This window comes from Anser brachyrhynchus (genome assembly GCF_964034855.1).
Source record: "Anser brachyrhynchus genome assembly, chromosome: 11".
Classification (NCBI taxonomy): domain Eukaryota; kingdom Metazoa; phylum Chordata; class Aves; order Anseriformes; family Anatidae; genus Anser; species Anser brachyrhynchus.
The window spans coordinates 17,951,967-18,453,693 of NC_137706.1; the positions used below are offsets into that span (position 1 = coordinate 17,951,967).

Here is a 501,727-nt window from a genome sequence, read left to right on the forward strand (position 1 = left end):
GTGGCATGATTACGGATGTTTGTCTTTGAAATGTGACTGCAGTAGAAGGTTGAAGATGAATAGTTTCATCCAAGTACGTGCCTAGATCTAGTCTTCCAGCCAGTAGATTGGATGTTAGCCGAATTATTCCCATTAGCATCTGGTTTATGAGCATTGCTGTACTACTATGATTAGAGAATAAAGTTCCTTAAAATAATCTACACTCACTGAAATGTAAATGTACCTTTTATTACTGTCATGGTTGCTGAGCAATGTGAAGTGCACCAGGGAGGTGCTGAGTTGAGGCACCAGAAGAAGAGGCTGTGATCATGGAAAGGTTGAAACTTCTCCTCTGATCATTTCTGACAGCTCAGAGTGGTTCTTCCACAATTGGAACCACTTGTGCTGCTTATTAATATAATGAAACTTATCCTCCAGCAAAAACAGAACCAAAGGTTGACACAAGAGTGGAGGGAGAGGTTGAAACCTGATCTGGTTAGAGATCTCTTAAAGATGATGGAAGACTAATAAAATCCAGTCTGCTTCCTACCTCCATTACAACTCTCACTCCCATTCTGTCTTCACAAGCTGAAGTGGAATAATGCCTCCTTCCAGAGCAAAGCCAAACCCACTGTCGTGCTTCAGTACCAGTGTATCCTAACAGCAGCTAACGGTCTTTGGCAGCATGGCCCGTTTTGGTACCTTCCCTCATCTGTGAAATTCTTGCTTTTGATTCCAGTGGCAGCTGGATGAGGCTCCTAAAATGTCTCTTGTTTCTTAAGGAGTGGAATTTTTATTTCATTCTTGATACTTTTTTGTTGTTGTTTCCAAATTACTTCAGAAAAGCTCCGTACTTGATGTATCTTGATCATGGAGATAAAAATCAGTTAAGAACAGAAGAACATGCACTTTTCTGTTGGGAATTGATTACAGAAGAAGTCTAAATTCTGCATTTTGTTGGATTCCCCAGTGCCAGGAAGGCAATCATGAGATGTGGAGTAAAAACGTACCCTAATGATTAAAAAAAGAAAAAAGAAGCTAAGGTCTTCGAGAGGTAGCTAAACAGAACTGTAAGAGTAAGCAGGGCAAAATGTCAGAGTTGATGTAACTCATTACATTTAAGTGGAAAATAAGGGATGAAAGTTTAGTTTAAGAAAAATTAAGGAAATACCCAAGAATGAGTTTACAAAGTGCAATATTTTCTCTCAAAGCCATAGGGTTAGCAGGTTGGTATCCAACATCTGTGACTGATTAGGGGCATTTGAGATGGCAGGTGGCTTTAGGAAATGGAAACCTTACAGGGCTTTACAAATACTTTCTGTAGTTAGGCAAAGTTATTTGATTTATTCTCACTGGTTCTCATTCTATAGCCTGGTTTAATATCTATCAACTTGTCTTAATCCATGTTAATATTTTCTTACAGACACAGTGTTGTGAAAATTCTCCAATCAGATTCTTAGAAGTTGCCCTGGAGAATAATAGAGTTACTGGGTTTACACTACCAAGGGCCGTGTTAAGGTGAAGAACATAAATCATGGCATTTAAAAATGCCAGCCAAATCTTTCAGACAGTAATGAGATCAAGAACCAGATCTGATCATATTTGCTCCTGACAATTTTAAAGAGACCTATATTTCTGCGTGCTTACACTATGTGTGGTCATGTTGAAATCGCATGTCTCTATTAAGCAGCCATAGCCAAAAAAAACGAAACCTCCAAAACTCCTAGGCAGGAATAAAGCCCGCAGTCTGGTTGATACACGCCACTTGGCATAGCACTGTCACACGCTGGGAGAATGAGGCTGCACAAGATGGAGGACCACAGAAGAGCTTACGGTACTCCTCTTCTGGTTTGGATAGGAACCAAAACTTATCTTTGGGAAGAAATATTTGGAGGAGACAATCAAGACAGGAAAGTAAACCCCATGGGAAATGGACTGGAACTGCTTCACAAATCATACCAACATACAACAACTGGCTCCTTCAGAAACAATAAGTAAAACAGAATATGCAGCTGAGAGTAGTGCGGGTAATAGATGAGTCAGGGCAGGTGGAGTTTAAAATCTGTTAGCTCTCCCAAATAGCATTCCTGGGGAATAACTCAAGGAATACCACAGAAGCCTCAGCATAGGTTTGTTATTACTAGAGAAGAAAAACCAGCATTCAGCCAAACCTTTCATTATCTGATATTGTAAAACCAGTCCCACAGTGCTGTCTGAGATGTTCTAACCTCGGCACTTGTCCAGATCCATTTCCAGCTACAGGCTCTGTGTGTGTGTGTGTGTGCATGTTCTTCTGCAGATTTATTTTAAATCTCCCTTCCTGAAGCTGTTCGGCATTCTGTTTTATGGGATTTTACTAAGCTTCACATAGCCTTTTCTTTTCTTTGCTAAGTATGTTTTACTACTTTGTATTTTTTTCCCAAAGAAATAGATTTTATTGGACAGGGGTTCACACATAGCTGCATAATGTTTGTCTTATGGATTTTGTATTAAACCACTTTAACACTTTTGTAGACCCGAGGAACTCTGCAAATACTGTGAGTGAAATGCCCTGAGCTTCATCTTGCATGCTTTGAACTGAGCACGGTGAACTTTGCCTAGTTACTGAGCTGACACGTGAACAATCCATTTGCAATTCAGAGGGAGAGAGAGAGAGGAAGAGGGCCTGATCCTGCATTTACCAAAGCCAAAGGAAACCCTGCTACTGACTGCAGCAAGACCAGCAGCAAAATCATGAGTATTTAAGATGATATTTCACAAGTACAGTAATGTGACAATCATGATGAAGTGGTGTTTTTTCCAGAGGCAGTGTCTGAATTAATAGGGTCTTTCCAACTAGCTCTCGTTGAAATGGTTTGTGAGAGCTAAAATAAATAAATAAAAAGTCTCTAGGATACTTTCCCATTGTTAGGATTTTTATTCATTTCATAAATAGCTGTTATATTTTGAAGTCCTTTTTTTTTCATCATTGTCATCTTCCCTTCTTTATTGTAGCATGAGTAATCTAATTTTTCTGCATAGCATGTTGCAGTTTGATAGACAGGTCTCTGAGGGATGCCTTATGTGTCAGCATCAGTGAAAATGACTTCTGAGGTTGGCTCACACCCCCGCGCGAGCGCGGAATCCAAATCACCCCAGAGTTACGCATCCGCTTGCCCCACGCCTCACTGCTGGATAATGTATTCATTTGCCTCTGGCAAGAAAAAAAAAGTGAGATCCTCCATTGCATACTGATGTCATGTGGAAGAAGCCATAATTGGGACTGGTCACATGTTAAAGGAACTGTAAGCTGCTTTTTGCTGTCTGTGTAGCTAAAGTTCATCTCTCTTGATCTGCACCTATAGACATCACGTACTCTTAAGTACACGCAAGGTTTGGAGACCTAGCGATTCAGACACATATTTCACAAAAAAAGGGAAATGCTAATAGGCTGGAGGCTCCTGGGTCTTTCTCTTGGCCAGAATCTGATCATAGGGCAGGATATTTTTATTTGACTCCACTACTTTGGTTTATCAGTAATAATTAATGGCATGTGCAATTGCATTCTCCTCTTTAATCAAGGACAGAGATTTCAAATCCACAGTTCTAGCAAGAAAGCATTCCCAGACCAGCTGCCCTTTCTTTTTCTGTTTCTCAGGCAGATGCAGACGGGGAAAGAAGGATTTTTGATTCCTGAGTTTCATGCCTCATTCCTTCCTCGCAGCAATACACCCCAGAGAAGTTGGGCCCCGACTATTTGCAGTCATGTACAGCCTGCTGAAGGGACGGAAAGGTTTCCAGTGACTCACCTGTTTCCAATTAGGCCCCTAAGAGCACTCCTGCCCTTTCTTCCTGCTTGTAATAGCTGCAGAAGTTACTAGGTCTGCTGGGTCTAATCGGGGGCTCTGGATGGCCTGCCACTGGTTTGTGGCACTTGGATCGTCGCTCGTTGGCTCCGTTTCCCTGTCTGTAAACAGGTCTTCTGGTTAGGGCGTGGAGGAGATGTGGAGCACCTGTGGTGAATGCTGCCACCTGCTAACACTGGAACAGCTCGCAGTGACAGCAGAGCTACATCTGCAGATATGAAGACAGTAAGACTGTGATTTCTGATTTCACTGTTGTCCCACTTCCAGGTAGGGAAACTGAGCTGGTTTTGATACAAATCCACCACTTTCAGTCTTCTTAACCTTCAGCCTGGATAGCTGCAAAGATGAACAGAAGAATTTTATTCCTAACATTTTAACCTGGCTTGATGTGCGTCACAGCAGCATGTAAATGCGCTACCGTATTTGGAGCACTCTGTTCCTGACAGATAACCCGCTTCTCATTTAGCAAATTTAATTGTGGAGGTCGTGTGCGTTTTTTACATGATGATGAAGAAACGAGGAGCCGTCTTTATCAGAAAGCCACCAACAGCAGTGACTCTTAAGGGAAACCATCCTTGCTCCTCTATTAGAGTGGGAGCCCAAGACAGTTCTAGCCTGAGGTTAGTCATATATGACATTAGGCATAGCTTTACTAGCAAACTGTATAACTCTTAATCGCCAATGTATTTCCTGGCAAATCTCAAGTAATAATGTTGGTGGATATCAAATCTTAAGTACATAAGACTCAATTATGATGCTGCAGAATACAGAGGCTGCTCAAATCCAGTCCAGACTGCAAACTCACAATCTGCTGTTTACTTAAAGTATATAGAAAACACTTGACCTCTTCTCAGGGGCATCCATGTGGAAACACTTGACGATAAAGGCCTTCCTTGGTTTTTGTAGGAATCACGTTTCAACGTTTTTATCTCCTGTAATTAAGGTCAGTGATCGTATACTCCCACCTCTCTCCTCGCCCCGCTCTTCCACCAAAATTGCAGGCACTTATCCAGCTCCAGTTACGCTGCACGAAACACACAGGGCCCTAGTTGTGCATACGTAATTCCAGGGGGTGAACAAAGTCAGGGAGATTTGGGGCTTTGCTGAACCAAAAGTCCAGTCTCTTCTGGACTTTTGTCTTCACATGCTCCTATACCACGATGAGGACCAGAGTCCAACAGAGGAAAAGAGGAGGTGGGGGGTAGGACGGCTGCAAATGTAATTCCACTACTAGGATATTTCCTAACCCACAGCGCATGTTCCCACCCAGTGGGGAAGGTGTGAGAGATTTCTGAAGGAGAATGGCGGAGAGCGAATCTCATCTCCCTCTGCAACACTGTAAGTGCTAATTGCAGGCGGGAAGGAAGGGTGTAGCTGGTAGACGTCTAGGAGAGCGCCTGGGGAATACGGCAAAAGGACTCATTTTGTCGTTGTCAAAGAAACCCAGGAGCATTTCACATCCCAGCTTCCCTGGAAAGATTCACTTCGGCTTTGCTGTGCTTTGACTCAAACCCTGGCTGCATCTTCACGAAAAACCACATCGCACTCAGTGGGGCACCTCTGGGGAATGCCAATGGCCCAGCTGAGGCCGATGTGTTAGGATGGCAGAGGACACCTCTCAGCCACCACCAGGGCTGAAAGAGCACATCCTGCAGAGTAAAGGGCATGTGGGGACTACGCTTAGAAAGACCTGGTAACTTTTACAAGCAGTATACATCCTGCTCAAAAAATATCTCTTTGCTACTATAAATATATTTTTTATTATGAATAATGAATATTTTTTATTATTATTCATTATTGTTCAGTCTGTAGCAGCTGTGAATGGGTAACAGTGAAAGGGAGAGGTTTGTGAAATAAAACTGTTGGTAGAAGTCACCTTACACATATGTAAAAAGCAAAACTGGGTGAGGCATCTTCAGAGCTTGGTATTTATTTAGGCTTGTAGTGGATGCATTGCACTCTTTCCCTTCACACTGGCATGTCCTCATTTCTCATACATAGCAGAATATCATTTCAGAAAAGAGCCAATGCTGTCCTTTTTCTAATATATATATATATATATATAAAAGACAAGAACAAAACTAACAGAGTTGTGCCCTGTGTGAGATTGTCTTGACCCTTTTCAGAGGCAGGCCTGCGAGCCGGGTCCTCAGCACCCCCCTCAGCACGTTTCTAGCCTAACTCCTCTGCTTGCATTGAGCTCAGTCGCGACTGTGGGTGCAGGATCAGGCCACCTGTTTTCTTTCAAGAATTACAGCCCCAAAACATGATGTTTTACCACCGTGTGCTGGGTTTAGAAGTAGCTGGAAATGTCTGTTTGCTTCTGCAGGTGAAGTGGGGCAGCCTGTGCTTTAGTGCAGCCGGCACAAGGCTGTGGGGCCCTCACCCCAGCAGCTGGGAACGGCACCAGGAGTTTCCTGGCACTGGAGATACGTGTTGGAGCGATCCAAGAATCCAGAGAGGTGGATTTGCCATGTAAAAGTAGAAAGTTATTAGTTCTGTCAGTAGCAGAGGGGCTAATGCCTCCACAGGGAAGGCAGCTGAGCCAGAGTGGGGCCCGATTCTTGTACACTGGGACTGTCCCCCACGAGAAGCCCAGCTCTGAAGAGCCATCTTGCTTTTCTGGCTGCTGTTGGACAGACCCACCAGGATTTTCTGTGAAAATGTGTCTAGCTCTTTACTTTATCAGAGAAAGACCCTAGAGAGAGAGCTTGTGATGGACACCAAGAGAATTCTGAGGCACTATATTAATTAAACATAAATTTATTAAATATTTAATAAATTAAATAAATGGTATATGTGTTGCCTTACCGATTGCATTTAATTTTGCATCGGTTTGCACGGTGTCCTCCTGGGCTGAATGTGGCACGATTTTCCTGTGACACATTTTGCCTTCTGCTGTTCCCATGTCATATATTCCTCATGCTGTGGCAAGAGCTACTTTGTGGAGTCATCTTTCTGAAGAAAAGTGGGGCTGCTCTTCCCATGTTCAGGTGCCTCCTGTTAGGATTTTTCTGTGCCGTCACTGATTTATGTTGATGTCAGTTTAGACATGGTCTTTTTCAATAAGTTGTGAAAGTTTGTGCTTTGTGCCCTGCCACCCCGTTTGCTGCGGGTTGTTTCGTGCTTTCTTTAAGCCTGTTTCTACATTCGCAAGGCAAAATTCTAAATACCATCCAAAGACTGGTTTTCTGTTGAGAGTGCTGGGACCCCTTTTCACAGAATATCTTTGGGCAAATCCCTGATCTCTCCATGCCTCAGTTCCCCATGTATGGCTGGATAAAGTAACAGTAATGCTAGCCTGCTTTCCTCAGATATTGTGAGGATCAGTGCACGAAGAGAGGTGGTATCACAGTAATAGGGGTCACAGGAGGCAGATAGAAAAATAAAGCAGAAACTAGTTAAGACCTTCTCAGCTGCTAAGGATTACTGCTCATTTTTAAATCTCTGGCTCTTTACAAATTGGGAAAGTTACTAACAAGCAGTAGAAAAATAACAACAACAAAAAACAGCCTTCCAGCTGAAACGAGGGTGTTAGCAGGTCTAACAGCACAGCACAGTGCACCTTATCTCTATCCCGGTGAAAAATCAAAGGCACATTTCCAGCTGTGCCCGTGAGCACTATTTGGTCATTGAACAAAGCAACTGGCACCTCATATCCAACCTACCGAATGATCACAGCCTGATTCAGGTGCACAAACAAGTGCAGAAATGAGCTCCATGCACAGAACTCATTGTTATTCAATCAAGCCTTTAATTGTAAATGTTTTAAGCAAGGAATTGCCGTGTTTTATGAAAGTGTGCTCAGCATTACTCCGCCATGGACATCTGTCATTCAGCAGGCGCCACCCAATAAAAGTACTTAAAATGTTCTGTTCCTCAATTAAAATATAAAACAGAGCTGTTTAGGGGCTTTTACGAGGTGATTTCTATTTACCTGACAGATTTCCACACTGGAAGAGCACAAAGTGGGATTTCAGTTTCTGATCAGAAGCAATGGTTCCACTAAACAGTACAGCTTCGATTGTTCTGATTTATTTTTTCTTTCTTATTTTTTTTTTACCTCAGGAACACTAAAAATCCATGAAGAAGAAAGAAATCCTTACTCCGAAGAGAAGCTCAGAACTAGGTCGTGTGCACTCCCCAAAGAGCCAGATGACATCGGACTGAGTTTGCACTCTGCCGCTCCAGAACACAGAACCAGAACCAAACTGGGGAGTCTGCATCAACCCTGCTAGCCTCTTCCACGCTGAAACTGTGGCAAAAGCAAGTAAAAATGCCTGGTTTGCTCTGGTCTGAAGCCTTTTATGAAAAGGAACGAGACTACAGCTAGGCAAAGTCTCCTGTTTTCCCCTGATGAAACATTTCGTGTATGTTCTCATGGTTATTCCAGTGCTTGTGGATATTTCCTTTCTTTTTTCCTCCTGCTACTCAGACATTGGATTGAACCTTACACCAAATACAAGCATTTTCACCAAAAATAAACAAACAGACAAATTTAAAAAACCTTCTATTTCTCCCTGTTCGAGAGCCTCAGAAACTCACCTACACTGAGATGACAGATGCCACTTGTCATCGGTAGTCTGGCCACTCCAAGCAGGTCTAATCAGGGTCATAGAAACACGAGTGCCCTCATTAGAGGTGACACTTTTGCAGTACCAGCGCTGCTGCACCAGCAGTAATGATGAAAGATTCACTGTGCCGTCAGGTAGAAGAAGGACCCACGTGGAGCCTTACCAGGATTTTCCTGTTACTCACCTGCAGCTTTACTCAACTGTATCCCATCCCTCTCTGGTACCTCTCCTTGCTGAATTGCATTTGGGAAACCTCTGCCAGCTCATGCAGGAAGCTGATGAGCAGGGAAACGCTGGCCTGATCCATCTTCAGCCTGGAAAATGCAGAAAAAGCTTTGCTTTATATTATGCGTGGCACCTGGAAATGCAATGGGCTGCTTCGCTCCCTGGTCTCCTGTGCTCCATCCTCTGGAGCGCTCACCTCATCCTGTGCACTCAGCCCTGGGAGGGAGCAGGGCAGCAGTGTCAGCACGAGAGGGCTGTGCCCTTACAAAACAAAGCCTTTCAAACACCGAACCTTAAACCCAAGCCATTCAGCTCTTGGCAGGTAACAATTTCTGAACCAATTCCCCTCTTACATTAATGTTACTCGTTGCATTACTCTTCATCCCCCTGGGGTTTCAGCTGCGCTCTGGCACCACAGGCAAGCAAGGGACAGACCTCATGGGGCTGTGCTGAGGGGGCAAATGTGGGTGTATTTCCTGTCTTCTGCTCCATAACCTGATGCCACTCTGCTTCTCTGCAGGTGCTTTTGGATGCTTGTGGCTCCGTGGAGCTGCCACATCAGGTAGAGACCCTCAGGGTGAGCCGAACTGGGATCCCACATCACGCCAACCCACCTCTGGGACATGCAGCCTTTTCCCAGGAGCTTCAGGCATTCTGTGTTCATCCCGCATCACCTCACTGAAGAAATGAAACTACCTGCTCCAAGGTAAAAATAATTGCTGATACTAAGCCTCAAGTTGGTGATTCTCTGCTCAGCTGGCATTATAATCTTCCATGACAAATGTTAATTTCCTTTTAAAATTAAGGAGAGGAAAGGCAAACAGCAGCTAAACCCAAGAACAGGTAAACAACTGGCTACTGGATTTGGCACAGCAGATACTGGGAGGAGAATTTCTCCCTTGAACAACACTGCTCAGAAAATGCTAGGAAATCATATGTTAGCCCTTCACTCACTCTGTTGTGTTGTGTTGTTTTTTTTCCTCTCCAGCAGCAGCATGAGTTAAGGATGAACCATTAGCCCTCACTGCAATACCCCCACTGTCAGCTCAAGTCAGATTCTTCCTGTTATTTATATGTACCCTTTTGTAAGCGTATCGATTACACAAGTGAGTTCTCAAGTACTCAGGCACTCAATACAGCCACACAATAGAGAAAAGCATCCAGGTTAACACAGAATTACACATGTGCTAAACATACCAAGGGACAAGAATAAATACTGACATGTACAATTCCAAGCTGCATCTTAAGAACTGTTTTGTTGCAAGGCAGCACTTCATGCAATTAAAAATAAAACGTACATTTTAATTTCTGAGGTGTAACAACCAAAGTGTCTCATGGCCATTCTTAGCCATGGCAGAATTGCCATCTTTCGGCCACTTTTGACACACCAGATTATCCCACAACAATCCAAAATCCAATGCAGACCCCTCCCTCCCCTTTGTTCCTTTTACCCTTTGCATCACGAATGCTGTGGGGAAGGACTGCCTGTTTCACAGGGGGCTTGGTATCACAGAAAGCTGATTGTTGATCTCTGGATGCCTGCAGGCCAGCAATCTGTGCTACAAGTTACCCCTCTTAAAAAAAAAAAATAAGACAAGTGGATAAAACTGATACAAGCATCTGTAACAAGCTAATTGGACCCTTGTGGGCAACATAGCAGATACAAAATTAAAACAAACAAACATCTCATTGTACAACTGTACTTTCAGGACTATTATCACAAAGGGATCCTTCTGGATTTTTATTTTAGTTTTGTTTCGTTTAAAAGGACCTAATTATGGCCAGAGCTGGAGTATCACAAGTCTGTTTTCATCTATAAAGAAAGGATATTTTGCCTCTGAACCTGAGAAATTGTTAGAAGTTGGTAATTAGTATGACTTGTTAATAGAGTTTGGCTGTGATTAAGCTGTGATTGAGTGTGAGTTTGGTTCTTGTCAATGCGAATGCCTGTAAGGTTGAGAGATGTTTAATGAGACACCTGTTGTCAGCAGCACCCGGTGGGCTTTGCCGCGCCTGATTGGAATTTGTACTGCAGAGCAGGAGCGGCACAGTGCTGAAATGCGGCTGCACGTGGGCACCTGGCGGAGCACGAAGGGGCCCGAGCGTAAAGGAGGGTCAGACCCACGGGGTGCGGCCGCCCAGCTGCAAGAGGAGCCCCTCGGTGAGAGCAGGCCTGCCTGTCTCCTGTAGCACACCTTTCCAGCCTTCGGAAAGTTGTTGCTGAGCGCCCTGGGGACGGGCTGTGCCCAGCAGGTCAGGCGATGCTCTGCAAGCTGAGCAGCTGCTCTAGTCCCAGCCATAGCATTTGATATAAGAAATCCTCCTCTTCTATGCAATTACGTCTGGCCTGGGGAGTGCAACAGGCAAAAACTGTTGACATCTTAATTTAGCCCCTGTGGGGTGTTGACCTGTGCCATGGTGTGTCCTTGGGAGATGCAGCCAGGCAGATTTAAGGCCCCCCAGGTTCTACCTCCTTGGGTAGCCAGCAGCACCAGGGCTCTTCAAAATGTGACACCGATAGAGAAAGGCTCAGCATAGCTCCGCTCTGGTCCATCCCTTCGTCTGGGCATCATCCTCAAGCAAAAATGTCCCACTGAGCAACCTCCTTGGCCAGCAAGAAAGTTTCATTCAGAGACTGTGTTTTTGTCTCAGCATCCAGCACAATTTGCCACATGACTGCACGCAGCCACTCCTCACTCCAAAATCCAGGCCTGATGCTAACTGTGTATTTGGGCTGCATATATAAAACATCATTTCCCCTGAAACATCTATTAAACATTTTCAAGTGGCTGCTATTTAAAACATACCTCAGTTTTACATGCCAAAGGACAAGCTGGAAGCAATCAAGCTGGCCACTTTCACAGTCTTTTAATACCCAAGGAATACCTTAGCTAGGAACAAGAGCAGCAACATTTCAGCTCACGCAGTGTCCCTGAGGAACGAGCCGTTGGCTTTGTGATGAATCTGAGCAACCACTGGATGGCATTGCTCTACACGAATGTACCTGCGAGCACATGCGGCTGAGTGCGAGCACGCTGCTTCGCCAAGGAGATTAATTCAGACCCGAGAGGCTCAGGCCACTGTGACCTTACCAAGCTTTTAAATAACAGTCAGACTTCTCTTGGCTGTCCAGCTGGGGGCTCCGGGCACGGAGTTTGGTCAGAGCGAACAAAGCAGACTTCCCAAAGCACACTTATTACTAGGCTGGGTGTATTTTTCTTTCATTTTATGTTAGATCAAATATTCAGCCAGTTTTTGATGGGTTTCATTCTTATGAGATGGGAAAAAGAATCATTTGTAATTTGTGATCATACCAACCTAACGCAGGGCACGCACACCCGGCCAGCAAGTTAGGACTTCACGAAAGCCCTGCTCCTGCAGCCGCTCTGGCCAGCCAGCGCCACCTCCCAGGGCCCAGGACTCACCGGGGTGGGACTCAGCTAAGCCTGTTTATCCGAGCAGGTTAGTTTTGTGTAATGGGAAAAGCAGAACTGGAAAGAAAAAAAAAAAAGAAAGAAAAAAAAAACTAGGGGGTGTCAGGCATGTTCTGCTTTCACATGGCTCTAGAGTTTTATCCCAAGTGCAGTGCCTGTCCGTGTGACAGTGGCCTCTCAGCATGTGTAGGTACAGCTCTGCCTTCTGCTGCATCACTTATTGATAAGGAGTCAGCTGGTGGCCAACTAACCTGATGTTCATATTTTCCCCTGGGGGTCTGTGTTTCTTTCATTAACAACACACTGCGTTGGCCTAGTTCTTCTAATGACTACATCTGGCCAAGCCTCTCCGAAAATGTCATTGGCCCAGTTCATGCCCAGAAGAAATCCACTGATGGCTCTGGAGAAGCAGCAGGGTATTTGGAATTGCAGCCCTACAGAAGGTGTGTCGGAAGGGGGATAATGCAGTACTTGTGAGAGTCAAGTCTGAAGGCGGTTGACAGCCATACTCAGCACATCTATCTTCAACTTAGGCAGTAACATCATCAAGTGAGTACTTGGTTGGACACTGGCTGTTAGGTGAACCTTTTCTGGGCACAGATTGCCTGTTAGCATTGCCCCAGTTTTGACTGATCTAAAAATGTAATAATCATAGTCAATTAGTGAACTCCACTTAGACTGAGAGTAAAATTAGATGGTCAGTTCCAGTCCTGCAAAATCTCCTGCACTCAGTTCTCAGGTGCACTCACCTGCCTTTTTAAGTAACGGAGAAGTAGGACCAGTAGATAGCCTTATAAAATAAATGTTACATTTCTTTTATGACCCCATCTGTCCCCTTTTTCTAGACCTACCTTCCATTCCAAACAAAAAGAGAACCGTATCCATCTGGATCTGCTCGGCAGTTCACTGATAAATGCCTCTCACTGTAGAAATGCTTAGACTTGGTGGGAAATTAAGGTTGTATCAGCAGTGGGCTGCTCAGAGCCAACTTCTGATGGCCACCACTCTGCTATAGGGGCTGCAAGAGGAAGCCAGGACAACTGCTGTTGATCAGCTGCTTACTGCCTCCTATTAGGAACCCCTCATCGAAGTTTCCTGTGTCACCCATGCGGAGACCTCTACAAAGGGGCACAAGCCTTACGTGGGCTCAGCAGTTTTAGTCTCTTTCCACTGACTTCAGAGGAAAAGGCAATTTGTTCTCAACTTCAGCATTTTGGGGCTGTGTTTGAACACAGGCAGGGTAAATCTGAGTATCTTCATTTATTTAGCAGCTGAGGAGGATAAAAAATAAAAGGAAGGGTGCTTCCTATAGCTCTTCCATTGCACAACAGGTTGTGTCTGGAATATATCGCTTGGGACCCAGCATTGGTGAGGGATAATAGAAATCCTGAGCAGGGCACCGACTGCTCTGCTGGCTGTTTTAAGGCAGACTGTACAGGCAATCAGCTCAGCACACAAATTTGCCCTGGATTTTTCTAGAGTCAGAGCAACTCTCCAGGCATCCAGAAAGTCAAGGTGACCTTCAAAGCTGAAGGACAGTCCAGAATGCTTGTAGGTAATGGGAATTCAAACAAATGAAATTCTAGACTAATTCCAACCCATTACAAAACTCTCAGGAAAAATGAACTGTATCTGCTGAAGTGGCTCGTTCTGTTCAGTGGCACAATGTAATGGGGGATCTGTCACTGTCAGCGCTGCTCTTGTCTTGCTGAAAGCCACCGTGCCTTTCACAACCACTAAATAAAAATTCAAGCCAGCTGTCCCACCTGCCGGAGCAGTTTCTATTCTGGGCTCTGGTGTGCCGTAGGTATTGTGCTCATTGATTAGCTGTGGCTTATTGTCCCTTGACATTGTTAGGGAATATTCTCCTGGTTATAATCGCTAGGACTGATACAGGCAGAAACCTTGCTGCAGCAGCCCAGGCTGCTATTGTGCGCGGCGCTGTGCTGTGGCTATGTCTGCAGGTCAGACTATGGCGGGAGGCTTTTTGGTAGGAAATGAAAAGGAAGCTAAAAAAGGAATGTTTTGAGAAGTCACCCAAGTCAGAAAAGACTGGGGGCCTCCCTGACTCTGGCTGTCAATAAGGTGTTAGATAGGGGAAGATTAACACCCTTTAGCAATGACACAGCTGTTCCATTGAAGGTGATAACATGCAATCAGGGGAGGGAAGAGTCTAGCACGGAATAATGAACAGTGCAAGTGACTGTTAGTGAAAGGGAAGTTTTTAGCCCAAGAAGCTGAAAGAGCCTCTTCAAGCTGCTTATTTTAGTGGATATCAATAAGTACAAAAACAAGCAGAGCCTCACTTTAGGTCTGCAAAAGGAGCTAAAATATTTACCTCTCTTTTTAAAGTCAGACTGGCTTCTAGGTAGGAGAAAAATAGTGATAATGTAGATAATAAAGTCTCTTATCTGCCTCAGCAGTGAGCGTGCAGATAAACACAAAAATCCTTACCCGAAACAAGGCACGTAGCACTGAATCTCGTCTTCTGAAAGCACAATAAGTTGCGATAAGAGTTGGTTTTGGAAGACGATAGATTTAATAGTGGAAAGAAGCTGGGATTTTGCCCACAATTGTTTTTCGAGGAAGGGAATCAGAACAATGAATTTCTCCCTCCACTTCTAATGGGTAAAGGTAGAAATTAGTATATAAAGTCATCTTCATCTTTTCTGCTGGCCAAACTGAGCTTGGCCAATGAATCAAGATCCCTCAGGACAGTGTAAAATCAAAGCTTTCTGCTGGGAGCCACAGCACATCAGGATGCTTAAAGCAGAGTTAAACATGGGAATTAGATGGTGCCAGCCAAGGGTACAGCTTCACAGCCAGCTTAAGCGATCTGTGTTCAGGTTGCCACCAGCATTACCTCCCCATTCAGTCTACATATGAACAACGTTCATTTATTCAGCCACGTGGTCCATTCCATGATTTTTGGCTGGGCTTGAGCATGCTGGGGGTGTCTAGCTGAGAGATGGAGGAGAAGATGTGATCACCCCTTTAAACGGCAACGTAGGCTTGAGCTGATCGGGAACTGTTCTGTGAAGTAAACACAGTCGTGCAGAAAGAGAGGAGCCAAATCCTACGGTGCTCACTGGGAGAGGGAACGTTTTAGTCAATCTGTACCAAAGCCTTCGGAGCCTTGAATTCTTGCAGTAGGAGCTGAGAACTGCCCATCTGGCCCCAACAGGAGTTAGGGACCTGCTCATCCTTTGCTGCCTCACTCCTCACTCCCCACCTCATCTGTTACACACAACCCATCAGAAAAGGAGAGGACTCTCAGACGCCACAGCCCCCGAAGCATCAGCTCCTGTCCCTCCCTGCAGGACGGGGGCCAGCCACCCACCTCTGCCAGCCCTGCCCCATAGGAGCAACCCTGCCTCCTTCCCTCTGAGCCGCCCCACGGCCATCCCATAAGAGCTGTGCCTAGGGATGAAGTGGGACAGGCAGGGAGGCGACAACAGCTACATCTGTTCGCTCTTCTCCGCACTCGGGATCTGTGACATTGCTATCGGTACAGCCTGAAACAGAGCGGGCACGAGCCCCGGGGAAGAGGAGAGGGTCTGGATGGAAACAATAACAACCGCAGGGACACCACCGGCACCAGCAGGAGCAAAAATGTTGCTTTACCACTTCTGAGAGCAGCAGAGCATATGGACAGTCTGGGACTGTTGTCAGCAACCCAGAATGGGGTAGCTCTGTTCTGGCAAACTCAATTTTTTGTCTTTATGACCAAAGAATAGTTGCATGTTGGAAGCTCTGTAGTTGCTAGGGGAAGAGCCATTAATATGTTGGCGACTGAGAAGTCAGCCAAAGCAAATGCTGAGATAAAATTACTTTTTCCCACTTCTGTTTCACCCTGAGTGTGTCATCCAGTGTTCTTTCTCTGCTCAAGGTACCTCTTGCAGACTGTGCTGTGCTAACTTCTTTGTCCTTTTTGATTTTATTTTTCACCTTTCCCAACCAAGACTCCAAAGAATAATATAAATCTGACAGCCTAGAAAGACTTCTTACATGATAAATCCCTGCTTACTGGCAGAATAAGACTTCAGGCTGTTTTTCTCCTACAACAAACTTTTCTCTGGTAGCCTGAGAAGTAAGAATAGCAAATAAAATTAGTGATGGTAATGATGAGAACTGTGTTGCTAAAAGCATGGGAATAGGAATGCACCCTACAGAATAAGGAGTAATACTGTTAAAGGGCTCAGGGGTGTTACCCAGTTTCCAGCCCACAAGAAGTTCACGCACTTCTCCCTGCCGAGCTCCTGGGGTAACTCTGTGTATACCCTTACTCCAGAACAGCACTGCTTTTTTCCCCCACCGTAGTTTCAACCCACAGGTGCAGGCGGCGTTTCCCTGGCCCCTATCCCCTTGGCACAGACAAAGGCTGGGAAGAAACACTCTTCCCTTTTACGCTGGTAGCCTGTTTCTCCACACTGGTCATTGCAGTCTGCAAATCTTGCCCACACCAGTGACAAGCCCAGTTCTGGAGAGGATTAATCCAAAACAGAACAAAGTATTCTTATTCCAAAATAAATGCATCTGTAAATCTTCTGATTTTAGAACAGCGTTCACTAAGCAATGGGGAGAATACAAGGCGAGAACCTCATAAGCACCCTTTCCTCCCTCCAGCTCAGTCCCCAGTACCAGTGTAGTCATACAGAGAAGATATTTATTTTTTTCAAAAGCCCTGAGTTTTAAAGCAACTGTTCCCAGTTACTTCCAGTAATTCCCCAGACACGTCCCCTTTACCCTGCTACACAAGCGTATGGCTCCAAACCATTCTTCAGTGAAGTCAGTTCTGCTTTTCCTGTTTGCTTGCTTTAACCCACACCACTCACAGCTATTTTCAAAACGGAGAAACAATACAAACCCGCATTTCGTATGATCATGTAGTACCCTGCAAACAAAACCATTCATTAAAAAAATAGTCTAGGCACTACGACTGCCAGCTTCTGACTCCACTGTGACACAGACATATTTTTTTCATCGTGAGACACTGAACAAAAGTCATGAACAGTTGCTCTGATCAAAAGAAATCTCTGCTAGAGTCTGCAGCTTGTTCACCCCTTCCCTTCATGCCAGCCACTGTTCATTTCATTGAATGTTCGTTCTGCTGTACAGCTGGCTCTTGAGAAAGCCAGAGCAAATTCTGCACTGTACAGTAATGCATTTAGAACGAATGTGTAGTTTCTATTAGTGGAAAAGGAATTTAACTATTCCTGGGACATGGGAACCTTGTATGCAGCTGTTAGCAGTAGTAGGATCTGTTAATCCAGTGCCCTTACTGTCAGGATGGATGGACCTGATCTTGTTCTGGTGCTAATCCGTGTTGCATATGCAAACAGTAGTCATTTTAAAAGTGCATAACTTTTATTTAACAGATCAATTAGAGTCCAAAAAAATAGCCAATATGTCAAAATCACTTTGAAAGCTTTCTCAGTTCCAAGTTCATTTTCTCTACAGGTACTGTGAGTATCCATTTAAACAGAAAGGGGAGGATTTTGGTCGCAGTGTTATATCACCTGTATCTGCTCCCCAACACTCTCAGCATCTCCAAGCACATGTAGTGACTTCAGGCTGCTTCATATGCAGGTACTGCGCAATAATTCACTAGCTACTAACGAACAGATTAATAATAAACCTGTCTATTCGGAAAGTGTAGGAGGAAACAAAACTTCCAGTGAGTTTTGTGAGGACAGGAGCATTATTTTCTGAATGTACTTTGGATAACTTTAGGCAGACCATGAACTGGATGGCTTTGGGCTGAGATCTCTGCAGAAAAATACATTTCTATTTTACATGAGCCTTGGCTTCTTTTTTTTTTTCCCCCCCTTTTTTTTTTGGTCATGTGTTTATTTGTTTCCACCCTCATTTGGAAGAAAACCACAAACATTTGGATCTTTTCCATTGAAAAGACCGTTTCCGTGAAAGAGTGGGAACCATGAAATCAGGAGCTGGAATTACAATGTTATGGCTTCTTAATTGAAAACTGAATCTGAGCTGGGAACATCAAAGGTCAGAAGAGCCAGGACTCTTGGACCACCATCATTTGAGCTTGCTGAATTCCAACATAAGGCTGTATGAAGAACAAGCCCTGCTGTGGAAGCCCCAGCTGTGTGTGAAGGTTATGTGTTGTAAGCTCCCAGATGACCATCTGCAGCTCCTGGACAGAAGCTGAGGGCCTCAGAACACCAAATGTCCTCTCAAGTCTTTCCACTAGAGGGAAGAAAAAAAAAAGTCAGCCTGGGAGCTGATCATCCCAAGGCTTCCCGACTCCTGGCTTCTCCCTGGTTTGGCCGGTAAACTGCAAAGGATACAGGAGCCAGGAAGGCTGGTGGCTCCCAGTACCTCCCCAGGCAGCTGTGAGAAAGTTGGCTAACTGGTAGGAAAAAACAGATTCTCTTGAAACTTGGTCAGCATCTGACCCTTCAATTTTCTTTAATGGTAAACTGTTCCACAAGGGAGTTGCGTCACTTCCAAGGGAATTGCAATTCGTTGCAAGTCACTAGTGTTATGATAATGGCATCTACAACCACAGGAGTAACAGTGAGCTTGATTAGCGTGTTTGTGCCAAGAAACTCTACGTCCTTCCCTAACCAGTGGTGTTCAGAAATTCACTGGTCCAGCTGGGTCTGGTAGGCAGCTCTCCTGACTTCTTTTAGTGCAGGCTTGTTTCAGAGCCATCACTGCACACAGGCAGCTGTGATTGCAAAAGACCATGGACTTGTCTTTCTCACTTCTTGTCTATTCCCTATCAATGCTGAAATATAGCTTCAAGTGCTTTAAATGCTCTAACTTTTTGTTTAAATGAAAGAGTGCTCTTCAAGGTGAAGGAAGAGCAAGACCCTTACGCTCTCTTTGTCTGGAGAAAACCTGTAATTGTTTGAATAAAATAGCCCTCCTCATTGACTCAAATGGAATAATTGAAACGCCATTAATAGCCATTAGTTCAGAGATAAGAAGGCCCTATTTAGTGAGGCTAAAGGATTCGAGAGGAAACTATGTTGAATTCCTCAAGACGAGCTCCCTCTCCCGCAGCACACCCCCTCCAAAACCTCCTCGACTCGATGGCTGCCCGGCTGACTTTAAACTGCCAACACCGACAAAAAGGGGATGTTGCATCTTTTATAAACAGCCTTTTGTTTGCCGTTCTGACACCTGCGAAAAGCAAAATTGTTATTTTCTTGCTGCTTGTTGCTAGTTTGATGCCCGCTCTGGGGCCCTACATCAGAGACATTGTTCAAAACAGGTTGCAGGGGTCCGTTTCCGCGCTGTCTGCCGATGGTGCTGCCTGAAGGAAAACCATGGAAACGGAGTTTGACAGGCTCGCAGGGACCCGCGGCTGCCAGAGCCGCTGCCTTTGAGCGCCTGATGAAGACATCACAGAGCAAACACAACATTAAAACGCTGCTGGCTGCTTTGCATCACTTAGAATGCAAATCTCTTTGTTCTGCTCGGCCCTTGCGTTTTGTAGCCGAGGAATCTGTGCCGTCATCGAACATGGATTTGCCGACCTTTCTTCCTCCCTTGCCCACCTTCCCCCCAAAAAAATCGGTTTCTGCAGGAGGGAGGCTCGCGTGGGGCTGTGCATTTGAAATGGCCCCAGCTTTTTTTCAGGATTTCCGTGCACAAATTAAACGCCCATATTGCAGAGCAGACCGGGCTGGGTTGCTTTGTTGCTCCCTGTGTATTATTTGACTTGGACTTATTTACATGGCAACTCACAGGGGTAGATTTGATGTCATCTTTATGCTGCAGATTAAAAGGCAAAAATAATCCTTTATTTGAGCAGCACATCCCCTCCAACCCTTTAAACTGTGCAGATGAAGATAGAGGAGAAAAAAGCAGGCCCTCCCTCCCCCATGATTCTTGTTTTTTAACTTTTTATGCTAACATTGAGCTGTGTGGTTATCATTCCCCCCTCCATTTGTAAGTGGCCTATATTTTAATTGCAGTTTCCAATTGCTTTGGTCACTGCCAGAACTTTGAAATGCCCCACACCTTTGTGCTCAGATGTGGGATTTTGGTAGCTCCTGACAAACTGTGCTAAGTGTGGGGCAGTCGGGGGGCTTTTGTGCTGATTGGAAAAAACACAATGAACGGCTGCAGAAGAAAGGAGCTGGAGGGGGACAGCAAACAAACTGACCATCCTCTCAGAAGTGGTAATTTATCATTTCGTTCACCCTATGCTGCCTAACTTGCACATTACTCACGCTGAGAGAGGGCTAGCATCGCTAAACTGGAAACAGCACACAGCCGAGGGCTTCAGCTCGCAGTCAGGAAATTATTTAAGCACATGTTTAAATCCACCTCCACCACGATTCAGTAAGACTTAAATGGGCATTTGGGTTAAGACCATTCTCAAAGGCTTTCCTAAAAATACAGCTATAGGTCTTACCTAAGTAGCTTCTGCTCAAGGGCCATGGAAATTGTGTGTGACTGGTCCCTGCCCAGACCGGAGCACCTGGCACCAGGTGGGAAACCTTCATGGACCTATCTTGGGGTTGGACCAAAATGAAGCCACTGCCTCCTGCCCAGACTTTCTGGGGCCATCAGAAATAATCCGTAGAAAAGCCACAATTTTGCCACCTTCACTTTCAGTTATCTCAGTCGTGCGATTGGAAATAGGACAGAGCCAGGGCTAAAGAGTTTTTCAAATGGTGGCCAAATCCCACTGCGTTCTTGTCACTGCCACAGTGGATCTTGTTCTGTGCCCTGTACACGTCCATCCAAGTGAGGTGTCTTCATGCATAGCCAGAGAAGGACAGTCTGCCTCGACAAGGCTTTCTAGTGAGCAGTTGTTTTCTGCTTCCAGCACTGGGCCCAAGCTGCTTCGAGCCTCTTTCACTGCTGCAGCCTGGGAAAAGGCACACCGTACAGCATGGTTTAGCTGCGTCTGCAGAAACTGTTATTTGTGGGTGAAATCACTGTGCAGTTATTGGAAAATACAGCTATAAATCTCTGTGTAAGTGTCGAGGCCCTTTCACACCATGTTTTGGCAGTCTCCAAAAAGATCCAGGTGCTCTTGTTTCTCTCCGCTTCCTAAGTTCCTTTGGGTTGTGCAAGTCATTCTCCTTTTATGCTCTTTTCCACCCTTATTCTTTCTTTATAGGCTGACTGCAGGAAAGACCTTCCCTTTTGTGGACTCACTGACTCTGCTTTCCTGACTCAAATCCCTGTGCAAGACCTTGCAGACATGACATTAAAAAAATCACCATTTTAAGACCACATTTTTTTTCTGCCCATTGATGGTCCTCTGAGTTTGAATTGCAGTGTTTAATTTTGACTGTGAGGCAACGTTGACAGTTTCACGACTAACCCAAAGTTGGATCAGAGAAGATGAATGAAAACCAGAAAGGTGCCCCAGCATTTCTAAGCAGAAGACAATCAAATTTCTGTGTCAGAAAGAGGGCAAAACCAAGGATGTGGGACTGGCATGAAAAACCTTGCAGACAGTTATTTTTCCTCTTCCTTTCTTTCACAGTGGGACAAATTCCACTTTTATTTCAGTTCATCTGTAAAACATGAGGAGCCAGCTGAGCGTAGCGTTGGTTCAGAATGAGGGCAGCCGACAAGGGAAAGGTAAAGGGAACTTGTAACTGCTGCAGTTCTCTCCAAGAAATTATTTCAATGCGAAAAACCCTCAAGCCAACTTCTGAAGGATAGAAGAAGGCACTAGGACATCATCTAACACTCCTTGACACAACAGACTCTAAGGTATAATTACTTCATTAATTGTTCATATATAGGGCATCATCTCTTGCTGTCTCAGACTTTCTAGACATATATGATCATGTTGTCTTCTGTTATCTGAGTATGAAGGATTGCAAACAAGAAGGAAGCTGCTCTAAAGCCTGGGAGAAGAGTTAATGGTCAGGACATGGGTGCAGGTGGAAGAGGCAAACATGGAAGAGCAGCCTGACTCTACGAAGGTTGGGACCAACTGCTGTAGTTAGCACCTAACACATAGGGCAGATTTTGAGGGTGAATTCTAGTGCTCATACTTCTCTGTATATGTTAAAGACCGCTGTGTGTTACTTTGATTCAGGGACCATGATACTTGAAGAATAAAACCTGCATTCCATACACAAATGTTTAAAGACTTTGGAAATTAATCTTAAGAGAAAGCTGAAAAGGACTAGTTCATCAACAGCACGTGACGTGGAACACTCCTCTCCTGCTACTCTTCCGTACGCCTGAAATCCTAGCTCTTTTCCTCTCTCTCCTTGACACAGAGATGTACGATGGCACAAGGCATTTCCCAGGGAACTGTCCCCACTTACAGTGACATTGCTCAAGTGGAGCCCAAATCCCATCAGCAGGAAAGACCCCTCCCATCCAGACAGACAGTGGCACTGATCAGAGAGTTTGGGACTCCCAGTATGCTACAATTTGCAAGTCTACAGCTGTTAGACAGAGAGGGATATTCAGGAACACCCTAATTAGTTGTACTTTCTTTTCTAACCTCAGTCAAAAACCAGTCAGACTGTGCTTTAGATTTTGACATCCTATTAAATGCAGAACACAGGCCAATAGCTTTCATTTTCCCTTGTGATGCTACAGACTCTTGTTTTTATAGTTTGACAGAGAGACATAATTAGGCCTCAGAAAGGACAAGTCTAGACTATTAGTTCCCCACAGAGGCTCCCTGGAAATCAGAACCCACAATTGCTCTCTACTTTCTCACTGAGGCAAATTTATGGATACCTGATCTCCTGCGTCAGATGTCCCGTTCACAGCCTTTTACCTGTGACTTTACAGTCCTTTCATTTGAAGGGCACACAGAAAGAGACAGGAAAGGATGATGCCAGTGTTGGACTTTGCTAAGGGACAAGAGCAAGTTAAGGACGATATTGTACCTGAATTACCTACAGCTTCACTTCTCAGTTCTCAGTGTCCAGTAAGAAGATTCAGCCTCTGGATGCTGCAGCCTCTCTCTCACAGGCAATTCCTTGGTCTTTCTTTGCCAAGTACCGGCTTCCCCTTGCACCTCGTCTCCAAATGCTTGGACAGTTTCTGTACTTTTCCTCATGTACTGCAACCTTGGACATGCCTGATTCAAATGAGCTCTCAGCCTCAATATAAGCACAGAGCACTGGTCCTTTGTTTTTGCAATAGCATCATATTTTAGATGCATCTTCGGTTTATAATCCCCAGTAATCCTCACATCCCGCTGTGCCTAGCCAGCAGTCCTTAATTCTATGTAAACCATTCTACAGCTGTCTTTATTATATCACGTGTTGCTGTTTTCAAGTCATTACCCCAATCTATCAGCATTGCATTGAATTTTAATCCTGTCTTCCAAAGTGTTACTCAACACACTGTCTGGGAATTCGACTCAGAGGGAGCATCAGTTCCTGGTCCCTCCTGCCCCCTGCTTCCCGTCACTGACCTTGGTGCACGGCCTGGTGCCGTGCCAGGGATGTGCAGCACATATTGCACTGCTGGCACCTCTTCTTTGTTGTGGTGCTGCCCTTTTCTACATAGAGTATCCAACCTATTCAAGGCTCTTTTGCTCCATGAAAAACCATTGACACTTGATACCACAGACACGAGCAGTAATTACAGTTAGAGCTTATCTGCCCAGCTACAATTGCAAGAAAATGTTTTCCATTTCAAATAAACGAGGTTTATTCCTCACTTTAAAGCCCTGGCCATGTGTTCTCACATCACTACCAGGCTGCCACAGATCCCAAAGTCAGGGGTGACTCACCCAGGGGTGAGTGCTCACCCAGGGGTGAGCAATTAGCTAAATGCACCCACTGCTGACACTGGCCCCTTTTCCTGGCCAAAAGGGCATCGGTCGAGGAGAGCCGTGCAGATGCCGACTGCAGCGTGCCGTGCGGTAACCGCTCAATTAGTCTGTCCGCTTGCGCTCAGCCTCTCAAGCACTCGGTGAAAGTAAAATGCTTACATGATTCCTCTGCCTACAAGGCCTTGAAATCTTTAGGGGGTCTGGCTTTGCTGTCTGGTTTTCCATTGACAGGCTGATAGAGACATCACAAATCTCTCCAAAGGCCAGTCACTAGGCTTCTTTCAACATCAAAGGGTGTCAATGTTCGCTCTGCCTAGGAGCCTGGGGCAATATAAATCACACATGAATAGGTGAACTGAGTCTTTGAGGTTAAATTCTCTCTATATATACAAATATCTCTCCTTGGGTAACTGATATTACTGTGTTGTTTCCCCATCAATATCAAATATTTTCTTTCAGTTGCAGTATTCCAATGGAAAGCAAAGCTTTATAGGCAAAATAAAAAATAAAAAGGATGAGCTAGGGTGTTGTGGGAAGAAAATTAACTCATTTTAAGTATTTATTGTCAGTTCCTTGGAAGAAAAACCAGTAAACTGATGTGATTTTGTTGCTGTCAGGCTTTTTCAACATCCATAGTTACCTTTATGATCTCTTGGACTGAGCCACCTTCCCCGGAGTCGCCCAGGTGTGTTTCTTCCCTGCCGTGCTGGAGCCCCGCCAGGCTCAGGGCTTGCCCATGGAGCAGTGGCTCTCAGCTCCGCTCCCAGCCCCACACTGCCCGCACACAGCCCCACGTGCTGGCCAAAGGCGGTGAGGCACAGCTGCCATCCCCTGCAGAGGCTGCCGCCAGCCATCTTCAGCGTCAAGGAGGCAGGTTTGGAGCCTGCACTTCTTCTTGGGCTGGCACCTCGCTGGGATGCAGAAGCGTCAGCTGGGCTGTAAAAGCCTCTGGTGATGGGAAATGTCTTTTCGCTCTTCTGTATCAACCAGCTGACACCAGGCCTCTCTACCTGCTTGGTTCACTGGCTGTGTAGGCAACATGCCTTAGTGGGGGCTGTTTGGAGAGGCTGATTCACCCTGACTGGCACAGTTGTGGCACCTCTGCGTGGGGCATTTACCACCTAAAACCAGGAGACGGGGACAGCTGGGCCTGTCAGTAAATTACACTGCACAAAGACAGCTCTGATTCCTGCCCACCCGTCTGCAGGCAGGGCCCTGGCAGCCGCTCCCGTGTCAGTGCTACATCAGCACATTTGCGAGACGCCCGCACCGCTGCCAACTGGCCCTGCCTGCTCCGAGCAGCAGTTGCGAGCACCTGATGCTGCTGCAGAGAGAATTCGGGCCAGCATCTTGCAGAGTATTCAACAGATCATCACAAGGGAGAGTGTGCCAAGTCCCCGGGGGGTTGCAATTCCCTGGAGAGAAATGGCTGGTACGTTAAGACCACTGGCTACTTGAGAGACTTGCTCAGCTCCAAGCCTTGCCACATCTCCCTGCGCTCTCAGCAGCTGGTTACATCCCCCTGCTTCTGCGGGGCACTGAGAGGTGCAGGCTGCAGCTCACCAGCCTCTGCTCCCTCCCGTACAGCACACCGCTCGCCCTGCCCGCTCTCACTGCTTTCCTTCACACCAGAGAGGGATCTTCCCCATGGGCAGCTGCCCAGCCAGCCTCCATGGCTTTGCGCCAAGCAGAAACGTGAGCTGGGAAACTACCTGGTCTTAAATGCTGTGGGTTTAATGAGATACTTTTTTTTTATGACCTCTGCAGTAAATTGCCTGTGCTCAGTATTGTGTTTGAGCAAGTAACACCCAGCAGAAATTGTAGCAAGGCAGTAATTGCAGAGTATCTGTCTAAGATCTCCGTGCCATCAGGCACGGATTTTCATTTCATACATTAGTCACAATTTGCTGTCATAGCTCCATATAATCAGTACATTCCTTTTAATGTGTAGAAGGAAAAGGGGGAGGAGGAAAGGGGAACAAAAAGCTGCCCAGAGCTGGGGAAATATGTGGAGCTGCTGTTTGGAAGCCGAATTCTGCATCTTGTGTGGCGCTCTCTGTTACCTCTCCAGATGACCAGAGGCTACATTGCTACTCGAGTCACATACCTCTTAACACAAAGTCAGGGATTAAGACAGGAAAAATGTATTTGCATGCCCATTCCTGGAGGGTTTTAGTGAACACTGGGTGGATTATATACCAGATTTTACATCATTACCACTGCCCAAGCTGCAACAACAGCAGATTCCCAGCCATCCTAATGCACACGTTTTTTTCTGGAAAGCTGCTTCTTAGAAATATGGACTCCTAAATGGGATGGGGAGAATGTCTCGCTGCTTTGCTGAGTGATGCCATCTCAATCACATGCACCTACGGCATTAGGTGAATTAGGAGAACGTGGGCTTGTGCTGTGTGATCTTCCTTGGGAGAGGTCATGGGGGTCCTGGAAGGAGAGGGACCTGAAAGGGGCAATCGCTTCTGGCTTTTACTGCTAAAGCAGCCTGTGCTTTGGCTAGCAGGTGACAAGCTGCTGTCATTAGACAGAAAGCAGCTTGGAAAGTCAGAGCTGATGGTCAGAAAAAAGCCAGCATCATTCCTTCAAACCAGCATCCACAGCTAGAAAAGAACTATGCTCTGGCCCCCATAATCTGAATACTTTTTGGCACAGCAGTTTTAGAGTCAGCAGCTCAGGCTGCAACTTCAGCTGGGAGAACCTGCTTCACTAACGGCCTGTTTTTACACCCTTCTACTCTGTGCTCATTAGATATTGAGAGTGAGGCCATCGTTCCTGTACCTGCACATCTCGGTCCAGTCTCTAGCTTTTCACACAGCAGAAGAGTGTGCCTTTCGCTGAGATTGGAGAAAGCATTACGATGAATGCCGTGGGATTTTTCACTCATTTGTGTCCACTATCATGAAATCCTAATGCAAAAATCTTCACATTTCAAATAGCGTTTGACTCTTTCTGTTTCTTTTGACAGTCTGCACGGCTGCAGTCGGGAAATTACTGCCTCGCAGTAGTTGGTACCTAGTCCACCGACTCTTTGGGCCCATCTCATGTCTAGCTTGAAATCTGCATAATGAGAAGAAAGCCATTTTCCTTGCAATCCATTCTCCTGTTCAAAGCTTCTCATGTGCCAGGTTGTTGGTTTTTAATCACACAAAATGGTATATATTAATGAGCTCTGAAGTTACATAAAGATAGATCTAAAGCATAAAAACACTAATATGCCCTGTAGCATTCAGTGCTTTGAACACAGAATGGCATCTGTGTGAGAGTGTGATTGCATGCAGCTATGGAAACCAGTGCCAGAAAATGAGGAAATGCTGAACAAGTGGTGCAAGATTGGAAAAAACTGGGAACAAAGATATTCAATTTGCATAAAAAGGCCTAGTTCGCGAGCAGCCTGAATTGTGCAACTTTCTGCTTTAAAATGGTTATTTTCTAGTTCTGCTGGCAAAGTGTGGATTGTCGATTTCCTGAATGAAAACACTCCCCCACTCCAGCCCCCAGCAGAAATAAAGGGTAAGCAGGTTCCCAGGTCAGATGTGGCTGTTCCAAATGGGACAAGTTCTGCAAATGTGAATAAGTGCAAGGCCTTTCCTTGTCTTTGCGTCCATCCTGAGCCATTTCCTTCTCATTTCCAGATGGTGCCAATTAAAAGTAAGAACCCCTGCCCTAATGGTTGTTAACAAAACAAGCACAATTTCAGACTTTAATGAGTAAAACTAGAGTCACATAATATGGCCAAGAAAAGCCAAAATGAAAAGAAAGATTGCAGTTGGCAAACACTCAGGTTGCTGGGTCTTAAAATTGTAAAATGCAATGGCCGGAGATTTGGTTTTAATACTGAGGGGTGCCTTCTACAGCTGAGTTCAGTGGGATTATTTTGGGGCTTAAAGATAAGCGCTTGGATAAACCATTCCAATCAGTGACTGAGGCAGGACTTAAACAGTAAAGCTGGGCCACATGTAATTCATATTAGAAGGTATTTATATGATGTATTATTGAGTTCCTTTTATTAATCAGTAATTGGCAATTAAGATAGCATCCATGCTTTCAAAAAAATAAAAATAAATAAAAATCAGGTATTTCTGGTTAGCAGAGTTTACCATTGAGATGGAGCAAAAACCTCTGGATAGAAATGGAAGCTACAAATCAGATACAGATGTTTTAGTTCAGGAGAAGGCAATTAACTATTCTGACCAATTACCTCAGGATATAATGGATGATCTGTCACTTGAAAACCTCACCTTGAGGGTAAGCACCTATCTGGAGAGCATCCTCCTGTGCAGTTGTGTGTAACTTGTCTTAATCTGCAGATTCTTGAAAATACTCCTGTGGAGGTTCCAGCTCTTAGGTAGCAAATCTTAGGAATGCCTTGTTTGTACTCGTTACCTTTTCCTGACTCTGCACAAGTAAGTCGTGAGCCCTGAGATTTGTAGACCACAGTCTGAAAAAAGGAAATAATAATTTGTGCAACCCAAAGTTCTGAAGTTGACAGAAGGATTACTGAAAAAATTCCCTGGTTTCTGACCATACGGTCTCTAAATCCATAAAGATATGTTGGGACTGTAGTCTAGAGGAGCTAAACTGAGCATATATTGGATAACCTTTTCCTTTAATAGTTTATTTCTGTGTTGGGAAAAATACTGTGGTATTTTTATACTTGAAAATGCTCGATTTTTTTTGTCTGTGTGTGATCATATTCAAAGCCTGAGCACACACCAGCTGGTAGGATTCTACATCACAACCATGCCCATTACAGCATAAGCCTGTTAAAAAAGGAAGGAAGAAATACAAATATTTCAGGCTATTCTTCTATGCCAATTTCCAATATTTGCTTCCCTCCTTCCATGAAGCACCAGCATGGAGCAGAGCAGGTTTAACACGTTTACATCACACAAGATGCTCGTCTTCGTATGAAACCTATAGTCTGCTGGCCAAGAGGTGGCACTAACGAAACACACTGTGCTGTAACTAATTAAGAGAGGGGCGTTTTTTTTTTTCCCCCATCTTCAGAACTAATCTGCACAAATGTTGCTGCACTGAGCACATGACAATAAACAAATCCCAGTTCAAGTTTCTCGGCACGCTCTGTACTGTTTGGGCATATGCTGAATCGCACTTGGACTTTAATAAAGAACTGATGGTTCCACTTGCAAGGGGAGCTGTCACGCTGAAGTGCGAACCTCTGAGGTTGCCTCTCGATAACTCAGAAATGTTCTTTTATCTGTTTTTCTCTTGCGCTGCTAATTGAGAATTGTGTGAAAATCTGTGTTCAGATGTTTACTCAGGAATGGGATCACCAGACACTTCTGGCTTGAACAAAGAAGAAACAGTCATTTATAGCACGAGCTGATGAAGTTCCTCATTGTTCTAACTCTGCACCAGAATCTAAGGTGACCCTAATCTGCTCCAAGCAGTCTGTGACTCAGCATGTGTTATAACCATATCCTGCCCAGCTCAGTAGGAGAGGCAACGTGGATGCACACGGAGAGGGGTGCAGAGGCTCTGCAGGCAGGTATCATCAGCTTCACGCAGTGCTCTCTGCAGGTACAACTTCAGGACCTTTACGATCACAGCGGGGCAGGGTCAGAGACGTGGGCTTGTCCCCCATGGCACCATGCCCTGTCAAAGCAGTGGAAACCACACAGCAGGTCTGAAGAGGCTGTAATTACTGTAGGACGTAGGAGATAAGAGCAGTGACGCGGGGTCACACCATCCAGCCCAGTGATTTCAGAGGTCCAGTGACGAGTATGGGGACAGAGCTAGTATAGGAGAGTATTTTGTGGCACACATTCCCAGAGGCTTTCTAAACCAAAGGATGCAAGTAGATCATCAAGTGTAACACCCACCAACTTCCAGCTGGAGTCTCCTTCTTAAGCCTCTTATTCCATCCACCCTGAAACCACTGAAGGTTATCATGAGGCTTGGGAAGAAAGGAGACGTGCTCCTAGTCTGTTCCACAGAGCATAAGCCTCTACAATCACAGGAGAAGATCCAGAGTAAAACCTTAAACTCAAAACTCCCTTGAGGGACATGCAGCTCTTCACGACATCCACATCGCCACGGAGTCATCTCAGAAATTCATACAGGTCAGACAGCGAGGTGACTCCTTGCTCAGAGTCAACTCCTGCTTCCCAAGCTCCAAGAAGGTAAATCTGGGTATTTCTCCCCATGCCCTGTAGCTTGCACAACTGCCCAGGTTCTTCATTGCTGTTGTATTTGCTTTGTCATTTATTACTGAAGTGAGACAAGGAACACAAGAGTGATTCAGCAGATCACTAAGGAGCAAAAAGAAAGGAGGAACTGTTGTCGTTCTTGCAGAGACAGCTTTAAAATTGTTTGTATGTGTTTGTGTGTAACTGGACAGAGGGAGCGAGAGTCCCATAGGTGAGCAGCTGTCAAGAAAAGGCCTGCATTACTGCTGAGATGTCAGGCCAGCGGTCATGGCACAGATGTGCTGAAGCTACTCTGAGTTCCTGCACAGATGTTGCTTGCCAGCACCAGTTCAGAGCCAGCTGCTGTGCATGGCTGGCTATAGGGCTTGGTTTCCTACAGAAATTCTCGGAGGGTAAATGGCAAAGGTCCTCCGGTTTGGATGGAAACCCTAGTGCTCTGTTCAGATGCAAGGAGTCAGTTTAGAAATCAGATTAATGCTGTATGGAGGGATTTCTGAGCCAGCACATTGGGCTGTGCTTCATACTGCAATCAAAGAAATTAGAGGCAGCAAAAGGTTACATCATCCAGGTCTTAATCCAGATATACACATACTAAAAATTGTGGCACATGGTTAAATGCTTTGCTAGGTCAGAGACCTAATTTGCTCCCTGTCAGTAGGGCTGTTCTCTATCATGGACATTGTTTGGGCTAATTAGACTGTGCTCCTGGCCATTGCAAGAGCAAAACCCAAGGCATGAATCCTCTGGCACTTCTAAGTGCTGTCAGCATTTTGCAGATAACAACAAATAATAATAACAACCTTTGTGTTTGAGGTCTGCGCTCGGGGTGGTTTCAGGGGTGATCAGATCTGGCAGGAGGATTTCCAAGCCAATCAGGACAGCCCCAGCCCAGTGTGAAAGATGCCCCAGATACAATCCTGAATGCAGAGTTATTTTTGTGCCCTTTTTTACCTCCACTCTGCCTCCAATTTCTAACCGTTCTCGTGGATCATCCCTCCCCGGTTTTTAGACTTTAAATGCTAAACTGCATCTTCGCTAGGTCTGGTTTAAGGCTTATGAAGTACATTTGCTATTGCATGACTGATTTGCATACAAAATTAACTTCCATGCACCTACACACAGAGGCTGATGGTTATTAACAAGCTCTCCTGTCCCTGGATTCACCTACTCGTTGCAGCTGGTTTGTAACCTTGCAAGAAGGGGCCCTCCTTGCACCCATGTGTGCGTGCAGTGCTTAATCTTCTTCCCTCAGCAGCACACAGAGGCACCGCTGCAATGCAAACAACGTTCATAATGCCATAATGCTTGCTACACGTGAAAATTTGACACATCATTGGGCACATATTTTGTGCATGAAATTCCACAGGCGGCTTGAAGATAACGTGCTCCTGCAACATGGTCTCTGCTTTGCTTTCCGAGAGCTAGATTCATTTTTTAACCCAGCTGAAACATTTCCTATCACGTAATAAAGACGCTGAGGACAATCCTGGGTTAGAGACCAATGCTATCTGGTTTTTAAAAATTAAGGTTTGTCTGCCTCCTTTAGAGCCCTTTGTCTGCCTCCTTTGCAGGCTTTTTAAACTGTTTGCCTGACACATTTCTCGGGGACTGGAGGCCAGCAGGCCTGGCTGCGAACACTAGGTGGCACTTTGCAGCAAGGAAGGTTAACAGCTTACGCAACTAAATGAAAACCTCATTTATTGCCCTCATTCACAGGGCAAGACTTTTTGCTCACCGTGTCCTCACCGCCTCATTGGTCCTAATTCAGCGTTTAGTCCGCAGAGAAAAACCCGACCAGTTCCCAGACAAATTCTCACCTTCACCAAAGGATAAATCTCTGGTGGCATGATTAGTTCATGATGAACTCTAGCTTACATTAATATCAGTCAGACCACTTCGTGCTCTGCCTCAAGTTGCAGCATATGCACGGAGCCTCAGTACGATAATTGCTGGGCCAGATACTCCAAAAGCTGTAAAATCTTCCTCCCAGTGAAAAGACAAAGCCGGACCCAGCAATGACCTTGCTGCCACATACCAAAGTGCAGCATCAGGACACGAGGGTGCCACTTCAGGCGTATAGATTCTTCCTGCCTCTCCTATAGGGTTGTGTCTGGTGCTGCATGGATAATTTCAAAAGGCCAGATGTTGCCCTCAGTTCATGCCTGGGATTCGCCAGGCAATGGCACAAGGGAGCAGAGCATGATGGTGTTCCTCACATCCACGCCACAACAGAGGAGAGAAAAAATGGTCCAGCCCCCACAGAGCACGCTTCTCCAGGCTCAGCCCTCCCTGAGAGCAAACATACCCCGCGTGTTTGTGCACAAGTGTCCTCAGGCCTCAAGAAAATGCAGCCACTGCTTCAGACAAACTGGGAAGAGGACAAATGGCTTTTGGGAGGGGGGTGCAAGCTCTTATTTTACTTCAGCCCACTCCGAATCCCAGGGCTGAGCTCCAGGCTCTGCCATGTTCAGTCTCAGGAGGACCAGGCGGAGAGCTCAGCAGTGGGACCACTCACCTTCTAAGACACTGTGATAAAAAGGCAAGTAAAGGGGCAGGTCCAGGCAGCACAGGGGACAAGCGTTTTCCTTTTGCCATATTGAAACACTGACAGGGAGACACGCAGGTATCTCAGACGCTTCTCCCCAGGTTGGCTGAGGACAAGGAGCTGCCCTTTTCCCTGCTGACTGCTGTAGCTGGTTCGAGGGCCAGCACTCATGGGAACGTGGCCTCTTTTATTTACCCCTGAGGCTACTCTGGAATAGTAACCCACAGCCAGCCTCAGCCTGCCTTGCAGAGCCGGTACCTGAACGTGGTCCGGAGCATCCTCCTCCTCTCCAGGAAGCTGAGGTTTACCCCACCCTCTGCCCAGTCAGGCCTCCGGGCAGCACCGAGCCCAGTGAGTGCCCTGCAAGCAGGGCAAGAAAGCAGGCTGAGGCCACGGTAAACATCTTGCTGCTATCTATTTAGGTGCAAGGGTAAACTGCCACTGAATACATGGCAAACGTGACGCACAGGAGGCTTAAGATTGCCTTCAGCACTCAGGTTACCCGTGGGGAGCAGCAAGCACAGCTGGAGCCCACCCTCCCGGCATTTGGGGCCCTCTGCTGAGCTCTGCCCCACGGCACCTTCCTGGGGAGCTGTGCAGGCTGCGCTGCCACACTTGGGGCAGGGCATTGCGTTCAGGGCAGGCAGGGCAGAGCTGGTGAGCGCAGCCCTACCTCTGGGCAGGCAGAACGGCTGCGTCCTGCTGGGCTGCATGGAAACACTCACACCGTGTGCTCTCCTGAGCCCATGCCCTCCTTCACCCCTTCCTCCAGACATCTCCCAGATGAGATCCAGGGGAGATCTCCCACTGGTGCTGCTTCACCTGTTTTGGAAACCTTTTTTGTGCCTTGTATAGCCATTATTCCTTCATCCTTTTGATAGGGCTTCCACCTCGGCTGACTGTCAGCTGCTGTTACTCACACGGAGCTGCAGCGCTTGGCCCGGCTTGATCTTTCCCAAGGTCTTTCTTAGCTGCTTTCAAAACAGACATGCACCTCCCACCTTTTGTGGCTTTCTCTCTCTTTTCTTTCTTTTAAATAAAAGATATCTACATTTTTAAGACATCACCTGGATTATTTCTTTATCCTTTCCTGTCTCCTCACCAAGGTCAGTGCTTCATTGTTTGGAAGTATTTCTTAGCCTTTCCTCCATCAGATCACTGTACCTCTTTTTTCCACAGCTACCTGATGGTCTCCAGTCCCTAGCTCTCTTCCAGCGACTTGCTGCAGTCTGTGAACCAGTCAAGAGCAGACTGCACATCTGCACAGCTTCCCCTTATTCCAGGAAGAGCTGAACGATTCTCAAAAACAATTCCAGCCTCTGATGCAGGAATTGATTCCAGCAAGTACTGCCCTGCTCTAACTCAGTGGTTTGATTTTACATTACTCACCCTTGTTTTGTTCTGCCTCTGGTTAATATTGTTTCCCAGCTCCTCCAACAAACTGTGGGCAAATTCAAGCGGATGTCTGTCAAAGGACTGAATAGAGACCTGAAATTGTATCCCAGTCCCACAGCCACGGCTGAACAGCACTGGTAGCTACCACCATGCTGCTGCTGGCCTCCACTGTTGGTGGTGGCTGCAGCAGCGACAGCACAGACAATGAAACAGAGGCTGTGATACCAGAAAGGCAGTGCCTATGGCCCAGAGGGGGCCACACACCAGTGGCACCAGTCCAGCACGGGCTCAGTCTGGCTCAGGGGCAGGAAGGGTGAGGGAAAGCTCCTGCTCGCGGTCCTCCTGAGGAGCGAGCCACAGAGGGCCCAAGGTGGCTGGGCACGGGATGCCTCGCTGCTAACACTGGCACCCAGCATTCCCGGCCTCATCCAGTATTGTCTGCGCTGAAAAAGCTTCCAAACCAACCAGACAACAGATTGCAGCATATTCTTCCATTCTTCCCTCATCACAGAGTATAGCCCTATTAACCTAATAAAGAAGCTTCAATCTCTTTTCAGTTCAGGAGAATTCTCTCCATTGTTTCCAAAGAATTCTTTCTGGATGTACTGCCAAGAGCGTGCATTTTCTATCGTGTTCCAAGTTGCTTGAAACAACAAAGAATTATCCTTACAATTAAGATCAGGCTGTACAATTTAGATGTGCCTTAAAAGAGTTATTATTGTCTGCCAGAGATGTATTGTTCTTCCCCATTTAATTTTATTTACTTTTTTTTAGTGGATGCAACAGTTACGCTGTCATTTATCGGAGAAGAAGGAAGCAGCAGCTGCAGAGCTGTGTATATAAAATAAACACAATGTGGATGAAGCTATCACAAGCTCGGATTTAAAGGAGGAGAGGGGGAGGATTGCTTTTAATAAGATCTTGTGTCAGTAAAGTTGTGAGATGGAACTGCAGGGTCTTACCTATTAAAAACAGAAGTGGGAACAAATTCTTTTATTTAATGGAACAGCAGTGTTAGCTGCATGCATACAGACAGAGGGCTTAATTTAAAAAGTAAAAAGCAATTTGGTCATTCATGTTCAGACTTCGGGCACTCCACAGAGCATGCCAAACACACTCACTTCTTTTTAACCCTTTGGCTGCAAGGCCCGTACGGTACGGAAGAGGCAAAGCCACGGTGCATTTGTTGAGCTGAACAGAACTGTTTTCTCCCTCGAGGTGCTGGGGAGGCAGCCAGCTGATCCCCAGGAAAGGCAGGTGGGAGGCAGGCGGCCTGCCCCCAGCTCTGACGCGGCTTTGTTGTGTTAGCTTGCGTGAATCGTTCCGCTTGCCATCGGTACAAACACAGATGCTGATGCTATCAGTGGCTGCTGCTTGTTTGTTTATTCATCTGTACTAAAACCAGTGACTAGGAAGCCCCAGCAAGCATGAGAGCACCCAGACCAGAGCGCTGTATGAGAGCCAACTGCAATTGTACTCTGCGAGTTTGCAGCCGAGTGCCACAACATCGCATGCCGTGACATGAATCTGCCCCATCCCTCACAGGCTCACGCAGCGGCGGGTTGTGCTAGCTTGGAAGGATGCCTAAATCGCTCTGAGGCTGCACTCACACAATGAAACGTCTGTCCTGAAACCAACAGAGGCAACTGCAGACATGGGCTCGGTGGCTCAACCCACGCTGCACAGCATAAGGGGGTCGGTGGCTCTGGGGTGTCCTGTTTGGGAGGTCCGTGCACCTCGTGTGGTGCATCCAAGCAGAGGGGGACAGGAGCCGGGTCAGCCACGCATGTAATAGGTGGATGAACATCCTTATTGCAGGTGTTTTAGAATAAAGCTGAAACCATTTTGTAATACAACGAGATTCAGGTGATAAGAGTAATAACAGACACGCTCCTCCACTGCACCGCATCTGTTCAGGCAGCAACCTCACTGCAGCTGGAGCCAAACTAGCTCCGGACAACTCTGAACCAACCAACTGCGGCTGTATTTTCATAAACATGCAAACACACACACACACAGAGCTCTATTGCGGGCATTATTTCATTAACAGCATAATTGTGCAAAATAGGTAAGTATTTTCTATAATTGTATAATCAGCATATAATTATATAGAGCAGAAAATATAAACATAAATTAAATAGGTGAATGCATTTATTATTCAGATATAAATTTCAGTGGTAACTGAAATCACGCCACTGTGTACGTGTGTGTAATTAATAGAGCACTGCAATGAAAGATGTTGTATTTATGTAACTACCTGATAGAGCTACGGCCACCTTTGCTCTAAGACAGATTGCAGTGCTGCTGCTTACAGAGGCATCAGAAGACTCGAGCCATGCAGCTGCATTTGAGGCCTGCCGCCAGCATGAGGGATGTCTCCTTCTCACTCCGCTGAAAATTTAACAGCAATAATAAAAGGAAATAGGTATAGCTTCTGCTTTGCAGCTGCACGTGCACAGCGAGGCCTCATCGTGCACAGAGACCAGCGACTCCATCTGCCCACACGGAGAAATGGGATTACACAAACTCCTCTGAAACACAAAGAACTGCGCTGGGAAGTCAGAGGAGAAAGGGCTTTTCTTCCTAGTTCAGCCACAGGCCTCAGCTAGCTGCCTACCTCCTTGACTTAAAGCATGGCAATAGTGGGTAAAAGAGAGGCAGCCAGAAGTGGTGTTGTTTTTTAAGATGCTGCACTGTGAAATGACGTCTTACGCTAGAGAATATGAAATCACCATCTAGACCTCTTAGAGCCAGTAACCCAACCTGACAAAAAGTAGTATGGAAATTCTGATAGAAAAGGTGCTTAGATCATTGACCTCCTTTCACTCCTGCTTCTGCTTATGTGAGCTGTAGTTGGCCACTGGAGGCAGATTTAGGTGTCTAGGGTTTTATGTCTCATCTAGAAGAGCCATATTCCAGAAAAACAAACCCATTAGCCCAAGCATCTTCCAAGAGAAATGTTTTATCATATGGAACGGCTCAGGGATTCAGCCTTCAACGAGGACTGTGCTTCGATCACAGATGGGATCTTGGGAACTGCACTAAATCACAGATGGTATATTTTTTCCTATAATTCACAAAATGGGCTATTTCCACTGCTTGCTGTTTTTTTTCCCTTCTCTGATTTTTATATTTTGCACATGGCAATTGCAAACATAGATACAATTTTTTAAAAGGGCCCTTGAAAACATTTTCTTTTAATGATGCATGTAATCTTTTCCTGCTCAGTACATCTAACACCAACATGTCATCCTTTTCAGAAATTAAAACATAGTTAATTTTAATAGGATTGGGTTTATGGTTCATATGTTTTGCTTATTTATATTCTGTGTCATTTCTATTTTCTTGGATAAGCTCGAAATTCCCTTGTTATCTCTTGAAATATTGTGTCAGCCATGAGCTACTTTCTAGACTGAGACATGGCAGCCTCTGCTGTTGCCCACTCTTGGGCTGCAGGAAACTGGCGGATCACACATTTGTACTCCTTACAGTCTGTGTTATCTTAATTCTGAATCATCACCAGCTCAAGAAAGCAGCACAGCCCAAATTCACCCTGTCAAACCTTGGCCCTTTGCTGGGGCAATGTACTCAGGCACCCTACAAAACCCCTGAGCAGTCAGAGGGAGAGGGTGGAAGGAGGGAGGGGAGGAGAGGGAGAGAAAGAAGCACCCCAGCCATCAGCGAGTCGCTCCTTGGAGAAGCTTCTCTCTCTACTGTCTATACAAGCAGCCTAAGGCAGGCAGGTACTTCACCCAAGTTGGGGAAGGGAGAGGAATTTGGACATCCTCCAAACAACTTATCGTCTTAAAACATAAAACAACAGATGGAAACAGAGAGATATGGGGGTCCACAAACAGTCAATGAGATTGTGATAGGAGTTTGCGTAACGCACGCCGGTCTCTGCACATCAGTGCAGAGCCTCTTCCGAGCTGCTAAGTGACAGCAAAAAAAGCCAAAATTACATTTAATACTTGCCTGAAATTGCTTCATTGTTTTCCATGTAAACTGCTGCTATAGCTGGCACAAAGGTTTTATTTGTTTGCTGGTAGGAGAGGAGGACAGCCGATACAATATGAATAAGAGAAAAGGTAGCTATGAGCAAATCTCCGTTCAGCCACGATTCAAAAAGATTTAGAGCTCCACATGTTGATAGCAGTATAGAAACAACCGGGCTCCCACCAGCAGCGTGCTGCGATCCAACCTCTGGGGATCCTTTTCTATATCCATTTAACTTTTCCACCTCATTTGCTATCACAAGCTGCTCAAATGCTGTTGTCATTTTGTTTCTGTTTTGTATTTACTGATGTTATCAAATATTACACTTCACTGGAGGGTAATCTAGACAGCATTGCATGCCCTCTTCAGTACAGAGCTGCTCAAACATTCGTGTGTCAGCCCCAAAGCCAAACAGCGAATCAAACCAAAACCCTGTGCAAGTCAATGGGAATCTTTCCACCAGGCTTTGAATCAGCCTTTTTGAGAGTATTTCTAATTCACGTTAAATCAGGATTGAATAATCCTTTGGCAGTGACAGGAGCTCAGGGTTGTCGCAGCACGGAATCACATTCAGGCTGAGTTCAGGGCTGCTTGGCTCACACGGGTAGCCAGGCTTTCTGTGCTTTCTGATGATTTTTCTCACTCTCAGGAAAAGTGCTCAGCAATCTCCCCAGGTCACAGCCAAAGATCTTGACCTGCTAAAGAACAGCACCAAATCCACCATCAATGCTTCTGCCTGAAATGGGATCACACTTCGGAGCACTCTACCTGCACAAAACTCATGACCTCACGCCAAGTCCTTGCCAACGCACCTCTCTCACACCCTGCCTTTTTCTGTGAACCAGAACCATGGGACTTTGTGGGCTAGGGGTTGTTTCTGGAAAGAATCTATCACCCATGCGTTCTGCTGTTCATTTACCATATTTTTGTTGTTGGCCTCCAAGTTTTCCACAGCCTCCTGTGGCTTTCTCCACTATTTAAATATGCACTTGCATGAAATAATATTTCTTTGTGTGTGATTTTTTTTGGACTCTACTAGTATCCTGTTAATGTGCTCCCTCTCCCAAGTCTCTCTGGTGTCAAAGTGGTGCTGTACTACCACTCCAGTTGCCTTTTTGGCTGACAACATGAGAAAAGATGAGGAAAGGGTCATGCGTTCGTATTTTTCACAGACCCAGGATGCTAAGTAGCCAGAGAAAAAGGGTATGTGAGGGGCAGCGTTCTGACTGCATCTCGGAAATGTCCCCACGAGGGAGCTCCACAGCTGGAACGGATCCTGCTCCTGGGTTTTAATGCTCACGCAGCCTTTCCCATACGGCCCAACTATTCAGCCTTTATGAGACGGAAGTGGATATGAGCCTAAACGCTAGAGATGTAGTGAGTTTGTAGTCACACCACACATGATTTAGTGAATAACTGATGCAAGGCAAAAAGATGGCAGAGCTCTGTGATCTAACAGCTGTGCAAACAGGCTAGAGAATTTAAAATTCAGGAAGCTATATCTGCAGGAAAGCGTTTAAAAAAAAATCCCTAGTGCCACATCTGGTGGCATCAAATTGTCATTATGACATGGTATTTAAGATGATTTAATGGGTTTATTGCCGAGAAAGAACCTTGGAGTTTGCTTAAACTACTGTGCATTAAAAGGATGTAACTCTTTAAATGATATTCTGACAAAGTACTGCCTAAACAGTTCATTATCTTCCAGGAATACACACGTATGTATATCAGCATGTGTTATATGGCAGATCAATAGACAGGAAGACGAATACAGCTTCTATCTACATGCACATGTATTTAACAACATACTACAGCGGACTCACGTGTTGCAGAAGCTATTTTTTTGGAAAAATGCATTCACTCCCTTTTGTCCTTCGCTCTTCTACACCTCATACATCCATATAGCAGGCAAGATTTCTGTCCACCTTAATTACTTCTCACTTATGGCACTGAATCAATGGGTGGTTTTGAAACAAAGGATTGAGCTACTAAAAACAGCCCGGCAAAGTGTCTGGGAAAGGTTACTGAATATAGATGACTTCTAAGAAAAGGTGTCGAGGAAAAGAAAAGGTGTCTCTTTTCTTGCTGAATAATTTTAATGTGACTTAGTGTTTCTTTCACCTTTAGTTCCCGGAACAGTTCTCATTTCCTCTGAATGTTCTGACTTCTTATCTCAGGCCCTTTCAGCTTGTTGATTTTAAATTCAATCTGGCTAATTCAAATTCAAGGCACACTGCTCCTGAAGTCTTTCACCGTCCCTTGATTCCACAGAAGGGGGCTGTTAATAGTATGGGGTTTTGTCAGTGAGGAGCGGCGCAAACTTCCTTTTACACTTATTCCTTTCATACTAGATTGACACAACACATTGCAAGCTAGTCAGACAGTCTTGCTGTAGGTGTCTAACTTGGGCGATTCTCTCTCTGTGACTGCACACAGAACACAGTTTTCCAACCAAAGGTGCTCTGATGCACACCTCAGAGGCCTTACGTGAACAATAAAGACCATCACCTGGGAAATGACATGACAGAGCAGATTTGCCTAACTGGACATATTCCTGAATAATCCCATCGAGTCACCAGGAGCTTTTCCATCATCTATGGCAATTTTCCACCATCAATGCATTTGCCTTTTAGCATTTGAATAAACTGTCAGAGCATAGCCTGCCTCTGCTAGCCAACCCTGCATGCGTGTAAAATGAAAGCGAAAAAGGCAGCTTTTCACTGATCGAGGCATAATTAACTGTTCAGACACCTAGAGTGACCTAGCATGGAGCTCCCCATGTCCCAGGTGAGCCACCACCAACCTGTGCAGTAACACGCCTGGTTTATGAGGGGATGCCCACCACGCTACCGGGCACAGCTTCGCTGAGCTGATTCCGTGCTGCTGACCCTCCTCCGTGCAGTCCCACCACACAGGCAAAGCCAGCTCGCAGACAGCTCTTACTGACAGTCTGCCCTATAGCATTATGCTGCCTGTTTACATCTCTGACTTGAATTTTTTATGTATCCATAACAAATTACATTTATTTCTTTTCTTTTCCCCTTGTAAAATCCAGCCCTTACAAGGCAGGAAGGAAGCTGGAGTTTGTTTCCTCTGAAAGTAAGTCATCTTCATTTCAAAACTGAAAGGGGTCTTCAACAGCCAAAGGGCTGGTTTTTCTTTTCTTTTTTTTTTTTTTTTTGGTAAGAGTTTGATAGTGAATAATTGTAAGAGGGAAAAAAATCACCTGAGGTTGTATATTGCCACTTCCTCTTGCATTGCAGTTAATGCAAACCTTTGATTAGCCTGCTGAAGAGACCACACATTCAATAATTTGAAGCAAAAGGTTAATGGTGTTATTACAACTATTATCCCTTTTAAAATCATTATCCTCTTGTTTTTTATGTCTATATTACCTTCACCTTTCCATGAACCCACTTTACCAGCTGTTTCCCTCTGTCATAAAGTTTGCCGAACATCATCCTAGGAATAGGATAAATGCCATGTTTTATCAATCAAGCCTAAGGGAATTCTCAGCTTCTCATAACCCAAACTGTAAAGGGAGACTATTACAAAGTTTCTATTTTGATTTTTAAATTGGCCATGAGTGAAATATACAGTTAATGTCAAGGTGCAAAATGCTGCAATTAAGACACCATTTTTCTTGGGAAGTTTTACAGATTAGCAAAGTATGAAAACTGGAGACTTAGAAGAGACAAATCAATTGTAATTATTTTTAAATTGGTTATTTGTTAGAAGGATAAATAGTCCCAAGAAAAAAATGCCCAAAATGACCAAAATGAAGATAAAGAAAATGCACAAAGCAGAGGTGATGAGTCCGATTCTAAAGCATCGTCCCAACTTAGGCACTTAAATTGCACAGAGTGTCAGGAAGACTTGTGCTCCTGTCCCTAATATTAGAAAATGTGGGTTAATTTCCTAAAATTTCAGAGTGAGATTGACCTCTAAATGCATGGCAGTGTCCGAGACATTTGAAAATGCTCCCTTCCCTCCAGAGACACTAAGATGATTCAGATTGTCTAACTTCAGCCACCTACACTTGGTTGCTCTATCAATATTTGAGCTAAGTCTTTGCTCTTTATAAGAGAGAACTTCTTGGTGCACTTTCTTTTTTTCTTTTTCTTTTTTTTTTTTTTTTTTTTACATTTGGCATCTTCTGTAATCCATTTCCACTTTTTTTCAGATCCTGCGGACACCATTAGTCAGCATCTTTATTGGTTATATATTGAGTCCAGGGTCTAACAGTGGGCCTGGAAGAACTTGTCTACAAGGAAGCAATTTCCAGTTCGCTTAATTAAGTAAAAAAAAATAAAATAAAGCATGAAAGAAATGAAAGGCCTTAAAACAATCAAATTTTTTAAGTGCTCAGTCTTCTGAATGCCAAATAAAAATATGACACTTTTCCTAGAATTTGAAAAGAATCTGTTAATGATAATACCTCTACATGAAAATACCTTCCTTGCAGAATGGCAACAGCACAGCATTTACTGAGCTCTTGGTAAAATAAATGAAGTGCTCTGTGATTGCTTTCTTTGAACATGGAAAAATACAGGTAGCGCATACTAATGTTGTTCAACAATAGTGTCTATCTGCGAAAAGCTTTGATCTGTACAGATATTTAAGCAGAACAAAATGTAGGCTTCGCCTATGCCACTTTTATAATCATGGATGCACAGGAGAAGTTAATGCCTGTATAACTTATAGCGTTGCTGGCAGCAGAAATGAGACATTTTCTTTTTCTCATTTTTAAATTCCAAACATTTGGCTACCAACTTCTGCATGGTAATTCAAGAACAAAAAAGGGAAATTTTTGCCATGTGAAAGATGCAGTAAGTGGCAAATTCCCACTACGAAAGACCCGTGATTGACGTGGTCTTGTCATTATCATTGAAAATAATCTTCCAGTGTGTTATAATGACAAGAGGATGTGTAATGTTATTCTGATACAAGAAAAGACTGTGTACATCCATTGATCCAAAGAATTCTAATTCGCCCCACAGAGGAAGATAAGAATCACTACAGCAGGCAGTTAAAAGTCTGTCTAGACCGGTATCCTGGCTCTGACAATGCCTAATACTTCATATTTCAGAAGAAAATGTCAAAATAGGAGCCCCATTGTGAGCATTTCTAAAAATGAACAGTATTAATAGTAAGTGTGTTCTTATCTCTTATGCTTTTCACCGCTAGCAGACCATTATTGGCTTCCACAACAATAGTTACTGTAGCAAGTGAGTTTTATGTGTGCTCTTCTTTTATATTTATGCATATATGCATAGCTGCATATATATACATGTGTCTATAACACACAGATAATGCATACACATGCAATAACTGAAATGATAATAAGTCCTAACATTTAAGAATTCATGTGCTTTTTTTAAAAGAAAAGGCAAGCTTAACCAGGTATTGTCAGCCAAGCTTTTTCACTGCTGTTTTAATCACAGCTTGAACTAGTTAACAAGAAATTTCTCCAATAAATGTTTAAATATTTTTAAAATGTGGTTAGCCCACTGATGGCTTTAAAAAAGACACCTGGTAAAGTTTAAACACAGAATTCCAGGTTTAGGGAAATGGGCCTCGTGATAAGCAACATAAAAGATTCAACTTTTTCAGCTTTTCAAAGGAAAGGTTTGTGAGGGTAGCTAGAAAAAAATAGCAAGAAAAATAGGTAGAAAAATTAGATCTCTAGAAAAGTCCACATTCAGCAGTGTGAGTGATTTGATCTGATCTCATACAAAGAGGCAAAACAACGATTTGCTATTTAGAATATAGCATTAATAATTTCTAGTTTGAATTGAGACATAATTTCCTTGCAGCTAGCTGAATAAAAATCAGAGGTGACTAGAAAGAATAATGGTGTTGCCATCTCCCGGTACCTTTAAGATGAAATTCAGTGTCTTTCTAGGCTACGTGCTCTGATCCAGTGTTTGTGACAGTCTTTGCTTGCATGCACATGAAGGGGGAGCACGATGTGACTCCAATCATCCCGGTCTCCCCAGGGCCTGTGAAATGAATTGAGAGATTCAGATTCCCTTCCATAATGGGACACGCTCATAAAAGGTGCGGCTCTGCCCTAAGACAATAATTAGATTTCGTGCCCTGCAGCATCAGCTGGTTACCGGTAAATGTAAGAGGATTTTTTTCCCCCAGGTTTGTCAGTCAGCTTCCATCAGTGGGGGTGTTCTACCTGCCTTTTTGAAGGGGAGGCAGGAGCTCCATGTCCTCTCTTGTGGCACCAAGAATATGCTTACAGGTTCAAGGTTGTTTTGGTCACCAGGTTTTAGGGAAAGAAGGTGTTTCAGAGTACTCTTGGTTTTCTGCCTTCTGCCATCCAGGGCTGATTTCTTGGTAGGACCACATGGGGAAAACCCACCTCCCCAGACCTTACCAGTGACAATGCCGTGCTTACCTCCATTCCCTTCCTGTGCTAGGCACTCAAAGTACACGATGAAGGAAACACTGGCTTGGCCTTTAAGTTTGATCTCAGGTACTCAAGGAAAACTTAGTAGCTTGTGCTATGGGTAGGCTTGACTAGATGGACTGAATTCTGGGCAGTTCCTACAAAACTCCAAACCTTTCCTTGGTGTTACAAGGAAAAAGGTTCCATGTCATGGAACTCCAAGCTACTCCAGGGTTAGGAGGTAGAGTATCTGAATGTGTTTCTACAACACCCCTGACATCATCCTTTCTCTTGTAACATCCAACAGTCTGACATCAAGCATAAACACCTCGTGACACATGTATCTATTAAGGACGTGTGTGGGTCTACATGGCAAATCATGCTGAAAGAGCAGGAAAAGCCAAGTGACGCTGTTGTAAGTTAAAGCATGCGTTCCCGTTAGCAGAGCTCAACTGTGATCCCAAGCTGCTTCTTGTCCTGCCGACCACTCGTGTTATCTCAGGCTGCCGACACCACTTCCCATCCATGGTAGCTCTTACCCTACATTCCCTCTTGGCATAAAGCATTCCATTATCTCCATTTTCTGCTGAAGTCATCCCTTTCCTAAGCCTGGGCACCAACCGCAGCAATCAGAAAGGGTGTTGTGAAAAAAATCTGCTTCGCACGAACACATCCGCAGTCGTTAATGGCTGCACTGCGGGACCACACTGAGAGCCACGGATAGCCTCAAGGGAGGCTTCTTCAGCCAGCCACCGTCCAGCAAACAGCACGCTGGGAACCGTCTTCTAGGCGCTGGATATGGCTTCTGTGTTTCTGCAGCGATATGAACCCACGTCATTGCTTGGTGCAAATTGCTAGGGCTGAGGAGTCACCACAACACACACATTCCTGTTTACAAGAGTGCTCTAACAAAAGATGAGTTCAGATCCAGACTTGCATTTCCCTTCAGCGTGAGGTACTCTGGTATGAGATTTGGGTTCATCTCAAGTTCAAGTTTTTTTCAAAGTATAAAAAAAAAAATGCACTTTACAAGCCATCAAAACCCTCAAGTTACAGCCAACAGTAGGAAACAGCTAAAGCAGCACATAAATAAGAACACAAATTAGTTTGTTAATTCCCCTTTCACTTTCTGGTTATTCATTCCATCGAGCCTAAACATCAAACCGTGAACCGCACATGAATAATGCAGTTGCTGCTTCAGAGTTGGTTCAACAGGAGAAATCTGTATCCTCCCTCTTTGTCACATATTTATAGGAGTATTTCTGAACACCTTGCTTTGAAGTCAGAGTCACTGAAATGCAGAGGGGTACACTTTACAATTGTAGGAAGCTCTTCCTCCAGAGAAGCACTTCCAGAAGGCCACTCTAATCGTGCTGGCGCCAATAAGCCCTATAAATCCTTCTGTCCTCAGGGGACAGCAGGATGAAGGGATGTTCTAACCACATCCATTTTTCTCTTCTCATACTCCTTGCAGAGCCTGTAGTAGTTGTAAACATTCAAAGCCACCCTCAAGCAGCCCTATGCTGCCCCAAGAGTGCTGGGTTCAGATCCCTTTTATGTAAGGGAACCAGCCATAACAGATCCTGCAATCTGACCCATTACACAAATATCTAAGCAAACAACAGGTCACTCCAGTGTTTTCTTTACGTGTGCATGAAACAGCACGATGGTTGGTGACATGCCAGACTGCAGCCCCAGTGTGTTAGGCTAGGAACTGGGACAGAAATCCTTGTCCTGGGAGTCCCCCAAACTGTTCACCTGCCGGCGAGGGGGAACATGCTGGCGCTGTGCTGCCACTCAAGGAGGAGACAGTTCTTTGAAGTTTGCACAACTCTTCTCTAAGCCCAGCCCCTCGAACCAGGGATGAGATGCACTTCTCCCACATCCTGAAGGTAATGGCAGGAAGGGGCTACATGAGGCAAGCACCCAGTGCATGAGCCTGGACATGCTGGGTCTCAGCCACCACGAACGCAACCTACTCTGCCCCTTGGCCAGATTTCCAACCTTGGCCGTCCTCTAGTCACGTATGATTTTCCATTTCCAGACGTAATCTTGTATTAAGTAAGACCAGTCTTTTGGCCTTCAAGGGGATTCTGCTTTGCCTGAAGGACTGTATGAAGAAACACCTACCAAGATAAAATGCACGCATTTATGGAGTCCTTGGCCAGCGTAGCAGTACTGGCTTTTCTAAATGTGCCACGTCCAGCCTGACTTAAAAATACACTCACTGGTGTTAACGCTTTGGCAGTGGTGACATATCAGACTGTGCTTGCAGCAGCATTTGGAAAAGCATCTCTGGCTTCTTGCAATCTCCTATGTGTAAATGTCACTTAATTGTCTAAGAAAAATTTGGCTGACCTTTCAATTACTGGTAATAGAATAAAAGCAATAGAAGACTGTACGTGACAGTGAGTGTCACCAACACCCAGTTGTCACCTTCCTGTGCTGATTGGCAGCGCCACAGAGAATTCACACTCCATTCCAGGGCTGCATTTTTGGCACAGCACTGATAAAGGAACTCACTGGTAAAAGGCCAGGAACTAGGAAATGAAAGGAACAGTCCCTCATCCTTCCCTGTCCTGACTCTTTAAACAAACCCAGAAAGAGGATTTCTGAATATCTGCAAAAAGGCCTTATGTTCTGAGGGCTTTTGTGGAACCTGAAAGAGCCCATAATACTTGCTTTCAGGTGTAGACATTGCTCTCTTCCATAACTGCTTTCTAATGCCTGTCAGACCCACAAAGGTGGTTGACTGTTTACAGATAGATGTCCAGGTACGTGGGCAAACCCTCCTGACCATGCAGAACAAAGGTCAGTATGGGGTTTACTCACTGTTTTTGAGACCTGGGCCAGTATATATGGTTTAGACAACGGTTTACACAACCGTTGTTGAGGGCGTTTGTGAGACCCTCATTAAGGTAATGCCTTTCTCATGGCTCTCCCACTGAACTATACTGCGTGTAGTCACTAGTGGTGTCTGTCACGTTTGGTACTGGATAAGAAAGACACCTGAATGGATGTTATAGTACAGCCATCTCACATAAATCCACAGTTTGTAATCTAGCTGTTAGCAGACACTTCTCAAAGCCCTCTTCTAGGAGCAGAAATAACTGTTCGCTCTCTGAATTGCCAGGCTGTTGATTAAGATCAGAAAGGTTTAACTGGCAACCTCCTAGTGCTGGTGCATGACTCATGATTAGGAGTGTTGGCTCAGCGTAAGTAAGAAGTTGTCTTTAGTAGGAAGAGGACAGCAAATGCTGACCACGTTTTCCACTTCCTTCCCACTCACAGTTTGGATCCCTGAAAAATAAGAGATGTTCCTGGCAGAAGTCACTCTGGCTGAGACCACTTCTCCTCTTGTATCTTCCACAAAGTATGATTACTTATTAATCAGGCATCCTCCTCTGTGTGCAGACTTGGGATCCATACGATACCTTCAAAAATTCCTCTGCCAGGCTGAAGCCCTGATAGCCTATTTTCAGTGTGCGTACTGAGGTGATTTGCAACTAACGATTACATCTAGAAACTTAAGCTGCCAGATCCCTCTAAATTCAGTGATCTGACTACAAGAGTCAATTAACCATCAGAGCTAGGATATTACCAGCTGCTGCAGAAAGATGTTCTTCTAGTTCCTTCACCTTCACGATAAGAGCTGATCACAGCCTCATTGCTAGAGCTGATCACAGCTTTGAGGGCACGCTCAAGTGAGACCTTTCTTTCTGCATTCTTTACTCTTACATGAGAACTTGTGCATTAATTAGCTTGCTAAGGCAGCTAGTTCTTACGTAGTCCTGAATAAAGTGGCAAAATAAAAGAATAGAAAGGATAATCAAGCACTTGAATATCTCTTGCTCTTTCTCACATACACCCACACACATGCATCCAGTCACACACATACACCCATACTGTCTGAGTGTTCATCTGCTGTTCCTTCCTTCCTTCTGGCTTATCAGATACTAAAATAGTGATGTGGTAGTTTCCATCATTCATGCTATGACTTCACTGTGTCGGTCAGTTGAAACGTCTCATGCACAAGAAAGTATTCTCAAGAAGGGTGGATGAGAAAACAGTCAATCACTGCATGATAATTTCAACAAGGAAGTTTCGGTCTTTGAGTTGTGCTGAAAAAAGCCTATCAAAGGGGAAACAAACATCTGGAACAAGTAGCATCTGACTGTGACTGAATGTTCCTACTCTCTGAATCCTCTGTGATCTAATTGTTCAAGTCATACAAACTTCTAAACTCTCACTAATTCTGTGTTGTTGTTTTTTATACACAATTGTCCACATTCACTCCTTTCCCTATCTAGCTCGTTTGCACTTGCAAAGAAATAACAGAAGGCAAAATTTGAATGGTCATGTAATACCTGTAAGAGAATTGTTTTTATACAGGATATAACTCATATGGGAAAAAATGGAGATGTGGAATTTCGATTTTTTACCTCTTATATTCATAATACTTTCAAAATCAGTTACAAGAAATTGCATACATTGTACATAAGCAAATTTAGCAAATAAATAGTCTGCGTGCATATCTGTCCAAGCACATTCTGTTGGCTTGCTACAAAACTAACCTGACACTTGCTAATATATGGAAAAAGGTTTATATGGAACAGGACAATCAAGCAGTGTTAGTTTAATTAACTAAAAATACCAAAGATAGCAATATGTTAATATACCTCTGTTCCCAAATATGATAAAAACATTTGTTAGTTCCTGTGAAAACTAATTCAGAAAGCACAAAGGAACTTGAATATCCAAAAATTGTTTAAATACTCAATGAATCATCACAGCATTTTTTTCTTTAGTTACATAATTCTTCACCATGAGCTGGGAAACCTGTGGCCAACAGTCCAGATAAAGTCCGTGAATTCAGCCCATCTGGAATCACATTACTTTTCCCCACGTTATTACTGATTAACGCTGAGGTGTGCGTTAACACGTAGCCAATGAAAGGTGTTCCAAAGGCCTACGTGGCTCTCAGCAAGGCCAAGTTCTTCATCTCAGAAGTAATTCTGAACATCAGCGTACGTTTCAGGGGACCGGATATCACAGAGGTATGCCACGAATCCTGAGGAACCCTGAGGTTATCACGTCAGGTAGTTAAAAGCCGAGGCTCTGAGTGTGGAAGCCATTTTTTACTAATTCCGGTAATTACCTGAGTCAGCAGGGAAGCACCAGGCTGCTCCTTTCCAGTGCTCACGAGGGATAGAAAAATGCAGGAAGCAGCAGCTGCTGGAAGCGTCGGGCACGCGGGTGACTCGGGCAGGGCAATGCCTCCTGTCAGCGAGGGGAACGCAGCAGGTCGTTCCCCGCACACACCTTCAGGGAGAGGCCCTGCTGCAGACTCAGGCGATGACAAAGTGTGACACTTCCTAAACAAAATTAACTTCAGCAACCCTCTGGTGCAGGCGCACCGTTTGGTTTTGTAACGCGTATCAGGCTGGCCATGGCTCAGAGCCGCACGGCCACCAGGCTGCTGGGTCCGGACCTGTTCCCCTATGGACACAGACAGCCTTCCCGCTCTTCCTACAGGCGCCGGGGGCTTTCCTAAATTTGTACTGCTAAGAATTGGGAATAACCAACCTTGCTTTTATGCTTGTGGGCTGATTTGTCAAGTATGACCTGCAGAGTTTGTACGGAAAGGCTTCGGCCGTGCTGCTGAGGCCTAGCGGCACGCGGCCCTGCATGGCCGCTTCGCACCCCGAAGGCACGAGCTCCCCAGTGGGGCACCCGCTGGTGACGGAGCGGAGGAAATCCAGCAGGTGCGTGTACAGCGAGGGCAGGGCACAGCCTCCCTGAGGTAAACTGAGGGGGTACCACCACGTCGCCAATCTTTGCTTTATTTTGTATTCCGTGAGTCCCACCGCCTGCGGGGCGAGGCTGAGCCTGATGGCAACGCAACGCCTGCCCCGAGCTCCTGCCCCTGGCCCTGCTGACAGGAACGGAGGCCTGCTGATGGCCTTGGGCCTCCCTCAGGCCTCCAGCCCCCAGCCTCCATTCCCTAGTCCTCAACCCCAAGCCTCTGTCCCCGGCCCCCAATCTCCAGCCTCCACCCCCATTCCCCTATCCCCATTCCCCTATCCCCATTCCCCTGCCCCAGTCCCCAACCCTCACCCCTCACCCAGCCCCCCCCCCGCCCAGGAGGCCCCTCCCCGCACCCGCCCTCGCCCCTCCCCGCGCCCGCCCTCACCCCTCCCCGCGGCCTGTCCCGGCCCCTCCCCGCCTGTTTACCCACGGGCCGCGCACGTGGCGGCCTCGCCCCGCCATTGGCCTCCCCTCCGCTGCCCTGCAGCCTCCCCGCCAATCGGCGCTCTGTCCACGCGCCTCCTCCCCCCACCCCATTGGCTGGAGGGCGGCGATCACGCCGCGTGACGCGCGCCCCTCCGCCGAAACCAAGCGGGGGGCGAGCGAACGGCGAGGCGGGGAGCCGCGGGGCGACCAATCGGAGCCGGGCGGCAGGGGCGGGGCTCGGCGCTGCGGGCTCCGGCGGAGCCGGGCGGGTTTTAAAGGCACCGACGGCGGCGGCCGCGGCCTGCCCGGGGGGGAGCCGGGGCGCCAAGATGGCGGCGGCCGGCTGCGGGCCCGGCGGCGGGGCGGTGCGGGCGCTGGCCCTGGTGCTGCAGGACGAGGCGCGGCCGGGCGGCGGCGGCTACTGCAGCGGGGACACGGTGCGCGGCCGGGTGCTGCTGGAGCTGGCGGGGCCGCTGGCGCTCCGCGGGCTGCGCCTGGAGGCCGCGGGCCGGGCCCGGGTGGCGTGGGGCGAGGCGGCGGCGGGCGGCGGCGGAGGAGGAGGAGCAGCGGCCCCCGGGGGAGCCTGCGGGGCGGCGGCGGGGCCGGTGGGGCCGCGAAGGGAGGCGGAGGTGCGGTACCTGGACGTCCGGCAGAGCCTGCTGCGGGAGCCGCGCGGAGGTGAGGGGAGTGGGGGGCGGGAGAGGGGGGTGAGGGGGGAGCTCTGCCCCCTGGGGGGGCCGGGAGGCGGCTGGGGGGGGGCACAGAGGTGCGGGGAGCAGCCCCCGGGGCGGCCGCAGCCCGCAGTGTACGCGAGGAGAGGGCTCGGCCCGGTTTGGTCGAGTCCTGAGGCTCGGGCAGGGTGGTTTGGGCAGGCGGGATGGCAGGGCGAGGGAGGGGTTTTAAGGTAAAAGGGGAGAGGTTTAGGTTAGAGGTGAGGTGGAAATCCTTCGCTCTGTGGGTGGTCAGGCGCTGGGACAGGCTGCCCAGAGAAGCTGTGGGTGCCCCATCCCTGGAGGTGGTCGGCAGCAGGTTACATGAGGCCCTGAGCTAGTGGGTGGTGTCCCTGCCCATGGCGGGGGCTTGGAGGCCCCATCCAGCCCGAGCCGTTCTCTGATGACTGCTGCACCGTGAGCCACAGGTCCAGAAACACAGCCTGCAGTTTTCACTTGGTTTGTTACGTTGGTCTCCTACATAATGTGTCCCGCAGGGGTTAGCTCTTCACAAATTACCTTAGGCACCTGAGCGTGCCTCATGTGCTGTAAGCAGCACCTGAAGTCACCAGTGAAAGACTCTGCAAGCAGCCAGCTCGCTTTTGGAATGACTTAAGAGGAACACCTTTAACAATCACGCAAACGCTGCAGCATTAGGGCAGTACTGAAGAATTAAAGGAAAATGGCATTTCATCATGTAATGGTGAAATACTTCTCACGCCTATCTGTAGGAAAAGTAACTATTAGGCCTTAAATCTCCACTACAGTAGGCCCTCTAAAAATGTATTATGATTATATATATTAGTAATAAAAATAGTAATGCTGGCCTTAAATTGCAGCTTTTTAGTACTGAATTGTTAATTGAATAAGTAGATCAGCTGCTGTCATAGAATTATAGGATCATTTCAGTTGGAAAAGACCCTAAATATCATCAAGTACAGCCATCAACGTGGCAGAACCAAGTCCCCAGCTAAGCCATTTCCCTAGGTGCCAAATCCGTGCTTCTCTTAAATACCGCTAGGGATGGCGACTCTGTCGCTTCCCTGGGCAGCTGATTTCAGTGCCTGACCAACCTTTCTCTGAAGAAATTCTTTGTGATAACCAATCTAAACCTATCCTGGCACAACTTGGGGCAATTTCCTCATGTCCTATCACTCTTTCTCTGAGAAAAGAGACCAACACCCACCTTGCTGTAACCTCCCATTCAGGTGGTTACAGGTAGAGAGCGATGAAGTCTCCCCTCAGCCTCCTCTTCAGACTCAGCAGCCCCAGTTCCAGCAGCCATTCCTCGTATGTCTTGTTTTCTAGTCCCTTCTCCAGTTTCACCGCTCTTCTCAAATGCGTCCCAGCAAACCAGTATCTTCCTTGTAGTGGGGTGCCCACAACGAGCACTGAACGTAGTACTCAAAGTGCGGTCTCACCAGTGCCGAGTACAGAGGGACAATCACTTCCCTAAATCACTTCCTTTATCACAGTCCTGTTAAAAAGAAAAAGAAACATAATGCTTTCCAGAAGCCATTTTGGATTAGAAATTGGCCAGCATCCTGAACTGAAACTCAAGGTCTCAGTGCTTCCTTGATTTTTTTTCATTGAAATCACACCACAGAATAAATAAAATGTGGGCTCCCATCCAGAACCCACTGGGATCAGTAAAAAGTTTCTTCTAGTCCCTTGCATCTGGGTGCTTTCAGTCATAAATAATTTATAAAAGCCTCTGCTTTGTTCTATTTATGGAATAACTAAAATATACTATTGGTTTTTATTCTGCAGGTGAGGAAAGCTTAGTTCTTTTAGATGGAAGACATGAATTTCCCTTCAGCTTTCAACTCCCACAAGAGTAAGTTAAATAATGCAACCTGAAGGGACTGTGCTGGACACTGCTTGTTGTGGAAAACGAACTCTGTATAATTTGGCTCAAGTTTTTTAATATCAAACCGATAATTCAGCTTTATATATTTGTCTTAATCAACCACCACGTAGATTGGCCTTGTTTGTTACAGTTTCCCTAAAGCCTTAAAAGTACAAGAAGTAAATGGGTAAACACTTGTATATACAGGAACTGTTCGTCTTTGCAACTGAGTTACAAACTGATGGTAATGGTTTTATGACTGCTTGTTTCAGGCCTCTGGTGACCTCTTTCACTGGGAAGTATGGCAGTATTCAGTACTATGTGAAAGCAATTCTGGAAAGACCTGCAGCACCTGATCAAAGTGTACAGACAGAGCTTCAGGTCATTAGCCATATCGACGTCAACTCACCAGCTTTATTGGTAAGAAGGTCCTCCACTCCCCCTTCCTACCTTAAGGCCACCTGCAAAAATTAAAATTAATTTAAAAATGAACAGTTACCATCCAGCCATCTAGCCATTTTCATGTTATTCTGGAGTGTCATTTTCTGACTTCTGAAAGCATATAAGCTCCCTAAGCTTTTCTCTATAAATAGATGATCTTAGGTTGTGTGAATAGCAAACAGAGTGGCTTTTTTTTTTTAATACCATTGATTACAACCCTGATGGCTTAGGTGCTCTTGCCAAAAAGTTATGCAGGCTTCAAATGCATAAATAAGGCTTAATAATAATAATGCACGAGCATGAAGTAGTTACTCTTACCAGAGCCACTACATTCATAGGGCTGCAGTGTCCTAAACTCGTCAATAATAGTAGGTTGAGGAACAGTAATTATAGAAGAGTATTAATCATGCCCAGCCTGTCATTTATGCTCTGGCCATTATGTTACGTATCCTTCCATTTTGCATGTCGTTTTCTAACATTAAGTGTGTGCACGCAGCTGCTTCGGAGATCTTTTCAGTTATTTCCTTATGACAGATTTGGCCACATTAAACCATTGAGCTTCTAATAATCACTGGAAATACTGTAGAGTAATAAGAAAGATCGGGCATTAAGTAATGAGAAAATAGGCTAGATAGAAGCTAATGAGCTGGATTCTTTTATCTCAACCCATATTATGAAAATAATATAAAATTATACCTTGCACTTTCATGATAGCAACTGGATCTAAATGGTTATTCATTTAAATATGAATAAGTAATTTCTATTTTATTTAAAATGCTAGGATAATTTTAACATTTCATCATGATGTGAGCGTAGTTAGATGTTTTGAGCACTCTTTTTTCCTCTTTATTGGCTCACATTTTAATCTCTCTTGATCTAGAACTTACAGAAGTGTTTTGGCAGTGACATTTGTAACCAGATTGTAGTCCTTATATTCAGCAACACGTTACGAGTGTGAAGGCAGCGTATGTAGTTACTGCAAGGACAGCGTTGAGTTGACCACGGGTTATTGCATAGGAGAGGGCAATGGGTCATCTAGTAAGCAGTGTCTGTTTTCGTGGATTACCAGACTACCACCAAAAAAGTGCAAAACTACACAAATTTGAGACATCATGATTATAGCAACTGGGGGCAGTGCCCAGTAAATGATTTTAAGTATCTTGAATCCTGGCTGCCCTTTAAAAACAGTCGTGTGTTCAAATAGCTAAAATTTGTTTCCATTTTACATGGTGGCAAAATGCCAGTTCCATTGCATAGTACAAAGTTTATCAAATCCAAGTGGATTTCAGAATTAATTTCAATAATTGATGTGCATTAATATTAAACTGCAAGTGATTGATAACTTTATGCCATAAAATGAAAAAAAAACAACTCCTCTATTTTATAGACACCTGTTCTAAGAAGTCAGGAGAAGATGGTTGGTTGTTGGTTTTTCACCTCTGGGCCAGTGTCTCTGAGTGCCAAAATTGAGAGGAAGGGATACTGTAATGGTAAGAGGAGTTGTCTTCACCCTTCAAGATGTGAATATTAAACATCTAATAGGATTTTTCATCTCTGTAAAGCCAACACTTTATAGTTGAAAGAATAGCTGTGCTAAGGAGGTAATAAAGATCTATATGAATTCGTCTAAGAAAAATTGTCTAACCCCACCCCTCGCTCCCCCCTCATGAATATAAAGAGAAAGGAAGTCCTGTTAGACAGTAATCTCGTGGAAAAGCCATGTACATCTGAATGTGAAGAACAAGATGCTTTTAGTGGGGATAAAATCGTAATTGGGGATATAGTTTATTTTTAATGTCCCATTTGTGTAGGTTTACACTTCTGTAAGAATGAGCTTTAGCAGCTTCTTTGGCATCTTGATAACATCAGATAGATTGAGGAAATGAAATATTCTGGAATTGAGTTAGCACTACATAAAAGGAAGACTGGTGCGTAATTTGCAAATAAAGCTTTTATAGCTTGTTCATGTTATGCTTAATGTTTCAAAATGAATGAATCATTGTTTATACATAAAATGTAGTAGGTGGCTATAATTCTGCCTGAATACCACTCTGCAAAGAAACTAGCTTGAGGAAACTAACAAGTATTGTTCTCATAACATTGCGGATGATGTACGTGCTGCATAACATGCTTTGATATTCCCAAAGAAAAGCTGGTAAATACCAATTATTTATTGATTTTTTTCTGTTTTTAAGGGGAAGCCATACCAATCTATGCAGAAATTGAGAATTGCTCTTCCCGCTTGATTGTTCCTAAAGCTGCCATTTTCCAAACACAAACTTACCTGGCCAGCGGGAAGACAAAAAGTTTCCGTCAGATGGTTGCCAATGTGCGAGGAAACCATATTGCCTCGGGGAGTACAGATACCTGGAATGGGAAAACTCTGAAAATCCCACCTGTGTCCCCCTCTATCCTTGACTGCTGTATTATTCGAGTAGAATATTCATTAGCTGTAAGTATGCATTTTCATTACAAATATGTAACTCCTGTGTAACTCTTGAATACTAAATTAATTTGGGAGTAGAAGAACTTTCTTACTGAGCAGCTTTTACATTTTGAATTTGGGAATGACAATAAATACCAATAAATATCATATACGGGAGAGAGACTGAAGATACTGAGGAGACTCTGAAATTGAAGGATAGGAATGATGGGGAAAATAAGCTGCTGCTTCCTCAAACATTTTCTAGTTCTGTGCCTGCAGAGGGTATTACGGGGAAAGTATTTCAAACTGAGTGGGATCTTCTGGTCATTCTCATCAGAAGTGGGAAGGTAGGACTGAAAGTCAAATGCAAAATTACTTTTGTGAACATGTTTAGTACTTTTCCTAATGTCACCTAGACAAGGTGTAGAAAGAAGGAAATGGCCAAAAAAATAACTAAAGCTGTCAGAGTATTCGCTAAACATACCTGTGATGAGGAAACTCCTAATTTTTAAACAACCTGATGCATTGGCAGAATTGTAGCTTCCAGGAGCATCAATGTGGTCTAATGCTGTCTCTTTCTCTTCTGTTTTCTGTTGTCACACAGGTGTACATTCATATTCCTGGTGCTAAGAAATTGATGATTGAAATGCCTCTAGTGATTGGCACTATTCCATGTATTAGCTTTTCAAGCAGAAACTCCAGCATTACCAGCCAGTTTAGCGTGGATATGAGTTGGCTGGCGTTAACCCTACCAGAACACCCTGAAGGTAACATGTATTGAACTTTACATAAGACAACATAGTACTGTTTACAACAGAAAGATAGCAGTGGCAGTTCAAGGACTAGATCAATAAAGGATGTAGACAGTTAAAGTATGACTCAGGAGAAGTGAGGCACACAAATCTAACTCAAAATCCACAAGTATTGGTAAGGATACCCTGCTCCAGCTTTCCCTAAGCCTCCACCTCTATCTGACTTGCAACTGAATCTTGAAATAACTAACCTCTGATTGTGAGAATTCTACGTTGGCAGTAGGCACCTTAAAGTTACTTAATGAGTGTATCTTGATACAATATAGGTTTGTTGCTGGAGTAGCCCTAAACGCATCTGTAGTATGTCTGCAGAATCACTTATGCTTACTAAAAAGAAAGTTCTAGATAGAATATTTATGAATATAGTGCACTTCATACAATTTGACGCTGTACAGTGTTTAATAAACAGGACCTTGTGCTCTTGGAAACTGTAATGCATATACTGTCTGGCTGTGAGTGAATACTTCCAAATTTGACAGTAGTATCTCTTGTGTTTCAGCACCACCAAATTATGCTGATGTAGTGTCTGAGGAAGAGTTTTCCAGACATGTTCCTGCTTATCCACCACCAATCGACTGTGAGGAACAATTGTGTTGTCCTGTGTTTGCTTACATACAAGAGTTCCGGTTTCAGCCTCCACCTCTTTATTCAGAGGTAAAAAAATAAACAACAAAAAGGTTTCAAAAAAAAAGCTTTTTGAAAAGCCCCTGCCGAATCTTAAGTGTGTTTACTGTCAGATGGCCAAAAAAAGATGTTCCAAAGTGCAAGAATTATAGGCAGTAATTGTTGACATTCTCTCTGTAGGTTGATCCACATCCAACTGATGTAGAAGAAGTTCAGCCTGTTTCATTCATGCTTTGAAGAGGATTTGTGATGAATGTCTTACCTTTCTGCTGCTTCAGCTGACAGTGCAACTAAAAAGGAGACAGTTTTCTTCCTCAAGACTGAAGTTTGTGTACAAAAAAGGCAAAAGAAAATGGAGACGGAGGTATGAGCACGTTTGGTGATGGAGGAGAATCTTCTGGATTAGTCTGCACAAAGGATGTTGTAGGAGCAATTATGATTGGGGTACATGAGAAGTACTGGAAAATACTGAATGTGTTCTAAAAAGTGAATGTACTGCGTAAAGTGCACAGTGGAAATGTAAGGATCTTCTGAAGAGAAAGAGAATTAATACTTTGTCACTCTGGAAGAATTCAAGTAATGATGTTCAGAACTTTGTAGTAGAACAGAACGTAGGGTAAGAAAATATTTCCAAAAGATTGCCCAGGATTGCCCAGAGCTCAAGGGGCTTCAGCTTCACACTATCTGCATCCAAGAACGGAACGCTACTAAAATGTGGAGCAAAATCTTCACTTTAGCTTAACTTTGTTTCATGAGAGCCTGCCCTTTTAACTGTCAAGTGTTAATTTTTTCATCATTTATACTGATTCTAAAGATGTCATGGATGACAGAATAACTGTTACGCAATATTAAGAAGGCAACCATTTACTGAATGAAAGATACAAATCTGTAAAAAGAAAACTGAACTTTGATACAAGCTTATGCACTATGCTCTCTTTCAAGGGGTTTCTTAAGGGAATTATTCTGGCCTCTTCTACTGTGTAGTTCTTTTTCTGCATCTTGCATCTATGGATGGCATGATAAGGGGAAGCATGGCAAGGGAAGATCCTTCTGCCAACAGGTGTACTAAGCAAAATGGACAACACTTAATTTATTCAGAAGCCTTTATAAACCTACCTCTGTTTTGGAAATTCACTTATTTTCAGAGCTGAGACTCAAGAAAAAAAAAGTCTTGTTAAAGCTTCAACATACTTCAAGATTCTAAAAGGGACCCTAAATGGTTTCTGTGGTTAGTGAATGAGATTGGAGGCATAGGGAGAAGCATAAATATACCCAGAATAGATACAGCTTATAACTGAAGTGGAAGCAGATATCAGGGGAACAAAATCCTCTGATAATGGCACAACGCTTCTCATTACTCCTGCATTTTTGTCTATGGATCTATTGTCAGGGGCTGCACTGGTCATTTGCTATCCATATTGTTTTTTGTGTTTCCTTGTTTGTTTATGCTGTTTAATTTTGTTTTGGTGCAATATTCTAATGTTTTCTTCCTCAGGTCACTTAGAACAGTGAGTTTGTTGCTGCTAAGAACGAAGGCACATGATTTTACTTGGCCCTTTGCTGCCTTCATTTAAAGTAGAATGTTTGCTTCCTGCCAAGCATCAGTTGGAATAAGTAACCCACCATGAACAGATCACTTAAAGGAGCAGAAACACAGCATTCTTAATATGCATGTTTACAGTCAAGTCTTTATACAACAGGGGGTCTTGAACTGTTAGAATTACTCCATGTGTCTTACAGAAAGGTTTGGGGTTAAAACCCAGTGCTTCACGTGGTTAAAACATTATACTTTCAGATAACTACGAGAACAGTAATAGTTTCCTTCATTTCATCCATAACTGCAGTTTTTAAAAGTTTGAATGCTTTTTTTTATGAAATCTGTCTTCATTCAAGAAGCAGGGATTTTTTCTACAGGCATATATGGATATATATTTTTAGTCTTCTTTTGGTATGACTTCCTTACATTGTTTAATTTCTAGCACTTCACCTCAAGTCACTTTTACATCAGTGTAAAAGACATGCTGATGGAGATTCACATTTCTAAACTGCAGTTACTTTTTTTCATTTGCAAATTTAAGTATTGTCATCTATAGCAAATGCAGCTTTAACCAAAAGTTGAGTGCATGTTTTATAAAGGACATTATAAAAATGAGTATTTCTCCACTTAAGTCTCAAGATGTAGCTCCTTAGGCCTTTTTATTTAAGTGATGGCAAGTCCATATAATCAATGCAGGATTTACATCACCTGGGAAAGGGAACAAGCATAATGTCCTTAAACAGATACCATTATGGCTACTTGAAAAACACTATGGCTGTGTATTAATTTGCATGTTAACAATTCAAAATACTAGCTTAAGGAAAATTAGGTGCTTTTTTTTGACTTTAATACCTGATAGGTGATGTGTGCTACCTGGCTAGTTGTTTGGTATAAACATGGTCAAGCAAACAAAAGCATGAAGGGTAAAGATGTGCTTTTTTTTTCTTTGAATTGTTTTTCATTATTTGCAGATAAACTGTGGCCTTAGATTGTTTGCTGCAAAAAAATAAAAAAACTGTGTTTCTGAGGAAGCACACACAGTCCTTCAAAGGGGGGTTGAAAACAAGATCAAATTCTGCTCTCTGACACTTGGCTTAGTGCAGAAACTGGTCCTTTAAATACTGTTTGCACAACAATAAGTTCAATATGCAGGGGGGTTGTTTTGATAACTTAACTGTGAAACAGTTGAAAAGAGACAAAAGAAAAAAAATGCTGTTAAACTTTAACATATGGGAACATGATTGTATTTTGTACTAATGTATGAGCCCTGTGGGCTCTTTTTTGTTAATAAAAGTGTAAAACCTGCATAGTGCTGTTTGGTGTGGTTTCAGTGTCTGTAAGACAAATAGCTGTGCTGTCTGGAACTACCTCTATTCTGCTAACTTTGAACACATGTAGGTCTCCTACTTCTCTGAGCCAGAAACTTTGCCTTCATCTGTCACTGCTTTACCAAACAGCAACTGGAACAAACTTTTCAAACATGGCCTGCTCTCATAGCTATTATGCAATAATACAAGACTAATAGTGTATATCTTACCCTTAATTATGCAGGATGCATGATGTAAGTGTTTGGGGTGTTTTTGAAAGGAAAAACTCATATTATTACTACATAGTTTGTGTTTCCTTTTGGAGAAAATTGTTTACTCAGTGAGTTTGGGGATCTTCAAAACAAAAAACTTGAGTGTGGTAGTGCATAACCAGAGTACTGACTAAACGAGTAGCTCCTATCATGGGGAAACAAGATGACAAATTGCGTTGAATGATACTGATCTGATGTATAGTACACCTAAGCCATAAATGAGATGATGAAATCACTGACGGGTTCCTGCTTCCCAAGGGTTTGAACAACAAAACAATTCTCGTCCTATTTCTACTTCTGAGGGAAGACAATGAACCACTCCTTCAAACCTTCAAAAATTCTAGGGGAAGATGATATTCAGGGTCACCAGACCAAACATAACATAGCACTAAGTTCACAGTAGCAATTCTACTTCATCCACTGCTAAGTTTTATAGGGGACTATTTCTCTTGACACGCTGTAATTGTCTATTAAAAGGGTTAGCGCTTAAACAGGTAGTTAATGATGTGCTCTTCCATACAAGGGTAGAGGAGATGCTGCAGGCTTGTGCTTGCAGCTCAGGCACTTCTGATATTTGAATGGAAACACATACTTCACATACAGAGTAAGAGAGCTCACTTAACTCCCGAACTGGGGCATATTCCAAACTCTTAAAATAGCATGTTCCATTACTTCACCGTCCAATTTGAACATCCGAAGAGAACATCTAGCTCCTCCTGTTAAGTCTGTATTACAGATCTCAATTAAGAAGTCTGGGGAGAGCACAGCTGCCAGCCAAAGTTGATTTGAAGATAATCAATTGCCCTACGACTTTCCCACCCAAATAAGCAGAAAATGCCTACTTTCCAGTAAAATTCGGCTGCTTTTCAGTGCCCTCTTTGGAGGCAGTGAATGAGCACAGGGACATAAAAAGAGCCTTTCAGACTGCTGCATTTTCCTAAAGCTGATTATATAATATCTTAACATCAATAGGGACAGTACAGGCTACTGTGTAAAGTAGATTCTCTAAAGAACTAATTAGGTCTGCGATGAGCCTGGTCATTTGCTTCTAATACTCAAATTTTACACATATGTAGCATAGATGGGATGACAGTCTTGCTCTAAATTATGTAGTGTTCGTCATTTTTACTCATGATTAATACAAAATGATATTACACAAAAGTTGTACTGTAGCATCATTTCATTACTGGCATTTTAAGACAACTGACCAAAAGTAAGTCAAAAAATGGAAAGCAGTTTGACATGGAATGCAAAATGGTAATTCAAGTGGGACTTCACTAGAGTAGCTGCTTATGCCAGCAATGTGCTGTGGGTTGTCTTAGTTACACAGGACAGACTCTATCTGATTAAGTACAACTGTATTACTGATAAATCTCTGAGCACCCATCCCTTCAAAAGAAAAGAGGAAATCCCTCTTAGTTTTGGCTTACAACCAACCATCTGGCTGCCTGTAGGGTGAGGAGAACATGAAATGCAAGGTGAAAGTAGGAGCAAGTGCTGGTGCTTGACAGACACCTACAACTAGATTTCCTCAAATCATCTGATGCACGCAGACAAGCCCCAAATGATTTCATACAAATGCACGTGATATTTGCTCTGTCAATTAATGACAGTTGTTTTTTTTGTTATTTGTGGTTTCAAGTAACAACTGTGGTCAGATTAAGGGTTGGATGCCTAAGTAAGCGTCATGTAAGGCAGATTTTTAGGTATTTACCACTCAGCAAATGTTACAGCCTAATACAAAGCATCACCCAAGCACTGAACCAGCCTTTCTGCTTTGCTTTTAGCTGTATTCAGCACCCCAGCCTTCTAATGGACACCTTTCCCCTACTCCCATCTCCAGCAAAACTGCTCACTGGCACTTTGCTTGTAATGCAAGTTTCAGCTGCAAGCCTCTGTACGCTCACAGAGATGGGGAGAGCAGCATAAGGGCATTTCTAGTCGTATAAATAGAAGGGGGACAGAGTTTAAACTGGTAAGCAGCTGTCCGTTGTGAGGCTGTGGGATGGAAACTGGGTGAGTGGGGAGGAATGGGAAGGAGAAGCTGTCAGTGTCAGGCAGAGGACACTGGTGAAGCAGTGAGCAGTCCTCTGGGAGGGGATTTCACCTGAACACCAAAAACAGCCAATCTCCCCTGGGGCCTGGAGTTTTACTGGCAAGACTTGGTATCAGACGTGGTGACACACAATGTGCTCAGACAGGATGCAGACACGTAGGCTAAACCCAGCCAAATAGTTTTGGCTATAAAAAGCTCTCTGTTGTTTTACAGTGCCTTGGAACAGCATCAGTTTCCCGATAAACCAGATATTGGGCACACAGAGAGATGCTTGACACTGACTTCCAGAGAGAACAGAAGGTGGGTGTACCTGCATTTCGGTACCCTGATGTGCGATACTTAACTACACACACAAAGGCCTTTTGAAAAAATGAGGAGCACATCTTGCATAAACAGAGACTTCTCACAAACCAACTTATCAGATATAACACTATTCACAACCTGACCTTCTGTCGTAGGCATCTTCCAGTCGGAACTTGCGGTGCCTGTACATCGTGAACAGCGGGACCTCAGCTTCGGGGAAACATGAACACACACCTCTTCAGCCCTGGTTCAGGGAAAATGAAAGAACAGATATAAGAGCTGTCGGTGGGAATTGAAGAATAGTCAAGCCAATAATAATAATAATAATTTTGACTGCAAGGTCTTAAACAGGATTGTTGCACACCCAGAAAGAGCCCAGGGCTATGTATAGGCCGGTCCTATTTGATGTCACGTCTCGAATCAGGTTGTGTCAGTCACAACGGGTCAGACCACAACATGAGAAGAAAGTGATTCTTACTGCTGAACTAATTAAATTAATCAATGCACAAAAGAGATCACAACTGACAAAAAGTTAAATTTTCATTTAAATAATTTAAACCCTGAAGTGCTTTTATCATATATTTTAATATGATATGACCAATGCATTAGCCTAAACAGATAAGAAAGATACTAAAACAGAAAATAGTCTGTGGTCTTGAGTGGTAAACGAGAGCAGAAAGGGAAAAGCATCTGCTGATCTGACAGTCTCACACTACAGCATCCTGGGGGAGGAAACAAGTGTCGGAGAGGCTTTAGTATCCACACAGACATACGAAGTCTTGCACGCTGTGTCCAAGGGGTACCACTTGCCCCAGCAGTGGCATTTGGTATCATGATATCTGCCCCTCACTCTGAGATCCTAGAGCAGGTTGGCCTGATCCATTACCTGCAATTCAGCGATCAGACCTGCTCAGCACACAGGAGCAAGGTCAGGATGAGAAGCCATACCTCAAAAGGGCCCTGCCAAGGTGCAGCCAGCCCTGTGGTCCCTCTCCCATCGCTGTGCTGTTGGCTGCAAGGAGGCGAGCACAGCAGGGGCGAAGATTCGGGACGTCTGTTGGCACAAGGTGGTAAACAGAGAGGCCCCCAGGAAGGGCAACTTTGCAGGCTTTTTCTCAAGCGATCCCACCTGCCATCGCTGGGACAGGACTTTACGCTCCTCTAAACAAATTAACAATTCATTTCCAGCCCTGACATGAAGATTAACCCTGCCAATTAATTCCTTAATCTCTTGCTGCTGACAAGACTCACAGTTGCCATGCGGATGCTTGTCCACCGGGGCCTGAAGCAGGGATGCTCTGTTAGTTACCGCTGCGTCCAGGGTACGGCGTAGCCGATATTCAAACACACTCCGACTACACGAAGCAGGGCCGTATCTCACACCTCACCAATGTGCCCGCCAACACCTGATGGATTCCCTGAAAACAGCACGGATCTGAGTGACTGGGGCAGCTCTCGCGTATAGGAAACACGTTGACCCGTACGGGTCACTGAGCCATGACGTAGCTGTGCGGCTACGGAAAATGCTTCTTGGTCATTTCTAACACAACAGCGTTACAAGTTGAACAGGACAGAAAGTTTTTGTTTCAGATGACTTGAAGAAATAGTCAAACTTTCTCCTTCTGTCTACAATAAGCAAAATCTTGCTTTTTGGCTCGCTGCTGGAGGGAGAAGGAGCAGCCTCCTGCAAGCAGTTAGGAACTGGAGGTGTGATCTGCACCCACAGGAGCTGGGACATGCGTGAAACACAACAGAGAGGGAAAGTGATACTCAGCCACCTTGAGGGCTTTCTGGAAACCAGCTAGGACAAATTGGGTCAATTTTCCTTTGTTTCTCTAGGTTTTGCCATATATAATTAAGACAACACTGTCTATTAAGGTGTTTTGTGAAGTTAACTAATACTCAATAAAATCTATGAATAGTATTGAATTAAAGGCTACAAAACATCTCTGGACATACAAAGCAGGAAATTGCAGGTGTATAAAGTAAGCAAGCAACACAAAAAAAACAATTTAGTGCCTGTTCCAACTAGTCGGGCGGGTGGAACAAGGGAAGGTATTGCAAGGAGCAGTATGGGTTGTATAAACATGCAGCGTAAGTGGTGTTTACAGAGCTGTGCGGGGAGGCAGGCAGTACGGTGCACTGGACGGGACTCTGCTCCGTGCAGAACTTACGTAACATCTGGTTTGGGGTTGGGGTTTTGTTGTTGTTGTTGTTTCACACATTTGGGTTTAATGCTCAATTACGTACTGACCTCCCTTAGCCCAGGAGAGGCCGAGGTCACCCTGGTGCAATAGCAGGCCGGGCAGAGTGCAAAATAAAGTTTGAGTTTCCCTGCAGATCTCTGTCCACCTGCTCCTGGCAAACCTGGAGAAACATCTGCTGTCTGATTTGTGAAAGGGGAAACCATATTTGATGCAAAAATTGCATCCACCTGATTGGGGCAGCCAGTCTAACAGCTCCACTGGTGACTATTTCAGGTGTCATTCGAGAGGGGTATTGATTCTTCAGCAGAGCCTTTATTTAAGGCATGTGGCAAAACCAAGCAAGATCTGAGGACTGAAAAAGTCAGAAGGACAGATCGCTACTCACTTAGTGGAGTCATCTTCAATGACACTGCCAGCGTCAATGCCGATGTCACAGGAGAACGTAGTCTTTGTTTCCTCAGGCTTTATTTCTAGAGGATTTGTCAGAAGAACAAAAAGCTTGCATCACCTTCTGCAAGGCTGCTGCCTGTAACGTGGCGGTTTCGTGCAGGACTCCTAAGCCGTCCTCGTTGATTCTTGGCGGTGTTTCCTTCACGAAGCCACGTGGTACCGATTCTCACTAGGATGTGGAGCTGGTGGTGTTGGAGGGGTTAATTTGCTGCTCTCTACAGGATCATTTGGCAGTTCCTCCTTTTCTGAAGTCTTCACGCTTTCTTCTAGGAACTCATACTATAAATAGCTCTTGGATGGGTGCCAGGTATGTATTTTTTTTCCCGACACTGCACTATCAAACGTGTCATACAACAGAGAGTACTGGCATGAGGGAAAAGGATGTAATCCTTCGGCTACGCACTGCAGGAGCTGGTAGGGAAGCCCCAGCAGTGGCAAGAGCACCATCCTTCACTCCTGCACACAATTTACGCTTCCAATTATTTACCAAATGCAACTTTTCCAAAGCCACACCAGATACTGCCAGAGCTCAGAGTTCTGCTGAAGCCATGCAGGCACATTTTGTGCCCCGGGCTCAGAAGAGCCGATACATCACCCCCAAAAGCCTTGGTGCGCATCGCAGCTGGATCCCCCTGCCCCACTCCAACCCTTGCCTCTAGCACAGAGCAGCTCCACGTGAATCCACCTCCCACTGCTGTGCTGATCCTCCTTGACCAGCAACCACGGCAGTCATTTACATCTCCCATCATTAAGCCTCCTGTTTGATCACAGCCAGGCAGCCCTTCTGTGGAGCTGGCAAACATTTACAATCCAGGCATGCTGGGAGAACAACTTGAAGGCTATTTAGGGAGGATTCCTGTGCCTGTAAGAGTTAACAGTTCAAGGGGATCCCCGCCTCTGCCTGCAACCCACACTGCTGGATACACAAGAAAACCTTGCTTTGGGAGGGGAGGAGAAAGGCAGGAGAGAGAACAGCCTGGCCAGAAGGTCAGCGACATCAGCCTTGGCCTGGGATGTTTTCATTTAACGCAGGATGGCATTTGGGGATGGGCCAGGCTTGGTTCTCTACCATCCCCTGCCCCTCTCTCCATTCATTTACGGTGGTGCCACTTCGCCTGAGCGCAAACCACGGCCCATGGCCCCAGCAGCAGCCAGTCCTCCCTCCCACGCCTTCAATCCCATTTCACAGCTCCCTTCTCCCCAAACAGCTGCACGCCAGCCACTGCTCTTGCCTACGTCACAGCTACAAACCCCGAGTGAAAGAGCAGCTATTCTCTTGCCAGCCCTCAGCTGTTCAGTCCTTCCCTTCCTCCCTGCACCGAAATGTATTGCTCTTAAATCCCTGCACAGAGCAGGGGGCGGCAAACGAGCAGGATGCAGGCAGGGAACAAGGCTTCCTGTGCTCGCAGCACAAGCACTCGCTGTCACAGCTCTCCGTGCCAGCTCTACGCGTTTGAGCCAACGGCTGAATGAAATTAATAAGGCTGGGTCCCAGCCCCTGCTACGCTAAGTGAGAAGCAATCTTGCCATGGCTGGCATGCGTTCCTGGCTCGACGGCAGCCAGGGCTGGCAGGAGGCATTGCGGGATGCCAGGAGATGCCCCTGCTCGGGTGAGCCCCGGCAGCAGCCGGGCAGCCCTTCTGCCTGGGCTCTGGCACCGGGACACGCGGCTCGCACGCCGCGGTGACTGCTGCTGTGCCAACACTTGTTTGAGTAATGATATCCAAGCTGACGCCCGCAGAGATGTTTGCATTTTGCTCCCATGCACCTCAGGAGTGTTGTAATTGATCTCACAGCCTGGGATTTTCCCCAAGTCCTTAATGGTTTCGCAGCCTCACTTCCAGTAGGAGTTTTGCTCCCTTTTAACAGACTTCAGAGCAGCAACGCATCACTTCTGTTCTCCAGAAGATCTTGGGAGTTCTGGGCTTTACAAATCCAGATGCCCGTTTTCTTCCTCTCATCCAGTCTCTTGGCAACGTAACGCAACTAATTCACAAGAAAACCTGCTGCAGACATTGTTGGCTTTCTGCGTGGAAACTCCCAGTTCCTTTTGCTGTTCCTGGCTTAGGAACGCTTGTGGTTTCTGGCACGGCCCTCCCAGGTACAAAACCCGTACGACTGCTGAATCACGAGCCGTGCGGGGACTGACGCAAGGCGCCGCGCGGCCAGCTTTCCGAGGTGGCCTTTGGCTGGAAAATTCACACGGAGGCGGGAGGGGGGAGCACCAAAACCCTCTGCGGGGCTGCGGGGGCGGAGGGGTGGGCTGCGGGCCAGCGGCAGCCGGGAAGAGGTGGCCCCAGAGGGAGGGAGAAGGCTGCGTGGTTCGTGCGGCTCGGCCCGTCGGGGCTGGGCAGGGCTCATCTGTAAGGCTGCTCTTGCTCCGTGTGGTGGCTTTGGCCGGGGGAAGCAGCAAGAGGAATCAGCTGGGGGAAACAGCAGAGAAGATGCCACTACGACTGCCCCACCTACACACACGTGGCGTCCCATTTTGTCACCCCACTCTCCCACCAGGGCACTCCTAGCGAATTATCAAGCAATATAAATAGAAACGTTGTCTGAGAACGAAACAGTGAGCAATGGTTGGTCTTAGAGCAAGGACACGCTGGAAGAAATTTGTTTTTTCTGCGCTGGCTCTCTAACAACCCAAAGGACCCACGCTGCGGCAAACATCTGAAATCAACAGCTGGAAGTCGGAGCCGCTTCCCCCTTTATGTCTTTTAAAGCAGAAAGGAAAAGAAAATGCTGCAGACAACCTCTGCCATCGCCAGGCAGTAGGAAAACACGCTGAGCGGCTCCGGTTCCGAGATGCTCTCCAGCACGAGCAGGGCTGCTGCCTTTTGAGAGGACAGAGGTGTGACACAAACCGAGCAGCACCAGAAGAACTTCCTGGCTGCAGAGCTGGAAAAGGACCGCAGCTAGGTGGTGGGGCTGGCATCGGTGTAAACAGGCAGCCCAGCCACCTCACGCAGCCTTAGTCACAACAATAAGCAGTCACGGCCTATTGTACCAAACCCAGTGTTCATCAGGTGCTGCCCTGTCATCCGTGTGAGTAATAATAACAACAACAATTAATGCTTCAAACGTGAACAAGTCTGTCCTGCTCTTATAAAAGGAAAAATATTGCTGCCCTTATTGTAAGGATGGGAACCCGAGATAAGCAAAGACGATGACCTAATCGTTGTTATTCTCTGGAGGAGACGATCACTTAGGGTGTTTTGGTGCTTGGTTAATTTAGGTAATTATTTTTGTGATCCGCCCATAAGTAGAGCAACAGAGACAAAGATTTGGAAATGGAGAACAGGCGTAAGACTGTGCTGCTGTGTAGGCTACAGAATAGTCTTCTCCTCACCTGTGACATGAGGGAACAGATAAAGGAGCTTTGGGGAAGAAAAGTGGAATATGATGGGTGAACACCCCCCAGCTCAGATCTTGGCTCCAGACCTTGCAAGCACCACAACATTCATGCACCCTGCCCTAAAGCTTTTGGTGTCAGGGACAGACACAAAAAGGGGGCAGCGATTTTAACAGCTCTCTGTCCTTCTCATAAGCCTGTCCTGGAAAACTCTCCAAATACAGCTTACTGATCGATCCTCGTTACATTGTCCTGCTCTGTACCAAATTCACTGCGCACAGTCTGCTACCACTTTTACCCATCTCGTAGTTCTTTCTATCAGGTACTAAATTCTTCTGCTCTTAGCTTCAGACACCCAGGTTCAAACCCTTTATAAAAGCCAAGGTTTAAGCCTTTATACCCAAATCTCCAAACACTTGAACAGCACTACAGTAATCCTCCTAACACGTATCCACCAATCCTAGAGTCAGCCCACAATCCCAATACAGCAGTTGTTACTTCTCGCGGCCCACGAGGAAGTCAGGGAATTCCCACATCCCTGTCCTGCTCGCTGGCTGCTGAGAGGGACAGGGACGGGCCACGAGCAGCACTAGCTTCTGAGCAGTGAAGGAACCATTTCACCCCGTGTCCACCTCCGTCACGTTTCTGTGACTGATGCCAAGCTAGAGAAAAGTGCAGTTAACAAGGTATTCATAAAGCTTCTGACTCACACCAACTTATTGGTGACTTTGCCGGAAAGGAACCTAGCCACCTTCCCAGATCCTAAGTCCGGTCAGAGTGACAAGGCGCAGCTCGTAAGAATTTGTCACACAGGCAGTTTCATCCCCGTGCTAAGCACAGCTGTCCTCAGAGGTCACGGCGGAGACCTTTGATGCTGGCGTATGACAGAGGGAGACAGGCAGTTTGTGGGACAATCCACCCTTCCCCAGCCTGCAACTTTTCCCATGCGCACCTCCGCCCTCACTTCAGACCTGGGTTGTGCAGGCAGGCTGAGAGCTGCTGGAGCATCGAAACGGGTGACACAAGCAGCAGGATGACTTTGGCACATGCTGCTCCAAGCTCTGTGCAATCCTACCCAGGAGCTGTCAAAGCTCTTGAATTTTGCAAAAGAGGTTGCAAAGCTGCGAGAGGCCTTTGAAATCACAGCCCTTGAAAAATCACTCCAAAACGTGTCTGGTTTTTGTTTGCTGACAAAAAAAGACGAGTAGAATATCACCACTGTCAGCCACACACGTCGAACGTGGAAGAAACAGGCTGTTTTCTCCATCCTCCTGCCCTGCTAGGCAAATTCACTGAAGTTCAGGAGATCATGTGCTCTCGTGCAGGTTGGGGCTGGTGGACAGAGCGAGGGAGGATGGAGGAATTTCAGGTCTCGGTTTGGACATGCAGTCCAGCAATGCCAAGTAAAGAAATCTCAGTGGGTTTGAGCAACGAGCAGATCTGACAGGGAGCCATGAGAAAAGGGAAGCTCAAAGGGAATCGGGAACGCATCCAAACTCCATCAGACTCAAGCAGGTCTTTTCCAGCATCCAGCAAGTCAAATCACTGGTCCCGAAGCTATTCTTACCCCGACCCTTGTCTCATTATATTGTCAGCGCTGTGATTTGCTCCATTGTGCCTTTCCTGAGCCAGCTGCTCTGAAGGAAAGGTAGGTGGTAATGACTGTGTCTGTCTGCAACATCCTTCCAGGCTCAGAAGCCCACGAGTCTGGCACATGCCCAGACTAACCCAATTCCCAGGAATTACCAACCTCACCTCATTCCCAGGAAGGAGCTTCTGATGGAATGGCAGCATCCTTCCACCAAACTCAGTTCCTTTAATTCGGGACAGACTATTGTGCCTTCCTTCTGTCAGTTTTCTCTCTTTCCAGACTACAATCCACCAGCAAGGACTAGGACAGTAGGGAGAAGAATATCTCTTTGTAAAGGAGAGAGCAATGATCTTCCATCCCCAAAACCATACCAATCCCCACCTTGGCACTCTGTTGTCAGCTGCAACCTAATAACTGACTTAACTAGCTTCCATCACACACATTAGAAGCAGCACATTTCTTTAGATTTCTATTTCAAAGTGCATTCAGAAATTAGCCATTAATTGCAGAACTGGTGATAAAGGGATCAAGAGAATCCTGCCAGCAGCCAGACAACAAAGTATTAATTCAGCGCATCAGCAGTTCCCACCACATTGCATCACACGCTCTGCTCGCAGCCTGCAGAGGCCCCTTTTCTCCCCAGCAGCTCCTGGCCTACAGCAGACCTCTTTGCTCAGCTCCTGCACTCGGTTTGGCACAGCGGGAAGCTGTTAATCATCTCTGCTCTGCACACACACGACCTGGTTGGCCTCGCTTTGCAGACCAACCGAATCAAGCTGGTTTTATTTCACCACGTAAGTGATATAAAAGAGCGGCCCTGTGCAGCAAAGGGCTGATGGATCAGATTGAAATAGCAAACTAATGCTGGTCTATCCAGGCCACTAAGAATCAGAAATCAGATTAGGGAGAAGTTACTTACTGCACTGTCCTCCACGCAGGCATTACTCAGGGGATGTAATGGAAGTGGAAGGCCTATTAGAAGTGAAATGACCAAACGACGCTAAAACGCAGGGCGAAGTCTCCGGTAAGGCACATCGTGTACAGGGTACACTGTTGGGCAAGGGCTGAGAGCAGCAACATTTAATTACCTCCAAACACGACGCCTTCATTACTCACTTCAACTACTGGATCAGGCCAGGGTGCAATACTGTGCTGCACACAGATGGATCTGAAAGACCCAGTACAGGTGGACAGGAAGGAATGGGCTTTCTTGAAAATGAAATACCTCTTGAAAACAAAAAGGATTTTTCTTCTGGATTAAAAAAAAAAAATACATTTTCCTCCTCTTCTGCAGAATATGGATCATTTCACTCCTCACTTGAAGATCATCTTGATCTTGTCAATGAAGAGGAGCAAGGACATACACTAAAAATGTGCTGTTAAATTTATATCACACTGTCCATGAAACAGGAGCTACCTGTATGTCTTATTTTGGTACAGCACCTTGCACATGGGGTCCTGATCCCTAACGTGGAATAATTCTGAGGTCTCAGACATAGTGGCAGAATCTGGCCCTACATGGAAACAGTGTTCTTAAGCTGAAACTGTTCTTGGATGTGACCATCCAGATGGAAACAACCCTGTTTTCAGGCAGATTAAGAGCTAAAGTTTGCACTGATGGAAACTGGGCTGGACAGCGTGAGAAGTGTCTGAGGCAGCTATTTGGGTGTTAAAAGCCGTGACCAGAGCCATAAATTGAATGGGAACCTACAAGAGCAGGAGCTAATCTGTGAAGCAGCCTGTGAACAAGAAAAGAAGGGAGCACCAACACGCCCCAGCTCAGCCTCCTGCAGCAGGGCAGGTGCCTCTCTGGGGGTACAGACTCCAGGTCATTCAAACGGTCCCTTAGGAAATAACCTGAAACTGAGTCAAAAAGGTTCGGAAGACTTCTGCAGCTCCAGCCCACAGCTAACACGACTCTGCTCCCGTCCTGCCAGCCAGGAGACTCCTCTGCATGGCTCAGAGGTGCGAGCACCGTCCACAGCTCCCTGCTCTGAAACTGGCTTGCTGGGCTCACTGTGGAAGGACCTTTGCAGTGCCCTTGTTTGAAAAGAAAACCAAAATCCCCATGTTCACTGATGGTGTGTTGATCTGCCCCAGCTGACGGTATCAGCAGCATACAGGGAGCTGGGATATTAGAGGGTCTGGAGCAATCTCAGCTTTCAGGCTTTGGTAAGCATCGGGAGAAACACACTGACTCCCAGCCAAAACCAACAGTGCTCGCTGTATATAAATAGTTGATTTAAAAAAAAAAAAAAAAAAGAACTGTCGAAAATCTTCCTTTACTATCAACCATACATCTTAGAGTACCACAAAGCTAATGTCTGGAGGGAATAAAACAGAGTTCTTGATCAAAATCCAATCCTATTATTTTCCAGCTTGTGGAACAGAGACAAAGCAGCGTTTAAGTGTCTATCATTTACCACTGACCTTTGAACAGAAATTTTCTGACAGCCCTTGTTTGTGTTTCCATCGGCGATGGGCTGTTTCACAGATTGCAGGCTGTGTGCTGCAAACGCAGCGAAGCATATGTGAGCCCACAGAGGTTTCGGGTTTTGCAGTCATCCGAATCCTAAGGTAGTTTAAATATCGTTTAACTGTCTACCACGTTAATGCTTTGAGAATCACACAATCCAGCAGAGAAGACAAATACTGCACAGGCTGAAGTGGTCATTGCTGGGTGCAAGCAAAGCAAAGCAGTCCAGTCCTCTCTGGTCCCACAGAGCTTAAAATATGAACCCGGCAGGATTAATCCCCCCAGGGGAAAATTAAAGAGTCAACGGTGCTTTCTGCAAGTGACAAACACACTTCTGAAAAAAACAAGAAATGTACCTCGAGTAATTAAAATCAAATATTATTAATCACAGTCAGCTGAAATCACAAGGACCTGACAGCAGTGTAATGAACAGCGAGTCTTGCAGGAAATCTGACGGGGTTAAAGTGTTAAGCATTTTCTAACTGGCTGATGCAACTGAGAAAAAAATTTTGAAAAGATGTGAAATCTAGAAATAATACTGCTGAGAACAAGTTGTTTGGAATTTAAATACAATTTTGCCAAGGATTTGCTCAAATATAATTATAGAGAAGTCCTTAATTATGTGATAAACTCCATTAAATAGTTTTAATCATTATTAAAATACCCTCCTTTTATGTTAAATAATGCCTTAAAATAAAAATAAGCCTCCAATTTTGTGCAATTTTACAAAATTCTGCTGGAAGCCAACAGCAATATTTCAACCTCCTGCCCAGTGCCACTTGATCACAGTTTCACACGGCTGCTCCTAACGATCTGCCTTGTGAGGCTGCAGCAACTCGAGGCTGTGAAACAAAAGAACTTGTAAAAACAGGGGAAAAAATTAGATTTACAGGAAAAAAAAAATCTGAGAGTGTTCACGGGTCGAGGATGCCCCACTCATTCAGCCAGCCCGTGCGGGGCTGCATCCCAGCCGGGCTCTCAGCCGCTCCCCGCGGCATGGCCAGGCTCACTGCTGCCTGGCCCCAGAGCTCAGGGGGTTTGGTCCAGCCCTGGCTGTGCCCCCCCAGTGCTTGGTGCTGCAGGCACTGAGAGTGAAAGAGGAACCAGAGATGGTTTTCGGAGAAAAATATTTCCTTTTTGCAAGTCACATCTGTGAGGGTTAGGTCAGCCCACAGAAAGTTTCTCTGACAGATATCTCGGCAGCCCCACGAGGCAGCCATCTCCGTGCTGCGTGAACACAAGCCTCGCTTCTGGGAAATGCAACGTTTTCGTTCCTGGAGACAGCCAGGGCACCAAGAGACAACTCCCAGCAGCGTGGCGTGAACCCCACCTTTCCAAGCCTGCTGACCACACTGAGATACAGCCCTCCCAGCTTGGGTGGCATCCCAGAAATACGAACGTGAGTAAGCACTGCCTGTTTCTTTCCTCAGATAAAGCCTCAGATAACAGGCTCAGATGCGTGCCCAGGTCATTGCAACTTCAAGGTCACAACACTGCAGCTGCAAAAAACTGTCCAGGACTCCTTTTTTCAACCTGGAAGCCCATCACAAGCTCTGCAGCTGCTACGCTGGCTATTTTCTAGATTTAATTTCCTTCCCTCTCCCCCAACTCTGAGATGTTTCCTTCAGCATCCCAAGGCATTACCCCAGTGTGTTAAAGGCTGAGTTGTGTTTCTGATGAACTGTGGGGTCATTTTTCATCACATTCGTGTGGCAACGCAGGGCAGTTGCTCTGTGATTCGAGCCCCATTTCAGCCACACTAATCGGTCTGAGCTGTGAAGAAACCCCCGGTCTTTCAAAACATCCACGTGGTTTCCACCAGCAGATTATATTGCAACAGGAGGACATGAGTTTGTATTTCTTCATACTACAGCACTGCCTGAAAACAAACAAACAAACAAAAAAAAATTTTACGACTTCAGGGTAAGGAGGAGGGAAATGTGAAAAAATAAATTGCAGCCTGAATATTAACAGAGCTCCCAGCAGATGTGAAGACCACTGCCCAGGATGGCCACTGACCCTGGGGATGGGCAGCTTCACAGATGCTAAAGAAAGAAGAGACCAGCAAGGTATCTACAAAGCCAGAAGCAGTTTTCCTTTTCCTACGTGCTGGCACCAAACGAGAGAGGTGCACATAGAAATGTGGCTGTGTTTGCAGGGAGGAGATGCTGCCCAGCTGAAGCAGCAGCTTCCCAGCAGCGCAGCTCTCCAGGGCTCTCCTCAAGGCTGCGCTGCTTTGACCTCATTTTACCTACGCTGCTGCAAAGCCCTGAGCCAGCACTGAAGGGTTGCAGCCCACTTTATGGCTCGTGCCGGGTGTGAACAGCGGTGCACAAGTGCAGATCACTCTGGTTTTCATTCAAGAGAGCTGACTCACCAGCCACGGTCCCAGAGAGCCCGCTGGGTTCTGGACATCAGCTCCTGTTCCCGGGAGTCCCACAGCTATGGGGTTATCAGACAGACACACGATGCTCTTCTGTTTTCTTTATGGCTTCGTAGGCAGACTGGTGCCGCAGGAGCAGACAGATGTGAGCGGTAAGAACGGAGGGAAGATCCTGAAATAAGTACGAGCATTTGATTTTCATCCATCCTAGAGCACAGCACGCTGGCAAGGCAGAGTGTCACTTGGCAATTTTTAGATGACATTTGAGACAATCTCCCCCTGCAGAAGAGAGGGGATTTTATGTTCCAAAAATGTCACTGAAATGTTCCTGCCAGTTCATCTCCTGTTCATGATGTAGGAAGATGTCAGAGGCTAATTTCCTGACAATGCACACTAAAACGGACCAGAAAACCAGTAGATTTCTTCTTTTCAATTATAGCCCTAGGAAAGGATTTTTTTTTAATTTATTCTTTTGGTCATCATCCCTGTATTTCCCAATGCAAGTGTTTCAGAAACTCACATTGAAAAGCCAGATCCTCAGAGAGGTTTGGGCACCTAACTCGTGCAGACATCCTTGCAGCTGAGCACCAGAAGACCACTGCAGTGCTCCTGGTTTCTGACTCTGACAAGTCAGGAAAGAGCAAAGAGAGATGAGGGAGAAAACCCAGCCTTGCACACATTTAATCACAAATATAATCCTTACTTGCCTGAGAAAAGTATTTAATCTTGCAAACCACGTGAGATTAGAAGTAGGCTTCCAAGGCTTTCCTTTACAGAAAGTTGTTAACGTCTAGCGCTGTTTTCCACCGCCTACCGGGGCAGCTAACATTTTCCCAAAGCTTTCAGGACTATCAAGAAAACTTTGGATTCCAAAGAATGAAAACAATCCACTTTAGTTTTCCTTTCTGCAGATGCCCGGTTCTCCAGTCCTAGTGAACAACCAAATTCCTTGCAGAAGAAATTTAATCACTCACAGGGAGCCCATACTGAACAGATCACAATATTTGTTCTCTGATCCCGTCTCGAAGACGTCATCGAGCTTAGAGCACACCGACTTCTCATGACTAATCTGCACAGAAATACCATCCAGGAAGCTCTTTCCAGAGAACAGGAAAGTGCAAATACTCTGCTCCGATTTCCAGCTAAACGGGCGTGTGACGTTGTGTTTTAATTTTATGTTAAATGTCCTAGCCAGAAATCTCATGTGGCAGCTGGGCCTGAGAATTCTGTAATATGATAATTAAATGTCTGCCTATAAACAAAAATGTTTGTATTACAAGTGCTTTCCCATGGCATTTAACTATGCAGCATGAATCAGATGCAGGCACAGAAGCAGTTTTTCTTGGGTGTAAGCAAGTCTCCTACTCTATATCCCAGGAGGAATAGAAAGGCAACGTGGGATCTTTTCCCAGCAGTGTTGCTCAGCACAGACATAGCAATAATAATAATGACATCTATTGCATTTATACAGTACATATATCTTTTATTCCAAAGAATTCTCAAATTACAAATCTATCTCAGGATTTGAGAGTGCTACTGTATCATGGGTCGATTGCAACAGCAAAGTCTCCTGCGGACTTTGCAGAGTCTTTGGCTCCTCTTTTTGAAAGGAATGCAAAGGCTGGTACCAAAACCTCTGCCATGGGGAAAAAATCCCACGCCACTAAATCCAAAAGAGTGCCACAGCCAGCTGGAAGCACCTGCTGATGGCTGGGATATCACCTCCAGGGAGGCATCCACACTGGAGACTTGATCCAGGCTGTGCTCCCTCTTCTCCTAATACAGACCAGGCAAGGCCTGCACAGGAATCTGCCAGCAATTTTTCATTATCTAGGTGTTGAAAGGTTGGGATAAACCTGACAGCAAAGAGCAATAATGCAGGGACCCCGGCTGCTGGCTCTGCCAGTGGCTTTGCTCTTTTACATCCACGGGCTCTCCCCTTTGGGTGCAGCACACAGCCGCCATGGGTTGGACCCTACTACGAAACCCTCCCCAAAATCGAGGGGCAGTGCAGGGGATCCCAAGGGCTCCGAGGTGACCCAGACGAGCGATGTGCTGGTGCTCACGTAACCTCGCACGCAAGCTAACCAACTCTGACAGACAGCAGAGCACGTAACTCGAATAACCAGAGGCCTGACTCGGATCTATCGACCAGCTTACCCCAGCGTAGAGCCACTGCCTTCTGCTGAAATACCGCCAAGGTTGCACAGCTTCGGGAGAGTCCGGCTGTAATTTTGCCTACCGAAGGCATGGCCACATTTTAAGTGAGAACAGATTTAATTAGCGCTATTTGAACATGATGAGTTGAAGAATTAGGAAAGGGGAAAAATAGAGAAAGACAGAGCTGCAACAACTATAAATTCTAATCTCCCCACTGTGAGCTTAAAAAATGCGGGAGATTTGAGGAAGGGAAGAGAAATTACCAAAGGGAAATAATGTCTCTCCTAACAAGATAATGCAGGGTTTGGGAAATAAAACCAAATAGAAAAAGCCTGGAGTTAAGAACCCCGCTGCTTAAAAGCAGCGCTGAATTCCCATCACTGCAGGTTATAATGGAGTGGTTCTGCTTTGCTTTGTATTTAACATTCTGCATTTCGCTCCCGTTCACAGACCTCTGCGGAAAGCCAAGTTTGGCTGTGGGATTACGGTGCGGTGGCTGATGACCACATTAGCCATCTGGTCTCTTGCAGGTCCGAGCACAAGTCCAGGTCTTTCTCAGCCAAGAGTCGTTGGCTAAACGAAGTGACATTTCTGATTTGCGTGTCAAACTGTTTCCGCTGCTGCACGCACGTGAGCGTAGCCGCAGTTTGCTGCTTGGCACGGCTGAATTGCGTTCGAGACCTGCAGGAAGAAGACTTCCAGCCGAGACCAGCCGCTAACGGCTCACCTGGCAGGGCTGCTGCCCGTGGCCTAGGCGGCGCTTGCCAAGTCCAGACAGGGCCTGTGATGGATGAAGAACACACGCAACAAGTCCAGCCACGGCTAAACGGACTCCAATGCCTGGCCTCGAGCCAGCAGAGGCAGTGCCACACGTTTCACAGCACATGGGAGAGGGAAGGTGATCGTGTACCTCCAGCAACGGACCCGGCTCAGCGCCTGAGCTCCCTTTATTTATGGGAAGCGTGGTCTGCCCATGGCTCATGCTCCAGAGAACTAAATAGTCAGTGACGTAAACTCCAAATGATGCCTGAAATTAGACCAAAATAGAAAAAACTCATTCTAATAATTGGCAACAGGCAAGAACTGTTATCTGCTTTAAATCAGAGCAGAAAGGAATGAACCAGCTCCCAGCTGACCAGCTGTGTCACGGAAATGCCTTCAGTGCCCAAGGGAGCACAGCACAAAAAGGGAAACAGCCCGGCAGAGAGCTGCCCATGTCAGAGGGACTCCTTCCTCCAGCCTCAGCCAGCTGGAAGAAACATCCACAGAGAAACTCCAGAAGCAGCATTTCCTTTGGAGTCTAAAAGATTTCTTCGGTGTCCGCTAGAAAAACAGTTTTGAGAACCTATTTACTGGGGCCGGCGGTAGCCCTAGCACACTGCCCAGTGCCTCAGGCTGCTGCAGACAGACGGATGGATGGACAGACGGCCGCTGGATCACTGCCCGGCCAGCAGCCAGCCCACAGCTCTGCGCCTGCTCTGCCGTTCCATCTCACAGCTCTTCCTAACTTTGAGCCACAATCCTGGATACTTTCCTCATCTTTACATCCCCAGTCCTGCACCGAAAGACTCAGCTTGCTTACACCGCGGTGGGTCTGAGGGAAGGACACCCAGGGGATACTGATGAGCTATGTAATGGCTCATCAGTAAAAAAATAAATAAATAAAACCATTCTGCACAAAGGAAGCACCCGTGGTTTCTCCACCATCACTTCAGAAAAGCAGACTGACTGATGGCATACCCTGGACCAAGCGAGGAGTTCCTGCAAAGCATACGTGTACACGCACCGTGCCCACAGTCCTGAGCAAGAAACCAGGCCAGCTTCCAGACTATTTATAGGTCTTGAAAAAGAGCCAGGACTCCCAGATAATGCACAATTTAACATTGTGCAAAGTCATTAAGCCTCACAATACTGACTGCACAGCCCTGACCTGGTACCAGCACACGAGCAGTCCACCAGACCTCGGTAGATCAGTTCACGGACTCGCAGACACACTCAAATACCCCTGCAAGCCGACTGCAACCTGGAATACAAAACACGAGTTGTTGAAAGTGGTACAGACAAAAACGTACTTTGGAAAATACAATCATAAAATTTAACACAGGCCTTTGCAAAGAAGCCTGAAGGTAGAGGCATGAGTCTGCATTTTGCCTTGCACAAGGGCTCTCCTCTGTCCCCCCACCCCCTTTATTTATCATAAGGAAATATTCTACATTTTCCCATTTTATTTTATATTATTTTTGACTCTGTTTTGAAGGAAGCTCAGTTCTTAGCCCTCCAACAGCACCACAGTGCATCACACAAGCTGAAGGCCTTCACAAACAGCCCCGGCTGTTAATGTGGATGAGGTTGGTGGTATAAATGAAAATAGTTCCTTGTACCCTTGGACTTTCTTTAGCCCGTCTGATGGAGGAGATTAAGGCAATGCAAGAGGAAGTAAAAGTTCACAAACGGATGATTTGTGAAGGGATTTCCACAGGTTAGCTTTTATTTAAAGCTTTCTCAATCATCTTATCTTGCTGGGCTTTAAAATTGGAACAGTCACCTTGGCACCTACATCCATTCCCTGAAGTGTAGTTATAAAAATGGCTGGGGAGGCCACTCGAGTCACCAGGGCACCGCCAGCCATCTGCTGTGCTAATGAAGGCAGATAATCGGCGGGCAGTTGAGGCAGGCATCACAACCTGGCTGAAACAAGGTCTGTGCACTACAGCCCTTCTTCTAAGAGTCACAGGCACCACAATCCAGCAGATCCCCAATTTTCAGCTTCTCAGAAGGGCTTTTATAGACCTCTAGATTGTAAGATGACCTTGAAACATGACTGAAGCACAACAGAGACAGCAATATCTACTTGGTTCTGCCAAGAGCCTCAGTTACGAGTTCCGAAACCTAAATTCCCTTGCGCCCTTCCCAGCAGAGGGGCACTCCATCACACAGGACCCCACATGCAGCAAGTCAGGAGTGGCTTCTAATACCTGGCCAGGGATGTCAGTGCCTGGAGTTATCTGCACTCCATTTCCCCACCCCATTCCCACGCAGGTATTTCTACAAGGTCTGAGATTTCTGGATGAAAAGTATCAGCTCCGTTCCAAGGGGTGTTACTGCTCGGGAGCTTAGTTAGCCCAACGCTCTGGGAGTTTCGCTGAGCTCATTGGAGCTCTACCAAAGAACAATCTGACCTGAAACCCCCTACCTTGGCTGGTGAGTAAAGCCGCTAATACAGCTTCATTCAGCCAGACCCAGGATATCTGACTTCAGGCCCCCTGTTGCACCCTAAAGCCTACAAGGATCTCTGTGAACAGCCAGTAAAGAGCACCACCCAACCCTGCGTGCCAACACAAGAAGGCTCACAGGGAGCAACTTCTGTGTGGCCATGTTAGCACTTTAAGAAGTGCTATTTGTCCTTTTTTTCCCTTAAAATCTTTACTACACACTGAGCAAATTGCATTTCATCACTGTCCACTACCGCTTTAACAAAAACAAGTTATTTTAATTAAAAAGTGGATACAAAGCCTGAAACCCCAAGCGATGGATAGACAGGTAGACATATTGACTGAAGGCGCCTCGGCTGTTTCGGTGCTGTGCCATTTTCTGACTGCAGCAAAAAGCTGTCCCCTGAGTGGCAAACAGAGAAATACGTTTGATGTCTGTAGTTATCTGCGGCTCCGATTCAAGTCATTCCAAATCATTTCCAGTCCCACACCACAGAGACCTTCCTCTGCCACAAGGGGCTACGCGCATCCAATCTCTATGCGTTTACAGTTTGTAACTGTAGCTGTCTAGTAATGCTCTACATATGGGCTTGAAAGAACATTATTGACAGCATATTGCTTAAGCTGGGTAAGAAACCACTTCTCAACCTGTTTTCAACCTCATAATTCAGCAGTGTCCAAATTAATTTTATGATAATCTCATGCATCAATAAATTCAACTCACAGGTGGCTGACAGAACCCAAGATTTTGAAAATTACGTGCATTCCCCTTCAGGGAACAGACACGGGCAGAAGCAAAGGCTTGATTGCAGCCTGTGTATTTTTAGACACGTTAATTAAATCTGCCACATCATTTTAGATAGATGGCTCTGCAACTTTAATCCCAAGGTGCTGCCTTTCAGAGGGATTCCTGCGGGAGTCAATTATATTTTGTTTGCATAGTGTTAACAGGTGGTACCTGCAACTCTAAACTCCGGGCATAGAAATGAAAATCCAAAGAGCAAATTCTGTTCACTTCGCTAAAACAAACGTAATTGCAAGCAAATATCCAAAAGCCCCACTGGGATAAATTACCTTTCTTGAACTCCTGAGAAAGACAGCGTGCCAGTCCATCCAAGCCACTACTGCTGAAGTCTGGCTCCTTGCTCAAAGAAAACTACGGATCGGTTCTCCTTTTTCTCCCCAAATCTCTCCGCCTCTAGTTTCTTCCTCAGCATTGCTCTGCTGATACCCGAGCTTTCCCTCACAGGCATGGGAGGCTGATGAATTACCTCTTCCAGCAAAATTTAGTGAGGTTAAGGAAAAATTAAAATAGAGGGGGGACAGCCCAGGCAAGGCATTTTACACACACGATTGAAGCTCAGAATGCCTTAAGCTAGGATATAGGCATTGCAACAAAGACAGCAATTAAAACAAGTATCTGTGCGTTGGCTGGGATTTTTGGAGCACCCAGCTGAGTTAGAAGATCATACTCATTAATCAATCTGGTAAAAATCCCTTAATTTCAAAGGCCCTGTGACAGTGATGAAGTTATACTGCTACCAAGTACAACAGATGATCACTAGAAGCCACGTAGGCGATAACCACAATAAAGGTCTGTAGGCTCGATTAGGATTGTCAGGATAATTTGGGGTTGGGTTCAGGCACTTTCAAAACAACTTGACGTGATTCATCCTGACGGCTGGGCAGATTTTAGACAGACTTGAACTGAAAATGAATATCCCGTAGTCCTCTCCTTTGTTTTTGAGGGGGGGGTTCCTTTCTCACTCAACTTTTCACAGATTTCTAATGCTAAACCTGGTGAAGCCAACAGCCCAGCTAACTGAGGGAGGTCTTCACGTGGCAGCAGTTACCTCGTACAAGGATGGACCTGTGTTTTGGTGGTTACTAACCCTGATGGGGAAACATTCCTCCCTTGTTTTCCCAGTGTGCAGCTTCTCTGCTCTATGAACACGTTGTTTACTACTGACATTCGGCTTTTTTGGTTACTGCACACTACACTTGTGGTTTGTTCTCTGATCAGCCGGTGAGTGATCAGTCCAAGCTTTTAAACATTACTATTAGTCTATATTTATGAGGTACGTATCTTCCACAACCACAGAGCTTCTTCACTATTGTTAATCTCTGCCAAAAGCAATCGGTTTTCATCCTAAATTCACTGTCAAACAAGTTTGCTTGGCTGTAGAAGTCTGACTTCAAGCAGATTTCAGGGAGATTTTTTTTCACGTAGATGGTAGAAAGGTTTGATCTAAAACCTGGCAAGAGCTAATAGTACAAGCATACCCTCCTTGTCCTACTGAGTTAGAAGACCTGAGAGGCAGGACAAGGCCGTTCTGTGATAAGGCAGTTGGCAAAACAGGCCAGGCATTCTCAGAAACGAGCAGAAAAGACCACGAGGATACAGAATCTGTCCCTTGGAGGAAGAGCAATGTTGCTCTTTGCCACTGCATATTTTTTTAGCGCACAAAAGTTCAGCCTAGCACTATTAAAAGTGACTCAGACAGTGAGGCATCCACCACATCGCTTGGGAATGAATCTGGTGAAGAGTTCAGCCTAAGTTCAACCTTCTCTTAATTATACCCTTTTATCTTTGTTGTATCCTCTTTAGGTGACCATAAGAAAATTTAGTCTCCTCTTGCTGAGACAGAATATACAATAAACCCCTTGTATTTATTCTAAATCCTAAAATAAATCCCCCAAAGCATTATTTAATTTCAATTTTGTTGCTTACACACAAGTACTCATTTTTGCTCACATGACCAAAGTCAAGAGACAACGAGTATAACATACTTCACAAAATGTCGTCTTTGTGATATTTTCAGGACAGCTAAATGTGGGACGGACCACTGCCTTTGTAGAGCCTGAACTTTCAGTCCACAAATCAAGGAGACTCAACCACACTGTCCGGTGACTTGAAACAAAACTTAGCCTACAAGAAATCAATGGGAGTTTTGTTACTGATTGCAACAGAAGCAGGATTTTTCAAATGGGCATTTCATTAAATGGACTTTCTGAGATACTCCGACATCCAGAGGTGAGTTAATACTCATCAGAAACACAAGCACGGACACAATCTGCAATTTAAGGAGAAAAAAATAGCTCCCTGAAAACTGTGGTAGGACAGGGGTTAGCGTGTGCTCGCAGGGAACATCCTGTTCTGCCTTCAGACAAGATGTGCCTCCCTCTCACCTCGTACATAAGCACGACATCTGCTCACCATTCCTCACGTGGAAGTCAGATGCCTTCTAGTTCGTCAGGCTTCTTCCTGGACCACACAGGTCCACCAAAGGCCACAGAGCCTCACTTGACCATGGACCACCCAGGTACCACGCAGTGCTTTTATGGATATTGCATTGCCATCCCCAGCCAGGCATCAAGCAGTTTCTATGTTGCTTGCCCACTGAGACAAGAGCAAGGTGACAGAAGTATATGTGATAGTATTACTAACCCAGAGGTGCTGCCTCCTCTCCCGAGCTCTCTTTTATCCATCCAAGGGTTATGCAGCATTACAGGTCCATCAGAAAGTTTCCTAGCCGTCGTTCATATCAGCAAGGCATCTGGGCTGATTTGTAAATGGTGTCAAGCAAACCTTTCAGACCCAGACCCCAAATACTCCAAGAGGCTGCTTCAGGAAGGGGAGGGAGATTTGGAGCACAGGCATCATTATCTCATCAGCTCTTTGGTAATTCTGCCAGCCTCCCTTCTTAAGGGTTTCTTTTACCAACGGTTCCTCGGAGGTGGAGCACCTCAAACTCTCAGGTGGTTTCTGAGATGACTTAATAGGGGTACCTAGGCTTGCAAAGCAACCATCCTAAATCACACTGGCAGCTATCACCCTGGCACTCACTCTTCTCTGCTTTAAATAACATTCCTTCTGAATAATTCTTCCATTACACTTGACGACAAACTTAAGAAAGAAAAAAAAACACACACACAACAATATTCAAAGCTACCAATATTCAATACCAAGGCTGGATGGGGCCCTGGGCAACCTGATCTAGGGGGTGGCATCCCTGACTGTGGCAGGGGTTGGAACCAGATGGGCTTCAAGGTCCCTTCTGCCCCGAGCCGTTCTATGATATGATAACAAGGTGGCTTTTGAAATAAATGGGAGAAATTACTGTGCCGATGAGAATATGAATAAACAAAACAGCGAGAACTGTAAATACTATAGGTTTGCTCCCCCCTTTTCCCACTACATTAATAATGTTGGGATTAACGTCCACAGATCTGTGTATTTCAAATGCCTGAGAACGAGGGGAATTGTAAAGCTGACCCGTTCTTCTGCCGAGTCTTTGAATCCTTCATTATGCTTCCAACAGCTTATGAGAAATGTAAAATAAAGCTCTAGATGGTAAACTCAATTCTATTTTTTTCCAGCATTCAACACAATTCAAAGCATAAAAACAAAGCGCAAGGTGGCATTTTCCCCTTTTGTTAAGGTACACATCTTTTCCTCTAAAACAACAGCAAAAGAAAGCCTTTTATTTCTGCTGCCTTGCTCTCTGCCTGGGAAGTAAAGGCGAGGTGCCATTGTCCCATTAAGCAGCGTGTCCACCTGCTCAGATAAGGCAGGCTTGCCTCTTGAATTTGCATGTGAAAATTACCCTGCTTCAGCTCTGGAAATTATGCTTGTAGGTGTAAAGAGAGTAGCTTTTCTTCTTTGAAGTTCACAAGGCGGCCACAATGAAGGCAGGAATTAACTCAGTACTGATTACCAGCTCTTGGTCTCCTCCGCATCAGACTTTTGAACACAGAACAGAAACACGCCGACCAGCCAGGTTACATTTCTTTTTGTGATCCAAAGCCCTCAAAGAGAGGAGACGAAAGCTGTATTTGTTCCTGGAGCCCACCCTTTCCTCTGAGCTGTCTGTTACTGACTCAGGCTCGTGTTGGAAAAACACATCTTCAGAAAAGTGCCAACATCAATCACGAGAGATTTTACAGGTACACATATCGAGGCCGCTCTGCGAAGTGCTGTTTCCCAATGAAAGCACAACCAGGGGAATGCACTGGAATATTTTAATAGTAAGAGGGGCACTCACATTGTTCTGTGGGCTATCAAATACGGGCTTTCTTTTTTTATTATTATTTTTTCTAACGGCTCCCTACTTAGCATCACAAAGTTCTGACTTGGATCCTCTATCAGGAAATCCCTTCAGCGTGCACTTAACTCCATCTTCATTCAAACAAGCACATAAACAAACAAACAAGCTCACGCTTCAGACGCAGCGTAAGCCATACCAGAAAGGGGATGCGGTGCCAAAACCAATCCTAAATCCACCATCTCTGGAGCAAAAGGCATCAGCCAACATATGCAGAGCAGCTCAGGCCAGCAGTGGGGAGAGGGAAACATCCCAAGGCTGCTGTTCAGATGCCCTTTCACGGGGCAGAGCCATAAGGTGGAGCTGCAGAGGTTTATGCAGACCCTGCCATCCTCCCCAGCCTAACACAAGCTGTTCTGTAACAGACTTAATATAAAGAGCCCTGGCCAGCCTGCTCCTTGCTCTCTGCAGTTGCTGTCCTAATTTCTTGAGGGTTTCCGCGTGGTGCTATCATGGATATCAGTCTTCCTGGTCCTCTCTGTAGTTGAGAAATGCCACTCAAACAAACACCACCTGGGAAAGGCTTGGGTCCACTTCAACTGTTTTCTCCCCCAGTCTCCGAACACTCAGTGCACCCTTCACTTCAGCTGCTACGCACATACACACAGTCAGGTCGCACAGGCAGAAGGAAAAATAAAACCATGCAGAGGGAAAATTAAATTATTCCTTGATATTTTAAGATTGTTCATGAAAGACAGCTTATTGGATCAGTATTTCTGTATCCATCCAGTTTATGAAATTAAAACCTTTGCAAGATTTAATAACTAGCAAAAAAAAAAAAAAAAGACTTGGGGGGAAGATATCCCTCCAGCCTATAATTTTGCTTTTTTCCTTTTTATAATTTCCTTAAGCTACAGAGGAAGAATATAATAAAGTAGATAATTCTGTAGCTTGAAGCGTATGCTCAGGAGTCCAGCCCCATCAATAAACCACGTACTCCCTAACCGTATGTAGCACATAAGTTTTGGAAATGTAGTAATTGGAGCCAGATAAGCCAAACAAATGAGAAATGTGCTGAAATGTTGCCCAAAATCTGGAAACAAGTAGCAATCACACTTAGTTTTGCTGAGAGTTTCAAAGAAGTCGCAATCACTTCCCTACTCTGCTTCAAACTCCCACCCCCATTTCCCTGCATAGGACCAGCTGAGGAACTCACAGCACCTTCTAGGTCACTACGTCTCGTCCCCTGGCGTCACCACCAACTGTGCCCTATCTCTCCTGCCATAAACAGACCCCTCGCTGCCTTCTCCCTTGCTCAGCATTTGCTCTCATCTGTCAAAACACTCCCTGTGAAGGCTGGTCCTGGATATCATTCCCTGAAGATCAGCCGGCCACCCACTGGCAGCCCACCTTTCTTCTCGGTCGTTATTTGCCTATTTGTTCTCGTGTTTACCTTTGACATGCTCTCAACGGCAATCAAAGCCAGCCCAAGTGCTGATGGGCTGGATGAGAGGAGCTCTTTTGATCTCCCCAAGCCGGCCTGCCCTTTCCTGCCAGATAAGGACACCGAGGGTTACACCGGGATGGGCATGCAGTATCTCCCCGTGTGCCTCGGCCAGATGTTTGACGCTGTTACAGCCCCCAGCTACACAGGCAGGATATTTGGGTCATGGATTTGTAGAGGCTTAAGACCCCTTTTTTGTCCTGGGTCTGTTCTCTAAGTTAGTGACCACCTATCACCAGCAATCTCCTGGCAGAGTACAGAAGGAGGAGGTCAAATTGAACCACGGGCTGATAATTGAGCACAGGACTGTGATAAGTCACGGAGAAAAGAACCTTAATACACAGGCTGAGCATCCAGCTTAAAATCCACACTGACACCTACTGAAATCCTGACAGCAGGCAGCCTTTTCCCTTTGCTTGCAGAATGGCATGTGTTCAGATAGCTCTCAAGGCCAAAATTCACTTCTTCAGATTGGCTAATTTGAGTTGGCCCATTAAGTATTCCTGAAACAGTCTTAGATAGTCAATTGTAATCTAGAAATGTTCTGTAGATAGGGCTCCAGCAGGAATCCTTGAAATAAACCACAGTAAAAAGAGAAAATGATAGTCTGTAATAGAATCACTCCATTCAACATAATAGAAAATAAAGCATAATCAGGGATTTGAAGAGCGACACACTGTAACTAGGCACTACGCATTACTCATTCTCTTCAAATGATCAAAATTGCCAGGATTTTCTCATGTCTAGAGACCAAACAACCCCATAAAGAAACTGCTGAATATCAAGAGGAAGATTTTTCTCTACCAAGAAAAACCCTTTGGTGGCATTAAAGTCTCACAGTCTGCATCTTAAAGGCTGCAGACAATATTCAAAGGAACAATTTTAGATCCAACGATAGCCACGAGTGAGTCCCATTACACCTCTAAGCCAGCTTCCCAGCCTCCGGACCTCGCCGAACGATCATTTCCAGAACATAAGAGAATGAGGAACATTAAGCGCAAAGTGAGAGTAAATCTACCTGATGCATTGTTAAACTTGTCGAGCCTTTGTGATAAATTACCAGTACCTAACCTAAAGCACGAGTCGCCATTGTCGGAGACGAGCAGTTGTTGCTCAGTACGGCCTCCCTGCCTCTAGCACAGCACACACATAAATCTTGTTAGCGAACTAAGCATAACTAATGCTTTGTGTAAGCAGTTGTGTGTATGATTTGAGCACCCAGGAATTCACCCTTCCGAAACAAACTGCCTTTCTCGGGTACTGCTGGTAGCTACTTAGTCAAGCCAGTAGTTGCTGCGCAGCCTTGGGATGCCAGTTCTGAAGCCGAATTCCCCTGATGTCACGATGTGACCCCGTGTAAGGAAATACAGGAAGAGGTCTCATTATTCCTAAATGCTTCATGCTCCAAGCTCTGGAGGTTTACGGTTATTGTGCAGAACAGTCAGACCTTCATGTGTTCACCTGGGAGAAAGCTTACAAAGGTCTGGTGTTCCCAAGAACGTATTTAAAGCTGGGTGTGAAAGCAGCAGCAACGTCATCTTCCCTCCTGACGAATCCCCCCTCCTTCTGAGAGCAAATCAAACACACATCTAGTGAGAGGGCATCCCGGAGCAATTGGCTCCCTTCAGGGCTGAGCAAGAGCCTCTCCCAGCATCAGTCACCATGTACAAGCCAGCCATCGGGGTTCCTGTAACGTATGGAACTGTAAGCAGTCAGCAGCAGAGGATAGAAGAAGGCCTGTGGGAGCTCTGATATTAGCCACGAGAACCTGTAGGATTTGCTGTCAGAGCTAACTTAGTGCCTGATCTTCCTGCTGCACCGATGCTTCAGGAGATTAAGCCATCAGCACAACTCCATGGTTCCTTCCTAGTGCAATAAATATTACTGCAGCACACGTGAAAACTGGCACAGTAGACACTTTACCATATTATTAGAGAAACGCTTGAGGGGTTTCTGGTTCCTACGGGTCCTGCCAAAACTGAGAACACACAGACATGCAAGCCAAACACGTACTTCTACCTGAGCTTTGACATTTACAGTACCAGCCACTGAACGTCCATCTAACCGTCTTTTAATCAAGCCTGCCTGGCTCACCTTGTCTAACCCCCATTGCAAAGCAGTCTGGCTTTTCTTTACCCACAGGTCTGGGCATCCCACAATCTTTAACACACGAATTCTCACCACACTTCTGTAAGGCAGGGAAATGCTGCTTTGCAAGCAAGAAAAAGAGGCCCAGAGATCTTCAGTTCCCAACTCCCATCAAAATCTAAGTTTACCCATGCAGATCTGCCAAGGGGCAAGGAGAAAATTTGGAAAGCGAATTTCTTTTAATTCCCTCAGCTAGTCCCCAAGCAAGGGACTATTCTTGCTCCCATCTGGAAAACAGAATGGATTATTTGAATCCATGTATGCAAAGTTGCGTTAATTTTCTGTAAGGTCAGAAGCTGACAAGAAAACGAAGCTGAAAAACCCTAAAGCTGGTCCTCTACTGGCCCTCTGTCCCCCTTGGTGTTGTAGAGTCCCCCCTGCTCTGCCTGCTCTGTGATACCTGACATGCCCAGAACCCCCCTTTGCAATTTCGCTCGAGAAGGGGATGTTCGTGTTTTACATCAGGCTGTCGAAATTAATCCACGCTTCCTCATCCTTCTAATGCATTACACAGCTCTTCGATTGATACGCTCCTCCCTGGGAGGGAGCAGGTACATGTTCAGAGTTCCGCTTCGCTGTGTGCCATTGTGCAGGGAAACCGGAGTCTGTCACCCTCTTGTCATGTTAAGAGAATAATATAATTTAATCTTTACAGGCAGTTTCAATGAAGCTGCTCTACCCTGAAATAGATACATGGGTGTACAACACGCGAAAGCCAGATCCTTTGACAAACACGTTACCTCTGCCTCTGTTGCAGCCGGGGACGTTAAAGGTGGCCAGGGTCATGTGCCCCCCAGCTCAGAAAGCTGTCACCGCATGGAGAGGAACAAACCACGGTGTCTTTGTGCCACTTCTGGAGGTCAAACAGACCTCCAGGTTCCCCTTCCTAATGCCTTTCCTTCAGTAGAGCAGGTGCAAGCTTTGCTGCTCAAGACCTCCTTCAGGCCAGCCCCACGCAGAGGAGTGCCCACAGCACGGCTCCCATCCTGCTGCATCACACACGAGGGATCATTCCCTCCCCTCCACGATCTCACAAAACATTTTCCACCCTCACAATTCTTCCTACACATGATACCAGCCGTCCCAAACTCTTCCCATTAGAGTCCTACCACTCATTTAACCACAGGAGAGACGTTGGGCTCTGCTCTCGTCACACAGGGACTCCCCTCCTCATCCCAGTCCCGTAGGATCGTGTGCTCCCTGCTTTGCTGTGCCGGGAACAGGGAGCGTGGCTTCACTGCGGGGGCAAGAACGCTCTCAGCACCCACTGATTTGTATTACAGAAATAAAAGGCAGAAAATACTAGTTAATGGGAATTTGGACCACCAACAAACAGAAAGATTAGGTTCATATTCAAGCTATGGCCTTTCACATGCAGAAAATGAGCTGAGCAATCCACCTTTTGCAGCCTCATGCCTATTACACAGACACAATTCTTATTGGTATATTGGCACCTACTCCTCCCGCAGAAGCCAGGGATGACATCCCAGGGCAAGCACAGGCACCAGCAAAAGAGCACTGCTCATTTTCACCCACAGCAGCCGTGCAGCCGTGCGCCTCAGAGATGCTCCGAAAGGTCCCTGGGGCAGCACGTTCCCCATGCTGGGCAGTTTTGGGTTCCCAGCAGGGACGTGGGATGTTGCAGAACTGGGGAGCCCTGACCAACCCTTGCAGTGACCTACCTGCTATCTATCGGTGGGTTTTCTAAAAACATTGTTCAAATATCGTCAAACAACCCGTACTCCAATTTCCTACCACTCCAGCTTACAGCCACACAACACTTGTCCTCTCCAGAGAAAGAGAGTTGCAATCAGTTTGAAAAATCTTACACGTTTCTGAGTTGGAAAGTGTAATCCCTCTTTAAGCAAATACTTATTTTCTATTGCTCTAACACACTCTTGGCGACAGCACTTAGATTTGGAAACAAACTCCCCCTGCCACCTGAGAGACATAGTTTGTGTATTTGGTTACAGAAGGCCAACAAATGGAGGGCTTTCAATGCCAGAGGGACCCTCAGAGCAATCAGTGGCTTGTAAAAGAGTGTTTCTGTCTGGTGCTCAGTGGTTTGGGGGCTTTTACACGTTTGTAAGTGATTTTTGCATTTGTGGTCTTGTGGGACAAATAACATCGGCTGGAACCAAGCAGCATGACTAAGTATAACACAAACTTCCTTGCAAGCCTCTTCTGGCAGAGCTGAAAATTCACCTCCACCAAGGCAGCTGTTACAGCAAGCACTCGGGCAGCTCCGAAACGGAGGCCAGGCACAGTCTCAGCTGCAAGAGCTCTGCTATGAGGATAAATAATCTCCTGGGGGATTAAAGCAGATTGCTAACTGCAGAAAGGCTCCGGAGGCAGTTTTGGGGACAAGCAGCCAGGGCAGCTGCCCAGAGCTGTGGTCTATGGGACAATGCTGCGAAGCCACGCTAAGAGCCAGGCACTGGGGAGGGAGGGGTAGCTGCACGAACTGCAGCTCGGCAGCATTCCAGCCCACAGGAAATTCCCCCTAATAAGCCCCATTCCCATTCCTCTCCTAATGGAGATTTCCTGATCATGGGCAGGACAAATCCCCCACCCTTGCTAAACTGTGGCCACCATTTAGTTGGAAGGCTGATGCTTGCACTTCCTTACTTCCCTCCTTCGTGCAGCTTACACAGCTCAGCCCTAGAGCAGCCCGTTAGAACATTTACTCTGACATCCAGTATATCACCACCTGCTAAAGATCACCTATAGGCTTCTGTGGAAGCCAAACCTTCTGTGTGGGAAAGCTTCTCAGCAAGAGCAGCCCCGAGCCTTACAGCTCCCATTCACATTACTGACATTTGGCAGGCTGGAAAGCGATTCACGAAGTTAGGTGTACAGAGGGAAGTTTGCTGAAGTGCTTTCTGATCTCGCTCCTTCGAAGAAATGTGACAACAACACTGAGCAAACAGCTGAACAAGTGTCTCAAGTACTGCCCCACAAGGCCCTGGAGCTGCAGATGCAGCACACGGTGAGCCCTGGGACCCATCCCTGCCCCATGCAGTGCACGACAAGCAGGAGAAGAAAGAAGAGCAAAGAATGAAAGAGTAAGTGCTGCTCTGCAGCTGCCAGTCCTTTGGGGGTTGCAAGAGACCAGAGCAAGCGTTTCAAGTGCAAACAGCGCAAGGAGATACACACCCTGAGCAGCTGGAGTGTGGCCCTGTGGGGCAGTGTGTTCCCTCTTACACGTCTGTGTAGTACTCGTGGCCATGTTCAGGCATGTTTCTGTGCTCAGCCATCACAGCCTTTACAAGCCAGAGAGCAGGTACAGAGCAGGAACACAGCTTACCGCACAGCAGAAGGGCACGGTAAGCCAGCCTAGCGCTCAAGTTACGGTCATGCAGGCAGGGGGCAAATGAATTGCAGCAGCTCTGTGCTTCCCCATCCCTCAGCAGAGCTGCCTCAACTTCACCGCCGCAGGCTCTCAGCCTGCCCCAGCTGCACGGTGGTTTCTGTTAGCTAAATCTCAACATAAGAGATTCTCATGAACTACGGCAAAGGCTGTTTCACCTCCTGAGCAGTGCAAGGACGCTCAGCTCCCACCACAGAAGACACTCCATGACTTTCTGGTAGTCAGTGAAGCATTCCCCACATCCCATAGCAGTCACTGCAGAACTGGTCAGAAATTGTAAGGCAATGCACCAGTGCAAGATGACGTTGTGCTGAATCCAAAATTTTGTCAGAAATATCTTGTAAGCTTCCACCGCGGTGGGTCTGTAGGCATGGGTTCCAAGAGGAACAGGAATCCTGTTTTCTTCAGGCTCTGCTAGCTAAGCTGGGATTCCAGTCTCCATGGCGGGCAGCTGAACATCTGGAAAAGCAGCACGCAGACTGCCATGGCAGGGGCATCCCCGCGCTCCCAGCTGCAGAGCATCCTTGCTACCTTCTCTCAGAAACACCACGTGTCAGGAGGTCTGGGTTAGCTTTTGTTTTTTTGACTCAATACCAGGATTTATGGTTTTGAGGCATTTGTAAGATTTTGGCTTCGTTCTGTGACAAAATCACCTGTTTTAGAAAAAGGGGGTGAAGATATCACAAAAACGTTTCAAACGTTTTGACATCTTCCACAAACAGCAGCTCCAAGATTTGCTTTGGGCTTGGAGCACACACTGGTGCTGAACTTCTCGAAGCGGTGGGAACTCTGTAGTTCAGTCAGTCCTAGCCAGAGGACCTGACCCCAAAAGGCTCTATAGGTACTAAAGAAGTGAGCAAAGTTCATGATGGAAAGAGGCACCGAGGTATTGATTTTCAGAGGGAAAAGTATTTCCAATTCTCTAGCCTCATCCTGCTGACATACAAGAATCTGTATTAATTTGCAATAAAATTAAGAAAAGAATGAGGTGCCTTTTGTGTGGAAAAGCCTGTAACTACAATAGATACTGACCATGAATATAAATGGGAACTTATAGAAAAAAAAAAAATAATCAGGCCAGGCAAATTAGCCAGTGCTAAAAGCCTAGATATAGCCTACACATGCCAAATGTTACTCTGGAGAAATCTTGTAATTGCTTTAAGGATAGGCTTAAGATACTGTAAGTAAAAGCCATTCAATAAGGAAGCAGAGAGCATAGCAGGCAGCTACCACGAATGTCATCATGCAGAAAATGCTTCTTTCCATCTCCATCTAGTGGGTCAAACGAGCTATTGCTTTCTCCTGAGATGCTTTTATGGCATCACATGCAGAGAATTACCCTTGTTACATAACAAGCCTTTCAGTCCCTTAATTCTTTCCCCATGGCTTTCCTCTGCTCCTCTAGCTGCATCTCTCTCTGTGTCTCTCTCCTCATCACAAAAGAGTGATTCCTTAAGTTTCTCCACTTTACTTAACGGTATTCATTGCACATTAGGGCCATTTTACAGTGAGATTTACAGCAATGTCACGAATAGAGAAAATTGTTGTAAAATAACCATGGACAACATTATAAAATAGCAATAAAATCAGCAATAATGCACAGCTGTGTATTTATGTCTGCCACCTGTTCCTTTTTTTTTTTTTTTTAAGCCACCTCTAATCAGATCAACCAGTTCAGCAAAAGAATGATCTGATAATGCTTCACATGAAAGCAAAGGTCCAAATTTCAGCCGGCTATCCCATTATACACAGACACAAAGACAGAGCATCCTCCGTGCACACATGTACGCATCAGGCACAGGAACAGAGGAGACATCGTTCAGAGTGGTCAACAGCAGGACAGTCATTAAATAACCATCTCTACATGCAACACATGCACAAAAACATGCATCCACCCAGAGACACGTACTATAAATACTCATCTGACCATGTGTTCAAGGCAGCTATATCCATCTGCTTAGGCGTTCACAGGGTCCTAATCCCCTGTTCCCAGACTGATCTGGAGGTCCCATGTTGAGCAAGAAGTCCTTGGCCATGGCCTGCAGAAAGCTGGCTCGCCACTGGGTTGATTCCTCTGTGTAAGAAGAAAAGAGGAAGGTGTCAGCAAGAGAGCAAAGCCATGAATCATAGATCGGGTGACAGGGGAATCTTAGGAAAAATGAAAAATAAAAGAGACACGGGGCCAGAGAGGTGCAGGAAAGGCAAAATATAGCAAAATCAGAAACGCATTTCAGAAGTACTCAGTGAATTAAACAGGGGGTTGAAATATAAGAAATACAGCCTTTTCATAGTATTTCTTCATGAACGATGCCCTTGCTCTCCCCCAAAAGCCACCTCTCGCTTTCCTTCTGCTGCACCCAGGGTGTCCAGGGCTCCGAGCGTTGCTTGTGAGGTACCTGGGGCACAAATGCTGTGGCCGTGCAGCCCACCCCAACTGAACCAACAACCTTCCCTACAACACAGTCCCTGAGCGCCTCTGGTCATCCTCCTGGTTCAGAAGTGATATAATAAATTGGCAGGTGCTACTTTTCTAAGGCAAAAATCAGCAGATTTGGAAGTGCAGTTTATGTATATGAACATTTACCTGTAAGTGCAATGTTAATTAGCAAAGGTCAGAACCACTTCAAGTATTTCATAGAATACAATTGACTTCGGAAGCACAGGTATAGATACTCATCTGTACACCCACACATGATCTATATATATATTAAATATATATACACTCTCATACATATGTGTACAACTGCCTCAGGTCACCAATAAAACAACGGATTTATACCTTCCAGATCTGGTCTCTAATAAATTCTATTGTTATTTTTAGTGGCAAGGACAGACGTTTTTGGTCAGAAACAGAGGTTTCCACGTGCCCAGCTCTGTCAGTGCACAGCACTGGCTGTCCAGCTCACCGTGTGCTGCTCCTCTGGTTTAGCCCTGTACAAACTGGGCACTTACTGATACATGCAGGCACTTTCCTGTGGCTCTTTCTACGTCTTTTTATCAGGCAAAATTCCCCCTAACACATCAGTACATTACCATTGCTCCAGCCTGGGGAACCCATGACTTGCATGTGAGCCAGAGCTTCCTCCTCTTCCTAAACTCCTTGCTGAATTCAGCTTGAGGGCCAGGAGAGAAAGATCGTGGGAAAATAAATTAATGCTAGCGAAGAAGAAGGAGGAGGTAAGTCTGCCTTCACATCGATGAGGGCTGCAGCACGTCCCCACCACTGCGTGATGACAAGTGGCCATAGGAGGCTCAGCGCAGCAGCCCTAATGTCAGATGTCAAAGGCTGAAGAATAAGTAGACGGTGAGGATGAAAGAGAACAGTTTTGTCCTTTAGTCTAACTTCCAACACAGACCATCCATGGTGGGCTGCACTTAATATTTCAGCTCTAAATATGCCGTCTGGTTAGTGCTGGGGTGGTTTGCCAAGACCGTCCTTCCCCCTAGGCAAGGGAGAGTGGACTGAGACCAGCCACTGCTCGCAGGGAGCGAATTTCATATGGTTCGCAACTTGCTTTCCACCTCTGGCAAGCATTTCTACATCCAACATTCCGAAATAATTGCTGTGGGATCTGTGAACAGCCTGGTGCATTTAGATATCCCAATTTGCTTTATGGATCGTTTTGTGATGAACAAGGGCAGAACGGCTGCCTTGGGTAACATCCAACCAACAGTGATAAAAAGCAGCCCTGTGCGCCGTACCACCTAGGAGGAACGTGTGAAAGGGGCTGTCAAAAAACATTTGGGTAAACTATCAATAACCACTCTTGTGCAAACCACAAAACTCTCTGGAACGGAAAGCGCATGGGCTGAATTTTAAATGTCCTACCCTGCTGCAGTCAGAGCCACCGCAGACGGTTATTGGTCGCACTCGAGGCACTTTTGTTCAGATGCTGCAGCTCTGCCTACAACCAGCGCTGCTTGGTTAACACACGTTGTTAACAGCCACCTCTGAATTAGGAGGGAGCTTTCGTCTGCGCAACGGGTAAGACGTTAGAAGAAACTGCAAATGAGAGCAAGTGTAGAGCTGGTGAAAAGTTTCCGCTGAAAAGCAGCTTTAAGTGAGCAATGTTTTGCACAATAAGGGCCTGCCGTCAGTGCAAGGATCCTCAGCAGGGATCCAGCGAGCAGGTCTCGTGCTCGCTCCCTTTTCCACCTGCCCAGATTTCCAACCCCAGCCCCAACCTCCAGGATCCAGCAGAGCTGGGTGACCGAAGCGTGACAGCAGTGCCACGGGAAAGCAGGGCCCAGCAGGGGAGGGCACGGGAGTGTGTGGTGCCTGAAGCTCTTCTGAAGTTCAGTCTGAATCATTTAAGTACCCCAATGTTCATTCCTCTTGAATATTACATGTATTTTCATTGTTGTTAGAAAATTCCAAATTGTTGGAGTTGTTTTCAACTCCGAGTTGAAAAAACCCCAACCTCTTCTAGCCAAGAGGCACAGAACAACTCCGCCTTAGTTGAACGAATGGTAATGATATTATAACGCAGCAAAACACCATACAAAAGATCTGCTTGGAGCCATATTAGCCCTGATTTTACTCATCACTGAGTCACACAGGGAGCAAGTGAGGTGTGAGTGAGGCTCCAGGACCATTAGCAAACCCTTTCCTTTCTCTGCTCCTCAATTCACCCACCCCTGCCCTGGGCATAATGAAGTTTTCTCTAACTCCCAAGCTTCAAGGCTAAATGCATTAATAACTGTAAAACACTCTTTCCTCAGTAGCTAGATGAAAAGAATATAGAAATTAAAACAATGTATACAAGATTATTATAATGGGGATGATATGAAAGCCCTTGTGGAAGTGCTTGAAGGCCATTGGATAAAGTCATTCAGTGATGACCCTAAAGCTATAATGAGCTTCTCATCTTGTACAGCTTCTCCAACTAATATAATATGGTGGTGAAAAAAAAGGAATATCAGCCTTTTGTGAAATGAAGCCTGAAGGCAAATCTTTCCTTAACACAAGTTCTGCAGGTCAAAATAGGATCAAGAATCTTCATCACTAGCAAGCAAATAATTACCCCAAAGGTGAAAGACAAGTAACTGAGGACCCATCCAAATTACACGCAGCTAGCCCAGCACAAAGCAGAAAGATTTCTAATGTGGTGATCTTTCTCATGGTTATTTGTCACAAGTATTCCTTTATCTGACGGTTTCTGAGGAAAAGAGAAGGATCAATTCTGGCAAAGAAATCTCTACCCTGCAGTTGAATTTTCAAAGCTGTGACAGATCATATGGCCACTGTATAGAAATGAAAAGAAGGTCAAGCAACACAGGCAGCCTAGCAGTTAGTGTTGCATTTGAGATGCATGAAGGATCAAGCAATGATAAGCTTGATACCATGCCGAAGCTAACAGGATAGTACACAAAGCAGTAACGAAGCATGTACTTCAAAAGCGCGACCCCACTCCTGTCCACAAAGGTACAAAAATTAAAACCGAAGCTTGCAGGAAAGCCTGTGAGAAGGGTGGGTGTGCAAGAAGAGAGGGATGCAGAAATTCAAAACCTTCATTTTCAAATATTAAAACATCACCATTCAAAAACTGGTGGGAGAAATGAATCAACACGCTTCACTGCTTCTAACAAGTGCTTTCTCAGTGCAAAAACCCTTGAATTTTGGTGTTTTTTTTTTTTTGAATTTAAAATTCTTACAGACATCTTAAAACTTGCAGCCAGCTCTATTCTGCACAAAATCAGACCACCAGGGTGTTGGGGCAGTTCAAGGCACCCTACAAAACCAGTGAAATTCATTGCACATAGCCCTTAGTGTTTAAATGCCATTCCTTAGGCAGATGGCAAGTGACCTGACCAATTTCAACCACCCAAACTACATGACTCCTGCACTTAGGAGCTACCTCTCGTGCACATTAAATCGCAGGTGCCTCGCACTGGGATGGGATGAACGGGGCATCTGAAGATGGCTTAACTGCCCGCAAAGTGTATGGTAATAAGGAAACTTCCAGCTGAGTTATGTAGCCTGCTAGCACCAGTGATAAAGTACAGCTTGTGACAACATGCTGCTCTGAGTTAGCAAATCACAGCATTATTGTTATTTTATTTGGCTGCTGCGGAGGGAGGCATTTAAAAGCTTAGGTCAATACCAACCGTTTTTAGAAACGCCAGACATCCGCAGTTAAGAGGAGCCTCAGCTGCAGACTCAGCTCTTCGGAGACAGGCCATGAACGCACTTCTCCAGACGGGCACCCAAAAGCGGAGGCACTCAAACCCAACAGCTGCAGCTGGAGTAGTTGGCCCCGGTCTTTATTTCTCCCCAGCCCTCCCAGTTTTGTTTACCGAGACCAGAAGATGGACTGGCCAAGAATGGGTTAGGAGGCATAAATTTAGCACTCTGGGAGTTTTGTCATTCCGATCATGTTTGCAATGAGCATGACATCATTCCTTATCATGGCAGGCGAGACCCCGAGGGAAGGAAAGAAGTAACAGCTCTGACACACGCCAAGGACCTGATTCACCCTTACTTTACACCAGCTTTCTGTGCCACTGCAATTCAATCGGAAACAGTGTGAATCAGCCCCTTGATTTTTATCAGGGATCTAGCTGGCTGGTTAATTCTAAAATAAAATAAAACATGGAGTTCATAGTCGTCATCCTGGCACCGTGGAAGAAAACACAAAGCTGCCTTCAGACCGGGTCTGGAAGGGACAGACCTGTCCCTGTTGCGAAGTCAGCACGCCACTGAGCTGCTGGATCTGCCCTAAGGACTGCGGAGGTGACTTAGCTCACTCCACCTTCCTCCCACTGCTTAGTTCCTTCTCCACTTGATTTTTTCCTACCTTGTCCAAAGCTACAGATTTTGTCCACCAAGCACAAGCCGACTGTAGGAGGGTCACAGCTCACCTTATAGGAGTGGTTCTGCTACTGCAAAATGAAAAATAAAATAAATTTCCACTCTGGTAACTTCTTATCACATGTTAGGCTGTCTCCAACGTCCACCCCTATCCTGAAGGGCTGACTATCGCTTCCGTCCATATCAGAAGCACAAGAAGTGCCTGCAACCTTCCCGAGGCAGCAAGGGGTGAACCTGACAGATTTCAATGATGCTGCCACGTCCTTGTCACCAAGGTTGTGATTGGGACACAGAATCCCAATGCCAGTAAAACCCAAACTCATCAAAGTAACTCAATGTAATAATCAGGAAGGAAGGAGGAAAACAAGAGGAAAAAAGGGAAGAGGTAGGGTGATGAGCACCCAGCAAAGAGGGGAAAACATATTTATCTGAGAACTGCTACCAAGAGCTGCTTGGTGCAAGCTGCCACATGCACCAAGGTGCCACCAGTAGCATGGGCTGCTGTTGCTTTTCTCCTAGGTGGAAGTGCAGCTCTGACTCTCAGAAGTCCCTCTCCTCCTTTCCCCTTAATCAGGAACCTTAACCACATGGAGCAAACAATGATCTTGGCCTAATTTGCAATGCTTAGCTAAGATCTGTCTGCATTTAAGTGCTATGTCAGTGTATTTGCTGTAGGTATTAAGACAGTTAGTCATCTCTGCTGCTGAGCCTACAGCAATATTGCTACAACTTCAAAGGCCCTTACTGAGAATAATATCTTTTGGCTAATTAAATCAGGATATAATGTAACAAAGTTTTTTTTTTCTCTTCCTTGAGTTTCTGCTTTCATAACCTAATCAGGCATTTTACTGGGTGAAACATCTCTATTAAGTCTCTCATTTCTCAGCCACATGATACAAAAACAGGATGATAATTGAGGCTGCATAATTGATGTGTGCAATGACAGAATATAGAAAAGGGCTCCATTAGCCAGGTCACATCATTAGCATACATTACGTTCAACAAGATTGCTCTCTTCACCTCCTATTTATTAATGGGTTAATCCAGTCCCATCAGCCTGAATACATCATTGTTTAGGTCCCTTCCTGTAAGATACAGTAGCTCGGTGTTACCTTAAGAAAGAACTGCTGCCAAGGGTAATAAACTCCCCTACGTGTCAGCGTTGCAGCGGTGCTGTTTGCAGGAGCGCTCGGCTCCTCTAAAAGCCAGGGCTGCAGTAACATCTGCAGCACCGACACAGCGTTGGCAGCACAGGTCCGAGCGGAGAGGGGACTCTGCAAGGACACGTGTGAGATGCTGCCAGATCAGACCACACATGGGCTCCTCCAACGATCCCAGCGTCTAATCCGCCTTTGATTTCCTGTCTTGGTGACCATGTTTCTCAGCGAGAAGAGAGTTCATTTCCTTCCCCGCTGCCACTGACATAGACACCAGCTCCCGTGCCAAAAGAAATTCAGAGCTAAAATGTTCTGGCCTCCTCCAGAGGTGCAGATACCTGGTTATTGCATTGGCTGCACTGAATTTGCATTAAGAAATTTCCGTGGGGCCGAAGGCAGCTGCCCGTCATTGGACAAACTCTGGAAGAGTTCACATCTGCTAACGGTGGGGTGAAGTTAAAAGCCTGGTGTCCCGGTGATCTGGTAGATGCTGGAGGGAAAAGCCGCCCCTGAAGACAAGCCAGGAGAACTTCTAGGTGCTGCGAGGGAGCTCTCTGGTTGTATCGTGACCCTACAGAAACTGGCCTTGTAAATTTGGTATATAACTAGATGCCCTAAGTCAACCTGTGTCTTTCACATTACTCCTTGTACAAAGCCCAGCGCTGGGTTACAAAATCCCTTGGAACTTCAAACCTCACAACTCAGAGGCAAGTTTTGTCCAACTGAAAAGTTCATTCCAGGATTATCCTCTAACAATAACCTGTGCGTGATCTCCCAAACTGCTCTTATGACTGTACCTTTTCAGTTTATTGTTTTAGCACGTGGAGAGATCAACTGAGCTCAGAGCTCCATTGTGCTAGACGGAACACGGGTAGCCAGATAAATGACAGAAGGAGGAAGAGCTATTATTCCCATTTCACATCTAGGTTCAAAAAACCTACATGACTTGTCTAGTCACATAGAAAAATCTATAACAGAAGGAAGTGAAGACATATTTCTGACTGTAGCCATGCTCCTTACCTGTGCTAATTAACCTGCCCCAAGGCAATAATTATCCACTTCCTTTCCTGGCCTATCTTGCTCCCCTCCACCAGAAAGGGAACAGAAGCAGCGAGGCCAATCTCGGGTGATGAGAACTTGAAATGGTGAATGGCTTGCGCACGATTCGCTTATTGCTCCTTGAGGAAGAAACCAGTCTTTGTAAATCGACTTCTTATTCTGGGAATCTGCACATCAAGCTATTGCACTGCTTGTGTGAGTGACGTCCCTACAATGCAGAGAGTACCGAGCCCCCGCAGTTAATCAGCGCTGCCAGGTGCACTTCTGCCTAGCAGTGCAGCCTGCTTGACTCCGCTACTTGAGCAGAGTAGATGCACAAACCATTCTCATTTTCATATCTCATTCAGAAAGTGACACAGAAAGACTTCTGCGCTCGAAGCCGGTGATGCATTGATACATTTACCAGCATATCATCATCAGTACTGTGGCTGAGACATGAACATAATCTGCTGTGCCGGATCTCTCAGACATGTTAGAGTTATATTAATAAGACAGCAGGTTGTCAGCTCTCCTAGTGAAGTACCAGAGGTGTGGTTTTTTTTTAAGCACTTAATAGTAGCAACTCACAGTTTAGAAGCTCTGAAGTAAAATATAGGCTCCTACCTCTTAACTGGCCTTTCATTCATACTCCTTTCTTCAAGATTGGTATGGGATACAGCACCAAATAATTACTCTGAAGACCTCCACTAGAGCAAAGCTCTCAAACAGCAAGCAAAGGTACCTTTCCACCTACCCAGGATGCTGAATTAAACCGTATACAGATCGCAAAAATCTTCAAGTCCCATAGTAAAGTAAAAGGAATTGATAACAGTCATTTTAAATGAAGTGGGCACTGCCATTTCAGTTCATATGAATAGGGAAAGGAAGGTCAAACATCCCCTTTGCAGCTGGACCCTCTGCCCCAGCCCTCCACCAGAAAACCGAGATGGCTATTTTGCTACAAAAATATTCTCCCATATTCAGCTAGCATAAGCTATTGCGTATTTGTCTATTTTATATTTCTTTTTAATGTGCATCATTTAAATCATTTTCATTCTGGGTCTGATCAAAAATAGTTCACATCCAAAGCCAAATAAATCCTCACTGAAAGTGCATTTTCCCTGTGAAAACTCACTGATTATGAGACCTGAAACCGCAATCAGCATGAAATAGCACGGCTTGATTTCACTCTTCAATCTGTGCGCCTCGATTCCGATCCCTGCCCAAGCCAGCTGATGACAAGGGAATCGTCCCAGGGCTACCCAGCACCGTCCATGTAGGAATCTCTCCAGCACCACATTGACTGAGCACCCCACTGACACCCAAACTAAGGGCCCTACTCTGGTTTTAGTCAGGATTTACCCAGCAAATTTTGGCTGATTTGTACGGCAGGTGGCCCAGGGACTGGCTGCGAAAAAAATCAGAATCTAGGGATTTGACCTGTCCTGGAAGGGGCAGGTTGGGATGCCAACCACTAAACGGGACTAAAGTTTAAGAGCAAAATAATCAATAGAGCTGTATGTGGCAGGAAACAAGGGAGGCTGGATCCGTGGCTCCATCTGCCTTCTCCCCTCTTCTGAAGGGAGGAAGCAACCAAGCCTATTTATTTTCCCGTGTGCACAAGACCCCACGTACACACGCCCTGAAGGGGGCTATAAGGGGCTGGGGTTTCTTACTCTCACACCGAGTCAGATTTTAGTGCTGAGGAGAGTGGTTTTACTCTCTGATAAGGTCAGCATAGCGTACCCAGAGAGACAGAAAGAAAAGGGCTCTTTTAATTGCATTAATTATGATACATTCTCTTTTGTTTCTGATGACTGCTGCATTTTAGGATCCAGGAATGGTATCACTGAATTTTAATCAGAGATCTGAACAAGCTACTGAAATATGATTAGTTTTTCTATCTGACACTGTGATTACTGCTTAGGAGACATCTGCTGTTGCATAAAATCAAATCTTCCTTTTCTGCCTGCCATTGTGTCAACGCGGGAGCTTTTCTCTTTTTTTGAAGTAGGTGGAGACATTCTCAAGAAGCGCCCCGGCCTGGGAGGTTGCTCAGTCTTTGGCACCACGTGCCCTCCGAGAACACTCTGGCACACCTCTCAGACGGATTTTGCCCTTTGCAAGACCTCTAGGCTGACAGATTGCCCACTTCGAGAGTACAGGGGGGAACAAGGCTTGATTGCTGTGCACGCATTTGCATGCGCAGGATGTGGCCCTTCTCTGTATTGCAGTTGGGGCTGCCAACTCTTCCCGTTCTCATGGCTCGACGTTTCCCGTTGTCCTTGTGACACCTGGTCACGGGAATCGCTTGAACAGCCTGCAGCTGGGTCTCCGCTCCTGCTAGCATGTGCTGCTGAAACGCTCCTTCAAAACAAAATATGTCGCTCTCATCCAGGCGGGTGAAAAGGCCTTTTGCAAGATGACTTCATCAGAGCGCAGACGGTGGCTTTAGGCTACGCATTTAAAGCCTGATATTGGGAGGTGCTGATCTCAACGGGGACTGAGGGCAGCACTCAGCACCTCGCAAAGACAGCATCCGGAAAATAAAGGTAGCAGCAGAGAGGGAAGAGAGGGAGAGAGAGGAAGAAAAGAAAGAAGAAAGAAAAAAAAAAGAAGAAAGAAAAGGTAATATTTTTCACATCTGACCTCAAAGCTGCTGGGACTGCTGTGAGGCATTTTTCCCACCCAGGTTGGTCTGTTCTAAAAGGCTGTGGGCATCAAAGAGAAAACATTATAAAATATCCATCTTCCACTCGCCTGCATTTTGCCTGTAATAGGTCTCCCACTTACACTGTTATTTTTTCCCCCCCTCATCTCACCATAGAACAGAGGACGGCTGCTCACAAGGCTCATTAATATGCATAAAGTGCAGTATAATTAGTTGCCACAGGTAACCCTTCTATAACTGTGTGAATTGAGCTAATGTGCAAATATATGAAGCACTGCAAGCAGGACGGTGTAAGTAAAAGTCCCCCATTTCATAAAAGGAAATATTTGAATAATATGCAAATGCACTGGATGTTATTAACAGGATGTCAAGGTTTGACAGTCCATGTTATTGTGGAAATAAATGAGTTTTGACACAAATAACTTAGATATGCATTGATTTTTTGAGCAAACGTTGTAATGAGATGTTATGTATTGTAGTGCAGGTTTATACAGATTTTGATGACTATTAGGGGGAAACATAACAGTGGATCAATTATTAATGTATTCATTAATATGCTCCAATGTGTAACAATAATTATTTTCTTTCCTTTCTCCCACCCCCCTTCAAAATGCAGTTCCTCTTGCATATTTAATATACCTGCTTGAAAGTATACTGAGCAGAGTCAATATAGGATTCAAATCAAAGATGTCGGGAAAGATGAAATTGTTCCAAAAATAAAAAGGACTGCACCTAATAACCACTGACAAATACTACGCGAATGCTCCTTATACTCTGAATTTCTTCACTATAACTCCCTGGAGGAGGCATTAGCTTCTGTTCTTTCAAGGAACCCAGTTCCCAAGCTGGAGCCCATAGCCAGGTCAACACTTCCCAGTGTTGGTCAGTGAGCTTATGTGAATTTCCATTGTGCTGGCACTTGCTCCTGAGAAGCAGAGGAAAGATGCATCCGGAAAGCATTCAATGCCTAAGGACAAACATCTGCTGAAATAGCTTGCTGGCCAAGTTCACCAACAGGGGAATCTGCAGTTGATCCATTCTGCTGAACCTGCCAGATGTCCTTGTTTTGTGCCATCCCGTCCTGATTTCTAAAAGGACTGTCAGGGAGTCCCAGTAGGTGTTTTGGAGTCCTGCATGGGAGGACTATCAGAGCCCTCCTCGCTGTGCTCACTGTCACATTTCAGTGCTCCAAAGGCCATTAGTGTGTGGAAGGGGACGTGCAAGCAGTCAGCAGGGGCAGAACAGCAGCAAGAAAACCTGAGCTGATAGCAAGCGCTAGACCCTTTTTAACATTCCTCCAACACTATTTTCCATCACCCTCGACTTGCACAATCATTTCCACTGGTGCAAAGATGCTGCAGGACCTTGAAGGACCGCAAGAAGGTGCCCCAAAAAGCCAGTAACATTTTAAGGATGAAGATAAACAATTGAGCCTTCATTTCATCAAGATATTAATTTTGCTGTCACAAACTTCTCCATGCAGTAAATCTTACTGTTTTGTAGGACCTTCTGTAATATTCTCAGGTCAGGACGTTCTGGCCCTAAAAGCTTACACCATAACAGAATCAGTCACAGAAGCCAAAGATATTTCAGGACAAACTCTTTCCCAGTCGTTTTACAAAGAGTAACAGAGCAGCAATTATTCTGGAAGGTGGCCAACTGAAGAGGAGTAGTCCAATTTGTGAGTATGGTCCTCGGCATCTCTGTCAAGAGAAGGGTATTTGGAGGGGTAGATGAGAGGTTCCTCTCAGCTTAGGCTGGCAAGTACTGTCAAAGGTTTTTTGACTTCTTAGAAAAATCGGCACAATCCACTTCTTGAATCACCTGAAGATGTACTTTGTGAAATTCCCCAACTTCTCAAGAATATCAGACACACAAAGCTCAGTCCTTCCAGCGATCTTCCTGCCGCATAGGATAGAAACTCCTGGCTGCTAGGTATAGTTTGTTAATAGGTACTGGGAAGTATGTTCTGGCCTGTAGAGCATGGAGGCAAATTGAAGATGATCTGTTGACCTTTCTCCTTGATAGGTGGGATTCATCTTACTTAACTTTAGCTAAATTTAATAGCCTCAGCCATGGCGATTCATCCTAAATAACTAAATACACCTCCAGATTGTGCTCGCTCTCTCTCTCAGCAATAGATAAAGCCTGGATGATTAGTTCAAACTTGATGTCAACTTTCAGACAAGTTTTGTATGGCTGCTGAACCCAGTGACCCAGCAACTTCCAAGTACCGTGGGACCTGGGAACTGTGGCAAGTAAATATCTATTTCCATCAACACCACGGTTCTTTTTAAACTCATGAATTATGATTATTAGTTGATGCCCTAGGACCACAAGTTACAAAAACTTATTACTTCATCAGGAGTTTTATAGCTGTTACACTTTTTCAGACTGTAGTCTGAGACAGAATTTAACTTTAATACCCAAAGTTTTGCCATGATGCTACATGAGCAGCCACACCACCTATTTAAATGAGACACTCCTGCAATAGGGATCACCATGACTAGGTTTAATTGCCTTTTGGCTATGATGTGAACAAGAACATGCTGAAGGCAAGGTGGCAAACGAGCCACATAGAATTAACCTAAGCCTGGACACCCTAAGCCCTGGAAGTGGGGGAAAAAAAAGAATGAAAGAAAGAAAGAAAGAAATCCAATACCAGATTTTAAATTGTGGCTAGAATCATAGGTCTAGAAGAACTAAGGAGCACATCTGCTAATTGTATGCATGTCATAAACAATGGGCTAGCTAGAGATTCACTGCCTAAACCACTCATTTCACACAGCCAATTAGCATGCTACCTAACCCATTATCTGGCATTACTGTGGGTATCACAGTGCACAAAGAAGAGGGTCATGTAATTATAACATGATCCAGGTGACCTTTTGTACCACAGGTAATACATCGTGCCTCTCACGCTGTCTACCACTGGCCAGTAGGCTTCAGACAACTCTGAATTGTTCAGCTACAGACAAGATTTCAGAAGTGTTTCCAGCCTTGAAGCACCCAAAATAATAAGCCATTTGAGGTCTCGTGTTTTCAAGAACAGGTACTGATTTTCAGGGGCAGATTAGATGCCTTGAACATTTGCTTCGGAGATAATAACTCTCTGATGGATTTTGCTCACAGACAGTCATCATCGCTGGGTAAGTGAATCTGAAAGCAGCACGAGTGTATAATTGACCGCACACTGGGGTCTGGAGCTGAGCACGGAGATGTAACCAAAGAACAGTGAAAAGCTTCAACTGCCAAGAGGAGGAAATATTTTCTTTAGCCCATAAAAAACAGTCCCCTAAAACTGCAGGCTTTAAAACTCAAAGCCAAGTTTTCACACATGACTTCTAAAGCTAACCAACTCCATACAAACCATTCCCGTTCTCTTCGATATTTCACAAATTCCAATCACTCTCAGACACAGATGAAAATAAAGCTGCCCGTTCCTACGAATACTAATATTTTCACAGGCGTGCCTTTTAGTGCTACAGAACATGTCCTGTGTTTATCATTTGCATTTATTTATTAAAGTGCTGTCTCTCATCACTGGCTAACATCACATGTTGCATATTTGTGCAATGCAGCAGAAGAGAATAACTGGGATTCCTGCTAGAAAGCCTAAAGAAATCACTTTGTGTTGGTTATTTCCAAGCCAATAACAATACTGTACAAAAATACAGCATTTTTCCTGCAGCAATATCATGATGTCTGCAAAAGCTCACCTCCCAAGCAAAAGGACTGACAGCTCAGATTTAACCCAGGCAATGCCAATCAGAAGCAGAAAATCCTTTAGAGTGATAGCTCCTACTTCTTGCTTTGCACTTCAAAAAATAAATAAAAAATCGAAAATCTCCCAAAAGAAGAAAGAAGATCTTGTCTGCTCTTTACGGGTGTAGAAAGCAGAGCAAGGAGAGATGAAGTGAATTGCCAATGATCATCCACCTGCAACACAGGGACAGATCAAATTCTTCTGGTCATCTCTACACCAAGCAGTGAATGCAGTGCAGCACGCTGTAGGGCTCTGGTCCCCACTCATCCAAACAGGGCACCCAACTAGGATACTTTATAGCTTCCAATTCATGCACCCACATTTCTTTTGCTCAGTAAAAAGCAAAGTACAGGTAGGGAAAGAAGACCTGAGGAGTGATGCACAGCCTGATTTTGCCCCCAGATGCAGCCTGGAAGCACACCTCAGTCTGGCAGCCCAGCTTCGCTCCCAGTTCCCCCAGTCTGGCTGATGCCCCTCAGCTATTTTCCGTGTAGCTCACCAGCCAACACAACAGCCCTCAAGCTGCCTTGGCTGATTTGAAGAGGCATCTGACTCACTGTGTGCTTTACCTGAGGCATCTCTCCTCCTACTTGTCATAGTGAAATGAAAATTTAGGCTGTTTCCAGCCAGTGATATCAGTATCAGCATTACAGCTCTTATCATGTAAAGAAATATTGTTCTTTCATCCCAGCAAGAACTGGTCCATAGCGAGCTACACTTTCTTTTTTTTTTTTCCAGCCGCATCATTCTAATTTGCTGTGTCTGCAGATGAATGAAGAGGAATATGATCACTGTATTTCCAATGCAATGAACATCATCACACTCCATCCAGTGGCTCCTAGGTTGCTTCAGATTTCACGTAAAATGGCTAGATTTCCATGAACTGATCCTCAGCTGGGCTATCAAGAGGCACCAAGGCAATTGTAAGCAGTCCAAGAAGAGTGAAAAAGCTCACAACGGGATTCCTCTGAGGAGTTTCCAGAAAAGAACAGATTAACTCAGAGCATCAACAAACACTACAGGACCCTCCACACTATCGTTTTTTTTCACTGAAGCTGCAGCATGCATTTACAAAAGGTACAGACCTGTTCTACAGAAATCAGCATACGACTATGGACTCACCAGGGTCGATCCCCTGCCTGGGTAGGTTCCCGCAGAAGGGTCGTGGATAGAAGGGCAGACAGCTGAGCACAAACCTTTAAACCATAACCAGATTTTTTTAGATCATTTATAATTATGCAGTGTAATGGAACACAAGAAAGATCTATTTTAACACAGAAACAAAGTCTGCAAGAAGACATCTGATTTCATTCAATTTGAGCTGGATTTTTTCACTCTTACTCTCTCCATCCTTAGTTCAGGATCAAAATAAAAGAAATGAAAGGGGGGAAACAGGAAGTGAAGAACAGTCCAAAAAGTTGTATCTTTTATATTCAAAATTACTTTTTTTTTTTTTAAATAAGCAATCTGTATGTTTTGAACACTTTTTACTTTTTGTTTGTTTGTTTGTTTTCCACAAACCAGGTTTACCTTCTATACCAGCTCCAACAAACAAGGAGGCAAGCAGACAGCTGCAATCCTCTATCTGGAAAGCTTTGCTCAAGTTCTTGCCCTCCCTAATGCGATTGCCAACAAGGAGTGACAGCTGGTACCATCTGCAGTGCTGTTTTTTCTGATTTGAATAACTTCTCAGACTTTCAGTGCGACAAACAGGTCTTTTCTGATAGACATCAAACTCGACCAGCTTTTGGTCACTTCTGCCCCAGGTCAGATTTGACTACAACCTGTCACTTGCAAATCATCTATCAGGAGGTTGCTCCTCCCAGCAAAAACACCAAGGTAAAAAATACAAGTAGAAAACCACAGACTAACCCCTTTATATTTTAAAATATTTAGTTAGATGAAGGAGGATATTTAAGGAAACTTTTTAGGCCCTCCCCCTTTTATTAGTCTACTGCTTCACAAACTTCACAAGAAATCAGTTTATTTTATTTGCCCTGGAGAGATTTAAAAGTTAACTAATATAACCAAAAGGAAACTATATGTCAAAAAGGATGCTAAAATTCCGTGTCAGACCTAACAATACCTGGTAACATAATTCTGAAGTGCAATTCAGGCAACTGTTTTCCCTTGCTTATCAGATGGATGATATATATGGCCCTTCATTAGAAGGGCTTGCACAGACAGGCTTCCAAGGTCTTGCCTTCAGCTCCTTCAGTAAGTGCAAAATACATGAATCAAGAGCAGCAGGGCACAGAAGGTGAATATTTGCAAAGATGTAACGACTGCCCACGTAGTGACTGTGCCTTGTGCACAATAAACAGTCATGAACGTGAGATGAAAGCAGAAATGGCGTTATCCAGTTACATAATTTGAGAAATATTATTCCTGTTTGGAACTGATAAACTCAGGGGAAAAACACTGAAAATACAGAAAAAGCAGGATGCTTTTCAGACTATATCCGTTTTATTTCTATAACAAAAGCCAACTCAGTTGTCTGAAAGCACTTCATATGACACATTGCTTAATGATATAAAAACAGTTTAATTGCTTGGGCCAAACTCTTCAAATATGTTTCAAACATCACGTTCCACATTCCTCCGTGGATTCAGGTCTAACTCACTCAAAAGCCTGGACTGTGAAAGAACAGGGAGGAGAAGGACTACTCAGGCCTGTAGAGTGCACAGGACCCCTCTCTGCCATACCCAAGAAGCAAACACCAAGGAATAAGTATAATCTTCAGAAAAGCATCTAGTCCTTATAAGGAGACAAGAAAAAAAAAATCCACCATTACCCTTAATTTGCCAGTACTTACTTACTCTTGTTGAGATAAGCAGATATCTAAGTCATTGCACTTCAACATCCAAACACTTGATTCTAGTTATATATTCACTAAGAGATTAAAGAATCTCTTACAAACTAGTGTTTTCTTGCTGTGGAGGCACTGAACACAAGTCATCCTTTGGTCTTTGTGATAAGCCAAAATGATCAAGAGTGTCTCTTGTATTACTCCAGGTGATTAATTTCTGTATTCTCTCTGAATTACCAGTATTTTTTTCAGAATGTGAGCACTGGAAGAATCAGACAAAATGCAGTACTACCGGCTTCCTAAAGACACAGGTAAGTTGCCTTCCCACTCCTCTTCACTGCTGCCCTGATTAAATATCCATGAAACACGAAGCCCTTCTAGAATTAGCACAGAAACTGCAGATTCTGTAGACACATACACAGGGAAGCACAAGCTAAAAAAAGCTAGATGGTACCATATATTCTGCTGGCTCCATGTGAAGTTACCAAAAAGTATATAACCTTGTGGATGGGATCTACTTTGCTCCAAGACCCAAACTGCAACACCAAGAAGGAATTTGCTTCACAACTCCCTTTACTGCTCTCAACAGCCTTTTTGGAACTTGAAGCTGACTTTTTGTACTGACCTTGCTACATTCCCTCTTTTAGCAGTAGACTGACAAACATGTATCTTAATCATGTTTTCATGGCTGCTTTTACGGTTTAATGGCGTGTTATAGTTTAAATGGTCACCAATTGAATGGGCCTTGTTGGTTTATGAAATAGCTGTTAATATTAGATTGCACAGTTGGGAATATTACAGCGTTCACTTGTGCATTAAATATTAATTTGTCTGGTGAGAGCTGAGACTATTTGAAGTGTAAGAATTGAAATTTGGGCAGGGCTTCAGTGTGTTGTTGCCAGTGGCTTAATGATGTATGCAATGTACGCGCTAGGCTGAGCCTTTGGAGTGCTACAGCCTCCAGTTAGGGCCCTTGGCCTGTATTTTCCATTTTGTCCTTGTTCCTGCTGAATACTGAAATAAAGACATACAGATTGCTATTGTACATTCTTTCTTTTAGCCAGTCCAGGGCTCTTTCCATATGATCAAAAGCATTGCTTTCTATCCCTGCTCAAAGTGGGTCATGCAACACAGTGGCAAACATAAATTTTGCTACCACAAGCCTCTTCACAGTAAACTATAGGTCCCTTAGGATAGTCTATTGCCAGTGTGTACTTCTCTTTGGTGTAACTCTTATTAGAACAGTCCACATTAAGTTTGTACTAGTCTCTCAAGTATCATCAAACAGCATACAAGAAAAAAAAAAATCAGCCAGAGGAAATACTCTCACCGAAAGGGTTTGCTGTGTATGTCAGTGAATTGAATGAATCCCTGTGAATAACTCATGTACCAGCGATTTTTAACTTTGGTGATTCCAGGTATTGCACTTAGCACAAGTGAGTTTCTAATATGTAACACTCGTGCAACAGCACAGATACTGAAAGTCTTTTTAGGTGTCCAGATACCAGATGGGCACACTGCAGACTCAATACAGAGGAAAATTCATGTCACAGATAAAAAATAAGACATTGCATTTCATAAACCCAGAACCTTGGTTTTATTCAAATACAAACAGAGGGGTTGGGTGAGACTATTCAGAGTTCACCCAACTTAGCTAACAAGATGGTGCCTTGGCTAACCCATCAGTTATCTGCATTCCTTCTCCTTGCTTTTGCCTACGCATGCATTCATCCATCCAGTACTAAATGATCTGAATGCTGCTCGTCTAAAATCCATAACCTACTGAGGTGTCTGATAGACTGTGGCACCTGAGACATCTTCCTTTTCCATGTCATAGTTCTGCCTGACAGGGAAAGCTGTAACAATTTCTTATTTACTTTCTTTCTTTGGTAAGCAGCTGCAACAACACAGTCAATGTTGGGGACACCAATTCTTTCAGAAGAAGTTAGAGAGACCTCAACTAGCAAATAAGTACCTTAATAACTTTACACACAGTCCTACTGCCTTCCTACAGACTATTTGCATGGTTTACAACAATACTCACCAGGAGAGTCAGACTATATTATCCTGGAGTTTTCAGAGGAGTGTGGTACTCCTCTGACCCAAATTACTATATATTTTAAAACATCATAATATTTTAGCCCAAGGACATTCAATGCGGCCTGTCGAGGTGTGGCTAGTAAGCTTTACAATGCACATTAGGTTGCTTTGCTGAAAAGCAGTTTGCAACACTGCGTGATGCAATGCCATTAGAGAACTTCTGGAATCTGCTGCCACAGGCAGCTGTGGAGGCAGATAGTATGAGCAGGTTTTAAAGGGATTAGAGAAATTCATGGTCAACAGGTCTATCAGAAGGGTAGGCAGGAATGTGCCCTCTAACATCTTTAATCCAATGATTACGGAGGCTGAAGGAGTATGAAGGGAAAGGGCCACAGAAGGTGGCTAAAGTCACACGCTCCTCCTAGACAACATCTTTTGGGGGCAGTCTGAGACATCCAACCTAGATGAATGATTGGTCTGACCCAAACTGTACTTCTTCCATCAGTTATTTATCTCTTAGTCTTTTTTTTTTCCCCACCTTGCAGCTGAAGTCACTTTCAAGTACGGCATTCAGATCTGACTACAGTTAATAGGAGCAGCGTGCTCCTGCCAGTATTACAGGAGCCTTGTGGTGAATGATCCAAGCACGGCTGCTGGTGGCTTAAAATCAAAAATGCAATAGCATTAGCAGCACTGCCCACTTCATCCGGTTTCACGTCACTTCTGGGGTTTCTGATAGAGTTCAGGACACATACAGAATACGCAGAGACCTCATACAGCTGCTCTGATTTCTCTTTCTGTCTGGTGAGTCAAAGTCCCTCTCAGAGGAGATCTCTCAAGGACTGTTATTTCTCTGATATTTCCTGATTAGCATTTCCAGGAGCAATTTTGCTTCCTAAGGAAATCCAATGAATAGAGTTACTGATAAGCCTGAAACTTGCCTCCCGTGTTTTCAACAGTGACTGATGATTTTGAGTACCTCTGTTTGCAGCTGGCCAGTTTGGGATGCTTTAAAAGGCCCCCAGTTTTAGAGGTCAGAAGTCCGACAGAGGGACAAACTTTTGTCCTCTTGCAGGCACTTTAAACTGCACTCCTCTCTGCAAGGAAAGGAAACTAAAACCAATAGCCTCTGAGAAAAATCTAAAACTCAGATTTTGAGATGTAGCACGAGAAGAATTAAAATGGTAATTATAGTTGCCAAGAGGGGAAAGACTTCAGCACACGCCTCCAGGTGAACAGATATTTCAGTCCTGATGAAACACATGGCTTTATCTCAAACACACCTTTGACATTTCTAGTGTATGTGTTTGGGTGGAGATGGGTGTAAAACAGAGCACAGTTCCTGTAAAAAATGGAGGCAGACTTCAGAGCTCGATGGGAAACACATGGTGACACCAGATAAAAGAGACAGGCAGAAAATAAAAAGAGCAAAATTTCTGCCAAAGGGGAAAATCACAACTCACATCCTCTGCTTTGGAGATGGCTCTGTTTGATTACAAGCGAGCTGTGAATATGGCTGTTCTGATAAAAAAAAAAAAAAAAAGTCTTCACCATTCATATAGGAAAGTTTTTCTGTTGGAGGGAAAAACGCTCTTAGCTTTTTTTTCCCTCTCAGCTAAGCAGCTTTTGGGTACAACCAGCCTTACAATACACAAAGCCCTGCCTACAAGCTAATACCCAAATGCACACCCTGATTCCTAAGCGCATATTCATTTGAACCACAGTGACAGCCTCATTTAGAAACAAATTAGGGGTTAACTAAGAAGTCCAAGACGGAGGCAGAATCGAGTTTCCCTTTTCCCCTCACTGTCTGTTAGAATTAGAAAGTGTCTATGAGCAGTGTGTGTCAAGAATATGAACATGAGATGTCATTTCTCCTGCCTCTAATTGAAGCCAAGATAAATGAAGTGGAAAGGCGGCGTCCAATCCAATCAAAACATGAAAAAGGTATTTTGACATGTAAATTACAAACTTCCTGTGTATTTTGTCTCCCCAATTACACCCTCCCCTGTCATGTTTTTTTAAATTATATCTTAATCTCCCAGTCTCCTAATAATTATGTCATCATTCTTGGGCCTTGAACACTGTGTAATGGTATTTTATAGGATGTGCCATTCATTATTAACTAAACTCACTCTCTGTCCCCGGTGATGCTATTTCTCATGGTGTTCAAATATGCATTGTGTCAGTTCTCCCTTTGTAAATGTTAGGCCAGTTCCACTCACTGCTTCTTGATTAAATGGTATGGAGTAGGCGAGATACTTTCAGACAGTTTATTCTGCCCATCATTATTTTACAGGGATGCACGCTCCCTAGTATTTTTTTAATGGAATGGGTGAATGGTTTCAAATGTAACTTCTCAGTCAGTTTGGATCACTGAAAGAGCTTCGTGGCTTTCATGGTGTAATTGACTGTGTTTTCTCTCCACCTCTTGAAAGAGGAAACAGTATTGGCTCAAATTAAAATGCACAGTAAGGGATCACGAGAGTAAGATCAATGCAGTATATAACTACACCTACATGAGAGTACTTCCATCGACTGTAACAGTTTTTACATCAGATCTAACAGAATGACACCAAGGATCAAATTCATCACATCTATATTTAGGCATTGTGAATGTTACATCTAAGGTAGTCATCAAGACCAAAATAAGCACTCCTGGAATGCTATTCATCTCATTCCTTTAAACCTCTATTTTTGGATGAGATTAATCACACCTTAGAAGTGCCTTTTTCTCTCAGAAGACCAGAACAGGAGTCCTCGTGGCTTGTTCAAGCTGTAGAAGACACCAGAAGAGGAATTCCACCCCAAAAGAAAGGAGACTGTTTCTGGTATTACAGATCAGACTCAGTTGCCATGTTAAGGGTGAAAAGATGACTACAGGGAGGAGAATTTAGGTAAGTCTTCTGATACTTGATCTTGTTATTAATGGAGTCAGCCACAGATTACTGATAAACAGAACTCAAATAATAGTTGTTTAAGTTTCTGAGCAGAGTCTGTCTAGAATACCACCCAAACCATCAACGATTCAATAATGGTAGATAATTCTCCCAATACGAGACTGCATAACGATGTCATATTTTTCTGTTCTAGCAATTATTAGACAAAAACCAGGTGCCCTTTATGATGCAAAAGCAAATATTTAGTTAGATTTCACTGGTTCAGCAATATAACTTAACTCCTGATTTTAAGAGCACAGCAAGTGCTCTCCAGAGGTGACTTGCACATAAACAGCTGGAAAAATTACAAAGAAAATGGCTCACTTGACTGTATCTAAAAGTGATGTTAAATAACTTCTGTCTACACATAGAGTTTTATGTTCTCAATCAAGCCTTCAGTGAGGCAGGGAAGTGTGTGAAATGCTTTCATCCCAGCCTTTCTGTTATTGAACACAGCATACACACAAGTCAGTCCTGTTTTTCAGCATCCACCTGCATGACAGGAATTTTGCCCTGGATTTGAACTGCTCCTCATTTTTGTCTAAGCTCTATATAAGTGAATAATGATCCTAGTATCAAAGATACAAAAGTTTGGCTTTGGATACACCTGGGTGATCTCTATTTATTACTGCAGTCAGTGAGTAAAACAGAAGAGCTGTGCAAAACCCTCAGTGGCCCTAGCTCAGAAATGAAGGAAATGGAAACTCCTATTGAGTTTCAGTGTTCTCCCTCTTTGCAGGAAGAGCTGTATCACTGGAAGAGCTCTGGTCCACAGCTGGGAAAAAAAAATAAAATAAAATCAGGAGCCCTCCTTTCCTCCCTCAGCAAACGAGCTGTCAGAGCCAGGCCCCACCTCATTAGGCCTGGGAATGGCCTCTTCCCTAGGCCTCTCAGCACAGACATCTCTTTACGCTAGCAAGGACAAAAAGTATCCAGCTCTACAAAGACTATCAGTCACCCCGGACTTATTTCTTCCTAGGATGTATTCTTTTGTCATTTCCCTCAGGCCTGTTGAGTAATATTTGACCTGAGGTGAGACTGCTGTTAACAGGGCAATCTCCTCTTCTTTCACACATGCTATGGAGAGTCTGTATCTCTCTCCTCTCCCCCCTCTACAGTATCCTTTTTATTGGTTTTCTTCCTCCTTACCCTCTCTGATGTAAAAGCCTGCACTTCTGATCACCTGTCTCCAAAGCACTCATACAGTAACTTCTGATAAATTAAGGAGCAAGATCAATTTAAGAGTTAAATATAAAAGCCCGGAGTCCACCTGCTGAGGAGATCCCACTGTTCTCAGTCCGCTCCGTGCGGACAAGCCCACAGATGCATTAAGCCTCAGAAGGCCCCTCCTGGCCATCCATCCCCTGCTGGCGACTGGCTTTTTATATATTCACAGCAATGTTACCGTCCTGCTCATGCTCTCGTTCCTCATGCACAAAGCCCAGCTTCCCTGGAGGTCTGCAAGCTCTCCTGCACCATTGTAAGCACCTTCTCCAGCCTAGGCCACAAAGCCAGGGCTCTCTCCTGTCTGGCACATCCATAGGCACACCTTTCATGCAGTTCCTCAGGGAACCGCTCATCAGTGACAGGATTGGACACTCATCTCGATCCCTTCCCATAGAAACAAGAGAATCAAATTATTTTAGGCATACCATCATCTGAAGGTTCCCCTGCCTGAACAGGAAGCAAGATTTATTGCCTTTCCTTGAGTTCCTGCAAGTAGGCCATCATGCCTTCTACCACACTGCGGTTTCATAGCCTCAGCTGCAGACAGGTTCACCAAGCTGTGCCAGTCTCACATACATGCACAAACGTGTATTTCTGTTTGGAAATGAATGGTAAAGTTCCTGCCACACTGGATTTAATCCATTAGCAGATGATGTTATGTTTTCCTGTAGCTGGGCCCTTCTAGCACTAGATATAAACAACAGGTACTCAGGAACGGTAGCGCCAGTCTCACCTTAACTAAAGGCACCTGAAATTACAGAGAGGCTTTTTCTTCAATTGCAGTTTTTCTTTCTGCACAGGATTCATCTCTACCCATCCAGTAAGGCTCCCACACAGACAGAGACCTCATCCATCTCTTGGGGTTCTCCTTTAAGTACAACGTACATCTCTACCCAGATGAGGCTGGGGAAATAGCTCTTCTCCAAGCACACACAGTGCTACCAGTTTACTACCACCCAGAATAAGCTGGGCCAGCTTGTTATGCTTTTGTTTTTCATCAGGATATCTTTTAACATATTTTTTTTAATATAAAATATAAAGACAATTCATTCAGAAAATGTTTAACCTGACTGTTACCAGAGTGCTCGTTCAGATATGGCAGTCAAACCCCTCACCTCTGTGCTTTGCCTTTAGATGGAAACGCATAAAGAGAAAGTTTCCTATAACAGCTTTTCCTGTGGCACAGCCAGAATGCATTTGCAGCGTGAGTTGCCCTGTTACTATGTGAGTTATGCAGCCTGAATATCCCCATAAAAGTAGTGCATGTACCAGGCAATGACTTTCTTATGCACTCTGGTATTCTGAAATGTCTTCATGTGTCCTTCTCCCTTTCCACATGCTCTGAATATATCTGCACTTTAATAGATTTTGTCCTCTGCAGCCTAAAGTTCACTCAGTCACAGAGTTTACCAGGCCCCTTCCTGAGTGACGCTCCTGTATTGATAACAGGTACGCAGGCAGGCCCGCTGGCACTGAGCAGGTGAACGGGTGAGCAGGATTTGCACCCATGGCCAGCAGTCCTGTGCAGAACACAAAACGGGTTCTCTTAGATACGGAGAAAGATGCTGCCGGTGAAGGGCCTCCCCTGCCTCCCCCCCCGGCTCTCCACAGCTCCTGCAATCACATCACGTGTCCGGTAGCAAACCCTCAGCACGGCCCCCGAAAGGCAGAACAAGCAAGACGAGAATACAAGGGACGATATAGCAAAATAAATGCAGTGAGAGCTTGTACAAAGATTTCCTCAAAGAGCTTCTTTCAGGGACTTGTATATATATGCATATATACACACATTAACCTCAACCCCTATCTAACTGAGGATGAAGAGCCATTTCTCGTCACATCCCTTCTTATCACAGCCTCCAGCAGCGGAACTAGCTGTGTGCAAGGATATGTTCACCAGGTCAAGACAAAGAAACATCCCACTGTAAAGCAGCCTGTGCTAGCAGCTGTGACTCTGAAGGGACACAGCCGCAGCTGGAAGCCTGGGTGCCCCCTAAAGAGCCAAACCATTACCGGAGATTCACCAAATCTCCCTTTGGTCACAGCATCCCCAACCCCAGACATTACAGGAAGGGGCTCTGCCTACTCTGAAATCACAGGCCCCACCACATACACTTCAAAAATTGCAGTTTTAATTCAACAACAAACTCTGAACCCCCTACAGAAGTTGTGTTCCTGCGAACAGGTCACGGCCCCCTTGGGAGCACCCAAGGGCACCCAGCACGGATCCCAGGCCCGAGGTGGATGCACAAACCCATGATGTGCTGAGGAAATGGCATTTTCTGGCTCTTCTTTTCTGCGACCTCTGAACCCAGATAACACCTCACCACAAACATCCTAACCTCACTTTAAGTTGCAAAAGCACTTAAGCATTACATAAGCACGTAAAACAACATGGGAAATCACACTTCTGATGAAGTCAGGACCCTTCCTGCTTGCGGGTGCACCCTCAGCATTTCTCTTCTATTGCTCATTCATACATTCCCATTCTAGCATTGATTTTAATTCATGGGTACATTTATTAGAGTAAACTTAAAAATAGATATAATTTCTAATATATTTTTAGCAGTGAAGAATTAAGAGAGAGAGAGACAAAAAAAAAAATATGCTGGCAAATAAAAATGGCATGGCTCCTCAGTGAGCTACAGACCTGGTCAGAAAATGCTTGAAATCTGAGTTTTTCCATGAGTTCCTCCCCCTCCCAGTCCCCTCACTTGTCAACCTTTACCAAATACATAAAGTAGGGTTTGGACTAGAATTCATTTGTAACCAAGAAGCCCTTTATCTTCATCAACATCGCTCCTATGACACTGCTTTCACTAGTAAGTACTCGGATACTGAAAACACTGGATGCCAGTATCCCTGCAAATGCTTTCCCCACACCCCCCCACACCCCCTTTTTTTTCTTTTGGCTATCAAATCCTAGATTTTAATTCCAAAGCACAGAATTCAACACATACAAATTCAATACTACATTGAAAAGTGGCATTTGTTCCTGCTGGGCCAGATCCTCTCCTGATATAAATCAATACAGATCTCTTTAGCCTGAGTGCATTTGCGTTGTGAATCCGGCCCCTGGGATCCTTGAGCTCACATACAGGAAAAGTCTGCTTTTAATTAAAAATAAAATAAAAGGCTTTGCAAATGTGGGCTTACTAGACTGCATTAGGCCTCTCTGCAGCTTTGCTCTGCTTTACGTGCATTTTCATAGCTGGAAATTCATGTGTTGCCCACAGAACAGACCCGTGCCACCAGGAACACGCAGCGTGGCCAAACCAAGGGCTGGGATGGCCACTGCCTCGGCCCGAACGTTATCACAAAGATGTTAGTTTTGGCAGCACCCATCTCTTGGGAAGCTTGTCCCAGTTTCACCAAACTCCTTGTCTTTGATACAGGAAAAGAAAAAGTGTTTAAAACCCGTTATTTTGATATGTACAAGCCAGAACTGAACTACAACTGTTTTGTTTGGCAATTTCTTTTAATTTTATGTTAAATGATTCAAACCATCCTTAAAAGCAAAGCATTTATGGAACAAAGCAGTTGTTTTGGGGAGAAATAAAACATTTATTTTGACACAAAAGAGTCTGCTCCTTCCCTTTTACAGTTAGATTTTTTTTATTTTGCTTCAAAAAAACATATTTATTTTAATTTTTTTGCACTGCCAGAGAACAAAAATAATCAATTATTCACGCTGCTGTAGATAAACCATGCATAAATCATGAATAAAAGCATGCATTAATTCCCTCCGCCATAAACTACCACTGTGAAAAGTACAATAAAACAGGAGTCTAAACTTATTCTTTGCCTCTCTTTGTCTTGTTTTTCACTTTGGATTCACGTATAACAGCTTGGATCTCGGGACAACCTTAGAGCAGCTACACTCCTTCCATGTTGTTATACTACCATCTACTGATAAAAGGATGCTACTTCGCTGGAATCTTATCTCCTGTCTTAGTCACCTTGGTGCAACAAGCAATATTTCAACTCAATCAGAGCTCAAAAATGAGCATTAACTGCTACATCGAGCGTTATCACCTGAATGCTCTTTTCTGCAATATAAACATATTCACAGAGTAATCAGCTGCACTCCGGAACCCTCGTAGAAAATAAGTTATTGGGGAATTTCTATTTGGTACTTCCTTTGTTTCTTTCAAGGGAAAAAAAAAAAAGGCCAAGGGATGGAAAATGATCATTAAAAGCCGTTTGTCAACCTGGAGGAAGGAGGCTGGGAAGGTCTTCTACTAAAGTGAGGGAACATTTAATTGCTAGTTTAAGCTTAAAGATGCATTAGATTTCAAAACAAAATGATAATAAATTTCGTCCTACAAAATGTTAATTATTCCCCCATTATTAGCAGCAGGAAAGGCAGTTGCACAGCTTTTTGCAGTGTTCCCACACCCCTCTAGGGGGTTCTCTGTGTTTCCAGTGAGATGTCCCTGGTCAGCATCCAAGAAAAAAAAAAAAAAACTCATCTGGGATTACTATTCCGTTTAAATGAGCAGCAGAGAATAGAGAGAAAAGCTGAGGACTCTTCGCAAGGTCTGTGGATGAAACAATTGTAAGTGCCAGTCAATTTCATATCCTCTGCCCTTCCCAGATATACCCAAAATAGAAAGAGTGGCATGCACTTTTTATTTTAATCAGCGTGCTACAGTGATTTGGGGCTAATTAGATGTTAGTAATTAAGAAAAGACTGCTCTGATGGATGCTTTTACAGGTTGCATTGTTGAATCAAGAAATAAGACTGTTCACCTTTAAGTATTGTCAGTCGCACTACTTTAGCTGGAAAGAATTAAATGTCAATTTTATCTTGCTTCATCACTGCTCTTTAATCAATGTCGATGCATCACTTCCCCCTATCATTCCTTCATCAAACACTGACCTGGAAATCTGACACTGAGCTTTCCAACACCAGCTCAGCTAATTAAGAACTTTGTTATTCCACCTTCCATCTTTTAAAGAAAAGTAAGAAAAGTGCCAGAGAGACTCTTGCTTTCATGTGGAAAAGCATCAGCAGGGGGTTAATAATAATTACTAAGATGACTGACAGCTCAGGCTAGGCTGTGATTTGGCCCAGCCCTGTAGTCACAGAAAGGTAAAAGCTAAGGAAAGTCAGGCCCTGAGTTTCTACAGTGAATAAAGGGGATTTTAGGAAAGGAAACAGCTTCCTACCCTCCGATTACAGGAACAAGCCAAGATTGCCTTGTAACCCACAAAGGTGGTATTTATCTTTGCATCCAACCCTTCCAGCATGGCCACCACATCCTCATTAAATCACTGCTAATGATCAGCAGAAGGCATGCTCAGAGCCTTTCCAAAGAAGCCAGTGACAGGCAGCACAGGCCACCACGAAGGAACTAAAAGCAGGGCTGAGCCACATCCTGATGTGTTCACTGGATTTTCCTGCACCCAAACACAAGCAGAGGAGACCACTTAATGCTTGTACCACCACAGGTTCTGGGTGTCCTACGGCCAGATTAAGATCCCAGTACTCTGGAAACTGCACGAAATGACAGCCCCAATCCTGACGATTGCTCAGCGTGAGCCCAATAACTAGCACATGGCAGCACAGGAAACAACGGGAAAAAAAGTAAAAGCAACGAAGAGCGCTTGATCAGGACCGCGTCACTGCTCCTGTCTTTGGGAGGCTTTTAGTGGGAAAGCAGGAGAAGAAGCACGGTTTAAGCATTACAAAAATAGGTGCTCGTGGAGATATTCACTACCTTTCCCCCAGTCCACAGGGAGCTCATACGGCCAGATACTGCAGGAGCGTTTGCTGGAAAACTTCGCTGGTAGCAAATCAATTAGTTGTGGCCTGTCAGAAGTGGGCATAGATTTGTCAATACCGAGTAAGAGTGATAAGCAGGATGGATATGGGCTGTGAAGGCTCTTCAATAAAGAGACAGCCAGGACTAGCAGCGAGGGCTCAAGAGGTAGGAGCAGGTCAGAGCTTCCTGGATGCGGAATCCAGCAGAACAGCAAATCCAGGCAAGAAATGGCTTTGTTTCTGCCGTGCGTCTGGAAGGGAAATACTAGGGGTGTTTTTTGAACATAATCAGGAGGCAAAACCAAGGCATATATTCAGCTGATATCAGTGGTTCCTTATTCAATCGCAAATAGTATCGGGAGGCTCAGATTTGGTTGGTTTAACTGCTTGGAGGTGGCAGCACAAAAGTCCAAGCACTTGGCACGAACATTGCCTATATGATCTCACCCGGAAGACCTGTACACCTAACAATTCAAGCAGACTCTGAGGGCTTTCACAGGATTATTTATGTGAAAAAGCAATATTATTTTTTTTTTGTTCCAGAGAATGAGGAATCTGATCTCCATATAAATTTCAAGGGCCAGATTTCTAGTGAAAGGAGAAAACATTCGAGTTGCACTCAATGTCCGTTTTCAAGGCCAGCATTTTCTTTGACAACATTTTTTTAAAGGGGAAAAAAAATCGCTATTGAGGAAACCGTGCTACGTGGAGTTTTCATCACCATCTCAAAGCCCTCTCTCTGAACTCCAAAGCAGGCTTGTGCAGCAGCTCCATCCTGACCCAGCCCTACATCTCTGCTTCCAGCACGACTCCAGGAAATCCTAGCTCTGGAGGCCCTCCGTTCCCCAAACCAATTGCCAACCCACAGCAGGGCACAGCGGGCCCCTCTCAGCTCCATTTAAAACCCATCAAATTACAATATACCTGCAGGGCAGCTTGGATTCCCCAAGTTTTGAACCTTTTAATTTTTTTTTCCAAGTCCATTAAGGGGACATCTCACGGATAAAATGCTAAATGGAGGCACCGCGACTAAGTTCAAGTCTTTGCGCTGCCCCAAGCATCTTCAGAGACTGCTGGTAAACTGCTTCATCTCTCAATACTTCAGTCCCTCATCTGGAAACTGAAGGTTCCTTAACTTAAAGATTTTGTGAAGATCAATTCTTTAGTATCTGTGAAAGGCAGCATTAGAGCATCTACGAAGGGACCTTAGTAATGCTGCTTGTGTCCTTAGTACCACCTTATGGATTGCATTTTTCCGGGAGCACACTGACCTCGATCCTGCAAACTCTGTAAGCATAGACTTAAAGTTTAGCTGATTTTTAACTGGCTTACAGAATTGGGGCCAATACATCCATCATGGATATATCCAAACACACAGCTGATGAAATAAATATCTTCTTAGCGTTCATATTATCATCCAGTGTTTTGGGGCCATCTCATAAAGGCGCTTATGTGCAACAATGCCTAAGCAAAATGGGTTGATTTAAGAGGGCTGAGGGAACACTTAGCTGAGAATTTCCTGGCTTCAGTTAGTTGTAGTCGGAGCGTTAAGATTATATTTCAGTGTCAGTATATTGCTTTTATTTGCTTTATTAAATTTGCTTTAACTTGCATTGACATTTTCTTTCCCTGGTTACTCAATCTCTCAGCTGTAAAGATTCCATTTGCTGAATTGTTTTGCCATTCTGATCAGAAAGAAATGTTAATGCAATAGGAATTCCTGTAGTCTTTTTCACCAAGAAGTAAACTCAAACCCCAGATTCTGACACTGCTGTTCACCTTCCAGTCCCAGCCTGGACAGACCCGCCGGGAGCTTTTGCTTAAAGATGGCTACACCACCAATACCCACAGTTTGTCCTTTCTGGAGACCATGCAGTTACTGGAGTGGGACACCACTGGCTGCCACTGAAGTTGTTTTTTATTTAGCCACCTCCCTCTTGCAGATGGAGAAGTATTAGTGTTAGCAACAACACTGCTGTTCCTGATTACAGCTACAGACAAGATCACGTAGTACTAAATTTCCTAAAGATAACTACATTTTCAGCACATAAGCATAGTATCTGTAATTATTTTTTGTTGGCTAAGTGGTAGCGTGATAGGATTTCCTTACTGGAAACTGACATGGAAAAATGAACGCATATTTAGTCATGTCCTGGTGTACCGTGGTACCTCTCTGTATTATACAGCAGTCAGAGATTCTGGTTCTGCAAAAATTATTTTCAGTTTTCCAAAGACAAAAGCAGTTAAAGTTTCAGATTTGATTGTAAATAAATGTCCAAAGAAGAGAGAGAAAACGTCCATATCAAGCAGAGCTCTATATCAAGCATACGATCATTCTAAAGTACCTAGATCTTGTGTAAATAAGTTAGACTGGCACACGGACTTTAAACATGCTTATGAGACATCGCGTGAGGCTCTGCAGAGCCCCAAGAATTGATGCCGTAACAAAGGAGGACGCCTAACACAGCTACAGGAAGGACTACTGTACTTTCTATCAGGGCTCTTCTGTGTGCAGGACATCTCTGGGGGCCCCAGCTCCAGGACTTTGCACGGATGGGATCTGGCACAGGGCATGAAATGCTGCCCTGCCCCAGCAGCAAAGGAAAGGCACCAAGCAAGACGTGGCGTAACCTGGAAAGCAGAGCACAGCGGGGCTAAGCCAGTCTGGGTGGAAATCAGATCTTTGCCTGATAGGGGGACAAGATTTAGGCTTTGGTGCCTCTCTCCAATATTCAGGGAAGGGCATGACTACCTGGCATGGGAGGTGAGTGCAGTAGCTTATGCTGAACAGCTGGAATCATCTTGCCTGTGCAAGAGCAGAGGAGGAATGGTTCTCATGCCCCTTCAAGTTTTTGAAGGCAAAGACCAACAAAAGTCAATTTTTCTATGGATATTTGTGTATGTGTGTGTGTGCGCGGATAGGGAGTGGAAAGGGATAAAGAGAATTAAAATATGGACAAGATTAATAATGACTGCTACAGAACCAACCCCGTGAGCAGGCACAAGTGCTGTAGTGCACCAACTCCATGAGTATGAAGTGCTCCATCGGCCTTGTGCCTTTAACCCACAGTGCAATTCTTGATATGCTTCAGGCACAGCTTTTCACTGTCACATTTGCCCGGGATCATGCCCAGATGAGCACAACGCTGCGCCAGCCTCTGTGCTTTGCCGTGTGAATGCTTGTGCCTGTCCCAGGGATGCAAAAGTCCTGACACCAACGTCAGGAAGCCACGTGAATAGGTCAAACATCGAGAGATTCTTCTAAAAGAAATCACCACAGGTCGCTTTCATGCACCTTCTGCTTCCTGAACCTTTAGGGCACATGCGCTTTGTGTTTCTCAGCTTTCTTTTTCAGCTCTAGAAACCAGTGCATTTAAGACGAAAACTGCAATTCTTCTCTTCTCTTCCAGCAGCTACTGCTTTAAGGGAAAGCACAAACATTGCAGGGAAATTTCCCCGCTTGGCAGGGGTTTTTCCCTGGCCCGAGGCTGTCCAGGCAAGCACCAATGTGCAGGCCACAGCCTCCAGTTGGCTGAGCACCACTGCCCATGCAGGGCTCTGCAGGACCCGCACGTGCAGGATCAACAACTCCTTTTGGCCTGCAGTGGAAGGCGTTTGGGTTTGCACCGTCTTAAGGACAGTTTTCTTTGCAACCCCTATAAGAGCACGGTTTATTTATAAAATGCTTTTTGCCAGTAAGGCCTGCCAGGAGGAGTTGCTGGTCTTTTCAATGTCATGGTCTAAAGCGCTGATCAGATTGGCACGGACCAAAGGCACCAGGCCCCTTTGGAAAAGGATTCATGCCATGATGTATGGCAAAAAATAGCCACAAATGCTGCAGGAGAATTTATTAGGAGGGGAAAACTGTCAAAATGCCTGCTAGGCTACTCCAGCACGTCCCCTGCACTGAGGCTCGTTTCCAACCCATAAAGGCTTTTCAAGACCCTGATCCAGACCCAGCAAAACCCTGTGTAATGACTTGTAGGTCATTCCCAACACCCTTTAACTTTGCCCCAGGCAGCACATGGAGGACAGCAGCCAAAGAATGGGGTAACTTAAATGCTTAAACGCTGAGCCTGGTAACTTCTGCACAGGGCTCTTCAGACCCACACAGCCAGGTGCAACCCAGCCCATGTTAGAGTGCAGTTTTTTATTTTTATTTTTGCCTTTTCCTCCTTTGAAAAAGCAGCAATGGGAAGAAAAAAATGCCAGTTCTCAAGGAGCTTGAGCAAAGAAGTCCACCTCCTCTCCCCACGCTTGGTAGAGCACCTCGAAAGGGACAACCTGGCTCAAGTCCTGTTTGCAGCTTGTCCTGCAGGGCTGTGAGTAAATTAGGAAATTTGGGCACGGGGATAGCTTCTAGCTACCAAATAAGATGCATGTGGACCTACCCAGAGCACCCCAGCACTGTATAACTGACATTCGGTTCAGACCAAGCCTACAGCCTGCCATTTGGTCTCCCACAAAGTACAACGTGCCACTTTTTCTACACTAATAAACCCATAAGGGCAGGAAAGGCTGCAGGAAAAATGAGAACTACCAGAGCAGAACAGCCCCTGAGTTTTTGTTTATCGCAGACTAATTAAAACAAAAAGTATACCATAACTCAACCTGTAATAATAGGTAACCAGATGTGTCATTACTTGACCATACTCTATAGCAGCATGTATATAAAGGCAATAATATTATTTTTCAAAGCAGTGTGCCACAACTAAGGGTTTCCCTGCACTTTTATAACAAACTTAGCACCTGAAGGGATTTTAGCTACCAAAGCTAAATCAAGAGATTGCTAAACTTATTGCACATACACAGTTCCTCAACCCAGGAATGAAAATTTCAGCACAGGGCAACATTGCAGGGTAGACTCCAAGACACCATTACTATTAATAAGACGTACTTCCTCTAAAAGACCATTTTTCTTCTTGAATTACACAAAACGTCCTGAATAAGGAAAAAGGTGCGAAAACACCAGTGGGCTGTTCTTACTTTGTGTGCCCAGCTCACTCAGCCCCACCCAGCACAAGCAAAACCTCAGTGTTTACAGCAGTGATAAATTATTGCGGTGTGAGCAATTTACCTGGCTGCTGGAAGGACCAGAAGCAAAAGGACAGCACTAAAAAGACTCCTAGGCCTAAATCCAATAAAGCCTGTAGGCTCCTAAAACCCCACGGAAATCACTGTTCATTACACACTTCTAGATGACGGAGCACTGGTTATGTCTGAAACAACCCAAGATCCACACTTATTAATTTCATCCCACTGTCAATCACTTTCCAATCCACCCAACTGATATTTTCCACCCTGATCTTCAATATCTCTTCTGGGGATTGAATTTTTGAGATGCCCAGCGCTGATTGAACTCTTTCCTCACTGAAGCCAGCCCGGGCACCAGCGCGAGTGGCACTGAATGCTCTCGGGACCGACAGGCTGGACTTGGCACAGGCTGCAGCGGGGCGATGTGGGGACACCGCTGCAAGGAGCCGCTCTCCGTAGTGGCCTCGCCTCTGGCCTCCTGGGCTGCTTCTGGCTCCAGGAAGCAACACGGCTGCCTGAGCACATGTAAGGACAAACCTGTGGGCATCCGAACGACTCCAGTGTTTGAAACGTGAGGCTTTGTGGGTCTGTCCCATGCAGCGTAGACACATGCTATGAGATCCCTGTGGATAACCCAGTTTTGGCTTAGTGGTTTATTTTAGCAAAGTAAATAAACTAAACATATACATAGGCTTGGCTAGAAACATTAAAAAAAAAAGAACACAATGGTGCCTTGCACACAGAAACTGTTCCGACTGTTGTGTCCTGGCCAGAATCTCCCGTAGGTTGAAATACAGGCTTTTCTTTCTGAACCATAATTAACGTTTTTGCAATATTGCCTCAGAGTTCGCCCAGGCCATCTGATGAATCTGACTAATAGGAGAAGATGCTTTTAACCTGTGGGCTGCCAGACAGCTGGGTACCTCCGTGGCCACATATATTTGGCTGTCAGGTTGAAAGAAAGGCAGCAGATTCAGGGTTAAGCACTATTCCTGTCATGATTGCCCTGAACTTGCCCAGTTAAATTGCAACAGCATGGGTCTCCATAATTATCTAATTGTTAGTGTTGTGCCTTTACGTAATTTATGATGTAGCATTAAAGCCTGACCTCTGGTTTGAGATGAAGTGCAGTACTGCTGACATCCAAGCTCAAATTAGTAGGTAAGTAAGCACCCAATTAACGATTATGCCACTGAGCTTTCATTTCAATCTGACCACACTGCTACACTAATCAGTTTTCTAAGCCTTTCACCTTCCCCATAACTAATAAGCATTTCTCCTGCTTTTTATGTCTGCAAAAGCCTTGTTATCCTCATAAAAAGCACTCCAAGATTGCTGCTTCCAGTAATTCCTGCATTAAGCCCCTGGCCCAGCGGCACATTACCAGCTCTCCAGCCACCCGGTCAGTAAAACCCAAGGCACACAGCGCGGGCAAGCCGCCACTCTGCAGCAGGGACAAAACCCGCAGTGTGGTGGAGTTGTTTCAGGCTCTAACCGGGGCAGTTTAGATGAGAGTTTGGTCCTGCCAGGGATCACACAGTTTCATGGGAGTTTATGGACACAGGGATTGAACGTCAAACCACATTTTGCAGCTGACTAAGTTCTGTCATATTAACAAAACAGTGACAAGAGTGGAACATCAAGGATCTGCAGTTTTAACCTGAGACTCGTGAATTGCCTTTTATTTGTCGTGAGCTGGGAGCATGCATGGAGGGGGCTTTGCCTCCACAGGCAGCTCGGGCTGCGCACAGACACCGTATCACAGCTTGCATCGCTGATGAGAATGTCATGCTCCTTGAAAATCTGTGGTTTAGATCCGAAGACCTGTTCCTCTTGGAATGAGATTCCTGCCGCTGCATAGGCACGATGGTACAAGGCCATGTGGGAACACAAACCTATGTGGGGAAAAGAAAACCCCACTTCGCTGCAATCCCACGTGCAACATCCTCTCAACTTGCAGCTTTCCAGAGCTCCTCTAAACTCTATACCTTCTCCTGTCTTCCCAGGACTTGCACCTTTCCTTAGTAACCAGCTATTTAAATCTGATCTCAACAATACAAGGGACGGCTCTGAGAAATAGGAGGTTTTCCAAAGGAAGAAAGCTTCACAGTCGAGCACCGCCACCGGGCCAGACAAGCACTGCAAAGCTGTGATTAAGATGTAGAAGTGTGCAGCAAAACACAATTCCACCCCAAGTGGAAGGAACCAGCATGTTTTGGAAGGAATCACGTGCAGTTAAAAGTACAAAGGCATAAACAGGTGCAGTAAGGAGTGTCAGGAGAAAGTAAAAAAAATAATAATACATAATTAGTGTCAGGCTTAAGATCTGAATACCACATCGGGGAACGCGATATAAAAATAATCTTACCCAAAAAAAAAAAAAATGGTAGAAAAAGCTTCACATCGTAAGAAATCAGTTGTGCGAACCGTGTAGAGAAGCTGACAGAGTCATAGAGCTGGAGAGGCTAATTTCCTGTTCCGTTGGGGAGACAGCCCTGATCAGCTGGACTTAATACAGCCTTCCCCATGGCAGCTGGGTCAAATAGTGGCCTACGCACTAGAAAATTGCCTGCCATGTGGATGAGTTTAGCACACAAGAAGCTGTGCAGTAAATAAACAGGGTTAGCACACTCAGAAATGGATAGCGCGCTCAAGAGTTCAGCGACACATCCGGACAGAGGCGGCCGCAGAGCTGCTGTGCATCAGCTGACTTAGGGTAACGCCGTCATGGGACCGGTCCTTGGGGCCCACGAGCTGTTTCCTACATGACAACAAAACATTTTAATAAGAGCCACACGTGCGAGGATCAAAACAGCGTCGCTTCCTCGTAACTCCGCATACGTACGGCAATCCTACTGGCAACGCTTTCAAAAAAAGCGGCCCCAATTTAGAAGGCATCGCTGCAAGCTCTCCCGGCTGTAACACGCCGAAGCCCTGCCACGGCTTGCAGTAGCTTTTAAAAGCTGCTGCCTCTTGCCGGGTCTCGCTCACATGTGATATGCTCCCGACTCTCCAACCCTGTTTTCTGTTAGCAACCGTATCCACCAACTTACGCTATCGCCCACGTGTTTTTTCAATGCCACTAATGAGTACCCCGGTGGATTAGGTTCTGGACTGCCCACTCATCTCTTACAAATTACCACAGATTTAAAAAAAAAGAAAAACTATTAAGGAGTCTATAAGGACATAAGCCTGGGTTTTACAGCCACCCTTGCCCTGGCTGAGTCAACAAGAAAGCACTCTACCTGACTAATTGGGAGTCACTCTGCCTTCTGACATTCGTGCCTTCAGCTCTTATGCCGAGCTACTCAGAAGAGACTTGGGAATGTTTTAAATTATTGATGAAGATAGGAAACCTATCTCTGAAACGCCTTTGGCAAACTCTTAATATTCTGGGATTTGGCATCACAAAATACAATGCTTCTCTCTCGCTCACTCCTGCTCTTGATGCCTCTCACCCATTTACTCACACTATAAAATTACAGTTTCTGATTAAGTCCATGCACTATGAAGAGGCAAATGGAAAGTGCATTGTTTATAGCTCTGAAAGCTTCTAGGTAATCCATCTTTGGCACCGGAGTCTGCAAAGCCCTCCATTTGCAGAATTTTCATTGATGACAGGAGTCCTCAGAGAAGCTGACCCAAAGCAGTCAGTTGTCATAAACATATTGGATAATTATCTTAATTATTTATAATAGCACCAGTAAGCAAGCCAGCACTGAATGCACTGGTCCTGCCCTGGACAGCTCACATTTTAATCAGATGTGAACACAGTGTGCAAGACGGAGAGTGGGGATGACATACAGGCTGCCAGGTGAGTTTATTAATATTTTAGAAAAGGGTTCTTCAGTGAAGGAGTATTAGTGTTTTCAGACTCTGAGACATGAGAACGTTAAGCCTGACCAAGCATTCTGTAACATACAAGATTTTTTCCCCCATATATTTAAAGGGAACATATTCAAACATGACAAAGCCCTACAGAAATCTTCTAATTATTTTCTCTCAACTCACGTGGCTTCAGATTAGCTGCTTTGACTCAAGCTGCGTTGACTGTACCTTCAAAGTTAGCAAAGCTGAGTGAAATCTCCTTTGGTGCCTTCAGAGAGTTTAGGACAAAGTTCCCAAATCCAGAAGGGTTAAGAGACTTGGCTCATTTTCATTTTACTTTGGCGGCTCAGGAGGAGCATTGCTCACAAATGACACTGAGGGTGATATATAGGCATTAATTACACCATCGTTTCTGAAAAAGCGCCAGCTACACTTGTCATTATCAATAACGTAAGAAAGCACCTTGTCCAACTAATGGGCAATGTTTCACCACCACCTTTGAGGAAAGGAAAAGAAAAAGCTCTAGGGGAGAGCAAGAACCTGCCTGCAGTCAGATGGCAGCTTGGGGGCATGCCAGGAATGGGACCGACCTCTCTCGACTCCCACACCTGCACTCTTGTTGCCAGACGTTGTTCTGCCATTCAATCAACTTTCCTCAGGTTTTACCTGTAAACACAGTCTCCCCAAGTCTGTCTAAAGATGTCACGAGCAATACGCGTATATATATCCACATCCATATATATTACACACATACACACGCGGAGTCTGCCTTTCTTCATAAAAAGGCTTCTACCTGGATAAGGGCACTTGACCATACTGAGAGCAGTGAAAGAGGCTGAATTTGTCTTTAACCTATGGATTTTGCAAGTGCTGACTGCCAAAACATGTTTTTTCAGCTGGTTGGTATACCGGTCTTTCGTTAATAACCATTTTTTATTATCCATTAGTGTACATTAAGCTAAAAAAAATGGATTTGGAGCAGGGATCCCATTCTTCTTGTTTTATCTAATTTTCTTTTCCCAGAGGAAGTTTATATTTTTTCATTCGAAAGGGATAGAATTACTGCAAAAGGGTCTGTCTGCACAAACAGATCTAGCTTTCTTTCCCTCCTCAACAGCTGGGTTATTATTAGAACTGGCAGAATAATTCATAATGAATAATTTGACACCTCTTTTTCCACACATATATCACAAGTTGCCCACATTTATTTGTTACTCCAAATTATTAACCGCAGACTTTCTGCCAATAATTCCCAAAGGGATATTAGTGATACAGTATCTTCCTTGTCCCCCCCATCAGGAAATCCCTTCATTAAAATCAGAGTGGGAAGCATTAATTACCCCTTATTTAAGGGTAATAACTCATCATCTGTAATCACTCCTCAGATAGATGCTAGTGTGATGACCCAAACTACTACAGAGTTTGAATTTAGCTTTGGATGCAGATGAAAATTCACTGCGAATATGAGGAAGAGCAGTTCCAGATTCTGGGTCATGTCCTTGTAAAAAGAAACTTCTGTTGGATTATGGTCTTTTCAAGACTGCCTGCATCCGTGAGAGATCACTTCTGCCTTGTCCAAAAGACTCAGACAGGAGCCATCGAAGTCTTTAAGCCACTGAGCGTGATCATTGCACTGTGTAAGCTCTATTTTGAAAGGTTAAGTGGGACTTAAGCACTGAATAGACCTCGTTTTGGTGCCCAGAACAAAGGTGAATATAGACCTTTGTGCATTTGGTGGCACGTTGCATACATTTCCTTTTCTGGCCTCTTAGTTTTCATCTGTAGCGACGTGGGTCAAACATAGCTCTGGGGACACATTCCTGCTAAGCCCCTAGGTAAATCAGCACGCCATTAGAAAAGACAGCCCACAAACACATCCATCACACCTCCAACGTTGTATCTCCTCAGCAGAAAGACAAACACACGTTTCTCTTTTGTCTGAACAGTAGAGCTCACTCCAGCACCGTGTCAGTGGTGCGTATGAAAAAGAACCAACCGAGACAACTTCTACCTAGAGCAAGTACGTTGCAATGGAAAGCTTAGGACAGCCTCAGGTACCTAGTGGCATTAATATATGTTGAAACCACTCACAGAACACCCCAGCAGGCTTGTAAGCCGAAGACAAACACCAGCAAATGTAAAAAAACTTCTGGGTGCAATACCAAGCCTATGGCATACGGGTACAAGTGCAATAACCAAATGCCCAGCCTAGAAACCACAAGAGCTCACAATCCACTGAGAGTTGCCTGTCACCAACCGTACAAAAGCTTTTAGTTATTTTAAGTTCAACAGGTGAGTTTAAACAACCTGTTTAACATAAAACAGAAGGCTAAAAACCACAAGTAAGCTAAACATATTGGCATTCTGGCACCTTATGCTGAATAATTCATACATAAGGTACTGCAGAAAAGAAACATATGGTTTTGGTCCACAATGACTTTTTAAGCAGAACATTTAAGAACCAACCTCATAGTATGTGTCCAGCATTAAACGTCTTGTGCAGAGTCAAAAGAGATTAGCACAACTGCAGTCCACCTCCATCTTCACCATTTCCCATGGTGATTTGTATTTCCTTATTTGTTTTATCCATGAAACAAATGGGGAACGCTTACAAAATCACATCTAAGAGAAGATTTAGGTTGCTACCCCTACTCCAGCACAACTGTGCCCACATGGGCTTAGCTCATTTTGACACACTAATGGCAGATGCAAATTTGATGTATTAGGAGACCAAAACTCTCAGAACTAAAGCCTCTCTTCCCAAGGTGGGCAGCAATTGCAGTCCAACCCGTCTGCAGAGGACTTGTCATGCTACAGTCATCAGTGCATCAATTCTCTCCTTGGTTGTTCGGAATAGTGTCCCTTACTGAGCACCATATGCATGTCTGATAGCTGCCATTAAAAATCATCATTGCTCACACCAGAACTTCAAATACAGTCAGTGGAAAATAAACTCAGAATCCCAGCATGGTAACTGCTGGCAAATGAAGAGTTTTAGCGCTATACTCAGCCAAAGTACACAGCTACTTTACTCTTGGCTAATGCTGCATCCTTTCTGAGACACCTAAACCTATGTGCAAAGTGACAGCATTGCTGCAGTTACATCTTTAATCACAGCAGTGGTTAAAAGCCAAAAGTAAGCTAAACATATTGGCATTCTGGCACCTTATGCTGAATAATTCGTACGTAAAGTGCTGTAGAAAAGAAACATATGTTCTTGGTCCAGAGTGACTTTACCATAAAATATTTAAGAATTATCCTTGGATGTATACATTCTATAGTAACCCATTGGTGTGGTCAAAGTCTATCTGCACCTACATGTACTCATTCAGTGTGCTGACAGAGCACGTGTATAGCAAAGATACAAATCCATATAGCAAATAATTTTTTTCCATGTTATTTGAACATTTTGAGCACTTCTTTCCAGTGGATCTGAATGGTAGCCCACAACGTTTCTCACGTGCACTATACGAAGCAACGTACAAAGCTGTTCTTCCTCTACAAAAACAGCAATAAGGATGTCAGAATTTACCAGTCCTTTACAGCATCCAGCCTGACTTGTATGGTTTTACATTTCCATTCAAGTTCTTGAATCCAGAGTCATCACACAACAGAGCTCAGAATCAGGCCCGGTAAATCTGGAAACACACCCAGACACATGCACACACAGAAGAAACCTTTTGGCATATCCATGAAGAATAGGCCTTCCAAAAAAACATCCAGTATACAGATGAGCCCTCAAATTAGTAGAGAAAGCATGACGACTTCAGCAGAGGTGGCTGATGAAGAGACACACACATATACACCTCTGCCACCAATCGTGCTGCTAGGGCATTCATCAAATTAAGTACCACGAGGAACAACACCTCTGATATCTCTTCATTTGGGGCTCCAGTAAATGAGGCACTAGATTAGGCCTGACAGAGGCCTAATGCAGCTTGAGCTTTTCCTGGTGTAATTAATTGGAACCTCGCCAGCTTGACAAATTGGAATGATGAATCTATCTTGTATGAATGGGAAAAAAAAATGCATAATCAGTCAAAGATTTAGTTAAGACAGCTTCTCTCTGACTCCCTGCCATAGCTAAATCCATTAAGGCGAGGAAACATCACTTTAGGAAAAGGCACTGCTCTCCGTATGTTCAATTTATAACTTTTTGTTCTTGAATTTAATGGAGCAGTCAACCTGGACAGATTTGACTTTGGAGGGGTGAGGAAGGGGGAGGTGGGAAAGGTGGTTTTATTTTTAGCATTCTAATCTTCCGTGCGCCTGGATCGTCGGGGAAGGAAAATCGTCGCTTCAGTCTGAACGTGTATTCATGGTTTTGTAATTTAAATCGCGGGGTTGCATGAGGGAATCTAATAAGAGCGCCCCACGTACTTTGCCACCAAGCTGATTTTGTGATAAAACTTGCTTGTCAAGTTTGTCCCCTACTCACTTGTTTAATTGCTGGTAACATTTAGGCTCCGCATGATGTGATAGATTGACTGCTCTGCCAGCACTGCTTTTTCCTCCCTAATTACCACCTAGTTGTGAAGGCCCTTTCCTGACACACGTAATGGGGAGGCAGAGGGAAAACAGGTTTGCTTACTTTTAAAGTCTATTTGTATCATTCAGCAATTATTTCCCATATATTTAATTTAAACCATGTGCCTCCCCCCCCCCCCCAATCTCACTTGTTCAGCCATAAGGCTTGAATGTTGAAAAGTCGCTTCAGCAGCTAATATCCCTATTTGCACTGAATGTTTAGAGAAACTTTACATTTCCTCTTCAAGGCCACGGGTTGCAAAATAAGTTATTTACACGCTGCAGAAGAAATGCTCCTCGGGTAAGTGCGAGCTGACAATGATGGTTTAGGTTTCAAACAATCCCGAATCCCTCGTTGGCTCACACATGCTAAAGTGCTAGGCAAATGTTTAGCTGACATAATGCAAACGATCGGCCGCAGATTTATTTGACAAACAGTTGAGCAGACAGCCCTATGCCGCACTCACTCGTACCCCACACAACCCCGCCGGAGCCAGGAGGATTTTGCTGGTGTGGATGAGAGCAGAATTAGACCCAAAGAGCGCGGTTCGCACACTGAGCCCCTCGCTTCTGGCCACTAGCCAGCCTGCCAGCCACATTTAAATAAGCCACCTGCTGAGTGGGGAGTTTAAAGACCTAAGTGCTCGGGAGAGCTTTAGCTTGAAAAGTATATTGAACTTCTGCAAGAAGGCGTGAAGTGACAGGATTTCAGCGACAAGGAGTACGAGAGGCCATATCACGGTCCTGACCTCAGGTTCTAGGGCACACACAGAGAATAGCGCTCGGGCTGCTCCCGTACCTTGCCAACGCTATCAAAAATACATAGGGGAGAAGCTCTGCCCAGAGACCACTATTAAACACGTTCCAAGAAGTGAGCTAAACACAGCAGACGCTCAAATTTATTTTCTTTGATATACCTAATAGTGTTATAGAATGGGAATGCTTATGCAGAACACATCATTTCCTGCTGTTTAAAGATTGTTGTGATTTTATTGCTCAGAAGAACTGGGTTAGCAGCACAACTGGCAGAAGTCCTTTCCCACTGCGATCACCTTGCCACTAAGCCTTGTCTAAGGCACCTTGTGATCCCTCTCCACTCGCTTCCCAGCTCCTTGCTGACATTAACCAAGTTGTCTTTAAGCATCTAGATGTTGAAACGAGACTTCGCTCTTTCCACTGCTGATTATGTGTGAAAAAAATAACAACTTTCTGTTATTACCAATCTGGTGACAAAAATTTCCCCAAAGAGAGAGACTGAAGAAAGTGACAGAAAGGCAAGCAATTCTGCTGCGCCAGTCTGTAACAACAGCAGATTGCAGGAGTGTTATTTGGCTCTTTCTTAGCCCCAAATTGTTCAAATCAAATCTACCCAAGTTATAGCTGCACAGACCACTGGGAGAGAGGCTCGCTCAGCAGCAGCCCCTCCAGCAGTCCGGCTCTCCAACCAGATTGCTTTTCCTTTGAACTTCAGACAAGCACACCTGATGCATCGCATCCACCTCGCTAATCCAGGGACACAGCCACACTCTTTCCTCATTTACACTATTACTTCTTAACTTTTCTCCTTCTCTTTGCTCAGAAAGCCCCGATACCAGTGGAAACCAGCAGTTTATTTTTTATTTCTTTACCCTCAAACTGTCACATGAATGCCTTCTGACTTTGGTGGTGATCCAGAGGTTGTGATGTCACGTTCAGCAGCTGATTCACAGGCCATTACTCACATGACTGCCATTCCCCTTTTAACCTCCCCAGCCCGGGTTTAAAAACCAAATATCCCCTTTGCTATCTTGCTAAGGACCACTTTGAAAACTTAATTCAAAAAAAAAAGATGTTATTTTTGGCATGGAAGAGGTCTTATCTAGATATAGGAGAACACGACAAGTAAATTTAATGGCAAATGCCTTTAACCCTCACTCATTACAGTACAACATGGCAGTTCTGTGCCATTTAGGGGTTAACGATTAGCCAACAAAAGAGATGCAGCCAAGCAATCTATGCAATATTACAGCAACGTATTTGCCACAGGAGGTCCTCCTGTTCCAAGGGGCTCTGCAGGCATGGTCCCCGAGTGATTTGCATACTAGGTCACCTTATTTCTGATCACATCTCAGCCCCTGCCCCGACGGTGGGAAGAACGTGCCCATCGCTCGCTGCATCCTGCAGTTTGCCAGCTGGGATTTGTCCCATGCTTAACAGACAGAACAACCAAGGTCAGCAGTGGGCTGCTTTACCATAACGCTTGGAACCTCAGGAGGTTCCAGAGACTATGAAAGCAACCTGTGAGGCTGTGCTGTTTGTGCATGCACACACCCCCTGTGCAGCACCGCCCTGCAAATCCACATGCACACCCAGCACCTGCCTTGCTCTTAGCTCGCTCTTGATGCAATCACAGAAATATTCTAAAACACACAACCTGCAAAACAGAGGTCTGATTTTGAAACATCCCTGTGTCTGGGAGTTTGGCTCCAAAGGGTATTTCAGCCTGTTAGAACTGTAAGAATTTCAATTCAGGCTTTGAGTTCATTTTTTCTCTAACACCACATTCCCAAACCCTCATGCACATACACACACCAGCCCCTTGTCCAGGTTTCTTTTTCATACATAAATATATATATATATATATATATATATATTTAAGCTATCCTTTCTACGCAAGGAAAATCTGTCTCTGTCTCTTCCTAGTCATGTCCCTATTACAGAAGATCCTGTTCCAATAAATGATTGGTACACGCAGAATACATTAAAATGAATTATAATAGCAGTCCGATCCCCAGTGCTTTGGCAGAACCTTTCTGTCACAGGTGACAGCTGGTTCCCTTGGGTTTCGCTGTGGAGAGAGAGCACCAGACCTCAAAACTTAATCCAGTAACTTTGTACAAACCTGACCAACTACAAGGAGCATTCAGCTTTCCCGCTGTCCCTGCACTAGTGAAGGCATACCTCAAAGGCTGTTCAACAAGCCGGCATATGCAACTTCATCTCAAATAAATGTAAATGCATTTTTCCATATATTATGTGATTACAGCCTCTATCTGCCTATGGTGCTATGTTTTATTACAGGCCACCAGAAATAATTAGCTGGTGACCCAGAAAACTGATATATAAAATCCTTTTAATCACCAATATGGCTTTCAATTATATAGTGTAAACTTATTAACCTTTTTACTGCTGAGATTTGATTTATGGAATTCCAGCTGCATTAACATTACAGGAGGAGATAGAAAGTGTCTTGTACGACACGTTGGGATTAACAACTGATAGCTGGCTTTGCCATCAGAGTCTCACAGAGCAAAGGCAGCATCCTGCAAGTCCCCAGGGGCTCATTTCCATCAGAGCTACGTTAAAAGTTTGGTCTGTGGAGTGAGAGTGTGTAATTTCTGTCACTTCATATACAAACCTGAACACACAGGCCAGTTACGGCTTTCAGAAAGAGCAGGGGCTGTGTGAGCACTGGCTGCATTCATAAACAGGAAGAGCAAAGATACGGCTGCTTTTGTACCTCTCCTTACTCGCATCATCAGAAATGCTTTTATATTGAATTTGGTGAATTCTGCTGCACGGGAATGCTAAACAGCCACTTTATTCAAACAAAGGTTGCATACAGAGGGAAGAGCTACTTGTTTGTAGAAGACAATTTTCAGATGTGTTCTCCTTTCATTTTAACTAGTCAGGTACTTCCCCTTTTTAGTTGTAGTGGATTTTTATTTTTTTTTTTCTGGAAACCAGAGAGTTCCCAGAAATTCATGGATTGGTCTCAGAGGAATTGTTCACTTCCTCCTGATACCGAAACAGCAGTTAGTGCTTTGTTCAGTCTTAGGCATTCCTCGTTATCTTCCTATGGGGCTGTGTTCCTAGAGATAACGCAGAGATCAACAGGAGAGACAAAGAGGTCTCAGTAAAGTCCTGCTAATTAAAAAACCAAATTGCTAATCTGAGCTAGATGATGCACCAAGATCCAATAAAAGATACAGGCACCCAAAAGCTAAATACTATAAGTACTATGTCATACCAGACCTGATTGATTCAGCCAAGGATGGGAAGCCAGGTATTTTTAGCCCACACACTTGATTTCATACAAGCTTCAAGAACATACAGAGAAATAACGGATCTTGCCATAACTTCTGTTAGCTGCTCCCCTCCTATTTCTCAATGGCTCGTTACTCGTTGTTTAATGACAATAAAATAGAATAGCAATGTTCTGTAAGATTATTTCTGCTGTGAACATCTAATTACCTTTTTTAGTCCCAGTAGGAGTAAAAATTAATAGATTTGGGTAAAATTTTGCAAATAAATATCAGTTTTCAATTTTCAAATCTTACCCTTTTTCAATCTTAAGAAGTGTTTTACAGTTAATGTACCTTTCAGGAATTTTTAATGCACAAACATCCCCAAATGGCACAAAACAGCAAGGTGAAATAACCAACATTCCACACAAACTGGGGGGAAGTCATCATTCACGTGGGTTTTTGTTCTTCAAATCTGAAAAGCTCTGAAAGCCCCAGCAAAGAGAGGCTCTGTGGGTAGGTGCTTTGACAGCCTGCGTAACAGCCATCATCTTTATAGAAGGGAAATGCCAACATTTGCCATCATCTTTCTGAGAATTAAACGTTAATGAACGAGACACAATTTTCCCCATCTGCAAAACAGGCAACCCAGTCCCCTTTGAGCAGTCCTCGGGTCACTGTTTCAGTAGATTTTCACCTTTGCAGAAGCGTTTCACTCCAACCCACACACTGGGCAAAGACCCCCAGCCAGATTCAGACTGCCTGGCTCGTACCTGGACATCCAGCAGCTGTATGCCAAGGTCAGCTCTGACGTCTCCTCCACCAGGCACAATTCTGTGTGCAGCAGAACAGCACATGTTACCGCCATCCAACCCACGCCGCCTCCTCTGAGTGCTAATAAGGCCCGTCACAGGGACAGCGAGATTTTAAGCGTATTCTGTGAAACAAGGAGAATAAAAATCAATGACACTACATAATCCAGTCAGTGCCTTCCTTTGCTCACAAATCTTCATTTGTTCAGCTGAGAAAATTATGAACTGTCTCGCTCTAATACAGTAAAGGCGGTCAATGACAATTACAGCACAAGGAGTGATAGAGATGGTACTACGATTCTGGGATATTCTCTTCTCCTGAAGACCATTTATAATTTTTAATAAAAATGGTAACGCTTTATGATAAGTGGACATCATTTAATGCTCAATTACTATGAAATTCCTTGGGAAATATATATTAAATGCAGCAGCTCTGTATTCATACCAGGAAGGTTCCTTGAGATTGATGTTATCACAGCGAATACTAGGGGAATGTCAAGTCCGACATTCAATATTCTCACCCTCTAGGTCAGGTATCCTTTCTTCCCCTACCCTGACATTTGAGATGAGTCCTTATCTACTCAGAGAAGAGCCCCATGAATTACATACGTGCTGCATTTAAAATAATAATATTTTTGCAACAGAGACCAGCAAGGTCTTCAGCAGCGATTAACTGAGACACATCTGAATAACACGGAAAGGTACAGCTCCTAAACGAACAATTTTCTCTTGAAGGCCAACAGGTTTCTAAACCCCTACATTTATAAAGGAAACATTACTACAGAGAAAACATAAAACCTTTACAGCAGAACTAACTTCTCTTTAACTTACCAAAGGCTTCTCTTAGCAAGAAAAATATCCTACGCTTTATCCTCCATGTGAAGAGAGAATTACACCATTGCTTCCTTTGTTCTACCTTACCATCAGAGTTCACTACAAACACCTGAGTCCTCGGCCTTGCTGAGCCCAGGTGGGACTCCTCAGCATGGCAGAACCTCCCCGATCCCCCACAGCTGCCCGCAGTTACGCTTTCGGCCACAGATGTTAGTGCTGTGAATCACCACGGCTCTCTCCTGGCAGGTTGAGGGAAACCTTGTTTGTCCCCGAGGTATTTGGGAGGGAATGCAAAGGGGATGTGATCAGTGAAGCAGCAAATTGAACCCTAGCAATGGATGGCCAGACCTTGCTGAAGAAGCCTTAACCCAGCGACTCCCACGCTTTGTTCAGCCCCAATCTCTGTAGCAGCAGAAACAACAAAAATGGCTGGGCTTGGTTTGGGAGATGCTTTAAGGAAGCTGAATCTGAGGTTATCCTTTCTTCCTAGACATATCCGCAGCCGGGGTTGTTATCTGAATGCAGTCCTTAACTCTGGAAGTCAAATCTGTCGCCCGAGGGTGGTAGGTAGCTACCTGGCCTCTGTGGGGACAGGGTGCCGCCACTCGGGTGCTGCCCTGCTCGCCCGGCAGTGCAGCCTGACAAGATTAGATGAGACGTGAAAGATGCAGGTGTCAGGCACAGGTCGCGGGAGCCTTCGGTTTGCAACACTGCTAGGATCCAAAGACAAATGTAAAGCAGCACGTCTCTTCCCAGGTAATAAATACCATCAGCGGCTACTTAGCAACTTAGGAAAAAGCAACAGCATTTGGAGAAGGGGGGCATCCTGAGTGCTCTGCTAGAACATCCTTCCATTTCACCTTAAATCATATTTTGCATCTTCTGCTGTAATGCTATTTATCCCAGACCTCCGGGCAGCTTAGACACCTGGCATAAGAGCCCATTAATTACTTCAGCATGGGAAATAAATTTTAATATCTTTCTCTTTGATGCTAATTACTAACCACTTCGCACATCCATACACTGATTCTCCAACTGCCTCTTCAGTACCTCAAGCAAATACCCACATCAGTGGTTCATCCTTCTTCTTTTTAGATACAACAGGCTTTATTTTACAGTCTGACTTTAATTGACACTTCCCTCAGTTCTGGGTGGCACACGATCATGTTTGCACCCTCATCCAGGGTCAGCGGTTCGTTTAGGAACTCGGGATAAGGTGTTTATATTTTGCTGCACTCACGTTCTCATCCTGTTAAAGGTGATTACAACATCAAGTTTTGTCCAGTGCTTCAGTCTCTGCAGATGAAAGATGTTATAAGGTATAATGGTGGTAGGTCAGCACTTTCAATAAGCATCCATCTGTAAACAAGTCCCTTAAAATACTGCAGCAGTGTGAAAGGAAGCTGCGTCCTAATTGGGTATCGTGAAAAGCCATAGGGCTTATAAATATAATGTGTAGGTTATCTGTCTTGCCAAAAAAGAGGAGGTTCGTTATATGAAGGACACATACTTTTCCTATGATTCAGCATGGTAAGTAGTCATTCCTAATTGGCTTACAGCTTAGTATGAAATATTAGGATGCCACACAACGTGATGACACAGCTGGATTCCTAAGGGAAGCCAAAGGGTGATCTGAGAACGGAAGAGGGACAGGAGCAGATGCAGATCTGGAAAAAAAAATAGTTGTAGCTTACAGAGTAGCATGTCATTCTTTATCCTCCTCCACCCGCGTACAGCATGCTGCGTACAGCACGCTGCTCTCCCAGTAGAAAAGCAGGAGACTTGTCATTTCAGAGTTCTTAAATAAAACGTGGGGGAAAAATGTGATTGCTGGGCGTATTGGAACAGGAAGAGGCAGGCAGGCTGAATAAATCCGGCCAATAGCTGCCTCATCATGAAAAAATATACTGCACAAATTTCATCTCTTTGTGCACTGAATGATGATTTCCTCGAATTTATTCTTGACTGAAAAGTACTTGCCAAATTACCTATTCAAACAGTCCGTGGGTCACTCGCAGAAGTTTGGCATTCAGGAGACAAGCAGTTTGACTAGGCACCCAGGTCGGCTGCCGGGGGCTTGATTCCTGGTCCTGGCCTCGATTCAGGAAGGTAATTAAACAGCTGCCCACCTGAAGTCAATAGGGCTATTCACATGAACTTAAGTGCTGCAGACACCAGGCTGAGGGGAATAGGCTTCTCAGGGGGAGATTTTTGCTGCAAATACTAGTGCTAATTCGAAATTCACTTTCTACAAAGTCCTCCTGCAGTCAGCTGAAATTAGCTATATCCACTGTTGTGCCTGCCAGGAAACTTGATAGAATATTGCCCAAAGTGAACATAAAGGAGAAATAAACACAGCAGAAATTAATAACAGGAGTTCAGACCAGTAGGTTGCAGAAGATGTGTTATAAATTTCATCCAGCTGTAATGCAAATTCTGCCAAATGAGTGGGAACATCTCCCTTTTTATATCACTGTCTCACTACATATTAATAGCAACCAGTTACTGATGCGGTACTAAAATATTAATGATATGGTCATAAACCTGAATCAGTGCCTAACTTGGCAGAACAACATAGGGCGACTTTTCAATCACGTGCAAACAAAACCAGTTTTCAGAAACCATTTTGTTACTGCAAGACCATGTGAGCAGAAGTAATTGCATGGCTATTTTAGGCACAGAAATTGTTAGTCTTCCTTGGAAAATCAACAGCCCCATTGAGGTGTACAGTATGGATGCCCAGATATTCATGCAGGGCTGAGAGAATGGCAAACCAGGCAGAAACAAAGTTCATGCAATTAATTAGTAAGATTTCATCTGTGATTTCATCTGCAGCTGGTATTAGTGACTTTTATATGTACATTAGAGAGAATAGCCTCAAGCCCCCAGGGACCGATTGTTTCAGCAGGATTTAGCTCTTTGTTCTGGACTGAGCTGGAATATGCTTCCCAAGTAATGCAAGACATCGAAAGCAAAACCCAGAGCGTTTGCACTTGCCTGATATTAGAGCAGGTGAATGTGTCAGCTCTGCACTGGGTCATCTTTGAACACAACAGAAATTTGGGGATGCTAAGCGGATTTAAAAAGGCTTCTCTTGCTATGGCTCCTTTTATATTTTCCAGCCCACTACCCAAGCCACCCTACTCAGGATGGGGTAACACCAGCTAAACAAGGCAGTCTTTGTGATGCTTGATTACATCTGTAAAAAAGAAACGTCTTGACATCCCCTTGCTTTTCACTTTATCTATGTTCCAGCAGAACTCAGCTGGTCCTTTTTATTATTCACATTTGTCCCTTTCTATGAACATGGGGCCATATATCTATACCTTTCAAACACCTTTAATTGCAGACACAAATTAAGGCAAGGAAGGACAAGCAGAGAAGGACTCGGTGTACAATTCCCAATAGCCGCTAGCACCCTGGGAACAGCCTGTCCTGATCAAAGGTGCTAGAATACTGACAAAATATTTTATTTATACATTTCCACAGGGCACAGCTAATGGCTTACTTCCCCTGCCCCATCACAAGAGGCACTGGAGGATACTCATATAGCCAACATTTTATGGAGGTGTATCACACTAAGCCAAGGTCTTTGCTTAAAAGAAAGGTCTTTCACTGCTTCTTCTCAGAGTCATCAGTGCATAAGTAAGCTGATTTTGGTCATGACTAACAGAATTTGCAGAGAATGGCATGAAATTCATTGTGTCACAAAAAAGAAAGGCCTTTTCCTTCTAGATTTCTATTGCCATCACATAAATGAGGGCCCAAAATACCACCAAGACATCACTTAACATGTTGTTGGTCTCTGGGAGGCAGGTCTGACCAGTGAGACAACGTCGTCATTATTTGCTGACCAGAGCTGCTGCAGCCACATAGAGCAATGATAATCTTTCTTCATTATATCTGCAAGTAGATGTCATCAAGGTGTGACTGACAGAGTGAGTGATCATAGGTTTTCCAGTGCTCTCAAATCCATTGGCTCCTTGTTTATTAATGACACAGCTGAAATTGTAGCATTGCTTCTGCTCAGGTGGGAGATGGCAGACATTTACCTGATTGACACCTGTCATTAGCAAGTTTTCTCAAACAACTGAGGTGGTAAATAATGCAGTCTTACTGCAAACCAAAATGGCTGTGGTTTACAAGTTACCAAAGCAGGAGAAAAAATCCACATTCTGAAACTTCTAGTGAAACACTGGAACTGCAGAGAGCAGTAGGAGAACCTCTAGGCAGTCATTCATTGCTGATCTCAAATAACCAGCTTCCAGCTCCTAACAGAATGAGTGGCAATTGTAGTATTTCACAGCTCCTTCCCACAACAAAACAATCAGCATTAGCGGAGCACCAAGAAGACAATTATACCTCCAAACACAGCTACTCCTTGGACAAAGTCCATGGCCTGCATTGGCACCATGATAAATCTGCATCTTACAACTGTAAAGAGCAGCTCCCACAACATCTCCCACATCTAAAGCCTACTCCAGAAAATAAAATCCTCTCTTGGATGAAGACAAGCCAAACATAACTCATTCCTTTATTCTTTTTCTCTCTTACCATGCTTTACAGATGATTGTTTCATCTCATTCTTCTGTTTCCAAGAAAGACCTTTCTAAATCCTCAGGCAATATTCAGAGCAGGCAGATTTTTCTTTGAGTGTTCAAGGCTGATCTGATCAATTAAAAAAAAAGAAGGTTACAGTACATTTTAAACCAAATACCCCATAGTATACGATCTCTGAGGTCATTTTATAAGAAAAAATATTTTCTGTCAGCAAGTAAATGCAAAAAAAATGGTAATGGGGATTCGGCACAAACCCCTTTCTCATGTGTCCTGTGGGATTTCCGGCATTGTTCTCTCTGTTAAAATGGTTTAAAATGCAAGGGTAACGCTGCTGAAGTCCTGAACGTGCGAGTTTTGTTCTCTGGATGGAAACTAAGTGTTACAAATCACACAAAATTCTTCCAAGCTGTTTTGCCTCCCCACATTTGTCTCCATTTTCCCTCGTGAAAGCTACGAATCCTCTCCAGCCCCAGACTTCCTCCCAGCATGTGACGCACAACAGGGCCCCACAATCTTATCTGAAGCTTTTTGTGCCCAGGTGCAAAGTAAACTTTCTGCACTACTGCGACTCCCTTACAGGGTTTAGAGTCTCTCTTTGCAATAGAAAATTTCCAGTGCAGTACAGCTGCTTCCACGAGGTGAGTGTTCCCTAAGGCCTCGGGAATCAGCACTGACATAATGTGAAATTTGCTTCCCCCTTTACCAACTCTGGCTAAATAAACTCATCTTCTGTACAGTAGGACACACTTCATTTTCCTGTCCTTCATTTTCTTCTCCCTCTTGTTGATTCCAAAAGGAGACCACATAGACCAACCATCACAGCCAATTTGATTTCCAATTTTCTGGGCAGCTTTGCAATCACACTCCATTTGTCACCTGAATGCAGTATCGAATTTGCAGCCTGGGTGTGAATGACTTCTGGAATTATCTCCCCTGGACAAGACACCAAAGCAATTCAAAAGCAAGTAAACAGAATGCAGAAATACCCCTGAATAGGATTACTCAGGTTTCTAAATCCTAATCCTGTTACTTCAGCAGCTATCCATTTCTCTTTTCCTTCTTCCCTTCTGGCTAATATTTTCCTACCCAGAACTCAGCTCAGTATTGCCACAACAATGTGATATATTCTGTAAAGTTTCTAGGGCTGCAGGAACATTTAAAGCTCGGCAAGCTCTATCGTAACACCAAAATACGTTCTTGACAGCCACTGACCCCAAAAGCTGATGTGATCAAATGCATCCCTCCATGAAAGAAAGAGTAAGACCGTTATCAGTTTTACCATTTTAAGGAAAATAAATCCTAATCCTTTGCCTTTCTGTGGTATTCCTCTAATTGCTGTTTCCTTACACATTCAAACATCCACAATTCGGTCCCGTTGTCTGAATGTCACTTGGAATCAAATCAGTGTTGCGGATACAACGTCTTTGAACCTTTTAGTCCAGCTGTGAACTTTGGGCTTAATCCTTTAGGGCGTCCTTGTCTAGCAAGCTTTAATGTATATTAAATTTTCTAAAAGGAGAGCGAAAGTGGTCAAAGCAAGCTAGTGCAAGATTCTGTGTTTCATAAATTAATAAGCATCACCAACTGCATTGCTTGACCCTTTCAACTCTGTGAAATTAATATAAGTAGACAACCAAAGTGCACTTGGCCCCTGAAGAGCCTTGGAAGTTCACTTAAGCAATCCAAGTTTCCTTAAAGTTTTATAAGCCAGCTTTTAAAGCGAGTCCTTTGTACTTATTACTGGTGACAGTGAGCATTACAACAGCCAATGAACCTTTGCTGACTTCCGACCCCAATATGGTAGAGCACAGTTATCAAGGGAAATATCAGAATCAGAGCTTGTATATTACATTGAGGTCCTGACTCTTGAAAGAGCCCCCTGTAGACTCTTCAGAGTATGTCAGTGAAATAAACAGCTAATATTCTCAGACATCTACTTATGATGTACTGATATTATTGTTTACTTAAGCGCTTTTGGCATAGTAAGCCCCCACCCCCAACAAAAGGGGAAGCCTCTTAAGAGGAAAGCTGTGGCACTGCCCGTTCCCTTGCAGCAAGACGATATTTTAAGATCTTTTATTTAGCCCGGAAAAACACCCTGCTTGGTGGTGGTGAGTCAAGCAACACTAAGTCTTCATCTTAAGCGATTAATGGATTTAAATTATTAACTGGCATTAGGTAGGCATGGTGAGGAATACACGGTCTTCTCTTAGCCCGCTGAGCGGGGTGAGGCTGCCTTGAACAATGAGGGAAGTGTGTATCCACACCTACTGCGCCTTGGCATTAATTTTGCAGTCACTTGTAAGACTCCAGTTAGCATCCTGTAGAAATAAGATATCTCACCCTTGCCAGCTGATTATATTTTTCATAATGTAAAAGGTTCTTGCTGAATTATTCAGGTGTTTTTCCCACTGCTTCAAAAAAAAAAAAAAAGGGAAAGAAAAAAAAAGGAGAGAGACAGACAGAAAAGCTAAGGCAGGCTCTTCATAGGTACCTAGGAATAAACAGGCTGTCATGCAGTTGTGCCCAGTATTAATAATTATTATTGGGCTGTAAAGCCCAATTAATGATGATGCTTAAGGTATTTTTTTTTTTCCTGAATGGCAAGTTGAATTTCTAAAACCAGGTGGGTGATGAGAAATCACAGAGATTGTCTGCTGAAGGACATCAAACTCTTATTGCAGGTATTCCCCTCCCTCAGCAGTGAAGTCAGGGAGGGCAGGTGTTGTCTGTTCTCTCTAGCTATTTAGAAATTTGGGTGAAGCTTTTGGGGATGTTTTGTGACTCTGGTTTCCATTTGTTCAACTCATTTGTCTGCCTAGATCTAGACACCGACAGAGACAACAATATCATTGCATGGAGAAAATAAATACTTAAACAGAACATATGCACTTTATACGTATGCCATAACCAATCATACATGAGAAATTAAACCCACATAGGAAGCAGAATTCAACTCTCAGGAAATAACTGCTGAAATTTCTTACCAGAAACAAAGAGAGCAAAAAGAGGCTGGAAAAATGAGGTACTTTCGATGAATATGGCTCACAGATTCTATGTAAAATGAACGTTAACAGGGACAGGCTGGTGGCAGGGTTGCAGTCCCTGCCAGGCAAACGCTTCCTTAAGAACAGTGAAGTTCATTTAGCAACTTCCTGATTATTAGATAGAAATTGGACCATAACTGAACCTTGAAATATTTTGAGTCTATTCTGAAGCATGTTGTTCCCATTCAGGTTTTTGTGAGTGTAACCAGGCAATGATTTTTGAAAATGGAATCACACGGCTTGGTCATTATTGATAATGCAGCTAATCCGAATTGGTTTCTTTATGTCCATTGCCACCCACAGTTATATTAGTTGTTTAACTGAATGGCCTAATACTGAAGGAAAATGGGCTATATTCAAATGAATCCCATGCACTGGCTGGCCAAATAGTTTAAGGGGCCACTCCAGAGCAGCATAAGAAGGCAACTTACAAAACTTTTTGCATAAGAGAAAATGATTTCTTCATTTAGGACTGCTTCATTTGAAAACCAGTCACTGACAGGCCTGCTGGTTGCTGCCTTTTCTCAGAGCTAATACTCTTGCTGCTTGCAAGCAGACCACCAGCAGGTGCCAGGAGGCAATATCCATTAAGGCACAGAACGGGGCATTTTTTAAAGGAGGTGACAAAGGAGGTCTGTGTTCCCTTCCAAGGAGTGAAAGCCAACTTTGTAAATCCTGGTTTCTGGTTTTCTGCCTGAACTTCTGAAGAAGGCTCTGGTAAATGCTCAGTTAGAACTGGTAAAATACACTCTGCATAAGCAACAAAGTGTTTAGCTCCTCGCTAGCTCTCTTCTCCAGAGAACCATCTGGGTAACTCTACCTGCAGTGGAAGCCAGACACATCTCTCCCAGCTAGGAAGCTGCTTCCCTTGGAACAGTTCAGCTTTGGAGAACTTACAGGAGTTTGGAGATGGGACATTAATTTGTTTTCCACCTTTCCTCAGAAGATTTCCAGGCTTACAGAGCTGATGAATGAGCACTGTCTGTGCAGATCCCGTATTCATCCAGGCCTGGGACCCATCTTTGTCTTTTGGCTCCCTGGATCAGAAAAGCTCGCTGGGTCTGGGGAATTCCAGAGCTGCCATCCCACCCACTCAGGTCTTCTGCAGAGCACGTCTCGTTAGCTAGCTGGAAAGGAAAAGCCCCTTTTATCAAACCCCTGGGGCTAACTCATATCGAAAATAATCTGTTCTTAGCACTATTTGAGGCAGCTTTCAAACGATGAATGAAGAAAAACATTCTCTGTTGCAGAGTTTTCTTTGTTTTTCAAGTCCTTAGAGTGAGTTTGTGATCTCCGAAATCCCAGTACTAGGAGCACTGTCACTTTCCACTGAACTTGCCACTGTTTTCTTATGCAGAAGGCTGAATGTCTTGAAAAAGAAAAGTACACATTCATTTGTTATCCTGGAAATATATGTTGAGAGTATTTCCCTATCTACAGTAATTAACTTGGGGTCCACAGCTACATTTTATTTCTTCGGATAGCATCTAGTACCAAATGCAGCAACCCTGACTGTCCATGAACACTTCAGCCACACAAACAACTTTATAATAATGTGAAGTAGCCAAGGTATGCCTGCCTGCCTTCATGCACTGGTTTTCAGTACGTGCTCGTACATGTTCTCTTTGAAATGTCTTTTTTTTTTTTTTCTTTTTTTATTTTTAACTTTTCTAAAGTTTTGGGGTGCTTCTTCTCTTTCAGTTTTAGTAAATTTTCAGCTGGGTTTCATTATCTCTTGGGAAGAACAGAGATGAAATGTAATTAAAATGTTTATAGTTTCCAGTTTCAAGGCAACTTTTCCTAAATACAAACAAATAAATAAAACAAAATGGAAACATGAAAATAAGGTTTGATCAAGTGCTCAAAAATTTCAGTGGCTAAAGAATGCTAGTGTGTTATTAACAATTTCAAACATGTTTAACCAGAAGCTGGTACAATATTTTTTGAAACAGCAAACCCTTTTCTGACTGTTTTATCAGTGAAGCTTATTTAAAGAAAAATCTAATAAATGAATAGGAAAAATACTCTAGTGAGACTAACAATTAAAACTACAAATACTGCACTTGGATCAGGCCATTTCCATGGTAAGCAAATATTAATTTCAAGGATATAACTTAGTTGCTGCAGCGTTACATACATCATATGTTGTACATTACATTGTACAAACTACTTCTAATGAGAACAAATACCGCCGGTCCAGTCCCTCAAAGACTTCCAGACACATAACCCCTACTGATTTCCCCTGAACCATTTCACTCGAGGGTGCAAGCACAATTTGCTTGCTCAGAGCTAGATGAGGAACCTCTGCACAGCGCTGCCTTCTGATACAGAGATATGCTTTGGTCCTTCCAGCTATTGGGGTCGTCACCATTTTAGGGTTATATATACCGTGCCTGCCACAGCTCTGGGGTCCCACCTTCCAGCCTTGCACCTAGAGGACACCATGTCCCATCTGCACCACCGATGGTCTTCACTTCCAGCCTCCTGCCTCCAAGAGGGGCCAAAAGGGGCGATCCTGCCTAATCAGCTGTGGCCACAACGGAAAGCAATTGCCATTTCCCACTTGTAGAAGTGTGTTCCTCTTCAGGTGTCTGCCTGCTTTGATCTGGGTGTACATCTGCCCGAGGGAATGGAGTCCGACATCAGCTTCCCTGGGGGTGAGATGGAAATGGCTTCAGGGTAGCCCTTGTGATTCTTTTCTGCCAGCTAAGGGAAGGTTTGAAATGGGAAAAGTTGGACCTCAGCATGTCCCTAACTATTGAAATTAAAGCATAAGAGAGGGGCTAAACCTTCAACCACTAGAAAAAAGGTCTGGTATTAGCTTTCAGCTATGCCAAATAAAGTCTAATTAATCCATTCCTGCCCAGGTAAGCCTTCAGCCCAGCTCTCCCTTTGGGCTATTTGTCTCCATTAGACACTGCAGCAAATTCAAATATTGCATTAGCCCCCAAAAGAAACCCGTCCTACACAGCCCAAACACACTGCATCCCCCACAAAGGAAGGAGACTTTTCCACAGCTCCAGAAATATTCATTTGACAGTTTCTCCTTCCTAGGCTACAGCTCTAGTAATTGATCTGCTCTATTATTTTTCCCCATTCTTTCTCTCTTACATTTAAATATGTCCTTCATATTTCTGGAGCTTTTTTTTTTCCCAGCCTGTATCTCCACTGTTACATTATTTTTCATCTCTGTCCTCTATTTTTCAAGTGTGAAAAGGGTGCTCTGTTCTCTAATATTCACTTCTTTTTTTTTTATTCTGCAAGTACTTTCTTTCCCATCTGTAACAGCCCCTAATATGCACCTCCATTCGATTTTACTTACCCAGCTTGAAACCCTCTCATTCTAATTACCTTTTCAGTTTTCTTCTATTTCTCCCTTGAGATGTCTCAATTAGTGTACTTTTTCTTACTGGCTGTCACCTCTGAGCTACAAGGTGGGTCTAACTCCAACTTAAACCATGCAGAAAATAAATGAGGAGCCGTTCTTGGCGGCCCCGCTGAAGGTGGTGTTACTTTACAAACTAGTGCACCTTTAATAGATGATAAATGGGCAGAAAAGTGGCCTTGTTAATGCAGCAACCCTTGATTTGGTTGCCATGCCGTGTCCTTTCATTACTCAAAGATACAGGAAAGGCAACCTATGCTAAGTCCTGGGTGATGTACTTCCATACAAAGAGAGTGAGTAGAGGCTAATTAACATAGTTCTGGTCAAAGCCTGAAATTAACTCTTGTCTTTAAAGACCAAAGCTAAAAATGTCATTTGTCTTGCCCGTAATTGTGTTTAGCGGTAATTATGGTAGTAGAATAACAGCAAGCAAAATGAATCTCGGAGTGAGTTTTTCTGCCCTTTCTATCTCTAGCAGAACACTAAATTCTATTTCTGTCAAAGAGGACCGGATAAAAATGCAGGTGACATCCGCAGTACATTTCTTTGATTAAAATTGGCACCGTCATATTGAAGTTCACACAGAGCTTTCAGAACCTGAGGAGTAAATTCTCTCTCTGCATGCTCCCATATAATAGGAAAGAGAGCCCCCTCCCCACCAGAGCCCGTACCGTGCAGCCAGGGGGAGATGTGGGCACGGCTGATTAAAGTGCCAGGCTGGGACCCGAGGACAGTATCCACAGGACATGACCTGACGTGTACACACGTCCCAGGTCACTTCAAATGATCCAGGATATCTACATCTCATAGGGCACCGTGCAGCACTCACAGGGAAGCAGCCCTGTCCCGTATTAGCACAGTATTACCTTCAAATTAAAGCCCTTGCTTTCTCGGGTAATTAAATTGTTGGGCAGATCTGACCATACTGCATCCAGCTTTCAACCTCCTTTGTCCAGAGCTGGGGTAGCTATCTCTGTATTCTGAAGTGCACATACACCCCACATGTCTGAACCCACGTATTTAAATTTAAAAACCTGAGACTGTTGTTGTTATTATTGCTGTTATTGTTAAAATCCCTATGGCATATGCTGCTGTCACCCTTCAGTTGTCCAGAGATCCATCTACCTGCAGTGCCTCTTTCACCACCACCACTGAAACTTACCAGCACATCAGCCCTTAGTGGGCTGGAGGATTTCTCTGTCAGGTATTTTAAAGATTTCTAACTAAACTTTTTGGAAGTTCTTATATATTTGGATCAAAGCTTGATGCTGAAGCTAAACTTTTCCCGAGAGTTTATTACTGAAAAAAGCTTCAAATGCCCAATACACCTGGATCTATCTATACACACATTCTTTCTTCCAGTTATTGCATTTATCTAAGGTGGCAAAGGCATTTAGATTTCTACTGCACTGGGCCTGAGGGTCTTCATGTGATACTAAATGCATATCTACCGGGCACACCGAAATTCCTAGGGCATGCATTAGTGGATCAGCTGCTGGCAAGCACCAAGGCCTGTAACACAAATGGACACAGAGCATATTCACTTGGGCCAGATTTGTCCTTTTCTGAAATTATTACACTTTACAGTGTAAACCCAATGAATTCACCCTAGGGCCCACAATATCATTTTTGGCACAAGCACAACTAAGACATAGTAATGATATTCATTGAGATAACAATACGGCACAAAACATGCCATAGCAACTTTTTTGAAGCGCTGGAGGAGTAAAGATCACCCATGCAGACTTCTCCAATTCTTCCAACGGAATCACCTCTGCCAGTTTGACTAGTATCCCTCGTAGTGAGCAGGGAGTCAAGGCAAAAGTTCCCCTGAAGGGATCGGCCCTAGGGGTCCTGAAGGTGCTCTCTCTCTGGGCCCCAGACAGGTCTCAGTCCTCAGAGCTCAGCTCAGCCGAAGTCCCGATGTGAGCACTGCAGGGTACAGGAGTTCAGTTCTGCTTCACACCATGCACGCAGACTTGGCATCCTTTTGAAAGTCTCAGTGCCCTATCAAAGGTGAATTCTGGAGGGCCTGTATATCCCTTGGGTTGTGACTTTCAAGAACTCCAGAAATTTTCCAGAAAGTAGGGCTCACGAGCCCAAAAGCTTATGTTTTCTTCCCAACATATCAGTTATCTAATAAAAGTTATTCCCTCTCCCTATAGATGTCTCCTCACATACCTCTTCAGACCCTCACAGCTATTGTATTACCACACCAGCCTTTACAAGCAGCACAAGTACCTTTACGATGACATCTGCCAGCATCACCTGACAGATAAAACCACCAAAGTCCATCTGGAAATGTTGCCTCTTCCCATAATATCTTTGCATCTTTTGTGAGATTTTATAGCAAAACTTTGTAATAATTTATTTACACACAAAAAACTCAAGAGTTATGTGTTACTCTGACATCTACTGCAGCCAAACTCTCTTCTGGGTCCTGTTAGTCGAGTTTCATCAGTAACTAGATGGAACTCCAGGCCTCCAGACCTTGCAGCTTTGTCATTTATAGGACCTTTGCTGAGGTTACAGGCCACGTCTCTCCATTCCTAGCAGCAAAGACACCTTTCTGCAGCACACACAGCTTAGCTTATACTCCCAGGGGAAGTGCAAATTATGGCGAGTACAAAACAGAAAACCATACGGTGACTTAAGTAATCTATAGACAGCAAACAATAATCCTGAAAATAACCCATATTCTGCCTTTCCCTGGCACAGCATAGAACTGACTGAACAAATTTGGGATCTGAAAATAAAGTGTCTGAATTCATAGCTAGCACACAGTCACCAAGGGCACGTGTGTCCCTCTTCTGGCCTGCAGGTGCCCAGCAGCACACCACGAGCTGAGTGCTGGGGGACGATGCTAGGAAATGGTTACATCAGGAAGCTCACGGGGCTCAAAACACCACCACGAGACTAGTGAAACACCACAATGTTTAGCCATGTTAGCCCAGGAGTTACTGCAGAATTTCTTAGCATGGCAAATATTGCATTGGGCTCTGCAATGGCTTGCGTCTTGTTCCGGAGATATTTCTGCCCGTCTTTGCTGCGCTGAGCTTTGGTGTGCCTGCACCCAGTGGGCAGCAGAGACATACCCATAGAGAAACTCTGTCCCCACCACACTTGGGAGGTGGCACTGGAAAAGATTTTAGAGACCCTGATGTATTTAGCAATGGAACAGCACTGTTTCACTGCAAATTGTTGCACGGGAGTGACTTATCTTTTGGGTTTGCTATGGGAAGTTCATCAGACACTGCAATGTCTGAACCAGGCCCACCTGTGGAGTTACTAGCAGAGCACTTTGTCCTTTGAGATCTGCCTAACTAAAGCCACTCCACCAGTACTGGCACCCAGATCCCAAGTTGTGCTAGTCATACCACTGCATAAAGCCATCTCAAGGTGACTTGCTGCCACAAAAGGGCTCACTGTCTTTTCATCCATACGTTTGGGCATGATCAATACCAACTCCTGACCTTGAGCTCACAGGATCATGGTATTGCTCTCCTTAACATCAATGAGACACCTAAAACAAAATACTTCTACTGAAGCCCTCAGCTCCTATCGGAGACAAAGATGCATATTGGAGGGTGAAGGTGAGGGCAGAAACAGAGCTCCCAGTTTATGCTCAGCATCTGGCAGGATGAAACCCATCAATGCTGCTTGGCTTTCAGTGGTTAATTTAAGTGAAGAAACCCCTTTTCTTTACAGAAATCTTCATAAATCTGCAGGAATTCATGTCACAACTGCTTCCCCATTTCTACTGCTTTTTGAGAGCACCTTGGTCTTTGCAGAGTAGTGCAAACCAACACAGACAACTCTAAAATGTCTTATATGGCAGCTCCAAATGCTTACAGTTTATGTAAAGCCATGGAGCCAGCATGATAAGATCTAATTACCAAGCGAATTAGTAAAAAAACAGCTGCAAGGTTTGCAGAAATGTCTGGAAGTGCAGAGTAAATGGCCACAATTGATAGAGTTATTGCACAGGCATCCTGAGGGCACAGTCTGCAGCACTCAAGTCCTAACCAAAATCACTGTCAACAGTTGTTGTTTTCTCCATTCTGTTAAATGAAAAGAGCATGAAAATGATCCTGCAAACAGCCATTTAATATTCTCATGCACATGAACTGCAATTATCAGCAGCAGCAACAACAAACCCTGCTGTAATGTGTTCATGGTTAATCAATTCAATTGATCACTGTTTATTAAATAAAAACCTGCTCTCTAAACAGTTCTTCTTTAAGTGGCATGTTTGGGGGCTCTTTTTTTCCCCTAGATTTTCTTTTTCTTTTTAATAAAAACTGCTAGGAAAATCAGGAGATCAATTAAAGCTTTTAATTTAAATCCAGGCTAAGAGAGATGCTAGCAGTGCATATCGCCCTTACAAAAGCATTAGCTTAAAGGAGGTTTGAGTCAGCCTAGCCACTCCCTGGGAGAGCTAGGCGGAAGCTGATTCGTTCCTATTTTAAAGGCTTTCAAGCCACGTTAGCAACAGCCAGCGTATTTATCTGTGTAAGAGACAGTCATGACCAGGTCAGCTCAGGATATCAGGAAGTGGGCCGTTGATAATGCAGATTAGGGGGCATGCTTTATTCACATCAGCACTGTAGCATTGATCACCCCTATTCTGCACCTTTAGACGGTAGATCGGAAATCAATGAATTCCAGGCTGGAGAGATGCTGTAGATAACAGAAATCCTCTATAGTCGGTTATCTCCCTACAAGGAATAACGATCTAGCACAGAATTGAATGCTTTAAATGTACGAAGAATATACACTACATTACAAGTTCAATGGCAGATTGATACCAGGACAGCCAGAGCCTGGCTGTAACCCAGCCCCGAGCTGATTCCCGCAGCTCAGTGCTACGCTGAGAACTTGGACCTACCTGGAGTCCTCCCTGCCCTTCGGCTGCTCCGAGTGGTGCAGAAGGGAGGAGAAGGGGAGTGTTGACACACAAAAATAACCTCATGGGATTTAATTAAGACTACTGAACCTGTGTCACTTGTAATTTATGGCAGATTTGAACCTATGCCTCCAGAGGGAGAAAATGAAGGCATTTCCAGTACATTAGCTGACTTCAATAACAAAGTCAAATCTGACGTCCTGTGACCCTCGAGTGAACGAAGACTAAGGAGTCCCTGTTATCCCAATTATTTCTGGCTAGATTTGTGAGATGTTTGCACTGCCATGGAATCCAGCCACAACCAGGTACCTGCCCTAATGGGGGAAGTGCAAAGCCTCCTCATGCCACAAAACCCTTGTGAGAGCATTAGAAATCTCCAGCAAAATTGGGTCATTAATGGTATGTTCCACGGAGAAAAAGGGACGCCGGGCATATTCCCTCCCCTGCCAGCAGGCACCTGGCCTCCACAGGAGCTAAGAAAAGGCTTACAAATAAAGCTGTGCAAATAGCTGGCTTTGCCTTTTATGGCCAAAGTGAAAAAATAAACTTAGCAAAAATGCTTTAGGTCAACTAAAATATTTTGTTCAGCCTCATATCAGGCACGTCACCTTTCATCCTTTGGGAGACTGGGGGAAGGGTGAGAACATGCTTTATTATTGGGCACATTTTGCAATGAAAAAAAAAAAAGGAAATGTTAAAATGATTTTTTTAACTATTTTTCTTATTCTTTGTTTTTCATCCAGAATTAATTGCTAACCAACTTCCAAATAGATTCAGCTGACCCAAAACTATCAGTCTGTCTCTTCAGGGGTAGGGGGAGAAATCACTGAAATCTTTTACTCAGATTAACTTCTACAAAGGTACTTCAGGGAACCGAAAAGCAGACATACCTTCTTTTTTTTGAGCAGCCAGAGTAAATGAGTTCAAAAAATAATATTAAAAGGAAAACTTTTCACCGGGATGAAGCAGATGTCATGCATGACTGACCAGCCCTGGAACCCATAACAGCAGCGCCAACGAGGCTGAAAGCAGCAGCAGTAGCAGCAGCCTCTCTAGTCTGACCTGTTTGAGAGAAAAGGGATTATTAGGGAATAAAATTAAATCCTTTCGATATAGGTTCCGCAGCCAGTGAGTTTAGCACACAGATGTCTCGTGGCTGCGTTAAATCCATCTTTCCCCCTAGGCTTGCTAGGCAGCACCACGTAAATGAATCCCTGCCCATGCCGATAAGGAGCTGAGAGTTGTGCCGAGGGGAGGCAGGAGGCAGGTAGAACCAAGTCAGCCGCCCTGGGGAACGCTGCCCAGAGCCCTGCGTGCAGAGATGTCCTGAGCTTGTGCCGAAAACACCGGCCTTGCTCTGGGAACACTTAGGGACACGCCACTTAAGGCCGCGGGTTGTGGTTTTTTTTTTTTTTTCCCTTTAGGAAATTGCCACTCAAGTTAGGATAGGAGCAATGCCGCATCAAAGCGGTTCATAATTAGGTACAAATTTCGCTTGTAGTTCAGCAATTTCTACGGATTAGCAGCCGCTGACCTTCGCCAGGCCCCAATGGCAGCCAGCCTCCATCCTTGGTCCCAGAGTGACCTCTAGTGTCGCCACAAGTGGCGTGCTCCCGGCGCTCCCCTTCAGTCACTTGGCAAGAGGTTAGCCCAGAGAGCATCACCCACACGGTGATCCTGCTTCGCTCCTGCTTTCTCCTCATTTCTGTCCGTGCACACAGCTTGAAAGGGGCAGCGAGGCTCAGGTCGTGCCCAGAGGCCAGGTGAGGCCTGTTCCCAGCCGGGGTTATGCTGGTACCTTCTCCTGGCTGTTCTGGGCGCTGCTGGTTGCAGGCCGGTGGTGGCATCCCTCCTCCGGGCCTTCCCAGCCCTGCTGCCCTTCGCGGAAAAGAAGCACCCACAAGCCCGAAGGCCTCGGTCCTTCCCGTGTCTTCCCACTCGTGAGAGCAGGCTGCTGCTCTTGCTAACCGGCACACGAAGCTTTAAATGAATATTTTGAAACCCTGACAAATGTTTGTGTGGAAAGGCAAAAGAAGGAGAGCTGAGTGAAGAGAGGTTCGAATCCATTTGCTACAGAGCTCAGGTGGCTGGGAGCAGCTAACCAGGCCTGCTGTGTGACAGGATGCTGAACCAGCACCAGCCTCTGACGGCTACTTACTCCTGTACCTTTCCAGCTCCTGTCTGGAAAGCAGGAGCTCTAGCACCCCGCCAGGAGGGGACAGGCTCCTGACACCTCTTAAACTGGTTTCCATTCAGGTCTGGAGGAGCACCTGGCACATTCAAATCAAAGCAACCAAGGCGTGAAGGCAAACGCATCACCGCGCTGCGAAAAACGCTGAGACGTGATCATTTGTACACTTCAACTTCTGACAGTCATCCGCGCAGTGAGGTATTTTCTTTTCCCCACAGATTCCTTTGGGCTGGGGCTCTACTTCAGATTAGAAAACAAAAAAATTGTTTTGAATGTTTCTGCTTATCCACCACTGCCCACAGTAACCATGCATAGTGGACATCTATAGCGAAGGGTCAAAACTGCTCTGGAGACAAACCCTCCAGATCTTTTCAGTAGGGTCATAATCATAACGTAGAACTACATAGCATAAGCAAAGTTCAATCAGGTCTTACTGAATGACCAGAAAATCATTTTTATAGACCACCTCAGTTCACTGTCAGTAGAGGCACCTGAAGAACCCCCACATATTCCAGGGGTGTAAGTCTAGCACAAGACCTTCAGTTGTTTTAAGAAGAGTTCATCTCTCCCCTGTGGCTTCAATCTGATGATATTCACATCTTCCATAGAAGCACCAGCCTGGATGAGCTGTTACTGTGATCAGGTAATCTCCCAACTTCAGTCTTCCCTGTATTTAAACTTAACGCGAGTATTTTGACATGGATCCAGGACTGAGATAAGCAGATTTTCACCACTGGATTGAAGTCAGTGTTTTACAGATGCTTCACTGGTATTTCTGATTCCTCTGTACTTTTACTTATTTCCTTTTCTCTCTTTTTTACCCTCATCTATAAGCACAACTCAGAGCACTCTACATTCTGACATGCTCCTGTATTTCATGGGCAGGATTTCACCATTCACAGACCAAAACCAGCCTTTGAGAAAGCCTTTCCCTTCCCCCCATGGAACTAAGAGAACATTGCCTAAGATTTAATAAATAAAATAAAATACTCAATTTAAAAGCATCAGAAGATGTCATTCACCTACACAAAAGAGTTGAAAAGACAAGTGCCTATTTTCGGCAGGGGAGGCTAGAAAGTCCACTAGTGCAGGCACAGTGGCTTTTCCAGACGAAATGAAGACATGAACCGGAACAGTGTGAACAACAGGGCTGGCATTCCTTGCAGGCCATGATTATCACTTATTAAATTACCCATGAGCAGAGCAAGCCAAGTGGAGCAGCACATCACACTGACATACACCAAACCAAGGCTTGCAGGAAGCCTCAGAAATCCCTGTCCTCAGCTGGGGGAAAGAAAGAAATATTGTAGGTTAGGCATGAGAGAGTGACTCTGTGTTCAAAATTACCTGTTCTCATTTCAGAATCATAAAAGCCAGAAAAAGAACTCACTATTCAGAAAAGAAAAAAAAAAAAAAAAGAAAAAAAAAGATATTCTGGTAACATACAGGAATGGAAGAATGCGATAAAAGGGTTAAGGAAGTGGCAGCCTGGAATATATCTGGATTTTGTTCGGTTCAGTGTTCTCAGGGACTGGCCCAATAGTCCTTGGAGTCACTGAAGTGGTTTCCATCAATTTCAGTGAGCATTTAACTCACCCCCCATCTGACAGACCTATCTCCAGAACACCTTGAGTACCACTGCACCAAGAAGAAATCTCATCTGAAAGAAAGTAGGTTCGATGACAGCTGAAATTAAGGCTTGTTATACTCAAGACACAGAGTTCACATAGGAGGGAGAAAAATTAAAGGATGCCTGAAGACTCCCTGACAAGACACAGATTCTGGAATAACAGTAAAATAATCTGCATCCATTTTCAAAGGGCAATGGACCCCAAATGTGAGCTTCCACAGAGTGATAATCCAGAGTTATTCCTGACTGATATCTCCTCCTGTAGACAAACACTCACTTGTTAAAAGTGAAGCACAGTGTATTGACAGGAATAAACTGTCAAATTCAGATATGTTTGTTAAGGCCAAGAGAAGTGTAAGCCTCAAAGATAAAATTAGGGAAAGTTTCTAGGTGTAACTTGTTGAGGAGTCCGGGGAGAAAGCTAAAATCAAACACCACCAGACAGACAACTATCAGTAACCCAAACAACAAAGAGAGGTACAAAAGGCCAGAGGAATAGCAGCCCAGATGGTGGTCATGCGAAAAAACACATTCCACAGATTGCAAAACACTCAACTTATTTTTGATTATAGAAGACAGAAGGATGGAAAAGTTAAAAAAGAAATATGCTTGGGCCATAGTCATCACAGACATACGCCAGTTGTGGACCTCTCTATTTTTGACCCGTTGGTTCTTGCCTTATTTTTCCAGTGAAATACCTTAGATGCTTTAGATACAGTTAGAAGTAAAAAATAAACAATAAATCATGTGAGACTTATGAGTGAGTTGTCCATACCAAAGACCTGCAGAAAGGGGTGGTGTTTTTTTTTTGAAACAGAAATTCTAGAAAATTTTAAAGTGGTCAACAGCTACTTGCTACATGTCTCCCCAAGGAAAAGATTAACGTTATTGTGATGAGTGAAGTGATAGTATTGCAGCTTCTCCCAGCATTGCCTGAGCATCAATGCCCCAACAAGAGAGAAAAATAGCCATATCAGGAACATCTCTCCTCTTTGTCTTCATTAACTTACATTTTGGCTGCACACTCCAGAGGTGTGCAGCAGAGAAGAATATGCAGGCTCAAAAGGGCTCAGCTGGAATTGCAGCCCAGTTCTGCCATAAAATGACTCAAACTTCATTAAATAAAATAAAGCTGCTGTAGCCCAAGGATTGAGTGACTTGTAGTTTCCCTTGCTCCTGGGTTAATACAGCAAAGCTGGCACATTGATAGAACACTTAGCAGGACAGTGGGATGTGCTGAATTCAAATGAGAATCATAGCTGGTAGGACTGTACTAGGTGCTTCATACATAATCTGCTGCTCGGAGGAAGAGAAGAAAATACAGCTAAAGAAGGGAACAAAAGTGTAAAAATCTACAATTGCACACTGACATAGATTAGTCGCAGAAAATAGAGGACCCTTCAGGCCTAGAAGTGACTATAAATTAGAGAAAACCATATTAGAGTCAAGATTAAGAGGATCTTCTGACTTAGATATGTCTGACTGCAGATCAGCTCATTATAGAAACCAACAGTCCTGACATCCCAATAGGATATCATCAGAAATCCCAAAACAGAGCCCACGTGCAGTGTCCAGCCCGCAGCACACGCGCTGGACAACTGAATCACACAGCAAACCAATGACTACCAGAATGCGCGAGCTGTCTTGGACATGTTCACGATTCCCAAAAATCTAAGAAAGAAGAGAACTGGAATGCCTCCATTCCAGTTCTTGCTCCGTTCACAGCTCAGTCATGCTGCACACGAGGTGTCAGGCATCAGCCGCGCAGAGCTGATGATGTAAAGCCATGATACCTCCCAAGAGCACGTGAGGTGGAGTCTGTCCATGAGATCCTACTGCTCATTTGCTGGAGGTTTCTACTCGTAGAGCGATCTTGCAAGAGCTACTGTTCCAGGAGTGCTGTCAGACACCTAGGAGACAGAGCATACAGTGGATGGCTGTTAAATCCAAAGCCTTCTGCCAAAAGAAATAAGGAAGCACTACAACAAACCTTAGTTCTGGTTCCAAACAAGTCAGGCCAGCACTCAAGAAAGGGCCTTGGCCTCTGGGATATCCACCCTTGGACTAGAAAGAACAATACTGAGCGAGGGCCTGTGCTGTCTGTGCTCTGCTGGCGAGGACTTGATGGAGAAGCACACGAGCCTGTACAATAGGGGACACCAAGAAAAAGCACACATCCGAAACCTGGCCTCTTCACACACTCAGACAGGGTCTGCTGCCAACAATTAGGCACCTCTGCAAAACTGAAATTCAGGCCTGAAGCTGATTCCTACCAGCAGGCAGGTGGGGCTGTGACCCCCGAGAGGATTACACGGCAACGTGACTGCCAAGCCTAAGGTGGCAGACCTCACAGGACTCTGAACTGGCTTTTAGGAGGTACTGGGGAAAAATCTAGTCCATTTTGGCACAATTTACATATGTAAGGGAAGGAAAGACATTCTGGAAGCAAAATTTAGGCTCTTGGGAAGGAAACTGCAAACAAGAAATATTCTCTGAAACATTCCCAGTAACCCTACACAGGACTGAAAAGAGAGGCAAAAACACCAAGGTTTAATACCTGGCTGAGAAGACGGTTAAAGAGCAGACTCACCGGGAACTGGGGACGCTTCTGGAGGCAAGGGGACCCACGGCAGAGGGGCAGACATCTCTGACTCACCGCAGAACAGCCTTACGGCACTTAAAACCAAGCAGGTTGTGAGCAGGCTTTTAAACCCAGGCACAGCAGAAGGCAATTAGGTGCAGAGGCACAAACAGCTTTGGCTGACACTTCTTTAAGAACAAAGCCATGGAAACCATGTATCCTTATGCAGGGAACACAGCAGGGGATGGAACAAGTCAGACAGAAAAAAGCAAACAGACTAAGTGCCACTTGAGTAAAGTGCCAGGAGAACCAAACCAATGACACAAAATCCCAAAAATCTAAGCAAGAAGAGAACTGGAATGCCTCCATCAGGTGAGAACATCAACTAAATACATAGCTCAGACACTTGGTGGCAACTTGTGAGCTCCCCCACACCACCCCTTTTGTGCTGAGACAACCACCAAAAGGAAACAGACAAACACGGGGTGGTTTCCACTACCTGCAAGAGGAGACGTTCAGGGAGGAATGCCCAACGGCTGGTGTTTATTCTATGCTAGATGCATCAGCAGTGTTCCGGCACCAGTGTTAAGGCACAAAAGCAGGGTTTGTGCCTGGGTGCACTCAGCACCTCCCTTGGGTGATACTGCCACCTTTTTTTGGGCCCCGTTTGAGTCGTGTTCTGCATGCACAGTTAAAAGCTGTTCTCTTTTGTGGAGTTCCTCCACTTTGTTTCCTTGATTTCTGCGTTCTTTTCTGTCCAGGGGCTCCCCCATTTGGAGCCGTGCTGCCCCTGTTTGGTTCCTCTGGGATGAAACGTGGCAACCTCTGTGTTAACCTCTCTGATAGCACCTGTGCCACAAGCTGAGGCTGACCTGTGTCTCAGAGGCACGGAACTGGGAAGTGATAACCTGGCCTCTGTCTGCACACCTCGGATTTTTCCTTAAAATTGTCATCTAGTTCTTCCTCCTGGCCCAAGGCACAACCTACATCACTCCCGAGAAATGAATTATCAGGAGAAAATATTCTGAGAGCAGAAAAGCAGTTACTTAAACACCACTTCATTTTAATGCCTATCTGCTTTCAATCTGTATCCGTATCAGTGTGGGTGTGTTTAACGCGACATTGTACAATTCCTAGAGTAATTTCAAGAACAAATTGTACCAGATCCACGGAAAGAGAGAGAGAGATCCCTAGGAGGTATTTGGGTAACATAATCAATTCATACGGAGTGAGCGGGTGTCTGAGTATGCATGCGAGTACAAAAAAAGCACATGTACACATACACCCACACAGCACGCCAGGATGCTGCAGAATCCCGTAGACATCACGAGTATAAAAGCCAGACTTTTGCATGCATTATTTCTGAAATTTCTCAAGCCCTCCGGTTTCACAAAGCTGAATTATTTAAAACCAACATGGAGAAGCAGGACTGCGCTTTAAAAAGGAGGATTAAAAAAAAAAAAAACATTACCTGTATCTGAGCAAATCAGATTTTGTTTCATACTCAATTGCTCACAAAGAAAGTTTATAACCCTGGTTTGACCCTACCCAGAGCTGCAATTTTCCAACTCACAGGGTGACAAAACTAAGTTGAAACCTGTATCTGAATACAGTGACAGCAGTTTGACCCTGGCTAGAGTTAAACTGATTTTTATATCTAAAGACAACAATCATTTTTTGTGTCGTCAGAAGTAATGCCGGGGGACAACAATACGAGAAATGTCACAACATGGGGTGCTACGGACTGGAAAAAGCAGCTCCTTGATGGGGTCCCCTGGTCTCTGATGTGCCCCTGGTAAAATGATCTAAGTGATTCTGGCCCATTGCCACAAGCCCTCTTCTCTGCTGTATGTGCAGAGCAACGTGTTACAGCATTATGAACATGTCACTGGCACTGTTAGCAGTACAGAGATAAAACCCCACTCATCTTTAGCGCAGCAAGTAGGAACGTGTATCACTCCTTTAATTATTAAGCCTAAGTGGGATATCCTCAGTTTCCCAACGCCAGTTTAAACTGGATTGTGCCCTGCAGATTCATCACTTGTGGGCTGACGTTGATGAGCTTTAAAAATATTTTGCTGTTCCTCTAGCTCTTTCCCAGTCCTTTGTTCATTTATTTCTCTTCCTTGGACTCCCAAGCCTTCTGAATCGGAGGCGAGGAAGCACCAGGCGTGAACTCGTTGCAAAGCTGGCAGCTATCCTGCCTCACCCTTACCCTCCTGCCAGCAGGGAGCCCTGGCTCCACCTGCCCAGTCCTCCCAGCAGAGCTCGGGCACTCACCTGGGGACAGGTCACTAAGCCTCCTCCCATCCAAGTTCAGCGCTGACACGGCTCAGAGGAAGGGATGGCGCTGCCGCAGCGAGTTGGGGCCCTTCACCCTCCGGGAGCTGGAATGTATCAGGCTGCTCAGGACACTGCTGCTCACTAACTGCTACTCCAGCAAACGCACAAAACCAGCTTCTGCAGCACAGGCTGCAGGCCCCAAAAGAGCCAGGGGAGGACCTGTGAAATGAAAAGGACAAGACGTGAGATTTGGCTGAAAGATCCTTTAAAGTTTTCAGTTCAGCATAATGCCCCAAGTCCAATGCCCAGGGCTGGCACCTGCAAGGGTCTGTCCTCTCCTCCTCCACCCAGCTCCTCGGGGCTGCTTGTCCACCATGAACAGACCTGCCCACACACTTGGAGGCCAGAAGGAATAGCACTTTATTGAAGAAATCCAGATTCAAAAGAAAGAGGAAATCAAAATAAATCCTTGGAATACAGGCCAGCCTAAATCCTGGTATTTGGATAATGGGTTAGATATCAACTACACCAAAAGAATCATGAGCATTCAGGGCTCTGATTTTGCATCTCTGACTGGGTGTAAAACCTTGTGTTCCTTCCAGACCACATGGTGCCATCTGTCTCTGCTTCTCACCAGCTCCATTTGGCCACGTGCTGCTCTTTAGGACATATGGATGAATCAGCCAGTAAACAGGAACATCACCTGAGGATTCCTCTCCTTTGATCTTTTCCTCCACCACCACCCCTACCCCACCAATGAACCAGACCCTGAGCTTGACTCCAAGACCAGGGTAGTTCAGTATGTAGGTCTGATTCGATTTTACTGATGTCTCGTGGGCGCCATGAAAACCGGGTGTGAGAAAGAAAGAGAACAGAAAGAGGAGAAAAAAACTACAGTGCAAATAGTGTTAGACAAGAGAACCTTTGCTTTAGGAGAGATAACAATGAGAAAAAAATGAAAGACAAATTCATCAACAATGTCTACAGTTTAGGATATATACAGCAGGTGAAGTGGATATTTCTTCAAGAGTGGTACAACTAGGCTGTTAAGGACAATCACGATTAGAAGGCAGAGAAATACCCAGGACTTAGGTAGACATGAATGTCCAGACTCCAAATTTAACTCAAGGTCATCTAAGTACAGAGTACAAACACAGTAACAGCTATGCTGGTTTGTGCAGCTTTGAATGACAGCTGAATCCCTGAAATTTCAGGAGCTCAGACCAGACCCAAAGTTCCCTACATACTCCACAACTTCCCCATGGTGGGGCTTTCCTCTTACTCCTGCTGGCCTTTCTAGCCCATCAATCATCACGCAAGGGTAAGGCTGAGCTGAAGACACAGAGAGAAGTCCCTACCGATGCCACCCTCCCCACGCAGCCCTCCAACACCTCACACCTCCTTCAGTTCCTTCTTGGCTTATTTGCTCCCTGGTTTTGCACTGGCTGTGCCCACCCTACGCCAGCAGGACATCACCCAGGTGGTCCATACTGCCCAAGGCAGCACGGGAGCACTGGGGGCACAAAAAAAGCCGTGGTGTGGCTTTGGAGCCGCTGACTGCCAACTTGCATTGCTTTGGCCACTGAGTGAGTCAGCTGCTGCTGCACGCAGCGCTCAGAGAGCCCCGCTCCAGCCGCCAGACGTGGCACCGTTTCTGTGTACTACTGCACCGTGCAGGCAGGTCTGGAACCCAGCTTGTTAAATCACAGCGTTGGTCCAAGCTGTTCCATGGCGCGGAGTAAACCATGCAAATCCTTCTTGTTATCCTTTCTAAGCTCAGTCCTGTGCTTCTCTGCATACATTAAACTGGGTTGGGGGAAGAGAAAGATTAATGCAGTGTCTGCACTGGGTTTTTCTCATCTGTCTGTTTTTGCTGAGAGAAGGGGGAAGGCAGATGCTTAACCCCCAGCAGGAGCGCACCACTGATGTTAGCTCTGCAGCCTCCTCTTCCTTGCCAATGTTCCTGTGATGATCCTCCAGGCAATCTGCACAGAGCAGACTCTGGCTCACCTGCAGTCCCTTGCATCTGTGAGATCAGCTGCTTGGTGGCACCTCATCGCTGTGAAGGGCTGGAGCTGCTTCATCTCGGCTCCTGCTGAGTTCTGAGGTCAGCAGAAGTTGTGAGCGTCTGCTACATGGGGAAGCAAAACGCTGCTCTGCAAGTAGCAAGGTTTCACAGCCTCTGCTCAGATGAGAATGCAGCTGGAGATGTAAGCCTGGAGCCCCTGCCTATTACCAGAGGCAGGATTTTGCTTGCATGAAAGGCATGTGCTCCGCCTTCCCACCTCCTGCTTAGCTCGGAACCACATTTCCCTCTATAAGTAGTGTTGATACCTGCAGCCTTTCACTACCGCTAATTATGCTTGTAGCTGTATCTGCACCGCTCAGATTTCTGCTCCGTACTGCGCTGCCTCTACTGAGCCCTACTGAACATTAGCCTTGTTGTACAGGGTTGAGGAAAGAGCGTGGAAAGGCACTTAGACATCATGGATACAACTTGCAAGGGGAGAAACAAAGTGAGGGCCAACATCAGCCTGCTGAATTTCAATCAGTGCACAGGCAAAAAAGAATCGGAATAAACTTGTGGACTCTAGAAAGATTTTCTTGGCTGCCAGAAAACTCCTTAGAGCCTTTTACGGAGAGTTATTTCAGAAACAAGAGGCACATGATTTTTTTTCAAGAGGAGAGCTGTGCTTGAAGATATTTCTTTATATTTCTGAGGCACAGCATACCTGTCTTTTATCGATCTGTTGTACAACTGGAAGAGCCAACAGAGCCCCACAGAGTAAGCCCCCACCAGGACAGCACGATGCTCCATCAAACACTGGCCACCTATCCATTGTCATGCCCCCTGTATTTGTCACTACCCAGATCAATCCCACGCTGTTCAGCACATTTTAGGAACCCAGGCTAATAAATCATTTAAGTGCCTCTCACTTCACAGATGGTAAGTGCAGTTCAATGAAGGTAATTATAAAAAAAAATTACTTCTGGAGCAAAAAAATCAAAACATGGGAATATCTGTCTAATAGAAAAGGCTTGCAAAGAGATTTGGGAGTTCTAATAATTCTGAGGAGCAGGTTAAAGGTCTGCGAGTCTGACAGTAGGTTTTCCGTCTGATTGACTGAATCGATCCTGTCCTCGTGTAACAGCTCTGGGCCCCTGTATCCAGGATATTTCAGGTCCTGAAAACACTGCTGAAGAAAAAACTGTAACAAGCCTTGTTCTCTCACTACAATGTTGTGTGTTTTTTCTTTTTGCAAACACAATATCCATCACTAAGAAGATGAGGTGATGGAAAGGTGAGTATCCTGTAGGGAGCAGCGAAAATACTAAAGCAGGACCAAACTCTGGTAACAGCGACACAAAGTGGTAACAAAACAGACTCCCAAATTTCCATTTGATTTTTGTTCTTGGATTTCAACATGACATGCTGCCACTGTGTCATTTCAAGCTATCACTTACATTGCTCTTTCCAGCATGCCAGAAGAAAACTCCTCAGTCTCTAGCTGATGCACACAAAGGGGAGAGACCCTTCTCAGCCAGCACCCTGCAAGGCACAGTTCCACCTGGTAGAGCCACTTTCTCCAGCTTGGCCACACCAAGTGAAGTCTCCTTTGTCCGGGCATTAAGGGCACAGCTAAAACCATCTCAGCCATGCACAGCCAAGCATAGACAGGAGCAAGTCCAGTGAAGGGCCCCAAAGATGATTAATGAACTGGAGCATCTGTCGTACAAGGAGGCTGGGAGAGCTGTGTTTGTTCAGCCTGGAGGAGGGAAATCTCAGGGGGAATCTTACCCATGAGTAGAAATATCTGACAGGGGGAGTAGAGAAGATAAAGCCAAACTCTTCTCAGGACAAGAGGCAACAGGCACAAATAGAAATACAAAAAATTTCATTTTATGATAAACATTTAAATGCCTTTCTGCATAGATTTTTTTCTGGATAGCAGTTTCAAAAAATTGTTTCTGACTACATCATTGCTTTGAAAACCTTTGATTACACCCTTCTTTTTCAGAGTCACTGCTCTTGGAGCTGAAGACCTCAGGTGCAGCTTGTTAGCAATAGCTGAACGAGCCCTTTTATTTGCATACAGCTACCACAGATAGCTGGCTGCTGGAGTAGGCAGCCTTAACCAAAGCAGCACCTCCCTTCAGATGGCAATCTCCCTTCAAATCTGGGGTTGTTACAGAATCAGTGCACCCAGTACTACTGAGATATAGAACTAAATATTAACCTGTTGGATTTATTTATATGTAGCATGGCAAAAACTGACTCAGAAATGGACAAAATCTCTCTAGTGTTCAAAGCAAAGCCAACAAAAGATCCAAAGTCATCTGATTACCATTTTCTTTCTCTCTTTTCACCTCAGTGATAAATTCATGTCCTTCAAGCAATTTGCAAAGCTAGCCTTCTTACTCCACCTATATTTGTATTGTTGTATAACTCAACTTTAACAAAGACATTAATTAAAAAAAAATTAACATAAGGCTGTCACATAAAGCCTTCAGAGTCTCTGGTGTTTACCTCATCCTCTTCCTACCTAGTGAGTTCTGATATTTGTATTGACCCAAAGACACTATGTCCCAAGGGTAAAGTATTGTTTATAAAGCTCTAGGTAAATAACAGTGGCTCCTCCTTATGGTTTTCAGGACAAAGAACACTTTTTTGATTGCAATTACAGTTTGAGGAGCATGATATTTAGTGATACATTCTACATAACTTTAAATTGTTATGCAAAGGACAAGTATAAAATATGATTCCAAGAACTCTTAGGAAATTAGAGATATGAACAGAACTATTTGTTGAATGAACGCCTTTCTTGGACCTCAGAATTTCAGCTGGATCTCAATAACAGCCAATCACAAAATCCTTTTTATTATGAAGAGTCCTAATAGCTGTATAAAATATGCAATGCTACAAAACAAGTGAGTTAAGATGAGGATAGTTTGGGTGAAATTTGTCACTGTGCTGAAGGCAGGAAAACCTAGCTATATCCCTAAGACCTTGGAAGTGCTATTTTTGACACCCTCTTATAGACTGAAGAGATTTTACCTAAGATTCATCCCAGGCATTTGTGTATATGCATACAGACTGAATCAATAAAGTTTTGAGAGCTATCTGAGTTAGCATACGTTTTGTCATTTCCTAAGTGCCTGAAGCCTTCCTGTTTAGTTTCACTAAAGTCATCACCTAAACTAGTGTATAAACTAGGTAGCCCTGAACTCTTACTCCCTCTCCCAGTTTGACAACAGCTTCAATTTAATTAGCACCTTATCATGCTGAGACATCTCAAGGCACTTTATGAAAGATGTACAGTCATATTGTCTGCTGTGCCAAGGTAACAAATGAAATCAAGAAAGAAAAAAAAAAAGAAAAGCCTCAATTTAGATTTATAGAACAAAAGAGTGGCAAAGGACAAATGGGCTGGATTCTCAGCAGGCAGACACCAGTGACTGGCTTCTCTTCTCCATCTGCTGACGCTCTAGTCCACTAACTTCAACAGAAGTATCTCCTCTTACCTAAGTAATGTTTCATATTCATATTTCCACACATTAGAAATTCAAACGAATAACTAAGGAAGATAATCTGGAAACAAAGTTTTGATATTGCTGACTGGTAACCCTTTACCCCCTTTAAAATCAGCTCCAGAACACTGTATCTATAGAACTAAAAAAAAAAAAATCATAAAAATAATTTACTGCTCTCATTGTTTCTATTTAATATCTTGCCTGTGGGTCAAGAAGCAATGTATCCCACATCTCACGGTTAGAAGTACACAGATGCCCAGCATTATGTGGCGCAGCATTATGATGTGTGAGGCTGATACTGGAAATGACACCCTTCAAATGAGAAATTAACACTCATCCAATCTGCGTTTCTCCTAATCATCCAGATGGATACTTAAGATAGCACGACACCCTTCACAAAGCATGGGGGCCAACTCCAGTGTCTTGACCAGTATTTCCTACTCAAAACAGCAGGGCTTTATGTCCTAGACAGTGAATAGTTATAAAATAGACTCTGATTTCCTCTAAAGCATTATTAACGTTATTAATCTGGATCATGGGACACATCCAGATGTTCCTACTCAGATTCTGCTCAAGTGAAACTCCCAGTAAAAGCCGAGGATTTCCTTTCGCCTTTATCTGATTCATTATCTTACTAAAAGCCCCATTTCTGGAGGCTGTCACAGCCAGAACATGTCCAAGTACTACCTTCAACAGGAAAGCAGCTGAATCAGAAAGAAGACCACAAGATATTACGACAAAGATTTAAGTTCAGGAGTCTACTCAAGCTTGTCAGCTGGGCCAAAGATTTATTAGAAACCCTGGTAAGGAAATAAATAGATACTTTTTAAAATCACTTTGTAAATTCCTTCTCTCATAAAACTCTTCATTAGGCATTGACCTCACTGCATTATGTTATACACTGCATCCAGCTGCATTAATAAAGTGATGTCTAATGTATTAAATTTATGTCAAAAGTAAGTAGTAACTGAAAAAAAATCTTTTTCTAAGGGGTAAATGCAGTTTTGATGACATCAAGCACAGATGTGTAAGAAGATCATGTGTGCTCTCGCTTGATTAAAAAAAAAGAAAATCAAGAGCTCAGGCATCTTCCTGATGTGCAACAATGAACCAACCAAATTAGACGTGAAAAAAACAACAACACACACAAACACTACAACAACAACAACATAAACCGCCACAACGACCAAAAGGAGGAAAGATTGGAAAATGAAAACCAAAGTCCAATCTGACCCTCTTTGAGACTGTGCACGCTCTACAGCCAAAGACTGAAAGGCAACCGGGAAGTAACAGTTAAAAGGCAATGAATGAGAATCGCTCTGCTTTTAATAAACTAAATATGAATAAAATGAAACAATGCCATAGAACAAGAATGTGTAGTAAGGACAGAACAAGTTATATTTTCACCAGATCTTCACTGATAGGATTGGAAGAAGTGTGTTTTTAAACCCAGACTTCCCCACTCTTCAAAGCTTTTGATAATATGTAAAAGCTCACAGTTTGTTGCTGTAGAAAAAAATATCTTTTAATATAATTTCATGTTATTCCTTTTTCTTCCTTTTAGTTTCTGTGATGCCCCTAAACAGAAAGAGTATTTTAGTTCAGAAAGATCTACTGGCCTGTCAACTTTCAAAATATCCATCAAGCCATTTTTGTAACACATTGGGGCAAGGAAAGGGGAAAACAAATTTGAAGGACTTGTCAAAGCTTATAGTAATTTATGAAGTGAATGGAAAGTGCCTTTGACAGTAAGAAACTACTTGCCGTGAAACTATTTTGCAGTGAAATAAATACTATAAACTGAACTGCGATGCCAAACTTCTTCCCACTCTCCTAGCAGGGGGCTGTGCGATGCATTGCCATCTCTTGCACCTAATTTATGCCACTTGTGAGAGAAGATTGCTAGAATCCCAACTGCAGAAAGCTTGTCAGCATTAATCAGGGGGACGGTCTCAAGGAAAGGTAAGAGCTGTCTTCACTTTCATCCTCTACTGAAGACACACCATGTCCTACCTTATCTAAGCATCATTCGGGTTCCAATAGCACCCAGAGGTACCAACAGAGCCCCTATTATGTTTGGCACCATGCTGACATGTAATGAAAGATACGGGAGTTATAAAACCTTGTGAAATTATGCTCCAGCCACACAAGATGACAAAGGAAGTGTTTCTGTCACCCGTTTTGAAGGACAAAAGCTGAAAGTACTCAAAATTTCTGGCAAAACTTGGAGTTGAGGCCGAGTCACTCAAGTGCCTTCATTACAATTTGACGTAAATAGGACTAAAACATCACACATGGCAACAAATATGAGCAGGGTTAATAAGGATTACAGAAATAGATAAAGCAAAAGTAGGACTGGCTACATGATTCCATGTTGTCTGGAAGAGGAAGAGCTCCTTGTGGAGATTTGGGTTTTAATAAAAGAAATTGCCTTATTGCTATTACTATTTCTACAGAAATAGGGTGCACCAATATTGTCACGGAGTGGCCTAATCCTCCCCAGCCATTTTGGATCTGAAATGAATATACGGTAGAGACGTTCCAGTGAGGATTGCTGGGCAAGTCAGTGAAATGATGCAATGGAAACACAAAGCTGTGATACAAGGTGAAGATACTTCGGAAGACATACACATATCCAAGCCAACACGCAGGGAACAACTGAGGAACTTAGAGCTAGGCTGGTGAGATAATTGAGAGGGGCAAGCTCCGAAGAAGAAGGCACTCCTGTGAGTAGGTACAACTCCTGTAACTCAGTACAAGCATTATCTAGCTAGCACTGAAAAGAATTGAGAAGAATCAAGATCAGGTGGCTCACAGAGCAGCCTACATCACCAGTCAGTGGATTGTCTCCCAACTGAGACAGGAAAAATAAGCCAGATTTGAGGAAAAAGTCGGATTCCTTTTGTAAGCCCAGTGGCACATGGCTGATTAGAATTGCAGGAAGCATTCTCAGTCATCGTTTGTTGATGTTTTGTCTGTAAATCTGAAAACTGTAGTAACATTTCATACACCCAAGGAAAATTCAGTAGAGAAAAGTAGAGAAAAAGTAGTCTGAGTAGCCCATTTACAGTGACCTCCATTCCTGAATCCCTTTATTCCTTATTGCTCTCATTTAATCAGTGAAGGTTATTAATGGAAACAACCCTATGTTTTACTGGCCCTTAATGCCAGAGTTGATTCTTAAAATTATTGAAGAGATGCTACTATGCAAGTCATCTTATTCAGCTCAGTAACAGTGAGACTAATTTCCAGGGCTAGTTGTAGAACTAAAGAATTGTCTTTGCCATGAAAACTTTGTTTTCAAATCAGTTTTAAATAGTGAACATTACCTTAGGCGATGTCTTTATTTTCAAGCTTCAGCTCTTTCTTTATTTTTTTAATTGTTCCAAAATTCAATGTTTAAAATTAGTTTGATTGGGTTTGGATGGCTTTTTGTATTTATCAGCCCAAGGTCAGAATTTGGATGAGTGCCTTATTAGCTTCAGGGTTTTAACAAGTAGTATAGGGGCTGGGGGGTTCCATTAGTACCAGACAAGCCAGAGTCATTTAATATTTAGGATGTTCTTTGGGACCCAGTTGTGTTTTGGTTGCTATGGAATGAAGTCTCCCATAGGAGGGAAAAACAAAAACAAACAAACAAACCCACCAGGGCATTGAGTCCACATTCTGGGGATGTACTGGCAGCAGACCTACATTGTGCCAGTTGTAGGCTTCTGCATTTTTATATTTTTTTGTATGCAAAGTGATGGAACCAAGACAAATGGTTGCAGATGGTTGAAGCTACACTTCAGAAAACAAATCAAGTTTACCTAGTGCTTTGCATATCTACGCCACAGATGTTTGCTTGGTTAGCAGGTCCTGCTGAAACAATTCAGAAAGGATTGCCTGTAAAAGCTGGCTTGGAGATGCAACCTGCTAAGATCATTAGTATATTCCCTTTTAAAAACATCATCAGTCCCTGCTCATTTTCAAGGACTTGTGATCTTGATGTAATTAGAGCTTTTGCCTTCATCTTCCTTCCAGTTGCTTCTGTTTTTTAAAATACAGATGAAGAGTAACCTAGCAAGAGAGGGGGCAGCTCACTCTCACAACATATTACGCTCCTGAGAATACAAATGCTGAAATGCAGATATTAGAGAGGACTATCATATGTCCTTAGAATTATAAGGCACAAGCAGAAGATCCAGATTCTAATCCCACTTTTCCCCAGTGAGGACCGTTCATGTCAAAAAGGATATATTAGATTTGGAAAAGATTCAGGGAGACATTATGGAAAACTTCCGTGTAAGGGAGGCTCAGACGGACTCCTTAGGGCTCCAGCTTGGAAAAGAAATTACTTAGAACTTATTTTAGGGGTACATCAAATCACGAGTGAGAGGTTGGACAGAAATGGACAGTTCACCACCCCTTCCAAAATAAGAATTAGAAGCCATTAAAGACTGTGAGAGCTATTTTCAAATAAGCAAAAGGAGGTTGTTCTTCACATAAGAGAAAACAGACGTGGAACTCTGCCAAAGGTATTGTGAATGCAAAGAATTTACGTGACTTCAAAGGGAGGCTGGGCCAGGATTGGGAAGAAAGATCCAAGTTCAGACATTCTCATTTCATCCACCTCTTTCCGTGACTCTTCAGATCTACAGCCTGCCACTTCATTCTTCCCAGTAAGAAGCATATCATCTGAATCCAAGTAGCTTTCCTCGTTCTCACTTTTAAGTGGTACCTCTGTCTCCTGACTACCCAAAATCCCAGAGCCTGTGGTTATCAAGGAGAGGGATCAGATGAAGTTTCTTTTTTTCAACTTTGACCTATATAGCAACCTCCATAAGTATAACATAGGAAGAAGTCACATGCTGATATAATAATTAAGGATTCCAAACTGGATTTCAGCAACTATCAGTAGATTACCAGTATTCAAGCACAAGAAGGAGGCTTCAGCAAAAAAAAAAAAAAAAAAAAAATTTACCTGAGAGAAGAGCTAATTGTTCTCTGAAACCATAAACTCATTGAAAGGAAATTAGAAACAAGTCCTACAGAAATGTCACTTGACAGAAATGCATTGGGGTAGCATGTTTATGTAGCAACACACAGATATTAGAGAGAAGGAATTCTAAAGTCTAATAATTGTCTCTTCCTAATGAAAGACTTTTTCTTTTTTTTTTTTTTTTAACTAGCTAGAAGGTAATTCAGTTAACAAAGCAAATAGGTAGAATTCTCTGATAAACTTAAGTATTCTCCCCACAGGTCCAGAAGGCAGAAACTATCCGTCTTGTAGGTCTGTACATATGCATACTCAAAGAAGACCCAGGGTATTTTCATGTACAAGAGTTCATGACCAAAATGGTTCACAGTACTGTTCATCACTGGGAGACTCAAGGCAGGTTATTCAAGACTTTCTATGATATGCTTAATAACAAGGAGCATACTGAGCCTGGGCAAAACAGTGTCTAGGTTGTGGCAGGATAACTTCCAGTCTACCACAACAGTTTCATGAACTTTGGAAAAGTGGAACTAGATGCAGAGAGGTACTGATTAACTCAAAATTGTCAACCGTTTCCAGCACAGTATAGATTTTCAAGAGAAAAGTAAGGGGAATATTTAGTATAGATCATGGAGGGGGAAAAAGAAAAATTCTATCACTAAAAAAAAACAGTAAGTTTTGGGCAAGTATACCACATTTCCCCCACTTCATGCTCTGGGGGCCATGAAGCTTGTTAACCTGGTTCATACAGCAATCTACGCCTCGAGTTTCAGAACAATGTTAATTACTCCTACAATATGTTGTGCTACACAATAGAGAAAATGTATTAAGAAAAGAGACATGACCAAGAAGCAAAGGCAGAACATGAGCAAGAGAGAGATTCCTGTATGTTTCTCCAAAGATCAGCAATCTCATTAAATGGTTCAGGCCTTGATATTCACCCACAACATTTGCTTCTGTAACCTCCTATGACAGCAAGTTCCTGTGCTGAGTGAGAAAGCATTTCTTTTTTCTACCCCATATTCATTGCCATTGATTTCATTGATTGACCCCCTCTAAATCAGTCACTGTAAAAATATAAAGGGCATCTGATAGGGTTCCGGAGTGACATAACTTGACATAATATAGCCTAATGTGACAAGCTGCTGAAGTCTGAAGGAGAAGATATTCCAATTCCAGCCGGATATCAAGGGTGAACTGAGACAATCTGAGGTCCTCCGCTCACACCTCTGTGATGGAGCACCATCCTGTCAACCCATCTCCCTCCTTTGTCCTTCAGTACCAGTGGCTTTCAGGTGTGAGATGAATGAAGCTATTTACCACTTCAATATTCACCTTGAATGAGAAGGTCTTTGAGGGCGCACACTCCTGCTGAAAACCTGTGGTGGGGAAGTTACAACAGTCCAAAGTTTACACCCAACTTTGCACCTGTGGCATTCATGGTGCCCACACAAAGGTGCTGGAGTAAACATTTACATTGCTGTCAGAGTGGAGGTACAAGGACAGCTGGTTTTTGAGCACAAGCACACGATGCTCAATGAATTTTCACAACTCCTCCAGCAAATGGAGCACATGACTCTCCCTCTGAGTTACAGCTGCTGACAGAAGCTGATGTTTTCACAGGTTGCTTGACCTGGAACGAGGTCAAGATTTGAAAGCCTTCCAGGAAATAAGATCCCATCTTGCACTCATAACGCTTAATGCTTTTCTTAAGTATCATCATCCAGCAGCATGTCATACACACAGCTCAAGAGAGCTTGTGATTGCATGTGCAAAGGTGACTTCATTATTTGACACAAAGTACTCAGCAATGCAGATGCTGAGAAGCACACTGCTGTGCTAGGCCACTGGGAGAACTTCCCACAAAGCCTGATGCCCTTTCTTCACTGAAACGCCTAATTCTTTTCACAGAATCCTCTTCATAATTAGATGAATGTTTCAGTTGCTTCAGACAGATGTGGAGGGGATAGTTAAAATCAAAAACAACGTGGACATGAACTCCATTTCAATTTAGCATGAATGTAGGTTTCTTACTTGGGAGAGCATATTCATGACATAGCCAGTGGAAGGAGAGGAGCTTCTCCAAGGAAGGACTCAGAGACCTACGTTGTGGAGGAGTTCAGCTTTCTCCACTGATGATATAGGGAGGAGTGAGGAACTGTTTATAGTAACAATCAGTCTTTGTTTACAAAGGTTATATTCTGTAGAGAAAAGAAACAAGCAGTGTGCATAACATAGGTTTACAGATTGCAAGGGATTAGCATTGGCTGCATGCACTCCCACATCACAGCATTACAATGTATGACAGGTTTTTCACCTTGACACAAGTTTACAAGAAAATTTGCAAGTTCTCTGGCTGTCAGACAAAAGTTTACACCTTCCACACAACTTACAACTTATGTTTAAGCCTGGAGTCATGAAAGAAATAAATAGAAAGTTCAAGAACATACTAAGTTAGTTTCTTTTGTGTCATATGTATAGATTTGCCAAGAAACTATGTTGACAACATTCCTAGAAGATCCTCATATGAAAACTTTGAAAGAAGAAAAAGACACAGCTAGACAATGTGTCAAACATTCCTACTAATGCAGAAGATAAACTAGATACTTCAATACTTCTGAAAGCAAAGGCTCCATATAGCAGGATGAAACCCATTATGTTAAATCCCTTTCAATCTCCAGGTAACCAGGAGAGTAAAGGGACCATTTCATTTCACATGTCTTACCCTTCCTTCCTTACCACATGCAAAGCAAATGCTGGTAGTCTGCCCTCCTTATGGTTTCTGGTCCCAGAATTAAACCAGACATAACTCCACAATTTTAGCACTCTAACAACAAAAGAGAACCTGAATCTCTTGCCTACTCATTTGTAACACACAAGAATGAAACCAGGTACTCAAATCCCAACTTGTCCCTCATCTTCATTCTTTTACATCCATATAAAAAACTTCTCCATCACCCAAGCATTCGTACTGCTACTTCCCGAAGTGTGTGAAGAGGAAATGAACACAAGGTGTTACATTTGCCCTGCAGGTGCCCAGCTGAGCTGGAATCTGTTACTGTACATCTGCCCATTTTTTTGCTGTACGTGACACATAAGGCATAAGGTTACAAGATTAAAGACCATGTAATCTTTTTCTATGGCAGAAGATGTTGGTTGGGAACACAGGGAGCAAAAGGTATCAGGCCGTTAGGAACCTCTGCAGGCAAGCACAGACAACTCTGTCAGAACTAGGAAGCAAAACAACTTTGTATTTGGAAATTCAAAGTGGGATTCATTATGTCCCAACAGCATTTCTCTTTTCTTTTCCTGTAGCTCACTAAAGGTTCTCTGTTTTTCTCTTGCTTTTAAGGTTCTGGTGCTGGTAGGTTCCTCAAAAAAAAAACATGCAATTTTTTTCTCCATTAAGAAAAATGTTTAGATGACGGCTGTTCTTTGCATATAGTGAAAAACCCTGCTTTGGAATAAGTCAGCCTCACTGTTTTTCATGAAGGCACACAGATGAATGCAGCTGGGCCTTTTAGGGGCATCCTTGAGCCTTGTTTCTATGACTCTCTTTGAACCTCGGACTTCTCTTCCAGCTGCATCACTGGAGCTCCACATGCCAACAAAGGTGATTCAGAAGTCAGATGAGCCTCTCTCAGATCTAGAAATCTTTGCAGTGCAAGATCAGCCTCCTAAACAAACCATAACCAGAATGTATTCCTAAAATCTGATTGGTAATACCGACTTCCCTTCCATAATGAACTGAATAAAAAGTTTATATTATTTTAATCCTTCCCATGCCTCTGGATCCATACACCGAATGTGAGAGGTGCAAGTATCTAATTGGTTCCAAAGTCTCATATGTGCACACTTGAATCATTGAAAAATGTATCTTAAACTACAGCAAAGGCTCAGGTAAAGAAAATGCAACAAAACTACTTGTGATGATTAGCCATACTTCCCTACAGCAGCTCGCTCTCCGTTCTGCACAGTTTATGATCAAACAGACGATGGCACGCTCATTATCACACCCACTACAGAGTCACAACACCAGGTTTGCATTTCCTTAAACACCTCGGTACCCCAGGTGCTGTTTTCATTGTTTAAAAACGCTTTTGAAGACTAAGGATTTTTCTTGGCTGGCCAAAGTATGTTTTATTTACATTTGAACAGTAAAATTATGATTCTGTCCCCATGTGCTTTGCATGACTGTAACTTGTGGGTTTTTTACTTGCAACTTGAAGAGATAGCACATTCTGAGTTTATTTTAAATGGTTTCCTCTTCAACCACCCCAACCCACAGTATCCAGGACTGAGGCTAAATTCTCCCCTTCAGAATAAACAAACCTTGAAGCTTTCATTTCTCTCTGACTTATCTCTGATCTGTTTTAAAAACCTGACCAGATCCTTCTTTTCGTCTCACAAAAATTCATGCCAAGAGAAGTAACATCATCACAACCTGTCAACACTTAGAGGCTAAACAAAGAAAGAAATAGATCAAGAAAACAGAGATAAAAAGCTTTTGTGCCCCTCTTCCCAAACTAATACTCCCAAAATGTGTTTAGAGAGAGGGGGAAGGAGCCATTGTTTGAGCTAACACATCAGTGATGTGCTTATTTAACTAACTATCTCCATCCCCAGACATATCAAATGGAATGCAATGCCAGCTGAAAGTATTATGTAGCCTTCAGTGATGTGAAACATATAAGCTCTAAGGCATACAGTTTGGCTGAAGACTCCAGCTGGCACTGGTAGTTTTATTGTACTGTGAAAAACATTAAAGTCCTCAGATGCCCTGCTGATCATGGGATCTCAGAAACTTTCCTCTATCTGCCTGACATGGACTCACACTGCAATTAACACACTCCTCCCTCTCTTTCATTTTCCCTCGCTGCAGATGTACACATGCACGTGTGCACCACCAGTATTATTTTGTGTGCAACACCAACGTTATTTAGCCCAAGAACACTTGTGTTGGAGTCGGTGTGCTGCTGCATTTGGGAGGGGGAGGCGTTCTTTGTCCGAGTGCTAAAAAATCTGGTACCTCAACTTTCACTCGAAGGTGGCAGCAGCACATGTAGAGACCATTAAGGGCTGTGTTTTGCTTCCTAACTTTTCACATTTTTTCCTCCCTTTGTGACACGTTTATTGGCCTTGAAGGGCGAGGAGGGATAACATAGGAAACCAGAGTCCTCCGTTCAGCTCTGACTCACCTATTGTGCACCCCTGCCTCATTTAAGGGCAGGTTGCACTCGGCATGGTGGCTAGATAGTGTGAGCAACTGGAACCATTAATCCCTGTTCACATCTGATTTTCGGCAAAATCTAAACCAGTGTTAGTTAAATGTGTAGCTTGGGCAATTAAAAAAAAAAAAAAAGGTTACAGATGAATATTATTTGGTCTGAAAACAAATCTGCAAGGGGTTTTGGAGACTAGTGCCTTGAGGATTACAGCTTATTTGTGGAGCTTTAACAGGAAACTGCTAATTATGACACCTGCACAAGTTTCCTTGAATTAGACCCTGGGGATTCACTGCCTTGACTATAGATGTTAGCCAAAGCCTCGGGCTCCTAATCCATAGCCATCATCTTAAGTGAGAACAGAACAGCCAGCCATAGGGCATTTGCAATCTCTGTTAAGAAAGGGTATCATACAGTTTAAACTGGATGCTGCCTTGCAAGACAAACTACCCGAATTTTGAACATTCTTCCAAAGAATTTTACCCTTCAGGGTTATGAACTTGTGAAATCAGCAGTCTAATTCACTAAAATGGCTTCCAGACAAAGTGAGTATCTATGCGGCACTACAAAAATGTTAGGAAAAATGTTCAAACTGTATGAATCAATACAAATTGTCTAATCAATATGATTGTAAAATGAGGGAATTTCACACAAAGCCATAGTATCACTCACTCCCTATTTCAGGTTGAAGTGGACACGCGTCTCTCAAGCCTTGCCTTGATCCCCTACGTAAGATGACTATCAATTTCCATACTCCTCTGACCCTACTGAAAGAGCAATATTCAAACAACGACAAAGCAATGCAACATTTCTTTTCTTATTGGGGCAGCAAGGGTCGACAAACAGGTGGCAAGACAACGTTAAGCAATGCATTCGTAGAAGAAAGCACTCCTAGGTTTGTTTCCTTGTCTCTGTCAATGACTTTTGGCAAATGTCTTAGCTCCTTTTTGGCTCAAACTGCTTAAAACATGGGAGCGTTCCAAGTAATAATAAACTCCTCGTCTTTAATTTATAACTCCTAAAATTGACAGAAGCCCAAAACACTTTTTTAAGCCTGAAAAGGTGGCAGAGACGCATATTGTGTTCTCAGCACAAGAACTTCTGTGGCTGCAAGGAGAGCTGCCAATGCGCTTGCAGAAATAGCAGCAGTATTTTATTTATCCCGGCAAAGCTTGGCCAGTATATTTTGCACCGAAGGAGCAGATTTACTACGAGGAACTGCTGCCTCCATCCCTTTTAACACTGCTCAGTGCAGAGCACGTCCCAGCCCCAGGCTGCGAGCCCTGCCCTCTCAGCAGCTCCCCACCTCGTGGCCACATCTACCGCAGGAGCACGGAGAAAAGCCATTTCACCGGGTGCTATAAACCCTCCTGCTCGAGTTTACAATCCGGAGCCTGTGTGTCCTCTCCTCCCCATCTCACAGCCCTTCCTATCTCCCACACAAGACCATCAGGCGGTCCCACTGCACCCTCAGTGGGAAGCGTGCAGTAGGTGGGCTTCTGCCCAGCCACATTGTGCAAAGGGCCTGGAAAGCAGGGGCTCGGAGCAGGGGCAATGCATACGCTAAATCCTCCATCTGCAGCCCAAAGTAACAACGGGGAGCAGGAGAGGGAGTGTGGTACACGCAGCAATACAAAAAGTAGTTTTTGTGCCAGGCTCATCAGTGTGGCAGGGTAATAAGGTCAATGTGAAAACAACTGGAAGGCACATTCCCCAGTAAACATGTGCTGAGTGAAAACGGCCCGACCTTATGTTGTAGAATCCAAACCCATTGAGTCAATTGCCAGAAAACATGACATGACCTTTCAGATTCAGTGAGCATCAGTTCCAAGAGCAGGCTGCCGTGCTCTTTTCCATTTCACTGCTGCCCCCGGAGGGCCTCAAGTCACCGGAAATAATAGCTCGGGCTCAAAATCTGCACTCCTTTAATGAAAAAAAAAATACACATGGCATCCAGTTTGACCCTGGTGGCAGATTTTTTATATGCTTAGCTCAATTTCTTTAAACTTAACAACTGTGCTTTTTTTTATTATTATTTTATTATTTTTTTTTAAATCTTCCCAGAGCTCAGATTTTCCTGCAGACAACCCTTTTTTGGCAACAAAGGAACTATTTTGGTTTTGTGAATGAGGAAAATAATTAATAGCTAATGAGGTGCTCATTCCAGCCCACAACCTTCCCTCCCCAAACAAGCAAAGAAAAAGCTATTCCAGTTGGAACATATTCTCCTCGCTTTCTGGACTGAGAAATGCATAAAGATGCATTTTCGCCCACAAACCTCCAAAATCTTATTTTAATCCACAGAACTCGAGCAGCCCATGACAGAAGCAAAGCTGTGTAACATTCCGAGCACTCGCAAGATGAGAGCTTGTGATATTAAGTGTAATTCAAAATGTACTTTCCCTCCCACCAAATTACTTTCCCTGCTAAATCCTGATTAAAAATTTTCTCCCCCTTTTTTGTCTCTCTGACAGACTGATGGGGCTGAGATCTGAAATCAACTCCAGCTTTTAGGCGAAATATTTATTTTGGGGGCCAAAGAAGTAGCTTTCTTGGATACTGTTCAGATTTTCCCCTCCTCTGTCAAAAAGCAAAAAGGAGAGGCAAGGATTGCCGTCTGGAAATTGTATTTATTTTGACTTGAGCTGTGCCAACCTGCAGTATACAAATACTCAGTCAAAACTGCCTACCATCTGTGTTTATTGTAGAGGAATAGCAACATCCAATGGCCAGTTAAATGCAGGTTAATTGCAGGCGTGTATTGAATTCCCCGGAGAGCCAAGTACACAGTTAGCTCCCCTAGTGTAATCTCTTTCTGCTACATGAAGGAAATCAAAAAGAGAAGGAACAACAATGCCAACTCACAGAAGAGCTGGATGCCTCTCCGCACAGAGGGGGGGTATCTGCAGGGAACAATAGGGGTCTATTAAATTCTTTCATTGGCACCGGAGAAGTAAAATGAACATAAATTAATCAGCTACAAAAGACGGGACAAGTGTTGGTGCAACTCTATTGAAGTCCATGGAGTTGTGGAAGGGATAAATTTAACCCAGGATCTTTCAATGTCTGCATATTTGAAAGTGGCTCCTTGAAAAAAAATTGGGCATTCTCAGAAAAGAAAAAAGGAGTGAGGGAGAAATGCCATCCTTTTAATATCCCTGAGCAGCCACATTTCTGCCATATTGACATTTATCATTTTATTTCCTTGCATTTATAAAGCCATCTGGCTAAGATTTTCAAAAGCACTGACAAATTGTGGGCATGCCACTTCAGAGTTTTAAAGACCCCGGACTGACAATGCTGCAAGATCCTCATGAAAATTAGAGCCCGGCAGAGGTGTGTCAGGTTGGGCAGGACAAGACGCAGGTGCTCAGTGCGTTTTGGAAATAGTCGAGGAGCAGCCTCTGGCCAGTGCGAACCACAACAACATGCTGGATCTGGGGAAGAAGCAGGGAAGAGGAGCCCATGGCTTCTTCACAATCCCAGCCTGGGAATCCATACCAAAAAGCACAGCACGCGAAGTTTCAGTTCACATCAGGTCAACCTCACAGCTGCCATCCTAAACTATGCATTGCATGTGGCCTAAAAAGAGCCGCAAAACCCTTAAAAAAATAGAAAAAACACCCCACAAAGAGAAGCATGGGGGTTGCGGTGTACCCAGAAGACAGAAATTCTGGGTGGTGCCAGAAGGGGGGCAGAGAGCTCCCAGGCCTCTCTGGAGAACATCCTTCCTGCGTGCACGCCGATGGGGCCGCGCAGCACAATGCGCTGCAGCACGGCCATGAGGATATGAGGATTGCTCTCAGCGAAGCGAATCCCAGAGATTTAGGGCTTGAAAACGAGGACCAGATTTAATGGGGAGGGGTGAAGAGAAAGGGAAGGAGGGACTCGAGGGACCGCAGCCTTCATGAGCATTATCACACAATAGAGGAAAGGCCATGGCTTGGCACAGCTTCCCCGGGAGCGCCGCAGCCGCCTCCAGCCCCAAAAGCAAGCAGCCTGCCCCTACAGGGAGCAGGCGTTGCCCAGGCTAGCAAGAGCTCCAGGGCAGAGCCGTGCACGAGATAAGGGCAACGGATGAGCTACAACACTTCAGGACTACTGCCCAGTAAGTCGGTATCACAGAGAGCCACGTTATTTCCCTGACATCCCCTTTGGCTCTGGGAGCAGTAATTCACCTCAGCCTTAAAATACCCACTTCCCACCTCTCCAGCAAGCTCCACGGCTGGCACGCCGAATTGACAGAGCTGTGACCCCTTCCTCGCGCTGAAGGAAGGGCTCTGTGCCTCCCACACGCTGCACCACATCCCAAGGGACGTCACGGGGCAGTCGGTGCTCGCTCCCCCCATCCACTTGTGTGCACTCACAGTTTCAGCCTCTGAACTGCTCGCCTCCGGGAGGGGTTAATGCATTTTCTGCTTCCTTTCTACATTGCCCGTGGCGATATCCTTCTCGCAGGCTTGCGTTCTTAGGGGCATTTTTAGCTCTTCCTCCCTCTTCTCCCCAACGTCCAAGCTGCCATTAAAACTGCCTGCCCACTGTATACTGCTGAAGCCTTTCAGCCACGTCTGAGTCATCTCACGCCTCATCTCACTGCAGCTTTCTCCCCTCCAGGCTTCTGCCCTCATCCCCTCCAGTCCATTTACCCAGCCAGCTACCTTCTCTGCCATCCTCAGATGCTTCTGCTTCCCAGCCACTGCTCATCGCAGCAAAGCTTACTGTTTTCACATTCAGCACCTTGCACAACTGTGTTTTTTTCTCTCTCTCCACTTCCCTCTCTCTTCATTTTCATCCTGGCCCTCCTTGGCTCTCCCAGGAGGCAATTTATTCATCGTTTTCTTCCAATTTCATACCAGAGTTTCTTGTATATGCCACAAACGTCTTTTCCCTGATCAGTCCTCTACCAGGTCAGATCCATATAGCACAAGTCTTTGAGTAAGTTCAGTCCTTCCTCACTTTGAAACATTGCAATAACCATTTCCACTTTGAAAAACAAAACTAATGCTACACTTTTCTGCTTCCTTCAGTTACGTCCCATTCCCATGCGCTCACACTGGCTTCAGATGACAAGCTGTCCACCAGCCTTACATCTTTAGGGCAAAACATTAGGGCTGTACGTGGTACCACGTGGTAATGCACAATCTTCCTGAAAACTCCTTCCTCTCTTATTTAACTCGAAAGCATCCTATTTCAAAATCATATCTTAAAATATCTTTCTGTATCACAACACTTATTATGAAATGTTTTATGGGGTGTGGGGTTGGATTCTTAAAAAGCATAAACCACTATGGTGTTACTGATATCCATGAAATATAAATGGCTCTATTAAAGTGTGTCGAGTAGCATCAGCTGGAAAGTAGGCTCCACAACCTAAAATCCAAACACTATCAAGTCAGTGATTCTGAGTTTAATTCAAATATCACCATCGAACTCTTGGGATTTCACGCTGACAAATCTCTCTTAGAGTCTAAAGAGGAAAAACCACGTTTTCTCTACATTCCAATGTTTCCGTTCAGAGCAAGCAGTAGGCAGACGCTCTGCACAATGCTGTCGTTTACACGGCTGAGCCAATGCGCTGAGCATTTCAGCCTGAAGCTGACACCTATCGCCATGACCCATGGTGCCCTCATTTACCTCTTGAATTAAAATGGAGCATATCAACACATTTCCTGTCTTACTCCTTGGATAGTCTCTCACAGAAGGCTTCAGAATGCAAAGTTCATCATTAAACGCAGATTATCACCCTCAGGAAGTTCCAGAAGCCCAGAGAAAGATGCTACAAGCTTCAGTTCCTGCAGTGGATTCAATTACAGTATGCAAGGGACATTTAAAACAAGCTTCCCCAGGATAAATGAGAGAAAAGAGCCAGCACACTCAGCATGAGTAAAATAAAAAGCAATCTTCAGCTGGTGCCGGCCAAGCATATTTTGAAAACCATCCCCTCCAGCCATTAACAGCAAAAAGTCAGCAAAAACTTATTTTAGAATCTGAAGAGAGAAAAAGTTAAAGCATTTGGCGGCACAATCTGTTACTTAGGGACAAGCTCATTAAAAATGCAGCACTATTTACTGAAGGCGAAACGCAGACATGCACTTTTGCATGCAAAGCAAGCACTTATTGAACGAGAGGAACACCTTTCCTCCTGCCTGGAATGGGACGGGGGGGTTGGTTTAATTGTGCTGGTGGATGGATGACTCTCAGAAAAAAGGGAATAATTGGAGAAGCCAATCCAAAACCTCGTTTGAACCCATAAGGCCAATGACTGAGATTGAAAGAAGAGAAGAGCTATACAGGGAGTTAAAAGGAGCATATGAAGAACCATGTAATGGACCGTAGGCTGCGTGCACACTGGGGAAGAGCACAAGGTTTAGGTGGTAGTCCAAGCAACATGACCGTCTTGGACAAAGATAAGTTTGTGAAGGGACAAGAGAAACCAGGCAAACTGAGCTGCAAAGGTAGATGTCAAGAAATGCTCAAATAGCAGAAGAGGTGATCACAAAGCAAGGGAAGTGCCACGGTGGGAAGATGAGACTAAGGAAGAACACTGTGACTGTCAACCCAAATTAGGGGGAAAGGGCAGACAAAACGAGAGGGAAGGACCCAGAGAAGAGGAGGTTCATTATTCTCCTTTTTTCTACTGAAATTATTTTGTCTGCCTGACTGCAGACTGCAGCTAAAGTTTGTTGGGGAAACTCAGCTATTTGAGCCAGCTACTGATCTCACCATGGATTTACACTGCCATAAATCTCTGACCTAAATCAACTAGTTACTCCTCATCTTGATAGATCAGGAGCAAGCCCTTGGAAGTGAAAGGTGCTACAGGAGCATGAAACATTTTCTTAAAACAAAGAAAAGACCCTGAACGCAATCAAACACTTGACACTCATGGCTATGAATTCCCTTGCTATATAAAGCCATTTATCAGCCATTCCTAGGGTTGATGGGAGCAAGTCACTTGTTTGTTTCAAAAAATATAAATTATACACATTGCATGCACTCTGTAAAACACATTCAATTAAATGTATTAAGCTTTTTTGGTGGTTTTAATCTCTTGCCTTCAGAGCCCTGGGTGCCCGTGACTCCCTTGAAAACATGTCTAGGAAATTTAACAGAAAAGAAAAAAGAAAAAAAAGAAAAAAGGAAAAAAGAAAGAGAAAAATGCAGGAGAGCAGTCAAGAGGCTTAAATTCAGGAGCTCCTGTCCAAGACAAAAAAGTGGGAGGGGAGGCTCTGCAAACTGAAAAGAGCTGAAAGTTTGAGATACTTGCAAAAGTGAGTAGACCAGTCCACTACAACTCCATGACAACACGTGTGGTGTATGACTGCAGCACACATGGAAAAGAAGGAATGGTGGAAGACATCTTAGTCAAATAGTATCTTTTTTTCTGGTCAAAGAATGCTTTGTGGTTTATCTCCAACATCTCACATGACTCAGAAAACAGAACATAAATCCAAACTGCACTAGCTTCACCAAAAACATCTCCAGAAAAATGAGATTTGCAACCACAAGACCCAGCCCGCTTGGCTACTTAACACTGCTTCCTATCTGGAAGGTAGAGAAGTATTCTCTCTGATGGATAACTGGAGACCCATACTAGGGTTAATTCATTCAAAATGAGCCTAATAACAAAGCAGAGGTTTATTTCCTAAAGAGGTCTCTGCCACATTGTTTTGCTCCTTTAAATTTTCCCAATCTGGCAATATAAGGCAACACTAGTGGAAAACTGTATACAAGAAAATCCTTATTTTCTTTTAATGCAAGAAATAATTGGAATATTTAAAATAATAATAATAATAATAATAATAATAATAATCCAAGGGGCTGTTATTGCTATTTCTTTGTGTCTTTACTTCCACTCCCTGTTCTGCTGCCTGTATACAAAAAAATAGAAAATAAAATGCAAGTGTTTAATACAGGATGTGTGGAGAGAGAATGGAAAGGAAATAAAAGAATCAGTATTCCTGGTGAATAATTTGGCTAGAGGAAAAAGACAGATAAAGATCAGATTCTTTTGATATGTTAAAAGCATCCCAAAATGCCTACGCTCTGGATGCTTTTACACAAATTATCTTTCATCATAAAAGTACAAAATACATATAATGGACAGCTCATCTCTCTCCATTGAATATGTAGCCACTAGCTGATAAGATAATAGACTAAACACTGACCTGTCACAGACTTGATGTTCATAAAAGTAGAGTTTAAAAAGTTGGTTCTCACATCTCAGGCATTTAATGGGCCGGCACTAAGATATGCTTCTCATCTTCAAACTCTTTTCCTGCCATTCTGCCTTAATAAGCCCAGGCATAACCCTCAAACTGGTAACGTTTGGAGAAAGATGCTGTTTGTATATATGTTACTCCTACAACCTCAGTTCCCAGGAACTCCCTCCCACCTAACCTTTGAATGACTTTGGTGTCAGGTAGTTGCTCTGAAAGAAACAGATTAAAAATATTCCGTACTGTGTGCAGCAACCCATTCTGTTTTATATTCTAATCACAAGAGGCACCTGAGGCATCAGTTGATGGATAGGCTCCTAATAAATAGTAACTATTATTGCAGTGTGCTGACGTGATGATCTACTGAGAACAGAGCCTCACAACTGGTAACTCTCCTGGAGGTAGCCTTCTCTGAAACGCCCCTGTCCTCACTACACGACCCGTGCCTCCTCTCTTCCCTGTCCCTCTATGCCCACAAGAACCAAGCTTTTTTCCTACGTCACCTTCCCCAGGCACTTCCTTTCAGGACAGGGAAGACAATGTCATTTTGGCCTTAATAATTAATTTAACAAGCACTTTCACTCCTGCACATGCACTGCACATATCTGCTACTTCCCTCTCCTACACTGCAAAAGAGCCTGTAGCTGATAGCTCGATCCTCCCTCCTTCTCAGGATGCCCCTTTGGAACCTGACAGGGTTCATGTAAGGACAGAAAATACGCACTTCTGCAAACAACACAGCAGGTGAATCCATTTGAACTGGGCAGAATGCATTACAGATTGCTTTTATGTCGCTCAGTGTCCTGTAAGATGCCACATGAAGATGGCCTGGTTATTGCTAAATATTATACCTCAAATCAACAACCAGCCTGAAAGGAAACAGTCTGCTCAGACCTCAGAGCTGCTGGGCCTGGGTTCTTCCTACAGTTCTGCCGCTAACCCGCTGTGTGGTTCTTGGAAAGCCACTGACTCACAATCACCATTTTATGACCTGAAAAAATGGAAGATCAGCTCAAAAATGGTAAATCATTAATGAGGTTGTAGCAGCAGCCTCATACGGGCCCTAACATCTCCTTCTATTAAATGAACAGAAGCTCAGCTCTTCAAAGGAACACAGGTGTTTATTTCCACCATAGAAGCTAAAAGTAGGGGAAAAAAGCATACTGGGCCACCTCCTGGGGGAACAGACCTGCATCTCCCAAGGTTTCTGGTTTTCTGCCCAGTTCACATCACAACCACTTGTGTAGCACCTAACATTTATTTAAACCAATATTTATTGATTGAGTTAGGCACTTACATAGTTACAGCTTTTCATTCTTCCTTAGTGCTAGGCAGACATCGCCACGTTGCTCAGAGGAAAGAGCAACTGCTTTTAGACGACGAGAATGCAAATGCAGACAGCATTCAGGGGTAAAGGCAGGGAAGAACATACAGGCACAGATGCAGTGGGGTGGCTACTGCCTCCCTGAGGAACAGACTCGTGTATATATCATGTCTCTCACCTTTATTTATCCTGGATATAGTTCTTCTATTTTGTCACACTTAGAACAAGCTCTGGGCATCACCTGTTTTTATTTTGCAGAGTTTACTGAGCACCTGTAGTTTCTCCTTTCAGGAGGCTATGATGAGAAAAGGGCTTACCTCAGGAAGGGCAGCTTCACCCTCACTCTGCTGCTTTAGTTCTGCAATGTTTAAGGCATTTCCTTTTTTTATCCAAACTAGTTTTGCTGACTGTCTTGTGAGGGGAAAAAACACACTTTGCCCATTTTGCAGACCTAGCTTTTGACCCATTAATATGCAGAAACTCAAAAAAGACAGGCTGAAGTGCAGCACAGTGCTGCCCAGCAGAATATTCCAAGGTGTGGTAGCCCCTCCGTTGGGCACAGTACCATCCGAGTCCTTGGGAAAATTACTTGCATATAAACAGCACTAGACCACCATGATGAGCAACACATATGCTGCCTTGAACAGAAAGAGGGTCCCTTTGGGCAGGAAGCCAGGCGAGCCTGAGGATGAGGCAACAGCAGCACAAGCAGGCTGGCTCACAAGTTTGAGTGGCACTGGGATTGGTGAGACTGGAAGTATTTGTTGCGGTCTTCTGCATACCCTGCGGTCTGTTTCCCTACAGCCTCTCAGTTATGAAGTACTTAATACAACAAAGACACATCTCTATAAATTAATTCTATATATTGTACTCTGGGATTATCACAGCTTGACTCCAAATCTATCCCATTTGGGTTAAGAAAAGAACAGTGTGTGATTCATTTAGGCAGTGTTAGGGACAAACACTCTGGAAATGCAAAAACAATGTTTAATTATTTTGTGGCAAATAAACAGAAAGCACAATATGCCTGAAATCACCTTTTAGTGGTCTTCTGGAATACATAAGAGCCTGAACCAAGCTTGCACTGACTGGGAGCAAGATGAGAGTTTACACAACCACGACACTGTCTTGTTAAGACACTTTCACAAAGGCGTTTTGATTTCACTTGCACCAGCAGCCTCACAATGAAAGGTTAGACTTAAAATCAAAGAGAATCTAGGAGCTAAATATAACATGAGCTGTTTCTTTGTCACAGAAGGAAAAAGACAAAAGCTCTCCCCCAGAACCAGTAGGGTATCATTCAATGTAGAACCAGAACCTGAACAGCATTAACAGTCTATTTGGTACCTTGGTTCATAGCTGGTGGGTTTGTGGACCCCTGTGAAGCCCTAATCCAAAAGAAAGAAAGTTGCAGAGAAAAGGATGAAGCTGTGGCCATACTGCAGCTCCCTGCAGACCCACTCTCGGAAAACAGTTTGTTGGAGGGGCAAGGATTTGCCCAACATTGCACAAGTTAGTGTTGAGGCAGTGGGCTCCTGGTGTTCTATGCTGCGCAGGGACATTATTGCAGCAAACCAATCTCTCTGGCTGAATTCAGCCTGTACAAATGAATTAATGTACTCCATGGGTTTCTACATCTGGAGATTATGAGGGTCAAAGTCCAGCCTAGAAATACAGCATTTTTGTTTATAAAAATGCTAATAAACCATGCTAAGCAGGTTGGACACAGTCTCACCAGTGACTGTTAATCTAAAAGCGGTTTGAAAGGATGAAGGTCTACTGGTAGGTACTTTGGAATTCATTCCCTCCCTTTTTCTGCCAAACCCTTGATTGTGTAACTTTCTAGAAGTGCTGAAATGCTAATCTTTCCCATTCAGCCATTAGGAAGGGATGGGATCGGGAGCCTGTGTGGTCTGCCACAGGGTTAATTATGGTGCTTATGCATTTCTGTACTGTCATGAGAGCAGGCTGATACTTTATTCTTTGTACTGTGTAATTCAACTATTGTCAAACATCAAATCCACACAATATAATACAGCTCTGTAAAAAGAGGGAATTCAATGAAATAATACAAGGAATATGAGCAATGCCAAAGGATAAACAGAAGCCTAAGAGACACCATCTTCCATCTAGGCCTCAAACCCACACTATGTAGCAAACCTGGAGTGGTCACTCAGAGAAAGAACAGAAAGGCATGTCAGGCCTAGAGTGATGCTTCTTCCAGCTTCTGGCAGCCTGCCATTTAGGGATTTCCTGAGCCAGAGGTTGCATCTGCACCAGTGTGTTTAATAGCCCCTGCTGGACCTATTTTCCATGAATTTGTCTAATTGCTTCTTGAATCTATATCTGTCAGCATTAAGTTCCACAACTGAATTATGCACTGTGTGAAAAAGCACTTCTATTTGTTGTGTTCTAACATAGCTGCCTGAAAATTCCTTTCGTTAACCCTTTAATCTTGTGTTACGAGGGGATAGTCATTTCCAATTCACTTTTCCCATGCCATTTCTGAATTTACACACACCTGTATTACTTGTCTCTCTTCCAAGCTGAACCGCCCTATTTTATTTAATTTCTCCAATGAAAGTCATTAAATGACTCTACTCATCCCTGCTGCCCTCCTCTGTACCTTCTTCTCGTTTTCTATCGTATCCTTTTTACGAGGACAGGACTGTACTCTTGTTCTGGACACGGGTGGATCATAAGTCTGCAAGCTGCATAAGCTCCTGTTCTGTTTTCTTGTCTACTCTTTACCTAATCATCCTAACACTGTATTGTGCCCTTTGTACTCTGGCTGCAGGCAGGTTGTTTCTCTTTTGACAGTTTATGCTGTAAGCTCTTCGGAGTAAAGCTGTTTTCTGATCCTGAGTTTGTACAGGGCCTACTGCACGATAGGGGGCTACAAAACAGAGACTTTCTGAAGCTAAGCATTGGTAACCAATTTATATGCAGGTTGCAAGACAAACACGTTAGCTAACGCCACTGCTTGCTGCTGGTAACAGTGCAAGTTGAGAACACAATCCAGACACAGGATATGGTCGCGTGGGCCACGCACCTGTGGGGTTAAGCATTCCGCTGCATTCCATATACAAACGGTAGAGAGGTAGTAGATAATGATATAGATTAGAGAGACAATAGTAAACACTTCAGTTTTAGTAAAGTGCTCAACAATGAATGGAAAAAAATCCATTATGAGAAATTAATAATCACTCAAAACCTCTATTTCTGTCTCATGAAATCCTAAGCCTTTGCTAATTTATGCCAGTGAATGCCTGAGAAAATTAGTGCCCTAAGTTCTATCCTCAGAAGCTCTGCTGTTGGTCACTCTTCATAACAATGGAATACATACATTCTTTGTTTCATTCAGCATGTCTCTCTTCACATGTATATTTGCAACCATTTAATTGCAGTTGCAGCTCATAGAGCCGACTGCTTTGCAAACCCACATAAGGCAGTTCCTATCTGAAAAGATTTCATTCAAAGGAGGCACAAAAAGATCCAGATTTTTGTGCACTGGGGCCAAATACATTTCTTGTTTGCTATGGAATTGCACTCCTCAGGGCAATAATTCTCTTCCACTTCCTGATCAGCACACTCTGGCCAAGCACTGTGTCTCAAGTTCAGATCAAGCATCTTAGTGGGCCAAGATTAAATCCTTTACACCCAATAGTTCTCAGCTACTACTTTCATACCCGGCATTGTCTATTCCCCCCTATTCCTCATCTCCAGCATCCACAGACTCTACATCTGTACTTCAGAGAGCAGTTGCAAAGAGAATCTGAATTAATTTTTAGAAGAAATTAGCTAAAATGCATTGAATATCTGTGTGGACTTCTGTATTCAGAATTAAAGTAGCCCTAATTCAATTTAACTTACTTCACTTCCAAAGTGAATTAAGGTGAATGTAATTGAGGCTACTTAAATTCTGATTAAGAGTCTTGACATCTGCCTCAAGTGAAGCTACATTATCCACAGGGAGTTAATTCACCAGCGTAAGTGTGGAAACACAGCCGACTGCATAACAGGAAAGCCAGAGAAAAAGGAAATCATTAGTCCCTGAATTGCAATAATCACCACAGTGTATTTTATGCTAAATGTTTATTTAATTTGGGAGGGAATATTCTTGTGTACCAAAAAGGGAAATAGTCTTACCTTGCTTAGAAGAAAAATCCTATAAATTTTTCCCTTTTTTTTTTTCTAACAGAATTATAACTGTGTCAGAACTCCAGAGAAGTTGATAAAAAAAATTTAAAGTTTCATCACAGTAAGTGCAACAGCGATCAAGTTTTCCTTGCTAACACATAGCTCGTGAGCAACCATCTTTATGTGGGCATCACAGAAAATGTCTTAGAAAATTACTCCAGTTTACACAATACATTAAAGAAAAAAACACGTGTGCCATGGCATGCTTTTCTTCCTCTTACCAATCTGATGGTTAACGCACTGTTTTCTACCTAACTGTAGAATAAGAAAGCAGAATAACAGGTTGTTGGAGGCTGCATGAACAGCTATGAACAGCTCTATACTTATTGGTAGTAAGAGGCCCATGGATGTCCTTGAAAAAAATCATCGTTTCAACTCAGTTCAAGGGTGCTGTCCCTTGAATTTCTACATGCTAGAAATTCTTCCTATACCATTGGTGAAGACACATGTTATATGTATCTGAAAAAGCTGTTTCTTCATGATCTGCTTTTACTCAAGCAGAATAAAAAGAGTTATCAGGAGTGCCTGAATAAAGGGTACAGAAATAGGTTGCCTAAGAGCAAAACAAGATTGTAGCGGCCAAGGGAAGAGGTACCTTCTTTAGGCTACCTGTTACACAGCCTAATAATCCTCCTCCGCTCTCTTCACATTTCTCCAGGTATGCAAGTCCTTGTGATCTTTGGCCAAGGCTTTCATTGTCCAAGTCCTAAATGATGCTGTTAGGTATTCAGACCAGAGGGGCATACATTTTTCTAGAAAGAAGTAAGCAGGAAAGCCCTGACCTTTCCCCTGAAAATATCTCTCAAATAATAGTATCAAAAAGTTGACTAAAACGGTGGGAAAAAAATTTAATGTCTGAAACCAAAACATGGTGTTCTGAAAATCCCCTCAACAATCAAAGTCACCACTTACGCAAAGTGAAAAGACATTAAAAGATGCTACACGATATTTCCAAGAGATTTATTCTTCTGAAAAAAAAAAAACATTTGTTGATAAAAAGGAGAAAAAAAGCAGAAAAACACCAAAAAAAAAAAAAAACAGAAAAGCGGGGGACAATACTTACGGGACATAACTATGTAAAGGATGTTAGATCTTCCTACCTCATCCCCAGAACTTTTCAGAGCAAGACTAATAATAGGATTTTAACGATAACCATGTAGGAATCAGTTTTCCTACCTGGAATTTCTTGCCTGACAAAGTGATCAAGGCCTCAGACTCAGGGAACTCATAGAGAAATAATATGTGAGGAAAATACAATTTTAATGTCTTCTACCAAAAATGATGCCCAGCTGTGCCCTCTATACTGGCATTATTAGTTCATTACTTCCAGATAATGGGGAAGTAGCTTTGCTGTGTGGTCGTAAGTGAAGTAGACTGGAGTACTGAGTTCAAAAGTGACAGAAAAAAAGAATTCCAAGAACTCAACTGAGAAGCTTACTGGAAAAGTGGGACTGAAGATCTAAATGCAGGAGGTGGATGATTCAGTAATGAATGGAAGGCTCATTTTGACAGCTTGGGCTGCCATCCAAGCTAATTTGTTTCCAAGCCTTCAGTTTGCCAACTGAAGTGGCTGAGAAATAATAGGCCCCCAAAAATATTTCTAAGGAAACACAATGCCCATTATCACTGAAGGAGAAAGAATCTGCACATTTCAAAGAGGAAAAAGAAATTTGAGATCTGCCAACTTTGGCCAGTTCCAAATGACACAGGAAGGAGCAGTTACAATGTAGTGAAAGGAAAGAAGTAGAGTATTGTTAAATAAATTCAAAGTAAAAGTCATCATAAAAAATAGACACAATAAATAGAAAGATGTTTCTTTCACAGAGAGATGATTTTATGGCTAAGCCCATGCAAGCAGCCTATGATAAAGAAAAGAGAGGCATAGGAAAAAAATAAAAAGAAATTGGTAAAGAGAAGTAGATAATAATAAAATGAAAAATAATGAGACAACCTCTTTATGTCTGACTTGGTCATCATAGAAACCTTTTTATATAAAACGGATTGGATATTTCATAAACATTAGGGACTTAATTATCCCCCCACACAAACACTTTGTAGCTCTCACTAAAGTCAACAACAGCAAGGAATGTTTTGTGGTTATCACCAAAGGTTAAGCCTGTGTTTAATTTTCCTTCCAATCACACACTACCCATATAATCTTAGCCGAGACACTTAGGACATGTCTACAGAGGGCACAGTGCAGAATCCCCAACTTACCAGTAAGACCACATGCCATAGCACCGAGCTGCGCTGGTTTAACACCTCGGGTCGGGAAATGCAAGAGACACATTGTGTCCATAGGTCAGCCAGACACAAAGACCATCCTGCTGAATGGGAGCTGCTTGTCTCCATAGTCGTCTTGAAAATACATCCACGGCCACTCTCTGCCTTCACGCCCTTCTCCTTCCAATTTAATAAGATGACAGCTCATCTAGAAAAGGGAAGCACATGATTTGACGACCATTTTCCAAAAAGTGAAAGGTCTTTTTTTTTTTAAAAAAGACTAGAGCAATTAGATGTACCCCTCTGTAACTCCTAGATGGAGTTAACTTTATGTGCAGTAAAGCAGAGTATGAAATTTGGAAGCGCTAAGAAACCATTTCCAGCCAATAAGAGACACCTATGGAGGTTACATACTCTTTTTCACCGTTGACTTTTCTTAAAAGGCAGCATATACATTAAAAGCCCTTAATTTATGAAACACATTAAAAATTGTCAATATTTGTAAACATATTTCCTTATGTCGTTTTTTCTACCTAACGTCAAAAAAAATCCAGATTTTTGGAATACTGTTATCACATCTGCTTTGAGACCTGCTCAGGAAAATACTGAAGTTTTCTGTTAGCCTTCCCCTTAGGTCTGCCTGACATTCAGCAACTGGAAAACGCCTTTCTCATGTGATGCACACTTGCTGCTACACACACCCTCTCTTTTTGCCAGCATTGTGCACAAAAACAAACTACATTTTGATGAAAGACTTGTCAATCTTTTGGATGATGCCATCTCTGTGATGCCCCAACAACACATGTCTATAGGAGCCAATTTCTCAGCTTCCTAACCATCTTCCCGATCTGAAAAACCCATTTTCTCTAAGGTATGTCCAGCCTGCATTTTCAAATGAATTAAGCAAGAATGAAATTACTGTAATTCTTGGACCACGTATCTCTAAATCTCGAAGTGTTTTAGATGCAAGTTTCATGGTAGGAGGTATTGAGGACCACTCTGAATAGATTTATACAAGGTGCTCACTAACTCCATTTCCACTGAGAATGGAACCCATCACTGACGGTTATTTTTTCTACTTCTACTACAATCGTACTACCAGGCTACTTAATTAAATGGGCACTCAAAGCTAACACGTTCCCTTAGGGTATAGCTAAATTGCAATGGGAAGGTATGACTGCAACTTACATAGACATACCCAGCTGAGTTTCCATCTCATGAGAATCAGTAGCAACAAAGCATCAACTGAGCAGGCTTCATTGCAGGCTGTACCAAAGCACACATTCACACAACTGTTTCACCTCTGTAATTACTAAAACAGCTAGATTAAAACTTGCTACAGTAGAACCAGAGCCAGCATTGGACTCATTAAATGTTTAAGATAAAACATGGATTCTCTTCCCCTTCCAATCACCCAGTGAACTTCTACCAAACTTAATTTCAGACACTTTATAATCGCCCCCGTTGCTTGCCCCGAAAGCCAACAGTGTTTCCATGTGCTCATTTGCAGCAAAGGTACGCTTTTAATAAGTATTCACTATCATACCTTGCAGTCTTTTCATGTCAGTTGTTTTCATGGGTGGTCACCTCTCCAAGGCAGAGCCCCAGGGTTTACTCAATACCTTGCAAATTGATTCTTCCTCATGAGAGGGTACTGGCTGGATGCCACCGAAACAGAAATAACCATGTTTCCGGAGGTGAGGTTGTTTTTCTTTATTTGATAAGCTGCATCTTCACAATATTCTGTTATTGAAAATCCAAGTATTTTAAGAAATTAACCTTTCAACAGAATTCTGACAAGGCAGGATGTTTTGGTGATAGATGAACAGCATCCTGACACACTTAAAAAGATTAATATTTGTGAATTTTGACATAATTACTGATTTCCTCAACAGATTTAAAGTCTAAGTTTATCTTCATGTTAATCCAATTTCATGCCTAGAACAGAGCAAGCACAACAGAATGTCTTTCGTAACCTTCTGATATCATTAATTATTGCTACATTGGGAGTTACAGCATGGAACAAACAGGTTTTTAAATGGAAATCATTTGTCTCTCAGCAGGGAGACTCAACAGTTTTATTTCCTTCAACACCAAGCTGCATTCAAGTAATCTTGTTTCATGGTGATCCTCCCTCGACAACCTGTAAGTCAATGGTGAAATCACATCTATTTTGTCCCTGGATTGGTCAAATGTGCTGCCCATAAGGGGAGGTGTCTATTTCCTCTCCTAATTGTGGAGGAAGGGTTTTCTATATGTTAAGGCCACGCTTTCCCCAAGCTGTGGGCATTTGGTCAGGTTTCCTGGTGATTTTCCACAAAAGGAAATCCCCTAACTCATTAAAAAAAAAATAGATTAATTGACCGGTTCAGTAACAAGCTGCCCCAGGACCCAATAAACTTTACAAAGGGTACATTCCAATTACGACTGGGCTCAGCATGAACCTGATAAGTAAGCCAGCATAATCTTTCTTCAGCATTAAGGATTTTTTTCTTTTTTTTTTTTTCTTTTCCCCCACTAATTTAACTCTTTCTCTGCACTTGTGGATTGACTAACTTCATATTTCTCCTTTTCCTGTAAATGTGAACCCTACTAAATAATTCCTGGCAACCTGTTCTAATGGGTTCAATAAAACCAACCAGTGCTCTAGTCCCTTTCTTTGCACTGCTGCAGCCTTGAAAGAAGGGTTAGTACAGTGCTGCCTTCTTCCACACTTTGCCTGGTGTCATAAAATGAATCCAGATCTCAGACCAGGAGTGGGAAGTGGGAAAGCGATCTCCTCGAAGAAGAAACATCTGGTGGAGCAATTGGAGCTGCTTGCTAGCAAAGTGCAGCTGCAAGCCTGCTTTCACTGTGTGAGAGAGTTGGGAGGGATACGGGGTCTTCTGGTAACAAACAACTGCAACAGCAGGAGAAGGAAATAGTAGGCAGTCATCAAGTTAGAGAGATAAAAACAAAAGGTAGTGGCTACAAAACACTTGTTTTATATTCTCATATGCTAGACTTCCATAGCATTAGACAACAACAGACACCTAAGAGCATCAGAGCCTGAAGTACTCCTGGCCCTTTTGCACCTATCCCTATACAGTCTAGAATAGTCTAATGTTCAGAAACACGCACATGTCAGATGTTGGCAGGCCCAGGTAGCCACAAAGAAGAGCTCCTAGCTCTAGGTCGCTGCAGCACTTCCCCGCCTGAGGCCACAGGCTGCATGCAGATACAGAAGACAGCGCTCTTCAGCTCTCTCCCCTCTTTGCCTAGGACAAAGCTCAAGCTCCAAGCACTGCGTTATCCTCAGGTATAAAAGAAATCATTTGACCACTCTGGAAGTGCCTGTATGAGGCTCAAACAATCATTAGGTGTCTCTTCCAGAGACAGGACGCAGAAGGAAGGCAGAAGCCCATGAACTGCATCCGCCCTGCCAAGCCCCCAGCCTGACCTTGCTGCTACACAGCGTGGCTTGGGTGACAAACCCAAAATCTTTCACTGGACTGAACACCACCAAGGCAAGACAGCCTGAATTCACAGAGGCTTGTTTAGAAAACATTCAGTAATTAGCTGGCTAGTCATGCAAAGCACATTTACACACCTGCCTGGTAGCTCCTGCTACTTTTAACACATAAAAATGCACAGACATTTGTACAGAAGACACAAACAGTTTGGACCTATATCTTCTTCTGCTCAGATTTAGAATATCATTTTCATACATTTATTACGCCTAGCCTGTGCTGCATTTCTTACAGGAACAAGAATAGCTGTAATTATTGTTGTCAATCAAAGTTTCTCTGAAGTCCTCAGCTTTACTGTTTCAATAACTCATTTTTACCAGTGGCAAATGTCTTCAACAAACACTAGAGCCTAATTTGCAGCTTGGTTCCCTTGTCATTTTCTGAGTCATCTTGGTGGAATGCTGTGAGGCAAGAGATTAGTTTTAGGACTTTTTTTCATCTTCCCTTTCTTTACATCTGAGGGCTGTTAAGAAGTTTGTTTTCAATAGCTCAGACATATCCAAGGCATACTACAGGTACCGAAGGTGCAATGAAATACAAAGTTTATTCTACTTCGGTACAAAGAGAATACCTGATGTACTGTTCCAAAGTCAGCCTTAGCACATGCAGGTGCAGCTGTTATTGGTTTCACTGGAATTATAGTTGCTTACTACTAGTGCTGGATTTAGCTGCTTAAAAGCAAACTCCTCAGCATCACATAGGGCTCAACTGTGCACACCCGTTGGTGTAAACCAAAAGGAATTCTACCAATGATGTGCAAACCTCCAGGTAAACATCAGCCTTCCAAAATAGCTAAAATGCCAAAAATAAACATGATACAATGCTGATGGATTTATAGGCAACTGACAGTTTCCTCCTCAGATTCTTAATCAGGTGTCACTGAGAGGCGCTAATATAATTAGGGATGAGATATGGATTAATAGGAAGAAAATATCATAACCTCACTCTTATAATAAAACAGTCCGTACACTATACTTACCTGCAAACTGCACCATTCTTCTGGTAGCATGACATTTGCTAAAGCAAAAGCCTGTTGATAATTCTCCATAGTCCTATATAGCACTCTGCCATGGCTGCTCTTCAAAAGGCCATATTTATCCCCTGGGAAATATAGCTGTATTAATATGACATTTTGTCACAAATTAATCTTAAACAGGGGTAATATTTTTGACACTGAGTTGAAACTGGAACTAAAAGGCAGTTCAGGTGGTTAAAGTGGCAATATCCTGTAGCAGACCTATATTCCCTGAGATAATACCGTTATGGTCTAAGTACCAACGCACTGGGATGTACCAATGGGGAGAACTGTGCAAGTCTTTCTTCGTTTTAACAATAGACATACAGGATCATTGGCCCTCTACTCTTTATTACAGCTGGTAGTACAGTAATGCCCACTGATCCCAAACATCAGAGCCTATGGTGACAGGTGCAGTATGGAATAACAAACCTTGCGCTCAGAAAAGCAGCCAAGACAGATAATTAGCACCTCATCTACCATCATGATGAAGTGCACTGTAGAAAAGTAGACAGACAGTTTAACAAAGATTTTTTTTTTCAAAACTAATTTCTCATTAAAGCGATTAAAAGTGGCCTGGTCTGGTTTTTAATTGAAGTCCCATGGCACAAGTCAGTTGTGACGAAAGGGATTCTCTGTGATGTGCTCTCTTTCCTGCTGTGGAAGTTCCCAGGCTTTGTACAGTTCGTCAATGCCAGGCTAATTAACACAATGTAATATTGCCACTTACACCCATTTCCCAACTCATTTGCACATAGCTTCCACTATTACAGAAATCAGGGTAAATTCATAAAACAGATTTCCACAGGAGTTGACCTTATTGTACAAAGGATGCTGTTAACCTTTTCCATCCCATCTTCAGAACTATATGATACTGACGGTCAGCGAAGATGGCTGGTGATTTGGTGTACCAAAATATTACCTTATGGGTACTTCAGTGTATGTCTCAGCTGTTCTTCACCCACTGCATGTCAATTGATTTAAATGGGACCATTTTCATTAAGACTAATGTCTCCTCCCTGGCTGTTTAATTCCCTCCTGAACCTGAAGGCTGCAGCCAGTGGCCATACAAATATATTTGTGTTATATCTGAACTGAAATACCTCCACTTCTGATTAATATCCATCTTTGAGATGTGATGTGAAGCCCACTGACCACTAGTGATCATTAAAGATCCTATGGCGTTTTTTGCAAGAGCAGAGGGTATTATAAACTCCAAGATCCTGGCCATATTCCAGTTGGGATAATTAAATTCTACCGCACTAAAATTCCCCCTGCAGTTTCAATTGAAGAACTCCTGTTCTTCACTTCCTGTTTTAACAACCGGAGTGAAGTGTTGCTCGTGCTGAATTGCCAACACGTTCCATCCCTGAGCTGGGGAAGGGGACTCAGCCCATGGGTACACATTCTGCCAAATGCTCTGGGACTCATTAGGAAGGAGGTGTAGAACGTGTGACCTAGAAAACCATAAAAACATAGCTCCAACCTCAGCGTTACTGCAGGTTGATCGCTACGCTCATGTGGTGCTGGATTTTATTTCTGGCAGATGCAATCAACATGAAATGTCTGGGTATCTGTCAATGCTACCCTGAAACCCCCCAGCCTGGACAAAGAGGTTTTGCTGGTGAGCGAACTGCTCAAGCAAGTGTAAGAATGAATCCAGTTGAGATTCAAACTTCAGGCCTTTCTGTGCCTGAGTAACCACTTGGTTGCACTGAGTGTCCGCAAGTTTTAGGTAAGAAACTGATCTGCTAGAAACAGGCAGTAACTATAAGCACCCCTAACTTCTGTATTGGGGAACATTAGAAAATATTGATCTGATGGCAGGGTTTTTTTACTTGACCAGGGACTCACCTTTGTTTAGCTGACTTGTTTCCTCCTTTTGTTAGCCAAGAATATTATGCATCTGTAGTGAGGCAACGAGGAGTCACAGGGGTACCATTTTAATATCCTAGGAAGAGAGTAAAGAAAGAGACAAGGTAAGAGTGGGAAGCACCTATGTAACTTTGTCAAGAGGGGCACATCCACCACGTATTTAGTTTTAAACTTTGGTCTGATTGATTTTCATTTGAAAAACATTCCCAAGAACTGTAGGTCTGGGACTCAGAAATTATGATGGCTAAACAGACCAATCCACTGAACTATTAAAGAAGCCTTGAAAATACTATTTCTGTGTTCATTTGAGAGCAAAGAGACAAATTTATTTCCTCTGAATTCCTCCAGCTTAGCATAAAAAAGATGATACACTGTAGATTCTGTTGCTCCAGGCAACCGATGAGGAACCTCTTTGATGTGCTTTGATTAATGCAGGCTTCTTTGATTCAATGATATTTGGTTCCAGTTCTACTTAAAAAATATAGATATATCCTTACCACCACAGGGGAAAATATTAAGGACACTTGCTTGGAAAACACTTGGGCTTACGTTAAGAGTTCTTATTCAAGATTGGAAAGTTTTGCTGCCTCTACTGCTCTCTCTTTTGAGCTGTCTCCTTGACTGCAAAGGTGGGCACCAGGTGTACTATCCTAGGGTAGCACTTTACATCATTTAGAATGGTAGAAACACAGCAGTGAAAGGGACTTCCAGAGATCATGTAGCTTCCCTTTCCTCCCAAACCACCTGCATTGTTTCTAGCAGACATCTATCTGCCTCTGTGATGGAAGTTTCACTCTGCCCCGGAGTGAGCTATTTTAGGATTTAACTATCCCACCCATGCGTACCTTCAGACAAAGAGATGCCTTCGGGAAACGTAAGGCCTCTGGAGAAATACAGCTGCTTCTGCAGTAAACTGTGGAAGTTGTATAAAAATACAGAGAGCAAAGCACTTCAGTAATGTTTGCTTAAAAATGAAAATGGATGTTTGATCCAGCTAAGGTGGAAGGGATTGAGTGAGAGTCGGAAGAGTCAGAATTTACCAGGATTCCCTGGCTACTCCAAAACTTAGGGAATTTATTTTTGTTAATTTCCAGTCCAGTAGCTTTGGACTAACCAGGCTAGGTTACGATACGAAGCTAGCTTAGTCTGAAGTCCAGATAACAGAAGAAGAAAAAGAGCCAGGAACCAGAAGGCGCAAAAGAAGACCATCTATCATATTTCATTCACAGGGCAGACATCCTCAAACTCTCAGTCCAAGAGAACTCCCACTTGTTTCTGAACGAGCTGTTCAAAAAGAAGCATTTTTCCTGAATGGATCAGTACAGCTCACAGACTAAAGGCTATTCTAGAATGAGCCAATGGCATTTTTTATCACTCTGAGTTAATATCAGTCTACACTGCAACATGTATATTGATAGTGTTATAAGTTAAGATTTTATTTTTTTTTAAGAAATGTGAATTCCCGTACGCCCTACTTTGGTAGCTTAAAGATTGTAGGAGGTCAAAAAAAATAGGTCAGTGAAAATAACATTGCAACAAGAAATTAATTGCAAAGAACGTTTAATATGACAGGGGACTACATAAAATCCTATTATATTTCTCCACTATCCTACTCAGTAGTCTGTACTATTGCTATACTCAAAGGCCAGGGCAGTCTCCCAGGGTAAATTGCTACATTAGTTTGACATTTCTGGCTCCAATTAACCTTATATTTGAGCTATTTTCCAAGGGTTTTTTAAAAAAAATCTGTGATAAGGTTATGTTTTTCTATTAGAGTTTCAATTGCTTAATGGCCTGTTCCTGATGCCAATCCCTCTTTATACACACCCTAGGTAAGGAAACGAGGCTGTAGTTTGACAACGCATCACCTCTGGCAGCAGGACCAGCCTAAGGTGCAAGCCTAAGAGTTTGCTTTGGCACCCAAGCCTGTCCTCCCAGCACAACGCACTGTCCTCTCCTTTACACCCACCTGACTAAGGATTGCACTGCAGTCCAGGAACTGATCGGCTTCCACAGCTTGCCTGAAGCCTCTTCTTATCAAGTCTGCATTGTGAGGGAATCAGAAGAACGGCGAGGATCTCTAATTTGCAAGGTAAACAGAACAACATCGCGTTATTGCCATGAAGGGCAGTGCATCAAATCACACTCCATGTTCCACAGGTAGCCTGGCTGTAAATGCTACGTAAGGAGATCGTGAGGGCAGGTCACTGAGCAGGACCCCACAGCACTGTCCACTGAACATGACAAGGCCACCAAATTACAGCTGCTGTTGTTCTGGCACTATTACCTTGTGTGTATTAGCAGTACAGAGATTTAGGAATAAAACAAAGCAGCTTCCACCATGGGGTGGTGCCAGATCCTGCTCTCTTGCCTCAAGCTTTAAGGTGCAATTGCACCTTAACTGAAGACCCAGCCAGTTCAGTGTGTTCTGGGGACAAATCAAAGAGAGAAAGAAGAAATTCACGAAAGTTTTTGCTGTGGCTACTTGCCCAAATAATGTGCTGCGAACAACACTACCAGTGAAATTAACTTCCTCCCTCTCTCCAGACACAAACATATATTCATTATTTGAACTTCACCAGAAAGTAATTTCTGGGAATAAGTCTTGGTCTATAATTTGCTGGCAAGCAGTCTGCTCTAAGTATGAAATATTCAAAACACAAAATTCATGCTATATGACCTACAGTTTGGCAGAAGAGTCAAATCTAATGCTTTAATCACAATTCAGATATAAATGCTTACATTTATGAATGCAAATTTATTAGCTACATGCATTTGCCAAAAAAAAAATAAATGAGTTTTTGAAACATTCCCAATGTCAAGTCTGTTCAGTAGAATGTTTCTGGAAGAGAATTATTTGGGAAGTGAACCATCTTAAATTTTATTTTTGTTTTTATATTAAAATACTTCAAACAGAAAGAAAAACAGCTAGATTTTGCAGATCCCCCCAGCTCCAGTATTAGGTGAGTGGTATGCACAAAGCATCATAGAGACAACTACAGAAGTGTGAGAGCTGAGATATGGTTGGCAAGGAAACCACAATTTACAATAGCCTGGATTTTCATATGCAGAACCGACCGCACTGTAATGTTAATTACGTACAGCAAGGCAACGCTCTGCTTCTGAAGTCGAGTCACTCCATTGACTACCACATGAGCCAAACTAAGCAAATACTGTGTACTTTCATCACCATGCAGAATTGCTCTGATAGAGTTGATGGATGTAAATGACAAAATTTGCTTTTCCTTTCAGTGGACAAAGGTCAGGACCTTGGGCCTAATTTTATTTATTTTAATCTATTCTTAACAGCATTTACACTCCAAAACTAAATGGTATGGTGTAATCTCTATGATGTAATCTAGTCCTCTATTAAAAAAATAAACTGAATTTTGGTAACATACAATGAGAAAATAATCATGGCTAAGATTTTCAAAGGACTGACATCTAAGCTAGGTAACTTAAAAGGTAGTGGTACGGTCTTTGAGAGCACAGAAGCTCTTGAAATCACATAACAAAAATAAGAACATTTATTTAGGTGCCTAAAGAAAATTCCAGTTAAAAGTGAAGTTTTAGTAGCTATCAAAAAACCTCAGCATGAAAGTGATACTTCTGAACTACAAAAATCATTCACCTCGAACCTGAAATCCTGGCCAGAATCTTATTAAAATAAGGCACACAGGGGGATTATTACCAGGATACAGCTGCCCCTGAAACCTGAAGCACAAGTGTGACTCGGAGCCTAGCAGAGCTGCCCAGACTTAGAGCAGACATCGGGCAAACCTCAGCTCCCGCTGGTGACAGCAACTGCCTGTTGCTCTCTCCCTTCTCCTCAACACCTCAATATCAAAGAGCTCGACCCCAAAACGTGAAAGATCCAACGTGGAGAAACCTTCCCAGAAGTCACCTCTACACCATGTGGTGATAGCACACTCTGAACCTAGAGGCTCGAGGGACAGATGCTCCTAGGGAACCCGGACTCACGACGGATCCTGCCTGCCGTGTGAATAGGATCAGCAGTGCCCCCAGCCAAACTCCTGCCAAGAGAAGGGTTCCTGCCGAGGGACAGACAGAGCCTGCGGGACGTGAAGCAGAGCGTTAGACCCCGAGCACAGCGTGGCCCTCCCTGCCCACCCTGCCCAGGACCCGCCGAGCCAATTTGCATTGTAAATGCTGCACGAGCACCACTTTATCCATCTGGAGGTTACCGGCATATCATTTATTTATTGTGTTGTCTAAAAATTACCTTTAGAAATATAAATGCTAATTTGACCGTAAAAAGATTGCATCAATGCAGAGATTCAGGCTGGGGGATGTTTTCTACATTCATTAATGCAAAATCAACTGTTCTGTTTTTCAGGAGCTAAGGATCAAGGACTGTCTTTTACATAATTAAAACTCTGAAATTTTAATATTATCTTCCCTGCACAAGACTCAGAATTCAGGAAACACCTCTCTGGGTATTAATTGTGCAGAATAATATGGCTGTCCATCTGTATGATCTTTCCATCCTTTGATGTTTAAATTGATCCTAGTATTCTGGAGACAGCTTCTGCAGAACTGATTTCCTTGTCTTTATTTTAGCTAGGTTCATTCAAAGGGCAAAATATCTAAGCATTCAGCTTTTGACCCTACTAGCAAATATTTAATGTATGAATTAAACTGGACAGGGCTTTGCCAGAAGCTCTCTTCATGTTTTATTTCTGAAGCTATTTTTACCAACATTTAATCGCTTAAATGTAAGGAGATAAAGACATCTCTGACAAACTGTGTTTATTGAGCTAAATGCCATCAAGGAAAGCCCTTTTATTTTTTCATAATGGGTTCAGCGCACTTTGCATCTCTGGCTTTATTCTGAAACACAATGTCACAATCCAAGAGGATGATACAGTAGCTAATATTACCACTAAATAAATGCACAAGTGCACGGACACAGGAGGCAAATTGACAAAGAGACAGATAGATAAACTGGAAACTGCCTTTAATAGGCTCCCAGGAAACAAAACAGTGGTGTAGCATCCCCAGTTACTCTCCCACCCTTTCTGTATAGATTTACAAGGGACCACTCTGTAAAACCCATCAGCGAGCAAACAACAGCCAGGCACCTGACTAAAGGTCATGCCAGCAGCAACAAAGAACAAATTAAAAGGGAAACCCCTGATTTCACTCCCTCTCCCCCACCCCACCAACAAGGAGGCATTAGAGACTAGCTGCCTTAAATATTTTGGATATTATCGGTGGTTCTTACGATGGGCAGCAGGAGGAAGAAGGCAGCAAGGAGAGGGTTTTAAGCCAGAAGGTGGGGCGGGCAGCCACGGGATGGGCGAGTGACAAAAGGAGGCCAGCATCAGGTGGAAGGGCATTAGAAGAGAACATGATCAAGTAATTAGCAGGTGAAAGGGGAAATAAAGGGTCAAAATCAATCTGTGAGAGGGCAGCGAGGAGGTATTACCATCGCCACTGGCTCCTGACTTCCCATCGCAGGAGGCCCGCATGCAGCTGGGAAGAAATCGCTGCCAAACGTTTGTCCCAACTCTGCTGGCTGCAGGGCGCTTTAGAACAGCCCAAACTTTTACTGCACGTTCATCACTGCTGGTTCTGCTATGCTCACTCCTTTCTGAGGGGAAGAGAGGACTTCCCAGGACTTTACTTTGTCCCCAGAAAGCAGACGATGAACTGATAGACTTTCTGTCTATCTAAACAGAGGGACAGACATTGCCCAAACTTGTTCTAGTACAGGAACTATTTTAATGCAAGTAGTTAAACGTAATGGTCCCTTCATTTCATTAACATCTCAGACCCCAACTTGTTTCTTTAAACTATTTTTTATGAGGACTTGTCATGGCAAATGGAGCAACATAATACAAACAGCAAGCATAGGCCAGACTCACTGGGGAGTTTTTTCCCCCCAAAGAGAAGAGGGGAATTTGTACACTCTTCTGATTTCAAGAACACAACTGAGGCTCTGTCTTTCTGAGCTACCCCTCCTTTGATGTTCAGATCCATCCTCAAGTACTGGAGAGAGCACTGCAGAACACATTTCTTGTCTTTATTTTAGCGAGGTTCATTCAAAGGTTAAATATCCATGTAGTCAGCTTTTGACCCTAACTAATCTGCCTGGCAGTGCCACAGACAGGAAAACTCTGTCTACAGCGAAGGGACAGAACGGCACGTGGTGAGCCAAACTTCCCCGCCACACGTCCTGCAGGACGGATCGCTGTCAGATTTCCATTTACCAGCAGGGAAAGCGCAGCGTTGCAGCAAGTGAAGCCCTCCACCATGGTCCAGTCACCCCCTGCTGCCCCTGAGGAGGCCAACAATAGTGGTGATTTTTGTCATGGGATAGCGATCTGTAATTTGAGTGGGGGCATTCATCATTCACAAGTCACAGTTGAACGAGCTGCTCAGCGATGACCCTAGGGCACTCCCAGCCACAAAACCAGACTCAAACAGTGAGCTGGAGATACAGGGCTCATGTTTGGGGAGGAGTGGTTACATCCTGTCTCTCTCACTACTTCTATTGTTTAACAGATGGGTTGAGACCTCATGTGATGTCCTCTATAAAGAGGACTATAAAAGTCTATAAAGACCTACATGAGTTCCAGCAAACAAAGGAAAAAGAAGACTCTGTTAATAGTCAACACTGATGATCCATTCACATTCATCGTTGATAGACAAAATATAGTCTCCAAAATCTGAAGACTCAAATACACTGCTCTATTGCACATAGGTACATTAATCAACCATTCTCCCGCTTACTTTAAGAGTCAGCTCCCAAATACAGTTATTTCAACGGTGATAGCAGAGCTATGTGCTGTCTCCAGGAAAAGAAAAAAAAAAAAAAAAAAAAAGGAAAAAAGAAAAAAAAAGGGGCAGGGCAGGGGGTTGAAAATTTTTTTTTCCTCAAGGAGCCTCGAAACCCACTCTCAGGCAGGACTCATCAAGAAAAGTAGGATTCGTAATGGAGAAGGGCTGGAAGTCAGCAAGATGCTGAGAACATTTCATGGCCAGCACAGCATACATGGGACATCTGAGAATAGATGATCAGGCATCTTTATGACTGTCTAGTTACCATGCCCATCTAATCACCTACTGGGAAAATTCTATCCATCATCTACTGCCTACCTCCAGTGAGAACAATGCTACTGTCCGCTCCAGTTTCCCAGTCAGAGCAGATTGCCAGGAACAGTAGCAATAATGACATCCCCTTCTGTCCTCACAGGAACTGAACGCAGAAACAGAGCTGCTGGGATTCTTCTGCACGCTTTTGCCAGCTCTGTTGCCAGGATCTAGCTGTATGACAGACTGGAACCAGAGATGGCTTCATAAAGGAGGGGAAAAAAGAAAACACCCCAGAACAACCAGAGGTGCCCAATAATTGAGAAAGGAGACCTTTTCTTTGATACAGCTATAAGAAACTGGGAGCATTATGCAAGAAACAGCCCTAGCTAAAACATATAATGGGACAGAAGTTTTAGGATTTTGTTCCTGCTACTGATCCTTGTGCGATTCACTTCACTCATCTATCATCTATGCTTTGGCTTCCCGTGTCTAAAGGGGGATGACAGTACTTTCCCCTGCCTTGGTGGTTTTGTGACGTTTAACCCTTATTAACATTTGCAAAGCAGATCGGGACCACTGAATGGAAGGCTGAAAAGAATTTTCAAAGCTTTATTACCGGAGAGAAAAATATGGGGAAAAATATCCCAGCTAGGAGCAGAAGACTCCATTCCCCTTCTTGCTATGGTAGCGTTCAGCTCTTTGGGACCAGTTTAACCCTGCTCTGTAAGGCTGATCTCTGGTTCAGCCGACTCTGAACAATCATGCTCTGCAACCACCTCTCTTCATAGCCATTACAAAAGGTGAGCAATATTTATTGGTTCGAGCAGGGCCAAGGGCTGACATTAAGCAAATTTCAAGGGTTATTTGAAGTTAATTGAGTTTAATCATGTAATGATTTTATAATTAGTCATAGTTCCCAGTCTTGCACTGAAAAAGTCACACTTAAGAATTATTTAAAAGAATATTAAAGCCAATTCAAAATAAGCAGCAAAAAACTCCACCGGTGATTGGTGGGACCGGGTGAGGGGATCACAAGGTGTGCTGGCTACATGCACCAGCTGCTTCAGTGCACCGAACCTCAGTGAGCTCAAGTCCCAGCTGGGGACTTGCACTAAGGGTAAGGACAGCAGTAAGTTTCCGAATATTAGTTATGCTGACTTGGTGGTATTTCTCACTGGCGAAGAGTTGGATGGATCCTGCCCCAGGGGAAAAGAAACTTCTGAGGTTTTCCACCTCGCTGGAGCCAGGTTCACTTAGCTGATTCAAAAGCAGGCAAAGGCCAGGAAATCGTATTTATACATCCTCGAGACATTGGACTTACCAGTGGAAAACTGCAATCCTTGGTTATATAGGGGAAGGGAAGTCCTGCAAAAGTAGTTATTCTAGAACTTCAAGCCAGTGCTTGGAAGTTGAATTTGAAATGCAATTTAAAAAAAAAAAAAAAAATCCTGTGAAAATGGCATGCACAGCAATAAATGAGGCGTAAACAAGATCAACATCAGTGAATTCAGGGAAGTGGTGACAATAAAAAAACAACTATTGTATCCTCTGCAAGACAGGACAAGTGGAACACAGCACCTCAGAAAGTAAACACAGATCTGTGCTTAGGGCTAGAGAACTCACGGGTCATACAGCCAGCTACCTGCTTCATAACAAGCACCACTGCTCCTCACTTCCTGCTCATCCAGGACACCCCTTACAGCAACATTACATGGCCTCAAGGAGCTGGGTTTCAGCAGGTGGTATGTGGTATTAAAATACAGCATGGAATGGTGGGAGAGTGCTGTGGATTAAGCGCTTGCATGTTCATCGTGAGAGCAGAAGCAACGGGCTCATCAGCCTCACGTATTTTCACTGTCTGTGTATCTGAGTCCTGTACACCCTGAAAATCCAGTCACTGAAACAACGTCAGTATCCCCCAGGAAGAGAAAACCCAGTGCTTCCAGAGAATAAATCGGTGGGTATGGCTCCCACCAAAGCTGTCCCAAGGTGCAGTAAGAGGAGGCAGCAGCATGAGACCTACCTGCAGCTGTGACTTTTGGGGTTGAGAAGAAGGTCAAAATACAAGGCTAATCCGTCTCAGAGAAACAGCAGAATTTCTCCCAGCAACACAAACTGTGCTCAGTCCCATTCCACTCAACAGAAGCAAAAGCCTCCTTCTGCTTTCCATGCTGGTCCACTTCTCTCCCCTCTCAAACCCTCCAGAGCAACCAGTGCCTGCCTGGCCCCTTCCCCTAGTCTCGTCCCCAACACCCTAAAAGGCACCCAAGTTCAATTTTACCTATGCAACTGGGAAGCCTTGTGGGGATGCTGTCTGGCTCTGTGTCTGGGAGGCATCGTAAGGTTTCAGCAGAGGCTCACGCTCTTTGACGCAGCGTGGATGGCACTAATGTCATGCACCGGTCTTCCTGTGCACAGCAGCACAACCAGCAGCACACGGCAGGCCCCAAGGAGTTACTTATCTGGATTTAGGAAGTCCTTCTGAAAAACAGTTAAGCATTTATAGATAACAGTTCAGTAAACACACTTATCACCCTGCACAGAGACATAATTATTGATAAAATTGTACTTCTTCTCATCACCCACTGATAATTCTTTTATAATTGTCTTGCTTATTTTCACCAAATTACAGAACTGACGTGTCCCCAGCCACTTGGCAATGATGAGCCACATCCAGGAAGCAGGACTAGCTGGGGCAATTTTTTCCTTTTGAATACTTAAATTGTGTGGAAAATTCAGCCAAGGAAAAATAATCAGACAAACAAAAATTCAGAGCAACAGTAAGAGTGGAGTGCAACACTCTAACTAAAATATTTTCATAATTATTTTTCTTCTTTCAAAAATAAGATTTTAAAGTAATACCATCCTATCTTTAAATCACAAATATGTATAATAAGAATATGTATTCTGACTTGAAATGACTGGTTCTGCTTTTACTGAGGAAGAAAAGACTTCAGTGATGAGGCTGTGAGAAAAGACTTTGAGAGCAGCCCACTAAATATTACGCCTTCATCCGTTTACACAAAGGAATGCCTCGGAGGCAACGCTCTACGTGTGCTGCCACCGGACCTGAGCAGTCATAAAGCCTGCCCAAAACAAAACACCGCACCACTGAGCGCTGCCTGACGCAAAACCTCAAGTCCTTTTTGAGAGAAAAGCAACAAGGAGAGCGACAAGAGGTCTGAGGACAGTTGCCCTCAGCAGAAACCATGCCATGGGACACACGGTGTGCCCAGCGACAGCAGTGTCAGAGGCAGTGTCAGGGGCAGGCAGCTGGTGGGTAATTCTCTCCGAGGATGCCCACCTCCCAGGACAGCTTCCAAAAGCGAACGCCTCAACCCCAAAAAAGGCAGGGTTTCATATGAGGAGCCTAACAAAGGCTTCTTTCCATTTTAAACACAATCTTCTCCACATCCTACCCTCTCCCTACAGCCATAAATAATACCAGTGTATTACTTAATGATATGACTTATTTATTATTTATTTAAATGATTTATGCAGAGCCTATAGCCTTAACAACTATAACGATAACGATTCAAAAACCAGAAGCAACATGAAAAGGAGATGCTTAAATAATTAAAAGCCTCCCTCCTTTCCCGAAAGAGAGCTGAGGAGCAGTGTGTTTTTCTTTCTTTAGGTTTTTAGTTCTCCTACAAGTGAAAGGGCAGAGTGCCATTGGCTAAATGCTGGCTTAGCAAAGGAAAAACAATAAATCAGAATAACCAGTGTTAGAGAAGCTCTCGTCTAGCCTTTCCCATCCGTGCATCTCAGAGGAGGGCAAGTACCACAGGACCTATTTCACAGAAGGTGAAACTGAGGCCATGGAGGTGATGTAAATGGTCCATGGTCACCCAAAAGTTCACTTGCAAAGCTGTACATAAATCTTCTTCTCTTCCATCTGTTAGACCTCCTCCACCAAGCCACAGTGCTTTCATATTTTCTTGTCTTGATTTTTTTTCTTTCAGGTTCTCTGACTTCTCTGCATTTTCCATGTCTCTTCTTTACATCCTTCTCTCTTCCAGCCCCCAACTCCAAGCATTCCTCCTTCCCTGGCAGTCTTTCCCTCCAACCTTATCCCTCCTGGCAGTCACTTTTTACCCAATTTTTCCAAAGAGGTTTTATCCTCTGCAATTAGGCAAATACTTGGCAACTCACAGTGCAAGTGGGTAATTGAGCACAGTTGTAAGTGGATTATCATTGAAATGACTGATTTTTCACAATGCAGAAAGCTCAAGGCAGCAACAGGGTGCTTTGCAATTTAAACATTGTAAAGAGAGTGAAAATATTTTCAGGTTTCATTTTAAAACTTTCTAAATACAAAATGGAAGCCTATTCCCCAATGGCAAGGCATAAATACACACTGTAAACTCAAATCACCGAATGTTTGCCTAGTTCTATTAAGGGGAACAGATGAATTATCAGAATCAGACTTTACAGCACAGCTGGAGCAGTAAAAAATAATATGAAATTCTTAAAGATCTTCTGGACTACTCTTCAAAACAACTAAAAAGACAGAAGTGCCTTGACGTAAGTCTTGAGGTGCAATGAAAAAATTACCCTAGTAGATTGACAAGTATCTCCAAGTGAAAACCCTAAATAATTAACCTCAGAGATCTCAAAGTTTACACCTATGTTGTGGAGCATTAATAGAAACGGCCTTGAGAATTCGTTCATGGTCTTGATTGGAAATTTCTAAATCCAAACCCAACAGTTCTCTAATCTAGGGATCCTCTCTGTCAGTTTAACACAGAACTAACTCTTTAGATAAAGGAGTTTTTGAGTTTTTCATTAATTTAATTAAGAGTACAGAAAGAGAAATGCCCATGGATGTCTGAATGGTTTTGTTTGTTTTAACGTATTCAGGACACTGGACTGGTATTTGCTGAACCAGTTCAATATCCAGCCCCGCCACAAACTTTTTGTGTGACCTTGGTAAAGTCATTTAGGTCTACTCATCTACATTAGGAAGCTAATCCACCTAGATAATGCAGAGAGAGAGACAGGCACCAAAAGAGTGGGGAGGCAGACCACCTAAATTATACATAAAGATATTACTTTCTCCTACTCTTCATCTCCTCTATTGAGTATTGCTCGTTCGATGCTACATTATCTTTATGGCATAGACTTTTCTCCCACCCCCAATAGGATCCCAATTTCATACACAGTCTTGAAGTATTGCATTAATTCAAATAAAAATACAAATTCCAAATTGTTATATTTATCTCATCAGAGCTGCTTACATTTAAAAGACTTAACTGTCACAGTGAACAGCTCACAAACAACCTGCAAACTAAAAAGGAAAAATAAATACAATGTTTTGTTAAAAGTTGTTTGAGGAATGATTCGAAAAACCACAATCAACACAAGAAAACCACAGTCTGCCCAGTGACCCACTGCGAACATAAAGAGATATGAAGTTTGAATGAAAAAATTCATAACTTAATCTGCCAAACTACCTTCCTTATTCTCCGAAATAGCAAATAAAGGAAAGCATTTGTGAATAAGAACTATTTGAGACTGGAAGCAGGTACATTAGATATGGTGGACTGCAAAAGTAGACTCAGGCTGCTGGAGACAGGCAGTCGCAACAATTTCCAGTGTCAAAGAAAAATCTGGCACCTTGTTAAATATTAATAAGCTGTCAAGGTCAAAATGTTTAGGTCCTCCCAACTCAATCACTTTCATTTCTACTTCTCAGAAGCCATTCAATTGGAAATACCCTTTCCTGTCTTGCCCCTCCTCATCCTGCCATCTCGCCCAGAGCCATGTAAAATCACAGGAATATGGACAGTAAATGAGTTGGTAGCCAAATGATGGTTTTGTCTCCCCTGCCTTTGCTGGTATGTATTCTGTTATTGTTAGTGAGGCACAGAAAATGTAAATACAAGAATAAGAACAATGCAAAGAGTTGGTTTAGCAAATCTCTGCTGCATTTTCTGCAGGTTAGTGTTATTGATTACTGACACCTAAGGGTCTGACACATAATCGATAGACCTCATGACCCACATATGTGACATGGCCTGTGGGGGCTTTAGAAACAAGAATGAACATGGCAGCTCCATCCGAAGCTTTTCATATAATATTTATTTATTTATTTGCAGGCAAAGCTGTTTCTACTCAAATTACTGTCATGGTGAAAACTGGTGTCAGAGGAGTTTGCTCATTTCTTCTCCTGGTACCTGAAGACAAGAGCAACAATAATAACTGTCAGTGAAACAAAAATCAAACTCTACATCAGCAACCTAGGAGCTGACGCTCCCTTCCCTCACTAAATTAGTTACTCACAATGAGAACTAGTCATCTGAAGGAGAAAGAACTGCTTGAATAGGAGAACTTACCTTCATCTTTATGCAGGGTGCCAGAGCAGCGCAAATTAGCGTGGAAAACACAAGTTCGACATCAGATCAGAGGGGCTCTTTTCTGGTGCCCGGTCCTCAAAGCCAGATGGGGAGACGAGCTTTCTCTCTCACCAGTTTGCAGAACACCACAGCCTCCTCCAGACATAATTATTTGTCTCATCATTGTCTTCACCGAATCCAAACAGGTCACTCAGGATTACTCCTGGGTCTCAGGAGCTACTTCAGATGTGCTCATTTCCTTGCCTGTAACACTGTTTTTGGCTGGGATTTTACACTCCCAGAGCTTGCTTTCTTCTCTCAGGTGACTATCTTTACTGTTTCTGAATAGTTATTATCTTCTCTCAATACTGTTCCCTTTTGGTTTGAGCAGTCTCAGTGCTGAATTCCCATTTATGAAGACTTCAAATGAAGGCAAAGATCTGAACTTCTCCATCTGGATTTTCAGACATTACTGTTCTTCCTCCCTTTTCTCCAGCTTATTCTATCAGTTGCCCACCACCCCCACAATTTGCTTCCAGTTTGTTTGTGGTTTTGTTTCCTTTTACTGTCTGAGGGGCAAATACTATACATTAATCATCACATTGTTGTTGCGATACATTGGACATAAGCAGGCTGCTTCTGTTGGCACCTAAGATAAATGCAGGCATTTAACTTCATGAGCACAACAAACGACTGAAAGCACTCATTAGAGTTAGGGAATCCTGGCTGGAGAAAGCCGGGAGACCACGGAAAGCACCACGTCATCAGGTGGTCTGCATACGGCTCTGGGTATTCATCTTCACCCACAGAAACTGACATACAGCAGGGATGGCACAGGCTGAAGATCAGCAGGTGGGAGTCTCAGGCTAGCCTCCTGCTACTGGAGTGCTGTGCGTCTAAGGGACAGGTATTTCATTGCTTTGGATAACTCACTATATTAAGCAGATAAAGTCCAACTACTGCTAGGCACCTTCCCAATCATGGCAAGTTAATTCTCTCCTGGAGGAGCAAATCCATGCCAGAAAAAAACAGACTTTTTTCATAAGCAAGCAATGGCTTTCATACAGTACCTGCCTTTTCACAGCACTACAGCTTGCTGCCAAACCCGGCCCTGGGAAGCACTTGGTGGGGCTGTGTGAGGCCACGGAAGGCACACTGCTGTTCTTTTCCATGGGGACTTTTCAGGCCACTTCTGTCCCATTGACACTTCCCTGGCATGTTTTGAAGGAGAATATATTTCTGACCCAAAGCTACATGGGCTTCCAGTGTTCCTTCCAAAATGCACAGAAACACACTGCTAGAACCAGACAGTTCCCACCGAGAGCAAATATCCAGGACAGAAACCCAGATCTGATTGCAATCCTTTCTTATATTAACTGTCCTCCAAAGCACCTAATCTTGAGATATCAGTCAGCAAAAGTCAATTGAGAGCCTGTTGACAAGTCCCTCCACAGTCCTGTTCCCTGTGCCAGCTGCTTTGTCATGCTGGAAAGATTTCAGTTCTAATAAATTCTTTGTCAACACGAGCAAAGTTTTTATTAGGCCAGTGAAACACGCATTCCCTAATGCATGCACCATGCCACACTGCGTTGTAGAGGGGCGAATGCTGCTTCAGACGGAGGTAGAAATTAAGGACAGGAGGATGACCCGCACCCACCTGGTGGCCTTAAAGCCACTACAGTTCTTTAGTGGTTCACTACAGCTCTCACTTCTCAGAACGGTAAGGATTTCAGATGCTCACCTCCAAGCAAAGCTTGGCAATTCAACCCTTTCCACTCAGATCCCCTCCTGAGCATCTAACTGCAGTGCTGTTCTGCCCTTCCTCAATAGACGTGTTGATTCCTGATGCTGGGCAGCTTCCCCTTGGTGCTGTGCTCCATTTAAGGGTGGGCAGCGTGTAGCTTTGAGCACTCTTGGTCTGTGAATTGTTCTGAATCCTTCGGGATGGAGCATACCATATATTTTAGCCACACACATCTCACAAAAGCCAACTACCTACTTCTTTTTCTCTAGTTTTCAATTTCTTGCAAGACACTGTTATTTTATGGAGAGCTGAAAAATATCCGTAAGTAAGTCAGAGGCAAATAATACCCATTCAGTGCATCACTAGAAACCCTATGAAGATTTTCTCTTTCCACAAGACCAGCAATATCCTGCATGAGAGATGGCCTGCTGCTATCATTTCAGAGGTGCAATCTCTTTTTTTTTTTTTCCATCCTTCCTGCTGCAGAAAATTCTTCTCCATCTCCTTGTAAACACTATTTCTGCTTTACCCTGTTGTGTCACATGGGGAAACATTGCTGGGTGCAGGATCTTCATGGTATCTATTCTATGCCTCCGGGAGTTTTCCAGCAGCCAGCAATAATAAAAAAGATCACCATGGACTGTGACGTGACCAATTACAGCAGACAGCAGTTATTTATAGAAAAGTCAGCAGCACTGAAGCTTTAACACCAGCCAGTGCACCCCTCTGCTTCCCATCACCTAGTGCGTACACTAGCATCCTGCAACATCCTGTGTAGCAAGGCGTTTTAAGGCAATTACCTTGGTACCTCACAAAGCTGTGGAGACACATGGCATATGCCCACAGGACAATGAAGGGGTAGTACTGTACATGCATGGTATCTTGGAGCTGCCACAGTTTATTTCATTTTCATAAATTGCTGACCTCAGATGTCACTTTCATTCCAAAATCCTTGTCCGCCTACTCAGCAGCATAGCACGTCAGGGCACAGCACAGCCGATGTGTGTAAGACCCTGTACCACACCCCATCCTCATCCCTACCTCTTCGTAAAGTCTTTCTCATACGACCTGCTCTAAGGTCTGTCCAAATACCGCAGTACAAAGGAGGACACGCTAGCTGGGTTCCTCTCTGAACTTCCCTAATCCTTAAATTAATTAAACTAGTTGATAGAGCTTTCACTCTGCTGATGCAATCACGGGTGGGAAATCCACCAAAATGCTACAAAAATCTCAGCAACCAAGTGGGTGATGTTACTCGCACGGGTCGTATCCTGCCTCCAGGAATCCCTGCTACAAGACGGACAATGCTGATGGTCCCTAACATGTCAATGCCCGTTCTCAGAGCTGATGCACAGGATCAGGGCAGTTTGGGTCCTGCAGCTCAGGCACCTGACAGCAGTAACTGAAGAAATTCGGCTTCACAATTTAATTTTGAATTATTTTCCTTCTGGAATTTTTAATACACTGCGAGTGTAAAGCTGCTCTTGGAAACTGAGGGAAAAAGTTCATGGCCCATTTCTGAGGTGAGCATTTACAGCTGAGCACGCTGCAGAAAGAAATGCAATATTGCCATCTACTGTCCAGACCCAGTAGCATCCCCTCTCCATCTGACATACTAGCTGAAGATGAGATCAATGTTTCAGGACAAGGAATCTTTTAATCATAATGAAAATGTGTTCTTGACTGATCCGAGGTCACATTACATTAATACAGTCTTCAAAGCTTTTTTAATAATACAATTAACGATTTTTGCTATACCATTAAGACAATTAAAGACCAAAAAGCTTAAGGGGTATTGACCTATTCAGTTTCAGTTTTTAAAATAACCTCAAAGCAACACGGACTTTTTTTTTTTTTTTTTAAACACCACCACCCCCTTTAAACTCCCAGATACATAATTCTTAGATGTGTTGTTCTATTTGTGTTCATGGATATTATACTTTTAGTAAAGATTTGGATAAGCCTGTAGAGGGGATCTCCATTCTGATTAGCTAACCCCTTTTATCTCATGAACCAATAGGTCAGGCTAGGACAGCTTACACTACAGTAAGAAGAAAAACAACAACATTAATTAGTAAAGTTGAAACCACTGTTTGGTACAGAAAGAGACGTACTTCCACAAAGGAGCTCTAATTCATCGCCCTCCATTCTCCAAGCCAACATACTCATTCTCTTCCCAAACCTATCATCTCACTGAGGCACATCTGTGCCTCTGCAAATGACTTGGAAAGCTTTAAGGGAATTTAATAAAGCCTATCATACATCCTCGCTAATTTTTGCTCACAGTGAGTTCACTCCTCAGCACCGGAAGCCACAGATTCACATAGCATTTCTCAACAAGTGGTACTATGGGTCGGTTACTAAGTTTAGTGTGAGCATCCTTGGGTTCAAACTGCACCCTTAGCAGCAGTGCAGGGTGGGATGCTGGCTCTCACAAATAATCCACCAACAGGACTCAGTGGGGTCGATCTACCCAGAGGCTGTGGCTGGACAGCCAGGTCTGATGCACACTGATACGGTTGTTGTACAAATAAGGTCAGCATCAGAAAGCAGCAACACAGTGAGTCTCACCCTGGTTGAGTTCCAGGAGAGATTTTAGCCAAAATGGCATTATATCATGTGCCTGTATATCAGCTGAGTCCTATTTTCAGTTGTTTTCTTACTTTTCTTTTCTAAGGCATTATATATAAAAACTGGCAGTCCATGTTTATTTTTAAATAAGGGAAGTGAATCTGGGGTAAGTCATTTTGAATCAATTGCAGTTATTGGCAGGGTTTTGTGAAGGTAAACACACTCGTCTGAGGCTCCACGCTACTCCTGGGCAGGATACAAAAGTAGAGAAGCAGAACTGCGTCTGCGCATGAAAAATTGCAGATGAAATCAAGGGACCGTGTATAATCTATAACAACAATGAAGAACACAACTCAGCTCATGTCATCACTGTATGAGCTTATTGTCCTGGGCAGGGGTTCAACCATGAGATTTGGCAAAGATGATTCTTTCTGATCTGTGTTAAACCAATCCACTGCTACAAATACACAGAATAACCCAGCATCTAAGCTGCCAGGGTTGTGTCACCCCGCACTTCTGGTCTCTGAACAGCAGAATACTGCCTGCCTCCTGGATTTCTAATACCAGTGGGTTTTCCCCTTGGCATGGTTGTTTGTCCTGACCCTGCTAAGTTGAGAGGTGAATTAACAGAATGTCTTACCTCCCCTTCAGACACCATCGCTGGAATGGCAGGGGACAGGGAATCACCTCTGTCATTGTAATTACGTTGCATCAAAGAGACTGGCTGATCTGAGAGTGTGCCACTGCAAGGCTGTGACCAGGCAAAAGTACAGAGGAAAAATCAAGCACTTCTATTGCTTGCAACTGATGTCAGCTCTGTCTTTGGTAGAAACCTGCCTTCCCATCCCTCTGCAGGACTGCAACATCACTCTGCATGCTTAGGCCTGTAAGTCAGAAGCCAGGCAAGGCCAGAGCACAGCATGGTACATCCATCTGTTGGAAGCCAAAGGCCCTCTGAAGCTCTCAGTCTCACTCACCTCAATGAGTAGAAAGGCATAAGGTCCCTCCCTCCCACCCCCAGCATGGCAGAGCAATGTGCTTTGCGATCTATCCCAAGGATATTACCTATCGAAGTGCCGGTGTCTTTGATGCCTTAACCGTTCAGGCAGGACATGCTAAGTATCATCTTGCAGAAACTTCTGATGTCTACAGGGAGCAAGACACCTTCGTGACCTCTTCTCTTGCTATTTTGCTGGTTTTGTTCTGTGCTTCTCAGAGGTGCTCCTCCATTCCAGATGCACAAAAGGGGTCAAACTAGCAGAGGTGGCTTGTGCCAAAGGCTTTGGCTTCTACCAAGAGACACTTTAAAAGGAAGATATTTGTGCCTGTGACATGGAGCAAAGAGGGACAATATATCTTTCACTCCAATTGATTTACCCACCAACCTTCTACGCAAACAAGGATAAAAGCAGCATTTCAGTCTGCATTACAGCAGATGGGCTCTGCATGCAGCACAAGAGAAACAGCTTTAAAAAAAGACTGAGCCAGCCCCAGGATCTAGAGAGGATGGGGAAATCAGAAGGCTCCTTTGTATTGTGCAGCTTGAAGATGTCATTTACCTAAAATGCATCTTAGTTAAGATAGCTATCAAAGGCTCGGAAGAGAAGGGACATGCCAAGGAGGAAGAAACTTCGAAAGTGAGTCAGTTGAACTAATCCTTTTAGGAACAGGTTTCTTCTTCTCCCTCCCTGCAGAAAGCTGGGAGGGGATTACTGGTTCTAGGTAGGGGGATTGAAGGTATGCTGCACATCTTTATCTTCTAAAAGCAGCATGGAACTAATGCCATTAAGCCAGGGCCGCTCTGTTTACCAGAGGGCACAAATAGCTCCAAAGTGTTTCTCCGCTCATGGTCACTGACCTTTAACATACCACAGTCCAGAGAGGCTGAGCTATTAATTTACAAATCAGATGTTGTTGAATGAATACTGACATCCCCAAATGTATGGTGAATGCAACCTCTGATCTCCTCCCTGAGAATTAAAAAAGAAGTTCAACTTCATCTACATGTCAAGTGGCTGCAAGAAAAGATGGAGGTTACTGATCTTCCAAAAAAATGAACCCTCCATTTTCAATTAAAACCAAAAAGACTGCTTCAAAAACACACCACCACCAAAAAAAAAAAAAAGACAAAACACCTTCAAGGCACAAAAATTCAATAAGGCAAGGATAAAGTCTAAGGCGAATAGGGAAGATTAAGCAGGGACTTTACCATCAAGTTGGATTGCAAGAGGAAAAATTGAAAAGCAGGCTAATTACAAACTCCTAATTTTGTCTCCTGTGTACTTAAAATTTTATTGCATGCTCATCTGTAGCAAGAAATACATGAAGGAAAGCCTAAGTTAATACCAAGCAACTATCTATATATGGATACACTCTTTGTTTATGCAGTTGAGTGACAGGTTTGCAAAACAGAAATTCTATTTGTACATATTAATTTTGTCTCTCTCTTTTCTGCAACATCTGTGATATGCCAATGTTAAGAAGGTCATAATTAGGTAATGAAGGATGCTAAAATGTGATTTGAACACCCCTAAATGATTCCAATGCAACTGACCAGACTTTCTTTAGGAACATGGGTCATTTAGACAGAATCAATCCCAATTACATCAGCCAGGCACTCAGCTCTAAGGATGTCACTGAACCTTTATTTGGACACATCCAATGCAACGGTGCCAGGTTAGTCTATCTTTCAGACAAGCTAGCCCTTTTTTCCCCTAATTTTGCCTCCTACTTATAAGACAGTCTTGGATGGGTCACTTCTAATGCTCAAGTAATACTGCTGAAAAGTGGTTCTTTAGAAGCGTTTAATTTGTATTTCTAAAACTCTAAAAGTTTTCCAAAAACAAAAAAAAAACACAGCAGAAAGGTTCCAGAATTTTTAAGACGATCTCAAGCACATCCTTCAAGAACAGTTTATGAACGGTCAAACAGACCCCATAATACATTAATGTCATCATGGAGATGGGAGGGAAGGACTTTAGCCCAACTTACTGATGTGATAAACTCTAAGACTTGGAGAGAGCTCCTATCTTTTAGCAGACAGATGCATCATGCCACACTGATCATGGAGTGGGATAGTACAGGCCTGTGGAACTGGGAAATCACTCCAAAGACAGAGTTAGCTTTGGGCTTACACAGAGCAAGTGAAAGAACAGAGAGTGACTTACTTTGAAATGTCTGCATTAGCCTTTGATTAAGACGGTGAACTGCCTTTAATGGACAACTTTGTCTTTGCACCTAAGTTTTACTATATCAATTCAACTAAACTTTAAAAATTTCAAAAATTAAAATAAATAAATGAATAAATAATCTTCTGCTTTCTTCATCTGCTCTTCTCTCCTTTGGAATGGTCACATAGAAAATAGTAGCAAAGGAAGAAACTTAGCCTTTATGGCAAGTAGAACGTCTTTGCTTTTCTAATGCTGAAACGTTCACAGCCTATTACATGGCAGCTGTTATTACATGAAAAGAAAGGCACAGAAAGCACTCAGTAGTACTCTGAAGCAAAGTATGTGATAGAGGAGGGTCAGAAACAGAAAAATAAATTCTTAAATTATTTGTCAAACAATGGAGACAGAATTATCTAGTGCTGGGAATCCATGAAATGAAAAAGTCCTACCCAGGCTTCTGATGAGACAAGAGTATGAAGGGACACCATCTGGGTGCAGTTTCAATTTGTGCTACTCTGTGATTTCATCTTGGCTTCACAACTATTTGAAAACCTTTAACACCGTCCCAACTCAGGACAATCTCCACAGATACAATGAGACTGAATGGCAAACACACGACAAGCTTTACTGCACCCTAATCCTCCTCTCTCTGAACAAGTAACCTTCCTCTGAAGAAGTCAAGCCAACCCACAATGTATTTAAATCCTGGGCACTGTCTCAAGCATCTAAGACATGGTGACACTGTTAAGCTATGTAATGGTGCCATCTCGTGGTAACATTAAAATGATGCTAGATCGACTCCACATTTCAGTAATAAAGTGTGTCTATTAAAGACAACACATTAAAATAAATACATCTTAATACCTGTGTCGTATAATTTTTACAGTGCATGTTCACCACTAAGACACCCACCAGCATGAAAGAATCCTGTGATGATTTACAACCAGAGGAGTCAGCAGCTGGGAAATGCTCGCCTATAACTGTCAGGGTGATCTTAACTGGAAATGGGTCTCTTACGATGTTCAGGCTTCTAAAAGGAATTTCAAAAATTAGAAAACCTACCTGAAAAGACAAAAAGAATGAATCAAGGACTGGAAAATGTGCCTCAGAGACAGATCCAAAAATCTCAGTGCTGTTCACTGATGTCATGACTAAATCACAATCTATCCCCTCACAGAAAGAATCCTCGTGGATTAAAAAAAAAAAAAGTTGCATTTCAACCAAAACCAATGATTTCTGATACAGCAACAATGCATGAAATTGTCTGGCTTACATTACATAAAGCACCGTGATGGATGAACATAATGAAATTTCTAGCATTAAAGTTCATGTTTACTTTTTTGGAGAGTGACTCAAGTACTTTGTTTAGTTGGCACCCACCCACCCAGATCACTGCTAACACTAACACTGATGTTTAACTTCTTACTCGTAGGCCAGACTTAAGCATCTATGCCCATAAGATAAGTACTGCCATCCCTCTCTCACACACACACTTACCTTGCCTCATAAGGAGAAATGCCACCACATCAACTCACAACCACCAGATTCAAAAATAATTTAAATACAAGGTTTTGAAAATGTAAGTCCAAAAATCTGAATGCTCATTCAAACCTTTGCCAACTCTATCAGCACTCTGAAGTCATACCCATGAAAAAACACAGGTTTCTTTTAGACACAAGAATTTTCACTGTGAGAAATTTGTACTGCTTTTTCTATTACATTCTCTTATGACAGTGAAGGTATTAGATCTATTTCTGCTCCAGGCCCTCTTAGGGTTCTTGTGATCTCACTAAGAAGCGCTTCAGACTGCCAAGACCAAGCTGCAGATCCAAGCTTCTAAATGAATCAGATACCTTAAAGCACTAATATAACAACGACAAAGAAAAACAAAAAAGAAACAAAATCAATATTCAGGCTGTAAATTCTGCAAGTCAGCATTTCTGAAAGAATACAGGGCAAGAATCATACAATCATAGAATTTTTTTGCTCTCCTGCAGCCTGTAGCCCAGGAGTTTAGTACTGTTAAGGAGGACCTTAGAAGTTGTAGCTTTGAAGTCTCTCTGTATAAGATGCGAACTTATGAGCAACGAGCATTACAATTCTTGATTAATATTGTATTAAAAAAATCTGTATGTATTAAACCACACATTGAGTAAGAAAGTAGGCTGCTATGCAGGAGGACATTTGGTTTCTAGCAGTCTTTATAACATTCCCTTTGTGATGTGATGAATCAACAACCAGAAGATGAACTGTGAAGTCAGTCCTAACTGATTCTCTTTGAGACAAAAGAACCATAGCAACATGATTAAGGCTATATGTTATCAGTTTATGTTATCAGTTATATGTTTTCTTGACAGAAACTTGTAGTTTCTAAGCATAGGTTTTTGTTTTGGTTTGTTGTTTGTTGTTTTTGTTTTCTTTTTGAAGGGATATCTAGAAAGATCTGATTTCATTGCATTTCAGGTATATGGTTTACAGAGCAGCTGAACATGGGAGGAGTTACTTGGATATAGGATTAACTGATATATTGAATCACAACCTATGGTTCTTAAATAAAATCAGGGTGACAGGGATACATGTGAGGAATTATGCAATAGATGGAGGAAAAAATATACATCCCTACAATATACCTACAATGTCTGCCTAGAGAACTGCCTTCCTCAAAATGTTGAATTAGTTCCTTCTTCCAATGTAAGAATTCAGGCTGCTGAATCCATTCAGGTTCACAAAGATTCTACTGTTCATCACTGGGCCCACGTCTTTGCAAAGACTTCTCCTCCAATGGACTAAAGATCTGATCCTTAGGAGCGTCATCCTTAACCATAAATACAATAATCAAGCATTAGAAATTCCTCACTAAAAAAAAAAAAATCTAATACAGAATCAGTTTGTGGTGAATAAAATTTCTTTATCAAGCCATAACCGGAGTAATCTGGAAAAATATGTCATACTTCCACATTAATTAAATCTAAAAAATTAGGAAAGATCCTACAAGAAATACAACACACAATATGTAATCTACACAAACTGCTAAGCCCTAAAATTACTTGTAGTATGATCACAGTGCCTGAATTTAAAGGCCATTTAAGGCCTATATCTTACTCACTCTTCTGTGTACCAAACTTTTTCTGCATTAACAGAGTTTGCATAACCTCCTGTCCACCGCAGAGTTTTAGGCAGATTTTTCTGCTAGAAAAGCTCACATGAAATCAAATGAAACACCTATTGTTCTCTTTGAAAGGAAGGTTACAGTTTTCATTCTGATACCAACGAGTGTTACAGTATCTCTCTTCCATAATGCAAGATGTGGTTTCCATAGAAATATCTTCTTACATCAGTATCTACAAGCCCTCCAATTATTCCCTTTTGGACATCTCATGCAATCCATTAAAATCTTTTCAGAGCGGGGAAATAAATAGGCTCAACTGCTACTTAATTTCTTGGTAAGAAGAAAAAGAAAAGACAACTAGTAAACAAAAGCTTTATTAAGACAAAACACAAGATGGAGAATGTCTTGCAAAAAAAAATTGTATCTTACCTGAAGAAATCTCTCTGGCGTTACAAATTATGAATAGTCAATTACAACTTTTGAAGACCATACTGAGATTTTGCTGATTTTTGAGAGTGCAATTATGGCATAATTCTGAATTGTTTGGTGGCCTTGTCTCCAACTAAGTCCCCAGGACCTGAATCCTTTCTGAATCCTTTGCATTGCTGACTATTGCTTCCACCTTGTTCTATGTCCTGTCATTCAGGTCCCTGAGAGTTCAGAGTCCTTGCTATTGCTGTGTCATCTTTTTTTTCCTGTGGCATCTCCTGCCACTTTCCCAAGATCAAGAATCCATTCGACGCCCTGAAATTAGAACAAAAACACAGGGAAAACCAAATAATACACAAGCAACATAAGCAGCAACTTGATATCAGTATGAAATGCCTTTGTCAACCAAAGCCACCACAAGCAAGCAAGGCAAAAAACTTAGATGCACTGTTTGTATAGAACAGTTTCACTCCTGCTGCTCTGCCTGTGTTTCCAAAAGTGTCAGTGTAAAGAAAACTGGAAGTGCACAGAGCCTTGATCTGACTGGGTGGGCTCTGAAGCCATGACCACAAAACATAACACAAGAACGTGCACCACAGGGGCAAGCACTGCCATAGCTCCCCCAGGAGACACATATCTCGAGAAAACAAACTGATTTAATTGTTGTGCGGCAGCCAGAATGTGCTGGGGAAACAACTCCTACAGCACTTTGTTTTGCTTCCATTTCCTCTCTCCTTTTTCTTTATTATGTGAAAAAGCTTCACTACTGTGATTTCTTGTACGTTCCCCTATCTAGGCTGAGGCTCCATTCAGACCTTTTGGCCTGTCTTAGTCCTCTATCCTGCAAAAAGCTAAGAACAGTCAGTTGTGCAGCTCAGTAGTGGCATAAAGCAATTAGGACTGTAAGGAACTTGTCTTCCTCATTCTAAAGGCTCGAGCCACTACAAGCCACTGTAGAGGCAAAGGGAAAAAAAAAAAACAGTTCAATTCAGAAAGCCATCATATATGCAAACCTTGCAATCTGCTGTATGCCAGCTTGGTTACAGTTCATCACACTAAAACATTTAGTGAGAACTGGACTTCACTATTTATACTATCTCAAACCACTACTGATTAGCTATATAAATCAATGGGCCAGCAGTAAAAAAACATCTATAGTTATTTGTGATGTTTTCTCGTATTAAAACTCACTACTTCAGTAAAAAGGGAAAAGGCCACCAATGAAAAAGCAAGTCATAAAATGGCAAATTAATCACTGTACCTTATTCATCTGGTTTGCATCTGATTGTCTTTGTTTACTAGGTTGAATATTCTCCATAAGAGACTTCTTCATCCTCTGGAGAAATGAGATGAATAGTTTTGCCCCACAAAGAGATAAAAGTGAAAAAAAATGTTAGCAGACTTCCATGTAAATTTTCATGTAAAAAACAACAGAAAAATAGTTGTTGCTGTGAATGTGAATGCTACCTTCATGTGAATGCTACCTTCAACCCTCCTTGCTTTTGCTAATTAAGCAAACAAGGGTGCATGACGACACTACCACGAAAGACAACTTAAATCTGTTTGATCAAGAAACAAATTTAACAGCTTCTTGACTGGCACTTAAATATTTAAAGCTCCATTTTTGAAAGTATTCCTAAACCAACCAACTAATCTTATCACACAGAGGTGTGTTTTGTAGATGCAACCTGAACACTTCTTCAGTTACTGTATAAGAATTTCCTATCTATAAATTGTTCAAAATACGTTTTTGACTGTATTTGTCTTTTCCTAGCTTTCATCAGCCTCACAGATTAAAGTATCACATTAACAAATCAAAGAGAGCCTGTAGGCCATTTTTCCACTGTTTCAGAATAATCTTAATGATTAATAATGAGGTATATTGTCCACAATTAGCAAAGAACAGCCAAGTAGCACTAAGTAGATCTGATTTTGATTATTTGAAGAGAAAGGGAGAAAGACCAGACAATACTAAACTGCACAGACTTTACATGCACGGCCAAACCAGTGCTATTGCTCTGTTCCAAGTGAGTATTTAAACATCGTAATCTTATTTTTTACTTCTTAAGGTGAACATCTATACTAGAAACAAAATGACCCTGGGTCTTAACTTCAAAGTTCTGCTAAATTGATAATCCATTCATTGCCAGAATAGTCCTATCCTTCTTCCCTTCCAGAAAATGCAGATAGTCTGACCAACTGAGATAAAGGATTATAAGCAATCATCTGAAATCGATTAAATTCTTGCTCAGTCTGCTTATTTTTTTTGCATTAGTTTCACATTTACATGCTTTATATGTACTCCTAAACTATTTTAAAACAGCTCAACTCACTTCCTTATAGATTCTGCAGCTAGAAATCAAACAGATAATCATGGTAAATGATTCCTGTTCCTCCAATCAGCCCCAGGAGAAAAAAGTCACTATGTTCCTATTACTGGGGCTATTTGCTGTAAATAAATCTCTCCATTTTTCAAACAGTAAGAATTAACTCAGTATGAATGATTGCAGCTATGGGTGATAAAACACTAAGGAACTCTATAGATATGTGTATACAAGCAGGCAGAGATATCTGTATAAATATCACTATGTATCTGCACACATCCAAATTGAAGTACCAAGAGCGCTGCAGTTTACCTGTACAGCCACTAGATGCAGCCACATAACCTTGCAAAATTAAAAATTATGACCTCAAGGTTGCAGAAACCTTTCTGGAATACCTTTGATTGTAAAATTCTTACAACAGCATTAACTGTATTCATTCCTCTCGAAAGACACAATATAATATAAAGAGATTTTTTTTTTCTTTTTTTTCCCCAATAATTTTGTTCCAAAAGATAGCATTGCAAATGTTGACAGGGATCTAAGAAATCACAGCAGAATAAGGCCCATCTATTTTTGGGGTTGTTGCCATAGATTCGGATTGGAGCTGACGATGTTGAATTACATTGCGTTTTTCTTTCTACATAAAGAGCACATTGGAATGAAACACTATGTTCCCAAGTGACCCCATATTCAAATGAGTGTGCCCATATGAAACAACAGGTAAGGGTACAACTCAGTTTCCATTCTACGCCACATCACTTTCCTCTCTGTGACTCTACACCGCATCTCTAGAAACACAAATTTCTCTTCGGGTATACAGTAAGCAGCATGACAGGTCCTCCTGCATAGCACATGATTCCTGCAATCAGGAAATATTTCTGCTTTATCTACTATCTGCTATCAGACAGCAGGAAGCCCTGGAAAATTCTCATTATTTCCTCACCAGCTATCAGACAAAGCTATGCAGGCTTTACATTTCTTTTAAGACAAAGCAAAACCAAGGAAACCCTCCCCTAGTCTTAGCAGGTGTTACCTGTCCTGTGCTCTCCCTTGGTAATTTCCTGGGTACATAATATTCACGGTACAAACACGCAAGTAAATTCCATAGGTAAAATATATGTGATACCTATATTACAGTTTTAAATACTATTTGTGTAGAGGGTTGATTTTCCACTGAGGACAGTGGAAATAAAGCCTGTTCAGCACATTCTGTGCAAAGGGAAGTGCTGCCCAGTGAGCTGTGCACCAGAGTGCAGAGTAACATTTAAAAAGCAGATTTTTATTATATATTTTAGTGCCAAGTTCACTTGGCTTCTCCTCTCTTCCACTATCAAGATCACGCTGCAGTTCACAATCTATATATCAGACAGCCCCCTGCCATCCCCCACCCCTTACTCTCCCATTCTAACATTTCTAGTTTAGACTTCTCCTCCTTCCTCTTTTTGTAGATAAAAATACCTAACTTCTATCCCCTCAAGGCAGTTCCCAGGCCTCACGTGCATTTTTTACTGACAGCCACCCTGATGGAATTACATTTACCTATGTTTTGGGTTGTTTCTCTTTGTTTGTTTGTTTTTGTAGAAGATGGCAAAATGAAAAATGAAATTATGCTCTCCTCCAGGATCTGCTTTCTTTTTGATGATCTGATCACAGTTCTCTTCAATTGCCATTAATAAACTGAACTGAGCAAGATGGATTAAAGGAAAAAGCAACACCAGATTTTGTTGGTTTAAAGCATGAGGAACATAAATTTAACGGCTTCAGAGAAAATCCAGCCTAAGGCAAAATTCTGGCTTAACTCTCCTGTGGGGTTCTGCAGACAAGATGAAATGCAATGTCTCAGCTGAAGGTCCCCAAGCCAGCACAAAGTAGGATAGATGTGGGAAGGGATGGGAGCAATTTGCTCTGCAGCACTCCTTGCTGCACTTCCAGAAAGAGACAATGTGTGCCCTTCTTTTGGAATCTACCGCTGATCACAGCTTGTGTGCAGGCAGCAGAGGGGGCCTGGCTGGATCCCCAGGCCAGCTGAACAGACTACATCAACAAGATCCCCATATGAACTGTCAAAAGGGTTTCCTACTCTGTCACTATCTTTTATGAAGCAGGCAAGAAACGCTCCCAGCAAGAAGGATTTACCCTGTAGGAGAGTATTTGAATCTTCCAAAAGCCGTAATGAAAATGTTTGTGTTTCCATCCAAGAATGGTACTGGCAGCAAATTGAAGGTAATTAAACACATTGCCCACTGACAATATAAATTTATCCTTTGTAATAATTGCAGAGGAACAACCCCCTCTCCATAACCCAGACATTGTGTTGTGCAACAGGAATTTTTTGGGCTAACTTCTACCCTGCTGTAAATGCACTGTAATGGGAGTTACAGACACTCTATGCCAAGACTGTGCTTTGTTCAGTATCTCTCAGATGCTCTGTAGTTCAATTTCATTACCTCATAATTTCTAAGAATTGTCCTGTTTATTGGGAAAACACCAGTGAACTCGACTACACACTCGGTAGTTTCTCCAAGTGCAAACAACAGAAAAACCATCTTTATATTATCACTGCCTAATCCTTGATTTTAATTCATATCTTTATATAACTAAAGTGGCCAAGTTCACACTATTTAACTCACTTCCTGAAGGGGATGACTCCATCTGAATTTTTAACCAGATATTCACTCGCTGGCTCCAATCTCCTGGTGCTTCCACCTCCCACAGTCGCTTCTGCTCCTCAGGATAAGTCTGCAAGAATTTCTGGCAAACTGAACAGGAGAAACCAAAGGGTAAAAGCATGAATGGATGAAAAGTACAGCGGAAGAGGGAGTCTATTCTATCCTGGAAATTCTCTGAGACCTACTTGGATTAGTTCCTTTGGAAATCTTTTCTTCCCTCTTCGCATCTTCCTTTCTTTCCTTTTAGGTGGAGCTTTTAGGAAAAATGTATGTGGAATGGCCCAGACATGAATGACTGAATTCTGTCCATCAGCTTCAGTCTAGATTACTTCCTTGTGAGCACAGAAATACAATGCTTCTGGAGGCCTTGCATCGCAGAACTACCTCCAGACACTTAGCAGGTTTGAGATTAGCAGCAGTGTGGGGTTTTTTGCCCTCACTACTCTGAAATGAATAGTGCTTCAGTATCTTCCAGCTTTAATGGTTATGAATGCTACTTTATTTTCTATTTATATATAAAAAAAATCATATCAGATTGTTCTTGCATCAATACCACCCTCCATTTTATTACTGCTACTTATGCTTCATTGCTAGGGTTCATTTACTTCTTTGGATTGCGAAAACAGGAAATAGGAAGAACTAATACAGAAATAACAAGGCTACCTGTGTCAGATGCATGGTCACCTTTAGAAACCATATTCCCACAGATTCCCACCACTGCTTGTACACTGAATATTAACATTTGAGTATACAATCAACTTTCGGTTTGGTTATCTTATCAAATTGAAATCTGTCCCATTTAGCAGTTTCCCTAGGAAGTCTGCAGAACCAAGAGGAGGAATATTTTGCAAGATAAATAGTTCGAAAAATTTAATGCAGATTTTAAAACTTCCCTTAACCAGGACTCTATCAGTTCTATCATTTGTAAAACAGGAAGATGATTTCTGCGCTCTCCTCAGTCCGCTGCAGTCCATCACACTGCAGTATGAATTTAAATGGGTCATTTACCTTCAACGTTCAGTTGAGTTTAACAGTGGGATGTTGAAACCAAAACCCAATCTCTGTTAACATAACATCTGTTTTACAGTAATGAACAGATCACTGTCATTAATTTTATCCAAAGATATCCATGCTAAATTACTCATTTCAATAAAAGCTACTGAAAGTAACATATATATAAAGATATAGATGTTTGCTAAATGTCTCTTTGCCTCATTTCAGGCATCTATAGAATATTTTTATTATACATTTACTATACAATATATTATTATACAATTATACATAGCATACTAGTGAAAAGTGTGCACATTTTATACACAGTTTTAGAGCAAAGGTTGCGATCTTTTGTCCAAGTATGAGATCGCAGTGCCAGTGAAAGGAAAAATAGGCAACAACTTCAATGTACTCAATACGTAGACTCTGTACCACAAAGAGAGAAACTAACTTTTTTAGAAAAGCGTTCCTCCAAAGAACAAAGTTTTACAAATAATGTTATCAGTGATATTTTCTGTAAATTTTACTAGCAAAAACTCCAACCTGAACACAGAGAAGATATATAACTACTTAGCAATCTTTTGAAAGGGGCAAATGTTCAAAGACGGACAATAATGAAAAAAGTACTGATGAGACTGGATGAATGAGCAGAACCCAGGTATGCAGTTTGTTAAATATAATTTCTTACAAATGCAGTATCTACAAGAGCATTACGTGCATAGTGTAGGCTTGACAACATCTTATGACTCTTCTCTCTGGTGTTAAACAATGTGTAAGTCACTGTTGAGGGCAATGACATAGTTCTATTTCTAAGACACGGTGAGATAAGAAGGCAAACTTTCATATAACTGGTATGGGTTTTACTCTTCTAATTGACTTAAATAAATACTGGCCTACCTTTCTACACGAAATTCCAGATGTCTCAAGAAAAGTAATCAGTTGCATACTAAAAACAGTTAAGTTCAGACAAGTGCACTGAACACTCTCATACAGTTAAGAAAATCCTACCATGACCATATTGAAATTTATACATTATGCATGACCCTTACCTAACGTTTCCACATCAAACAATTTACCTTGATACATGGCAGCAGAAATAGGGCAACTGATCCCCAAGGCATCCTCAGCCTTGAAAGACTGACAGAAATCGTGCAGCATTTTCATCCCCAGGCCACCTCTTCTGTATTTTCTCTGGACAAATATAGTATCCAAAACGGGCAGCAAGTAACATTGACTGGTAGTACCATCACATAGGCTCCCTGTAAAATAGACATGGAAAAAAAATACATTAATTTGAAAACAAAACTAGTATTGCTGCAGTAACTAACTGCTGTGTGATTCTAACCACAAACATTGCTTTGATACCTCACCACAGGCTATAAGGCTGCCACCTACTAAAGTGCATTTGCGTAGACAGTAGTGATTCCAAAGAGAAGTAAAACACTTTCCAAGAGGAAGATTTGTGCCATTAAACTGAGAGCACATGCTTAACATGTGGTTGATAGGTGTCACCACAGCATTTACCAGAATTGGACTCTTCATAATCAGACCACCTAGATACGATACACCAGCTATGTATGAAAATAAGTTAACTGAAAATATATAACTGGGCTTAAAGGCGTAAATATTTCCAAAATCTCAATATGTTCCTTTAGCTTTTGGCTATCCTACTAAATCACCCCACAAACTCTTTTCATGAAATACATTAAGCCACACAGCACAGCATGATCTAAATGCTCAGAAGGCCCATATTGCCTGATGTAGCTCAACAGCGTAGAAGGCTTCCAGAGAAATTTCCCTAATACTGCTTAAGCAAACAATTTAATGATTGCAGGAAGAGAACAGAGACTCTCTTGGCCTCAAACTATTTGACAACACAAGCATTCAACCCTGAAATGAATGAGCCTCAAACTATTTGACAACACAAGCATTCAACCCTGAAATGAATGACCAGCATCAATTCACCATCTACCTACGTACTGGATAAGGTCACCACAGAAACGTTACACTGATTTATCTTCATTGTTAGAAAATATTTATAAAGATTTTATGCTTCTTCTATCTGGCTATGTGACAGCTTAAATAGAAATGGATACCCATGCCTTTATACCAAAAAAATATGACATTCTATTTTCTTGGTTAAATCTCATCAAGACCTCTTTGCTTTTCTTTATAACCACTTATTAGTGTACCATCCAGTCTAGTTTTCAGTGTCTCAAGTCGTGAAACTTTCATTAATTCACTGAGACCTATTTCACAGTTTCAGAGAACGAAATGCTGGAATGGCTGTTCCTAAATTCCAGTATAAGGCTTTTACTACAATACACTTTTTCTTTATCACAACCACATAGCTAACTTACACTGAGGTCTATTTCAGTTCCTTGAGATCGCGTGTAGTACCTTTTGCTGCTACACGCAAGGCCTGCCTTTGATTACTCTGTTTTCCAGGATACCAATTCAGCAAAGCACACATAAATATATTTAATTCTAGACTCTGATTTGTCAAGACTGTAGCCCTTCATTTAGCAGGAATCCGTGTCGCACACCCTCAGCCATACGACAAGAGTATGTAGCTACATAACCAACCCATTCACATCCAGGCTCGGTCCACCCCTGCTTAATCAAAGTGCATGCTTAACTTCAAACACATGTTCAAAAGCATTGTTGGAAAGGGATGGTTTGTGGTGGTGTTTATAACCTTTCAATATTTGTAACACATGACGGGTAGTTATTCTTTTTTCAGAAGCCAAGAAATTGAGTATATCCCCAGTCCCATTGTTAGCTGCAAGCCCAGCAGAGATGATGTATTCCAGCAGTATTGCACCATACATTCTAAGAAAGGGACAAACTTTTCCTCAGGAAGTCAATAGCTTTAAGAATTCCTGCATGTTGCAAGTGACCTTATAAGTTTATTATTAACTCATATAGTCTGTCTCTATAAATCCTTATGAGACTGCTGTGGTAGCAATCCCAGGAGCTGAGTGATTTATGTCTGTGCAACTAATTCTGTGTTGAGAAGATGACAAAAACTTGTAATGTCTAAAGGCATTGTAAATAAAGAAACCATGAAGCCATTTTTCACCTTGTCCCTGGGAAGCATATTAGGAGAGTCATAGCCTACAGCCATTTGAAATAAAATAAAATAAAACAAACAAACAAAAACCTCTGGAATTAAGGCCATTTTACCTCTAGTTCTGGTCCATCAGCAAGGAGGATCTCATAAGCTAACGGTGGCCCAGAGGTGACCACTAGGCTCTCATGCATTTTATTTAGAGGTTTGTTTCATTGTTGAAACACAAAGAATGAGTTTTGAGGTGAGGGAGGAGACAGGAAAAATATGAACACTGGCGATGGGGTGGAAGTAGTCATACAGTCTACCCTTTGGGAGCCTTTGATCTGTTTGGTTAGATCACAAAATGCCAAACGACCAACTTATGAGCCAGCAAAAAACAGATATTATAAGGGCAGGAAAGCAGACAGCCATTAGCATTCCCAAAGAGCCACAAACCAGAAAAAAACCAAGCCAGTCCCCACATCCAACAGACCCAAACAAAACAGGGTTGTGCATACTGACTGTTTCCCTGCTGAACAAGTTGGCTTGGCACACACATGTTTGGACAGGCCTTCTGCAGCCTGAGTGCTTGTGTGAAGGGTGGGGAATATTTCTGCTGAATAGAACCCAAGGTCAATCCATTGTGTGAATTTGTATGTGAGAAGGGGAACAAAGGTTCTGGCTTCAATAAAATTAAATTAATTCATGTCTTGACTGGTATGTAGTCATTTAATTTTTATTACAGCCAGAACCTTCAGTCTGCCTCAGAAATGCACATTAAAAATATTATTGCTAGAAAACAGAGGGAGAGAAAAGCAATCATCCAACAAGATTTCAGCTAATTGTCTGTCAGGTTAGCTTCAATTCTGTGTTGTTGGTTTTGTGTTTTTTGTTGTTGTTGTTTTGGTTTTTGTTTGTGGGTTTTTTTTCCCCTATAAGAAATGTATGTAACCAGTGAAAAATGAAATCATATTTTTTTTCGGGATTTATTTCTACAGAATGCCATCTAGGCCGCCGAAGTATTAAAAAAAAAAATCTGCAAACGCTTGTATAAAGAAAGGTGTGAAACAGATTTTAGCTCACGTAAACACTTCCAAGAACAGTCTGAAAGAAAAGTTACCATCATTTTTGAAGTATTCTGATGTTATCTGTTTAAAGGTCAGATATTCCTTTTCAATAAACAGCCTACAAGGTTGCATTACACTGTGTTAACTGAAAAACCAGTCAAGAAAAAGCATCTGCCTCTTCCTTCCCAAAATAAGACCTGGCTCAAGGCTTCTCACAGGGCACAGGGCCGTGCTTGTGCTGTTCTTGCCCACAGAAAATAGCAAAACTGAGAGCAAACTGAAGATGTTGCAAAGTTAGGTTTGTAGGCTCTCATGCTACTGAGATGGAGGTGTAGAAAATGGGAATGGCCAGTGAATGACCCCACACCAAACAGCACTTACACACACCTCCATTTTCCACCGCAAAAGCAGTTACCTCAACCCTCTACACTCTCTGAGGCTCTGGGGAACGCAAAAAGCAGAGACTGGGTCAGGGATGTTTTGTTGTCTGCTTTCTATCAGCTCGGAGTTTTTGTGGTCAGGTGTTCCCAAACAGTGATCTGTGGAGCATCTCTAAAGAATGAATGAGAAGCCACCAATACATTTAGTCCTGGTTCAATTGTATGTTTTACAGCCTTCTCAGAGGGCCCAATTTTGTTGAGGCTGGTTTGACTCACGTCAGAGAGAATACAATCTTTCTCTACGCTTTTAGCACAAAGGTTTGACAAAAGGCACATAGTGAGCTTGGGAAGGGCAAGCAACCTAACTCCTTTGCTTTTTGTACAGCAAAAAAGCTGTGCGAAACAGCTTGGTGCATGACTGGGCAACCCCTATGTGTTATAGAAACAGTAATATGTAAGAATATAAGAAAAGATGAAGTCTTTTACGTGTGTACCACAAAGGGTTTTTGTTATTTTTTATTCTTAAATCAACTAAGACACTCCTGGCTCACAGCATCCTCCAACTTCCTCACTGATTTATTTGCATGATCAATCTTCTACATTCTCCTGACTGTTGGATAATGATGTGAAGGTTGTAAAAATCCATTTTCAGTAATTACTAACCTTCAATAAACAAAAATAAAAAGCAACCAACTTTCAGAGAATTACCTGGTCTCATTGTACAAAAAACACTGTCAATAACCATGGTCATTAACCCTAACCACTACACAAAACACATTCTTTTTCAGGTTTTCACACAAATGTAGAGGATGCCAAGAAAAAAATCTGAAAGGAATACTTAAAAAAAAAAATATAAAACAGATCTCAAAACTGAAGTATCTATATGAAGGCTCTCTGCAAATTATCTCAGGTGTTGCAGGTTGTCCTCTGCAAAGTAAGGGACAGGAAACTAATTTCCTGTTGTACCTTTAAGTAGCTACGTTCAGTAAGGTCTAACTCTTCAGCTGTCTAATATGGAAGCCGCTGACATAGATAAAATTGGAGACATTTATCTTGGCACGTGACAAAGTGTCTTATCAGCCTCATTAGTGGCTTAGTACGTCTCATCAATCTTTAGTTTACCCAGTGGTAAATGCTGCATGCCTGTCATTGGACAGGAATAGGCACATACCAGAGAGGTTAGGGTGATGATCTGTGTAGTCATGAATAAATTTTGTTTTAATAAAGGTGTCTAATGCTCGTGAAAAGTGATAGCCTTGAAGAATGAGTCTTCTGTTTATCTACACAACAGGTGCAGGATGACCAGCGTCAACAGTTGCCAAATTGTCTCAGGACACTGACTTAAAGTTACTGCGCCTCTGAGCAAGGCGAGTGCTCGAAACCATCTGCCCCTCTTTAGCTAGACTACAAAAAGAGATCCAGTTAAGAATGTTCATAAAATGGATGGATGTGTGGAACTGGACCAAAATTACCAAGTTCCCTTTGTACAGGCCACCTAGGAACTGGCAAATGAAAGTGACTGCACAATATTGCCAACCTGGTTAATTGGAATCACTGATGTCCATTGAAAAATTTAGTTTGCATAAAGGCATGCTAAATTCATAGCAAAGATAGAACAGACTCTCTCCTCCTTAGTCACCATTTCTATGATTCACACAGATTATTCATGTTTCAAATAGCTATGCTGCACAGATCTGTTCTGGCTTATTTGGCTCCACTGAAGAATGCTTTTTTGAAGAATAATGTAGATATTGGAAAATCCACAAATGAGAAATGCAGTTGAATATAACATCAGCATGAGAGTCTCAATTACCTGCTGAAGAAAATAAAATTATACCAAATATCCAGGTAGCTACACAGCATGAAAAGAATGTGAATCAGAACCACATGGTGGGCACAGAGGAAGATCATTTCTTTCTAGGACCAGAAACTGTAACAGGGGTCCAGCAAAATGTAATGTCTAGTACTGAAAGCTGCCCCTACTAAATGTTCTGATCAGGACATTAAGAGGATAAAGAACTTAAATTATGATTAAAAACAAAGTTTTTTAAAAAAAATCTAAAACAACTTTGTGAAGTATGACTTCTGAGAGCAGATATTAAGCTTAGCCTGTTTGGGGCCTAATAAATCCCTGGCTCTTCTATAAAACACAGGGAACAGAATCAGCCAGAGCATGGATGATGTGAAACTGAAATCACAGAACTTCAGAAAGCAGAATTATTTTTATACACACAGCAAATAGCAAAAAGGGGCAAATACAATCAGTTTCAAGCTTCCCGAAAATGCTTTGGCAAAAGACTGCAGTATTTTGTGACACAGGCCAAAAGCTTACAAATATAGCAGCCCAGAGGAAAAAAGCACTGGCAACAAAAGACAGATGCTGACAAAGCTGGACTCAAAAAACTTGTATATTATGTGGACCTGGTTTAAAACCAAACTGTGACTCTCAATTTACTCAGAAACAGTTTCAACTTGACTAATACTCCACCCATAACAGACTACTGTGTAAATTTATTTTACTGAAGCATCAATCATTACAGACCATACAAATGTTTCTTTCCAAAACCTTTGCTCAGAAATATTTAGGGACTTAAAGGAAAATGCACAATGGCAGTTGAAGTGTTTGCAAATTATGAAGCAGCTTAACAACATATTCACAAATATATACCAGATTCCCTTATCATAGGCTGAGACACGATTCATCATTGATAGTGCAGTAGCACCGTACCAGAACAGTTGGTGTACAAGCTACACCTCAGCGTGAAGAAGCAATTTGCACATCTTGAGGCAGCAGAAGAACAGAACATCTCTTATTGCTGCTGCCCTTTGAGGCACTGTCAGGGAAGGTACCTTCAGACTGTCCTCTGGAATCTCAAGCAGTCAACACTTGCACAGCTCTCAACTTGTTTCTTACTCTCCTCCTTTTGACAGATGACTGCTGACCTGAACAACACATTCACATCCAAAGATACCAACTACTCTACATTTAAGCTGATAGTGTCAAGATGACAAGATGAATCCTAAACACAGACAGGCAAACAACTCTTGGATGAAGGTACATACTCAACTGCACACCTGGAACTATTTTAATGAAGCCTTTTCCACACTAGTTAGCAATACGCTTAATTACATTACCAATAAATCATCCTTTAAACTGGAAGTACCACAACTGGATAAAGCATTCCAGGACCAATCTAATGTATACATGTTCTTCTCTACACTACCCAACCACTGCTCCATACACATCCAAGGATATCCTTGCCACTAGCCACTTCTGATACACTGTTTTTCCACGATGAACTGTACTCGTTTTTTCAGATTTCGTTCTTTCCAAAATGCAGTTCTCCTTTCTGTGAGTAGGCCTTGCATTCTTTGTTCTTAGATGTACGACCTTCTACTTGGCTGCATTAAAGCATATTTTATTTGAATACGACAGTACCTCAGATCACTCACTGTAACTGAGAATAGAGTTTGGAGCCATCATGTTTAAATGAAAGTAATATGGATGGCTTCCAAATTCTGGGAAGGCTTGTTCCCCAGATTCATTCTGAGAGAGATTTGATATAAAAATGTAAATGAGAGCCAGGATTATTTATACTAAAAGATAAACAGAAGTATTACATTTCTAGCTTTCAGAAGCCAATGGGAATGTGTCTTTAAATTGACCTTACCTTTCATCTTGACCGAGTAAAAGGCAACGGCCTCGCCATTTCTCCAGAGTATCTTGGCACACTCAGTGGCAGAGTGAGGTAGAAAGAATGCATCATTAGCTGAACTCCCTTCCAGCATTCCAAAAATAATATAGTTCAGAACAAAGAGGACAATCCTTTCTCCAAACGTCTGGACCTTAGAGAACAAACAAAAACAGACCAAAGAAAAATGAAGAAGAGAGTAGTATTTTGCCTTTCATGAAGATCTTCAAAATTAAAGACTCTGGGAAGAAAGGTGAGGAAAACGGTACACTTAATTTGGGGAAAATACCTCATAAATTGGTTCAGATAGAATACTAAATATAATTTTCCCAGCATTCCACCCTCCATCCAGAAGGCATAGAGTAATTTACAAACAATTTATAAAGTTTGACATATCTCCTCTGTTGTCACACATAGGGATTATAAAGCACTAGGAAAAGAAGTCTCTTGCTTGTAGTCACAATGAACTAGTCCCGGATTTGGACACAAGATGAAGGAAATCTAATCCTACCCAAAGGAGAAATACAGACAGGATTCACTGTGCTATCCTGATCACCTCTTCACCATTTTATGTCTTGCCACAGCATCAAAGAACTTCAGTGGGCCATGACCTTACTGAGCTAGACACTATACAAAACAGCATAAATGCAGAGCCTGTTCCTTATAATCTAGGCATAATAACAGAAACAATTAGCTTTTATGACATGCTTCTTATTAGACGACCAACAAGACAGGCAGATGGAGGAATACAAAGGACAGCATATTGGTCATCAAGGCAAAAAGTGGTGCCAACAACATTTACAGGAACGTTTAAAAAGAAAATGAGAGCTTCCACAAACAAGGACAATTTAACAATGAGCATAAAGGGGCAAGTTTTCTATTTTCAGATTTTTTTTTTCCGTTTTCAGATATTTTTTCACTCTCTTGATACAGCAGATGCTCAAAAAACTGAATGGTTGTGGTTTTGACCCAAGTTCTATCTTACAAGGATTTGTATCACAAAATCCATCCACTTCAGTTACCCACAAAAAAAGCTATTTGATTCACTGAATAATTAAACTCTACGTATGGCAGATTATTAGGGGAAGGAGACAAAGGAACAGAATCATTAAGGACCAAAACTGGACATAGAGAGTTGTGTACGAAATAGAACTGACTTAACAGACTTATGGCAACACAAGGCTCACATACAGCAGGCAATGACTTCTTAGTTGAAAACAGAATACGGGATATTCAAATCTCTCAAATTATGAAAAGAATAGTTGTATCATACAAAGATCATTTGTTTGGAAGAAATATATGCATAAAAAACTATTAAATAACTTGCTTTATAAAACGAATTCATTATAAGCATTATCCAAGGCAAAACAGTTTCACAAATAGTTTTATAAGACTGTTCCAAAGGGTACTAATACCTCCCATCAGACAGTCAGTCGACCAACTCTAATGTGAAGAGTTATTACTAATGCAATAATCCAGTTTATTTCATTATTCCTTTAATTGGCAGTGAGGGTAAACTAAAACCAAACATGAATAATACCGCAGATGAATCATAAAACTGCATGCAGAAAATTGTTTAGAGAGGGTTAATGTGTATGTCACTCTGTACTGGGAGACATTTGAAGTACTTGGTGAGCCACATAGCCCGGATCCCACAGGTTATACAGCATGAGCTACAGGAGACCAGAGACAATTACTGACGATTATTCTAACTGGGAAGTTCCAGGGCAAAGTCAAATGTTTAAAGTAGCATCCTTACCGAAATTAACCCATCTCTAGAAGGATCAGCCGTCTTTACAACATCTTCAAGAGGCCACCAACACTGGTTCAAATAAAGTGCCAAAACTACAAAAAGAAAGACAGGAACACGTTAACTGCAAACAAATACAAATCTGGTTCTGAACCTCTCTACAAGCAGCCCCAGATCTACTTCTCCCGCCAGCTGACTCCAGTCCGATCTTCTGTGAGACAACAGAACAATGACAATATTTCAATTTCATCCCCATGTCCCTTGATATCCGGTTTTCAGTACTGCACGAGGCATCAAGTAAAGGTATTTCTTAGGAATTAATGTGACTTTGGGAATAACAACCTCTATGCCATACAAATAAAGTACTTTCTATAGTATATGTTCTGTAGCATATGGAGTGGTATTTGGGCCAAAGAAAGCTACCCGGCTAAAGGTTACATGCTTTAAGTTTTTTTCAGATTTTTTCTCCAGCCCACACACATTCATGGCCATATTGGCAGCCATGCAAGTAAAGCCCAAAAGTTTTCATATCCACTGTATCAAACACCTTTTCAGCTACACATGTGGCTGAATTTCCACGTATCCATATCTTTAGAGTACAGACTCCTAAATCTCTGGATGGACAGGTAATCACAAAAGTTCAAACGCACACTTGGAGCAAACATGTATGGCCAACCTCTACATAACTCAGGTCCATGTGTAAGTTCTATGTAGAATTTGCGGTCTACTTCATTCTGCTCTTCCTGATTTTTCACATATGCAGAATCAAGTATTTAAACCCTATCCTTCGTGTTTGTCTATAGAATTCATTATCTACAATTAGGTTTACAAGAGAAAGCCTGAAACAGCAAGAGTGACATAGAAATTGTTCCCAAGCCCTGTTCAGAAAGAAAAAAAAAAATACAACAGGGTCATTTCAAAGCATATAGGGTTTAGATTAGTTTTTAGAATAAAGACAGAAATTTAATCATTTCTGACCACCAACACATCAAGCAACAGGTATTTCAGCAGAAAGCAATACTATCTGTACATCAGTGACATCCACCTACAGAAACTACACAGTCACATTTCCAGGGGGGTTCAAGAACACCAGTGTCTTTATTGTCTTCAAATAGGACAGCTCACATCCCAGTTTTTAGCCAAAAAAAATACAACATAGGAATTATGCTGCACAGAACCATGTGGAGTTCACACCTTGCAAGTCCTAAGAGAGAGCAGTCTCCGCTGGCTCTCAAAGCTATCCAAATAAGGACAAACGAGAAAGTTAAAAACCATGTGCCAGCCAGAGACAAATTTACACATAATGAAGTGAAATGGCTTTAATAGGATTCATCAATTACCTGTTCTAGCCTCAGGTTATACAAATGTCTCTGATGTGCACAGGTTAGTTTCCCTTTTTGCTTCAGCCTTTACCAGCTCCCACTGGCTTTCAGGCTGGAGATTCTGCTTAGCTAGCTTGTATTTTAAATAAATTATTAAAGCATGTGCCAAAAAGCATTACACTTTGTATCCTGGGTTAACAATGAAGAAAGTATTGCACGCAAGGGCAGATGCCTGTTTACAGCACCAGATCCAATTCATTAAATATTATGTGCTTACTTGCATGGCAGTTTCATATTCCTTCTGTGATGGATTCAATCTGTTCCCTCAGTCCCTTCACTCTGCTTTCAAACGCAGACAGCCACTGCTCCATTACACATCCCTGCTACATGGAGCTACAAAGGCAGCTGAGTCGGACAAAGGAGACAGAATGGACCAAACGCTGACTTTAATGGGAGCTGCACAGAGGTTTGGCACACGGTCCAGACACATACAACACATGGTAAAGGTCAGAAAAGTTTGAAAAGGCTTTGATGAAAATAGGGAGATGCATTACCATGTTCTATAGAGCTACTTTTATAGAGCATTTACTGTGCTATTCAATAATTTAAATGTGTGGAGGGGGAACACTAGTTGACATAGCAACTGTCACACCGCATTACTTGAACAACCTTATCTATATGGATGCCTTTCTTAAAGGAAAAACATTTCTCCAGATTTCTCACAAACATATGTACTTTGCTTTTTGTTATCATTTCTCAAGTCAACATCTGGTCCTCAGTTAAATCCATCTATGCTTCCTCATATTCTCATTTTCATTTTATAGGCAACTTAGAGGAGCACTACTTCAAATGCAAGTTCTGCAGCAAGCACACGTTCCTTCGCTTCCCTTTCCCAGCCTTAGCGTCCTTTCCAAGGCATTGGGTTACATTCACCTGATCATGAGATCAAGTCATTGCCAATCAGCGAGCTACACACATCACCTGCACACTGTGAATCATGACATATGTGATTAAAATCATCTTGCAGTTGCAAGATGAGGTAAAATGGCTAAGTCCAATACATTTCAGTTCACAATTAATGGAGTATAGACATGCTCAGTTGCATGGCTTGCCCTGTAAGCACCAGCTTGCTAAAACCTCAGGGCTTTGATGACTTGCAATCAAACAGATTCAGGGTGTTGCAAGAAGCTGAGAGCCTGTGAAGTGTACGGTTCCTTACCACTGTGGGTATTTGGAAAGGATAACTGAACAACACTGAACTGAGCTAGGCACTAAGTACAATGCCGTTGGGGTTATGAAATGTCTCCTTTTGCTAGGCAAACATGGACTCTTTCTCAATCCAGGTCTGGATTATATTTTTACTTTCTAGGCTCTGCTGGCCAAATATTCCCATACTAGTGGGCAATTATTTGAATGAAATGTGCAGGTCAAAACTCTACAAAGTAAAGCAGAAAAAAATAAAGCATCATCCAGTTTGATATATTTTTCCCTCAGCCTTCATCCAAGTCACTGAAACCCATCCCCCAGTCACAATCCAAATTAAAGGCAAGGGTCTACGTAAGAGATGGAATTTGAGTTTATTTAATAAATATTGAATCTAAAAGTTCTGCTGAAGACATCTTTCCCTTAATTTTGAAAGTAATTCAGACTGATGGCACACTTCAGATTACTGAGGTTGCTGGTGCCAGACTTCCACCTTGGAAGGAGATCGGTGAATTATCCCAACAAGGATTCCCGTGCACTCAAGCCCAGGTCAGCTCCAATAACACAGCATGCTCAGAGATACTACATTAAACTGCATTCTGCAATGCGGACATACCATGAAAGCTGTCTAAATATCTTTAAAATGGAATAAGAGCATTTTTCTCTGAGTATTATCGAAATAAATACATGAAAGCTTGGGAGGCATGCAGATGCTGCAGTAATGGCAGCTATTCAAGTATCTAAGATAAATATCTTTCCTGCAACCAATTACATTTTCTTCTACAATTCAAGTTTTACTCAATGATTTGTTGCAAATGTCTTGTGATAAATGTTCCGTGGCATCTAGCAGTTATTGTAAGTTATTATATACAGCATACAGGAAGTGCCACAATAGGATATGTTTATTTAGTGTTATAAAGATGTTAATCACCCATACTATGCTCTGTAAGCCCTTACAACACAATTTACATTCTCATAAAAATATCTGCGCAGATATACTAACAGAACAGAACACTCAACCCATCACAAATAAATTAAAAATGCTCCCAACCAAGACCAAGTCCTGTAGAAAGGCTGCCACACTCATTTTCTCTTTGAAATATGCAGGTCATTCCAGATATGTTACGCATCACTTCTGGATAACCTATCTGATCCAGATGATCAGATATAAATCTCAGTGTTCAAATCAACCCCTCTTTAACCTGTGTCCAGAAATTAAATGTCATCAAACTGTGCAGCCCTCCACTGGCAAACTTAGAGCTAGGCTGTTATATTCTGTGTTTTCCAGTCTAAATTATTAGAATTTCAAACAAATTATTAGATTGAAAATAATCTAATTTTTGGGACTCACTGGAATAACTGTGGGAGGTACGTATATTATAGAGGATATTATTTCATAATCATATACATCATTTTTATCTATGCAGTACTAATCCATTATAGATTTAAACACAAAGGAATCTGAAAGAGGAAATCCCATCTCATATGAGCATAAGACACATAAGATACACAGCTCTCTCATTAAGGTACTGTCCAGGCATGTGATTAACCCCAACAATTGTGAAGGCTCGGTGAAGAATTCATCACAGGGGGTGAGGGAAGTCAGGGAGCTGCCAAGAGCAAAGCTGGGGATGTTGGAGTAAAGCTGAAAGAATTTCTCTCCCCCACCTGGATGAAAGCACAGTTCACAAGAAAACTGTGAAGTTCAAGGGAGGAAAAAGAACCTTGCAACCTGCTTAGCATTTTAACTCACTGCCCATGTCCTTAACTAGTGGTGACTGAATTCATAAATAGTGCTTTTTTTCTGAAGAAATTGGATTTGAAACAATTTGACCTGTTCACTGGACAGCACAAAAGGTTCTAGAGGTAAGCAAATCCAGATGGACTTGTCATGTTAACAGAATCTGCTGCTTTAGGTCAATACTTAATCTGCTGAACAGTGGGGAAAATATTTGGACAAAATACCTTAAAATGGATATACCCATATGTGTAGGTATGCACACCCACACCCCCCAACAAACTTTAGAGAACTAATGAAACTGTATTAACATTCACCTAAAGAAAAAAGTCAAGTCAATCCAATTTGATATGCGTAGGAAGGTTGGCCACATGTTTATGGCATATAAAATCCAGAAACAAAGAACTTCCAGTAATATCCTTTAAATCATACTTTTAAAAGGAAATAGTTGAAGCCAGATGGTATAGGCCTTAAATATCTAGACTTACCATTCTCTGGGACTGTTTCTGGGACTGTGGGTGACACAAGCTTAAGTTTTGCAAGGTGGACACACTCATCAGTCAGCCCGTTGTTTATAACACAATAAAGTGTTTATTCTGCTAGGTTTAAGCTTTTAATGTAGATAACTGTCATATAATTTAGTCTCCAGCGCGGACTTGTTTGACTTGTTCCTTGTGGGAAATCTTTACTTCTCTGTGGACAAGTATCTCATTAATACATGTTGTTCCCATTACTATTATTCAACTGAAAATTTGTGCTCAGTGAATCGCTTTCACTTGCATTTATTTAATAATTCTTTATTTTCATGTTGTAGTTGTTATATGAACCCACTCCTCTTGGGCAGCCTAAACTGTCTTAATGCTGTTTTCAACTTTATTCCTTTGAACACGAATCAGTAAGTATGCACAACTGCACTCAGTGTAAGTTTGGCCTCTGGTGTAGCCGCTTCTCTCCTTTACCACACCAGTGCCTATCTCTCCTCAGAAAAATGTTAATGGAATAGATAAATTCATGTCAGGAAAGTACTTCGATCTCAGCAGTCTTAGAGGAACCATAAAGTCTTTTGACTACACTTTCATCTTTGAGAAGTCTCCCACCTTCAACTATGTGAATCACAGACCATCAGTGAAGCTCCAATTGAAAGCATATGTAAAAGGAGCTGGAAAGCTTTGCAGAGTTCACCTCTAACCACAGATGATTTTAATCTGATTTTTGTTCTTATGAAGAAGTGCCCTGATTACTTTGTTTGGACTGAGCAATGAATACTTAAGTTACACCAATAGCGCCTGCTCTAGGACTGATCATTACCTGACACTCTTTAAAACTGAACACAGAATGCTGAACTTGTTTGCCTTGCCTTTGTAGTATTATTAAAAATACTGGCTGACAAAGCCTTTCAGGCATAAGTTATAGGCTACCCTTCCAGAAATACGTATGTGTGTTTTTAGTGAAAGATGTCATTAGTTTGCTGCCACATTTGGGAGCTGAAAGGGCTTCGTGTGGATTCCCTTATCTAAGTGACACAAAGAGTCAACACACAGGTTCATGACTTCGTTGTAGTTGTTCCAAAAATTGCGTAGCCTGTCACTTCACAACAGCTCCAAAACTCTTTAAGCTGGGTGGGTCACAACCTGTGCTTTTGGTACAACGCAACTTGGAGTCAAGTTTTCAGTTAATGACGAGTTATCAAGGGCTGGTAATTTTTCTGCATTTGCAGTTTTTCAAATCCTATAGTCAAAGATGCTTGCCTAAGAGAGTAAGTAGGAAGAAAGCAGCCTGTGTCTGAAGACACTGAAACCCTGACAGTGGTAAGAGAGAGCTTAGATACAATGATTGTTCAGTTCTTAAGAACCTGTTGATACTCTAAGCAGTGATTCATGAAACAGAAGCACCAGGAAGCACATGTTGACTTCTACCACCTGTAACTTGGTTGTAGTGTATCCCTATCACATGGCTGCAACAGGAAAACACCAGCACTACTAGTAGTAAGTAACACAAAGCTGGTAGAGTTTAAAGGAAATATTGGGAAAACTGCCAAATAAAACGGATTTAACTCAATTGCTCAGCATGGTTTTACTCCAATTTACTCCTCGCACATCAGTACCAAAAATAGAAGGTAATTAAACCTAGAAATGAAGAAGATATTACAAAAGAAAAACAATATGAATAAGGGTCAGTAAGACCTGATACAATTTCAGCCTTATACCTCTTAAAGGGGGCCTACAAGAAAGATGGGGAAGAGACTCTTTATCCAGGATCATAGTGATAGGACAAGGGGTAATGGTTTTAAACTAAAAGAGGGCAGATTTAGATTAGACATTAGAAAGAAATTCTTCACAATTAGAGTGGTGAGGCACCGGAACAGGTTGCCCAGGGAAGCTGTGGACGCCCCATCCCTGGAAGTGCTCAAGGCCAGGCTGGATGGGGCCTGGGCAACCTGATCCAGTGGGAGGTGTCCCTGCCATGGCAGGGGGGTTGGAACCAAATGATCTTTAAGGTCCCTTCCAACTCAAACCATTCTAAGATTCTGTGATATATATTTGTTCATTTAAACATTTCAGAATTCTATGCAAACTATAACACATTACATTTCACATCATCCTGAATTAGAAAAAAACAAATTCAGAAAGAATAACAGATTTACCCGGGGTCATTTTTCAGCTACTAGCAGAGCTTTGCATAGAATCCAAAAGCTCTGACTGTCAATCCTTTTAATTATTAGCCCACCGAAACAAACCCCTGACAGGTAAACTGAATCTGCTTCATATTCAAAACAAAATCCAAAATATTTAAGTATAGACCATTTTAAAAGTAAAAGAAAGTACAACTACTCGAATTTCAAAATATTTTGACCAATTCTAACCTGTCTCTTTATCCTGTGGATCAGTTAACAGCAACATTTTGCAAGTAGGATTATTTCGGTAGAGAGGGACAAAACACACACAGGAATCTTCAAGTTTAACCTAAAAAATAAACAAGCCCTGTAGCTGTTTGTACTGCAAAGCTGGCAAGTACTTCAAGTATTAGATGCATTTATGGTATGTTTTACTAACATGCATGGTATATGCTTAGCATAACATCCTCTCAGTCGTGAACTAAGCCACTAAGTGATACACACGTAATATTATCAGTACGCAATTTACAAGAAATCAGCTAAAGTTAGTGAAGACCTTCATACTGACTCACTACAATTAGTACCTAACATGGCTTTGAACCCTGTTACATGCGGACAAATGGTGTTATGAAAGACCAGACACATTTGTATCAAATGAAAACAAATATAACTTGCACTTCTCACAGCATTGTCCAGCTGAGCACTTGTGGTGTTTTGCAAACAATGAATTAAGCCTCAGGGTATAGGGAGTATCAAAGCACTAGGGCAGTGCCTGGGCAGTTTATCTGTGAGGCACAGGGAGGGCAGATAATTGGCACAAGGTGGTTTTGTTGCAGGGAAAGCTCAGATCAAAATGCAGCTCTCAACCTTTCATTCTTAGACTAAACTTCTAAATGATGTGACACATAAACACCAAATTACTATGCTCAAACAGCTCTATATGCATAGAGATGACGATTTCCATATGAATATTGCAAATGCTCCCATGGAAGTTTAGGTACAGGCAAAGAGCGTGCATAATTTAGCACAGTATGTACTGTACTTTCAAAAATCTGGTCCATTGTGTATGTGTGGGTGTGCCTCTCTCTCTAATTGCACCCATTTGTCAGTTTGCTATGAAACTCAAATCAGTCATGTGATACGTTTAATATTTCTTGGTGCATGGAAGAAGTAGTATGAATATGATTACTCGAGATAACAGCGTTCAGCTGAAACCAATGTTCACTCGTTTGTCAGTGGCAGAATCCCGGGATCATCTGTGCAAACACTGGACTCCTGGAAGTAACTGAGAACTGCCTGAAATCTGTATTCATGAGCTCTCTGAAATCTCAGCATGTTCAGGGGATTCAGCCTTTCTTTGCATACTACAAATATAACAACAGTACGGGTATCATTATGGCAACCGGGAGCATTACTATAATGAAAAGGCCAGTACTATTTCCAATACTGCTATGATTGTTATTTTGTTTTGCAAGGTAATGTGCACTTTCACGGGTGCTAATAACACCAGGATGAGCCAAGCATAGCTTTCTCTTTTTGAACTCTGCCAATGTGCTTCCTTCCTGACTTGCAATAATCCTTGTTATTTTTGCACTGAATGCTTGACCAAAGACCATGACATACCAAAAAGAAGTTCTGTGACCTGAGCAAGTGGGCTGACAGACACTAATTATGCACGGTTGCCTGTCCTGCCATTTGAAACCTGCTTTAATTCAGATGCACACAGAGAGGGGAAAGAAAAAAAAAAAAAAAAAAAAAAAAAAAAAAGCTGGTAACTACAGCCAATTATTCAACCACTGAAATCCTCATCCTTCAGGCTGTAGGTACATAGCAGAGATTGTTAGCTCTGATGTTCTCTGGGAACGGGGGCTTAACTGTATTACATTTAATTCATTTTTAATTACAAAATATCAACATTCATTGAAATATTTATTATAGAGTATAAGGGAAAAACAATACAGCATGAACATTACCATTATTTATGCCCTTGACTAGCTGTCTGACTGCAGATTAGATTAGACCTGAATTAAATGAATGCAAAGAGAAATGTGTTGCTATGAGACTCAAATCAGTCATGTGACAAATTTAAGGTCTGATGACAAGCCACAGAATCCAGACAGTTCTGAATCAAAAGCCAGAAGTCCTCCTTTAACTGATCTCACTGTGTCTAATTAGTGCAGGAATATATACAGCACTGCTTGGGATTTTATCTTACCCTCCTTTCTAATGGAAGAGCAAATAAGCTTCTACAAGTAAAACCAGGCATGAAAGGCTGAGCTAAGGACAGAGAAGCCCTCAACTGTGTTCTCTTTGCATTTGGGGGTTTGTTTCTATTTAACCCTACATGGTCCACTAGAGGGCATTAAAAGAATATTTAAAGCTAGTTACATTCCCTGCTCAAAGATGAAGCTGCCCACCTGAAATAGCATTTTTCTGGAATCTACTACATATTATTTTCCTAGACTGTGGAAAAGCCACCATATCCCAACCATTTATTTCAACTAACACACTTATTGTTTTGATAGTACAAAATCAGGTAGTCCAGTACACCTTTTATCATCTAGAAAACGCCCAGAGTGGAAGGTTTCACATGTGGACTGAAGTCAGAATTTTTAACATGCCAATTCTCTCATCTCCAGTCCATTCTTCAGGTGCCTCAGGAATGGAATCTAAAGCACTGGCACCTACAGCATTTATACCATTTGTCAGTTACAGCTGGACTGAACTGGGAAAACCCACATTCAACCTTATCAATACAATTATTAGAAAGGATGGAAACAGAAAATAGACTATACGACAATACCTGTGTAAACTGCATAGTAGAGGCAGAATACAGAGCAGAGACATGATGTAAACCTTTACCAAATTCACTTTTGATTCAGCCCTGTAAGGAGGCAGGTCGAAGTGTAAAGTTCCGCTAAGTACTTCAAAGCCTCACCCACACTTGGAGGGTGTTAGGGCTTGTAGTTTAAGCTTATCTCTAATTTGCAGCACACAAACTGTTTGAAATAACGCAGAATTTGCTGATTTTAAGTGATTTGTAATCTGGCCATACCAGTTTACCTCTATTCACAGACACATTATGAACACAACCAACAAACTAGTTTGCAAGTACCCTACTTGTCAAATAAAAAACATCAGGCTATTACCTTCTCTCTTCCAGGGACAGAGAAAACATCACGAGTGGATGATGACTGCTTCAAGAGTTTTTCATAATATGTCTCAGCATCTGCTTGCAGAGCCTCTGGATCTCCCACTACTGTATCTACCAAGTAAAGGCAACCTGCAGTTAAAATAAAACACATGATATTTTTTACTTTTAAAGTGAGCTAATAAATATGAATTTTAAAACCACAGTTTTCCCAGCAGTTGATTTTTGTAAACGGGCCCTCATCATTCCCATTGGAGCCTTTTGTAATCGTAATCTGAAACAAGAAGTCTGGTAAAATCCTATCTATTTGCTATCTACCTCTTGACATGCAATTTTACAAAGTACAACCATGACAGCATCAAATCACATTTGCCTCCTCTGAATTCAACAAGCACAGTCTTAAATTTCTCTAGGTGTAAGTAAATAGCTTTAAAGCTATAAGAAGAAAATTCTTCAAAACACAGCCTGAATTTTAGTACTGTCCACAAATACAACAGGAACAGAATTCCAAAGCTTCCACAGTTTCTTGGAAGGCTGCCCCTTTATGTGCCAGTCCATGGTCTGTAGTATATTGTTAGTTATCTCCTCCTCTTTTTTTTTTTTTTTAGTCATTTCAATTGGGCACTTTTACAACAATTAAGTAATAGGAAAAAATACCAAAATATTTATCCACAGAAGGGCTCCCAAAATAACAACCACAATCTTTTATGCAACATAACTTTCAATCCACGTGACTCAACGCTGTAGGATATTCATGCAAGGTATTTGTTAATTGCATGCAAACAAAAATTACATACATCTGATGCCTGCTACGTAAATGCAAATTCCAAAGCAGTGCTTCTGAGAAGCCAAGCACCCTCTTTCTGATACAACAAATCATACTGATTGGTGGTTCCTCACCAGCTGAAGAACATTAGAGGCAATGGGTTAGCAGTCAAAATAGTATTCTGCCAGCCTTCTGCCACAGGAAGGAAATATTTTCAATTGAAGATCCTTTCAGTCAAAAACCCATGCCTGCAACTCTTGTAAGGCCCAAACTGAGGACAAAATCTTCTACCACACAACTATAGTTTGAGTCTTAGCTCTAAATCCTCCATTTTTAATCAAGGTTTGCTTTCATATGGCAGTTCCTGTGACCCAAGTTTAATGTGAAATAACTAATCTGATAGTGCAAAGTAAATGGCTGAGACAACGAACAGTCTTCTGAGGGCCACTGTAGGAGCTGCTTATATCAAGATTCAGAAACTACGGATCATGAAAGTACAATATTGAAAACTACACCTTTCCGTGTAAAAACGGGAGCATGGGATGTGCAGTACCAGGTCAGACTTCATCCACTGCCCCACCATTCTCCCCCTGGCACCGCTCAGTAACTGATTCCTTACCAAAAGGTAAGAAACTACAACCGATAATTCACCACGACCCAGCACAGCTAAAAATACTTTAAACACCATTTCCCTGCCCTTTGCAGGCACTCAGCTTACATCCTGATAAGGCTTGATAGCAAAGCTCTGTAGTCAGACTGCTGAACAGAAGCTACTCCGCTGTCACAAGATGGGAGAAAGAAGCATTGCAACACCGGCAAGTTGAGTCACTTTATAAAATCCCAGCCAGTATTTAGCACTAGCGGCTGTTTTTTTCTGCAGCGACCTTCTCTACCGTACTGTGTAACACCACCAAGCAAAGAAGCCATATAAGGGAAGGAAGAAATAAGGCAGAAATTAAAGATTATTATTTAAAACGTCAGTAATTTACTGAAGTAAACTTCCTGGGAATTTTTTTAACAAAAGAGCAACATGTAAGACTTAAGTTTAGCACAAAGAAAAATATTGATCATGCAGATAAATACCGTTCATGAGAAGCTGTTTACGAGGCTATATCCTGCCACTGCTAGGCCAAAGCAACTTAATAAGCACTTCAAAGCTGTCTCCTCACTGAACAAAACAACCAGCACCTTCAAATTTACACTAACTTTCTGGTACCTAATATATCTATATTCTAAGGTAATGGAGATCCATTTGAAGAATGAATTATTATCACAAATTAAATAATGAGGAATTAGAGAAAGCTTCCAATCAACACTGCCTTAATACAGCTTTCCACAGAATTATTTTTTCTCTGAAAATTGCTTTTAGACTTTCCTTTAACTTGTCTTTCCTGTGTAATATTCTGAAAATGCCTAAGTATGTTAGGAGTATGTGTTCCCATAAAGGGAAGATCAAAAAAACTGTCATGAATTAAACAAATCTGTCCCAACTTCTGTATACAAGGGGGGGGATCCTTCAGGGCAATATGGAGCAGGTGTCTAAATTTGGTGCCCTGGAGTGCCCTCAAGAAGTCAGTTGTGCTAAGGCTGGGTTTTGTGAACATCCCCCAAAACCTGCACACACGAGCACAACCACTAGGACTGTTCAGCTGCCAGAGGAAGGAGAAAGATCACTGAGGTAGCTTCAATCTGTTTATGTTAACTAAAGTTTTCCCCAGTACAAAGTGAAGAAGTATTTCCTCTTCCATGTATGCCCCTTTCATATGCATTTTGTCTATTAAAAAAAAAAAAAGACAAAGTCTAACCGTAACTATAATTATTAGGCATTTGACTACAGCAGTAATTATTGCTGGCTAGCAAGACATTATAAAGGTTCCAAAATCAATTGCAAAATAATTTAACTTTGCTTTAAAAGGAAAGCAGCTATTCTCCTGTGAGTGCTTCGGTCTGAGGCCCCTACCAGCATCTAGGGATCCCAAACTCGCAATTTTCCGAGGACAGCCCTTTACCCCAATTTGAATTAAAGGATTTCATATGAATTTGATCTTAGGTAACGACAACAAAAGAGCCCATTGTAGCAGCCTGACAGCCAGCGAGAAACAGCCCCGAGCACAAAGGGTTACGTCTGGGCGGGGAAGGAGCAGGGGAGCGGAGGGGGGCAGAGGGGGTGAGTCATAAAAAAGGGGCCTCCTGCTGCAGCCACAGGGGAAGGGCCGTGAACCAGAAGCAGAGTAAATGTAGAATGGGAGGCCTACTGCGTTAGAGGGCTTCCAGGCGTTCATACTGTGGTGGCTGCCATCTTACGTAGCCACGTAAACCTGGTCAGCACATCATAAGGACTGATGCAACAGCGGTGTGAGGAAGGGTTTCCAACAGACAGGTCCGAGTCCGGGATTTTAGGGAGCTCCAGCATTCAGGGAAAGAGGGGAGGAAGTGTACGCAGCTCCACTGGAAAAAAAAAGACTCATCCAGAGATAAACGAATGAATTGACATAGAAATCTGATGGCCATGTTTCCATCTCAAGCATACAAAATGGATTTTAAAGCCCAAACTAACGTGGTAATTCTGCTTCTGCTCTCGTTTGTTTCCATGGAGCAGGCTGGGCCACGTACTCAAGCTACTACGTGTAAGTGCATCTGCTCACTCTGGTGATGTGCCATCAATTTGCGCTAAGAATCTGGTACCCGAAGGGAAAAGCTGCAGCTATACAGGCAGTCAGGCACTGCCCGTGCTCCGTCCTCCTTAGGGGACGCTCACCTCCAGCACTGAGAGGTACCTCAGCCTACACCACCATGCTCCTCTGCTGATCGACATAAACCAAGGCCCCCGTTCCAGTCCTGATCCTTAAACTCAGTTTTTGTCTAACCCCTCTTGTAATCCACCTCTGATTTTCTCCAGAACAGAGAGCTGGATTTTACGGGTGCTTCATGAAGTGCGCAAATACTGTTCTTGTAGAGGTAAAAGTCAGACAAAGAGCAGTTCGCTTAGGATCCAAGAAGATCAATACGCGTGAATCCAGACAGATCTGCCTGGCATTCTGACGTCCTGCATCAGGCAGATATATAAGGACTGGAATCACAAAATAGAAGGCAATACTCTATCTTGAGCTAGAAATTGATTTTTCTGGACTATAGACAGACCCCATCGTTACAGACCCAGCAAGAATGTCATTTGATCAGTTGAAGTAAGCAGGAAATATTTTTCCATGGGTAAAAGAATGTATTCTCGATACAACAGAAAACACATGGTGCACACACTTGGATGTGAAATTCCACAAGTGAGACTGCAGAGTGCAGGAATGCCCGAAGGTAAATGAAATGCCTCGACTGATTCTTTTTGACAATTCTTCTACATCCTCTGCAGCTAAACCCTACATCATAATAGAAATAATTTAGCTAGAATATAGATAACTGTAGGCTAACATGAATGGGATGCTAGAGCAGTTTAAATCACTATCACGTTCCTCGAGCTCTTTTTGACTAGTCACTTCAGTACCTATGGATTAGTTTTACTGTTTTGTGACTATTTAACAAATCAGTTACAACTTGGCACAATCAACTCCATCTCTTCATAAAACTGCTTAAAATATTCATTTATATTTCAAATTAGTATGCACTGCTAATATACTTAGTCCCATTGATCATGAACCCAATACACGATTTATTAAACGAGAGATACTCGCTTTAGTAGTTAAGAATTTTCTATTCCTGCGTTCATACGTAGCTTATCAGGACTGGGTCCCTAAGCCAACACGTTGGTGACGTAGATATTTGGGACCTGACACACCACCGAGTTGGCAAAGATCCGTTAAGGTGTGCTGACACTTCCAAGAAAGTGTTAGTTGTTGAAAAGAGTATTTCAGAAATTTGTAAGAGCATTTAGGATGCTGCTGGATTTGTAAAGCAAAATACATCAACCTCACTGTAGGTGAAGCGTTAAAAAAGTGTTATGTCTGAAGTGAATTAATCATTTATCCTACAACTACTTTTTCATGTTCTACAAACACAAGGAACGATAGTACATGCATCCATTAAGAAGTGTGTGTTTACAGAAGAGCTATCAGTCACCGCATGATTAGTATCTGGACCGTGCATCTTAGTGTATGTGGTTGTGTAAATGTGCATTGCATTTATACGTAAAAGCATGAAAAATACTCGAATGGGATTATTAATGGTAAAGGATAGACAAAAATAATCTAGCAGTTCTAACTTCTAAGTCTCATTAGTTTTTATTCAGTTTTGCCATTTGTAATGCTTGGAATAGCAACACTGGTTTCATTTATTTATTGGCTTTATTTGCATACCAATATATTTCACAACTAAAAAAAAAAAAAACAACTTCAGCAGATTTTAAGCGTTTCTGACGGTATCATGGGCTGTCCAAGAACTATTTTCCACTTTTTTTGTAATCAAAAAACATTTTGCAATACGTAACAAACATACGTACACCAACGCAAAAAGTCTGTGTATCAAATCAATATTTAGGAGGGAATGTTCTTGTAATTAAACGAGGCAAGTAGGATTTATTCTTACCACAGGTGTGTTTTTGTGGCCCCCAACAAACCACTTTATCTTCTGTCTCGGCTGTGGTTGTTATCACGTAAGTGTATGCCTTATCTACCACTTCAAAAGGGCGTGACGTTTTTCATATCAGTCCCTCTGAAGTCACAACATGAAAAGACAAAGAAATCATGTAGCATAAATTGTTCTCTGTTCTCCCGTGGCCTGTCGCTGCCACGCTACGGCAGCAAACCCACGACATCGTCTAGGATCTGAAGATAACATTTTTTGCTCCCGTAAATTGAGTACACGTAACAGAAGTACTTTCCATTACCCTCGCACAGGAGCGGGAGCTCTGCGCTAAACGGCAGCGCTTAACACCAACTTCTCCCTTCCTTCCAAGGGGCTTGAACAGCTCCGTGCATGTGGTTATCATTAGACAACCATATTTGTTTAACCTTTCAAAGGAAGGAAGAGGTCTTTGGCATGTTCCCGGGAGTACACGCGGAACCTAACTCTCATATCCTGAATTTAATTGAGCAACTTCACGTCAAAAGCCTGAGCTGGAGTGTAAGTGAAACTTCGGCACCGTAACAATGTGTGGTGGCAATGGAGCTATGGGCAAAGGCTGCGGTGTGATATCTGTCCAACCTGGCAAGGCAGCCTTTAACCACACGCTGTACATCATTAATGAAAACAATGTTCTGCCCCACTGCATTACTTTTCACCATTACTAACAGAGCAATCACTCTTGGAAGGTAAAGGATGAAAAAAATGCGTTGGCATCAGCATCGCGCTATGCCTTGAGCCAAAAATGCCATTTATGTTTTAAATGTAATTCTATCATAATTCAAATGGTGAAAAGGGTCTCAAGAGACTAACTAACTATAAGTTTCTGACTGTAGATAATTTTCTGCTGCGGAATCAATAAATTAAGGCAGAAGTGAAGGGAAATAATCCTAATCCCATCCCCAATTAAGAAACCAAACAGTTTAGATATGAGTTCAGCTGTAGCTCTACATGTCATTATTACAAATTCTGCAACTTAAGAAATGGAAAAAAATAGACAATGGAATTAAATAACTGATTTAATTATTTAGCTCATTTTGGAAAACTGCCCAGATGAAACCATGTTATTTAAAATGTTTTCAAATCTAGGAAAGCAAGAGTACATTGAAGGGGTCACATAATGGCATTAATCGACCCAAACCTGCAGTAGTCCTGTGCTACAAACAGCTTTCAACTGCATGTATTTTCCTTCACATGGATATTCAGCAGTGTTACACTTAAAAAAAATAAATAAAGCCGCGCCCAGCTCATAGTACAGATAAATTGAAATACATCTGTGTAAACAGGCTCCCCCTGCCACATTATACACAAACTGCACATCTGGGCTGGCATGCTTTGCACAAAGCTCTAACCTAATGTAATTGAAAAAAGCTGAGATATTACGGCCCAGAAACAGACTTTATAAATAAATACTGTAGCGTACTGTGCAAACATGGAAATGCTACCAGCTGTAACTATGACATATCAGGAATTCGTCCTCCTACACATGTAACTCCCTTCTTCACATCGCATAGATGCTAGAAAGAGGTAGGGAGAACAACTCAGGGAAGGTAGTCCTGAAGAGAAGTGACCTTCAGGGCCATAATCCATACAGGCTTGAAGGTTCCAGTTTACATCAGGCTTTCATCAATGAAATTTCATTGACTCCATGCGATTGCTGCTAATAGGTCTGAATCTGTGAACATCACAACTAGGTTCTTAATATAACTCTAGTTGCAGCTACTGAAGACAGGGGAGGTAACAGTAGTAAGGATTCTTTTGGCTATGTAAGAAAAATCTTTAAATTTGCTAACTCGATTATTTGTCTACACCTAAACAAAATAGAATATGCAAGCGAAAATGAACTTTTCCAAAACAACTGCATCCACATCAGGGGCTTCTTCCAGCACAACTCTGTCAGTGCTACATCTCACTTCATCATACCCATAGCCAAAACAGCTATGCCAGCAGAAATTCCTATTTCCAGGCCTGACCTCAAAGTAGAGTCTGACTCTCAAAAATCTACGCAAAGAAGGAATGGGAGGCCCCAAATGACAAGGAGATGTATCACTGAAGTATTTTCATCATTCAAAGAGCCTGACTAGAAAGAAAAACGACAGAAAAGGTTCAGTAAACAGCAGCAGAGCTTTTAGGAATCACAAGTTCAAATGTGATGTAATTAATTCAAGCCTTTACAAAGATGAACGGTAGAAAGAAGGACACAAATTGGCTAAAAGTCATCCCGTAACATAAGGGAAAAGAAGAAGACAATGTCTCCCATAATGGTAAACAAGGAGCAGTGAAATGGTAGGAAATGACAACTGAGTCGGAAAATGGACTGACATGAAGACGATTTCATCCCATGGGGACAAGCCAGACAGACTGCCAGTTAGGCCGGTTTCAGAAAATATTTGTATTTTAACACGAAGGAGCATTTAAAGTGATTACTAAAACACCCAACCTCAAAAACTGGCACCAGGACTAACATTTAAGCACCACATTAAATACATTTCCTTGTTACTACCATCATTCAAAGCATGTGCGGGGAACCGAAGGCCACAGGGGCTACGCACAACCCTTATCTTCGTCTCATGCAAACTACACAAATATGTGCGGCATACCGAAGGCACCTGAAAGCCACACTTTGCTGTCAGAAAGGACATTCTCCAAACAAATGATGCAGCAATGAAAATATGAGACAACTAGCTTGATTTCCAGTGTTACCAACCTCAGATCCCCAATAATTTAAGTTGTAAATGTTTTGCATCTGAAAAATCTACTGCTCCCACCAGTAGAGTGCATAAGTCTACCTAAGATAGCTCAGCAGCCTCCCCAAATTGCTTACAAAACCCATTTGTACAGCCAGACTAATCTCAAAATAAAGCAATTAATTTGAGCAAAAAAAGGAAACAAAACAAAACAAAAAAGTCCCTCTTTTCCATAACAATTTACACATTGCTAAATTTATTATGCAGCTGCAAATTAATACATCACCTTCACTAGCTATCACAAGCCTGTCTTGGAACTTCTTGCTAAGGCAAGAAATAAACAGCTGTACGTAGTGGAGAAAACATGTAAACATCTCTCTTGTTTCTCTGTGCCATTGTGTCAGCTATTCTACATGTCTTTGAAGGTGCTCCAAAATCAGCAAGGCTCTGCTTTTCCCTTTTTTCTTTTTCTTTTTTTTTCCTTTTTTGTTCTTTTTTCTTTTTCATTTTGGGAGGAGGAAGAAGCAGAGACAGAAGGACAGACTGGCAATTAAGGGCTACCTCTGTGCTCTTCACAGTAAAGCTGAGATTGTTTAAATTCAGTTTACACAAACTCTTCTGTAAGGACAAAAGAAACCACTGCTGGTGGTTAAAAATGCAAAAGGTTTTGATTGTAAGGGCTTGACAATCAGCCAAAGATATGACTAGGGGGAAAAACACAGCAAGACAGCTATGACCAGAATGGAGGAAACAAGGAAAAACACATGGCCTGACTTCAGAGCAGAAAATTGACTTAGGCTTTGCATAAACGACAGCATACCTCAAAGCTTGCCTGATCCACAGCCTGCCTGGAATGAGAACATGTAGTCTAAAAGCAGAGCCTATTAAAAGGCATAATGTTTCTAAACAGCATCTGTTGCGTACTAATAAGCATTACTTAAAGGACACAGGCCTTAAATTGCTACCAAACGTGCACTTATCTGAAACTGCTGCAAGGCAATCATTACAAAAATGTCACATGACACCATGGGAATTTGAATAATATAAGATGTTTTTATTTAGTTTGGCTTGAAATCATTACACAGAAAAAATATGGAGGCACTTTCTGAGATTTTGAGACTGTGGAACTTCACAGGAATGAAACACTAGCAAGAATTACATCAGCGGAGCCATTTGCCATCTGTTGTTGGTAATACTATAAAGACCAGCCACCAGACAGCAGTTTCGAAGGTTACAAACACAACATTTTTAAGCATCCGCAGTCCGCTCCATAACAGAGCAGGACCCAGTTTACTTTCGATATGTGTGACCTGAGGGTTTGCCAATCATTTTGCAAAGACAGCAAAACCGTGAATTGCCACCACAAAAGTTTGGGAGTCTCTTGGTGTGCAACCCTTATACAATGCAGAAAATACACCAGCCTGTTCTACATCAGTTCTTATAACATACTCATAAGCATAATGGCTGCACACCTCCCACTCGGAATTTAAACAGGCTAGACTTTCCCTCGTGTTGTTTGTTCTCTCACACTCTCCTCCCAAGGGAAGGAGAAAGTTCACTGCAATGCTATTATGGGTAGGGACTCAGGTTTGTTTGCTGGGTTTTGGACTGTATTTTTTCTTTGAGAGAAGTATTTTGAAGGAGGTAGGATTTTGTTTCCTGCTTCCTTTCCTTCTAGGACATAACTATGTATTTATGTTAAAGCAAGGTTACAGTAATCTGCTTTGCCTGTGGCAGGGAAAGCGAGGAGGTTATGAAAATCCTTACCTCTTAGAGATACACACGCCTCACTCTGAGGAAAAGTCTGCTTGTTTCATAGATGAGAATTTAGTTATACTGAAGAAATATGGTTGTGGATCAGACTCATCTTTGAGCTTCAAGTAGCTTTCTCTAGATGTAGGGACCGCATTCGTGATACATAGCGCATCTACACTACCAGAATTTTGAGTTTCCACCTTTCAGGGTGCTGACTTCCTGCCTGTAAACTTTAACTGATTGACATGGATTTCATTGAGGGCAGGGAATTTTCCATCTACCTAGAGAAGCAGATGGAAATTTAAAGCTTCATTAGTGCAACTGTTAAACTAGATGTACAGGTTTGTCATGTGGCAACTATTTCCCAGGCGCCAGCATCATATGTATTTTGTTACTCACTGAATGTCTTTTGCAGCCTTGTTGTTAGATGGTTAGCACATACAAGTCCGACTCTCAAAACGCTCTGAAATCAAAAATGTCTTGTGGCAAGGCTGAATTTAAAACAAGAACCTCAACTTCTATGTCAACATCTGGCCTGCTTTTCAATGGCAAGGCTTGTGAAAAACAGTTACAGGAACAGACCTCAGGAACAAGTAGAGTTGCGGCACCTCAATTACAGCAGGGCATGAACTGAAAAGTACCACTTGCACAAGAAGAGCTAATGGCTGACTCCAGTATTTTCTTAACATGTTATATACTCAACCTGTTACCAATGGTTACATAATTACTTTAAACAATATTCAATTATTTAACTGTCAAAATTCAGACAACACCTAGAAACAATGACATCCATTCCAAAAGAGGAAGGGAATGGAAGAAGAACTATTTTAAACATTCGAGAATAATGAAAAAAATTGGGGAAAAAAGTGTTGACAGAACCTGAAGTGCCCAACAGCACATTTGCCTGAACATGAAAAACCAAGGCTCATTCATCTAGAGACATTTTATTTAAAAACATCAGCAGAATTAAGAGTATCAAAAAAAAAAAAAAAAAAAGGATTATTACCAATGTTTGACTTTCAGAAGTGGCTGATAAGAGGGAAAAAATAGAGCCATCTGACTACAGTGCATTTAGCCATCAGCAGTTAGAGGAACTAATGAACAACATCATTATTTTACTGAAGGGGATGAAGTAGGTGCTTTAGATAAATGGCAGCAACTTAAAATGCGTTTCAGAAGATAAATTCACTTTCTCTCCATTTACCTGCTAGCGTGACAAATTAAGAAAGGAGAGCATAAAAACAGAGCAGGAGGGAAAGCAGTGCAAAAGCTAACTGAGGTGATGCAACGGGCCCTTATCCAAACAAGTGCATGAACAGAGATTCTTGGAAGTGCTCCTAGTCAAATATAAACCAGGAACACTACACATGCCAGACTGCCTTGGAAATCCATGATAGAGCATGTGCAGAAGACTCACCTGTCCTAAAATAAGATCCCATACCAAGCACCAGGAGTGTTATCATTTGGGATCTCAGTGTCTATTCATTTCAAAGCGGTGTTCCACCTCATAACAAATTGTGAGTTCTCTCTGTTGGCCCACACTAGGCAGAGAAGCTCTTTAGCTATGGCCAAAAACACCAGTAGATTAACTTGGGCTGAAAGCAGATGGTTTTTCTCTCCCCCAAAAAATTAATCATTACAAACCATGTATTTCTTGTTCTACAATCATCTCACGATCAACAAAGAAAGTACTTACTGAATACCCTTTCTTAAGTAACCAAGGGCAACGTAGAAAGCCTTTTATACCTATTCTCTACACCAAAATAATGCGGCAAGTTATTTCTTGCTGGTCAAGACACAATGTGTTTACTGCTCCTTCCGTCCCCGACACCGTGTTCTACCTCAGTCTGAGTAAACACTTTAACATGTCCTCTGCAATTGGGCCTTACAGATGTAAAAGTATGTTTACAAAGTATTGCCTCTGCTCTTTATTAGTTCTCAAGTACTTCACCGTTAAAGTCACAGCCCGATGCACCTGTGCCTCTACACGTACACAAGATGCGCCATTTTACCAGCGCCACCCGCTGAACCAAAGCTGACAGAAATTCTGGGGCCAGCTCCTCTCTGCTTCAGGGCGGGTTTGGGCTACCCTAAAAAACCTGGAGAAGCTACTTGTGTGCTCGGGAAAGGGAGAAAAGAAAAACTTCAGCGACTTGCTCTGGTAGGCCCGCTTTGAGGAGGGCGTCAGACGGGACCACCCCAGGGGCACCTCCTCACCTCAGCCACCCCGTGGAAAACTGCGGGTTGGGAACACGGCCACGAAGAGCCTGGGCTCGCCCTGCCGTGAGCGCAGGCGAGAGCACAGAAGTGTTCGCGACGAGGGCAGGGCGGCACGTTGGGCGCTTCGGCAGCGCCCCGAGGCGGGCGCTGAGGAGACGCCGCCATTTCGCGGCGGCGGGGGGCGCCCGGCGGCCCCTCACAGGAGGAGGCGCCCGGCGGGGCTGCGAGGCACCGCGTCCTGCCTCCCGCGGGTGAGCAGCCGGCCCGGGGGGACATCGAGGGCGGCAGGAGGGAGGCGAAGCCGCCGCCCTGAGGAGGAGCAGGAGGAGAGGGCGGCGTGAGGGGAGAGACGGGACGAGGGGCCGGCGGGGGAAGGAGGCGAAGCCGCGGGGGAGTGCGGGCCCGGGCGGCGAGCGCTCTCCCTCCCCTCTTACCAGCGGCGGCTCTTCCTCCTCCCTCGGCCTCCATCACTGCCTCGGAGGCGGGCTCCGGCCGCCTGGCCCGCCCCCGGCCCGCGGGGGGATGGCGGCGAGGCCCCGGCCCTGCCCGGCAGCCGCTGAGGGCGGGACGCGAGGGGCAGCGGCCGGGCTGAGGGGAGAGGTGGCTGGAGGGGAACAAAAGAGCGGAGGAGGTTGTGATAAACCGGCCTGGCGCCGCTTCTCTAGGAGGGAAGGCTAAAAAGGGTGAGGAGAAGGTGGCTGCAAACGCAGGGCAAGGTGGCAGGGGGGCTAAGGAGCAGCTCCTGTCCTCCCCCTGGCAAGCACCAGCCAAGCATCGCACTTCACCGTAAAAAATGCTGAATAGAAGTTCTGAATTCTTCACTTAAAAGGTCCAGGATGACAAACGATAGGGCTAATGCCAGTTTCGTTAAGCCCTGGGAATAGTGAAGTGCAAAAATGGTATTTTTATGACTGTTCAGACGTGTACTGCGGTGATCTTTAGCAATGTGAAAGAGGCTTTTGAAAAATCTAGCCTGCTGTTCGTTATTAACAACTAAAGTAGAGGTAGGAATATGAAAAAGAATACACAGTTGTCGAAATTAGAAAACAGAATGCAGGTGTTGACTCCTGGGAGCCTTCCTACCGAGATTGTCTGATTGCTTAATTATTTCTAAAATAGCTAGCACAGGTATCAAAGTAAAAAATAGGGGGGGGGAAGTACATGGAAATAATAGTACGTTTGCATAGAAACAAGCAAGCTTTCCTTTGGGCTCGCTGTCAGGGAACACCACTGGTTTCAGTCTATCGGACACAACATTTCAGGAAAGTGCTTTAAGTGCCTCGTGTTGCTGTTACACGCTCTGTTCCCTGTCAGCATTTAAAAGAAAACTCCACAGGGTTGATCTTCCCTTCAAATATTTTTGAAAACGTGGTAACGTAGATTTGCATTTTCTTTCCTCAACAAGGCAAAGCAGTTTTTCTCTCCACAACAGGGCAACGCAATGTCCGCACATACACCATGACTTTCAAAAAAGCCGATGTCACACAACCACTTCACAGCACATCAGTGAGTTTCTTCACATTCTTGTCATCACTTGAAGTTTTGCACCTTCCAGCATTCCCTGAGTATCATGCACGTTGTTCTCAGCTCAGGGGTTTCATCATCATGTAGGTCAATGGTCTATAGGGAATAGCAAACTTTACACCAAAATGTTTGTCTCTTCTCTTTTTGTGACATTACATTCCGCCTACCTGTATGCCATCTTTGGTCTTCCCTGAGGATCATTTATTTTTATTGAACGGAAAAGAAATGTAAAGTGTTAGATGCTGAAATTTCTATTTAAAGTCCCATTATAGTTTAGTGTTAAATAGCATAACAGCTCGATTTCTCCCTCCTCTCATTAAACGTTGGACAGCTGAGATAAATTTGGAATATATTAAACATTTCCACTTAACAGTTTAACATGTTGGTTGGTTCTTGCCAATAGCAAGAAATAAAAAATCTATATGTAAGTAATAATAAAAGGGATAAAATTTGAAGAGCTGTTTCTAAATGAAGGGCCATATTCAGTTCTTGTTACCTTCACCACTAAAGAGCTATTAGAGCAGTGTTCTGGTACTTCTGCAATGTGGTGAGAGTGCATTTACAGAAAATACCTTTTCCTCTTAGGAGTTCAAAACATTTTAAACGTATCAAACAACTGTACGGTAAAGTGTTCAAAGAGATAACTTGGGCTTTCATAGTTGAGTTGCATCCAATTCTTTTTTACCCCAAGATGAGTACTATGCCAATCATACTTGTATATAGCAGGAAGAAAAACAACCAGTGTTAGTTATGGCTGAGTTGATTTGCCTTCGAATAGCCAGGGCTCGGTTTCTGAATTGTAAATGGGGAGAAAAATTTGCACAAACCTCAAGTATCCATATGTTATGAATACATATACGTGTGTGAGTGCTAATAACAAAGCTACACTCATAGGTTCTCAAAAATTTCAAGAGTAGCTTTGATTTCAGTTGTTTCAGAGTATATGGATCTAACAGATATCTATACTATGCAAGAACATCTAATAAAATGTTTAGTGTTTCCCAGCATTCAACTAATACCCTCAATATAAGTCTATGAAGCTGCTATAATGTCACAAACAAAACACATTCATAATTTCATATGCAGGAAATTAATTAAGTAACTGTAGGTCTTAAATCTGTTGTATTCCTTGCATATGCTTTGTTCATTAGACCTCTCCATAGAAGGTAGACAGATATTTTTTTTTTTTAATTTACCGATATATATTTAAAAAAAAAGTATGTCTGAAATAACTGTGAGAGGACTGGTATGTCATTGTACTGTTCGGTATCACAGGAGAAGTTTTAGTAACCAGCAACACTGAAAATACTTGGTAAAAATCTTAAATGACCTAGGGGAATGAAAGACTGTGGCATTGTAGGTGCAGTTCACTGAAGGCTGCGTCAAATTTGGCATTATTTAAAGCTGTAGAGTTCTTCGCATTTACTGTGTGAGCCGCTCCTTCAGCCTCAGTGGCTAGCAAAAGTGAGTTTTGCAAGTTGTATTAGTCGGGAAGAGACATGGGCAGTGTAATCAGAGTCATTTTATTTAAAAGAATCCACAAATTTCTCTCAGCGCAGGAGGATTCAGATGACAGAAACAGCTCATAGCTCCAAACTTTGCTCAGCCACCACCCAATCCAAGAGATTTCTTCAGGCATTTTTTTCTTAAGGTCTCATAATTACCATCTCTCTTGAGACTATATAGTGGCTTTCTATTCTTAGTTTATTTCTCCTCTCTCTCTCACACACACGCATACACTTCCTACTCAAAACAAGACCCAGCAAAACCCTCTGCCCACATAGTTACAATTCCCGAGAGGACTTTCATATGCTTTTGTTTTGGGCAGTGACAATGTGCATATGTTTTGATTTCAGGCCCCCTATTGGTTCTTGCACTTCAGTTTAATGAAGACAGACAATTAAGCTCCCCAGTTTCAACAAGTTATAACCCAGCTTCTAGGGTTCCTTTGACCTTTTAAGTTGGAGAGAAATTTTGTAATATGTTGTCCATTCAATGTTATTACCAAGTAAATATTTTGCTTTAGCAAATGCATATTTTCCTGTTTATTTTTGAAAGTGTAAGGTGCTTGAAGTATTTAATAGAAGGCTTAAGATAAAGCTCAAGATTAGTAAATTAGGTAAGTGCTATGAGGAAGAACAGAAGAGTTGCCTCTGTATTTATAGGTGGTAAGAAAGAGGCATAAAGACGGTGGAAATGGACTGACACATTTTTGTAGTTAATGAATTGTTCACGATTGAAGTGAATTACAGCTGTGCTGAAAACACAATATTCACAGACATACAATAAAATTGATCCAATTACTTTTGCTTACTTGTATATAAACAGGTTTCTGATATTGCAGTATATTTTTCAAAAAGTTTCTTTAAGTCTTTTCTGTTCTTCCCCAAATACTGTTGTTGCTTGCCTGGTAACAGAAAAAGACATTTGGTGCAGTCCCCATCAGCCGGCCTTCTATCTCAAATAATGAAACGTAACAATTTGTTTTGAAAGTTACATAGATCACAAACTATCCATGTAAGGTGAATCACAACATGTCTCAGCTTTATGAAACCTTTTCCTTCATCCAATAGAAACGTGCATGCTGCTGAACAGCTTGAATCAAAAAATAGATGCCCCAAATGAGGAAGTCTGCCACAGATGCATGAATTGTGATACTGTTGTTTGGAAGTGAAAGACAACAAGATTTCACCTTTGGGAGCATGGATTCGAAATCCACTGTGGTTGTAACTGGTAAGATTTTTTATTTTCTTCTTCTTTTAGCTAAAGATAGTATGCACACATACTTGATCTCTGTCATAAACAGTTCCCCGGAGGGAAAAACAGTAGCAAATGGTCATACTAACAATTCCAAATGGAAAATAACTTACTACTGTGCCTTCTTAAGAAAATCAGATATATGTCAGAGGAAACAGACTGCAGTATGCCCTCTTCACTGCCATCCAGTTTGGTTTGTTGTTCATTCTCTCCATGTTTTAATCTTTGTTGACATTCTCTCTGATCCAAACCACGTAGCTCAAGGCAGTACAGGCTAGCATTAGATAAAGCTTACCCAAAAGGAGCTCTAAAGCAACAAAACCAGGTTGCATCACAATGTCACATAGTCAGTGTCCAGAATTAGAGCAACACATGGCAAGTTTCAGGGTCTCAGATTCATGGCAAGGTAAGGGAAATTTAAACAGGAGATGCTACCTCATCGCCGCTAAACTAGACCATTAAATTAAATATATGAAAAGAGCATGCCTGCACATGCAGCACAAGGGACAGAATTTGTCTTTCTCTTGCTGGCTATAACTGCTGCTGAATTACAGTGACAGAAACACCAGCTAGAGACTTCTGAGTTTTTTAAAAGGTTAAAGCTCTTAAGGAATGCTGGTGCTCGCTATTCCTCTCATTGCCACTGGCTCATTTAAAGGCAATCATTACACATATCTTGACATGTGAGTTGCTGGATAATTTTCCAGTGTGGGTCATCTGAGGACAAAGGAATGAGGTTGAAGCTACATCAAAGAGATCTGCATCTTGCTGTTTTCAATTAAACACTTCTTTTTTTTTAATGGCTCCAAGATGAGCAGAACTAGTTTGTCTTGCTCCAAACAACTGCAGTTGAAATGAATGAGAGTACAGGAGAGAGCAAGAGGTATTTGCTAACCTCTTAAAAGGCTGGCAACCTGGCTCTCTCCTATGATATTTATAGCATATAACCTTGATGGGCACACTTCTTTAGCACCTTATTTTTTCTTCCTCTCCTTACATAGCCATTTACATGCAGAAATATACTCGTTCAAATGGTTTCAGACTAGTGTGTCCCATTAGAGACACAGGTGCATCTTTAAGCTATTACAGAGATTATCACAGCATGCCTCTGTCACATTTTCACCTGCTCATAATATAAACCTGCTGGCACCGAGCCCAGTTTGTTATATAGTGCCTAATAATATTGAGCCAGTTAGCTCTTCAAGTTGTTTCAGGTATGTCAGTACTGTACAGCTCTCCTACATTTACTCATTTCTTTTTGTAGAACAATTTTATCCCAAATGGTGGTTTCTTAAGGCCAAGACTGAGATGCATGTGTTTGTGACCTACTTAATAACTGTATTATAATTCTACTGTTCCACACGCACACAGGTACATAAACATGCACAACAGCTTCAGAATGAAGTGAGTGTCTCCCTAATTTCCCTCTGAAAGTGGAGTGGGACTAGTCAGATATTTTTTGTTCCCTGTGAATGTGAAATGCATGCTATTTCCCCTATTCCCTCTCCTCCCCCTAGTACAACCTTAAGCCTGAGGAAATCATTGTCAAAAGTACTAGCACCATCAGGCTTTTCATAATATTAAAGAGAAAATAGTGAGCAGTTATGAGGCAAGTATCAACAAATTAAGAAATGCTTAAAATCTTCCATTAATTATTAAAGCTGTCATAAACCTACATTTAGGCTTAATTGTTCCCACGTACAAGTAACTTTCAACGTGCAAAACAGCAATCATATGCTGTAAGTATTTATTTGTCCATTTGTAGATTTTTAAATATTTAAAAAGTGAAGCATTAAAACCATTTCACAAACTAGTTTTCCTGCCACCCAGTATCAAAGACTTGCCAACACAATGGACTGAGAACAGTAATTGAGATTAATAAAGATAGTGGGAGTATTCCATCAAACTCTTTCATGATAAAATGCCCATCTAGGTCAAAATGATTTTTTTCTTTTTATTAAAGAATATTTTTTTTTTTAATTGTAAAATTAAATATAGTACTTTGGATTCAAAAGAGTCCTTTTCCCTTTCCCCCTCTCTTTTCCTGTGGGGAACAAGTGATGAAAGATTTTGCCCAGTACCACAAAAAGCACGTTTTCCCTGATGGAAAACTTAATTTTCTGTTACCTGGGATTCAAAAAAAAAATCCAAATAAAATCCAGTTTTACTCTTTCAAACACACATGCCTTCATCTTCATGAGCCTTAACAATAAGAACAGTACATTGACAGTGACCTGGGAGTATTTGACACCAGTTCATTTACTAGTGGTATTTCTGCAGTGGATGATATCATCATCACCCAAATCATCGCTTACATGACCCGTCCCACTGGCTCCAGTACATTTACCAACTTCAGTTAAGGACATTGCATAAGGAAGCCTTGACATGAATGAAGATCGTGGGATTAGTTCTTATGGCAGCACGTGCAAAAATTAAAATGCTATTCCCCTAAATGTTATAAAGGGAAAAAGTACTATCTAAGAAAATGTCAGCCTCCATAAACAAAAATATTATAACAAAGAACAAAATGAGGGTGCATACATGTCACCTAATCTAAACTTGCAGTGCAAACATATGTTAAAAGCACCTTTTTTTCCTTTCCAGGTTTTGGTCCCTTTAGGCAACACCTGGTTAATTCTAGCTGGGAAGCAGTGAAGGTAAGCATAACAAAAAAGGGAGGGAGGTGTTTTATATTTTGTGGAGATCCAACCATAAACTGTTTCAAGGCTTTCTATTCCCTTCTAGAAACTTACTTCTCATGTCTTATTAAATAGAATTGTGCCTCTTAGAAAAGACCCCCCAACATGGAGGGAAGAGAATAATTAAGTGAACATCATTTGCAAGATTTTTTTTTTCAAACTATTATTTAAAAAATTGAGGACTTGTTTTTTCCCCATGGGAATGGTGCCTTATCTGCAACTAATGCATACACCACAGTTTATCTCTGTCTTCTGTAAACAGGCCATTCCATACCACAATGCATTTTATCATGTCTAAGGTGAATTCCTTCTCATACAAGTGTAGCCTGAGGGGAGTATGGTCTATTAGAGGAACTGAAATAAGTCTGTAAATATTTAAATTCATCTGGACACTGGAATGAAAAAGGCAGCTATAAGAAAGTACTAGTGGTGACAGAAAGATGATGGCCCTACAGGACTATGACTGTATTACAATTTTTGGTGACAGCTACTGAGGATCTGTCTTCAAAGTGAAGTGCAGTCGAGGCAAGATGATGGAAAAACAAGGAACTAGTAACTTTTTCCAAAGAGCAAAGCTATAGCAACTCCACCAACCCATACAGATTTTCTATTCTAGCTTTGCTGGGATAGGAACACCGAGTGCAAGTTGATGTTTGGAAGAATAGATCTATTATCCACTCCAAGTCATGAGGGATGTTATCCCTGTAGGCTAACAAGAAACAAAAATACTTCTGTTATACCTTTCCACACCCCAGCCATCACAGGAGACCCATAAATTATCTCAACTCCAACTTGACATGTGCCCTAAACCACAAATATTTGTCAGTTGACAATGTTTGTACTCATTATCTCCCGATTCCTATTGGTTCTAATTTTGGACGCAATATCATCCGCTTCTCATTGAAAATAAAACATGTTCTTTATCTGCAAGCAAAACAGCCTAAAGCCAGAACGCACTGATGAGATGAGTTTTCTGTAACAATGCCATGCACTTGCTATGCCAGGAAGTTACATAACATGGACTACAGCATTCCATAATGAAACAGATGTCAGTCCTTGTGTATGGAGGATAACGAATCCATTTCCCTCTGGTGTGACACCCTCTGTGTGGAATTAATTTTTATTCATGCTGGTCATGCTGCTTTGGTTTCCTATTCCCTGGCAAAGGTAGTTAATCCAGACAATTCAGGGAAATTTGCTGCAAATCTGGAAGTACTTTGAATTTTGATAGGCTTTTCCATACTAAATAGCAATCTCATGGTATTGTTCATTGGGCTTGTTCACATGAGTAGTCCAGTGGTCTTCAGGAAGCTCATGCACAGATATTAAAGATAGCAAAATGTAGACTTGGCTTGTGGTTCCTGCATGGATCACTAACGTCACATAAAGCCCTCCTGCTGACTCTCTTTTCTGAGAATTAAGCAAGAGTACACTCAAACTCATCATCAAGAAAGAACTGAGCAGTCAGACCAGAGCTACTGAACAGGATTATGCAGGCTTAATGGTTGTGTAGCATTATCCAGAGCTATCCTAATTAGTACCTCAAAATGAATTGACGCTTATCGAAAGCCAGGATACCATTGCAGTCTCGGTGATGTTGCAACACTGCTATCTGTTGTCTTAAGACTTCATATCCCAGGCAGGTCCTCACACCAAAAGCACCTCAAATCCTGTAGAAGTACGTGTATTGGGAGTCCTAGAATCCTAATTCTCAAAATACAGCCTTACCCTCCATGCCTTTAGGAATGGAGCCTTTGCCAAAGAGCAATGGCTTCACTTTTGTGAGAAACACTCACTCTTACACACATATGCTTCCTTAAAATCACCATTGCTAGCTTCACTGCAAGATGCTTTTTCACTCTCCACCTTGCTGATGGGATCAGCAATTTTCCTGAATCTCTTTTCTTGCTGTAGGATGGATCAGAGATTTATCCAGTGAGCACACAGCCATTCCAATAGTTGCATCCCTTCCATGCCCCTTCACTGGGCACTCCAAAAAATGGTTGTGCCATGTTGTTTCTCTTACAAATTAACCATTTACTACCTCAGATTTGGTGGAAAAGCTAATTTCCGTTTTCTGACATCTCCAAGAAACAGATGATAAGTGTTAATAAGACTTTACCAATCTCTCTTTCTGCTGGTTTAGAAAGAGCATTTGTTCTGAGTTCTTGGAGTTCTTATTGATACTATGTACCAGTGCATTGTCCCGCCTTGCCTCTTTCATAACATAGAAATAAAATATTCAAAGCATGCAAGGCGTACCCTGCTATGTTTGCATTAACCCAAGTTCTCTTCGCAGCACAGGAAGCCTCGCACACAAGGCATCCATCAGCATCACATCTATAGAGCTCTCTCATTCCTTAGCAAGTGCCCCTCTTGAGTGTTTAGGGAAAAGGAGAATCAAAAGGATCTGAAAGTACAGGTGAACCCGTCAATTCAGGGTCATTGAGAAAAGCTTCATAGCTTTTATAGACGCTGTCACATGGCCCAGCATGGTTGTCTAGCACTAGAAGGACAGCTTCTCTGCTAGAAACCTGTCTCACTAAGTTTTTCATGGTTCTCATAAGTCCATTCACCTGAAATACCCTTCTAAAATATGCATGAAATCTCAACCAGCAGCACTTTTAACTCTTGAAGCACAGAACAGCCTCCCTAGACAAAAACTCCACCAAGCATTTACTCCACAGTTGCAGGCAGGCCGCACTGAGATATTATGATATGCTCTTCAGTACCACATGGGACCCTCAGAATCTCAGATGCCCTGAATTGTTTATTCTGTGTTACAGACTGGTGGTCCCACCAATACCCCTTGATCTGACCCTGTTTCTGTGTCTCCTCCAGAAACTCCCCTCTGTTACTTGGCAGCTAAAAAAGCCTAGCAGGACAATCTACCATCAAGGTCGAAGTCCCCAGTTAATAGGGCACAAATGCAAGTTGAGTGACAACATTCACAGCAATTAAACTGTTAGTGCAAAGAACAGGTCACATTTCCAACTGCTTCTGGGAACTATGTTTGCTATCAGGAGATGAGGATCAGATCTCTGAGCGCAGTTTTTCATCCTGCCACTGGCCATGTGGTCTTTGGAAATTTGTCATTTAATCTCTCGCGCTCCCTCTCTGCTTTAGTTTCATCATCTGTGAAACTAAGACATTGCTATTCAGCTCCTCCATTGCTGTTCTGGAACTTTCTTACATCCCTGAAGCTTTAAAGAGGTATCTACAGAAGTAAAAGAAAACAAAACAAAACCTGCAACCAAAAAAACCTTTGCAACGTGATTGCAGACTGACTGGGTCAACGGATATTTGTGCTTTTCTTTCTGCACCAACACATGCCTTTTTGAATGAGGTTCACAAAATTAACAGACACAACATAACTCCCCACCCCCCGACTTCCAGGCAACCCAAATCAGTGGAAACTCAAGCAAACTCTGTGAAATTTCCTGGAGTTTTCTGAATGTTTAGGTTGCTTGTAACACCCAGTGCGACACACAACCGCTGCTTCTGAGCTCAACTGTTCTGTGCAAATCACCTCTGTTTGGAGAGGGCTACGCAGGGACGTGGGCCAGAGCTCCACTGACTTGGGACTATGATCACAACTCGCCATCGCTCCAGGTTGTCAGCTGATAATGCTGGATTCCATTTCCCTTTTAGAAAAACATTCCAACAACAAACCTTTATGCTTTCTTTTGAACCACTTTTCCCACAAAAATGTCCTCCAAAACTTCTGTCATCCCTCAACATTTCATTGCTGTTTCAGTTACAACAGACACACTCGTTTACTGAATTAATTCACCAATGTGAGCTCTTTAGTTTCCAGATCCAGTCTTCCTCTCTAACCATCTTCTGTCTCTTACCTTAAATGCAAAAAATATTTAGGTTGTTTCTTGTCTCAGCCTTAACCATTTTTGTTGTTCCGTTCGCACAACATCTGGTCTAATGGTGTGCAAGTCCGTGGTTAGGATTCCTAGACAACAGAGTAATATACGTTATTGACAACATGCTGGAATTTCGTGGGACGAAGCAAACTATCTGTCTTTGACACAAATTCCCAGCTCTGGGCTACCGGCCAGCTTCTGATTTTGTTCTGCACAAAAAGTATTCCTGCATTTTTCCTGTGACAAATGGTGACAACAGAATGTCAGTCCAGACAGCGCAAGAGGAGAATAGCCTAACAACTCTTCTCTTGTCTCCAAATTCTGTACCAAAGTTATGGATAGTCAAGTACTTTAAGCCTTACGGTTAAAAAGGAAGAATCTCATTAAATGTTAAAATTAAAGATGTTTGAGAAAATAAAATGCTAATTGTGAACCAGCTGGGGTTTTCTTTTTTGGAAGCTAAGACACAGTGCAGCATTCTTAAGCAAGATGATGCAATGGCCTCTCAAAGACTGTCAGCGCCCAGAGGAAAAAAGGCTGGCAGTGTTCTCTAGATGTGTTTACTTCCCTGCAGGCATTGTTTCCTTGCTTGTGTCAAATAGTTTATTGAGCACAGCTAATCAATGTTTCCGCTGACAAGAAAATTGGAACAGTTTATATAGGAAGTCAGCGTTGAAGGGCAAATTTCCCAGTTAACACAGCTTAGAACTGTGGGTCCCATCCACACAAGTATCCTTAGTAAGAAAGGAAAGCTTGAGGAAACAATGACATTGACAAAAAAGTTACAAATTTCTTGGTATAATCAGATACTGCTGCTACTGCCTTCTTGCCTAGGTCCTCCTTAGAAGCTCAGAAAATCTGTACCCTCCTTTGGAAGCGGTCTACTAAGATGCAACAGGAATTTTCAACCGCCATTTTACTTCTCTGGGACAGCTTTCTGCCTCAGACGCATTCTTTCTGCATCCTGCCATTGCAAGTATTCTACCTTCTACTTAGAAACCTATGCCTTGTTCCACTGACAAAAGAATTTCAAGTCTTTTCCACATGACATTCATCCTTGACTATTCTCCAGGACATCTTCCAACCATCTGGCCAACCTGCTGTTTTCAAGAACGGCCTTGTTTCTTTCACCTCAAACCTGAGCACAATTTTTGTTTCCTTTGGGAAAGAACCCTATGCAGAACTCCAACTAAGTGACAGAGAGATAACATTCCAATAAATAACATTTCCTTCTTTTACCGGGGAAACATATTCTAGACCAAAACGCAATTAAACCCTTTCTAAATGTGACCTCGTACTGACAATACAGCAGAGGTTACCAGAAGCAGTTCAAGCCAACAGATGGCACATCACCTGAGTGACAGCTCACGTGAATTCTCCCTCATTTGTCTCCAGAAGCACAGGTTTATCTACTAGGTCTTCATGAGGAACAGCTCTTAACTGTATCAAAGCATAATAGACACTTTCAGCATGGATCTTTCCTGAGAATTCCTGCATTTCATGGTTCCCCATTGAGCAGTCCCTGAGCAGTAAGAATTACACAAACCACCCACTGGACACGGAGCATCCCTTTGGAAAATACAACAGTGGCTCAACACACATGTGACGCTAGGGAACAGTGGGGCTAGGAAACAATGCATTACAATGTTCTTCCATATGTTTTCTCAGTTGGATCAGCCCGATTTCTTTCATCACAGTGAGAAATCCAATGTTCTTACATCCTCAACATCCATCATGTTTTTTTGTTTGATTTGATATATTTTATTTTTCATATTTATAGGAGCTGTCCAAGAGAGGCCCTAGTAAAACCATAGATCTCCATATCATGCAACTGCCAGTGGTTTACCAAAAAGCAAAGGAGCAAGTCTTCAAGATATGGACAACTCTTCAGCCACTAGTGAGTAGTTAGTTACAAGGTTGGGCAATCTTCCTCTTCATTTCTGAATAATACTATTTTCAGTGGATCTTTAAAAAGATTTCTAAAAGATTATTGCACAACATGCATCAGACAACTCTGGATAGTGACTATTAAAACAGTGATAAAGGTTTCAAACTGAACTTTGGAGCACACAATAATTAGCATGCTGCTTTAACTCTGTGCCATTTAAACAGCAGAATTGCATGCAGAACAAAGTAAAAAATATCCACCATAAATTGCATGGTGCAAAAAAAAAATGTACTGAAGCATTGAAGTCCCGAGTTGACTAGACACAACAAAAAAACAAACTTAAGCACAATTTTGTTCTCATTTATAATCTCTTATCAAAGTTTTTTTTAGGCATGAGCTACAGCAAGACTCCCTACCTCGAAGCTAGTATTTCACATAATGCTTGGCACTATTATATTACATGTTTTTAAAAAACAGGTCTCATTTTTAATTTCCTGTTATTCACTCCGGTGGGAAAAAACAGCTTACTGTTCATGTTGGGCTGGCTTCATCCGCCAAAGCAATCATCATCCTTGAGCAGTGTGGGAAGAACAAAGGCTACAAAGAGATGGATGCTTGTGGTTTTCACCCAGAAGGTGGCTGTTGCATGCTAGATGGTCCGGAAAAGATTGAATCTACAATTAATATGAAGACTCTCTGGAAAAACATTTCAGTGGAAGGGATTGATATAATCTTTTCCAGAGATGCGGGAAGGTAAACATTGCATATCGGGGTCTCAGAGTAAAAGCAGAAGTAATTCAGCCAGCTCAGTTAACCTTGAAGAATCTTTGCGATGACTTTTCCTCCAACCAAAATCACTTTGAAACAAGGTCTTCAAGTGGCACAAGTATGAAACTAGGATAAATTTAAATTCTGTGTAGAGAAGCCTTAGTGAAAAACTACAGTCAGTAGATTTTTTTTTTCCATGGATTTATGAATTCCAAAGGAAACAAGTTTCAACATAGCACACCCTGTGATTAGCAACCCCAGTAAACCTGTGCTATTAGAGAGTCTGAAAGCAATACTGACTAGTAGCAGATTTTAATCTATCTTTCCCAGCTGGGAGGGATACAAAATGTAAATACATACACCGAAGAACAAAACAATTACAAGTAGCTTTAGAACACTGTCTGTGATCTCATCATGTGTAGCAGTAGTACTGAAGCAATTTTCTATTAAAATTTCTTCATTTAAAAGAAAAACAAAAACAAACAAAAAATTATTTTTATTTTTAGTAGCTTATCTTGGCCTGTGCTTTCAGGATTTGGGTCTCCAAGCTAAAAAGTAGGGTGATAAGGAAAAAAAAAAAAAAAAAAGAAACAATCTCACCATTACTGTGTGGTTTTATGATCCACACCAAAAAAAAATAAATTATTAGTGTACTGTAATGGCATGGTTGTAGTTCCAGTGGGGCTGTGTTACCTTTCTCATCTGACTTGTCTTACAGAAACCTAGAAAAGAATGCATGTCTTGTGATTTTATTTTTATTTTTGAAGTTCCTTCTGGGTGAGTGTCTGAGAAACTAAATCATCAGATAAGGAATATTTGTTTCTCAAGCTTGTTTTATTTCAGCATTTCCTTTACTCACTAAACAAATATGTTAAATAATTTTATAAACCAGGTATGGTTTGGCTACTTAAAGAATATTTAAATTTAATCAAAGTTTATCCTTCCTTAATCCAGGTTTCTGTTTCTGTTTTGTTCTTAATATTTCAGGTATATCTGCGATTACACCTATTACGCTTCTCTGTATTATGGTAATGGAAGAGCAGCTTTCATCCATGTGCCTCCATTATCCAAATCTGTAACAGCAGACTCTCTAGGAAAAGCATTACAGACAATTATCTTAGAAATGTTAAAACAGTGTGGGGAAGAAAGAGAGTAAGATGGATCATGAAAGAGGAAAAAAAAGAGGATTTCTTAGAATGCAATTCCTTACTTCTTAAAAGTAGCAAATGTTATTTAAAACCCTTACATAAAAGATTTTTATATTCCAAGTTATTTTTAGCAAAATCTCCTTACAGAAAACAAATTACTCTGGTGTAAAAAGCTTAAGAGAAAAAAAAAATCATAGTTTGTATTGCTAACAATGATAAGGTTGCTTCAAATTTAAGAAAGTGTGTGAACGTGGACTTAAAAGTTGTTACACATTTTCTAAAATCTTTCAAGTTTTTTTTTTTTTTGAAAATTTTGGAGAAAACAAGAAACATTTTGGATGCTCAATCCTAGTTCCAAAGGGTAGAAAAACATTACTACAGATTTACTGAATCAAGATCCATGCTTGCAGCTCTAAGGACATTCAGCACTGGATCTCAGAGGTCCTTCTCAGTCCCTGTTCAAGTCCAATGAGATAGCTCATCTAATAGAAGGTGCCCATATAACAACTGTAAATATGGGGGAAAACCAAAACACACAGGGATGCTGTTATCTGAAGGTTTCTTCAGATATCTGTATCTCTTGGAGACCTGCTGTAAACGCTGGTTTTCACATCAAAAACAGACTATGGAGCTGGGGTGACTTAAAAAGAAAGCAAATAAAAAGCTAGAATCTGGCAGACACTGAAATGCTGTTAGTGATTTGGGTTTAAATTGCCCCAAAACACCATTTACCCCAAATTCTCAGTATCTGTCCCAAAGGAAAACACTGTAGTCCTTCCACAAAGCACAGAACAAAGACAACAGTCTCTCAGTACAATGGGTCACGGCTATTCAGGGATTTATACATCAAAATCAAAAAGCTAACTTGTCCCAAGAAAGGCAATCACTGAAGCACTGTGATGTGGAATGCGTTATGGCACATCATCTTTCTTACAAAACAGGAACCAAATGAGATCCCAAGTTGTAAAACTTGGGATCAGACAGTGACAGATCACTTCTGCGCTTCTCCCCTGCCAAGCCAGGCTCCTCGATGTCTCAAACGCAGCTATATACAGAAGTACTGCACTATTAATGCTGGAGAAGACAGAGGTTTACAGAGTGTCCTCTATAGCACACATGGAATGGCAACGCGTGCTCTCCTTAGTAATTTTGCTAGTACCAAACCAGACAATTATGACATAAAACTAGCAATTATTTTTCAAAAACAGTCAGCAGAATGGAACAGGAGCGCCTTAATATGGGCATCTGGGATTTTTCTAAGGAAAACAAAAGCTCATTTCCTCAAGTGTCATGTCAGTAAAAAAGGTCAACAGCCAAGGACAACCTAAGGGCTAAGACACCTGAACAAGCTCTGGGCCACCACTGTGCCCTAGTCAAGATTTTGACAACAAGAGTCAGAGGAATTGGAAATGTCAGAATAATGCTAGTTTTCTTGCCACTATCTTTGCCAGCAATCTTTGCAGAAAACTGATAACCCCGTGCTGGATGGGTGAATGCCTCATCTATGGATAGCTGTAGAGGTAAATAAAAGGGTTTCCTTCAAATAAATAAATAAAAATGCTTCCCTTATTAAAAGAAACCACCTACTGCAAAGCAGGACCCAAAAGTCCCATTGAAAAAGGGCCCACAAACTCAGTGTCATTGGATTAAAATAGTTTAGATTTCAACACAACATAATGGCAGTACTGACCTCCACAAAGATATTTTTTTTTTCAGAGTTGCTCAATCAAGTGCAGCCAAAAGGGCAGAAGAAAAACAGATTTACTTTTTTTTTAAAGCTGTACTTGCTCTGCAATAAGGAACAATAAATTCAGAAAGAGACAAATGCATACAGAATTCTTTTATTTAACTTAAATCATGTAGTACTGAAACTACTAGAAAAAAGCAGAGTAAGAGAAACTAAAGGAGCCTTAGCTTCAGCCATTCAAAATAGACAAAGTTTCTTCTTTTCATAATGTAAAGAATCCCGAGTATATCGCAATAACAGGAATAAATTCTTACAACAGAATATACAAAAACATTTTGAATTTTTTTTTATCTACTGATTCATTTTAATATAAACACAGGAATTTCTTTAGGAATAATTTATACACAGCAAGTCTTTTTTATGTAATAAATTGGCCATGTTATTGTTTAATTTTCTCTTAAAAAAATTTAAACAAGAAAACTTGGAAAATGTTGTATTTGCAACTGCATCCATTCCTTAGCACTTTCTAGTTTTGTTTTTGTCCCAGAGGTAGACAAACTCTGGCCAATCCTTTCATCTCAAACCTCACTGGTTTAGAAAACAGAAGAGCTGATTTTAAACAATATCTAAATCATCGTAACACTTCAGAAATGCAGTTAGTCTAATTTCAGGGGGGGGAAAGGGATCTTCAGTATTCTTAAATAAAAATAAATAGGGACCCTGCTTTGCCTCTTTCAACAAAGCTTCAAATGGTACTCAGGATCTTTAGAGGCTGCATACAAACTTTTAGAATGATAAGACCTCTGCAAATAGTTCTTCAACAGTAATTACAAAACCGTCTTCCCTCTTTCTCTTATGCAGTCGTATCCTTCAAACCACCTGGCAACCATAAAGCAGGTACTGAACAGCACAAGTGAGACTGCGTAGCAGCAAAACCCGTTCTGTTTCCCCAACCAGTGAGGTTCGTGTAGTCCATTAAGTTAACTGCACTAGACAGTAAAGTGAAATGACCAGTTAAGATGATCCCACCCCAACCAGAGGGCTCTGGAAGACCAGGATACTGAAGATACAGAACATTTCCCCAACTTCTTTATTCATTCGCTATATACTGGGACACAAAGCTTGGGTGGGTAAGGGGAGGGGGATGAGCCATGAATTGGACAAGTTAGCAATCCTTTTTGGCATATTGTAAAGCTAGCTAGTAAACTGGTACCATCAAAAAAAAAACTGATCACATACAGACACACCCACACAGACACAGAAAAGTGCCCTTAAATTATATTTTAGGCATTAATAAACTACAAACATTTTATAAAATTATTCTATGTACTTACAAAACGCAATGAAACATTTAATTAGTTCTTGTAAACCAGATCTTCGTCAACTGACTACCCGTAATCTACTGGACTTAAAGCCCTATTGAAAATGCTAATGGATTACTAATCAACGTAACGCATACAAAAAAAGATGGACGCACACACGCACGCTCGCATACAACCTAGTGATAGTCTTAAGGTACTTGCAAAACAGACCAAGTGTAGGTTGAGACTGATTCATACAGATCGATAATAAAAACCGTCGAACTCCCGTTAATGAGTTTACTACTTCAGCTGGAAAGTCAAAAAGTTTATTTACAAGTACCAATGATCAGAATCTGAGCTCTGCTGCTGTCCCACACACCAAGCTCAGGAAACAACTTCAAACTTCTGCCAAGCCCTGTGTCTTTGTAAATATCCATTTCCATATCCTTTGTTTTCATACGTCTCCATACAAATACTTCTCAATTCTGATTTACCTGGCTGCACTCAGTATCGGAGGCTGCTTTTCGCCTCTGAGCAACCAGTTCTCTGAACTGAGGCATCCTTTGAAGCCCTCCTGCCTATTTGCAGTTCTGTATCTTCAGCACCCCTGGCCGCTGTGGTTTTTCTACACATCATTCTTAAAGTCTTGTCTGCACAACTACTCATGGGTTAAGTTGCAATATCTGGCTTTTATCACTGGTTAGTAAGGAGTGGATCCCTTGCACCTTCCTCCACTGTTGTTTAGCCCAGTGATTAAACACGCTGTTGACAAACAAAATAAGAACAGGAAACAAGTGTTACTTGTACTAATGGAATGAACAGGGTTTAAATATATATATCTATATTATAGATATACATATGCAGATATCTATATGCATATATAGATATATATGTATGGAGTTATACCAACAACAGGAGTGTCGTTCACTTAGACTCAGATTGTACTGAACACCCCTCGGCAGTTCCCAGAGGACCTGAGAGCAGTTCCATCTGGTGACCAGTCGTCCTGGGCAAACCGGGCTTCACTTGTTTCTAAAGACCAACAGGAGCATCAGTGCGAGCATCCCTGGAATCATACATCACTTAGAACCAGCTTTACAGAGCAGAGGCATTGTGCTGAGAAAGACTTGGCGAACACAGGCTGGCCTCAAACTTCCCATCACACTTGGCTTCTGCGTCTACTTTATCGCTCCCCTGAAAGCGCATCTCAGTACCGAGCAGCTGACACTTCTGTGTTTACATAGGAGCCACCTTCCTTCGCAACCAAACCACCTTCTGTGCCACTGCGAAGCTTTGCAATGCCGGTCAGGCGAGAACAACGGCCCGAGTGCTAAATCAAAGCCTTCCCCATAGCAATGACGATTTGTTAGCCTACTGCAATTAGAACATCTTGGTACCATTTGTCAAAATGCTGGTTTTCAGGGCTGGGTGGGCTTTTGCTTTTAATTTATAAACAAATTGGATTACTTTAACTTTATTCAAATATAGCTCAAGTTCTAAATAAATTTTCCATACCAGACAAGCCAGTGGTCTCAGGGAAGAACAACATTACAAACCATATTATGACTCTATCAAGCGAACATTAATTCTCAGTTGTTCACATGCATAAACAACTTGATTTACTGTCCAAGGGAAGTCTGCATGAAAAACCCATGTGAATAAAGCTATTCAAAATGCACAAAACACAACAAAAAAAGCTATGGAAACAAACAGAACAAAAAAGTAATTAAGCTTGAATTGCAAACACAGAACACAATGGTATCATGAAGGTGGTTTGGTCCAGGAGAGCTGACTGTCATCACACATGCGTACTTTTAGTCCCATGACTGTCTTCTATTGAAGTGCTTTTTGAAATGTTTATCATGATGGGTGCTACGTCATTAGTGTTTCTTCCTAATGCATTTTTAAACCACCTACATAAAATTATAAAAACCAGTAACTTGGACAGTTTTAACAAAACCCTCCTAGCCAGCTGAAAGATCTGAGGATCTCCAGTTGTGGTAATCAATATGTGCAAGAGAGGGGAATAGTCACTACACCAAAAGGTCACAAGAAGCTCAGAAAAAGGGGGAAAACAAAAACAGCATAGTAAAAACTTATTTTTTTTTCCGGGTTTGGGAAATGCTCCCTCCAAAGACAAACCCTGTAGTATTTAACCACAGGGCTGTATACTCAAGAGGCCATGTACAACTCCAAGTAGCCAAGCACCACATTATTCAGATACCACAACCAACACCTGCAGGAACAGCTGCCAGAGCTGGAAAAAGAGAAACATTATACATCATGTTGATGGCAAGCTCGTGTTAGTCCTGTGTGCCTGTAAACCAGTTACACGCTGTCAGAGGGCAGTTAAAATTTGATGGCTGGTCCATCAGAATCCACAGTTATGAAGCATATAAATGGGGGATGAAAAGGGAACTGAAGTTTTACTGGCACATTAAAAAAAAAAAAAAAATCAATTCAATGTTAGTTTTGAAGAAAAAAGAAAAAAAAATCAGTGCTTTCATTAAACAGAAGCAGCAAAGATCCAAAGCTGTAAACTTGATGTAGTAATATCAGGCAGCCCAGGGCAGGTTTTTTCACTGTTTTGGTCAAAAATAAAAGAAAAAAAAAAAGCAATGCTTGCTGTATGAGCCAAATGAATGCAGATTCAACCAAGTATCTTCTTGGTGCTTGTGGTATCTGAGGAAAAATTGGCAGGAATGACTTAGGACAAATAGAAAGTCCATTCCTTTATTCTAGAAACTCTTCTGGACCTGCAAACATTGTAAACAAATCATTTCTATAACAAATTTGATCAAATATTCATAATTTAAGGTTTTTATATCAGGTCACCTATTTGTCCACTCATCCAAACATGCCGTGACAACACATTAAAAAGCCTTTGTGTTTCCTTAGAATAACCTTAAGTCAGCCACCTCTTGGTTTTCTCCTCACAGGAACAAATTGGGACCAAAAAGGCAAAGCTCCTTGGAATCGAGGCAAATATTCTGAAGTGACCCTTTGTGATGAGCAGTGACTGTTCCCCTCCAGAACCTAGAGCATGTGGTTTATGGAGTGAGAGGTTACCAGTATCAACGGCATTTATTGGCTGCTGAGAAATGTGAGATGTATTTTTTTTATATACACACATATAAAAAAATAAGAGTGAGGTAGATAAATGTTTGAAAAAAATCAAAAACTGTCCCCCTGTCATACTCAAAAACCCTTATCTCAGTATTTAAATTTATTATGGGGCATCTCTACAGTGATTTAAACTGATATCACAAAAATAAATAAAAAATCCTACATAGAATACCTTCTTAATTAACTTTTTTGTCTTTTTCATTTTTAAAAGGGAAAAATAACTATGGGACAGAGGCAAGAGAAGATAATGGGACCTAAACTACACAAGCAAAAAGCACTACAAACTTTTTAAAATCTCCAGTCAAAACTAGCAATCAGTATATTTTAATTCTTTGTTCTTACTCAAAAGATTTAAACATTTCCATCCCAGAACCACCTCTTCACTGCCATCATTTGGTTGGATCAGTGCTAAACAAAGGCTTAGATGCTGTAACTAAGATGAGCAACTGGTACGACTCCTTGGTTAAAGACTTGATGATTGCCCCCTCCTTCCCTTTTCACCAAGGCTTCTGCAACTGAACAAACAAGCTTACTCATTTTCTTTTGTTCTGAGGTTTGGTCTATGATTTAAGCAACAGGCTTGGACTTGTACAGGTTTCCATAGCTGCCAACACGTAGCTGTTTGCTAGCCGAGCCACTGGCCTCAGCTATGTGCTTCCACCCTGCCCCATGGAAATGGCATGCTGTTTTGTTTCGTTATTTTGTTTTGACCAGGGGTGCAAAGTGCAGCCCAAGGCATCCTCCACGAGGGCTTCCTCAGCAGGAAGGCGAAGAGCTGGGCCAGGTCTTTAGCGGCCACCCTAAGAACGCCTGGCACCGCCAGCTGCAATTGGTACAGCTCTCGCTCGTGGGGTGGAAGAGTTAAAAGAGTCATTTTAAAAATCAGTGACCCAAAAGCCTGGTGTCTGCTGTTGTACCCAACAAATAAAAAAGGTGTGTGTCTGTCTGTCTGTGTGGGGAGTGTGTGTGGGGATGGGTGGGTGGATGTGTGCCACGACCAAAACAAGCAGGGAGGGAAGGAGGGGGAGGACCCTTGTACAACAATGAATAGAAACACTGAACAAGAATGTACTAAATATTTAACCTTTTTTCTGACCTGAGTTTGTATCATGCCTTGCACTGTAACAGACTCGCATGCTGTCTGGGCAGAGGTTAGTGGGAAGGAAGGAAAACCGGGTTTTAAAAACACCACACCGCTGCCAGAGTGTTTCCACGCAGGGTGTCCCTTCTTTCTCCATGTCCTCCTCAAAAGCCCTGTAACCCACACAGCCAAGATGTTGTAAAACAACTAATGGGAAAAAAAAAAAAAAAAGGAGGAAATGTATTTATAAAAAGGCATTAAACAGTTCATGGCAAATCATATGAAAGGTATCAGTTACTGGGAAGGAAGAAGTAAAAGTTACACACTATAGTACAAAGCATAAGAAAATCTGTTGAAGTGGGAAGGAAGGGAAGGGAAGGAGGGCAGACCTGAAGGTTTTCATAGATTAAATCCACAAAGATAAAGAACAAAAAAAATAGCAGCTTTTTTCTGTACAGACATATAGATGAGTATCTGAACCGTAAAAAAGTTATAAAAGTGACACAAAAGACAATGTGTATGCAAATGATCCATGGTCTAACATAGAACTGCAAGACCCTTCGAGAAGTCTTAATAATAAAGAGAAAAGGTCAACAAAGCATTATATACTTGAATCCGGTTACTGCTTTTTTTTGTCTTCTCCAATTTTTGTTTTATAGGTGTTTTTTCCTTGCAAGCCTGTGAAGGAAGGCAGGCTGCAACGATGGAGATCTCTGCCGGTTTTTTCATGTTTTTCATGTTTCATTTTTGGCGTGCGGTTGAATTTTTTTGTACAAAATGCACACGTTTGTTTAGCTCACCACTGCCAGTTTTGTCCAGAATTCATAGGGATGGGGACAGGAGTGGAGAGAGGGCTGTTTCTTTACCCCATCCCTTTTATCTTCTCCATCGCAAGAAAAAAATCACATTTTGTCCAGTTTTGAAAAAAGGTCTAGACAATTTGATTTTTGTTTTTATTTTAAATACCAGTGTATGATTGAATAGAATTTATTGGTCAGGATCTCCTTTAAACAGAGCAGTTGATTACTGTGCTCCTTCCATGCCTACAAAAAAAAACAAAAACAAAAAACAGAGTTCAGTTTTTTGGCAAAATTTGGCAGCGTTGAAAATGGTAACAACCTTGGACGAATGATGGCCCTTTTTTATTCTTTTACGTGTTCCTAAAAAGATTAAAGAGCAACATTAAAAATCCAGTCTTTTTAAATTTTTTTTTGTATTTTTTTGTGTGTGTTTTTGTTATTTTTTTGTTTCTTTTTTTTTTGTATGTGTTTTTTTGTTTTGTTTTTTTGTTTTTTAATAAAGACCTACAGTGTTAGGCAGGTGCTTGCAAAGGTACTGGGGAGCCACCTGGCCTGCGATATCTTTGATCTGATAAAAGTGCTGTACGGTTGAACTTGCACGCAGATATGTTTCCCATTATGAAGCAAAGACAGAGACAGAAAGAAAGAGAGAGAAGAAAGAGAGAGAGAGACATCAGATCTCAAGTTTTCTGTTGCTATTAAGTGTTAACATTAGAGTTTTAAAAGGCCAACTGTGTGCCCCATGAATGGAGTCCTTTACTGAAACAAACATCTGCTTGCATATTGAAAAAAGAAAAAACGATAACTTGTTTACTGAAAAAAGGGTTCTCCCAAGTGCAGCTATGGCAGTTCTGAAGATCCACTGAGGTACAGTAGGCTTTGAATATATTGTAATTTTCTTTCTTTCTTCCCCCAATATGTGTGTTTTTTTTCTGTGTTTTGTTTCTGTGAGATTCTGGTTCTAAGGATCAGCAGGCCGAAGACTGGGGCAACGGTAAGGCCCTCTCATTCTTGCGTCCCCCGTTCATGTGTGCGTACGGCTGTCTCTCCTCGAAGCTGGCCCGAAGGACCACCACGCCTGGGCCGTTCTCGGCTTTGTGTCCTGAGTGCTTGTCAGTGGGTTGGAGGGTGGAGGAGGGATCTAAAGGAATGCTCTCCATGTTTTCAGTCTCCAGGTCAAGCTCCTCTGTATCCGGAGGCTTGTTCTCTTCACTGTAGAAGAAGGAGACCTCTTTGAATGCTGGATCCAGCTCGTCTTTAATGCTCCCGATTATTTCCAGGAAGGAGGGCCTCATTTTCGGATTGTACTGCCAGCACATGCGCATCAGTTCAAACCTGGACAGGAAACACAAGAGCAAAACCATTTACTGAGGTGTTTTACGAGCCCTGACTGGAGAGCAACCAGCCGTGACTGAACGAGACCACGCGTTCAGGAAATCAGTCGGTTCTGATGGAAGATGAAGCGACAGAAGTTTTACAGGCCGAGATCCCTGTGACACGTGTTGACCTTTCTGAGCACTGATTTACTTCTCCAGCTCCTATCTAAACCATCTCAACTCCCTTCCACACACACTTGCCTATAAAGCCATCCTGTGGATAGCTGGTATCCAGAAGCATTGCAGATGTTCATCCCAATTTGGTATTTCCCCGGTTTTCCTCTAAAATATCCTGTACTTACCCAATCGTACAGCAAATTGATAGCGCCTCTCAGAGCATCTTTTTCAAAGAACCAGTCCCTACTCTATCAACACTGTCTTGAAAAGAAATTAAAATAGAAAATACACTATGTAAAAAAGTCCCTTTTTCCTGAAAGAAGAAAATGACATTAAAATTAATTGTAATACCCAAAAGGCATTTACAAATCTCAACAACGTTCTCTAATCTTTTATTTTAAAATTATGTTGTTTTCATTTATGGCCAGGGATGCATAATATTTTATGGAGTGTGAGATCATCTGTTTAAGCACATCCACGATTAGATCTGTACAATGTCCCATGCTGGTAAAAACCAAACCACAAAACGAAATAGTAATACGTTCATAATGAAAACAGCATTTTCATGACACAGCAGAATTGGATATTCCTGAGATCGCCCTGAGCTTTAAACGCAACACCAAGAAAGGATTTCGCAGTGTGAAGGTGGAATAGGGATGCCTTCTGTTAACACAGCACAAGAAATACGGCAAATTTCAATATGAAAAGGAAGATTAATTCTTTGAGTCCTCCCTCTGTGTGCACAGCACTCAGAGAAGCTCACTGTGTGTAGGATGTCACCGCTGGCCCCAGCTACTGCTTTCAGTGGTGGAATAAGAATGAATCTGGAGGGAATGAGAAAAATCTTTCATTTCAAGTAACACGCTAGAGAATACTTCATGCTTCTGCCTTACCTCCCAGCCATGCGATCTGCAGTCCCAGTAAGACCCCATCTCTAGCCAGCAGCCAAGCCGGGGCACCTGGTGCCCACCTCTGCCAGCCCTCCTGTGCAAGGTGAGCCAAGTCACCTGAACTTCTCGATTTTACAAAACACCACCATTTTCCTAACTTCCACAGATGTTCAGAAAGTAAGCAAGGCATTCCATTTTTTCACTTTAATCAGCTCACACTGCCTTATGCCCTGGCAGCAGTTTACTAGATCTCCGCACTAGTGTGTGCAATTTTTATTTTTTTCATTAAAAAAACAACACTTTTTTTTTTTTTTGATAGCACCTAAGCCCTTCATAGGCTAAGGTCCTAATTTCTCCAGGGTCCCTGCACTAGAACAAACCTTGCAACACGACTGTCACCGTGCTGGAAAGCCCTGGGCTCTGACGCCTGTTGCTGTGCACCGATGCACACAGCAGGGCTTGGAGAGCCTGGGAACCCTGGCCTGAAACAAACCAAAACAAGGAAATCCCCTCCTCCAGAAACTTGCTCCTGGGGAAATTCTGTTCCACTTCCTCATCGGGTGCACTGTGTTCTCAGCTGACACGGACCAGCACAGAGGTGGAAAGCTGCTGTGACCGGGATGCAAGCACTGCTGAGAGTGCTTCACCAAAATAAAAGCAATCTTAACTCAAGCATTTGAAGTCACAAATATTCCTTTTAGTGCTTGGCTGGCACAGCTTTGCGTGAACAGAAGCCAGCCACCTGAGCACGGCCTTGTGACACCCAGAAAGAAGCTGGCAGAACCCGTCTGTGCTGTGAGAAGTGCCCCGGTCCTCAAAGCTGCATTGTAGCAGGCACGTAGACACACCATCAGCGCTCAGCTCGTTGGTTTGGAGCCTTCAGGAGTCTTTCATAGCGAAAGTGAAGCCAAACTATAAAACTGTATTATACCCTCACCCACAAACGAGAAGGAAAGCTTGAGACATAAATATATAAAATCCATTTCTGTTACTTCACTGCTGTTTCCTTTCCAGCTGACTGCTGCGTCCATGAATAGAAGCCTCGGCTGGAGCCAAGAACACTGGATATTCGCTGGCACCGCGCCCTGAGGCCTAAGGGCAATGCTAAGGAGATACCACAAGCAGTGGAGTAATGCATGTGACATCAGCACAAACAACGACATGTGATGTTTCTTTTAAGCCATTCCAGATTTAAAAACCCTACAGAGTTCCCATAAAAGGATTTTTTTTTTCCCCTTACTAACTCTGTGGGCTTGAAGACCTTGTTTACATTATCTTAAACAACAAAAACAAAACTAAACTAAACAAAAACACCAACCAAAAAAACAACACGTTCCAGCAGACAATGGAAGAATTTACAGGCTGCTAATACAATCTGAGTTCCATAAAGTGTGTTTCTGGCTGGTGGCAAGTGAGCCCAAGGAAGTTGCAGGCTTTACCACGAGCAGGGAGATAACCAGTGCTGCTCTAATGCACTCAAGGAATGCTGCAGAAACTGAGCTCCTTTTTGCACTGAGACATTACAAAACGAAAATGGAAGATTACTGTATCAGTTGCATTCCATTTGAGCATGCGCTTGTGGCTTGATTTGATGGAGAACAGAGAAAGGGCTCCTATTCTGCTGTTGCTGCATGCCAGGATTACCTCTGGATAGCAGACCCTGGTTTCAAACCAAGCGAGCGCCAGGAACAAAGGAAAAATCGGCAATACGTAAATAGTCTAGTCAGCTACATGTGGGGGAAGCAATTTTTACTTCAAAACCAGAGTGGAATTCCAGCCTCCACAACTTTTAAAAGCCCCATGGGAGCACACTGTCTGTGAGCTTCAGCTGGAACCTCCTCGCCACGCAGCCATCACCTGATGTAACAATGGCAGTACACAAAAACAACCTCATACAGGGGAAGAGGAGAAAAACAGCAAAGCTTCTCCTGGCACCGTCGTATTGAACCATCTGTCTTATTGCATGGTTCTGTCTGTAAAATCATGCAAGCTATGCCAAGAGGGTGTAGCATAAACAGAACTGAGTCTTGTTTCACCCTGTGCAAGAGTAAAAAGCCTCTCGAAATACCGTCCTCTTTGTGCTTGGCCCCTGCACAGTGATTTACCACTTCTGTGAACCACAAGACAGCCGTGCCGTACAATCCACCTTTGCACAAGCAGCCGGGACAGCCAAGCTGTAGAACAGAACCTCTCCAGTTCTTCAAGTGTCCTTGGTCTCTGATCCACCTACCGACTCTGCTACCAGGGGTTAGCAAAGCACAGCCACTAACAAGCATTATTAGCATTGCAGTCTTAGCAGAGACGGAACGGCCAAGACCGCTTGCACCACGTAGCAGTCACGCAGGGGGGGCAACGAGAGGCCCTTACAAGAACTACTGTACAGTGGCTGGAGTGTGCACGGCTGTGTCAACACTCTCATAATCTGCACGGTTAAAAATAGTCGATTTGGTGTCAGTTGCAAAAAGATTCTTCTCTCTATTCTCATCTCTGCTTCCCCACAGCAGTCTACCTACTCCACCTGTTCTGGAGATTTTGGTATGTCAGTGTATTCCCTCTCTCTTCAGAAAGGTAAGTTTGTCTTTGCGTTAGATACCATCTGCCCATGATTACAATTCAGTTGTTTGCATGTCAAGCTAATTTAAATAAAAGTACCTCTGCATTTGTATCCTACCACATGAGATTTATGAGTGCAGTTCCTGGCTCCACTTCTTGCTTGCCACTTATGCTATACTGAGCACAATGAACACACAGACTTTCCTGCAGCAGGCAGACTCGGCTTTCTGGGCATCTCGAGTTAATATTGTGAGTTAATATCAAAGTATCACAGACCAGTCAGTCTCCAGCACTGAGAACACACACTACCTGAAAAAAAAAGACCTTTCACTGGCACAGACACGCCAAGAAACTTGTCTTTAAACAGAATCTTTTTAGCAACCTCCAGAAAAATGGACCCCTTCGTTTACAAAAGGCTTTGTAAAGCACTAGTAAAAAGTAGTTGCCTGAAACAAGCTGTGAACGTACTGTAAAATCCGAATGCAATTTCAGGGCTCTTTGCAACTGTGTTACGAGCACCTTTCAGTAGATTCAGTAATATTCTTGTTATGTCCTACGGTGAGGAGCAGGTTACCAGACAGCTGGAGAGGGGAGAAGGAACTCTGCCTACGGAGCAGGTCTCTGCCTGCCAGCAGCAACACGTGTGAGGTTCAAGACTGGCACCAGCTCTCAGGTTGCTGAGCACTGCACGGCATCTTTACAGCATCTTGGGCCAACAGGACGGACCATGGGAAAAGAAAGCACTACGATCATGTAAAGTATGTTCCTTGAATGCCAAACGCATGTGCGTGGAGCAAAGGTAAAGATCATCCCTGGAGCTCCCTAATGCTATTCCTACAGCAGCCTATTTGAATTTCAGCAGACTTGGGTGTCTCTCCTAATATGAAGGCAAAACAAGCTGAAAGGGAGCTAAAGCAAGTCACGGTAGGCTGCTAGGTCAATTCTTTTTTTTTTTTTTTTCCTGCATTTGGACAAAGTCAGAATATTTTTTTTTTTTTTTTTTTTTTTTTACAATTGTATTAACAAAAGAGAGACATCACTAAACTGGATAGTTGAACCCTACTTCTTGTTCTGATGGAGAGAAGCAGCTAAAATCCAAGGCAGATATTTTCATTCTGCCCCTCTGCAATGTTAGACTGAAGTTTTGGTGGCCATTAAATAATATGTGAACAGCTTCTTTATTTAAAATGAAGGCTTTTGCTGTTCTACAGTAGTGCAAAGGTTCGTTCTGTCACACATTCACCAAATTCTCCCCGTTTTCAAGCCAGTTACCCCCAAAGTGGACTCATCCTGTAGTAACACCCAGCGAGCACAGGATTATCTTGGAGGAGGAGGAAGGAGAACGGGCCGAGCAGGCTGCAGCAGGAGCTCCTTGCTGAGAGCTAACTGTGACTCCCCTCCCTTCCCCCTGTTCATACCACACATGCCCCAGGTTAATGGGGAATTTCTAATGCTGAATCTCTTGCCAAGTTTGTTCTCACTGTAGAGCTAGTTTTTCCCTACTGGCTCGGGGAGCAGACCAGCTTTACCTAGCCCCCTTCCCGCACCCTGTTCTTTCCCCCTCCTCCATTACACAGCTCTGACCATGTTAAACAATCTCCAGTCAATCCGACTGCCAGAAATTCTCCACAGCATCGTGGAAGGGAAAGAATGTGAAATTGAGGAATCACATGGCACTACACCTCCCCCTGCATATACCACCCACCCACCTCAAACAACAAAACAACACTGCCTGTCATCTGAAACCAAAGCCAGCGGTCCAGCCAAAAAAGCTCTTTTCCTAAGAATCCCAAGCAGCTGAGGCCCTTAAGTGATTGTATCCCTTCTGTGGGCCTCCAACAAATTTCAATAACTGCAAGACACAGTATTTCCTTCCCAAAAGCCAGTTTGGGAAGTATATCAAAGTAATAAAGTCTGAACAACTGAAACTGCTGTACACAAAAGCCAGCAGAAGTATTTCAACAATGTAAAGCTAAAAACCAAAGCCTGCTGCACTGCAGACTCCTCTGCTGTAAGGCTTTGTACTGGTTCTAGGGGTAGACAAAGGTTTTTCTGCGTGCCTCTTTCTCTGCTTACAGGGAAGGAAACTGTTAGCAGGGGAGATTTGTTTATCTACACGCAATGAACACTATGACTGAAATAGCAGATCCAAAGCTGCTTCAAACAAAGGAACGACAGATTCGTTTATCTGTATACTGAACTGAAAAGTTGAATTCCACAGAGTTGATGCACGGTATACTTCAGCTTATCCTAATTTTTTTTTTCTCTTAATACTCAACAACCTTACTTGAAGCAGAAGAGACAAGAAGAGACACATCCTAATAGTCCCTCTCGTAGGTGGGGCAGAAGCAGACACTGAAGGGATCACGAAGAATAATCTGTGGACTGAGAACAGAGATAACTGCCGACACTTACAGCATATCGGGACAATTGTCCGGTTTTTCCAGCAGACCTCCTTCCATCACAAAGCGGAGCACTTGTTCATTGGTCATGCCTTGGTACGGCTGCTCCGCTAACGTTGCGATCTCCCAAAGTACAACACCAAAAGACCTGGAAAACAAATGAGAACTTCAGAAAGCCAAGCAATCATTACGAAGATGTTTCTGTTAAATGATACTGAACAGAGGGGTGTCCACGGGTTTTCTTTTACAAAAAAAAATCCAGTTGCTAAAGAGTATGCAGCTACGGTGATATCCATATGACCTAACATCAGAGACTGTTCACATTAAACACCTCTCATCGATGGAGAGAAACAGGGTCCCAATTCTGAATGCTCTTCAGAACGGCCTCTCTCTACTGACTCTGGAAGTAAAGACCAGGAATGCTACATCTCTGTTTCTCACAACATAATCTACAAGTCAGAGCTGGTCGTGATCATGATCATTCAGTGGTCCAACAGTGACCTATACTGAACAAGCATAGGCAAGCAATCAGTTAAAAAAAGCCACCACAGCCTTGCATTGACCAGAAGCTTCCTAATTCAGAGGAGATTTAAGCTTGGAGCTTGCCTGGAGAAATCTGCTTAAACCTCATTTCCCTTTCCCACAGCCTTGTTCAGACTTAAGGTACCTCGGGAGGTGGGAAGAACACTGGAGAGGGGAAAAGGAAGGATGCAGGGATGGGAAGAAGGGGAGGGAGGGAGACTGTTCTACCAACCTTCTAAGCAGATTGAGAAGTAGCAGAGGCTGGTTGTTTAAAGAGAGCTCAACAAGCCCCCCATGGCGATAGCAAGAAAAAAAAAAGCCACCATACATTTAAAAAACTAAACCCCAAATCTTCATGTAACGTCTTTCTCAGGTACTCCTGACAGCAGCTGAGAAGGCAATAACGCAGAGCTCTAAGCTTTCATTCCAGTGCAAGCTGCTTTTCATCAGAAATACTTGAGTCACACAAATCTGATTTAAAAGCTGCATTCTTCCCTACCACTCCAGCCAGCTGAGAGCTAGACAGCAAATGCACACCACCACACCTGTGTATCTCATCTGCCTCACCACTAAAAGCAAACAAACCAAACAACCTCCATCCCCCAGGCACAAAAACACTCTGAGTAATACTTTCCATCTATCACACTGCTCTGGTTTCTTCCACATTCTGAGTCAAAGGTGCAAAGTAAGGATCAAGGCATTTAACATACAGGAGCAAGCAATGAAAGCAATTTGTGAAAAAGACGTAGAAGTGGTGCAAATGTTCTCCAGCTTCTTGCACCAAGACCCTACTTTGCTGCTTCAGCAATAAAACATTGAAGCCCCAACGAGAAACCCAGTTACTCCTTTTGCAACATGTATGCAACCATCATCTTGAAACAGAGCTCCTCGCTCTTTCCAAATAAATACAAAGGACAGCAGGATTGAAAGAAGAAGCTGGTCTAATAATAGGAATTGATTACTCATGAATAAAAATAAGCATAGTTATATAATTGGATAGTTTGGATGCAAGTATTGACACTTTCTAAAAATATTTCAATTTAAAATTAGTTTATTGAGCAGACAGCTCCAATTGTCTGCCCTCATTGACCAGTCATCTACTCTTAGAGCTGGTGTGAACGAAAACCTAGATGCTATCTTGCCTTCTGTGGCTGAAGTGCTGAGTCAAGTTCAGAAACAGAAATGTAGTTTCAATACGGTACTGTTGTGAAACCAGGAGCCAGGTATTATTAGCTGGTTATGGCAGAGTGGTTTTTATCCTTCAGTTCTCCACTGTATCTGAAAAGGCTCGCAGCTGAAGCCAGAAGCCACGAACAGACTTGCGATTGTTTGCCTTTCAGGGGAGGGAGGGACGGAGGGTCAACTCAACGTTTTGGTGCCTCTGAAGCTACTTTAATCACTGCAGGAATAAGGAGAACAAGTTCTGTGCACCTCCTAGTCCTATCATAATACATGCACTTCTGTTGCTTCTTCAAGGCAAATACTATCTCTGAAAGAATGCAACATGCTGAAGACTTATTAATAGAAATACACCCTCATCCTGAACAGTATTACTTTCATTTTGAAACGTTCTCCTTCCCTAACTACAACAACAACAGTCTTATCTAATTACCTCATTCTTCAGCCTGAAGAGCAATAGAAGAATGAATTGCTAAAATAAAGCTCCACCCTTATAAACCTCCAGACACTCTTTTGCAGTTTGCCATTTCACCTTACAGCTTATAAATCTTGCACTCTGATCACTTGCACAGTTTTGTCTTTTTGACGTTTTGGCTTCTAAAGCAGATCTCTAAGAACATAGAACCAGATGTCACAATATCCTAGCAAAAAGGACAGAAAAGCATTCTCTCTTTTTTTTTTTTTTTTTTAAATTCATGAAAATAAATGGCCCCCAGAACTGCCAGACAACGGTTTTCACGAAGTAACTTCAAAACCTGAACTAACACAAGGACTCAGGTGATTCTTCCTAGCATGAAGAAACCTTCAGTGTACAGAGACTGGTTTCAGAAGTTATTGAGAAGTAAACCAGAATGATCCTCTTAGCCATAAGCTGATCAAGTAACTAGACACAATTTCATGACAGCGATAAACTGAGCTCAGATACATTTCAAATTCAGATCCAGATTTCTGCATCTCGAGCTGTGGATACACGGCACATGGTGTCTGTTTAGAACACCTATACATTTGCATGTTCCTCAAGTTGAACCTGTTGTTTTGTACCTCGAGGTAGCATACCTATGTGAACCAAAATTCAGAAAAAAATCACTTCTAACAACAAGACCACAAACCATCCCAAGGAGAAACTGAAATACTGATAAATACTGACGAGATCTGCAGACCTGTGGTCCAAAAGGCATTTTTTTTTGTCTCTATGCTTTCAAGTAAAAAATTGTCAAATTCAACTCTTCCTTTTGTAAGTTTTCCAACCTCGTCATTAGTAAGCTACTTCCCTTTATGTGACTTCTGCAGCCTGGCTAAGATATTTTGCTCAGAGAGTCTTGGACTGTCCCACTAATAAACTGCAACATTGTTTTTATCAGTCTTGCTTTGGACTAAATGACCGATGAGTGCCACATCTTGTTGATTTTGAAGGGAGAACATGCGCATTTCCTGCAGCAATTAAAGTATAAATTTGGTACTGATGCTTGATTTAGCACCTCTTTTTGTGTGTGTGTGTGTGTGTGTGTGTGCGTGCATTTACCATCTGAGTTAGGTTAAAACAATAATGTCACTTAAGAGATACAGGTTAAAAGATAAGCTTGCATGCACAACAGCCGTACGTCAATGAAGGTGAAGACGAGATCTATTACAGTCCTGAAACAAATACTGGAAGAGATGGCTAGACTTAACAGTTACTGTTTGGTGGTAATGGGTAGGCTTGCTGGCTCCTCTCTCTAGTTCAGGTTTAAATCTGGGGATTTTTCTAGTGATATATTTCATATTTGTCTGCTTTGTGAAGCCATTACTAGTTCCAGAATTCTTTTACTACAGAGGGAAGGCTGAAAGCATGCCTGCATGGCTCTGTTAGATGAATGGCTGATACAAGGCTTCCCCTTCAACTCAAAGTGGCTATTTTCATTGCCTTCCAAGTTTGAAGATTATGGGGTACATAAATAAGTTATTAGCCACATGCAAAAGATGTAAGTAACATTCTGATGCTTTGCTTTTTCACTTGTTACTTAATTTCTCTTAGGAACCTTTCACTCAAAGCCAATACTGTGGACTGCAGTCCACTGACTTCTCCAAAATCTTCAAGCTGTTTAAAGAAAATGCAGTTTACTACTAAAATACCATTCCTACTGACTTTTAGGCATTTGGAGGCAATCAGCTGCCAATTCTGTAACAGATCAGCAGTAAAAACATCTTGTTAGGAAGGCAGAGAAACCATAAAAGACGGAGTAGAGCTTTTGCCAGTACATATTCATCTTTTGCCAAGTCCTCCCTATCTTTCTGCAGAAGTTTGGGGGAGGGAGGGAGAGGGGAATGTTCCAGAGTATTATTTCTACTAAGAAGTTTATTTTGAAATTTCCTGAATGCCTCTATTAATAACTTCACAGATACAACCACTAAGCAACGTGCTTTTAAAGAAAAAACTATTTCTGCATCTTGTGGTATATAAAGCAAGCAAACAAAGCCCCAAATGGAGAAGGATATACACAAGGGAGAACTCCGAAGGAAAAAAATAAAACTGCTAGTGTACACAAACTGTCTGCAGCAAAGTACAGTTATTTACACAGAAGATTTTGATAGAAAAGCAGGTCAACACTATGAACCTTTCCATATTCCTGGCAACTTCTAATGCTTTTCTTGAAGAAGGGCAATTTGAAAAATGACAACTTGCTCTTCCAGGTGAAGATAATGTTTTTCACTGCACAAGTGATTTTACAACCCACAGCAGGAAACACGCCACCACTTCCAGCTTTGGAAAGCCATTTAAGACTCTGAGAGCAGAATTTAAACTCACGAGCCCTTGATTTTTGCAATGGAAACAATATAAAGCAGAAGGATTCACAGTGGATAATGAGAGCTACCTGCGAAGGGATGGGAGAAGCTGTATACTTAGTTAAGTCTATAAAACAAAAGAAGAGGCTAGAAACAAGAGGGGAAAAACAGTTTTTCAAAGCCCCTTTTTTGTTACCAGACATCGGAGTGCGTTGTGAAGACTCCATCTTTCAGTGATTCTGGGGACATCCAGCGGACAGGCAGCAAACCTTTCCCTCCTTTACGGTAATAATCTGTCTCGTAGATATCTCTTGTCATGCCAAAATCTAGAAGGTACAAGTTTTGTGAGCTCATAAAATGAAATACTGAACATTTCCCCTTACTACAAGCCACTGTAGCCAGCAGACAATCAGAGTTTGGTGCAAAGAGTCTTCAATCTGTTACCACAGCATTTTGCTTTGCAGAGCCTTTTCTTGCCTTCCTAGGGCTGGTTAGCTTCTCTCCCAGCGAAACTAATAGATATTTTTACCACTGACTTCAGTGGGTCAGAACTGGATCCAGATCAAGTCTCAATGATTTAAATATATTAGTAAGAAAAGTTCCAGGATTTACGTTCAATCCTTGCAGTAAACTAAGTCTTCTGAAGCTGACATCATTCACTAATCTGTTCTCTAAATTCCATGATCATCTTTTCTTATAGAGTAAGGAGTGCAAAGATGTCCATTAGTACTTATATTGTCTTTAATTAAAGAACCTTACCTTTTGAGGGAAATGATTCTTTTACCCTTTTCCTCTCTCGAAAGTTAATTTTCTTTTCCAATGTAATTTTCTATCTCATATGCTATAGAGGATGAGGCTATTCATTTATGACTAATACAGATCAATATTAAAGCCATACTTCTGGCTATACACGTGTTCTTAGCTGTAAATATGTAAGCATTTTCAAGACCTGTGCCTAACAAGGCCCATCTCCTGTTATTCAGACTCATTCCAGATTTTTTTCCTGTGCTATCAGCTTGACAGAAGCAAAAATGCTGGGCCTTGGACTAGCCAATTTAAATCAGGAACTATATTTTTAGACACTAACAAAAAGTTAACAAATCACGTGGAATCAAATCTCTTACTAAGATTCAATGCAATCTGCTGACACAGAAGGGCTAGGGTAATATCCGTTTTATCATTTTTTTTTCTTGCAAAAATGGAGTGAAAAGTTAACAATTCCTCTAGCCTAAGGGGTTCTCACAGTCATTATAACTCGTCTATGGCTTGAGAGACTGACCACGGCTTCTTCTCATTCTAGTGTCTGCTAGGGACACCGCTACCCTCAGTGAATATGACTAAAAGCCCCATTTGTACAACGATCCCACCACTCCCACACACCAGGGTAATTTTACCCCAACAGAATGGAAAACTCTTTTAAAACATACTGCAAATAAGAAACAGATACGCAATGAGCACAGGACAGTGTAACGTAAAGCTCTTCCTTTGAGATCAAAACAGTCTGAGTTGGCATGCTTCAGTCAAAATGTTCCTAAACTGTTTCTACGTGAAGGGATTTTCAGTACGGGCACATGAACGAGAGCAGTGCAGCACATTTCATGAAATGCTTTTGGGATAACCATGTACCACGTTAAAGGGAAGAAATGCACCATCTCCAGTTCAAAGAATTAAAAAACATGCTGGATTAGGAAAAGTGGAATGGAAGGGATTCAGGCTGACTTCCCCAAACCTGCAGAAAATGTACAAAATCCCCCAAAGATCTTATTTCCTAATTAACTGACTCAAAATGAAATCATATTTTCTTTCTCCCAAATGACAGGATTACTTACACGAATTATCAAAATAGCTGAGTTAAGCTCAGAGAAAAAGAATTAGTTTCCTAGAGCAGAAGGCTGTTACCATACATACTATTTTAATATGCACAACTCAAAAACAGCCAAAAGCTTAAAATCACTCTCTGGAGAGAAGTATGAAAAAGCTCATCTGACACTATTTTGGAGGGATGGTGAAGGGGGAAAAGAAGTGGTGTTCTAACAGCAGAGCAGAGGAAAAACCATTCTGTTTTCTGGAAAGCAGAACTCCAGTTCAGGCTGGTAAGCATCCAGCTGAAATCAAGCCTTACATTCCACTTTCAAAACAGATATGCTTTGAAATAATCCTACAATTCTTATTCTTGAATCGAAAAACAGGAGGTACAATTATTTTTGCGCATTAACAGCAAAGCAAATGACACACCAGTGTTAACCACGCCATCCACCCAGATGTCTGCAGCATCTGCATCTCAAATCACTGCTCCACCAGCTCCTTCTAAGCCCACATGCTACTCTATTTCCTCACTGGAACGACAGCAAGTAGAGGTATTCCAAGAGTTTCAATTCAATGTTGACTGGTCACAGGTCTTAAATCACAGCTAGCCTTCATAAGGCACATATTTCATTCTGCAGAAATTTAAACTACAGCTAAGTTTTAGAAGATCTTAAAAACAGCTTTTAAAAAACTGAAATGCTTTTTAAGACACTGATTTTTCAGGGTGATGTTTTTCATTTCTATAAAAGTCAAAAAGCATACCTCCAATTTTCACCGTGAAATCTTCTGCCACCATGCAGTTTCTCGCAGCAAGATCTCTGTGAACAAACTTGTTGGCGTTGAGGTATGCCATCCCGTCAGCAATCTCTCCTGCCATTTGAATCATCTTCTTCAGAGTTGGAGGTGTCTGGCCAGGATTATTCTGAGGAAGATTAAGAAGATCAAACAAGTAAGGGGAAATGAATAAATTGTTTCTATACCAAACTGCAATCTACTTGTTCTTTGTTGTTGTTTTTTGTTTTGTTTCAAATCACACCATCACAATCCACCCTGACTTGAAACAGGCTAAACAAACTCATGATTATGTAAAATGCAGCACCTGCTTGGTGGGAAAAACTGGCCATATCAAGCTGGTTTACGAACAACTCCTGAATAGCTCTTTTCTAACAGGCCATTCTATTTTAGGGAATACACGCAAGAAAGACTTTCGTGTAACAATGTTGTACTTTATACCTCAGGAGTTTAAATAGTTTACTCAGCATGGATATGTTCCACAGCCAGTCATGCACTCTGCTGCTTTCAAGTTCTCCGTTTATATGGCATACATTCTCTGTTGCACATACCAAATCAGAAATTCTGGATCATGAAACTAATGGCAAAAGAAAACCATGGGCTCTTTTTCTACATAGTCTACTATAATTTCAGTGGCAAGTGTCATCTTCCATATGGAGCAATTTTAGCTGTTAGACTGATGGCCTACATATTAAAGAATGCATATTAGCAAAGATACTAGACTTTTATCATAAAGGCCTCATTTGTATTTATTTTCCAACAGAGGAAATAGGCAGGATGTACAACATGAAATCATTATCCTAACATGCATGCTTCAACCAGCCAATTTTTCTTCAACATCTTGACAAGAATTAGGTTAGGCAAGAGATTTAATTCAAAACTGGAAAACAGGACTCTGTAACACAAGATGGGGTACAGCACACTGGGCTATCTGCAGTAACTACCTCGTAAAAAAAAAAAGTGTTGCAGATCACAGAGCAGCATGTTTTGTTCTTGGATCTTAAGGAGAGGGCAAGAAAGGCTAATTGCCTGCTGCTTCCAACACGATGCCTATTTGCTCAGGATGATTCTAACAGAAGGAAAAAAACATCCAACAGCTCATGACTCACCTCTGTGTCTGGCCTCAATGATCTCAGATAACTTTTGAGGTCCCCACGTGTCATCAGCTCCATGATAACTAGGGTAGGCTGGCCCTGAGAAACAACACCAAGCAACCGAACCTGCAAGGGGAAAAACAAATGCTCAGCTACAAATACTGCTAACTGAACTGCAGTAATTGTTTATTCATGTTGATATGGAGCCCCCAGCACCCACGACCCTGTGGGAGAGGTCTGGAAGTAGACTTGTTTTCACTCTGACTCCTGTTTAACAACATCCTAATGCTGCAGAACTGAAGCTAGAATCCCGAGTCCCCACTTCAGTCAGCGAAGATGTGCCCCAAGCACTCTCCTGCCAGTAAGCCATCACAGCCATGTAAATCACAGCCTTATTACATTTTCATGACTTACCACATGGTGACAATTGAACTCCTTCATTACTGAGGCCTCATTTAAGAACTCTATCCTCTCACGCATGCTTGCGGACTCATTGACAGTTTTGATGGCCACCCTGGTCTCTGGCTCATCCTTCACAACTCCCTTGGCTATCCCCTCATACACCATCCCAAAGGAGCCTTGCCCAAGCTCCCGACACATGGTGATCTTCTCGCGAGGCACCTCCCACTCGTCTGGAACGTACACTGTGGGGAGAAAGAGAAGAGGCCATCACGTTCCATTTCTGAAAGTGGTGGGATCACTCGTGGCTTTACGATACCAACTGCCCAGAGAAGTTTTACTCTAAGCAGCAACAGACGTAATGCTGAGAACTTGCAGGATGCGTGCAAATATTCCGATCTTTCTCATACAGAAATAGGCAGGTATTTGGCATAGAAATAAATCTTAAAGAATTGAGTAGATGGACTTGAAGGGGCCTCACTATGGTACTAGCATAAAAGAACAGAAATAAGGAACTTCAGTGCACAACACCCAGGTGGCAAGAACCTTCATTCAGTACTTGAGGCTTGAGCTTTTCTCGGGACCCTCGGTTTTCTAGTTCTTCCAAGGCAGCATCAAACATACTCGATCATCTGTACCAGTTTAGCGTCCGCTGTGTTCTCTATTAACCGATTGATTTTATGACTAAAGGGAAAGAGATTTTCTGATCTAATAGGTTCTTTGCATGAAGCTATTCTGCTTACTTGCACACCCACTGCTGCACCAGTAAAGGCAGAACTTGCTGCTGCTGCTGCAAGTCTTTGATCTGAGGCAGAAGAGAGACCTCAGAAGGTGACTGCTAGGAGGGATGACTGCCTCAGGCAAGAAGACATCTGAGCTCTCAGTAGTCACTGATGCTGCTGCCCATCAGTCACCAAAGGAGGGTACAGTTGTGTCACATGCTTGGGATGGGTGAAATGACAGGATGCAAAAATAGAGGATTATAGCATGAACATCAACAGACAACATTTAACTCTAATGGTGCTGCTCCAAGAAACAATAGTAAAACAAAGTCAGCTCCCACTCTAGCTAAACCCATTAGCCTCTAGGGGGCTTTTGGAAACATCATTTTGGCAAAACGTCTAAAGCAGCAGCACCAACTAACCCATAAACTACAGCACTGATGCCTCAAGCAAATTCTTCTCATGTTCTGATTTCCTCCTGTGCTTGAAGAGCTCCGCAAATAAATAATCTGCACAGTATGGGCACATGCTTGTTAAATACGCCCATACCTCTATGTTGGAAAAAAAAATTATTTAGCAAATTGGTTTCCAGTGGGATCCTAACTGCCTTTATTTATTTTTTTTTCCAAGCAACTCATTTAGCCAGAAAGCTGGGATTCCAGGGCTCTGCTTTCCACAGCCACAAGCTTTCTGGAGACGCTGAGCCAAGGATACCGGGATTCTGGGGCCATTCAGCTCCTGCTACTGCCCAGGGTCAGCCAGCATGGGAACTGACAAGGAGATTATCTACAGTAGGGTATGTCTGCTAATGCCCTCCTGCAATAGTGAAGTGCAGGAAAATAATACAGATATACAGAAAGCAAAACACACACACACACAAACACATAGTTCTAGGAACAGTGTGGTGGTTTGTTTGTTTGTTTTGTTTTTTGGAGTGGTGGTGATGGTGGTGTTTTCTGTTTTGTTTTTTCTTCCTTCCCCGATGGTTTTAAGGAATTTAATCTTGTTCCAGATCAGGTAAAATAAATTTCATTTTTCCAAGGTCCAGAATCCTGGCAGACTTACTGAGACTTGCATACAAACAAGAAATTAAAACTAAACAATCCTAATGAACTGTAAAACTTAATCATCCTGAAATCAACTTTAATTCTTGGTTTTTATTTGGCGCTGGACACTTTCTCCATTGTCTCGCTGAAAATTATCTGCACCATCTTCCAAATCACTAAGCACTGCTGGATTTTCTCAGTCTTGTTGCCGGTCATACAAACCTGTCATCTAATCTACCGGGTAATAAAGTACCGAGCTAGCTCCCAGCCAGCACCCCCACACTCTCAAAAGATGGTTCAGACTATGCAAGAATCTCTTCTTATACTATTTCCCTCAAGCTTTCAATGGACGCATTAGATGCTTTTGTTTCTTTGCTCGAAGTGGAATAAGGGATGAAGGAGGAATCATTTTTTGCTACAAGTGGCAAACAATCTAATTTTGAGGCAACAAGAACTTCTATTTTAAGCAAAACTTTCCAATTTACTAGCTAAGCAATGAAAGGACCCATTAGCTGCCACTTCCGGCAAATGCTTCTTTTTATCTTATCAAAGAACATTATTCACATTGCATCTCCATAGAAAATAGTAAGAAATTAAAGAATTAAAATCTGAAACTAGCTTTAAAAAGCTTTTTTGTCAGTCCAAGAACAACTGGCTTACCCATACTCTAGATATTAAGAGAAAAAGTATAGCTTACATTAAACGTCCCTGCTCATTTTAACAGAGATATGGCTGGAAGCTCACAGCCTTTTCTCTTTCCAACAACTTTTCACATTTGGAGAATTGGGGTGGGAAGTGAGGAGACTTTTTTTTTTTGGTAAACGTTACTATTTGCCACATGAGAAATACACAGAAACAAGAAACAAGCAGTGAGTTTATTCCAGTAGGTCAGAAAAGGCCTTAAAAGGGCAAACGTAAAAGATGATGAATTCATGAATTTTTTCATTCTAGTAACAAAATCACCAGATAAGTAGACAATACTCTGAAAAGAAAACTAACCTATCCAAATTCATTTCAGCTGAATAAACTACAGGAGTAATTTCAAAAACACCTCTGTTTCAATAGACAGGTAACATTTACATATGATTGATGATGGATTAACTATGGATGTGCTAATTAAATAAAAAGAGAAAGAGGTTTTACTACATCCCTTTACAAGAATTTCACACTTTCCAAAGTCTGACATGAACAGAGTATATAAAAGTAAATGCATCAAAAGCACATGGCCACACTTACCATCTGAAGCACTGAAGTACTCGGGGTTCACAGAAGCATAAAGTACCCCATTGCCCAGTCTGTCACTGTTCCTGTTGAAATATTTTTTTCCTTATTAATCTTTAAACTTAAGTAAATTTCAGACTGCTTCTTCTACAGCTTTTCCACTGTTTGCTCAACCACAAAATATTGTTTACTGTATGTGGAGAGCTTTTCAGAGAAAGGGGACAAATCAAGTTCTTATTCTACCACACAATCAATGAGAAGAAGAGCCCAGAAGAGTTTTCCCAGGAAACCAGCAGTCTTCTCTATACCAAATCAGCACTAGAGAAGTGTAAACACAAAGTACTTTTAGCTGCTAGGCAAACTTCCTTTAAGAAAGGCAGCTGCATGTTGATACATCCAGGAGACTTGTGGCTGAGAGCATTAATCACCTGCTCTACTGAGAGAGAGAAGTGACCTGGCAAAGAACAAGATTGTTTTTATTTGGAATTCCATTCAACGACTTTATAAATTGCTTCTGTTATTTTATTTTACCCTCATCCTTCTCCCTCAATTTTACTGGGGTGATTTTCAGACTAAGACTTTTATTCAGCATTGAGAGAGCTCTTGCAGAAGACAGGCTGTACAAATCAAGTTATTAATCAGACCTCAGAAAACCAAAGAGAAAACAGTTTTGTGTGCTAGAACAACAGTTTAAAGAAGGATGAGTTATCAGGCATTCAAGCCCAGAAAGCTCATGGGAAGGTCAGGCAGGTACTTTACTTCACTAGATGCAAAGCCCTTTCTGGAGTGCTTGAGGAGAATTGGTGCTATAGTCTGTACACAAATGAATTAGAGCTGGAAATAATGGGATATTCAACGAGCATAATTTATATGAGAGTAATAAAAAAGCTCAATACCTAAAAAGTGGCAAGTCTGAACATTTGCACCGACTTCTATTAAGTTCTCATTATGTATTTCAATTAAATAAAAAGAGCACTAGTTATAAAGAGATAAAACTAAGGGAAACAAATCAATCGAACAGTCCCCCAAGACTGCTCTGTCCAGCACATAATTTTTTAAGCCTTCAGAATTTGCAAGGAATCAAATTAACCTGACTTGAACTAAGTTTTCATGATTTATAGAGCAACCCGTATTTCAAAGCTTCTGATTATAAAGGCTCAGTGTCTGTCATCATTGTCCCAGTGGATATGTTCCTGACAACCCTTCCTCTTCCCTTTCAAATGTGATACTGTAATAAAAAGCCTCTTCATATCTCAAGCAGCAGGCAGATTCTCGCTGGTAACTCTAGACCCCCTCCTTCTACACACCAATACGGCAGAATCTTCTTTAGCTTCTCAAGTGCTCGGAATGCCATTTCACTTCTTAATTTCTAACTTGCTCCACAGATACAGACCTGAAACTAAACAGGCCCCTTTTGCAGTTCAGCATTAACCACAGGCATAAACAACTCACCTCTTTTTGTTAAAGACGTACAGCATTATTAGTAAACCCCCAATGATGAGCAGGAAAGCAATGGGAAGCACAATTATCAAATGCAGGAAGTTTCCATAGTTTGCTGCTGCAACCAACAAGAAAACAACTGTATCAGGGTTTCTATAAAATCTCCATTAACAAAGAAACATTCAAAACCCACTCAGTGTATTTCCATACAGGAGAGAAATCAAAGTACTCATTTTCTTGTCTGATGTGGAAAAATGTACTCAGAAACACTCCCTGACTGCAGATGAGTGGAACAAGAAAACAGACACTGAAAAGCATTAATTTTGTACAGAACAGTGTCTGTCTGGAGTTTGGTTTCACATGTTATGCTTAAGGACTTACATTCCTCAGGGAACAATACGCAATTGTTCGCTTGCATATTAACCTTTCTTTTCCTCCACCTTTTGTTCACCTTGCAATTTCTTGTACTTCAGAATATATTCACGCTGATCTTTACCTCAAGTTCATCAAATGCCAGGAATTAGAAAAACAAGAATGAATAAAAAGACAAAGTTCCAGTTTTCTGTGGATACAAGTGCTCTTCAACTAAACACGGAAGTTCTTGAGAGGGTCTCTGTATACCCTGCACAGTGCTATTCTTCCAAAATCTAAATCACTCCCATAGTCAGGACCCTTTCATCAGTGTTATCTTCATTAAAATGTCACTCTGAACAAGTCACATGAAAAAGCATTTGATATTTAAAAAAAACCTGCCAGCCAAAATCTTAACAGATGATCTGTTTCTTACAGCACTTTGCAATTGGAAGTAGGTTTGCTTAATTGCCACAGGTTTTGTACAATTCTACTCCACATTTGATGCTTCTAACATTGCATTCCCGACTGTGAGTTGAGCATCCCAGGGAGCCACAGTAGTGTGTTCTATGCACCCGTCACCTGATTGCACCTCCTATATGCATAAAATCTATGAAAAAAAGGACCATGTCTCCGATACACCTTGTCAACACTTATCAAAAAATGGAACAGATGAATTCCCCAAAAAAATCAGCAAGTAAGAGTATTCAGAGCACAGGCAAGAGGTTCATACACCCGAATACAAACGTAAACATTAAGAATTATTAAACAGGCAAGTCCCCCAGTTTGACGCAGGCTACGAACATTTGTCTTACATTTGGGTTGTACATAGAAAGAGACTGGCTCGGTCCATGACCCATTTCCAGCTAACGAAGTGGCCTGAACTCTAGCAGAATAGTTTCCAGGGTTCAGATGAGTTAGTTTAGCTCCTCCAAGCTTCTTGTATTCCTGTCTGGAAACACATTCCCGCTTCTCCTGAAAGACAAAAGCAATTTGCAGTTCATGTTAGTATCTTCACATTCTTCCTTCTTGAGAAGATGATGTAGCTGCAAGATAAGCTCATCTTTATAATTAAAAGCCCCATCTGATATTTTTTTTTTCTTCCAACAGCTTAGGGAGATACATGGAATCCAAAAACTGACAAAAAGAAAACAAAGGAATGAGATGTTGGTTGGAGCTTGGTGTTTGAAAAAACCATTGCTATCACTGGTCTGTAGCAGCCCACAGAAGCACGTTAAGAAAGATCCCATTTTGTGTCTCAGTTGGCCCACATGTAAAAGCAGATTCAGTCAAACACTATTCAATGATTTAAGTCTTAGTTATTTACAAATGTCTGAACGAAGGCTGCTACCATAAACACCATACAAAAAGTTACCAAAAAGTTACTTTTCTTAAGAATACAGAAGCAGGTACATTTTAAAGATGACATCGCAGCTGAAAGTCACGAAGGTAACTTTCTCAGTAGTAGCTGACCTCCAAGCTTTTTGTTACACCTTGCACTGTACTGCAACTTAAAAAACAATAAAATTAAAAAAAAAAAGCTCAAGCTATTGATTTTAAAGACTGAATATACCTCAACATTAGATTCCCCTTCCTCAATTTTGAGTTACATTTTGTAGTTTTTTGAAACATAATGAAGGTCTCAAATTTGAACCCATTTCAGATTCTTGTTTACATACTGCAGGTAACCCCTGTTAGCAAAAAGTCTGAAATCTAACAGGGTACCAGAAAGAACAATTTGGACAGTAGACTAGCTGCTAAGTCACCCTCTGTGGCATGAAGTGCTACATGAGTCTCAGCAAGCTCAAACATGATGATTTTAATTTTAGCTTTAAGTCACCAAAGCTCTTCATCTTTTGTAAGCACTACATCTTTTGTAACATACAAAGTCAAAGCAATGAAAACATACTACAGTTGTACTCAAACCTGGATTCTTCAAGACTGAAAATACACTTAGCCCAACCTTGCTTAGCTAGTCAGATGTGACAAGATCGAGGTATGAAATATAAATTAGAGTTACAAACAATTAACTCTGAACAGAGAAATATCAGATCCTCACCTCTCCATGCTGCCCATATTTGATTTCATACATTAGGATCAGCCCATTTGGATTGGTAGGCTCTAACCACCTCAGGTAGACGGTGTTTTCTTCTTTTGCTTCCCATGCTACTGTTCCTGGAATGTTATCTGCTCCCTCTGTAAAATATTTACAAGTGATGTGAGAAGAACACCTACTGCTTAAACAAGAACTTAGAGAACAATGGATGGGAATAAAAAAAACAAAACAAAAGGTTCATGCTGTTCTTTAGGTATCAAAGCATTCTGTTAAGTGCTATTTGAAGATCCAGAGAAGAAAATACAGTTGCCAGGGGCTTGTTGGAGAGATGAATGTTGCCTGAACTGCTGATTGCCAGAAACTGCAGCATATTACAGCTTCACAAAGTATATTGGTGCTGTTTTAGTAACTGTGCTCTACACGTGTGACAAAGAACACTTTATCAGCACCTGGTTGTTCCTTCCAAACTTTCCGCTACACCAAAACCATGCACAGACAGACATGCCCACCAAATGGCTGTAAACGATAGCCTGTTTGCAAATGGCTGCAAACACAGTAAAATCTGCCCCACTGACATCCCTTAGCTGTAGGCAATCCCATGAAACTTGACACAGTTTAAAACAGAGTCCTGTCAGTAATTCAGCAACTGCTTTATCCCTGGTCATTTTCACTCCTGATGATTTCATGATTTTTACTCAAATCCTAACAGGAGTATGAAGACAGTTTCAAAGGAAAAAAAAAAAAAAAGAAGGCTACTTTTCCAAAGATACAGTGGCTGAGTTTACAAGAAAATTATTTAGTTTTTAATTTTCAGAGCCATACACTAAAAACTAGGGATGCTTTTTTCCTTTTCCCCCAACTCACAGATTTTCTTATTTCCTTGAAATAGGCAACACTTTTTGCTTTTTACTGACACAGCTGAATCTGCAGCATTATGACAGAAACAAAGCAAAATTGCTACCACTCTGCATCAAATATTCCCAGACATCTGCTGGAGTCAGAAGCTCTTCGCTGGATGCATATGAGCTTACACTAAAATCATCTCTATTCTTCTCAGAAGAAGTACAATCTGTATAAGTCCCAAACATGAGTAGAACACTCAATGTCTCTTATTTGAAGTATTCTAGATGCCCGTGATTGGGCACAATGCAATACAGTACTCTTCCTGTTTCCAGGCTGGACAAATGCTGGGTCATTCTGTGACAGAAGAAACATTTGGCAAATATTCCCACCAGCAAAACTCTTAACATCTGTAAACAGTTCAGCATGAGCACAGCAAAACTAAACATGAGCAGGGATATGTTTCCCTGTCTCCATTCAGCACACAGGGAACTGAAGAATAAAACCTTTAAACCCATCGTATCTGTGGCTCTCATCTACGCAGCCGGGAAACTGACTCTCTCATAACCATGTAGGTACTGAAGGCACATCTGCACTTCTCCAGATCACAGGAAAAACTCAGTACAGATCAATCGGTACACAGGAGAGACCAGAGAAGGCCATTACACTGCTGTAACAAAGTTTTATATAGTTCCAATTTATCTTCTTGCATTCAATGTTTACATTAAACCCCAATGCTTTCCTAACTGCTTTTGGAAGATTTGTCTTCTCTGAGATTGATCTGTTCCTGGAAAATAAAATAAAGCTTTATACTTGTGAGAGCGTACCTGAAGGCATGGTTCTTGCAAAGACAAAGTTGGAAGCGCTGCAGCCAAGTGTGTCAGCTTCATGGTTGCAGCTGTGAATATCAATGCGGTAAAGAGTAAAAGGCTGGAGATGGGAGATGACAGTTCTCTCCTTGCCATCCACTTTGGTCTCGAAGAACGGGTATTCCACCTCACTCTCCTCTGCATCAGAAACATTGGTGAAGTGATCTGTCCCAGTCGTGTTCCTGTTTCGAGTGGCCAAAGTGGCATTTGCAATTCGGAACACATCCCTCCGCTTCCGATCAGGTCTGTGGAGCAAACAGACACGTATAGAAAAAACATCTCTTAAGAGAAAATTCATTTTTCCTCTAGCTCCAGAATAAGTGTGGAAAAAAACAACAGTAGAATAGGTAACTACGCTATTAAGAAAATAGCTAAACAAAGGAAACTGCAAAACAAGAAAGCTTCCTCTTAAGCTGAACCTGCAGCATGTCAGCACATCCTACTGCACTCTCTTGGTTGGAAACCGATCTAAATTCTGAGGCTCACATCAAGCCTCAAGATAAATGTGTAAACTTCTGACCACCCTGGTGCTGGCACAATAATCTGAATAGCAAGAAGAGCTTCACTGTTATTTAATAAGCAAACTGGATCTGTATTTAATGACAATAATGTTGAGGCTTAAAATAAAAATCAGATGTTAAAGGTTTAAAAGGTTAGGGAAAAAACTTCTCTGAAGTTTGCTTGATTAGCAAAGCTAACTCTCCATAGGTCTAACTTATTTCTCTGCAGTTGCAATTGAATTGTAGAATACTGGATGCATTGCACTGAGAAAAGAAACCTTGGACGGCAGCTGAAAACCATGAAAGTTAGCAACCACTAATATACAGCAATTTGTATCTCTAATTCTCACACCTTAACAAAATCTCTGCAAAGGAACAATCTCCCTGCATGAGAAAACACAGCACTAATATTGTGTATAGCAAAGATTTCACCAAGCAACTTTGCTTTACCTTACAGGCAGCTATATGACGTGTAAGAACTGATTTAAACCTGAGGATTTACAGTAAGACTGCTACTTTCCCAAGTCTAAGGAACTGTTATAATGGACAGGCCTGAGCGTCAGTACAAACATCAATATAAAAATACTCTATAAACATTTGGCTGGTATGAGCTAACCAACACATGATTGCTACATAACAGACATGTCACTTGGTCTTGTGTCAGATCCACATCTGTTTTGCACCAAAGCACTGACTGCTAGGCAATCTGGCTTTTCTACCTCCTGCTCTCCTTGTCACTAAGGTCAGCTGGACTGCTCACACCTGGAAAGTAACACAACAGGGGAATTAAAGTAAAAAATAAAGACGAGTGACACTGGTCACAAAAACATTTTTGGCTTGAATCCTATCCCAGCTGCAATCACTTAGCCAGTGCCCATTTAGCACCTGATCAACACAGTGGTTATCAACAACAAGGGTGAAATCTAATACATATGTACTAGAGTGAGTTGCAGATCAGGTGAGTAAGGCCTGCCCAAAACACACAACAGCAAAAAGCTGATGCAACAGGAGAAGTTAATTCACCATCAAGTATACTGTCTTACCACAGTCAGCCACAAAGCAGCTTGTTGCAGAGCAAGCCAGAAAAGGCTGACTTGGTTTTGAAATCTTCTGGCAGAAACTGGATGATTTTTTTTTTTTATTATTTAGGATTTCACTACAATTTTTTCCAAATTCTTTTGCTGTTTCAAGTAGTCATTTTCACATTCTCAGTTGCCATATAAACCACAGCACAAAAATAAATGAAGACAAGAATAGGCCACATGGCAAACACGATTAAAACGTCAAGACATTTGACACCATTGCTTGTGTGTCAAGCAGTTTCCTGCTTTAGTGGAAAGGCACAGATAAAAACAAAAAAGCAAGCATCTAAGAAAATAAGGAAAGGTCTACAGATAAACATACGAAAACTCATCTATTCTATTGAAAGAGAGGAAGGAAGAAAAATGCAAGAGATAGTGAAGGAAAATGTAAAAATAAAATCAAATTGACATTAGAAAGAAAAAAGTATAAGCCATTTAATACAAAAACTAACTGTTCTTAAATTCAATGTCAATTTTGACATTAATTCTCATATACTTTCAATTATAAACAGCATCCATCTTATCCTGCTCGTTAGAGAACCAAACTTGAAGAATGACTTGTCCTCCTGTGGTCAGGAGTGTCTGCCGAAGACTAACCATAGTCGTAATGTTCGAAATCTACCTCATGACTACAGTAATAGATATGGGGTCATCCAGAAACTGCACACAAGATTAGATCAACGGTCATTTTAAACAACCTTAAAACCACACAGCTGAATATTTTCATGCTGTATTACATGCTGCATTTTGTTCATAATATCCTAAAGACAGGTACAACACTGGAAACAAATACTACTATTGAGGCTTGCATTAACACATTAACTAACTGCTCCCTTGGGAAAGAAAAAAAAATTGACATCAGCAAGTAACAAGCTGCTTAGATTTGTCCCATAGAGACATTTCACTAGCTCATAATCACTAATTTCCCTGACATACAGTCTCTTTAAAGTTGCTTAGCTATGCAGCTATTTCTGAGCATTACACCTTATATGCCCTTGTTGTTACAAAACACACCCTTATGACAGTAAGTTAAGCAAAAGGGGAAACTGTCAAGCTTTCAGGAAATCCTTTGTGAACTGATCAGTTTATTTGTTACTGAGTTCAAGGTTCTGTTATTTTCCTTGTGTTTTGGGGAATGCAAGAAAATTTGGGAGAAAATAACAAGATTATTTAAATGGCCAAACTGTGCTGAAATAAAATATATATATATATATATTTTGTAAAAGCTGATCTGACAGAATTTCAGGTAGTTTACACCTTAAATTTGCCTTTCAAAACTCCTTGCTCTGCAATTTCAAGAAGTCCAAAATGAGATCACATTTATAAAATCTCACAATGCTCTGGAATTATGTCCTGGCTAGTCACGGTGGCTGCTACTTCTCTGTACCTCACCTTTGCTGCTGGTTCTTACCATCTACAGGGAAATACTGCACAAGTTCAACCATCAACACTAAACATGAATCAAACACAGCTCAGATACATTTAGCACTTCTAAAGCGAGACAATTAGTTCCTGATTTTTTGGACAAAGCTAAGAAGCACTACATATATACACCAAACCCAAACAGGTCAATTCAAAAGAGCCTTAAATAAAGGTCCAGAAAATCACGATTGAGAGTGACATAACCTAGTTCTAATGAGCAACAGAGGCACGCTTTAGAGCTCTCAAACACAGGACTTCACCATAAACTTTACCTGCCAACAGAGACGATGAGGTAGCATGCATGATTGAAATGCGATTGCTTACAGACTGTAACCTAACAGCTACACGCTGTGTGCTAGGTTCCAGGATCCAATTATCTAAAGTAAGACCACCTTACATAAAGGATAAATTAGAAACTCAAGGATCAAAATCATCAAGTAATTCAGTAGTATCCACTCTATGATGCATTACTACTCCACTTAACGTGTATGCAGCAGTATTTATCATGGAAGAGTGAGTATATTTACTATTTCTCTGCAGGATAGGCCCAGAAAACCAATATGCCCTCTGCAATTAGTGCTGTGAGAAAGGCACACCAGTTTCAATTCTGCAAGGTGAACGCACCTTCAAAGGCAAATAAATCTTCTGATTAGGAACATAAGCACTTAAATGGCTATTTAGAGAAAGATCTCATTTGAAATCCTTTGTCTGATACATGTTGCTCATCTCTGAGACCCTTATAGACAAAGAGCTGCTTAAGTGACTCTTGACTCTGAAAAGAAACCATCACTAAAGCCCTTGAACAATATAGGTAAGAACCCTTATTATTAGCTAAAATGGAGAGAGTAGGGTGAAAATTAGTGAATAAGAGAAACTGAAGTAAGAAGACCGCTGACTGTCTCACACAAATGGAAAGGCAATGTGTGTATGTTCCAGGTGTTATCTACATATGCTCTCTCATTCAGGAAGCCTTAGCTCCAGGAAATGTTATTTAAAAAAAAAAAGGCAATTATTATCCAAAGCTCATTACCTGGGGACAAAGATGGAGTTGTGAAGGAAGTTCTCAAAGACCTTCCGGTACTCTGCTTCCTCCTTCTCAGCTTGCTTTTCTGCCTCTGTCTTGGGACAAGCACAACAAGGTCCTTTTTCTCCCCCACAGCCCTCTGGCTTGGTGGGTTCAGTAGCTTCTTCTGTATCAATGGTCCCATCAGCATATCTTCGAATTGGGACTTTATCTTAAGAGAACAGAGGCAGTTTATTTCTTTTCCCTCTCCCTGTTATGAACATGGCAACAATACACCCATCCCTTTGTACTTGCTGCTATTCACAAAAGCGTTGTGAAGCAGGACACAGGCTTTAGCGCTTGTCAATAATGTGCCCTGGCAGGTAAGAGTCCCAGACATTTCAACACAACTGCGTTTAGTTTTCCTACCTTTGGAGCAGTAATTGTGTCTGTAAAGATAACTGTCCTGAGGTTGCTGCTGCCATCGTACAATATAGTACGAGAGATTGCCATTGGGAAGAGAGGGAGGATTCCATTTCACAATCAGTTGGGAAGAGGAGTTGGATGCTGAAATAACATCCAAGGGAATGGATGGCACTGGGGAAAAAAAAGAAAAAAAATGAAGGCATTTTAAACCCAGCACGTTCTACAGTACATTTGCATGCAAGCATTCACAGTGAATCCTAATAAACTGCAACAAAAACCACCATCCTGTCTTAAAGAAAAGATTTCCTATATTTATGCCCCACTAACAATGGTTAGGAAGGGTACAACTGTAACCATCATGTACAGTCCAAACCAAAACTGCATTAAAATTTACCTTCACCAGTGGAACAAAGCCTGATACCCTAAGGTATGAGAAAACCTTCATACAAATTTTAATGCTGCTTTTAAAATTATCGACTTTTTCTAGCATTGCATACATCTGCCCAAAAATTCTGTTTCTGTATTAACAAAAGAACTTGCACAGTAATGTAACGAGCATACCTGCAGTGTTATCAACCTCTTAGCCAAGAGGCCAGGAACTCACCTGCAGCATTGGTTCGTATATAAACAATTTCACTTTTTGCTCCATGAATATGATGGTTTTCCATCATTGTGAGGGTAACAGCCTTGACATAAATGGCGTACTGAGTCCAAGGTTTCAATCCCTGCAGTAAAATTCCAGGGTTGTTCTCTTTGTTTGGTGGCAGGTCAACATCAACCATGTTCCAGCTATTGGAGCCACATGCATCTTGACCATCGTACTCAGTCACATTTTTAAATGGCCTGAAATATTCAAAGAAAAAAAAGTCCAAAATATTTAAATTGCCCTAAAATTGTCACGCATTTATGAGAACACCTCGTTTCAACACTTCTCAATGAAACAAATAAAGCTTACTTGTTTTCAACAGCAGAATACAACAGAATAAAATCTGCTTTTATTTCCAAGCACTATAAAACTCAAAGTTCGGGTTTAGCTACAGGTCTTATCTTTAGTCACTAGCAATAAGGCAAGGTCCTGCACAGAAATACTAATACAGGATTTGTCTTTTGTTATCAGAAACAGACAGTGAAAAACTTCAGACATATTTAGACTTCACCCAAGCATATATGAAACAGAAGCAACTTAAAATACTTATTGATAGTGGCCAAATTTTTACTATAAAGATCTCTGACCTTCACGACTGGCCTTGGCCAGTCCAACAGGCTTTTTTTCCTTTTGTTTCCACACAAGAGCAACATGCTTACATAGGCATGTAATTCTGCTTTTTATGAATTACAACACTCATGCAGGTACTATTCTTGTTCATTATTTACTATAAACTCATCAACACTAAGTTTACTGCATCATAGTACACCATCACGATGATACTCTTTTTCAAGCAATACTGGACTTCAACAAGTTCTTCTTCTGTCTCTCACAGCCTTGCTCAGTAAGTCATTACTGCTGTTCTGAACCTACCTTTCACCCCTCCAAATTACTTGTACAATTACCGTACTCATTTGTATTTTGTCTCTACTTTAAATCTGAAATCATACAAGGATATGCAGAGGCAGATAAACCTCCCAAGAAATTATGCTTTCTCCAGCAACTGTGCCACTTCACTATCAAGAGATACTAATGCAGAAAACTACTGAGGTTGGATAACGTAAATAACCCTAAACCCCAAGTAAGACAAGTCATCAAAGTAATACTGCTGATTTGTGACACCCTCTTATTACTATGACTCGAGAAGTAAAAGATCTCATTAGGTATAACAACATGACTTACAGAGAGCTCTGAAGTAGTGCCCTGAGAATAGCCAAGCCATCGATCTCATTTTTTCAAATTTGAAACTACCCAATGGATTTGGAACCCATTTGTAGTCTTCAGTCAAAACAATCCTTGTTTTAAATGGGGCTTTTGCTCCATCAAGAAAAGCATTTGAATGAAAGCAGGACTTGAAGATGAAATTTGTAAATAGGATGGAATACGTAAACTGCATGAAATAGGAACTACCTGAACAACTTAACTGACAAACTGTTCTTAGCAAAACAGCAGTCAGAACAAAATTGTCTACCATCCTTTTACTGTCTCCATTAGTCTCTGAAGACATCTACTCACGCTTCTTTGTAGTAAACAGTGAAGCTAATGAGATCTCTGTAATCCGGAGGGCGATACCGTTCCCACGTTAGTTTAATCCGATTCTTCAGTGTAGTGTTGGAAACAAAACGCAGGATGTGGCTTTCACCTGCAAGACAGAAGGACATCACAGGGCAGAGTTAGCACTGCATTGCCTAATAGTTTTTGTTCTTTCTTACATGTCAGTTTTAGCTAATTAGCCTTTCCAGTAGTGCCTGTGATACCACAATATGCCAACGCCTTATTCCTGAGCTTTTCATCCTCATTTCATATTCATTCAATATATATTTGAGTGCTTACGGGTAAGTACCGTCCTTGGCAATCATTATAGTGTATGTTAGAGCTACCTGTTTGTTGCTTTTTTTCTGAAAAACATTTTCTTTTAATGCATCACCAAAAAACTCCGGAAAACTACTTCAGATTCTCCCTGAGTGAGAAATGGAAGTCCTGTTTATTCACAGGACTGGTTTAGTAGCACTAAATTGATCAGCCAACTCCAATGTACAAGCAGTAACTGGCCACTCTGTTCTCACTTTCCAAGACAATTTTTGATGATTACAGTCTGTTTTTCTGGAGAATGGACAAGATGGAAAGGATAAAGGAGTTGATGTTCCTATTCATTGCAGGCTGGACCAAGAACTCCAAAACTCAGTTCATATACTGCACAGCCATTTGATGGCAGCAGCTTCCAGCTACTCCACTGAACAGAGCTGAATGAAAGCTGCCAGCTTGGAAATGAACAGCTTCCTACTACCAACTCACTGAGTTTTCCAATCCAAAACAAAATAGCATTTTAAAAACTTAATTCTTGGATGAAGAAATAGCGTTCTAAGTGTCAACTGTGAGTTTCGAATGTTCCATAGACATCTCTGAAAAAATAAAGGACGTTTCACCCTCATGTACACTGGCACTATTGGTGCTATCTTTTCAAAGGCAATTTAGCTTTTGTTGATTCTTTTCCCCTTCTCGGAGTCAGAAAGCTTTCTGTAATGTTTTTTTTTTTTAAAACAGGCAGCGGCTGGCACTAGCCTCAGTAGTAGTAAGGACTGGCTGTGTGTCTGTAACTCCTCCAGGACTGCAAGCCTTTACTCTATTGAATGTGCAAAGAATGGAGTGTGCTTACAACAAGGATCTATGCCATCTGCATTTATGCATCACGCCTAAAGAGACATTCAGCAGAGTATGTGTCCTACTTTTGTAAACACCATCCTGAACAAGGGGACTTGACTTATACACAAGATACATTTTAATTTACTCAGCTCCAAGAACACCACAAATAGACCAAAGAAAAATGCACTGTCAGTTCTAAGAGTCTGAAGTCCAATTTGTAAGTGTTCCGTCTTCTTAATTCCTACGTGAGAGTCTGCTTTTAAATGTGTTGGTTACACCTGGAGACCTGATGTGAAGACCACCAAAGTCTACAGAGGACTTTCAAATAATTTTGGCCACTGCAGAATCCAAAATTAAATGGAAAGACACTGAAGTTTAGCCATACTGTAGAACACTAAAAACAATTCTCAAATCAAAAGCAAATAATTTGAAAACAAAGCAAAGAAAACTGGGTTTACAACAAGCATTTCTAACAACAAGATGCAATATTTGACCGGAGCTGAAAAGAAGCTTTAATGTAATATAAACGGTTCATTTTCGAGTCTATGGAGTTGTTATTTCAGCAGCCTCCTTAATATCAAGAAAGAGTAGGTATCTGAGCAAGGAAAATACCAATAATGATGTACATCTGCAAAGGAAACAGGAAAAAAAACTGTTTTTCATTGGCTATACCAAAACCAAGATTTTATTTCTCATATCCCAAGTATGTTCCTATTGTTATCGGATGCTGCTGTCATCAAAAAAAAAAAAAGGTGATTCTGAAAGTAGTTTTCTTCAAACATTTGTTACAGAAATCCCACTGTAGTGTCTAACCTCTACATGTTGTAACAGTCAGCAACATGGCCATGTGGTGTGGGTGGCTGTTTGAACTTACAAGAGGCTCTCTCCCCATTGTTCCTTGGATTTATATCTCCTTTGCTCTGTCGCCCTTTGGTTCCTGAAACTTCCTCCATACGGTAGATCTCAGAAACACACAGTTTAGGATTAAACGCAAAGTACATTTTCCCCTCCTTGATCGTCAAGTTATGATGGTTCCAGTCCCACAGCTGCTGAAGATTGTGGTTATCAAGCACATAAAAAGAATAATTCCTAGAAGGAAGTTTTTGAAGGAAAAATATTAGTTTTAATACATAGCCAATTCCCACCAAGAATACCTTAATAAAAGCAAACTTTAAAAGACTTCATTTCCTCTCATTACTTTAAATTGGTATTCAGTAGAGTAAACGATTTTCTTATCTCCCATGCAGCAAGTTTTCCCTGAATGTTCGCTTTGGTCAGAGGGCAGGGAAATGACTTACACAGGACTCCAAAGCTGACACCACACTGTGTAAATCCCATTCCAACATGTGTTTTAATAATGAATAAATATGGAAGCTACTACAAAGAATATAAATTCACGTCCTCTGGACAGCAGATCTCTACAATAGATTTTCCATTTTGTCGCAAATGGGAAGCAGTAACCGCATATACCTTACGGGAGGAAAAGCATGCTGCAGTCCTGATGACAAAATAGTGAGCACAGCTGTCTTGCTTATGTTTACAAAAGCAACTGTAAGAGTTTGCATAGCAAGGCTTCCTTGCCTCTGTGTCTTAGTTTACCTTTTGGCCCAATAAAGATTTCCTACGTTGTGCCAAGTACAGTTGCGCCTATACATCAAAACCTGACAGTGAACAGTTGCATGGACTGCACAGCGCAGGATCCACACTTCAAAGTACAGAACTAATAACACAGGCAGCAGCAGCATGTGCTAAGCCCACTCCCTAGGCACAGCAGTAGAATAATATGAACATGCTTTATTTCCACAGACATTAAATGCAAAGTTGTGCGTGTAAATCCTATCATAGAGGAATTCCTGGTGCCACTTGGCTGTGCTGAATGCAAAAAAAAAAAAAAAAAAAAAAAAAAACAGGTGCAGCAAAAACAAGAGAAGAGGCTCTACATCAGCATTAAGACAACACCTGCGAAAACACATTTTCAGATAGCAGGACCAGGAATGCACAATCAGGAAATGAGTTAAAGGTTTGCGTAGCTGATGAACCTATATCAAAACAACCTATCACAGCAGCATTTGTTATTCTGTTGCAAGTCCTACCAACGGAACTGTATCAACACAAAATCCATTACTAGCACAATAAACACTTGCAATCTGTGTAAGCCATTTTGCACTGGTAAGCCTCTATCAACACACTTGTAGTTTGTAGTTAAAATTACACTTCCTGTGCATCATTTTAACTAGAGAGTTACAGTCAGGGTAATGTGGCAGACAAACCACAGGGCTCATAAGAAGCTGACCACTCGTTTATTGTTTTCCTTCCACTGTTTCAAATAAAATCCAGCATTAATTCCTTCCTCACACAACCTGATATAAAAACTGCATGCTGGTTACAATCTGCACAGAACGCAGTTTCTGCACAGTTGCGGTTTCTTGTAACATACCAAAATGCTCACTGTGTTTTCAGAACAACATGAAAGAGAAGCGGTTTATCCTATTTCCAAGTGTCCCCTAAATATCCATGACTTGCTTACTAACAAAGTTGATACACCTGGTACCACTGCAGTCAGAAGCTGAGAAGAATGTGCTCTGGTGACTAACACAGTTGAAAAGGGAGTACGTAGATATAGGTGTTAAACGCATCTTGCCAGGAGAGAACGATGATGCTACACCGCATGTGGGATTCAACAGATAGCACCAAAAAGCGTGTTTATTTCAGACACCTATTACTTTGTTACAGATGACTAAAATCCCTGCAGCTCTTTGTGTGCTGCTGAAAAGATGACACTTCACTATAATTAGCGTGTGTGATTAAGCGATGGCAACTAAGCTTTTCAGCAAAGACCCAAAAAGCTGGACTTGGATTTAATGCAATAAACAGAGGTGTGGCTCCACGACTACAGAAACCATCTTAAATATTTAATAACAGCCTAGCTCGTCTCCTGCTCACAACTGTGGCAATTATGCTTTAGACACTAGAGATAATTCTTGTATTAAAGCAATGTGGCTAAGCTTTCAAGAGAGTCGAATAAACAGGGCAAATCAAGCACACACCGGTGCTTCACACAACTGCACACTGAGTGGGCCACGGCCTGGAATTTCTGTGGATCATACTTTTAAAGCTTTAAAGCTTTTAAAGCACAAGTTTGAGCAGCAGTCAGGGAAGGCAAACAAGTCCTAAGAGTTCCTATATACACTGAAAGTATAAATTAGGGGAAGTTATTCTGGCACCAATCAAAGCACCAGGGAAACCACACTTGGAATGCTATATCCAGTGCCAGTCACAGGAGATGTGCAATGCTGCGTGGCTCGAAAGGTGGAACAGAGGGCAACAGGAGTGCACTTAGGGCTTAGGTTATAAATAAAGTTATAAATAAAGATTATATCAGACTTTGGCTCCAGCAGCTGTGGAAAAAAATAGGGATGCCAAGGAAGATAGGATGGAAAGAATAGAAGATTCAGTGTAGGAAAACAAAGCACTGCCAGTCAAACCCTAGAGACTGTATCTACGTGAATGACTGGAGAGCATGGCCTGAAGGACAGGCTAAACCTCTGAACAGGAGTAGGAAGCACAGCTGTTAGCAGGCTGTGCCATAAAAAAGCCTCAAGGCAACCTGCATAACCCATGCACACCCACAGGAGAGCATTCCCACAACAGGATGTGTATTCCCAACTGCAGAGCACCCATAGCTACTTAATTATTGACTGCATACATTAAAAACCTGCTCCACACTCCGTATCTGCACGCAATGCTCCATCTGTCCACACGCACGCATCGTAAAGCAACGATGTGGAACACTACATCCACCCCAAAAGGAGATGTGTTAAAACAAGCTTTCAGTCACCCTTTATCCCCTTCCACAATTTGCATTAATGACACAAAGTTCCTAAAAGGGGTAATGAACAAGTAAGTTTGCTGCAAAAAAAAAAAGCGGCAGTGTATGATCTCTGAAGGCAAGTGACTTGCACCAAAGAGGGAACAAGAACCGGCAGAGGACTCGTAATTGCAGTGGATGAGCTGGCTACAGGTCCAGGTTTACAGCAGAGCCTGACAAGCCTGGAACAAGACAAGCAACCAGTGGGACATACAGAAGAGAAGCTGTCCATCTCAGTGCTACAATGAAGAGAGAGAAGCAAATCCCACTGGAGAGCTGGAACACCAACCAGTATGAGATGAGCAAAAAGGAAAACCCTTATCACTTTACACATACAAAACACTGGCTAAGCAGCTGCCTGTGAACTTGGTACATGTTCCACACCTATGGCACAGCGCGACCCATGAAGGTCTGATGAGAACAGAGCCAACGTGTATACAACAGCATGGCAGAGAACAGTCATGCCTTGGCAATCATCTCCTTACTTGCTCCTGATGCCCAACAATTGCTCGTTTTCCAGGTACCCAGCCTGGAGACACTGGGAGACGTGCTGCCCACGTGCCATCCACTCGCAGGGTGGCTGACATCAGAGATGGCAACGAGCATGCAGCGCCTTGGCAGAGCACAGAATTGCCAGGCAGAGCGAGCACCAGACCAGGAATCCAAATCCTAGAGTGGACACCGAGACCCTTCCAGCACATCTCCGTCTCAGCTTCCCAATTTGTAAAGGGGAATTCTTTCCTTGCAGTGGGAGCACATTCACTACTGATGCGTTGTTCAAAAGAGGTAACGAATACCCTGGAAACACCTGAAGAAATTAAATTCCCTCTAAGCTTCTCATGTTCTGTGACAAACGAGGCAGGCACCAGTAACTGAGTAAGGAAGAAATATTAAAGCACTGTTTTTTCAGTCCCGTTCAATAAAAAAGTGATGGTGCAGTGGGGGACAGTCATATAATGAACAACTATAGTAATGGTTCTTAATTTAACATCTTTCTCACCCCCCAAGGCAACACTGGCATAAACAACTATTATTCAAGCAGACCAGTATTTCCCAGGTTAAGATCCATTCCCTGTTGTTCACAGCTATGCCAAAGTACTTGTTCAAGCTCACTTCCTTCTTGCCAGGTATCTACTTTCATCTAAATATTTTTGGAAATGTTATTTAGGTTGTGGTAATGCCTAGATTATGCTAGGCATCTTCTACAGAAAGTGAAAGAGGCATGTAACTGCAGTCATTTCCTAGCACGGGCAAAATTTAGCTCAGGTAATCCCACTCAGCCCCGTTTTCCTCTTCAAAGCTGCACCACTTCCTTTTCTGTTTGGGAATCAGATTTAAAAACCTGCCACTTCCCTTCCTATCTGCTCTGCTTGCCAACATACAAGGTACCAGAAACATAATTACTACTTAAAACCCAAAGCTGAACTCAAATTTAAGGAGCGCAAGAGAGAGGGGGAGCGAGAGGTACAGAAGAAAAGACAAACGTATAATTGGAGTATCTCTTAGAGCACACCACATCGTAAGTGGGCTGAATGAGCCTTGTGCTCAGCAAAGTGACAAGCCTCTAGGATTTGCAATTAGAAACAAGCTTTTCCATAGAGCCAATGTTCTTACTGAAAAAGACAGTGTGCTTTTCAAGTGCAGGATGAAGAGCTGCCCTTTAACTTGCTCTGTCAGATGGTGGAATTTGAAGAATTTAAGGCTGACCAAAGACTAGCCTGAGAGAAAGAGGGAGGTTGCGATGAATCCCTCATGCTGTAACTTTATCCTGTCGGGGCAGATAAATCAGACACAAGCAACCTTTCCCATGACCTTCCCACCACCTTTTCCTATACGGTTTCCCAAAATTCTTCATTTAATAGCACTCTCATTACTGACGGAGACTTACTTCTCCCACAGAATACCATTTTAAACTTGGACTGCTACTTGATTTGGGAAGAGAATGAGCAAGGCAGTTTGCTAAAGGAACATCAGCACACCTCAGTGCTGCAAGTTCTGAGGAGATAAAAACTGTTGCCTCTTCTACCAACTACCATCATGGGAAAACAGGAGTTATATAGAGTGTGAAGTACCAGAAGTATCACACATTATATATACATTACAGCAGCAGAATAACCCACAGCGACCCTTTCAGGGGATCAACTTTACTCTTTCTGACCAAGCTATTTTCTGCTTGATAGACAATTAATTTCATGTTAGTATTTTAAGGAATTGCAAACTACTCCAACTTGCAAACTATTTCATACTAGTCTGGTCACTTCCAATTGCACGCCCTGGTTAGTGAAGTTCAGATTTCCTTTTGGCTGACATTCTCCATAAAACTCTGCTAAAAGCCAACAGTAACAAATCGTGAAGAAATTCAATTGTTTCTGAAGCTGCTCCTTTCTCAATGAAATAGAGCAAAAAAAAAAAAAAGGAAACTCTTGATCAATGTGAAGAATCTCCCTAGGAAAGGTGCTCGCTAAAGTGAAAAGCAACAGCAAAGTTATCACGAAAGTACTCCTAATATGCTCATTTTAATATGCTGGTTTGGATAGTAATCCAAACAAGCAAAGGCTGTGCAATGGTGTTCACTGGGAGAAAAACACTGCTTATTAGTGGAAGAGAAGAGTCTATAAATGGTACATGAATGTTCATTAGGAGACTTAGTCTGTGGCTTTCTGCTGAAATAAAATTGCATCTACAAATATCTGAACACTTACCCGTCCACTTGTTCCTCTCCCAGAATATACCGCAGGTTCTTCAAGAAAGACAGGGAGACTAATGCATGGGAATGGCGAATCTTCACGTACCCCGTTACTGTCTCAATCAGACCCATAAAATTCTCCAGTTCTGAAGCGATGTTATCTATATTAAGAAAAATGTAGCTTTATTATTCCAGAATTCATAGCTCTAAACAGTATTCTACTTAACTATCAGTTCAGTAAAAGAAAATATTTTCAAAAGCAACAAACGCAAACAAGAGTAGTAGTATTCCTCCTACAGTACCAGTTACCTGTGCAGACAGACTGTTGAAAGGACAAAAGAAAGACAAAGCAACACTGGAAAACCACTCTGACCTTTTCGTATCAGTATACCTCTTTTTTCCCATGGATATTGTGCTCTGAAGCCAGCACCAAGTACTGAGCCAGCATTCTGGCAGGGCAGAAAAGACCCTGGTGTAAATGTACACATCCATACGACTGGAATTGCTCTTCAGCTCCAGAGCAAGGCTCAGACAGAATGCTCCAATGGAAAACGGAAACTAAGACTGAAGATAAAGACCGAGAGGTAAGCTACTGGTCTCCAGGGTGTCATAAAGCACTTATTTCAGTGACCTCGAAAGCTTTGGCTACAAAACTGGGAACTCTATGAAACAAACACAAAATCATGAGGATGTCCTCATGCCATGGAACATGTTCCATGCAGCATGCTGAAGGTGATTTTCTCTAATAAGTTGTTAAAACCTCTTCAGAGCAAGCTCCACTCTGCAGTACTGCCCTCTCCCTAGGACCTGTACTGTCCTTTCCTAGGTCTGCAACACCGTGTCCTTCACCAGGCTCAAGGTCTGCAGTCCTTGCCTGCTGTCATCATGCTGCTGAGTTACGCTGCAGTTGTAAGGGGATGTTTTTAAGAAGCATTCGGGATGGGAGATGCTGCTGCGGGGTGTGTCTGCTACCATAAATTGAAATCTTACCACTTCGCTGGGAAGTTCAAATACCAATGACTGGTTCCTACACCAAATGGGCTGGGACAAAGTAGATGCTCTTCAGCACTCTTAGATAATACTTAAATAACTCTCCTCTCCCACCTTGCTCCAGCTAACTTGAAAATCTCTCATAGTGAAGAATTCACTAGCAGCAGCGGGACCACGAGTGAAATAATCCACACACTGCTGTTTCTAAACCACGGTTTTTATTCAGCAAGAGGAAGGGAATCATGTATACCTGAGTCTTTCAACCATATTCATGAAACCAAAAAGCACTTTCCACAGGGAGATACGTTTCCAACAAAAACTAACAATGTTTTTCACATTTTGTGTTGGTTTGGTTTTTCTTCTGATTTGTTTTTAAAACTCATCAGCTGTCAACACTTCCCTGGCTGATGAATCACCTGAAAAATTGAATCTGAGCTTGTTCAGGACACGCAGCCCAGATGGCCAGCTCACCAACAACAACCATCCAGAGGCGCCGTGCTAGGCTCCATACGAGTTTTCAAAGCTGTTGATTACATGTTTTAGCAAGACACCACACCTTGCTTTACAAACTGAGGCTATTCCCCGTCTCACAGGGCCATGCCCTACTTGCAGAGAACTCGTTTACTTACCCAGATGCAAGGCTTTTCCACTTTTCCACCTTCTCAGGCCTTTATTATTCCTTGGGGACTATTGCTCATCCTCCTGCCTAATCCTAGCTCTCTGCCTTTCCAAAAATAATAATAATAATAATAAAAAAAAATACCAGCTTTCCCTACTTCATAGTTGGTAGTTGACTACCTATTCCATTAGCACGTTGGAGAATGGTGCTACAATAGGCCAAACCAAACAGGAGCACTGCTATGGGATGGAAAGCAAAGAGTTCAGAGTTTTTAATGTTCCTGTCGTTATGCTGACAAAAGGAAAATATTAAAAGCCATCTTATCAGAGGTTCATAAAGACAGGGCAGTCACTTACTTCCACGACGGATGTTAATCAGCAAATTCCCCTTGAGAATTGTGCATCCCTGCAACATTTGTGCTGATGTGACAGAGTCAATGGTCTTCGTTTTCCCATCCTCACAAATTTTGGGGCATGGCCCTTCACAAGGACTGCAGAACATACTGTTCGGAAAGAAAATGAGACTGAAAATAAGTATATGCATCTCTGACTCCTCAGACTGCTCTGAATTCAGTTTTGAAAAACAGTTCCATCTAAAGTTTAAGGAAATACTTCAAGCTAGAACGGAAGTCACTGTACTTCTGCAGAGGCCTGCAGATAAGTGTAACACACTTATGGGACTCCAGAGAGGCTGGAACATTTACACCTCCTGTTTACAGCAAAGTGGACCCGTACCTGCTGTCTGCCAGTTTCTAAAAGGCTTTGTTATCCTTCTGAGCACAAGGTATTTCAGGATATTAAAACAAAACAAAACAAAAAACAACAACAAACAGTGCCACTGCATTTACTCCAATTACAATGAGAAAGGCCACCCTTCTAATTCACACAGACAGCGCTGAGTGCTGGTGAAGTCTGGTGCTAATTCTGGATCTACGTCCAAAACCAGGCCAGCTAGGAACCAGAGATATGCAAGCACTGTTACAGATTTTAAGAAATTTTCTGGCTCTGTGCCCTTAAATCAACATTTCAAGATCAGAGCTAGCAAATTCCATGCTCCTGGCTGTTGTAACTTGGAAAAGACAACTGCAGGAGCATACAGTCCTGAGTGATGTGGAGAAAGTGAGCAGCCAATTAGTCACTATTTCTCATAACATAAGAGGTATTAAAGCAGCAAGTTTAAACAAACAAAGGGATGCATCTTCATGCGAGGCAAAACTAATTTGTGTAACTCACTGCAACAAGAATTGGGAGAGGCAGACAAGAAGCCTAAACAGATCCAAAATGGATTACACAGATTAAGAAAGAATAGGTCCACCAATGACTAGAAAACATGAAGACAGGTACAGCCCCTAACTCAAAGAAATCCAATTGCCAGGCTTACTTATGCTACTTCTTTTACTTACAGACATTCATAAGCACTTCTTAAAGACCAAACTCAAGGAGCAAGAACTCGGGCTAGCCTAGCCTTTGGCTAGAACAGCTTTTTAAAGACTGTTACGCTGGTGACATACTCTTCTCAAAGTTAAACACTTCATGTGTGGAAAAAATGTGCCCTCTGATCACTCCTTCCGCTAAATGTCTTTCCTGATTGAAGCTTGTTTTTATCTTACAAATGAAAGTCCTAGAATAAATATTTCATTATCACTTACTCTATATTATTGCTTTAGACAGGAAAAATGAAAGAAAAATCAAACCCAGCTCCAAAGACAAAAGTTTCTGACGCCAACACTGATGAACGTGGACTCACTATTTATTATATTTAAAAGAATTTGAAACCCCTCTCTTCTAAGGCTTAAAGAAACATGTAAATTGATAACAACAGTTTTTCATGCACAAACAATAAAAGAAAGAAGCTTCCTTGTCTTAGTAGTAAGATCCTGTTTCAAAATCCTGCACTGTAACATGCCACAAACCACTAAAAGCTGCAGACACAAGCAAGAGGCATTCAGCTACATGTACAAAGAATGCTGGAAATGCTTTCCATTTGCAACTATTTGTTAACACCACCTCTGGGGAACAAAACACTCGCTGGCCTTGGGTTACAGCTCCTTTCAATCTCTGCAGCTGAGCACAACACTGAGATAAGATAGGATGGCCGTGCACTTCAGTGTAAGCAATTCAAACAGCTGGTTTTGCAACCTCAGGTAGATAACAAGTGAAAGATTTCTCAGGCGAATATTGGGATTTGAGCAAACACGGTGTTAAGTTGCTTACATCCAAATGTAAACCAGAGACTGCCTTGGTACTTGAATGAGTGGATGAATGGCGTATACAAAGAGCTAGTGCAGGAATTATCACAACCACTCTCCAAAAAGCCCAACATCTCAGATCTTGAAGATATCTTTTTAGCATAGTACTGAAGCACTAAGAATTTTAGCACCCTGACTTTCCCTTACTCATTGAGGTCTATAGCTTCCAAGGGTCAGCAGGCAGCTGGGGCTGTTTGCTTAACCACAGGTGTTAGAACACCATTGTTATCTTCTGGAAACAGTGAAAAAAAGAGAAATAGAAATAAATATACTAAGGAACACGTGTGCCTAAAGTGCAAGTACAGATAAAGCAAATAATATGTGAAGCAAGGTGACTCCCACGGTTTGCTCTGTATGTGATAATGATCATCGGCTGGTCACCACTCCTGTCTTCCTTGGCTTGCCTTTTTTTTTTTTTTTTAAACTGTCTGCTTAAAGACCTGCATTGTATTGATCTGATCTCCTCAAGTCCTTCAGAAGAATTAGTAGGAACTGACAATACACAGGACCACACACAATCAGACCTTTAAATGGTGTCTAAGCAAGCCTTTACCGGGAAGCCATGCAATTCCCAATCGTATCTTCTGCTGAATACAATTTGCATCACAAGGCTACTGCAGAATAGAAGGGAAAAAAAACCAAACAAGCATGCTAACTGACGGATTTCCAGAAGCTGCATTACCTTTGGCTCCCGTTGCGTATGAATCCAGAGGGGCACTCTGCCATGCACTCATCATTGTGAATCACAAACCTCTCATATTCACTTGTCTCGGTGGCAGGGACTTTGGAGCAAAACTCCTTAGTCACACAGCGCCAGCCCTCGAATTTGTAGGTGTTGGGAGGGCAGGTGGGCATGCAGACTCCTTCATAGTAGTAATTGCGGCAGGCCACGCAAGCGGTGTTGTTGTCAGGCGCTGTGCAGCTCCCCAAGCACTCGGGATGGCAACACTCATTTTGGTCTGTACAGGCTCGCTTGCCACATGAGCTGGGGCACACTGCAAGACAGAAGGCAAGGTAGCGTGAGTAAGAGCTGTTAAACACAGGGAGTGGTATTAAAGAAAAGCCCTGATCTGTATAAATCTGCGCTATCATTCCCTGGGCTCTAGAGCAGCTCTGCAAAAGAACCAATTCCTGTAAAATTGACAAACTTTTTTTTTTTTTCCCAGTTTCAACTGCCTGAACATATCTTTTTCTCAGATCAAATTTATAACACGAGCCAATGCAAAAAAATATTTTTTCTGAAAGCAAGGTAATAAGGATAATGGAAACAACCAAGTACTGTAACCCATTCCACAGGCCCAACATTATGTTGTGTTTTTTTTTTTTTTTTGAAGTGCTTACTTATTGTCTTTCTAAGCATTTCTCGTCTTTCCCATTTGTACTTCAAATTGGTCTTTTACTGGCAAGAAAACAAGCTTCCTTTAAACAACTTAATTACACTTGTACAATAAAGCATTGCTATACTGCAGCACACATGGTTAGCTTGACCCCAGTGTAGCATCCCAATGTTGCTTATGTATGCAAAATGAGGTTTAATAAAGTACAGATGGTACACATCAAATACTGTGCAATCAGGGAGCTGCTATTTTCCCCTGAAGAGCGTAACAGAACTCTGCCTTACCCCCAAATTCCAGGTTCAGAGAACAAAATATGTAAGGGAGGAAAAAAATGGGGTGCAAATTTATTGAGACATTCATTTTACATGAAAGCCTTCTGGCTTGGAAGAAACGAACAAAGAGCAGAGTCGCCACCAGACAATCTCACTATTGTTGCATCAAACGAAGTGGCAGCATTATATTTATGTAACAACAACATTTTGATTACAGCGTTGTATGGCCTTTTAGCCATCCGAGTGGTGTGCCAGAGGCTCTGTAAACAAACACAGATAGGAAATCTGGTTTGCATTAAGTGACTGTTTTCCACTTTCTAACTTTGCTAAAAAACAGGACCAATAATAACAACGTAAAACAAAATTTCAGTAGTACAACTCCAAAGCGATCCAAGCAAAGCACCACAAGACATTGAAACTGAACTATCTGAGCAAAAAGCACACAACCAGCAAGGAAGTCCCTGTCCCAAAACGAACACGGAAGCAATAGAGCCCAGCCTGCAGGGAAAGACAAGGTTTTAAGGATCTGTAATAATCCCACAGATGTCCTGCACTGCATTTCTCTTTTCTGACCCTCACAAACCTGAGAAGCAGCAAAGCAGTAGCATTTGGGAGGAAGTTCCATTAAATTCATGCAAGACACTGCTTCACCCCACAGCTTTCTTGTACTGCCACTGCAACCCAGCTGCATGTCTGCTGCCCCCGCTGCTCTGCAGCTGCCTGTTTGCTTTTTGGGGCAGAAAAGGAGAAGGGAGATGTGAGAGCAAGGGAACAGAGCAAGGAGGTGGCTGCTGTGCATCCTACTAACGATGCTCTGGCAGACACCAACGCAGGCAGCACAAACACTGCATGCACTGAAAGAGGCCAAACTGAGATGATTTCTGCAGAGCCGGTTACTTGTAAAACCCAGAGTAGCAATGAGGAGGAAATTACTGCTAAATAATGCACAGCATTAAGTATGCTGGATTTTTTTTTTCTTCTTTAAGAAGAAAAAATCATACCTACCACATCCCAACCAAAAATAAATAAGGCTACAGGTGTAAAGTCTTTTACTGATGGTCACTTGCACCAGTGTAGAAGCAGGAAAGCATGCCCAGCTGCCACCTCAGTCAGGCCCATTAAGGTACACAGTACTACTCCCATTGCCAACTACTAAGGGATTTAAGAGAAAAAAAAGCAGCGTGTCTTGCTAGCAGATGGACTGCTGTTCTGAGTGGGTGCCAGAACTCAGATTTAGTGTGGTATCTACATTTCCAGTTCAAAGCCCTACTAAGAAAAAACACACACCCCCATGCCTCCACAAAGTTCATTACCAGATTTATTGAGAAGCTCTACATGATTTTTGTTTTCATCTGGACGGACGTTCGCTAAAAACAAAGGCTGCTGCATTAAGTGTTCAGATGAATGTAGTAGGAAAAGAGCGAGTTTATTTCATTCTTGGGAAACACTTTCATATTGCTTTAATGCCTCTGCAACTCATGAATAGTCTGGTATATAAATAGGATTCCCTGCATCTCTTCATAAATCTGCTGACTGTCGTCTGCAGAAATGTAAATTGAAGCAAAGAAGGATATACAAGTTCATATGAAAAAGGTAATCAGTGAACTAGATTTTCCAAACTACAGTAATATTTTAATCACAGCCATTTTAACAAGAACTCTTGAAAACATTTTAAAGATAATTTTTTAAAAGCTCAGCAACCTCATTTTTCTCTCAGTCCCGTTCTTGCTAACGTTGGCAAAGCATTCAGCCTGGAGACAATACGGGTATCCTGTTTCTTTGAAGAGCCATAACAAGAACTTGTGTGTGTAAGATATGTTACGAACAACAAAAACTCTTATCTGCCTTAAGTGCCAGCTCCCCAAGTTACCCCTGTTAAAAAGCCTTACTAAATATCAGCGGCGGGTCTTACAACCCAGCCCCATCCATCCTTCTCCCCCACCCACGCAAATCGTGTTCCTTGGGCTGCTACATCTGTACCCAAACATTTCAAATGCAGGTTCCAAAACACTTCTGCAAAAAAAAAAAGAAAACAACTGAATTACGCTTGAATACTTGTTGACTTTAGTCTGCAAGAACATTACAGACAAACATACGCAAAGGGTGGGCTGACATTTTGGAATGGAATTCACAAGCTAGGTACAATAGTGCCTTGAATCATGAAGGCTGATGACTGTATACGAGGCGGGGGGGGAAAAAGACGAAAAATCCTTGCTGACAACCACAAGGGCAAGAAATACTTAATTGTCATCACGTGGAGCTACCGAGATAATGGAAAATTTCAGAGACCTTGGAGTGCAGCCATGGAAGAAGGAAGTCAAAGCAAGACCTAGAGGAGAGCAGACCCTTACGCAGCTTCATGATCTTACTAAAGAGATGAAGGAGGCTTGACCAGACCAGAGAGTCTAATTATTTACGTTTGGGGAGTGAAAGTACTGAACAATCGTCAGCTGTTCAAAGAATGACATGACAAGAATACCATTAGCCACAAATCAAATTTACTGGATTAAAAGTAACAGCAGTAGTGTCTTTGACCTTCTGTGCTTCACCTTCCCTCTGATTTCTTCACATAAAAAGTTCTCCTTGTCAACAAAATTCAGGAGATTTTCCAAATACTATTAAGATACTATAATCGCTCATAAAAAATGCAAAATATTTCAAGATACCTGCTTACTGAGCAGCTCAGACGCAGACCTGCCACACAGAAGAGAGATTTAAAACTAAATGCAACGATCTTACAAACGAGCAAGAAGACTTCCAAGAGAAGCTGACTCAGAGACTCATCATTCTCAATTAAAATCCCCAAGATGCTAAACCAAAATTGCAAACACAAAGCAAGCTTGAGAAACCCTCAAACACAATTCTCCAAAAGCAAGGAACAAATCATCTCTTTGTATTTACGGCAGTTCCTTTTGGAACACTCTAACACTAAGGAGGTGGTAGTAAGTTTTTCTGACATTTAATATCTCAGCGCCGTTTGAAGTGTGCACAGAGCTCGAGCTCTCTGAAAGCACTCCGCGTTGACATCACGGCTATTGTACAGTTTGGACAGACAAAGTGTTCTTATCTCCAAGACGCCATGACTTCAGCAACGCTGAAACAGAAAAATCAGGTGAACAAACAATCAGTCACAGGGAGGGAGAGTGCAGCCAGAAGAGGAAGACTTCTGGCAAGCCGAGGCATCCGCCTCTGCCAAGGATGGCACCGGGCCAGTCACATGCGGGCAAGCAGAAGGTTGCCAAGTGTGGGATAAATATATTTTTTTAAAAAAGATTCTTTCTGTCCTTGTAAAACGATATTCAATCCTTCCTTTTTAATATATTTTTTTCTTCTTTTTTAGAGCATCTATCGCATAAAATGCCGTTTCTGAAAGACAAGGAGAAAAGCCTAGCTTTGAGCAGAAACCAGAGGAGGAAGGGAGCGTTTTCTCCAAGCCAACTACTGAAAAAATTAGCTGTCTAAATTTATCCACAAAGACAGAAAAAACGGTCATTTTTAGAATGTTAATCCCTCTACATGACAGATTTTTTAAAATATTGCGTTTTAATGGTCTAAACTTTGGTACGGACTTTCAAACAGCTGACTTCTAATGCTCAAGCAGCCTATACAAGACCTGACTTCTTTAGCCCAGTATACCGTAAGAATGGAGAGACCGGAGAGACATTACTCAGAAAATCCAGTTCCAGTGATTCATGGCCAGGCCTGGAATTAAATAACTACAGAATAAAGGTTGCAATAAGGAAAAACACGTATTAAATACATGCAGTAACGTGTTCCGATCACAGAAATATGGGTACAAGTCATCTCCAAAGAACTGAAGAAGCCGCTTATTTTGATCACTTGTGTGAAATCTTCATACTGCTATAGAAACAGGAATTAGTGACACATTAACAATGGTGTATTTTTTTCCCCGGTTTTCTCCTTCAGTCTTAAAACTGGTATCTCATCTTTGGCAAAAATCCTGGAGGGGAAACAAAAAACAAAAACCCACACTACCATATCAAAGAGCTTCCTTACTTTCCTGCAGTTAAGACAGAAGATGTGGCATATTTTGAAATTACCTAGCAGATCTCATTTGAAGGTTCGCTTTAACACAGCACTGATACTATGAATTGAAACTGATCGGTTTCTTTCCCTGTAATCTTCCAGTAGGCATACAATCATGCCCATCAGTAAAATGTATGGCTCACTCTACACAAACTTATACCAAGAGGCAAGACAATGGCATTAAGCCTACAGCCTGCATGCTGTCGGACTTGAGATCATTTCACTAGAGCCATGTTTCCCTGTCTACACCCTTCTTGTTACCAGCCCGTTTCTATGTGGATCTTGAAATCAGTCTGAAGTTGTTCTGTGAATTATTTTCTTCCCCCTGTACATATCCAGCTGAAGTTCAACTACATCTGGTTGGCTTCCACACAAAGTTTTTTGGCCTCCTGCTCCTCAGTATTTCAGTTTGTCACAGATGCCACACACCGCATCCCCAAAGCGGAAGGCTTGGTGCAATGAAGCATCCAGAACCTCAACGCAGCCACGGCTCAAAGGATTTGCCCAACCTGAAATCAGCCCTCCAACAGCTCGGCCTTTGAGCATACAAAACACTGGAGACGAATCTACTCTTAAATCCCCTTCCTTGGGATTTTGTGGCCAAAAACCAATAGCACACTAAAAGCCTGCATAGTACCCGGTTGGACATTAGCTGGATACAACTGCTGCTGGATCTGCTGGAAGCAACTGTGAAGGAGGAGGAAGAAGCAGTGGGGACAGGCGAAAAGAAGGCAGCCCAGCACCACCCAGCACCTGGAAACTCTCGGAGGGCACCAGATGAGGCGAGGCATGAAGAAAAGAGGACATTGATTATTCACTGTAATGAACGCTTTGCTAGAACGCATTGTTGTGGTGAAGCATTCAATGCCTGACAGTTTTGTCATTTTTTTTTCCATCAACTTTACAGTTCTCCCTCCCTTGGAATAGTTTTAGTAAACGGAACAGTTTAGGCTAGCACAGGGATCAGGAAAGCACACCCTCGAGGAACCAGAGGCCCATGGCATGGTTTGTAACCCTCTCCCAGCACAACATATCTGCTGCTCTCCTTCCCAGCTGAAAAGAACACAACAGCCCATTAAAAACAACGGAGCAAATAATGCAAAGCACATTTCAGTTGGATACGCCGGAGTTTGAGGGGCCCCTCCCTACCTTTCTGCTATCTATCATGCATTCTTCGCCCTAGAAGTTGCCTCAAAACAGCTTCCAGGCTTCCCAGTTGTGATAAATAACGATGTGTGCTAAGTATTTTCTACTTAGAGCGACTAGAGGACTCAGGGACACTGCTTGGCACCGCAAAACCTACCATCCCTTCAGGTTTTCTGCAAGCGAAGCAGTCAGCCCTGTTAAAAGCTCCCGCGGCGTTACAGCTACTCACACCTCACAGAAATTAGAGCAAAGGGAAACGCCGAGTGAAAACAACCACCTTAGACCACAGTAAACAGGAACCAATATATAGTACAGTTACTCCATTTGCTCCGAAGTGCGTAATACTAGTGACCAGGAAGGTGCAAATAAACACGGCTTATTGACAAAAACAGGCAGCACGAATTGCATTCTCTTTCAAAACAGTTTATGTTGCCCAGCGCTACTCAGACTGGCATCATTGCAGCTGGCACTTGAGCGAAAGAGGAAAAAAAACAAGTCCATTTTGTCCTTTCCACGCCAGTATGAATTCAGTACATAAACACAACCGAGGCGTATACACAAGCAGCTATTAGGCGTCTGGGCCAGTTTTACTCTATCTTTGACACAACTTAAGTAAATTGGTTGGGGAAAATTTTATTATCAGTGCTGCGCTGTTCTAGAAACAGAAATTTCTTCTACAGAGAGCAAAATTTCCCACTGAGCAAATGCAGATCAGAGCAATAACTCAAACGCCACCGGGGATGGAAGCACGGCCTGCAGGAAAGCGGGGCTCACCCCACCGCAGCGCAAGCTGCTCCCAGTCCGCTGCCATCACGCAGCACTCGCCGCACAAACTCGCTAATGCTTCTGGAGGGACAACCGAAATCCCTGAACTCTTCCTTAGCACAAGCGTAAAGAAAAGGGCTGCCACGGTACAGCTCTGAATCAAGTTATTTTTCTTTCCAATCAAGATTAAATGTAATATATTGGCAGTGATGCCTACCCCCCTACGCCCCCCGCTGTTGCTTAAAGTAAGATTTAATCTGCCTGCCTTCCAAATTCTGCAAGTGTAAGGCAATAAGTTTTGCATGATTTAATTAATATACTCCAAGCAAGGAGTGTTGGTCAGTCATCTCCTGGCAAAATCCCAGCTGGAGAAGAATACTATTCACATTCCAGATTTATTCTAAAGGAAGAAGACAGTTTGATAACATTATCACACTGGCCTAAATTATATAGTTCTCTTAATGCTGATGGATAATGGCAGTTTATTCTTGGACAGAAAAAGTCACATGTTCCAAAAGATTCAACTCCTGCTACGTTTCAGGAATGCCCTCCGCATTTATGCATTAAGCCCATCATCAGGCTTAACCATTCTGGCATAAACAATGACACATAATGTTCGTTTTAAGGGCACACATCAACACTGCTCCAGTTGAAGGCTAGTTATCCTGTAATTGTTAAAAAAAAAAAAAAGGCTTCAGTATAAGCTGATGTTCATAATACACAGTAGGGTAGAATATTTAGGAAGTTTTTGCTCATCTACAACTAGGATACCTGTGTTAACAATAAATAATGAAACCCATTTCACTGGGAATGATTAGAACTCAAAGGAAAAAAAAGAGTCCAAAAAGAACGCTTGAATCGCTTAGGGCCTGCTGGAAAGCCTGTCTGCCAGTATGAACAGGATTAAGATCTGACAGAATTTGAGGAATCTGAGGAAAGAGAACTGCTACAATCGAAGTGCAAAACAAGACGCAAGAATACCAATGATTCGGAAGGTTGCCCAAGACACCTGAGTACAGTTGTATTAAATTACAGACTTTAAGTCTGTGAGTGCATCATCACTTAAGGTATCTGCACACTGGAAGAGAAGTCATTCTACCAAGATCACATCATTTCAAACAATATTAAAACCGATTATGTTTAAAATGATAAACAAAACATTGCCTTTGCAATTTTGTGAAATACAAGAGTGTGTAGGCAAATCTGTCAGGAAATTAAGGTTGTGTTCTTGAGTTCCACAGCAAAAAAAGGGTGAGCACTTCTCTTGGTGTTAATAATCATGAAATAATTTTCATTCTAAATCTCTCCTCTGTTATCAACACAGACAGAATACACAATGTGCCAGACTTCGCAGGACCCACAGGCAGACTGGAAGATCCTGCATCAATCAGTCTCGTAATTTACCCTTAAAAGGGTAAACGTTGAGTGTCTTTTCAGACTTGATGCAAACCGCTTTCATAGTTTGTAAGTCATCCTGAATTGTCCGAATGTGAACTTTTAACTCTGTCCTACATAGTTCTATCTCCAAAGAAAACTGCTGCAACTGTTGCCTCTCAGGTTATTAATGTTGTCATCCCTGACACTAAATGGCCAGAGGACCCGCTCTGAAGAGAAGTGCAAGACACGTGAACCACAGCTTTCACAGCAGCACTGCTGGGGCCCACTGAATACAGTCCCTGTGTTTGTATTTCACTCAAAGCTCAGTTCCTCGTCTGAAGTGATAAAAACCCCACAAAACTGACATGTGAACATCTTCTGAAGAGGGGAAAAAAAACAAAAAAACACAAAAAAACTGTCATTCTCGAGTCCACCTCTTTAAGCATGACATCTACAGATCGGGATGGATGTGTCAGAACACAATCCCAACACTTTGTTGTTGCCCTTCCGTAGTCGCTGTGAAGGCTTTTGCAAAGGTTACTAGCCTGTTGCTACAAAAGGGTTGAGCCTGGCAGCAGTGCTTGCTTTGAGAAGTGTGGGGATGTTCCAGATCCAAGGAGGTGCTGGACGCTGCTGTGACGTGCCCCAAGTGAACTGCTGCAGTTCTAAAACACTAGAAATTAGAAAACACCCAAAAAAACAACTACCACCCCTCCCTTTGGGTCACTGATGGGAACAGTATACAGGCTTCCTCAGTGTTTTCTTCCAACCTAAGAGGATGACAACACCTCATCCAGGCTGCACTTAGCTCACTATCTTTAAAAACATCCTCTGTTATCGGTTCTTCCAACACACCTATAAAATAAACTGAACAAGGAAACTGTGCTCTACTCTGCTATCTCCCAGAAACTGCAAACACACGTAAAACACTCACAACAAAGGGTACACAAGCCACTGCTGTCCACGTAGGCGAGTACAGTTAATACTTGGATGCACGAGCTGTCCGTGCATACTTACAAGCACATGCTTTTGAGGAATTCCTGCTCGTATGACTGGAAAAAAAATGACATTGCCTCTGACTTTCTAAATCCTTTCCTGCAGTACAGATTTGTGATCAGATTAGGGACTACCAGACAGTTTTGTTTATTTATTTATACAAAGGACAGTCAAGGTGAGCGGTATCGCAGTATGTGACAGGGAGTCTGGGCTGCAGCAAAGCCAGCTCAGCGATGCTGCCCTGGCTGCAATGAAGCCAGAGAAGGCATAGATATATAAATACATACATATATTAAAAAAAAAAAAAAAAAAAGCACAATTCATGTTTTTGATACTGGCAAAAAGTGGGAAGCACGTTGCTTCCCACTATGTTTCAGCTAGAGTTTGGCACATCTGAGCTACACTTTTCCACTCTTGTACCTTTTTTTGTAGTCTCAAGTCACATTCACATGAACATATAAATACACAGATCCTTACACACTGCGTATAGCAGATACTTACATGGATGGGCTCAAAAAAGAATATTCTTTTCACACACTAAAAAAATTATACAGAGTTATTTTAAATTCAGAACTGTTTGTATATTCCTTATAAGTTTATAAAACTCTCACTGTCCTCCCATGACTAACGAAACTGGAATTGAGAGAGTAGTCTATATTTATAACTCGTCTGGTTGCTCATGCCTATGGCCCTATTTCCACTCTCCGTTACTGTACACAGAGCTATGTGAGGTATTGTGGGTTCCCAAACTTCACCGATTTCCTAACAAGGCAGGCCTGTGTCCCGGAGGAACAAACTGGGGGCTGTTTCGTTCCAGTATTGGCCGAACTCAGAGGGAGAGGCCTTGAGCTCTGTGGTTTTGGCAGCTCTTCTTGAAACTGGTATTAGAGGCCATTTCTGTGCAATTACATGCCTAACTGGCACCGGATTGTGTATCAATGCTACTGATACATCATCTGCAGCACAAACCCAGTCACAGCCCGCCCTTGCAGCTGCACACTTACCTTGTTGCCTTGGTTTGACTGCGAGCAGAAACACTTCGGCGCTCAGCTGAGTGGCTCCCTCAACATTACAGACACACCTCAAGTACCCAGCAAATCCACGCCACTGACATGAAGTCCAACAGACTGTTCACTGCCCTCTCAAAAGTGGGAGGAAACAAAAGCTAGAACTTGATCCAAAATCCTCCAGAGACTACCCTAGGCGCAGTAACACTGGCACACTCCAAAACCCAGAGGGGCGGAGGAGAAGAGACTGAACCAGGTACCGAAATGCAGTACAGTAAGAAAAAAAGATTTCATAGAAATGAGGGCTGGGTGGCACTCGCAATCCATAGGAATATAATCCATACGGATGTTTCAAGATCTGTCCAAGAATCATGCAACCATGTATCATCATCATCATCTTTTAACCAAAACCAACTCACCGGTTCAGAAATCCTAGAGAGGAGTGTCAGCCTTTACCATGCTAAAAGTACCTCAGAATCCACAGATTTTTAACACGTGCCATGCACCTGTGGGGCATTGAAATTATTTCTGATTTGCAGATCTGTGTCGTGTACTATACACATTTATATTGCATATCTGATATAAATAAATGTTCCTACAAATCACAGAATCATAGAGTACCTCGAGTTGGAAGTGACCCCCAAGGATCACCAAGTCCAACTCCTGGCTCCACAGAGGACCACCCAAAAATCAAACCCTGTCTGAGAACGCTGGCCAAACACCTCTTGAACTCAAGCAGGCTTGGGGCCATGACCACTTCCCTGGGCGCCTATTCCAGGGCCTGCTGGGTGCAGAACCTTTTCCTGACCTTCCCCTGTCCCAGCTCCATGCTGTTCCCTCAGGTCCTGTCGCTGTCCCCAGAGAGCAGAGCTCAGCGCCTGCCCTTCCGCTCCCCTCGTGAGGGAGCTGCAGGCCGCCATGAGGCCTCCCCTCGGCCTGCTCTGCTCTGGGCTGAACAAACCAAGGGACTTGAACTACTCCTCATACGTCTTGCCCTCTAGGCCCTTCACCATCTTTGCAGTCCTCCTTTGGACACTCCCTAATAGTTTTATGCCTTTCTTACATTGTGGTGCCCCAAACTGCACGTGGCACTCATGGTGAGGCCGCACCAGGGCAAAGTAGAGCAATCGCTTCCCTGAACCGGCTAGCCATGCCATACCTCATGCACCCCATGACACAACTGGCCCTTTCGGCTGCCAGGGCACGCTGCTGACTCATTTTCAACTTGCTGTTGACCAAAACCCCCAGATTCCTTTCCACAGGACTGTTCCCCACCCTCTCTCGCCCCCCCCAGGGTAGCCCCAGCACTTACTCTTGTTAAACTTCATGCAGTTGGTGATTGCCCAACCCTCTAATTCGTCAAGATCTCTCTGCAAGGCCTCTCTACCCTCAAGGGAGTCAATGGCTCCTCCCGATTTATTAACATTGGCAAACTTACTCATTATGCCTTCAAGTTGTGCATACAAGTCATTTATGAAAACACTGAAGAGAACTGGTCCTAAAACGGAGCTGTGAGGAACCCCCACTAGTGACAGACAAAAGACGGAAGATTTTTCAAATTCAAAATAGGTTCTGGTGGCTGAGTTTGGGTCCAACTCTCAAGGAGTTAGATTCATTATGGTTATTTGAGCTATAATAAATCACAAAAATTGACAAACCCACAGCTCTTTCTATTCGGTTTTGCAGTCAGAAGAGAGCTCCCAACAGTAGTCACCACACCAAGCACTAAGAGAAGGCAGACAGACTACCTGCCCAGCACCAAAGGGGAAAGGAAGCAAAGAAATATTTCTCTTTCTGTGCAATTGTTTCGTGTTCTAGCCTCCACGTGGAGACTGAGGTGATTTCCACAAAAACCCCAAAGTGTTGAGCAGTCAGACCATATTCAAGTTCAGGATAATTTATCTGGGAATCTACATTTTCCACACACCAAAATGTGGTAAGATCTGGACTGTGCTTAAAAAGATTAAGCCTCCATTCCTACTAACCAAAAGTATCACCAGGAAAGCAGTGGCCAGTGTGGTCAAATACGTCTAACTGAACTGTTAAAGTTTTCCTCCAGCAAAATACATTTGTCCTTTGTATTTGTCCTAGCTGAGAGAGAGAGAAATCACAAAAATCATCGTATAAAGCAGAACTAGATTTCAAAAACAAAAGACGGCCTAAGTCAACAAAAATGTATTTTGGTTAAGTGCAAACAAATGCTGTTTTAATAGCTGAGCAGAGCAGCCTAACACATCACACTTCCAGACACAGGAACTCGTAAAGAAACATCACCATAAACCCACACAGAGCCCAGTGTCTGGTTTGTTTGCATTTTCTATGTGCTCAGAACAAGTACCAGCATGGGGAGAACCCCCAAACGTGTTTTGCAAACAATTAAGCCAACCTGAAACCAAGCGCTGGGGCTGAAGTCATCAGCCTAAGGAGGGCCCAGGCTCGCTGAGCCGCCCGAGCCGGAGCTCAGCACAGGCACCCAGGGGCAGCACCCCTCTTCCCTCCTGCCCTTTCATCCCAGCATCTCTGTCGCTGCTGTAGGTAGGCTGCAAAGCTGCTCTGCGCACCCGCAATCAGCATTACTTTAGTAATTATTTCCAGTTTATTCAACTTCTTTTTTTCCCCCCTTACAATAAAGCAGTCAAGATTGACAGACAACTCTGGTGAGTCAGACATTCAAAAGGTAAAGGCAATCTGTGCTTCTCACCATCTACACAGTAATGCTGCTGGTTTCTTTTCCATGACTGTGCGTATCTGTAACATGAGACAAACCCCCAAAAAGCTATTAAGAATTCTTCTTACATTTCAAGAAGAAAAGCGATCTAAATTCATTCCAAGAAGCTGAAATTCACCTCACTTAGAGAGAGTGATTTAAATATGGATTTTTTTAAAAATCAGAATTATGGAGAAACTTCTTTTTTAAGGAAAGAGGTCTGAAAAACTAAATACAGCAAAGCTTATCTTTTGATTTTTTTTTTTAAAACCACAGGTTCCACACAGTACACACTCCATTAAATAGGGCTACGTTGCAGCAACTAAAACACAAATCCTTCTACAATTTAACTGACACCTTACTAGAGTTTTTAAAACTCTTTTAAAGTTAAAATTCCACTGTGCATTTCATTTATTTTGAAGAGGATTAGTATGAGGTATAGAAGCAGAAACATCTTACCTTTCCCAAAACAAACTATGCAATTCAGCAACAAAATCATTTATAATTTCATGCAGATACTTCAGACAGGCTGTAAAGATTTCACACAACTCCATTTGCCCTAGAAAGTATTAGGTTTATAGGACACCTACAAACACCTATAGAGAAAAGGCTAATTTATTGAATTCTAAGTTTAATTTCTCAGGGATGCTGCAGTAAACAAGATTACAATTACATTTTCTTCCAGCTATGGGTCATCGTGAGCCAGTAACTGCAGATACATTTGGCTGTAGAGGTTAAATGGGTGAAAGCACTGCTGTTCTCATTTTCAGGAGTCCACATGGTGTGCTGCCTTTTTACTATTCAAAAGTGCATCGTTTTCCTTCTACTTACTGATGTTTTGAACCTGTCAGCCATGCAGGTCACCAAGTTCTCCAGGTCTACGCTTACACTATACAAAGTGGACTGAGAACAAAGTATTTCTGGCTATTCCAGAGTTATCAATATCGTGTCATCCCCAGCAGCATCTAGTGTTGACGCTGAGAAATGCTGTGACAAAGAGTTATCTGTCACCTCGGTTCCAGATACTTGTGACTATAAAAGGAGCTCGGGGACTGGTTTTGGCCAGCCATACTGGGACCATGTAACGCTGCCATCAGAGCACACTCAATTTGAGAAATGCTTTCCAATTCCATCATTAGAAATGACATTGCTCTCCCAATGTGTATGACTGCAAAATGAAGCAACAAATGGATCTGTCTCTATTCCAGCCATTGAAGGCCTTGCCTCCTCTGCAGTTATGTGAACATAAACTTCCATACACATTTATAAAAAAGTTTTCTATAATTACACAAACATTAGCCTCCAAATATTATTTGAAAAACACACTGATTATAAAACATGTAAATCCAAATTAGCAGGTCTGAGCCTTCAATGAAAAACAACAAAAGGGAACTACCAAATTATGGCAGATCCTGCTTGTTGATGGCTAAGAAACAAGAAACAGAGAAGACGAAAAATAATCATTATTCTAGGATTTGTCCCCCCTTCAAAACTAAAAGCATTAAACTGGATGGGAACAGAAGAGCTCATTTTGTCTGCAGTCAAGTATGGAGAAGTATCATTTAAATTGCAAATTACAGAGCACCAGATTTTTGCACAAAGTTCAAGGGTTTTTTATGGTTTGTTTTTAAGAATTAGAAATGACATGGGGAAAAAGTAAAAGGGTTGGCTTAGCTACTACCCTTAATATGTACTTCAGCTTAAATATGTCTCAGATTCGTTTGATGCACTGTATTTACTCACCATGGCTTGTTAAAGTGATGACAGAAAGTAAAGCAGCTCCTCAGAGATCATCCCAAAGGATGCAGTATCTGCCGGTGGCCACACTGGCGCTGGAGGATTAGCTGCTATAAGAGGATCTCCAAAATGACTAGTTCCTCCCTCCTCCCCACATCATGTCCCTCTCCACAAAGAAAACTTTTAATCCATTCAGACCGTTCCTGGGAAGTTCTTTTCAACCAACAGTTCATTTGACAAACCTTCTGCCTCCCTTTTCCAGGTTTTAAAGAGCTTGCTCCTCCTACTCCCATCAGCTTCTTGGCCTTGGTTCCTACAAATTAAACTTCATGAAGGCTTAATAACAGAAAAATATATACTTCACGTTCATACAGTGCTTTTTAACCAGCAGTTCTCAGAACGCTTTACAAAGCATGAAATCTAATCAAGTGGTCGTTTTTATGTCCGTTTTAAGTGGGAGAAAATAGATGTAGTACAAGATGGCGAGTTACTCAAGGTTACAGCAAAAGATTTAGAAATAGAAGAAACTGATTGTCTTGATATACAAAAGCGCCTGACCCTACATGACCACAGTGACTTCCTTTAAAAACGTAACAAGCCCTGAAACACAGACTTCAGTACAGGATTACACAAGGCTATTCAGATGACCTGGCGTTCAAACATTTACTTGCCTGGCTGTTAGCACATAACAGAGAAAAGACAAGGCAGAAGCCAGATACCTTTTTAAAAAGTGAATGTATAGAAATCAGCCTTTTTGGGGATATTTGCAAAAGGAAAAAAAAAAAAGAAAAAAAATCAGTGGATACATCAGTAACCACAAAGAAATAAATATTTCCACTCTAACAACGGACCTAGTCTGAAATTTAAAATATCTCTGTAATATCAGACTTCACATGGAAATAAGCGAGGCTTCTCAGACCAAACAGTACTGACCCAGCGACCTAACCAAGGTACATGATAGATGCATACCTGTCAGCACAGGGTCACTTAACTGCAAGATTTAGCTTGGAAGGAGTATTATAAACCGCATTAGTGCAAAGGATGTCAAACAGTTTGAAGATTCCTTTAGGAAAACATAGACAAGGAAGCTTTTCCAAAAGTTTCTATCTTTGGTATTTTGACTCAAGGGCTCCTTGTTTTAAAACAAACAAACAACCCTCAAAAAAGTTGTAAGCCAAATGGCCTTACAAATTTTTAGTTAGTTTGTTTTTTAAATAAAAACAGCTACTGTTTCCTTTGCTGTGTCCTCTTTTTATTCTTATTTTTCAATCACAGATGCAGATGATGCCACTTGGGCGATCCTAAATGCTTACACAGCTGAGTATCCTTCCATCATGCCTAGAACTGATTTTAAGAAAAGATATCGCTGCCAAATCTAGCACCTGAGAGAAGCAAGGTTAATCGAATTGTGTTTTTCATGCTCGCTGAAGAGAGGTGGTGTGCGGTGGGTCTAGCCCAGCCACTTTGAGGCACACATCTCCTACACTCTCAGTCTCAGCTTTTTACCTCTGACTGTCACCTAACTCCGCTGATCAACATACAGTATCTGCTATGCAGCCAGCATCAATCGCTGCCGGATTTCCGTGGCCGCCGACAGCCACGCGGTTAGGCGGTGGAGCTGTGTGCCTCCTGCCTCAACACCGTGCTGGGGCAGCGACAGGACCTCACCCACGGCACGACCAGGGAACCTGAACACGACGTGACCTGCCATGGCTGCACAGCCCGGATCACAATCCATAGTGTCTGAATCCCAACTGGGGAGATTTTTCCAAACTGTCTTTTTTAAGATTAAGAAATGTATCTGGCTTAAAAAATTATCATTCAGAGAATGACATTACCAGGTCAATGTGTTCCTGTGCGTTAAGTACCTCTGAGGAAAGATGATTTAGAGCATTTTGTGGTTCTCAGTATAATAGCTAACAGAAAAAAAAAAAAAAAAAAGGCTCAGCACAAAGAACTTAATAGCAATGTCTCTGGAAACCAAAATCTGTTTAAACGTAGTTTGAAATCTGCCAAACTAAACTTAAAAGAAACTCTACAAGTCCACAAGCCCCTTGGCCAGTTTCTCATTCCCTCAGACTTCCTCTCTCTTGCAGCACGGCAGCGTATAGCTTTGCTCGCATCTCTCTTCACCAGACAGATGCGGACAGCACCCTCTTCGCCGTACCATCAGTTTTTTTCCTGCCCCCCTTTGGTCAAATTATCCTCTGCAGCCTCTGCCTGTAGCACTTAACTTCTCAAGCCTCCTCCCTCAGACTCCAAAAATATTATCTCATCAGTCATTCCTGCAAACCACTAAGAAAGTATTACCACGAACTTGGTACCTCCCAAATGTCGATGCAGCCCTACTGGCAACCCTACCAATAACCAGAAGCTACAAAGTTCATGCCGCTCATCAAGCTTCTGCTGGTTTAGATCACAGCTAGCGCGATAAATTAGCAGTGTTGACACACATCCAGCAAACTAAAGGATTGCTGAGCTCTAATATCTGAAGATGAAGAGTACAACTAAGAAGTATTCAGCTGGATGCCTGATCTCACAGTCTAAGTTATGTCCTTAGTGAAGTACTGCAGCATATATTGTTTTACGGGCAGTACCCTACTCATTTATAATGTGCGCACCGTAAATCAAAAGACTCAACACAAGAGAAATTGAGCTATAATTACATTTAGAGCTAAATGCTTTTGAAGTCTAATCATTCACAATAAAGGGCTGGCAGGCTCTTCCAAACAATCTCCCATCCAGAGTGCTGCGGCTTCCATGGGATACACCATGGGGGTAAGGAACAATGCACCAGCCAGCCCCAAAACGCATTTTTAATAAAAACCTCCACTGGTTATATTAAAAAAAAAAATACTGAACTAGGTTTTATAAAATCTCATGTACTTCCATCGTTCTATCTGTACCTATATATTCTCTTCCATGGCAGTAAGTGTGCAGTGCTTGCTCCTGCTAACATATTTTTGCCAAGGAAGAAAAGCAGACTGCAACGCAGGCAGATGCGTTTAAAGAACTTTCTGTATAGGTTCAGTGACCCTTTGTGCATCCTAAATCCAGCAGCTGAAAAAAGAAAAAAAAAAAGGAAAAAGAAAAAAAAAGAAAAAAGAAAAAAGAAGAGAAGAAAAAAAAGAGCCGCCTTCTATCGTTTCGTTCACCACTCGTTCCCAAACATTCAAATCAGCACCAGCACGGCAGGGAAATCCAATCAGGGTAATGCTCCCGCTGTCTATCCCTGCCCGCCGCCGCTCTGCAGGGCCGCGCAGCCGCGTGACGTGTGTTTATGAGCCTGGAGCAGCATCACGAGGCACGAGGCATGGCCCCGCTGCGCCCCTGGTCCCGCTGCACCCACGGCCCCCGGGACCCGCTCCATCGCGGGCAGGGCCCTGGCCACCGCCCCCCACCACACAAAAGCCAGGCAGCACGGCACATCCTCGTAGCAATCATCTTTCCAGAACTGCGCGCACGTACCCAAGTATATTAACAGTATGTTTTTATGCTGCTAACATTTCAGCTTGCATTTCTCAACTGCAGACTTGGGTAAAATTAAAGGGAAGCAGAGGCAGCCATTCAAGGCACGGAAAAAATGCGCTTTTAGAAGCATGCATGAACAAAACAAAGCAAAATTGAACGGCAGCTCTTACCATAGCCTCAGTTTGATTCTGCAGGTATAGATTTCTCTCCATAAAAATCAATAAAAGATTATTTTAAGCTATTTGATTTCATTACCCTGTATCAAATCTCTGTTCTGAATGGAACATCTGAATCAATTTGTAAAGCTCCTACAGGCTACGCTGCCGTAGGCTTTCAAGTGTCTTTTCTCTGCCTCTCTTACCACAAAGAGATAAAAATCCCACACTGGAGGTTATTTGATATTTCTAAACAAGTACCAGCAGATTTTTTTTTTCCTTTACCCCTCTGATCCTTTACACTGATGTTTCAGGAGGAAGGAAAAAATAACCGCGAATCACACACAACAGAGGGCCAGTTCGACACTGCAGAAACTCGCTTCCTTGGGTATCATTTCCTCAAGACGCACCAGGCTGCGAGAGGTGCTGGTAAAAAGCCAACAGGCTTCGTGTGCCTGGAAGATGCTCAATGCGTACCTGCGAGGTGCTCGGCGTGCCTCGTCTGCAGCTTCTGACACCCTGCGAGCTCGCCGAAAGGCACCGCCTTGCTGCAGTGGTAACCGAAGCACTAAGCTGTCCTATTTCTAGTACTGAAAGAGGAAAACATGCTGAATTAAACAAAGACACATGCACACTGCGCACTCCTCATACCGAGGCAATGGGGTTTCACCACAAAAGACACACATTTCTGATCGTTTAATATATTAAAAAAAGATGGCAGAGTGGGTTTCTGTGTAGTGCTCTGAATCATAATGAGAGGCTTATTAAAAACCGAGCAGACAAAAAGAAATGTCACGGCATCAAGATTATTTCTGATATCTGCTTTAAACAACATATTGCAATATAAATAAGGAATGACGTTTCAAAGACATTTCAAAGCCTGGGTTTCTCAGATTCCCCCAAATAGATAACGTCCCTTTAGTTAAACTGCTGCCTTTATAACCCAGCCAGGGCATCCCATGCCCCCACGTTCAGCAAGGTCACGATCCTGTTTCTTTCCCCGTGGTACAATTCCCTGTGCCAGGGCCGGAGCCGCGCAGCTCCACTCCCCGAGCACACCCTCGGCTCCCCACAGCAGCGCGGGGTCACAGCACCACACAGCTCCGCACCTCGAGGGCCGCAGTCGCAGCAACCTCCCGCAATCCTCTAATTCGTCTGACTTGCCTGCATCCTCAAAATGAGTTAAAGTGCGAAAAATCCTCATAAAGATCGTATCAGCATGAACAAACTTGGCAACAAATAAAAACATTGAGAAAAGAAAACACGAAGCATCCGATTTATAATCAGTTAAATAACCGCTATTCAACCTAATGCCTGTATTTTGGTTTTAATTATTAATTTTCACATGGCTACTGTGAATTACTGTAAGACTGCTTTGTCCTCCAGAACACAGACACTCCTATCTGCCAGGTAAGCTGGTGTATGTAACACCCCACCAGCAAGAACTCCTATCAGCACATGCATTTACATTTCAGGGGAGGGAGGACTCAGTGGGACCACAGGGGGGTTATTTGTTTTTTTTATTCAGAATAAGAAAGTGAAAATGAATTCAAATACCTCCTTTTCTTGGCAGCAGGCGCTGCATTGTTAGCATCTCAGCCCACTAGTCTGAGCACTGCAGCTGCCGAGAGGAAGAAATAAATAAATATGAGCCCAACCCTAACAGTAAGGCATTTCAAAGGACAAAAGGATATAAAAAGAAGAGCTGCAATACATTTCGGTATAGCCACAAGTGAGATATCCTGAATTCCTGCAATTTACAGCCACTCTAAGATTATTCCTTTTTTTTTTTTTTTAAGCTCCTTACAGTAAGTGCTGCAGATCAGCCCGACCCTACCCAGCCCTTGCCTCCCCACCCTGTTTGCGTTTGCTGCAAAGGCCGTCCAGCACGCACCGCGTCGCAGCTGCCGCTTCTCTTCCACCGGGGGGGAGATACCCAGCGCCTCTGGAAACTCAGGTAGCAAATCCAGGGGGCTTTAGATGCAATCTTGTTTTAAACACACTGAATAATAATTCATGCCAGTGATTTCACAGCTGATGTTGCAACTGAGGGACTTTATGGCTTCTGTTCTGCTCTTTCAAACACCCGAGCAGAGCCCATCAGCCAGCCCAGGTCGGTGCGAGCCACGCAGGTGATGCCAGAGCACCAGGCACGCGGCCTCCTGCTCTGGGCTAGCAGACCAAAGGAGACGGGATGGAAGATGTTCCAGAACTTCCACAGCCTGTGTTTGTTGTACTTGGGTTGTCTCATCAACGAGAAATGCAAACACGAACTGCAGGAGGGACGTGACCTTACCCTGACTGACGCAGTGAGGAAGTGACAGCCTTGAAGACAGAGGTGACAGCCCGGATCCTTCGCAGACAGGACTCATTTCTAAAGGGATGCCTAACTCCTGCTCACAAAACCCAAGCCTGCTGAATTTAACCTGGAAGGCCAGAAGCCACTGCCGCCGAGAGCCCAAAACACCAGCGCCAGCGGGGCGGCCGCCGGGAACCAGACGCAGGGCAGGGAGCACACACAGCAAGGAGATTTTCATACCGGTGTTGTGCTCTATTTTACACCGTGTAACCTTGAGTTGTACGGTTTGAGGATAAAATTTTTATAGAAAGGAGAGCAGACAATAGCATACACTTGCATTTAAAGGCTTTTCAGCAACTCACCTTCATCCATGTTTGGAGTGCTGTGAAAACTGTGCTGGCACACACGGTAGAAGATAGATTTACTATAACAAAAAGGATGCCACTAGGTGTTTCATTTATCTAAATACCATATATTCTGGACAAGTCCAAAGGAAATCTTATTAAACTGGTATAAACTCACCAACAGGCCAAAACCTTTTTTCGAAGCAGTACTTAATTCATGACACCTCAAAAGTAAAATATATATATATATATATATATTGTTTTTGAACACATGATGATTAGGATGATCGCTCGGAGTAGAAATGCTTTGTCTACCTTTACAAAGCGTGGGGGGATGAGAATGGAGAAATGAGTTTCTGAAGAACAGTTACTGATGATTTGGGAAGCCAGAGCTAGGATCCAAGACAAACATTGCTGGTCTCTCTCCACAATCAATGCAAAGACCTGGTACTTTAGGTACGGGCACCACACAGTACATGAAAGCCTTTTTTTACTTCCTTTTAAAAGAAAATGACACACCTGTAATTTTCACTCAAAACAGAGTTGTGAGAAACAAACAAAATCACTAGATTAACCTCAAAGATTTAATACTAAGTTTCTAAATACGAAGATTTAATACTAAGAATTCACCAAGCAGAGATGCTAATTGCTACCCTAGCCGTACAGACCCTAACTTTCTACAAGTTTACCCTAACTCCTTACATTGCTTTTATCAGATCCACAACACTCCGAACATTTGAAGAGGACTGCAACAAAACATATTAGAGCACAAGTCAAAGGGATGAGCACTAATGTTGTTCGTCAGCTTCCATTTAAGACCTGTCAGTTTTGCTCGTTGATAAACACACCAAGTAACTGCATGTTCTGACTGCCGCTGAAAGCAGCACATGTCATTTTTCACAGAAAAACACAAAAGCCGCTAGTAAGCTGCCACCCTGCACTATCCATGAGTACTAATTTGCATTGAATTCAGGAAAATTAGTCGAGTACATCTGTCCTAGAGATGCGTGCTATCACAACAAAGCAAGGTTCCTCCACGCACACATCGCCTCCAGAATATTCTGCTTCCCCGGAGCACGTGCATCATTTACACAGCACCATGAAATTTATATAGAACAAATAATTCCTGCAGAAATTGCCAAGAAGTTTCACAAAACACTTTTTTGACAGGCAAAAGCTGGTTATGAAGTTCTTCTTCAAAACAGAAGACTACTAGAAGTGTAAAATGGAAAAAAGGGAAATATTTAAACCATCTTGTTTCAGCACAGGTAGGCAGAAAGGTAGCTAGCTGTAGGCTTTTGTAACTTGAATGCTCTAAGGATGCAAAGCAAGGGCTTTACAAGAGAAACAAGTAAAACGTGGCCAACAGATGCTGTTTGAGAAGGGAAAAGTAGATTTGGGGGCATACAAGCCTTTTTTTTTTTTCAGGTCAGATGCATCCATTCTGCTAAGGGACTGAACTAGTACTTGTTTTTACCATTGCTTTTCTTTAGCCAGGAGATAACGTGTATCCCATCTGACCCTGGAACGGAGCAGACAGGAGAATATTCAGAAAGATTTGACAAAGCTCGTAATAGGAAGAATGTGCTCAAAATGAGAGTAGAATTTAAACACTGGTAAACTAGGTCAAATTACTGGAGGGGAGAGTATCCTGAAATACCCCAAAAAGTAACTATTATAATTTCCACCTCAAATAATTTAAATGATTAATAGCAGGAGTTAGTAAAAATGAATTAACTCCTGCAACTAATTCAATTCCGTTGTATTTCCTTAGGGTGTCTGGATTTTTAAGCTTAGTACCCAAAGACCATTACGCTTTTACTGCAATACCCCGATGGACTTGTAGTTTTACGTTTTTTTTTTTTTTTCTGGCCTAAATCTTTCCTAGTTGTTCCTATTTATCAGCAACTTCTCTGAAGCTCTCTCTCCACCAGGACCCGCATGGAGGCAAGCAGAGGATCTGACTGAGCTCCGCATGCTGCCGCGACTGGAAGCAATAGTGGGAACCATCAGCCCCACGGGGCTCTGCCACCCGTACATCACTCGAGCAACACCAGAAACCCCACAGCCTCCCTGATGGGCACAGCGACGCTCAAATCCGACCCGCTGTCGGCCCTATCACGGCTGTAAACCTCGTCACAAAGGCTGGTTTATAAGCAGCTCTGGCACTCAGGGAAATAAACGTGAGCACGCAACGAGCACGTAATGAGCTAGGGCCCTGCCGAGCCAGCACGGCCATGGAGCGGGGCGGCTGCCGGGCAAGGGGTCCCTGTTCCCATGCACAGCTCCACTCCCCAAGAGGCAGAAAACCACTTCTTTGAACCCAACGCCTCCCCGCGTCCTGCACCGTGCTCCCCAGGTGTTGGGACAGCCACCCCTAGGTGGAAAACCCCAAGGGCAGCTTCGTGCGGGGACAAGGAGCAAGAAGCTCTAAGCTGCTCGCCTCCTACCACTGCACCACGTGTGTCTCATGGCCACGGCAACCCCGTCCCCTTCACGAGCGGGGAAAAGAGCTGCAGGGACTTGGCTTCCCAAGGGCTTGCAGCCGCACAAAGGAGCTCAGAAGGGCAGACCCTGCCCTGCTGCCCTCCACCCTTTCCTCCGCCTTCCCTGTCCTCCAAAACAGACCTTGGCCTCTTCTAAAAGGTGGAAAAAAAACCACCAAAATAACCCACCCTCCAGCAACCCCAGGTTTTTCCCTAGAGAACGATTAAAACAGCTCCCGCATTAACGAGGAGAAACCCAAATTTAGAAGAGGTGCAGCGTCCAAACGTAGGCTTAAACACACCTCGCTCCTGAAAAGGGTCTCACTGTTTTATTCCCTCCAGGAGGAGATGCGGGCTGACCTCGTGCTGCCGGGGGCTCTGCCTGCCCTGCAGCATCCCGTGCCCACCGGCAGCATCCTGCCACCGGCAGCAGCCAGCCCTGCTCCGCAGGGAGGATCCTCGGGACCAGCCTGTTATTCCAGGCAGAAAGCAGTAAACAACCTCCCGGGGCTGGAGACAGAGGTAAACCCCAAAGATGTGCCGTGTCCTTGCTCAGGCGAGCGTATGCAGGAAGTAAACACAACATGGAGCTTTTGAGGCTGTGCTACAAAAACCTAAGAAAGCAGAAGTGAAGAACGCTGCTCCTATAGGAAAGGGGAAAAAAAATAAAGGCATATGTTTCTCCTGAAGGACGTCACAAATTTGTTTAAAACAAACTATTTTCATGGATTACAGAAAATAACTCCACTCATTTTCTATACAGATCAATTTTAATACAGATTCTTCCCCTCCTTGCTTTTATGGGGTTTGCTTGTTTCCCCAAGAAAAAAAACAAGGGGGGTGAGGATTATCGGTGCACTGAAATTAGCAGTGTTTTCTACACATACAGAAACATCGGAGCAAAACCGAGGCTTGGTATTTACCCTGATAACATACAGATGAAGGACGAACATTCCCAACGCAGCTGCCCCACGGGGGAGGATTTTTCAATTTGTTTAAAATGGTATTTGACCACATTATGTTGCTATTCATGTGATGTCACGCCTGTTGCAAGACACAAAATGTGGTGCTCAGGCTCGCATCGAAGGCAGCTCTAACCGGGATGGGAGGATTAAGTTTGGCCTCTTGCGAGAGAATAAATTATTGCTGAAGATGTTTACACAATGCAGCTTCATGAGCCTGAAAGGTTGCTTTCAAAAGAGGCCCGGGCCCCCGGCCGGAGGAATGCAAGCGCAGCCCGTGTGGGGAGACAGCCCGGCAGGGCAGCCCCAAACCCGGCGGCTCAATTTCGTCCTCTGTGCTGCACTTCAGGTGCCTATTTTTGGGAGGCACAGAGTTGTGTGTGTTTGTGCTGTAACTAGCTAGCTTTGAAAACATTTGGAGCATTCTAGCCACGACGGGCTCCGTATCAGGTTTTAAAAGCAATCCGCGTTATAGGAAACGTTAAAAAAAGGTCGCCCACCAGCAGCAGCCCGGAGCACGAGGAAAATTCTAAAAATCGGATCACCGGGAAAAACATTGTCCTTTATTATCACGGCACAACTACACAAAGAAAACAGCCCGGCTCTTCCCAAGTCACTGACAACACACACAGTATTACAAGGGAGCCAAAATTTGGCCTGGAGTTTTTCCTCAAGTGCTTCAGAGGAGCACAGCCTTTCTTAATTTTGACACAGCTGCATATAGACATCACTACCACCACTGCGTACATATCACACACATCAAGAAACACCAAATTAAAGCAAGAAAACATATTTAAGTGAATCATCCTCAACATTTTGTTCCCATCTTCTCAGAACTAAGAATAAGCAGACTGAAATGTTTCATAAAACTTAGAATCTACTACTTAAGAAAAAGGGGGGGTAGAAGAGAGAGCAATAGGATAAGGTGAGCTCCGAGTTGTGCCCAGCTCCTCGCTCCTCACTCCCGATGGTTTCGCTGAAACATGCAGTAGAAGATAGCGATACAGGGATTGTCACGGAGCTGAGAATCAAACAGCAAGGCTTACAAAAGGGAAAAAAAAATCCTGCAGTACAGCAACCTCAAAGTTGCTTTAATAAGAACTGAAATCAACCGAATACTTACTTTAGAGCATTGCCATTAAACTCCTGATGGAGTGAAGACATGAAAACACCTGACTTTAAGGCTGTGCAGTCTACAAGAACCTCACGGCCCTCTTTGTGCTTGAAACTTGGGAGTAGCATCAGGATCTGGCTGAGCAGGAGCCCAAGCACCAGATGCACTCACCCCGACTGCTTCCCCGAGCCCCCCAGAAAAGGGGCATCAACCCTGCACAGGCCCTGGGGAAAAACAAAGGGCTAAGAACCTAACAGTTAACGGCAGCAAGCTTACTGTCCGTAGGCTGGAATTCTGCAGGAGTCTGCACCTTCGCTGCTCTGGGGGCGGTTTGTTTTGCTTTGTTTTGGGGAGGACCACGCCACAGAGCTGGCCGGAGCTATTCCACACGCAGCGCGCAGCAACAACTGCTTTGGGCGAGAAAAACAGATGTCAGCGTATCTTGTTTCTATACCTAGTTAAAAAAATCAAAGTATTTATATACACACACAAATCCTTCTCCTCTCCTCCCTCTCCCAATGTCCTTTGTTCTCCCAGGAAGATGTAGTCTGAAACCCGGCTCTTTCGGGCACTTCAGCCTGGCTCGAGGTGCCACCCACTTGCTACAGACACCCTCCGGAGGCACCAGCAGCGGCGGCCGCGAGCCGGACCTCCGTCCAGACACAACCACACAGCCACTGCAGCCACCCTCCAAACAGGTTCCTCCACGGGGAAGCTTGGGAAAGCAGAGGATGATTTCTGGGGATCAGGCAGGGTTAGACATGCCGAGTCACTCAGGAGGAACGACACCGGATCAAGTAACAAAACACCTGCAAAGCAGTATTTCACACATCCACCTCGTTTCAAGAAGCAGCAGACAGCACCTGGCTCGGTGTGACCTGCTGTTCCCTGCCTCACCCCAACACCGCGGTCCCCTCCCTCATCCCCCCGCTTCCTTCTCTTTTTTAAAAAAATAAAAAATGGGAGTGGGGAGAAACAAAGGAAGATGAGTCTGCTTTTGCAGGGGAAAAAAAAAAAAAGAAAACATTTTTGAAATTAGAAGTATAAAACCTTCACGTAGGCAAGAGAATATACCGAATTTACATGAAAAAGGCTTCCATTTGGAAGCCTGCAGGCAAATCAGCAGCAAGACATCTCTGATCAGCCATGCAATTCTTCTCTCAAACAAAAACACCTCCATCAGGCATATGGATCATCAACGTGCCTCTTGGAAGGGACGAGAGCGATTAGGTATCACCAGTTACACAAGCTGCACTTTACAAATCCAGTGTCAATTAAAAGATGCTGTGTATTCTGAAACTCCCACACTCCTCATGCCTACACATCATCTGTGGGCTTTGCTGGCAGTAGAAGTAGCGGCATTTGGCCCAATAACAGAGGATGCTGAAGCTTAATTCAATCCTCTTCCCTGCACTCTGGGAGCAAACAAAAGTAACAAACAGAACGAGTCAAAACTGGCCAAGAAGTTTCTCCCAGTGATACTCCATCTTTCTTGCACAACAAATGGCCCAGCATTTTTTTTTTTATCACACAAAAGCACGCCGTAACGCCCCAGCCCACCAGCACACCGCTCCGTACTCTTGTCACACAGCTGCACCCTTCTCCCGTGCAGACCCTCGCCAAAACCCATGCCGGTGAGGACTTGGCACCTTCACCCCTAGAAAGAAGGAAACTCGACTGGAAAAGGTACAGGGAGGGCTGATAAGGACCTAGAGCTTGTCACATGCACATGAAGACAATCGCTTCTCTTCAGTGCTTCAGCCAGAAAAAAAAAAGGGAACTAAAAGTCACAATTGCTGTCAAACTAATGGCACGTACAACGCTAACACCTACAGTTCTTACAAAGTGACCGGCCTTCAGCTGCACTTTAGCTCCTTCTACCACAAGGAGATACTATTCATTTACAGAAATTTATTTTGCTTTTTAGAAAGCTTTCCCAAACTTACTACTTTCTAGACCAAGAAAAAAGCATGCCAGTCTCCAGTCCAGTTTTTTTCTATGCCAGCTCCGAGTAGGAATGAGTCTGAGAAGACAAGAGCTCTCCTGGCCGTAAGCCGTATCTTCAAGCGATGTAACTTCACGTCGCTCCACCAGAGCCAGCTACAGCTCCCAGGAGACCACAAGGGAGCTGGAGGGCAGCATTTACAGCAAAGAAGTGCTTCAAGCTGTTGCATGGCTCATTTCAAATCGAATATATTTGTATTGATCAATATTCTTATAAACCAGCCCTCTTTATTCCTATTTAAACGTGAACAGCGTTTGACTAATTTAGGGGACGCCAATCACTTTCAGCATTATCACACAACCAGCAGGTACGCCTAGACTGGGACAGCAGACACGCTGCCTTCCACAACAGCTAGCTACGGATAGAGTTAAAAAAAACAAAACAAAACAAAAACACATCAGCTTTCCCACTGCAAAATTACAATGGACACATGTTATTCCTAAGTAAGAAAGCTAGGTGGATTCCAGTCTCATCTAACTACCCTGTGGTAAGAATTACACCAGGTCCCCCTTACCTGCAGCGGAACAAACAGCATATTACTGATTTTCACAAAAGAAAGTTTCCTTTTTTGGCATCGGGGCAAAAAAAAAGTATGAACTCTGAAAACAAGAAACACCAGCTGCTCTCCTAGTGAAATCCTCCTGGCATAGTTAATGCCCCGAACGTACGCTTTCAGAAAGCTTCAAGCCACCTCTCTGCCCAGATTTCATTCACCCGTACAGCAAACTTCATCTCAACACTTCTGAAATCCTGGAGCCACGAATTCATCAGTGTCATCCTTCGAGTCTAATGGACCTCACAATCCAAATAATTATAAAAATGCTCCCTTCTCATTATATGTAGTATAAATAGCTAAACAGTGATCTATAAGAGCGGGCATTTTGGGGCTGATTGGCTTTACAAAAGCAAGGGATGAAGACATTTATATTCAAGAGCACGTTTGTCTCCTCTCGTGCATTTAGGAAAAGGCTCTGAAACATGAAAAAACAGGACAAAATTATTCCCCCAAATTAACTTATTTAATAAAAACTTTTTTGTCTTGTTGGACTAGAGCAGACTCAGTAATATCTGAAATCCTAAAGAGTAAAGTTTTCCAGACAATGCGACCATTTATAATGACTATAAGCTGTCAAAATGCCAAAGTATAAAAAGCAACTAAAATGGCAACTTGGATATCTCAATCCCTTTCATCTTACAGAAGCAGACTAACATCTGAAGAAGGAATCCAAGTGGGAAGCACCTGCCAACTGGTACGTCCTTACTGCCCCGCTTTTAATCCCCCATACAACCCCCAGCAGTGCAGTATTGCCCCACAGATCCTGGGATCACCCAGAGGTGGGCTCGAAATAAGAGGAGGGAGAAGGGTGGAGAAGGCATTACGCTGACCGGCATACCGCAACGCTCCGGGTTCTACTGAAGTTTGGTAACACTCGTGTTATTGTACCAACAGCAGTACAGAAGTCATTTATACAAAATCAGGTATTCTCGTTCTTTTCAAGTTACTTTTTGCCGGGGCCACAATCCATGCTGAAGTCCTTGAGGTGCTGTTTCACTTTTAGAAATAAGAAGCTACATCCATCCACCTGCAACAACCTAGATTCAACTCTTTTTTCCAAACATCAAAACGGATAAATAGCGATGTAACTCTGGCCTCAGGGACCAAGGAAATTCAGGTACCAGCTGTGCAAGGCACAAACACATTGCAAAATGCAGACCCCCTTGCTGACACTGCCCCGTGTGCCCTAGTGAATAGCCGCTGGTGCCTTACACCAACCGCCCCCCCGGGTGCCTCTCCCGGGCGCTCAGCGCAGTGCACCGGCTGTGTCACGCAGCGAGGGACTGCCTTGGGTGGTGCAGCGGTCCCAGGCTCAGTGCTTCCACAGCAAGCACCCGTTGGCTGAGCTGGTTTGGTAATTCGCTCCAAAAGAGCGGCATGTCACCACGAACGATGGTATGACAACATCTCCTCAGCTACCTCCAAGCCAGCCTCTGTATTTGAAGTGAATTTGTTTGTTTGTTGGACGCGCAGGGTGGATGTTCGGTTCACCCTTGAAGTGAATCGGAGCACTCAGACCCCAAAATCCTGCAGGCTGTCCAAACTTTCCATCATCTTCAAGGCTGCACTTTAACTCCTCGGGAATCCCCTCCCTGCTCATGAAAGAAAATCATTTATTCTACTGAAAGATCTCTGTTAGTCTTACTCTGTTGCTCTTCTGCAAAACATTTAATGTTTAGTTCCATTTATTTTGTTACCCTGCTACAGTTAAACTAACTATTCTTGTGAAATAAGAACACATTCAATTATGTAATCTGCAATTCTAATTACGATCTCCTCTCCCAATATACTTTTAAACTTGAACCAGGCTAAGACTGCTGTTTGTTCGTGTTTGAACAACGTTTTTATTTACCATGGATAAAAGGAGAATTATCTAATACCACTTACACAGAGTCATAAATTGATTTTTGATTAATATTTAATCAAAAACAAACAGACCCATCTGTGAGAAAGACAAAAACAGGGAGCAGAAAGCCCTGTTCATGGGAATTTCTTGAGCACTGTCTCTGCCCAGCTCTGGGCAGTGACAAAGGATCCGTCCCCTTCTGCTGGTACAAGAGCACAGCACTGTTGACAAAGCCATTCGCTACAGCTAGAGAGTTTCCTCTGGGAAACACTAATTTACAACAAGATTATTTACACTAAATACAGAAACTCTACAGCACAAAATAAGATCTAAACACTTGACAGGAATTTAAAGCACTGGGACAAGGCTCCCTCTCCGTGGCAGGCAGGCAGCCAGAGGTGGACGTCTCGCCTCCAGCCCTCTTCCTCCCCGGTGCCACCACCTGCCAGGGCCGTGTCCGAAACCAGCGCTGCAATCCAACGGCTCGCTGGGGATGAAGTCACAGTTTAAAAGAAAACTGAATAATCCAAGGCTTCATTGCAGCATGACTTCTCTGTCAAAAGACTCAAAGGATCAGGGGAGCATCAGCATTTAGAAGTACTCAGCATTCAGGATCAGTACTGTGTCATAAAAAAACCCCAACAACAAATACACATGAAAAATGAACATTTCTAATTTTAATCGGAAGAATGAAAGAGGCTATTCAACCTCAGAAGAGGCTCTCTTTCAAAGCAGAAGCGTATATACCAGTCTGGCGTAAACAGCTTGCCAGCGTGCTCTCGGGAGGGGTGTGAGATCCCAAAGCGACCCGGGGATATTTTGAGCGGCGCGGGCACACCAGGAAGGCAGGAAGTTTTTCAGCAGCATGTAGTGAAGCGGTTCTTTCCTCTTCTGGACACAGCTTCAGCAACACCTGAGCTAATGTGCAGGATCTTGCCATTCCTTTCTCACTTTTTCTTTCTCATTTTTGCATAAGAGACCGGACAGGCAAACCACGCTTCTTTGAAACTTTCCACAGTCCCCAAGCCTCTTTGCACCAAATGTAAATAAAAAGTAAATTTTTCAACAATTAAGGTCTCCCAAAGAACGGTGGTATATAAAAAAAGGGATAAGAACAATCTTAATTAGAGCTCTCTTGACACACTATGATAATGAGCACTTAATCTTTATCAGACATTAAAAAGTTACTCTTGTTCTGAATTATCCAAAGGTTGGTCTAAAGAACGGGGATCTCGTCTCTTGCAGCGAGGAACAGCATTTCCTGAGGCCTGTTTCTGCCTTCCACTGACAGTTCTGATTTTGGCTTTAGAAAAATAACTAACGGCATGTCCTCAGCTGGAGGAAAAATGTTCCCTTCTTCCCCCTGGCCGAGATGCTCATAAAAGAGCAGCATCACCGCTCGTAGTAACGCTGCATTTCATTAGCCTTCGGGAAAACAGAAAGACCGAACCTCTGGCTATCCTTGTTTAGGTAAACAAAGGGAGCTGATTACACAGTTAATACTCGGTTTTGTTCATATTCCCCCTTCCTCCTTCCCACCTCCCGCTCGAGCCCCGGCCTAGAATTACAGCCCAACAATAGCCCGATTGTAGCCCCCGGCAGCGACTTCCATCCGAACAATAGATCTTCCCCTTTTCTCTCCACCCAAAGTCAAATTAATAAGGAAAAAATTCTCTGATTACAGGGCAAAGAAAAACATTTTTAAGGGGGAAGACAGAGAGACCTATGTCCATACCACGGGGCTCTGAGCTTCCTTTGTGCAGAAGAATTCGCATTCCCCTTCCCAGGCTCCTTTGTATCCCCCAGCCCCTCCTATGCCGGGGACGGGATCGGGAGGAAGGTTATGTGCTCTGGCACGACCGGCATTTCCTAAGAAGGTCACCGCGACGGCTGCGCTGGGGTACGCCATTTAACAGGGCTCACCTACTCCTACAAGGACGGGGGGAGAGCTGCAAACCCCCTTTGTTAGGCCCTGAGATAACCTGGAAGGGCGCATGCCTTCCCCCAAAGCAGGGTTCACAGAAATTCACGCTGCGAGGAGGAGCAAAGCAGACTGGATTTACAAAAACAACTTCTTTGTGAGCTTTTTTCGTAAAGACTATTTACATACAGGAACAAATACGTTTTATTTCCCACTTTCCAGATGAAAGAATACATCTTACAGCACTGCAAATATTTTGGTAACGTGTGCCAAAACCCCAAAACAGAGGGAGAAGCCCCTCCTTCCTTTGGAGAGACAAAACCATCCCAACTCACCATAACGTGACTGCAAGTCCAGCACTCGGCTCGTCATTTGCTTCTGGACGCTAAGGAGCCCAACATCTACTTCCAAAACAAAGTGATAACAAACAGACAAAGCTGCTTTCCAAAGAAGTTGTCAAATATTTCAAAAAATTTTCTTGTGCTCCGCCAAGGATCAGTCCATCCCTTGCAGGGGTTCAACCACTGCAACATCTTTTGGAGGGGAACACATGATGGTTTGTCATTGGGCCGTAACTGCCAAAGCAGCCCAACATGAAATTCATATTGATATTAGTATTTGCTCCTACGACAGCTGGTTAAAAGCTCCTTTGAAGTGCCTCTGAATATGTGAAATTCATCTGCATTAATCGAGGTTTATTCTCCTCCAGGTTTAAGCACTTGCTCAGTCACTGCTCTCACCGATACTGCCATGTGATTTCTCCCCGCTGAAACTATTAAAAACGGTTCTGTCACTTGGCTGTTGCAACTGGGAACACGAACAACACCAGGTCCTGTTTCACTAAGGAAAAGCCAGCCTACATACACACACTGAACAGAAAACCCAACGCTGCAAACGCCTTCGCCACGTACGTATGGAGCCTGCCTTGTCAGCAGGGCTCCCCCGCCAGCTGAGGGCACAGCGAGGGGCAACCTTCTTTTTAATGAACACGCTCAAACTGCAGTTTTAACAGAAACCTGCAGCTGAAAAGGGACACGCCCAGGTCCCCACATGGGAACCTCCAGGAGCCGCAGGGGGATCAGGCCAGACCTTTTGGCTTTTGCTCGGCAGAGAGGCGCAGCTGGGACGCAGCTCTCGAGCATCCACCCCGCCTACCACCCTGCCGGGCTCCGGGCAAACGCAGCTTCTCGCTGTAACGGGCAACGTGTCTGTAAGATGTAAAAGGGAGACGTGGGTGCAGCTGCCGTCCAGCAAGCTTCACGAACCCACCCGAGCCCCCCGGAGGAAGGCAGCTCTCCGCGTTACCGCTGCCCTGCGAGCCTCACCCGCCCTCTTCAGCCAGGCTTCTCCAGCCACACGCAGATCCTGAAGCTATGATTTAGGTCCTACATTTTGAGGAAAAGGCTCATTTTTAAGATGCCAAAGCAGTGCTGTATCAACAAGCAGCAGGTATACTCACTGTATAGGAATTCTGTGGTGTGGGTGAAAGCGCTGCATCTGCTAGAAAAACAATATACTGGTATTTTAACAGGCAGCAACGATGTGTTGTGGTTTTTTTTTTTTTTTTGAAAAAAACAACACTGACATTGTTCCTTACAGTCCTTAAGGAGGATTACTAACATTTCCTTGCTTCATTTCCTTTTTGGTTAATGTTTAAAGGCAAATATTTTGCTTATAAGTTAACCGAGCACGCATCCAGCTGATTTGTCTCAGCGTACTTCCTGCAAATTCACTCTGCAAAGATCGCCAGGCTGCCAACGGCTGCCACCCAGTGCAGTCAGATAACCAGGGTACGGCTGTGGGAGTCGCAGGACTGGAAAAGAAAAAAGCACCAGCTATTCCTCTTTCTGCAGCGAGGCATTTATGAGGTGAAGATATCATGCAGAAGTCCAATATCTGCAACAGCTCGTAAATAACGTAGCTTGACACTTCCCTCACAGACAGTAGAGGAAAAACACAAAACAGCCACCACCACTGCTTTGTTTATATAGGTTAATTTAGAGTTAGCTTCAAACTCCATTTCACTTTATGGGTGTGAGTAAGCCCCACCTGTCTGTCCTTTCTATACTTGGGACTAAAGAACAGATGAGAAAACAATACTCGTTCAACTTTCTGGCGTGTAGCCTTCACGTCCAGCATCTCTAACCTGCCAAGGAAGGAGCACATGGATGACTGAAACACTACAAGGACGCAGCGTCCCTCAGAAATCCAAAATATTTTTCCACAAGGGAGGGATTTTGCTTGTAACTGAAAGCCCTCTGCTTTCCAGAATGGATCGAAGCATCAAAGCAGAACGACTCGCCCAAGATGCCCACAGACCCGAGTCTTCCTGCTCCCCCAAATCCATTCCACAAACCTGGCTGCCCTCCACAACACCTCTACAAACCCGAGGTGGGCCACGTGTGATGCAGAAAGGGGAGGCAGTGATTCAAGACATCCACACGGTAATGCCTTCGGCTCACGTGCAGTACTGTTGCTAATGGCTTTCCTTCCACTTCTGTCAAGTTAGAGCCGCCTCAGTTTCCAGGTTTGAGCACGGATCACCCCAAAGCCTCGCTGCTAAAGCACCTCTGCTACGTACCTCCAAGGAAAGCAAGACGGAGGGAGGCGTGAGCAGGAAGCCTTGCACGCCCCCCCGTCCCACCACTGAACTTCCTCCTTTCAGCAGCACGCTCGGCCACACTCACAATTTTTAGCATTCGGCGAGGGGAGCTATAATTCCTCACTTAGGTTCATTTAAGGACCTTAATTGTTTGTTTTGGCTCCAACCAGTAACCATGTTTATGAAAAACAGGTTAAGCTTTTGGCACCAAATTGTTTTCAAAAAAAACCTCAGCCTTTGAAAAAGTGCTTGCTTAAAAAATTGTTTTTCTACCTCTAGACCCTGTATTTTCTCTTCAGAGACATTTCATCTCTGCTCCTCACTGCACCGGTGTTAGCATTTCGTGTTTCCATTAATAACCCATTTCCCTCAACAGCTTAAACGCTATCTAAAAGATTCTGAGCTAAAATTTAGCATGTGAAATTTCTGGGAACTCTAAAAGCTATTAATTCTAGATCAAAACCCAAGACTCCCCCTCACTTGACCATTCACAGATTTCAAGTTTCAAGATACATTTGCACAAGTAAGGTGGCTGTGTACAGCGTGAGTACCGCCAGCTTGCTGGAGGCTAACCTTTACTATTTGTCATTTTAACTCAAAGAAACTCTTGACTCCTCATGGTACCTCTCGTGCTTCTTCCAAATACTCACAGAATTGTCTTGTAGTAGTGAGACATCACTAGTCCAAACCTGGCCACAACAGTTTACACTCGTGCTCTGAGTATATACGAGGGGATTTCACTCCACACTCAGCCTCCGGTGCCAAAAAACCACCAGCAGGAGTCACAGCCCAGAGCCCAGCACGCAGCCGGTGCCACTCCTGATGAAGGTGCATCTATAAAGGCGGTAGGAAACCCTGGGCTCACATCAGTCCCTTTCTTCATTAAACAGCTGTTTCCATTATGGCTGGATTCCAGTTTAATAGTTTTGTAAAATATTTTATTAGTTTCAAGACTTGAAAAATTATTCTGGATGCTGAGGAAGAAATTCTGGTGAGACTTTTTCTCTCGAAGGTAGAATCAGAAATGACAGGGCTAAAGTCTCAGGACTGTAAAATTATCAGAAGCCTACCTTGAAAAATAAGCACTACATTTTTCACTGTCTGTTTGTCATCTACATCGAAGCATACACTTCAGTTAGCCACTTGCAAAGCATGTGAAGAACTAGAAAGGCGGAAAAAAAGATTAAGGTGGGGTGCTAAAAAAGATTGGGGTGGGGTGAGGGAACCAACTATCAGCATCTCACAGAAAGCCAAAATATATATTTGAAAAATAAAGACAAAACAAGACCCCAGTGCAACACCAGGCTGCTCCGACACCGCGAGACATGCTCAGGGACTTGCAGACTGGCATCACCTTCAGATCCCAGCCCCGGACCATGTCACCAACACATCCTGCCCTGCTTTCAGTGGACCTGAAGCAATCAGGGCCCACCCTACGAGCGTCAGAGCCCAGGGTAAAGGCAAAGCAGAGCTGGGAGAGCATCCGAGCCGCCCTGGAGCCCGTGGCCAGCACACCAAGAGCTTGGGATCAGCCGTGCCGCTTGTGGAAGTGCCTGCCCAGCTGTCCCGTCAGCTGCCAGCGGCAGAGAAGCGGGACAGAGGAAGCAGAGAGCACAAAGCACAACCATCCAAGCCGTTTTGGTAACGCTGCCTATCAATTTTAACTTAATATCAGCTTACCCAAAAGCGAAGTCCAACCTCAGAATACAGCTTTGGTCACATTACCGGCATGTAAAATTAAAGCTCGTGCAATATGCTAGAACTGATGAGAGGAGAGGCTGTGTGATTTGACCTCCTGCACCAGCCAGGGGTTTCTAACCGTCCGCCTGCAGCTGGATCCCCAGTCCGATATCTGGCCACCTCAACTACAGCAGCTCCTGTTTTACAAGGAGACAAATCTCACCACCACCCCGCTCCTCTACCAAAGCAAGGAGGGGAACGCTCACTATAGAGCGCACGAGTCCAAGGGGCAAGGATGTCCCAGCCACCAGCAAAAGCCCCCATCAGCGGCACAGGAAAACAGCAAAGAGACACACGCTTCAACCCGCTGCACTGGGGCCACGCTGGCTGGTGAATTTAATATCGCACTTTTTGAAATAGCTCGGTACACAGTCTGTGTTGGAAAACTGAGCCCCACAGAGATCTCCAACTTGTGCTTCAACGTAGAATTTGCCAGTTTAACTCATCAGAAATAACTTGGAGTAGCAATTGCGGGTAGAAAAAAGATCTTTATGTCTAGTCGTCAGTTTTCAACTCAGCTATATAAGACTTTCCCAGAATTAGATAAGCTAAAAATGGAAGCACTTCAGCTGTACTGTTTTTGCTTTCAACTAACAAGTGTTCCTCTAGGAAACCACATACGAGAGATGCCCTATAAATTAGGATTTTAAAAAAATTAGTTGCTATTTTTCAACGACACCCTATAAAGAGTAGCTGTCCAGTGTAGAGAGCTGCAGGTTCGCCCTCCAAGTGGGGCTGGAATCTGTTTTGGCTTCAGCTTCATTACAGAAGCCCTAAAGCAGCCACCAGAGCTTGCCAAGAGCAGAGGGAACACAGCAGTGCCACGGTTATTGCTGCCCCCAGAGCATCTTCCCTGACTCAGCTTGCGTGCAACACCTCAGGTGCCTGTGGCTCACCTCGCTTGGGCAGGGATGGGAAATGCAGGCTCTGCGCTGTGTGCGTGCACACGCAGTCGGGTACAAGTGTACACACTTAAGAGTCGTCTGTCAGCTGCAGCCTGGAATGTCTCCTGGTCTCGTTAGGTGCCCCAAGCTCTTCTGAAACGTTGTCAGTTGTGAACACAGCACGCTTCTTTCTACCCTCAGCATCAATGCTGCTAAGCCACCAGGAGGAATTTAAGCGGGTACCATTGTTTTAGTTACCTTCCCAATGTCCTGTATTCTGATGTAAGTACTTGTGAATACAGCGGGATTCTTTACAAGAAAAGAAGGATATTGCAAACAGGACTGAAAACCTACATCTCCTCTCCTTGGCCTAATGATGCAGGGGTTCTCCATACACCTGGTGATGAAGAAAAAAAATCCAAGATGCCATTTGATTTACAGCTCCAGTGAGGTATCTTAATAATATAGCTACCTTAAACTGTTGCATACGTTTAAAAAAAACATTGACTCCCTCCGAGATGAATTACAGTAGCTGTATCTCTCGCTGACGCTCACATCTATTTTTTTGTTCCTCCAAGAAAACAATTACAAAACATTAAATCACTTTTATATTGCGCTATGAAAACAGAAACCTTTAATTTGGGCCATGATATGAATGGCTTCCACAACCACCAGAGAATATGCAGGCTGCTTTGCTGCTCGGCTTCCTGTTTGCAGCAAATCTAATTTATGGGGCAGTTGCCAGAGGTCAGGAGGAATCAACTGCTCGCAGCCTTGAGTTTCGCGATGTCTCTGCCTGTGAGGGCAGCACGCCTCTTCCTACCTTTTCACCCTGCACGGAAGCGATCCAACACACAACCCTAAGGAAACCTTTGCACTAACTGCTTCCCGAGCCTTGCGCTTAACTCTCGTCCTAATGATCGTTTCAGGAATCCCAACCTGGAACAAGGGGCTATCTTTAAAGCTGCTCAACATCTCTGGTATGTGCCACGTGAAATCCAACGTAGACCCAAGTCAGTAAGAAATTCCAGTTGCTGGACTGGAGCAAATTACCTACTGCTGAAAACCTAAAACTATCACTGTCATGACATTACGCCTTGTCCCAAACACAGACAAAACCTTCCTGCATCCCTCCCTCCTCGTTTCTGTTCTCACAGAACGTTTTTAATCCAAAAGCATGAAACTAGACTACAGCCCAGAGGAGGCACTGGTTCTAGATGACTGCTTTTCCTGAACATCGCCACAAACTTGCCAGGGAAAGAGTGAGGAAATATCTTCTTCGGGGATAGGAAAAAAAATTTAAAAAAAAAAAGTAGTACTAGAAATAATAGGGTCCTGCTGTTGCAACCTTTTAGTATCTATCCTCAAAGACTAAGTTTTTGTTCTAGATCTGTTCGCTCACATCCTTCTTCTCTGACCGGTGCCAACGATGTCCTCACTCAATATAATATTTCATACTTTTCTTTTTAATCTACCTCCAACTGTACACACAGTCATTGTTTGGAGTGTCAGACGGGGTGCCTCAGCTCGCTGGTTTGAAAAGGTACTAAATTTCACTCAGAAATAATAAACAGCTCCTCCAGCCTCCAACAGCTCGAGCCACCAAGATGTTGGGCTCAGCCTCTGCTAACTGGCTAACAGGAAACAGAAGCAGTGTGAGAACGCTGAGCTTATCTGTGGGGTTTGCTAAGCACGGAAATAGTGGAAAATAAGACTCGAAAAGTGTATAGCACAAAACTAAGAAAATCAGAAAGGTCTGTAACACGTGTCAAAAGCAAAAATCGCACACCAACACCGATCCTGCTCAGCACGCAGGATAGAAGGGCAAGTGCTGTAAAAACAGTAAGCAAAGCAGTTTGCCTGCTCTTCATGCGTTTCATTACAGAGCCGTAAAAGCTCCCACGCAGTTCCACAGCCCTGGGAAACTTGGGAATCCCACGAGCTGCAGGAGCGATGAATCGCGTCTCGTGTGCATTTAACTCGCAGATAACAAACTTCAAAGGGCTCGGTGCCCAGCAGTTCGCGGCGGTGAAGGGGCGAGCAGGGGCTGCTCCTCTTGTTTGGCGGGCACGGGGCTGCCAGGCGCGTGACACCACCCTGCTGATTGGCCCGCAGTGACATCATTTTAGTTTTCGGCTCTGGGTCTGCCTTCAGCTCCCCCCTTTCGGGGACCTCCGGACCTCACACAGACCCGCCAAGAGGGCTGAGCACAGCACGCCCCGCGCAGGCAGCGCCTTCCCACCTCGGGGCTCTCCGGACGTGAGGGGACGCGGGGAATGGAGAGGCCTCTTGTCTCTGCGCCGTGGGGCGGTGAGAGCGTCCGGAGGCTATGTAGGAGGCAGCCTGACAGCAACGCGGCCGGAGTTAAAGCCCAGCTCCAAAAGGTTTGCTGCAGGAAGACCTGAAGACTGGAAAATGGAAACCATATGCAACGCACCAACAGACTCAACGCCACCCATTCGCGCACACATCACGATACACGGACACACAACAAAGAGCGCACCAGCGGGGCAAAACCCCTTCAATAACTGCTCAAAAGCATCCAAGCTTTTGTCCACGTCCGCAGCAGAGCTCACAAAGCAGCATCTCGGCGGACCCCTGAGCGCCGGCGAGGCTGCCTTTGTTGGAGCTCGACATCCTGCCGCCCCAGCGCGCTCGCCCCTTCCCGGCTCGGCCGGCTGAAACCTGAGCCGAAGGAATGTTAATTTCTCCAGCGATTTTTTAAAAGCACCGAATGAAAGTAACTTGATATTTTCCCCTTCTTGAAAAATATTATCTTAGAGCGCATACAAGTGTAGGAAAACATATCTGGTCTACAAGGCTTTGGAGGGACAAACAGAAAGGGGTGCTCTGCCTCCGTGTGCCGACCGAGCCTCACGCTTTCGGTTTAGCACGCCAGGAGGTGTGTGCATGCACCTACACACACAGGCATATGAATTATTTGTGTGCACAGAAACACAGACCCGCCAGGCAGAGGATCAGTTTCGAGTAAGTACAAAAACATGAACTCAAGCTCAGCGTGAGCTAACATCACAAACACGGCACGGCGAGTAACTCCTCCAGCAGAGGACTTCACCTAGTCATGGATCAAAACGTACCCACGGTGTCTGCGATTTAAAAATCTTTTTCGGAACGATTTACACACAAAATCAATTAAGCAAATACAATGCTGCTCGGGAAACCAGTTCCCGTATTTACATAATGGATTTTCTGCACACTTCCAGCACCAGGCACCCTAAGGGCATCTCCCCTGTACCATGTCCCATGGAAGGAGCAGGAGGCAGAAGGGTGGTCATCCCACAGACCCCAAATCTCTCAATCACTGCCACGTACGAACACCAGCCGGCATCACGTTATGCGACTGTGCAACTTTCAGACAGGCTGCACTGCTGTCTGAACACGATGGGAAGAAAAGCTTTCAAAGAGAAGCTTTTTCTGCATAAAAAGGCAGTACCTTTAGCCACTGTAAATCCAAGCCAACGTAGCTTTAGCTCCACCTAAGTTCACACCCAGCACCACCAATCTAATCATCTCTTACACGTTACGATACCACTGCTACTTCTGGATTTTAAAAAGGCGTATTTCAAGTCACTGAATCAATGTTGAGTTTTATGTTTAAAAGTATCCTCAAAACCACTACATTTAAAACTGTGCCTTAATACTTTCGGTTTTAATATATATTGCTTCCTACTTCAGCGCATTTTACCAAAACAGCAATTCAGGCCATGCTCTCCTTAGACACAAGGAAACTGAAAGCTTTTATGTGCAAATGAAATAGAAATGCTGTAGAACTGCTCTCACTTCAACTTCTAGACAATAACAAGGAAGGGAAAAAACCCCGGTGAAATTAAGCAAATACAGAAGTGAGATTTTGTTTTGTTTACCTCGTGTGGTTTGGAATCTGGTATTTCACAGCGGTTATTTTCCACCAACCATCATCTCAGCAATCAAAGCTGCCTTGCTGCCACATGAGAAATGACTCGAAAAAGCAGAATCTGTTCTCATCAACACACGTCGATTGGGGTTAACAGGGTAAACCCCAAATGCATCAAGGCGACACAGGTACAGTTTAGTCTGTCTGATCTTCTGCAGCAGACACGAGACAGCTGCTGGAAGACAGATAGGCTCTCTGCCATTATCACAAGGGAATAGGTCATGCTTAGAGCACCATAGTGAGCCTTCTGGCTCGGCAAGCTTTTCCTGACTTCAGCAAAACAGGCTGCAGTCGTTAAGCAGGACCTGAAACGTAACTAACTCTTCATTTATCATTTACTTCCCAGAATGCTCTAAGCAGCCTTTTGTGCAAAACAATGTGTTTTCATCAGCCGTGAGAGCACACATTCTTCTCCCGTAACGTCTCACCAAGAACAACCCCAGCAACATCCAACAGGGCAGCTGAGCGTACCTTGCTGCAGGAACCGTCTTGGGGAATCATCGCTCTGATTCCAGCAAGATAGCACTTCTCCGAGCTCCTTGGGCAGAGGGAAAAGATTTACCCCCGGTCTGATACAAATTAACAAAGAATTAGAGTTGGGTGCCCTGATAACGTTTGCCTTCCATTTTCATTTCACAAGACTGAGAAGGTTTCCAAACTGCTCCTATTAACCACCACACTTCACAATATGCCTTCAGAACACTCCCCCACCCAACCACCCTGAAGTAGCAACCTAAAAATGATTCAGAGAGGAGGAGCAGAGGAGCGACTGCTGCAGGAGAACACCACCACCACATGCTAGAAGGCAAGGACATGCCAGACAAGGAATCGCTGGACAAACATAACCGTATGGAAGCTCCCAAATCGACCAGCTGAAATGAGTTATCTGAACTATCTCCCCAAAGTACACACGAAACAATCCCACGCTTCAGGTAATGAGATAATACTGATGAGCATCAGACAATCTCGGGCAGATTTGTTTTGGAAACCACGTCCTAGCAGCCCTTCTGTCACCCGAAGCGGCGTTTCTCAAGTTCAACACAAACAAGCCTAGAAGGACCACTTGGCCTTTGCAGAAAGGGTTCTGAGATTTCTTTTACACAGTACTGCCACAAAATGAAAGCTATTAAAGTTTCAGTATTTATTCACTAAATTTAGTATCTTTCATTTTAGTTATCTTTTTCAAGGGCTTAGCGATTTCTCATTTTTAGTATTACTTTTAATCTGCACTCCTGATGCCTTCTAGGTCACCTGCAGAGCCTGGGCCTCGAGCTGAGGAAAACTGGTTCAAGTCACAGCATTTATTTCGGGCCTCTCCATCAGGATCGTCTCCTCCTGGGTCCTCCCTAGCTCCTTCCTTCTCTCGCTACGCCTACACAGGGAAAATTGAGTAAGATCTAACATTTCCAAATGCTACCGCTGCAAAACACACTAGACAAAAGCACAAAGGACCTGAAACAAATCCCTAGAAGCAGCTCATGGGTGTCTTTATTTACAGCACCAAATGGAGTTCTGCGGAATTGGTGTGCGTGTTTGTTTTAATAGCAGGACTTTCACTGCAGCACAGATTGAAGGCATGTGCACTCTCTGCCGCTTAGAAAAACTGTGCAACTACCGGACAGGAAGAACAAAAGGAAGAAATACAACTTCCAAAACAAGAAGAGAGGTAAATTCAGCTTCCCCACCCACTTTCCACAAAAACACCAAATATTTTCTTTCATAAATAATTGCAATAGGATGCCGTAGCCTTTTCCAAGCAAACAATAGCGAGATTGTGTAATGCTTCGCCCGAGGCAGGCCCGGGAGGGGGGGACGGGGGACACAAAGGCCGGCTTTCAGGGCCCGGGGCCTCTCGCTGGGCTCGGCGGGCATCGCTCCCTGCCCGCCGCCTCGGCCTCCCTCGCCGCCTCGACTTTGAAGCGTTGGCCATCCATCGGAGAGGCTCCTGCTACACAACAACAAAACAAACAAACAAAAGCTTGTTATGAAGCCCCTCCGGCTCCGCCGCAGACCTCACACGGAGCAACGCCTCACGGTGCCCCGGGACAGGCCTGGCCGGAGGCCGTGTGTGACGGGGCCTGAAGGGCCCGCTGCAGCCCCTTGCTCGGCCCTGCGATGAAAGTTGTCGAAGGGCAGCCACCGTGGGCTGGGAAGGGTTGTGCTGCTGCAGATATGAAGGGAAAACAATGAGAAGATCTCCTCTGCCTATGAGGTGTTTTGAAACAATCGCCCGTTTGAGTTGAGAAACCCGAGAGCTGTAATTCACTTACTGATTCACCTTCCTCCTTCATGTCAGGAATTAGAAAACAACCCGCCCCACCAACATCAAAGGAATAATCGTGTTCCCCAGTAACCAAACAGCCATGAAAGGCATTCCTGCCTGCCTTTCATGTTGCAGACAGCTCCGCCGGTGTACATCGAGTGACTAACTCCAAGCCCAGCTCCACATCTAGCCATCTTGGGGCTCTGGGCAAAACATGTCTTCCAGACAGATTACCCAGCTGGTTACCCCACTCGGAGAGCAGTAGACACAAGTTATATATATATATATATATATATATATAAATATAAAATGTCAGATCCATCAGGAAGTATTCACACTGGGAAAAGAGTGAGCTGGAGTAACATGAGCACCCAACTCTGCCCACAACCACAGCTTGGTACCAGCAGCCTATGCTGGCACCATCTCCCTTGAGCCAGAAGTTTAGCACAGAATACTATTTAATAAAGCACAGTCTATTTTTCTGCTTAAAATGAATATAGTATCACAAATCAGCTAGAGACCTACTGGTTAGAATGCTCTTTACAATAGAAACTTTAAGAAGCAACAGGTAAGCATGGCCACTTGTAAGGGCACAGATAGTTACGCAGTAGATTGTGATCAGACGGGTTATTTTGTTTGTTTTCTGAACTGCATCAAAAACACGGCAAGAAATGCATCAGTGCGGGTAAATTGATCTGAACTACACTTCAAAACACCCACCATGCTAGGCACAAAGAAAACAACAGACAGGTGCTAGCCACAGCAATTAACCCCAAGTTTATGACAAATTTATGCAAAACGCTTGCTTTAAAACTCAGGGGGAAAACAGTAAAATAAAATGCAGAACAGAAACACAAGGTCAAAGAACTTCAAGACACATTACAGATGGTGACACTGCCTGTTTTTTTTTTTTTTTGGTGGTGGTGGTGTTTTGTTTTGTTTTTCCTTTAAATAGGCTAAAGTATAAAGAAAGAGGCATCCAGAAAATGGGGAAAAGCTAATGGAGCAAAACCACTTACCACCGACCTTACCCGGTCATCCTTGTAAAAACATGCTTTGAGACATTATAGTGTATTTCAAAAAACACTCTGCTTTGCCACAAAAGGAAAACTTCCTTAAGAACTCGACGCCACAGAGCAGCACCCCGTGGCACCCTCCCCATGCCAGGGCAGCTCGGGCACCGCGGATCCCCCAGCTGCGCTGTCTCCCTGCTCCCCATGGCTGAACGCTGGGTGCCCCTACTAAGGGATCAAACAGAGATCCAACCCAACCTTGTCATACCATTAAAAAAATAATAATTAATGAAGTTCTCCACAATAGCAGGTTTGTGTTTTTTTTTGGTCAGAAATATTTCCCCCTTGGCTCTCTACACATAAACGTCTATTTTTAACTTCAGGCTCATTACTGATAATTTGCAAAGAGATTTAAAACACCGCCCATCAGCTGAGTACGAACATGTTTCCACAATACATATATGTAAGAGCTTAGTTTGGGGTTACAACGATTCCATGCTTTTTCCTTGTTTCAGGTGATAAAAGGTTCTGGCTGAACTTGGTGCATATGTAGACAGATATTCGGTACGTACATTTGACAGATACTAAAACATCATGTATACATTAATCAGTGTGAAAAACTTAGATAAAAACAGGGTTTCTCAATGGACTCTGCAGATAATCAATTTCATCAAACTGCTTTAGAAGTTCATTCCACGAACTACTTCAAACAGCTTCTGCCGTAACAAGTTCCAGCCTGGGCTCTGTAAATCACTCAGCCCCTGAGGAGCACGCGGCGTTTGGGAGATCACCGACACAGCCTCTGCCTGCTTTGCTGAGGGCTCAGGAGATCAGGGTCTTGTGTGGATCAGTGGAGCCAAGCTGCAGAAAAGCAACCTGGAAATGCCAAGAAAGCTTTCCCTGCCCACATCTCCAGGCTCAGTAAAAAGTCAATTGTTAAGATGTAAAGAAAAAAAAACGTATATTTAGCAACGTTGCCTTCCCTTTAAATATCATAACTAAAAGTAACTTGACAGTATGTAATGGCCTGGATTACAACGCATTAACTCGTCAAAAAATACATAACAGTGCTGTAACACAGAAGGTCGAGAACAAAGAGCACCTTCAAAAGGTACTTTCCACACTTGCACTGTCTAAGCTGTATGCATTGCCCAAGATCTGGAGGCTATTTGGACATCTCAGATAAAAGCAAGGAGCGCAGCGAAAAGAGTCACAACAGCCCATCTTCCTTGCAACCCATGGAGGCCTCTTGGGAGGGTCCACGGCGGGCAGCGTGGACACCGCTCGTAGAGTCACATCTCCCAAAGGCGCACGGGCAGAAGCGCTCTGCACCACCGCCTCCTGGACTTGGATCCGGGTTCCTATGAGTTCAGATGTAAAGCTCCTAGAGAGCTGGGGAGAAGCGTTTGCTTTTCCAATTAACGTCACGTTTAGCAGGAAGAATGATCTTCAGAGACTTTTCATTATAGTGAAAAAATGACATGGCATGCAAGAAGCCAAGAAATGTATGGCAAAATTCTCGCTTCTGATGTGAAACTGGACAACAAAAACACTCACGTTCATAGGAACGCGAGTTACCAGTAGAGTAAAAGACAAACACTATGAGTTAGAATTATCCTCTGCCAATGGTTGCTCGTTATTCAGAAAACCTATACACTACCACTTCCATATAGTATCAGTGTAAGAGATGACTTTAAGGAAAAAAAAAAATGAAAACCAAGCCCGAACTCAACATATGTTTTCAGCATCTATCAGGGTCTTTCTTTTTTCTTTTATTTTTTTTTTTACATGAACGACCACAAATTAAAACAAGGTTATTTTACAAGTGACGTCACATCTTCACGTACCAACCACCCCATCTCAAAACGTCATTAAAAGCTGAAGGTTTCAGTGCCAGCATTACGTTAACACTCAGGGAAAAATGCGCAGAGTATAAATGCTTTATACCTTAGGGGCTCCAACTATGAATTGAATAAAGAAGATATAGGTGTGCATGTAGAAAAATATTTTGATATATTCCTGATATATTTTATGAAAGTGCTTTGAAATAAGACTGACTGCACTTTAAATAGTTGACATAGAAAACCTCCAAAAATTAACTCTAATAACTAAGCAGATCTCTGCATTCATAACTAAACCTACAGCTTTTTTGCAGGTCTTAAACTTTAAATTACATTTATGAAAATCACAAGCACAGTAAGAAGTTTTAACAAAACATTTCGTTTCAAATACCAAATTTCATAATACCTAAAAACTGCTGGTCAAAGATCCTAACTAATTTTTAGATGCAAGGCACGTCTTGCACCACCTCTTTTCAGGTCAGGGCTTCAGTCCTTCAAACAAATGGCTAAACGCATGCTATTCTTGACTAGTGGGAGCCTGGGCTTTACCAGGCATCTTATCATGAGAACAGGCTCTCATGAGATTCCCAAACCCAATTTCTCAACCAAAAAGACTCAGATAACTATCTGAACATTTGCAATGCTTATCTGCTAGCTGCTTTTCTATTCATTTCTGCCTTGATGTTTTGTAGCCTCCACAACAAATGTTTGCCTAAAGAGAATTTCATGGCTATGCAAGTTAAAATTCCTCTGCACATAGTTAATTTAGAGGGAAGTCTCTACTGTTTTTTTCTGGAGAACATGGAACTACATTTTCGTGCTGTACATGTGGTGCATCCCTTTGACAACAACAACCAGCACCTCCTACACAGCTGCATGACCAGCAGTACAGTCACCATGAGGTTTGCCCATAGCTCGCATGCACAAATTGATTGCCTGAAAAAAGAGATCATTTTCCTTTGTAACTTCGTGTTTTAGTTCAAACACTTCAGAGTTGATTTGTGAACACTCTTTGTCATGATCTTGTAGATGAGCAACTTATTGCCGTGTCACAGCTTCCCACCTTTCTCAGTCAGGCAGAGCCCCTTACACAGCGTTGTTTTATTTAGTAACTTCATCTTTCCTGACACTCTCCTAACTCACTACGTTTTGCTTTACTAACTAGTCCAGCTGTCAGAGATTTCCAATAGACAGATAAAATATTTAGCCTAAAAAAGTTGAGTATCATGTGTTTTGGCTCATCTCAATGAGGAAACAGTGTTTTGCAATGCAAGGCAGCATTTCATAATTAGAAAATGAGGTGCTCTTCTTCAGAGGCAGGTATCTTGCTAATAAAAATACTTGGGGTACAAAACCAGAAAGACAGCGCAGCAGCTCCTAACCAACCCGCAACGCAAGCTACGTGCTGAGCCAGCCTGGCAACTCAGGGTTTTTTAAACCATTTCAGACCCACAAATACAGCGCCAGCTGGGAGAGGGCAGATCGCATGTTTAAGCTTTATAACGAAGTGAGAAGGTAAGATACAGCAACTTCTGCAAAACACCTCCTAATGACAGCCCACACAACCGTTACAGAGGCCAAACATATCAACTTCCCACTCAGCAAAGCTGCCAGAACTCAGCTCAAAGCAAAATTTATATAAACCGAACAAACAGTATCATGTTCAGCTATCATTTGACTGCCTTCATTTTGAGAGCTGCAAGTGCAGAGGATTCTGAATTACCAAAAGAAGGAGGAAATGCCCCTTCACACCCTCACAAACATGACCATCCTTCTGGTATCCCCTTTTGAAACTTCTCAGTACTCGAGAACAGCTCTGCAGCCATAAGAACTTGCAGCATTTCAAGATGATCTTGGAGGCCTTTTCCAACCTTAATGACTCTATGATTCTATGACAGCTTCTTATCCTAAAGAGAAATCAAAGCACATAACTGAATGCTCTTAACATGAACTCTGCTTGCTCTCATCCCAACTGCCGTGAACTTTGTTAGCATCTTCCTGTATTCCTCTTATTCCTCCCTGTTCACTAGATCATAAGACTTCACTGCAAAAACATTACATGAATTGAGCATTAGTATGGACATGCTCATGGAGACACCTGCAAACAAAAAACGCCCTTCCAAGTTCAAATTAAATCCCGACATAACAATAAGCACATGGTATTATCTCAACTACAGGCACACTAAACAGAATCATGTGGTGACCACTACGTGCGTGTTCGCAGCTATCATGAGCAGCAGTGCTTCACTCTCCATGTTTCTAAAATTTAAGATTGGGAAGGAAGAGTTTCTGTGAGCATGCAAACAGTCTGCATATATATTAGACGTCAATCAGATGGAAAAGGCTGACACATCCATTACCATCTATTTTTTATTTTGAGGAAGAGACAAGCTTACGGAACGTACAATTTCCAGTATTTTGTTCTGAAGTGTGCAACGTTAAGGGAGCCAGCAAATTAGATCACACTGCTCTTGCACCCAAAATACACAGAAAGATACTATGATAAAATACAGAGGGTGGTGCAAACACAAGTGCTACATGAATAAAAGCATTACCTAAGAGCCAGCTTCTCCCCTTCGGTATTTTCAAGAAAATTCTAAGAGGATTTGCAGAGTTAAAGATAAGGACCAGAAGAGAGATAACAGATGGCAATGGAAGGAAAACAGCATATAATAACTTGATACAGTACATTCAGTACTCTGGTACATTAGGAGAAAGCCAGAGACAACTTCCACAGGCGCGTTGCTTGGTTCCCAAATTATGAACAGTAGCATCATCAAGGGCTCATCACATAATATTTAGTTTTGTATCTACCGGCCTCTATTTTAGCACCAAGAAGCGAGTTATTCAGATCCTGTCATCCAAACCTTGAGTATTTATTATAGAGACAACATCCCGAGCTCTCCTGGAAGCAGTACTACCGTAAGCGACAGAGATGGAGATAAATAACCAGTGTAAAGGAAATGTTGTGCACTGGGTTGTCTTAAGATCTCGCATGCTGGGCGTCCTGATTCTGAGCTTCATTCCCATCTCCCCCTCTCCACTGCTGGATGATGCACACCAGGCCAAAGCCTGTTAAACTTTTTCCATTCAATTCAGTCAAAGGTGCCAGAATCTATCAGCGCCCTTGATTTCTTTGCCCAAAAAGCCCAGCCACTTGCGGGTAGGGCGAGGAACAGCTCAGCAGCCCTGGCTGACCACCTCTGAAGGAGGCTTCCCCGGCAGACCGGGTGCTGCAGGGACAAAGGGAGCAGCTCAGCCTCCCCATCACCTTGCCTCCGTCCCAGTTCCTCATCCCCCAGAGAACCCAGGCAAGCGAAAGCCATGCCTTCAGTGCTAGATACCTGAGATAGCAACCCAGTGCTTGCAAACCTTGAATATCTAACCATTTGTGTGTTTGTTTTTTTAATAAAAAACTCTCTAAGCAAAAATAGTAAAAAGCCACAGGGAAGGCTTTCCCAGGCAATGCACGGCTGTTAAGGTACCAGCCTCGGTGCCCTGGCAGAAGCACTGCTGCCCAACACAGGTATTTCTGACCAAGCCACGTGTCTTGGCCTACTCCAAGCACGAGGTCTGACAGTCACAGCAGGCACCCATGATCCCGTATTTCTGTGCTCCCACAGTTGTTTGTTCCAGAGCTGGAGGAAAATTAATAATTACCCTGGAAAATGACAGCAGGCAAAGGCAAAACCCAAGAGTACGTCTTGATCCAGGGTTACAGGGCTGCAGGAGAACAAGGGAACAGCTCAGCCTGCATCTGGAGAGCTGAAAGGCGAAGACACTTTGCATCCAAATGACAAGGCTACCAACAAACATGCACGTAGGCAAAGCTGCTAGTCGTTAGCTCTGTTTGGATTGTGCAGGAAGGAGACGTACAAGGGAGACAGAACGGTCATAAACTTCTGATGGAAACAAAACTCATTTATTTCTAAACAGGACTCCTTCAAGACCACGTTACAGGGGCAAATACCTAAACAGTACTGAACAAGTATGTAAACAGTGCAACCCGAGGTCGCCAAAGCATTGCGCGCTGCCTTTCCCGTGAGGCTACTTCACAGAGTTTAGTCTTTCAGTGAAGTCAAGGCCCTCAGATTATGATAAACGACTCATCCCTGGCCATGAGATGTCAAGTCCCCGGTACACAGTTCCAAAGATTTGAGAAGGACAAACTGCAAGGTTATCACGCACGGGGCCGCTTTTACCCAACCCGGGTTACTCCCGATGGTGAGCAATTACAACCCCGACCCATGTCGAAGCTCATCTGTTCTTCCGTGGAAGAACGTGGGGGCACAGAGGCAAGGTAGGGTAGTCTAAAACGCAAAAACAACAACAACAAAAGGACAAACAGACCACACCAGCAACTGCAACATGGTCTACGCTGTTCTTACGACCAGTCATGAAAATTTGGGAGCACTTCCATGACAAGCCATGCCAGCCCCTCCATAATTGCACTTCTCCTTCCCAAGGTCATCTCCAAAAGCCCTCTAGGCTAGCTGGTGTAATTCAAGCTGCTGTAAATGATCTGCTCTTCAAAATCTATAGACAGATAGACTATGTATCTACATAGATAGATGTGTATCTATGAACCCCTGAGTACAATACTAGCTAGTTCTCATGTTTATTACGTTTCTGTTTGACCAGCTGCACCCAGACATGCCGTGCTGGGTGGAAAAAAAAATACAGCTGTGTATAAAGCCCATTAAGGAGAACAGACACATTTGTAATTACCTCCAAGGCAAAGATTCCAGCATACAAAAACATAGAAGGGCCATGTTTTGCTTTGGTGATTTTGTTTTGTTTTGTTTTTAATTTGTTTTAAAAAAAAAAAAGTGCTCAAGTCAGTCGCAATTAAAAAAATTCCTGCAGTAGCTTAGAAACAACAAAAATCCAGAACAATCAATAATATCATACAGGATTGTGGTTTTTTTTCTGTTGTTGTTTTTAAATCAGCTCACTGCTGCTGAACCACACATACAGAATTTCTGCCCCAGACATAAATGAGGGCAAATGTATGTCATGCAAAAAAAATGTGCAAGACAAGGAATTGGTCAGACAGTAGAGATGCAGATAAAATGTTCTTTATGGTCAAAACACCGATCTCGTCTGGAAGCATTGAGGTAAATGTGTACATTACGGGGGGAAAAAGTTTCACGTGGAGATATTTCAGAAGCAGATGCAGTCAAGATGCACTAGGACATCTTTTTCCTAAATAGGTGAACTGAAAACTGCGTGCAGGCCAGTAGCTTATGTACAATTTCCACGTGCAACCAGGTCACAATTCCACGTATCTACACTGAACTCGGCAAGCCACCAGCCTTGGCCCTCTCGGTGTCTTCTCACTCTGAAGGAGAATAGTCCATGAGCTTCCCCTACGGGCTTGTTGCTCAAATGGAAATCACCTAGCAAGCACAGAACAGAGGCTTAGCTCATACTAGATATAAAGAGAGATTAGAAAATCCGGGATTTCCCCCATATCCTTTCAGTACTCATTTAGACTACCATGGGCAGCAAATGAATTTAATTTCAAGAAAAGATAACCACAAAATAAAATAATGTATTTTCCACATAACAAAAATAACTAACAACTGTTATGGGTTTGTTTAATAATATATTAATGTGAGGAAACTAAGAGGTATTTTCCTTCTTTGTTTCAGCTCAGTTTCACTGAATAGCTTACAAAACCCCCAAAGAACATGCCTGAAACTGCAAAGCCACAAACACATCCCTCCCCACTTCCCTTCCCAAATCCTAGTCCCTAATGTGCAACTAGGTAAATCTCAGAGAAGGAGAAAGGAGTTTTATTAGTAGAGGGCTCAGAATTGGAGGGCAACCGCTGAACACTGCCTGGAGCTAAACCTCTAAAGTTACGCGTTGGCTAAGTGTGCCTGCCTTTGATCGGTACGGTTCAGAGTCCGCTTATTTAACCTCGACAGGAAGAGCTCACTTATGTGGTGCAAGATGAGCTCTTTCCTACACTTTCTTCAACAGTTTTATGAAACTGGCATACTGACAGGCTTTGCACATTTCCAAACATTAAAAATAGCTAGGCAAGAATTTACAAGTAGTGATATCGCTGCCGAAAACTCACAGAACATCTACCTCCCAAATTGCTTTTCTTTTTCCAAGCCAGGTCCACAACAGATCACAAGTTCCAGTATCAAGGATATCTCCTCAACTAAGCCAGATAAGCCAGCAATCTCATAAAATACTCAAGCAGCAAATGCTTGGTTGAGCATCCTACCAACATAAGCGATATAGAAGCACAGAGAGAATGAGACTGAGGAGGCCCTTCCAGAAGAGAAGCCTATACACTCCCATTTCTTCAATGCTTTTGGAAACCTTAAATGAAAACTGGACGCCCAAAATTCCCGAGACATCTACAGCAGGCTTTTGGGGATGCCTGGGAGCCACTTCGGGGTCATACTAAACACGTCTGCAGCCTACACTTATGCAACACTTCTGGAAGTGAAGTGTTGATCTGGCTGACTCTCAGAAAAAGAAGATGTAAATACGACTATACACAGGCTGGGGTGGAGGAACAGCCAAGTCTTTGTCTGGTTCTACCGCTCGAAAGCTTTCTGTCTGTTGGGTCTTGAAGGTGCAAGCTTATCAACTCTGTGCCTACACTATGCCCTAAGTACTTAATTCCTCACATGAAAACTGATTTCTGCTCTATATTCCATTACTTGCACATTGCTCATCATCAAAAAACTAACATAATCTGCAGAAATCTTTTGTAGCAACTTGACGTCTCATTCCAGTCGCTATTAGCCAGCCTTTCATAGCCCACAAGCCTCTCAAGTCATCTCAGCTTACTCATCCCTTAAGGCTTTTCTTCAGAGACATGTGTCTACATTAGTGGATATGAGTCACAAAGAGGCCCTTCACTGCAACACCAAAAAGGATTTGGATCTTAGGGAACCAGATTACTTTGTTCTGTATCTTTAGAAGTATATCACTGCTTACTTCTGTAAGAAATCAGAAGTGGTCTGGCCAGATTTTGCTCTGAGGAGGGCAGCTCTGCTCAATCCCTACCTGCCCAAACAAACGTGCGTGTTGCCTCCTTCGCCTAGCTCCAGGACAACAGCCGTCAGCATTTGGAGCTACTCAGCACATTCAACCAGCAGTTCAGCATCTACCTCCCCGCTGTAAAATGCCTACCAAATCTAATATGACAATTCCAAAATATTTTTTTAGCAGGAAAAAAGCGAGATGAACCAGCTCCCCCTGCCTTGCCCCAGACAATTCATTCCTGTTAAGATACAATTCTCAAAGGATCACATAAAAAACAGGAAATTAGTTTTCCTCACCATACTTCCCAACCTTTTCATCAGTTTCCCATATCCGGCCAAATAAGCCTTTCAGAGTTTTTCTGAAGTCACAAGCCAGCTTTGAGATCCCTACTGTTACTGAGATTTTCTCTACTGGAAAATCTGGCCACCCGACATGTATTAGGCACACCAGAATATGCACAGTTTTTGATAGCTCCTAGGAAATTACCATTTACTCAGCATAAGGTTAGGAGGATGAAATCCTAGCATTTGCTCAGATAATTGAAATATCAACTTGTTTGGAAATAAATTTTTTTTTTTTTTTTTTTTTAAATTTAAAGCAGTGTGCACAACCCTTTACCTTGAAGATGACCAGAAAAAAGTCGGGGCTGTTCGGAGCATGCTAATCAGTGTCATCGACTTGCCGCTATCTGGCACAAACATTTTCACTCTCCTACAGCCAACAAATGAGCACCACAGAGGATGTGACTTCCAGAGATTGCCATCTAGGCTAGGCTAGGCAAATAAACTTACATGTGGGCTTTTTTGGTCTGTTTCCACATTATGGCAGTTTTTATGAGACTGCTTACAAAAAAAAAAAAACACCAAACAATTGTGCTTTATGTAGTAAAAGGGGAAAAATAACCAATTATGTTTTGAGACAAAGACAGGAAGAACAGTAACTTACACTGCAGCTTTACTGGGAAAGGGAAGACTGCAGCACCGTGACAAGGCAATATATACTTGACCAGGTAACACGCTGCTGGGGAATTTTGTGAGATTGTTGGCTTAGCTGGCTTGAGGAGATATCCTTGATGCTAGAACTTGTGATCTCTTGTGGACATAAACTGCAGTTGAAGTTTACTTTTTTTTTCCCCTTTTAAATCAAAATTGGGAGGTAGGTGGTTTGTGAGTTGCCATCAGCAATATCACTACTTGCAAATAACATCCAGGATCTCCAAACAAAAACATTTAACTTACATGTCGAATTAAAAGGGGATGTGGCACCAGCTTTAAAAAGCTTACTGTTGGTAATTAGGTTTCTAGTCCTAAACAGCCTCCACTGTTACAGCTCAAACAAGCGGCTTTAACTGAGTTGCTCATCTCTTTGTGTTCTTGTTTTGATAGAGGCTCAATTATGCTGGCGACAATGGCCTGTCTCTTCATTTTGCTGTGAATAGGAAGCAAGGGTGCCATTGTCACCCGGCTTCAATTCAGTTACAACAAAGGGGTTTGAAGTGTCGAAAATAATAGGCTACCTAAAGTAGCTGGAAGGAGGAAGCAGGGGGAGCCGGGCAGTGGCCTCAGGCCCCCTCCATCCGGCCTTCCCCTCATCTCAGACCTGTCGGGTGCTGGCTGCGACCAGCACCATGCTGGGGCTGGGGAGGCAGGATCCGGCCCACACTGCCAGTGGCGAGGGCCGCAGACAGGGATTTGGGCGACACGGTGCACAGCTCTGCCCATGCTTCACGGCTGTGGCACAAGAAACACGGGGCAGCTGTGTGGTTTGCTGCCGTTTTATATGAACAAAACCAGAAGCCTGGCCCTTCACCGTGTGCGAGGCGGGTGTCAGGGAAGCCAGGCGAAGAGATGCGGGGAGGCAAAAGGGCGGCAGTAAATCACACAGCGGGTTCAAGAAGAAAAGTTATTTTGTTTACAAAAAAACAGGACGCTGCATTACTGAAACACAGCATCAGTTACCCCGAGATCGCAAGGAGTGACAGAAGCCTCGCAGCAGAGGGTTTCTGCAGCAGCCATCCCCTCCTCCCCCTTCTGGGGCCTCACTCATAAATGGCTGCTGGGGAGCTCCAGCCGCGGCAGCGCCCGCGCCTCGCTCGCGCAGCCAGAGGGACGAAACTTGCCTTAATGGGGACTGCCGACTTCTTGCAGCCACCCATTCCCTCTCTTCTCCCTCAAACCTATTGCTCGAGCAGAAATTCGGGGCGGTGGGACGACTTCTGGGGGCTTGTTTACCAGCAGCGCCTTGAGGGCGGCGGCCATCCCGAGGCTTCGGCAGGCCGCGGTTCGCCCCGCCGCGCTGCCAGGCCGCCCCTCAACGGGCACCTTCGTCCTCCCTCCGTGCAGGGGTGCTGAGGGAACGATCCAGGGGAGTAGGTGTGTAGAGAAACAATCCAACAGCACAAGATTTCAGGGAGAAATTATCAGCTCAAATTTTGCTAGCTTAAAAGCAATGAAGTTTTCCTACGCCTCCCCAGCTTACGCGCACGCATAGGTAAATCGATCAGTCCTCGCATTAGTTTTCACGTTATTTGCAGCTCAGATTTCCTTCAGAACATTTTAATTAGGCAGAACGAGACTCAAACATGCCATAACAATATCGGTACTAATAAATCCCAGGCAATACAGTATACTGCTTGTACTTACAAAGGGAATTTCCAAAATGTTAGGGGGAAAAAAAAAGGAAGAAATTAAAAAATGTGCTTAGTAGCAAGAAAGACAGGAGGGAAAAGAACCCACCTGTTATGCTCCGTACTTGCACAGATGTAGCAATGCAAGAATGAGCCATGCTAACTCCCCCCAAAACATTTATATTGTTTCAATAAACTTTGTCCGAAATTTGAGTATTTGTCCAAAAATGGAGTAATGAATCATAGCTGGTAAAGGGGCGAAGGCCTAACCAAGGACTTGTTTCATTATCAGACAATAAATTAACTTATTGAAACTGTCACCATCAGTGTGAGTTACTCATTTCGGACCCTCCTGTTAAACAAACCTGAATTCCTACTAAACAACCAAAAAATCTCCTGCTAAACAATAATTCAGGAAATTTAAACCCACTCCTTACAAAGCGATTTAATAAAGGACTTACTTTACAGCCAACTTTCCAAGGTAAGTAACACCCTTAAGAACGCAGTTCCTTATTCCAAAATTGTTAAATTATTCTAATGTAAAAATGACAAAAAAGTCTATTTTCCATTTTCCTAAACAGCCAAAGGGGCCCACAGCCCAAACAGCATGCAAGTGAGAGCAGTCATTTGACCAGATCACAAAGCCTGCCCTGCTCTAGTTTATTCGGATTACTCTGTGTATGAAAAAAGGAAGGATCACATTTACACTAGAGGAAAAATAACCCATGCGTATTGCAGATCTAACCCAAAATCCCAGAAATGTTTTTTATCACCGAAACAATTTTCTCTCTAGACCAGAAAAAAAGGCCTTGAGTAAACACAAGTTTGAACTTGAACCAAACGGATTAAAGGTGCAGATATTTCAGTGACGTCTCATACAACCCTGCTTGTCCATCAAATGTCCGCAGAATGCTGTGAGATGGTGCAAGATCCTTAGCAGTGATCATCATCGCACAGGCATTTCAAAAGACAATGCGGTTTCCAAACTCCCAACCCATCACCGCCACATTTGACCCACCTAGCTGTATTCACTTACCAAACGAAGGAGTAAAAGTCCTAAGAGATTACTGTTTAATCCAAGCATGCACCTTAATCAGCACAGCTTCACAAAAAGGGAACTCAGAGGCAGGAGGTGTGCGCCCACTCCCACCCCAAATCACTTCTCAGGTTCCGTTCCCCCTCATCACACATCCGTGAAACCCTGAAGACAATTCTTTCCCCCTGCAGTCATGCCCTCTGAAAAGCAGGCATAATGCTATCAGACCCAAAAACACGAACCACAGCTGGCATCTCTCCCCAGAATAACAACTTGTAAAATATTTCAAGAGTTGCCTACGGAAGTCTGAAGAGCATTTGGTGGGAGCAAGTCCCACTGGCATTTGACAAAAGCCATTTGCAACTGCTGCTCCCCGCAGGTGTGATCACAAGGGTAAGATTTGGCACCCCAGGAGAGACGGTGGGACCCGTAAGCTTTGCAGGAGAACGCCTCCTGATGAACACTCCAGCACCAGTTTTCTGTGGGCACGGTTTCCATTCACATTTTTGGAACAGTTTTAATTAAATCAGCGCTAGCAAGGACAGAAAATTCTTGGACCAGAACCATCATACTGAACTCTTGTGTACATCATCTGTGCCTCGTGCAGTATGGAGCATTTCAGCAACGAGAGAGAAAACATGCACAATCTGCTAGGCAGAACACATTTCTTCGATACTGTATCTTAATTATATCATTACTTTAAAGAGAGTAAGAGAAAATTGGGGGCAGTGCCTGTTCAGCTGCTCGTTTGGCCTGATTCATCTCAACTGACTTTGTGTTTGGCCAAGACACCAAACAGTTGCATGCCCTGAGCCAAGCAATTGGGCGCTGACCACATGTTGAAGTATAAACTGACGCCAGTACCAGGGGGGTGTTTTTACACCGATATATACGTGTATATATGCACGTTATATGGGCGTGAATATGTAAGCATCATGGCACAGCTTCAATGACCAAAGCAAGGTCACAACTTACAAACAAAGAGCTGCTTTTATGAGAAAAAAACACAACCAAGAGGACCGACCTCCCTCACTGCACTGGCTTGAAGCTTCTTTGTAGGGCATGTAAGCCTCCGATCATTGCTGCACAGTATGTCCTTTTAGGAAACAACCTCGTATGAAGGAAGTTGCTTGATTTTCCTTAAACTCTGTGTGCCTGCCCCAAAATTAGCATTCTGCCAGAGGTATTAGATGCTGAAAGTCTGGACAACCTTAGAGATAAATGAAATAGCCCACTCAGGTTACGAAAAACTTGGGAACACGGTACCTCTTTAAAGCTCCGCAATACCCTGCTTTTTAGTGAAAAAAGCAGATCAAGCTTTTTAGATAAGCTCTAAAAACAACCAAATGTGTTGCTTGTACATACAGCTCTTGCTCTAGTTCATGAATCAGGTATTTTGAATATGGGAAATACAACAATCTAAAATGCTCCTTTTCTGTCATAATCTCAATTCTCCAGTGTCTAGCAGCACAGAGATCCACTTTTCGTCCTGAAGGCTACAAACAATTTCCACACGTATGTGCCCCAACATCACAAGCCACAAGCCACTCCCCAGCAGCGTGTAGCTAACTTCAGGCTTCCAGTACAAAAACCAGAAGCCACAAACGGCAAGTACCAGTGATCGTATCTGGCAAGAGGAAACTCGGTCTCAAATCTCAACAATTCACCAAGACCAAAGACAACATTTAATAACTTGTTCAGCTGGAACCAGAAACTCTAGAGGAGACAGCTTCCATTTAGTATTCATTAAAAACATGAATTTTGCACCCAGACAGAAAGCTTTTTTTTTTTCCCTGTGGGTGTTATCTCAAAGTCTACTGTACAGGCAGAGCACCGGCTTATGACAAGTGAAACAGCTTTTATACATTCCTCTTCCACTTAAACATCATTATGTTACTTTCCTGCAACACCACGATGATCAGAGCCCTCACAAAATGGCACAACAAAGTGACAGGCAGGAACTTCAAACTCCAGTTGCCCTGGCGAAACGCAGTCATTTAGGTTTGTTTCACTGCAAATGAGTTTGTCCAAAAAGTAACCACTACAAATCATATCATGTTCATTTTGGCAGGAAGAAAGAAAGATACAAAAATAAAAGCAAAGTAAGGCAGTTTCCATCTCCCTCAAAAATAAGAGCAGACTATTTCCACTAACAAAGATAAAGCAAGCAAAGACAGTTGGAAAGAATTAACTTTTCCTGTCAGACTGATAACAAACAGTAGCACCAAAGGGGTGTATGGTTAGGAGCCGGGCTTCTCTGCAAAATACCAGACACAGTATAGGCAAACACCAAGCCTGAGTCTGGTGTTTGCTATGCCCTAACGCGCCGAACCCCTGAGCAGAGCTCTTGAGTCACAGCTGGAACTTGAGTTACTCCATTTCGTCTCGGGAGCAGGGCACCCAGCTGACGGCTGTGTGGACACCGCTGTTCCCATCTCTTCGCTCACTTGTCGGTCCACTCATCACCTCTAGGAAATACGTCAACCTTGTACTGATCGGTGAGACTGCAGGCATCACCACTCGATCTGGAAACACCTGTGTGTGGCTCAGTTTAAAATTCAGCGGTATTTTCCACAGCTGAAACTGGAAAGGAGAAGCAGGCCACCTTGCAGACAGAGCACACGCTTGTTTCATATGGAAAGAACCGGTGCCAACCGAAGCCAGTTCCCCCTCTCCTGGAGCACCCAGCTGCTATCAACGGGCCTATTCACAACCGCGAAGTGTCGTACGTTCTTACAGCATTTGCTCAAGACAAACACTGACGTATGGGGTTCTTTGTCTGTGTTTGTTTTTTGACTCAAGTTCTCAGCTAAATGATTTTCCTGTGTATGACAATGACAGGCCAAACAACAGCAGCGGAATTAGTTCCCTCTCCGCATGTCATTCTCTAATGCAGTTAGAGAGCTACTTCGTAACGTCATTACATTCACCTGTCAACCCTGATGAATTTTCCATGCTTTTAGATTCCTCCAGGAACTCCTTGCCATCCCCTTTATTTTTCTCTTCTATCCCATCACAGGGGAGATGCTCACTTCTGCCTCCTCAGTTAACTCCTACTAGGACAAAGCTCTCTTCCAGACCCTTGTGACACGGTGACCACGAGATGCTCACCCTAACACACACAGTGTGCGTGGAGGTAGCTCACACCCGATGCACGACAAGACCTGGGGGTGCCTGCAGCAAGGAGGTTGCCCTACTGGGGTAATTAATACCCGGTCCCTCTTTCCCAGTGCAGCCCAGTACCTCGGCATGCTGTGGCAACAACAGCAGGCAGCACACAAAAAAACTCACCACCTGTTTTCCTATTTGGCTTGAGAACCGCCCGATACGTACAATAGTTTTTGCGATTATCACAAACCAGTTTTACCCCAAACTGTCAGCTCTAACGAGAGTAGGTGTGGGGGAGGGAGGGGAAACTTCCCCAAACTCATTTGGGCACAGTATTTAGCTGACTTAATTTGAAGCTGCTTTTCCCTTCAAAACACTCACGCCTACTCAGCAAACCGTAACCACAGTTGACTCAGAGGAGGAGGACAGGCTCCTCAGCTTTTTTCTTCCTGTACAAGAGAAAAACAAGAGGGCACAACACTCGCTACCTCCCTCCTTCCTCCCAATCACAGCCAGCTCAAACAGCGCTCGCTCGCTAGTCGGAGCCAGGAGAAACCTCTTTCGGGGATACAAGCAGCAACAAAACCTCGGCTCTAATGGTAAACAAGCATCCTCAGTTCGAGTACGGGGAGGCTACGGGTTGAAAAAGCTGTACGGAAAGCCAAACTGCATGTCATTCCTCTTCCCACACACATACAAAGGGCAGAAGCAGGCCACCCTCTCCTTCCCCCCTTTCGAGGTGCCTCACGCTGACACGCTCGCTGAGGCTAGGTTGCAGTGCCTGGAGCAGCTTAAAACGGACACGGGGCCTCGCGAAGGCGGGGAGCGAGGCACCCAGCTCCCCTCCCTAATCGCTGCTTTTAAAAGCTCGCACTCCCCGGCTCCTCAGCGCCCGGTCGGCTTCGCCCCTTTTGTTGTTGCTGTTTGTTTTCGTGACTTTGAGTACAGAAGGAGCCAGTCTGCTATAACCACACCCTGGATTTAAAAAAAAAAAAAAAACAGAAAAAAATGCATAAACACAGACTGATCTACATACATGCGTTTCTTTGAAAAACACATCCTTGGCACAGGAGCGGTCTCCACCTCTGGGGAAGGAAAAAAACACCTCCACTCCGAGAGCTGCAGCGCGAGGCCGCGGCCACAGCCGGTCACCTGGAGCAGGCCTTGCGCGGCCAGCCCGTCAGGAGCACCAAGCAGGAATCCCACCCCAGCGTTTGGGAGGCATCACAAGCCTTCTGGTGCAAGAAAGCTAAAAACCACACAATAATTACATCACAGAAACCTCCCCTCCTATGCAGTAGGCTTTCAGTTAGCAGCGTGTTACTTACTAGGAATTAGTACCGCAAAAAAGAGTATATCAACATAGCTTTTTCTGAGGATATGAAAGTGTTTTCCTCGTGCTAGATTTCAAAATACTCCTGAGATAACCACTTTTAAGGCAGGGGAAAGGGGAAATGCAGCTATGCCGTGGTACTGCGTGATCTCAAGCTGTTAAAACAAGCAGCAAGAGCGGCGAAGAACAGTTCCTGCAGACTTCATCTTGTCCCTCCCTCACTCTAACCCCCTGCATGAAACCAGACCAAAGTACAAGAAAACATCTCCAGGTGTCTCAGATTATCGATTGGACTCAGGAAAAATAGTTTACGAAGCTTTGATGCCCCGTCACACCGGACTTGCTCCTTGGTGCAGCTGATCATTTATTTGCTTCAACACTGTGTACTGCGCACAGAAGCTTTTCAATTGAAAACTCACCTTCTGACACAGCTTCTCCCATAGTCAGTACTTTTATACCTCTGCAAAGTCACTAGAATCCCCTTTTTCTAGCACTTCTGACTTTGCAGTGCTTTAAAATCCACACGACAAATCCAGCAGAAGCATACTGCTTACATATGGGGTGCAAATCCTGCCCGACCCCACTTGACTGCTCTTTTTGGATTTTAATAACCGCTGAAAAATGTACTGCAACTACTCACATCTACACTCAGATCCCCGTACAGAGAAGGGCAGGCAGCACAGCCCTCTTCTCGGGGGTTACACAAGGAGGGCTTGCATAGCCAGGAACTTGTCATCGTGCCCTTGCAAGACAATGCGACCCTGCGTGAGGTCGCAGGGAGATGTCCATTTGGGCAGATACTTAGCTCCCAAGCCACCATAAATCACTTACTTCGGCAGCACAAGGTTGCATGATATCACCAACGCAGCATCTTAAGGATTTCCATCCTGATTCTTACATGTGGTTAAGTTCTTTCAGCCAAAGCACAGTAACAGGGAGAGCAGCTGATTCCTAAAAAAAGTCCATTTGCCTATTACCAACAAAGATGTCTTCCAACACTGTATTTCAGCTTAACAACCACCACTAGGCACAGCTATGGTTTGAATTTGCGTTATGAACCCTGCTTTAAGAAGTTTATTATTTAGTTTCATGGGACTTCTTTGGGCTGTATGTTGCTCCATAAAGTCCTAGCCCAGAAGTATTTTCAACCCAAAATCTTTGGTTTAAAGATCTGTCATACAAGTTCAGCCATGTAAAAGAGAAGCTTTTGGAACAGCTTAAAACTATTCTGACCTTGTGATTTTATTTATTTATGATTATAAAGTCAAACTCAATGCAAAAAAGTAACCATACCTGACATTTGGAGAAGTAGATTAAAAGAAAACAGCTCTTCAAAAGGTGTTGCACCGCCTAGAACAAGTCTTTTGAATTAAAAATGAGCGAGTAGGCATCCGTATAATATGCCCATTAGCCGTGTGTAGTTCAAGTACTTACTTCTGCCTTCCTCGAACATCTCCCTGACTTTGAATGCAGCATCACTTCCCTTTGAAGGACACGGTCAATGCTGTGTGCATTTACTTGCATTGTTTTTCCCCCCAACATGTTTCCTAAATCACACCCCAGAAACTCAGAAAAACACACCAAGGCTGGAGGGAATCTCCTGGATCTCTAAGTCTCACAGTCCCCACCATGGCTTGGAGTAGGTTACAGCTTGTACACCACCTTGCTCCACTTTCAGAAGCAACAAAACCTTTCAAGTTACTCTTGGGAAACCTCTGCTACAGCCCAGAGTTGTCAGCTGTGAAAGCGTTTCTGAAGAATCGTCCCCAGTAACGGGATGTGCAAGGTGTTCTGAAACTTCAGGATATTTATCATCAAACATCCTTTCACGAACAAAAGGATTCAGAAGTCTCTACCTAACAGGAGACAGCCCTGGAACTGCTTTCACACACGATGGTTTTCCTGGATTTGTGTGTTTAAGGTAGGAGGAGCTGTTGGAGTTAATACGCCCTTAATTACACTGCTGAGCTGCTCATCATTACCAGCTCCAGTTCTGGCAGCAGCAGGTCTCCACCGAGCAGATGCTTGCTGCTACTCGGCGATGCTGAGATGATGAAGCGCACTTTCAGTTCCCCCCTGAATGAAGACAACACTACCACAAAAAAAAACAAACTCAGTTAACTGACGAGCTCCCGTCTACTGCCCTCCTCTTCCCTCCCCTCCCTTGCCCCAGGTTCTTCCCGGATGGGGTACTGGAATCTAGAGAGAACGGGGGCATCACCAGGTGATGTAAAAGAGCAGGCGACATACTAATTTCAGCTACAGAAAGAAACTGTTCATAGAAAAGGGAACCAATACAGAGCCTTACAAGTTTTGAGCAGCTGGTGGCTGCGAGATGCAGAGCCACGTGTTCAAGCTCAGGCTTTTCAAAAGCCACTGAAGATTTACAGAGCTCGTGTCTCAGGCTCCCAAAGGTGCCTCTGTGCACTGCAAGGGACAAGCAGCAGGGACTTGTGCAACAGGTAGGAAAAGCACATCGATCCCTTACCCAAAACACGAGGGCTGCTATCTCATCATGCACACATCGCCCGTGTGTGGTTTTAGTTCTGTACCAACAATGATCCCTAAATAACACACAAGAACAAATGAGACCACTGGCGGCTCTGGAAGGATGACATTCCTAACACTGGCTCATGTGAGGGCGTGCAACACGAAGTGAAACTCTACTCAGCAACTGAAACCAAAGAAACTTCGCAATCAAGGGCTTCCAGTCCTGCAAATCACAACTTGGCACATCAGGTCCCCCAGTTTCCCCAAATCACTTGCCCAAATTAAAATGCTCAGACGAGGCCAAACCGAAGCCAGTAGTTCTCCACAAACACATAAAAATGCAGCACTTAATTCTGCACTTCCTTTACAGCAGGGAAAAACAAGACAGAACCAAAACCCACAAGTGCCCATTGCATCAGTTTTCCAACCCCAGCCTCTCACTTGCACACAGCTGGACACAGTTACGCAGCAGACACCTAAAGCATATTACCCGGCTCTTCTCTAGGAAGGGCCCCGTGCAACACGCTGCCCCCTTACCTGTCCCTACCAAAACCAAGCCCAGAGAGTTTAGATCAGGAAGTTCAGGTGCTCAAACTAGTTTTAAAAACTAGTTTAAAAACTTCAGTTTTAAAAATGGAAGCACTAACAATTCAATTTGTTACTTCTAATTGCATACTGAAAACAAAACCCTCCATAAAATCATTACTTTGGACACAGGAACAGTCGAGGCTTTTCCATAAAATGTGACTGCTAACACGGAAAGGCTTCCTTGGGGACTTAACTCTTATGCAAGGGGAAAAGACAGAGTTTTTACATTATTTCCTGCAGCCAGTTGTGCTAAGTCAGTTGTGTTAAACGTCTGCATTTCCTAACGCACACAGTGAAGGAGGAAAAGATTTACCTAAATCCTATCTCCAACAGAGCAGGGGAGTCAGGTAATGCTTCAACTACCACCTAGACTGCTGTCAGCTACGGCAATGGTTTTTTTTATAGCCTCGCCCAACAGAGGACTGCCAGCCCGGCTTGGCAGCCAGAGAAGGGACTTACCGCGAATGTGCTCGGCCCCAGAGCGCAGCACATGCGGGCAGTCCCACGGCCATCAGAGCTTCAGGCAGGCTGAAACTGCGTGGATGAGGAAAAGGCACTAACACCAACAAAAAGGTAAAAGAGCGACAGCAAAAGGATGGACCAGCACGCACCCCGCAGCGGCGACTGGGCGGCCAAGTGGCGGCCAAGACAAACCCCTGCACGGCCCCGTTGGAACAGGAAAGGTTTGGCTGCGGAGCGGTCATCAGGAAACGGTCGAGGAAACGAGCGGGTTTCTCTCTTGAGCCCCAACAGACTCGTCAGGAAGCACTCCAGGAAGCAATGCAGAGCTGCCGAGGCAGGCGGCATCCCCTGGCCAGTGGCGGGGAGCTGGTGCCTCCGGGGAGCAGCGCGGGGGCCCTGGCACACGGGGTGCCCTGAGCCCCCCAGTGCGGGCACGTGCTAAAAGCCTCCACTGATGAGGGACACATATCTCAGCCAACACACAACGGAATTAAATTTGAGGGGAAGGGAAAAAAAAAAAGAAAACCAACAGAAACAACATTTACAGTCTATTTCCATCTCTCTTAGTAACACAGGACACCGGTTATTCCAACAGCAAGCAAGAGAGTGCACTTCAGCATCAGTATTTTCCATTGTATGTGTTTCAGAAGTCTGCTATTGCCTTAAGGGAAATGCAAAAGCATTGTTCGGGTATTGCACAGCTGGTGAGCCATCCAGCACCCCTGCTCGCCTCCAGCAGCGGCGACAGAAAGGCAACACTGGGATAACTGAAGCCACCAGGTATGCTTCCAAGTGTTACCAACCGTTGCTCCAGCTGCTTGCTCTGGCAAAGTGCTGAAACGGCGCCTGAGACATTCAGGGACATTTATCAGGGTCAGCCTTCGAGGGGAACGGGGCCACCACAGCGAGGTGCAACAGGCGAGCGGAGCACCTCGGCAGCTTTCGGTCAGCACGGACGCAGAGCCGGCAGCACAACTTTTTAAACCTGAGAACTGCTTTAAGAAAAGCAATCACACCACGGTCTGCAATTTCAAAACACTCGAGCCCATTTTCCAAGTGATTTGTTATTGATATGTGCATATGCATCACTGACTCATTAATAAATTTAGGAAGACCAGAACGGGCAGGTACATAGCAAAAGCCAGCCATCCTCACGGACTTGTACAAAGCCAAAATCCTAGACACGAGCACCGCAGCCCTTCACTAACAGATTTGTTATGGCCAAAAAGATGCCGTGCCCTCTCTCCAAGGCTGCCTCGTGCGCACACACAGCAAGCAAGATTCTTGCAACAGCTTCTTAAATAAATCGATAATAAAAAGACTCACTCTCTTTTTTATAAACCACCCACTTTTGGCCTACCTTGGCAATAAAGGAATATCATAAAATACAACACTACAGTTTGTTGTGTCAGGATTTGAAAAGCTTGATATTTAAAGGACAGCGTACCAAAATTAGAACGAGTGGTGTACAAACCCAGAAGACAAGCACTGAGGTTATCAGACAGCTGAATAAATGTGGCACCGCTTCTAATACAACCATAAGGGAAACTACAATTTGGGGGGAAAAAGGCTAAGCAAAGCTGCCTACAGCTCTGGTGTAAAGCCATCATCAACAAAAGGCTAAGCTTACCAAAAAAATAAGAGAATCTGCAGTATGCATCAGAAAACGAGAAATGATGAAGTATGACACGTGCAGTGGTCACCTTGCAGCTGGAACAAGGTGAAGCAAAACTGCCAGAAAGGAGTTTCTGTGGTCAGAGTTAGAACTTGGCTGGGTTTATCTCAACAAGCAAAATATTTTCAATATCATCCGATGATGATTTGCTTTACAGTATAATTTTTGGGGTATCCCATCTCAATTAATTATATGGCCTCCTAATTGAGGAACACACCAAGTCCGGCTACATGAGACACAGCACGTGCTTCTCTAATCCATCCTCGTGTTGCAGGTTGACTTGAAGATAAGGCTACACACAAAAAATATTCAACATTAAAGTTTGGCCTTAAATGCTTTGTGTGAACGCAGCAATATCGACTCTCATTAATATGCCTGGCTGTTGATAATACCGAGTAACTGGCTGATACTGACTTAAACTAGCAGCCTTGCTGCTGTCCTTTGGGTTTAACTACAAGCATTTAGGCAGCTCATCTTCCAGAAATGAGAAATAAAGTGATTTTTTTTTTTCAAAAGGCAAAGCACCAGAATCAATCCAACACCTGTAGCACTGAACTGCTACTGACATTAAAACTAATAACACCACAAAAATTGAACACAAACACAAAGATCCATTGCTATCGAGTTAAACAAGCTACTGGGCTCACTACAGACTAAAGGGAAGAACATTTAATGGCATTTGGTATTTAGAAGGCCAGAGAGTTCAGGGTTTCTCATCCCCTTAAAAAAAAATAATCAAGGAATAACCTTCATAAAACCAGGACAATTCAGGACAATTTTACAAAATCTCTCTATACCGCAGCAAAATAGTTAAGATGGCATTTTTTTTTTTTTTCTTTTTTTTTTTTAAATAATTAGGAGCAGTCAACAGGTTGGAAAAGAGGGACTAGGTCATCTGAAGATTGACACTGGCATTAAGCTACGCCCCCACGGAAGATGGGTGTGAGCTAGGTGTTTCCACCTGTAAGACAAACCTTTCCACACCCTGGTGCTGTGCTGCTAACCCCAGACGCAGAGGCACGCAGAAGCGGTGCTGTGCCCCGAACCCAGCCCCTCCATGCAGGGCATTTCACATCCCTGTGTTCTGTTACCGAACTGCCCCAAATCACAAGCATTTCTAGGGACCTCTACGATTATGGCTAAATCTCTCCGATCCTCACTGCAACCTTTTCCCAGAAAAAGGAGCAAACCTTCTGCGCATCCACGGAGAAAAAAATACAAGGACAAGAAAATAAACACGGAAGGCTTATATTCATCTCCTGCATTAGCTTTTCACAAGCCCTGTAACAGGCTGTTCATATAGCAACTAAAACATACCCTTTAACCTTAACTCCTAGCAACATAGTCACGTTCTGAGAGCAGCATCTCTGATGCTTTAAGGACTACGCGGACTTGAGAAGCCAGTGGAAAACATATCTATGCACTGCAAGGAGTCAGTACTTCTTCGTTTCTTCTGTCCAAACTCTGCGAACGATTGCTGTAGTTGAGGATTTCAGTTTTGGCCAAGCAAAGAGGAAAAAAGATTTGCAACACCTCAGTGTGAAAAAACAGCAGGCAGGGTGCAGCCAGCCAGCCACCAAAATAAACCCTCGATAAAGTCTGTGATTGTTCCAAGTAATCCATCAAGAGCAGAAAGCATTTGAGGAACACCCGCTCGATAGCTCGAGATTCAAAGAACTGAAAATATTAACTGTTTACATTACATTCACTTGGTTTTCAGCTTTTTTTTTTTTTAACTGCTGTACTACAATAAGCAACCTGATCGACTCTGTTAAAACTGCACTTCTTCCCCCCCACCCCTTTAACGCCGACCGTGCTCTGTGCAGCCATCCTGTACTCCCGCTGCCTTCGCCTCGCTGCACGTTACCTCTCACAGGTTTAGCCCGCAGGGAAGACATGTGAGGCCTCAGGGCTGATATTCTCCTTCCAAAAGCAGGGGGGCATTCTGAAGAGCACTGGAATGATCATACTGCAGATTTCTTTGGTTTTGTTCTTAACTCAAATTCACACATTACCCTCAGAGAAGGAAGATATGCAAAGCTCCTTACCATAAAACATTAAATTCTTGCATGCTGGTGTTGCAGTAAGAACTGTTGTTTGTAATTATTACCTATTTTTAATCAATTACCACAACCGAACTGAATGCATTGAAATGCATTTCATGCGTGGCATTTCGGTTCTGTTCCTGGTTTCCAATCGCTCGCCCCCAGCTCTGCTTTTCAGGGAAGTTAGAGGGTTCCCCGTCCCCACCACGGAGCCACACGTCGCTTTCACTTCTTGCAATCACTCCAGATGAGTGCTGCTGGGCTGGGGCTGGCCCCTCCAGGGATGAGGAAGTAAACCAAGCAGTTTTGATTAAACTAGAAAACATTCTTGTGCAGATGAGGGTGTGCAATCCCACTGCCTTGTTTCTTTTCTTACTTTTTAAGTCAACAGGACTTAAATTCAGGGCTCAACCCAAATTGACAGTGACCCTGTTATAACAACAGTACTTCACGAGCTTTGCGGTCCGGTGCCAGTTCAAAGTTTAGATTCTGGCCAACAGACCATTGGAGAGCTAAATTAATATTTCATTTTAAAAATAAACTTATATAAAACGTTCTGGTTTGAGCTCACATCTTTATCAAAAACACAAGGAAAAGCAATCGGCACTTTTCCAGGAAAAAAAAAATATCTCTAAGTTCAAAAGCAAATGCTTGGTTTCAATAAAGGAAAAACGTCATTCAGCACCCCAGTTAAACACAGAGCATCACTTCTGATCTCTCAACACACTGACAGAGAGGCAATGAGGCAATGTTTGGGGTGTTTTCTTTTTGACACTACTCTCCCCCAGCCTATCCACAATTTTTGTTTTTAACCACAAAAGGGTGGAAGCCCTTGGAAGTCTGAAGCACAGGGCCGTGAGTACAACAAGCCTCTGATGACACATGGCAAGAAAACTTGCTTGGATTCATCCATCTTTACAGACGAGGTTCCTTTATTTACAGAATTCGCACGGCAGGACACGGCTTCGCTCCAGGATTATTTTCTATTTCCAGGTAGCAAAGCTGTCCCCGAACAAACTGCGCTATTTCACAGCTATCTATAGCACATACCAGGCAGCAAGTAATTTTAATCCCAAATCCTCTTCCCCCTTAGTTATCCCCAAACTGACACCAACAGCTTTCAGAAAAAACATCTCTGACTGAGAAACCTGATGAAACAGAGCCCTTGGATCCAACCCCACCAAGTTGTTCCTCGCAGCAGGACGTGACCCCCCCCCAGGCCTTCCCGTGGTCCCCGTGGTCAGAAAGGACTCACCTTGGGAAGCGATGCCTTTTCTCTGCACCTCGAGAGCTGGAATCGCACCCAAAAACTCTAACAGGTTCGCAGATCTCAGCCAGTGACGTAAGTTTTGAAATCTACTCTTCGTAATGCATAAAACCAACTCCGTTCACCTGAAAGCAACAGAACACCCTGCCCACCTCATCGGTCTGTTCATACCCTTCGGGTTTGATCACGTCTGTACCATATGCTATTGAAACTGATATCAAGTCAATAGCTGTCAACAGCAGCTCAGCCACAAGAAGCTGTTCTGGTAGCATCATCTTACGCCGTCTGTGACTTCCCCACAGAGCTGTACGTCTTCCCCTCCTGCCCTCATAGCACCTCACTCCCTGCAAGACATTCTTTTCATATTAAAATGTTTGAGCCTATTAACCTACAGAAATGATTGCAGCCTTTTCAGTTCAAAATGTTTTTTACAGTAAGCCCTGGTTACGTTTTAAGTTTTCCCCTACTTCAATAAAGCTGTTGTGATTTTTTTGTGTCGTGTTTCTGTTGTGTTGATTTTTATTATTTTACTCATTAAGAGTACCTATACAGTTGAGGGGTGCCCCAAGAACACGGCTGCCAGAAGACTGATGTCATTTACGGATTTTCCCTCTTCTTGCAGGATGCTCTGCAACCACGTCTCATCGACTAGCCAGCGAGTGCCATTCCGGTGCAGTTCAGTCTATTTCCCTGTATCAATTACTAAGAGTTATGAAAGTGAGAATTGAGCTTTACATCACAAGTTCTCACACTCCCACTGAGCAGCTACTACAGCTGAAACGCCGCACAACCCAGCGCTGCGGCGCACGCAGGGGGAGAGAGGGGGAAAGGAGGGGAGAGCAGGGAGCCGAGGCAGACCACACACAGCAAGCTCCTCTGTCCACAGAGTGGCAGAAGCTACGCTGAAATCAATGCCTCCGGCCCCAGCCTGCATTAATAGATTGATAGCTGATAAGGGGGACAGGACAGGAGTTTCCCTAGGAGAAAGAAAGGTTAATAAGTTTCAGCTCTTCTCTAGTGTTCCTCCAAGACTCAACCCCAAAAAAACAGTATTTTGAGAGAATTGTGACTAAGATGAATGCTTCTACCTTTGTGACTATTCTCTTCCCAGCAGAACCTAGAGCAGTTCATGACTAATGCAGACAGGCAGATAGAGAGCTGCTGTGTCAGAAGATGGATGCGTTAGATAACAAGAGCACAACGCTGCATCACTTTTTTCCATTTAAAACCATTTCCAGGCTCCTGGGCCTCAACCAGAAGTCCAAAACAAGAGTTTTAAGAGTTTTGTCTTGCTAAACTAAAAAAAAAAAAAAAGCATACTGCCAGTCACTTTCTGTATGTGTTGATATTTAAGCTGAAGTATCTAGTGCATGGGTACTCATTAAAGTTTGAGAAATTAATTTACCGAAAGTTTACCTCTCTTTATAAATCCAGTAGAGGAATGCATTTCTTACCTGTGTTTCTAAGGAAGTTACCACAGGGCGATTACAACAACAGAAAGCTTTTCCTTCTTTCTAGTTCACCTTTTTGCCGTACGGCTAGGTCAGGAATGCCAGCTCCCATCACGCAGCCAGCGCTAACTGAGCGCAGATTTAGGGCTCCCTCCACTCCAGGCAAAAAGGGTGCATACACACAGCTTAAGGCCTGCAGGCATTCAAGAGCTACAGGTTTAACTTCAGCCCTGCCTCTCAATTCACTGTATTTTGAGGAGAATCCTAACGTAATCCTCTAAGTATTTTGAGTTTGCCGTGATATATTTGTTTTATTAAAAACCACCCTCAGACAACAGAGCACTAAGTCCCTCTGCTTTGACTACCTTCAAATTACTGAAAGCATTTCATCTTCAAAAAGAACCCAACAGAAGACTTATACCGAGTCAGGTATTTTGAGGGAGAAAATAACTGAAAAAAAAGATGAAAAACTGGCTTTTCACTCCATTGCAAATAATTTGGAGGAAATGCAGATCATCCTTTTTCCTTGTTCTTTGAAAAAGAAGTTTGACTATGTCCCCTAGTCTATCCTCTAAGTACAGACTTAAAAACACAAGTCACCACTGAGCTTACAGACTGATCTCTACAAATCCTTCTCTTCTTTGGATACGGCACTGGTAGGGGCAGGGAACCTTAAGCTTGGCCTGCCAAGCCCTTATACTGCAAAGAAAAGGAACTTTAGCTAATCGTTTCAGTTCTCTGGGAATTGACACCCTCTGGGATAACCAGCTGTTCAACCTCCTGCTCTTCTACTGGGGCCAGTGCTCCTCGGACTGCACGCAGCAGCCCTACCGCACGCAGGTTTAAGCATCACCGTGATGTTCTGTCCCTTACTGCCTCCAGGCAGTCCCAGCACCTTGCAGACGCATTCCTCCTGGTTCCCTCCTCCACTACAAGTTGCGACAGCACCAGAATTGCTGCGTTTAGGCACGTACAAGATGACCAAGGCTCCCAAGGACATCAAAATCACTTCTCCTAACGCAGATAACGGCACTGGCAGAAGCCACCGCCACCATCGTCCTGCTGAAGGTCACCACCCCAGGTGCAAAGGTGGGAAAGAACCACAGGAGCTCTGCAAACCCACTGCAAAAGCAGGGCCAGCCCCGCTCTCCCCACCACTTCACGGCACAGCTGGGGCAGACCTGGCTGCCCTGGCCTGGAGGGAGCTGGCGCTGAGGCTTTTCCACCAGCTCGGGAGGAGGTGGAGCAACTGCTGGCACAGGAGCAATAGAAAACAGCTGGGAATCAGCGACGTCTCAACAAGCACAGGATGTGGATGGACAACAGCTAAATTCATTTACTGAAATGACTTAAGCTCTTTTGTAAGCTTAGTGCTGGCCTCGGATACGCCAGATGAGCGCCTGGTTACTCAACCCCAGGCGTTGCAGGCAAAGGAGGAGCAACACCCCGAGCAGCCTCCCCCTCTGCGCCTCCTCCCACCCACCCCAAAAATCCCCCGACAGCATCAAGGCAAGTTCAGGGTTACTCCGACAAAAAGAAGAGGAAGGAGGGGAAAAAAAAAAAAAAAAAAGAATTGGCATTTCCTAACAAGGACTTATTTAAAAGCCCTTAAAAACATGAAAACCCACAAGCTATTGCATCAAGAAGCCCGTCCTTATCTTGCTCAGCAGTGTCAGAAACAGCCAATTTAGACAGCTGAAGTTGCCGCCGATGGTAAGCCCTCACTGCCACAGAGTTTGGAGAAAAACAATGCTGGTGGCAGTCAGCACAGGCTGCGAAGGGGTAACTCAAGCCAGGCACAACCTCCCCAGGAACTTGTTGGGGAACCTGAGCCACCCCAACATGCCCCAGCCCAGCTGCGAGCTGGCATCCTCTCACCCACCCACCTGTTTGACCCCCCCAGTGCCATCACTGGTTTCAGGTGCTGCAGGAAGCTTTCAAGTGACTGCTTCACTTGATAAGTGACTGATCAGCTTGCTAACGAGCTGTCTGATTATGGGACAAGGTGGCAGTAATCATCCTACTTGAGCACCCTTTAGAAACCTGCCATGTTAGAGTACCTGGGGCTCAAACTTTGAAATTCCCTCCCTACAGCAGGCTTGTGCCTGGCCAGTGTTATCAAGCAGATTACTCCTCAATGGCATTTGGGTAACAGCTGCATTTTTATTACGCTTATCTCCTACTTGTGCCTGACATGTCTTAACTAAATTTAACCCACTAATCCTAACACACCTGAGAGGGACAGCAGCAGCTAACACTGGCACTCCTGCCTTAAACAGGAAAGCAAACCACAAAGTAAGATTACTCAGATTAAGCGATTGACTTGAGGTCACAGGAAGTGTGTTGTCTATCCCGAATTTGAGCTTGGGATGCGCTCGACACCACCGGCCCTGAGCCTGAACCGAGCAGTGGCTTTAGGGGAGCTGCGGTAGCACCTGGTCATGTCCTCACCTCTTCCCCTTTCCAGTGCTCATCCCAGCATTTCAGCACAGGGCATCCTGGGGCTGCATTTATTTCTAGGATACTGAATTGTAGTCTCTGCCTGCAGACTTGCAAAATAATGCAGGGAGGAAGAAAGAGCTCACAGCACACAGCAATACTCAGCATGATGTGACTGCATCTGTAACCAGCATTTCCAGTCACCTTGGAAGAGACGAGCCATCTCCCCATGCACCGCAGCACCTCAACGTACTGCCCCATTGCAAGTAAACGGCATCTGGGCACGGTGGACTCGCTGACAAATCCCTGGTTAAGGCTGGAAATGAGCAACAGCTGAGCAGGGTAACGACATCAGGCCTGATCCCTGACTCCCAGCCTGGAGTTACTCAGCCCTGTAAGCTGGCGGTCTTTGGGGCAACACAGAATAATTAAAATAGAAGAGATTTGCTAGATTAATCACCTCTGCATGCAACTTACAAAATTACTTCAATGTGTGCACAATGTGAGTGTATTTCTGCTCAAACACACAAAATGAAGGTACCAGCAAGCACCAGAGCAGCCTCCCCCACGCAGAGCATGGGACATCCAAGACACATACAGCAAAGCCTGTGCCCGGCGTCACCAGGCATGTCAAAATACTTCATGCTTAAGTTGCCTTGCGCCTAACCCTACAACAACACTGTGCGTTAAAGCAGCCACCAACACTTAACAACGTGGCTGACGCCTTTTTTCTGCCCTGCAGGGCTGCAGGGAAGCCATCGCTCCGGTGGTTGGGGGAAGCGTCCCGATGAGCTGGGGAGGTTCTGCTGGACAAAATTCAGAATGAAAACAGATTTTTAAAGACTTTCCTTATTTCTGCTTGAACTTACAGAAATGAAAACTTAAAAAACTTAGGAGGGACAGACCACGTACTCAAGATTCCCAAAGAAAAAGGCTATGCTTTGTGCACTAGGTACCTTTTCTCTCATCGTTTCATTCCCTCCCCTGCCAACACAACAAAAGCACAGGAAGAGTAGGTCCCTAACTCTGAGTTTCATCAGTCATGGGCACAACAACATTCCAGGTGCTTTTGGGATGTTGTGCTATTAGCAAGCAAAAAAAATCCAAATTACTGAGATTGGTCAAAGTAATGAAGAAATAATGGCTCTGGAAGTCACCTAAGGTTTACGCACTTGCTCATCTTATTATGTATTGTTCCTCTTTTACTTTACACAGAACTCTACAAATGTGGCTTAAAGGGTGTTTAAAAAAAATCACTGAATTTAGTATTGTCTCATTTGTAGTTACTATGGATGCAGTACTCTATTCTGGTCAGAGGCTAATAGTTTAACTGTTAACTCTTACTTGACCCACGCATCGTGAAATGAGGAGCTGTTGGAAATCTGCATCTTTAAGCGTAAGGGACCGCGCAGGATTCAGTACTAATTCTGAAAAAATCAGGCTTCATCTCCAATAGATTATTCTGGTGCAGATACTCCTGGCACAGAATTTAAAATATGTGGAAGAAAGGAGTAAATTTTGATATTAAAAATTCAAGAGCATAATACTTTTCCATGTATTTTAAATTCAAATCTGCCGGAACAAGCAAAAAGGGGAAGAAAAAAAACACACAGCTTTTCTCTTGGCCTGATATATCGTGGCCCAAGAGCTTCCTGCTGATTTCTGTAGTTAAATGTTTGACCCTTGCCAGGAATAGGACCCAAAGTGAAAAGAGTCATAGTTTGCCAAGTGAACAGAATCCACAAACAAGCATCTCACACTGGCTACAGTTTGTTTCCTTTGAGAGACTGAAGAGGGAGAAGGGAAGGAAGCCATACCGTGCCGAGTCTGTGTGTATTCTTGTGAAATGTATTATTTACCAAACAGAAAATAATGCACAGAAATCTATTAATGAAGAGAGAAAGCCGCTCAACTTACTCTCCAAGACCTAGCATGTGTTTTTCATCTCCTCTTCCCTTTCCACAAACACAACTTCTCTCTCCAGCAAGCCTGGTGTAATCAAAGCTTGCTTAACTTATCTCGCAGGGCATTTCCACCGCTGAACACTGCCTAACCAGAGAAAGCTGTCACTAAATAAATAAATAAATAGCTTCTCTAGGCATGAAAGGAAGTTTTTTCTGTGCGTACACGCTGTTGAGTTGTACGAGTCCACTGGAGAATAATGTGCATTATTTATTATACATAACACTAGGAAATCTGTAATACTTACAAAAGACCATTACGATGCCATTAAAAAGATTTCATGTTCAGCTTTCTAGGCATCTTGGGCACACAGCCATAGCTACAATAATTATTATATTTATCACTATGTAAACTAACTTTAATGCTTCATTAAGATAGAGAAAAATGATATCACTGAGGTCCCTGCGAGAGCCGGCAATGTTTTCCTCGGTTATGTGTAGGTTTCCTACTCAGGGCAGCTCCTGGACGGCTCGAGCAGGTTTTATTCTGCTCAGACAACCCCGACACGTGCTAATGACGGTCCTGAGCTGCAGCCCATGGCCTGCAAAGGCATTTATGAGGCAACTGTGCATACCAGCTTCTGCTAAACACCACGGTTTAGTTTTAAGCTTGGGCGGTGTGCTGCTCGGATAAAAGGCTCCAACCTCCAACCGGAGGGATTTTGATACCAAAAATCCCCGGCAGATATCTTGTCAGGCCATCCGAGAAGCGAGGGACGTCTCCGTGCTCAAGACACGCGCATCCGAGCTGCAGAAGGAACACGAGGCAGCCATCCTGGCTTAAACGGGTTAAAAACAAGGCTGCTGGAGGTGGAAAGGCACAGCTCCCTCCCTGCTACCTGGCTGGCCCAGCGGGCTGGCGGCCCCAGGCGCCTATTGTAAAGCGAACCGTCCCAACGCAGGCATCGAGTTTGAATCAGAAGGCTCCCTTCTAACATGGAAAACTACTGAAGAAGTGGGCTCCTACGTAAGCCACGAGCCTTGGAGAGGTTTCAAACACGCTCGGCTGTGACGCGGCACTAATTGTTCACAACTCTTCAGACTCGCAGGGAACAACAGTTGCAGGCAAAGCTCCCTTCTCCCTTACGGCTTTGCGTAATCGGAGCCCTCAAACAGTGGCGTTTCTGACAAAAACAACACTGGTGTGTTCTCTCCTTTCCTTCTCCCTCCCCAAAAGCCTCCAGTGTGTGTCGGAGAGCAAACTTAACTCTTTGCTGCTGGATTTTCAAACCACTGAAGCCGGGCGCTTCTCGCTGCTGGCCACGGGACAGGGACCGACACCGAACCCCGCTGCCGGAGGCTGGGACCCACAGGCAGGGATCGACATCCCACACGCCCTCTGCTTTCTCCTATCACATTGATCAAGAAATGAGAAAAAGACAGAAGAACAGAAGTATAGCTTCCACAACAAAAGTAATAAATGTGCCTTTGGGATTTTATATGATTATAGAGAAGGCGATGACCAAAGGCATCAGAGGCACTGCCCGAACCACGCCAGCACCAGCTCCCCGCGCCCTCTGCGCTGACTGATGCCATTTATGTCAGCGCCACAGCCACAGGATGCTGAATCTGCTCGGATTTACGTTAATGGTTACGGCAGAGATGGTTACTGCTCCCATGCTCAACCACCAGAAAAGCATACGGCATGAAACGTCCAGCTCGTTTTTTTTTCCCCCCTCCCCAAAAGGGTTCTCACCCAAAAGCAGTTACCCGGCTTATAAAGCAGGATTCCAACAGCCAGAGAGTGAGCACGAATTGCTGTAATTTCCATTTATAACCAGCAGACTTCGCTCCCAAATAAAGCCAGGGTGGCAAGACCGAGAGTGGCCACCCAGATCCCCATCCCCTAGTCACACAAGTGGTGTCACTGCGGGTACGGGTCGCTTGGGACACGCGAGCACCCAAGAGAAATGAGTGGATGATCGGAGAAGGATGGGAAGATGGGAAGATGCTTCCAGCCCCCTCATCTCCATCAGAGGAGAAAGGATCAGCTCTAGCGTGCTTTGCTACAGAGTGTGTTACGCTGTGGAACTCCAAGCATCCCCCCAGCTGATAAAAACCCCAGATTTATTAGGAATGAAGGAGGGTGTTTCTCTTGCAGAAGGAGAGGAGGGGAGAGGGCGACGCGAGGTGCAGCAAGGCACACGCGAGATGCCCACAGCCACACAGCCCCAGCCGGCCACAGCCTCTCCTCCCCGCACAGTCCCTGAAATGCAGCACCACGGGGGCACGCCACGTGCTCTGCAGCAGGAGCAGGGTTTTGTGCAAAAAACACAACCATAAAAGAACCGCTGAGTTGTCAGCTGCAGGCCTGGGAGCTGTGCAAGAAAGCCAAGCGTTCGCTTCCCATAAACAACAAAAAAAGTCCCCACACACTCAGGTCAGAGATAAAATGGTTGCGTTCCAGGCTGAGGACAGCACCAGAACGAGCTCAGCATCTACCCAAGGACAGAGAATTCCACGTCTCTGCCCAACTCCTGCTGTCTAGGCAAACTGCAACATTTCTAAGAAAAGTGCACAATGCCTATGCCGTATCATTTTTTAATCCTATCCCTTCATTATCAGGGAGAGTACATGAGAAACACTAGAGGTTTAAGGAAACTTCCCCCGCTGTAATCGACGTATCTTCAAGCCTGACGCCGCAGGGATGGGGACACGAGACTACACACGCTGCACAGCTCTCCAGCTGCACTGCTTTCTTCAAGGTAAAGATGTCACGGTGACCTGGAGTTGCTGCTTATCTGCTGCAAACCACACAAGCATTTACAAAACACGGTGATTATCAGTGCTCAGCTATCATCGCGTCCTGCAGGGCTCCCGCTAGCTACGCTGCGGGCTCACCGTAACGCCGAACCCAACGGGGTCTCCCCCTCGCCGCCCTTGGCGATGCCGCACAGCAGGGACGTCTCTAACTCGGTGTTTGACGAAAGCAGCGGGGTCTGAGATGGAAAAGAAGCCCCCGGAAATCAATAACTCAAGGAGATGCGTGAAAAAACGGCTCCTGTATCTGTAGACGTACAAGCGGACGTACAAGTTTGGCATACCGACCAAACCTCCAGGCCTGGGCTGGGGAGGCGAAGCAGCAGCTGAGGGGCAGAAGGGGCCACGGGTGAAAAAGTCTATGCCTAACAGCATTCCACGGCCAGGGCAAGTTGGTGCTGACCCGAGAGAGACAGAACAAAGCTGAAGAGACAACTCAGAACCGTAGTTTGTATCTGTTGCTGTTCTCTTTTTAACACTAATAAAAATAGTAAGCTGAAAATGCGGTGTCTTTATGCCAATCAAGTCAAACGCAGTCCTATAACGGTAGCACGTTACCCTAAATCCAGCCCACAGCCCTAAACACTGCGCCTGGGCAGGAGCCATTTCACTGCCCCAGCATCCCTGCAATTACACGCCAACATGGGATTTATTTCTAGGACAAACTGAGACCGCATACCCCAGACAAATGGGGCACAACAGCCTCCAGAATTTCTATTCTTCTAGTTGCTATAATAATTTCTCAGAATTGATAATTAGCATGAGAGAAGCTCATACAAGCTGAAGTCCACAAACTCGCTCCAGCAGTGGAATTACTCCGTATTTGCCTTATGGAAGTCAAGACGGCCCCATTACAGACCAGTCACTGCTTCAAACCCTGCAGCAAACGGGCAGGGCCAGCGCAGGAGCAATTCCTAGAGGGGCAGCAACAGCCGAGCTGGAGCCAGAGACCAGTCCGTGCCAGGGCAGCTGCAGGCAAGAGCTTGGACAGAACACGGTGGCCACGGCCACCAACCTGCTCCTGCAGCCTTCACTCGCGAGGAGCTGCACAGAGTCGTGGTGTCATCTGAACAGCCTCCCTCCACAGCCTCCACTCCAGCCCACTGCTGCTTGCCGCTACGGCCCCCCCGTTTCACACCCAAACCGAGCCCTCACCTTATTTCGTTTTTTGAATTGTTCAGGGAAAGACCCTCTTGAACTTGGCAAAGCAGTCTAATATGTGTATTTAAAAAAATAAAAAATTTGGAAATCAGCATTTTGAAATGCCCTCGATTGCCCTGGTACTGCAGCTTACAGCTCCCCCATTACAACACCAGACCCAAGTTTTGGGACAGGTTTGCCAGCCCAGCCACAAAACCGAAGAGCACAACGCAGAAAGCAGCTTCCAACGCTGGCACGCAGAGGCCACTCCAGCTAAACGAAAACACGGGCAAGCGTTACAGCAGAGGTACTCAAAACAAATCTGAGACAGAACAGAATTGAACAGTTTGCAAATGCAACACTAAATCCAGGACAACTCCCCCACACTAGGATCAGGATGATTAAGGAGGAATTCTCTTTTGTTATTGGTAACCAAATGGATCAACCGTAAAAAAAACTGCACAGAGGAAAAATAAATTATTGTGCACCCTTTGTTATAAATCCATATGGGTCAAACTGGAGCAGAAACCAGCCACCCAAGGAAAATACGGATTAAAGACAAACAACACTACATTAAAGAAGGACATTATTTATCCTGATACTAACATAACAAATTTATTCTCCAGGGTGCACTGATCTTCAAACAAACATCATTCTCGCCCTCCCCTTCCCTGTTGCCACTCCGAGGTTGCTGTCAAACATTTTCATGTGACTAATGTTCAACACACATTCTTCCAGTAGCAGACATGCACAAACAAATGTTTTGTATTTTTATACACAGGAACTCCAAGGACCTGGAATTTCTTTCTGCTTACCTAAGAAACAAAAGGGAGTGTGAAAACAGGACACTTCTGAAAATCACAGACATCAAGCTAGAAGATAATCAGCACTTCTTACAAGTGATTACTTAAATATACACTCGTAACACCATGCTGCAGCCAAGACTTCTTGACTGTTACAAAAGAGAATAGAGGCATTTCTTAATAAGATGAACAAATTAGACACAGAAAAACAAGGTAATTATGTAAAAAAAAGCACTAAAGACATGAAGAATCAGATAATAGCCTGGTATTGGCACAAAGAGCCTGCCTTTTGAAAGACCCTTCACGTGGAGCACTCTGTTCTGGATAGCACTACAGATAAACCTTCTGTAACACCAAACTTTCCCATGTTTCACCCTAAAAGCAGCAAAATCCAGGCTCGGGCTAGTATCATGCAGAACAGCGTCGCAGGCTAAGTGCTGCCAACAAAGTTCCTCACCCTCCCCAGATAATTTTGCTTTAACCCCGGCCACTCGGAGCCCCTACCTACTGTGTTACTGCAGAGCTTAGATCTGAACAGCCTCCGAAATAACCAGGGCCGGTTCCACAAGAGGTTTGCAGATTACAGCCCAGACTTAAAAACGTGCCCGATAACGTACAGGAAGCAGACACAGCATCTGCCGTACTAGGAACCAAGGGGTGCCATCTCTAGGCCCTAAATTAAACTGAGAGTAGACTTACCACACTAAACCTATTTGGTGAAGTGCAGATATAAAAAAAATAATATATCAGGTTTCATTCCACTTTCTAATTCTAGGACTTCTAAATCACATTTTAAAAAAAGACAAAAAACACAACCTCCCTTCAACACCCCAAACAAACCAATCCTACGTCATAAACATCTCTGTTGTCTCCAAAGTGCTGGGGGCTAGGTTGTGAGAGCATCCTCATTTCCCACCTGCAGGCAGCAGAGAGGTCTGAAGAAGGCAGAAGATGGGCCCCAGGCAGCCCCAACTGCCTCAGGTAAACGTGTTTGTAAGAGCATGAGAGCCAAGTCCTACAGGCCCGTGGCACAGACTCCCACCCTCTCCCCACACCCTAAAACCGATTGCTGCTGTGCCCCGGAGAAGCCCAGACTGAAGATCCAAATTCTTCAGAGGACACCTCCAGGAGGCACGGGGCTCTGTCCCCACTCTCCTGGCCTCGCGACCCGCGCTTTTTTTCCCAGACCCACCACGTACCAGAGGAGAATGCAACGAGTAGAGCTACGCTGCACGAGCTTTGGGGTTTTACCATCTCTCTCTCATTACACGCTGAATGTTACCACCCGAGTCATCCCAATAAATTACTTCGGTATTAAAAGGGATGGCTGTTTTTCAAACTGTTATTACCAAAAAATCTGCCTTATTGGTTGCATGATCACGTAGAACATGCTACTTGGTTAACACAATGGGTAGCACTCAAAAGGGCCCCAAACACCCATGAAGCATGTCCCCCTATGGCAAGCTTAGGAAGCAGCCGAAATGGGGTGCCAGGTCTGCTTGCCAAGCCCGCTGCACTTGGTGGAGAGCTAAAACCCAGCCTGAACAGCCTCAGCAGCACCAAGGACCCCTGCAGCACCTCCGCACTTGTGTCACTACACGCGCTCGCAGGGCTGCACCGTGTTCTGGATCGGGAAACTTGATCCGGGTTAAAAATACAGTTTACTTTTTGGGACCAAGTTATTTTTAAACCTGATGGAGTTCTCTGCTCCCACTTACTGCCCGAGACCATAAACAATTGGCCCAGCACAGAGGCTGATACAGGGCAAGGAAGCGCTGAAAGCAGCCCTGCCATCGGGAGGGGGGGACGTAAAAAAAGCACAGCCATTTCCTGGACAGCTCTGCTCCAGATTGGTAGCTGGCAACTTTGGGGCATCTTCTTTTAATGCCTATGAAATACCAATTTAATTCAACATTTGGTTCTTCACACCACTTCCAAACTCTCAGTAGCTCTGCTTCTAAAAGTAGAGACCATCGCCACCGCCGTAACGCCCACGTAAGTCTTACGCCAATACAAACTACCCCAAACGTGGTCATTTAAGGTCATACATTGTAAGAAATGAAAATATAAAATGCTAGACCTATTATTACTATAAAATGTGAGAGAACAAGCGTACTCACCAGAAACCAGGTGTGCCCTTCAGAGCTCTCCCAGCTCATCCAGTAAGTTGGAAGTTGCACGTATCAAGCAATTACAAAAAGCACTTTTTCATACCATTCAGTACAGGGCAAATATATTTTCGGTCCTGTTTCCAGCGTACAGCAGCAGAGAAGTGTGCCACTTTGACCTCACATCACCACTGCCTGCCACCAACTAGCCCTTTCAGTAGATTTGGTAGGATTTGTTTTGTAATAATGGAAATAAATGTCATCTTTTTGCAGTTGCTGACAAAGTACACACAACGAAAGCTTACTTTCCTACTTCATTTGATACTTATTCATAAGATTAGGCTCTTATTCTTCAAACACATGCCATTCTACACATCTTTACGTCTACAATCTCAAGGTGCTTGGCCTTACCTTTTACTATTCCTAGTCTGGTATCTCCTTCAGTGGTGCTTAAGAAGCAGATTTACATGCAATAGAAGGGATTTCCAGCTTTCACTATTTCAACGTTTGTTATAAATAAAGGTACGTACGAACGAGGTCTTGTTACTCTCAACGCAGTCCCCAAAATCCCCGTTCAGCACTGACGTACACAGGTGTGGCCACCAACAGCCACCGAAGGCACGCAGCTGCCGGAGCACGCGTCCCCGCGACCGCGCGGCAGCCCAGAACCGAATGAAGGCATTTGTCTTGGGGTGGGTGTGGCCATGGACAAAATGCTTTTGTCCTAAATTGTTCCTAACAGTAAGAATTCAATTTATTTGTGCGTTTGAAAAATCAGCAAGTTTTAAAAGCAATGACAGGTAGATGAGTTAGAAAAACCAATGTGGATTACAGAGGAAGCAAGGCAAGACATTTTTAGCTCAATGCGTGCTTTTATGGTTACTCCCCAAAATTACCAGGTTAAATAAGAATAATTTGCAAAATATATAATTGCTTAAAAGAATGTAATTGTTGTCTCGCAAATCTGAAATCCAAGTACTTTACACATTTTCTATTTAAATGCACATAAGCATAGCTATTTTTTGCTTAATTTCTTCGACTTACAATGCCTGTTTGTTTTTGAAAAACATAAATACAACTTAAAGCGTTTCACATTAGCCAATAGGCAAAGGGGTTTTTTTTGCAGAATTTTAACATGATCTTCAGGTAAAAGCCCTCTCCATCATAAAATTGTGATTTTTTGGTGATGTGGGGAACACTTACTTTTGCAAAACTATCCTCCTAATCTTAAGGTCTTGTCTCAGAGCAACAACCTGAAGTACAGGGCTCAAACACGTAAGAAATGATCATCTGACCTCAATTTTTGTGCTTTGCCTTTCAAAACACCCCAATAGCTTTGCTATCGATAGCACTGCTGTCACTCACTTTGTGGAGGCAACACAGGAGCTGTTCTGAAAACAATTAATAGTACATCATTGATAAGTCTATGAAGCCATGACAGTATTAAACTGAAAAAGCAAGGAAATGATCAAACAGTTGCATATTCGGAACTACTGACACTTGGCTCCTACGATTCTAGAGAAGCACCACCCTTGGTAAGCACTGACTGAAGCAGGGAAGGTCTCCACTGAGCACTCGGTCAAAGAGATACCATATAGAACAGAACAACGCCTCAGGAATTAAAACTACAATACCAATTTCAATCAGTCGAGACCTTCCAACACATAAGCTGTCTTTGAAGCTCCTCCATCCCGTACTGAGCAGCCCTGGCCCTCCTTTGCTCACAGCACCCAACGAGGCAGCAGCTCGAGGTACACGCCTGCAGCACCCCAACACGAACACGCCCGCAGCACAGCTAAACCGTTTGTCTTCCATGGCAAAACCTCGTAGCTCAACACGCCGGTGCTCACAGGCTCCGGAATGCTTTGCGTATTTTTAAAGGTTTCTATTTTTGGCAGGAAGATGTGGGGAATTTGGTAGCCTCGCACACAGCTCCGCGAGCGTAGCCTGAAGAAGCCTGGAGCTTCGTGTTGCTCCCGCCACGCTACCCGACCTGGAGGAGGAGCGACGGAAATAGTAAAATCATTCCTTCACCAGTATCCAGCAGGGTTTCCCGTTCATACAAATCACATGGAAAAAAGAGAATAAGCCAAATGAAATGAATAAAATCACAAGGCTGTGCCAGTAATTCCTCAACTGGCCCGGTTTCACTAAAACCTAACTCCTTTCAACAACCAGCTGCCCCCCTCCCCTTTTTCCCCCTAGGCAGTTCCAGCAGATTCTTCCATGTACAACAGGGACAAGAAAGATTACTCAGTAAACCTCTGCAGGTCACAATTCCCTACGCGAAGCCCCAGCGGAGCACCCATGCAAGACCCCACGCGCTTGGTCCGTGCGTGCCACATGAGGAAAAAAACCCAGCTGCACCACACAACAGCGATCCTACTGCCTTATTTGCAAGCCACAGCAAACCAGAGAACTGTTTGCCACCTGTGAGCTGCAACAAGAGAAAAAAAAAGAATAAAACCATTGTTTTTCTACTTGTTTGGACTCATTTCCGTTGCATTAACACAAATGCTGCCGGCTGACGTAGGCTTTCTCTGCGAGGGAACTAGCAGGCGATGCTCGGTGGATTGCCATCCCCCCAACAGCAACGGGCCTTCCAGCCGCACAAAGCTGGCTACGGGAAGCCCAGACGGGGCAAACAGACCATTTCCAGCACTCCATCCAGCTCAGGCAGAGAAGAGCCGTTGTAAATAAGGCATTATTCATTACAACTACAGTCTTGGAAAACATTTCTGTTTCTGTATATGTGACCTGAGCGAGTCGACCGTTCTCCATCAATGCAGTAAGTAGATGACTCTCCCCAGAATGTATTTGAAATATTGGGTATTTTAAACATTTACTGCTTCTTTCTTTTCCAGTTTCAAGAAATGAAATGCTTAATATCCACTCACATCTTGGTGTATCACCAATCCTAAATTGGTGCGATAAACGAACAAGAAAAAGGAGCACGAAAAACAAACCCTCGCTTTCTTCTCCTGTTAGTCTCTGCAGTTACACAAACAGAAAAGCTTTTTTCAGCTTAAAAATCCACGGGTATAGCAAATTCGTGGTGGGGAATCTGAGAGAAGGCCATGTCCTTGTCACCACTACTAAGCTGGCGAAGCATGACCTTCCAGCTGGATTACCAGGACAAGCAGCATGTGATTCCTCTTCCGCAGTTCCTGTCTTAGGCGTGTGAAGCTGATCACGTCACGTAAGTATCCTGTATCTCATTTTCCCTATACATGAGCACAAAAGTCCTCCTATCCCTCCAATGGCATTATCCCACCAGCAAAGGCTCCTCGGAACCAGGACGCTCTCCCTGATGTGCAGATCTCGCTCCTTCTAGTCGATTTGACCTTCACCTCCCAAGCCGTACCGTATGTTTTTTAAGAAAGGACCCCAGATCAGCAACCCATATGGTTCTGGGAGTGCAGGTTACCAATGAACCTCTCTTTCCAACCCTCTCCCACTACAATGTTAACATTTCTTTATTTGCCCACAAGCAAGTTATTCCCATGGGCAATACGAAATAAAAAACAAAACCCGCCTGCCTCCCTACAGGAAAACCCACTCGTGACCACGTAAGAAATGCTTTCCTAGAACCGACCTGGCTTCCTAGGCCACGGGTACGGAAATACACACTGCTCCTTTGGAACTGAGTTGGGCTGGATAAAGACACTAAAGGGAAACAAACAGCTTTTACAACAGTGTTAACGTAACTTAAACACAGAGATCTTTCAACTACAAATGCAAGAAAAGAGACGTGGTTTTTGTTTTTTTTTTTGTTGCTGTTGTTGAACTGGTGGCTGCTATTTCTAAATGTCTATTCTACCTGAAAGGAGGACGAAGCAGTGTCAGGATTCATTCACATTCCAGGCTCCTTGGCAGGGAGCAGAACTTGTGGTCCCAAAGACATACCTGCACTAACGTTTAGCAGATAATTGACTTCACCTTTCTATTCACCTTGACCACTCAGTTCTACATTCACATTGCTTGCATGCTTTTATGCCTAACTGGGATGGGGACCACAAAAGGGTCTACAGTTTGTCTCTTTTTTTTAATGCAGACAGCATTAAGTAAAACAAATCATTTCCTAACACAACTAGATCTTGAATTCCAACTTTTTTAGGAGAGCTAGAGCTAAATTTGCAGAGTGTTTCATTCAAGCTTCTAAACTACAGCATCAACCTCTTGCTGAGATGCATTTGAAAAAAAAATCCTGCTCAGGCTTCCCAGAGCACATCCTGAGCTCACTTCAGTTCCTTCTGCACAAAGTAACTAAGCAAAAAGAATTAATACGATATGGATTAAGGTAATCAGAATAGTATCTAAGAGTACTTTCCTGCTTTTTGCTCCCAGCTCCGTGTGCTCTGTTGTTGCCTAGCGTATCTGAGCAGACATGCAAAAGAAACCAGAGTTAAAACAACAAAAACATGAACACGAAGGAGAGAAGCAGGTATTCGTCTTGTGTGTGCTTCCTTCTTCCCCCACAACAGCCCAAAGTCTTTAAAAAGCACACTGGAAGAAAAGTATTTAAGCTATCTTTTGATCTTTGTACTCAAGCGATGAATTCAGGTCTCTTTCACTTAATTCAAGTCTCTTTCTCTCAATGGGCTTCACATGTGCCTCCAAAAAACTCGAGCACACCCAAACAGATTTGTTTTCCAGAAGCAGGAAGCTACACGACTTAATACGGCCCTGCACATCGCTGCTCCCCTTCCCATGCAGGGAGAGGCAACAGGGAGCAAACAGAAATGCAGGGCATCCACCCAAAGGCAGGTGAAAGGCTTGCAACATGCAGATATGCGAATCAAGTTGTGATTAGACTAATCTAAAAGCTGTGATAAAATTAAAATACTGAAAAGCGAACAAAAGAAATCAGTTTGGGGATTATTTGAAGTATCTGAGCTAGGGAACAATTGCCTTACTTCTCTTACCAGGGACACTCGCTACAAATTTAAAGCCAAAGCTATGTCAATTTCTGTAAACAGAAAACATGAAATATCAAACAAACTGACATGTTTCAAATCACCATCACCAGTGTTTAACATAGAAATGAACACAAAGTGTCTACAAACATTTATTTTTAAGCTGCTGGGAACAGGGTAAATTATTAAATGTTTTTGCGCTTTACCCACAGGACAGATGCAAGAATATATTGCATAAGAAACGCCGCTTAGCATCGCCCTGAAACATTTCATACGCATCCAATGTGCGGGGAGAAAGGGCTTTGTCTTGCAGGGAAATATCTTTCAAAAAAAAAGCAACAAAAAATATGGCATGGCAAGGCAAGGCATCCATCATTTACATCTGTTGATATTTTTATGATACCAACAATCTAAAAATTGAGCTTTTCAAAGATGCGACAAGATAAAACCCAGCTATTCTTTGAACAAAGATATAAACGGCTGCTTTCAGAAGCCTCAAAACGAGCCACTCCAGCCTTTTGAGATGCTCGAGCAGGCGGCGGCAGCTTCCCCCTTCCCAAATCAAAACATTCCCCACGAGGGATGACAAAACGAGCCCCGGGTTCGCTTCAGTGGCAAACTGCCCAGCGCCACCAACGTGTGCTCAGCCCCGCGGTCCGGTTCCCAGCCCAGCCGAAATCCTTCGCTCTCGCTCCTACCTCCCAGCACGGACCGGTCCCCGCTTTAACAAGACATGTTAGAGAGTAATTACGTTTATTTATTGGTTGATTTTTGGAGTCAAGTAAAACGTGTCCCTAGGCTATAACCAGCAAGAGATTTTTTCACTTGGAATTAAATTGCTGGTTACTTTTCTGCACTCCTTGTTGGGGTTAAATAAGTGCCTGGGGTTCTCCGTGGCCTTTCTCCTGCCATAAAACAATCGCAACTCCATGGCCATTTTCCCACTCAAACAATAAAAGCAATAAACACTATTCAGACATTCCCCAAACCCGTGGACTAACAAAAGAGGATGATGGGTGTGGGGGGTAAAACGAGGTCTGACAACAACAAACCCAAGGGAACGCGCTGGAGCGGGGAGATCCCACAAATCCACGACTTCCCCGTGCCCCACGCGGGGTGAAGTCGATCCCAAAACCCGCAGAGCCAGAGGGGCGCTGATACCCTGCAAACATGACCCCAGCATCTTCCTTGAGGGTTGTCTTAAGATCCCAATGCCAGTTCTTGGGTTTCCATCCCGGAACGTGGGGAAATGGCAGCAGGCACCCACCAGTTGGCTCCAGTCCCACCTTGAAGCTTTCTCCCGGTTGAAATAGCCGCAATAATTAAAGGCTCCGTGCCTTCGGGACTTTAAAAAGGCAACGGGAAGGCCCGATGAAACTCCAGTCGAGGCAAATGGAAGACAGATTAGCTTTAAGGTGCCTGCTTTTACTCGGGATGACACCAATAAATCCAGCGTAATTGGACAAGCCAGGAATTACTATTATAGATTAAATAGGTCCCTCTTGGTTGGCCTGCTCTAAACCAACCAATTTAAAACCCATCAGATGTATGAATTGCATAAAAGCCTGGGCATAAACAGCCATGTCAAGTGCATTGTCTGCCTTCAAGTAAATTGTATTAATCAACCAAAAATATTTGGTTGTTTTTCACGCCAGGAGTCAATGTTTACAGCTGGAAAAATCCTCTGGCCTAGATTCTCAAACATAACTACTGGGTTCAGACACCTTGCACGTGAGCTGTCAGCTCCGAGAGCTGTGGATCAGAGCACGTCTTAAAATTAAAACCATAATAAAAACAAATAAATCCAGATGTCACACTGAAAAAAAAAAATGTTTCACCACTATTTTGTTCTTAATTTCCATATCCAGAAAGAGCTAAGCCTCGCTCCCAGGGAATGTCTGTAACACATAAACCTTGACTTGGGAATCAGCCCGCAGGTGACCCAAGCTACCCAACTCTTAGTCACCCAAGGCACAGCCCGAAGTACAGCAGTGCAGGCTGCCAGAAGAGCCTCGTGCCTACAAAAGCTGACGCCTTGGTCACATCCACAAGGCAGCAGTCTGCAGAGGCGACCCTTCTGCAGACGGCCGGCACTCTTCATGGCTGAGCCGTACCTGCGAAGGGCTTCCACGTCAGCTAACGAGGGAGCAGGATTTCTTTTGTGTTGACACGAAGCCCCAAGTTCCCGGTGACGTACCATTCAGAAGTTACCTGACACTACAGTTCCAAGGCTTTGACCCCTTACTTGACTCCGCAGGATTTGTACAGCTCCGATTCACAAAACCCGGTGCTGAAGAAGAATCAAACAGCCTTCTGTAACGCATGTTATAAAACAGACCATCTGGCCCAGTGACTCATGAATATTTTTCTATATGATTACCATTTTCTTTCCTGTTTCTACACAATAGGTAGTGAGAAACAGACTACGACATGTCAGAGGTCTTGCAAAGGGAATGCATATAGACCAAGCCCTCGGGAAGACACAGCTCACCTGGAGACAGGAATGCTGCAGATAAAAGATTCGAGTCCAGATAATGATTTATCTGAAAGTCATTCTGGGAAGCAATGCCCTCACGTAGTTAGGGCAGCTTGGCCCACAAATCCCAGAGAGGGTTGGCCGAACCAGCCTGCAGTCGCTCGCCAACTCGCAGCCCTCGCTTGCCTTCGAACAGCTCGCTAAACCAGCACCCTGCTCCCTGCCCAGCTGGTTCGTCACCTCTGGGCGTCCCCTCAGCTCTCACACTGCAGCAGCATAAACCAAACCCCACACTTTTCTTACTTCTAACTCATTGTCCACATGTGACAAAGCAGTTGAAGCACTCGTTACTGCACCACGTAAGAAGGGAAACCCACACCTGCTTCACAAGGATGGGAAAAAAGAACAGGTACAACAAAGTGCTCAGGACAACACGACCATTAAAAACACATTCAGTCCCCGCAGTGAATTTTGCTGAAGAATACGTTACTACAACTGCATCTCGGGCTCTTCCTCTCCTGGTTGCTGCGGGCAGCACACTTAACCGTGCTGCCCCGGAAAGCTGTGGCTCGCAGGCTGCTTTTCGGGCAGCAGGACAGCCAGACCCCCTGCCATACCCGCTCCTCGGGGCAGCGCTGTGCCCGCTCTCCCTCCGGTGCTTCAGGTGCTCCCCGGCCGTGGCCCAAGCTCCCGGGGAGATGGGCTCTCCCTGCTGCGACCGCAGCCTCCCGCAGCAGCTGCATGGCACCAGTCACCGGGAACCACTCAGATATCACGCAATTCAATGAAATCTTACAAATGTGGGCAGCAGAGCCTTGCAGAAAAATGTCCCAGAAAGTAACGTGACCGAAGACTTCATGGCTTCTAATGTATGAACGTACCCTTTGACTCTAGCTTTCCTGCAAGTACTTTCTTCATACCCAAGACACACCCATTCACCCACACAAACCCTATAAATTTAATCAAGGAAGGAAGAAAGACCATGAGATGTTTATTTCTATTTTTAAATACCTGGGAGGTGCCCCACGCTCCCTCCCTGGCCAGCTCACCAAGTAGGTGCTGCGGAGCCGCGAGATCTGGCGCACGATCTGGCACCGGCAGGCACATCCCAGCAGCCGCACATCAGAGCGGCTCAGAAGGGTGCAGCTACCCAGAGAGGCTCTTGAAAAATTGCTTCCTCTAAGCCAGGACAGACATCAACAGGGAGTGTTGATCCCTTAAAAAAAGGTATACAATATAGAGATACATACTCAAGCACACCGACGCGCTCACATCTAAGCGGCCCTACAGCTTATTGGGAACGAGGCAGCCTCCTGCTTGTTCCCACAGTTCCCTCATGCCTCAAGCGACGTTGGTTGCCACTCTGGTTGCTCTCTCCCTCATCCAAATGGTTTGCATAGCAGATCTGCTGAAACATCAAGTTTTAACCAGGCCCTAATCCTGCTGACTTTTCTCGCAGAACTGCTGGAAAGGAATTCCTCCTGGCAGCTGCAGTGCCTCTGCTCATTAGTTTACCAAGCAGCAGCAGCATGAACTAGACAGGCAGATCGTCTCCGTGCTGCTCCAGGGGACGGCGATGCGGCCCCAGCAGGCACGGGGAAGGCTCCTGGATTCTCCTGGGCGTAGAGGAAAGGCAGAGGCCTCCAAGAAAACAGAGGTGCACCACTCACAAGAGCCCAGGCAGGTTTCTGCCACGCTTGCCGCGATGCCTGGAACACAAGCAAGCAGGAAAGTACTTTCTTTCAACCTCTACTACTAAGATTTGGGGGTGGGGATGTTGTTTTTGTTTTTTTTTTAAAATAAATCTCCCGCTTTAAGACGTCGTGTTTAACCAGGCAAGACACAGAGTTATTCACAGCAATGCCAATCTCTCCTGGATACTAGAATAATGAGCAGGATAACAGGGCAAAATAGCAGCCCGCTGGCTGCTGACATTGTTTGTCCAGACAGCAGCCTTGTGTACAGGTCAGGCCATGCGGGCCGCTCAGCAGACCCAGAAAAACAAACATTTTCACTTCTTGCTACATGGCCTCAGTGAAACCACCATATAACGGATTTTGTTTATTAAACATGCTTAAAGCAAACAAAGTGCTTCTCCTGGAAGATGTGCATAGAGCTTTGCACCATTTATGGTGACTGGTGAGCCCAGTGCTCCGCATTTCCTCCTCCTCCCTCGTCCCAGGCCGGCTACCATTTTAATACTTACCAAGTAGAGAAGCACTAAAGCTTCACAGCTTGAAGCTTTCAGGTACCACAGGCACCTTGCTGAATTTCTCCAGCCAAGAAGCACGTGGATGCTGCACGCAGAGCCCAGCACGGCACAGGGACAAGGCAGTGACCCGTATGAGTAAAACTGTGCCAGGCCCCAGCCACATCAGTTCATGGGGAACATTCAAGATGCTCCCGCTCGAGCAAGCAGCCCAGCTCTGAAACCACAAGAAACTCTGCGGATCTCAGCAGCTGGCTGCTTTCAGCAGGCACTGCCATGCTGAAACACTGCCACTGTGTCCCCCACACCAGAACTGCCCCCTCCTAACTCTACCGCATCCATCTCCTACAAAGACCGTCTGCAGGGGCTGACAAGGCCATCAGCCCCAAGAAGCTTCCTAAGGGTAGAAGAATAAAAGCTTGGCCTAGGAAGAATATGGATTTTGCCATCTCTAAGACATACCCCAATTACTTGTATTCTCCTGAAACCAACTTTACTCTAAGCCAGTCTTTGAATTTAAAAAAAAAAAGTCTACGTTTGGTTTCCTGGCAGAGGTATCGGTTTCCCCTGCCACCACTCTTTTCGTTTTCTAGAGCACGGCAATACTGATTGCTTTAATTTCTCTTCTAAAGAAGAGAAATGAACACACACAAACAACTGCAGAGGGAAGAGGAAGAAGGCTCCAGCTCTGAAGCGAGGATTTCCATCCTGGGTTTTATCTCCACCACCCACTGCAGCGTTTAATCGCAGACTCTCAGATCACAGAAGACGGAGCAGACGGTGAGTCACCGCAATCTCGGTTCTGCAAGCAGCGTTTCACGTGGACCAGTCAATTCTGATTCTGCCAAGCAGCCTTAAAGCAAAGCATCTTCCCTGGGAGACAGCTCCTATTCACGCGCTGCCTTCAGGAGGAAAGCTCCGGAGATCGAAGGGAATTTAGTCAATGTTTGCCCTTGACGTCGTAATGATTTCAGATTCAATTAATGCTACGTGGGGAGGCAGTCATTCTGAAACACGTGCCTTGCTGATAGCTGGCTTGAGAGCCACAAACGTGCCCTGCTCCAGGCACCCACAGCCTGCCCCCGGAGAGCAGCTGCCTGCACCGAGCGGTGGCTCAGGCTTCTGTCACGTGCTGGGCTGCTCTTTAAAGGGGAGTCCCCACAAAACAGAAAGATATATCCATATATCCATCATTTTTCAGCTCTGGACTTGCTCAGCCAGCAGTCACTGCTCCTCCTCTCCATGCTCTAAAGGCCGGAGGCAGGCAACACTCCGATTAGATTATTTCAAATCCCCCAAAGGAAAAGATAAAACCCACTGAAGGGTAACACCAGCACTGGAGACAGAGCTTTATCTCTCCCTGATCAATTATCGTGAGCACCAGAGAAGAGAAGGGCAAAGAGACAGACATTGGGCTGGATGGCCGGGCAGGGTCCGGCAGGAGGCGCAGAGCAGCCGGGGTTACCGTGATCAGAGGCAGTAGGTTTGGGTTCTGGCTTGGCGGTGGCTTTTATGTAGTTCTGGTTTGTTGTTTGGTTGGATGTGTGAGGGTTTTTTTTCCGCCTCCCCTCTCCTACAGAACAGCAGTTGCTTGGATCCGTTTGTGCAGCGCGAAGCTTCCTGGGTGTCGCACGTCTGAGCGGCACGGAGCGCCTGGGAATTAGCACCATGCTTGTCCGATACCTAGGGAGAAACCTTGAGAACAGCGCGCCAGCCCCGCAATTAATTCAGAAGATCTCCCTGCCTTTTTAATGCCACGGAAACTACTTTAACCAAAGAACAAGGAGATTTTTTTTCCTTTTTTTTTCTCCTCTTTTACCTTTACACCCCTTCGCCACACCCGTAGGGTGACCTATTTGAACCAGGCTGAAAAGCTCCATCCCAGCGCTCCGTGATACATAACTTCCATTTTAGTGAAACAATCCATCTGCTCCATGTGACTCAGAGCCTGCTTTAAGAATGCAATACTGTTTAGGCCAACGGTTGCACCGCACAAAGTGTTTTGTTCACATGCATTCCTTTGGGATGACAGAGCCTATCCACGGCTGTAACGGTTGGGGCCTGTGGTTTTTTTCCCTCATCCGCTGAATGCTGCAGTGACTAAGCTGACAAAAATTCCTAGCCAATTATAAACCCACTTAAAGAGACAGGCAACCCCCCTGCAACCTTCCCTTGCCATCCTATACGGGAAGTTTCTATACATAGAAAAACATCTCCTCCTCCCGAGGCCTGCGCTGATAGAAAAGACTTTCGCTGCACGCTCGACACTTCAAACATGCTTCCTAAATGGCATCATTTCACAAAACTACAAGCTATACCCCATCCACAAGCCTACATCTCCCTCATGCCACCAAAGCAGCCCCAAAGGAGAAGCAGACCCTCCAAATGGGTTTCGCTAGCACGAAGCCAGAGGGACGGCTAACGGGGACAAGGAGCCCCCAGAGCCAGAGAGCACGGTTTGTTAGGAGGGGACAGCCAAGCGCCTATAAACCAAATGTGTTGCAACAAGGAAAAAACCCATCACGAAGGTCACACTGATGTACAGGCTACAAGTCGGCGGCACCTAAGAGCATAAGCTAACTTGAACTAGCAACAAAGAGAGCTTGGAGTTGCCTCGAAATCCCTCTGAACGTGGAAATTAGCAATCAAATTCCCCCAAATATTCTACGAGGGATCCTCAAGTCATGTGCTGAATTCACACTCGCCCGCATCATCAAGGGCCATACAAATGCATTTAGTAATTAGTCGGGGCATACAGAACTATGCTGTGGGCAGGTAACTACAAGTTCATTTTGCCCCACAAGATACAGTACACAAGAAAAAAAGAGAGAACAGCGTGGGGTTTGTTAACCTACAGGCCCTTAGCTTTAAAAAGTCAGATTATGGGCACCTCAGCCCCGAGATGTTATGGTGGGCAAACTCCTTGCTAAATCATTTTTAGCGCTGAGCTGATAGCACATGCACATTCCATTCCCAACACTGGAAACGTCGCCGGGGAGGGGGAAGGAGAGAGCGCCGAGAGCTGAACCAGGCTCAGTTCACCTCAAAGGGGGGAGAAAAAAAAGAAGGTAATTGTACAATCTGTATTAACATACTATTATCCGAGCATCTTTTATTACGAGTTAATTCTCAGAGCCGTAAACAGACTTGAGAAGGAAATCACGCTATTAGCGGGAAGGAAGGCTAAACAACAACTGTTTCATCACTGTTGAAGACTGAAAACTTGGTTGCCACATGAAAACAGCTTATGAAAATGCTTAAGGACAATTAATTCCCATGTTCATGTGTGTTTGGGGAAGGAAAAAAGAAAAATGGCACGCAATATTCAAAACTTATGGGGCACGACTCCTATCCAGGATTGACCTTAGGTGAGTTTTACCTTTATTTCTTATTAAAAGTTGGCTGGCGAGTTCAGTGAACATGCTCATGTGCCCTCCTCCAGCCCATTGCAGTCAAATTCAACTCCACATCAGTCACCACCAAAGATACGGCTCTACACATTCCACGCACACGGACAGCTGGGCGGCGCACAGATCTTTTTAGGGCCCCCACCAAGATCAGAAGACTGCAGCTCAAGCTCACGCTTCGTTAAGACGTCCGCACCAGCGATCCCTGTCGGCACAGAGATCCCAGGACAGGCAGCCCCTGCTCGGTCACTGCTAACTGGACTCCTTGCGTGGTAAGAGCCACAGACGTCGAGAACTGCAGCAAACGCTAAGCCTGCTTCAGTTTGCCTTGTCCCTGCGACATTTGCAAAAAACCCTGCTTTCCTCTGGTTTTACGACTGACATTTCCCTGACATTTTGCTAGCTATTCCCAGTTCCCAGTTGTTTTGCTAATTTATCATAAAATTTAAGGCTTACACTGCATGTAATTAACAATACAACTGTCTGCTCTGTTACCAAACGTTTGCCTACTAAGCATCAATGGTGCCAGGAAGTCCCCTCTAAGCAGGTTAACCAAAGATAAGGTTCAAGTTTAGTTCCACGACAATACAGGGATGCTTTTATACCTTCTCATAAGAACTGGCATTGTTTCATCTCCCCACCCATTACCACAGAGTATCAGGAGAAACTCAACTGAGGAGTTAACGTATATGCAACCCATAAAACCAGGGGATGACTGTTTGCCACAAGTCATCTCAAATTATACTTAAATAGTTGCTTTTCTGACAATGGAGCAGTTGTTTGGCATCTGATACTTCAAGTAAACCCATACCTTAATAGCAATGAAATACACATGCAGGATTTCAAAATTTCGTGAGTCAGATCTGAAGCCATAAAAGCCAGGCATGGGATGGATCTCAAAGGGTCTTCCACCCAGCCAGCGTTCAGTCCCAGCACATGTTACAGGCTTTGACAGAATGCACAGAAAACTGGCCGCACTTCCTACCTTGAGCAAGGTTTTTGTGGGGTGCATCAACTTTAAAACTGCTATCCCCCATCTCTCTGCAACTAGAATGGTTGTTCCAAGGACTGTGCCAAACAGAGTCTGTGCTACTGGGGAACAGGCAGATACGTTTAAGCATCCTACTGTTATTTGTAAGGTACTGTACCTCCACTGAAGTCATGGGAACATTTACCGTCTCATGCTGCTACATATGAATTTCCCTTCCCTATTCCTTTCGGAAGAACAGCACCAGAAGAAATGGATTTGTAGAGGATGCTCACTGGAAAACGACTGCACATCACCTGGTGAGCGGACCCCTTTGGACTGAAAGATGAAGCAAGTCAAAGCAAATGTAAAATAGCATGTTCTGTCAGCAGAAAAAAAACTGTGTGTACACGAGTAAAAAACACAAGGATCAAAACCCCTGACAAAATACCAAACTTTTTCCCCTACAATTTCAAGATTTTATTCTTCACTCCAAAAAGTGTGCAAAAGTTCTAAATTTCTGGAACTATTAAAAATAAAAACTGTGGCAAAGAGTCGTTGATGCACACAATTAATTGCATCAAGCCTTTAATACTGGAAAACAGAACCCCAAAATGTGAAGCCCTCCCAAAAACACTACACATTTACACCAGAAAGCAGATAGGGAGCCAAGACAAATATTAAACACTCCCACTTAGTTCTTGGTGACTGGTGCAGAGGCTGCAAGACTTGAGATGTTCCTCCCAGGTTATGGCATCTTGCAACAGAACTTTGCTACGGAACAAAGAGAAATGGCAAGCATACGTTTGTTTAATTTTAGCCCTTTTCTCAGAATATAAACCACTGCTACAGTAATTAACTGCAGATTGGCCTCAACTGCTCTGCGGCCATTCCAGCTTACTAATTAAATATGCTCTCACAGCCATAATAAAAATTCTGGGAAACCTTTGGCTGAGGAGCAAGCTTCTCAGGAGGGGAGCGAAAGTCAGGAAAAAACTTCATTCAGAACGAAAACACTAAAAAAAAAATTTTAACGTGCTCCAGATTTTTCTAACTCAGTGACACCAACTGTGCCTTTTACAATTTTTTTTTTGTCTACCCTTCTATTTAGTCTTTTCAGAAGATGTTTACTTGCTGGAGAGTTTGCATGCCAACCAACCAGACAAACAACCTGTCCGTTTCAAGCTCTGTTCAGGTTTGTATGTTGTTGTATTTTAAACCCAACGAGAATATGATCAGCATTATATACGCTAGCTTCACTTACCATCATAGCACATCAAAACTACTTGCTACAAAAACTTGAAAAGTGTATTTGTTGTCTCCTGCTGGTACAGGCAATTTCTATTACATCTCAGGGTTAAAGAAACAAACAAACAAAGCAAAACCACACACCCTTAAATGAAGCAGCAAACAAAAAAAATGCATGCAGATGTAATTTAAAACAAAATAAGGGCAATCTGATGGAGCACCGCTGGCTCCCTACTCGTCTCTCCTCTCTGCCCCCTCCCTTCATATCTGCATCATTCCTGTACGATCCGTATTTCTCAAGGACGGAGGAGTACTGAGGGCAGACTCCCTGAGAAGGAAGAGCACGGAGGAGAGAAGGGAAAAAAATCCCAGCACATGGTTTCGCCACTACTCTGCTGAATCACCAGGGAGCAGATTCCCAGATGGCGTACACTGGTAAGTACCGCACAAGTCAATGAAGCTATGTCAAACGATACCACTCGACTGCATTATCTGGTGAGCTCCGTGTAAACAAACAGGAGCAGATTCCGAATATTTGTGAGAATACATCATGTTAGTGTCTCCATATGTTTAAACATTTTAGTAGAAGGTACATATGGACCACTCTTCCCACTCACTGTCATTCTCTCCCTCCTGTTCCCGGTTCCCCACATACACTGCAGCTTTTCAGGCCACCGTCAAACCAATTCAGAAAGGAATAAGGATACATTTTCATTGAAAACATTTTGTGCTCAGTTGCCATCTGCTTCTTTATCAGCCTCCAAATCCTCACATGCCTTTTCTGTGGTCTTTGGTTTCACACATTTGGAAGCCTCGCGTTTTTCGCCATTGTGTTTTGAAGCACAGCCTACGTGAGCTATTGTTTTCCATGTCAAATTCACCTCTTAAAACATGCGCTTATGCTTATGGCCCTAATTCTCTTGACAATGTCGATTTAAACGTGTTTTTTTTTCTTTATGCCAGTGCCAAATTAATTCTAAAGATCCCTCATGTGCTTCAGATACTCACTTTCATTGTTTTTATGGAAAACGTGCTTATTCTGTCCCCAGAAGCTTCAGCCGAAGCCGTTACGCCTTCGCGGCGGGGGGTAGCAGTCCGTCCTCCCCTGCCTCACCAGAGCCCCCGTCCTTCTTTTAGCAGGGTAGCAAAGGATGATTTTCAGTTAATACTTGATGGAGAGTTTCTCCAAGTTAATTGGGGGGTGGATGTAAAGTGGATGAATAATTAAGATGCAGTGCAAAACGAAAAAAAAAAACACACACATACTCCATAGATCATATGTATGGATCTCTGCTAGCTTTGCGATTACTCTCCCACAGACAGTTTGCCAACTTGATTTCTCGTCGCCTCTGCAAGTGCAAAAAGCTCCTTAGGAGGTGTTAGCTGGACTCATTGAGAAAACGGAACACAAAGATTACGGTAGACAAGGGATCCTAAACTTCCAGGCAAGCTTTCACGACTGTGATTTACATTTGGTTTACGCAAAGACCTAGCGACCAAAAGCAGCAAACCTCCAAATTTAGTCATCAACGAAAGAATATGGAAAACAATGGAAGTCTGCTTTACAGTAGGTCAATGGACAGGCAAAGCAAGCGTGTCACCAGTGACTGCTCTTTCAAGGGGCACAGCGGGAACAGTTTTTCTGGTTCTCACATCAATCGCTGAGTAAGATGCAGGCAGCTTCCATAAGTGGTTCCAGCAGTCACAACTGCCAGAAGGAGGGGGGGAGAAAAAAAGAGAGGCTATCATCTTATTTGTGTGTCTGAACACTAGGTTTTTACCTTTTCCATCTCTACCTGTGCCCCAAAGCCCAACCGTTCATGGAAACAACTTCAGTAATCTCCTTTTATCTTGAAAGAGGTTTTTATGTGGACCTGCAACCAAACTGAATGAAGCACAGCTGACATTTGATATGCCAGAAGAGAAGTAGGTGCAAGTCAGAGAGATGATAGCATGCCAAACCCAACAGAGCATGCCGCGGCTCCAAAGCGAGCGAACTAGTAAGGCTGCTGCCTTGGGGCACTCAAAGGTAAAGGAATGTATACTATACAGAAACCAGGGCAACAAAACTGGCAGAGACACTGCCGACACTTTATGCTGAACCTTTACAAAAAATTCTTAAAGTTACAGATTCTTTGTTGCTTGTTCAACTATAGAAACGTCAATGGATTATTCTAAGTCAAACACAGCATATCCTTCCCTCTCTCCTCCCCTCCACCCTCAACATTGTTCCTGCACGAGTTATATTGAAGGAAGCACAGGGTTTTTCCTTTGTTTGTGAGCACGAAAGAGAAGGAAAAAAACAACTTCCATTCAACGGCAAAACTAAACAGAAGCCAGGCTACTTGAAAGTACTAAGTGTTCCCACACAACGTTTTACCCACCAACTTGAGATCTTTCAGCGTAAAACCTACACAAGGACAAAAGAGATTTAATATACACTCCTCCACAGATCCAGAACAAAGAAAAATAAAAAGGCATAAATGAACCCTGAGTGACAGACAGCATTTTCAGTTCAGCATTGCTGTGACGCACAAGGAGAATGTCAGGGTTAAATTAGATACTACACTAGAAAAATATTCCCTGGAAAATAACATAGGTCTCATGCCTTTACTGGTAGGAAAACGCAGACTAAAAACACCCAGTCACTTAAAGTCCTTGTTTCTATTCTTTTTCATGTCCTTGTGTAGTTTTGTACAGTGTATCCTCTCCAGGCCAGGAGTTCATTGCCAATGCGTTCAAGCAATCTAGCACAACAGACAAAAAGCTTCCTTTTCAACCACTGGACATTTACACCTCCCTTGTTTTTCTTCATAAAGGGAACACTTTGGCGTTGTGTCTTTTTTTTTGTTGTTTGTTTTTCTTCAAGACAAATGGCTGGCAAATTTAAAGCCTTCCTCCTAAAGTCAGTGGCTTATCAGGACTAGCAGATTAAATAGGCCCAACCTTGTTGCTCTTTATTTAATAGAACTTGGCAATTCTTGTTATGCTATGCAACCTAAGATACTCTAAACCCACATTGTTTTCCACAGTGTAATACTCTTAACAAGCCTTTTAAGGCTCTTTTTCAATACTTGCTTTCTTCTTCATGATCTCCCACAAAAGGAAGATGAAAGCATATAGGAAAAGAAAAACATTACTTACATCTCTGCTTTAAAAGCGCTGCCATCACAGTATAACTATGACCTCATCTTATCTAAACACATCTCTTCTCATGTGCATTTGGGATCCAAATTATGTTAACATTCCCCTAGAAGTCAACAGGCTTTTCTTGCACATTACTTTTGTCTACTCCAAACAGCCAGAGCACACAGCAGAAAGCGAGTTGTTGTATCCCATTAAAAACACTAGTTATACCCATTCAAATCACTAAAGGCAACGAGGTTGGCACAGGAATCACCTCGGTCACCCTCTGCAGACAACCGAGCTGCACTCTTAATGAGGACATAAATTCGGCTTGCTGAAGCCTAATGACTCGCGGCAACACAAAGTAAGAAAGCAGAGCAGCTCACTTCCCTCACCTCCGACAAGTCACGCAGTCTTCCAGTAAGAGGCTGAGGGGCTTTCTTCTCTTTGTTTAAACGCTAACTTTATTTCCTGGAAGAATTATTGATAAAATCACAGCCCCACAAATGCCTTTTCACAGAGATGTTTTTGGCATGCGTTCACTGAAACTGCCCTACAAGGTGCTTTAATTTCACTTCTAATTGAACGTGAGGGCTTCACAAGCACCTGATGACCTACTTAAGACATAAACACACAATCGGCTCTCCCAGCTGACAGTAACCTGAACAGCCCTGTTTCTGTTTTCTCTCACACAGGGGTGTTTCCTACCATCTAGTCAAGACTGCCCATGGAATTTAGGAACTGTTCCTCCCAGTGACGACTGCTTGTAATTAAGCCCCACTGATACTGCAGGGCTCAGCTTTCATAAAGTTACAGGATGAACTCAAAAAGCCTGCCATGTAATCATGTTATCTGAGTAAACTATGTATTTGTTTACTCTATTTTTAAAAAGTGAGAAGAGATCAGGTTTTGCTTTTGCTAATGATTGCTATCAGAAAAACACAAACTCTGTCATACCAGATAAGAACAAAACAGGCAAGGATAACTTCACCGGGAGTCAAGATACCCACTGACTCTAACACTACGCACTGTTACTGGAACAAAAATGCTTTCAGTAAAAAAAGATTCTTAGGTACAGAATTTGTCGTCACAGAAGCTTCTGAAGGTGCATGCCAAGGGAGGCAAAGAACAAAGTCAAAGTGAGTTCAGTAAACACCTTCAGCGCAGCAGTGACCGGGGCACACGTAACATCACTTCCTAAGGGAGGAGGACATGGAGCTCGAAAGCCACCTCTTGCCGAAGTCCTCAACAGAGCTGTGTTATAATGGCATTAATTCTATACTTAAACACCTGGAAACTTTTTCATGGGGAAGTAATCCAGAAAGTTTGGGGGCTTTACTTTCTTTTGGGTTGTTGTTTTTTCAATCAAGTGAGATGATCCTCTTCTAGCTGGGGAGGAATTTATCTGTCTAGTTACTGGATAACTCGTCATGTGGACTACATACCAGAAGAAAAGTTTAAGTTACTAATGAGCTTAAAATAAAACCACAAAATTAAACCTCTGCTCCACAACGAGGTAACAGAAACACAAGCTATTCAATTCTTACTTTTCTGGCAGTGGTTGGTGGTCCAGCAGCGGTAGTTGTACTCGTTGTTAATAGAGGTCTTCTCGCACAATGGCTTCTCTTCCATTGTTCCTGGACACAAGTCCCCACACTCCTTTGGAGGTTTATTCCCAACAATGTAGTTATTGGACACCGCATCTAGGATGAGAGACCAGTCCACCGTGGAGAGGTAACACAGGTCAGAGTTCTTCTCAATCCGTATGGCCCCGCGGGTTATGTTCCTCAAATTGTGAAGCCCAATCTCTTTAAGATTTGTCATTTCAAAGATAACCAAGGCATAGTTGTAGAAAAGGTTCCTCCCACGAATAACTGTGAGGTTGGGGAAGAGATCGCTGAGGCTTTCCAAGCCTGCCACACGGAACAGCAGCAAATAGTCAGTTATGACAGTGAGCTTTGGGAAGCGGAAGTTGCGGTAATCCTCTGCTTTAGAGATGAGCAGAATTTGAAGGAAACCCTCAATTACCGTACAGTTCTCCAGACGTTTCAGCTCATGGATATCATTGCGAATGTCAACATTTGGCCCACAAACTGAAAGTGTACAAGAAAACAGGAAAGTCAGTAAACAAAACATTTTTAAGCTTTTCAGAACTGTAACGCACGCTCACCCTTCTGACAGCCATAATTTTATTTTTTTTTTCCAACTTTATTCGGCTACCCTGTTAAAATAGGAAACAAGTAACTGGTTTACAAACACACTGAATACCTAATTCATTTAACCCATCACTATTAATGCTACCAGCAGCAGCAGCACAGGGCCGCAAGCCACGTCCTTCAGCAGACAGAGGAACGTTGTGTGATTACTGCTGTTGAAAAGAGAGCTGCATTCGCTTGAGGGACATAAACTCTGTTCATCTGCACACCCCGCTTCAAATTACATCATGACACACGTGCGAGCAAGCATGGGGTTCAGCCACACGATTCCCAAGAAGTTAATCAGCATAGACAATAATCCACTGGTCGTTACATTACTAATTTACATCCCCTCTACACCACCTTGGTACGTGGACATAAAGGTGAATGCTATCCAGAAGATTACAACTTATGATTTTTCGAATCACTCTTTCTTCCCGGGCCCACAAGGCGAGCCAGCCCTACTTCTCGAGGGCTTGCCTTGCGATGGATCGATCGGCAATCCCACAAAGCCCACAGAAAGCTCCTCGGCACCTCCTGCACCGCAACTGGGAGGAAAAGAAAGTGCTCGGACCTGTAACTAATGCATGGAATTCCGCTTTGCGTGTTCCAGCGAACCAAGCTGCACTGATTTTGGCACCAAGGCACAGAAAAAGTTTCTCAAGTTCTAAGAAACACGGGATAAATTTATTTACAAGAACACACAGCATCACAGTGAGGAATTTCCCTTGGAAACAACAGGCTGAACTCAATGCACTCGAGAAAACAATGGCCCAAAAGGACTGGTCCCTAATAAATCTGTTTATTAGGTCTTTCCATATTAGACAAGTACCACAATAATAATTTTAAAGGGGCTGGAAGAGAAGTACTAATAATACAATAATTAGACACAAAACACACTTTGATGTAAAACAAAGAACTATGGTGTGGAGAGAGCTGTTGTTCTTGGACTCCCTCAGACTTGGTCTTCCGTGGAAAACAAGGAATAAAGACTCCCCAGAGTAGATAATAAAGTTGCTTGTAAGCAAACAAAGTAAAATACCAATTTATTTGAGAAACCCAAAACTTAAATAAACTCCAAGCAATTAAATTTTGTGGAAAGGTTCTCTTCTTACGCATGCTAGGCTTAATTATTTTAACAACATTTTTTTCCTCAGACAAGAAATAGGTCCAAACATAAACTCTGGAGCCAAAAATATTAATTCTAATCCTGACAAATTCTCTAGAGATTCAGAAACCACTCTGACAATCAAAAGCAGTCCTTCTGTCCCACAATTCTTATCTAAAGCTAATAACTTAAGCTAACAGAGGATCCAGGATGTGAACATGCTAAAACCATAGCAACTCTAACATCCAACAAGGACTTAATAATATCCGACAAGGACTTAAAAGACAGGTAGGACACCAAATGATTACCAGCAGATAATACACATTATGGACAAAATAAGAACCATGCTTCCGTGCTAGCAGGACAATGAAAAAAAAAAAACAAAACAAGACTAACCACAATAGGACAGGATCTTTGCTGAGAAACAGATGTTTTCTAGGCAACTATTACCTAGTCTTCCTTCTATTATATATTTTAATGGGAACTGCTGCACTAGAAGTAGCTATAACCAAGAACATTCATTACCTAAACCTTAAAAACAAACAAGAAAATCCTAATGTACCAAGCAAAACACTTGGCCTTCAGGAGCAGCGAGATAAGAAGTTCCCATTTTAGCATATAGTGACTACAGAATTGCATACTACTGCCTGGAGTAGATGTGTCAAAGCTTTAACTTCAAGAAAATGATACCAAAACAAAAAAAGGTGAATGGGTTGGCCCTACCCAGCTTTAAAAGCCAGAGGGGAATGTGAAAGATACCCAAGATAGTAGATCTGATAACAGATGCACTGGTCACGTGAGGCAACAACATGGGCTTCCCATCTCCCAGATCTGTAGTGAAGACAACCGTGACCTGGATGAAATTGCTTTTGCAAGCTGGGATCCAAGCCTTGATTTCAACTTCTGAAACTTTCTTCAGGAAGAACCATCCTCCCACCCGTCCTCAAAAGACCGTGCCCTCTGCCCGAAGCACAGCTCAACAATAATATCAGCAAGTTTACGTTTGGACATCAGACTTCTCCTTCCTTTGGGGAAAAAAAAAAAGTTACAATACAGTGTTTCTCCAATTAAACTGTTTTGGTTTCTGACTCTACCTGTTGGCAGGACAAGGTGAAGAGAATGGTTCCTGTTACGGCAAAGCAGAAGTAGCAAAATTTATTTTACTGCCATAAAATTTTAGAAAGCTTAGCTGTTCCAAGCCCTTTATTTTGTTAAAGAAATAAAATTTGCACTTGCGCTGACATTTTGCAGGCAAGGTTCCAGAGTGATGGGTTTAAAAACAGCTGAGTTACAATACCCTAAAGAACAATTTGTAAGAGAAATGGCAGCAACCGTTAACTAAAGCATTATATATCTGTCCATGCATCTATTCCGAGGCTGGGCTTTCTAAGTCATATTGGTTTTAGCTTTATGTTTGTTTCAGCTTGAAAGTTACTTAATTTTAGATATTTAATGCTTTTATAAATCAATGAGATTCCTAGAACTTTATGGAAAAAGTATGCACTCACTTGCCTCAATTATGAAACATCATCCCCTTAATACAGAAAGTATGAAGTCCAGTGGGCTCGAATGTTAGCAATGGCTTACAGATGAGCATGCTGCTGACATTTGTGATTTAAGAACTTATTAGTATATCTAGCAAATTGTGTTTTGCAGAACTTGATGCATATAATGAGAACTGCAGAGACCTAAACGTGAAGTAGGACAAGCACCTTGGCCCATACTGACATTTGGAAAAAACAGTTCCAACTAAAGCAGTGTTGTGTTTTTTTTGTTTGCTTTTTAATTCTTTCAAAGTTTACGCTGTTCACAAAAGTTAATTATACCACAATGCATCATCTTTTTCTCACGTTTTTCTCCCTGCCCTGAAAGGGATTATATGAAAAACAAATTAATCAGAGCTCAAAGTCTACTACAATTTCCATTTGGCAGTGCTGTGTTTTCTTTGGATCCCGTTTTAGAGAAAGAGTATGCAGACTTAAAATATAAACTGACCTGTCAGACTGAAAAGCACCTAAAATGCTCTTTAGAGTATTTATTTTCCATCTAAGAGTTTTCAATATTCCTGCCTATATTGTTTTTTTAAATATGACCAGTGTAACTCATCTTTGCTTTGTGTTCTGTTCCAAACTGGAAATTCACTATTATGTATTCATTTTGCTCACTAACAGAAAAATAAAAATGCAGTATCTGTTTTTACCCTGCCATGAGTCTCGGGTAGGTTATCAGCACCAGGATAATGACCACATCAGATTTATGCTGTTTTCATTCAGCTGTTTGCAGACTTCCCAGCCTTTCCTTGAACTACCTACCTTGTCTCAGATTTATTTTAAACCAAACCTAATTGTAAGTGGGAGATTACTTCTTTAAATAAATACTTATGTATTTGTTTAAAAGATAACCTCCAAAATACAATAGAACAATGAAGAGGAGCAATACATCCTTTACCAGACAAACACAAACACCTCTCTGGTAGTAAGGCTTTAGCCCACAAGTACCCACCTTCACCCACCACCCAACTTGGGTTCCTTTTTTCTGAGAGCATCCCAGCAACATACTGCATGGAAACTTCCAAAGGTAGCACAAAAACCTGCTTCAAGCCACAGTCCTTCTGAGGACCTACAGCCCGTTCCTAGTCACAGGACAAATCTACACCTGATCAAAGGGGGCCAATAAACTACAAAGAGCTCGACCTAGCAGTTTCTTTTCAACCTCTGCTATGACTTGCAAACATTCATTTCTATCAAACATACATTTTGACCTGGACATCAACCTCGTCACCTTGAGGAACACGTGCTATTTAATCCTCACCCACCACCAAAGAACCATGTGCTCCATGGCTTTGCTCTTCTTACATCTCCGCTCGTTATTTCACATCGACCACTCCGGGAAGCGCTCGCCTGCTGCCCCGCAGCGGTTTGGAGGAACCACTTTTTTTTTTGCAAAACAGCACGTTGCAAAAGACAAATCAACACAAAGCCTGCTGCAACTCCCACTTGCTACATCTTCTGTCACAGCCCTATGTATATTCACAACAACTAATTTGTTACTGACAAGGAGGTGTCAGAGGCAGGATCCCCAGCTCACACGCATTCACTCTAAGGGTTCGTTTCCCACAAGAAACCTGCAAACATTTCATCACGGTGTAGTTCTTTGAATCAAAGACAAGCGCTCTTGCTTCCAGATTTGATACTGCTCCAAGTTAATCCATTTAAGAGTTCTAAATAAGCAAAAATTTAAAGTTTTTTCTTCTTGAAAAAGAAATAAAACAAAACCCACTTTTCTTCACATTTTAGGCCTTGCCTGGTGCCTTCTGTTTTTTTGGGCATTGCTGGTAGCCTGTACTACACCGAATGGCCTCAGCAGCCTCCAAACCAGGCAAAAGCCCAACAACCAACCATCCCCACACAGCTCACCACCAGAGCAGGGCCGGCCGAGGCAGCACAACCCCACGGCGAGCCGATGGGCCCTGCAGCCTGGGCCTGCTCCAGCTGGGTCAGGCCCTCGCAGCGCTCACCTGCAAGGCCACACTCGCTTCTGACAGGAGAACCAGGACAGAGGGCCTGCCCTTAACACCTGCCTTCTGACCCTGAGACGAGCTCCTGCTCACCTTTCTCCTGTTGTGTGTGCCCGTGGTGTGCCACCAAAGCAAGCTGTGAACTCCTGTTGTTTCGCCTCTTTGTGAAAACGGCCTCCTTTGTTTCGGGGTGGGGGTGCAAAGCTTTAAGTAAGGAGCCTGGATACCTTCAGCTTTTCCATTAAATATGAAAACAAGAAAAACAACGACATATCCTATTATGCTGATCGCTGAAAGAAAGCACTGGAGACATGGAAGTTGTTCCAATTTCCTATTTTCTTCCTGCCCGAGGGGTGTTAACACCCATCCTGAGGGTATCCGTGATCCACAAGGTTCAAAAGCGGTTTTTGTTTATTTGGTTTTTTTTTTGTTCATCTGTTTACTTTGTTATTTATTTATTTTAAATGGAGGGCACTTAGTTGCTCAACTCCTCGCTGCCCTGAAGTCCTGCACAGCGCTAACAGGTACGGTACATGACCATCAGAGCCGGACGATTTCTTACACAAAGAGAGACCTACAGGGCCTAACAGAAAAAACAACCCCAGCTCGGTGATGTTTGGCAGGACAGCTCGCTCCCACCACAGCTACCAAAGGAAAGCCTCCCTCTGCCAGTAGCGGCTCCCCCGGCGCGCTGCAGCGAGGCCGGCTCTCCCGGCCAGCTCCTGCTCCTCCTCGGCCTGCTCCTGCTCGAGCTGTGGTGGCTGAAGGCAGCGACGCCACTCTCCCCAACTCTCCTCAGAGGCTCGACCACGTCATCCTTCAGTAATGTCAGCGTGGAGCCGCGGGCCTCGCGGGGAGATCGGCACCTCTTCCGAACAGTGGTGTTGTTTACTCCCTACGGAGCCACTTCCTCTTCATCCTGTTTTTTAAATCTGTGGCAGGTCTTTATAAAAAAAATATATAAAAAAAAGTGTCCAAAGCAGCTACTGAATGTGGCTGCGGTCCAGCAGTGCTCATCCCAGATCCACAGCATACAGTGTCCTTTTCAAGGCACGCATCTCCCCCGTTACAGTCTCTTTCATAACAACAAAGAAGGCGCTTATTGTACCGGATGGATTCAGATCTGCATAATGCATAATGGTCTGCATATTGACATGTTTACTATATATTGGATTAACTCAATAGAGGGGCTGTCTGGCACACTGGAAAAAAAAAACAGTGACAAAAAAGATCTTGCAGGCACTTGAGGGTTAAAGAACAACTTCAGCTGGTGGCAGCATCCCGGCCTCCAGGTTACTTGAAAAACTGACTCGAATCAGGTTACAAAAAAGGTACTAAACATACAATAAAGCCCTTCAGCAGATTTAAAAGGAGCCTCTTTCCTAAAGAACTGTAATTGTTCAGAAGGGAAGCAAAAGGACACGTCACTGGAAATGGAGAGTAAAGAGTCTGAAAACATTACGCCCATACAGATTACAAACAGGGAGAAGTAAAACTTGATCTTAACCCCTCTCTTTGTTCTTACTGCTCTCTATTATGCTTGCTTTAAGAAATCCATCAGAACTGTCATACAGCCCTAAAGAACAAAAACAAATGAACTGATTTGGCCATCTCTGAGCAGGCTAACACTGCAGCCCACGGTCTGGTCCTAAACGGAGTTCAGCCCTGTAGTTTCACTCCAGGATTTGTAAGGCCAGGTAAGGCTGAGGAGGAGCTCGTTGGCGACCACAACTTGCCTTCAAGCCTCTGAAAGGCTTCAGCACAGCTGTACTATATACAGACGCAGGAAAAAAAATTACTCCAGAAATGTACGGACTCTTTAATTGCATACTACGCAAAGAAGAAATTAAACGTGGAGCTCACAGAAATCAGTGGTTGGAGCGATTTCTTATGACACTTTATATTAACACAGGCTTCCACCACCCACTACGCTCTTGGTTTTTGCCTTCGTAGTGACACTATGAATGAAATATATATTTTAGTGTCTTTAATGTACTTACACAACCTCCCACAAAATTTCTGTACTCTCTAAGCTCACCTATCCTGTACGTGTCACATCAATCACTTGCTCTCTTCCCAGGAAAGCCAGCTGCTGTGTTACCTCTTGGGATGTCAGAACCGGTAACAAGGAAGGAACTAAACCTGTACCCCGTGATTTGAGCCATCTCCCAAGCCACTGAACTTCTGCACCTCTTCACTGAATTCGCTACATCAACCACTCAAGGTTTACCAACCTTTTCTGATTTCCTCTCTGCATTGTGGAAAAAAAAAAGATAAAAGGCACTCCACGTGCCATAAAACATCCACCAGTTTAGCTTTTGCTAAGCAAGTCCACAGCTGAAATTAAAATTCTGTGTTTCTAGCACTCGTGCAGCGCTGCCATCTTTGGCTTGCAAAACATGAAAGGGAATGCTCAAACCCAAACAAAAAACAACTGTTTCCATTTGAATGCAAGTCTTGAGAGTGTTCTTGTTTACACATCTAAGGCCCGGCTTTTTGTTCATTTAATTAAAAGTCAAGCTTTGGAGGACAAAGCTAGACCACAACAATCTTCTCAACTCTCAAGGGACTGGCGATTATACTGCAATGTAACCTGTCATTTCTGGGAAATATGGTCTGTGATCATTAGTTTACCCTGTGTCCCTTGTCACTCCCAATGCTATTTTACAGGAGTCCTCTCTCCTAGGTTTGGAAGGAAAAAGTGATCTCGCAAGGGGCAAATCAAATTTAGTCCACGTACCCCAAGACAGACTGGATTCCCCTTCTCCACACATGTTCTGGTCATCTCCCATAGCCTCTAGAAGAACACACATTCTATTTTAATTTTCTCTTTTACCACTCTACTAACTATATATTCCCAACCCAAGGGCCATTGTGTTACCGAGCTGACCAGAACAAAACATTGACAAAAACAACACACAGAAGGACTACAACCCACATCACAAACTCAGACTGGCTCTGCCTTTTTGCTCTTGCAATTTCAGCTGTCATTGGCTAAAGATATCTCTGGCATTGTTGCTTTCCATGAACTTCCTCCAACTTCCCCATAAGTGTATACAAAAAAAAAATCAGAATAATTCTGTCCCTCATCTCACTGACTTTCTCCCTGCCAACATTTTACTTTGAATGTCAACAGGAACAGCAGCTCCACAAAACCAGAGCCAACAGAATGAACTGAATCCCTATAATAATATTGATTGATGTCTTCTCTACACGGCTCACCAGAGCAAGTAGCTCTAGATTTAGCCTAGCTCACATGAAAGCATCTTCATGACAAAGTCATCCTCAAATTAATCCTCTCTCACCAAGATTGCACTGACCCAGCACATCCCTCAGGGGTTCCTCTGAAGCCACATCTGTTAGCTCCTGCGACTGCAATAGCAGACCATGAGTGGCTCACTTGGCATGGATTTTTGTTTGTCCTCGTGGGTTCACAGGGCAAAAAGGGAAGAAGGTATTGCAGGGCTAAAAACAATTAAGTGGCTAAGCTTGCACGGTAACACTTGAATCCCCGACGATCAAACCAAGTCCAAGATGCACCACATTTTTAACTCGGTCATCTGTAGCTCCCAGGTTACAAAATGCCTGCAAGATTCTGCCTCTCAATAAAAGAGAAAAAAAAAAAAAAAGAAAAGCTAACAAAGATCAAATCTACAAGTCCCTCACCCATTAGCACCCAGTATGCGTCAGACACCAAGAGCCACTGCTGGAGTGTTATGGACAGAGCTAACACCCCAATCCTTAGTGAGGCATTTCTGTGTATTACAGGTGAGCGAACAATGTTAGAAGCACCAGCTGAATGCAATCACAGAGTAATTCCAAAAACTACACTGCAGCACTTCAGGCTCACAATATGGCCACGCTGGCCAGCTTAAAAGAAAATTGTCCAAGTCAAACAAAGAAAAACTCTACAAAAGAAAGCAGGTAAAGCCTAAATTACAAAAGACGAGCTTCATCCTCATGAGAAAGACTGGCATCAAACCTCTGCACTCCTCTTGCCCTGCAGAATCACTTTTCTGACAGCACCACGAAATAAAGGCATGCCATTCTACAGAAGAAATGTAACACAGAAGTGAGTAGGTGGCACGTTATGATCAATAACTATGAGCATAAAACTTCTTTTTTTTTTTTTTTTACTGGGGTAATAATGTTTAAACTCTATGCCAGTAGCTTCAGCCTAATGCCTGCTAAAGCAGAAATGGAAGACTAGAATTACAAGCTGTTTATAACACTGAATTTATGTTTCACAATCTGTGATGACAATAGAGCTTAACAAAAATTGTCTCTCCTGGGGACTGTTCTTCTCCACCTTTAAAAAATAACTGTGTGCATGAATTTATTTATTTATTTTTGGAACAGTTGTCTACGCATCCAAGTGACTCAGCAACTGGCTGACAGAAACCTATGGGATGTACACTTAGGATGCAGGGATAAGCAGCCAATTCTCCCAGAATGAAAAATCATCATGTGGCTGGGCTCAGTAACTCACATTTAGGGACTCCACTCCGCTGTTCGCTGCCTGCCGAGCTGCCATCCCGCACCAATCTAGGAGACTGGCTTCTCCGTCAAGTTCACTGCGACTTATTTTTTTTCTTTTCTGAAAACTGAGTGGCCAGCAAGGCCAGACTGTTTAGACTTCATTAGAAGCAAATCGCCAAAACACTACTACACCATAGTAGATAAATGCATTCATCTTCTAACGATCAGCAAAAGGACTTAATAAAGAAACATCAGCAAGTTTTACTTAGGAATCCACAGAAAAAACAGAAAGCTGATGTAATTACTCTTAACAATATGTAAGCTGTGACTATTATCCTATGCTAACAATCTCTCCTACTTTCTCAGATGAAGCAAAGAAATCCTACATTCTCTGACCTTCCACAGTAGTTGTTTCTGTTTTAACAAACTGAACCGAAACTTCCACTAATCCCGAATTTCCACTTGAACAGATTTAAGATAGTTTAAAGAAGCACTTCGTTGCACAGAAAAAGACAGCGCTACCAAACATCCCCTAACGAACAGGGAGCCCTCCCATCCCTCCCTTCACATGGCAGCCCCACAGCTGAAGATCACATTGGTCGTGCTGCAACCTGTTTTCTCCAGGCAGTTAAAATATGACCAACTCACACCCCCCAAAAAAAGGGCTTTAAAAGTATTAAATTACATATATGCAAGTGCTGTGGGGCTTTCCAGCCATGAGCTAACCAGGTTGGAAAAAGAACCTTCCTCTCCAAACACAAGGTGAAACACGCGAACTGGCATCAGAGGCGAGGTGACGAGTTCAGGGCTTATCAGCTGAGAAGTGCTGCACCAGAACAAAATTTAAGACAAATACAAACCAAGGGAGCTGTAACAGTAGGAGTCCCCACGTGAACTCACTTCTCTGGACAGTTGGGTGCTTTTGACTCGCTTTCAGTATCACAAACAGCCTGTCCAGGAAGTGCTCTGGGCACTGAACAGCAGCATTCACACAGGGTATTTATTGTCCCAGAGGCATCCCAAGAGCAGGAACACTGTGATACCAGTCAAAGCGCCTCTGGCCACAAACAAAGATCCCTCAATGCACACAGGTGAGAAGTAACCCAGTAAACACGGTTTAGTACAGAAAAGCAGTGCCCTCTGAGACAGTCAGCTACCAGAAGCTCAGAGTTTTCATTCCTCTGAAGATAAAGAACCGTTTCCCACCTTAGATCCAGAATTGTCACAGTATCTATACAGATCTTGGCTCAACAATGAGCCGATCTTCCCTGTAAAACACTGAGGGGATTGTTAAACAAGTGCCAATTCAGGTGTACTCCGTCACTTGTTCACACACACATTTAAGTTCCTGGTGACATTTCAGTTTTGCATTTTTTACTGCCCAAGACAGTGGATTTCCAGCCCTACACACAGCTTTAGACACTGCCCATAGGCACAGCAGATAATGCACGATGTTACAATTCTGGCTAACAGAATGATTTAGGCATGTAATCGGTCTAATTGTACAGTTCTTTTGCTTGGCAACCGCACTTACTGTCACAAAGATGCTAAAATACTGTTAGAAGAGGATAGGAATGGCAGAGGAAGTAGAAGAATTATTATTCATCCTCCGGCAGGAGGAGCCTGGGATTTCCCAGCTACAGAAGCCAGGACGCAAAAGCTTGCCCTAATGCCTTTCTGACCAACCCACCCATGAGAAAAGACAGAGTCAAAGTGGGTTAGAGAAATACAGCCGTGGCACGCTTCACTCAGCAAACCATCACCAGTGATCATCTGTTCTGCTCCCTTTCCGAGCCAAAACTTGGTGAGAGGAGAAAAGCGTTGGAAGGAAGGGCTGCAGGAGGTCACTGGAGACAGGACTTAAAGCTGAACCAAACAGCATCAGCAAGCCTGCCGGAGGCTTGAGCACGCCAACTTCAGGCGCCTCCCTCCACCGGGATCTGCAGCTGCACACGCTCGTTCCAGAAGGCAAATCAAGGCCAAACTTGCTTGAGATGGAGATCTGGAGGCTCAAAGATTGCCTTCGTGGTTATTTTTTTCACCCTGTACCTTGCATACACAACACGCTCATAGCCAAAGATACAGCTGGAGAACGTATCCTTACACCGAGTTGTGCTAGCTCCCTGCTATTGTTCCTCTATTCGTTCTGGTCATGAAGAAGGTGACGTAAGAAAGCAGAAAAAACGTGAGCCAGAAGGAAGAGATGCATAAAGTCAAGGAGACAAAAAAAAACTGAAAGAACAGAACAGAGGACTAGCTCTTACCTACATGATTCCACCACTGAGTCCATTCATAAACACGATACTCTGACACGAAATAAAAGTTAGCTATTTCATTTTACACTTACACTTCAGTGAGGGTTTCTTGCTTTTAAGTTTACTGGGATTGGCTAACTACTAAATGCTGATTTGTCACTACATTTTTAAATTCACTTTGTACTTTTGCTAAACCAAAAGATGAGTAATATATTTACTTAGAACTAAACATCTTTAACCAATTCTACAGAGGAACGCCACAGCAAAACCAGCCGCCGGTCCTACAAGGTAAAGGAACAATCTCATCCCCACTGCAAAGGATGTGTCACTGCAGCAATCCCCAAAAGTTTTCTGCCTATCGTTACCAAAAAAAACACGGTCTAGGTAAAAAGGATCTGCACCGGAAGAAAAGAGAACAACTCTTTTCCAACTGCCCGTGACGGCTCGCTTGAAGGCAAAATCACTTGGAGAGCACAGCTGACGGACGGTCCTTGGCCTCGCCTCACTTGTCTGACGGCTCTACTGGCCCCTCGTGTTGTGAAAGAAAACCACTCTATTTGTGCAAGGCTAGTTGGTTCCATGTTAAGAAAACATATCTGAGCGGACTGTGCTTTGCTTTACCATGTGCCAGCTTCATTCAGCTTCAGAAACCAGGAATTAGTCCCCTTCTTTCCTCCACAGTTAACCAGCAATTTAGGGAACACACAGGCGTGAATTTACACACCACCCCCAGATCTGTGAAAGGTCACACGCAGGCACTAATGCCAAATTTTCTAGACCGCTCTGGAAAAGGCAACCACCCAAAAAACGGGAGTCCTGCAGTGATAGATGTGCTGGGCAGCACCACAGCAAGAATCGCATCTGGTGTCTGTGTGGGTACCAAGAGCAGGCTCGTCCCCATCCTCAACCCTCTCCTCCTTCCCTTTCCTCCTCCCTCTCTTCTCCCCCGAAACAGGGACTCACCTCCGAACAGCCACAGCACTCTTGTGCGCCCTTGCCTGAGGGCTGATGGCACTAAAGCCAGGCACGTTTTGTCCCAGCTGCTCCAGTCCCGCCCAGCATCTTTGCAAAAGCCCACAGCTATCCGGCACCTCGGCCGAGGCACAGCTGCGAACAGACTTTTCATTTGGTACAGACAGCACAAGAGGATAATATTGGGTAAACACCACTGAAGAGTCCTGCTTTAACCTCAGTTCGGATACCTAAAGTTAAGTCAAACCAAAGAGGAAAATGAAAAGCAGCAGAGATGAATCAGAACGGAACTTCCACGCGCTGGAGGGGAGCTGCTGCAGTTACGCTGCCAAAGCCTGAACCATCTCCTTTCCAACCCAAGTCATGTTTAGACATTCCTAGCCAAATTAATCCAAAAATCCCAACTGAAACAACTTGTGCAGGAAAAGGAGAAAAGAAAAAAGAGGCAATCTAAAGTAAATGTGAAGTATTGCGTATCTTCAGGATCGCAGCAAGAGGTTTTGTTCATGCAATGGGCCAAGTCCTGTCTGTGCTATCAGTTCTTTCAAGTCGCTGCCCTTCCTTCACTGCATTAAAAGCAAAGCATCTTTCATAATTCCTCTGAAAGGCCTGAACAAGTGCCCAAACTTCCACGATCTGCTCTCTGTAGCCTTGAGCAAGTGTGACAGGAAATGGACACTGTTCTCCTCAATGGCTGCTTTCAAGCTTTAAAAATAATAATAATCATAACGTCAATCAGCATTAGGCCTATTACTAGGTTGGAAGATGCAGACCAGGAAATGGGGAAGAAGAGAAAGGCAATGGGAAAAGGAAGAGGTTTGATTTTCATACAATCCACTTGAAAAATCCTTACTTCAGTGAACTGGTAAATAAGCAATTTCAGATGTTTTAAACACGCTGCGCTACCTTCTGAAACTTAACCAAGCTAAAGAGAAACGGGTTAATTACATCCCTTATTCTCTGGAGTTATTTCAGCAGGCTATGCGTTACCTTCTCCCGAAGGGACAAGACGTTCTTTTAGTTATTTAGTTTGTCTAAACCAAACAAACACAGCGAGGCCAGTGCTAAGGTGGCCCTTACCAGCACTTCCACGAAAGCAGGGGAGGACAGGGCTGCAGGTTTTCTGCTACTACAAAGCATTTAAAACTATCTGCTCCTCTGACATCCTCTCCCTTGCTCTTCTTGGGTGCAGATCACAAAAACAACTAAGGCATCTGACTTACAGGGGAACATCCTGCTGATTAAAAAAAAAAAAAGCACATTACTTGAGAGGCTACAAAGCACCACCCCCTAAAGTGCTCTGCTGTCTCAGCACAACGGCCTTCTTGCCGTTTCAAAGGAAAAATGGCCATACTGACTTCCCAAAATACAGTATTATGAAAATATCATGCATTTAATTGGTTTAACAACGTGCTTTTATTACAGCACATTGCAACACAGCTGGTACGTGACAAGGCATAAGGTGACGCGGTATAGCTGGAAGTATTCGCAGATTCTCCGCAAGCAACGGTTTGGGGAACTGCAGTGCTCACTGCTATTAAAGCCCCCTCGCAGCTCCACAACTCTCATTAAAACCACCTCTCATTAAGACTGGGACGTGCCCTTTAAGTGTGCCTGTTACTTGTGAACTCACTACACCCTGAAGAAACAGTCAGACTGCTCTGAAAAGTAGCGCCCTTTCCGTGCTTCACCGCATTTCAACCACCCAACTCGGCGTTTCAACTTTTTCTAGAGGGAAGCTCTCGACACCCTCTCAGAGTAGTTTGGTTCTCCAGCTGTTCCCCGGCAGGAGCCAGACCACCTGAACCAGCTGCTCCGAACGCGGAAAGCACACACCTAGCAGGTCCGAAATCTGGGAGATTTTTTTTTTCCTGCTTTGTTTATGCATTTGAAAAGTAAGCTGCTCTCAGGCAGCAAGAAGAGCCACCACTCTTCCCCCCCCTTCTCAGCTTTCTGCAACCCTAGATATGACAACATAGGAAAAAGCTTGTACAGGCTTTCCAAGAAAAAGTATGTTTTTCCTCCTGTTTTAAGGCAGCGTATCAACGTGCACGTCAATGGCAAGCTTCAGTGGCTCAGAAGTCATCTGAATAGCCACAAAACAGAACGCAGGCTGCTCTTTTGCCTTCCAAATTACCACTTTGTAAAAAGTCTGCAAAACTGCAATTTTGTGAGGGAAGCAATAAACAGAAAAGAAGGGACAGCCCTACCTCACGTCTCCTCTTATTCCTCCAGGTAACTAACCTGCTTCCTCCTCGTGAATCACTTCAAGGCTGCCTTACAGGTTGTTTCCAAACCGAACTCAGAACTGTATAAATCCTCCCTTTAACTTCTTCCCCCTTCAGCAGAATTTACTTTCACATTTGCAATGCAGGCAGAGTCCAGGAACTATTAAGTTATGTTAATAACAAACAAATGTTTTGCTAACACGAAGTTTGAGAATAAAACAAATAAAAATCCGTACCTACACGTGCTACAGCAACGTTTCTAATTAGTATCTCCCAAAATAGCATTAATCCCATGTCACCGCAAGGGAAGAACAACGCTGCGTAACGACAAGGTCAAGGATTCATCAAGAGATAATCACAAAAAATAACGGGGATACGTAACATTTTCTCCATCCCAAAATTGCCATCCGTAGAGCCTGTTGGCTGAGGCTGTGCGGTCTCACGGGCATTTTGCAGTCACGCTGCAAAGGAGCAAGAGAATTACACAGCCCTGGTACCAGGCAGCAAAGGAATTTCAAGGCTCCTGAGCTCAGGGACAGAAACATGGGGCTATGAGAAGCACCTCCAGGATGGAGAAGGCTAACGACAAGGTTCACCTGTAAGCTTCTTCCAGCACTCACTTCCAAAACCTCTCCCCGTCGCACCACGCACGTCGCTGACCCGCTCCTAGGTAAGGGGGCTGGCCGCAGCACCCCGCTTCATTCAAAGCCTCCCATCTCACGCACACCTGCTCTCACTATCGACATTTTTGTACCAACACCCAGGGCAGCATTGAATTACTTTGCAGAGAGTCACTTCCACATTCCACCCTCAAACTCCCCTCCAAGAAGTCACCAGTCACTCTCAGCTTTCACACTTCAGTAATTTTGGAATCAACAGGAAATGGAGATCAATTGGGATTTTGCTAACTCAATCGTGACTCATCATCCAGCTCCCCTCAGCCTCCAGATTCATCTGTGCGGAGATGTGATAGCGAGGCCAAATTTAAAATAGCGGAGCTGGCTTGCACACGATTAACACTCCCTGGTCCACCAGACTCGTCCCAGCTACATCTCCAGGCTTCCCGAGAAACCGCCCCGCTACGACCGTGTCTCTTATCCCCCAGCCAGTTCCCAAATGCAGTGACAATTTGGTTTGCTTAGCCTAACCACAAAAAAAAAATAATAATCACGAAGATTTACTGCACAAACCCACTGTACTGCGCCCTCGAGTTAAACACGCCTAAACAGGAGTTAACTCTGCCTACCAGTGCCCTAGCTGCGACAGACCGTCTTCTATTCTTCCCGTTACGAGAATACTCTCAAATCATTAGATTTCTTTCTGCTTACATAACCGCCAAGCCAAAAAAGCCATTTGCATGAAATTAAAAGTCAATAAAACCCAATTATTTCATTTACAAAAATAGAAAATCATTTCATATAAACCACTTAAATGCATTCTTCTAAAAATAAACTTAATTACAAATCTAACATGAAATTATAACAGCATATATTAGGGCAAATGCCTACTGTAATTTAAATAAAACAAAAATAGTAAGCATGTAATTTACACAAAAACGTTTGGACTGGTGAATTCACTGCTCAGTGCTCTCTTGGAGCCACCCCTCGTTGAACGGTACTAGAGCTTTCAAGTTCAACAACTATTTGTGCAAGTGCCTCATTTCAATTCACTCAAACGGTTCCGTTCAATAAGGAAGGAAGGAATTCATTCCAAATTTTAAAAATAGCTGACCCCTGTGCAGAAACCTGTCAAACAGTCAGTGGGCAAAATCTATTAGCTCTTAACTTTCAAAGGACAGCGAGAAACTATTCCATTGATTTTATTTTTAAATCATGCCTGTCCACCACACTGAGTTTTAATTAAGTCTCAAAACTCTTCCCCATTTTAATTACAATTCCATTTTCCATCCAAACAGGGAAGTAACACAAATGAGAAGTAATCTACCAGAAAACGCACCATCTACCATTCTGTCATTTAAAGGTGTGAAAATTAAGGATCTGAGGAAAGGTATCAAAATTACTTGTTTACATGAACACACAGAAACAACAAATGTTATTTACTGGCAAAAAATACCTATTTTTTCTCCACAAAGGTCATATTTGCAAATTGAGGTGTTTTAACGGCTGTCAATCAAGAAAACTAGAAAATACGCAAAATGAGATTAAAACAGTGTATTTAAAGCAAGCTCTTCCAGCCTGCTGTTTCAAGTCACTAGGAAAATCACCCACACCGCCTCAACAAAGAAAACACGGTAACGCACTAGTAGTGCTCTGAGGCCTTCGCACTAAGGAAGTAATAAACTTTGAATGACAAACTGGACCGAAATTGCCAACGTTCCCACCAGGTTCAGAAGTTACGGAGCTGCTGTGCCCGGTGGAAGCGTTAAGAGTTGCTTTCGGGTCCGTAAAACTGAAGTAACCCCGCTATGTTGAGCGCGGCTGGACGGCACCACTGCCGTCCCTGCATTTGGACACGCTCCCACCTTGGTATGAAGCCCCTGCCTTTGCCCGCAACCATGTCTGTTCCTGCGAGAGGGTGGGCTGTGATGCCAGACCCCCAACCCAAGGCAGAGACTTCCACCCACGTACCAACGGCCCCCTCGGAAGGCACGCAGCCCCTCCGGTCCCGCACGGTGCCCGGCTATGTGATGGACACGCGCCTCGCACCCTTGATACAACTTGGCTTGACTCAAGGTCATCTTCACAGCCTCCTGTGAAGACCTGGGGCTTACTGAGGTGCACCGAGCACCCCACAGCACAGCAGGGCTCTTAAACACGGCCCTATGGCCGCCCTCTGGGCCGGCATTGATCCGCATTTTACGAACGAGGAGGGAAGCACAAGCACCTAGAGGAGGAGGCGTGAGACGTGGTCGCTCCCTATTTTAGCATGCATGAATGACTACCAATGTTGTTGCTCACAAACCCGTCCAATCCCTTCTTAAAAGCCGGTTACGGTATTTAATTTAAGGCTTTTCCACCCAACTAGTGGATGGACAGAGGCGACTGCACCAGTAACAACAACATCTTGTTATGTTATTTGCTGCTCACAAAGGACAAGAAGCCAACACCCTCGCTCCCGATTTATACTTGTCAAATCAGTATTTAAACAAAACCAAATCCAGAAAGAAAAACAAATGCAAACACAACTGTGCAGCATTACGATACAACATTTGATGCCCACATTCCAGCCCTCTCGCCCTCCGACAGCGCGAAGTATTGTGGACAAATTTAAAAATAAAGTCACTGATATCGACTGCGCAAATACCGCAAAAATCCTCAGACGCTCTTGGCTTAGCCAACGGAATATGTGATTGCTGTCTTCATACCATCACTTTCTTTGAGGAAAAATATCGGAAATACGTTTTCGCCAGGTCAACCCACTCCGACTTCAATCTTGCTGACGTTTTCTTAAGCACTGCTGAGGAATTCCAACCACACGAAGCCTACACGAGCCCTCAGCAGCAGCACTTGCAGGACTCCCTCGCAGAGGTGACCAGTTCCTCTGCCCGAGCCTAATTTGCAATGACCCATCCGAAACGAAGCAAGGCCCAAAAGGCCCAGCCCCAACAATTTCACACAAAGTGTATTTTCAGCCTTGATGTTTTTCACTTTGTGGGGTATTTTTAAATATTAAGGAGATGAAAGAATTGAGAACAGAGATTGCATCTGTTGCCATCACAATTTAACCACAGTCCATGTATTTATACAGTGGAATCTCCAAAATAACACTGCATCTGTTAAGATGACAGCGTTTTTCCATGGGCGCTGTGCAGTGTTAAAGGGGAGTTACTCCAAAGCAATTGCTTTTGAAGTGCTGATTGCAATCCACCCCAAATTCTTTTTGTAATCTTCTTCAAATGTGTTGAATTGTAAAGCTGTTGTTTCTCAGTATGGCCTGGGAACAACAAAACCCTAATACATCTCATCAGTGGGCATTTGGCACCGAAGCCTTATGGCTAATGCAACATGTTTATTTAAACAATGAACTACCAAAAGAGATGCACAAAACACAAACCACGTAAAAACAGATGTCTGTTTCACATGTGTTTCTGCTGAAGGCCAGAATCGCTGCCTGAGCGCACACACGCACTCAAGCGCATTTCTCTCTGTGCCTTATTTCTGTAGGATAACAACTGAACCAACTTGAAAGGACTTTTGTTCGTTCACTGGTAATGCCGGCCACATTTCGGAACCACAACCCATCCGGGCATGTAGAAGCTCGAGTTTGGAAAGGGACTCCCACGGCCCACTGCAAGAATTAAATACACAGAACATGCCATTTGCTAAGGCACAATTTCAATGGAAGTACTCGTCTGCATAGGCAGCCTACTCTAGCCTGACAAAAATTCATACATTTTATTAGCACACACACCGAAACAAAACAAAAAGCAAATCCCTCAGTCACTCCCAGACTTCAGATCCACGTAGGCTCAAGCCGAACCTCAAAAAAGTGCTCTCCTTAAAACCCATTTTTGCTGCTTCGTACAGTGACAACTGCATGGCTGACCTCCATCATGGGTGTAGCCACTGACAGCACGAAGCGAATACCGACAAAACCTCCTGAAACAATCTCGGGGTCCAAGGCACGTGAACAGGACTGACAGACCCTTTGGCATCTTCCCCCACACGAGCAGTCCGACGTTCTCCAGGTTTGCGAGCCGACTTCCCCCAGTCGCAGTACCTCTCGGGTGCAAGAAAAGGGAGCACAAGCACATTTACAGCACCTCACACCCATCTCCTAGCACAGCCGGGCGTTCAATCCCTCTTTGCTTCCCAGGAGACGTGGCATTTGCAGGGGACCAATAAAACGTACGTCCATCCCCAAAACACACGCACGAAGCCACCACGGCTGCAGCCACAACAAACCGAACGATGCCGGTAACGACAGCCAACGCAGCCACAAGCTGCTTCCACCTGCTGGGGACACAGAACAACTGGAGAGAAGCAGCTAAAAATCCCCCGTCGTGGCAGCCAGGCACCGTCGCGATTCCAGCGGGCTCCCCCTCCATCCCAGCAGCTCTGCAGACCCTCCGCACACACAGCTCATTCCATCGTCACCTGCAGCACGTCTCTTACCGCTGGTCTTCAGCTAAAGGACGGCGAGCAAGGTGTTTGCAGCACGACGCCAGCCCCGACGCCACAGCCCACACCACGTTACGCCACCAAGAGCAGAGCAGCTCCGTCAGCGCCGTGCCTGCTCCTGTTACGCCTCTCCCCGCACAGCCTCTTGTGAGAAGGACCCACGGGGAGGTGACAAGGGCTGCAGGGAAGCAACACATACTATTTGTACAAGGACCGACTGTGAAAATGTGGAGAAAACGCTAAGCTGGAGCCCGTGTAAATAACGAGGAAAGCACGCCGGTAAGATCCAGGAATAAAGCCCTATCCAAGTCCAAGCTACTTCTCTTAGAAGTTTGTTTCCAGGAGGAGCTGTCACCGGGCTTCGCTCCCAAATGCTGTACCTGTTCAAGACTGAAGACGTGAACTATCAGTCCCCATTAAGACCCTCCACGTCCAGGAAAACCTCCGATGACTTTCTGAAGGTTGTTCTATCACGCATCACTTTACTGCCATAAACAACGTCAGGAGCTCGCGTCTCAAAAATAATGAGCTGCCTGTCCACTAACTCAGAGAACCAGCGTTATTTCAAGGTACATTTGGAGAAGCCGTTTTCACATCCAAAGAGATCAAGGATCCTCTTCGCCCACCAATAACCTTCTCTAAATTCTCTAAACAGTCTTGCAAAGTTCTCCTGTGCTTACGTGTTAGGGAGACCCGAAGCCACGTGCCACGACCCAAAGCAAACCAGAAGCAGCATCCCACCAGGCATCAGGGAAAGCCTCCTAGCGCCCTGCCAGAGCACCTCGCACCAACCAGAGCAGCTCTACCAAGAAGGAGCAGCTAAAATAACGCAACGTGACCCTACCCTACCTTACCCTCACACGGCCACCGGCGGACCCTTTGAGGAGCTGTGCTTACCGAAGCTTCCTCCCGTAAACACTCTCCACGTCTCAGGAGAAAAGCGTACACAACTAAACACACCCTGAGCGCCTGGGCACTCTCTGCCACTTCATGTCATCTGTCTTTAAGAACCGCCACTGCAACGCCAGCTGAGGATGATGATGTACTTTACTTGAGACTCACGCTCAGCTGCAGTTACCTGCTCTGTTCCAGCAGGAGCAAATGGAGGAGATGCTTCAAAAAGCGTATTATCCCAGCTCTAATTTATGCATGCTCCCTCTTACCACCACGTCGTTTATTTTAAACCTGTCAGATATACTTGTAATGTAGCATCATGAATAATTTAAAAAGTAATCTGTATAAACCGAGTTTATAAACTTAGCAGTAGGTGCAGTGCCTTTCATTCAGACAGGCTGCACTCTGAGAGAGTACAAGGCATCTCCGACTGCTTCGGCGTGCATTCATTTCACGAACGTCACAAAATCCATCCTTACTTCCTCCAATCAAACCCTCTGCTATTTGAAAACTGTTGTGCAAGCCGCCAGCTTAAGTGAGCAGAGCACTAATTCGAGAATCGTTCATATCGAAGGTAAAAACTACAAAGCGCCCGGAAACAATCAGCGAAAGCGATCCGCCACCCGATCTGCAGCAGCAGCAAAGAAAAAAAAAAAACCACACACCACACAGCACGTAGAGTTTGCCTCTATCATTAGGGGCTCCGACATTTTCTGCATTTCCCTGCCCCATTTTGACACCGCTCCCCTCCGCGGTGCGGACGGATGCGCAGCCAAGAGCTCCCCAAAAAGCCCACCTGCTAGGAGAAAGTGTTTTGACCAGAGCTGATGCTCACACTTCCAAGCAAACAGCGCTATCTTTACAGCGCGTAATGGCACCAATAACAGGTCTGCAGATAACGCTCTCCCTGACTGGTCACGGAGCTATTTCAATAACTCGCGCTTTGCTGGCAGCGCGTAGGAAATGAACTCCTTGCATCACTGGACTTGCCCAAAAACCACCTTCACCGACTAACTACTTATCAACAAGATCTCCCACAAAAGCACGACGCATACCCAGTTTGTATACCATTGCAGCAAAGCACACACAAGTACAGAGCACCAATTTCCTGCTTAAGAGTTCTTTTATTTGTATGCTGTACACTTCTTTTTTTCCCCCCGAAGTCCACAGCACAGATTAAGTTCTTAAAGCTCTACCTGGTTACTGCTTCTCTTCAGTGACAATTTTAATGTGAACCTTTTTTTTTTTCCTCCAAATTGTTATTAAAATAACTTGGTGTTGCTACGAAAGCACACGCTTGCTGTTCTACCAAAATATTTTTAAGTGGATTTAGAGGAACAATCTTCCTCCTCCACTGGGGGGGAGATTTCGTCTAGCTGGGTAGGTCAAGGAACACGGTCACCTTGAAAAACCATCTGTGGAGTCACCGAAACAGAGAAGCCTACTTCTGCTCACACCACCAAGTTCACAAAGAAAGGAAAAAAAGTTGTAGATAACGTGCAAGTCTGGATACTTCAACACAAATAAAATGATACTATACGAAAATTCACGAGTCAGATGCAAATTAAACTGTTAAATACAGTAATAATATTCCATGTCAGTTTTGCTTTTCAGCAAATTTTAAATCATCTCATCTTAAAAAACACGACAGCCACTACCCCCATTTAATAAGTTAATCAGTGCCTTGAAAGAAATCCTAAAGGAGCTGTGCATACTTGGCATTTGCAAAGGTTAAAACGAAAAACTTTTAATGATAAACGCAAGTTAAACCTTTACAATCCACCACCACGCTAACAGCCGTTTTGCAGGAATGCATCTCCGTAATTAATGGATAAGCCGAACTGCCACCAAACTCCGTTAGCAAAAGCTACAAGCCCTGCACGAAGGCAGCAGAGCCCATTTTTTACTTTGAGGGATCGGTACGGCTCTGTTTGCAGAGCGCAGAAATATGTGAATGAACATTGTATGTTGCTAATCACTTGCCTGTCCTCAGACAGTTCTGGACACAAAAAAGACAAATATAGTACTACAGAAATCAGTCCAGATTGTACCTGTCATGACTTGGCTAAGAGGGAAAAAAAAAAAAAAAAAAAGACAGGCTGGCTAACAACCACAAATGTGTCTTCATCAACTACTGCTTGTTGAGTTCTGGTTTTGTACAATACAACAATTTTCAAACTCTTATTTTTAAAGTGGTTTTCATAAATCATAAACACTAATCCAACTAACCTACACAAAGGAGCTGTCTATACAATTTACAGTGATAGAAAAATTGTACGTCAAATATATCAAAATACCAGAACAGTAGTTCTACCTTTCAAACACATCACTGCGTTCCCAAAGCCTTTCTGAAAGCAGAGCTCTGAAGAGCTCCATCACCTCCTAAGCCCATAAACCTTCAAAGCTCAGCTTTGCCAGAAAAACCTGAAATGAAGTGAAGCTACCTATCTGCAACAACTCTAATTACGAGAACCTCAAGATAATTAAAAAAAAAAAAAAACAACAAAAAACTGCAGTTTGAGTAAACTTAAGCAACATGCATGATACCTGAGAACTGCAAGTGACCCACTCCTATGCACAGGCACACATACATACATGAAAACAGCTGCTGCTTCAGAACATCACACATTTCCAAACGTCAAAGCTGTAAATAAATCCTTTTTTTGAATTTTAGAGATTTCTTTTTTTCTTTTTCATAAACCAAAGTTCAAAGAACACTTTTCAGAGCTACCATTGCTTTTCAGCTACCACCTTTTCAAAAAAAAAATAAAAGGAAAATAATGCTGATAAAATTCATTAATTTCACTATAACCATTCCAGGGAAACCGTCTTTTTTTTTTTTTTTTAAAGTAATTTAATCCAGTACATTTTGTAAGTTATGAACTTTACGACCACCACAGATGATGGTGAGGTAGGCAAGTTGTTTTCTATGCAGGATCACAAAGCCAACACCAGGTTTGCTGTGCACATTATTCCTCTCTGGAGGTTCAGGACCATCACCAAACTTCTCCACGACACAGTCAGTGGCAGCTCACAACTCACACCCATGTGAAAATCTCCTCCGAGATTTCCTTAGCAAGTGCCAGATTAGCAGAAAACTCAACATGATTTGAAACAACTTTTCCCAAGGTAAGGTATACCGGCACGGATTAATTATTTACCAATTAAGACAGGTTCAGAAATCGTTACACGGAAATTCCTCACCACTAGATTCGCGCATGCATTTCCAGATGAAGACAACAGTGTCACTGGAGTTGGGTTTTACATACACACCAGACTCAGTTTGAAGGAAAAACTGACCAGGGAAAACCTACCCGAAATTAACGCAGCGATTTATCAAATACGGGCGATTTCCTTAGGAAAGCCAACAGATCACGCCTGCTGTTGTGCTGAAGTAAAACTAACGGAGCCACCCTGCTCTCCACGTGCCCCTTCCTTGCCTCACTTCTAACACGCGAGGAGCATCGCTCTCCTGGGGTGGGCTCGGCGATGCAACGTGTGATGGGTTCCCTCCTTCCACACCCAGCCCTCCGCTTCCTCACGTTCTCAAGGCCTTTTGCCCGACACGGGCTAAGTCACTGCCGTTTCCTAACCCGCTGGTTTGTGAGTCACACGAGCCTTTGCTCCAGTTCTGGTACCGAAACGCCTGCAAAGCAGCGCCTCGAGCAGCGCAAGCCAAGCGCCGCCGTCCCGTCCGCGGCCTCGGATCGTCGGAGACACCGACGGCTCTCCTCCCGCCGGTGGCACCGGTCCCTTCGGCGCTCTGGCGTTCCTATTTGCAACCTCAATTGCAGAAGGGATTAACCAACTCCCATTTGCCAGCATTCGCTAACCACTAGGTGTCTGTGAAAACGCTGATGTGAAAGCGAGGTGTGTGCAATGCTGGCACTCGGGAGGTCAGGAGGGCTTTTGCTAAGCAACCTGGGAGAGGGATTGAACAGACAACACGAGCTACTGCTTGTTAACATCGGGAACGCGAAATACAGCCTGGATACGCAAGCAAACGCCCGTGGCTAAGACGAGCAGATCCATCGGGGTACCTATCGGTCTGAAGCACGGTACTACCCAAAACAGCTCACTCTACACGCTTAACCCACTCCCTTCCAGGCACTCCCTTTACACACGTACGCTACGTGGGACAGAAAACCCAAACCCCATCGTGCTTAAGGTACAAAAGGCAGCAAACTCCGAGGTTCAGCTGCTTCATCCCAGGGGTGGGCTGAAGAGGCGGTCTCCAGCAGCACACCAAATGCCCTGTTACACCGGCACACACTTCAACGCGCTGAAGGGCCTTTTTGTTTTTATTTTTGTGCTGTTCTAACAAAAACCTCAGCAAATTCTTAGCGCTTTTTAACAACCGGTTTTGAACCAGAAGCTTACCACTGAGGCTACCTGCATTTTCAAGAGTTTTCTGCCATTTAACCATGAGCAGATTTTATATAATTTAGCATTAAAGAGATGGGCTTCCCCCCTCCTGTTGTAACTCCTTTGTATTCCTATTTAGGAATGCCTTGCTTGTTTGACCGAAAATGGAAGTGCCTTTTAGCTATGACACAGTATATATGAAAAACAAATAAAAATTAAGATTAATCTTCCTTCCACTATTGTGGGGAGAGAGAAGAATATGAAGAGATGCAAAACATCTGCTCTGGAGATCATTTTTCCCCCTAACAGCAAAATTCTTTCAGCAATAACTCGTGAAAACAAAGGCTATTAAACTGTAAACTACAAAGACGATCGATTAGAGGCAGTATTCAGCTAAGACAAGTTTTTCAGCATATCTCCCCGTATTTAAATGCCTAGATCAGAAGAAGGAGATATTTCATTTGGGAGGTTCTTAATTGGGTCATTTTAGCTAAACGGTAACTGCAAACACTTGAGAGGACTGGAAGCTGATATCCCAACCTACCATTTCTGCCTCACTTTATTGCAAGAGTTGGGCAAACGTGTTTATTTGAAGGTGTTCTGGGCCAGGTAAGAAAAGCCCCGTAAGCACACATCCGAGCAGTTTACGGGCACACCAGACCTCCTCCTCCTCTCCTGCTTTCTCCGTGCTACCCGATCCTTTTCAAGCCCTTCCCTGAAGAAGGGCACTAGGGTTTTGTTTTCAAACCCAAACATTAATCTTCCCTCTTGAAAACAGCCCTGGCCAACAAGTTCAACGCGTGGAAGTAGGACTGCAGCTCTCCAGCCCGAGCTGGCCCTGCCACCACAACTCAAAAGCCTAAGCCGGGCCTTAATTTGCAAGGAGTTAATTGGCATTCGCTGCCTAATGAAACACAATATTACTCAACACGCGTTACAGGCTCCATCTATGCGCTTCTTGCTCAAACGCTGGGGTTTTTTTAGCCTCCTTGTCAGTGCATCCAAAGAACTTGCTTCTCTTTTCATCCTGAAACTACTACTTTTAGCAAAGCCTCTGCAGCTCCCACATTCTTTACCCTTACGCTTAAAATGGAGAAAATTGATCTCTCCCTTCCATCAACGCCTATCTTTTGTGCGAGCGAGGCACACGAGAACAGCTCGAAGAACACGCCGAAAAACACACAGCGGAAGAAATTAAAGCATCCAGACGCAGGAGAAGCACCAACCCTGCCTCTGCAGACGGAGAGAGGCGCTGAAGGAGATGGAGCAGCTCTTAAAATGGTTGGGCTCCAGGGCGCGCTTCCCATCTCCCTGCCTGCAGAGAGATGGTCCAGAAAACCTTGGGGAGGCCCACTCCGTGCGTGGGGAGCCCCAAACCCACCGTGAGCCCTGCACGGCGATGGGCAGAGCCCCAGGGCCCACAGCACCCCTTCTCCCTTCGCACCCCACGGGCACGCCACGACCTCGGCGGCTCTGGAGAGCGGGGAAACGAAGCGAGGGGCTCTGGAGCCGCGACGCATCGAGCTGCAAACGCGCTGTAAAAGCGAGAAGCCGAAGCCAGCCGGGCTGCGACTTCCAGACCGCCGTAACCCCGCGCTAAGGGGCGAGAGCCCTCCTCAGCAAGCGGCGAGGAGAGGCACGGCCAGGAATTCTTCCAGGAATTCCTCACCCGCCGCGGCAGGTTACTCTCGCTCTTGACAAAGCTCAAGCTCCTTCCATGTGGGGAAGGCAGGCGCAGCCCTTCCCCGCCCGCCTGTGTTTACTACGCAGCTCGCAGCCCCGCCGGGCCCAGCACCGCGCTGCCGGGGCCGGGCTGGGGGGCACCGGGGCTCCCCCGGGCCGGGGGCTGCGGCAGGGACGGGAGGGAGAAGCCAAGCCCCCGGTCGTTGGCCGTGCCCGAGGAGCCGGGGCGAAACGGCTGAGGGAAGGGAGCGGGAGCCCCCCGCGGCCGAGCCCCCCCAGCCGGAGCCCCTCACACAACGGCGCGGCCCCTCGCGCGCAGCCCCCGGCCCCTCACCGCCGCCTTCACCCACCCCAGCCCCTCACACGCCCCCCGTAGCCCCTCACGCGGCCCCCCCAGCCCCTCACACACACACCCCGCTCCCCCCACGTCCCCCCCCCAGCCCCTCGCACACCGCCGCCCCCCCGGCCCCCCCCCCCCCAGCCCCATACTCACTTTCCCCATTTGTCGGCCCCAGACCAAGCGCGGCGAGGACGAGCAGAAACCCCCAGAAGACGGCGAGGGACCCTCCTCCAGCGCCAGACTTCATTCCTCTTTTTTTAATTGGACAAAATCCCCCCTTTCCGAAAATTCTTTAAAAAAAAAATAAAGTCCCAAATCGTTCGCTCCCCCACCCCCCCCCCCCCACCCCGCCACCCTCACCCCCCCCTCTCCTCGTTCTCTAAAAATAACGAAGGAGCCAAAAGGGGGGCGAGCAGCGGGGCAGGATAAATAAATCCACGTTGCCTCAAGAAATGGAAAACAAACGAGGCAAAAAAATAAAAAAAAAAAAAAACGAGAAGCGAGGAGCCCCTCTCGGAGCGGAGGGCGGCGAGGTCCCGGGGTGGTGTTGATCTTCCGGAGGCTCCGCGGGGCGCTGAGGGCGACGAGGAGGGGGCACGGGGGGAGCCCCGGGGCGCCGCTGTCCGGGCTGGGGGCTCCGGGGCCGGGGGGCTCCGGGGGGCTCCGAGGCTGAAGGCTCCGGGGCCGGGGGGCTCCGGGGCCGGTTCCCCTCAGCGCTGGCCGCGGCCGCTCGTCGTGCAGGGGAGCGGCGGGCGGGAGGCGCGGCGGGGCCGGCGCTCTGCATCTTCAACCTCCATTTTCCGACACCGCACACGGAGGCAGCAGCAGCAGCAGCAGCAGCAGCCACACACACACACACACACCGAAAACAGACGGGGGGGGGGGGGGGTGCCCCAGACAAGCCGGTTACAAAACAACAGCGGCGGCCCCGGGGGCTCCGCGACGAAAGGGGGGGGGGGGGGGGGGGGGGTGCCCTGGTGGGATCCCCGCGGCCCGGCGAAAGGGTGGAAAAAAATTAAAATTTAAAAAAAAAAAAGAAAAAAAAGCAACACGCAGCCACCCCCCACCCACCCCCCCCCGCACACGCACACACACGCACACACAACAGCACCGCCACACAAGTCCGGCTGGCTGCAGAAATGCGGAATCGGGGAGGAAAATGAATTAAAAAGGCTTCCCCCTACTCCTCCTCTTCCTCTCCTCGGCGCCGCTGCCGCAGGGCTCCTTCGCTCTCCCCCCAGAAATAAAAAATTTAAAAAAAAAAAAAACACAAGGGAAAAAAAAATATATATATATATATAATAATAATTAAGGCAAGGCAGCCCCCGGCCGCCCTCGCACACAAAGCGGCGGCGAGCGGAGCGGAGCGGCTCAGCACCCCGCCTCCTGCCCCCGCCGCTCTCCGGCTCGCCGCCCCGCGGGCCGCCCTGCCATCGCGCCGGGGGCGGGCGGGGGGCGGGCGGGCGGGGGGGGGCCGGGCGGCGACGGCGACGACGACAACAACAACAACAACAGAGAGCACCCGGCCCGGGCGTACTCCCTGCGCTTTTCTTCCCCCCTTTTTCCTTTTTTTTTTCCCCTTATTTTCCTTTTTTTTCCCCCTTTCCTTTTTTCCCTTTATTTTCCTTTTTTTCCTTTCCTTTTTCCTTTTTCCTTTTTTTCCTTTTTTTCCTTTTTTTTCCCTTTTTTCCCTTTTTTCCTTTTTATTTTTTTTCCTTTTTTTTCCTCCTTTTTCCCTCCCCCCCCCCTCCCTTTTTCCCTCCTCCTCTGGGTGTGCGCACGCCGCAAACCTTCCCCCCCCCCCCCAACGCTGCCCCAGCCGCGGGCAGGGGGCCGGGGGAAGGCGCGGGGGCGCGCACGGGGGCGCGCCGCGGGGCGAGGCGGCGCGGTTCGCTGAAGGTCAGAGCGCAGGAGCTGGGTGCGGAGGGGCTGCGATGCCCTGGGGGGGGAGAACGGGATGCCGGGGGGAGGCTCCGCTGCTCCTCCCAATTAATGCGCTCGCAGCGCTGTGCCGCCGCGTCTGGCTGTCTGGCTGTCTGGCTGCACCCCCCCCCCCCCCTCCTCCTCCTCCTCCTCCTCCTCCTCCTCCTCGCTGGCCGCCTCCGCCCGCCGCAGTCAGCGCTGGTAAACAACAGCCCCGGCGCCGCTCCGCCGCCGCTTCTCCCCTCTGCGGCCGCGCGGGGACGGGGAGCGCGCTCCCGCCCCTCCCCGGGCGCGCGCCCGCGCCCCTCGCCCAGGCGGCGCGCGGGGCGGGGCGGGTGCGCCCCGAGGCTGGCGCTCGGCGCGGTTCGGGTGCGTTCGGCTCCGGTCGGGTCCGCTCGGGTGGGTTCGGATCCGTTCGGCTCCGCTCGGCAGCGGCCACGTGCCATCGCCTGCGTGAGGCGCGCCCGGGTGCTTCAAGGCCTGGGTGGAAGGCGGGCGGAAAGGCCTCGGTGCCCGGCGGCCTCACCGTTACTGAGGCGTTTTCTCCGTCCCTGGGGGGCATTTTTGCCTTTGCCATCACTGGGGTATCTTTACCATCCCTGGGGGGGCATTTTTGCCGTCACTGGGGTATTTGCACCATCTTCACCAGCACTGTGGGGCCGGACACTGAGCACCCTTTCTGAGTCTGTTAGGACATTGGCGTGGCGTAAATTGTGTCATTTGTAAGGAAATGTGTTGTTAGGGCAGAGCTGAAGTGGGAATCGGGTGTCCATCGTTCATCATCCTGCTGTCATAAAGAACGTTTATGGCTGTGAAATAGCCGTTTTTCCATTATTTTGGTGAATAAGGCAAGCAGTGGACAAGCAGCTTGTACTAGGTGCTGTACAAGCAGAGGACAAAAGACGCGCTGTGCCCCCAAAGAGCTTACGGTCTCACAAACACAGCCCTACAGGTGTTGTAACACAATTTGGTTCTGGAATCTGGAATCTGTCTATTAAAAAATAAATAAAAAGCAACAACAACAGTCCAGCATTGGATGGGAAGCCCCGCAGTGCCCTCCAGCCTCCCAAGCTGCCAATCTGAAATTCATAATTGGGAATTATTTGGTCAGAGCCTGCCGGGACACCTGTGCCCGATGTGCTTTGGGGTGCACAGGAGGAAACCCTTTTTCTGCGATGACTGCGACGCCCGCAGCGCCACACTTGTGTGAGGCTGGGCAGAAATCCAGTCAGCTTTGCTCACCTGGTCACACGTTGGGCAGCTTGTGGTGCCAGCCGTGCACGCACACACGCTCCGCTTCGGCACACGCTTTAAATCAGGTTCTCCCCTATGCCATCCTCCTCCTCCAAAAGTGGTCCTGCTGTTTTCAATAGAAATAAAATCGTGATTTTTCAGCACATACAGCTGCAGCATGGGCGCATCTTTGAGATGAAAACCTCCAGCAAACTGCGCTACGCGTGCAATGCGCAAAATTAAAGAGCTATAACTTGGGCAAAATAAAGATAATTTCTATGGTAATGTGCAAAGGTACTTCATGATGAAATCAATTTCCTTGTAAACGCTGTGTGCCCCTGCTTTTATCTATAGACCTGCTCAAAGGAGGTTGATAGGAATGGTGCGAAGTTTTTATTTACTGGGAATCCAGAGCTGAACAACATACAGGTCATAAATGCCAGTTGAACAGCTTGAGTGTGTCTTTGGACCAAGAAGCAATTAAAAATGTTTTGTTGGAACTTCATCACGAGAAAGTAAATCTGCCTGGGTATAAACATACCTGGCTCAAAAAGGAGATGTTTTGGCAATTCACTGGGGTCCTGATCCTTGGCAGTGTCTCCTCCGTGAGGCCACTAATAATAAAAAAATAAATAAATGCAATGCGTGCTGTCCAACATATATTTTGTGTCTACATTCATGTAAAGACTTTTCTTCCTTTTGTTTCACACGTGAAGTCTAAACTGTAATTTTCAACAGCAGAAGAAATGATTTTCTCCTGACGTGTCCTTCCCTGATGGTAGGAAACGACTTTCCCCTGCGTCCCATCGCTTCCGCGCTCGTTCCTCCTCTCCGTTTGCGCTGGGCTTCGTGCCTCCCCTTCTTCCACTGCTAGTTTATGGTGCTTGAGACAGACAGATGGACAGAGCGGAGCACACGACCGCACGCACACACACGCGTTTTTCCCTCTGGAGAGCGATGCAGAATGCCACCAGCATACCTGCGTGCTGTTTAAAACGCCGCTTAAGTGGAAACTTCAGGAAGTGTGGCAGTGGGGATGAAACAGCGCGGTTAAAACAGCCGCTGACCCTGGTCTCTCAAAACATATATCTGCCCAAGGCAAATATCCTAATACTCAGCCATATTTTAATTTTAACAGCAGCCTCACCGCTGCTTTCTGGGGCCACCACTGGGGAGAAAGAGGCCTCACTATTTTCCCTGCCTCAGTGCTCGTACTCCTCATAGGCCCGGCTAGACTTTATTTTGGCTTCTGCACCACTTTCGGGGCAGGCTGACCTCTTTACCAGACGCTAGCTTGTCATAACCTGTAAGCATCCAACGTCCTGTTTTACGGGCGCAAGGGAGTCGTCGATGTTTCTCCTCCCGCCCTCTCTGTCGGCATTGTCTCTGCAGGACAAATTTCAGCAGCCACCGAGCACTGCCCCTGCGCCTGTGTCTGCATGTACACCACCTCCTTTTTTCCAGGGGCTCACCATTTTGCTGACTGACCATCTTCAGGCTCTGTTTTGGGCTGAACGGCGCTGTTGTGGGCAGGTGCGTTGCATGCAGCCCCCATTTTTTCCTTATTTTCCACTTTGAAGTTGCATCAAGTACCAACGACCTCCACGGGCTCCTGTCTGTAGGAAAATGCCCAGCTTCTGAGCACAAGGATGACGTACAGAGCACACAGGGACAGATGCTGTGGTCCCCGGGGGCGAGTCTGTAGAGCCTCTCCATCCACTGGTCACCTTTTTTTTTCCTGATCTGCAGCAGGGGGCAGGATTTGGGAAGATGCCACCATCCCATGGCAGCAGCAAGAGGGCTGTGCGGTCCCTGCAGCTGCAGGAAGCAACGTCTTCAACGCATGGGGGAAAAACCTGGGTATCTGTGAAGTGTGCAAGACTTAAATACCAGGGCACTGATCTGAGAGACCCACACGAAGCACACTTCTCTGGCTCTGGGTGATTTCTAATTCTCCTGGCCCTGATACGGCTGTAAACAGCGGCTCAAAATTGGTCCCTCCCGGAGCAAATGAAAAGCAGAAGGGAAGGAAGGGCACTGCTATCACTTCTTTCCCATACACCTCCCTCCTTCAGACAAAGAAGTATGCAGTTACATGGACGATTTAGGGGCAGCAGCCGAGCAGGAATAACTCTAAAATTCATGTTTTAATAACAACAACAGCAATAAGCACACAACAGCATTTATAACCCTAGTTACAGGCCTGGGATATCATATCCATAGCAACTGCAGCAAGTGCTGGATGCCGTATATTTAGAGTTCCCGTGCACCTGCCTAAAATAGCCGCCGATAAATTATGCTGATGTTTGTGCCTTTCTGACAGCGTTCAAAAGGCAAAACCATGCCGAGCCTTCACGATGGGAATCTCGCTGTCGTACCAAACGTCCACAGGCTCATGCTCGCCTCCCCTTTTGCATCTCCGAACGTGACGAACGAGACCAAGGAGCCACCTCGGCGGCGAGCGCGGCAGCAAGCGGTAGGTGCAGGGCAGCGGCTGCCGCCTGCTCCAAGCGTTAATGCATTGACTTCATAAACATTACATGTACATTATGCATATAACAATATTTTTTTTTATTCAGGTTTCAAGTAATTTAATGACATGCTAGCATCAAAACTCCTTCAGGCGTAATGATATCCAAACTATCTTGCACTTCCAAGAAGAAAGAAAAATATTTTTGTTCTGTTGCATCTTTTATTCAAGAAGATTAGGGAAAAACACAGCCTTAAAAGTAATAAATCGGATCTCCGGCATAAAGAGCAAAAAATGTCTCCAGAAGTTGCCGAAGAAAAACCTGATGCCCTTTTGGCTGGAATAGAAATTCTGCCCTTCTGTAAAAGACAGGATGGGCATGCTTTATTTCTTTTTGTTTATTTGTTTGTTTCTAAAGAGATTATCATTAACTTTTGGGGTAAAATAAAGCATAACTGTGAAAGGCTGCATATACATTTAATAATATTAATGCTTTAAAGCCATCGGAACATATTTCCAGGTGGGTTGGGAATGTGTCAATATTAGCACATTCTGAAGGCTGGTTTTAAAAGGCCCTTTAAACTCAGTAGGTCTTGACATCAGTTTTCCCCTAATTCACCCTGCGTTAGTTACCGTGCAACCACTACGTATTTTAAAATGGGTGCCTCATACAGGTTCAATGGCAGCAGCAGGAATATTGGTCTGAAGGCGGAGGACAAGGAAAGAAGGTTGTTAATCACAAGTAGCTTGGGAAAGCAATTTCTAACCAGTCTTTTCCAGGCCATGCCAAACACAAGAAACTCCACTATTCCTTTAGGAGCCGGCTTTCCACCGGCGCCTGGCTGCTCTCCTCCTTTGTCCCGTTCCTCTGTCCTTATTCTTTGCACCACATATCAGCAGTCAGAGTGGGCGCGATGCCCACGTTGCGAAGTGAGGACGTCCTACTTAATACTGTGTTTAGAAAACTACTGTACTTCAACAAGTCAATGGTACAGAAGGCCTTGGCTTGTGTTTCGACAAAATGGACTTGAACCAGAAATACCGACTTCAAATATTTTCAGACCTTAGGTCAAATCAGAATACCGGATACAAATCTAATGCTGTTTTTTTTTGTTTAGAATTTAGAAAGAATTAAGACTTTTTTTTTTTAATGTGAGAGCTCCAAGATTATTTCTTTTATTGCAGTCTTAGTTTTCTTTTTGTAGTTCTACTACCTACAAACAACTCGCTAATAATACATGTGTTATGTGACCAGAATGGCTCCGTAACAGAGAAATTACTCAAAGAAAGGACTTTGAATCTCAGTTGTTTAAATCCCGGTTGCCAGCAGATTATAACCCCAACAGAGACAAACTGTCTCCTTCACATAATGCTTTTGTTAACTCCTCTGTATTCAACGCCACGTGGATACATTCAAGCTACTGCTTTTTTCTGGATGGACTCCTCCAGCCCTGTCTGTGCTCCCATTCCGCCCCTGGAGACTGCCACCGCCAAAATTCAGTCCAAACAGGGAAAATGTAGCATAGCAGCTGTTGGGACCAGCCATCAAATAGCAGGTATGCAAACAGTATACCTTCCCTAGTGACTACAGAGCATTTGTTGCTACCAGTTAACAAGTATCCTGAGCAATTAAAATATTCACTCAAACATTTTGGACAAACCAAACAAAGCATTTCCCCTAATATCTCCCCTCATTTTCTTCTCTTGGAGCGTTTCTAACCCAAAACCAGTATTCGTGCCAATGAACTGGGGGAACACTGAGAATTTGTCCTTCAGCATCGTGTGAGCTTCTGGATTTGTTCTGTGAGAGAGAGTTGTCATTTGCCTGGAAGTTCCCATAGTGAATTTATTGGTCTTCTGACGTTCCTGGCGCCAGGTCTGCATTCCCATAAAACAAGCCAGAAGAAACTTTGGAAACAGAACCTTTATAGTATCCACATATTGGGCCATATTCAACTCCAAAGTCAGCAGGTGCAACTCCCATTGATTTCAGTGGGAATTCTGTCTGCTTACGCTGGAGCTGAACTTGGTCCACAGTATCTGGGCATCTTTCCCAAAAACTCTCTTCACTGAATGCGGGGAATGAACCAAAGCTTAATACACTTCTCCGCAGTCCCTCGGAAAGGAATCCGTCTGTCTTTTCAAGAGATTGCAGGGAAAAAAAAATACCTGCTGGTCTTGCACAGCTGCCTTTGCAGTTGAGCCCCAGTGTGAGCATCCGAAATGTTCTCATGGACTTGCGCTTGCCCTTGTTTCAAGATTGTCTGTCTGAGATCACCTTTTTTTTTTTTTTTTGAGGTTTTAAACGAGGTTCTAAATTAATTTGGTCTCTTTTTTTTCTTTTTTTTATGGCAGGGTTATTTGTTATGCAATGATTTTTAAACATCACTGAAAAAAACTTCTAATGCAAATAATGTGAGAAAGAATCTTCCTGAAAAGGAAACTGATTTTGTCTGAAGAAATGCTCTTTCTGCTAAGTCATCTTGCACAGGAAAACACACAGTTGCATTAGATAATATTCTACTGAAATCCCTCAGGGGGAAGGGAAAACTCTTAGGTACATTTTTACGACCCTCACTCTTTAGGGTGTGTCGCTGAAGCTGAGCGTATGTTAAGTGCGTTCTTAAATCAGACACTTTTGAACAAGATCTTACATAACTGTATCTTCGTACCAGAGGATTTGCATTTTGTAGTATTTGCTACAGAAAGTGCAGCTGAATTTAAATAGTATTATAATCTCCAGGCAAAGTCGTGTGTGCGTTAAGGCATGGGATCCCAATTTGTCACCGAAATCTGGTGAGACCAGATTGTTGAGAGGAATGTCCGTCATCGTAGGCCAGGATCTTATCGGGGAAGGCTGCTCTCACAGGACTTTGGCATAGATTAGTTCACGTAAATTTGAGAAAACTGCTGGGTGAGACATGAGGATGCCTGGCGACTTTCCCCATGTTCTAGGCCCAAACAGAAAATAACCGAGATGGGGCCACGCTGTCACCTGCTCAAGTCGAGCTGTCAAAATGCCACGCTGACCATTCAGTCACACCATACTCACCGTCAAACCTGCCTTTGCAAATCCTCTTCTAGGCTTTTGGTTGGTGTAAGCCCACCCGTGTGTGGTTTTGGAGTGCTGTTTTCACTTTCCAACACTCAAACTTGCAGGCCTTTCCCTGAGGAGGCAGCACAGGCCGTGCTGGTGGGAAGGACAGAGGCCTGGCCGGGGCACAGGGACGTTCAAGCCATCTCCTTCCTCCCTTCCCTTCCTCCTAGGTGGTGGCCTTCCCTTTGCTCCACTCCCAGCAGCAGCTATTACTCACAAATCAAACATCGTCATGCCATAATTGTGCGATCTCTCAAACAGCTCTCAATCTTTTGTAGGTGGACTCCTCAGAGCAGGTTTCTGGTGTAATAGTGGCTTTGCAGCGTCAAGGATCGAGAAGCGCGCAGAAGTGCCTTGGTGCTGCATCCCTGCCCGGTGTGCTGAGAGGAACCACTGCACGGGATGGATTGGTTTGAGCAGGCGTGAAGGTTTCTGCAACGTGCCCTCCTACGAGGAGCCAGCCAGCAGGGCTGCGTCATTCAGCAGTGCCACTCTCCGCATCGTGCACCTTCCAAATACCACCTGACTGATAAAAAAAACACCAAACTCACAACTTCTCACACAAAGACAAGAAGAACCATGAACGCAATGCCCAGAAAAAAAGTGTTATGTTTTCTGAGTCAAAAGATGAAGCAGTCGCTGCTAGGAGTGTGGTCCACAAAGGAGCCTTTTTTTTTTTTTCCAGCCATTTTACACTGTTTGTCCACTACACCATTCTGCATCAGTTCAAGCCAAAGATTTTCCTTGCTGGAAATACCTGTGCAGAGCCTGGCATGAGGAGAGAAGCATCTTATAAATCCCTGTGAGAGCCATCTTCTGATCTGACCAGGTCTGAAGTACCTCAAGAAGAGGCTTAGGAAAACATCAGCTGTCAGGAGAGCATCTTTGCTCTCGAAGAACCTGCACAGTCACCTTTTTTTCCTGGATCCCACGCATTAATCCCAGCATCAAAACACCAAAGCCCCTGGCCCCACTGCCTGCCGCATCCCCGTGGAGCACAGCACGAGCCTCTGTGGCTGCAGCCACCATACAGTCATTTTATCACATGTACTGTAATATTGTCCCTTGTAAAACCTAACGCTCTCGAGTAGGCATAGTAAACTGAAGACAATCAAGATCTTAAAGGGTAATATGCTTTTATGTGTTTAGCAGCTTATGGCACTATATAACTTCAGAGCCCAAATGCAGCAGTGGCCTCTCCAAATCACGCTATTAATATCATATAATGAGCAGTGCTGCTACTCTTGGATTCTGGCACACCAGAGGATAATTTCTAGTACTTCTAGTCCCCAGTAAAAATGTTATCCTCTCCACAGTGCGTGTGCTTGGCTTATGCTGGGCAGCACAGCTCAGGACTGCAGTGGTGTCTCTGTGATTGAGGGGGAGTTTTCAACACTGCTGCTGGTGTAACCAGAGATGGGAACTTGGCTTTTTGCTGCCCAGGAATTAGCTCAATTGCAGTAGAAGAGAAAATTTCAACTGCAGAATAAAGGTTCTTTGTACTCGGAACCTCCCTAGGATTTTTCTTCTGAGAACCAGACCTCCTCCCCTCTTTCGCCCCAAGTCAGGCCACGAAGCCTCTCCAGCATTAGTGTGACCTGGCACATCTCCACATATCAAGCGAGGCTTAGGGCTTTGTACCTGACCCTCTCGAAATAATCAGTGGTTCTGACAACTTATTTTCCGTCTGCCCCAAGGAGAGAGCTCCTGGAAGTCAGCTTGTGCAGGCTCACACAGGGGATAACGCAGAAATGATGGGAGCTACCTTGCAGTGCAGCCAACAGCCCTTTCCCCACTGAACAGAGACGTGGGGGATGCTCCCCTCTGCTCGGTCATTCAGCACTTCTACAGCCTCTGGAGTTTTGGAAGCGAGGGTCCAGAGAGCAGAACAAGTCTCCATCTTCCCATCTGCTCCCTAAGAATAGCTTGAAATGAAGATTAAAAGCTGCCTCGCCTTTGGGCTTTGCTTTCCTCCGCCTCTCTGCAGGAGTCGCAGGAGCATCGCACCAAGTGCAGCCTGCTGCTCTACACAAGCCTTCACAGCTGACCACTGCTTTGTGCATCCTGAAATCTCCTCTGAGACATCACATGCAGGTGCCTGTAAAAGGACTCACTGAAATCAACACCCAACCCCCCCCCAAAAAAAAAAACTCACTAATTGAGGGCAGGACCAAATTCAGCTTGAATTACTTAAACACTTTTAAAGGGCACACTTGTATATATGAAAATTGGGTCTTATATGACTTTTTTCTTTTTTTTTTTTTTTTTTTGGAAGGATGACTGAGCAAGAAGCAGCCTTGTGACTGCAATTCGTTCCTTATTTGCCGTCAGCAAGAGGTGTGTGAATGGCAGAGGAAAACAACAGTAGCAGTGTTTGTACAATGCATTGCCACTTCAGAAAATTTGGTTTCCTGGTAATAAACTGTCACATATGCAAGGCTAACACGAATTAAGCTTGTGATACACCAAATGTCATCACATTTTAAAATTGAGAACATCTTGCTCAAAAAAAATCTCTTTCGTTTTGGATTTCCAATGCCCTAAAACAAGTCTCCTGCAGCAAACATGTTCCAGCACCTGGGCGACAGGCACAGGACGAAACGGAATAGAAAAGAACAGCTTTTTTCCTCAACAGTGGTATTTTGCTCTTTCCCACAGTAATTAGAATTCAGATAATGTTAATGTTCCCATTCTTATGTAAAAATTAATAGTAGACTGCTGGTATTTCAGCTAGACATTAATTGTATAATATTCATACGACAAATGCTATTAGTTTTAGAAATCTTCCAGATAAACTTATATAAATTTGTCACCACAAACCCATGAAAAAACTTTCATGCATATTGATTAGGGCTTTTCTATAGTAGTGCCAGAATCCTGAACAGTCCAATGATAGTTTGCCTGCTTTTGAATAAAAAGGAGAATATTCAGCTGTATCACTCCATTCTTTCACTGTTTTTTTCTCCTTTTAATGTAAAGCCTGGTGTTTCTCACGAGTATGTAACATTGAAGAAATTACCTTCATAGCAGGACTCACTTTTATAGACATGTTGTACAACAGGTTAATGTTTTACAGCTATTATCTGAATATTATTTGGATTTCAGTGATTAGAAAAAGAGAAGAAAACACAAACAGGTCTTCTGTTAAGATATGGCAAGGGGCTGGTACGTGTTTCCCAATGACAGGGATCTGTAATGGGATTTCTGAGAACTTCACAGGCACAGGGAACTCAGAGAGCCCAGTTCAGCCCTGGTGGAAGCTCCTTGGCAGCAGCCGAAGCGTAGCAGCAGATTCCCAAGGGCCAGGCCCTGAACTGGGTGTCGGGGCCCCACGGAGGAAGTATAAGCCAATAGCAGGCACAAGGTGTAGGACATTGCCACTCTGCACCTTGTACCACCTGTCCCAACTCCTCCATGTCAGCCAGCATCTCCTCCGGGCCCCTGCAGCCCCTCACCTTCACCGTGAGCCAAGAATTTTTCACCCTGAAGCTCACCTGTGGATCCCTTGGCATCCACACCCCCACCTTATCTCTATAAACACCCCATGTGGTGCAAAGAAGAGGAGATGGCCAGCTGGCATAAATATCACCGTCCACCAAAGCTACCTGTCGGATGATCTCACTGGGTGTCCCACTGTACAAACATAACCCCACCTTTCATCGTTATGCTATTTGCTTTAGTGTTACGGGCCCGATATTGGGATTATGATTCTGTTGTTCCTTGAGGACTGCACCAAATATTTTTTGTTTGCAGTTCTCTACGATCTCCTCAGCTCTTCCTTGACTTACCCAAATAATTGTTTGAAGGCTTAACTTACTTTTGGGGCAGGAATGTGGTTTTGGCCAGCCCTCTTCTGTTTTAAAAGGAAGAAACAACACGACTACGAAGCACAAACTGGTTCAGTAGAAAGCATAATTAACAAAGCTTTTCCTCAAAAAGATAAAAAGGTGGAGGTACTTGTTTCAGTAACTGAAATGTTGGATATTAGGGCAAATAAGCACTTAGCAGGGTACAAAATCCCAGAAGCACACAGACCTGGATCCTGTACTCACCACTGTTAGAAAATTACTTTCACAAATGCTCTGCAGTGCTTTCTGTAACCTGAGTTTTCCCATTTCCCTTCATTGTATTCCTTTGTGTAATCCAGATTTGTAAATCATTCCAGGAAACTTTTTATTAACTTTCAAGAGCACTCCAAGACAATATCCTGTAGTTTCCCCTGGCCTGACTCAGACCCAGCCGTATCAGCTGAGAAATACCAATAACCTTTTTCATGTCATTTGTTTTCTGGTAACGACGGAAAACCAAAGAAACTTCTGGTCAAAGTTCTGCTCCCTGCTTTGATGGGGAAGATTTTTTCCATGCTTGTAACTCAGCTGAACTCAAACTGAATAATTTCACTACACCTGTGAAAGCTCGCCTTCCAGCTTGAGAAGCACCGAACATTTTCCTTTCATTGATTACAGCTGAGCAGTCTCACGCAGCTGCATTTCAGTGGACGTGGGGCGAGGCCTTTATATGAATGCTGTTTTGCCAAGAGCAGGTGGTGTGAGGCAGATAAAAAAAAAAAAAAAAAAGGGGGCACAATTACAGCCAGCCCCAGCAGGACCTCATCCATCGTGCTCCAAGCATCCCATAGCAGGATCCTTGTGGCCCTGTCACCACGTTCAAGGGCACGGGGAGCCCTGTGTCCCACCAGCTTCAGGAGCAGTTGTGGCTGTGCTGGTGGCCTGGGCACCCAACCCCAGGCTACAGGGCAGCCCCCGTGCAGGGGGCTCGCGTTCTCTTTCTGCCAGCCCCTACCGGAGAAAACTCATTAATGCGTCCAAAACTTTCTCCCAACAAAAGTACTGCTTCCCAAGAAAACACAGAAACTCCTTCTCTTTTGTTTTCATCGCTTTTCACAGTGTACTTCTGTTGAGCTGACTGACATTTAAATAAGCCACAGGAGAATTATACCTAAGACACTTCTACTAAATATTGCCGCTGTAGTAGGAGGGTGCAAACGCAAGGGAGGCATTTGGAAGAGACTTGTAAACAGTTGCCTTGGTACTACCTAATTAGAGTGTTACATTGTCTGGTGGGATCCACTCCCAGGAATGTGCACAGCCTGGATTAACTTCTCCAGAGCCAGTGTGGCAGACTGTGCAGTCGGGATCAGGAAATCAGTTGGGAAAGGAGCCGGGCTGCTGCTGAGTCTCTTCCCGGAGGTTTCTTCCTGGTGAGCAGAAAAGTTGCTCAGCCCGATGCTACGGCAGTTGCGCCTGTGTGAGTGAGGGGTCAGGTTCTTCAATTAAAATTTTTTAAAAAGCCATTTATCCTCTCTCTGTGGAGTTGCTCATGTGGAAAACAGCGTGGTCAAAAGAAGCATCTCCGGAGGAGAAGTTGCAAGACCTGGGTTGAAGCTTGCTCGTGACTGCAGCCTTGGCCAAGACACTTCTTCTGTCCTCATTCACACTCCTCACACTTTATTTTCCTGGTCCTGGGGCTCTAGAGGTGTATCTGCCTGTCTGGGAGCCAGCGCATGCAGAGAGGAAAGGAAGCTTTCTCATTCCTCAGCAGAGAAGAGCGCTAGATGATTTTTCCTGTGCAGTCAGTGGTAAAGGATCAGACCCTACTTAGGATATATGAGAGATCTCATTAACACAGTCTAGCCATTTATTGCACATACTAATTACTTACTTAATGGTATTTCTATTTGATTATTTAATGGCTGTAGCATTCCTTTTGATAATTCTGCTGTGCATGCTTAAGTGTTACAATTTCTAATTAATTAAATGGCTTTGAATTTCATATTACTTTTTAAATAAAAAGAACAGGGGTTAAAGAGAGCTATTTGAATATATTCTGACGTTCCTGAGATTTCTTATTTTTTTGAGTCTGTTTGCTCAGTTACGGAGGAGAAGCATTTCCAGGCTTTGAATTCTGAATGTACAGGAAGAAAAGTGCTGGGAATCCAACTCAGCCAACAAAACTGAGAGTGGTGTTTCTATGGGGTTGCTGATAACCATCTTTGTGAAAAATTCTAGATGATGCAATTAGGGCAATGTGGAGGCTTTCCCTACCATGAGTTGTGTTTTTTTTTTCTCTACAAGGAGAGCTGAATTTTTGCTGCATGCAGTTTAAGCAATTTCATAATTTAAAAATTGCAAAAATCAAAATACAAACTAAATGTCATGTAAACTTGACACCACAGACCTGACAGAGCTCATCTAACATAATGTCCATTGACAATTTAATCGATTCCAAAAGAAATTCTCCTTTCGTTATTGCGTAGCTGGCTAAATTTGGTTTCTATGACTTGACATGGATGAGTCCACCTGCCAATTCTTGTGGCTTCAACCATCATATTTTAAAAGTTTTTTTTTCTTGCTGTCTTTGCATCATTATGAAAAAAACACCACATGAAGAACAAAAGGAAACTACTGAAGTGACCGCAGAGTGGAAACAGTGAAACTGAACACCGCGTCCGCAAAGTGATATTGAATGAACCCAGTGAACAGCCTGGGAAGAGAGAAAGGTGTTCTCCTTATCTCTTTCAGTTTTAATAATCTCAGACATTATTTTTGTAACTGCAGCAAAAAACAGCCCAAAAGGCGATTTTAAGGCACTTTCCAGAAGCGTTACGAGGACTCGAGTGGTATCGCTGTGGATCCACCCTGTGGGCGCAGGTCAGGCTGACGCACGTCTCCCTCGTCCCCGGGAGCTGGCGACGGCAAAATTCACGGTGTTTGCTTGCTGGGGCTGAAGCGCTTCCTTTCGCTGGGTGCTGAGTGAGTCAGTAGGCAGGAGCTGCAGAGCGTGCGGGCCATATGCAGGGAGCTGCAGAGATCTGACTCAGAGATGTGGATCTGCGTCTGTGCGCGCAGCCGGGTGCTCGGCGACACCTCGCTCGTTCCACCGGGTTTGCGGTTGTGGGGGCGGCGAAATGAAAAAGCCTTTTGTCATTTCAGGGATGTTTCCTTCGGAAGAAATCAATTTCTTCCTCCGGGTCGAGAGCGGCGAGCGCAGGTGGGCTGGGAAGTGCTGCTCCCTTGCATGCAGCGGAGCCCCACGCGTCCTGGGCACCCCCGGCTGCAGCTGCTGGGGACGGAGGGAGGAGGAACTGGAGGGTGGGCACCAGTACTGAGTCCATAATCACGGGGATCGCTCGGGTAGGGCGGCTTCTCCATGGCCTTTTATGCTGGCAATACCAGGGTAAGAGTGCAGGTGAACATCCCCTTGGCAAGTTGTTCTTGGCGTGAGCAACGTTTTGCTCCATGCCTTCCACGTACAGAATTGCCCTTGCAATCAGGTGGAGGACCTGCCATGGGCATCAGCTGGACACGATGACTAGTGGGCCTTTTACATTTAAGCAATTAAAATTGGACCTATGGACCTAAGAAATTCTAGAAGAAGACGGCGTTTCTAGCACATTTTGTCTTGTTTCTGGGAGCTGGCAGGGCTGCTTGAGGCCCCCTTGCTCTGCCTGAGGTCGGGTCCTCGCAGTTGCAGCCGCTCCAGCAGCCTGTGCAAGAGCTGCTCCAGGCTGGAGCATTGCATCACGCCCGTAAACTGCAGATGGCTTTTGCATAACTCTCCAGCTTTAATTCTGCTGTTACGGCATGCTCTGGGTGTCTGCAACGGCTCCTGCGAGGAGTGTGTGCTCAGAAGCTTTCCAGAGCCTGGAGCAGACCGAAGATCTTAATCTCGGCGGTGCTGTTCCCGTCAGACCAGAAGGGGTTGTGCTCTGGGGCCGTGCAGAAACCCGCCCAGGGCCCGCTGTCGGTGGCTTTTTTGCTTCTCCCTGACCCTCACAATCTGGGCAGACCCTAAAACAGCGAACAGAGGGAAATCTGGATTTCATTTTGCTGCTCTGGTGAAAAGTGACCAGAGGCCGGGGTGCTCCCTGGCAGCCAGGGCGCAGCACGGCTCTGGGAGAGGGAGGGATTCTGTGCAATGGCACAAAGAAAGAGGATCGGGGGGAAGAACAGGAGCTGCAGGTCTGGGCACAGTCGTGCCTTTGCTAGGAATTTTGCAAGTCCCTGTCTGCGTGGTGTTGTTGTTGATTTTGCCATCTTTGATCAGGGTAAACAGGACTCATGTTCACAATGAAAACAAACAAGCCGGGCTGGAAAATATCATGAGTCAAGAAGGCTCCCTCAGCGCCTCCACCTTCCTTAACCCCGAGTCAGCAAACGCTTCAGTGCTTTGTAAATCAGGGGGTGAGCCTGAGACTTGGAGCCTGGGCAGCCTCCTCGCGGGCTCCAGCCTCCTCATGGGCTCCAGCCTCCTCGCACTGGTTGCTCAGAAGAGCATCAACGAAGTGTTTAAACACATCCATCGAAGTGGACGACCAGCGAGGTGATATGAACCGTTGTACAGCCACGACTCTCAGGCACTTCCCTTTGCCTCTGAGACCAACGCCGAGCCTGCAAAGGAGCCTCCCAAATTCATTTTTCTGGATCAGCAGCGAACCATTTTCCGCCTGCTGCAGAGCAGCAGCTGCCTCCCTTCGCTCCTTCTCACCTCTTCCATGCGGACATCATCAGCTGGAGGCTGCGCGCTGCTACGGCGCAGATTTTTCTTTCATCTGGAGCCACTTCTCAGGATGATGCAAAGTTTGGTCATTTCTCGCCGTTCTCTGCGCTAGGCTGATGGAAAAAGAGCAGAAATTTCAGAATCATTCTCTCTTTTTGTATTTCGCTTCAGCTGAATCACTTCCCACGTTATTTTTATGACGAAGCACTCACACTTTTTGACATCAAGACAAATGCTGGCAACTTCCCAGGAGGCTGGGAAGCGCAGCGCATGCTGAGAGCGGCTCTGTCTATCTTTCGGTGTGAACGGAATTTATTTGGGGTGGAAAGAGGTTTTCCTGAGCACCGACGCCGCACCCTCTGCTCTAACTCTACCTCGCAATCCTTCACTCACTGCCGCAGCTCGGGATGCTCAGAAATGTAAAGGGATGAGATGAACGTGTCCTGGGGGCTTCTGCTCCAGCTCCTGAAGCTGCGATGATGCTGCAAGATGGGGACCGTGCAATGAAGCCTCCAGGTGCCCGGAGGAAAATCATGCTGGTCCTGGGCTCTTCACAGAGCTGAGAGCATCGTTGGAGGAGAGAGGGGGCTGAAGCTGTGTCATTGGCAGCAGAACCGCTTCAGAGGGGGAGCCATTGTACATTTTTATGGAACTTTATCAAATCTCCACACACAAATGTGCCCCTTTAGTTGCAGATTTAGGAGAACGACAGGGAGCCTGTCCCAGGAACCCAGGGTGCCCCCATCCCACAGGCATCTGCGGTCGCTCCTCTCACAGGGAGATGCTGGCATCAAAGGGGCCTGATTGCCAACTTTTTATTATTATTATTTTCAAGTAATCGCGAGCACTGGATATTTGGGAGCCCACAAAGAGAAAGCGGCCCGTGCATATCTTTTAAATTACATGCTTTGGTAAATAAATGAGTGCAAGGCACCGAACCATTTCTCATTTCTGGGTGTTTTTGAATCGACAATAAAAAACCCCAAGATATTAGATAACATTTTTATTGCAGAATATAAATTTACCTCTGTCTAGCTAAGCAGAGACTATACCACTCAAAAATTAAATGCGGGAGTCCTAAAAGGTAATAAAATTATTAAATAACATAACTAATAATAAGGATGTCTCGTAGACAATTATCTCTGTTTTCATCATGTGTGGCTCTTGGATGCACTTCTGATTATCCATGTATTTTATTTTATTGTTTGAAAAAAAATGCAGAATTTAGTTATTTCCATATTTAAAAACCTTGCCCACATATTAAATTAAACTTTTTTATTGCATTGCTGAAATTAAGCAAGGCTTATTTTTGCCCCACAAGTATCTCATGTGAAAGTATGAAAACTCTAACGCAGAGAGCCCAGTACAACTGTTCCTCTATTTGCAGTGTTTGATTTATTCTTTGGAACAGTTCTACCACTTTCAATAGAAATATTTGTCTGTCCGTTTCATGAAGAGCCATTCCAGAGTTTGTAACCAGTTCCTTAGCAACTATTTCTTCTTTTTAAGCTCAAATTGTTTTTAAGCACAGATGTAATGTAAAAATTATCTAGACCACACATCAATTGTTATAGTTACACCAGTTTACAAATGATATACCAGTCAATTGTCCAGACAGCTGTGCAGATAATTCTTTTTTTCAGACGAAAAGAACATTTTGGTGTTTTCTTTGTTTCCGCTAGAAAAAGAACGTGGTTTTCCAATTTAGGATTTTTAAGGGAATAGCCAGCAAGTAGAATTAAACATATTACATTTTCCAATGGACTTCTGCAGAGTCTTCATAACAAACAGTTCTGCACCTGGACTTCTCACAAAGTGCATTTTCCATTGAGCGTAAGAGGAGTTTATCTGAGAGTGGGCACCGTTAAGCTTAGCCTTGTGATGGCTTTGGTTCCACCTCAGTGCTACAAGAATAAACCAGGAGCAACTCTGTTGGGCACCGTGGGGTTAGGTCTGTGTGCAAACACTGGGGGGAACGGTAAACGATGGGTGTTTGGGAACGGCACCTATTTCCTTAACAGAAATCCAACTTGTACAACTGACTTCCTTTGATAATCTTTAATTGCCTTGAACTTGTACTTTTTAATTATTTTTTTTTTCAAAAGCCCATAACTTCCCACTATGTACAACCTCCAAATTTCCAGCCATCAGCCCCCCCGATGCACCATTTGCCTCCACACCGGTGTTTGGGATGCTGCTGGTGCTTCTCCTGGTATTCTGCTGCCTGCTGGAGGTGGGTGGCTGGTGGCTGAGGGCTAAACACAGCCTAAACCTCATTTTGGGGAACTTGTTCACGTTTCAGTATGTGTAAAATACTCTCCGGGTGTTGGACTTCTAATTCATATTCTGCACCCTACTTTTAATTTGCAAGAAAAAATGTACAGGTTACTTGCTTTTTAAGCTGCCAGCCCACTCGGTGACAGCGAACGGGTTTTAAAAGACACAAATTCTGGCCCTCACTGTCCATCACATGGATAACTGGTAGCCAGGGTTATGAAAAAAAACCTGACTGATTATGAAGATGTGCTACAAGGACTAACGAAGATGCCAGTTGTTAAAGTCCAGTGGCTCTCATGGCATCAGGGGTCTGCTGCTGCCCCCGAGGAGCTGATCCTACGGAATTCCCCCACGTAAATAACTCACACACTCACTTTCAGGAGCTGTTTGCAGGATTGGTAAGATTCACCTAAACTATTATTTTGATTTCCAATTTGTGATAGCAAAACTACTAGCTCAAAGGAAATGAAAAAGAAATTGTACCTTTCTTTAGAATCAGGCAAAAATTCCCCATCACAGTTTCATGTAGATAATCACATATATTATTTAGATTTGCATCAAAATGGGAAATATGAATACTAACATTAGGTGTTACAGACCTTTTTAAGAATATGACAAAATAAAAATAAAAGTGTGAAACTGATGTTTCTTTAGCTCACTTTTTTTTTTTTCAAGAAAATTAGTAACATTTCAGCCTCCTACACATTTTTGCCATTGGCTCTCCTGTTTGCTGGTTGCAGCCGTGACCGGGGCAGACCCAGTCCAACCCAAGGAGCTGGGATGATCCCCGAGCTTTCTGAGCCAACACTGCCTGCCCCGGGGGTTAGGACCGTGCCAGTGGAGATCAGCACAACGTCAGAAGTTTTGGTTCGTTATCCAAACAGCCGAATCTTTTCCAGCTGGCCCATCGCAGCTCAATAATCATATAGAGTTATATCAGTGGCACTCATTCATACTTCGCAGGCTATAATAAACACAGCAAAAATTAGATGAGGTTCCATTTGAGGTTAAATGTTTCCATGAGATAATAACTTCTGTTTATAACAAGAAAAAAAAAAGAAAAAAAAAAAAAAAGGACCAGTGGTCTATTTTTAAAACCTAATTTAGTCACTGTATCCAAAGTCCGCAACAGACCATGAGCGATACAGGATCCTGCTCCCTCCTTCAGAGTTTTAATGTGAATGAGGGCACCAGGAATCCCGCTGGGCAGAGGCTGGAGGAGCGAAACGCTGGGCTTTGCATTGCCCAACGACTCCCGGGGTAACAAATTTCCCTTCTTTCCTTCCCTGCCCCGTGTCCCTGCTTCCTAAAACTGGAAATCGCCCCATGCAGAGGGCTGCGCTGCCCCCTGCTCCCTGCAGCCCCCTTGGGGCAAACTCCTGGGGGTGCCATGGGGCTGGCAGCGGGCTGGGATGGCAGCGTCACATTGGCACAGCCGAGGAGCGATAGCAGAGAGCCGCAGGCTGGGAGGGATGCAGCCGAGGATGTGGCTGAGGATGCAGTGCCCGCAGCCAGGGAGCGCACCCGGACACAGGCGGCATCTGCTGCGGAGAGAGCGCTCAGCACCCAGCGCTGCCAGTGCCAAATTTCTCAGAAAGGATCAGAGAGGTATCGTTAACGGCGCCTTGTCAGGGTGTTTGTGTCTCAAATGAGGGCTGCACTGCGGCGAGCCAGGTTCTGCTCCAATGCAGCGGCCAAACACCACGCTGTGCTGATCAGGACTACCTGGCCGGATCAGAGGGTGAGAGCCGGATCGCTCCCCTTGCCTGGCAGTCTGGAAGCTGCAGCAGGAGAACATCTGCAGAAGGCTTTCTTCAGGGCCCTGCTAAAAAACCCAGGCGGGGGCTGAGCAGACTTCGGGGCTATGCTCGGTGCTGTAACCACACGGCCGCCCTTCCTACCTGGAGCTCGCGGCTGCGTTTCCTGGCCTCTCAGTGACTTTAGTAGATATTTAGGGTGCACAAAGAGTAAAATGTCTGTCATTACAGGCACCAATGTGTTACAGAGCACTCAAAACGCTTTGCTCTGGTTTTGCATCGGCACAAGGAGGTGATTTCCCTAGATCATGCAGCTATTTGCCGACAGAGCCGTGCGTTCTGGTTCCGTCCCATGCTGTGTGTGAGCTGCAGGCTGCAGCCTCTTTTCAATGAGAAAACAAGAAAGCGACTTGCTTTTGTTTCTTGAGAGATGCAGAATGTTACACGAGCCGAGAAGAGCCTTCTGGAAACACGGCTTGGCTTGGGGACGAGGGCTGTTGCCGCGCCACCCCGTCCTCCAGCAGCTGCAATTCATTGAGCCCCTAGCACCATGTCACCGGCTGATAGCAGAGTAACTAGATATGAGAAAACGTTCAGGAAACTATGTGGCAACTTATTAAAAGTGCATCCTTCAGCCTGCCAAACACAGCCAAGACAATGGGAGCCGACTCCTCTGTCCCTGGGATGGCTGGGGGGACGCCCTGGTCCCACTGTGGTAAGGGAGGTCGGCTGCTGCCACCCCACGTGTGGGACAAAGCCAAGCCATGGCAGCTTCGCTTCTGGTTCTTGCTGTTGTAGCATGAGGTAAGCTCAGAAATCTGAAGAAGAGGCAGGCGGTCAGAGGTTTTCCAGTTCGCGGTGCGGAGCCTTGGCTCCACAGGCTCCAACCAGGCTCCTGACGCTGGGGTCAGTCAGAAGTGCACGCAGGACACAGGCTGGGGAGGGGAAATTTGGGATTTCCAGCCCCTAGGCAGCACTGCCAGGAGAACAAGCAGACGAATACACCCTCTCCTCCAACAAACCTGAGTGGGAGGCCATTCCCACAGCCAGTTCCCCTGCTTATTTATCCGTACCATGTGGAAAACCCCGAGCCCCTGTATGGTGTCGGGGGCAGGTTCCTGCTGCAGCCAGCGCGATGGCAGCATCACATCGGCGGATCCCAGGTGGGAAACGGGGAACTCCTCGGCAGCTTCCCCGGCAGAACGGCTTCTCAACCGCGTGGCACCGACGGCTGTCGTGAGGAGGCATGTTTGGAACAGGGAGACCACACAAAAGCATGAATGAAGATTAGACTTCAGATCGTTTTTTCCAACCCTAGAAAAATTTTAAAAGAGTTACCAGAGCGCTTGAAAATATTTTTAATAGTTTGGAACAACTAAATTTAGCTGAGCGTCAGATAGGCCTCTCTTTATTACAGCTAGAGTTACTATGGCAACATGCTACAATTATTTATCGCCATGACGATCCGCTGTAGATTTTTTAAATGCATTATCTATTTTTGTTTGCATTGTCATTCCTGCCAGGGGAGGGAAGACACCAATTTGGTGCGCAGCGAAATGGCCAGCATTGCATCCAGGCGGCCGCGGGGAGGAGGCCCGGGGAGAGCTGGAAACGAGCGGCAGCGAAAGCCAAGGAACAACCACTCGTGGGGTTTTTTTTCATATGCCATCTAAAACAGGTTGCTGTTTCTAGCTGACAAGTGAATAGGAACTTGTTCTTTGAGGGTCTTCTTTCCGAAGGCTGTTTGAGAACCTGCGATTAGTTGTGCCGTGGGGATGTGCCAGCGAGCGCGCCAGCAGGAGTGTGGCTGAGGTCGCACCGCCAGCTGCAACAGGGGTGGCGTTACTTCAGGTGCTGCCACCACAAGTTCTCAGTGTTTGCACTATACGCAACAGGTCGGGGGGAGCGGAGAAGCCTGGGCACCCCTGGTGTGCAGGATGGAGAGAAGGAGTGCTGCTGTGTGCTGCAGCTGTTCCGCCGTGCGCACTGCAGGCTCTCCACCAGCTCACTAGCGCTTGTGGGTCATTATATTTTTTATTCCTGGAGCAGGCACTCTCTGGCCCAGCGGTTTCTGGCCCCAGCAGAGCAGGACGGACTTGTCCCATCCCAGGTTTTCGTGCTGGGGCCCCGGCTCATGCAGGAGCTGCAGCCTCCTTCTCCTCGCACGGAGGCTGGGGTGAGCGGACGTGCTCAAGGAAGGGACGGTGGATATTGTTCTGACCCATCCGAGTGATGCTCTGCTGGTCTTGTCCGGAGCGATGGTTAAGTAATCCCAAGGAGGACTTAGAAAGAGCTCCCTGTGTGGCTCGCTGACTAATGAACAGCCCTTTGTATAATCCTGCAATCAACTGCATGGGGTTGCTGGGATGGGTAATTGGGCTACGAACGGGCTCCATTTACAGGAGATTATGTAATTTACCACTCTGTCATCATCCGCTCCCAAAACTGTGATTATTTCTCCAAGGCTCACGCTCCCGGAGATACAAATAATGATCAAGGCCTGGCTCTTCATGGCTTGGGTCATGAGCAGGATCTTTACAGACGTGGCTAGAAGGGGCTAAACCCACGTCCCCGGTGCAGTGAGGCAGCTCCTGATGGGAGATGCCAGATTTTTGCTCTCATACAGATGTGGAAGTGATGGGCACCCAAGAAGCAGACAGACAAAACCACCCGTGTTCACTGTGGATAAGGGAGCCAGAGGCAGGCCTTTACTCACTTTACAGAAACCAGGGCACTTTGCTTCCCCTTCCTCCGTTGCCAAACGTGCACACAGCAGCTTCCAGGCAGAGCCGAGCTTTGCGGCAGCCCGTGGGCTTCCTGGTCCTTGTGGGACGAGGTCTGCTTTGCAACCCAGGCACGGCGCTGCCCTGCGTCCCGGGGCCAGGCAGCTCCATCCTGAGGATTGTGCCCACCTCTGGGTCCCAACCCGCAGCCACGGGTGGGTCATGGCTCCCCTGAGCCATCCGTCCTATTTGAAACCCTGAGGGTAAGGAAGGTGGCTTGGAGGGAGTGGGATTTCCCCGATCTCGCAGGCTTGGCGCCAGGATGGGGACACGTGAAGGTGCCCAGGGTGTCAATGCATGCGGGGACACACGGCCACTTGTGCGACGCATGCCATGAGCCAGCGGCTGCAGCACGAGCCAGTGCAGCAGGGAGCTCCGTAGGTCACCTTGTGCCCCGGGTCACCCTGCGCCTCTGCAGGGAACTGAGATGTGGACTGTGCTTTATGGGTTTTGCAGGACACACACCAAAAAGCTACGAGGAATTAGGCCCTCGTACCAAGTACTGCAAATACAGTAAAGGACAATGTCTGTCTCCAGCTGCTTAGGAGCTAAGCAAAGGGTGGGATTTCGACAGGGACTGGAAACACGGGGATGTTCGGTGATTTTTCACAGGTGATGCACACAGCATAATGTTTTCTTTGGCCAGACTATTTACTGATGCAAAAACCAAAATCCTGCCTGTGAAATCAGACACGCTCTGTTTGGGAAGGTGCTTTCTGGGAATTAAATCTAGTTAAAGTCCTGAACCGGGCTTTGCAGAGCCTGATGCATCAGCTGCAGGAGGACGGAGCTAGTTTTAGGACAAATTTGGGGGATTACAGGGAGCCCTCTGATGTTTCTCAAGTGATAAATTATTTCAAGACATAGCCTGGGCTGTAGCAGCCCCTGCATCACGGTGGCAGGGTGAGAGAGGAACACTTTGAGATGTTAATTAGCAGGGAAGAGCTGCCTTGCACACCAACCACAAAGATCTCCGGTGATCACAGGAGGCAAAGGAGAGCAACAGAGTATTTCATTTGTAATGCATGTTTTTATTTCACCTTGGAGATCAGCTCATTGATGGATTTGGCATGCAGACAATGAAACTGCATTGCTGCAGGGTTCCTGCCTGCAAGGTGCTTAAGCACAAAGGGAAGCCCCCCAGGAAAGCTCCTGGCGGGGGGCAGGAGGCATGGCTTGGCAGGAAGCTTGTGGGAAGGGGTGGCAGGGAAGAGCTGCACCTGCGGCAGGCTGCAGGCGGCAGAGCCTGGGCGGGAGGAGGCCGGAATGGCAGCGGGAGGATGAGGATGTTCTGTGTAGGACCGAGCATGTGAGCTGGGAAGTGGGGAGTGTTTGAGGTTGCGTGCTCCTTTCCTTTTTTTTCTTGTCCGAGTTGACATCTCCTAAGCAAGTCCCACTCGTCCAGCACCACCACCCAGCCGGGAGCAGTTTCCAGCCCTTCTCCTTTGCTTCCCATCCGTGTCCTCCAGCTGGCAGCGGTGCCATGGCCCTGCCCCAGCTCCAGGCCTCGCACTGGGGAGCACTGGGCGGGGGACACTGCCTGACTGGTGTGGCCACGGCTCTCGGGCTACGTGTGCATATATCGGCACAGTGACGGGGTGTGCCAAACACCACACCAATGGCTCGGAGCAGACCTCCGTCCTACTGCTCTGCTCTGCTTTTCTGCATGGGGTCAGGCCTCTGCTGCCCCAGGGGTCAGCTCTGCCAGGGCTGTCCCCTGTCCCCCCCCCCAGAACAGCTGGGGGCGTGCTGGGGCGATGCCATCTCCCTGCCATGTCCCACCTCGGTCATCCTTGGAGTGCAACAGAGAGCACCCAGAGGTGTAAATCATGGGTGTAAATCAGGGGTAACCTCACTGCTGGCAGCTGAGGGGCCTAAGGCAGCACCAAGGGTAAAGCCAACCCTTCCCCCAAGTTCCACTTAAACACAAAAACATAAAAATGGGCCAAAAGTGGTTGGCAACCACGCAGGTTTAGGTCTTAGGCAGGGACAGCTTCACCTCGTTTACGTAGATCTGAAGGCTGGTCCTGTCTACTCCATACAGATACGGCAACGGGGAAAGCAGGGGGAGAAAGGAGGGATAAGAGTGCAATCGCCACCAAATGTAAGGGCGTAATTAATCAGGTAATTGCAGTATTTGCATGGAGTGTCTGTAAATATTACCCCTATTTCTAAGTATAGTACTTTGGACCACATATCTTATCATGGAACCAACTGTCAAACAGAAAACACACGCACTTGACTGGAATATAATGAATATTAGGTCAGCCGAAATGCAAACTGACTGAATTAATTTGTAGTTGTGTACCAAGTGATGCTGGTGCGATAAGTTAATGAAACCCTTCAAATAAATAATCGCTGGGGGAACAATGCAGGGGAGCAATGGAGTGCGTGCCGCAGGATCACGAGGGCTGTGTGATTGCAGAAGGAGGAACCCAAGAGCAAGCAGGAGCGGGGGGATCTTGCAGGGGTACAGGGGCTGAGCAGGGACCCTGCGGTGCTTTAGGGCCAGTGATGCTCCGGGGACCTGCAGCTGCCTGGTGGGGACCCTGAAACTCAGTTTCAATTTGGGGACCATAAAGAAAGAGAGTTAAAGCAAGAGAGAGAGCACGAGAGGTGAGTAAGGAACAGTCTGAGCTCTTCAGGCAGCAGTGAGCAGAGAGCTCCCCGTACAAGCTGCACACACGTCTCATCTCCTGGAGCCATGGCTGGACAGGAGCTGGATTTATTGGGGGTTTATTAATTTGCCCACAGGATGCGTCATAGGGCCGTCTGCTAAGCCTACACTGGCTGTTCACAGCAACGTCAGGTGCTCTTTATCGGATCCAGCGTTAGTCACCTCGCAGCGTAACACCAGAGGACCAACTGTTGAGGGCTAATAAAGTGACAGCTACGACGATAACGAGTAGCAGCAGCCGAGAGTCGTGTCTGGGCTGCTTGACGTCAGCCCGAGCCCAGGCAGAGCACAGCACGACAAACATGGGCTGGAAAGCTCAGGTCACAGGGGACAGACGGAGTGGGGCTGCCATCGGGAACCAGCGCGTGTCCCACCGGGAGAGCTCGGGGCAGAGGATGCCGAGAAGGCTCCAGGTTACCTCTGCTCCTCCAGCGTCTGGAGGATGCTTGCATTGATCCTGGGGGATAAAAAAGATGGAGCACACATGGATAAGGATGTAAGGAACTGAGGGGCTTCCTCAGCATGACTGCATGCACCTGAGGTGTTATTGCCTGTGCATCCTAAGGCACCGCCACCTCCCGGTGCTGCTGCACTGGGGCTGGTGGCTGCGGACATCCCTGACAGCCGCAGCCTCTACGTTTGCCCCACTTGGCACACAGCTTCTGTTGGGTAAGCGCTGGAGCCGCGTTCCCAAGGTGGCCCTGGGTGTGGGCCGTGGGCTCTCCCTTCCCTGCGGCGAGCCGGGTGCTGCCCAGCAAGGTGCCGGGGAGGCTCCGTGCCGCCAGCCGGCTCTTCAGGCTTCGGCGTTAGCATTGCCGTGACTTGAAGAGCACGAGGAGGAAGGAAGCGCCCCGGCTGTGGGGGCAGGGAGGGGAGGATGCTGTGGAAGGGCTCTCCTGAAGTGCCTGGGAGGCAGAGAACCACCTCCGTGGAGAAACCTGCCCGCGCCAGCCCGGGCAGAGCCTCCCATGACATCAGCCTGCAACCGGCTTCACAGCAAGGCGCTGGCAGGGAGACCGGCAAAACCCCCAAAACTCCCATGCCCAGAGCCCCTGGGACTCGCGTCCAAGCCAGTCACCACGTCAAATGGCATCGAATTTACCCGGCTGCAAGCACCTGTTTGTAAACGTGACCGCTCTGACCCTGCTTTGGCTTCGTTTCCTAAGTGCACCCGAGTGACCGCGGGCTGTGAGGACTTGGTCTCCCACACCGAAATCCCCGTCCTGCCACCTCCCATGGCCCCACCACGCAGCAGGGCTGCAGGATCAGGCCCGGCTGCCTGCCAGGGAGGCGCTGAGCCCGGCGCGGGCAGGGACCTGCAAGCCCACGGGAGCCCAGGACAGGTGTTTTGCTGCTCTCGCCTGTGGAGGCATTGCGCAGTGTGGGAGGGTGCCGGAGACTCTGTAATTATAGCCTGCGAATGTAAATCCCACAGTTTGCAGGAGTTCTGGGATATTTCGTGCAGCGTAAGCTCAGCAACACCTTTGTGACAACATGAAGACTCACAGGTTGCTGCCTCGCTGCGAGCTTTCACTCATTAACCCTCACCCCACCGATGACTCCGTCTGTCGCCGTCTGTAATTGATGGGGAAAACGACGGAAAGGAAAGTGGTAAAGGTGAAGGGAAACCCCCAGAGCTGCCTCCAGTAACTGCAGGGCTCAGGGGAGAGCTCGCCTGTCCCTGGGTCCCTGCTTGGGTTTGTTTCTGCCTCTGAGCAGGAGGCAGCAAGGTGAGAGCTTCAGGTCTCACTCTGAATTTTCTTCACGAGTTCCTCCTGCTGTGTACGCAGAGACAGAGTTTGTATCACTTGCCATTTAAAAAAAACTCATTTTCAACTCCTTTTCCCAAAGTATTCCCTTTAGCTTGGAAGTGCTCAGTCTGGGCTCCCAAATTGAGGGACATCTGCTGGAAAAGGGAGCTTCTGCTCCCTCTGGTCTCAGTTTGCCTCCTGCAGGGGAGGCCAGCGGGGCTCCCGGTTTGCTTGCTGGTGTTTTAAAGCGCTCAGCGGGGTTAACAATTTTCAAGCAACAAGTATTAGTTATGCACATTGGCTCAGCATCGCCTATTATCTTAGCTCAGTTATTTAATAACTCAATCTGTATCCTCTGCTTCGGAGGCAACACTACCCCGTTTGCCGCCCACAGCCTCAGCAGAGGCTGAGTGCCCTGCGGCACTTCACCTGCTCCCTTTTGTGCCGCCTTTCCCCCGATGCTTGTGCCTTCACAGCCCCAGTTTGTACAAGCAAATTGGGGACGGGGTGTGTGGGGAGCAGCAGGAACACGACAGTAACAGCTCGCCCCCCACCAAACCCCTCGGTGCTGCTAATCGCGATGCTTCTGTGCTTTTTGGAATGGATTTAGCTTTGAAGAAGAAGTATAAAACCCATTTCCATCTGTCACTTTGCTGATTCCCACAGCTGGTGTGACAGTGGTGCTTGGCTGAGTTACACCTTTCGCTAACTGGGTTCTGCTCGCCCACCCTGCCGTGCACGGAGGCTCTGCCTGCCCCAAAAGTCCGTCGTTCACCCCTTATCATAACTCGTGCAGCCAGCAGGCTGCTTCCTCTGGAATAATAAATATGCTCTCAAACAGAGGTTAAAGAAAGGCCAGGGAGCGCTGGGAGCACTGGGCAGGCAGGGACGTGCTCGTGTCGACGTTAGCGATGCTCCTGCTCCTCTCCCTGTACCAGCGGGGCTCTTCCTGCTCTGCTGCCCCAGGTCTCGGGTGGGGGTGTGGGAGTGGGCGTTTTCGGCCCTTCCTGGGCAGAGAGAGCGTGTGGGCAGGAGCCGTGGACAGAAAGTCTCCTCTGACCCATAAGAAAACCAAAGAGAGGGATTGCAGCTACGTCGCATCGTTGCACAAAGCTTTGCCGTAAGCATTTTGCTCTCCCTGTCCCGAGCGGACAGGGGTGAGCAGCTGGTGCTAGATCCAACTGAGCAGGGTATCTTTCCCACCCCCCAACTGCTTGTAATTTGGGTTTTTACATTCTTAAATACCACTGGAAAATGCTTGTGACTAAGAACCCCAAGTGACAGGCGGTAATTCACACACCACAGCTTTTCGCCCAGCTGTGGGTTTTCTAACGCTTGCAGAGATGTACTGTCGTCACGTCTCTGCTCCTCTCAGACGTGTCAGTGAAGTTCAAAAAGTGCTGTGGGGAAGGAGGAGAGCTGGTAGGTGAGCAGGCAGACTTCTGTGTGTGACCACAGAACGGGGTCACAGCCTGACACGGGCGGTGTAACACACCGGGTGGGCGATGGGGAGTTTGTGTGCCTTTGTGTGCCAGCGTACACGTGTGTGCATCCTCCTGTGCGGCTCTTTAATGTCCTGAGAGACAAACAAAGGGCCTCTGAGCTTGAACTTCCTCAGGATCCCGGTGTGAGCACTCCGGCCTGGTTAGTCATAAGAATTTGCAGGGGAGCTCGGAGGCGGTGGGAGGTTTTTCCTCATGGCACGATCGCACCCAGGACCTCGGCGAGGTCGTGTCAAAGATAAATCGATTCTTTTCTTCCCCTCCATGGCTTGCTTTGGCTTTCTTTGTGTCTGTGAGATAAGAGCAGTGGGGCTGAGCCTCCTGCCCGGGGATAACTCCGTTGACACGAGCTGTAGGGCTCGCACGAGTGAGGGCAGGGTTAGGCCTCTGGCTTTGAAGTATCCTTGTCCCAACAGATTTATCACTGGGGCCTAAGCAGGGCCTTGAAAGAAAGGAAGCCGTTCTGTTTTGCAGCCCTTTCCTCCACAAGTGTGTTTGCAGTTGTCCTTTTATTATTATTCTAGCTCCAGTGATTACACACGTGGGGCCCTTTCTGCTTTGAGGTCTTTTTGCTTTGTTGGTATCTCAGGGCTGTTAACGAAAGAATTATTTAGAAACAGAAATCTGTTGTTGAGTGGCTTTAGCTGGTTGTGGGCCTGGTATCGGGTTTTACCGTGCAGGCCTTAATTAGTCATTGCATAAGGACTGGTGAGTGGGAGGCAAAGGGTTAAGAGCGAAGGCCAGAGAAAGGGAAGACACATATCATTAAATAAAAATGTGACCACCCATGATTACAAGTGTTGTAGTCCTCCTTTTAACAAGCACACACCGTACTTTCATTAACCCGGGCCTGCCTGAATAGCAGCCTGTCCGGGCCGGGCGGGCAGTGATTTTGTAAAAGCCGTCCCTAACGACAAAGCCAGGCCACCTACCATGAACTTTCCTCTATGACTTTATTCTTCGGCAGTGCTCAAGTGTAAATAAACTTGTTTACTCCCATCAGGATGGTAATGATAATGAAGCCTTATTTGTTTCGCCACAATGACAAAGTAATTTGTGCGGAGCCGAAGCGGAGAAGCGAGGGGGGGGGGGGGGGAGAAATTGCAGTTCTGCTGGGTGGTTTCTCCAGAGGCAGGGCTGCTGCAGCCAGGGCTCCTCCGCTCCTCTCGTGTGCGGTGGGTCAGTGAGGGAGAGCTCAGCGCCAGGCTGCCGCGGGGTCCTGAGCTCTGCTGTGCAGGGAGTGGGAAAGGAAAGAGAGCAGCGCTCACCCAGCAGCGAGCTGGGGAGTCGGGCAAGCCCGTCTGGCAGGGCGACTGAGCTATCTGCTCAGCCCTGTGAGTCACTAGAGAATGTACAGAGCAGCACAGTGTGATGTTAGTGAGGGTTTTTTCCATTCAGGCTGGTACCTCCAAACCATTAATGAGTCACAGCAGGGGGAGGACATGGGGAGAGGCAAGGGGAGCCCGAAGCAGGTGGCAGAGGGCATGGCGCAGCGAGCGGGTGCTGGTGAGGGCCTTGCATTGCCAGGCAGTGGAGGATGCTTTGGGGTCACCCATGGGTGGCTCAGGCTCACCTAAGACTTCTGTGACAGCTTGTGTCCCATCGGCTCTGCCTGGCTTGGGCAGCCTTGCTGTCGAGGATCCAATCCAGGTGGAAATGGCTCTCACCCGCTCTGTCCCGCAGGCTGCGATGACTGGCGATGGTACGCACCAGAGCACCACGGAGCTGTGGTGCCATCTTTTCTTACAAGTTCCCTCCATTTTACCCACATAGATCAGGGCATTGAGCTTTCCAAAACGTGCACCCCATCTGGCTGCCCTCGCGGAAGCTGCGATCAGCCTGCCTGCTGGTGTCGAGGTGACTTTCTGTGGCACAGAAGAGCTCTCCAGGAGGTTGCTGCTGACAAGATGCCCTCGCTCCCTTGTTCTGCCTTCCTCCAAGCACAGCGAACAAGCACAGCAGTGACTCCAGGGCAAAACAGAAACAGTTAATCTGAGTAATAACACTTTTCTCCTCTATAGCACCTTCTTCAAGGGCCTCAAAGTGCTTTTCAAACATTAATGAATTAAAGCTTTGCAGGCCTCCTAATGGAAGTGAAAAGGGAGGCGAAATGCAGCATAGCAATGCTACACAAGCTTTAAAACTCTCCAAATTGTTTCCATGGGGACTGAAGCGCAGCCCTCTCTGCTAACAGCTGTGGGAACCAGCCCACCCCTCCAAAATGCTGCAGGAACGCAGCGCTTGCTTAGGGGGAGATGGGAACCAGGGAGGGAGCAAGCAAGTCCAGCTGGGAAAAGGCCTTTGTGCTGAGGAACGTGTTTGTACAGCTCCATCCTTCTGCTCAGAGATGCCCCAAAATCAAATCACTGGATCCTCCCGAGCAAGCACCTGACCTGGCTCCTCTGAGAAATGATGGTTCACATGAAGCTTCTGGATTTGTGAGAACAAAAAAGTGCAGGCAATGCTGTGGAGCTGCGCATGCAGCTTACCTTTAAAACCTTCCTTGTACTGCCAGACGCACAGCCCTGCTTGAGCACAAAGCAGCCCGGGATCCCTAATGACCTGGTTTTCTCAGCTCACCTGAGCCAGCACAGCATCACGCCCTTCCCCACACCACCTCCACTCTCGCTCAGAAACAACAACTCCGTCACATGTGAAACCTCTGGCACCACCTCACAGGCTTCTTTGAGGACTTTCACCCCACGCCTGCCTTGTTTTGACACTGTTTAGCAAGGAAAACCTGTCGGGAGCCCCAGCACAGTGAAACAGAGGAGCCAAATTCCCTTCCCAGGTCACCTTTGCTGCATGACTAAGGATGCAGATGTCCTCAGGCTGTAGGAGCAACTGCATCTACACCCCGAAATCATGATGTCTTTGTGGCTCTTCCCTTGCTAGAGCTCTGTGCAGAGCCAACTGCTCTGTGTGCTCACCTTAGCTGCAGGCAGGGCTGGGGTCTGGGTTTCCAGTTCTGCACCCTTCATCCGCAGGGCTGCAACCTTCATCTGCAACGCTCAGACTGGCCTCCAGGGAAGGAGTATGTTGGAAGCTCTGATGTGATAAAAGATCCCAAAGCAGAAATCTGGTGGTTGTGATTTCTTTTCTTGATGTAGGTGAGCCCCAGCATTGCTTCAGAGGCGAGACACAAAGGTGAGGTAGGGACCAGGGGACTTCTCTCACTGTGATGGTCTCAACATGGGAGAAAATGGTTCCAGGGCAAAAAATGAGAGTTGGACTGGAACTCTGACACCTCAAAGCCGAAATAATTGCATGTGTTAATTCTTCTGAACAGGGAGAAAACATCACGCTGGCGACCCTAAATGTTAGTTCCTAATTCAGATTTGTTTCATGCACTGAACTGGAATAATATCGAAGATGGTAGGCCAAGCCTCAGGGGCAAGCCTGGCTTTCTGGTACCAAACCAGAGCTAAATCTGAGAAGCACCAGTAAGTGAAAAGGCCAGACAGATTACGAGAAATTAGTGTAACACATATAATAAGCACCAAAATCAATAAAAATAGCACAGCGTAATATAATTGTGGGGCTCTATTATAGATTATTGAGTTATTTGTGTTTTGGAATTGATTGCTGCAACGTCTGTCTCAAAGATGTTTCTGTTGTTAACTCTCAAGGCTTCAAGCAGGACAAATGGCTCTGTTGAAGGATGCTGAATTTATAGAAACAACCCCTTTGAAGGCTTTTAAAGCTTGTGCTTAAGTATTGTCAGAGGTGATATATCTGTGAGCATATTTATGCTTTCTCCCCGCATCAGCCTGCACAGATGCCTGGTTGACAGACAAGAAGAGGAGCACCATTGCTGAGGTTTCTATGAATATTTCAGGCCTGATCGAACTCCGAAAGCAAATGCTCTCAGCAGTTTCCTTCAGGAGCTCTTGCAAACAACCAGGTTTGCTGCTGTTAAAAAATCAGGATCAACGTCTGCCCGGGTGTGTTTTCTAGGATCTAAAATATCAGAGCAGCACTGCTGCCCTTCAGGGGTCCAAAGAGGGGCAGGTTTCAAGGCCCATTTATTGCTGTAGTCCCACATGCCTCGGGGACTGGATACCCAGGAAGTGGTGGGAGGCCGAAAAAGTGTGGGAGGCCAAAACAGAGAGGGAAGGCAAAAATATTTGTGGGTAGTTTAAAAAGAGGGGGTGATTGGGGAGATATGGGAGGTTAAAAAAACACATAAGCTAGTTCTAGAAAGAGAAAATACTCAGAGGGATGTCAAGGAGCAGGTTGCAGGTGGAAAAAGAATGGGAGGCTGGGGCGGGGGTGAAGGCCAGAAGGGGAAGTTGGGGGTCGAAAAAGTGCAGGAGGCCAACTGTGAGCTGGAGATAAAGAGGCAGTCGATATCTGAAAGGGAGTGGAGGGTGAGACAGAGGTTTGGGGAAAGAGGGAATGGGATCACATGAATTCAGGACCCAGCAATAACCAAGCCCCGCTCCCAGCGAGCAAACGCAGGGGGTGCTCGGCAGGAAGGCCTTTATAGGCCTCTCAGCGTTGCTCTCCATAAGCAGGGCGAGCAATCTCTTAGGAAAAAAAAAAAATAAGCTGAACGAAAACATCAAGCAACACCCCGCAATAACCACATGAAAGCCCAATCCCTGTGCGGGGGCCTTTGTCCGGGCCCTGCGAGAGCGGCGCAAAATGTCGTGTGCTGCCGCGGAGCCGTGCAGGGCCAGCCCTCGCCCCGCTCGAGGCTGCCGGGGACGAAAGCAGGGTATTTAAGTGGGTGTTCATGCACTGAAGTGTTCCTTCACGCTTGGGAACTGCGACTGCAGCCTCGGCATCAAAGATAACTTCATAATAGCCTTTTAGCGGAAATAGCTGTTATTTACAAGCTAAGCTGAGGTGTAAAATAAAAGCAGTGGATGTTATTCATAATGCACTAGAGGAGTTGCGTGCGTGCAAAGCCCTTTTTGTTAACTTCTAAAAGCAACAATTTCAGATTAGGAATCATGGGGAAAATCCTGGACCCACTGAAGTCAGCACGAGTTATTTCCTTATTGGTGTTATGAAGAACATTTAGCTTATGAAAGCTCACAGATTTTTGATCTAATTTCTTTTTCATTATTCTTTCTGTTTGATTACTTTCTGTGCTTTTCAGTTGGACACTGCAAGCAGATTGATTTCTTGTCTGCTCTCAGTTAATTAAACCATACCATTCCTATGTTCAAGAACAATGAAGACAACCACACTTTCTTACAATTTCTAAAAAAAACCAACAAACTCCACACACAACCAAGCAGCTTTTGTCCCTAACTCCGAACTGCTCTTTCTTTAAGTCCTCCTTGCTTCTTTTTTGGAGTGACCAGAACTCGGGGGTTAAATTATCTCCCGGTGTTCCTTCAGCGCAGTGAAATGCTGACATTCAGAAGGAAACCACTCGGTATTTTAAGTAAGTCACAAACTATATACTGGATATTTGGTTAACCAGGGTCTATCTTCTATTTGCATTCCCGGGTACTGAAAGGCGTTAGAGAACTAAAACAGAAGGATAACAGAAGCTGTGGTGCTTGCTCATCTCACACACGCTTCTATACAATTTTTTCTCCAGACTATCAAATTGAGGTACAAAAATAGAATCACATGTCCTATGATAGACTGGATTTTTATTCTTCTAAGAGATTTCCGTAGAGAAATTCTATCAGATATGTAGTACAGCCCATTTCAACCCCACCTAAGTGTAACATGAACTGCCTGGGTATTGCATGTCCTACTGCAAGGCACATCCCTGCCTGCCGTCCTCTCACCGTCCCCATAAGAATTGTGCCTGCCAAGATCCAGCTTCAGGCTGCAGGGAGTTATGATTGTCCTCCATGACATAGATCTGGTATTCTTCTTCCTCATTTTCTGCCCTGAACTCTGAACTGTTGTACTACACATTTAGAGCAGCTGTGATGTCCTGAAAAGGACCTGGGACATGAAGATCGTGTTGGGATCATTTCATCTGCCTCACAGCGAGGTTCTAGGTCTCAATTAATTATTATCCAGAGAGCTCTTTAGCTTTTGGGGCAGCATGCCCCACAGAAACCGTGCCCAGCAATCAGAAATCCGCTGCCCAGCAGCTTACAGCTCTCAATGAGCTTCAGAAGTTTGGGGAATGCTACACGCTTGTTAAAATACGTGTTTTTTCCCCCAAAACTTCACAGTTCCATCCTGTGTTGTCCAGAGAGGGAAAAAAACAAACAAACAAAAAAACCCCACACTGTTTATGCAGTTAATTATTACAAAAAACATCTTAGCCTTGTGGTATTATCAGTCTTTGTTCCTTCCCTCTCTCCTTGCATTTAAGTACAAGAGCAAAGGCATTGTACTAGAAATAACATATAGATATATAGATTTTGTTTTAATTTAGTTAGCACAGGCAGGAACCAGGAAGACACGCAATACTATCAATTCTGCAGTAGATACATCACATGTCCAACTACATGTGCTGCATGAAAAACTTTTTTGAAGCATCTACGCCCTATATTTTTATCATTTTTGCGTTATACTGCAGTCATATTCTCACCATAAGGAAACAAGGAAATACTAAAATCTGTTTTGTTTGGCTGGAGAGCTCAACCTGCCTCAGACAAGCGAGCAGAAGTTATGTAAAGGCCCAGGAGTGAAGTTCTTCTGGGTAAAACACACCATCTAGAGGCGGACACCACTTCTGCAAGTGCTCAAAAAAAATGCACGGGCTGAAGTGATTGAACTGCTCACAGAAAGAAGAAAACTCCCCTCTGTGGAGACAAACAAAACCAGAACCTAAGGTTTTCAGTCTTTGCAATATTATTTTTTTTATTTCTTATTCTTCTGAAAAAGGCACTTCTGTATCAAGTCAAATAAGGCTCCTGTTCTCACAGACCCTTTGAAAAGAAAACCAGGTTACTGCTCACGCTTGTAAGATTCAGAGGTCACAAAAAAAAAAAAAAGGTGCTTGCTCTCGAGGGCTGCAGCATGTATGGAGAGCAAAACGCCTCTGCAGATAACTTGTGCTTTCAGTTTAAGGCTCTGCAAAGTTTTATCCAAAGGTGTGCAAATATGGCAGGGTGACATATCTGAAATCGCTTTTCTTTGGTATGTCTCCCAGAAGAAATCCATAAACTGTGAAACTCCTGCTGAATCCAGCGGAGATGGGGGAGACGCTGCAGGGAGAGTGGGAGTGCAAAAGGGTGCCCCTGGTCTGGAAGCACAGAGCGGATCCTGTGGAAAAACATCGCCTCCCATATGTTAGTGAGTTTTTGGGGATTTCCAAGCTTGGTGAAGCCTAGCAAACGGGATGCAGAGAGCCAAAGTCCATCTTTCCCCAGTATTGTGGAATTACCTGGTATTATTAAAATAGCAAAGGGCTGGTGTTTGCTTTATTATCACTGTTACAAATGCGGGGTGGCCATGACAGCCAAAAGGTGGAGATGGGGAATATTGCACGTCACCCTCCTTCCCACCCAGTACAGGGAAATATTCCTCCGAGGATCTAACAGAAGGAATTATCTGTAAACAAACAGGTGGTTTGAAGCTCCCTTGTAAACAGGAATCACAACGTCTTGAACCTTTTTAATAAACGATATGTTTTCTTTGTGTCTATCCATCTCAGGAATGTCAGAACCAGAACGTTTCCCCAGTGACAGCTTCATCCTTTAAACTTCGCAGATGAGACAGCATGCGGAGCAATCTGTGCTAAGGCAGGATTAAGAGTTACCAGGGTGACACTTCGTAATTTGTAGGATGCTGACAATGAACCTCGGAAAAGCACAAGACCTTTGCTGGAGCTCAAGAGACCACAGAGACCCAATTTGCCTCTGCTGTCACCAAAGCAGCAATGAAGTTTGTGAACTCCCTCTGCCCTTTCCCTCCCCAGACCTTTGCCACAACAGACTGTGGTTTAGAGCTGATTTTCTAGGGGGAGGATGGGGCTCCTAGCAGTAGGGATTTACCTTGGGAGGAAGGAAGCTTCAGGCCATTGCTTGTCTCAGTTGTGCCAAAGATCTGCTGCTGAGAAAGTGATCTGCTGGGCTCTGCTGCAGCCATCTTCAGTGTCTGTAACAGTGAAGCTGCGGCTCCACCACCCCTCTTCCCCAAAGGAAAGACAAATAACCAAGGAAGCAGAAGCCTCTGGGTGTTTTTCATTTGCCCATCATTGGTAGATTGCATCGGGTTGCTTTTCCTTTCCCTTCTTCTGCAGGCGCAAAGTATTTCATTAAAGCCTTCAGGGAGAACGATGCCAAAGATGTGTTTCCATTTCAGGTACCTGCACATCTGGGGGCTACGGAAGGCTGGAATCCAGCTCAGACAACTTCAATTCTGCTCCAGCAAGGGCCTAAATTTTGCCTATGTCAGTTTTTCCCTATCCTAGACCACAAATTTCTTGCCCAGTTGCTGACAATCCTGCAGGCCCAGGCCCAGGACCAAGCTCCAGGCTGTTTAGCAGACATCAACAGGCACAAGTTTCACAACAAGCCGATTCCCCAGCCTGGAAAGCTGTTCAGCATCTAGGGAGAAGTTGTGGTGTTTTCTCAGGATGGATAAAGGCAGAGGTTCAGTACCTCCTGGGTTTTCCACAATGTAATCATCAAAATTTATGAATGCAGCTGCAGCAAGAAATCAGTCAAGTTGTCGGCAAGAAAGAACAAGCAACCGCTAGCTTGACATTTGCAGGACATTTACAGCGAACCCCAGAAAGCTCATTTCAACCAGCCGCCCTGCTCCTGTCAGTGCAGCAGCATTGCTGTGGGCAGCACGCTGCTTGCCAGCCTGCTCTTTATTTGGGGTTTTTAGGCTAACAGTGACATCAGAGGTAGAAAAAGCCTG

At 44.0% G+C, this 501,727-nt stretch overlaps 5 protein-coding genes and 2 long non-coding RNA genes across 34 annotated transcripts in view; 4 read left to right on the top strand and 3 right to left on the bottom strand.

The window, feature by feature from the left end:
- LOC308200849 overlaps positions 1-43,811 on the top strand; it is a 550,918-nt gene extending 507,107 nt beyond the window's left edge. For 10 of the 11 annotated variants that reach the window (XR_013955867.1, XR_013955868.1, XR_013955869.1 and 7 more), the window contains 3 exons: positions 7,893-8,945; positions 9,144-9,329; positions 33,719-43,811. This is a non-coding gene — a long non-coding RNA (uncharacterized lncRNA). The remainder of the gene's footprint in view (positions 1-7,892; positions 8,946-9,143; positions 9,330-33,718) is intronic. The other variant, XR_013955866.1, reaches the window with a different exon arrangement.
- A 6,854-nt stretch (positions 43,812-50,665) lies between these two features.
- On the top strand, positions 50,666-60,269 carry ARRDC4 (arrestin domain containing 4). The gene is made up of 8 exons (XM_080607236.1): positions 50,666-51,242; positions 53,045-53,111; positions 53,396-53,543; positions 54,952-55,054; positions 55,760-56,016; positions 56,594-56,756; positions 57,301-57,455; positions 57,606-60,269. Exons 1-8 carry the CDS (start codon positions 50,894-50,896, stop codon positions 57,660-57,662), a joined length of 1,299 nt encoding a protein of 432 aa, XP_080463362.1. The 5' UTR covers positions 50,666-50,893; the 3' UTR covers positions 57,663-60,269.
- Positions 60,270-151,304: 91,035 nt separating this feature from the next.
- On the bottom strand, positions 151,305-268,611 carry LOC308200846 (protein FAM169B-like). Of its 12 annotated transcripts, none has more exons than XR_013955856.1 (19): positions 267,552-268,611; positions 255,119-255,252; positions 252,219-252,318; positions 245,102-245,187; positions 243,322-243,496; positions 236,228-236,410; positions 234,120-234,248; positions 230,427-230,501; positions 229,166-229,480; positions 226,540-226,689; positions 214,086-214,285; positions 206,715-206,825; positions 204,725-204,821; positions 202,835-202,956; positions 199,893-200,089; positions 198,341-198,554; positions 166,643-166,864; positions 158,847-159,022; positions 151,305-151,401 (listed from the first exon to the last, which is right to left on the bottom strand). XR_013955856.1 is itself a non-coding variant. In XM_080607237.1 (9 exons), exons 1-8 carry the CDS (start codon positions 267,583-267,585, stop codon positions 230,464-230,466), a joined length of 879 nt encoding a protein of 292 aa, XP_080463363.1. In that variant the 5' UTR covers positions 267,586-268,611; the 3' UTR covers positions 229,095-229,480; positions 230,427-230,463. The 12 variants fall into 12 exon arrangements, 1 of the variants encoding a protein (XP_080463363.1); XR_013955857.1 differs by adding an exon at positions 196,733-196,875 and having other exon boundaries at positions 151,305-159,022; XR_013955859.1 differs by adding an exon at positions 205,591-205,658 and having other exon boundaries at positions 151,305-159,022.
- On the top strand, positions 260,441-287,269 carry PGPEP1L (pyroglutamyl-peptidase I like). Of its 3 annotated transcripts, XM_080607240.1 has the most exons (7): positions 267,116-267,368; positions 268,550-268,623; positions 271,215-271,374; positions 274,003-274,055; positions 279,753-279,869; positions 280,384-280,613; positions 281,616-287,269. In XM_080607240.1, the coding sequence occupies exons 3-7, from the start codon at positions 271,344-271,346 to the stop codon at positions 281,782-281,784; spliced, it is 600 nt and encodes a 199-aa protein (XP_080463366.1). In that variant the 5' UTR covers positions 267,116-267,368; positions 268,550-268,623; positions 271,215-271,343; the 3' UTR covers positions 281,785-287,269. The 3 variants fall into 3 exon arrangements, with proteins under 3 accessions (XP_080463365.1, XP_080463364.1, XP_080463366.1); XM_080607239.1 differs by lacking the exons at positions 267,116-267,368; positions 268,550-268,623 and adding an exon at positions 260,441-267,058; XM_080607238.1 differs by lacking the exon at positions 268,550-268,623 and having other exon boundaries at positions 260,442-267,368.
- IGF1R (insulin like growth factor 1 receptor) lies at positions 283,602-464,340 on the bottom strand. Of its 3 annotated transcripts, none has more exons than XM_080607234.1 (21): positions 463,095-464,340; positions 435,372-435,917; positions 333,025-333,337; positions 330,451-330,596; positions 328,502-328,646; positions 322,806-323,020; positions 320,804-320,930; positions 319,247-319,485; positions 318,646-318,813; positions 318,244-318,448; positions 314,168-314,454; positions 312,504-312,640; positions 311,260-311,419; positions 310,106-310,208; positions 308,669-308,739; positions 305,680-305,909; positions 305,281-305,391; positions 304,142-304,301; positions 301,770-301,899; positions 297,123-297,257; positions 283,602-291,106 (listed from the first exon to the last, which is right to left on the bottom strand). In XM_080607234.1, exons 1-21 carry the CDS (start codon positions 463,186-463,188, stop codon positions 290,740-290,742), a joined length of 4,089 nt encoding a protein of 1,362 aa, XP_080463360.1. In that variant the 5' UTR covers positions 463,189-464,340; the 3' UTR covers positions 283,602-290,739. The 3 variants fall into 3 exon arrangements, with proteins under 3 accessions (XP_080463360.1, XP_080463359.1, XP_080463361.1); XM_080607233.1 differs by having other exon boundaries at positions 310,106-310,211; XM_080607235.1 differs by lacking the exons at positions 435,372-435,917; positions 463,095-464,340 and adding an exon at positions 358,574-358,590 and having other exon boundaries at positions 310,106-310,211.
- Positions 403,330-435,365, bottom strand: LOC308200850. Of its 2 annotated transcripts, none has more exons than XR_013955877.1 (2): positions 404,268-435,365; positions 403,330-403,503 (listed from the first exon to the last, which is right to left on the bottom strand). It is a non-coding gene; the product is annotated as an uncharacterized lncRNA (long non-coding RNA). The 2 variants fall into 2 exon arrangements; XR_013955878.1 differs by having other exon boundaries at positions 403,330-403,515.
- LOC308200848 (uncharacterized protein) lies at positions 463,459-474,608 on the top strand. 2 transcript variants are annotated; one of them, XR_013955865.1, is made up of 5 exons: positions 463,459-463,575; positions 463,617-464,840; positions 468,421-468,573; positions 468,677-470,123; positions 471,943-474,608. XR_013955865.1 is itself a non-coding variant. In XM_080607241.1 (3 exons), the coding sequence occupies exons 1-3, from the start codon at positions 467,448-467,450 to the stop codon at positions 472,078-472,080; spliced, it is 474 nt and encodes a 157-aa protein (XP_080463367.1). In that variant the 5' UTR covers positions 464,889-467,447; the 3' UTR covers positions 472,081-474,608. The 2 variants fall into 2 exon arrangements, 1 of the variants encoding a protein (XP_080463367.1); XM_080607241.1 differs by lacking the exons at positions 463,459-463,575; positions 463,617-464,840; positions 468,677-470,123 and adding an exon at positions 464,889-467,630.
- Positions 474,609-501,727: the final 27,119 nt, after the last annotated feature.

Coding starts and splice junctions, on each gene's coding strand:
- ARRDC4 (XM_080607236.1), top strand. CDS start 50,894: ATGGCGGCGGCCGGCTGCGGGCCCGGCGGCGGGGCGGTGCGGGCGCTG. Junction 53,112..53,395: donor AGCTTTCAACTCCCACAAGA/GTAAGTTAAATA, acceptor TGCTTGTTTCAG/GCCTCTGGTGACCTCTTTCA. Junction 56,017..56,593: donor GAGTAGAATATTCATTAGCT/GTAAGTATGCAT, acceptor GTTGTCACACAG/GTGTACATTCATATTCCTGG.
- LOC308200846 (XM_080607237.1), bottom strand. CDS start 267,585: ATGGAGGCCGAGGGAGGAGGAAGAGCCGCCGCTG. Junction 252,319..255,118: donor CTGTCCCTGGAAGAGAGAAG/GTAATAGCCTGA, acceptor TTTATTTTTTAG/GTTAAACTTGAAGATTCCTG. Junction 236,411..243,321: donor TTACTCGGTCAAGATGAAAG/GTAAGGTCAATT, acceptor TCTATTTTACAG/GGAGCCTATGTGATGGTACT.
- PGPEP1L (XM_080607239.1), top strand. CDS start 271,344: ATGGATTCGAAATCCACTGTGGTTGTAACTG. Junction 271,375..274,002: donor ATCCACTGTGGTTGTAACTG/GTAAGATTTTTT, acceptor TTTCCTTTCCAG/GTTTTGGTCCCTTTAGGCAA. Junction 274,056..279,752: donor CTAGCTGGGAAGCAGTGAAG/GTAAGCATAACA, acceptor TCATATTTATAG/GAGCTGTCCAAGAGAGGCCC.
- IGF1R (XM_080607233.1), bottom strand. CDS start 463,188: ATGAAGTCTGGCGCTGGAGGAGGGTCCCTCGCCGTCTTCTGGGGGTTT. Junction 318,449..318,645: donor ACACAATTACTGCTCCAAAG/GTAGGAAAACTA, acceptor TGTTCTCTTAAG/ATAAAGTCCCAATTCGAAGA. Junction 305,392..305,679: donor AGTTCAATTGTCACCATGTG/GTAAGTCATGAA, acceptor TTCCCCTTGCAG/GTTCGGTTGCTTGGTGTTGT.
- LOC308200848 (XM_080607241.1), top strand. CDS start 467,448: ATGTTTCTCCTCCCGCCCTCTCTGTCGGCATTGTCTCTGCAGGACAAA. Junction 467,631..468,420: donor AACGGCGCTGTTGTGGGCAG/GTGCGTTGCATG, acceptor CCTTTCTGACAG/CGTTCAAAAGGCAAAACCAT. Junction 468,574..471,942: donor GGCGAGCGCGGCAGCAAGCG/GTAGGTGCAGGG, acceptor AATCTTTTGTAG/GTGGACTCCTCAGAGCAGGT.